Source organism: Sphaerodactylus townsendi, linkage group LG05 (assembly GCF_021028975.2).
Source record: "Sphaerodactylus townsendi isolate TG3544 linkage group LG05, MPM_Stown_v2.3, whole genome shotgun sequence".
Taxonomy (NCBI): Eukaryota; Metazoa; Chordata; class Lepidosauria; order Squamata; family Sphaerodactylidae; genus Sphaerodactylus; species Sphaerodactylus townsendi.
Window position 1 is genome coordinate 53478507 of NC_059429.1, and position 576716 is coordinate 54055222.

Below are 576716 nucleotides of genomic sequence, written 5' to 3' on the forward strand. Positions count from 1 at the left end.
AGTTAAGAGTATTCTTCAGGTACTAAATCTTAAATTGGAAACAGCAGAAGATAAAGAATATACTGAAAGAAACAACAAAACGGCAGGTTTGTTACAGCCGTACCAGTATTAATAAGCAGTGACAGTTCCAGTCCCCACCCACACAGCCTTGCACCACTGTCAAATATGCCAGCACATAACGATTAGCAAGAGGGCAAACCTGATCTTTCAAGATATTTATGCACCCTGTCAAGGAAATGCCAGTTACAGCTACGTAGACAATGACATTGACTTTGCAGGCTTTGAACAACAGAGAATCCACTGTGGAACTGAAACAACATAAATCAGCCACATTTCATTTTGACAAATACAGTGAGGATGTCCTGTGGATGTCCATTTCTTACCCATATATTTACACCACTGCTAGAAAGGGTCAAGACAGTGTTTAGGAAGAAGTATCTGGCCTTTTATGTTATGTACTATTGCCGTAAGCCACGTCTTACACTTCAGTTTTAAAACTGGCCCATATTTTAATCAAATTATTTTACATTCCTTTCACTTACCAAAAAGTTTTTCTCCATTACCTGTTATTAATACTCTGCTACTACTCTGGACCACTTGACCTGTTTTAATGAGCTCTGGTTGATCAGGATACTTGTTTTTACCTTGTTGGCCCAATCTGATTGCATCAGGCAGGCCATATGGTTTTAGGAAGGATCACTAGTTCCACTAGACATATCTATTTCTAAGGGCCAAGCATAAGATGATCCAACACATACTGGATCAAGAGCATGCAACGGGACTTGAAATCACACAGACATCAATAGACTTCACTTGCAAAAGCACTCATTTGTTTGGCACTGCAAAGGGGGGTGGATAGAAAAGGCCTGCAGGTTCCTATTATACCATTTTCACCAGGGGAAAGGGAGTGGGGGGAAGGCTTTGTGGAACATGGAACACATGTAAACAGAGAAGAAAAGCAAAAGCCCCCTCCCCCTTTTCTCTGGCAAAAGCAGCATGAGCAAGAGATTTCCCTACCCCCTTGCAATATTCCCTTGCCAGTGCCAAATGAATAAGCATTTTTAAAGCTAGCTTCCCAGATGTACATCTGTCTGCAAGTCCAGTTACAGACCTGTGACCCACCATGTGGTGACCATATTGTGTACTTATACCTTAACTGTGATAAAAAATCTGCTTTGAATGTGGATATACAAGGTCTATGCTGCTGTTGTTTTGCAATCTGCTTGAACCAGATTATTTTGGAAACTTTTGAGTTTTCTTGCAACCTTTTTCTAAAGTGTCATGCTATTAGCATATGCTGTGAGTTAATTGCTTCTGGTGCTTCAAGGCAGATCAGCCTTTCAAAACAATTAAAATCTAATAAATGAAAACTGCTGACAATCGCAAACCAAAGATGAGCTTACTTCAAACATGACTCTCTGCTACCTTAAATCTTCTGGAAACATTTACAAGTGCATAAAGTTTGATTGTTTTCTTATACTATGGGTAATCAGCAATCACCAGATGGGATAGGTGGGGTGAGAGCAGCAAGTGTTTGATTTTCATGAAATGCACTGATAACCAGCAGGGAATAGCAAAGACACACAGGAGGTGGACCTCCAGCAACACATTCTAGACTACACTAAAAATCTCAGCAACTAAAGGCCTAGCAGCTCCTTTTATTACCTTTGCCAATTCTGCATGATTGTAACAATCACAAATGGTGACATAACCATGATATTTTATAGGCAGACTGCCGGAAATCATGCTATATTCCAGGAAGTTAGATTTGACATCTGATTAATAAATGAAACATTTCTCATAATTTCTAAGACAAATATGATAAGCATTTACTAATTAAACATTTTACTAATTAAACTTAGTAAAACATTGTTTACAGATGTCTATGCACTGTGCTGGACAGTTACCCAGATGGTAATATACTCCTGCTAAGTGAACTAAGCATATGAGGAAATTCAGTTCTTTACAAAGCAAACCTCAAAAACAGAAAGGGTATCTACTCCACAAACTTCTGTGGATACATACAGGTTTTCAAATACTTCCAACTGAAAACTGAAACAAGTATTTATATCAAATGAACAGCAAAATAGACAAATTGTATCATTTATGTCATAGGATCATCATGATGGATAATTAATGCAGATTATACAGCCTTTCTTGTCACTCTTTACTGAATACTCAGCCTATAGGCAATTGATTAGCCTACAGTTTTGGAACAATTACATTCTCCTAGCAGTAAGTATACCTTTCCTTCATCTTTATGAATTGTTTTTGTGCTTTTCAAAGCCACTAGTGGGGTGGAGCAGAGAAGCTTTATGGCTTCCAATTGTTGGCAAATCACAACTTTTCCCATTGCTTTACTTTTCCTGGCAAAGAAAACAGCTAATCCGGAAGCATAATTCTTTATTGGGGTTTGTTGCCCCTTCCTGTCTACCCAACCTCATCTAACAGCAGTTCTTAATGATCAGAAGGGCTTTATTTTTTAAACAAAAATCTTGCAGATCTATCACTGAAGCAAGGGGCCCTGAGGAAAATTGACACAATCTATTAAGCTACTGATAGACCAAAGACAAGAGGGGGAGTGTGTGTGGGGGGAGGCAGCCTCCTCAAATAGAGTTTACAGGAAAACAACAAAGCATATAGGATTTAAACTTTTTCCCCATTGGACTGGCAAGAACACTTTAGATAAGAAGAAAAGGACCCTCTTAAAATGCAAACAGTGTAAGCAAAAGGGTTCTGCTAGTTTGGTATACATCACGATCTGGCCCTGTTCCAGCATGATCCTGTCATGTCTCCCAGTCAGGACACTGGATGTTTTATCTGGGACTACTATCTTTTGCTTGCTGTTTAGTTTCTCTTGTAGGCACTGGCTAATGTACTCGTTGGACATCTGCTGCCTTCTACACTTCAAACATTAGGGAGTATGGTTTGTTTTGCTTTGGTGAAGGCCATGCCTTCGCCTTCCCATGAGAATGGAGGGGTGCAGTTCTGCCCCAGGAACTGTAACTGAAGTGTGGTGTCAAGTGACATAGAAGGAGAGAGGGTATAATGGGAGCTGTTTTGGTGCTTAATCTTTAGTTTTGTCAGTAGAAGTCCAAATGTTAAATCCTGATACTGTTTTCAGTAAAGGAAATCATTTGAACATGAAGTCTCATTATTGAACAGTCCAGGGGCACGATAGTACATTTATTGTGTATAAATGTATGTAATGGAACACTCTGCTTTTCTCATATTATTAAATGATTTAGTTTGGTCCTACTGGATGGATCTCTTGGTTTCAGTTTCTAGTTCTTGTATGTTAGCTAATGCTGATTGTTGTAAGATGTGCCTTTCTTGCAAATAAAAGCCGTTGTTTTGGACCAGCTTATCTCACAGAATGGACCTGAGGATGAGTGCCTGAGTGAGTACTCCAACCCAAGGGCATGCACCCTAAGGGGGACACTTCTGCAGGAGGATAATCTCTTGTGTAAACAAAGCCCACAGGAAAATTCCACTGCAAAGAGAACAGCCTTGAAGGAAGCAGTAACTGCACAAAAGTCAATATATCATTATGTGGATATATGCCTTGGAATAACAGAGTAATCTATTTCTTAACAAAATCATTAAATAGGTTGCTAAAGCCTGCATGGGTATGCACTAAAATCATATTTGAATGAAGTACATGGACCAAAATCTAGCGAATTGTAATACATAGTTCTTCTATACAAATAAAGAAGGATTTGGTTTTTTTTATTTTGGGAGTAGTCCATTGTGTCTCATGATGGTGCTACTCTGAACCTTCTCTGGCCTGTGGGAGACTTTCTAGAAGACGCTGACAGAAAAGGAAGCTAAAGAAAACTGTCACGTTTGCGTCCTGACCAATGACATTGCCACTTTTCTAAATAGCACTGTGTGTGTAGCATTTATTGATAACTCATTTTCTGTCCAACTCCTACTGTAAGGCATATGAGATGCTTTAAGTGTGAAAAAATATAGAATATGTCTTCCAGTTCAATTAATTTGTATTTATAGGATATTAAAATGTTCATTAATGTAAAATAATTTGTAGCTGTAAAAATATACAATCTCATCTCCTTTTAATCAACTGTATTATATAATGGTTCATAAGCATTACAAGATCATGATTTAAAAGTGCTGTGACATTATTTTCTTTCACTCATGGGTGGAAAATCATGTTCAACACTGTGCGGGCATCTTTTTACTATCTTGATCATATATTGTAATCGTTATGGTCTTCCTAATATGATTGGTAAAGCATCCCTTACAGCAAGTTAGCAAAATAAAAGCAGATGCCAGCAGAATTTTATTACAACACAGATGGAAAACACATATTGGCTTCTCATTCGAAACTGAGCCTGCCCACAGCAACTACCTTATAGTTCATGGTCCCACTAACTATGGAGTAAGCAGCTAAATTATAGTATTAATTAAGGTCTGGTGAAAGACCCACTATGACAACACAAGAAGTGTGTGTGGAAAGACACACCACACCTGTTCTGGATCTCTGTCAGAGAAGGCTGGGTCACAAAATATTAGGAGTAGAATGTAGATTTCACCATCAATGTAAGAGTGCCTTCACTTACTATTCAGTTCTGGCATGATAGCAGAAGGTAGCAGAAGTGAACTGGAGCAAACCCAGTTGAAGACCAAAATTTCCAGCCAGACTAACAGCTAAGAGACTAACGGGTTTTGTTTTTTCATTAACATTTACTTGAAGTTTTGGAATTGTTTTTCAAAAATTATAGTAGGAGAACGTTTAGAAAAGAAAGAGAGAAAGACAATAATGGTAGTAGTTTTCTGCAGCTTTAGTGTTCATAAAGTTCTAGGAAAGGGCTCCATATAATATTCTGAATTCATCTGTGTCAAGCTCTGGAGTGGTAGAATTGGCAATGTAGCATGTTGGGAAGCAACAGCTGGTACAGAAGAATGGAGTCAGAATGTTGACTGGAGTAGGTCATTGCACCAATATCACTCCAACCTGGTTCCACTGGTTCCCAGTTTGCTTCCAGGCCCAGATCAGGGTGCTGATATTGACCTTTAAAGCCCTATATCACTTGGGGCCAGCATACCTGAAGGACCACTTTTCCTATCTGCACATACCCAACCACTTCAATCATCTTCAGAGGTCCTGCTTTAGATACCTCTGGTATCTACACCCACCAGGCAAGTTGGCTATCGCCACTGTTGTCTTCCACTGTTTTGTCTGGTGTTCTCTTATTCACTTTCATTGGCCCTCCTCCCTATTTGTGTTTATGTTTTATTTCTTTTAAATAGTTTCTATTAATCTGCATTGTAAATGCCATTTTAATGTTTTGCTTGTTTGCTGCTTTGGGGACCCTAAGTTGGATGACAAGGAAGCCTACAAAGGTTTGAAATACATAAATTGCTTTGTATTTTGTAATGTTAGGGACTGGTAATTTGTGGTCTTACTATAAGGTCAAATGACTTTAGTTTATTTTAGAAAAGGTTTAAACTGCTGTAAAAGATGCTTTTTGTTGATTTTCATATTAAGATGGTCATGAGCTATTGCTCATTCCATTGCTCATCAGTGAACTCAGAAATATTACAAACTGTTAATGAAAAAGATTCTGTCATGTTGTTCCTGGCACACCAGTAATTTCTCCATGTGGTACAATTTGAACATTTATTCATTACAGATTTATAGTAACTTACAATAGTCGGTTTCCATCTCCACTTCTCAACTTATGCCGCCTTTTCAGAGGGCTTCCTGGGGGCAGGGGGTTTTGTTTGCCATTTTGGCTCCCTGGAAAGCCTTTCTGGAAATTCCAGCCATTTGGATGAGGGTGTAAAACAGTTAAAAATCTAACCTAAAAACTTAGGCCCTTTTCGCATGGGCGCAAGCAGGGGTGCATCGGCATAAACAATGCCGACGCACCCCCCCCCCCAGGACGGTTTGCATGGACGGTCCTGGTCGGGCTGCAGGCGGCAGCGCAGCCTTTGCACAGGCTGCGCCGCTCCTGGATGCCGTACCTCATCTCCTGGCTTCCGGCGGATCACGGAGTCCAGGGGACACCCCCCCCCGCGCGCGCAGGCTGGAATGGCGGCTCTGGAGTCGCAGGCCAGGGAGGCATGTCCCCTGGCCTCTGCGATGTGCTAGAATCCAGGAGACAAGGTACAGCATTCAGGGACGGGGGGGGGGGATGGTGCCTTCCAGCCACTGCCGTTTGCACAGCAGTGGTTGGAAGGCACTGTTTTCGAAAAAGCAGCATCTTCACACCACTTGGGGGTGCCAAGGCCGGCACTGCTGCAATGCCATGTTAACCCCTCCCCAGGGATGGCGTTTTTGCCGTCCCTGGGGCGCTCTATTCCACCTGTGCGGGAAAAGCCTTAGATTCAATGGGCTAGATTCAATGGGCTGAATTATACCACTCTGCTCAGCTAAGAGTTAAACCTTCCTTTGGTAGAACAGGCTGTTCCTCGGTATAGACACTTCCAGAGAAATGTCCATGCTTAGCAGAGCAGTTCATTTATGATTGTATATGTTACTATTAGTTAATAAATTAGTTACTATATATGCGATACTGAAGCATTCCCCTCCGCCATTTGTTCATTCAGAGGTATTAACTTAAGTGTTTAGTATCTGTTGAATATTAACATTCTGTTTAAAATTTGCATTCATTCTTTAAAAGATGGCATCTGAAGCAGAATGGCATCTGAAGCAGAAAAAAGTACAGAAGAGACAGTTCTGTAAGAGTTTCAAATGTTGCCATTAACAAGAGATAAGGCTGGTGAAGAGGAAGAAACAGCTGCAACAGGTACTATTTGACTAGTTTGAAATCTGAAATAAAGCTCAAACGTTGGACAGCAAAATACAATAGATCTCAAGAATTGAATAGCAAAATACAGTCATGGGAATTCTGGATCCCCACATGTTGAACTATGTGACTATCCTAAATGACATGTTAGTGTTCTTCACACAGGTACACAGAAAATAATGTAATGCTAATATATTGTATGCTAATGTACATTACATTTTAGTCTACATACATATCAAGAGCCCTGTGGTGTTGACTGGTAAGCTGCACTGCTGCAGTCAAAGTTCTGCTCATGAGCTGAGGTTGATCCCAAAGGAAGTTGGTTTCAAGTAGCTAGCTCTAGGTTGACTCAGCTTTCCATTCTTTCAGTTGGTAAAATGAGTACCCAGCTTGCTGGAGGTGAAGTGTCAATGACTTCTAGAAGTAACATAACTCACAGCCTAATCCAAACAGTTTGGGTGGTGGGATGCAGCATAGGTGGGAAACAAAGATGTCCCTGTGTGAGTGGGATGCACTTCTGCACATCCAAAGGGAACAACTTACCATAGATTTCTGCAGATTTCCTGGTGGAGCTGAAACTCTTATGTTATGTTCCATGTTGTTCTCAACCTTTAGGACTTCCCAACCCTCAGAATAGACAGAAGCATGAAATATCTGTTCCCTCCATTCATCTCTGCTTTCAGTTCTTTGATTTCAACTAAAATTATGATGGAATAAGATTTGTGTTAAGGAAGCAAGAGAAAGCTCTGTGTTTTAGGTTTACATATGGCACAAAAGAGTAGTAATCACCATACAGATTGCTACTTTAAATGAAACATAGGTTTATGCAAATAAATAATCTTCCTAACAGAATAACTGGCTAAAAATGAAGACAAAAGCAATACATTAACATATTGCAACTGGAATCTTTTTAACTAATTGAAATAAGATAGGAACACATTTCTAGTTTTTGGATAAAGTGAGCAGGTAAGAGCAGCTGCTTTAAGCTATTTAATCCTATAACTCTGGCACCCTAAAATAAACAATTATACTATGTACTCTTTGTGAAGCCATTGAGGGCATATTTCATTGGCTTGGCTGAAAAAAAATTCCACTGGAAATTCCACTGGAGGACACATAATGCAATAGCTAAACAAGATGGCTTTTAGCAAACCACTTACTCTAAATAACTTATTTAAAACATTATGTGCAAAATTAATTGAAATGACCTTGAATAATTACAGTGTTTTGAAATTGGTTGAAAGACTCTGAACAAAGATGGCTAATAAATGGAGCTTTATCATATTGTAAGCATTGCTCAACTCCAGCTTTTTAAAAAGATACCTATCATGAAAGAAGGTATATGTTCTAACTACATACCATATTGTTAGGGTTTGCTGACCCTTCTTGAAGGTAACAGCACAATAAATGTCTTATACAGGAGCCTCGATACTAAAATACAAGACCAAAAAACCCAACATGATGAAGGGTCTCCAACAATTAAAATCAAATCGGTCATGCATAATAATATACGAAGTGCTGAATTCATGGGAAGAAGAGGCAAAGAGCTTCCAACAAATAAGCCCTTTTGCTCCTACAAACTTTTTTTGAAAAGTAAAATTATTATAGGAATGAAGACAACAAAGGCTTCTATATGTACAACTTAAAAATGTTACTCGCAAAGCAAAAGTGCAACTGACATTTTTACTGAAATAAAAACATTTCAGAGAAATCCAGTATGAGAACTCATCATATGGGAATTATTCTGATATATACATTAGCCATTTTCTGATGTTAATATACACAAATTACAATGGCAGTCTTATGCAATACATGTTTATTGTCTCACGCTTCCTTTCTGATACCCTAAACCAGAATGCCTTCTTGAAAAGTTATCCCAGGAGGATCTGGGATACCTTTTCAAGAAGTGTTTGAAGGGCTCAGTTGCTGCCACAGGCTTAGAACTGGTGCCATGACAAGATGTGTTATGGCTGGTGGCAATTACAGTACTGAAAATTCTGCAACTTTGCTCATGGCAGATCTTCTCGGAGCAAAAAGAATGACAGCTGAAATGTGTGCTCCTTTCATATTTTAAGAAGTACTTTATAATTTCTTTAACCTAGAATACAAAACTCAAGCCAAAAGTCTGAGAAAATTAAATAGTCTTTATCTGACACTTAAAACAATAAATAAGTACGAGTGCAACCTGCCAAGACTTGCATGAGTCATCTCATTTCCCCCTTCCCCATTGTTTCATTTTTCTCATTCCTCAAAGCACCTGTAGTTTCACCCCTTTTCTTTCATCATTCTCTTTTTCTAGGGTTGCTAACCTCCATGCAGATCTCCTCAAATCACAATAAATCTTCCAACTACAGAGATTAGTTCTCCAAGTTAGGCTTGCCAGTTCCAGGTTGGGAAATTCCTGAAGTTTTGGGAGGCAAGGTTTGGGGAGGGAAACAATCTCAGCTGATTATAATATCATAGAATCCACTCTCCAAAGCAGCCATTTTCTCAAGGGTAATAGATCTCTGTCATCTGGAGATCAGTGAGAATTCCATGTGATCTCCAGCCCTCACCTGGAGACTGGCAAGCCCAGCTTTCACAGAGGAAAAGCCTTTGTAAGGTGGACTGTATAGCATTATGCCCATCTGAGGTCTCCCTGACATCAACCACTCCTTCCTCAGCCTCCACCTTCTAATTTTCCAGGTATTTCTTAACCTAGAATTGGTAATCATATCTTCTTTCTACACTACAGTCAACACATCTTTATCTGCTCCTTTATCTTAAGCTTTCCCTCCTCCCCCAGGCAGGGTCACTGGGGCCAGGTCCACTAGCATGCTAGGGAATGTTCAAGGACTTGCAGTGGACACCCCATTTTCTCCTGTACCCCCTCCCCACATTATTTTTTCTTTCCCCTCCTAGCAAGCTCCATATCCTCTCACCCTTTCCGGCCACACATCGCTCTTTACAGCCCGTGCGGAATCTGCCTTAGTTTGGTTTCTTGGTTGAGACCTGTCTGGCTTGGAAGCCCCTTCTGGTAGTATACCTCTAACATAGCTCTCAATATCATTGAGGCATTCAAGCCCTTTCCCCATGACAAGGAGGTGCCGATGTGGAGATGATGATGATGATGATGATGATGATGATGATGATGATGATGATGATGATGATGATGATGATGATGATGATGGTAGATTTCACAGCTGCCAGTTCTTTAGCTGGCTGTTGGCCTTCATTACAATTCGAGCCTCACCCAGAGGCCTAGGAAGTTGTAATGTATCGGCATAGTATTCGTGCCTTCTGAATTTGACAGATGTTAATGTTGTCAATTCTAAGATGTTTCAAGTGCTGCTCTAGTGTTTTCAGGGTGGCGCCCAGCATGCTGATCACCACTGGGACGACCTCAGCTGGTTTGTGCCATAGACGCTGAAGCTCGATTTTCAAATTGCAGTATCTAGTGACATTCTCATGTTCTTTTTCAATGACCCTGCTGTCACCTGGAACTGCTATGTCAATAATGGTTACTTTCTTGTCCTCGATCAAGGTGATGTCTGGTGTATTGTGTTTCAACACTTTGTCCGTTCGGATTCGAAAGTCCCACAGGATCTTGATCTTCTCATTTTCCATTACTTTCTCTGGACAATGTTCCCACCAGTTCTTAGCTGTTCTTATGTTGTAATTCTTGCATAAATTCCAGTGGATCATCTTGGCCACTGAGTTGTGTCTGTGTTTGTGCTCAGTCTGGGCTATCTTTTTGCAGCAGTTGAGGACATGATCTACAGTTTCATCAGCTTCTTTGCACAATCTGCATTTTGCATCATCTGAGGATTTTTCAATTTTAGCCTTGATAAAATTTGTTCTAATGGCTTGCTCTTGAGCAGCTAAAATCAGGGATTTTAATAATAATAATAATAATAATAATAATAATAATAATAATAATAATAATAATAATAGATTTCACAGCTGCCAGTTTTTCAGCTGGTTGTTGGCCTTTCATTACAATTTCAACCTCACCCAGAGGCCTAGGAAGTTGTAATATATCAACATAATATTCATGTGGATCCCAGCAGGGCTGCCTTCTGAATCTGACAGATGTTAATTTTGTTGATCTATACTCACGCTTTTGTTTCTTATGCCAATAAAGGTGTATTGTATTGTATTGTATTGTAATTTTGTTGATTTGAAGATGTTTCAAGTGCTGCCCTTGTGTTTTCAGGATGGCGCCCAGTGGCACCACTGGAGGAGGAGGAGGAGGAGGAGGAGGAGGAGGAGGAGGAGGAGGAGGAGGAGGAGGAGGAGGAGGAGGATATACTTGAGGCATCATCACCAAAGATTTCTCTAAACGCACACAACTGGTCAACCTGTAATTTATCTAATATGTTGGTAACAGTCCAGGATCTTGTTTCTGCATGAAAACCAAAATTTGAAATTGCTCTCAAAAACAGAATGGTAGCCAGTGCAGTTTTTGTAATGGTGGCATAATATGATTATTGTGATGCATTCATGTTAAAAACCCTGGAACGACACTTTGGACCAACTAAAATTTCAATCTAAAAAAGTGAGCCTGAGTGACAGCCTCCAATTTGTGCACTATAATAAGTGAATGTGGACATGATCAGAGTTCATATAACTGCAATAACGTCATTTCATTCAAGACTTAGCAAAATATGGACTTACTTCAATTGCCAATTACCAACTATGAACACGTACATTAGACAGTACACCTTTCCCCCCTTTTTTTCTTTTACTTTCTCTCCCCATGGCAAAGGGACTGTGTCAAGGTGGGGAGGGTATATGTCTGTCGTGGCGAACCTTTGGCACTCCAGATGTTGTGGACTACAATTCCAATCAGCCCCTGCCAATTGGCCATGCTGGCAGGGGCTGATGGGAATTGTAGTCCATAACATCTGGAGTGCCAAAGGTTCGCCACCACTGGTATATGTCATAGGTCTGAAGCGTGGTGTTGTTTATTCGCCATCTACTTAGGTTTTTATGTTGAGATATTAGTATTAGTTTTGTGAAAATGTACTGTATATTAATGTTTTTAACTTGTGTGTACACCACTGAGTCTGACTGAACTTGGGAAGGGCAGGATATAATAAAATACAATAATCTAATAAAATACAAATTAAGTAAAAATGCATGAATGTGAATTGGCATTCAATATCAAGACAAGATCTAAAGACACCCTAAAGCTTCAAGGCTGATCTTTCAAACAATGTCTCTCAACTACCATGTCCAGATTAAGCTTCAGTTGGCCACTGTTTACCTAGTAATGTCTCAGATACAAAGGAGCATTATCACTCTAAGAAGTGCTGTCAGTGATCAGCTAATCTTCATAAGACACTGAATTGATTTACCAAAAAACAAACAAACTCATCAAGAACTAGCCTACCTAACCTCTTTGGCAACTGACACAGCATTTAATATGGTTCAGTCTTTATGAAAGAGAAAATTGATAGCCTGGAGAAGAAAAGGGTTTATCACAAAATTATCTCTCTTATTAACAAGAAATTTTGCTTGAAAATATATGTAGTCTTCCAGTTTAACAAGGAATAATGCCTGTAGCTATTAACCCTACAGGATTTACACACCTTTACTTAATCTTTCAGATCAAACTCCAGTCTGTATCCCAATATAATAGATAGCATTATGAGAAGAACTTGTTTTCTGAAATCTGAAATGAGAACAGATGCAGCAGAAGAAAATTTCCTGTGATGTGATTAATATTTGTGCTGTTTCACTGAGGTTTCCATGTGTTAGTCACATAACTTCCCCCAACTCCTAAATAATCAACCAATAAGTCAACTACTAAATTCATTCTTTGTTTATCAGGGGACATTCTAACAGACCAGTAGAATTTATTGACACTAGTTTTCCTGGTAAAGATGGATTTAACAAACATTAAGGGAAAATGAAACCACTGACTTCACAGAAATATAAATTCAGTCCACAAATCATGTTCTGCTTTGACTGCAACCCAATATGTGGAATTCATTTTTTCCAAAAACACCAAGGGAATTTGTAGCATGACAACAAAACATGAGGCTACACTATGCTTTGTGGTAAATTTTAGGAGTTTGCTTGAACTGGAGTTGCAAGATTATTAGAGTAAACACACATACATGGGCAAATGTGAATACTGGAGATAAGGGTTGTCTCCCCAAAGGCATAAGTGAATAAGTAGCTATAAAATGATGTGAAAACCAACTGAGATTAGTTTCAAAGATGCTCTTGGTATTTCACCAGAGTAAAAATTATCATGTAAAGCTGGTATATGAAAGCACACTCTATATTGTAGGTAAACCAATCAATTTTCTCCCCACCTTAGTCCCCTACATTTTAATCAGGTTTTTGTTAAATCTTTACCTATTAAACACAAACTTCAATTGCTTATTGCAACAATTATTAAGAACTTCCACTGCAAAAATTCACTGGCCATTTAAAATGAAACCCCTGCAGCCTTGAATCCACAAAAGAACCTTTTATTTATACCCCAAGCAAAACCTTTAGTACTTTTACTAGCCATTCCTATAACAACCATTTGCACATACAAGTTTTTTACCCTGTGTCTGTAGCATAAGTGTCAATGTATATCTCAAAAGTAAAATTGGATTTGTTTGCAATTCATAAGGTAAAGTCAGTAGGAGTAAAAAATGAAATATTTCTAAAGGCAGGAATTTCTTACCTACTGAAGCACAAAATCTTTGCCACTTTTACAAAATAATGAAAAGATGTTCAGAAATAATGAAGGTGTTCAGAAATTGTCAAGTAATGTATTTTATATGATAAGAAACATTTTTGGGACACACACACAAAAAAAATGGCTGACTGAAGTAAGACCTACACCAAGCATTTTGATAGTAAAAACACCTAATAGCACATGAAGTGGAAGATTCATGCAGAATATACAGAACCCAAACATGGGCTGTTTCCACACGAATGCGGAAGCGGCCAGGTCGGCGTACTCGACGCTGACCCGATGATGCTAGGACCGTCCGTATGGACGGTCCTAGAAAGAGCCGAGCAGCCGGTGCCGCAGAGCGCCGGTGCCCGGCCGACCCGGAGTGTCCCCGGGCCACTGGCGCATCGCCGAGGCCTGGGGACCGCCCCCTGGCCCTGCGTGCCTGCTCCAGCGGCGCAGGGCAGGGGGGCGTGTCCCCAGGCCTCGGCAACACGCCGGAAGCCCGGGGACAAGGTAAGTACAGGGAGCGAGGGGGGGGGAAGCGCAGGGGAAGCCACTGCCGTTCGCACGGCAGCGGCTTCCAGCCGGCGTTTCCCCAACAAGTGCGCTTCCGAGCGCACTGGGGAAACGCCGGCGTGGGGACGGGCGGCCGGCGCAAGGGTGGCGCGGCTGTGACGCAGCTGCGCCCCCTGTGCGAACGGCGGCCTGGGGACGGCGTTTTTGCCGTCCCCAAGCCGCCATTTATGGCCCGTGCGGAAAGGGCCATAGATAATTGAAGTCATTTAACTGAATTTAATACAAATTAATATTAGAAGATTTACAGTGGAATCCATGGGAAGAGTGCCAAAAGGGTTGTGGAGCTGCCAGGATCCCAGCACTGGCATCATTGCCAATCCATGTGACATTAGCATTACTTATGCTGGCACAGAGGGCACATCCAAATGGATGCAAGGAAGTAGAAGCTTGACAAAAACTGTTCCCCAGCATCAGCACAAAGTTCATCTTTGAACCCAGACTTTCTTCTCTTGGCACTGATTTCAATCTTTGTTCCCTAAGCTCTGGTATAATGTGTAGATTTATAAACTGCCTCTCAGATCACAAAAATGTGTCATGGCCAGCCCTCCGTCCTTGTCCCCACCCCCTTGCTGGAGAGTGAAGGGACATTTTATGGATTTGAAAGTGAAAGCAGCCCACCACGCCCCGCTCTTGATCTTTCCACCAGGAGTGAAGGAATATTCCTTGGCTTTGAGAATGACAGCAACTGCAGCTTGGGTGAGGAGGAAGAGCCAGCTGTCAACACAGCAGCATCAGGTCACATAGCTCCACCAATAGAAGAGCGGAGAGTAGCACAAGCACAGCAACTCAACTCAGAAGCATGACTGCCGTGCAGACAGCCCAGTGCCAGGACCATCTGCTTGGCTCCCAGTGATTTGGTGCACTCTCAGAGCCTGCCCACAGAGCCTGAAGCAAGCAGTTTCTCTAGCCAGCCTTCCCCCTTAGAGCAATGCTGCCAAAGACATCTCTTGAAGCTAGCTGGGTGCCGAAGGTCAGCTACATCATCTGCGTACCATCTATAAGTAGCCCACAGGATCAGTTCCATGAGACAAGACTTGCTAGGGCAATCCCCACTCCCATGGCAAACAAGAGGGAGAGCGCAGCACCAAACTCTCTGCAGAATCAACACTTCACCTTCACCTGCTGCTCTGTCTTGGACCTGCATGCTACTTCAGAAAGCCTGCTTCTTGGTGCGACCTCTGGACTCTGCCTCCCAGATTTGCTTGCTGGACTTGTGTTTGGACTTTTACTACTCGGTTGGCCAGTGAGCTTTCTTGCTTACCTAAGACTGGACTCTGACCATTGCTTTGCCTAGTATTTTGGGGACTATTTTGCCTGTTAAATGAAGACTGTGGATGTTTGATAACTTCAGCCTGCGTCCTTGGGTTACCTGGCAGCCAGCCCATGACATGTCGTGTTATTTCAAGACATTTTTACTTTCATTCCTTGGTAATATGAATAATGATGAAGTAATAAATGTGATAAAATAAGTGATAATGATAAGTGGATGGGTAAGTGAACAAATAAGTAATTTAACAAATGATAAGAAATCCTATATTTACATTTATTATTATTATATTTATTCTGCTACATATTTTGATGTTAGTAGCAAGTCTATTTTAAACATATGCTAAAATTAAACAAGATTCAAAGAGCCAACAAAGCACCTAAGAAAGAAAAGCTGTAAGGCAAATACTATTTGGTGCTTCATGAACCTGTATCTAGTGCCAGCTGTTGCTACTTACATATTTACATTGAAATTTTCATTTGCTTTCAAGAAATTTCTAGATAAGCAAATATTCCCCATGAAAGGGGAAAATGTCCATTGTAAACACAATCTTTGAAGCCATTTTGATACATCTAGTCTTCACTCAGGCAAGTAGTAATTTATGTATTTTGAAGCTACTGATAGTAAAGAATGAATTTGAATGATCAGGTCTAAAGATTAGCTCTTGCCTTGAACTATCATGGCCAGTTAGCAAAGTTGTGACATGTGTTTTAGAAGGTGATAAAATGGGATTTCCAGACTTCCTCACATACTTCTGCACAACATTCATTTGTGAGAGTTTTGTGGACGATTCTCCAGGTGGCCTTCTGCCTCATTTACTATACATACCAGACTTACAAATATTTCTGGTTTGATTCAGGAGATGGTTTTATAAGTAGATCCCTAAACATTCTTTCTGTTGGTGTGTTCCTCTTAACACTTAGAGTAAAAATAAAAGTTAAACCCTTTATAAACTTCCTTCATGGTCAGATCTGGGATCATTACACAACTGTCAAGTTGTACCATCAAAAAATAGGCATAGCCCATTGGTCACGATAGGACCCTACATACATATATGTTATATATGTATACATAACAAAAATGTCACTGACATTTCATACAATATTGGTGACATGGAAAATTGTCAGTATGCAAATATTACCAACAATTCAGTTGCCAGTCGGGAGAGGGTGTGGTAAAAGTCTAGTAGTAAAAATAAATCATACAATTCTAATTCACACTTGGACCTCTTATCTATCATAGGTTCAACTGAAGTAATAATATAGAGGTGCTGAATGACTTATGCCATATGTTCATAGCATATAACAGTGTATGTATGTTCAATGAATCCAAATTTTCAAGTGTCACATAACATATCGTGTATCTTATTTTAAGGTGACTATATGAGTTAGAGGCTAATTTCATCCATACACAGCACCATATGATTAAAGAAGCTATAAGCAGTTTTTCAAATTTGTATTAGGAGCCTTTACTTCCAACTATTTACTTCCAAATATTGTACATGTATTGGCATGAATGCAGTCATTCAATTTCATAATCTTAATAGTATTTATGTCTTTGGAAGGGAAGGCAATGATTCGCTCACACTACAGATCCTATTTCTGTTCCTGAGGATCTGCTGCCCCCAAAGAACAAAATTTTAGGGGAATAAGAGAGCTGTAGCTGTCCCATTACATTCTTTGATATTCTGGGATAATAGTGTGATTTGGGGCAGAGGCCAGATTTTCATCCTTTTGCTGTTGTTTTAACTATGGTTCTTAACCCTATTGTCCCCTATCTTTGGTCTGGTTTCTTCAGAGCACTGATTCTGGTTTCTCTAGAACTTCATTCTCCACTCTCCCATTATCATGTTGCAAACACTTCACTCCCAGAGGATCAGTGAAATGCCATGACAATAACTGTTTTATGATATATCACTTATCCCCATGTTTGATAGCTCTGGCTGAGACAAATTGAATCTTTTGTAGCCATGATGAGGAAGTCAGGACAAGTAGCACAGCACTGAGATACATAACATTAAACAACAAAGAGAAACCTACAAATGGAAATCTTTGCTAAATAAATAAAATACTTGAACTAGTCCTAAAACAATTTAACCTTTTCTAACAAACATCATAGTGATTTTGGAAGAAAAATCACCTTATTCTTCCTTGACTGTAGGCCCAACAGTTTAGATGTATATGAATGGTTTTTACTCTGTGTATCAGTTTTGCCACTCACCTTTATCCTTAGTAGCGTAATGGAATCAACAAATTTCTTTTCCTATAGCACTGTTGTACTTTAAATAAACAATTATCATTGTCTCATTAAAATTAAATCCTGCCCAATATTACCACTGTGTTTCTTTTTACTTCTTTTTCCCACATTTCAATTTTGCAGCCACTGCAAATTATCAGAATAAGCTAGCAAAACAACCTGATTCTAGTCTTGAGAAAATTTGCACAGAGCATTATGCCAACATGAAACTCACAGAAGCAAAATAAGTGTATTGCCCTCTGTGCTTTGTGACAACAAATTGGCCTTGCCAACTTACATCACTGAAGACATTTTCGTCTTCGGAAAGTCATATAATTCTTGTTTTGAATGACTGCTGTTACTTGACAAGTAGCAATAAAAAGGAACCTCATTTAGTGACCACTTATTCTGAAAGGGTACACAAATCAAAAGTAGCTGCATTGAAACAGATGTTAAAGACATTTAAGGTATTATAAGCAACTTATTATTTCTTATTCTCTGAAGCCATGATTGATGGATTGGCACACCCTTAAGAGGAAAGATAAGAGCACAATTCATCAGTAGAGGTAAAAGCACTTTCATAGTCAGAAAAGTCCCAATGATAATGATATTGGGATGACTTCTGGACAAGCAGGGACTGACTCTCTGGGGCATGTTATATCTTTCAAAGGGGAAGTTCCTTTACTTATCAACAGCAAGAGAAAGTTTTATGAAACTGCTAGCCCTGCATATACAGACAACATTCTTTCTCTCATCAAAAGCAACTCAGAATAAGAACTGAGTGAATTAACATGTATTCTTTCTGTATTTTCTTCCTTCCTGCTAATGAGGGCAATTGACAATATGTTACTGATGATGCATAGAACAGAATAGAATCTCTATGATGATCTTCCTGTTCCTATACTGTTGTAAACATACCTAGAATAAATATGATGTGAATGCAGAGTTCAGTATTTTGGTTCAGCGAGCAGTACTGCTTTCACTTTGGAGACTGCATAAAATAATCACTTCTCAATTCCACAGACCATATCTACATTTGTGGAGCGTGATAAAAACAATCAAGCACTTGTGTAAACTATGAGGCCAATTTTAATATAAATGATCAAAATCGTGTGTGTGTGTGTGTGTCTGTCTATCTATCGATACATCTTGCTGAAATTTCTACCAATCTCTGCTATATTTGCAGTTTCTAGCATGTTGTAATTATTTTACCAAATGCAAAACTTTTAACTATACTTACAAGACTAACTTATATATAAATTTAAATGCATCTTTTTGTGTATTCTACTGTTACCTATACCTGCTGTGAAACTAAAGCGAACACTGTTTTTGCTTGTACTTATTTCAAGTACACAGAACAGAAGCTCTTCGAAACAGCTGAATTGGTGCACAATAAAGCTCATAAGTGTGTTTTAAACATAGAATTACAAATTGCAGTATGAAGCATACACAGTACTAAAGATTCATAAACCAGAGACAAACTTGGCAATTCTACTTGCATATATGCAAATTACAGAGATTTGAGGGGGGCAGCAAAGGTAATATAGCCCAATCTTTAAAAAAAACTTGTCATTGAGTCTAGTAGGATTCAGGGGGTTCTGTGCCCCTGCCCTCAGAAGTCCATTTATCCATTGTGCCCCTATCTACCCCAGTTGGAGCTTGCAACATCTCAGAGACAAAGAACAGAGAAGGACTGTCGACCTTGTTTCACCTCATGTTTGCTGGATCTCTTGCACGGATTCAAGCAACAATCTACCCACCTTCTCATTGGGAATCTTCTTAGTCCTTTTGAAGCTAGCTTATAAGGTCACACATGACCAGTCAAATTTGCCAAAGTCTCACAAGATTCCTTACCTTACTTTCCCCAAGTATGACGGCTTTCCATATTTTGCCAACTTTCTTCTGATTTAATTCCAACAATGCATAAATCTGGATAACTCATAGAAAACCTTTTAGCCTTTTGTATTTCTGACTCAATCTGTCAATAGATACAAATTTATTCAAAAGTTACCTGTTTCACAGCAAACATTTCAGTATTCAAGACTTCATTTTCTTCTGAGCAATTACAACTTCAGAAGCTGAGAGAGGAAAAAGGCAAAGATTGCTATTAAACTTGTAAACAAGCATTTAAACATCTGGTTTAGAAGAAGAGGAGGAGGAAGAGGAGGAGGAGGAGGAGGAGGAGTTTGGATTTATATCCCCCCTTTCTCTCCTGAAGGAGACTCAAAGGGGCTTACAATCTCCTTGCCCTTCCCCCTCACAACAAACACCCTGTGAGGTGGGTGGAGCTGAGAGAGCTCCGAAAAGCTGTGACTAGCCCAAGGTCACCCAGCTGGTGTATGTGGGAGTGCACAGGCTATTCTGAATTCAATGTATTGTCGAAGGCTTTCACGGCCGGAATCACTTGGGTGCTGTGTGGTTTCCGGGCTGTATGGCCGTGTTCTAGCAGCATTCTCTCCTGACGTTTCGCCTGCATCTGTGGCTGGCATCTTCAGAGGATCATCTTCAGATGCTGCTAGAACACAGCCATACAGCCCGGAAACCACACAGCACCCAAATATTCTGAATTCCCTAGATAAGCCTCCACAGCTCAAGCGGCAGAGCAGGGAATCAAACCCAGTTCCTCCAGATTAGAATGCACCTGCTCTTAACCATTACACCACTGCTCTAACTATGTTATAAACTGTGTTTTTAGACAAACTATTTCGACAGTTTGAAACATGCATTTGCCTTAATAGTTAACCAGAGGACAACATATTCTTGGACACTGGTCAGCCTGGGACTCATACAGCTGGGTAAGTTATATGATTTCCTCAGGGCAGCTTCCAACAACAATAAATACAATGTAGTATTAACAGTAAAGTACATAACTGAAAACTTTAAAACTGTAAGTCTATTCTAAAGACAAAGATGGCACCCTAACTACATAGGGTGTAGTGGTTAGGAGTGATTGATTCTAATTGGAGAACGAGGTTGGTTTTCCCGTTCTTCCCCATAAATGGTAGACTCTGACCTAGTGAACTAGGTTTGTTTGTCCACTCCTTCACCTGAAGCCTACTGGGTGATCTTTGGCTAGTGACAGTTCTCTCAGAATTCTCTAAGCTTCACCCACCTCACAAGATTCCTGTTGTGTGTGTGTGGGGGGGGGAGATGATTGTAAGCCACTTTGAGACTCCTTATAGGTAAATAAAAGTAGGGTATAAAAACAAACTCTTTTCCTTCTAAGTAGTTCATATATACAAGATGTCCACAACAGAGGAGGTTGGCTAAAGATGACAAATTTCACAACAAGAACCCCACAGACCCAAGGATGGGAAGGATGGGAGGAAAAGGTAAAGGGGAGGAAGGAGTGGGAGGCCAGCTAATCCACAAAATTATCACTGACCTCAACACTTACGCTTGGCAGAACATCTCTTTCTTACAGGCCCTGTGGAACAGAGATAAGTCAGTTATGTTATACATATATATCCTATGTTATAGGATAACTGAGATGTCAGTTATGTTATATTTTATAGAATCATAATAAAAACATTGAAAACAGCATATAAGGTTAACATGATTAATATAGTAATGTAAATAAAAATGTTCATTACATTTATGTTCATGGTAGAAAGGTTGATTATGACAATGATTATGATTAATGCTTTTAATGTTTACTAATCTGTCTATGTATAAGACTGGAAAATGGTTCTACAGCCTTTATTCCAGAAAAGACCGAGAGAAATTCAGAATTATGAGGCTTTTGAAACATTTGCTTGTAGAAACAAGTTATATTACGTCACAGCATGTAACCTAATAAGGACACAGTTCTATAGCTTTTTGATTCACATCTAAGCAGTATGAAAATAGTATGACGGAATCTGATGATGGAAAGAATCACATTATGTAATTCTTCCAACTAATAGATGTTATCATACAACTATTGTCTACACCCAGCTCTTTCTCCAGTAACACCAAAATAGCATACATATTTTCCCTGCCTCTTATTTTATATTCACCATAATGAATATAAGGGGCAGGGGAGATTGGGGGATTACAATTTTGCTTTTGGTTTTAGCTGGGGAAGTTTTTTGTATTATTGTAAGCTGCCTTGAACAAAGAGGAAAAGAGGTATATCAATGTTTTAATAAATAAGTGAATAAACAATTAACCCTAGAAGGTAGGGTAAAGTTCATATGTCAGGCTGACTTGTTTTGTTAATACATGGTTATTAATAAGGATCAATACAAACAAAATTTATAAGTGATATGGCTAGAATGTGTAAATTTCTGAAGTGTAGAAACTACTATAATGATAGCAATACAATGTATTTGAAAAGAACCCATGAAGCCTCTACAAAAGGGCTCAAATGGATTCATAAAACCCCTACAAAGGTACTCAAATTTACTGACAAAAAGCAACTGAAATTGGCTATCACCCAAAGGGAAGGGGACTGCTGAGTGCTAAACTCTGAAAAGATTGGAAAACAGATGAGTGGATAAGGAACATGAGAGGAATGTGGAATGAAAGAAATATAAATGATCAGTAGAAAACATAAGAATATCAAAGCAGTGACTGAGATAGACACAGATGGAAGAGAAATACCAGACAGGTTGTTGTGCTTAACTGATTGCTCTTTCCAAACCAATAAAAGGTTTCTATTCTCCAATTTCCTCTCATTTCACCATATATATTTTCCAGCAACTGACACATCCAGATGTAAAATATGAAAACAACCTGGCAAATGCTGAAAAGACGCTTATGCAGAAAAGAAGAAGCAGAAGAAAAGAAAACAAAAAGAAAAAAGTGAAATGACATTTACACACATTTAATGTGATGCAACTATTACTATGGTTTACCAGAGAAATATTGCAAATGAGCGCTTACTCAAGAGGAGCTGTGCTAGAGAGACCACTTTTAAATAGTACAGATGTTATAGATTGACTTTGGTGTTTGAATCTACTAATGTGGAAAGAATCTACCACAACGGATACATTTATTTATATCATTTTTAAAAACCAACCTTTCCCCTACAGCAATGAACTCAGGGTGGCCTGTGCCTATGTAAAGTGCTGTCAGATTGCAGCCAACTTAAGGTGACCCCAGCAAGGGTTTTTCAAGGCAAGTAAGATGTTTGCCATTGCCTTCCTTTGCAGAGTCTTCCTTGATGGTGTCTGTTCCAGGTACTGACCTTACTTCTCTTCTGGGCTCTGATGAGATCGAGTTATACCATGCCTCCTTCCCTCTACAAGGGGGCCCTACCAGGGGACTTTTAAAAAAACTGGGAATCATTTAAAATTATCACAAACAATTATCACAATTATCAGTCAAGAACAACAGAAAAGATTAGTGGAAATGCTCATGAAAAGTTCATCCTTATACAGCTGTGACATATTGAATGGTTTCCCAACATGTTTAGGGAGGCATTCCACAAAGTGGGAGCAAGCTTGCGAGGCTGTTCTAAGAGGTGGGAATACTGATAAGGTCCTAGTCCAAAAAGTGGACTTGCTGTTTCAAGTACACACTGGAGCATGCGGCACCAGCACCTGGAATCAAATTCAGAAATTTAAAAAGGAAGTCCCCTGTTCAAGTATCAGATAATTACTGACTTATAGGGTGATGTCACTTCATGATGTTTGTTTACTAGGCAGGCAAGTATAGTATGTGTTCACTGGCTAGCTCTTTTTTGCAAAGCAGCCATGACTTTCAGCGTCAGCTGAACTTTCTGGCTTGCTTTCAAGAGCAGCCCCCTGTAAAATGCATTGCAGTAGTCTAGCCCCAAGGTTATTGGCAGGGCCATATTTGCTGAATGAAAGAAGGAGGCAGATTACATGTAAAATGAAAAAAAAGCAGAAAGTAAATGTTGACAAGAGAAGGGATATTGGAAGGATGATGATAATAATAGTATTAGAAATCATAGGTTCCTTTTACCATATTCTTTTTAAGTATTGCTGCACAGTATCCACTGTGTGATGTTAGATGTGCTTTTTAATTCCCTCTGATGTTTTCAAGCTTTTTCCAGTCATATGACTTTTTTAAATGCAAAGGTTTTTCCCCCTTTAACGTATAAATAGCACAAGGAAATGATGGAAGTTATCTAAATTACAACCACCCAAATGTGTGATTCTATTACCTACCATGTCAACTCTTCCCCTCAGGTTGAGGAATAGTTTTGAAAATTGAATCTGGTACTTGGCATTCTGATGAGAGACAGGAGCCGTTCCCTTATCCTTGGGGTGGCTGCAGAGAATCATTTTTGTACACGTGTGCTGAAGTTCAGAGAATTTTCTTGTATTATATCTGGAATGTTCAAAGTCAGGTGAGAAACACCAACACTTTTAAGTATTTGACATAGTTCTCCTTCTGTAACAGTCTATACCAAACAGCCAGGAATTCTATTCATTTGTTACATTTTTATCCCACTCTTCTTCCAAGGAGCTCAGGGTGACACACATGGTTCTTCCATCCTTCAATCTGGCCCACTCTGCATGGGCCAAAAACAGTGCCCCTGGAATGGTAAAAACACCATTACAGGGGTGCAGTTCACATGGCTGCAGCCTTTGCAGTGAGGCAGCACTGTGCTTCCCCCCCCCCCCCAACCGGCAGGGACACACTGTTTTTGAAATTTGCTTAATGAGTGAGTCTTTCAAAAGCAGCTTTTTGAACCCAGTGCCAAGTGAATGGCACCGGGGCAGAGGCGCTGCTTTTCAGCACCTCCATTTTGTTTGCCAACTTACCTTCTCTTCCCTATGCAGCTCTGCAGGGAAGAGGGGACGTGCCACCTGCCCTCCAACCCCCAAGGCATTGCCGTGCCCACAGGGGCATGTCCCCTTGTCCAGCGGAGCTGCACAGGGAAGAGAAGGTAAGTTTACCAACACAATGGAGGTGCCCCTGTGCAAAGGTGCCTCCGCAGGGCATGGTGGCACTGGGACTGCCTGCACGGGTCCATACAAACGGTCCCAGGGCTCCACCGGCATAATATATGCTGGTATACCACAGCTTCACAGGCCCCTGCGGAATGGGCCTCTGTCTTTATAATAATCCTGTGAGGCTAAACATGGAGCAAGTGGCTAAGCCAAGGTCACTAGCGAACAGCAGGGTTGCACCTGAATCTGGGTCTCCCTGTTCCTAGCATAGGTGACTCGTCAATAGTGTATTTCAGTTCCCTTGCATTACCAAATTTACAGCATGCACCACCAACCAAAACCAGCATCACTCACCCTTATTGTATAATTGTTAAACAAAGTACACAGAGATTGTTGAATTTTCCACATCATACTGAAAACCAAGGGGCATGTGTTTCTCTAGCATTTTATTACCGCATTGCATCCAAAATGTGTACTTACCTAAAAACCATCTCTCAAGTTTAGTAACTATTGGTAGGCATTGGCAACAGCACCTCCTGTTGTTAAGGAACAATATGTCCCCTTTTTAAAAACCATAATGTCACAAAATACTGTATATTGCACCAACTACAGCAGTCATGATGTATCCATATTCCTAGTAAAACCTTAACCATTTCACCACACTGTCTCTGTTGTAATCTACAAGGCAAAGTAATTTGGTTATATTAATAAAAAAGAAAAAAATAACAACAATAGTAATAATTTCTTACTATACTTTTAGAATCCAAATTGTTTCCAGATAGATGTAACTTTTTCATGTGCTAGTTTTCATTTGTGATACTTAGTTTCTTGTAACTTTTTATCTTTAATGGAAAAAAAAACTGGAAATTTTGCAGACTTGCAAATATTCTAATTTCTTCTAGACCATAGTAAGTATGCTTATTGTATTGTATTTGCTAAACAATATCATGCCACAGGAGCGGGAGAATAAAATTAATTCATCCTTTACCCTTAATCTCTGCAAGGAGGATATGCTCTGTCCTCCAAATTTCCTTCAACGTGTACGTGATAATATTCATAACGCCTTCTTAGAATGGTTCCTGCTGCAGCCAAACCTCAACATTTTGACAAGGGATAACTATTTTTTGCACATAATAAATAATAAATATGTAAGCATGATTCATGTTATATACTCTAGAATTTATGTGGGCATGCATTTACTTTGCTGGGTTTAGAGTTTATAACTGAATAGAAACTGCACCACAGATGTATTGTTTTGTTTGTTTATTAATTAGGCAGAACTCTCTCTGAAGGTATAGCACTGAACCAGGCACGTAGGTAAGGGGGGGTTTCTCGGGTTTGAACCCCCGCATTCATGTCCGAAGCTCCGCCCACCCGTTAGTGTGTTTTTAAAACATTTTAATGCTATTTCGGTTTCTGGCCTGCAGGGGGTGCATTGTTTGGGCTAGCAGCACCAAACTTTCAGGGATTGTTTGGGGGACTCTCCTGATGATACTACCCGGGTTTGGTGAGGTTTGGTTCAGGGGGTCCAAGGTTATGGACTCCCAAAGAGGGTGCCCCATCCTCCATTGTTTCCAATGGGAGCTAATAGGAGATGGGGCTACACATTTGAGGGTCCATAACTTTGGACCTCCTGAACCAAAATTTGCCAAACCTGGGATGTATTATCAGGAGAGTCTCTTATTGATAGCACCCAGGTTTTGTGAAGTTTGGTCTAGGGAGTCCAAAGCTATGGACTCCCAAAGGGGGTGCCCATCCCCCATTGTTTCCAATGGGAGCTAATAGGAGATGGGGCTACACCTTTGAGGGTCCATAACTTTGGACCCCCTGAACCAAACTTCACCAAACCTGGGTGGTATCCTTAGGAGAGACTCCTAAAGATGCCCTGAAAGTTTAGTGCTTCTAGCTTAACCATTGCACCCCTGACAGCAGGCACCCCCCAAATTTCCCCAGATTCTCCTTTTAAATCCCCCCTTCGGAATGGATTTAAAGGGAGAATCTGAGGTCCTCAGTTTAGAAGAAGAAGAACAGTTTGGGTTTATATCCCCCCTTTCTCTCCTGTAGGAGACTCAAAGGGGCTTACAATCTCCTTGACCTTGCTCCCTCACAACAAACATCCTGTGAGGTGGGTGGAGCTGAGAGAGCTCCGAAAAGCTGTGACTAGCCCAAGGTCACCCTGCTGGTGTGTGTGGGAGTGCACAGGCTAATCTGAATGCCCCAGATAAGCCTCCACAGCTCAAGTGGCAGAGCAGGGAATCAAACCCGGTTCCTCCAGATTAGAATGCACCTGCTCTTAACCACTACGCCACATTGAAAGTGATGCTGTTTCAGGGTGGGGGATAATCCACCCCAAAACAGCATTACTTTCAATGTTGTTTAACCAGGGACCCCAGATTCTCCCCTTTAAGGTGGATTTAAAAGGAGAATTTGGGCTCTCTAGTTTAAACACCATTGAAAGTGATGCTGTTTGGGGGTGGATTCCAGCATCACAGTGGCTGCCCGGGGGGGGGGGGGGTGACTCAGATTTTGCACCAGGCTCCATTTTCCCTCTATGCCTCTTCCCAGAAGGGAGGGGCAAGGCAGGGCAGGGCAGGGGAGTCTGCCATCCCCGACCTCTGAGAGCTGCTTTTATAAGCGCTAGGCCAGGGAAGGGGCTTGGGGAGGCGTGGCCATGCCCTAGGGGCGGCAGTGGCCCCACCCCAGACCCCTTCATAAAAAAATCTATACCTACGTCCCTGCACTGAACATTTGGCTTACCGTAGATACTGAAGCAGAATTAAATAAATATTTGTAGTATTATCTAATAACAAGTTTAATTTTGACTAAGCTGTTTCAATATTGTCGAAGGCTTTCATGGCCGGAATCACTTGGGTGCTGTGTGGTTTCCGAGCTGTAGAGTCGAGTTAGAGCAACATTCTCTCCTAATAGCACGTTTAAACCCGCATCTGTGCTTCGCATCTGTATGGCATCCACAGATGCAGGCGAAACGTCAGGAGAGAATGCTGCTAGAACACGGCCATACAGCCCGGAAACCACACAGCACCCAAATGTTTCAATATTGCTTGCAAGCTGGTGGCCCAGGAAGAAGCTTTAAAGTTCTGTTTAAGGGGCCCTGTGGTTCTGCTTAACTTGCACTTTACTAGCAATTTGCTAAATTGCTCTGCCAGTTCCCATCATCCCCTGACAAAAGTGAGAGAAAGAAGGAAGAACTGTTGGCTGCAACATCCTCCCAGCCGGAAGAGGCTGTAGCACCTGAGTGAGTCCTACAGAGTGCTCTAAGGAGCCCTGTAGTTCGATTGAACTTGTTTCTGAGTACCAGCTTGCTCCATAACCTTTAGAGGCCTTTACGAGGATACACTGAAGAGTCCAGGAATATGCCTGTTGGACTTGCATTTACTATCAAGTAATATATACGTTCTAGATTGTGAAATTAGAGTCAGTTATTATAGTGAAATATTAATTCCTATTAATATAGGGAAATGGTTTGCAAAGTAGGCATTATTGCCCCTTGGGGTGGGTGGGATTACCTAGGGGATACTAAGAGGCAAGAGGGTGGCACTGAAGGTGGGCCGCTTTGACTAGGTTGTTCACTTGTTTACAATTGGCTAGGTTATTGCACCATGCTGGCAAATGGCACTCCAAATTTCTTCTTCTGCATAGTGCTGAAATCTATGTTGGAATTTTTTAGTAAACTCTTGGAATTTTTTAGTAAAGATGGCACCAGAGTTCTTCTCAGACAAGTATACCACAGTTTGGGAAACTGTCATCACTATGTGTTTTTTGTCTATTTTTCCTTTTTCAGGTTTTTGCAATAAGTTCTTAACATAACGCTATTGAATGTATTTATTTTCCTGTGTATTTATTTTCCTGTGTTCTCAGTTTCTGGACCTGTTGATTATGAAGTGTGCTCTTTAGCTACATAAGTGTTATTTTTGTCACAATCTGCTTAATATTAATATGTCTAGTTTTATAATGATTAAAAATTTCTCAATAACTGTTTTTAAAAAGAAAAATCTCCCCCCCCCGGAAAAAAATACGTAATTGAGGGGAAATTTAGAGTACAAGTAATATTATTAGCTTGTCATAAAATACCTTCAGTTTTAAATATCAATAATACATTAATATGTCTGTATTAGATGGTATAACACAGATATTACAAGCTGAATTTCTGACTTCTAAGCAGAATATTACTTTAAAGCTAGCTACAACCAAAAAGGAATTAGATACAAGGCTAAAAATTTAGAATAGTTATTACACAGAATAATAGGCACCCTTACCTTAGAAGGCAGATATCATGCAGAGTCTGCTGTCACAAGTTCTCCATTTACCAGCGGCTGTGTCTCCCAGCAGAATGTCCATGCTGCTGAGGTGCCCAAGGGCCAATCCCCAGACCACTACTACTGACAGTGGAGTGGGTGGAGGGGCATCAGTAGGGAGTCATGAAGGGAACTGAAGCATCTCTGACAGGTCCCCCAGAAGCCTCTCAAACCTGCCCCCCCCTTGTGGAAGGAAGCAGTCCCTCCAGGTGCACGGTAGCTGCCATGACAGATGATGCCATCCCTCTCATCCACTGTGGACGTAAAAAAACTTCCTGTCACTGATGGCTAGTTTCCAACCATTGCTGCTCATTCACTGTCCACATGGAAGAAAGGGTGGAGGTAGGCTGAGCCAGCTGCAGGCCCCATGCCCCAAGCCCAGGTAAAGGGCCACAGTCCCCTGCATTGCCTAGGGCACCAGAAGCCACACTGCCCAGCTCCAGCGGATGCTGCTCACTCTTCCATTGGCACCATTCCTATTCCCTGCCATCACCACTCCACTGCCATCTAAAAATACCAAGCCCACCCACTGCATGACCTTTGCCTCAGCTGCTGGGGACTCAGTGAAGAATTACTTACTAGCTCAACTTGTGGGGGTTAGGGGGTCAAGACGATCTGTGACATTAGTTGCAAATATTACAGGGAAGGGTGCTGGGGAAACAGGGAGCAGAATGTCAGCCCCTGTAGGCACCCATTACATTCTGTTCTGTGACCACCACCTGCCTCACAGTCACCTCACCTTTCTTATTCCCCACTTCAGCAGCCTTGAAACTTGGGTTGTCTTCCTGGTCACTGAACTCCATCTTCTCCTGGCTTGGCACAAGTGAACTGAGTTATTGAGCCCCAGGATCTCAGATATTGGGGATATCCCCTGGTAGGGGATATTGGGCAGCCACTTTGATGATGTTTCCCTCCTCCCTGGGGCCAATTCTGGTTTCTGGCTGCCTGGGGCACTGGCCATTTTGACACCCCTTTCAGGTACCTCTGTTGATGACCCCACAACAGCATCACCACTTTCAGAGTCACCAGCAAGGGAAAGGACAGGTGTCAACAAGTTGGGGTGGTAGGGGGAACACCACTTGCAAAGAGTGGTAGGACTCTTCAAACACACCACACAATGCTCAATGCTGCTGCTGCTGCTGCCCACTACCATAGATGGTATGGCTGCTCACATGATGGCCTCAGCTCCAGGCAGATCTTCTGCCACTGCCTGCTCATAAGAGACACCCTGGGGCCATGAGGGTATGCATGCATTTCCAAGCAAGGCCGAAAGAATTGTTTCAGGGTTAACTCTGTCTGGGTGGCATGTCCCAGAGCAGAAACCCATCTGCCACCATGCATCAGAAGGCACAATAATGTGCAGTAGGGGTGTGCAAAAAAAGTGGGGGATTTGGGTATACTGAACCCCCAAATTTTTGGGATTCTTGAGTATTCCTGGATCCCTATATTTTTATGGGTTGGGAAGACTCTTAATCCAGGTATTAAATGAAGACTAACAGTCCCATCCAGAGCCTGTCCTGGTGAGCCACAGTGCCACTTAGATGCTGCCCTGCTGCCTCCAGGAGGTCTTCTCAGTAATGTGGGGAGGCTAAAAACAAAAAAGCATCTCCACTGCCCAGGACCCCTTCATTGGGTACCAGTGTTCCAGCAGGCAAAGGCCAGGAGAAAACTAACTAAGGTCAGCTCCACCATGGCCCACCTCTGGAGGGCCCCTGACCACATTGGCACAGCTTTTGGTGCCAGCAGGCTGGGGGACAAATGGCGGCCACCTGGGGAAGCTGTCCCTTCACTGGTGCATTTGCCACTTGAGCTGGTGAGCCAAGCATCCACACCAGTGCAGAGCTGTGCCAGCTTCAGAGGGGCATTCACCCCCCCTCTAGATGAGGCTGTATGCCAGAAAGACTCAAGAACTCAAGATCTACTTTTATAGATTACAAGTTTTAAAAGGAGTTTGGATAAAATCTGTTACACAGATGAAATAGAATCAATAAAAGAATATTAGAGAATGGAGGCCAACTGAAAATTACATGGGTGCTATCTGGTGGTTCAACATTGCAACAGCGGGAACCTAGTAAAATTGAACATGAATTGGAAATTGGACATGAAGGATCTTGGGGCTATTTGGTAGTTTTGAGAACAATCTACAGTTTTCCTTTTTTCATCATGGAGCAGCAGTGGCGTAGGAGGTTAAGAGCTCGTGTATCTAATCTGGAGGAACCGGGTTTGATTCCCAGCTCTGCTGCCTGAGCTGTGGAGGCTTATCTGGGGAATTCAGATTAGCCTGTACACTCCCACACACGCCAGTTGGGTGACCTTGGGCTAGTCACAGCTTCTCGGAGCTCTCTCTGCCCCACCTACCTCACAGGGTGTTTGTTGTGAGGGGGGAAGGGCAAGGAGAGTCTCCTGCTGGAGAGAAAAGGGGGATATAAATCCAAACTCTTCTTCTTCTTCTTTACACCTTTACACCTCTTTCAGAAGAAACTGCAGTTCGACTTAAATCTCCAAAACATATAACTAATCGAACAATATTAACCCTTATTTGTATATTAATATTAGCATATCAATACACTAAAACCAATAATTTTATATAATTTCTCTCTCTCCTTAAGTATCTTTTCAATTTTTTCCTTCATAGTCTTTTTTACAGATTAATCCAGTTTTACTCAATATTTTTCTATTTCTTTGTTTATTTTATTTATGTATTTATTTAGATTTATTTATTGGGCTTGACATACCGTCCACCCCCGAAGGGCTCTGGGCAGTGTACATCTTTCTTTCCTATTCCTTTGTATTTGTTTTCTCTTTGTTCTATTTAGCAGTTCACCTGTTAGGATAAATATCATCAGAAAGGTACTAGTTCTCATACATTGAAATAGATGAGTTCAATTTGGGAGTTTCATGATAATATGACTGGGAAATATTAATTCCTGATACAAGAGTGGGTTACAACATTGTCTTTTGTGACTGTCATTGCTTGCCTCTGCATCATGACCCTGGTATTCCTTGGAGGTCTCCCATCCAAATACTTGCCAGAGTCAGAACTAAGGTTGTGTGACAGTGGGAGAGAGCTCTTAAAGGTTCTGCCAGAGGAGCCAGGGAATTGGACTGGGGGAGGAGGCTGGAATGGGGAAATTGTATAAAGGAAGGTGAGGGTCTGGATGGCTGAGGAGGATTTTCCCACATAGCCCAGGCCCACTGAAGGGCCCCATAGGGATGGGAAGAGACTCAAGGATATGGCAGTTGTGTAGAGCTTTGCCTGATGCCAGAGGAAGGGTGCCTCAACCCATAGGGAACAAGGTGGTGAGCAGTTCCAGGACCCTGGCCCTCGCCACATTCATCCCTACATGTTTCATCTTCCTTCAGCATACATACATGTGCTTTATTTTGTGATTATTCAGTGATAACAGATTAACACTGCTATCAGGCATCTTTTACGTATTATCTAAGCTTTCTACTGCATTAGAATTAATAATAGATGTAATAGATACAAAATTCCAAAGTAATTTTAAACCACAGCTTTATTTATAAGTCAGACACAGTACAGATCCTAGGTTCAAGATAACTGACTGCCCTGCAGTTGCAAAGTTTGTTACTGATGAATCAAGTGAACCACCTCCTCAGAAAGAATGGTCAACTCCAGGATAGGCTCAGCAAATTAGATGGGCTCTCTATTTCTAGAAACAAAGTGCTATCTTATCAGTTATAAGCAAAATATCTATCTTAAAAGCTTCTACTCATTTTATTCTTACACTCAAAAGTCTACCCTTCTGTGCAATACAAACAGGTACCAAGCCTAACATAAACTGTTTAGCTTATCGCAAAACCCGAAACAACATTGCATAGACATAAAATGTATAATTTTGTTACCTTGACTGTAACTAACTCCAGGAACTATATCACTTTTAGTGTGCAGATGAAAGCCCAGCAAAATTAACAGAGGGAAAGATAAATCAGAGCTCTCAAAAAGCCATTAAGCCATAAGTGTTAATTTCTTTGGTTAAATCTTTGCTCTATCACCTTGTTACACATGAATCATTACCTAATGTGAGGAAGTGCTCCTTTAGAAATATTAGAGGCACATCATTAGGTCTTCTTGAATAGGTCAGATTATTTTGCTTTGTATAAAAGCAGCCTGAATGCAGTTGCTATCTTAGGCAGGGCTAAAAATAAATAAATAAAGACAACTACACAGGAAAGAACTGGGGTGAGTGGGAGGGAGAGAGGAGAGGGATTATTTGGAAATCAAAAATCCTGATATATTTCAAATGGATCTCATTGACTTTTTAGAAACATTTTCAACAATTGCTGTGGCCACTAGGGTATCATAATGATAAACCCCATTATAAAATGTAGCACTAAGTAAATGTAGGAGTGGAAATTTAACAATCGGTCGCTTAATGGCTGCAATTATGGCAAAAGAATAATGAACCTATTAGAGAAGAGAACTGGCAATTACTCTTAGGATTATTGCAATACAGCTGTAAAAAGAAGTAATACAGAAGCGTGATTGAAAATTGTTATTAAAGATGGATAATATATTCTGTTTACCCTGCTGGAGTTATTTTCTTTCTTCCAGAACTGGAGGGTTTTTTGGTAATCAGACATGAGAGTTTAGACATGATGAATCCTACTATTTAAAATAAATATATTTTAAGATAGATCTTTCTAAGTATAAATTATGTCTGTTCTATGAGTATAAAAAAGATTTATAATGTCAAAGCAGAGGCAGAAACTGCCAAATTAATGGTGTTTTGAAAATTTGCATATATCTTTTTCTGAATAAACCTACCTGTTCATGTTATAGTATAAACACACTTGGCCCCAAAGAAATTAACATAATAAGCCCAGAATCATTACGAAACCTAACAATGTTCCAAACTATTGAAATACATATGTTCTTGTTCAATCTATTAAATATTTGAATGAAATGTCTTAAGACATGCAGTAAAAGAAAACAAACATGAATAACTGGGCAAAATAACTTAAATCTGGATCAAACTAAATTCATACAGTTTTGTAATCTAGATACATTGTGGTGCAAAGTGGTAACAAGTTATAACTGACTTATGGGAACCCCACAGGGTTCTCTCATCCAAATACTAGCCAGAGCCAACACTGCTTAGCTTCTGAAATCTGACAAAAAAACTAAAAATACCAACTTCAAGTATAATTCAGTGTGTTCTGAACTTACTGGGACTCATAGGGAATGAGACCTTGGGGTCATAACAGATAGCTCAGTAAAAATGTCAACCCACTGTGCTGTAGCAGTGAAAAAGGCAAACTTTATGCTGGTGGTTATTAGGAAAGAGACTGAAAATAAACCATCCAACACTATAATGCCCTGTGGAGATCAATGTGTAGATCTATGTGCAGATTTGGAATATTGTTTGCAGTTGGTCACTGCGTCTCAAACAGGGTATTGTGGAGCTGGAAAAAGTACAGAAGAGGGCAACCAAAATAACTGAGGCTGAAGAATTTGGTTCTTTTCGGTTTAGAAAAGAAACAATTGAAGGGGGACATAAAGAGAGATATGAAATTATGCATGAGGTAAAGAGAGTACACAGACCGCATCACCCCACACGTCCCAACACGGCCTCTTCGCTCAGCAGAGGCCAATCTACTGGTGGCCCCTGGCCCCTTGTATTGATACACGGGCTGGCAGCTCCACGCTGAGCCAGAACCTTTCACAACCTTGGCCTCCAGCCTGGTGGAACAGCTGCCCACCAGCTGTCCTGACCCCTCTGCCGGGACTCCTATGGAAATTTCACAGGGCCTGTAAAGACGGAGCTTCTGTTGTTCGCGCCGGGCTTTTTGAGGTACCAGCCGTTGATGGGGCCCCCCCCCCCCCCCCATGGCCATACATCTGGGCCTTATCATCTTGGGATTGCTGTCCTTCCCTCTGGCAAGAGGGTTTGAAATTGAGACTGCGGACGCCATTCTATGAATTAATTTAACTATTATAGTTAGTTTCCTATTTTACTGCTGCTTTTAAAGGTTTTAGTTGTTTTTAGCTGTACACGGTGGTTACTGTGTTGTACACCGCCCAGAGCCCCTAGGGGATGGGGCGGTCTAAAAATCTGAAAAATAAATAAATAAATAAATAAATATTTTCTCCTTCTCTCAAAATACTAGAATTTGAAGGCATCCAAAGAGGTTGATGGCACGTAGATTCAGTATCAACGTAGATTCAGTATCAACAAAAGGGAATAATTCTTTACTCAATGTGTAATTAAAATGTGGCATCTTCTGTCAGAGAATGTAGGGAAGGCCGCAGGCTTAGATGGCTTTAAAAGGGGGTTAAACACATTCATGGAGGATAGGTCAATGAATTGTCTCTAGCTATAGTGACTAAAGGGTACCTCCAAGTTCAGAAGTAGTCAGTTTCTGAATCCCAGCGCAATGTCAGGAGAAGGCCTTGGATTCTATGCTTGTTGTTGGACTTTCAGAGGGACTGGATGGTCATTGTGTGAGACAGGATGCTGGACTAGATGGACCACTGGTCTGATCCCATAGGCTCCTCATGTTCTTATGTGTTGGGAAGGACCTTGTTCTGCCTAGATAATTGCTGCAGTCAGAGAAAATAATACTGGATTTGATGGAGCAAATGGCTGACTGACTATAAAGCAGCTTTATGTGCTCTGTAATATGCAAAATGGTCCTTAGTCTTCAGGCAGATGGGACTATTTTTACCTGAATGTCAGTTGTTAAAGCATAATTGTGTGCTATTGATGCTGCCAGTGTGACTTAAACCAGTTGGTTTCCCTGGCTACATTCAATGTTCTTGTTACGCATTCAGCTCAGGCATGTCTATTTGAAGACTTAGCCCTGAGTGTACTTGAGAGGCATAACTTGTTTGATTAGTAATGATGTGTGCATTGGAAACCAGCAACAAACAGAGAATCCAGAAGGGCAATTAATAAGGTAAAGTGAAAAAAAACTATGCCATGAAAAATTTCCATTAAGGTAGGATGTCGCCTTTGTTATCGTCTGCTGGGAATAGATTTGTGCTCAAAGTAGTAAATAAATATTGCCTCAGGTTCTCTGCTTTGAAACTAGTTACTGAAACAAAACAAAAACAAAAACAGCTCCCTATTACTGAGATAATCAGGTTGAGCCTATCAGTTGGTTTATCACTAATAAAGGGTATTAGTTAAATATTACTCCAAGGAATGAGTTCTATCATTCATGCAAAGGAAACATTCTGAGAAAACTCCTTAAACGTCCTGGTTTCTCAGAACTGGGTTGTGTTAGAGTAAACATAAGAGGCCTTTCCCCCTGAAGTAGCATTATATACACAGTATCTAGTTTTAAAATGTTTTAAATGTCAGAATTCAGACACAGCATGAAAATAAATTCTAATAGTAAAAAACCATGAACACTGAAACATTATTTAGGATTGGGGGATTTATTCCCATAGATGAAAAGGAAAAAAGAAACACATGTCACTGTGTCATGCCACTGAAGATGCTAGCCATAGAAGCAGGAGAAATGTTAGGAGCAAAAACTACCAGACCATGGCCACACAGCCCAGAAAACCCATGGCCACCAAGAAAAAAGGCACATGCGATACATAAAAAAAAATATTGGGCTCATATGGAGAAAGGGACAGATCAGAGGTCAGATAGGCCATCAAAGAACAACTACCGATTTCTCTTCTGGTCTAACAAATTATTACAATTTGAAATAATATAACTAAACTCAATGAATATATACAGAATATTTCTTTTACAGCAACATTCTAAAAGTTACACTGTTCTAAGCTCATTGCCCCTAGAAGGTTGTGGCTCTTTTCAGTATTGTTAGTTGCTCAGATCTATCAGTTAGTGACTAATTCAGTTTCAGAAAGAAGTACATTGCTTAAAACAAGTGATATTATAATGAACCTTTGTTTTTGAACCTCCCGGAGACATTTGGATAGATATTGCTGGTAAGATAAATGTTCAGCCTAACCAAATTTTCCAGTTGTATAATCATAGTTTGTAATCCCCTTCTGATGTTTTCAGGAGAAGAATCACTGAGTCCATAAGATGATTTGTTAATGTGAACAGCAATTTTCCTCTATGACTTCTTCTATTTCTACCTTTCCATTTTCCCCCTATGACTTTATTTCCACAGATACATATTTGCTTATTGCGCTTATTTAAAAGCTCAAGCTGTTTTGCAAAAAAACCCCCTGACCCACAAGTAACTGTTAAAGCAAAAAAGTGACAAGGAAAAACAGAAATACAATTTTCCTTCAAGGTAATGTCCTCTTTATAGAACTGACTATTGAATGTCTGTTAGAAAGAACAGCTGTATACATTTTAATGGGAATCAGTACACAGAGATGACTGCAGCAATCTCCAAGCTATGTCACTTTCTCCAGATACTTTCTCCACTGTCATCAGCTATGAGAACTGGTTCTATGAAGAAGCATTCTTCCATTGATCAGAGAATCCAGAGAAAATTTCTTCAGCCCATTGGCAGGCCAGATACAATTAGGGCACACTTAGATCCAGGCTATGATATGCATTCATGACAGAGAGGCTTCTTTTGAATAAAAGAGCTAAAAATATATGGCATTTGAGAGGCTTTTTGCAATGGTATTATGTGTTGAGAAGGGGACTCGGGGTTTGAATGTCAGGTTAGCAAAGCTTCATAACAGGAATTTGATTTGTAACAGAATAACAGAATTGAAAAGTTTGAGATAGGTAGGGTCAAGTTATACATTGTATACAAATGCATCTCAGGTGATTCACATACAGGTGCTTAAACCTTTTATTTCCCATCAAACTCTTAGGAATCGCTTTATAAACCTTAGAATTATTTTCCCTAGATAACTGGTTATGGAACCTGTCCTGATCCAAAAACCCTGAGGAATCCTCCATCAAACAGTTTACAGCTCACACAACTGTTTTCAGTCTCTCTCTCTGTTAACTTCTCTATGCCATAACCAGAATTCTATCTGAACTCCCTGTCAATCAAGGGGTAGAATCCTAGGGTTGGAAGAGATCACAACGGTCATACAGAATACACAATCAAAGCACTCCTGAAAGATGGCCATCCAGCCTCTGTTTAAAAACCTCCAAAGAAGGAGACTCCACCATACTCCGAGGCAGCATATTCCACTGTTGAACAACCATTACCATTAGGAAGTGGGTTATGTGATCAGGACAACTCCTTAGAATGCAGCCGTCTGTCATAGCATCTCTTTATATTTCTACAAATGAAAGCTTCCCTCAATTGGACTGTGATCATGGAACTGAAGGAAGAAGTATTGAGCCACTTCCCCAAAATAAATTATTGCTTCCATGATTGCTATTTGCTCCAACAAAGCAAATATAAGTGTATCCACAAGGGAAATTAGAAATGTGAGGATGTCCTCTGAGAAAATGGCTGTGGGCCAAAGGGTTCTCTTCAAGCATCATGGTCTCAATTCAGCTGAACTAGTTTATGGCTATTATTATAGAAATGTAAAGAATCAGGTGATTCAATCATAAGTCTCCAATATCTTGGCTATTTGAGATTTTAATATGCTGGTGGGGAGATCTTAGGAGAGCTGAAATCAAGCAACTTCTTATGGTAGACAGCATGCACCATGAAATGCTTGGGAAGCAATGGTAAGCAGATAAGAGGAAGAGTTCAGCCATAAAAACAGGAGACATTATAGTCATAAATCCACAACATATTTCTTAATCAACATAAGGTCTTTAAGTGAGAGCTATTTCTCTAAATGATGCTAAGATCCAAGCAGGCTAGAAGAGTCACATTTCTTAGCAATGCCAAATGTTCACTGGCAAGAGTGCCTATGAATATGAATGGCAGCTCCTCTTCATGCTGCCTTGTTTCTAATGCTCATGCATATATACATCTCTGAAAACAAGTCATACCAACCTGGACAATCAGGAAGAAATAAAAATTCATATACAACAACAAAGTTCCCATCCATCAGCATTCATCTTGCCCGCTCTACGTCTCTGTTTTTGAATATTTCAGAATAATACTTTTCTCTGCAGAAACAGAGATAAATGGAAATTGTCACACCCACTTGTGCAACAGTAGCAGGGCTGAGCTGAAACATTTATCAAGACAAGCTGGCTTCAAAGTTCAGGCTCAGGTCTCAGGTTGTCTGCTGTATCACTGATATGCTACTCAAAGAAATAGTTTTTGTTGCTCGAGGTACTTTCCCTAGACCACAGTTAGACAGATTAATTTTCAAAACAAGCATCAATTGTGACACTTATAGCTGGTTTGTAAGCATTTTCAGGATTCCTATTCTCATGTCACCAAGAGGCAAACCTTCCTGACCTTGAATATATTACTCAAACATGTTTCTGCATTAATGTAAGTTGCTGACATTTGCATTCCTTGCTATCTACTATTGACTGTTAGTATAATAATTGCACACGCCATGCTACAATGTGATGGTGTGGAATAATAAATAATGCCTCTCCCCAATCACTTAACTTAATCTGAAATTGTTACTGGGATTGATAATCACTGCATTGAGAAAACTCAACCTCCTGAATATCAAAAGATGCTGATGGAAAGCCCAGAAACTTTATTGTATCAACACAGGATAAAAAGACTGCATGTTAGAGGATACAGTACTGGATATTAATTGGTAGGAACAGAAATTAAATCCCCATGACCACGAAGCTTACTGCATGACTTTCTGTCCATTACATGAAATGAAGGGGTCCCAGAAAGCAAGGAGCAAAATCTAGGACAAAGTTGCTTATTATGCTGTATTTTTCATTTGTTAAGAAAACGTCTATGCTGGCTCTCCAATGAACCTGACTGCAACAAGTTGCAAAGCAAAACATGATAAAAACACTAAAAACACCAGACAATCATAAACATTAACAAACTATTTTTAAAAACTTAGCCAGAACATAAAATAGCATAAAATATATGCTGAGTTTTGAGGTGAGAGGTTTATTATATAATTTAAATTGAAGTTTGTAAGCTGCCTTGGTAACAGTTCTAATAGGCTATCACATGTACCCATCTTCTGCCTTGATAATCCCATGATGAGGTTAAACCTTATGGAGTCAGTTTCAACTTGACAGCACACTTTACCTTTAAAGTGCCTTGAGTCATGGGGAGAAAATGGGCGAACAATAATAGTTCCTAAGTTAGAGGCAGCAACAAAAACAATTTTAAAAGATCAATTCATGAATTTAGAGCTTCCTTAAAAGGAAATTTCAGGTGAGCTTCAAGGAGAAGGACATGCTTCCAGGCTAAATGCCACAACTGAAAGAAGTACTGGTTTCTACCCACCTCCCTTCTGCAGCTGGGGGGCACAAAATGCAGGGCTTTTGAGTAAGAAGGCAGGCTGGACAGAATGTCAGTCAGTCAAGTATTTATTGTTTGAGCCATTGGCTATAACAATACAAAAATACATGCAGTTAAAACAGTAACTTAGTTACAACAATAATTTAAATTAAAACAATAATTTAGTTTTACATTAAAATATAAATTATTAGTGTTCACAATCTCTAAATTAAAATGCCCCATCAAATATGTCAGATGTTTTTGCAGTTTCTTCAGCTAGTCTAAGTTAATCTCCAGTACTTTACAACATTAGTTCAAACAGCGCTTTAAATACTTTGCTCGTAGTTTCCTAGCAGCCAGGGCAAAGAGAGCCATCTTATAAGAAACATAGGAATCAATATCCGATAATAAGGAAAATCAGTTTCTCGTCATCTGACTAAAAAACTGTCCCTAGGTAGTATTGGCTCCAAAAACCTTTTCCCTTATTTCGAGAATATAAAGGACAGGAGGTATGTAGTGGAAGAGATCCCTCTCAGGCTCTTGTTTTCCACAGATACAAAAGCGCTGAAAATATGAGGTACTTTCGTGTGTATCTGCCACTAAGCACTTGCTGAAGGCATTGATTGAGAAAATCTAATATAGAGGTATAAGCTTCCTTCTTAGATTTTCTTGTTAGTGTAGTGGTCAGATATGCTAGCTCTAATATGATCTCTTTTAAATAGTTTACATACCATGGAGCAGTTTTGTCCTGAACTATTAATTGTCTGGTATTTATTCTGGCATCTTCTCTGTACACCAGTCACCGGAGTTCAGCATTGGATGTTGAAAGCTCTTAATAGGCGATCATCTGGAATAGTGTACGAGATCGAATTTTTCGAAAAAAAGATTGCGGTTTTATTTTTTTTGTCATCAGGAGGTAAAAGACTGATGACCATTAAGGTTTCAACTTATTATCTGAGCTGTTTTTTTTCCAGGCCTTCAAGATTGCAAGATGGAGCGCGCATTGATTCCAATTGATGAGGTAGCTAACTCTGCCCTCATTAGGTACAGGCATTGGTGTTCCCCTTTGGCAGCATCAAAATCCGTCTTAAAAAAAAAGGTTCTGAATGGATTCCAGTGTCTTGAAATTATGAGGAGTTGAATTCCAGCCCCAAACTTCTATTCCATATAACATATGTGAAGGATGACTTTACTTTCGATCAGTTTTATAGCTGGATCTACAAGACAACCACCTTTTGAGTAATAGAATCTCATAATTGCCCCCCCTATTATTTTTATATGGCGCTGAGATTCTTAAAGTTCCTAAGTATGTAATACTTTCCCAATTTAAGGTCTCACTAAAGTTAATTCCTAGATATTTAAAATGTAGAGCTGACATTGCTCTTATAGGAATTCTTAACCCTTTGTATCGTCTAGGAGTGTTTTACGGTTTTTTCCTAAATACTCAACTAGCCTTTGTTTTGATATAATTGGATGGAGAGTGCTTCCTCCTTGCAATATTCCACCCAAGCTATTTAGACAGTCTTTTTAATCCCAGTAATTGGGTTTGAGAAATTAGGACCATGTCGCTCATGCATTACAACAGGATGGAAATTTTCTGTTGGTTAATAGAGGGGGGTATATATTCTGGTCCTGATAACCTTTGTACTCATATCGTTTATATAGAGATTAAGCAGTAGTGGAGCTAGGACACAGCCTTGCTTTTACACCTCGTTTAATTTGATATATCTTGTTTGTTAGGGGAAACCCATCATACTCAACTCTTTAATCCTTTAACCTCTTGGGGTGTCTGGTATGCTTGAATTCCATCTTGGCTTAAGAAGGCTGGAATAACATTAAGCGTCATGATCGATTTTTTTTAATTTCTTTTCTAGTTTTGACTCTAGGAGTCTGAGCTTTTCTGAGCCAATTTCTGGAATCGAAAGCCGTCGGCCAGGATCTACAAAAGAAGCCACATATAAGGCTCTGGTAGGGCTTTCTATTTCCTGAAAATGCCAGATTGTAAAGGCTTTTGACAGTGGTCAATGGTAGATTGTCCTCTTTTAAAACCTGCTTGATGTGGATATATTAGATGGTTGTCTATAACCCAATCTTCTAATTTTGATATAAAAATCATGCAGTCCATTTTTGAGTGGCCGTGTTAAATAGAAAACTTACTGGTCGATGGTTCTTTGGATCGGTTCTTTTGTCTGCACCTTTTTTGTGGATTTCCGAATCACTATAATTTTAATTTCCAGCCCTTTGGGAGTATACCAAATTTGTTAATATGAGTAAATACCTTGGCTAACACTGGAGACCACCAACTGGAAAAAATTTTAAATAAGTCAGGTGGAATTAAATCCTCACCCTGGTGATCTTGCCAGATGCCAAAGCATGAAATAGAGTTCTTAATTGTTTTTCTCTCTGGAGACTGGAGGCCAGTCCCTGAGGTAAAGCGAAATTTTTACATTACATAATGGGACTTATGTCTTCCTGAAGAACTGAATGTTGACTGTGTTATACCAAGAAAATTCTGGAGTAATGTGCATACCATGTATTTCCCTGGATATTTGGGCTTCAAACCTGATTGGCTGTTCTATTTGTTCCTAAGGAAACTAATGCCCAAAATTGGGACTCATTTTTTCCCTTTAACTTGGCCTCATCTAATTTCTCCCAAAGTTGTTTGGCATAGTTCTTCTTTCTCTTTTCTATTAAACAAATCCCTATGTATTGTATTTTGAGTTGTTTTACTTGAGTTAGCTTAGTTTCCTCTTTGCTATATCTTGCTTGCCTCATTTGTTTTAGCAGATTTTTTTTAAAGGATTTGCATTCTCGATCATACCAGGCATGATTTGAATGAATCACTGGAAATGGACCTTTGTTATTGCTTAATATAGGTTTAAGTTGGTTTGTTATCTCCTCATATTGCTCTAAAATGTCATTTCCACATTTCAGTATAGCCGCGTGACAGTTTGTCAATTCATCAGTTGACAAAATTTGAGCTACCTTGTTTTGCAAATAGTCTGACCGTTTCAATCTCCTCTGCCCTGGAAATAGCCCTTCAGCCATCTCTGGGACTGATGGAAGTATTACACTTGTATCACATTTGAGAACTAGCCTGAGGGGGGACTGGACAGAATGGGAGGAGGTGGCCTTTCAAGTATTTCAACTCCAAGCTATTTAGGCCCTATTTAGGGTCTTAAAGCTAAGGATTTGCATCAGGCACTAATGTGGCTGACACATTTCAGACCAGTTGAAATTTCTGGACAATTTTCAAAGTCAGCTCCATGTAGATCCTTATAAGAAGGTAACCTGGGAAGTAATCACCACATGGATTGCTGAGGATAGTCATCCTGCAATTACTGTGTATTAGCCAAATATGTCCCAAAGTGTTATGTGCCACAAAGGAGCCTTGAGCATCCAATAGTAGACTAGGGCTCATTCCGCACATGCAGAATAATGCACTTTCAAACTGCTTTCAGTGCTCTTTGAAGCTGTGCGGAATAGCAAAATCCACTTGCAAACAGTTGTGAAAGTGGTTTGAAAATGCATTATTTTGCGTGTGCAGAAGGGGCCTAGGATTCAGCACCCCAAAGCTATCAACTTGCTCCAAAAGGGAAGAGAAATCCCTTCCAGCACTGGCTGATTCATCAATCCTTAAGCCACTTTATCATTGATCAAAGGTTTACTGGCCCCCATCCATCCAATTACTTTTCCTAGGCATCTATTTTGGACTTCTACAAACCTGCCCAATGTTGCTGTTAAGAAGAAATAAGTGTCATCTCCATATCTGATGGCATCTTACTAATACAATTCAACAGATTATCTCTCCCACTAGTTACATGAAGATGTTAGACATCTCCCTATGTGGAAAGGATGTGAGTATTAATTAATCAATTAAATTTAAAAAATGAAAAGATGGATATCTGTGGGATTTCATAACTTAAATACCACAAAACCAGGCAATGATCCCCCTGAAAAACATTCTGGAATTGGCCTGTCATGTGACAGTAGAAGTATGAAAGCACAGATCCCCTTACTCTCACAGCAGCCAGCCTCTCCACAGGATGCTGTGGTCAATGGTATCAAAAGATGCTGAAAGGTACAGAAGCAAGAATATGTACCCTCTCTCACTTTAATAGCAAAGATCATCAGAAGGTCATTTACCACCTCCACCACCACCACCACCCCAAACCTAAATCCAGGTTGAAATGGGTCAAGATAACCTCAAAGATCACCTGAAGCTGCATAGCCACACATGTGTGTTAAGTACCATTAAGTGGCTTCTAACTCACAGTGATCCCATTAATCAGTATCTTCTGAAATATCCTATTGTTAACAGCCTTGCTCAGGTTATGGCTTGCTTTATATATTTCATGTTGGGTTTTCCTCTTTTCCTCTGTTTTCAACTTTTCCTGGCATTGTTGGCTTTTCCAGTGTATCTTGTCTTCTCATTACATACCTTTTAGGTATGGATTTTTAATAAATGTGAACCAGAACACGTCCCCACCCAGCAAATACTTTGTCAATATTTTCCATGTTTTCTCACTTGGAAAAAAAAAGGCAGCAATAAAAGGGAACAAAAAAAATTGGATCCCCAAAATGCCCCCCTTTTTGGCATTTTTGGGCCCATTTGGCCCATTACCCTTTTTAAGAAAGGGAACCCCTCTCCTTCCTTTACCTATAGCCTGGCTGGATCCAGCATTGAACTGTGTGCCACCTCTGAAGCCCACAGTTTAAAGCTGTACCTGGTCAAGCCGAACCCAGCTTTATAGTTCTGGCTTTGTCTCCAAAGCTCTGCCTCTGAAGACTGTGGGGGCAGAGCCAGCAGTTTAAAGCTGGATCCAATCAGGCCAAGCCCACAGTTCAGTGTTGGGCTTGGCTCAGCCTGGCTGGACCTGCAGTTCAATGCTGCGCTTGGCTTGTTGGCCTGAGCAGGCCCAGTGTTCAACTCTGCATCTGTCTCCCAGACCCATGTGGAATTCACAGGCAAGCATATTTTTTTGGATTCAGGTTTAATAACCTGAAAATTTTCAGAAAAACAAAACAAAAAAACGATATGTAGCATTGGCTTTTTTGTTTTTTTAAATTCTGGGTATATTAAACTTAAAACAAGAAAGAATCTTTAAAATGTAGCCATCTTTAGTGACAATGATCTACTGCACTGTAATTGTGAGGAGCTAACTCTCCTAGTTATGTGGAACACTCTGAAAAGCTCCTTGCATCTTCAGAAGTTAACATTTCTGCTACAGACGCATGAAAGGAACATCTGTATGTATGCACAGTTCTTTCTCTTTTCTCCAAGACAGTCCAAAGAGCTAACAGTATACCACGGTATAATCATTATGGTAAAAAGCAAACATGGGAACAGCAGCTTAGATTATTTTGCTACGACAAGTTTCTCGAACCTTAGTTACATTAGAATGTACATTTCTTTAAAAGAATCAGCTTCAGTGAAATCTCTGCAAAAGACAGAGGGCAGGAAAACCAGCATTATGGTTTACCTGACAGATGACGCACCTAGGGAGAACAGCAGCGTATTTGCATACTGGGTCAATACCGTTAATAGGAAGCAGTCTGCAGCTGCAAGAATCACTTTGTGGGACCCATGTAGCACTCAGTGAAATTCAGCTAGGGGTTCATTGAAAATACAAACATATTTTTACATAGTCCACCTACTCCTAGATATGTTTATTTAGAAATAACCCTGGTGATTCCAATGAGATGTACTCCTAAGGAAGCATATAGGGTTACAACCTTTGTACTCCTAAGGAAGTGTGTTAACCTTTGATTCTTAAAAAATCTGATGACTTCATAGTACTGTAAGCTAATGTCAAGCTTCTCCCTGTCTCTTAAGAGAAAAAAATGCTCTGAATGAAAGACGTCTGAAAATAATTTCAAATAGATGAGAGATATACCTTAGAAACTGACTCAAAATCATATTATTTCATAAAAATACTCCTGATAGCAGCAAATAAAATCCTTTGGTAACCTTTTATTGCTGCCTTTTTTTTCCAAGTGAGAAAACATGGAAAATACTGACAAGGTATTTGCTGGGGGGTGGGGGCGTGTTCTGGTTCACATTTACTAAAAATCCATCCTTGTATTTTTTTTAAAAAAGCTTGACATTAAAAATTATTTGCAGGTTGGTTCCTGCATAATGGTGGGATTTGAATATAAAAGCAATAGCACATTTGCTCTTCAGCATTGCACAAAAAGTACACCATTTTAAAAAAAAGACAGTCCAGTTCAAAGATGATTATAATGAAGTGAATAGGAAAACACTTATAATTTAGTTAATAATAATATGGAACTATAGTGTGGAACTATGCACTACAGAATAATCCATAAGAAACCATTCCTGGTTTCTCATTCAAGTCTCTTTACTCAACATTTGTGATTCTTCTTTTCTTCTCTTTTGATCCCTCACTAATCATGGTGGTAAATGACAAATAATCATCTTGAAATAAGGGGTCAGCCTACAGTGGTACTAAACTAAATATTTTGCCTTCCCTCCAAGACTAATTCTCAAATCAAATGTTCCTATGATCTACTGGCCTGAAAGTCCCTGGCCTGAAAGACATCCGGCTGACCTCTACCAGGGCCAGGGATTTTATGGCCCTGGCCCCTCTCTGGTGGAACAGGCTCTCTAGAGAGACCAGGGCCCTGTGGGATTGCAAAGGGGACCTGTTCCACCAGGCATTTGGCCAACCGGCCTGAGTGTATATCTCGATTCCATCTAGGTCTCTCATGGGCAAGGTGGGAGGGGGGGGGTTGTTGCCATCTGCTACAACATCATTCCTATTTTATGGTATTTATACTTATTGTTTCATCTTGTTGGGTTTTATTGTGGGTTGGTTTTGATTAAATTATTGTTTTATCTTTATTGTTCATTGCCCTGAGCCCTTCAGGGGAGGGCGGTTTATAAATCTAATAATAAATAAATAAATAATAATATTTACTTAACTCCATGTGTCTTGCTTCAAGGTATAGATGTCTAAGTTTCACTGAATATGCTTGGCTAAATTCCTACTTCATTTCAGTGGATTCTTCTAGTTTGAGCTGAGGGACCAGCCTTCTATTTTCAGGGGTACTTTACCAAAGTAAAACAAGCGAGAGAGAAAACCAAGCAAAGAACACCAGGTTTGTCTCCTGACTAATTTAAAAGCCTGTTATAGCTAGGCAACATTTTTCACTTTGAAAAATGGGTGCGCTTAGAAGACACACAGTCCAACATAATGAGCTTTCCATCATCCTCTAGGCTTAACAAATTTTGTCTCAGTCTCCATGGGCCAATGGAGTGTGCAAAGTCAAATACTTTCATTACCCATTGCTCTCAGTGTGTCTTCTTCATGTGCTGCCTTCCCTGGATTCTCCTGATAAACATGCTGAATTTTCAGAGTGCAAAGGGTCAATTTCATATTTAATAATATCGGGTTTTTATTTCATAGTAGAACTCCTTCTCTTGAGATATAGCCGACACCCAAAATGTAATTTTATAACTCCTTTCTTGAAATATCAAGTAGTTAACTGGCAGAATAAATGCTCCGTCATGTGGATCTCTGAGTCGCACTGGTGATATTTAGTAGCTGATTGGAGAGGTCTTAACTTAATCCCTATCTGAATTTCCCTTGTGCATATCTCAAACTATTACATTCAGCAGAGCTCAAGTAAAGCCAAAATTTCATTCTTTGTCATTGTGCAACATATACCTTTTCTTCTGGGTTTATTGTTTTGATGACTTGGTATACTACAGGGATTTCAAATTTCTTTGCTATATCTCTTTCACTGTTTTGAACATGTACAAATACTTCCTTCTCATAATTAATACATGTTACTGTTATCTCTTCCAAGCAAAACTGTTCTGTGTGATCTGCCTCTTCTTTTCAACACCAGCTGTGTAACTCTTTTCTTACATTCCTTTATTACATTGTATGTGTAAAGTGCCATCAAGTCACTGCTGACTAATGGTGACCGCACAGAGTTTTCAAGGCAAGAGATGTTCAGAGGTGGTTTGCCATTGCCTATTTCTGTGTGGGCTGAGATAATTCTGAAAGAACTGTGACTGGTCCATGGTTACCCAGAAGGTTTTTACATATTGTTACATTCCTGTGTCATAATGCTGTAGAGGTTGGGCCTAGGCAGCAGGACCCAGGCAGCAGGGCCACTATGAGGATGCTGCCAACCTCCACAAGGAATGGCAGTGTCAATAGTCAAGTAGCTAACTGGAGTAGGAGCTGCTGAATCCAGGAAAAGGGCTGGGTGGACCACCTGGTGGGCTGGGTTTAGCTAATTGCATCAGCAACATTGGGAGGTACAGATATCAGATTAGGGTTACATGGCCCAACTGGAGCCTCTAGCTCCAAGAATGAGGACAGTATTTCAATGTAATAATATGAAGTAATTACAGTCTCAGTTTTTAAACATCATTTTGAAAGTGCTTCTGTGAATCTGACTTGAATAATCTCCAATGAAGTTATTGTTGGACTACAAAAATTGTATAATTTCTAGGGGGTTACTTTCTGATAAAGGTGATAAACAGATAGTAAGGAAATGGTTTAATCAAGAGTTCCATACATTTCTTGTGGATCCTAAAGCAGCAAATGACATTGGCTTCTGCAGTTAACAAAAACACCTAGAACCTCATCAGTGATACTTAACAGAAATAATTTTGAATACAACAAGCCTACAACTTTTGTTTTATGGCATGCAATTGACATTGATTATTTATTTATTTTTTTATTTTATTTTATTAATTCGGCTTTTATACCGCCCGATCCCCGAAGGTATCCAGAGTGAACAATAAGGATTCAGAACAACAGAACCAAACTTTTTTTTTACTTATACAATGTAAAGGAACATAAGCTCCATCTCATGTCAGCACTAAATAACCTAAACCAAAAGCCGAAACAAATTAATACATGAAACATAGAAACGATCCAACCTCAAATTTAAAACCTACCCCCAGAAAAAAGGGGGGGACGGTAGGCCCCTCAATATGAGGGGACCCTGATGTAACCAAAGTTAGTTTCCTTACATTCTACAAACAAAAATTCCCAAATAAATGTTTAATTTAAGATGATGAGGTCTGCCTATTTTACTGTGAAACTAAATTTCCTCCATTAATTTTTGATCTGTGCTCAGATTTGGAGTCATCTAGGTCCTGCTATACATCTAACTGGGTTCTCGAGGTATCTGAACTCATTGCACCCCTCCCATGTATATTAGATCTCTATACCACTACCATTGAGCTGCTCCTTGGAGTCATAATTAAGGATGGCTTCCTTAATTAATACATTTGGGAACTAGTAACACAGACAGAATCCAAGTATGTGCAAAAAGAAGTAACAATACTTCATTAGCACTTCCACTGAGATGCCAAATACAAAATACAATTGAGACAATGTGCCCAAGAAGATTGTTCTTCATTAGAACATAGCTTCTGACATGTTGTATACTTTATTCACTTTCATACATTTGAGTAATTAGTTTTAATTTTGTAAAATGAACAGTAACTCAGATGTCTCTTTTAAATTGTCTTCAGTTCAGTGACAAATTGTGGGACTTCAGGAGCACATATGTTAATTGAGTACTCAAAAAAGTGTGTTTCTGATGTTGTTTAGTGTATTTCTCTTGCCTGTTCCTGGAATGCTGGAACTTTATACTTTAGGAAGTATAAAGGGGAATTTCCCCCGATTTCATTTCAGAATGGCTATAGCAGTTTATTCCATGATATATCTCCTAAATCTTGGTCTTCCAAGCATACAGTTGTACAAAATGAGCCAGAACATGACCCGAAGAGACTTGATGCAACAACCTAACTGAAGCTAAGCAGGTGGCTGTCATCTGCTGGGATATGAGTGCCTGGGAATGTGTACTACTTGAAATAAAGTTTGGATATAAATATAATCTATAATAAATAACATAGATTTAAACATATATTAGCTTTAAAATTTATACATTTATACATTTTAAACAGAAGTGTCAATATTTCCTTCAGAATTATTCTCCCAATATTTTCTAGTTAGACCATCTGTTTGGAGAAAAAAATGTGCACAGGCAGTGTTTCTGATAAATAACAACCTTGTTTTCTAACCTCTCCTCTCCTTTACATCCTGCCATATCATCTTATTGTTGCAAGAGACTTGCCAATACATTGACCTACATTGGTGGATAGAGTGCAGGGGAGGAAAATACTACACTTAATGCAATGCATATATCCCAGACTCTCTGGATCAACACTGGCAACATAAAATGAACTTGAAAATCTATGGCCCCTTTGAGCATGACCCAACCAGAAGTTCTACTAACTGAAGATTGTAGAAGTTACTGATCCTTGATTCCTTTGAAAACCAGACCAAATATAAACAATTTATGATAAACTACAGCGAAATAGAGGTGTACTGCTGTCTGCAGAACCAGTGTGGTATAGTGGTAAAGAGCAGGTAGACTCTAATCTGGAGAACCAGGTTTCATTCCCCACTTTTCCACATGAGTTGCAGAATATTATCTAGTGAACCAGATTTGTTTCCCCACTCCTATATTTCTGCTGTGTGACCTAACACTAGTCACACCTATTTTCTGCACATCAGAAATAAAATGTCTTGCAGACATTTTAAAAAGATCAGTTTTGGATTCTTTGTGTTCGCTCTGCACAGGCAACAAAGCATTGCCAGCCAAAATTGATCTTTTTCCCCCTGCTTGCCACCCATTGGAGCACTTGCCAATTTCATAGTTGCGCCCACCCTTTTGTGTGCTGCTATAGATATTCCCCTGCCTCTGCCATTTGGTGAAGGTTTCCCATGGAGGTTTCCTTTGCTTGCAGCTCACTTATGCATGATTTCACTGTAAGAAGTACATGAATAAAGATTGTTTTGCCTGGTGACTTCACACCTGGTGTCATTTTTGCCTGGTGTCATTTTTTGCTTTTTTGTTTGTTTTGAGGAGTATGTCTGCAAAGCTATGACAACATGAACATACACATATTACAGATTCTCGGGTTGTCATAGCTTCACAGAAATACCCCTCAAAAGAAAGGGAAAACAACATGTGCACAACATCACCATTCAAAGCAAACTTTATTGTTGTACTTTTTACAGCAAAATCACACACAAATGAGTTGCAAGCAGAGGAAACCTCCATGAGAAACCTTCACCAAATGGTAGAGACAAGGCACAGGCAGAGCTACCAGGGGGTCAGGGGGTGCGTGTTGTACCAGGTATGTGCCTGAGGGGGAATTCCCCCAGCACCCCACTCCCCATCCCCCTGCCCCCACATTTACCTTATTGAAACAGTGCAGGCTGGAGAAGAGGCCTGTTCCCTTCAGGCTGAAAAAGGCCTGGTGGGAACTACACTTCCCAGGAGACCTAGCGAGCCCCAAGGTCTCATGGGAAGTGTAGTTCCCACCAGGCCATTTTCAGCCTGAAGGGAACAGGCTGCTTTCCCAGGCTGAACTAAAGTAAGTGTGGGGGTGGGGGGCACCGCTGCGGAAGGGGGGGCACCAGGCACACTCTGGCCCAGCTATGCCTCTGAGACAAGGGAATCTCTGTAGCAGCACACAAAATGGTAGGTGCAACTGCAGAGAAAATGGAAGTGAGAGTTTAGTGATTTTCATAAAACCTGGGTTGAGAGAAATAACATGTCTTGAAGCTGCTTGGGGGAGAAAACTGTGAACTTCCTCCCCAAAATGCTTTTTATAATGTCAAGACATATTTCTGCTGTGTGGAAAAGGCTACAGTTCTTTGGAACACTCTCAGCCCCACCTACCTCATAAGTGTTGTGGGGAGAGGAAAGAAAAGGAGTTTATTATAAGCACCTTTGAGTCTCCTTATAAGATAAAAGGGGGGTACAAATCAAAACTCTTCTTCCTCTTCCACATGAGGTCTTTTTTCTGGGACAGCACAATGGCAGCTTGCTGACCAAATGAATAATTCAAAATGTGATTAGTTCTGAGATCCATTGATCAGTGTGGCTCTCCCAGAGTTCTCTATGCTGATAAAGCAGTCATGCTAAGAAGACTTGCCAAACATCCCAAAGAACATTAATCACCTGTAAAAATCATTGGGGGATGTTTCTCATTGATATCACTGTTTAGAATCATTGTGAGCCTGGGCAATGATATCCTTATTAACTTTAACATTTTCTTATTAAGAGATTTTAGTACCCTCATTAACATCTATGGTGTGGAAGAAAAATCTTGTTAAGAAGAAATGTAGTATCTAATATAATAATACCCTAGAGATCATAATTCTGATGGTATTAAATATCACTGCTGAGCAAACCAACTGGACCTTCCAAATCTTGATATCAAAATGTGAATTTTTAATTAAAAATTAAAAATGCAGTTCAGTGATATGGGATCTCTAGTCAAATCCTGTATCTCAACAGTCTGATAAGATACGAACCATGAGTACTGGTAATGGTGTACAGTGGCTATGGGAGTACAGTACAGCCACTTCCTTGCAGCTTTAGCAGTGAATAGGTGGCTGGAGCAGAAATGTGTTCCTGCATTGCACTATAATCAATACAATAAAACAGTACAATAAAACACAGTATTCAAGAAATCTTGTTTCAAATATTACATTACATTCTGTGTTGCATATCCTATTTTTGAAAATAGATGTATGGGTAAGCTAGGTTTCATATAAGACAGTGTTCATATATCAACTTTCATTTTGATATTTCAATCTTCAAGGGAGATACTATACTGCATTGTGTTTTATATTGTCTTTTGCTTTTTGAGAAAAGATGTGGGAATGAAGCTGCTATTTGAATATGAAAATACGCGCCCTGCTCTGCCCATAACCTTCACCTCTAGGCACATTCCGGTTATTCCTCAAATAATTTCAGTAATGCTAAGACATTCCAAACAAACTTGCAAATAGGAAACCAAAGTAAACTTACAAATGAAAAACTGAAAGGAAATTTGTTTGGTCACCAATACAACCCAATACTGTATATCCTTACTAATACTAATTGAGTACACAGGTAGAGGACTTTCTTAGACCCTAACATTCCTTAATTAGAAGTGACAGGGTTTGCAACTGGGATTTTCCAAGCTACTAAATAAAATCTTTTAAACTAATCCACTAGCAAATTTTTCAAATGACAGTCTTTTGTGCCCAAACATTTTCAGTTTGTTTTAGAAACCTGGATGTGTGTCATCAAGAATGAATTTGCATTGTGGAAAAATGGCATTTGATAATCCCTGGAAGGGTAAGATTATCAATGAATTTTTTTTACTCCCTTTCAGTTAGCAGGTGCTATTGTGTGAGGTTCTGTAGTTTGCACTGTGATTGTTCAGGTGTATGGAGGACTGATTTATAAAAAATTACACACTTATCCCAACCTTCCAGTATTTTAAGACCTTTCTAAAAAGGAAAATTTATTTTATACTTTCTGTGAGGTGGCACAGAAGGGCTCATGTTGCCTTTGGAACAAATAAAGAAATAACAAAATGACTAGGCTGCCTGCATCAGTGCCCCACACTTTAAGCTTTCCCCTTTACTATTTTTTTAAAATAGTTCTGCAGAGACTGGGCACTGTTATAGGAAGCAGTGGAGTACACATCTTTCAACTGTGTCATGTGTAAAGAGTTAGCATGGCTTCCATTCCTGACATTGTTCTGCTGGTCCTTGAGAAAGTCTATAGTGGTAGGTTATGTCTAGAAAGGCCCCTTTACTGTCAGTGTAATCCCAGAAGTTATGAAAATTGCTTCCCAGGAAACCTGCATTCAAAAAAGAGTATTTATTAATTCTCATCTTCCAAACCATAAAAAGAGGGCATAGAAAAAAGATACACAGACAAACTTCAAACAGTTAAAGTGAGAAGGAGGAAAGACAACTTTAATCTTTCTTTGATGTTTTCCTGAAAGTGTTCAGGGAACATATCATCACCAAATGGTGAGGGAGTTGTGCTTTCCCCTATGTATTTTATTGCCTGTTCTTGCCATACACATGCAGATAATTCTTTTATAAGCTATTACTCTGGGCTCATATGGAGGTAAGGCACCAAGGAGATTAAGCAGTTCCTTTTATGTCTTTTCAGCAAATACCTTTTATCTGGTGAATTTTCAGACTGATTGCAAGAAGGGCATTTTAATACTTGGTGATGGTGGAACACCATTAGCCTTCAGCTGCTTAGAATAAGAGTAGATTATGTTTAGAGAGTTCTTGCTGTTTAATTATGCATTTTGTTTCACGATGCATATAATCAGTCACCCCTTCCACAAATTCAAGATTTCCCCCATGGCAAAAGTCTTAAAGATTGGATTTTTTTATTGCTTCCCTTCCTTATCAAAATGGAAGCAGTGAGTGCAGCGATTTCAGCAGCAAATAGCCTCAGAAACATAATTGAGACCTGAGCATGCTTTCCCTGAAATTGTGGGCTGCATGTAGGAAACAGTTTGCTTTCACAAATTGACACCAGATTGGCTGCCCTGTGGCTAATTTTGCTTTGTCCAAGTGTAACAAAAAAACAGCAAGTGGATGGAAGTGAACGGTGCTTTTTTTAGGCTGCTGTATGAGGGGCTTTAAACTCAATCCAATGCACTTACCTGATAGTGTGCATGATTGAATATTGTAGGACTTACTTCCAAGTAAGCATGCATAGGTTTGAGTGATGAGTCTAAGATGTCAGACCTGAAAGGGTATTTCTGAAAGTGGATGCCAACCAGTTCCACTCCTGTGCACCACGGTGAGCCTCTACCAAGGTAACATTTGAGTAGAAGATATGCCACTTCCCCTCCTGAACATGAATTTCAGGGTAAGTAGTAATGAATTCAGCCATGATTTAAAGTGGACCACTGACTAAGTCTGACAAAATGCAGCCCCATAATTACCTGGGGCTGCTGTTGCAGATGGGGAGGGGCAAGCAAGAAAGGCTGTGGAGGGGCAAGCAGGAAAGGTGGGGTCGGACCCAGGCTGGAGTCACGTGATGGGGCCTTGACACATGATAAGGGGACCTGGGCAAACCTATATAAGGCAGCATTCAGCAGGCCCCGGAACAAGCGGTTCCTCCTCCCCTTTTTTCTGGGTTGAATTAGTTAAATTTATTGTTGATTGTTAAGCTGCTTTTTTCATCGCAACCTTGGTGGGTTTGGGCACAGGAGCGCATCCTTTATGGAGAGGTCGAGCTTGCATGCCGGACCTCCACAACAAGAGGTCTGGGAGTGGGGTGAACTCAATAACGCAAGCCGTGGAGGCTCTGCTAGGGAGCCCACTACCCCTGGCAGGAAGGGTTGTCACATAATGGGCATGTACTCAGGTGGCACCTAATAACTTTCTGTCCCAATTTTCCAATAGGAATTGGGGTGGGTGCCGGGTTCAGCAGGCTTGCTGCCCAGTGGCTAGGATGTGCCCCTTATGCTCATCCAGCTTCTTACTTTGGTTTAATAAAATGGGCTGCAGCTGCCAGCCAAAGTTCATTCCAAAAGAAAGCTGCATCTGTGGTCATTGTTAAGCGAACCTCTGCACATCACATGCAAAAGTTAGAAACCCTCCCAAGCCTTTTATACTCAATGCTATATTACTCTTTCAAAGAAACAGCTGAGTGTCTTCTAAGTCAGCCATATTTCCACTTGGGAATTAATGTTCCAAAATACAGTCTGTGGACATATTTCCATTTCTGCAGGAATGATAAAAACTGTACCCATATTATATTATAGCTTTGACTATCCATTTCCTGTTGCTTTCTATCTTTGACATTTGCTCAAAATTATATTGTGGGATTTTGTGCAAATCTCTTTAAAGGCTTTCTTTTGAGGTAAAATATAGAATAAAAATGATATGAATTATAGCAAGGTATCCCTGCACAGGATATGCATATGACCATTTCAATCAAAAGAACAACTAATTAATGTAGAAGTTAATATATGCAAAGGAATGAGAAACACATAGGAAATTTGGTAGGAAAGAGAAACTTATATCTCCGTATAGATCTGAATGTTTTAACTGAACATTTGATTGTTTGGTTTTGCTCCTCAGCTGTATTGCTAAAGATTGCTTATATAGGGATTTTTCATTTCCCCCCTTCTACAGCTCCAAAGTGAACATTACTATAATCTGATCTTGTTTCATCATAATATCAAACAAATGTATATGCCAGACCCCAAAGTTTCAACCTCAGTTATCAGTTATGTTAAAATATAAGTACAGGTTCCACATCCTGCCAGTCAACAACATCCATGTGATACTCAAGCTATCAACACATGTGCTCATGCATGCACAAATTAAACTATTTTTGCATACATGACACATTCAGAATATGGATAAAGAAAATACAAAGTGTTTTCCCAGTTTGTCTTTCTTATAATGATTTTTTTTAAAGTTCATAAGTTTGCAATGCCTGTTTTGTTGAATAAATCAAATTCAAAAAGTAGAACTGTTCCTGATGTAACTTAGGACAAAAATTTATATCTGTAGATCATAACTCGATCATTATGAATTTTTAAAAGATATAACAAACACGAATGAAATTAAATACACTTTAGTTGTCTATGCACACAGGTTATGATGCTGTCACTAATGTATTTCTTCAGCATCCTGTTTGAAAATTTATAACTCTGAGATGCTATTTAAATCTGTGAGAAATCTACTTAAGAACAAAAGGTCCATTAAAACTGAATGAAAGGTCAAGTTATATTGCTTTCAGTCTGTAGCAACTGATACTATGATGTCCTTTTGTTCTGTGATTTCTGCTCCTTATTGCAGTAAAGAACAATAATGATTCTGTCATCCATTGGGTAATCATGGGCCGTTTCCACACTGTCCAAATATCCCAGGTTGAGCTAGAGAAATATCCTGGTTTGGCCAAGAAGTTCGTACAGTTCCCAATCTTAAAGTGAGTTTGTCCCAGGTTTTTCAAAAATGCTAAAATGTTGATCTTTTCCCAAAATCCCATGTTGAATTGCTTCCATGCAAAAGCCCTGGGGGCAAAACCAATTTATTTTCCCCACCCCACTGCCTGATCTCCCTGCCTTACATCATGCTCACACTGTTCCAACCCATTCTCACCAAGCGCCGATAGAGGGGAAGAGCCAGTCAGAATGCAGCACACAGGAGATGTTTAACAAAAAGAGCTGGCTCATGTGAAAGAAATTGGAGTATTTCCTCCCAGTCTTAACTCAACTCCTTCACAGAAATGGGCACCCTTGCAAAGGGAGAAACTGGGATACAATAGACCTGGATTTTTAAATACTGAATGTAACCTGGTATAGTTATGCAGTGCTGAATTGACCATGGTTCTAAAATTATGCCCCTGACCCTTGTTGTGTTCCTTGATGAAACCATCAGCCAAAGGACCAACTGTGTTTTGCTTGTTACTTGCTGGTTGGAAGTGTAGCCAATTTGGCTGCAAAACATATAGATATTTAAATTGAATGGCATATCTGTGCCTTGGAGTCACTTGATTTAATACAGTAGCTAAGATAAAACTACAGGTAGAGACTTCATAACCCTCCAGTCAGATGAACAGATATTTACAAGTTGGGTTTCTAAACACAATCATAGGAACAATGCCATTTCAATACTGCCCCATTCATCTACCTTATTATTCTGATTCCAATTCAGTAATTTCAAAAATTGAAAGATAATGAGCAGTATTTCCTTAAAATGCATTAAATAACACTGTCAAAATGCATAATTCTTCATTAAGAATAAATGATGGTTTTAAACTGTTGCTCACAATATAAAATTAATCCCATGGTCTGTGTGTCCAAAAGCATTTAGAAGATAAAGAGCTGAGAAAATGCTGTGGCAGAATGATAATATTTTAAAAACATTCCTTTGAAAGAAAAGAAAGCTCCTGAGATTCCAAACCATTACAGGGGCTTATAATTTCATTATAGTATCCCAATATTATGCATTTTTACACCATGTGCATGCTCAAGTCTTGTTTTATGCATCCAAAATAGCACAGAATACCTTGACGGTAAAAAGGCAAGAAGCCCCAGATAATGCTACTGAATAATTTTACTATGGGTATCAGCTGAAGCTATCCTTTCCTAAATTATTTTCCACAAATATATAACTTACCCAATAAAAGAAAATAATGCATGCTATTTCCTTACCGTGAGTTAATTTTGATATTGCCTCTTGGTGGTGACCTAATTTTACTCCTAGGTCATATAGGATTTTAGTTAGGTTCCATAGCTATGTCTTGCAATAACCTAGCTTTTATACAGACCCTGTGCAAGATTAATTCACACAAGGGTCCGTAAAGAAATAAAACATTGCCAGACAAAGTGGTTCTTTTCCCCTTGCCCCCTGCCCCCTAGCTCTTAATTTCATTTTTGTTGGGTCTGTCATTTTGTGCTGCAGGGATTCTCCATCCCTGCCTCCATTTGCTGAAGGTTTCCCATGAAGGTTTCCTCTGCTAGCAGCTCATCTGTTTGCTATTTCTGTTTTTAAAGTACATGAATAAAGTTAATTTTCCCTGGTGATTCCACACATGTCTTCATAGCTATGACATCACAATGTAAAAATCCCAGCCAGTCGGAGGGCAGGTCTAGCTCCCATTAAGAATCAATAGGTAGCTGGTCTACCCATTACTTTCAATCGTGGGTATACCAGCCCTCCAGGGAGCAGGTCTATTCGTGATTGATAGTAATGGGTACATTGCTTCTTAATGGGAAGTAGACCAGTCCTTTGAGTGGCTGTGATTCTTGTATCATGACATCATAGTTAAATGTTATTGAGAGGAAGGGTAGCTCTCTATTCTGCATTGATTAGACTTCACCTGGAATGTTGTGTTCAATTCAAGAAGGATATTGACAAGCTGGAACAGGTCCAGAGAAGGGCAACCAAAATGGTAAAAGGTCTGGAATCTATGCCCTAGAGGAGAGACTTAGGGAGCTGGGTATGTTTAGTTTGGTGAAGAGAAGGTTAAGAGGTGACATGATAGCCATGTTTAGATATTTGAAGGATGTCATGTTGGTGAGGGAGCAAGCTTGTTTTCTGAGGCTCCAGAGACTAGAACCAGGAGTAGTGGGTTCAAGGTGAAGGAAAAGAGATTCCACATAAACAAAAGGAAAAACTTCCTGACAGCAAGGGCTGTTGGAGTCTCCTTCTTTGGAGGTTTTTAAAGAGTGGCTAGATGGCCATCTGTCAGGAGTGCTTTTATTATGTGTTCCTGCATTGCAGGGGGTTAGACTTGATGGGCCTTGTGGTCTCTTCCAACTCTATGATTCTATAATTCTATAAGAGTATAGCTAAAAAAAGAGAAAATAAATGTAGGCTAACTCCTGAATATAATGAACATGTTCAATACCAACACAATAAGATGGTGATTTAATTAGCTGTTATGCATGCATAGGAGCCTCTGTGCATGTTTGCATGAGGTATTTTTTGTTGGCATGAAATCATTTCATAAACATAATATAAATAACAGGTGGGCCCATAAGATATGATGGTGTGAACTGACAATTGATTCTGCCGCTTTGCAAAAAGTGTGCCAGTCAGGAATAACATACCAAACTAACTGATCAGCCTGGAAAGGTATGTAATTTACTGATACTGCATTATGCTATTAGTATTCATTCTTTCTCTCCCACTAATGACCCTGAAGAGAACTTAAAGAAAAACATTTGAAAAGCTGCACATATTCTTAACAGATCCCTTGACATGATAGCTGAAGGACCCTCCCTGCTGTGGTAATATTTATGAGTGCCTAGAGAGTGGTTTGTGTTCAGTAAGAGCAGGTTGCACATTGTTATATCATATTTATCTGGGGGAAGCAATGTCTTGGCATTTAAAAGAATAGAAGGATACAATCGCTTAGCTGTTATATTATCACTGCAGGTTTTTAGGGAAGCAAAATTTGGGCTGTCCTGGTAGCCCTGCCAAGTCAGACAAGGCTCTGCTGGTATGCAGTTATAAATTCAGCAATTCCTGAGGGGGAAGTATAAGGGAAATGTGACTTTTATTTCTTGGAGGAAGGGTTGGTCATAAATATAAAGAATGAATGTCTGGTTCACATACAGATAAGTAATTATTAGCCTTTTTATGGTGATAGCAAGTGATTTGCTTTTATCTGTGAGTCAGGTTGAGGTGATGTGGAAGGAGTGCAGAGGAAATCTGGGGTGAGGGAGGGCAAGAGGGTTAATGCTACTGCTACCAGACTGATTCATGGTTGGTTGGGGGAACTCTTCTTCTAAGACAGCAGTGTCTCTACCCATCCTGTCAACCCTTGGGATGCCTAGGAGTGCTGTGCAAAAATGGGGAACCCATTCTCTGCATTGTCTAGTGTACCCACAAGGACAGTAAAAGCTTGTCTGAACTAGTCCTCACCCATATTTGCTTTGCAAAGTACTTTTCTCACACCCTGCCTTGGAAAGTGTTCCCATCTCCATCCCTGGATTATCCACCCTGTGGTGGATTTGTATGTTTGCCCCAAGTGTTACACTAGTACAGGGCAGGTAGGTAATGGGGGGGGGGATGTTCTTGGGTTCAAATCCCTCCCATTACATGTCCAGCTTGCTTGAAACAATGCATGGAATGGAACAGCCGGAAAACCCTCAGTCACCAAACCCACCCCATAAAAAAATCTATTGAGGCACTGGTACAGGGGGATTTTTGCCAGTTCCTCTCACCTACTGCACACCATCATATGAGCCTCAGCAGAGTTTCCAGAAGCCCCATGAACTCCAGGGGCAGTATTTGGGTGGGTGTGATGAGTGGCAGGAGAAGTGAAAAGGCAAGAAAGTCCTATTCTGCTTGTGGTGCTCCTCTCTCATTATTTTGTATGCTATTGTGAAAAGCAATAATAAAACAAATCAATAAAATTACAAATATATTTTGAAAAAATGTTATAAATTTAATAAGAGAAAGACAAAAAATGCTATACATTCATGTTCTTGAAAATATCTCAAGTATACATTTTTTCTTCAAGTACAGGAAAAATACATATGAAAACTGAAATGGGAAATGAAAAGCAAAATAAAATAGAATAGGAAACAGACAAATGGCAAAATGTCAAATGCACGTTTTAAAATGCTGATGGTAAGAGTGACTCTGAAATCTAGAGGGAAATCTATTATGCATACATCTGTCAGCCCTAGCAAAACTTGAAAGAAATGTAGAAACATAATTGGGGTTTGTAAATAATTTCTGTTAACAATGTACAATTGCAATTAAAAAAACCAGCAATAAACACTGACTTGCATACACATGCAACACATAATTACTGGCAAGCAAAAGTAGAAGAAAAATCAGCAGCAGTTCAGTAAGGAGAGGCAAGATATCCTTTATGTAGTATGAGTAAATTAGCAAAGCAGGACAGCAAAATCCCAATGGTCTCCTTGACGATCTGTAACCTTATGAGTTCATTTTGTGTTCCCCTGTAATCCCTTCATACAGCAATAAAGTCTGTTCCCACATCTTCTAATCTTTCAGTTTTGGCAAATATTGAACAGATTCCAGATAGAAGTTGGATAGGTGCTGGTTAAGAACCTGCCCACCAAAAGTGTAATCCACCAAACACTTTCCTGGGAGTAGCTGCCACTGAACAGACTTGAGTAGAGTTATGAGCAGGTCTGTGAGCGGGTCTATGTAGGATAGCTTTCTTAGTTACATAAAACACGTCAAATGGAGGCACATCACTTATAGTATAGCATTCTGGTGAAATACTGTTGCTTTGATTGGCAGTTTTCTTCAGTCCTTAGAAGAAATTACCACCTGACTATCAGAGATGTAGCTAGGGAAAATGGAGCCCGGTGCAAAATCTGAGTTTTAAACACACACCCCCAATGGGCGACCGCTGTGATGCTGGAATCTACCCCCAAACAGTATCACTTTCAATGGTGTTTAAACTGGGGAGCCCAGATTCTCCTTTTAAATCTACCTTAAAGGGAGAATCTGAGGTCCCCAGTTTAAACAACATTGAAAGTGATGCTTCTTTGGGGTGGATTCTCCCCCACCCTGAAACAGCATCACTTTCAATGTTTAAACTGGGGACCTCACATTCTCCCTTTAAATCCATGCTGAAGGAGGTGGATTTAAAAGGAGAATCTGGGGAAATTGGTGTGTGTGTGTGTGTGTGTGTGTGTCTGCTGTCAGGGGTGCAATTGTTAAGCTAGCAGCACCAAAATTTTAGGATATCTTTAGGGGACTCTTCTGATGATACCACCCATGTTTGGTGACGTTTGGTTCAGGGGGTCCAAAGTTATGGACCCTCAAAGATGTAGCCCCATCTCCTATTAGCTCCCATTGGAATTGGTGGTCCACTGTTGCTCCCAGGGCAATTGGTGGTGCACTGTTTGAATATGTGCCTGCCAAGAGACCCTTGTAAGGAGTCTTGCTGCTGCATTCTGCACCAGCTGAAGTTTCTGGAGCAGGCACAAGGGTAGTCCTGCACAGAGCAAGTTGCAGTAGTCTAGAGATGACTGTTGCATGGATCACTGTTGCTAGGATGGCCTGGAACAGGTAGGGTGCTAATTGTCTCACGTGGCGCAAATGGTGAAACACCAGATGGGCCATGTGTGTTGCCTGGACCTCAAGGAGTCATCAAGGAGCACACCTAGACTCTTGACAGTCGATGCAGCCACCAGCTGAATCACATAACGAGTCAGTAATTGATATCCTCCACCTGCACCTCCTGGTCCAGCCTTTCCTCAGGAAAAGTCTGACCAGGTTTTGTGGCAGTATTACCCTTGGCCAAATGGTGTGATGGCCACTGCCAGGTTGGGGCCACTTGCATAGTGATCACTGCTGACCTGGGCCCTGTTGCACAGTGGCTGTTACCAGACTGGGCCCAGTGGTTGCACAAGGCTGCAACTTTACTTTCACTCTGCACAAAAATTCCTGATCAACTTATTTTGCAGCAGAAGATATATGCAGGTTGATTATGCACAAAGTCTTTGCGGCATAGTGGAGGCAAGTCTTCACCACAGCAAGATTTTTAATTACACAACAGCTTTGATATGTGGTTCTGGTTAGATTTTCCCTTATGCAACTGCTGTAAAGGGATCACACATTTTTTAAGGAAAAGCCACACATTTTCCAGGTGTGGAGAAACCCAATCTTTTTTTTTTTTTTGCAATTCACAGGGAAGGTGAAGTAAAAATATGTGCATTACCTTCTTTGATTTTTTCCTTCCTCCCCTCTCCTTTTTTTACACTCATAATAGTTGCATCATTGCAATATCCTTTTCTGGCTGGCCTTCTCCTCATCCTCTCAAACCTCCATTTTTTGTTCTGCTGTCTGCTTGAGTGGCTTCCAGTGGATTTTATTTTATTTTATTCATGTATATAAAAATTATTTTAAACATTTATACCCTGCCTCTTACCCATGTCTCTAGGTGGCTTACACATGTTAAAAGCTATTTAAAAACTGCAATAAAACGTCATAAATGAACAATTAAAATCACTCCAACTCCCACTGCCCCCCTGACCAGAACTGCAGAGGAGAGTAACCAAATGCCTGGGTGAAGAGAAAGGTCTTTGCCATGAGCTTAAACCCATAAAGTGGAGGGACATGACAGAGCTCTGAGGGGAGACTATTACAAAGCCTGGGGGCAATCACAGAAAAGCCCTTATGTGTGCCTCAGTGAGTGGGGGGAGCATCACCAGGAGTGTCTCCCCCTGTGATCTCGGTGTCCAACCAGGTACATACAGGTGCAGGCACCATTTCAGGTAGGCAGGGCCAAGACATTTCAGGCTTTGTATGTCAACACTTGAAGTTGTCCCAGGAGTGAATTGCAAGCCAGTACAATTCATTAAGGAGCAGTGTGATATGCATCCAGCCAGATGTACCAGCCTTACAGCCTAGCTGCCGCATGCTGTACCAACTCCACCTTTCAGACTGTCTTCAAGGACAGACAATGTAGAACACATTACAGTAGCCCAGTCAAGAGGTTACCAGAGCATGTAACACTGTGGTTAGGTCCCCTTTATCCAAAAATGGGCTGAGATGGTGAATCAGATGGAGCTGCTGGAAGGCCCTCATGGTCTCCGCCATCCCCTGAACCTCAAAAGACACTGATGAATCCAGGAACACCTCCATATCTGACACCCAATCCTTCTGAGGCAATACAACCCCATCCAGAACCATGATTTCTCATGATTTCATGAGCCCGGAACATAGAGAACCTCCATCTTGTCTGGATGGAGTCTCAAACTGACGTAAATAAATACTAAATTGACACTACTACATAAATACTAAATGAATACTTATGTTGTGAAATTTACTTCAATTGGGAGTTTTTGCTGGCAGAATGGCTCTAATGCTTGCTGGATTTCTTTATGCTTGTTTGTAATCAATGCAGTTTCCCAGCAGAAAAATCTCCATTAACATGGCATCTGGGGAAAATGTATCATTTCCCAGTAACACCAATGTATCAATATATCACTGTATCAATATATTAATGTTACATTCCTTTGACTGTGATAAGTTTTATAATAAGCTTGAATTTAATCATTTTTGTATTTCTCCCCCTCTGAGCAGGCTTTAGGTAAAGAATGGTAGAGGTCATATGAGGGGGGAAGAAAGGGTGCTTGTGCTTCAGGACACTGATCCTTGTAGGGTTAGCACAATTTCCCCATTCTAATTCCCCAAGCAAATTTTGTAAATGTGGAAACAGCCACAGGCAACACGTCATGGAAACAGCACAAACCTGGGACAAGAGAACGGGATTGGCAAGGAAATGTATTACTCCTGCACTGAGCCATAAAAAATCTGAAGAGGCAGGACAACAACAGTGCACAATACACTCTACTTGCCTGGCATGAAAGGGAGGTGAATATACTGCTGAGAAAAGTCAGAGTAAGATGTGGGTCAATAACTGGCCAGGGTTTCCCTACCTTGAAGAAAAAGAAGAGTTTGGATTTATACCCCCACCTTTCTCTCCTATAAGGGGTCTCTATGTGGCTTACAAATTAAGTTATAGGATCAATGTATTCCTTAACGAAACCATGTCCCAAACTAAATTACTTTTTGAAGTTTCATGTACACAGAAGGGCAATTTGCATCTTAAACATTTTAGTTTCTACTTTATTCTCGTATTAAATTTACAATGCAACACTTAAATCTTTTCTCCCCTATTTCCATTTCATACAGAAAGGGTCATGGTCTGGATAAATTAACAGGCCCGTACAGCTCACTCATTGATAACATCTAAACAAACAAACAAACAAATGTCACTCTTGGAGTGCTTCCTTGAATAAAATGTATATTTTTATGTTATATAAAATATAAAGCAGGTATCAAGTAGCTGCCTGCATGTACTTCATACAAGTGGTTTTCCCCACTTACTTTGCTTTCTCTTGAAGCCAGTAGTAAAATATCAAGAATTGGAAAATACGTTCAAATTTTAATCTTTTGTAATATTATATCTTTATGTTTTGTGACTGTGAATAGAATTGATTGCACTTAAATCCACTTCTAAGTAAGAATGCTTAGAACTACAGTCTCATATTTTGACCCCAAACAAACTTACTTATTTCTGCTAAAATAAATGAGCCTGGCACTGGGATTTTTGTCTAAATTGCCATCTTCAAATGGAAGGCCAAACAAGAAATGTAGGATTGGACTGTAAGCATCTTGAGTATAGCAGTGCTCAGAGAGCAGAACTTGTCCCCCTAATCAAGCTTGTTATGTTCTCCATAATAAGCCTCAGATAGTCATCGGATCTTTGGGGACAACATGGGGTGCAACATGGAGATGAGAGCAGAAATCCTTCCTGTTGCACAAGTAGAAAGGCAAATGGTCACTGCAATGAAAGAATTATTGAATAATAAAGCGAATTAGACAATGTGTCATTGTAAAGCAATACAAAGAGAACTTATTCAAGCACTAGCGGGATCCGGCCACATGTTGTTGTGGCTTATTGTGGTGAAATGGGAAAGGAACAGTAGCAGCAAATCAATTGCAGAGGCCAGCAGTACGTGCTCATGGAAACGCGCAGGCTGATACTGTGTGATGTTATTGATGTGTGTGACCGCATCCTCCCTCACTTCTCTTCCCTTGCATGGCACCCCTCCCCCTCCCTCCCCTTTCCCTTTGCTAGAGTGGGTGGGTCATATCCAGATGCTGTGCCACCCCTCACTCTCTCCCCTTCCTAACTTCTGTTCCTTTGCATGCCTCCCCCTCCGTCCCTTCCCTCTCCCACCCTCTCTTCCCTTGCATGCCACCCCTCCCCCTCCCTCCCTTCCATCTCCCTCTGCTAGGGTGGGTGGGTCATATCCAGATGCTGGGCCAACTCCCTCCCCTCCCTTGCATGCCACCCCTCACTCTCTTTCCCCTCCCTCCCTTCTCTTCCCTTGCATGCCTCCCCGTCCGTCCCTTCCCTCTCCCTCAGCTGAATGTGTATGAGAGTAGTTGTGTTGTGTGGTAGTAGTGGGTGAGGCACAGAGAGTGAAAGGTACCTGCGTGTGAGGGGGGGAACCCCATCTGACATCTCACACGGCAATGTGTGTATGAGTTTTAAGTCCACTCGAGTTATTGCCAATGTACTGTTTTCACTGCTCATATGTGGCCATCTGAGCGAACATTCTAAGGGCACGAACATTCTAAGGGCGACAGTTACACACAGGCAGCTTCATGGCCTGATGCGCCAGGAAAAAGATGTTTTACCTGGCTCAGGTGTGTTGTCTGACAGCAGGTGGTATGTAAGAACACAGTTGGGGGAATGAGTAAGTGTCTGTGAAATTTTCAGAACGTTTGGGCCAGCAGGTGCGAGGTTATTCTCGAAGCAACAAACGCATGGTTCCATTTTTATATATACAGATAGTTAGATTGCTGTCTGATTTCTGTGAATGGATCTACGACTATAGTTTTGTCTAGAGTAATTCAGAATGAGATGCAAGGAGCTGAGATAAAGGATATTAATATTTTTTAATGACTGTGGACAGTTCCTGAATGGACAATTTGCCTTCAGGACCAGGGTTTCAGACAAATGCTTGAATACAGCGTGTGAGAAAGGAGCGGTTGCAACTTTCTGTGGCTGCCATTGGTGATGGGGAAGGGACAGCCCTGTTTGATGGCTGCCACCTTCCCTGGCCTCGCAAGTCCTGTTTCAGGCTCGCGAGGCTCGCTATGCCTGCCATGCATGCGTGGCAGGAAGCAGGTCGCTTCCCTGTGATGTCAGGTGGGTTGCCCTGATGTCACTGGGAGGAAGGCTGGGCAGCCTATATTAGGCTAGACCTGGCCTCGCTTCCTCCCATTCTTCTGGAGCTGGATGTGTTCCCACCCCCCTGTCCCTCAATTTTTAATTTGTTAATGCATGTTAATTTGTCATAGCCGGTCATAGCGCATGGGGGACTGATCTATAGTTGTGAGTCAGCAGGTGACATACCCGCTTTGATGGAACCTCCTTAAGAGGTTTGAGCAAGCCAAGGGTTACATGCCCAGACATGGGCTTATGTGGCTTGTGCCCCTGGCAGCAAAACGAGTCTTCAGGAAATGGCAACCACCCATCTGGAATCTCTCATAGCTGCTCCAACGTGTGGCATTTTCCTCAGCAGGCAGGCTGGAGGAAAACTTATGTTGCTGGGAGACAGCACTTGGCTGCCCAGCACACAGATCAGACCCCCATGCTGCGCCTTACACTTCTGCTTGCCTTGAACCAATATGTTTAATAAAAGGCTTTGGCCAACAATTTTACCACACAAATTAAGTGGGTGTTGGGTTAAGTTAGGGTATTAAAGGATGGAGGGCTCTTAGTTATTTCTCTCAGACACCAAATAGCACTTTTGCATTTGGAATGGGCAGAGACAAGGGCAGAGGCCAAACAAGGTTGGCTGAACTCATTGTCCAGATTTTCTCTTTGAAATCTGAAGACAGCAGCTCTGTTGCTACAATGCTGTTTTCATCCACTTATGTGCTGCAGGAATCTTTGTTTTTCTTTTTAAAAAAACCCCTTGTATTAATTAAAACCACCACTAAAGCAGAGAATTGAGGTAATTCACCAGTTCTATCTTAGCCAAAGGAAACTAAACCCATCAGCACTGTGTCTGAACTTTCATAATGTCCTGGAAAGTAAGTAGAAAGTCAGACATGTTGATTAATCAGATTCAAAATCTACTAGTCAGGTGTAAATTCACCTCCCATTTACATTGATTTTCTTTTACCTGTGCTAAATTGCAGTCCAACAGTCTGATACAGACAGATGACTGTGAAATGAGGAACTGCTGCTCCAATCTTAAATTTAACAATCTTTTAACAATCTTACATTACAATCTTACATTAAAAATCTTACATTTTTAAGTACTGATGGTTTCATGTTTTGTTTAGCGCTAGGCAGCCAGACAGCACTGTAGATGGTTTCATGTTTTGTTTAGTGCTAGGCAGCCAAACAGCACTGTAGAAAAGAGCTTGGTTACTCATTTCAAAGATATTCTACTCTATAAATATAAAGAAGTTTTGCAGTCATGTCATTGTCCCAAAAAAGCTAGATATTGGGGAGGGGGGGGGAAGGATTAATATTTTAGGGCTTGGGGATAAAACAATTAAGAGCACTTTCACCAAATTACAATGTTCAGAATTATTTGGGGGAATCTAAACTCCAAAACTGGAATTAAATAGATAGATGTTTAGTTCCCCAATTACCATCTTAGTATCTGAATGACATTCCAAGCCAGCTAAACATAGTTTACACTTGGGTAAAGTGTAAACTAAAATCCAAAACACATGAAGACTAAAATCCAAAACACTGAATTTAAAAAAAAATGATCAGGAAGAAGCGTTTAAGAATCATCAAACAAGGATACAATTGAAATACAAGGGAAAGACTGATAACAGGATCTCCAAAAAAGAGTAAAGAACCCCAAAGAACTAATGTTGAATGGTTTCCTCCAAGGTCTGTTCATACATTCTGATTTAACCCTTGACTGCTGAACCAAGATGAATGATGCATTTACCCTTAGTTAGTTGCAAGCCCATCACTAAAGCAGGGAATTGAGGTAATTCACCAGAGGTAAGTAAATAAACAGCTCTAGTTTCATGTGGGGCAAAAGACAACTGTCCTGGGGTAAATCACACAATCGTAAGTTATCACTTAATGATGATGATGATGGGAATGTATATGCTATGAACATTAAAAATATAGACCTCTATATACAAATATACAGTAGGAAATACGATCCTTATACAAACACTTTCATGTACAAAACATGATTTTGCTAATGATTTCTTATGATACAGTAAAGAAATACAAAAGGTCTGGTGGTTTATATGCTTGTTGACCGTTACACAAGTGTAACAGTCACTTAACCTCTTTTCAAGTTTTAACAGTATTACTTATTCAGTGTTGTAATTCTGATATTCCAGGTATTCAGCATTTGACATAAGGAGCTCTGCTGACTTTAGACATCAATTAAAGAACACTTGTTCTGATTGGAACTTATCAGCATGTAGCCTATCACTCTGTTTAGCAAAATTTGAAGACTTCTTCTAACTTAAGTGTTCTTCCAGCAGAAAAGGCATTTAAATTGATGAGGACTTTTAAGACAAGAGGTAGTCTTCAAACTTTGCTGAATAGGGAGGTAGGATTCATGCCACCTTAATTATGTGGTAACTGAGCTAATTTCATAATGAGATGCTGTATAATAAATGCCATATTATCCAAACCTTGCTTCATGGTCTACTTCACACTTTTCCTTGGTTCTTAGATCCTTTCTGCTGTTATAAACCAATATAACTAGCATAGTTATCTAGCACTGTGGGATGTTTCCAGTATCAGCTTGATAAATAAAATTATACTGTATTTCAGTTAGAAATGGGCAAGTACTACTGGTAACATTTACAAAGTTACACCCATTAAAAGGATAATTCATTGAGGATGTACACTGAAAGAAATAAATGAAGATATTCAACATTTTACAGCACTGATTTCTCATCTTTGGTTTGATGTTCCTCAAATACCCAGCACAGAAAAATGTGTGCCAAATACCCATGGGTAGCTATAAGAATTACAAGCAAAGCATCATTTCTTTAAAAAGCACTAAATATGCACATTTGCTTATTTTGCAACATCCTCATGAGGTAGGTGTTATCCCCATTTGTAAATATGGAGAATTTGAGGCAGAGAATTGAGCCACTGTTCAAGATCACATAGGATTTACTTTCCAGAACTATATTAGAGGTATTAGATGCTGGACTTTTAAAATTCCACATTCAAGACAAGAGAACTTCCTCAACATCTCATACAGAATTTACAGAAGTACTGTTCTACAAAGAGAATGCAGTTGAAGGCAAAAATTAGACGAATCAATGCCACAAGAATGTTAGACAATATCCAGAAAACCTGGATCTTTCAACATAATACTAACTGCTATGAAAGCAGATTGTCAAGTCACAGCACTTCAACTACCCCTGGGCCTTAGACATACAAAATCTTCCTGTGTTGAGGCTATCTGTTCACAAATTGTTCCTAACCCATTTCTAATTTTCTTATGTGCAGAATTGTTTCATATGATGTGCACAACCCTTTCTTTCTCCCTTATGCTCCAATATCCCCCCTTTCATGACAAACTATAATTTTCTGTTCTATACCAACCAACAAACTACACTTTTCAATTCCCAGCAAAACCAGAATTGCAAACCATTGATTGCATCTTGTCTGAACTGGAATACAGTGAGATTTTAGTTATTTATATAATTAAAAATCTATGCACATTGCTGGTCTTTAGTTTGGTTGTGTTTAAGACAAAAATCGAGTTACCTTAATAATGAAAACCTACAACCTAACCTCAAGTACTCATAACAGAAAGCCCAAACAATCCAAATGTTTTGGCTGCCCAGAAGTGTGTTATATCCCTTAAAAGAATCTTTAAACCAAACTGCTGCCATTTTGAATTAAAAATCCAGTTAAGAATAAAGTGCATTTGTGATTTACAACCCTAAGAGATATAATAAGCATCTTGTATGTCTTCCATAGATTGGTAAATCTATCCTTGTTCCACAGTGGAGCCATTCTTTATCTTGTTTATCATTCATATAAATATCAACATTGAGAAGATACAGTCAGTTGCACGTATAATTGTATACTGAGGAATTTCTTATGCATAATATTATGCTAATAGTAAAAGGCTGGGAGATCCAACATCAAGACAATGTCCAGTTAGGATGTGTAAATATTATACTGTGCTTCTTAGCCCACTCAGCGAACACTTTCTTTTCTGTGATAAACCTATGGCCTCCATAGGGTGCATTTTCATGCAGAAAGTACTCATCACATTCATCTCTTCCTGGTTCGTAGTAGTGATAAGGAACCTTTCGAAAGCCTTCTGACCTAGAATGAAGTCAAAACACAAATGTCTATGAAATAATTTTTTTGTACATCTCAACGAATCTGCTGTTTTCTTTACATATGAAACACAGTAAAAACTACAGAGGAAAAATATCTTTATGCAGAGAACAAACCCATAAACATTCAAAACAATTCAGTAAAAGCTGTGTTATTGTTATTTGGGGAATCCATTAACTGGCTGTTGTCATAGATAGCAACACAAATCTTTCTTTAATTAATCAGAAAAAGCCCAACAGCCATCCAGCATTCTTTTCTGACACCTGTCTGTAAAATCACAGCTAGCAATATGTCTAGGAGCTGAAGGTCCATTCATGCGTTTAGCAATTACTGAAGAGGTGAAGTCCCTGTTCAGCCAATGTACAGCCACTGACCTACTCCCTCACTTAGTGCTGAAGCTCCTGCTGAGGGTGAGCAACAAGATGAGCCCTTTACCTATGCTGCGGTAGGTGGTGAGAATGGCTGTGAACCAGGCACCCTTTAGATGTGCTGTGGAGATGAGCTGTGAGCGCAGTTTGTCAGGCAAAGTATCCCCACCCTGCCCCACACAGGTTCTGTTCCCTCTTGGGAAAACAGGGAGTAAAGTAAGATAGCACTCTTCTAATCTTCTCTTATTTGCTTTTTATAAATGGTAGATACACTACTTTAATATTTAGTTTTCTGACTTATTTTTGCATATGAGGATAAATTCAGCAATCATCAGAGTAAAGCTCTTTTAACTGGAACATTTTATAACAGCAACCTCTATTCCCCATGGATGCCACACAACAAAACTTTTACTTTACATTAATGCATCTTAAAAACCAAACTTTCAGACTAACAGTTGGAGCCTATCAGCCCAATCCTATGGAGGAGGGAAGGCAAATGGGCTCTTGGAGATGGGACTTATGCCGGTGGGAAGGGAAAACTGGGAGGCAGGTGGGCACCACAGACTTTGGCAGTGTCTGACCCAGAAGGGATCCCAACCCCCAGAGCTGTATTGGCATCCAAGAGAACACTGGCAGAGCTAGGAGCATTCCAGGGGTGCAGCCAACTTTAGTCAGCTTCCACCGGGGTTTGGAGCCAGGAACACCCCTGGCGTAGACCTTGGCGTAAGTCCATTTTGAGCTACAGAAGACTTTCAGGCAGCTAGTGAGTTTCTGGCATTTGCTGCCTCCCCATGCTGCCTAGAGGTGACATGGTAAAATGGCAGTGGTGCAGTCTCTCTCCACCTGAGCCCAATGGATGGGGTTGTAAGAATTGCTTCAGTTAGTCTTGCTCCAGGAAAAGGAGCCTTGTTTGCTTGGTAGTAGCAATGGCTTTTTCAATAGATCTTGTTTCCCTGGAGCTAGGCTGCTCATTTAACAGAAGGGACTCATAGGACCTAATCCTGTAAGTTGCTTACAAGTCTTGTTCACAAGTTACATGTTACAGAATATACTTGATTTTACATGAGATTGGGCCCGGGGGGTGGGCAAAGTGGACCCCCCATATGACCCAGGCAAATGGCCCCTGGAATGTCTGCTCCCTCTGGCCCCCTGGTTCTGCCAGTACTACTGTCTTGTCTATATGCCTCCTCTTTGTTTTGTTTGGACATTTGTGAACAAAACAGGTATTACAAAAAAGCCATAAGTCTCCAGTGCTATTTTGTACATAAGAAATCCCACCCACTCCAGTGCTATTTTGTACATAAGAAATCCATCTTGCACTGCACCTGGGACTTGTCACTACTTTGGGATGTGGGGAGTGTCTGACAAATAGATCTGTACTTTCTATACACTGTCTCCTGTCTTGCAGGCTATGAAGTGCAAAAAGTAAATGGAAATGCTTTCTTTTCCTGTAGGTTCATTCTGATTCGGCAGAACATCTTTGATTTAAAAAGTTCTTTATGACATTTGACATTAGACTTTTGTAAATGCTTTTATTTAATCAATACCACATGCCATATGGGGACTAAATACACTGACAATAAAGTGCAACATCAATACAGAATGCCAGGGAATGCCTGTCTAATCAATTTCTTGGATTTATGGCATTGAAATGAATTGTGAAATTTTGACAAGACATCAGAATTGTAGATGCATGAAAATAATTTCCTGTGATCTTACTTGCAGTAGGTGTCATTTATCATCCCATAGATGTGTATTCTGTAGCAAGCATCCATAGCCAGTATTAAGGTAAACCAGCCAGTGCTGAGATAGGATCCTGACTGGACTCTGTAAAAGAGACAACACATAACAGACTGCACTAAGAAACTGTTAACACTTTTTCAAAGGCATATCATCTGTTATCTGGCACAAAAGACATCCAGTAAGCTGACAAACCTGTCCTGTTTGAACTAAGGTACCTTCTATTATGATAAAATATAATATAGTCCCCTACTTGTTGGTTGATTGAAATCCAAGAATCATGCTGGCCATATTTTCCTTAAAGAAATAAAAGCTCTCCATTAACTGTTCCATCTTTAGATCAGGGGAGCTTGAAAGACAAACTACCAAATATATGTAATGGTTTTATTTATAGTTGCCCTTTTACTCTAGCATGGGTGATTCTTTGGCCTGCAGAAAATCTGGCGTATGCCAGTAACTGAATTCTGTGTCACTCAGCTATAAGTTCCAAGGAAAGAAGCATAAAACCAATGTGCGACTTCACCACTTGCATTCCGAATCAGAAAAATAAAATAATATTGCAAGATCTAGCAACTTCTGGAGATCATAGAGTTGGAAGGGCCATCAAATCCAACCCCCTGCAATGCAGGAACACATAATCAAAGCACTCCCGACAGATGGCCATCCAGCCACTCTTTAAAAACTTCCAAAGAAGGAGACTCCATCACATTCCGAAATAGTGCATTCCAATGTTGAATAGCCCTTACTGTCAGGAAGTTTTTCCTGACGTTTAGGTGGAATCCATTTCCTTCACCTTGAACCCATTACTCCTGGTCCTAGTTTCTGGAGCCGCAGAAAACAAGCTTGCTCCCTCACCAACATGACATCCTTCAAATATCTAAACATGGCTATCATGTCACCTCTTAATCTTCTCTTCACCAAACTAAACATACCCAGCTCCCTAAGTCTCTCCTCATAGGGCATGGATTCCAGACCTTTTACCATTTTGGTTGCCCTCCTCTGGACCTGTTCCAGCTTGTCAATATCCTTCTTGAATTGCGGTGCCCAGAACTGAACACAACATTCCAGGGGAAGTCTAACCAATGCAGAATAGAGAGGTACAATTAAATCCCTTGATTTAGACACTATACTCCTATTGATATGGCCCAAAATCACATTGGCTTTCTTGGCCACCACATCACACTGCTGACTCATGTTCAGTTTGTAGGCTTGTAGGCTTGGGGGCAGATAGGTAGGCAGTGTAATTGCTGTAGCGATGGGGACATGTGCTCATGATAACTCACCCAACCAGCAGTCTACCTCAGAGGCATACTGGGTCCAAATGGCGCCTGGACACCAAAAATCTTCCGGGTGCCCCCCCAGCAGAGCCCCGCTTACTTGCCATGGCCTACTTGCGAGTAAGCACCACAGCTCTTACTTGTGCAGCCCCTCCTCCCCAGCAGCCGCCCTGGACTTACCCAGGCTGGCTCCAGACTGCTGCTCCAGCAGCCAGCCTCTATGACTTTCTTAAAGGGGCAATTCCCCAAAGATTGCTTAAAGGGGAAAGGGTCAGAGGCTCAATAGGCTCAGAGATTGGATTTTAGATCTGGAATTTGCAAATTTACATCTAGCAGCCAAACGAACCTGATCCCCAACACAATTCTTAATCCCATTTGAGCAGAGCCGTATGGCCTATTACCTCTATGCTCTAACGAACCCACGTGCAAGGAGAGCCCTTACCATTGCACGATTTAACATTATGCCCTCTTCCCTACTAAAGGATAAGTTCAGTAACCTAGAAAAATCTGCAAGGCTATGCAGCTGCAAATCCAATATGGTTGAAACTCTGGCCCACCAACTCTTGTACTGCACTAGATTTGATAAAATCAGATCTAAATATACCAGCTTATATTCTCTCTTTCAATCTGGTTATCAATATTGCTGAATAACTCGGACCCTGGTCTTTGTGAAGAGGTCGCCAATTTCATTATGGAGATAGTTGAGAGTTCCCAGTAGTACGTATCTGTTATGGTCCTTGTGGGGCCTTTTGCTTTTATTACCTATCTATGTATTTGCTTCTGATTATGCCAATAAAGGCTTATGTATGTATGTATGTATGTATGTATGTATGTATGTATGTATGTATGTATGTATGTATGTATGTATAAAGTCATAGAGGCTGGCCACCAGAAGTTGAGCCTCAGAGCCTGCCAGGGGAGGGTGAATGAGGGGGATGAGGGGGGCCGGCCGGCCGTTTGGCTGGCCGGGGGGTGGGTGGGGGTGAGCAGGAGCCTGCTGGGTGCCCCACAGGCATGTGCCCAGAGTCATGGGTGGCCCCACGTCGCCATAGGCGGTACGCTTCTGGCCTACCTACAGCATTCTGCACTAGCTGTAGCTTTCAAATAGTCTTCACAGATAGACCCAAGCAGAGGACATTGAAATAATTCAGTCTAGATGTAACTGAGGTATAATCTGTGGCTAGATCGGATTGACCCAGAAAAAGATGTAGCTGATGCACCAGCTGGAACTGGGCAACACACTCCAAAGGTGATTTTCTAAGGTGACCCTGTGCCAAGCATTACTCCGAAGTTACAAATTTGGCAAGGGGAGTATAACACCATGCAATACAGGGGAGATCTGAAGTCCTTGGTCTGCCTTTATCCTAACCAGGAGAACCTCTGCTTGGTTAGGATTAAGTTTCAGCTTGTTCACCCTCATTCAGCCCATTATTGACTCAAAACACAGAACCGGTTGTTAAAATTGTGCTTGTAAACAACCAGTTGTTAAATTATTTGACTTCAACCACCAGAACCGGTTGTTAAATTATTTGAATCCCACCACTGCATACATGTGCTTGCCATCCATGGGTACACAGTGTTTCAGAGCTTTAGTTCCTTCTTGGTTAGGTATTCTCTGGTTAGACGTCTCCCTTCTGTATCAGCTTCGATATTAAATAGCATGGGAGATTGAGAAAAAAAGCCATCCTTGAGCTCTACTATGTTAGAAAATTTCCAACCAGTCTCCAATCTTCTATTCTTGGGCAATCTGCTGGAGCTGGTTGTAGCCTCTCAGCATCAGGGATTCTTGGCAGAGACTGATGTTTGGACCCATTTCAGTCTGCCTTCAGGCCAGGATTTGAAACAGAGATTGCTGTGGTCACCTAGGGTTGGTGATCTCTGTTGAGTACTAGATAGAAGAAATGTGACCCTGCTAGTTCTGATGGATCTCTTGGTGGCCTGTGACACTGTCAACCATAGTATTCTAAGACTGGCTGCCTCTCATCACTGGGACTAAGGGACACCATATTATGGAAGAGAGCAGGAATTTCCCAAAATTATCTTTTGAGACTGACCGCAGATAACTATCCATTGAGATTTTGCTTTTCCTCAGGATCCACAAGCTGAAAAATATGCATTTAAATTGGACAAATAGATGCCAAAGGTACATCATCTGGACATGCATCAATGCTTGTATCTAACCCAGAGCAGATATGAGTGATTTTGTTTGCATGGTGCAATTCTACACATCCCTGGTACATATAAGTATTATTGTGTCATCTTGAATATGCCAATAAAGGCCTTACTTACTTACTTACATCCCTAGTACAGTCCTACTGAATTCAGTGGTGTTCACTTCTGAGAAACCCTGCTGTAGAGGAGAATAAAAATGTCCTTCATTTTGAGGTGATACATCCAGATTGAGGGTGAACATTTTCTTACTGCTCACAACTGCCAGTTCCTAAACATTCCCTTAATCCTTCTCCTTTATTTATCCCCTTCGTTACTCTGGCAAGCCAGAAAAGCTTTCCTTTCTGCCACCTGGACTACATACTGCTATCTACACATGCAGTTCTCAACCAAGACCTGGGGAAATAATGTGGATTTATAAAGCATTTACCATCTGACACAGCCAGTTGACATTGGGTGTTGCGTTTTTGCTAACCAGCTTCCTGTTCCAGCAGCAGAAACATGCTACTTTGAGCTTTTAAAGCTACTAATTTGGAATGGTAATAGACATTTACCAAATACCAGGAACAAAGAGGGCTCTTCTGATACCAGGGGTTTATATGACAGAAGTATATTGACAGTATCATCTAAAAACAGCTATACTCAGGAGTAGAAGAGGATTTTAAAAAAAAGAATTAATCAATATTTCATGTCTTGTTTTAACACAATTGGACCTTAGTCTAGTCATCAATATACTCCACTGGCAGGATGAATAAAAATAGACAAGTTCTCAAATATCTTCCCTCAGAGATGAAGGATAGGACAGAATACAGATTATGGAGCTTTTTAAAAAAACCTTCTTTTTTCTTTATCCTGAGGTTATACAGCTAATGAAGGATTACTATGAAACAATGGGAACACCAAATTATTTGTAACACCTTAGAATTTATTTGTTACTGTAAACATATTTTGACAAACTAATGAAGGCAGGATTGGATGTGTGAAAACAAAGGTCATAAGCCTGTAAATATAATTTACAATACCACCCCAAACAAGATAGAAACACCCCAAACAAGACAGCAACTGAACATGTGCCATTGGCACGGACATTCATTATTAATTGTTTTAATGTGTGATTAAAAGACATGTACACAAGACAGTATGAACATGGCTCATATCATGGCACATCAACTTGGTGGGGGGGATCTGGCCCAGTGGGGGGATCTAAAAATTTTAGTAATAGGTTCCCAAGGTGGTGGGATTCAAACAGTGGTGTAGCGCCAATGGGGCTGTGCGGGGCTCGACAGGGGAGTGGCTGGGCATTCTGGGGACGGGGCATTCCTGGGCAGGGCTGTGGCAAGGACGCAGGGCACACGCACCCCAGATGCAGTTCGCTTTAAGGAGTCTCCAAACAGCTAACAAACGCCCCCCCTTTCCTCTCCCCACAACAAACACCTTGTGGGGCAGCAGGTGGGGCAGAGAAAGTGGGGAATCAAACTCAGCTCTCCAGATTACAGCCCAGCCCCACAGCAAAAGTTAAGAAGCCAGGTGCTTCATGTCCCTCCCCCCCCCATCAAGGCCATTCACAATTGCAAACAAGATTTTAGGGAATGATAGAAGTGCAGTTTGGATTTGCATATTACCTTTAAGGAGTCTCCAAACAGCTAACAAACGCGCGCGCCCCTTTCCTCTCCCCACAACAAACACCTTGCAGGTGGGGCGGAGATTGCCTCCCTAGCCGGCATATGGACTTCTCCTGTGCTGGCTGACGCCCGTCTGCTGGGGAGAAGGCTTGAGACTGAGAGCAATGGCAATGACTTAATGGAGAATAAGGCACTGCACTCTGGGTGAGAGTGAGGAGAGGCGGAGCTCCCCAGTCCTCATCCTGGGAGCACAGTGGTATTTCTCCCCTGCCCTCTGGACACTCAGGGCCACCATAGAGAGTGGGCGGGGCTATGTCAGGCTTCCTTAATTCTTGCAGCAGCCGGCTTCCTCAATTCTGGGCTTGCTGGGGCTTGCAAAATCAGTCTGTGTGGGGGGACATTTTGGTGCCCCCACGTGACTGCAATGGATGCACCCGAGGACATGGGGTACCCCTTGCCCCTAGGGAAATATGCCACTGCCTCTGAGCGGACCCAATTAGTAACCCCCTCTCGGCACACACAAATAATTAGTAACCCAATCTCGGGAACCTGTGAGAACCGGCTGGATCCCACCTCTGATCTGGCGCCAGTTATAAGATGTAAAGGAACCAGGTTGATCTCAGGGGTATACACTATGTGTACAAGGGGAAGGGATTCAGGATCCTGTGCATAATTACACATAAGGCAGGGAGAACGGGTTGCCGAGAGAAGACAGCTTGGCTTGTGGGGGAGCAGTCTTGGTTTGATAGTAATGCAAGGCTTTTAAGACAGTAAAGGATAGTTTGTTGGAATGATTATGGCATAAAGAAGATACAGCCTTCGGCAGTATTCAATGGGGTGAGGGGTGTGTGCGTGTGTGTGCATGAAAGAGAGCAACGTTAAGGAAGTATATGGATGATACAAGCATAGCCCATTGAAATTTGATAGAGTATAAATTTGGCACCTAGAGAATGCAAATTTTATACATTAGGCACTTCAACTCTAGGAGAATGCTCACCAACTTGAAGAAGGTAAAAACAATTGGGTGTCTTTGTGCCTCCAAGAAAGAAATTCTTCTCAGTTCAGTTGCCTGGCTCCAAGGTGATACAGAGACATTTTGGGGGCTGCACAAGTGGGGGCAGGAGTATATGATTTTTCCCCATTCATGTTGTTACCCCTGGGCTTTAATGGACTCGAATGAATTGCACAGCCTTTCTGTAGCCTGTAGCAAGTATGTGTAACCTCAGCTTGTGGGTTCTGTGGGGCAGTACTTGGAATGAGTTGCAACAACAATTTTTAAACAACAAAATGGTTTACTTTTCTTTACAATTTACACTTTTAAAACATCAACATTTAACGTTACAATTCAAGGTCCTGTTCAGGTTGCATTTCAAGTCCTTCTATTTACAGTCTACTGATATTGCCAAGTCCAAATTCTTCTTTGCAAGTTGGCTGGCTCCTGAAGACTCCAAGGGCTTGATGAACTGAGTTTGCCCAACATGATGAAGGTCTCCAGGAGAACTCTCACCCATTACAACCACAAAAGAAACCCTTAACAAGGTGTTAAGGGCTTATAGAAATCAAGGTCCGAGTCTGGTAGCCTTGTCTTCTGCAAAGAGCTCTTGCAGCCTTTCTGCTGCTCTGAGTCTCCACCCCCTTACTGGGTCAACCCATTCTGGGCCAACCCATTCTGGGCATGGGGGTTACATTGGCACATGTTCCTTCCCACTTATGGCACTGTTCCCTGGAGCTAATGGAACACATGTGAGTAGGCAGCCTTCCTTATTGATGCCACTGTTCTGGGACACAATTTCACTGTTAGCATGCTAAAATGAATAGCTTATTTTCCTCACAATGTATTATTCTTAATGGCTTGCAGTATGGCAGGTTTTTAAGATTCTGAATCAAGTTTCATTATATAATACATTTCTGCCCTACAATTCTCAGCCTACCATCTTTTGAAGCAGTTTACAATAAATATGATACTAGTAAAAACAAATCCTCTATGACCACCCCCAAAACTTTGCTGGGGATTGTGGGAGCTGTTTGGACAAAAAAATTGAGACAGAGACTGCATTAAGGATTAGAATTGGACAAGGTTGAGTGAAAAATTTGACTGGATCTATTCCGGAGTCTAGGCCCTTTCCGCACAGGTGATTTACAGCGGCCCAAGGATGGCAAAAACGCCGTCCCTGGGTGGCTGTTCGCAAAGGAGGTGCTGCTGCATTGCAGCAGCACCATCCTGGCCGCCTGGGAGCGATGTGAAGCTGCTCTTATTAACCTCGCAAAACTAGCGAGGTTTTTCTAAATTACCGTCTTCCCGTTGGCGCGGTGCGAACAGCACCAACGGGAAGACGCTGCTTTTCCCCTCCCCTCACTGTCCTTTTCTTCATCGCTCTGGAGGGCTGCAGAGCGCTGCCCACGCTGCCCTCCGACCCCTGGAGGTTGGAGGGCAGCGTGGGCAGGTCCCTGCAGCCCTCCAGAGTGATGAAGGATGGGACGGTGAGTGGAGGGGGGCGACTGGAGGCGGCTGAGGGGAAGTGCCGGCCGCTTGCACACTAGCATGCGAACGACCCCCGAGCCTCCGCTGGCATAAATTATGCCAGCGGAGGCTTGGATCCGCACGTGTGCAGAAAGGGCCCTAGATTGTTAACAGCTGTATCAATTAGTGACCAGTATTTTGAATTGTGCTTGGAAGAAAACAGGCGCCCAGTGGTAAGTGCCAGTGATATGTTCTTGATGCTTCAAACAGAAAGCAAATTTGCTGCTACATTTTGTACCCCAGAATCTTCCAGATATTTTTCAACAGCATTTCCACACAGAGTGCATTGCAATAAATGAATCTGGAGGTGGTCAGAGCTGGATAGCCATGCCCAAATCCTGTTAATCCAGAAAGGCTGCTGCTGGTGCACTAACCTTATTTGAAAAAAAGTACTACATAGCACAAAGGGGACCTGAACCTCCACCTGTAGATAAAGATCTAATATTATCTCCAAGGTCCAAGCTTACTCTTTGAGGGAGAGTATGACCCTAGCTAGAACAAGCTGACTCCCTAATCCCTGGTCATCTATTGCCCTGACATACTGAAATATAGATTGGTAGGGGTGATTTTTTAAAAAGTAATTGCTATTAAGTTAAGATACCATGTAGACTTTTCCTGAGTTATAGCAAAACACACTGGGGAGTTTAAAAACAGTAAGAAATGTGACAAAAACTGTTATAGGAATACACTGCAACAATAAGGAAATATGGATTTGTCAAGATTAACTTGCCAAAAATCCTACAGGCAAAGCTGTCACAATATACAGTAGCATTTTATGAGCAACAATAGCTCAGAGTATGTGAGCAGAGAGATTTGGTGCTGAAATAAATGGGACTCTGTATTTATTAAAAAAGGTATTTCAGCACAGCAAAAGAAAATGGTATAATTTCTCAAAATGCGTACATTGACGTATGCTTCTATTCTTCTAGAATAATTTTCAGTTAATACATTTTTACTAAAAAATCTACATTTTCTATAAAAAGCACATATTTTCCTGGGATTTAGGAATCCACAAAGGACTGAATGCATGAATCTTGTTGACTGTAAAGCTTTCCCTTTAGGAAAATATATACCCAACTCCCTGAATCAAAGAAAGAGATATTATTGCATGATTAAAATAACTTTCAAAATAGAGAAGGCTAAAGATATATCCATCTCTCTCTCCCATGTTCTGACTTGCTTCAGAATAACCAGCATAAAAATCAGATGTAGTAATTGTTTTGAAAGTGGTCATTTTGTTGCCTGATTCTGAGGGCTTGTTTAAAGATTCAGTTACTGGGGCAGTACAGTTCTGTCATGGGATTAAATTATCACAGTTATCATGTAGAATGTGCTTGTTGATAAGAATGATACATTTCAGTAGGTACACCCACATACATTCCTAAATAAGAAATAAATGGCTGTCCTTGTTATGGCTAGCGCTTATTTACCAGCAGTTCTGATCTGACAGATACTACATAAAGTTGCATATTGCATTATATTTATGAGACAGATAATACCATGAAAAACCTGTTATCTTTACCTAAAAGGAACTTGAATTAAAAAAAACCAGACCACAGTCTAGCATTGTGATTAATTATAATACTTAAATCAATTGGATGTATAACTGTTTAATTTTGGTTTGAGAACTTCCACTTCATGAATGCCTCAATACCAAATGTGCATGGGTTCAAAAAAAACCTTACAAGGGTGTGTGATATGCCAAAAACCTTTCAACACATTGGTAAAAGGACTGAACCCTGAATTCATGTTTCACAAGACTGAAGGACAGCTGACTAACAGCCCAATCCAGGGCCCTGGTGGCCAGGGACAAAGCTGCTGCCCCACCAACTCCAGGGGGCTTTCTGGTGGCATGGAGTGAAAGAAAAAGACAACACTCTCTTGGCACCAGAAAGTCTTCCATAGGACTTAATAAACTTATGCCACCCAAAAGGATGGCATAAGTCCAGGCCGAAGGAACAACTAGCTGCAAGCTGGAAGTCAACTAATGTTGGCTCCACCACTGGGAACACCGTGGTCTCCCCCCGCATTTGCCAGCATCCAATTGGGATGCCAGTGCAGCTCTGTAGATAGGCTTGAACTTAAGGGTTTTGCTGCAGCAGAGCTGAGGGGTAGCTGTCTGCTGGCACCTTTGCTCCTTCCACTGGCATGGGTGCCCCTTGCACCAGCAGAGGGGAAAATGCATTGGCACAGCTTTGCACTGCTTTTGCAAGAGGATTTCCCCTCTCCCCACTGGAATTGGGCTGTAAATCTTCATTTGAATAATTATCATTTGGTATGTTTCTTATTGTTTCTGCCTCTAAGCACAATCAAGGAAGCAGATCAGAAAATATGTGAAAATTTATAACTGAAAATTTATAACTGAGAATGCAAATACCTGCTCTACAAACTTTGAAAAAGTGTCCTATTCTACAGCAACTAAACAGATGCTATACACTCCAGAGCATATCTAAGAATCTCAATATTACACTGCATGTTTGCATCTCTGCTGTTCTGTACAGTCATTAATCTCTGTTCTTCTTATATGCTGAATAAAATATCCTTCTGTCTTCCCAAGGGGATGCTCAGGCAAAGGAACTGGCTCCTGCTCTCTATGGTTGCATAGCTTCCTTATTTGTGATTCCTTGACCTGACTTTGATGCATCCCTGCTCATTCATGAACTCGAGTGACAAGAGGCCACAGTTACTTCATCCAAGTGCAGCCAGGCTCCTTAAAAGATTGTGCTGAGCTCAATGAAAAAAGAAGAAGAAAACAATATTGTTTACCAAGAGCAGCCGCTGAGACCAGGTTTTTTTAAAGCACAAAATAAAGAAAGGATGCATGCTGGCATGTAATTGGTACAAGACCATATTTTTAGGGAGATATTTGGAATTTGAAAATGCAGACATCTGTATTTATTATAGAAAGAAAAATGTTGGCTAGCCAACAGATCCAGTTCACCCTTAGAAGCTCTCTATATGACTGTGGAACATTTGCCATTCCTTGGTTTATTCAAATATAAATAGCAAATCAACCACATAAAATAAAAGTAAAGGAATATCATGTCTCATTTAAAACAAAAGTGCTAATTCAAGTAACTTTTTCTTATTGCCTTACAAAAGGAGACGTGGTTATAAATCTTCAAATACAGTCATCCCTCCTACATCATGACTTTTCATATCACAGTTTTCTGGATCACGAATGCTGGACTTCAACCCCCTCCCCCCTGCCCATATAAGCACAATGAAAAAAAGATCACAGATGCTGATCCTCACTGCCCAGGGTGACTAGCCATGAGCAACACCTCTAAACTAACCCTCAGCTGACAGACCAAGTCAGTGCTGGTGCAGGGTCCTGTGCCAGAGGAACACTGATGCAGCAGCAATGTTTGTGCCCGGGTGCCAGAGAGTCATGCAGTGCCCTGCTGCTTGTATTAGCGTCCCTCTCAATGGCATAGCTGCCATGTACACTATCTGGACTGACAATAATGCCAGTGACGGGGTTATGTTGGCTCTGCAGATCTTTTGGCCCCAGCTGTGGACTGCCCTGTTAGTCCCCCCCCCCATTTCTTTGTTCAATACACACTCATGCTTACAGAGTGTTTCCTATTGACCTTCCCAGATAATATATGGAATTTTTATTCTCCAGAGCCTAACTACTCTACTTTCTGCAACACATCATAACCATGTCTCCTATACTGAATGAGAACTGGAACACTCGGTCCATAGAATTGCCCTGAAAGTCATTTAGATTCTCACTATTCACAGTAGATTGGTTCAAAATTATCAGTGAGATCATCTTTCATGAGGAGAGGATTATCAGACAAAGCCAATTATCTTGCTGAATCCATCACTAAATTAGTACAATATTTCAAATGATTAAAAGCTGTCTGAACATAGTAATGTAAAGTGTACATTAATCTAATAATGGAAAAGTCCTATTTCCCCCTCTATATAAATTTCAGTTTAGTTATCCAGAATAGTTCATTAAGTGCAATATGAAGGAAGGTACTTCCCCCAATGTAAGGGTGTGCCCTTACTCCAAATGTATTATTTTTTCATAAGCTTTATTGATTGTTCTGAACTAGAAGATAGGAAAACAATAATATGTTATACACCAAGGCTGCAATCTTAAAAACACTTTCCTAAGAATAAGGCCTGTTGAATAAAATGGGATGTACAACTGAGAAGAACCAATCAGGTTTGCTCCCACCGGAAGCATTTCAAGTCACTTTTGACATGCATTTAAATCAGGATTTACATAAACTTTGGATTCTCATATACAGTTTAATCTAAGTTTAGATTCCCAGTTTTAGGAATTGGAAGCTGCCTCTGCTTAATCTGTGTTCTTGGGCCAAATACCAAATTTTGTTCTAAATGTCATGCGATTGTCCAAAAGTACACTTGTGTACACACATACACACACATATAACACATCTACATATTTTATATATACTACTCATGATTTCAAAAAGAACATTTGCTGTAAATAAAACTGTCCTGGTCTTGGTGAAAATAGCATCTTTTCAACAAGAAGAAAGTGTGTTGAATACAAAAGTGTTAAATATTGCCACAATAATTTATTATCCAACCTTGTTGCTAGGATGCTAAGGTAAATACTAATGGAGACACCAGATTAAAAATTAACAATTCAATCACACAGGATACCAGCATGAACGTCGCAACTGACATTACGTAAATACACTGTTGTTTAGGAAGCCTTTTCTTGCCTTCTGGATTCTCTTTGTCTGATAAGCCTGTGCCAACAAAGGGATTGTGGTAATTATAATTTACTACACATACTGGGACAACTGCTAAATGATTTATTGATTTCACCTTGCAAAAAAATCCTTCATTCTGTGTCCTAAAAAACACTTAAAAATACAATAAATGGGAGCATTAGACAAAACCAAGTCATTTTACAGATTCTGGTTGAGGATATACAGAATTTATAAATTGAATATATTCGTTCCCCTCCCACAAGGGGGGGTGGGCAATAAGAACGAAATTATTCCATAAAATCATACCACTGGTTTGAGCTTTGAAATTATTTGATGAAATATTGTTGCTGAGCTAATATTTTTGTGCTAAATAGGGTTGCCATATGTGCCTGCGGTGAAGGAGGGAGAAGATCTCCCCACTAGGCCTTGCCTGCCGGCACTACTGCTTACACTACTGTGACCAGTAAAAAAAAGTTTTTTCTTTTAAGCTGCTGTCTGCAATGGTATGATGAACTTCTCAGAAAGTGCCTCTCTAGTAATCCCTGGACACTCGATGGTGAAACATCATTTTCAGCAATTCCCAGAGAGGATGGCAGCCCAATCCAGAGTTGGCGTGGTGGTGGTGGCAGACCCATCTCTGGAACTGGTGGAGCCATGCATTGGCATGAGTGCCTAACCCACCAATGCAAGGACCAAATGCACTGGCAGAGTGGCAACTTACCCAGTCAGGTGCCACATGGCTCTATGGCACCCGACCTAGAAGCTACTGCTTGTGTCTAGACCCTCCAATGCAGAAGAGTGTTCCAGCATGGCCAGAGGCATTTCAGGGATGGGACAGGGGGTGGAGCTGACATTAATCTGCTTCTACCGCTCGCCCAGCCCCTGTGCACTAGTGGATTCAGCCTCAGAGATATGACACAGTTTTTGTGGCATATTTCCATTATCCCCTATGAGGAATTCATGGGGACAGGGGTTTTTTTTAGAAGGTGGGGCGTTGTCAAAGTGGTGCCATCTCTACCTGCCAGTCTGATCTCTGGGCTGTTAGTGTCCAGGGGAAACCATAGAGACTTCGCTAGACAGGTTCTGATGCTTCCTAGTGAGACATAATTCTGGATTTTTTTCAGAAGTGATACCACTGCATGTCAAATCAGGCTTGGTAGCACGAGTGTCAAAAGAGATAGGACACCACACATTACAAAATTAACATAGACTTGAAAAAGCAAAACACAGTAGAATCCTAAGCAGAATTATATCCTTTTAAGCCCATTGGCTTCAGTTAATTTAGAAGGGTCTAACTCTGTTTAGGCTTATACCCTTCTAGTTAAAATCAGTGATTTTAGAAGGCCTTGAATCCATTTAGGTCATAATTTTATTTAGGACTGAACGAATAGTCTTGTAAATGTTATCTATGGAAGGTGTCTGGCAGGCGAAGCTTTATAAATACTGGACTTTTCTTTCTCTTGTAGGAAATGTGACTAGAATAGATATATATGAGCAAGTTTGATAGTGAGAACTTCTGTGGCCTAATACTTTAGTGGACAGGTTTGGAAATAGAACATCAGTAGGACACTACTTTATCAGTCCTAAGTGTCAGATGAGAAGTTTTACTTCACATTATATTGTATTATCATACACTGGCAAGAGTTTCTCCAAGATAATAGCCTTGGAAATCCACTAAAACATATTTAGTTCCTGACCTCAGCAGAGTAATGGACTGTAGTCAAATAATACATACTACAGGCTTAACTGGATGCTACTGATCTCCATAAATATATGAATGTCTGCCTATTACAAATTATAACAAATAAACACATTTATATCTAAACTTAACTATTGCAATAATGACACAAAAAGCATTGCCACATTATTTTTTTTAATCAAGGTTTCTGTCTTTCAAATGTATGATCTCACTTAGGCTGTTTCCGGACAGTCGGCGGCAGCGGCGTCCCACCGGCTTAAATGAAGGCGGTAGGGTGTTGGGACTGCTCGCATGGACCCGCGCGGGCAGCCCCCGACGCCGCTCCTGCCCACAGGGGTGGTTCCACACCTGGGTCAGAGGGCAGCATGGGCGTGTCTTTGCAGTCACCCGGAGCTGATCGAGACGGCAAGGTAAGTGCCTTGTACACACCGGAGGGGCCAAAAGCAGTGCCATCACGCCGGCCTAAAGGAACCGCTTTGCAAAAACCTCGCTAGTTTAGCGAGGTTTAAAGTGGTGCCTTCGCTCCGCTTTGGCAAGGCCAGGACGGTGCTGCTGCGATGCAGCAGTGTCTCCTGTGCGAACAGCATTCTAGGGACGGCGTTTTTTCCGTCCTTAGGACACTGTTATTTGGCCGTGTGGAAACGGCCTTAGCTTCATCATCTTAGCCATATGCCAAACTTCATTCATCCATATTCAAGTAAATCCTCAGTTTCCATTTTTTACAATTAACATTTTTGTTGCCAGAATAAAGATTATATTCAGTTTTTTATGTTTATAGAGCTGAGATATGAAACCTAAAGAATAGCTTTAGGATCCATAGGAAGCTGAACTTTTAGCATACAATTAATTTTTGCAATGAGTTTCCCCCAAAACACTTAAATTACTTTTAACATTGTAATAATAGAATTCAAGCAATAATATAACAGATTTAAATTATGCCTCCTCACCTTGTGCACCAACGCAACAACTCCCTCCTGTATGGAACCTTGGTCCAACACAGCAAGAATCCTTCAAATGGAATAATTTGACCACTTCAAAGCCACTCATTTAGAGAAAGAGGCTCTTTGGGTCCCACCTATTATTTGTACCTGTCTCTAAGCTTCTTACTTATATTTTGTCAACATCTACCATGATTCTTCAGTTGTCATTGGCCCTTTCTGCACGGGCCTAATACGGCGCCCTGGGGATGGCAAAAACGCCGTTCCCAGGGAGCCGTTCGCACAGGGGGCGCAGCTGCTTCACAGCCGTGCCACCTGAGTGGCGCGAAGCTGCCGTTTTCCTACCTCGCTTCCCGAGCAAGGTTTACGGAAAACGGCGGCTTTGAGCTGCTGCCGTGCAAATGGCAGCGGCTTGAAGGCGCCTTCCCTCCCCCCATGTCCGGTCAACCTACCTGCTCTGCGGCCCTCCGGCGCGTCGCCGAGGCCTGGGGACACGCCCCCTCTGCCCTGCGACTCCGAAGCGGTCGCACAGGGCACGGGGGCGTGTTCCCTGGCCTCTGCAACATGCCGGAGGAGTCGCATAGGCACAGTGCAGGTCGACTCAGATCACGGCGCAGTTTGGCCAATAAGCGCTGTCGTCCTGGTAGGATTTAGGACCGTTCATGTAGAACGGGTCCCAGAGGGAAGCCAAATTACAGCGTCATGTAATGGCCGACCTTCAAACCTCTACCGTAAGCTCTGTGCGGAAATGGTCATTCATTCATTCATTCATTCATTCATTCATTCATTCATTCATTCATTCATTCATTCATTCATTCATTCATTCATTCACATTGGATTTATACCCCGCCCCAACCCCAAAGGGGCCTATGGATAAGCTTTCTGCAAACATAAAGTGAAATGCTTTACATTCTTCAAGAGGTGAGGATTTAGGAAACTGCTATTCTGCATAGGACTGCACTGTTAATTTAGCTAGAAAATTCTCACAAACAGTTACCTGCAAACAACAAACTTGTAATATACTTCAATTTGTTTTTACTGAGACCATGTTAATACATTTATTTCGGCCAATACCTTAAGATGTTGTAGAGCCTGGACAAGGGTTGCATTTAGCAGCTCCGATCGCAGATTCGTGGCTGGCATCTCGCCATCCTCTGAAGATGCCAGCCACAGATGCAGGCGAAACGTCAGGAGAGAATGCTGCTAGAACACGGCCATACAGCCCGGAAACCACACAGCACCCAAGTGATTCCGGCCGTGAAAGCCTTCGACAATACATTCTAAAAGATGCATTAATACTTATTCTGGTCTCAGTGAGAAAGAAGTTAAACTACAAATGCCACAGGGCTTCATTTGGATTCATTCATAGAGAGTACCATATCTAGAATTCTTGGTTCATATAAATATTTTGTAAATATTATCAAGAGAAAGACTATTCTGTCTCTTCACTCAGTACATCAACCTTATCATCAGTTTTCATTGAGGCAAAATATGGTGCCAACCTTTCTTTTGGAACATGGTATCACAATATGGTATTAGCACTTTTCTTTTGCAAAAACCTTAAGTTTTGTCAAGAGGCAACATAATTTTAGGTCAAAAGAAAGGATTTAAAAAATTATCTTTCCCAGGTCAGCATTATCTGAATAAGTCTTCCTGTGGCTTCTTCAGCAATCAGAACGAGTGGAAAATGTTTCAAATAATAATCCACAGGAATCTGAGTCTGTATCTTGCAGTTGGTGTGCATCTAACAGAAATAATTTCATTTTTGTGCTGAAGTATTCTTCGTTCTACAAGCTGACTGCTGGCTGACACACAATCTAACCTGAAGGCTATGGATCAGCAGGTAAACGCAGAAATTCTATTAGTTTTCAGACCGGAGGTTTACGCCTTTCATTTCAAATAAAATCAAAATCCTACACATGAATAGGTGAGGCATGGAGTGCAGATCCATCCCTAAAAACACCGTGTAATAACAGAACCAGTAAGAAGAAAGTCGTTTCAGCATTGTGCACATAACTGTATGTCCTGTGCTCAATGATTCTGCAAAGGAGAGTAAATAGAAGACATAAAAGAGATCTAGTTTGAAAAAAAATTAAAACCATGACAAGTGCTATGCAGGAAGAAATGAAACTTTGCAGAAGTACAAAGGGAGACAGACTCCAGTTGTTTAATATTAACACACTGTCTGAAGCATGTGTAAATTGGAATTCTTTATAAACAGCTGCATTTAAAAGAAGACAAACCCTGTTTTAGAAACGATAGTATTTATCACCAGAATAAAGAACTGTATCTACCTGTGAAATACTGAACACTCCAACATGCTGAAAATGTTCTAAGAAACATATAAAATGTTTAGTAATACTACACTTTCAGTTCTGCACTACTTGAAATGTAGATAGTGTTCTATGGACTCCAGAGACTATTCTGTGGCATTAAAAATGAACCCATTTGATTCTTAAAAGATATAACTTGCTTTTTAAATGTACTGTAGGCATGGCCTTGAAATCTGGTCATATCAGAGGCCATAAAACATTGCAGTCTTCTAGAATTCTTTTAATAGAGCATTTTAAAACTAGAAATCCTTGTTTACCCTTGAAACATTCCTTCAAGATAGGCAAGTAGAATGCATGTACAACACGCAGAGGACAAAGGCAGTGCTACGAATAGTCTTATGGGCTCACCCAGGGTTTTTTCCTATGGATGAGAAGGTCGCCAACTTGCCATTTTCCCCTTTGGCAGCAGCTGTTTGTGCCACATTGGTTCCATCCAAATGTCATGTTTCTGTCTGATGCCACAGGCTTCCATATCCACCCTCTATTTCTAAATCCCTCTGTTCCTCTCATATTTCCCTCCCTTCATTGTAATTTAAGTTTTTGTAGCTAGCATTTAGTCTGGCTGACTGGGAAGGCTGCAACTGATAATGAAGAGTAAGGCATAAGACAATAGGAATGTTTTAAATTTAAAAACTGGATATGTAAACTAAATTAAAATGTATTAAATTAAAAAATGGGGAATAAGCAGAACAAAAGGAAAGGAATATCTAGGGGCTGCAGAGAGTCCTCAGTAAACCAGTCTTCCTCTGGTGAGGCAGAAACAAAACTGGATTGCAACAGCACAACAGAGGGACAAAAAACTGTTAAGCCTTGCTCCGTAAGCAGCCAGTGGGAATAACCCACATTTGGAGATGCCCTTCCCTCAAAGTGAGAACAAAGAAAGAATTTTTTTTAAATAGTTCTTTGTGATTAACAACTTTAGATCTCTAGAAGGGAGAAGACCTTTTAGAAGAGAAAAACCTTAGTGGTTATGACTGGATGAGTAACTGGTAATGACCAAAAAGTCTATGACAAATTCATGTCATAGAGAGGAAACATTTAAAAATAAGGGCATAAGAGAGGAAACATTTAAAAATACATGCCTTGACAATGTACTTTTGTCAATTACCTTAGTATTTGCAAAACTTTTCACCTTATACAGACACAGTGCCACTCACTCCTAGAATGCCAACTAGAATCTGAAATCTGCAAGCCATATGTCATCCCAGGAATATGACATGGCAGGAAAGGGATTCAAGAAAGACACTGTTCTAGTTTGATGCTCCCATTGCCATGCTGGGCAATCAGTTCAGTGCTGAATTAAAGAGAATTTCATGTATTGAACTGTTTCTAAAAGACACCCAGTATTTCTTTCAAGGATCTTGCATCTGAGTATTGACCAGACCTGAAATGCTTAGCTTGCAAGATTTAATGAGATAGTAAGAAAGGTGAATGGCTGCAGGTTTATGATAAGGTTGTCAATGAAATTGTTCAAGAACAGAATAGTTCATAAAATGAAGACACAATTCAGTCATAAAAATCAGATATGGTATCTATTTATGTGGGGGCGAAACAGCTAGGGGTCTTCTCTGCATTAACAGTGGCCTCCAGTGTTCTGCTCCTTTAAAGAGTGACAGCCTCAGTTTGAGCAAAGTCACACCCTAGAGATCCTTCCTTTCCTCTTCTTCTGGTGTGAGCCTTTTAGACCTCAGAGGCTGCCCAACTATCCACTTCCTCTTTAAAATGCCCCTCATAAGAGCTGTGTTGGTATTTGCAAGTATCTGTCACAATCCAGCTACAAAGGAGTTAATTGTTTGTATGTAAACAAGGTAGTGAGGTCATTGCTTTATGACTCAGTGTATTGATCAGCTATTGGTCAGTAAATTGCCATTGCTTAAATGTTAGCAAGCACGTATATCAGAGGTTATAGTTACCTGACTTTCTTTGTTTGAGATAATATAAAACAACATGAGGAGATGGCCTCATGGTCAGCTAGAACTAGACAAGATGTGTATTAACTGTGTATTTGCTAGCATAGCATTTCTTCTTTTATACCCATGTAACCCTTCACTCCTTTTTGCTAAGTATAGTATATTTTTATAGAAAAGCAACTCAGCATTCCTATGTATCTTTACTTTGCCACTGCACAACTCTGCTATTTAAGAATCTCTGTGTATAACTTAAAAAACCCAGCAAGCTGCCTGGAGCTATAAAAGCCCAGAGGCTGGTCCTGGCTCTTTACAAAATAGGTCCTCCACCAGGGTGTTCCCAGGATAGGTAAGCCCTGGCCCAAATTCCCAAGGAAGTCTATGTCTCCCTTCAGGCAATGAGATCTAGTTAGGTCCTGGGAAGCTCCTGCCTCCCTTTTCCCAGTTACAGCCTTGGTAACTGTTGGTTATGGTAGACTGTTGGTTATGGTAGAAGCCATGTACTCCAGGTCAGCTAGTGGACCTTGGCATTTCATTTGGGGCAGAGCCTTGCCACCCTGTCAGCTGGTCTAACACTGCCATAGTGAGTCCAGTGAGTCTAGGGAGGGCTCTACCTTTAAAACAGTCTGCTCTTAAAACAAATTACTCAAAATGCAGTTCAATGATACATTGGAGATATGTGAGCAGAACACGGACTTCTTAAATTCCTTCAAATAGCAATTTGGATTGAGAATATGGCAGTCACTAGATTTGTATGTGAAAGAGATAGAAGTTGCTTCTTGTGCTAACAAGAAAAAAATTATGTTTTCCTCATTATATCTCAAACAGGCTGATTTACCAAGGGATTTGGTCCAAATCTCATCTTGATGTTCTCCAAGGTCTGCAAAGCTGGAACGACTCTCATATATGTTGGTCTTGACTAAGAAATATCATAATGGATATCTTTGCTGGCCAAAATCAAAGCTGGGCTGATCTCTCAGCTAAATATGCTAAACAGAAAATTCAGAAACTCAGCCTTTGAGAGAGATAAACACAAAAGGAGTAACAGACTAATGTGACCTTTAGTGCATTAGAAATAGTTTGAACAATTAATATTTGTTATAAATTATAGTTACAATATATGCCTGGCTCATATGCAAGAAGAATCTAAGAATGGCAAGAATGTCCAACTATACGCAAAAGTGAAGATACAGTTCAAAGATGGGATGTGTTGGTTGGGGCCCAACAGATAAGTTGTGACAAATTGTGATCATTATTTTGATATTATTGATACTAATCAAAAGAATGTATCAACACATTTGTATGTGTATAAAAAGATACATATATAAACAATTTGGGCAGTCTTTGAAATTACAGTTACTAAGGCCCTTTCCGCATGGGCGTTTTATGGCGGCCTGGCGATGGCAAAAACGCCATCCCCAGGGAGCCATTCGCACAGGGGGCGCAGCTGCTGTGCAGCCGCGCCACCCAAACCGGCGTTTCCAAACATTTCCAAACCGGCGTTTCCAAACCGGCGTTTCCAAACGTTTCAAAACCTTGCCAAGAGAGGTTTACTGGAAACACCGGCTTCCAGGCGCCTCCCACCCCACTCGCACCCTTCACTTACCTTGTTTCCGGCCCTCCGGCGCGTCGCTGGGGCCTGGAAACACGCCCCCCTGCCCTGCGACGCTGAAGCAGGCGTGCAGGGCCGGGGGCGTGTCTCCAGGCCTTGGTGACGTGCCGGAGGGCCAGGGACACACCGGGTCAGCCAGGCGACGGCGCTCTGCGGCGCCGTCATCCCGGCTGTTTCTGGGACCGTTCATGGCGAATGAGTCCCATTAGAGTTGGAACAGTCGCGCGAATGCCACCCGACAACCCTAACCTCTGCTATCGACGCCGTCGCGGTAGAAACAGCCTAAAATGAAACTGTGAACACTCACAACAACTAGCTAATATTGGAGGATGGTGTTGAAAACCTTTAAAATGGGAGAGTAAATTTATCTGGAATGTCTTCTTTGAAAATGCTCCTTGCTTTGTGAAGCCTGCTTACTTTCTGATAAGATAAAATGACTGATACTCATGTAATTAATATCCCTACTGATTTATGTAAAATCAATGAATAGTGCTCCATTCTTTTTATGTTAGTAAATGATGCCAACAGTTGTTTTTGTGAACGGACAAGATAGAAGCGAAGATTCTCTAGTACTATTTTTATGTAGGTAGTATACATGTAAACCCAAAACAGTGTGAAAACGATGTGAAAATTATGTAAAAGGGTTTAAAACAGTATAAAAGGATTTATACTGTTTTCACACCGTTTTCACACTGCTGTTTTTCGCCCATGCAGGCAAATTATTAACAAAACTAATCTAAATATTTTCCTTATTCAAATCCAGTATGAAATATATTGATGATTGTCCAGATTGCAAATACGGATTAGACTAGCACATCATCTTCCAATTAAGCTTCCCTTAAGTGCAGCCAGCTAGTCATCTAGAAAGATCTAGCACTTTACACTGGTTGAATGCATGTTTGAAATATAAGGCAGTTGATCACTCCGAATAACATGCTTTATTTGACTCCATTCTTTAGAGATTTGCTTTCTTTTCTGTGCATGTTCATCATTCCCAAAGACATTCTTTATATGTGTCCACTTGAAAATAAACTTTGGAACAGTTGTCATCATGTCAGCAAACAGAGATGGAAAAGACCAATTAGACTTACCCTGCAGTCTTTGCCCAAGCTAATTTCCCCCTACAACATATTTCTCAATGCTCTGCCCAGTTAATACTTTATGTCCTCTGACTTTTCAGAATGTTCCTTCTCCATGAAATGAAGGTAAAATTCACAGAAGTCTAAATCAATAGATGTAGCAAGGAGAAGCATCTGACTTCCAAGCTCTAAAGGAAAAGGAACATTTTTCATCATATGTCTGTATCTATGAAATTTTAATGTTTTAATTTTGGCCAACATGGTATAAATTAGTAATTGGTGGTTTTTTTCAGCCTTGCTTGTCATATGTGAAATCCCTTTGACAGAACACTGATCACATGCTTATATTTCCTGTGCTGTTAAAAAGGGAAAGATTTATTGCCAAAGCAAGCACCAGTTAATTTAATATTGTTCACAATACTTCAAGCATGAACTTTTGCAGAAGTTCTTTTGGTCCTTTATTAACTCTTTAGAAACACTTTTGAGGAAGCAGTCTATGGGAAAACAAATGTCATTTCAATTAAATGATTCTTAAAAACAATGTTAGTATTGGTATTTTTATTAAAAATACACCCATGTTCTGTCCTTCACTGAAGAGAGTCCAGTGCAATACTTTTCATTCTATGTTTATTGTTTAGGCTTTTATACCGCCCCATCCCCAAGGGGCTCTCATCTTTAATGAGAGTTACTTCTGAGTATTGAAAAATATCCCGAGCTATTGCCCCCTGCAGAGTACTACCAATATTTGTTCTGTTCTAGAAACATGGATTAGGAAAAGCATCAGGAATTGCTATTAACTAAGGATCACATTAGAAAATCCTATGAAATAAAAACTTTTTTAAAAAAAGCATAGAACACTAGATTTCTAGCATGTGCTGGAAGGTGCCCTGCATGAACTGATTATGTGGCCTACAATAGGACTTTTGGTGCAATCATAAGCAGTTTCTACCCATAGACTATTGATGTGGGGTGCATTCTGTTAGTTTCTGTGTTATCTACTTTCAGCAATTCAAGTGAAAAAAAAAGCCTCTCTCTTTTTTGCTGATTTTCTCTGTGAACACTATTATCCCATTGAGGAGTTATATTAAAATATCTATTATAATATTGTTGTAGTTATGTTGGCACAAACTATACTAGTTATTATAACTTACAAATCTAGAAGATCATACCAGAGAGTGATGTTTCTTTTTGCTTTCTTGTAGGTCTGGTGTGAGATTTGGGGATTTTTTTTCTGGTGGGGTACTTGCTTTCTAAGAAATAAATTAGATGCCAAAATGCTTTCCATTTTTCTTTCCTAATATTTCATGATTCTTCCATACTGACTTTCATTTTAGCTGGCTTATATGCAGTGCCGTGGGGGGACGGACTGATGCCTGTGGCAAAATTGTGCCCACACACACACCCCGGTGCCCCCTCTTGTGCCCCCCGCTTCTCACTTATCTTTAAAAGTTAAAAAAGCAACCTGCAGGGGCAGTCCGAGGGGAGGTGTGGGGGAAGAGATTCTCTGCCCCACAATGCCTGTGCCCGGGGCATTTGTCCCCCCTGCCCTGTGGTCGTTCGGCGTATGCTTATATGAGAATTTGATTCCAGATTGTGTTGGAAGAATATAGGTAGAATACTGGCTTTACTAGGTTTTATTGATCTACTCTAATAGGTAGGAACATGTTCTAAATAGTTCAAAAGAGACCTATAACACTATTACCTTACTGCACAATTGACAACTCAACTCATGCAGAGCTGGAACATTACACTGATGTGAATTATAAGTGATAAAAATAAATATAGGTAAGGACAGATTATGCTGCTTATATTTGAGCCATCATACTTCTTTGGTGGCACCTGCCAACACTTATACTTTGGAACCACTGAGCTTCCAGCAACAAATTGTGGCAACATTTTCCTCCCTTTTTAGTTATAATATTTTTGTGGAATTCAATCCCTGTTAGTTATTGACATAGTAAATGAAAAGGTGGGATGGACTAGTAGTTTTATTTTTTTCTGAAATCCATTTGAGTAATTTAGAAGCCTTATTTTGGAGACAACAAATGTGGTCTAGAAGACAGGACTTGGAGGCTCTGCCATTTACTTGGAGCTACTGCTTCACATCACATTTTCCCCAATGACCAAGATCCCCTTCCATGTATATGCAATCCTTAAAAATGCATATTTTTCTCACATAGATATGTGAAGTAGATTTTATTGCAGAGGCACTGAGAAATCATCTTTCAGCTTCTGTTCCTCAAGTATATAATAAGAACATTCCTGCCATTGAAAAGCACTTACATGAGACCACAGAAGATTAAGGTTTTTAAAGTTGTCTATTACAGTGATAAAAAGATGCCCAGAGTCTCTTAAGTGGTTTCTCAATGTTTATCAGGGGAGTAGCCACTTTCAGATGACATGAAAATGACCCAGATCACCTCCATTCTTTTTATGAGGGTAGCTAATATGGACCAACATTATTTCCTATTAAAGTAGCCCATAAAACAGCAGAGAAAGCTTTCCAAACACAGGCATTATTGATAATTCTTTTGTAAGCAAAAAATGACTAATATTTCATAAGACCAGTTTTTTTTTCTTGGAATGTTCTTCACTCACACAGAAGTACATTGCCATTGGATTAACACTGTCTAAGGGCAGAAGGGAAAGGAAAAGAATTGATTGGAGATCAGTGCCAAGTAATTACTTTTACAGGGAATATTTCAAAGAAAAGACATACTCCCCAATTTACACTCAGTCACCCTAAAAGCCAAGGTAAGACGCCAGATGTATGTCTTTTTATTTCCCAAAGAAGGTGTCTGCATCATAGTCATATCTAACAACTAACATTTCAAGGCTGCAAACTTAATGGGGTGAACTAATGAACTCAGTAGATACATCTGAGTAGATATCAATAACATTTTGCTGGAAACACATGATAGAGATGATGCTAAATTTCCTTATGAGAACAAATCTTCAGTAGAACCATTCCCTCAAGTACTTGTCAGGCATCTCCTTTTTTTATGCTCTCCAGCACAAACACTGTTTCTTCTTTCTCTTCCCTGAAAGCCTCCATAGCCTCCACCCTTTTCTGGCTTCCTTGTCTCTTTTCCATTCACCTACCCTTTGTTGAATTCCCATCTTCAGCTTCCCTTCATTTCCCTGGCAGTCTTTACCTACGAAAACCATGGCCAAGTTCTGCAGTTCTTGTCAGCAGGCAGGGCCCAATTGTGAGGAGAGCACCCCACTTTCTCCTTTATCCTCCTCCCCATGCTATTTCCTCCTTCCCTTCTCCCAGGTACCTCCATATCCTATCCTTTCCCTGGCCGTTTCTGCAAGGGCAATTAATGGCGGCCTGGAGACGGCAAAAACGCCATCTCCAGGCCGCAATTCGCACAGGGGGCGCAGCTGCATTGCAGCTGCGCCGCCCTCGCACCGCCCGCCCAGCCCGAAGCTGGCGTTTCCCCAGAGCGCTTGGAAGCGCTCTTGTTGGGGAAACGCCGCCGTGAAGCCGCTGCCGAGCGAACGGCAGCAGCTTCCTGACGGTATCACTCCCCCACTCCGAAGCACTCCACCTTGTCCTTGCCAGCGGGCCTCCCGGTAGCGTCGCTGACGGGGCCTGGGGACACGCCCCCCTGCCCTGCGCCGCTGGAGCAGGTGCGCAGGGCCAGGGGGACATGTGTCCAGGCCTCAGCGATGCGCCGGGGACATGCCGGGTTGGCCAGGCGCCAGCGCTCCGTGGCGCCGGCTGCCCGGCTGTTTCCAGGACTGTCCGTGCGGACGGTCCCAGCGTCGTTGGGTCAGCGCGAAATGCGCCAACCTAGCCGTTACCGCCTCCGTGCGGAAATGGCCCCTGTTTGTTTCTCTCTCTTTCTCAGCCACTAATTCATCTACATTTTGGCTTTCGTAAATGTTAGGTCAGGCCTCTAAATTTCAAGTTATATCAACACATGAAGAAAATTCTAGGGTTAAGGAATCTACTTGAAAGGTTGTGATGAATGCTCAAGGCCCATTTCCAGTCACCTGCAAAAAGTATACCATGTTTGTTTTCTTCCTTGAGGACAGGATAGACTTCTTTTGTCAACAGTATAAGCTGACAAAGCTCTTAAAAGAGAAGGTTTAGAGTCTGCAGGAAAGGATTGCTACCCTTCATGAGATCAAGGAAGGGGAGGATTTACTTATCAGAAGCCATGAGGCCCTGCATATGAATGGAGAGACCAGTCAAGGGGACGACGAGTCTCATATGAGCACTACAGTACAAACTGGAAAATGTCAAGCAACATGATTCTCAGTGCCACTAGAACTCAGGAACCGATTCCAGGTCATTGCAGTGCTGACAGAAACACTGACAGAAAAAGATCAGCAAGAACAAGAAAGACTGAGTGAAGAGGACATGGGGATATGAAGAAATTATATAGGAAGGAAAAAGAAAACAGTCATTGGTGACGCTCTTTTGAGGGGTGTAGAATGTCATGTGTCCAGGCTGGACCCTCTAGCCTGGCAGGTGTGCTGCTTGCTGGGGCAAAGAATAAAGACATTGCAGACTAGATGAGGGGAAAAAAACTGGCGAACTGTGGATGTGTTGTCCCAATCTTCAAAAAAAAGGGAGAAGAGATGACGCAGGAAACTTCAGGCCACTCAGTCTGACCTCTGTTTCAGGGACAGAGCAGATTTGAAAGGGGATTTTACAGGGGTCAATTGGCACACATCTGAAGGACAACTTGGTGATCCAGAGAAATCAGCACAGACTTGGTCCTGACAAACCACCTTCATTTCCTTCTTTGATCAAATTATGAGTTTACTGGATTGTGGGAATGCCATCAACATTGTATATCTGTATTTCAGTAAAACTATTGAGAGGGTTTTCCCATCCTATCCCATTTCCCATCCTATCCCATGGATAGGATACGGTCTGATGGGTAAACTGGTGAACTGCACGCTAGACTCTAGGATAGTTATCTGGATAAGGAACTGGTTGAAGTTATCTGGATAAGGAACTGGTTATCTGGATAAGGAACTGGATAAGGAACTGGTTAAATGATACGGTCTGATGGGTAAACTGGAGAACTGCACGATAGTTATCTGGATAAGGAACTGGTTGAAGAAACATACACAAAGAGTAATTGTCAATGACATCTCTTCTGATAGTAGGGAGGTATCCAGTAGGATGACACAGGTCTTGGTTCTGTGCCCAGTACTTTTCAATATTTTTATAAATGATACAGATGAGAGGACAAAGGGACTACTTAATAAATTTGCAGATGAAACCAAATTGAGAAGAGTAGTGAACACCCCACAAGATACAGAATTCAGTGAGATTTGGGCATCCTGGAAAAGTACGCATATATGAAAAAGATGCAATTAACAAGAACGAGTGCAAAGTTCTACATCTGGATAACAAAAATGAGAAGAATGCATACTGAATGGAGAATACACTTCAGGGTAGCAATGTGTGTGAACAAGATCTTGGAGTATGAATAGACTGCAAGTGAAACATGAGCAGTCAGTGTGATGCAATGGCAAAAAAGGCTAATGTGGTTTTGGGGTGCATTAACAAAAGCATAACAGCCAAATGGCAAGGTATCACAGTCCAGTTGTACACCGCATTGGTCAGGTTGCATCTGGTGGACTGTGTGCAGTTCCAGAAGCCTCACTTCAAAAAATATGAGGACGTGAGTGGACAAGAGCGATAAGAAAAGCAACAAGAATTATCAGGGGGCTGGAGATCAAGCCCTACAAGGGAAGGCTGAGGGACTTGGGAATGTTCAGTTTGGAGAAGAGGGTATTATAGGACATAATTACTCTCTTTAAGTTTTTGAAAGCCGTCACTTAGAGGAGGGCAGTAGAGGACAGCATTTGCAATAATAGGTATAAATTATATGTGACTGGATATTAAGAATCTTTTTTTTTGTAGCTTAAGAGTAGTTCAGTAGTGAAATCAGATGCCTAGGGTTGAGGTGAGCTCCCCTCTCTGGCAGTCGTCAAGCAGCAGCTAGACAAACACTTGTCAGAGATGATTTAAGCTGCATTGGTCAAGGGTTGGCCCAGCTCTGTAATTCTATTGGCTTCCTTTTATTTGCTTCCACCTTCAGCTATATTTATCATTTATTTGCTTCATCTGTTTCTGCCTTTCTTTACAATGGAGATCCAGATCACTTTATAACATTCTCTTCTCCATTTTATCCTCCCAGCAACCCTGTAAGTTAAGGGTTGGCTGAGTGTGTGTGACTGATCCAAGATCACCACTGAGCATCATGGCAGAGTAGGAACTGGATCTCTCAGCTCGTTATGAAACTCTAATCACTATACCACATTAGCTTTGTGTGGGGTTGCTGAGTAGCAAGCAGCTGGGTCTACGTGAGTCATGCAAGTTCGGTGGTAGCAACTCAGTGGTTGTTGCTGGCCCTGATGAATCCTTTAAAGTTCAAAACATCCCTGAAAAGTACACTGTTCCGAACTTTTACTGACAGAAACTAAGGTGTGAAAGCTGATAATACTGTTGTGATTGACTAGCAATTCACCATTAAGGCCATTCAGTTCTTAAAGTTATAGTAGCTGCCCCCAATATTTCTTTGTTTTTAGATTTCAGTTTTTTCTGCAAACATGGAACACAATTTCCCCGAAATAATATAACCCGAATAACTTCAGAGTATTGCAGTATGATCACAGGATAATCTGAATTACATTGATGCAATTTTTAAAAATTATGTCAAACAGTGAGGAATGGTATAAATCTTATGGGAAGAAAACTCTTACTAACTAGGGATAGAAAAATAGGGTTTTAAGTCTGAACATTTAGTGGAGAGATGTCAAATCAGGTCAAGGCAAAAACTTCAGAAACAGTTTCTGCAACTTTCAGATTACTATCAAGGACTTTTGGCAAGATGAGTCTTTGAAGCTGCTGAAGGAAGAAAAAAGGCCCACATCACATATACAGTCATCTAAAATGACTATATGAGGCAACCAACCATGTCACTTATCATGCTTTCAAGTAGTGATGTACTAAGAATAACATCCAGACAATCTATCCACAGAACCTTCTTTCATTGCCTGTGGGCCAGAAAAGGCTACTTTGCTTCATTTGGTGACAGTACAAATGTTCAAAGTTTTAAATAACTTGACGAATATAACAAGTATGAGATCTTTCCTCCATCTGGCTATAAGCATCAGTTCTCCCACTGCTTTTTTAAAAAAAACTGGTATGGGTCTTTTAAAAATGTATAAATATTCACCAGTTTAGAATCTAATGTCATATTTCTTCCCTAGCCATGTTGCCAAATCTACCCACATGTAAATGAAGCCTAAAAATAGTGAGCTGAAGACTGATTTTCCACAGTTTTTTTTAAAAGCAGCAAAATTCACACAATCTTTTTTTTTAATGAAAAGGTTATGGTACATGAATAATAACAGCAGGCTCCAACAGTTATTCCTGCTTACATTAGAAAATGAAGAAAAGTTGTAACAACATGTGACACATACCAATATAAGTGAGAACAAGGAATGTGCCCTCAGCACTGAAGCTGAAATGTAACACTTACAACTGTATTTTGTTTAGACAAACAACAGAAGAGGAAATTGAAACTCAAGTTATACAAGAGCTGTTTGGAAAACATTTGACTATTTAGGAGACAAAGACAGAAATTGTGTAGAATACTGGAACAGAATACTAATTTCTGAAGAAATGATAAAAGAATCATTTTTATTGATTTTATATTAGAAAGAATAACAAAATGTAAAAGTAAATATAAGAATTGACATTGACAGATAAAAACAGCTAAAATTATGTCTATATAAAATGAATCTTGATATTTGTTACACTCTAAGTTTTAGAAAGCCTTTCATATCAATCAACCATCCATTAAATGAACATTATTCTTTTAAGTTTAACTTTCTTTTAAAAAATACCTACTAATAATTAAATATACCTTTGCCACTCCTGGTCATCACCACATCCTGAACCCCTTCTGCCATGGCTGTTGGGGCTTTCCCTTGGCCTCAGCTTGATCCTCAAAATGGATCCCCAGCCCTGGTTATGGACTTCAGACTCCTGCTGGCAGTGCAAACTGTTCCTCCCTGGAAATCCAGGCCTCAAGGTCATCACTAACCCTGCCTGTCTGCCAATTCCTCATAAACCCCACCTCTCCCCCAGGTCCTTCCTTCCCTTGGAGGAATCCCTGTGGTAATGTGTACACTCAGTGTCTGCTCACTAGGCTGGGCCACTACCCCCTTTCCAGCCTGCTGCAGGACCTCTCTACTCCCTCTGGCCTCAGAGTATGCTGCCTGGGTTGAGTACAGCCCCTGCAGAGCCTTGTCCCTGTGTCTCAGTGCCCCTGACCTGTGCTGAGCTCTTCCTGCTCCTGCCAGCCTCCTCCCTCCTGCTCTTGGCAAGCCTCAGGAGGCAGCTCCTGCTGTAGTGTTGGACTCCTCCTACCTCAATCAGCTCCTTCCCTGCCCAGATGAGTCCTGGTGTCTGTGATAGCCTGGCTCTTGGATTTCTTGGGCCCTCACTGGCTTTCTGCTTGCCCAGGCAAAACCCAGGCATCTGCCCCTGTTGCAGTACATTCTCACTGATCTACTGTGGTCCCACCCAGCCTCCTCCTCTTGTTCCCAGTCTTTTGTAATGTCCTCCCTGTAGTGGCACCATTCACACTGCCATCTTCCTGGCTCCTACCACTGATCCCCTGCCTCCTGAGGCTGAGTGTTTCTCCTGCCTGGGAGGGTGTTGGGGGGGGGAGTCTGGGGCAGCTTCCCCAGATATATAGTGACTACAGTGCATACACTAGCAAATATACCTCCACTGGCAGCAGATTCATCCCGGTGGCCCTGAAAGTATTTAACATGAAAGTGGTTCAACATCTAATGTATGGGGTTCCTATATGCATCCACACATGGAAATCCAAGCTTGAACAGCTGCAATCCAGCTTCCTATATAAAATCTTTGGATTTCCACACTGCGTCCCCTATGCAGTCCTTTTCCTTGAAGCAGGAGAACATCTTCTGGAAACCAGGGCGTGGGTCACCACTTTCAAATTCTGAGTACTCCTCTGTTTCCACTCTGACTTGCACAGCTTGGTCCAACTAGTGATGCATGAGCTCCAGTCCTCTGACTGGTGGTTACTAATCGAGACTAAGATCGCCTTATTGAGTCTTGCGTGGAATTCCCTGCTCATGCTCACTGCTAACGAGATTTTTCGCTAAATAAAAAAAATATTATTTGATCAGGAATTTCAATACCATTTGAGAAAGGCGCAGAGTTCTTGTTCGCCCTTGTACGTTGGGATCACTCCCCAAAAGCTCTGTGTTGCCCGCTATCTGAACCAACTCCCAAACCATGAACTTAGATAGGCACTTTCAAGAGCAAGATGAAATACATTTCCAGTTCTTAAACATCCCTCGGCATGATTGACATTGTTCTCTCTGCCTTTCCTATACTGACTCTCTTGAACACATCTTGCTCTCCTGCCCAAAGTATAACAGCTTTAGACAGTGGTGGAATGGAAATAATTTAACAACCAGTTCTGGTGGTGGGAATAATTTAACAACTGATTGTTTACAAGCACCATTTTAACAACTTGTTCTGCCGAAGTGGTGCGAACCTGCTGAATCCCACCACTGGCTTTAGGCCCAATTTCTCTGCCTTAACCTTGGCTGGGTTCATGGATCTCTTTACCAACGCAAAGATGATTCTTCTGCTCAACCATCCTGAGGCTGAAATAACGGAAATTGTAGCCAAATTATTGCTGCGCACTTTGAACTAGGTTCCCTTGGCTTCTGTTCACGCTATTTTCACTGTTCTCTATTGGATTTACCTTTTCCTTTTGTCCCCATGCTGTATATGCCTAATAAAGGTCTCTGAACCTGAATCATTAGCAAATAATAAAATACCCTAAATTATACTAGGTCAGCATTAAAATCTATAAACATCAATACTAGTATAAAACACTACACCCCCATATATTTTATGGTCCAATCCAGGGAAGGGCAAATTCACTCATGGAGGCGGCACAGGTCTGTGCTGGCAGATTTGCCCTCCCCAAGGTGCTTACCCTGGTGGAAAAGCAGACATGCAGGTGGATTGATGCTGCAGCCCTCTGGGATGCCAGGATACAGACCAAGGCACTGTGTCAGCCCTCCCATGCCACTGCTGGCCCCATTGGTGCAGGGTGGTGGTGGTGGATGCCAGAGGTGTATCCAGGGGTGGAATCAATCTTAGCTTCCACCTTGACTTTGCGGTCAATTACACTGGGGCCTGGACCTTTGGGTGGTGTAAGCCAATTAAATCCTATGGAGGGCTTTTCAGCCACAGGTTGGTTGGTTGGTTGGTTGGTTGGTTGGCTGGCTGGCTGGCTGGCTGGCTGGCTGGCTGGCTGGCTGGTTGGTTGGTTGGTAGGTTTCCTTCCTTCCTTCCTTCCTTCCTTCCTTCCTTCCTTCCTTCCTTCCTTCCTTCCTTCCTTCCTTCCTTCCTTCCTTCCTTCCTTCCTTCCTTCCTTCCTTCCTTCCTTCCTTCCTTCCTTCCTTCCTTCCTTCCTTCCTTCCTTCCTGCAATACCAGCAGTGGTGCCATTCCAGCCACTTGGGATTCTGGATTGGGCTGCTCATTACTTTTCCAGATTACCAAACATTATTAAAACATATTAGCATAGTACATAAAATATAATTTCCATTTTTCATGAAATTCCTGTTTTGGCCATCTATTTGCAAGGCTGGTAAGCTTTGCCATTGTCTCTTATCTTCCCTTCCCAGGTTTCTCAATCTGGACAAATTTCTGAGGCTGAATGCCAATACCACTCTGACTGCTGTTAATAAATACAAGAATAGCTGCAATTTTCCTGGTAAGTTTTTGACAGAATTATGTTGTATTGCAATGAATTAGAAGAGTAAATAATAGAGAAGAGGGGCAAGTGTTTTGTAAAACTTTACTAGATAACAAATAAAGTTTCACTAAATATAGGAACTGCAAACTCTACCTATGCAAGTGCACAATCTGGTTATCTGTGCCTGCATCTGTCTCGCCTCTTTTGCTGAAAGAAGATAGCAGAGAGATCTTTCCAAAAATTCATGAGATTCCAGACATGTCACTTCAGTATTCTTTCTACATACTCAACAGTTTACGCTTGCTTGACTGAATGAAGCAGGCACTTGTAAAATCCTAACAAATTCCCAGTAACATAGTCTTTGCATCCATTTGAAATTTAATTTTTAATATTTTTTGGATTTTTGCATGTATTTTTTTCCAGATTTTTTCCACTTTTTTTACAGGTTTACCACCTGTGATAAAATGCTCCACTGTCTTCTTGATAACTCCAACAGGCTGCTTTCAGATTGTTATTCATTTTTCCAACATATTTTGGAGAGATGTACCATCTGGAAAACATTTTATACTAGTTTTCCCTCAATGTTTGACAAGTTGTGAATTTAATAAGGATTTCCATTGAAATAATATTTCTTCTTGAAAGTTTTGCAGCCATTTCGCCATACATTCTTTTACTTGTTCTGTTTCACTCTCATATTTTAATGGAAACTTATATATTCTTCCTAACAGATGCTGCTTTTGTTGCATAATTTCTATTTCAAATTCTGTTAACTCCCTTAATACTCCTCCTATTGCTTTCAATTCTGTTCTTAATCTTTAAGCTATTTAAACATATAGCAACCGTTGTATTTCCTTTCCTTCATCTTTCAACTCTTGCCCCAATTTAATTTTTCCTTGTGTATTAATCAGGAAATGATAAAAGAAATTCTTGTAACATTGCTATAGTTACTGCAAGGCATAACAATCACAATATAAAATATAGGGCTTTTGTATTTTAACCGTGCGAGGTCTTTGTAGCTATCTAGTAGTAATAGCAATAGTAATGGATGATGATTCCTCTACTTGAACTACAACCTGATCACAGTTTTGAGAAGCACACTTAAATATTTAAAGTTTGCTTTTCTGCAAACTCAGAATTGTTTTACATATGTTGTCCGTTTTTTGCACTTTCCATTAGTACTGATACTTCAATTGCATGCCTTGCCTTCTCTTGTACACAGCAATGCACGTGAAATAATGCATGAGGGTTACATGAATGTCAGAGAACTCAAACTGAGGCATGTGTCAGAAGCACAGACAGTGAAATTCATCTATCTCACATTTCAACAACTCATACATCATAAGTGGGCAAAATCCTCTAAGATTCAAACTAGATATGATGGTGTCTATAGGATTAATCCATGGCTGCTACCATTTTAAAGTATTTTAAAATTTCATCTTGACTGGGCCAGCAGCTCAGTAGCCTGAAAATAAGACGTAGTAGAGGTTTTGCTGAAGTGCTAAATATAAAGCATCTCTCGAAAGTAAGATGTAGCCAAGTTTTTGTTTGGAAGCATGCCCGTCGAACAGAACACCAGAGCATGCAGCTGTGGAGAGGAGAAATAAGACATCCCCTGAAAATAAGACATAGCGCATCTTGGGGAGCAAAAATTAATATAAGACACTGTCTCATTTTCGGGGAAATCTTAAGCTAATGAATGGACTCTGACAGTACTGTTTATTGAAGAGGTACAAAGTTCTGCCGAGGCTGGCATTCACAATCCCCTTTATCTTCCATTGAAAGCCCCCCTCCCGTTTCCCCAAGAGGTTGTGAAAAACAGTCTTTGCAGCTAAGGCGCCCCAAGGTCGGTGGCATATAACAAGAGAGAGCCACCTGGCTTCCTGCCCTATGAGATAATGGCTGTAATACAGTTCTTATGGTACAGAGGTACCAGGGGAAGCCCAGTTGTCTACAAAGTGTGTGAAGCATAAAGTAAAGATTAAGGAAAGAATGCACAGATGGCAGTGGATACATATAGCAGGTTGGTTACATATATCTTTCTAGCAGCATTGATTTGTTATTTTAAGCAGTTACATGGTTCTGGGAATGCATCTCAATCACCTAGATAACATCCCCCTGACATTCAAACAGCATTTCATGCTGAAATAGTCATGCCCATGGCCATTTTGGTGCTTGAAAAAGAAGGGGTGGGAAACTAGAGCACCTCAACCCATCAAGCTGCTGTTTCTATTAAGCTCGGGTTCTTGTGGCATTTTAAATTTATTTAAAATTATGATGGAATCCATTGGTGGGACCCATGGACATCATCATGTCTAGTCTGGCTCTTTGTCAGTCAGAGTTGATAAATAGCAAATCCTGGCCTCCATTGTCTGTCTTAACACAAGAGGAGCTCGTATTCCCAATCACCATACTGGTATAGTTTTTTTTCCCTGCTCCATTATACTCTATCAAAAAATTTTCTGGGGCACTGGTGTGTGTGTGTGCGCGCGTGCGTGTGTGCATGCGCATATGCACACGCGCGCATGCTTTTTAAGATAGAGAAAACAATGGGGGATAAATGGGGGCTCCTAAAATTGAACACTCCAACCCAATCTTTATCAAATTTAGGGGTTCTTGTATGGAGCACCACTAGAATCTATACTGAAAATGTGGTGTCTTTGCCTTGAAAAGAACACAGCCTCCGGAGCTGATAGATTCTCCAGAGACTATAATGGGGAAGAAGGGAGGGGGGATTTAAACTTTAAAATTCTCCTTGCAAATGTGCTGGAGCATTTTCCCCTGTTTAAAAGGGGTCTGCTATAGCCAGCTATTCCAAAATGATCCCTGAAAAAAGCCATTAAAAAAAACTTTTTCAGGATCAGGACTACCAGTCACAGTTCTAGACAAAAAGAAGCCCCCAAAAATCCAGTAGGGTGGTTTTTGGCTTTTTTTTAAAGACACCCCCCATTGTTTAATTTTTATTTGCTCAAACTTCTACCATTTTTTCTGCCTGAGTTTTAATAATACCACAAGTACATAATATCTTATTAACTTTAATTTGTCATGCAATAAAGATTTATTTTCTTTTTAAAACAAGGTTGCAAATTAAAGCCAGAACAATAAGCCACTGCTGGTTAGTTACAGAAATCAAATAACTCATAATCACATACTGATCTAAATAAGAATTAGATTGAAGTTATTCCTTAGGCAAAAAAAAGAGATAGATATTATTCTTTGAACCACCTAAGATGATTTGTTAAAAAATAAATTGTTTTTGTGGTTTATTAAGTTTAAAAACTTATCTTCATTAAATAGCATCAAAACAGCAATTTTATTGGTATTAATAACTTAATAAAGCAATTAATCACTTGAAAGGAAATTAATCAACTCAAAATGCTCTCTAATATGGTGTCGATTTTGCTTGTGTTAATATTTTTGCAATTTCCACAACCTTCTTATTAAGATCAAACAGCATTTTGTTGCTACAATTATAAAAAAAATTCGAGTTACTCAAATAGGGGAACTTTTAGACCAACAGGGGGATACAATAGTTCTGCTTGAATAAACTATTTAAAAGATTCATTACTCATCATTCAAAGCTTTGAAAAAGTCTGTATAAATGCAAGTTGTTCATTTTCCGAGGATGGATGCAGCTTCTGTGCAGGGTTTTAATGTAAATTTATCACTCATCAGAATATTTTGATTTGTGTGGGTGACAAGGCATAACTGAAAAAGGGGGAAACCCCAAGAACTGACTTTTTAATTAAAACAAACAGGCATAAATAGTTTACAGTTAGTTTAAAATAATGGGTCTCAAACTGTGCCCCCCCACCCCCCACTATTGAGCTTATATATGGGGGCAATGGGAAGTGTGCATGTGAAGTTCTGCAGAGGGATAGGATTCTAAAGTAGATGGAGTCAAGAAAGAAGAAAATAAGCCTTGAAATACCACTGACTTGTTTATGAGTATTGGAACAAAATTGTTTTAGGTTGACAAATTAGTTTGGAAAGCAGGAAGAATGTTTTGGCTCAAACCAGGATGGATTATTTTAGCATCCCATTCCTGGGGCCCTAAAAGCAGTAGCCCAGAACTCTGGGTAATTAGCAAGTGTGGATCAGAACGTTAGCTTCAGGGGAAGGGGTTTTCCCATAGTTTGGAGACTGGAATAGCAAGAGAACATAGGCCAGCCTCAGTAACATACTGAATACCTCCTGGAAAATCCTTACAGTACAATCCTGTGCAGTTACTCCAGCCTAAGTCTACTGCCTTCATCAGGTTCAGAGAGCAATCAAGGTCTACTCAGGAATAACATCTATTTTATTCAGGGGAGCTTATTCCCAGAAAAAAAATGTACTTCGGATTCCAGCCTTGGACAAGAATAACTCTGCACACTTTCTCTTTCCCTTGTTCCCACTCCCGCTTCTTCTATTATCCCCCCCCCCATTGCTGAGACTTGTACAGTTTGAGGCCCCACAACCTACCTTTGAACCTGGCAGCATTGGTGTCTGGGAGCTACTCCAAGCCCAGAGTGGCTGCCTGAAGCTGGGTTCAGCATGGCTTCAAGTCACTCTCCCCAACAGCAATACCTCCCCCCTCCCCCCAACAGCAACACAGCTGGTTGGCCCTGTGGGTTCCTGGCCCTCCCAACAGCAACACTGCCTGAAATTTGCCTCAGTATGGCCCCCAACCACCACAAATATCTGGCTGGGCCCTTTGCAGCTCCCAGACACCCCCCCTCCAACAGTGATGCAGATGGCTTGGCCCACTGTGGCTCCTGGCTGCCCCCAACAGTGATGCAACTGGCAGGCCCAGTGCACCCCCCCCCCCACAATAACAGTGCCTGAAAGTGGGCCCAAATGGCAATATAGCCTGAATCTCCTGCCCCACCCCCAACAATGATGCTGCCTGAAGCTGGGCCCAGCATAGCCTCTGGCCAGTCCTCAACAGCAATGCAGCCAGCTGGGCCTTGCATGGCTCCCAGCTACCTTCCCCCATTGCAACGCTGCTGGCCAGGCCCAACCAGCCAACCAGCCATCAGCTCTGCCAAGGTTAGTGTGTATCTGCACACTGTATTTTTGAGGGGATTTAATCCACCATATATTCTGTTTTTGATTTCCTATTTTTGCAAACCTGGGAAATACTCCAAGTTTTCAGAAAAATCTATATAGTGTCAGTGTGCCCCTATTTGTGGCTTCAGGAATCCACAGGCAGGGGGCACACTTGGGAATTAGATATATAAATTATGGCTTTTCTTACTGCTCTGGTTTGCTAAAGATTGTGTCATACCTTGCACCTCCAGAAACTACCCCAAGAGCGATCCTAAGATCTATTCAGAGTCTTACTGAAGATAATTCAGTTGGGCTTGCTTCCAGGAAAATGTTCTCAGGATAGCAGTGTCAATTTACTCTGCCTATGTTGGGATTTTTGAATATGAGTCATCTGAAGAGTTGCTACTAGTTTTAGTTGAAAGCAATCAAGTTTACAATCTCAGAAGCCATTTCAAAAAGCATTTGTGTTTGTCAAACTTGACATTAATAAAGCTGCATTTGTCAAAGGAGAGAATATTTCCATCCCCTCCCCCCCCCCCATTAGCATGCTTTTCTTTTGAACTTGTCATTTTGATTTCCAATAGAGTTTTGTTAAAGTTTTCCTGGTGGAAGGAAGGCAGGGGAATTCATTAGTCTGAATTGGGTGGGGTACCTTGTCACAAAAAGACTAATTGCCTACTTAGCTTGCAATGACCAGACATAATCTGATTAACTCACAGTGCAGTATTAAACAGAGTTACATCCTTCTAAATCAACTGAAGTCAATGGACTTAGAAGGATATAACTCTGCTGAGGATTCTCTACTAGCATCATTACAACTAATATTTGTTTTCTGGCTGGAGCACAAAAAATCAACCAACTAACAAAAAACAGTGTGTGTGTTGGGGGGGGAGAGAATCTTTCACCAATGGCCCTCTTTCAAGCTCCAGTAAGAGTCTGCTTTATTCACCCAAGACTAGCATAGTGAATCATCCATTTCAAAAGACTCTTTTATAAACTTGCAGCAAATTGTTATTATATTGAGCCAGTTACTGGGATGATTTCTGACAAGCAGCAATCATTAAAAGAACATCATCTGGTTTATGGAGGAGTCCCACTCACTACTGAAGCAAATCAAGCTCCTTGGGGGTTTAAACATCATTTGATCTTCAAACACTGGCCTCATTCTTTCCAGCTGTATGAAGAAAAAAACTATTTAAACATAAATCTTTTGTAATGGACAATAAGAGGAGAGTTTTGAGCAGGCAGAAGTTGATTTCTAAGGGAATTCTCAGAGAGATGTGGCTGGCCTGATCTATGTTCCCTGGTAACAATTTAACACAGACACACTCAGGGATATTGTTAATCTTTGGGAAATATATGCTGAAGGGGAAAGGCAGTGAGGCTTCTAGTTCAGTCTGTACACTAAAAGGGAAGGGATTCTTCTGGTAGATTATCCAATCCAATCCAAAAATCTTTATTAGGCAGAAAACCAGAAGTACCATACATTCCAAATACAAAGCACGCCCCAGGCTTCAGCCTGGCGGCACCATTGCAGCAGGGGAGGAAGGAGTGAAAAGCCTCCCCTGCCTGCTTGCCTGCCGGCCGGGGCAGTCACATAGCGGGGTACTGGCACATGACTGGGGCCAGGCAGCCTATAAGAGGCTGCACCAGCAGTGACCGTCCTCTTCCGAGGCCGGCAGCAGCAAAGGCCCTCCCTTCCCTCTCATTTTGAATGGTTATTGGGGTTTCTTTATTGTTACGCTTTGTCGCAGTTCACTGGGCGGTTTGGGCATAAGAGCACATCCTATTTGGGAAGGCACTAGCTTGCATGCTGGACCTTCCCACATCGGGGGCCTCCATATGAGGTCCATGGTGGCGATAGAGCTTGTGAGGGCAAGCCTTGGGGCCACACCGAGAGCTCGCTGTCCGGCAGGAAGGGGTGTCACAAAATGGGTTTGCATCCATGTAGCACCTAGTAACTTCCTGTTCCAGTTCCCTTGGGGAATGTGCCGGACAGCGGTGCTGTCTGAAGGGCCTAAGGGGTCAGCTGGGGCTGCCCTATAACCAGGTTCAGCGGCTTGCTGCATGGGGGTCAGGATGTGCTCTGTTATGCTCGCCCAGCTTCAAGGTTATAGTATATGTTAAATAAATTGGGCTGCGGCCGATTTCTTTTCCAACAAAAAGATGTGTCCTCGTCATTATTGGATTGAGTCTCCACACATCCGCATGCAATAACAGGATCATTGTTACATATCATGTAGAACACGGATTAAGAATGTAGCAACTGCTTCAGACATTTCTACATTAGGGCTGTTCAATAGCTTAGATATTTTTAGAGGTGGTAAATTCTAGAGGTGGTAAAGCTCCCAGATCGGTTCTAATATCATTATACCTCGAACAGTAAAGCAGGATATGAGAAATTGAGTCCATAGTGTTGGGATAGTACCAACAACAATGCTCACTTGGGATGTTAAGGAAACAACCTTGAAGGTAGACAGAGGGGAATGAGTTGCACCTTGCTCTTGTCATGACCCATCTGCACTTATAGTTGACAAGCTGTTCTAAATATACAGCAGGGCTAGATTTCTGGGGTGTGATCCCAAAGTATAGAGGGGAACAAGAGCTTTGTGCAGCACTCAGGAGAGATTGGTATTCCTGGTCATACAGTCTGGTCTTTAGACGATGGTAAATTTCCGTGGTGGTAAGCATATGAAGAGACTCCCATGAGAAACTCAAGGAGAAGATTTTTTTTTCAATATGAAGCCACCACTTCGAAAGTTGAAGCTCCCTCATTTCTAGCAGAGATAAGCTTTTTGGATCTGTGCAGAAGCTTAGACGCAGCCCAAACCTAAATGTTACAGCCCATGCCCTAGTTTCTAATAGATGTTGCCCTGATTCCAGACAAAGCACACCATAAGGGACACGATGCGGGGTGCCAAATATCTTATATAGGAAGTTTGATTGGATGCGCTCCAGGTTCTTGTGCCACGCTTGGATCCAGACAGGGATACCATACAATAGGTACTGGACCACCTTGGCATTAAACACCTTCAGTGCTGCTGGAATAAACCTCCCACCATGGATGTTAAAAAATTTCAGAACTGCAGCGGACAGATTCTTGCAACCTTTAATAGTGTTATTCCTATGAGTGGTCCAGCTTAACTTATGATGAAATGTTATCCCAAGGTATTTGAACAATTTGACTTGCTTATCTTTAGTCTGGTGTTAGGTCAAAATGCTAAAAATTGTACCTCAGGTACAATTCATGCTATCTGTAAGTGATAGAGTTCTGATAACTCTGGTGTCTGGAGGCACACTGACCTAAATAGAATTATACATTCCTAAGGAAGACTGCCAGTATTTAAAAGTGGTCTGTATATTAGGTTATTTGTAGCATCTTGCCAGGGAATGAGAAATATGTCCAAATCTTGAAACAGTGTCTACATTGAAATAGCACTGTCACTGTAAATCACTGCCTGATATTGAAACTTACTTGTTTTCTCTTTATGACAATGCCAAACAACTTTGTTTTAATAAATGTTTCCAGTTTCTTAAAAAAAAACTATGTAAAAACCTCTGGTGCCAAATTATTTTTGACAAGGAATAGAGTGTGGAAATACAGTGACACCCTACAGTTTTCTGAGAAGGTCCTTTGGACTGAAGAGGAAAAGCCCAATGTATTGAATAAATATATTTTAAATTAAGGGTGGTACAGGATTTGCATACCTTAATAATATCACTCACATACTATGCTTATAAAGTAAGGGCTTCTTAGTTTTTGAGCGGACGGACTAGTTGTCTTTTAGAAGTAAATATTTTCCCAGTGTCAGAAAACATAGGGTCATTACAGGGCTATTCAAGCAGAAAGAGGGTTTTCAAATTTCCTTCCTTTCTGTGCTTCCCAAAGCCCATTTGGAAGCAGTGCAGCTCTACCTTCACCATGCCATCCCTGGCTGCTGCAGGCCACCCCCCAGACTGCACTGCCCAAAGACCTTTCAAAATCAGAATAGGTTTTCAAATAGGAAGGAAGGAAGCCTCAAATACCAAAAACAGTCATAAGAAGGTCTGACCAGATGTCAGCAGTTGATTGGACAAAATCTTTCTGAATGCTTTCATAGGGAGCTGCATAGAATCAGTTGGAATGGAAGATCTTCAAAAAGAAGTGAAGAAACCTACCAGCCACTGCCTTCCAAGAGCTGAGTGAGTGAGAGGCTGATGACAAGAAGGATCTGCCATCAGTGAGAAATCTGAAGAAGTGGCAGAGGTAGCGTCAAAGAGGCCAGAAGATCTGTTGCTGACTCTTTCTGAATAAAATGTATGAATTCCTCAGCAGGACTATAGGGAAGACTGAACCTGGTTCAGGCAATTGTATTCTAAATATCTGGAAGCTTGACCTGTGTCCAAAAGAAAAACTGCCACACTCTGGTTTACCATCTCAGAAAGCATTAGGTCTAAACAATGTAGTTCTATGTTAATATTCTTAGTTAATATTTCCCAATTGGCTATCATGCTCTTTATTTTGTTGTGCTCAGTCAAGGAAGAAAGATTTTCCTGTGCTTTCATCAATCCATCTGCTTGCAAGCTGTCAGCATCATCCTTAAAGAATTGGATGTGGCGTGTAGCTGTGTGAGTTTGATGTATCAGTTTGAACCACTGTAGTAGTATGAGTTCATCCTCCTGGAGAGAGATCCAAATTATGATGCAGTTTCAACAGGTTTATAGACATTACTTAGGCTGGGCCAGAGATAGGACTGAGGAACTAAGTATACAGAATGGAGCAGATTGCACTGAATGTTTCTGAGCTCCAGATACCACAGGAGTCTTTCTGCACAATCATTCAACATGCTGCCACAACACTTCAGACTTTGTGGTCTCTTCTCGGGGCAATAGCACAAAACAATGGGTTTCCCCACACAATTCATTTAAAACATTTTGAGGCAGGAAGTAAAACGTTTCCTCCATGGAGTTCTGCATTGTTTTCACCCCAAAATACTTTTTTCCCAGCCTCAAAACATTTTAAATGAATCCCCCTTTAAAACAATTCTCTCAGTTGCAGTGTGATCTATTGACTATGTTTCACACGCTTCTCCATTTCCCTGGACGTACTCCTCGGTGCCATTTTCTGAGCTCAGGAAAACTGCATGGGATGGGGAGCCTAACCTACCCTTTCTGGGGCTGTGGCCACAATTCATTACATGGAAACTTTTTAGTAGAATTGCTGCAGGTTATACAGTTTCACTCTAAGACCGAGATCTTCATCTAGTTGTTTTTTTCCACACCACCCCAGCCTGTGATCATTTGTTATTGGTTTGGCATGGGTTATGGAGATGTCTTAATTGAGCTGAATTATTCTCTTATCTTGTGCTAGCATGCAGCATAAGGAAGGCTTCTGGTCTATATTCTCAGGCACTATTTGAAGCAGTGAATAGGAGGAATATATGACTAGGCCCTCTCTCTAGTTTATTTCTTGCATGTTGTCTCTGTGAGCTTTTTCTTTTTGCCCGCTGCTGCTGCTTGTGTTCCTGGTCTGTTTCTTTTGAACTGTTTATATACCATTTATGTGCTATATAAAAAATTTAATACCATGGATGCAAAAGCAGGCATAAATTTTAACAGTTATAATTTGATCAATTTTTATTAATATGGTTGAGAAGACTTAACAGTGTGCTAATGAAACTTGTGGTATCCTTACAAAACACAGCAACTCCTGTTGCTCTTGTGTGTATGTGAATCAAAATTTTGGCTTGCCAAACTTCATACTTAAAAATAATTGCAGACTTGCAGACATGAAGAAGCAGATTGAGGGCTTGTTGTTCCAGATCTTGTAGTCTGGTATTGAACTTGCCTGTTGATGCACACTGAGCAAGGGCAATTTAAAAACAAACACATACACAAAAAGAACATTCATCTATTGATCTGATTCTGCTTATTGTTCAAAGTGTAGTTTGTTTCCTTCTCTGTGAACACAGCTCTAAAGTGTGGCCTTAGACTGAAGGCTGCTGAACTAGAGACAGAATGGATTGATTTCCTGTTTGTATCCAAACATAGTACTGTTGGCTGTATTATATTATTTAGGAGCACTTGTTAAATGTTTAATGGAATTCTAAAGGAAAAATCTCTTGCTTGCATGTAATGTAAACAATGTTTCAGTCAGGTTGGAGGTGATCATACCTTGATTAAGTAAAATGTCAAAAGTATTGATATCAGTGCTTATGTATTCTGAGGAGGAGTCAGAAAACCTGTTTTAACTTTCTTTTTATTATTTTTATTAATTATGGAAAATCATAATAGATCAGGACAGAAATAAATGAATAGATTGTGGTGCTAGGCAAATTGCTCTTGATTTCAAAATAGCTGGAGTATTATGAACTTCTATTGGCATGTTTCTTTTTATGAGATTCCGGTACATACATCCTGGCTGTATCTTGACTGTTCATCTTATTGTATTGTTTCCTGGAAAATGTAGTTTACAGAACCATCTATGGTGCAAACTCACTTGGAAATTCAACTGCCTTCTTCATCAACTGCCTTCACAACAATCACACCTAAGCAAAAGTAAAGATTTGAGATCTGGATAAAAGATAACAGCCCTTTCTGCACAACACAAATAAACCTTTTGCAGCAAGAAATAAAACATTTCCTTCATGAAATGCTATATAGTTTTTAGCCCAAAATGTCTTATTTCCTGCCTGAAAACGTTTTATTTGCATGCTGTCTCCTAGTGATTCTTTTTAAAAAATATTTTGAAAATGCTTCCACTTGCTGTGCAATCTCTTTAAAACACTCCCCTTGCTTCACTGCAGTCTCTGGACTTTCTCGTTGGTGCCATTTTCTGAACTCTTGTTGATCATCTCACATTGTATTTCCATCATTTTTTTAAATTTCAGGAGGTCATGTCTACGTAGCTATATAGACACAACCCCTAGAGAATCACAGTATGAGGTTTTGAAGCTTCATAGCTATGAGGTGAAGAAATAGTTTAAAAAAATGGAACAACCACAAAATGATGCCCAGGAAGTCTTGTTTGAGAGGGTGAGTATGGCCAAAGGGGGTGGGGTTAAAATTTTTGAAAATGTTTATAGAATGTTTTCAGGGACTTGTGCAGAAAAGGCCAACACCGCATAAAACATTTGCAAGAAAAAATGGAAGGAACTGACAGAAATAGAAAAGATACCAAACAAAGGTTTGGTGAACAAGACAGTAATGTATAGAAATCAACCATAATGTCAGCAACATTAAAAAGTTAACATGACAAAACTTTGGAACTGTGCTTGGAAAGCAGTTAGCTCCTCATCCAGTATCTAGCATCCAAAAGCTGCTTTTACAAGAACCTCTGAGTTTGGTAAAAATTGGGTCAGAGGGTCCAATTTTATGGGGCCCCATTGATTGGAAACAGTAGAGGAAAAACAATGGAGGCTCATAAAATTGGATGTCTTGACCCAGTCTTGGCAAAACTTGGAACTTCTTGAATGGAGTCTTACCAGTACCTATGTTGAAGATCTGGTGCATCTGTCTTGGAAAACAGCCCCCTCCCACAAGCCCTGGTCTATAATGGAGAAGGTAGGGAGCTTCAAACTTTACAGTGCTCCAGAGCACAGCACAAATGTACCAAAGGATTTTTTTTAAAGGAATTTCTATTGCTGTCACCAGCTATCCCAAAATGATCCCAGAAAAAAAGCCATATAGCTTTAGAAACCATTTGTTTCAGTTGAAAAAAGCCAAACCCCGCTCCCCTTACTAGTTCAGTTTTACCAAATGCACACCCCTAGTATGCAGTCTTGTATGGTATTTGTTCAAATGTATTGTCATGGCTAGAAGTCATAACTCATAGTACATAATACAAATTACAATCATCTTTCAATAAAGTGATACAAACAAATAACCAGTGCAATTTTTTATCTTTGTGACAGTGAGCTATGCTATTTGGTTGAAGTTCTGCCACAATTCAACACTGTTACAGTCTTGTGATGCAGCAGTTAACACAATGTGGACCACTCTGAGCCAATCATTGGCTTCTACAGACTTTGGTACCAAATTGATATATTAGGAACTTTATAGCTAAATTGAATTCAGTAAATAGTTTCAATAAACAAAATGAAAGGGTGAATCAGAAGCAGTATCAAAGCATCCATGGCCTGAGATGTTTGGGATTGAGTAACCACTGTAGCTGTAGTTGTACTGCTACAAAATAGTGTTTTATATGACTGCAGCTGAGTTGGCTCTATTATTTGCACTCATTGTCTATCTCTTATTTCTATTTTATTCTAGATCATCATCAAAATGGCTCTATAAAGAAGATTTGAAGCTGGAAAAATATGGGTCACATAAAAAGCACATAGATTAACAGTTCTTCAACCAGCAATTTTAACACAAGGGAGACAAAACCTTATTGTATGCTGAGGAAACTGGGATATATATCCAAAGGTTGTGTCACTTTAAACGTTTCAAAGTTATTGTGGCATAATATTTCATAGATTATGACCATGGAAAGGAAAAGTTGTAAACACAGAGGTCAAGTAGTCATGAAATATGCAATACAGTATTCCTTCATTTTATAGGGGGGATTATCCAGGACTGTTTGGCCTTGTTATTGGCAAATATGAGAGTTCTGATAATATCTTTACTAAATGTGTATGATCCAAGTTGGACTTCTGTTCCACCTCAGTTTCAGGTATTTAGCTGGGTGTAGCCAGCGGCATGAACTTTGCATGCTAAAGGATATGACCCAAAGAAAATATTTGGCCCTTGCCTCTTTATTCACAGCTTATTCCCTGTGTTGTAAATGAACCAGCCCACTGGTCCAGACCAGGACCAACCTAGGGTGCACATTATTGTACTCTTTTTTGAGCTGTTTATCTAAATTATATTTTTGTAAACAGCTTTGAGTTCCCATTGAGGAGAAAATTAGGGTGTTGGTGCTACTGTTATCTGGGTTGACAGCACATCCTGCCACATGACAGGATACAGTTAGGAACCTAGTTTGAAATAGAATAATGTAGTGTTGAAAGATGTTGCAGAGCCAACAGCATCTTAACAAGTCTATTATTGCTTCTGACATATTTCAGATCCTAGCATAAAAATATCTGCTATATTCATATTGATCTAGGTGAGCAGTTCTGCTCTTTGCTTTAGATTGTAACAAGAGGCAGTGGTAGTTTGTGCTTCTAGTCTTTAATTCTGATAACTGCAGAAACATTGGTGTTCATTATCATTTTATGGCGCCATCTTATTGGCTGCAATCCATAGAGTTCACTGTTGAATAGTGTCCAGTGTGTCTCCATTTCATTGGAGTCAGGAGAGGTGCTCCATGCAGTGGTGTAGTGCCAACAGGGCCGGGTAGGGCGTGACGTCCTGGGCAGAGCAGCAGAGGGAACATGGCCAGGCTGCGGAGGGGGTGTGGTGAGGACGTGGTGTTCTGGGGGCATTCTGAGGCAGGGGCGGACAGTGATGTGGCAGGGGTGCAGGGTGTGCGCACCGGGTGCAGTTCCCTCTCGTTCTGCCTTTGGCTCCATGTGCTTGACCATTGCTTAGAAGCAGTTATGGGCTGGATGAGGACCAATAAACTGAAGCTGAATCCAGATAAGATGAAAGTTCTATGTGTTCCAGGATCCTGAGTCCATGAGATCCAGGGGCGCCCAGTTTTGGATGGGTTGTGCTGCCCCAGAAAGACCAGGTGTGAGACTCGGGAGTGATCCAGGATTAATTACTGTCCCTTGGAGCTCAGGTGACAGCAGTGGCCAGGAGGGCCTTCCAGCAGTTCCAGCTGGTTCACCAGCTCTATCCATTTTTGGGACAAAGGGACCTGGCAACAGTGTTAAGGGCTCTGGTAACATCCCAACTGGATTACTGTAATGTGCTCCACACGGGGCTGTCCTTGAAGGTAATCTGGAGGCTGGAGTGGGTGAAGCATGCTATAGCTAGGCACTGGCTGGATGCACATCACACTGGTCCTCAAGGAACTGGACTGGCTCCCAATTCACTTCCACGCCCAATTCAAAGTTTGATGTTAACATACAAAGCCCTAAACAGCTTGGGCCCTGCCTACCTAAAGGAACATCTGCACCCATATGTACCTGCCCAGGCACTGAGGTTACAGGGGAAACTCTCCTTGTAGTACCTGCCCCTGCTAAGATACAAGGTATGCAGATGTGCTGGAAGGCTTTTTCTGAGATTGTCCCCAGGCTTTGGAATACTCTCCCCTCGCTGGACACCTACCCTGTATGATTTAGGCACCTGGTAAAGACTTTCCTCTTCCCCCAGATATTTGGTTAGTTTTCCTGGATGCCCCTCTATGATGCTGCTGGTTGGGGAAGGTAGAGGTAAGAGCTAGGGTTGGGTTATTAGCTTTTGTATGTTATTGTGTTTTTAACAGATGTATTTATGTAAAGGGATGTTTTAAGTTGTAGCCACCTATAGATCAGTCTATAGGTGGAGTATAAATGAAATAAATAAATACTTCTACATAATGAAAGGTTTTTAACATTTTGTGGGGAGACTTAGCGTGACTAGTGTAAAAGGGGTGGTGGACTTGTGTAAGCAAGCCACTCTGGGAGGTGCTACCAGAGTAGGGATTCTAAATATTGTTTCTTAACCATAAGAAGTTAATTTGAACTCCCCATGATGAACATGCATCTCTTGAGCATAGAAGTCATAACAATCTCTAATCACAGTTGACATTATTATAGTATTTACTCAAATGCAAGACTGACAGTGCAATCATTAGGGGAGGGAACCCCCTCAAGAGGTGCTTTGACCCTAGCACCAGTTTAAATGCCACTTGTGTCAGCTTGAAGAGAATTTCTGCTGGCATAAAGACACTTACACTGTTATTGGGGAGCTTCATGGCAGCAGGAAGCTCGGGTGCCAGCACTGCAATGGCACTAGCATTCTTTCAGCTCAGGAGCCTGCATCAGTGCTGAAGCGGGCATTCCTGGGGGAAAGCGAGCTTTTAGTTGGCTTTCTTAGCTTTGTTTGGCCCAGGAACGTCCCATTTGCTGGTGTAGACTTACAAGAGAAACTCCATGCATACAAGGGAGACTCCATGCACAGTCCATGGAGCTCACAGAGCAGTTCCATGGGAGCTAGGGAAGCTTTCCTGTCAGCTTGCCAACCCTGGTGCAGCAGGCCTCTTTGGGGGTTGTGTGGCTGCACCATCTCCAGCCATGGCATAACTACTCCCCTCTTATTATTGTACTGTAGGTCTTTTTCCCCAGGCATGCCATCATTCATTCATTCATTCATTCATTCATTCATTCATTCATTCATTCATTCATTCATTCATTCATTCATTCATTCATTCATTCATTCATTCATTCATTCATTCATTCATTCATTCATATATATACACACACATATACATATATACACACACATACACATATATACACATATATACACATACATACATACATACATACATACATACATACGTACGTACGTACATACATACATACGTACGTACATACATACACAGAGAGAGAGAGAGAGAGAGAGAGAGAGAGAGAGAGAGAGAGAGAGAGAGAGGTCATCTTACATCCAGGGCTGTCTTATTTTCAAGTAAATACAATATTATGAATCAAATTAACCAACTAAAGAAGCTCAATAATGAATCAATTTAAAAGCACAGAGTACTAAAATATCCTAATTAATGAAAGCAACAGCCAAAGATACAAATAGAAAACAAATCATGTAAAACAACGGGTTAAAAATCTGTTTCCTGTGATATTAGTTTCATCCAGTTTCATCCATTCATTTCATTAATTTATTTTATGTTATATTTTTTCAGTCTGTTTAACAATACTTATTTGTAACAATAGGTGTTTTTCCAGTGAACGATCTTCCCTGCTGAAGTCAATTCCTCACTGTCAGAAATAAAACCTTTGTGAGACAACAAATTATTTCTAGCATCTTAACAGTGCAGATTATTTTTAAATTACAAGAGCAACTAGTACCAAAAGGTATCAAACATTCCTGTCATTCTAAATTCACAATGTTTCTCTCATTCCCTTGTAACCATAAATTAAGAGACCCCTGTATTTGATATTCAGACTTTGATCATGTTGGTGTTTCTTGGTGTTAGTCAGATGAAAGAATCAGAATTTCATTTCCAGGATGGCCTTTCTTATGCAACACTGTATCAAGAGTTTGATTCCCCGCTCCTTCACATGAGCTGCAGAGTCTTATCTGGTGAACCAGAGTTATTTTCCCCACTCTTACATTCCCCTTGGTGACCTTGGACTAGTCACAGTTCATGCAGAATTTTGTCAGCCCCACCTACCTCACAAGGTGTCTGTTGTGGGGAGAGGAAGGGAAAGGAGTTTGTATGTTTGTAAGTCTCCTTATAGGAGAGAAAGGAGAGTATGACTCTTCTTCTAAAGAAGACAAGCTAAGTATTTTTATTTATTTAATCCCATTGTTAGCTTCCCCACATGCTGAAGGCATAAATTTAAAATAAAATCTTAGGAATCAGCCAACCAAACTTAAGCACTCATTAATTTGAACAGAATAGATTTAATCATGTGCTTAATTCTTTCACTGAAGTAAATGAAACTTGAAAGTTATTAACATTGTTCTAACAAACCCACTTTATTTATTTATTTGTATCCTGTATACAACTATGAAGTGCAAAAGAGGTTTATAACCAGGCATACTCAACTGATTTTGCAGTAACATGTGCTAGATGCCTATCCATTTATGTTGGCTGGAATCACCAGAGTTTTTTCATGGGTGCAAAGATTTCTTGCAAAGTATGAGTTTTTTATTAGCCTCCTCCTGCAACAGCCCCAAATGTCCCTTGGAATTTTGTCCCTGTGCCCTGGAACAGAATGTTAGGAGGGATTTAGGCTACTGTAGGAGGGGGGAGGTGAGAAGTTCGTATTCTGTAGGTAGAAACCCTTGCACTCTGGTGAATCCAGGCCATTATCTCCCCTTACCACCAATCAGTTTAGGGTAGATTTAAATGGATGCTGAAGAGACAGAAGAACATATTTATGACATGACATGTCCCAGCTTGTTTCAACTGGGCCTTCAGCACTATATTTATGGGCTAGTATGCCAGAAATCCTTAGCCAAGGCTTGTGTTGTACTAGCATATTAACACTGCACATGTAGCTTCTTTGCTCTGAAGCAAGATGCTGGGCATATAGTAAGTTGCACTGACAAGAGATTCTGTCCTGCCAGTATCATATTTAAATCTGATGTATAACTGTGGTCAGAGATATTCTTGTATATTCAGATCCAACTGGTCACTTAGTGTTCTGCTATCATTCTACTGATTCTATGAAAATGAATTGGCTTTCATGGGCCATGAGACTAATTTAAAAAGAAAGCAACAACTAAGAAAGCAAATGGGGGAACAAATAGATGCAAACAGGATAGGGGGAAGTGGATATTTGTATAATCAAAGGGGATTTTTTTGAGAAATATTTCTCAAAAATATTCAGGGGCTGCAATAACTGCAAAAAAGTATTTATTTATTTGAAACATTTTAATGCTACCTTTCCATTTGTTCAAATCCACAGGTTGGCAAACTTTAAAAAAAGATTTAGGCAATTGAAAATACATTTGAAAATAATTACATTAAAAACACATAAACACCACCAGATGGGGGGGCAGTACTGGTTGTAGACCAAAATTTTGCTACATTTATAAAACCATTCTGAACCTCTGGCTGCTTCCGCATGGCCACACTGGGGTGTGTGTTGGCGTATACGATGCCGACACACACACACCCTGGGACCGTTCGCACAAATGGTCCTGGTAAAGACAGGGAAGACGGCGCAGCGCTGCGCCATTGCCCGATCAACTTACCTACCCTGCGACCTTCTGGTGCATCGCCGAGGCCAGGGGACATGCCCCCCTGCCCTGCGCGACCACTCCGGAGTCACAGGGCAGGGGGGCGTATCCCCAGGCCTCGGCGATGCGCCAGAAGGTCGCAGGGAAGGTAAGTCGATCAGAAAAGGGGGGGATGGCGCCTTTCAGCCGCTGCCATTCACATGGCAGCAGCTGGAAGCTGCTGTTTCCAGAAAACAGCGGCTTCACGCTGTTTGGAAACAGTGGCTTCACGCTGCTGGGGGGGAGCGAGGGCGGTGCGGCTGTGATGCAGCTGCCCCCTTCATGCGAACAGCTCCCTAGGGACGGCGTTTCTGCCATCCCTAGGGCGCTGCAAAAGGCCCGTGCAGAAAGGGCCTCTGATTTCTATGGTTTTTAAAAATAAATAAATAAACAGAGCTTGCATACTACTAACTGAAGAATCTGCTATTATAGATAGCACCCATTGAAACCAAGTACAATTTACTGTTCCCAGTGGAAATCAGTTTTGAAAAAATGCTATAAGATCAAATGAAAAATATAAAATTAATCCCCACCATGCCCTAGCGTAAATCCCCTTGTCTTCAGTACTGCTATATGATTTCCCACTGGTGCTGGTCCAATAACAAAATTAGTACTATTTCAAGATCCAGTAAGATGTGCTCTAAATACAACTTCCATTAATGAACGGTGAAAAGGTTTGGAAGTATTACTGAAAGCAATGACGTGTGAATTTTGTCTTAAGGCACCCACCCACACACAAAAATATGCAGTCATAGATGGGTACTTACAATCCAGTGACAGTAAGAAGAACTATTTTGTCATTTCCAGATTGTTTTTGCAACTCAGTGCTTATTATAACGGGAACTTGCAGCTCTCTTTCATCTTAGCAGATGCACTGAAGTAGGTTTACTACCTGCCATTCTCTGATAAGAGCCCCCACTCTTTCCTAGCTCACATTTGAATCCTTGTAAAATTCCCTGCCTGCAGTCACAGCAAAGACAAAGTACAGAATAAAAAGCAATGGCTTCCTGCAATATGAATCCCGTTAACTGTATTACAAACATACAGAGAGAAAGACATCGATATACTGAACTTGCTGGGGTGGCTTGGCAGCATTTGGGAATCATTTGTAAATGTATCTTTTTTAATAAAGTGGTAATCAATACAGCTGCCATATTACTTGGGAAAAGGGACTATAATGCACTCCAAGGATGACTTACAGTTAACTGAAATACATATATTCACTTCCAGGTTGTTGCAAGTAGGAATGCAACTCTTTGTCAGGTTACAAAGAAAATATAGTTATTTGAATGGGCCCCAAATATGATCATTTTAAAATTTACAATAGCACTTAAAATACACTAGGCACTGCACAATTCTTAAAATACACAAGATCCTTTGAATAAAAGAGAAAATGGGAAAGAGGAGTTGGAAGTACAGAGAAAGATTCCTACTTAGCTGTGGCTAAAAAGAAATTCAAGGGCAGAGTCTATATAATACTAAACCTAAAAACAGGAATAAGACCATAAGAAAGAGCCTGCTGGATCAGACCAGAGTCCATCTAGTCCAGCACTCTGCTACTCGCAGTGGCCTACCAGATGCCTTTGGGAGTCACATGCAGGATGTGAAAACAATGGCCTTCTGCTGCTGCTGCTCCCGAGCACCTGGTCTGCTAAGGCATTTGCAATCTGAGATCAAGGAGGATCAAGATTGGTAGCCATAGATTGACTTCACCTCCATAACTCTGTCCAAGCCCTTTTAAAGCTATCCAGGTTAGTGGCCATTACCACCTTCTGTGGCAGCATATTCCAAACACCAATCACGCGTTCCATGAAGAAGTGTTTCCTTTTATTAGTCCTAATTCTTCCCCCCAGCATTTTCAATGTATGCCCCATGGTTTTAGTATTGTGAGAAAGAGAGAGAAATTTCTCTGTCACCATTTTCTATCTCATGTATAATTTTATAGACTTCAATCATATTCCCCCTCAGATGTCTCCTCTCCAAACTAAAGAGTTCCAAACACTGCAGCCTCTCCTCATAAGGAAGGTGCTCCAAAATAAATGTTAAGGGACAAGCCAGGGAAGAGGTTTAAGGGACAAGTCAGGGAAGAGGTTTAACAGATAAAACAAGAGGCGTACAAAGCCTTAGAAAAACAGGTGGGCAAAGACAAAATAATTTTTTCCATTGATTAAGAAGTGGATTATTTGATGAATGGAAAGAAACAAAAGAAAGCAAAATGAACAAAGACTAACGAGAAGCCAGTGAGTTTAGAAGGTTGTAAGTCTGCTTATGATTTCATTGTTGATATATTGCATTGTTGATATATAACAATAACAGTGGAGTGCTATTTGACACAGTCTATTTTGTTTTGGTTTGTATTATGGAGGATAGTACTGTTGGTGGCTACCTGTCATGATAGATATGTATCTACTCCCTCCAGTACAGTGGTTCTCAACCTTCCTAATGCTGCGACCCTTTAATACAGTTCCTAATGTTGTGGTGATCCCCAACCAGAGGTGGGATCCAACCAGTTCTCACCACTTCTCTAGAAGTGGTTACTAATTTTTTCTGAGTGCCGAGAAGGGGTTACTAAAGCAACCTCCCTGCCCAATAGGGACTGGAGGTGCGTGTGTGCAGCGGCACCACTGTTTGAATCCCACTACCATCAGAACCTGTTATTAAAAATTTTGGATCCCACCACAGCCCCCAACCCTAACATTTATCCATTTTACAGATGGAGAAAACTGATGCAGAGAGTCTTAGGCGACACCTGTGAAAGGGTCGTTCGACCCACAAAGGGGTCATGAGTCCAGAGGTGGGATTTAGGGGGTTCTGAAGGTTCTGTAGAACCTGTTGTTAAAATTTAAAATATTAATTTTTTAATACTTAAAATATTTTTATTAAGTATTAATATTTTTAATACTTAAAATTAAAAAGTGATATTAAATATATATATATATATATATATATATATATATATATATATTTTATACTTTTTAACAGTCATTATTTGAATCCCACCACCATCGGAACCTATTGTTAAAATGTTTGAATCCCATCACTGGTCGTGACCCACAGGTTGAGAACCACTGAGACAGAGTATGCCTATTTCAGTTGCTGGAGAATATGATTGGGATGATGCTATTGCCATCCTTCTGTCTGTGGGTTTCCTCAAGGCAGCTGCTAAGCCTTTGGTCTGATCCAGCATGGCTCTTCTTATGTTCAATAGATAGGTAAATAGTTAGACAAACAATTAAGCACAGTAGAGAATAAAATGCCCCATTCAAGTTACTCCCCTAAACTTAAAAACCAGCTTCAGTGCCACACTGATAAAACTATTTGCTGCACTTCAACATCTATATATATAAAATGCTAACAGTGACTTTGTTACTCATGCCCTAACATGGAAACAGCTGGACGGATCGCCCCCCAATTTTCACATTACGTCCCTCCCTGTTGCGGCAGGTAATTGGTCCTTCAAATTGCCAAAAGTCCATACCTGAGCCAGGTAAAACATCTTTTTCCTGGTGCACCAGGCCATGAAGCTGGCTATGTTTAACTGTCACCCTTAAAATGTTCATGCAGCATGTCTGTGGCCTGAGGGGTTGGTATGCCCTTACAATGTTCGCGCAGATGGCCAGAGATGAGCAGTTAAAACCATAAATAGGTAATACTGTTAGGTAATACAAGTGGAAGTGAAACACATGCACACTTTGCCATGTGAGACATCAGGTGGGGTTCCCCCCTCACACGCAGGTAACTTTCACTCTCTGTGCCTCACCCACTGCTACCACACAACACACATATTCTCATACACATCCAGCTCATCCTCACACACCTCACTCTGCCCTCCCTCACATCAACCACCCCTTACCCACTTCCTCACCCATATTCGCCACAGCTCTCTTTTACTAAAATTGAGCTGGAGTTTGCCTTTTTCTTCTAAGAAAATCCGCGGAGTGGGGGGCGAACCAACACTACTGGCTCTGCTTCTTTTGCACGTGGCCCTTTAGGAACCCAGGGAGCTGGCCTCAATCTGAGCGCCTCACCACCCTGCCTCTGCTGCCTGACTGGGATAGCCTGCTTGCCCCAGTTCTGCCTTACCCAAGCCAGGACTGTGTGTGTCAACCAGCCTCACGGACAGCGGGATTCGCACTCTGGACAGTTCCGTTGTGGAATGGAAAGGGTTAGCTTATACTAAAAAAACAAGACACCACCATATAACAATGTGAATTAAAAAGGGAAAGAGGGATTCCATTTGACTACCCCAAAAAGCTATGCTGCGGATCATTGGACCTGCATGGACATCTGTGTGGGTTGCAGACTGTGATGAGAAGGACAATTGCCACAGCAACGCGTGGCCAGGCCCCGCTAGTTTAAAATAAATGATTTAAACCAGTCAAGAAGAAACTGGTAACATTGTGTCTTAGCAAAATTCCAGAAGCTTGGCTAATATAAATTCCAACATTTCACAGAAGAAAATAGGAATGTGAATGCTCCTGTGCACCTTTATATTAAGGACCACTGCCTGAGTCCCTTCCCCCATCCCTATTGCTGGAGGCTCCTCCGCATCTGCTATATGCCACATTCATAAGCCGGTGATGTGCTCTGGAATGTGCAGATGAACATGCTTTTTTCATTATGCATGAGAGCCAAAAAGAATCCACTTTCCATTTCTAGAGTTCTTGGAGAAGGTCCTGAAACCTTAACCACTGTTGTACACATCTGCGTACATTAATGGCATTTGTAAAAACTAACTCTTACACTTGTCTAAAAGGCAAAAGGGGCATATTTTAACAGATTGTATGTGGCAAATAGGGACCATTGGCTCATAACGGGGTAATGGTTTGGCTTTAAATGCAGTCTATAATTCTCATCAGAGCAAAACTCATTCTTTAACATAAGGATGCACGCAAACATTGTATAGTAATGAGGTTATTCATATTCTTGGGGAGTCCAAGAGAACTGAAAAGTGAAATTAAGTTTTTCAATAGCCTTTCCTCTCGATTAGGCTAAAAGAACAACTGCATGCTCTGAATCACCCATGGAGTTGTAATTCTCAAGCAATATGGTACTCTGCTGAGTGAATATGAGGAAGCAATGCCTTTGTATGCTTCTGATGAGGGTTTAATCTCTCTCTCTCTGTCTCTCTCACAAGTCTCTAAATGTGTTTGAAACCACATATGTATCTGAAAAATGGCTTGAAGAAAAACAGAAAGTGCTAGGCTGGGAAATGGTTAGAGAGCTTCATAAGAACATAAGAACATAAGAACAAGCCAGCTGGATCAGACCAGAGTCCATCTAGTCCAGCTTTCTGCTACTCACAGTGGCCCACCAGGTGCCTTTGGGAGCTCACATGCAGGATGTGAAAGCAATGGCCCTCTGCGGCTGTTGCTCCCGATCACCTGGTCTGCTAAGGCATTTGCAATCTCAGATCAAGAGGATCAAGATTGGTAGCCATAAATCGACTTCTCCTCCATAAATCTGTCCAAGCCCCTTTTAAAGCTATCCAGGTTAGTGGCCATCACCACCTCCTGTGGCAGCATATTCCAAACACCAATCACACGTTGCGTGAAGAAGTGTTTCCTTTTATTAGTTCTAATTCTTCCCCCCAGCATTTTCAATGTATGCCCCCTGGTTCTAGTATTGTGAGAAAGAGAGAAAAATTTCTCTCTGTCAACATTTTCTACCCCACACATAATTTCAATCATATCTTCCCTCAGACGTTTCCTCTCCAAACTAAAGAGTCCCAAACGCTGCAGCCTCTCCTCATAAGGAAGGTGCTCCAATCCCTCAATCATCCTCGTTGCCCTTCTCTGCACTTTTTCTATCTCTTCAATATCCTTTTGAGATGTGGCGACCAGAACTGAACACAGTACTCAAGTGCGGTCGCACCATGGCTTTATATAAGGGCATGACAATCTTTGCAGTTTTATTCTCAGATTCCTTTCCTAATTATCCCCAACATAGAGTTTGCCTTTTCACAGCTGCCATGCATTGAGTTGACATTCCCATGGAACTATCAACTAAGACGCCCAAATCCCTTTCCTGGTCTGTGACTGATAGCACTGACCCCTGTAGCGTGTATGTGAAGTTTGGATTTTTTGCCCCTATGTGCATCACTTTACATTTTGCTACATTGAACTGCATTTGCCATTTCTTAGCCCACTTTCACCTAATTTATCAAGGTCGGCTTGGAGCTCTTCGCCAATCCTTTGCGGTTCTCACCACACTATATAATTTGGTATCATCTGCAAACTTGGCCACCACGCTACCCACCCCTACTTCCAGGTCATTTATGAATAGGTTAAAGAGCACTGGTCCCAAAACGGATCCTTGGGGGACACCACTCCTTACATCTCTCCATTGTGAGAATTTCCCATTTACACCCACTCTTTGCTTCCTGTTTCTCAACCAGTTTTTAATCCATAGGAGGACTTCCCCTCTTATTCCTTCATTGCTGATTTTTCTCAATAGTCTCTGGTGAGGAACTTTGTCAAAAGCCTTTTGAAAATCAAGTAGAACCAATGTCCACTGGTCCCCCTTATCCACATGCCTGTTTACACCCTCAAAGAACTCTAGTAAGTTTGTAAGACAGGATTTGCCTCTGCAAAAGCCATGCTGACTCTTTCTCAGCAGGTCTTGCTTTTCTACATGTTTAATAATTTTATCTTTAATGATAGATTCTACTAATTTGTCAGGAACAGATGTCAAACTGACTGGCCTGTAATTTCCCGGGTCCCCCCTAGATCCTTTCTTAAAGATTGGTGTGACATTGGCCATCTTCCAGTCTTCAGGGATGGAGCCTGATTTCAGGGATAAGTTGCATATTAATGTGAGAAGATCAGCAATTTCATGCTTGAGCTCTTTAAGAACTCTTGGGTGAATGCAATCTGGGCCAGGGGATTTGGTAGCATTTAGTTTATCAATGGCTGCCAGAACTTCTTCCTTGTCTACCACTATCATCGCTAGTTCCTCAGAATCGCCTCCTAAGAAGCTTGGTTCAGGTGCAGGAATTTTCCTCACCTCCTCTTGGGTGAAGACAGATGCAAAGAATTCATTCAGCTTCTCTGCAATCTCCCTGCCATCTTTTAGCACACCCTTTGTTCCTTTGTCATCTAACAGGGCCCTACCTTCCCTTGCTGGCTTCCTGCTTTTGATGTACTTGAAGAACTGTTTGTTGCTGGTTTTGATGTTCACAGCCATGCGTTCCTCATAATCCTTTTGCCTCCCTTATGGCTAACTTACTTCTCTTTTTGCCACCATTTGTGTTCCCTCTCATATTCTTCATCAGTCAAAGCTGGACTTCCATTTTCTAAAGACATTTTCTTTTTTTCTGATAATTTCCTCAACCTCTCTTATTGTAACCATGGTGGCTTTCTTTTTTGGACTAGGCTGCCTTTCCTAACCTGCGGAACACATTCCAGCTGAGCTTTTTATTACTGTGTTTTTAAATAACCTCCAAGCATCCTGGACAGTTTTGACTCTCCAGTTTTCCCTTTCAGCTTCCTGCACTATCCCCTCATCTTTGAGAAATTTCCCTTTCTGAAGCGAATGCTTAACTACATTAGTATTTGTCACTTGTTATGCAGAGATACTGAATCTGACAGCATTGTGGTCGCTGTTCCCTATCGGCTCAACAACACTGACTTCCTGCACCAGATCCTGGGTCCCACATAGAATTAAATCAAGGATCACCTCTCCCTGGTTGGTTCCACAACCATCTGCTCTAAGCCACAGTCATTTAGCATATCCAGGAATGCTCTCTCCTTACTATGACCTGAACATGCATTTTTCCAGTTTATATGGGGATAGTTAAAATCACCCATTACCACTACATTTTTTGTTTTTGTTGGCCTCTCTAATTTCTTTTTTCCATCTCAGAATCCTCTTGTGCACTTTGGTCAGGGGGACGATAATATATTCCTAATATTAAACTGTCCTTCACACCTGGTATTGATATCCACAGTGATTCTGTAGAGTCAACTCCCCTTTCATGATCTATTTTATTTGACACTATGCACTCTTTTATGTAAAGTGCAACTCCACCCTAAATGCGCCCTGACCTATCCTTCCTATAGAGCCTGTAGCCTGGTATAACAGCATCCCACTGGTTCTCCTCATTCCACCATGTCTCTGTAATGCCCACTATATCAAAGTCCTCCTTCAAAACTCTGTACTCCAGCTCCCCCATTTTAGGTCGAAGGCTTCTACTATTAGCATAGAGACACCTGTATACCCTGTCTTTGTCCTTAACCTGGGATTTATGTGCTTTACCCTCAAGTCTTTTGTAGACACTATCCCTTGTCACATGCACATTGCTATGTTCCTCGCTTGCATGTGGTTGATTCAGAAAAACCTCCCTCTCTGTCTGCATCCCCATAGATACTGTATTCCGAACCGAAGTCACCTCAGCTCCTGTCGGCTTTCCCCTCTTCTTCCTTCCTCTTCTTTAGCTTCTTCTCTCAAAACTTGTTTTTTTCCTCAGAAAATCCTTTTCTATACATGCATGTATATAACATGCAGTGTTGAACGGAGATACAGTGGCAGAATTTCACAGTTCTTCTCATTTTCCTAATATGGCCTAGATTATGTACTCCATAATTTGGAAATCTACAATATTACACATATTTGCATTCAAGAAACACTGTATACCTCACCATGAGTTTTAAAGAATGACAACCAATAACTGAGACATGACCTTGTTGAGTTTGTGAAGTATAAGAAGAAATAAGACAATGAAAGCTGAAATATGAAAGACAGTGAAGACCAGTAGAGTTTTAAATATAAATATGATTTGAAGTAAAATTATGTTCACAGAAAGGAGATACTTAGAGAAAAACATTACGTCAAGTTATTGAAAGAAAATGGAAAATTAAAAGGTAAGTCTAGCCATGAATAGGACCATTCAGAATTATTAAAGAGAATTATAGCATTTGTTCACATGAATAGCTGCCATGAGACAATAGTTTTAAAGATTAATTTTGCATTGGAGAAATGAATGCATCCACCTTCTCTGGGAAGCTGTACCTCACAAAGATAAAACATTACCACCCCACTTAAGGTCTGAGGCCTTTTCTGTTTAAGTCTCTGTTTGTGGCTATAACAAGTATAAATTCCTCTCAGAAAGCCAATTAATTTTCTTAAATTGTGTTCTTTTTGTGGAGTCAACCCATCCACTGTATGCAACCTTCTATATTCCTCAGCTATTGGGAAATAACAGATGCTCTTGGAATCCTTTCTGTGAAACACCAATATATTTATATTGAAAAGAAAGTTCTGGGCTGAAACATTATTACAATGGAAGCAGAGAAACTAGCTCTAAATGCAATTGTCTGTGAACAGAAATATATTTGGTTCTGTGCTTATAGCCAATGATCTTTATGTGTTGAATGTAATGCTGTTATCTATTGGAATTTGTTCTTAGCTAAAGAACAAAAGAAAAGCTAAATAACAAAAGTAAAACAGGGACATTATAAAGGTTGCCAGACAACTCTTCCAACAGTTTATTGGAAAGAGTGACATTTTTTGAAAGAAAGCAACGAAGAGACATCTGACATTAAAATAATCCCATTTTAGGGCACCACAAATTATAATGTTTGCTTCTTTCACATGGTGGACACAAAGCACATGAGTTATTTTAACAACAAGGGCAAGAGAAGAATTGCAGTAAACAATATATTCAATCCAAAAGTTGTTTTCTGTCTGTCAGTGTAAGGCATTTCCACAGTACATCTTGATATGCTGCTACTGAGGGGAACAGGTAGATTTATAGAGGCAAAGTCAGGGTCTACAGTTTAAATAGAGCAACCAGGATGTTTGTATCTCGGTTTCTTCCTCTGCACAGCAACTCATCAGCTTGTTCAGGCCGGGAGGAAGAACTCCAGGTGATTATGCATGGCCCCAGTTTAGTTTCATTTTCCTCGCCAACATTGCCACGCATGTGTGAACTGACATTTTTCTGACATTTTGATTGGCTGTAGGCAGTGAGGCAGGAAAAATAAACTGGTCCAGCTCCTGTGGTGTTTGCATGAGAGCGGGATCGGCACTTAACCCCCCCCCCCCGGTCAATTTATTGTTTTTTGGAAACCCTGGGAGAAGGGAAATCTCACAGGGTGGGCCCGAGTTAGACCTGGAAGCCATGCGGAAATCATGGCCGAACTGGGATGTTTTACCTTCTTATCCTAGGTAGGATATATGGTCCATGCAGAGAACACCAATAAAAATCATAGCTCTGGTGGAGGAGTGAAGCTGTCATTGCAGTGCATAGGGGGAGAGGCAGTCACACAGATAGGAGGGCCCAAGGTCATAATATTCTTTGTATGCTAATCATACCTGTAGATTAAGTACATCCATGGAAGGATGTGTTTGCATGCCTCCAGTCTGTCTGTCCTTCACTGGTTTCCTAGATGATGTAGAATTATTTTATAGTCTGGGCTTAGCAAACATATTGAAAGTAGACCACTGGTGCATGTCTCTTCTAACAGTTCCTGTCATGACAGTTTTTTTCTCAGCTTACCAGTTCTATTTGTTTCCTCTCAATTAACCTCCTTAAAATTAGGGTAGTCTTTGACTTTTCATACTCCTTTGTCTCTCTGTTTTCTGTTGGAAAAAAATCATGAATGGATGCTGCAGAATAATTTTTCTAACAAGTTACAACTTTGTGATCTGCATGTGGGTTTTCTGGAAGCATTTAGCTGTCAGTGTCGGGAGCAGGATGCATTGCTACCTGTATATGAATCAATTTAGATCCATTGGGGTACAAACTCAAGGCTGGTGCCCATAAACTCTTTTCAGCAAATGATGATCACTAGTTTTGTTTTAATGTGCAGGGAATATGTTGGAATACACACATTTTATTGTTTATCACAGTGTCATAAACAATAAAGTTTAATTAGTAAACTAGGAGTCTACAGCAATTAAATATGAAGGAAGTGTGATGCAACACCACAGGGGGGTTTATACTTATGGACAATTTAAATTGTAAATCAAGTTTGTAGAAATTTCTGAAGGTTTTTGTTGTGTTTTGTTTTGGAAAAGCATCTAATTTATTGAACAATGAGAGTTTCTCCCCAAGAAAATAGAAGCTGTTCTATAAACTCACAGATGGAAGGGATAAAATTGCCATATCCCTCTTGCACCCTGGCACAAAGCAGCTCTAACTTGCATCTCTTAATCACAGATTAGTTTGTGTAATGTAGACTGGGGTGTGAAAACAAACAAACAAAAAGAGTCAGATTTGGATTTGGAATGTTTGAACATTCATAATCATACTATCAAAGCTAGTCATATTATAAAATCTGTTTGGATTCAGAACATTTACTGTATTCATGAATGGGTGTGGCTCAGATTTTAATTAGCAGAATTCTGACTGCATGCTCCTAATCTAAACTGAGAGCAGGTGCACTGAAGAAAGATAGCAGCAGAGCAAAACAGCAAATGTCAAGCCAGGTTGTAAGCAGCTAAGCCAAAACAAACACTCAAAATCTTCATAGCTTCTAGTTAGTCCTTCCCAATGTCAAATATAGTATTAGAGCAGAAGATAGATGTATGCAAAACTCAAGTACCTTCCACCATTCTTTTTGTTTATGGTGATCTCATTACACCTAAACAGTGGCTTTCAAGCTGTGGTTCCCAAAAAAATTGGCTTTTCTCAGAACCTAATCTCAAATAGAGGACCAGAAACAGTAGACAAGCTGTTCTGAAAGGAACATACAAAAAACTGCTGCCACAATGTATACTGCCACAGGGGTAGGATATAATGCACACAGTTCACATGAAGTGATAATTTCACAGGCCGGTTAACACCTTGCATTAACTGGATATATGTACTAACACATGCCCAAAAAACTTCTGCAATTCACTAGAGTTCTATGAGAGGGACAGTAGACAGTTCCAGGGTTTTCGAGAGTAATCACTTTGTGAGTAATACCAAGAAAATACCTGCTAACTATCTTAGGTAATGTAAAAGATTTTCGTAACTACGCACACCAAATATCTCCTCTCCACTTTGCATAGCACCCATTGCACATGGGATGCCTGCTTCTGCCACTTTACCATGAGAAAACCTTTACCAATTAGACCATGCAAACTCAAGGTGGAACCTCCTTTCCACATCTTAGGTGACAACTGGTCTGAGGTCTCTTCTTTCTTATTGAAAAGTGTACAAGATTGAAAAGGAAGACCCTTTTCCTAGGAAAACTGGTTTTCATAGAACAAACATTGTCTCTCACTTAGATTAGAGAATACGTTTTTAGAACTGATGCCTGCCTGACTCTCAAAATTTATAGGCAAGATCATTTTTAACTATTTGTTTTCCTTGCAATTTGATCGTTGTCTTTGTAGCTTCTCATCTCAGAGACAAAACAGGAGACTGCTTGCTTAGTGGGGACTAGAGACTGTTATCCTTTAGTCTTGTTTTTTATGGGTTATGAGATAGTATCAGTGAATTATTTTTTAAATTTTATTTTATAATTAGATTTCTAAACCGCCCTCCCCCAAAGGAGACAGGGCGGTAAACAACAAAACAACAGTAAAAATGGTTATACATAATTATAATAATCATTCATGAGAAAACCAATCAGGATAAAACAGTAATATTAAAACCATAAATTATTACCAAAACAGTACTACAACAGATGGCAGCAGAACCCACCCCCTCCCTCACAAGAGGCCTGGATGGACTGGGGTTATACAGTCAACCCAGCTGGCCAAACGCCTGGCGAAACAGGCCTGTTTTGCAGGCCCTGCAGAAACTCTGTAAGTCTTGCAGGGCCCTAGTCTCTCTAGGGAGCCTGCTCCACCAGATAGGGGCCAGGGCTGTAAAAGCCCTGGCCCTCGTAGACACCAGCCGGATATCTTTCGGGCCAGGAACTTCCAATAGGTACTCCTCTGAGGAGAATAGGAGCCTAGTGGGGCAATATGGGGAGACGCGGTCCCTCAGATATGCAGGCCCAAGGCCGCTCCCAGCCTTGAAGGTTAAAACCAACACCTTGAACATGATCCAGAACTTGGTGGGCAGCCAGTGGAGACGATACAGGACCGGTGTAATCTGATCCCAGCTGGATGCCCTGGTCAGGAGTCTGGGTATTGCATTCTTGAACGAGTTTAAGTTTCTGGATCACAGTCAAAGGTAGGCCAATGTAAAGTGAGTTACAATAATCAAGCCTGGAGGTGACCTTTACATGGATCACTGTGGTCAGGTTTGAACGGGAGAGGTATGGGGCCAGTTGCTGTGCCTGCCACAGATGGTAGAAAGCCGCCTGGACTGTCCAGGTAATCTGTGCCTCCAGTGACAATGTTGGGTCCAGAAGCCCCTAGGCTTCTGACAGACAAGGCTAGATGTAAAGGTGAATGACGGTGACGGTGAATGCTGTGGTGAGATCTAACAACACCAGCAGTGCTGAGCTGCCTCTGTCTAAGTGTAGCCAGAGTTCATCCATGACAGTGACAAGTACCGTCTCGGTCCCATGGCCAGTGCAGAAGCTGGACAGGAAGGGATTCAATATGTTTGCATCATCCAGGAACTTATGGAGCTGATCTGCCACCGCTTGCTCAATTACCATATCCAGAAACGGAAGGTTCAAAACTGGGCGGTAATTGGCTGGATCCAATGGATCTAACTGTGGTCTTTTTAGGAGTGGGTGGACCACTGCCTCTTTAAGGTGACCTGGAAAACTCCTTGCTCAAGAGACCTATTGATGTTATTCAACAGGTGGCTCTGAAGCTCCTCCTTGCTGCCTTTGACCAACCAGGAAGGGCACAGGTCAAAAGGACAAGTGGTAGATCATACAGCTGCCAGTGTCCTGTCCACATCCATCGGGTCGAGCAGGCTGAAGTGGTCCAAACAAGGACCCAAAGATGGCCAACGAGCCTCAGTTCACTTATTGTATCAACCGTCACGGGAAGGGATTGGAAGAGGGCCAAGACTTTGTCTGTGAAGTAGTTTGCAAATGCCTCACAGCCAAGTGCCAATTCCCTCAATTTAGGACCCATAGCAGAGGTCGTAAGTGTCTGAATTGTGCTGGGCACAAATTAGCTAAACAGTTGTGCTGGGCGCGAATTAGCAGTCATGATAAAGGAAGCAAAATGCCCCCTCTTCATTTTCTTCACAGCTGGATTGGGCTGTTAGCTGGAGACCAAAGAGCTCTATTAAGAATTCTTTTTCATGGCCTCTGATGTTGTTCTATTCACAGCTTATCGAGACATCAAGATTTACGCCCCACACACACACTCTCTCTCTCTTTTTCTATAATGTCTCTGTAGTTTTAAGAAAGGTAAGTTAAAGAGTATAAATTTCTCTCTTTTTCTAGATCAGTGGCTTGACTTCTACGGTTCTCTTTAATTGCTTATTGACCTGTTGCTCTGCAGCCATTCATCAAATGTGTACTTGACTGTAACCAGGTGGCTGACTCGAAGACTTTGTATAAAGGGCTCTACTGTTATGTCATCATAGGTTCACACCAAGAAGAATGGGGGTTAATACTGCTGAGTAAACCTTACAGGTGGGTCTGAAGGTTGAAGAATTACTTTCAACCAAGAGCTAATGAAAGAACTAAGAAAGAAAAAAGAGGTTATGGAGGAAAGGTCAAGTAGAAAATCAGAGGCTACAGATTTGCGTCTTGATAAGGATTATTTACTTCTAATTCCATATGAACGATTTTCCCAAATAGAATAAGTTATATCTTCTATTTTTACCCTGTTTTAAAATGCGAATAAAATCTTCCTTGAAACTTCAATTTATGAATATTTAAATATTTGTATCTGGGACTTTGTTCAGATTTTTTAAACAATACTTTTGTCACATTTTCAATAACGGTCTTTGTTACTTGGTAGATCTTTACCTGTAATCAAATTCTAAGTGTCTCAAGTAAAAGTCACACTTACACTGAGACGCAATAGTCTCTGAATAAACAGCCACTAACACACAATACTTTCCTCCGGTAATATGTCAGCAGCTTAGATTGTCAGTATACTTTACTGAGGTGATCTGGCTACCCCTGAAAAACTCCTTGCCTGCAGACCATTTCCATTTTCTCATGCTACAAAGAGATTCCATTCACATGGGTAACTCTAACACCATTATTTCCACAGCAATTCCACTTTGCTACTAAAATAAGGTGATGCTGATGCAACAATGACAAATTTGACCAAGATGACATGGAAGCTGTATCCATATTCCTGGCCTAATGTAATGCTCACACAGGAAATCAGAGGGGTTTGTTGTTGATATAATGCTACCTTGATAATGTATGAAGCAAGGTCAAGAAATACCAGTCAAGCTACTCCATCAAGATTGTTTAAATCACCTAGCAAAGAACACCTTTTCCAGCATTTGATTTTCAATTACAAAGCTATGGAACTTCAAACAAAAACAAATCTCTTTTGAAAATATGACCCCAAAACAAAGTAACAAAAATCTATTTTGAAAATAAGAAGAACCTACTGTAGTTGGTGCAGTGTACACAGCTGTCATAGAACTGGGGTATTTTTTACTCTGTCTTCAAAATCACGTCTGCCTTAAACCATCTGGGACTGTCCAAGAAGCTGTGAGAAGGCCACTTTTACATCCCGTTCCCTGAAAGCTACTGACCATGGTAATCTATTTCTCATAGAAAACCTTAAAATGTTGTCATACTATGACAAACCTTCCCAAGCATGGCTTTGCTTTGCAATGGGGAAAAAATAGCTTTTCACCTTTGTTCCTTCTTCCATTTAAGTTGGTGGGGAAGTATTCACAGAGAAGCTAACCCATGGGAGGTCAGAACCTGTTCCTCAGCCACTTCCTATAGAAAGGCAGACTTGAAAACAGGCCTTACATCTGAACTTTGCACTCCAGTAAAACGTGGTTTCTTCCACAGCAGTTTCCATTTACTATGTAGTATATCCTTTCTAAAAGGGGCTTTAACGGTTTTAAAGCTACATTGATGGTGAAAGAGTAATAACTGTGGCATATCATTCCCTCTATCTTTAGATCTACTTTTCAGTATGTTATTAACTTATCCACAGCCTTTCAATAAAATATGCAATGCTGCGGTTGGAGGAGGGTACTGCCAAGGACTGGCTTCTCAAGGGACACAAGAATAATTCAGCCTCTAGGTTTATGGAAGGCTCTGAGGAAAAACAAGCTGCCTGAGCCAAAGTTGCCAAAATATATATTCAGTAACATGCACAATGTTAGCCCTGGATTAAAAACAATGGTATTTTAGTTATATGTTCAACAGCAAAAGCAACTTGCACAATGAACCTGGTGGATGCCGCCCATGTGGCAGACCCAAAAAGTGGTGGATGGACACAATCAATGAAGACCTGTGGGCACAGAACCTTACCCCAGAAGACACTCAAAATTGTGACCTTTGGAAGAGACAGTTACAAAACTGATCCTGCACGTGCAGGAAACCAGTCCGGAAAGAAAAAGAAAAAGCAAGTTGTATAACTTGGGGGGTGCCTAAAATATATCAATACTCAGGTATTTAGATATAAGAGCTATTTGTGTGAGTCATCATGGAGACATTTTGGATACACATTGCAAGGTGGAGGACTGTCAATTTTACGTCTTGCTGTACTCCTTGAAATGAACTCCAGGACATAGTTTGCTCCAGCTGCTGCTGCTGCTATCATATATAGAACAGGGTTATTGTTCAAAATAAAAAGTATTAGAAGCTCCCTGCTAATTCTGTAACATATTCCCGGTCTTATCATAAACTGATGTCGTAACTTTCCTGAAAAAAGCCAGAAATCACTGTATACATAGCAGCCAGCACCAGATTGCAACTTGATGGAAGTTTCAGTCTGACAGTGCAGTTGACATCTGTGCCTTGACATCACTGAACCACCTCTTCATTTTTGCTATGATACAGGGAGATTTATCCAAATACATCACTCTGAGCTCTCTGGAGAAAATAAATGTGATAAATATCTAAATAAACATTTTAGCATCTATTCACGCAGATCAGTGCTGTGGCTTCATGAGAGAAAAGTATGTGATTTTGACAGGGACAGCCAACTGGCAACTAGGAAATGTGTAAAAAGTTCCTCGTAACATACAAAGAACTTTCCATACTAGGGTTATAAGCACACAAAGTTATACTCAGTCCCCAGCAGATACATGTGAAGTCAGTTCTGGAAGGCTATACTCTTTCTCTCAGTTTTGCATAGCCCTCATCAACCTACTTCATTCCACCTACAGTACCACTTCGGGATGTAATGGCAGTCAAGACAAAATTCCAACATGATAGAATTCTTCCTAAGGCTCATTGAAAGGCCAGAGTCAGTTTCTAGAACATCTTCTCATTTCTGCCAGGTCAGAAACAGTGCCTTATGAAATGTTAGACACACAGGCAGTCTGACATGACACATAATTAATTTAAAGTGATGGTAGTGCTTTGCAGGGCTCCATAACAAACCTGAAGAATCTTGATATTTAGACTGGGAGAGCCTTGACTGGTCTTCCCAAGCTGAATAAACTGGCCATTGCTAGTCTGACAATCTCCTATAACTGTGACTAATCAGCACAGTGGCATAATTCATGCCTGGGCATCAAAGAAGGCTGGGGATCTATACTTTAAGCACCCTTCCCTCTGTGCTTATACCATGTGGCTGTGGCACAGCTCTGCTTGACTGGAACAACAATTTTAACAGGTCTTTGAGAAAGCCGTTTGAGAGCTAAATTCCTTCAGCCAGCTATAGATCTGGTACATTCTAGCAGCCCAGCAGCACAGTGTGAAAAATTGTTTTATTTATTTATTTATTTTGCTTGCGTCTGTCATCAGTATTAGTATTAGTACTGTGATGCTGTGCAGCAGACATATGGAAGTGTTATTTGTTTCTCATTTAGCAAACAGATAAGAATATGGAAATAGTTTCAGTCCATTTGTTTGATGAGCTTCCTAAGCCAGTAATAAACAAATCAATACAATTAGTTTTGGCTCATCATCATTTAGAAACCTTCACTACTGGGACACAATTTAATTATACCTCTTGCACTACAGCAGCAGAAAGCTGTTGAAAATGGGCTACTTTGCCATTTATTGAACCAAAGAGGAAGAGCAGGGGGATACATCACAGGCAGCATTTATCTTCTAACAAGGGTGTGCAAGGTATAAAACATATTGTGCCATACCATACCTTTTCCCTGACTGAAAATGATAAAATATTCCTAGCATTAAGGGCTTATGAAGCACCCAGTGCAAACCCAGCTGTGTATATACAAAGTGTGTGTCATGCTTCACATGAACGGTGCAATTAATACAGGATGAATCAATCTCACTTGGAGTGGATTGCAAAGTAAATATTTCTAACTGATTAAGCTTCAGTGACTACAGGTTTCAAAAGAACCCCTAACATACCTGCATTTTGTTGTAGAGAGGAATGCTCTTGTTCCTTTCTTTGCAAATTTATTTTCATTAATAAGCAGGTTTGCCCTGAAAATAGGTACTTTTTTTGAGTATCTTTATTGAATAACAAGTATCAAAAGAATACAAAATTAAAAAGTTCACATACTAATTCAAATAGATGAACAATTAAGGTTTCGTTAGTAATAATACAAATATTACTAGAGTTAATATATATAACCCTAACTACAAAAGTAAAAAGATAGGAGAAAGAATGTACAAGAGATAGGAAAGAAAAATGTCTACATAATGGGTACTTTTCTAGTTGCAGGTTTTTGTTAGATACAGGTTTATGCCACTCACTACAAAATCTTTTCTTGTCCAACTATTTTTAATTTATTCAACCAAAAAGGAAGGTTTGAAAACCTGATCTTTGATTTTATGACTCAGATATCAAGAGATGTATGTAAGAAAGCTCATGATTCTCAGGCAGCCGCTGTTTTTAGAATCTACTTGGATAATCTTTCAGCTCCATGAGTTCTCTCAACTGAAGGAAAGAAGCAGTTATACTACAATTCCCATCCTCATTTATAAGGCAGGATAACAAATAGTGAAGCTTGGAAAGGGTACATAGCATTCATTCACAAAACATGCTAGATTCTCCCTGCATTTACAGGGGCTGCTTTCTAAAAGGTTTCAGCTCCCCTGCCATGGACCTGGGAGGGGCTGTGTGAGCACCTCATAGAGATACTCCCATTAGGCATATCCAGATTCTTTAATTTGGAGCATTGGACTCTCAGATCCAGATAAGATGCTGCATTTGTGCTAGTACACATAGCTGAAAAGGTTTGAGCAGTGCATCAAGGTGTCAGCCTTAACTGAACATAGGGTGCTCTGCTGCAATGATGGAACCTTCCTATACCCTGGATTGTGCAATAAAGCAAGGTTCTATTGCATTTCAGGGTACCAGAATTTCATGATAGAGTACAAGTTTGTACATTACAATTTCTTCAAAGACAATCCTGGAAGTTTGATCCACCATTAATGCTCATTTTGACATGTCAATCTTGCTGTATAATTATGTAAAGGGCAAAAGATGTACAGGTATTTTTTATAAGAAGGATTTTGGTTTGCATACTTTGCATTTACTTCCTTGAATGGTTATGCTTTCAAAGCATAAAACAGGGTAGAGAAAGGCTTATGATTACACATCAGTGTCACTGTGATGGCTTTTCAAATATCAATTTACAGTGGAGTAAGGGAGTCCAAACTGCCCAAAGCCGTTTCAGCTGCAATACACGGATATTGTCAGCAAGACAATCCCAGAAAGAGTTTTCATTAAAAAAAATTTTTTTTTTTGCAAATTCTGTTTGTGTATCATTCAGCAAAGCCTTCAACAGAATAATTCTTGTTTAGGCTAAAATGCTGATGAAATTCTAGCATCTTTTAAAATGAGATAAGACCACTTATGCAGCATGCAACACTTTGAATTGTGGGTGTACTACAGAAATCAATATAGATAGTTCAACAATAACAACTAGTGGAAGAATCATTTGTTTGCAACGTGGGGAAGATATTTTATGCAATGTGGTAATTCTACAGTGTGCTGGGTTTCCCCTGCTAAGGACATGAACACATACAAATCTAAGGCATAAAAATACCATATACTGAATCAGACGATTGGTCCATCAATGTCAGTACTGTCTACTCAGACTGGAAGCAAATCTCCAGGGTCTAAGGTAGAGGTCTTTAACATCATATACTACCTGTCTCTTTTAACTGGAGATGCTGGGACCTTCAGCATCCCAAGCAGATGATCTACCATTGATCTAGATTCCCTCATATTGCTCAGCTTGCAAATAGAGGCTAGTTAAGAGGAGAGATGTCAGGAATAACAGAACCGATTATAATGGCAATACTCTACTTAAGCCCCTGTCTTAAGCAGAACAGCAGGACCAGCAAGAATGGGGAAAATGGACATGATGGTAGAGCTGGCTAGCACCTCAGCATGGTGTACTGGTCAGAAGCGGTGGACTCTAATTTGAAGAACTGGGTATGATTCACCACTCCTCCACATAAGCTGTTGACTCTAACCTGGTGAGCCAGGTTTCTTTTCTCTGCTCCTCTACATGAAGCATGCTGAGTGACCTTGAACTAGTCACAGTTCTTTGGAACTCTCTCAGCCTCACCTACCTCAAGGTGCCTGTTGGGGAGGGGGGACAAGAAGGGAAGGTGATTGTAAGCTTGTCAGAGACTCTTAAAGGTTTTAGGTCTCGAGCCTTAAGCCAACAAATGGACTCTGTATTGTTGATCAGTAGCATTTATTGATAAGCGTCAGAGCACCAAAGATACAATTCCCCTGACAAAGGGAGAGAAAAGCAGGGTATAAAAAGCAACTCTTCGTCTCAATGTTCCCAGCACTCTTCTCATTCAATAGTTATTAAAAAAGAGAGAGAAAGCTGAAATCCCTGTGGGTTTGTACGTGGAATCTACAGCTAAATTCTGGAATTCAATGGGGGCGTTGGATGAGATAGACAACTGTTTCCTTGTGCTTGGAGAACAGTTTATTAAATAAAGAAGTAAGAAGTAGGATTTTGGGTAATTTAGAACAAGGCCAAAGGAACAAAATGTGATGAAAATTTTCTGTAATGGGAACCTCATTCTGTAATGGGAACCTCAGCCTCCTCCATCCAGCATAACATATTTCCAAGGTTTGTGGAGTCTGAACCTCTTTAGATATAACAGCAGGTGAGCAGCCACTTGGGCAGGATTCTGTTTGGGATTCTCTCCTTTCCACAACTATATCTTTTGTATAGTCTAACATAAACTGGGCTTTCTGCTTGTTACTGGGGCTGCAAGTGCTGTATTTGCTAATGAATTTTGATTCAGCAGCTGGAATCTCTCTTTGAAAGCTTTTTTTTGGACTGTAGTGACTTAAAAGGGAACTGAAATGTTTCTGCTCCAGTTTCTATTATCATCTTGTCTACAGACTGACTCACACGCACTACCAAAAAGGCTAAAGGGCACTGCTAGCTGATTGTATGGATTGTACATTTTTGATTGCATGGATGATGTGCATGTACACAGGTCTCATGTGTACACTTCAGCTTTGCACAGAAAGGTTCCTTAGAATGCATTATTACCAATGTTTGGTATTACGAATGGTCACTGCTGTACAGAATCTCTTGAATTACATGGCCCTTTAATGTCTACTGCTTTTGTTATGTTTCTGAATATTTCACATGGATTCCTTAACATTCCATTAAAAGAGGGTGGCTGTTGTCAAACAATATTTTGAGGGACAGTGTTTTTCCTGATAGTTCACTAATAGTTCTTTCTCACACCCTGGGCATTCCACAGTTATATATACTCTACTTGCTTTACTACCATCAGATCCTCTGAAGATGCCAGCCAGAGATGCAGGCAAAACGTCAGGAGAAAATGCTACTAGAACATGACCATACAGCCCAGAAACCACACAACACCCCAGTTCACTAATAGTTTTTTTGTTGATGATCATGGGAAATTGGTTATCCAAATGATTCACTCAAGAGCAATCTATCTTTGAGCAGTTTACTGAGGGACAGAATTCATGGAGGGTAATTTTTTAAGCAAACTAGTGCAATTCACCTAGTTGTGAACAGCATTTTGTGAAGACTGGTGCAGGCAATTGGTGAGATAACATCTCAGGCCAGTCTCAAGAAACCAGGAGACCTAACCCAAGAGTTTGGGGTATTAAAAGAAGGAAAGCAACATGGGAAGAAAGATTCTGAGGACACTGTTAATGGCTCCTTCTGCTAGGGCTTTGGAAATAAACCATAAGGCAGGGCATACATAATTTACAGTGCAATCCTAAACAGATCACACACTTCTAAAAGGATGTAACTGTTATAAGATTGTGCTGTTAGTGTGGCAAACCACAAGATGGTCATTTTGAATCCTTTACATTGCTTGTTTCTTAAGTGAATGCCAATCTCTTGAGAACTGGCAAGTGCAATCCCATGCAAGGTCCCTTAAGTCTACAATACATTGTTTACAATTATCTTCCTTATGTATGCTCAACAGATTTATGTATCCATACAAATTCTGTCAGATGTTCAGAGTGCTGCATGTCTAGAAAAATACTATCCCTGATACATGTGATAACCTGTAGCTGCTGATATTCCAGGTACCAAGGCAGCTGGTGAATGCCCTAGGGTGGTTGTTCATCAACATATGGCATTCTGCTCTTCAAGGACTTTTTTTGTTACCTCACTGGAGGTGTTGTGGGTTTCTTTAATCACATATTAATGGCCAAACTTTACAACTGGGTCTTGAACTCTAAGGATGCTCAACTGGATTACTGTAATTCAAAACAGACAACATAGCCAGGAAGCTGACAACTGTTTTTGCTCCGGCAAGCCTGTTATCTTTCTATGTTTTCCTCCACACAGATGCTAAAGTACCATATTAATCACTGTGGTGATAGGCACCACTTCTTAGCAGTGCTGTGAGCGGAGAGTGTCTCCATGAATTCATTGATTCAAAGTTAGGGCTGCCCCAAAGCAGTGGGGAACGCATTAGGGCCTTCGTGGTCTTCTGCTTTAAATGGCTGACTTTATTTTTTTCTGTTTACTTTCACCCTTAGGTTTGAAGTCAATGTAAATCTGTAGACACAGGTATCACAAAGAACGTGGACTCAGAGACAGGCTGTGGAGCAAGTGTCTGAGGTGGAGAACAATGTGATGGGAATCTGTGATGTCATACATTCAACTGAATAAAATATAATCTGATTAGAAGAGCTGTTGTAGGTCTCAGTTGTTTGAAGATAGTCACGAAATCTAAGGCCCTTTTCGCATGGGCCAAAAACAGCGCCCTAGGGATGGCAAAAACACTGCCCTTGCTCCCCCCCCCCAGCAGCTCGAAGACGCCATTTCCCAACCATGCTCCACAAGCAAGGTTTTTTGAAAAGGGTTGTCTTCCCATCAGCGTGGTGCAAACTGCACTGCAGGGAAGCCGCCCTTTTCCCCATCTCTCCCACTCACTTGCCACTCCAGCATCGTTCTGCAGGGGTCGGAGGGCAGCCCTCCAGAGAAACGTCCCTGTGGTCCCTGCAGCCCTCCAGAGAAACACTGGAGAGGCAGGTAAATGGGGGAGGGCGACCGAGAGGTAGCTCCGTGCAGAGCCACCTCTCCGGCTAGGGAGGGAGCCGGGACTGCTCGTGCAAGCAGTCCCCACACCTCCACCGACATAAATTATGTCGGTGAAGAAGCGCCGCCGCCGTGCGGAAAGGACCACAGGTAGGCATTTTCTGTGATGCCAGATCTTTGGGTGCAGTTGATAACTCAGGAAATTATTTTCCCATTGGTTACCCTTTAAGATCTATAGAGGTTTGGAGAACAAGCTATGGATAATAACCACACACCTAAGATGGCAGCTATTGCCAGAGTGTTATGTCTACTGTATTGTGCTATTTGTCTCCCCATAGCTAGCAGGCAAATTGAGTTAGTTTCTTATGCCAGTGGATAGGTTTCCAAGAAAACCACAGTGTTTTTGTCTACCCAATCCTTGAAATAGGAAGCGTAAAATTGGGTCCTTTTAATCTTGGTGCTTGACATCTCTCCACTCTCTACCTCCTATACTCCCTGCTGTGGTCCTATTATTACTTAAATGCACAAACATGTTTCATTACACTCTTCCAACTCTAAGTCAATAGAGAGGATCTACTGGTATTAGCAACTGGAATCCCTGAGAGATACTAGTTGGCTTTGAGTGCCAAGAAGAAAATGAGAAATCAGTGGAAACAGATTTGCTGGCAGGTTGCTTTAGATTGTAGAAACCAATCATTATAATTTTATCCCTTGCATACTTCTTTAAGTTGCCAACCACGAAAACTACACACTGTCCAGTTTATGTAGCACTGCTTAATAATTCTTTCAACACAAGCCATTGATTACACAAGTGCTGATAAAAGCTGGGAAATGTATGACAATCAGGTTCCTAGTCATCAAGACATCTCCTTTCATTCCCCCCAAACAGTTTTAATGCATCTCTCCATCACAAGTCCTACTAGTTTAGCTTGGTGCTGGGATATATTGAGAGAAAAACAGTTGGGATTGGATATATTGCTGGGTTTAAACAAGAAGTCCCAATCAAAGACATTTGCAATACTTTTATGCATTAATTTTGACCATTTCTTTAATTGAGTTTCAGTTTGCATATGTATTTATTTATTTAATTTATATCCCGCCCTATCCCTGCAGGGGATGTTGACTTCCAGCTTCAGTATCATGGGTCGAATAAAGTTCTTAACTTCACCTATTTCTATGCCACCTCTCTAACAGGCAGCTCACAATAAAACCTTAAAATGAAATTAAATAGCATGGCTAACTAACAGCCCCACCCAAAGATGGCAGGCTGAAAGGGATCCTGGAAGAGGTACGACCTCAGGCTGATGCGTTTGCCCTCCTGGGGCACTTACCCTGGCAGAGGGGGCAAACGCGTCAGTAGCCATGAACCCCAAAGTCCCACTGCTACAAAAACTGGAAGTTTGTGCCTACTGGGATGCCAGTGGGGGAGGGCCAGGGCTTTCCAGGGGTTTAGCGCTGGTTGTGCGGTGCATTGGCCCTCAGACATACGCCACCCTTTTGCTGGCGTATGTCCTTTAAACCCTATGTGGCTTTCCATTGGTGAGGAAGTTTCAGGGCCTTTCCGAGCTTCCTGTGCTGCCAGAAGGTCCTATTGGAAGCAGCAGGGAGGCGCCACACTGGCACCAAGTCCTACCGTCTCCAGGTTTAGATGGGGCTGTAAATTATCTTATGCTGGATTCAAAGATTGATTGAGGTGCTATCTATTTTGGTTCATAGTTTTTGCTTTAGGTAAGTTCACTGCATCTGTCATAAGAGGATAACTTTAATATGCTTGAATACTTTTACAATGGAAGAATCTCGTATATTAATACATTTCTAATAATATGCACCCAAAATATTAGAAATCACTCTTGATTGTCATGGATACTACACATTAAAAGTCAAATTCAGAAAATTGTCCATATTTCAGAATTCCAACAGTTTTAAATAAATAAATGTCATTGTGCAGAATTATGGAAAAACTGACATTATGCAAACATATTAATCAATAATACATTGTAATAGTATTACATGTAGTTTCATACAGAATTATTTCAGTCTAAGCCTGAAAGTGAAACAGAGCTTCCAAAGTGAGTGGGAGTGGAAAGTGGGGGTGGGATGACCCGGGAAGAAGTCTTCCCTCTCCCCCCAACCACCCCAAAATGCCAGTTGGACCCCCGCCACCTCATTTTCCCCACTCCTAGCCTTCCCTTGCTCCCCCCCCCCCCACTAGCTTAGCTGGCATTGTTCTGAGAGGTGGTGATTTTGAGGTGAGTTAGTGCAAAAATCATGAGGATGCATGTGGATCTGTGTTTTCCAAGCAGGTTTTTGCACCACTGCAGTGCCACGTGGCATGGAATGCATGGTTGTTGTGTTCAGACATGTGGCCAGGAGTATGAGCTGTGATGTGCAGGTGATTTTTGGGTGACCAAGTGGAAAATCAGGAGGATCCATGAGGACCTGTGTGCTTTAACTGTGGTGGCATGGAGCATGGGATGCAGGATTATTGTGTTCAGACATGTGTCTAGAGGTATGAGCTGTGATGTGCAAGTGATTTTTAGGTGACCAAGTGGAAAAATCATGAGGATCTATGAGGATCCATGTTTTTCAAGCAGATTTTTGTGCCACTGCGGCACTACAAAGCATGGGATGTGTGATTGTTATGTTCAGACATATGGCCAGGGGCTTCAGCTGTGATGTGCTGGCAATTTTGGGGTGACTTAGTGCAAAAATCATAAGGATCTGTGATTTCAAGCAGGTTTTTTCATTAATATTTTAAAACTCTTTCTTATAACATAATCTAGTTTTGTGCACCTCTTTTTTGTTCTTATTTAAGTATTAACTGAATGATATAATATTTTGATATATCTTTTTTATACATAAAACAGTCATTAGGGCAGCAAACTGGTCATTAAATTATTTGAATCCCACCACTGCCACTACCCCATAACCTGCTGCCACATGAGAGGTCTTTATCCAACCAGCCATGCAAGCCTTTCCAACAAGGATGTAGGTAAGGGGGGGTTTCTTGGGTTCAACCCCCCCATTACATGTCCAAAGCTCTGCCCCCCGTTTGTGGGTTTAAAGTGTTGTTTTGATGTTTGGCCTGCAGGGGGTGCCGTTTTTAGGCTAGCAGTACCAAAATTTCAGGGATTTGTTGGGAGACTCTCCTAATGATATCACCCAGGTTTGGTGAGGTTTGGGTTCAGGGGGTCCAACGTTATGGATTCCCAAAGGGGGTGCCCCATCCCCCATTGTTTCCAAAGAAAGCTAATAGGAGATGAGGTCTACACATTTGAGGGTCCATAACTTTGGCCCTCATGAACCAAACTTCACCAAACCTGGGTGGTATCATCAGGAGGGTCTCCTAAAGATACCTTGAAAGTTTGGTGCTGCTAGCTTAACAATTGCACCCCTGACAGCAGGCACCCCCTAAATTTCCCCAGATTCTCCTTTTAAATCCACCCCCTTTGGCATGGATTTAAAGGGAGAATCTGAGGTCCCCAGTTTAAACATTGAAAGTGATGCTGTTTAAGGGTACGGGATAATCCACCCCAACACAGCATCATTTTAAATTTTGTTTTAACTTGGAATTTAAGGGATTTAACTTAAAGATTCTCTTTAAGGTGGATTTAAAATGAGAATCTGGGCTCCCTAGTTTAAACACCATTGAAAATGATGCTGTTTGGGGGTGGATTTCAGCATCACACCGGCCGTCCATGGGGGGGGGGCGCAAAACTCAGATTTTGCACCAGGCTCCATTTTCCCCAGCTATGCCTCTGTCTGGAGGGGGAGGGCAGAAGGGACTGCCAGCTGGGGAGGTGTGGCCCCGCCCCCAGAGACAGGTGGGGGTGTGGTCCCACCCCCGAACCTCCCCCTTAAAAATCTATACCTACATCCCTGCTCTCCAAACCCTGAACCACCTCAGCTCTGTTGCAGCATTCACCACTTTAACTGGGCATGGTAGCCTGCTTCTGGAGAAGATGGGCCTATACATCTACCTCTCAAGGCCTCAGTTCACCCACAGCCTTTGTTGGAACAATATTTGTGATATAGTGTTGGTTCCATTTCCTGCCTTGATTCCTGTACCTCACCCATGAGCAGGGCACCTTGTGGAATAGCATACCCAGGGATGTCAGGAAGGTTCCCACAGTACTGTAATTCCACAAAATATGCAAAACAGAAATGTCCAAGAGCAGATTCTTATAATGGAATTAGAACTCAAGTGGGATAGAATGATCCAGGGGGGTGCCTTCATATGGGAGTAAGGAATGGATATTTCACTGCAAAGCACTTTTGTAATGCTATATTCTGCATTTGTCACAACATGTTTGCCTGGGCAGTTTGCTTTTCACATTGTCATTCAATTCTATATTCCTATAGTCAGTCACTGGATATCTTACATTGTGGTTCACATTGCCATTCAGTTTTGTATTCCAAGTCTTATTGCATTCACTGGATGTCCTAAACTGATTAATTACATGTTCTTCTCTTTCTGTGCTTCTGCCTTGAATCTTAGTGAGAAAGGTATGCTATAAATAATCTAAACAAACAAACAAATAATACCACATATATACTTGAGAACTTTTGCCCCCTCGAGTTGTAACCAATATATGGATTTTTAAGGCAAGAATGGTTCAGAGGTGGTTTGCCATTGCCTGCCTCTGCGTAGTGACCTTTGACTTCTCTGGTAGTCTCCTGTCCAAATACTAACTAGGGCTGACCCTGCTTAGCTTCCAAGATCTGATCAGATCTGGCTAGTCTGGGCTTTTATGCAAATCTATATATCTTTATTTATATACCATTAAAATCTTATGCATAGTGCAGAGCTTACATAATCTCCTTGTATTTAATATATGGCATTAATTCATTTTGCCACTTGAAAAGAATTTCAGATGAGATATGGTGAGAAATATATAAGAATGCCATCCTGATCAAAATCCTCAGTAACAATTATCTTCTTGCTTTAGCAGAAAAATGAATTTCAAATTATAACTCAAATTTCTCTGTATGTAATTGAACTCCAAGTAACTGAGAATAGCAACTCCTATGTCAACCCATTTCAGCTGCTTGAATATTAATGCATACCTTAATAAATACAAATCTTCACAACTCTTTCTACTTCCCTTCAATGCTTAGTACAATTTGGTGGCACAATTGACCAGCATAACAAAGCCCAGCCTTGAAAACAGTTTTCTTCATTTTAACTTTAAATGCCACATTTTATCATCAAAAACCTAAGCACCAAAGAAAGTCTGGTCCCATCAGTATTCAGTCATTCTACTGTTCACCTTTAAACATATGTCTAAACGTTATCAGTTACCTTAAAACAACAATGCTTTAGGGTCTTGGAACATAACTAACAAATAGGTCTGTCATGTGTTTCTTTTCATGGAACTGTTTCCTAATTATATAATCAGAAATACTTTTGAAACAGAGGAATACATCATAAGTGTAGAAAATAACTTGAATGCATCACAAAGGCAGCAAATGCTAACAAAGTATTATCATATGTTCTGACATGTGTATTACACCATCTTAGAATGTCTTCCTTTGAAATCTACTCAGGTACCCTAATCTCAAACACCTATCCTTTAAAATAGCACTAAGAATAAAGATTCCATAATGTTCCCATCCATAGTCAGTCCTGCTCCACAGTGCCCTAAGTAATGTTTACTCAATGGATTAATCAATGCAATTCAAAAACCACTTAGACTATATAAAAGACAACTCTTTTAGAGAAAATAATATATGACTAAGATTGCTCTGCTGCAATCCTAACAGTGTGGAAACTCCATCTGGGAGAAAAGGAGCATTCCACCTTGTAGTAAGGCCAATGGTGATTGTTAGCTTCCTCTAATTTCCAAATAGATGTCATAAAATGGCAATTCTGCCCATATAGACACCCAGATACTACATAATAGCTTCCTAGCTGTGTATCCACTTCCTGCATTTAACTGCAAGCATAAAAGGACTCTAAGATTCCAACAAATTATTGCAAGAGCTCTGGACAGACATCTGGTCATCAGATCATGAAAACAATACTATATTCCTTTTCCTACTACTCTGTAAAAAGTGAATCTCAATAGAAACTGAAGAAATCTAATTCTTATTGACAAAAACAAAAAGTGCAGAGGGATCCAACTTCCAGGATACTTAATAAAAGCTTCAAGTGACACAATCTTCATACTACTTAAAATTAAATTTGATTTAATTGTTTTTGGACAGCAGCCAAGCCTGATGATGATAAAATTGTGGAAAAGACCAAATCACTGTAGCGGTAGTTGCCTCTCAGTTAAGTTTTACATAAATAGTTAAGGGGGTGGTGGTGCCATAATTCATAGAGATGAGAACAAATTTAGAATAGTGGTACTCATTCTGTCGCTCATGGAGAATCACATTGGCATATCAACCAAAAGAGCTATATGATTACTGAATGCCACATGACACCTCAATAACACATATAACTATTGAAATTAAATATATAACTATAACCTTTTAAATCTCCAGACTACCTTTGAGCACCTAGTCAGCTCTTGTGTGGAGTGAGGAAAGGGCTTCCCTATCTGCTTTCTTGCTGTCTCTACAGTGTGAGGTACAACAGTGTAAGTGAGAAATTGAGATTGACAAGGCTCCCAGAAACCGGCAAGCTGGTTGTGGAGAAAGGGGAATAAAACTACCACCATCCCATTGTGGCCAGCTTCCTCTGTTCATGGGTATCCATTGTGATGGTGGTTGTTTTATTCTTCCCTCTACAGTCTTGCTCTCTTCCAAGCAGGTGCTTGGGTGCTGGGATGAGAGAAAAGAGACTCTAGAAAAAGTGGAGGGGTTGTCGGGGAGGATGCCTCTTTTACTTCCATTTCTCACTAGCACAAGGTTTGCTGTTCGGAGACACTCATGGCTTACAGTCCAGTTCCTGCAGCAGTGACTGTAACAAGGTGGGAAAAGCCTGCCAGCTATAAGCCCCACTGGCAATGGACTTGCTAACTTTCCTCAAGCAAGAAGTAGAGGAATACATAGAGGAACTCTGCTCAAAAGAGCCACAGTTGGTATGTAAAAGAGCCACATGTACCCTCAAGTCACTGAATATCACTTTCTTAGAGGTTTTTAATTGCAATTGAATTTTTTTCTTGTCATGATTTCCTCACTCTCTTGAGGGACAAACTGACAAAAATATTAGGGTTTTGACCTTGGATACTATTGAGGAATATACTATACATAATAGATTATTTACTTTACAAGGTAAACTATTGTTCTTTTTTTCTGATCAGCCAACCAACACAGCCCTCTAGATGTCTCAAATTAATTATTGTTCTGATAAATGGCAATTCACAATGTAGCAAGATCAGATGAAGGCATATATATCCATTTTCAGGGTAAGCTAGACATTGGCTAGATCTGTGAACAACTTAAGACCACCAACAGGCCTCAGATGACAGAAAATGCTGGATTTGCATTCTGTACTACAACATAAATGATCACTGGGAATATTTTGATCACTGGGAATGCTTTCACTGAATATGTAGAAAGTCCTGCAAGAGCCAGCATGGTGTAGGATGTTAGACTAGGTGTAAGGATGTTAGACTAGGACTTAGGAAACCCAAGTTTGAATCCCCACTCATGCCATGGAAGATTTCTGGGTGACCTTGGACCAGCCTCACACTCTCAGCCCTAACCCTGCCTAGTATTTTGAAGGGTGGCCGCCATGGAATACCAGGGTTGTGATGCAGAGGCAGGCAATGGCAAACCACTGCCGAACTCTCTTGCCTTGAAAGCCCTACTGGGTCACCATAAGTCAACTGTGACTTCATGGTAAAAAAAAAAAAAAGGAAAGGCATTGAAACTGAATTAACCCAATAGTCATTAATTTCTATGTAGTATAATTGATCCCAACAGCCATTTATTTCTATGTTTATGGAATTAGAGAAGGTACATTGATGTATTCCCAGTGCATCTTCATCCGTTCTTTCTTTTCTTTTCAGTAGTTTATAATGACAGCTGAACTTCCACAGTGATCAAAATACAATGTTGTTGAGACCCTTCATTCTGCACTGTACAGTCACTGCTTTATCCAGTCATGGTGGTGATTTAACACTGCAGATCAAAGTCTGGCTATGTAAGTAATTCTTATTCTTGCAAGAGACACCATCTCCCCTCAAGGCATCTTTTGATTTGATGGGTATGCCAAGGATTATTTGCAGTCTTTCAACTCTTATAGGAAATACAGCCATATGTGATCAAATCATCTCCAATGTTGCAGACATCCTGAGATGGGAAGGGAATACTGAGGGGGGGGGGGGAAATGCAGCAAAAAATCACATTCTCCAGTAGACTTTTGGATCTAACCCACTGTTTTTAATGTAGTTTACTGAACAGGTGTATCAGTGATGTGTAAAAGATGAATGCTTGGAGCAGTGGTTGATGATCTTCTATTGCCTTTCGTACATATTGCATTAATAGGGTAGGACAGATATTGACATAAGCAGAACAAGTAGGCTAACTAGCTGTACTGCTGCTCAAAGACAAATTTGTGAATTACACCTGCCACACAGTGGCGAAGCGCCAATGGGGACATCCGGGGCGGCTTGTCCCGGGCGCGCCTCTGCCAGGCCACGTGGGGGGCGCAAAAACACAGCAACGCCCGCTCCCCCTTCCCCCCTCACCAGCAGCTCGGCTCATGCGGCCACAGCATCCTCGCCGGGCGGGCAGACAGACTTGCAGCAGTAATGTATCCTATCAATGTGAACGTCCTAAACAAAAGGAGGGGGCCTGAGGAGAAGCTCTCTGCCCCCTCCCTTCACAGAGAGACTCTGCAGCCAGCCAGCCAGCCAGGCTAGGCGAGCCGTGTGCAAAGGACCCCGGCAACTGTGACTGGGGGCGGGGTCAGGAGCCTGGAGGGCACTCAATCAGATGCAGCAGAGCCAGGCAGAGGGAGTGGGGTAACAAAGGGCAGGAAGTTGATAGAGGGAAAGCAGAGCAAGAGAGAGGAGGTGACGTGCGTTGTAAATAAGAAAGAGAAAAAACGCAGCAGAGGAGAGACTCTGGAGAGAAGCGATTAAGGAAAGAAGACAAGGTAAGTGCGGGGGGGGGGAGCAGCAGAGCACAGAGGCACCCAAACACCCTACCAGGGGCCCCCAGTCCTGCCACAGCCGCTGCTGCCATGTGCTCTGCAGACTGAAACCTGGGAATGGATCGCCCCTTTACTCACTCAGGATGCTGCTGCATTCCGAGGAAGAAAGAAGAGGGTCTCCCCACCCCTTTCTCTGGCAGCATCTCTAGGATTTCAAGCTTGCTAGCTTCAAGCCTTCAGTTTCGGGGGTCAGAGGCAGCCAGGGACCCTGCATCCACTGAAGTTTGCCCCCCCCTCCCTCTGGGATGCAAAACAAATCCCCCATTTCTCTTTCCCTCCCTTCTGTCTGCAAAACAGACTTTGGTTGTAGTGAGGGAGGGCAGCTGCCAGGGGGAGGGGGGAGGAAGCAAAACTCAGATTTAGCACCGACCTCCATTTTCCCTAGCTACGCCTCTGAAGGTAACTCAGCAGGGTTCTATAGCAGAGCAAGGATTTGAGCCTAAGTCTCTCTGATCCTGGTCTGACACTCTAGCCCAGGGATAGGGAACCTGCGGCTCTCCAGATGTTCAGGAACTACAATTCCCATCAGCCCCTGGCCATGCTTACAGAGGCTGATGGGAATTGTAGTTCCTGAACATCTGGAGAGCCGCAGGTTCCCTACCCCTGCTCTAGCCACTACATCATGCTGGCAGAAAGTCCAGAGAATGTCCTCTCCTCTCTGTTGGTCCTTTCTGAGGTTAAACATGAGTAGCAGTGCCATTTGGGGGAGAGAGACTATGGGGGTTCCTTACCCCTTCTGGCAGGGACACAGTCTGATGGATATAGTGACAAACTTGTTGGACTAGGACTGGACTAAGACTGGAATAATCCATTTGATTCATCACTTGGCCACAAAACTCACCTCGGGCCAGTTGTTCAGTGAGAGAGAACCTGCCTGGCATTTAGGACCACCAATCTCAAAATGTGGCCTGGTCTTTAGACTGCAGAGATCAGTTTCCTGGCAGAAATGGTATAGACTCTATGATATACCATAGAGTGTAGGATAAACAAAAATCCTACAGTGACATATTGGCACTGAGCTTCTTCCCCTCCCCAAATTCTCCCAAGGCACCCCCACCAAATCTCCAGGAATTTTGTAAGCCAGAGATGGCAACCCTGTTTGTCTGAATACGAATGCAGGCTCAGTTCCTGGCACCTCCAATGAAAGAATCTCAGTTAGTAGGCATTGGGACAAGTTCTTTCTTTGCCTGAGACCCTGGAAAGATAGTACTGAGCTAGGTGGGCCAATGAGCGAAGTAAAATGTATTGTGAATAATTCACAGCACAGTCCTGTACAGCGTTACTCCAGTCTCAGCCCATTTATTTCATTCGGCTTCCACTGAGGTAACTCTGCATAGGATTGCAGTTTATGTCCACTCTCATTATTTATTCATTCATTTAGTGCATGTGTAGCCTGACATTCTTGGTTATAGTGCAAAAAAAGCAGAATGATTTGCAAGCATCTGGGGACACTGACTCAAAAAAAGAAGCAGCATATATCAGGCAGAGAAAGTTTGTTTTACAAGACAGTCAGTTCTGACTGAGGCTGCATAAGATGCTAAAATGCTTGGAGTACTAGTGGGTGTGGCCTCAAGGAGGAGATCTGGGTTCAAATCCCTTCTGCTTGGCCCCAAAGTGCAGAGTGTGACTTTGGGCTAGCCATGGATGTCTCTGCCTCGCCTGCTCTCTAGTTTAAACAGCATTAAAAATGATGCTGTTTCAGGGTGGATTCCCCCCTTCAAAAAATAGCATCACTTTCAATGTTGTTTAAACTAGGCAGCCCTGGGTGTGTTCAGATTTGTGTGTTGGGGCATGTTCAATAATGTGATAGTGACTTTGAGATGACCTGGTCCCAAAAATGTTGTTTGGTGGGGGGGGGGGGGGGGTAAACTCAGATTTCGCCCCGGGCTCCATTTTCCCTAGCTACACCTCTGCTGCCACACCTGTATTCTTTGCTATTTCAAGTGAATCTACAATCTGTTTGGGAATACCTTTTTGCTGTAGGAACCTCCCTGTTAATAGAATCTTGTTTTTGGCTTCCAACAAAGGTTTGGTTAACCTTAAGAAAGAATTGATGATCTCACATTTACAGAGGTTTCCGCTTAATTAATTTCTTTGTTCAGCCAGCCCTCTGAGTTGAGCTGGTTGTAGTTTTATTGTTCATAATTACTTTTAATTGGCTTCTTAGTTGTATTAATTTGTAATTATATGTAATAGTTGGAATTCCTTGGTTGTATTATTTTTAAATTCACTTCATGGTAAAGAGGCACAACAAAAGACAAGTCAGTTCAGAATCCCACTTTGTGGGAGAATGTAGATTCCAATTTGCTCAGGAGCCTACATTTAGATGCCAGGATAAAATGGATTTTGAATGAAGTGTTTTGAAACCAGATACCCTTCAAGTATGGTTCCTTGAAAGTATGTGCCAGTTTTCATACCTACAAACTTGGCTGCCACAAATGAGTGATGCTTTGAGGTTCAGAGCAGCATCTGTATGCAGGGTGTGAGATAATACACAGAGACAGAGATACTGGAGTTAACACATGCCCTGTGGAATCCAGTTTTGCCTGCTGGGTTGGGTTGGTCCAGCTCCCAGAAGCAAACATCTAAAAAAATTAAACTTTTTAAAAGCCTACATAGTGTGTGTGTTTGTGTGTGTGTGTGTGTAAAGCACCATCAAGTCACAGCAAATTTATGGTAACCCCAGCAAGGAGCTTTCAAAGCAAGTAAGAAGCAGAGGTGGTTTGCCATTGCGTCCTCTGCAGTGTCTTCCTTGAATGTCTCCCTTCCAAGTCCTGAGACTGCTTAGCTTCCAATTGCTGATGAGACAGGGCTATACCATGATACTTTATTTCCTAAGGCCTGCATTACCATAATGCATACCCAAGGAAAAATATCAGACAGGGAAGTAATTTTTGTATTATTCTTCATACAAAGAATCATGCAAATGTTTTGTATGTGGGTAGTGAAGTTAATGATCCCTGCAGTGTTCTGGGTTCCCCACCCCAATGTTTGCTTAAGTTGTGATGAAAAAAAGGTTGCTTGTTTCCCATCAGATAACTGCTGATTTTTTTCTGCAATCATATCAGGGAACTCACTGCCACAGCATCACAGAATACAAAAGGTTTATGTCATTATGATTTATCACTCCCCCCCCCACCACCACACACACTATTTTAAATGGAATCAGAGAGAGACAGAGGAATACAGAGATGGACTGTTCCCCTATGACTTCAAGGCAGAGGGATTTTTTAACCCAGGAATGATATTTAAAGTATTAAGTTGTAAGACATTTTTAAGTTCAGTTGGATTGAAAACAGTGTTTTCCCCCAAGATTGGCAAAAATCAATGATTACATATTTGATTTTTTAGATATTATTTTGAACAGACAGTGCAATCCTAAGCAGAGATACTCCAGTATATATCCATTGGAGTAAATGGCCTCTGACAAGAATAACTCATAGAACTGCACTGTGGGCTTTTAAACTGTTAATCAAACAAGATGCTTCATCCCATAAAGCTCCAAGCTTCATAATCCCACATGTAAATAACATATGGAAACTGATTTTCAAATGTATATATTACATAAAGGTATAATACACATTTCAATAACTTTCTCAGTCCACCTTTTTTTCGATTCATTTGCTTTTTCATATAACAATGGAAATGCTGGAGGCAGTGGGACCCCAGCACTGGCATAAATGCCACAATGGCACTGGGCACTAATGCCAGCACCAGGGAGCAGTGTGGAAGTGTGACACAGCTGGAGTAGTGGTGTACCTCCAACACAGGGATTTATTCTGACACCAAAGGGAGCATTCCTAGGGGCAAGACTGATGTTATTTGGTTCCCTGAGCCCTTTTGGGCTGGGAATGCCCACTCTTTCTGGTGCAAAATTATGCCAGCAAAAACTGTGATACAGCGCATAGAGCTGCATTATGGGACTTTTTAAAAAAACCTTCTCCTATGGAGACAGCCCTGCCTCCATGGTCACTGTTAGTCCTGGAAGCTAGCCCAGCTCCCTTAACAGTGGTCAACATCAGGGACTATCCCTCTTCATAATCATTTTTCTGGATATACACACCTTCCAGCAAGTAAGGTGCATGGCCTGGGATGTTACTCAACAGCTACCAGATGTGCAGAATTTGCATGAACATGGGGCATAACTGATGGGGATGCAACCACTGGGACTCTTTGGACAGTTAATCTGATACTTTGCACATTGAGCTTGCTCCTACCACAATGAGGTAGCACATTGTGCTGTGGGGCTCACTCAGAACACAACAAGCCTTACAAGAGAGCAAAGTCATCACCACCTGTGTAGGAATCAGCAGGAAGAAAGCTAACAGACAAGACAACCCCACAAGTAAGCTTCCTTTCTGCCATTGCCTGGCTCCACCCAGCATTGCCCAGTAATTGACCACAACAGTGCACACACAGCAGCAAGAGTGAGTGAGTGGCTGCCCCCCATGCATCCAAAAGGCTGAGGGGGGCCCAGGACAGTGTGTGGGAAAAGACTGGCTGGGTTGCATGGGGGGAGGCCAAGGCCTGGGTTGCATGGGGGGAGGCCAAGGCCAGGAAAATATGATCACCACAACCAGACCACCCCCCCCATTGGGGGGGGGACCCCAGCCCTCCAGTTCAACTCTTGCCCTGGTAACCACTGTGTCATCCCATTGCATGGGATGGCACCCCCTTATTGAACAGGAGGAAAGGAGAAAAGTCATGGTGATGGAATGGGACAGCTGTAGGATGGCCAGGAACTGGACAGAGTCAGAGCCCAAGGGGGTTGGGCCAGTGGCACCAGTGCTGCTGTCCTAGCTCCTAGTCCTAGCTGTTGTAGTCAAATCAGACTATGAGATGCTCTGTCACCTGACATAAGTGTTCAGTAGGCAGCCATTGGGCTGCAACTGATGCCTCACATGCCGTTGCTTCTTTCCCCCAAAGATGCTGCACCCATAGCTGTTGGCAAAGCTGAGTGACCCAGCCTGTTTCAAATGCATCCAGAATGTAGGCAGCTGCTGTGACTGGTGTCAGATGAGCCTGCAGCCACTCCGCTGTAGTGCATGTTCATCCATTGAATGGAGCAAGGCTGGTCAGTGAGAAAGTCAGGACAGTGACTTGGAAATGGGCACCCGCTCAATATGTCTCTGTTAGGATAGGGTAGAGGTTGGAGAAATTGAGTTAGTGGTGGTGGTGGGGAACAGGGAAGGTCCTGGCAAGAGGCAGGCTGCTTGTGGTTGCACAAAGCACCCGGGAGCACCAAGCAATACCACAGGGACTGCATGTACCTCCACCAACTGGAAGGTCCCTTCCTGTAGGGAGGGGATCTGCAGTGAGGCATCAAGGGCCCCAGCCCACCCATGGGGGTAGGAAGATGGCAACCAAACAAGAGGGAGCCAGAGAACACCAGAGCACTCTTCTACTGACAGAAGGTCCTGTGGCAAGACTGTGATCCTTCAACAGGCTGCCAGCAGTGAAAACCTCTGGGCAGCTAGACAAGATGAGGAGGTGGGCAGTGTCATTGGTATGGAACCACAACCAGGGCAAGCCTACAACACTCCCCAGCCAGAAGGTGTCACTGCCCCCATAATGGCTGTGCCCCAGTGCCAAGTGTCACTGGACACAGCAACTGCCAGAGCTGGCTCAGAATCCTCCCCAGTGGCCCTTCTGGCCATTTGCAGGAACTTATGAACTGCAAAAAAGGAACAACTGAGGTGGCTGATATCACCACAGCTGCCAATGACAGCTCATGCTAACATCCACATCCATCCAGCTCCTCTGCCTGAAGGAGTCACCCAAGAGATTGATTTGGTCAGCCTGTGTGAAAAGGGCGCCAGGCTGGGGGCTGAGGACATGCTTGAACCAGCTATGCTGATGTCAAGGTTTGGTATCATTGAGTTTGGAGGTCCAACGCATAGGAGGTGGGGTCGGGGACATGTACAATCAAGGGAATCACTATCTGATCAGATGTGACCATCCCAGGTGACTGGTGTCTTTGCAGTGTTTGTGACTGGGCTGGCACCCAGTCACCTATCCAGATATAATAATGACCCAGAATACTCTTGTGGGAAGCAGGAGTTCAAAACTCAAGAAACGTAGCTGTCCTTTCCTGTCACTGAGGAACCCCTTCACATTTGAATACTGAAATGCTTCACTGTGCCCTGGTATGGGTGCACCTACACCATGGGGGGGGGGGTATGTCAGCAGTTCTCTCTCTTGCCCCCTGGGTTACACTGTTTATGTATCCTACTTGAAAATTGCTAATAGTTCAAGTCTATTGTGTCTGGCTTCATGTGGCAGAAGAATTATTTTAAAACACCATTGGGAACATTTTCTGTGAAAGACTGATGGTCAAATTAAGACTAAATAATGCACCACCTTTTGATGGTTTCTTCAATTCCAAGTGAATGTTCAGTTTAGTCTGAGAAATAATCATTGCTTAGAGGGGAACAAAGGCTGGTAGCTTTCAGCTCAGACAGACCTCCACCTTAGATAACCTTAGTGTAGGTGAAGAAAAGTATGCATAAAAATAGGAAGAGTTTAAAGCTTTTGTTGCAGCTTATCACTGAAATGAAAGATAAGCATGTTTTAAATATAAAAACACCTTGCTTGTTCAATAAAGTATTATAAACACCTCCAACTGATGAATGCCTGCTTCTATTCTACCTATGCAACAACTGCTTAGGATTATGGTCTTGGTTTTCCTTCATGAAGAAGAAGAAGAAGAAGAAGAGTTTGGATTTATATTCCCCCATTCTCTCCTGTAGGAGACTCAAAGGGGCTTACACTGATTTATTTGCCTCAACCATCCATTCTTTAAAAGTGAGATGAAATACCAAGCTTTTGAAATATGGAATTTTAAATTCAGGGAAAAATCACTCTAAAGATGGCACAATACCTTCTTACTTCCCCTTTCCCACCAAAGTAATTCATATTCCCTAAAATTGTGGTTTGGTTGATCACTAGAAAAATAATGAGGAAGGCAGCAGTGAGAAGGAGGAATTTATGAAAATTTCCCCCCATCATAATGACTACCATGAAAAGAAAGTGCGTGCAAAGGGTGCTTTTTATAGATTGTCTTTCTGGATGTGTTCTTCCACAGAATATATTGCACAGGGATGAAGAGATATAAAACAGTCATCTTTGATGAGCATCCCTCCCCACCAATCAACAGGCAATCAGCACCACCACCTGACAGTCCCCTTCAGTACAAAGAGTTTCTTTGACATTCATCAAGATCACTGGTTCCAGGCTTTTGATTCCAAAGAAAGACAGATTAAAATATAAAACAACATCTGAACAAAATTTGTTTCTGGTTGTGGGATTCCAAACAATTAAAAAAAAACACATTGATTCGAATCAGCTTAAAAATCAAAATACGCATAAATATATGATTTGAAGGCTGCTGAAGCTGAATTCACACACACACGTGACGGTCAACCTCTTTTTGTAAATTTAAAAGCCATCATACACATAAGAAGATAATTAGTGATATCTATTAGGCTGGTATCTATGGGCAGGTTTCTGTCACGACTGGTCATTTTAGCAGCAAACCCCTGAAATATGGGCTCTAGCTTGACTTAGGTTTATTGAATATTAGAAAAAAAATTAAATTTCCTAGGTGCCAAAGTTTGAAGGAGACAGAGAACAATGAGGTGTTCAGTATTTCTGATGTTTTGATCAAATCTTGTTACAAGCCTTGAAAAGATTCTGTTTTAAGTGTAAGTTCATATGCAAATGAAACAAAAGAACCTTTGAAGTGCAGAAATATGAGTAGATATGTATCTGTGTATTTGAGCTGACATAATATTAAAAAAAAATAATGGAGGATTCTCAGAAATAAAAGACCAGAGCTTACATGATTACTGGAAAAGTGCCTTATCAATACCTTGACAGCTTAATGTGCCCCCCCCCAAAAAATTCATTATCATTTCAGATCTGGATTTGGGGGGGCAGGAATTTTAATTTTAGCTTATTTTCAGGTAGGGCATTACAAGTTTGGAATTCAAATACATTGGTTCTGGATTTGGGAGCCATTATTTTCAATGGGGAATACATACTGATTCCTAAAATGGTGGCCAAGCAGCAGCCTAGCAGGAGAATTCTGGCTGGACTGAGCTCTTAAACAAACTGCCTGTGTTTTCTTGCTCTTAGAATGGCTGACTGACAATTTTTCACCTTTTGCTTGAAAACTCTGCATTTCCCAGTTTTCCTCATTGAGGTCTGTTTGTTTTATTTCACAAAGTGAAATCTTCCGTTGCAAATTCCCCTGTCCATTTCTGTTGGTCTGCCATTTTTTCCTATGAGATACTTCTTTCTGGATGAGGGATGGAGTTGCTGCTTTTCAACCAAACGACACCAAATTTGCAGCACAGTAAGTGCTGCTTGTCCACTAACACCAAAACAGGACCAAGGGGTCAAATTCTACTAGTCCCAGAACCACAGTTTTCTATTTTCCCAAACACAGTATTTAAAAAAATCCTAAAGGTTTTCTCTCCCTCAGGAGAAGGAAGGAAGGAAGCAAGGAAGGAGGGAGGGAGGGAGAACTGCAGTTTTCTGGGTATGTCTGCAAAGGTGATTGGATAGAAGTGTTCTGTGCCCGTTCTTGGCAACTATCCAATTGAAAGGAATGATACCATTGTCTGAGAAATCATTGGAATCAAAGTAAAGCATGAGCATACGCTGCAGCTAGTAAACAGCACCTAAAGACAAAAACCATTAACACACGGAATATCTGGAAAATCAAGGCGACAACCCAAACCAGTGATTTTCATGTACATCTTTGTAATTCACATTCCTAGTATATTCATATGCAGAACTTTTCCAGTCTAAGCCGACTGAAATTAATAGGCTTAGAGTTAATATTGATAATAGTAGGCTTAGACTGGAGTAACTCTGCATCAAATGTAAGATTCCTTGTCCTGGACAACTACATGTGCCATGAGCAAACATCCTCTTACTGGAACCATCTGACCACTGAACAACTATTGGCAATCAACACTAGGGCCATTTCCGCATGGCCAGCGAGGGGGTGTGTGCATCAGCATAAATTATGCCAATGCAGCCCCCCCCCCGGGACCATTTGCACAGATGGTCCCGGTAGAGGCACAGGCGAAGGCACAGCCTTCACACAGGCTGCGCCTTCCCCAGCTGGCTTACCTTCTCCTGCTGGCTGCTGTTGCGTTGTGGAGGCCAGGGGACACGCCCCCCTGGCCAGAGCGACAGCTCTGGAGATGGATGCCAGGGGGGCGTGTCTCCTGGCCTCCACAATGCGACACAGCCAGCAGGAAAAGGTAAGCCAGCTGAGGAAGGTGGGAGGGAAATGCCATCTATCTGCTGCCATTTGCATGGCAGCGGGTAGAAGGCGCCACTTTTGAAAAACCTTGCTTGTGGAGTGAGGTTCAAAAGCGGCATTGCAGCGCCTGCTGTGTTAACTCCTCTCCAGGGATAGTGTTTTTGCCGTCCCTGGGGTGCTGTATTCCGCCCGTGCAGAAACAGCCTAGGTCTTAGCAGCAATTTTGGAATGACATGCCCTAATAATAATCACACAGATTTTCTATTTCTCATTTATTCAGAGACTTCACATCAACATAATTTCAAGTGCATTTTAATGGGTTTATCCTGAGAATGTATTTCCAGTTCATTTAATGGAAAAGAATCAGTTACAGTTGATTACAAAATGGTTGCATTTCTGAATACCTAAAAATGGACTTGAGTGACACTCCTCATAAAGGCACTATTCTAAGCAAAAGATCGCCTTTCTACCAAGGAGCTTTGGTAATGTTGTTCAATTTAATTAGATGTAATCTCTTCATTTTTGTTAGCTATTAACATTATGTAAAGATAAACGAAAGCATAATGAGTCCTTTCATTATCACACAATTGTTATTTTAATGATTACATTATGAGAATTATAATACTGTACATATTTCTACTTTTCACGTTCATGGGCAATTATTTCTGAAGTCTCCTATAATAAGCCACCCACCCACAGTGGCCAAATTATTAATGCTTCTGTATTAACCATGGCCATGATGTATGTGTCAGTACAGTGGACACAGAAGGGGATGTGAATTAATGTGCTAAACCTTATTTAAAAATTGAACAAATACAAATGAAGTAGGCACAGAAATTACTAGTAATACTAATATGAATCTTGGCTTGATCTATTTTATTTTGACTAAGTAAAAATTAAGGACTAAAAATAACACACATCAAAATATAAAAACATTAGTAGCTTCCATAGTAAAATCAATTGGCTATTGTGGATTTTCCAGGCTCTGTGGCCATTGCACCATGACATTCTTCTGAAGATGCCAGCCATAGATGCAGATGAAATGTTTGGAGCAACAGCCACTAGGCCATGGCCACACAACCCAAAAAACCTGCAACAGCTGGTTGATTCCAGATGTGAAAGCCTCCATCAATACATTTACTTCAACTATTTGGACTGAATATTCCTTGCCAATTCTTGTCATTATTCACCTTTACTTCTACATATAACTCATTCCATAGAACTCAGCCTGAAAACAGGTATGGCTAAGTAACATTTCTGTCCTCACATGTACACCTATAGGTGGGGGCATCAGACAGCTATTCAGCAAGATGCAGTGGTTGATAACCTATAAATCGGGAGCCTGCCCATATGCTTAATATTAATTTTATAACTGAAAAGTTAGGTGGCCAACTGAAAATAACAGGTCTCTGCTATGGGTGCACACACCCAGTCGATTAAATAGTTGCAATTCAGATCTTGCTGTTGTGGGATCAACAGTTCCAACATCCCCACTTTTACAACACCTGCCATTTAGAGCTTGCGCACCTGACCTCCCCACGGTTGGGGGCCTCCATAAGAGGCTTGGGTTGGGGTAGGCTCATGGTGCATGCTGTGGAGGCCTATGCAATCGAGCCTGACACTTCAGCAGGAAGGGGGCCACAATGGGCGGGCACCCAGGTGGTCCAGTACCTCTCTGTCCCCCCCAATATAGTGCCAGGGTCAGCCAGGGGGTGCTGACCGGCTGCTCGGATGTGCTCCTCTTGCTTGCCCAGCTTCTGCCTCAATAAAAAGCGCTGCGGCCCATTTTAATTCCAAGACGTGTCCTGTGGTTATTCACCAGATGGAACCTCTGCACATCTGGGCGCAAATAAAAATAACACGTAAAACAATAATAAAAATAGCAAAATAACCCCAACACCTACTCCCCCATCCCCCCAGACAAGTAGCTGTAGAATGGGTTTCTAGGGAGGCTAACCAAATGCCTGGGTGAGGAGGGAGACCTTTGCATGTGCCTAAACCCATAAACGTGCATGGTGAATCTCCAAGGGGAGATTATTTCAAAGCCTGGGGGCAATCACAAAGAAAGCCCTCCTGCATGCCCCCACACCTGAGAAGGGGGAGGTATCACTAGGAGTGCCTTCCCCTGTGATCTCAGTGCCTGACCAGATGCGGTACTTGCAGAGTTTCCGCAGGGGCTGTAAGATGGACCTGTTCCGCCAGGCATTTGGCTAGCCTAGTTAGAATCACTGCTGTTGTTACATCTGGACTCCCGTGGGCACAAGGGTGGGGAGGGGTGGGATGATGTCATCTGCTTTTATATGGTTCCTGTTTTATTTTATGCTGTTTGTTATCTGATGGTTGTTGGTTTTATTATATGGTTGTTCACCGCCCTGAGCCCTCCGTGGGAGGGTGGTCTATAAGACCAATCAATCAATCAATCAATCAATAGCCACTTCTCCATGTAAGTAGGGCTCAAGCTTTTTACGGCTTTTACATTAACATCCTGAATTGAACCCGGGGGCGCTAGGAACAAATTTGGAACCAATGCAGTTCCTTAAGGACTAGCATGATGTGCATCTGGCCAGACATACCAGCTAACAACCTAGTTGCACATGCTATACCAACTCCAGCTTCCAGATCATCTTCAAGGGCAGCCCCATGTAGAGTGCATTATAGTAGTCAAATTGAGGGTTACCAAGGCATGTAACACTGTGAGCAAGTCCTCTTGTCCAAAAATAGATGCAGCTGGTGAACCAGACAGAGCTGCTGGAAGGCCCCCATGGCTACCGCCGTCACTTGATCTTGTACCTGATCCTTTTCGGGCAACACAACCCCATCCAGAACTAGGTGTCCCATGATCTCATGGATTCAGGAGCCCAGAACACAGATAGCCTCCATGTTGTCTGGATTCAGCCTCAATGTTTTGGTCTTCATCCAGTCCATAACTGCTTCCAGGCAGTAGTTCAGCAGATGGAGCGCCTCTCTCAACTCTGATGAAATGGAAAGATAGAGCTGGGTGTCATCTGCATTTTGATGACACTTGACTCCAAATCCCCTGATGACCTCAGCCAGTGGCTTCATGTAGATGTTGAACAGTGCAGAGGACAGGACTGAGCCTTGGGGAAAACACAAGGGAGTTCCCAGAACTGCAAGCACGAGTCCTCCAATGCATCTCTGGAACTAACACCAAAGGTAGGAGGAGAACCACTGTAACACAGTGCCCTCCAACCCCAGCCAAATAGTGTGGTCTATCGTACCAAAAGCTGCTGAGAGATCAATGAGAATCAAAGAGAGTTATTCCCCCTGTCTCTCTCCATCAGGGCTATCAAGGTGAGTTCTGTGCTGTAACCACACCCCAAACCAGATTACATTGGTCCAGAAAATCAGTTTCTATCAATTAAGTCTGCAGTTGAGCTGGCACCACTGTCTCCAGCACCTTGCCCCAAAATGGGATGTTAGACACCAGGCAATAATTTCCCATCACCGTAGGGTTCAAAAGGGGGAGGACCACTGCCTCTTTCAAAAGCACTACCACTACCCCCTTCATCAAAGAGGCATTTAATCATATCCTGAACCCACTGGGCCACCCCCACCACTAGCTTTTAACAGTCAGGATGGACAAAGGTCCAGGGGACTAATAAGTCACATCTTTGCAAGCAGTTTGTCCATAACCGTGGTCCTCAAAAACTGAGATTGATCCAATAAAACCGGACCAAACAGTGCTCCAGACAACTCCACAGAACACTGTTCAGCGGTGGATCTAAGCAACTTTATCTCAAAAGTGTGCAGCAAAATAATCACAGCAGATACCAGGGAGTAACTTGGCTGCTGTCCTCCAAGCTGTTAACCTAAATAACTCTGCTGGACAGCTACTTGCCGATGCAATGAGGGTGGAGAATTTGTCATGTTTGTTTAAATATTGCCTAGAAGCTGTGTAAAATTCCTAAGTAGAAGTAAATGTTCATATCCATTAAGAACAGGTTAATAAAAACCCTGAACACGCTTAATAATCAAGTACAAGGATTAAAATCTAACCTGCTCCTGGACTGAGTACTTCATCAGTTAACTCTGAACTACCAGAAGAAAGTACAAAGCCCCCAAACAATTGCTATCAGGTGAGCTGTTGACACCCAAGAGTGATCCAGGATGAGGCTTAAGTGTTTTATAATGAAAAATCTATTTATTTCATTAACATTTTGTACTTTATACTCTTTGTTTTTGCACTAATAAAGAACTCTTAACTGACAATAAGACTATTAGTCACTCCATGAATGAAGATGGACAAAACCATTAACCTTTTCTGCAGGAGTTGCCTTATTAAAAGAAAAAGAAAAAAGAACAGAGGTGGCCACAGAATAGCTCTGGGAATGCTCACAGCAAAGATTTTTGGATGTTTCCAATTTATAAAATGGAACTTGACCACATTATGAAGTTATGAGAGTAACAAGAGTATAAACCATATACGCACATAAATATACACTTTTTTACAATAATGTTTAACCTAGAATGCAAATTTTATATTAAGATATAACTTTCAGGAAATGATGTTTTCTCAGGAGTGATAATAAAACTAATATTCTCCTTTAGAAGAGCAGCATGCACTAATTTATCTGAACTATACAATTTGTACTAAACATTTTTATTTTGCATTTGCTGCAGAATTTAGAAAAAAAATTCAAGTCAGCCATGGGCAAGCAATATTCACTACCGTTCTATTCCAAGTGATACTATCTTTGAAGACTCTTTACTCTTGGTTTCATCTAGGTAATTTCCACAAGCATTCCCAACGGAACCAGCATCTGCTAGAGGCAACCTATATCAATTGAAGATTTTATTAGTCTACTAACATTTACAGTTCTATTGTTTGCACTTGCAATGACAGTTTCAGTACTTTTGTATAATTCAGTTCATTGAGCAGCTGAACTGAAGCACCTTTTAGTCTGTGTTGCTTAAAGAAACTGATCTGGGTGTTGAATCACAGCAGCACATGAGAAGATCTCTTGGTGTGTTAAAGTTTTATAATTAATCACATGAACACAAGTTATATATTACTAGACTAAATTACATACTACTGAACTAAACCTACCTTATAGGTTCAGTACTTATTAACATACTTGACAAAGATTCAAGCCAATAGAGTCCAAGAGTCTTCCAGAAGACACCTCCATTAGCCAAGCAAAGAGGAATTGTGAAAATATTCATTACCCCTGTCGTGCCTTCAGGGATAGCAGATAAATTCAAGGTTCCATTGGGCTAACCCTCTAGGTGAGTAGGTCTCCACTGTCTGAACAATTTTTTTTCTCCAGCAACAGAAATCAGTTGTTAGCTATTGAATTTTTTGGTATAGATTTGCAATGGGAAGCTTCTAGAACTAGTTTATCCTTGGTCATCATGGTCTTGGTCTTTCTCAGTTAACTGGACACAGTCTGCAACACCTAACAGAAGTGTTGCATAATCACAAAAATTGATTTCATTCATAGCACCTTTTTCTTTCACATGATTGAGACCTGATCTAAACTCCTGCAAGAAGACTAATAATGAGACTCACACATAGTCATTAAAGTATAAAAGTGTTGAGGAATGAAGCTGTAGGACACCTCCTGATCTGCCCTTCTTCAGGAGATGTGAAAAACAGAATCTCTGCTAAAGGGGACTTAAGAAATAGGAAGAATGAGATGAGTAGCATCAAAGTAACAATTGTGCCAGACTCATCTTCACCAGCCACCACCACTGACTGCAAAAAAAGTTACATTGGTGCAAGCAGTTATGGAATGAATTATCTTTTTAAAGTCCCATGCATGTGTTGTTGTGGTAACACCCAATTACATTGACGTAGTTGACCGAAATATCAGGTTCAATAGTTATCCAATTTTTTAAATCCTCTTAGAAATCAGTGATCAGCATGAGATATCTCTTTGTTTCAAATGATGAAACATCTCTCTCAGTGCTTAATATACTGAACCATCTGGTAACACACCACAGAGGCTTCAAACATGTATAGCTGATAAGCAATTTATTGCCCTGGGAGTTAAGATAGCAACTATCTTTCAAATTGGATAATTTTTCTTTAGTTTGTTGAGAGGTTTTTAAAGGAGGAAGTACATCTTCAAATGTAGACTGATCACTTGATCAGGAGCTTCTCTTTTTAAAATAAAAAAGCTCTGTTACATTGAGTCCATGATTCTAGAAAAAGCAAATTATTTTCTACCCATGGCACCATGTTTCCAACTTGAATTGGCCCATCCCAAACCTTCTATGTCATTCACTGATAAAAATACATAGGAACCCCACTGATTTAAAAAAAATACACAGATATCTGTATGTCACATATATACTATTTTCCAAAGAGGAAATACTCATTTTAGGTTGTATGATTTACACTGAGGAGAGACTGCAGGGGAAAGAGTTACTACTTCCACTCTTCAGTACTACAGTCCACTGGCATTTTTTCAGTTGTGCCCTAAAGAACTCCTCACCTATGTTCACACATACATTGCAGTTCTTGAAGTATCCTGCAGCCTGCAATGAAAAAGCCTATATCACAAGGGCATTGACAGCAAATGTGTTGCAACTTTCATGGATACATGTATGCACGAGAGGGACAGGACAGAAGCAAGCTGAGAAAACTTGCTATTCCAGCATGGAGACCAGGTACCAGTATTTATGATATAAAACATAATACATGGAAAAGGCTCTTTTAAAGTCTTTTAAAGGAGGGCCTACCCTGGGAAGTTTTTGGATGGGAGACTTCCAAGGACTACCAGGGTTATGACACGGAGGCAGGCATTGGCAAATCACCTCTGGACATCTCTTGCCTTGAAAATCTATAGGTCAGCTGTGTTGATAGCAAAAAAGATGGGCAGCCCCATCCAAAGGGTCAGGTGCCAGACTGCAGCATTGTGGCAACCTGCCACTCCCACAGAGGTTTCCTGGTGGTGTGGGGAGGCTGAAAAAAACAAACAAAAATGTCTCCCTGTCACTGAGAAAATTCCATCAGAATCAATGGACTTCCGTCAAGGTGGCATTCATTCGAATACTCGGCCGCCAATGCAACAGGGTGAATGACTGGGAGGAAGCCAATGAATGTCTGTTCCTCCTCTGGCCAAGCCCCTGGCCCACCCCCACTACACTGGTGATGGCAGCAGGGTGCTGGGATGCTGGTGCTGCATCTGATGCCATGGTGCAGCACTGGGGAGAGCTGAAGTAGCTGCACACTGTGAATCACCCCTCCGCTAGGGTAAGTGCCCCAGGGAGGGCAAATATGCCAGTGCAGCTGCACGTGGCTCCCATGGGTAGATCCCCCCAAATGGGGGTCTAAGTGAATAACAACTCATCCCTAATGAAATCACAAGTTTTTCCTTCTCTCGAATTTGTAAAAAAGGTGGCTAAGGGAATCATCCCAAAAGGTCAGAAGTTCTAATGAGAATTTTAGAAGACTTGTTAACTACTGTCCTTAAGCAACTCTTTTTTTGCTAACTCTTTTACAAAAGCAACTCTTTTTTTGCTAACTCTTTTACCAATGTTTGGTTGAACTATACTTGTGTATTATAAAACATACTGAGCAACAACAGTAGCATCTAGGACTGCATGTGTCCATTACTGACTAGGAAGCAATTTAATACAATGGTCATATGGCTGTTGTAATAGTTGAATAGAGACACCTTAACCAAGAGATTAGCCAAGCCCATGACAGCTGATTGCCAGTTTGTGCTTGAGGCACTTTACAATGTACTTTGAGCTGTTAATTTGAAATATGTAGGATAGACAGCAATAGAGTCTGCAAACAGGCTCAAATTAGGCTGACCTGGCAGCACTATTTAGCACTTATTTTTATCATAACTTTTGTGAAAGTGACTTTTCCCTTTATTTTTAAGGGAAATTTTGTTTTCCAAATGAGCCTTTGAACTAGGCCACTCCCTTCCTTGATATTAACTTCACCAAAGGCTAGGGTATTTTGGTAACGGTGATCTATTTGCTTCCAGTCTTCATTAATTTTACCTGTCCCTGAGGGTGGAACAGCTTTGGTAAGAGCTAATTAAATTGTATTTAAAGCTGCTCAGTGAATTTTATAAAGTCTAGAATGAATCCTTTTGTTTTAATGGAGATACAATGATCTTTTTCCCCAGCTATTTCTAATTAAAGGATGCCATATGATTTTCTATTATGTCTTTAAACATCAAAATTCAGGTAAGTGTTCAAAAGGGGGAAAAATCCTTTGCATTTGGTTCCTGGCTACAACCCTTCAAATATAGTTTAAATTCCCCTTTCATCTGACTCTGTGTACATAATACCGCTCTGAAAAGTGCTAATGAAATACTGGAAAAAAGATGTCAGCTTTAGAAGACCTCCAAGATAGTACAGACTAAAAGGCATTGGCACAGAAGTGTGAGTGTCTGCCAATGTATATTATTTATGCACAACAATTATTCAAAAAGGAAGAGAGTTCACATTGCCTTGAACACATAAATATTCCCTAATGAAGGTCTCTAGAAGGAGTAACCCTGCCTACAAGTTCATACTGATATGGTGTCAAGTACAATCATTTTCATTCAGCAGCTCATAGCAGAAGATACTTGTATTCATCTAAGATAACGAAAGGAGCTGTTTGGAAACTTGAAATATTGTTAAGAGTTAGACTCTTAACAAGGGTTGGCTTTGACTATTACACCAGATATTGTTAATAAATGAACTTCATATTCTGACATCAAGGTCATTGTCAAAAGACAGTGGTGCATGGGTGGGAACATTTAGTTTTTCCAAATTTTCTAACATTGAAGTGTCACAGAAAACTTGATAAAGGCTTGACGAGCTGGAAATGTGTTAGGATATTAGCATACACTGGTAATGAATAACATATGCACACCTAATATTTTAGAAATGAACTTCTTAAAATACCTACATTTGCAACTAGACCATACTTTTTTTATATAATAGAAGTACATTTGGCTTCTGTCTAACTTGGTTTGCATAGTTCAAGGACTGTTTAAACAAACATTGGAAGTGAACTTTCCTATTTAGGAACTAAAAGAACATTTGGCTTAATGAACACAGTAAGAGAGAGAAACTGAAAGAGTGAACAAATGTCTAATGGTTTGGCAAGGGACACACAACCATTTTTCTCACATATGGAACTTGGTTATTCTTTGACATTTCAGCCAGTGGCTCAGATGCAAATCCCCATTCACTGTCACACTCAGTCCCCTCCATGAAAATGACGCTGGAAGTGTAACATATGGAACATGACAAACAAATCAACATTATCCATGGACAATAATGTCTTGGAATTGGATCCAAAAACTGGGCTCCATTCCTCTCTCATTTCACTGAGGCTCACATCCCTTTCTGTAATTTAGGTCCTTATAGGCTGGATCTTGCCCCTTTACTCAGCTCATATTCTGTCAGAATGAAGTGTGTCACCCTGATGCCAATGAAAGAGTCTATAATGTCAGTGTAATGGACCTCGCAACATTAGAAAACAACAAGCTGAGCAGAGTAGGATACAGCAATATGGATATATTTAGTCAGTGCAGGTATAAGGTTGGAACTACTTCAGATATAACTTTGATAACAAAATTTGCAATATGCTAAGTGAAAAATCACCCATAAAAGGCCCTGTGTTGATGATGAAAAATCATACTGACATTGGTTAAGTTGGGGGTCTTGCAGAGTAACACAAGAGGCCATAGGTTTCTTCAATTTCTTCCCAATCTCTCCCAAGATCTTTTCATGGTGGCTTTACTCATCCTAACTATTCTGCTTCACAGTCTCAGTCCAGTCTCAGAGCCAATTATACAGTACATGCAGATAATATTTGTTAACTTATAAATATTGATACACTGCCTCATACCCGAGTCTCTAAGCAGTTTACACAGGTTAAAAACAATAAAAACCACAATAAAACATCATAAATAGTATATAACAATTAAAACAATAATAAAAATAGCATTAAGATAATCCCACACCCCACTCCCATCTCCCAGACCAACAGCTGCAGAGTGGGTTTCCAGGAAGATTAGCCAAATGCCTAGGTGAACCATACACCTAAACCCATAAAGGGTAGGTACACAGAAAAACTTCAAAGGAAGGCTATTCCAAAGTCTGGGGGCAATCACAGAGAAAGCCCTTCCACATGCCTCTGCCCCCTGCATCTTGACAAGGGGAGGTATCACCAGGAGTGCCCCCCATGACCTCAGTGCTCTGACAGATACATACAGGAGTAGGCACTCTTTCAGGCAGGCAGGCAGGCTCCAAGCCATTTAGGGCTTCGTATGTCAATACCAACACCTTAAGCTGAGCCCAGGAGCAAATTGGGAGCCACTGTAATTTCTTAAGAACTGGTATGACATGCGCCCAGCCAGATGTACCAGCTAGCAGCTTAGCTGTTATCAGTCCCAACATATTTTTTCTTTCCTGACTGATCTTGAATTGGAAAACAGTGTGGACGAATGTAGCATTTCTCCCCTGCCCTCCCTATTTCACTTCAAATCTTCCTCTCAAATTGTTTCCCACCCCTGCAGTTTAGGATGCATATTTGGGGGAAATCTGAAGCCGGAAAAAAAGTGAAAATAGTTGAGCAGCCACTTTCCTCCTGTGCCAGATGAGATGATGAAAATACTAGGCAGTGTGCTTTCATAGCTTATATTGGACTGGTTGTGAACAGTCTATATTTCACACTTATATTGTAGTCAGTAATCCTGTACCCAAAACCCACCCTTTTCCAAAGCTCCTTTCTGAAAAGGAAAATGGTGTTCAGGTTTTATTACATGAATTTGCTTGTGATGCATGGTTTGCCCCACAGGATTGGGAAAACACAGGCTACTAAAACAGTTAGTACATTGTGAGGTATATAAAAATCAAAACATCTGCTGCATTTAAACCTTATAAGATTTTGAAAACACTGATGTACATAGCCAAACTTAAAAAATAAAAAATGGGTGTAATTGGCTGAGGTTGGGTTGATGGTCTCTTATGCTTACAGCAGCACTTTACAAAAATTTGCAAAATCTGTGACAGTCAATTCAAATTCCCTTATGCTGTGTCTTCACTTCTGCATGACCCATACAATTGTTATAGCCATAATATAGTTATAGTCCATAATATAGACTAGCCACAGCCTGGCTAACATAAGCTATGAAAGTGCACTGCCCAGTATTTTCATCTTCTAATCAAGAAACAGAAGAATTTGAAAAATGCTGTTTAGTGCATGAGTAATACACTCTTCCTCCCTTTTGTGAAAAAGTGTCAACTTAAAAGCAAATTCAGGTGGAAAACAGTACACAATGATGGAATTACTTCAGGTGAGCATTCAGCATTGGTTGGGACTGAGGCCAACCAAAATGAAAAGAATAGAAGGGAACTGGGCTAGGATAAGCAGTCAAAGACATATAATTCTCCATTTGAAAAGCTGCTCTAGGGGTTTTATAGCAAGCGGCAAGGACAAACTGTAACCAGCAAGATTTCCTTTCATTTAGTCTTAGAAAATGTGTATTCCAATCTTTGCTTCAAAAGGTAGGACTTACCTGTCTTTCCCCGTTTCCCTTTTAAATACTTCATCACAGTAACTCATGCGCTTTTCTGTGGTTACATAGATTTTGGCCTCAGGGTAATTATCCACAGTCTTTTTCAACATGTTGTACACAATGCCATTGCCATCTTTTCTCATGTTTCGAAAAGGTCCCCAGATTACATAGATTGTGTTGTTGGTTTCCCTGAAAAAATATTCAGGATTCTTAAGCAAAAGAGGGACACTGGTATGGGAGACAACTCGGACTGTTGTCCTCTTCCCAACATCTTCTTCATAGCCCTTGGTAGGAGCATTGTTCATCCTCCATATACATGAGGACTGATCAATTTCGTATCCTACTTTCTGTGCTGTCATCTGTCCTGAGTTTGAAATAATGGCACAAATGTCACACTCCAGATGTAAAGGCTATAGGATAAAAAGAGAACAGAATAAAGTAAGCATCAGTTCTTTCCCATTATCTCAAATTGGCACAAGAACTGGAATATCCATACTCAAGACAGGATATTCCAAGAGACTGGTATTTCAGTGGCTTTCACATGGACATCTTGTCTTACTGGAAGACTTGCAGAATTCCATGATCCTTTGATTCTGACCAGCTGTTAGACTAGGAAAGTCATGAGACAAAGCTGAACCAGAGAGAAGAAGCAATTTGTAGTAACCTGAAACTATAGGCCTGAACAAACCTGGACATGCTGGAAAAGAGATGAGTAATTCTGCCAGTTCATGATGAAACATAGCAGCAGAGACTCCAGAGACATGGAGACCTCCACCACCAAGGCTAGAGTAAACACCAGGCTAGAGTGAGGTTACTGGTCAATGTCAGAGAAAGGAAATGAGGGATGAAACCCCACTAGATAATTTATATATATTTATATAAAAAATCACACAATATGTATGTGTGTGTATATATTTGTGTATATTTGTGTATATATATATATATATATATATATATTTGTGTGTATATATATTTGTGTGTATACACACACACACACACATATATATATTTGTAATGTACTTTGGCCTTTAATACAAAATCTCAAGCAGATAAACAGAAAAAGAAAGATCCCATACCAGGTATTTTAATGACCTAACTGTTCAGGTTTTTCCCGTGACCCAACAAGTCAGATAGAAGGAGCTCTGAGAAGGCAGAGCTGGTTGGTAATCAATTAAGCTGATTTAAGCTTAAGCTCCTTAAAGGAGGAAGACGTCGACTTACCCCAAGCTGCAGGGCATCCAGCCAAATGAGAAGAAATTTTGCCAGCTTAGACAGATTTTATCCAAAGAAAAGTCTCATAGGGAAAGCATTTTAAAAATAGAAATAATAGGCTAAAAATTCCATTTGTGAAAAAAAGAAAAGAAAAATATTTTGCTCATATCCACATAGAAGATCCAACAGTCCAAAAGCCAATATTCAAGTCCAAATAGGAACTGGGAAGTGAAAGCCAGAGAATCTGGTAAGAGTTTGGTGTAGCTGAATATTTTGTCAAACATAATACCTCCTTGCTGTCCATTTGAAATCTTTATTTTTCTATAGTACAGCCATGAAGCTAGGATCTACTGTATAAATCTATGTGATGTATACATAATACTGTATTTATTACTGTTAGCAGCCAGAATCCCTAAAGGAATAAGTTTTGGGAAATCTGTTGAAGGAAAGTGGGGGTGACTGTCACAGAAGGTTTCATTCTGAGATAGATTCTCTCAGAAGGTAGGCCTTGTCAGCAGTGTTGTGTCAGATGCAGAAGTAGTCTTGGAACAGTTACATCTTAGAATGACCTGACCAACAATTTTCTGACCTGGGAAAATCCCAAAAGGGGATGCATGTTTTCTTATATTTTTGGACGACAATATGACAGTTTTTTGCTAAAATATCTGTGGAAACACTGTCAGCAAATTGGTGGATTAGAAGAATCAGCAGTTAAGATACTCCTCCACCTCTTCCTGTCAGCCTCATGCATCAGCGCTTCAGCTCCTCCCTGCCTGCCTCCTTCACCCACCTCACCAGCTCTCTTTTGCCCACTTGCCTGAGCTGTGCAACCTTTGTCTGTTCCCAGTGTCACCGCACCCTCTATCCAGGCTGTTTAGTCGACTCCCTCTCAGCCTTTGGTGGTGTTATGCCAGTGGGCCGCAATCCATACTTACGCCAGCCTTTTGGCTAGCCTAAGTTCAATGAGGCCCATTGCAGTTTCTTGGTAGAGGGGAGGCTGTTGCATTTTGTGAGCCTCCCCACATTCCCAAGAAGCCTCCTGGGGGGAGTGCAACCAGGCACAGCCTTGGCACCATGGACAGGCACCTGGCTTGTGGATGGGGCTGCCCATTCACTGCAAGCATTACATGTTACATTAATAACAACAACAAATTATGGGTAAGGTCCAGATCAGTCACAGCAGCCTGGGGCATATAACAGCCCTGTGAGCTTGCTGAACATGCAGGGAAGGAGAAAGCAAGCACCACTGTCCAGACTGTCTCTGAGCTATTGCACCTGTAGCAACCACATGATGGAAAGGACTGCATTAACTCTTCCTCATGATTAGTCACTTTGTACAGCCACTTCTTTTGTGCAATCACCCCGGAAGATCACTAGGCAATCATGCAGAGGCAGGGGCCAACAGACTTGCCTCCATGTTCCCTCCCTGATCATGGGGCTGTCATGTGCACTGGGATACCATCTTAAGTAGCATAGTAGTACATTCACTTCCTTTGACTAGAAAATAGTTCCTCTCCACAGCACAATTTAAGATACAGTGACTCTGATCAGTTTTGGGCATGTATCAGAAACTAATCCATCTTTTATTTTTGGTGCTAATTTCTTTTTATTTATTTTTTATTATTCATCAAAGTTAATAGAAAGAAAAGAACAAAAAAGGATCTTTTCTTAATTACAATTCTAGACATTAAGAGAGCCTGCAGTATTACTGTAAAAAATCACAAAGCAGTCAGCAATATTTACTATTTTTAAATATATTATACTAAACAGAATAGATTCAATTAATTAAAACATTGAAATGTGATTATTATTTTCTATTTTTTCTTTTGATTTACAAAATATAAATATAATTATAATCTTCTAATTTAGTTTAATTATCCATTTGTGTTTTTGTTGCTCTGTTCAGTGCAACATGTAATTCTTGCATCAGACTTATATTTCATCAGCAAAGACCAATGAAACAGTTGACCTTTGCATTTCTGTGAAAGTTTACCGTCAATAGAAAGCATAATTAAAACTGTGAATTAGGGCTTCAAAAACAATGTGATTTCTTTAGCAAAGAGATAGATATGTAATAAAGGTCACTTATCAACCAGTTTCAGTTATTAAATCTTTGCATTTAGCTCTGAAGTGGATCTGTGCAACAAAAGGTAATGCTGGAAAAGGTCATAAGTAAGATTAACTGATGCTTCCTAAAAGCTGCTATATGTTTACCAATGTGTGAAACTGATTTAAATACATGTAAGTCCCATTGTCAAAATTTGGACTAGGTCCATAAGATACAAATAGATCTGCCCCATCCTCAATTCATAGACTCTAGAAGAGTTTTCCTTTTCTACAGTCTGTTTTAAATACAAAACGAGTTTGATGGCAAAAATTACCATGGATGTTCAAAATTAAAGCATTTCTGTTGTTATCTTAATGATGCAAATATTATCTTTGTAATTTTCAAACAATATTGTATTAATCCTTTTAATGTCTGAGAGAAGCAGTTATTAGTAGCTCACACTACTTATTAATTTATCCCTCTAATTTGAGCTTCTCTTGTAATTATCCAATTTGGTTGCATCGTAACAAAGCAGGTACCAACATTCTAGAGACATATGCTTCAATTTAATGCTATTTATTTTACAGCTCTTTCAAGTTATCTGCAGAGTTTTTCATTTTAGAGAATACAACATGTTTAATGATACCATTTGGGAATAGCATTTACTTTCATTTCTCCTGATATTCTTCTGAGGTCCCTCAGATGCAAGTTACAACAGAGCTATTAACAGTCTGAGATATATATTTTTTGCTTATAAAGCATGGAAAGCAATAAAAACAAAGTATTTCAATTTTCCTCTGTTTCCTCTGTTAACTAAATGTTTTCATCAACATAGTTGTTTTGTACAGACCTCAGCCAAAGACCACAGATTTTAAGACCTGCAGGAGAGAAAGCTCAGCACATTTAAAAAGGAAAGATCAGGCTATGTCTGTTTGTTTCCGTGTTCACAATCAATAAGTGCCAATTTAGTGCAGTGATTAGAAGCACCATTTACAAATCATAGATTGTAACCAAATGAAACACTCAGGTGTACACACCTATCTCTATTAGATAATTTATATGTGAGTTTCATTCCCCTGTTCCTCCTACATTTTTCAGCTATAGCAAGCAACTATAGCAAGTTGTCTCAGAGCCTCACACTAAAGGAAGCATCCCTGTTTTCATAAAATTTAATGTTAAAATTAATCAAAATCTAAAATTTGGAAATCATTTATCAATAAGCAAATGGCCAGCATGGGTCTCAGTTTCCAAAACATGATGGTTTGCAAGCCAGTTTCTCTATAATGTTCATTGAGACGATACATCATTACTGGGAAAGCATCTCCCAGGTGATATGATATGAAAATCGGACAGAAACTTTCAAATTAGCAGAATGCATAAAGGAAAAAAAATCAGACATATCTGAGGAGTACAAGCTGTAATTGACATATTTAGGTATAACTATCTACTATGTTTTCATTCTACACTTTCTCCAAGGAAATTAGGGCCATACATGTGGCTCCATTTTTCAGTTTTGATTATTACAGTTGATGTTGGAGGACAAGAAATTATTATATCAACTTTCATTCTAAATTTAGCGTGAACAAATATTCTGTTCTACATTTATCTGGAAAAGTATATGGTAGTTCCCTAGCAAATGTATATACTACAAATATTTTGACACATCAGATAGAAGTTAAATAAATGTATATTTTAAGTACAAGTGGGATTTTTTTTCAAAATGAACATTTCCTATCACATGAGAAAAAATATCTTTTTGAAATTACCATTAAGCAATCGTTATCTACCATTTCTCAGAAAAAAATGGGTTAGAATCTCCTTGAAACACAATTCAAGGAAAAATACATAAAGCTGCATATTCTCCAAGATTTTGAGCACACAACTCAGCATGCAGAAGCTAGTAGATTTCTATACCTTGATAAAAAACCTTAATGACTATTCTTGGTACCCCCACATATACTGGTTAAATTTGGAAATGGGATACAGATAATTATTAATTTTGTACTTCTGATTTTGAAAAAAATATCTTAAGTGTTACCTTATTTATGCTGACTTCTCCCCAAACTGTACCAAAATAATTTCAATTCACAGTTGACAGAACAATCTATGTACAATATCTATTTCTAGATAGTAAGTATGGGAATGATATACAATTAAAAGATAAAACTTTTTTGAAAAAGGATCCTGTAACCCATTCACCCCTAAAATTAATAAATTAAGTTTCTGGAGTATTCCTAATTTCTTTTGAAAGTCCTACCTAAATTATCCGAATGTTCAGAGAGACTGTTCAAGTCATCTGCAAAACACTACAGCACATATACTATGGCCAGCCCAATCCAGATGAGGGGGGGGGAATGCACATAGGGAGTGATAGAGGGCTGTGCCAATACGTTTGTCTCCTCTGCTGGCACAAAGGGCACCCACATTGGTGGAGGGGGCAGAGGTGCCAGTGGCTGGCCGGCCCTGAGCTCCACAGCAGTTGGGGAATTGGGAGTTGGGGCTATCAGGGACCACTGCTGGTGTCCTTTCAGATGACAGCACATGGGGGAGCAGGCCAGAGCATCCCCAAGGACACAGCCAATGTTAGTTGGCTTCCACTGGCATTCCAGCCTGGGAACGCCAGCCCCTGAACCCTCAGACTTATGCCACAGGCTTTTAGCTGCTGGTCAAATGACATAGTCCACAACTGAACAATAACTGAATGGCACATAAAATTCGGCATAAGCCAATATCAGTAATGGGACGATTTGGGAAGTGGAAGGGATTTCCCTCCCTTCTGTCCTACCTAAAGCCCCTATGGAGGCAGCATGGCACCACCTTCGTTCTCCCGCTGAACTGGATTGCACAAATCATTTTTGGGTTATGATACTAGATCAGGAACTGCTAGTAGTTTTAAACAAATGCTGATTGTTGAAGCCAAGAGGCCATTCACTTTTAAAACCACCATGTTTCTCACCTGCCCCTCATTAGTTTTGTATGGGTGTTTGGGCAAAGTCAAAAATAATACACCATTTGGTCAATGTCTGCTAAATAAAAAAAACCAGCCTTCAAAAAGAGACAACAGATTCTTAGCTACTTTCCTCCATTTATTTACAAGAATATTATTTCAGAATACATAGTGCTACTTGGATAATGGCATGCTAGGACCATTGTACAATTAGTACTTTTTAGGTAGCCTTTTTTTACAAATTTTAGATAGCATTATTTTTACAACCATCCTAGTACAAGAGTATTACAAAGAAAAGCCTTACTATCTTGCAAGTAATTATTAGTAACAGAATTAAATATATTTCAGAAATCAGGAAGAAGAAAAAGGAGTTATTTCTTCTCTGTGCCTGGCATATTAGGTTGACAAACAGCAGAAAACACCAGGAGGTAAAATGTCAGTTGCTGCTGAAGGGTACATGGTGAGAAGGAACATACTGTTAGTACATAGGCTGAACGGTGAATGATTCTCAACAGGAGAGGACCAAAATAGTTTCTCACTTCTAATATCTCACAGTGCTGCACAATATGTTTCCAACACACAGCAAGTAAACCTTTCTTAGAAGTATGTTACATTCTGAAGACCCAGTGCCATGGCTGGATTCTCTATTCCTCCTCTGAACAATAACCAACTAGCTACATGCAGCACAAACAGACATTTCTTCCTGCAACAAAATACAACAGGGTATTTCCATAGTCCACATATGAATTATTCAGAACTCATGATTCCTGGAATCTACTTTGCATTCCCAACTTCAATGTAGAATTTTAAATAAATGATATTCTTAATGTCAAGGCAATGTAACAAAGTAAGTATGCTTACCAAAGGCTTTGGGATGTCTCTCTCACCCCAGCTTCCAATTTGCATAATTAATACTATACTGTACATTGTGATTGTATTCTAGGGACAAATTATTGCTTTTAAAGGGGGAAGATGTGTTAAGCACATAAGAAAAGCTCTGCTGGTTCATGCTGGTGGTTCATCTAGGAGGGCAAACATGAGACTTCCCTCATTTTGCTTCCTAGCACTGCTATTTAGAGGTGTGCTGCCTCTGAACACAATCCATGAATCTTTCTTCCCTCTTTTAAAGCTATCTGCACTCATGGCCATCACTACATCCACTGGTGGTGAATTCCACAATTTAATTACATGTTGAATGTAGTATTTCCTTTGGTCTGCCCTAAATCAAAAGCTAATCATTAGCTTCATTGAGTGCCCCCAAGTTCTAGTATTGTGAGAGAAGGAGAAGAAGATGATTACTGAAGTTTTAGAATGGAATATTTCCACACTCACAAAAACAACCCAAAAATAGTTGGGACTGTAACATATTCAGCTTGCTTCTCTAATAAGGAGCATTTAAAACAATTTAACATGGCTGGGCTTTAACCATACATTCATAATCAGGACAGTAAAAGGCATTTACTTCCATTTTCTTACTGCTGTGTGAAATGAGAGTTTGAATTATCATTTGTGTGATTGTGAGTATGGAGTCCAGATAAGTAACTCCATATTATAAGAGAATGAATAAAATTCTGATTCTCCCTAATGAAAAAAACTATTGTTGGCAGTGGCATTCCTCTAATGGGGACAGTGGCATACCTCTAAAGGGGATATAGCTGCACACCACCAAGTCCCACCCCCTCTCGGCCTCCCTGCAGGTTGACTCCTGCCTCCCCAGGCCCCTGGAGGCAGGGGGTGGGGTTTGACAGTGGGTGGCCGTGGCTAGCCAGCAGGAAGGCAGGGCAGAGCTTGATGGCGGGCAGCCACAGCACCTGCTTGAGCCACCCACAATGGCACCCCACCCTGCCTGCAGGCTAGCTTCTGTGCCCACCTGGGCCACCCGCCACGGCCTGCGTGGCAGAAGCCGACCTGCATGATGCTGGGAGGGTGGCCCAGGTGGGTGGCCCAGGCGCGCGCCATGCACCGTGGCACTGGCTGCCCCAGGAGCTGGCCTGCCGCCATGGCACCTATCCAAGCCATCCCCAAGCCCCAGCCTCCTGCAGTCTCCCTACTGGCTCCAGTAAGTGGGATACAGGGAGAGTGGAAAGGTTGTCATTACCCTGAGCACCATTTAGGCCTGGTACGCCACTGATTGTAGACAACTACATGCAACAAAATCCCAGAGTCCCATCAATTACAAAGAATCTTCAGGAGTAACAAATGTACACTGGAAAAGGGCTGTATAGGAAAAGTGCATTTATCTCTTTCCCCATCTGAAGTCTCGCCCATGCCCATTCCATCTATGTCATGCACCAATGTTTACTTCATGAACAGGCTTAGAATTTCAGAAAAGAAAAAGCATCTGGCAGTAGAAGGGTTAAGCACTCATCTCATCTTCATTTCAGGACCATAGGGCCCCTTCCTCTAGCAGTGGTTTGCAATGACCATTACAGTATTCCATTTAGTTTGCCTCGACATAATAAAAATAACCTTTCAAATCCTCCTTGCATACAGAACAAACAGACTTTCTGTTACTGCAACACAAAGTGAGGAGGCCTTTGTTTATATGTGTAATCATAGAATCATATATTTTGAAGAGACCACAGGGATTGCCTCTTTTCTTTCCATATCTCATTTGTGAAGAGAATTTGGGGGTAGAAGCAATCGCTTTAGCATCGTGCCAGTGTGCAACACCTCTTTGGGTGCCAACCGGAAGTGATGTTCTAGGATTTACCCAAAGCTCTGTGGTTAAAAATATATAGTTGGGGGGGGGGGGATCCTAGAATTTTGTACTGGCATGATGATGTCACTTCCAGTTCCAAGATTTTCCTGTAGCCCCATGGAACCCACTGGGCTTCAGGAGGGGAAAAATATCAACATAATAAAGTCTACTCCCTAAGTTTGCAAGGTAGATAAGATCCAGGAGATAAGATCAGTATGTTTGCGAGGTAGATAAGATCCAGGAGATAAGATCTCTGGCCTTACTTTCCCCAGAGTTGTGTGCAGGGGCTGGCCCCTGGGCTCTGTGCCCACTGTCAGAGTTGGACCTTTTATGCCTGGCTAACCAATGAGGCAACCAAGGAATATCCTCCCCCCCTCCAATAAGAGCTGCCAGTGTGGACAGTATCCTCAACTGAGGAAGAGTCACTGGACAGTGAGCTGCTGGGGGATCGACAGCAAGAGCGGTGGCACGACTTCTTGTGCTTCCGGTGATGATCGTGAGCTCTGGCAGGAGCCTCAAACACAACACTTGCTGTTGGGCCGGGGATCTCACCGCTGTCTGAAGGACCCTTCCCCGCACCCAGACCAGCATCCTGCCGCCCTTGCTGTGACATCTCCTCTTAATTTTTGTTTGAGATGGGGGGACCCCTGTGCCAAGCTGGCCCATGCCCAGTGAGAGCTGTATGATAGTCCTGGCAAAGACCTTGAAGAAGACATTGTTCACATTGCCTATAGAGGAATCTGCTATGTTGTTGATGAGGAAGGCCAACCCGCCCCATGAGGCACAGAGCCCCCTGCCAGGAGGGGGGAGTGAGAGTTGGAACCATTCCCAGCTGCTCATCCCCTTCCTGTTGGTGTGCCAGCCGTGGCTTGCTGGGTAGGGGCTGGCCAGGCATGCTGATTTGCCCTGCCACTTGCCTTGTTGCCAGGGGGCCTAGTGCCCACTCCCAGTGGCTACTTGGGGTGGGGCTTGTTGCTCCCGTTACCCCCAGATGCTGCTGGAAAGGCCCCAAACTGTTAGCTCTTATGGCACCTGGCGCTGCCTGCGACCTAAAGGGGCACTCGACTGGGTTGCCCCTATGACCCATGCTGTTCCCTCCTGCCACTGGTTCAGCTGAGCCCTATAAAAATCATACAAGCTTTTGTCTCTGAGAATTTGAGGTCATGCTGGCTGCAGTTTCTGAGAGTAAGATGAGGAAAGAAGGAAATTAATACAAGTACTGGTAAAGTCACTTGACCTAGAAGTTTTAAGACTGAGAGCCCAGGGAGGCAGTTTGGCCTATACATTCCATCTCATAATCACAAGAACCTATGGGTAAGAGAAGGCACCTTGCTTAATAAGGCTGTGCTGGCAGGGCAGGTGTGCTGCTATGGCAGCACCAGCACTGAGAAGGTTTCTGAGGAGGGGAGTCACCCTGACACAAAGTCAGTCAGTTCACTGTCAGGTCTAAACCCAACAAAGCCAGCCAGGGGAAAGTCCAGGAAACAGAGTCAAACAGTCCAGAGAGTCAAGTAACACAGTATAGACAAACCAGGAGGGAGTAGCTGAGAAGCGAGGTCGTGGAAAGCCAGTCAAAGGTCAAAGCAAGATCCAAAACGGTCAGAACAGCAGCATGCAGGAGTTGCAGAAGAACACACATGTTGCATCCACACTTGTAGCTCTTTATTGGAGCTCATTATATGCTTTCTGGGCTGCTTGCTTGAGAAGGCTTCTGTGAAGACACTCACACCGGGCTTGCAAGTGAGTAGAACACCACCTCTCTTTCAAGGCCACTCTCAGTCTCTGCCAGCAATGCTGTGTTACATCTGAGGAATCATTAGTGCTATCATCCTCCCTGGTATTCCTGGTAAGCCCTGAACTGGGAAGCTGTAATTCTTCCTCTTCTGTTGACACAACTGTGTGGCTCTGTGTGGCTCAGGCAAGTCTTCCTCTGATGAACTATCAGCCACAGCTGCACTTATGGAGGATGCCCCCAGCTGGGCAGGTGACAACAGATGAGGGAAGGAGGGGAAAGGATGCCGAAGGAAGGAAGGAAGGAAGGAAGGAAGGAAGGAAGGAAGGAAGGAAGGAAGGAAGGAAGGAAGGAAGGAAGGAAGGAAGGAAGGAAGGAAGGAAGGAAGGAAGGAAGGGGCAGGGAAAGAGGCACACTCGCCACGTCCCAAGTTGCACTTGGGACGCAGCGAGTGTACCTTCTTCCCCGCTCCCTCCCTCCCTCCTTCCTCCCTCCCTCCGGTATCCTTTCCCTTCCTTCTCAGGCGCCAGACGAGGGAGCTGCAGTACAAGGACGAAAGAGCCACCATGCGGCTCTGGAGCCATGGGTTGCCAACCCCTGGGCTAGAACATCTGAAGGTAGCTTTGGCTTTTTTAGCTGCTTCTTTTTTGCATGAAAAAATTGTATCAGGGAGGGAGACAGAGTGGGCATGTTAGAGCCACACACAGAACTCTCATTCTTACCACTGGCTCTTTGTTCTTCCAGTTTAGAAGGCGGGGAGAGAGTGGAGTCATTCCTATGTAGGTGCTTGCCCACCATGGACTGGATCATGCCCATATTTTTATCTGTAATTCAGTATAAAACACATCTACCATTTATGTTTCCCTTAATACACATTACTAGGAAGTTGAAACATTCAGGTAGGGTGGGAGGGGAAATAATCCAAGCATATAGCTTTGGGGAAGGAAGGAAGAAAGGCTTCAAACCTTTATAAGGCAATTTGATTCTTGAAAGTTTAGACTTTAAACAGAGATGTATCCTGAAGCTAAATTTTTGCAGTCAGTTCTTAAACATTTGTGTTAAGGATGATTTGAGTTCTGTGCATAACTATACAAATGGCACCAGTATAAAACTGAAGGAACTAAGAAATACTTGGCCAGAGGAATATATGTGTTCTGAACAGATAAAGTGTCCAACAATTAAAAATTGAGCATTTAAATCTCTGACATTTTTTAATAAAATACATTTTTTAAAATACCACTGGCAAAGTATTACTGTATTAATCCTTATTGTTATTCTTAACGGATTAATTGTTTCAGAAAAAAATGGGTAATTAACATTTTAGCTTATCATTTTCAGTCCATGCACTCAAATTTGTTAGATGGCTTTCTAAGAGTGACTCCCTAATAATGGGCCTAGACACCAATAGAGTTCATGTGAACTGGACTTTCTACTTTTCAGCCTGTTCACTAGCCTTATATTCCACGCTCAGTGGAAATAACTATAGTTTCATTCCTGAGTAAGGCTCTGTTTCGTAGCCTAATCCGGCTTTATCAAATCAGTTCCCTAAGGCACCATTATGGGGATAGGAATTCTTTTTCTCCAGATATTCGGCCACTCTGCCCCCAAGGTGCAATTTAGTTTTTTTTCCCCAGTGTTAACTAGGGACACATTGCACCTCAGTGGACTGAAGAAGCTTTGTCAGCTTTCTTTCTCAAAAGTATCTAGAAACGAAGTTTTCCAGTAAACACGTTGTTACTTCTGGTCATGCCAGAAGTTATGTCATCATGCCAGCATGCTTCTGATCAGCCCCCCACTGGTTTTCCCATTTTATCCTGCTGCTCAAGTGAGCAGCAGTAAGAGGGACTGTTGGGAGGTGGAAAGTTCCACACCATAGCAGGGGACGAGGCAATCCTGTCCAGACTGCAATCCTATTCACAGTTAATCAAGAGTGAATTCTGTTTGCTATATATTACTCTGATTTAACAGACATAGAATTTCACCATTAATGATAAATGAAAGCAATCTGCATGTGCTCTTAATCATTTTGTTACCAGAACTTTTGAAACATGTTACCTCCTGAAAGGAAAATTACTGGGACAACTGAAAGTCTATTTTCTGAAACCAGTAACTCTTAATCTGGTTTGGGTTGATGGAAAGAGCTTTAACTTCACAGACATGCATTCTAGACTATAAGAATGCTGATTTCAGTAAAATTAGGAAACTCCTGGGTATGATTCCATAGTTAAGAATACTAAAAGAGAGGGGAGTACATGATGGATGAGAGTTTTTTTAAGTGAGTTCTTGAAGGCACAGTTTCAAAGTTCCAGTGTGGAGGAACAATGGGAGGTGTCTGAGGAAACCAGGATGGATGTCTAAAGAACTTTCAACTGAGCTAAAATTTAAAAGGGACATGTGCACGAAATGGAAAAAGGGGAATATCACCAAAGAGGGATTCAAACAAATAGCCAAAATATGTAGGGAGAAAGTCAGAAAAGCTAAAGCACAGAATGAGCTAAGGCTTTCTAACAATAAAAACAATAAAAGGAGGGGAAAGGTATGGTAGGGAGAAGATGGCAAAATGCTAACAGGGAACAGAGAAAAGGCATAACAACTCAACCTTCTTTGCCTCGGTCTTCTTCCAAAAAGAAAACAGTGCTCATCGATTTCACAGAAGTAGACGAAGTAGAAGGCAGGGATTCCATGCCAGCACAGAAACCCAGTGAAGGACGAATTCATGTCTCACACCGACAAGACCAAGGGAGGTTCAAGTTGGCAATGAGCAAGGTGTTGCAGGTGAACTAAACCTTTATAGGCATTGAATCGTTCCTGGCGGGAAAAGCCGAACCAATCACATGATGTTTCGTTTGGGCACATCTGTGCTGGGTTCGAGGGTAGCTGATCCTTGATGAGAGTCCAGCTTCACCTATTGCTGAACCTCTATGACAATAGGGGCCGAAAATTGTGCATTGTTAGTCTAAAATGAGGAGCTGCTGTAAGGCTATTTCCATGCAGATTAACCTTTTACAGGTTACTGCCCAAGATATTCAGATTTTAGCTGAGACCTTTGGACCAGGACAAGGCAAGGGGTTTAGGAGAATCATTCCAAAGGAGGGAAATGCAAAGAAGTAAGTATTTGTTGCTGACCTGGGTGGGTGAAGGAAATGCAGTATCTGATGGCAAGGTGGCTTTCCATATCCTTTGTCTTTAACAGTTTCCATAGCAAGGTGTGGTAATCAAGCATGCTATTAACTCAAATGAGACCTCCAGGCTGCTAGGAGTGACTCATGATCGTAAATTAGCTTTTGTTAAGGCAGTTCTGACCTTTTGGCTTGTTGTCATGTGACCATGCGGCTACCTACACCCAGAGGAGTGCTTTGGCAACTGGCTTTTTGGCCAATATGTTTCTAAAGCAAAAACATATATAAATAATATTCTGGGGGTGTCAGGGGCCATAACAACCTGGATACCTTAGGGACCGCCTCTCTCCATATTGCCCAAGCAGGCTCCTCCACTCCTCAGAGGGGAATCTTCTGGTAGTCCCTGGCCCAAAAACCTTCTGGATGGCCTCAACGAGGGCCAGAACCTTTTCAGTCCTGGCTGCCACCTGGTGGAACATGCTCCCATCTGAGGTTAGGGCCCTACAGGACCTAAGCGGCTTCCGCAGGGCCTGCAAGACAGAGCTGTTCCGCTGGACATTTTTGTAGGCCAGCTGGGTTTTTTTACCATTGGTTTCATCTGCTTGGCATCAGTTTTGGCTTCCGGGGGGGGGGGGCAGGATAAAGTGAGTGAAAGTCACTGTTTTTGCGCTCTTATGCTGTTTTAAATTTTTACACTGTTTTAAATTATTTATTAAGATTGTTTCTGCTTACTGAAATAGTTTTTATTGTTGTTGCTGCCCTGAGCCCTTTCGGGGTAGGGCGGGGTATGAATCTTTATTTATTATTTATAAAGTAATAAATAATAATAAATAAATTTGCAAAAGAATACCTGTAAGAAATTATATTGTTAGTTACATTATTCTTTGCTGTTTCATAAATGAAAAATACTTCAGTTTTCTTAATGCCAAAAGGTATGTTATATACAAATGAGGCGCTCTGTTCTGAATGACTGGTGAGAATTCTCATGGCAGTGGTGGCAATTGCTATCAAGTTGCAGCTGACTTATGGTAAACCTTTAGGGAAGATTTTCACAAACTTTTTGAGTTGCAGGGCACTTTTCAGGAGAGAAATTCAACACGAAGCACTATCATCACCTTGTATGTCAAAGGCACGTATGTGCATTCTTGTCTGTTTTTTTGAAGCTAAATTTTTCAAGTTGTTAGTCTTTTATCATCTACATAGCAAAAACACAAATTATTTTTGAATTATAAATAGTTTAAATGTTGACCTAAACTTAATTTTTCCCATTGAAAGTCACTAAAAATTATAACTTTAAATATCTTTTTCTCAAAATGATTTGTCACATTTATTCAATCTCTTTACAGAGCACTTGGAAATGCTCCATGGTGCACTGTTTGGAAACCGCTGCTAGGGTTTTCATGGCAAGAGATATCAGGAGGTTTTCCATTGTCTAGCTTTGCAAAGTAACCCAGGACTTCCTTGGTGGTCTCCCATACAAATACTACTTAAAGTTGATCCTGCTTAACTTCCAGGATCTGATGAAACAGCTAACCAGACCATTTCAGGTCACTGATCTTCCTATTTATGCTAAAATATAAAATGTTTGGCTTTGGAAACAATGTACTGGTAAGGCACTGTAAAGGTATGAGAGAGAAGTTCATTATTTGTAAACGTGTAATGTCAATGGCTGTTGTTTTGTGTACCAGATTTTTTATCATTGGTATTATTAATTCACATCCAAGAGCAAGTTATTTCTATAGTAAAAGTGGAAGTCATTGAAATAACCCCCCAAAATCCCAACATAATAGCAAACTTCTAACTTGAGGAATCAGAAGGCATTGTTAAAATAATATATTCAGTATGAAATCAGTGTGCAGCTGTATTACACTGTGAAAATGCACATCTTATGTAATCATAACTGTAACATAGGAGATTGTTACAAAGGATCAGGAAAAAGAATTGATCCTAGATGAAAATATTCTGCAAACAAAAATGCACTCTGGTAATAGAAACACTGCAAACTTATCACATGATCCTTACTAAAATGCAGTCTCTATTTTGTTTTTTTCAAAACAGCAATAATGAAAAAATAAAGTCCTGTGGTGCTTTTCCTCTGTCAGGTCTACTTACAAATTCATAGCACAGCATGAAGGTTATTAAAATCCCATATGTGAGAACCACACATAGTATGAAGAGATATGAATTGGCATTCTATAGAGATAATGCTATCTAATGGCCAAAACAAGTAGTGCGGGTTCATTCTTATTCAGAGTACATTTGAAAAGGGCAAAGCATCCAGAAGCTGTTCTTAGCAACCTGATCAGTCAAAGGCCCGCCTTTCTTCCTTACCTATGCATGAATAAGCTAAATGCACTGAACATGGCTCTTATCTTGCCAGACCTAGTTATTCCCATGATACCTTTCACTTGTAGCCATTTGACACAAACTGGATTAAATGTTGTTTGGACTCAACAGATACGGTGACAAACTATTCAGCATGTTGCTTTTCTATTCCCATGCAGACATACCTATATCAAATCAAAATGTAATTAGCCAAGGCAATCACCAGGCTATTTCAGCAAGTTTACTACACAGTATGCCATGTTTGGAAAGGATAATTATTGTCACAATTATTTGGTGCCACATTCACCACTGAAACAATCCCCCCCCCCACACACACACCACACATTATAAAGACCTTTGTTTACTTTGTATATTTAATATAATTTAAACTGAGGGGAAAAAAAGAAGGGAGAGTCACAGAGAATACTACCAAGAATTTCAGGGAAAGCACATTCAGGACAAACCAAAGTGAATGCTTTTTCATTAATGTATAGACTTTGCTTCCACCAAAAAAAAATCCCTCATAGCATATGTGTGCTGCTGGCAGGTGCTAACTAGGACATAGTCAAACAGACCAGAGTCCAGACAGGCAGTAAGCAAGGCATAGCCAAGACAGGCCAGAATCAGGAGCAGCAGTTTGCAAAAGCATACTCCAAACAGTCCCGAGTCAGAGCAGGAAAAGGCATGGACAAGGCAGTCCAGAGTCAAGGTACAGGCAGGAGATCATGCAGTCAAGCAGACTGAAAGCTGAAGGTCAGAGAAAGACTAGGCACTTGGAGTTTACCTGGAAGTACACTCATTGCACCCCGGCAGAACCAAGCCCAATGCAGAGTGTATATAGAATGTCCTGGCTAATGCAGATGGGATCCTGCAAAAGCTCAATCCTTCTCAGGTGCAGATGGCTTCATCTAGTGTAGCCTTCTGCCATACCTTGCAGCAATGCAAGCCCTTCTTCTTTGACTCTGTAGCCTCTGTCTTTGCCACTTTTGAGCAGTCACTGTAGCCTTTGTCTTTGCCTCTTTTAAGCAACTGGCTTGTTACTTAGCTCTTCCTGAAGGCTCTCCCAGCTGCACAACATCAGGCTCTGCCTGAACTTGTGAGTAAGGGCTTGGAACAGGCTCTGCTGCCTGCATTTCCTCAGGAGGAGCCAACACTGAATGCACAGTGTCTTCAGGCTCTACATCAGAGTCCTCAGTGCCCAGGTTAGTGTTCAGGGGTTGGCTCATGACAAAAGGGACAAAATATATTCCTGGAAACTAGGATTATGAATGACTTTTAGCCCTAATGCCTAAATGAAACCTTTATGTTCAGAGTCAGTGTGCTTCGGAGCACTCATGGGGGTGGGGAGAGGAGGAAACAGCATTGCCTTCATGTTCTGCTTGTGGGATCCCCAAGACGCTAGGAACTGTGTAGTGATTGAAGTACCAGGCTAGGGTCTGAGAGACCCAGTTTCAAAGCCCTGATGGAAGCTTTCTCAGTAACCGTGGGGCAGTTAGAAGAACAAGAATTGGTTTTTACACCCCACTTTTTCTCTGCTTTTGACTAGCCCAATGTCACCCATCAGGTTTTATGCATATGAGTAGGGAAACAAACAGTTTACCAGATTAGAATCCACCACTCAAGTGGAGGAGTGGGGAATTAAACCTTGTTCTCCAGATTAGAGTCTGCCACTCCTAACCACAACATCATGCAGGTTCTTCCAAGGTAACATACCTTATAAGGGGTTGTTATGAGGATAAACTAGAGGAAGAGGGAACAACATTGTAAGTCACTTTGGATTCCCTTTGGGGAGAGAAGCAGGGCATCAGTATGTTAAATAAATAAATTGAAGCAAATAGCATGCTGGACAACATTCAGTCTTAGACTGATCTAGTATGTCTCATTCTTTTGAATCAGTGTCACAAGTTATGGAATGGTGCCAAAAACAGAAGCTGAGATGTGTGTGATACACAGCTTACTACTGGTAGAAGGAGAAAACTGAAAAGCAAGGCTAGGGGTAGAAAGAATCAATAGACATTTTGTACCTAGGAGAAACCAGCAGAACAATGTACCATGGCAACTGTAAATACATCTGAAAATGGAGAACAAAAGATTAAGGGGTTTCAAATGCTGGGGAAAGGAAAACAATAAAACATATGAAAAGCAATCAGCAGATGGTTCAGGAATTACAGATCATTCCTTTCTGCTAGGGGTGGAACATTCTATAGACCTGCCTTCTTTCTGAGATTTCCCTGCTGTCTGGAGTTGTTACTCCTTATATTTTGCCATATCTCACTCCTGAAGTCTTTTCATTGCTTTAAAAAAGAACAGTGGTTTAGAGTGATTAGACCTGGATTGCACTATACAGGCTAAATTCCTTCATTCTTTCAGCCTTTCCCCTACCCTAAAACCCCCTTGTAATTACAGCTGCTTTGAGCATTAATCTATGCCCTTTTCCCATCAAATATAAAATAAATGCACCAGGAACCTAACAACACAAAGAGGACAAAAATCTAATATGGTAGCCATTGACATTCACTTACTCATTCATTAAAATATTTATATTCAGTCTTTCCACATAGCTCAAGATGGTTTACGAGACATAATTAAAATACCACAATAAGACCCAAGAAAAGCCCATATTAACACCACCCCACATTTCATCTTCACCTCTCGTTCTCTAGAGGTTCACACAGTACTATTATTTAGTTTGTATCTATTGATATCATAAAGGTTATAAAATAACACTATTTAAAAAGTTAACAGAGATCCAGTCTTTTGTAATTGTTTATGATTTATAGTTGCAATAGGATTTATGAAGGGGCCAGGACATCCTTGTGTTACAGTCTCTGCAATCACCGTCTGTTTTTTCAGAAGATGCTTGTTCTAATGACTACTACAGTCAGTATGGTCATGCGATACCCTTTAGCTCTCATGCCTCAGATCCAGCAGAACAGGATCGGTCATTTCTTTTCGGTGTCATTTTTTCATTTGAACTTTTTTACTTCAATCATGACTTAGAAGCATCAGTCGACACTGAAAATGAAAGCCTTTTTCCCCTTGCTCTCTCCTTGACTGATATAAATAGGTTATAAAACATGAGAAAGTACTGCTTGGAAGTTCTTTTTCAGGTTTTAGTTCACAGAATGTGTTTTCTCTGTTTTATACCTAACACATCAAGAACATAGGATGTAATGAACATGTTTTGTTCTCCATATCTTAGAAATATATATTTTTATTTTTTTTCTAAAATTTCACCTGACTTTCTTCTTGTTCACATTGCGTAAAAAAATTCATCCAAAGAAACAGGTCTTGCTTTTGAATATGAACTAATAAAGTCTCTAACTGAAAATCCCTTGTGCATTAAAATTAATGATCATTCATGGTTTTTTGAAATCTTTAAGATCCTGCTGTTATTCTGATTCCTGGTTAAGAGTCCATGGAGGTCAAGATCTGTCTTGTGAAAGTACTGTTAATGCCAATTGCACTTCTGGCTCACTGGCATGAGGAAACATCTGTCATGCCATCTTACTGAGCACACATAGCAATTCATAGCAAGCAAAGACAGACTGACACCTTTTGGGTCAAATGGGACACAAGAGATCAGATGACATGAATTTCACACCAAGGTGTTTGGCAGTTGTGCTAAGCATACTGGAATGTGTCAATTGAATGGAAGCTGAAAAACTGATGCAGAGATAACAATGAAAATAAAGAAAAAAGAATAAAAGTGTTTAAAACAAAACAAACTGAATATGGAAAAAAAAAACACCTGAGCCCGTCTTTACTAATAAATAGGAAAAATCCAATACTTTAGGTTATATTAATGGACACTAGCAACTTTAAACAGACAATGGAATCAGAGATTCAGTTTATTTTATTTATTCCTTTGGGTGAGTGGTATTCATACCATGGCTCCAAGAGAGTTCCTTTTATAATGACCATCAGCCTAAAGAGCTTTATTTATTTATTTATTTATTTATTTATTTATTTATTTATTTATTTATTTATTTATTTATTGCTTTACTTACTTACTTACTTACTTACTTACTTACTTACTTACTTACTTACTTATTTATGCTCCACCCTACCACCCAAAGGGCTCAGGGCCCTTACAATGGCTTACTATTACCTATTTGTCATCAATTTATTCCCATCACTGGCATGAAGCCTGCACCTTGGAAGACTTCCATCTTACCTGTGCCTCCTGTTTCAAAGTAGAAACCACAAGCCACACTGGGCAAGTGCCTTGCCCACTTTCTGAAACATGTACATAATTTAGTGAGCGTTAAAAGCAAAGTCTGATTTGGATAAACTGTTCAGATTTAGATAAATTCAAACATACTCATTCTGGCACTGTGTTATAATTGTCTTATTGCAGAGGTATGTTGGGCTGCATTTTTTTCACACAGTTATCTTGCCCCATTGATCCAATGTTTGTTAACAAGATATATTAAACATCTTTATTTGGAAAATTCATATGCCATCATTCCAGAAACCTGGTTGAGGCAGCTCACAATGTAAAAACAACAGAGCAATACAATAAACAATGAATATTAAAAATATCATTATTAAAACAAGCCATTAACAATCATGTTATATAGACTAACTGTGGGAACTTCATACCTTCAGTTCAGAATAAAATTTTAAAAAACATATAAGGCAAATTCAGGAGGACTGAATAATTCCTAGTTTGTGCAAATCTTAACCAAACCATCCACCCAATTTGGTGACTATAAGTGAGCAATAGCCACCAGATGGGTAGTAGTCATGCTTTGGACCCACTCCATTACCACTGAGGAAAACCAGCAAACCACATTTCCCAGGGATGCAAGTTAACAAATCTTATACTGTACATTCATTCTCACATAATATTATCTATTTGTCATCTACATGTCTTTTTCCAGATGGAAATTATAATTTTTTGAGGAAAATCATAACACTTAAGTGACTGGATATGAATTATTAAAGGAAAGTGCTGAATCTCACAATATTTAATTCAGCTAGATGGGATGTTCATAAATATGATGCAAAGACAACAGTTTGGAAACATGTCTTTCAGAGTTTCAATACAATATTGAGATAATGCTATTGCTTTTTTTAAAAAAAATATCTAAAATATTTATGCACTATTTTTCTGCCCTGGGCCTCAATGGGTGTGTGTGTGTGTGTGTGTGTGTGTGTGTGTGTGTGTGTGTGTGTGAGAGAGAGAGAGAGAGAGAGAGAGAGAGAGAGAGAGAGAGAGAGAGATGCCAACTCATTGCTGGAGATCCCAGCAATGAACTTTCAAGGCAAGTGATTAAGCAGAGGTACTTTGCCATTGCCTTTTTCTGCAGAACCTTTCTTGTGATCTCCCTCCCAAGTACCAACCTTACCTAACTTTTCAAGTTCTGATGATGTTCGAGTATAACATGACACCTTTCCTCCCAGCCTTTAAAAGTACTATTTTAAAAGTGCAGGGTGTATGTATGTAGAAAGAACCATCAAGTTGCGCTTATGATGGCCCTACAGGATTTTCAAGGCAAGTGATTAAACAGAGATTATTTATCACTGCCGTCCTCTGCAAAGTCTTCTTTACTGGTCTCCCATCCATGTACTGACTCTGCTTATCTTCCAAAATCTGACAAGATTGAGCTATTCTACACCATTCCACATCCCAAAAGTTCCATATTATATCCAATATACTGTTGAAAACAGATAGTTAAAAACAAATTACCAGCATCATTACTAGCACGTTATAGTGTGGGAATAGAAGCATGCCTTTAACCTGATGTCAAGAAATAACTAACTATATGATTGATTCTGGGATTAGTGTTTCAAAGGATTCCAATCCTCCAGGTGGGACTGGTGATCTCCTGGAATTATAACTCCTCTCCAGACAACAGAGTTCAGTTCCCTTGGACAAAAAAGGCAGCTTTCAAGGGTTGACCATGTCATTACACTCCACTGAGGTTCCTTCCCTCCCCAGAGTTAGCAACTCTACCCCTACTCTTTTCTGTTCTATCTCTCAATAGCAATACTGCCATAGGATCACAGGCTGAGAATCCTTCTGAGCCCTCCTCAGACCACCCAGACCCAACCCAGCCATCATAGAATAACAAGCACATGACTTGCTGTTAGCATTGATAAGTGTATAGTGTATATTCTCTGCATAGTGTTGCCAACTTCTACTTCAGCCTGGAATTCTTCTGAGGTTACAACTGAGCTCTTGACAACAGAAATCAGTTTCCCTCGCAGCTTTGCATGGTGGATTCTATGGTTTTATTGCTCACTTAAGTCCTTCCCCAGAGGTGCAGAGGCAGAGCTACAGGGGGGCTGGGTGGAGCGCTGTGCCCCAGGTGCATGCCAGTGCCCCCGACCCCTCCTCCTTCTCCTCTCGCCCCACCCTGCCAGAGGACGCTGCAGTGACGTAGGTATAGATTTTTATGGGGGGTTCAGGGGTGAGGCCACTCCCCCACCTGCCTCTGGGGGCATGGCCATGCCTCCCCAAGCCCCACCCCCAGCTTAAGTGCTTATAAAAGCAGCTCTCCGAGGCAAGGGATGGCAGACTCCTGTGATCCGCTCACCCCGCCTCCCCCACTGGCTGGGCTCCCAGCTGGCAGCCGACAGTCCCTTATCTCTCCCCTCCAGGCAGAGGGGTAGGAAAGGAAAATGGAGCTCAGTGCAAAATGTGAGGTTTGCGCAACCCCCCTCCATGGGTGACTGCTGTGATGCTGGAATCCACCCCCAAACAGCATCACTTTCAATGGTGTTTAAATTAGGGAGCCCAGATTCTCCTTTTAAATCCACCTTAAAGGGAGAATCTGAGGTCCCCACATAAAACAATATTGAAAGTGATGCTGTTTTGGGGTGGATTATCCCCCACCCTGAAACACATCACTTTCAATGTTTAAACTGGGGGGATTCTCCCTTTAAATCCATGCCGAAGGTGGTGGATTTAAAAAGAGAATCTGGGAAAATTTGGGGGGTGCCTGCTGTCAGGGGTACAATTGTTAAGCTAGCAGCACCAAACATTCAGGGTATCTTTGGGAGACTCTCCTGATGATACCACCCAGGTTTGGTGAAGTTTGGTTTAGGGGGTCCAAAATTATGGGCTCTCAAAGGTGTAGCCCCCAACCTCCTTTTAGCTCCCATTGGAAACAATGGGGGATGGGGCACCCCTTTTGGGGGTCCATAACTTTGGACCCCCTGAACCAAATTTCAACAAACTTGGCTGGTATCATCAGGAGTGTCACCTGACGATAGCCTGGAACTTTGGTGCCGCTAGCCTAAAAACTGCGCCCCTTGCAGACCAAAAACCGAAAACACTTTAAAAATACAAAAACCCACAAACGGGGGCGGGGGCGGAGTTTCGGATATGCAATGGGGGGGTCTGAACCCAAGAACCCCCCCTTACCTATGTCCTTGGGATGCTGCAAGGCCAGCCTGAGGAGCATGCATTCTTCAGCCTAATCCCCACCCCCTTACAGCTACTATGTGTCTGCCGCCTATTCACTGGAAGCAAATCCACATAGGTAAGGGCAAGCCCGGTGTCTGTGAACTTCTACAGGACCGGGCTGGGACAGAGCAGAAGGGAGCAAGTCTGCCTGGGGGGGCTGAGTGCAGGGGTGTGGGGGGCAGTGCTGGGCAGTGCTGGGCAGTCTACCACTGCTCATTGTGTGCTGAGGGCAACTTTGTGAAATAGCTCTTGTCTCCATCTTCTGTGTTTGGGGGTGTTGGAAACCCAGTGGCAAAGCTCCCAGGGGGCGGGGGGGCACAACACACCATGCGCACGGATTTGGGTCACGTATGGGGCCCAAAACCCCCCCGGCTGCTCCCCCTTTCCTCTGCCCCCCCGCGGTGCCCCCCCACTTACTTTAGAAAACCGAGCAAGCTGCAGAACAGGCCTTCCTGTTCTGGTGGGAACTACATTTCCCAGGAGACCCTGGGAAATGTAGTTCCCACCAGAACAAGAAGGCCTGTTCTCCAGCCTGCTCGGTTTTCTAAAGGGAGTGGGAATGGGCACCGCGCAAGGGGGGGGGTGCCACAGGGGGACGAAAAATCTGCCCAGCTATGCCTCTGGGGAAACCAAACAGGCGCATCCCCAATTTTACTATGCACATTTCTGACAGTGCCCAAATATCTGTCTTTATCCCTCCCGTCGCTCCATCTATGCGGGGTGTTTGCAGTGAGACAAACTCCACAGCCCCTGCAAGAGAAGGAAAAGCGACCCAAAGTCTGCCCGCGCATCTGCCAGCAACTCTGGGCGAGGGCACATGCTGTACAAACCACTTCTGAAAATCCCAGGCTGTTTGTCCTCCTCCTCCTCCTCCTAATTTAATTATGGCATGCATAAGTCTGCACCACTGAAAGGGGGCATTCCCAGGCTGAATAACCTGTAGAAGCTGACTAAAGTGGGCTCCTCTCCTGGGAAGCCCCTGTAAAAACCTCTGGCTTCCAGCACAGGCATGAACGGCATAGGAGCAACAGTGTCCAGCATGATTTATAGGTTCAAGTGCCACTCTGTTGCTGCACTCCACTGTGCCAGCCTAAGTACCTGTATGCCAATTTGCATGGTGCAATGGGTGCTGGGGCCGGTGCAGGGGTCACACCGCATCCAATGCAGCTTCAGACCCCACTTCCAATTGTATAGTTAACATATACTTATGCTAGAGTAAATCCTGTTCCTCTTGCAATTTCTGCAACTTGAGACCAATGGGGTCTAACAGCCTGACAATATTAATTTGATCCATTTTCACATGTTCAATTAACATTATGGGCCAATATAGATCTAAAACTGGGAAGAAATCTTTTTTTAATGGAAGGCTTGCATTGATAGAGGGATTTTTAGATTGGACTAATTAAAGATGAGTTTTTGTAATGTTCCGATGTTCTAGATATGGTTTGCCACCTTTGGTAGAATGGCAGTACTTATAGTGGCAATATTTGTTGGTATCTAAATATGGCCCTGCGGTATTAAGTGCCTCAGGGTCTTTTATTTCTAGAAACTCTAATTGAATCAAGGCATCCAATATTCATAAATATTTGATGTTGATTAATAAATATGATTTACAGAGTCTTAGGAATAATTTTTTTGACGTTTTCAAAATGATTTCAAAATGCTTAACTGTTATAACACTTTAAAGTGTTTTAAGTGTCATATGACTTAAAATATGGTCGGAGGCATAAGGAGTTATATTGCCAAAATAATGGGATATGGCCTTAAAGTTTATACTTCATAGAGCCTAAATTGAGACTTGTTCGGCAAAAAATTATGTTTAGGATACACTGGACACCACAGTGACTCTTTAGCAAGAGATTGAATGAAGTTTCTAATTGTTGGCATTGTAACTCACAGGACTCATCCTTTAAACATATGCTTTGGGTGTGTGACACCCAAAAATGAGATTAAATCACTTAACTGTGCTGTAAAAAAGCTGGATGGCCATCTGTCAGGAGTGCTTTGATTGTGTATCCCTGCATTGCAGGGGGTTGGACTTGATGGTCCTTGAGGTCTCTTCAAATTCTATGATTCCCTCCCTATTTTGCAAAGTCAGAGCAGTCAGGACCAAAGATGGCAGATGCTGTGCCATCAAAAGCATTAACTGCCCACATTTTTCTTCAGGCCTGATGGAAACCTAATGGCAACCTCACAGATCACCCAGCATCTAATTTTTTGGCATACAAATCATTGAAATTGTGACTTATTTTCAGGGTGTGTTTGTGTGTGTGTGCGTGCGTGTGTGCGTGCTGGATTTTGAAAATATTTTAAGTCATATGACACTTAAAACACTTTAAAGTGTTATAACAGTTGTTAAGCATTTTGAAATCATTTTGAAAACGTCAAAAAAATTATATCCACTTTGTGGCATGGACTATTGCTGTGTTCAGATTTGTGAGTTGGGGCATGTTCTGTATTGTGATGGTGACTTTGATATGACCTGGTGCAAAAAAATTGTTGTTTGGTTGTGGTGAGGGAGGGCAGCTGCCCATATGGGGCCCCCCCGCAAAACTCAGATTTTACCCCAGTCTCCGTTGTTTCTAGCTGTGCCTCTGCAGAGGTGCCACATGGTCTTCCTGTCTCCAGTCATCATCAACCTGAAACAGGACCTCTGAGCCTGAACTTAGCAAACAGGCTGGTTGATATAAGAGAAGGTGAGTCTTCCAATACTAAACACTTCAGAGTCAAAATCAAGTCACATTACACACAAATATCTTTCAGAGCACATGGAACAGTGATTATGTCATCACAGTTGATTCAGAAAGAGAGCAAGGTTATCCACTCCTTCTCAGTTTCTGTATATCAGTGAGAAAGTCAAGGTGAAAACTGACCTTCATACATGGATTCTTGGGGAAATGGTCCTGCTTTCAATTGCTTCAGCAAGCTTTCTAACAGGGTCAGAATTACTGGAAAACATTTCTTTTAATAAAAGCTGCCCAGTGGCCTAAAATAATTTTGAATGTCTATTCAAAAAGCAAAAGTCAGAAGTGCATTTTCCACTTTTTTAGCAAGAAGAACAGGCCTGGCAGGAAAGGGGAGGAAGCATTGTAATTGCAAGCTATTCCCTTGTCCACTCAGAGATATTAACATAGATTTCAAGTGTGGGGGAAGCAAAATAATAATAATAATAATAATAATTGATTCTAGAAGGTCCCAAGAGTTCCTCTTGAATACATTCAAGGTTACATTCTAAAAAAGCAGTGCAGTATAATTGCTATGAAGTCCCTTCATACTCCATAATTATAGTAATTGTCAACTCTGGACTGTCACCTTTTTTGAAGGATAGGTATTTGTGCTTTAGCATACACAGTGCTAAACCCATCTGTTTATAAGGATAATCTTTCAGTCTTGAGAATGAGTGCCACTCCTGCACTCCCTAAATAGCACTCTTGCTGTCAACCAAGTGGAAAATGGTCCAGGATTTCAGTTGCCTGAGGCCTTCCAAATAGCTTTTTCTTAAATTAAGTTAATGGCTGCATTGTGTTAAATGCAAAACATCTGAAGTACAAAGTCTTCAATTTTCGAAGAAGTAATTTAAGGTAGGGATATGCCTTATGTTTATACAATAACAAACATGATTGTTAGCTTTTTTGTTTATGAATAAAAGAACAAAAGAGTCTCCTCAAAATATCTTAATCGCTGGCGGCTTCCAATGTTTCCAGCAGTAGTCGGGTAAGAGATGGAGCTACTGTTATTAGTATCTTCTTGTTGAGGATACGGACTTACATCCTAATTACAGTTTTGGCTAATGGAAGGCATTTCCATGAGTGAAACCCCTCCCCCTCCCTTCCCTTGCATGCCACCCCTCCCTCCCCTCCTCTTCTCTTGCATGCCACCCCCTCCCTCCCTCACTTCCCTCCCCTCCCCTCTTTTGCAGCCAGGCTGCTCACCTAAGCCTCCCGCTACTAGGGTGGGTGGACCAATAATTCCGCGATGCGGGGCCTCGCTTCCCTTCCATGCCAACTCCCTCCCTCGCTATAACATGCCACCTCTCACCCTCCCCTCCACTCCTGTGCCAGGCCAGCTCAGGGTGCAAGCGGGAGAACTTTCCTTCTCTGTTCCTACCTTGTACTGTAGCCCACTGGTCTTTCTCAAATGCTGCACCTGAGGGACAGTAAATCCTCACAAGCAGTAATGAGAAGGGGCAATTGAGAAGTGGCAACAGGTGAAAATTGCCCCATTGTCCATTAGCAGAAATCATTTTCAGAACTGAACTAAAGGCTTATGGTTGAGAGCGTGGCTTGCATAAAGTCATTTAATGAGTTCATGGAAAAGATGGTATTAAACGAATTTCTCTTTACAACTCATTCATTTTGACACTGCGATGCAAACATGTGTTATTGCGTAATGGATTCACATGATGGGATAATACAGTTAATTCTATACCTCATTCATGGCCTATGAAATGCTATAAAACTCATGGTTTAAAACATGTATAATCCATTCACCCCCAACATTTATAATGTATACATCTTTAAAATGTAATGTGTAAATTAGCCTTCAATCTGGATGGCATTGTTGGAGATCCTAACTTATTCTTGTTTTCAGCATTAAAACTGGGAGACTGAGAGGCGATGTGAACCCTGCACATATTTTACCTTGTTCACCAGTGCACTAGAGGTTGATTCAATTTTCTGCCTCCATCTCACCATCTCTGCCTCGATCTCCCCATTTTCAGAAACAGATCAACATTTCTTTCTGTTAGGGATTCCTGACTGGAAAAGTTCACTCATCAGTTGTCAAGATGATAAAGCATACTGGTATGGTGAACAGTTATGGGTCAGTGAGAATAGGTTATTTAAAGAAAAATTGTGAATGACAGATTTCCTAAATCCTATGAGTGTATTCCTGTCCCAGCAGAAGAGTGGACATCATTTATCTGGATTTCAGGAAAGGATTTTATACTGTTTTTGCCCAACCGATTTATAACAAAAGAAAGCATGGCATTGAGGAAGAGGCCACCTAGAATGCACTGTAAATCATCTTACAAAATAAAGAAATAGAAGCTGTCTGAGAAAGAAAACACTCAAGGTCTGAGAATAAAAATGTGTTGTACCAGAAAGATCCCACTGTAACCACTTCATTTCAGTTGCTATTATATTTGTGTGTGTGTGTGTTTTAAAAAGACAGGATAAAAACATTTTATTTAAAAAACAATGTTTAACTGATAATAATGGTGCATTAGCTGCTGTTTCTTTAAACCCTTCCCCCAAATATTCTTCTCTGTAAGCTTCAGGTTTGCTGTTTTTTTAAGGCTAGAATTTGATTTGATTATTTGTAGAAAGTCTACATGGCTGCTTAAACAGACTGCATGCCCATAGTTTCATTAAGATTCCTTGAGAATGGTCAATGTGCTATTTGTATAGCATTAAAATTCTATACAACTCAATGGCGCATTCTGCACATCCCAAATAAAACGTCTTTGGAACATTAAAAAAGCATTTTGAGGTGGAATTCCACACAGTATTTTCCTGAAAACTTTTGGAAGATTTTTTTCGAAATGCTGAACTAGCTACTTTTTTCCTGAAGTTGCTTTGAAAAAGTTTCCTGTTTTCTGTGCAGAGAGAAGGGAATGTTTTATTTTTCTAGCCTGATTTGTGACAGCTCTTACTTTTGATTTGTGCAGCTTGGGCTTACCATTTTCTGCCACTTCAAGCTTCTCTCTGCCTCCCACCATTAGCTGAAGTTCCCAGGGACACTGCTCTACTTGCAGCTCATCCATGCCATTTCCATTTGCAAAGTACATGAATAAAGTTAATTTCACTGCCAATTCCATGCACAGGTCTTTTTTCCTTTTTTGTTTTCAATGAGGTGTCTATCGGCAGTGAAATTAACTTTATTCATGTGCTTTGCAAGTGGAAATGGCGGACGGATGAGTTACAAGTAGAACAATGTATGTGGGAACCATCTGCAAATGGCAGACAGCATGGAGAAGCCTAAAGTGGCAGAAAATGGCAGACATGAGCTGCATAAACTAAAAGTGAGAGCTGGGTGGGGGCAGGAGCAGATAAAAGTGTTGGAATAAGCGGCTTCTGCATGCCTGGACACTGGGGGGTGCTGTATATCACTCTAACTGTGATGTTGCCTCTCTTGTTTGCCCTCCTTGTCTGGGCCAGGAGACCGCCCACTAACTTCCTTTCTTCCCCATGCTAGCCTCACTTCTGCTCTAGCCTTTGAACCGAGCGCATGGTCAATGGCAGCCTGCTCAGTGGGGCCTTTGCCACTGCAGCATCCACTCACTTCCACACACGTGATGGCGCGTTAGTTGTGCCCACTTGTCATAGGAAAAGTAATCTCTTTAGATAGGGTTCTTTCTATCTACAACTTGGAACAAAGTTATTGACTTTGAAGATGATTGGACATAAATGTGGTTTAGCACATTTTACATTTATGTCTCTGGAGAACTTTCTATAAGCTGCAGTCACACACTATACTGGAGCGCTTATCCATGGCTCTAAACGAAATCTAACATGGTAGCAGAAGATTGATGGTTATTTTTTGAAGCCCAGATATTTTTAAAGTTGGAGCAAATTTTTTTTTCCTTGCGTGGCTTAGCAGCCATTGCCTTGGTTCTTATTGTTTTCTTGCTCCACCTGAAACTAACAGGCCAGCGAGTAACAAAAGTTCACATAACCTGAAGGCTATACTAGATGTGTATGTGAACTAATTGAAGTTGCAGAGAAAGCCCTTTTGCATTAAAATGGCTCAGCATAAGCTCGCCGAGCAGTCTTGAGAAGCTTACAAGCCTGGGGCCCCGCTCGTGGCTCTACCGGTGAAATCCCAAGTAAGGGAAGAGGGCATAGGTTTTGTTTTAACTTACACCAAGAAGCCAAACAGTGGAAATGAAGAGACTAGATGGCAAAAGGCAAAATGAAAAGGCCATGAATGTAATTGTTAGTACCCTCACAAACTCACAACTTGGTGTATGTTAAAGGACAAGATTCTGCCAAAGGCATGCTAGAAGCATTAAAAAGGTTCTTTGGAGAGCAAGACAGAAATAGCAAAGTGAGTTTATTCAAACAACTATTTTCAATCAAATTACAAGAAAATGGAGATGCTGATTGCCATATAGAGAAATTGCTGAATCTGATTGATAAGTTAGCAACCACTGGCACAGTTCTGGAGGAAAAGAACTGAAAGATGGACTGCTTTTAAGCTCATTGCCTGACAAATATTCAGCTTTATTCTCTACTGTGAATGGCGGGCTGCACATTTGAGGAAATTCTAGGACTAACTAGGTCTGAATTTCGCAAGCAAAACGCAAGAGTATCTCTCTGAAGGCAGAGGGAAGAATGGCTCAAAGTTACATTGCCCACAAAGCCAGAGGCAAGGTAGCGGGAACTAAATCATTTGGTTACAGAAAATCCAATCCCACAGGGGAAAGGAGGAGCCCACCCATTTGTTTCAAGTGCAATAAACCTGGTCACCTCCAGAGGGAGTATTAGACGTAATAAGAATGCTGAGACTGGCAGCAAGCCATCTCACACTGCTTATTCACACAGACAAAGGGATTTTACTCCTAAAAATCCGTTTCGGCTTTTGCACAACCCACATGGTACGAAACTAATGAAAAATATAAGCCTTGGATTATTGGGCGGGTAACTTTTAGGCACATGGCTTCAGATGTTGCTTTTGTTCAATGAATTGAACAGAAGATGCTGGATGCAATGTGTATTTAGACAATGGAAAACAGATTCCAGTGAATGGAAAGGGCAAAGTTACTTTACATTGCCGACTGGATGATAATGGAACTGAGATTGTGTCTGAAAATGTCCTGTACATTGCAGACGCTAGCGGCTAATCTGATCAGCTTTACCACACTATCAGAAAAAAAGGATTTGCTGTTCGCTTTGAGAATAATGTGTGTATCTACCGTGAGGGATGGTGAGCTATATTCCCACAGGTACCCTAAGAAATGGAGTCTTTGAACTGGACTGTGAGGAGCCACAAACACTGCACAGCCAAGGTAACTTCTACCCAGCAGTCAGAGCTCTGGCATGGGAGGTTTGCCCACCGTGATAAAGAGGCCATCCTGAAGCTGAAAAGCAAGGACTTATTGTAACAGGTGATTTCCATAAAAGACTGTCCCAATGATAACCAATTATGTGATTGTTGTTTAAGAGGAAAGGGAACTGAGCCTTCATTCCCAAAGCAAAGCCAAAAGATGCTCTAAGCAGCCTCTTGACTTAATTCACTCTGATCTATGTGGACCTATCAAGCCAGCATCAACTGGTAAGAACACCTATCTGTTGTCTTTTATTGATGACTACTCGAGATACACTGTGTGTTATTTGCTAAAAGAAAAGTCTCAGACTGAGCGGGAAACTAAGAGAGCTATGTAGCTATGGTATCTAGCAAGTTTAATAGGAAGCCCAAGTGTTTTCAAGCGGACAGAGGAGGTGAATACATTTCCATATCTATAAACAATTTCTTGAGGGAACATGGGATCCAACACAGACTTACACACAATAGCCCATTAAGCCAAGAACAAAAAATGGAATTGCAGAAAAAGAAAAGAAATGGTTATATAATAATGGACATGATTCGGTGCATGCTCATTGATTCAGGCCTTCCCACAAGCACTGGGGAAACGCTTAATGACTACGGTTTACCTACGAAAGCTCGGGTATTGCCAACCAGAAGCCACAAACGCTCCTCGCCGGTGCATGACATGGCAGGAAACTCCAATGTAGAACACATCAGAGTCTTTGGATAATGTAAAGCTTATGCTCGCACCCAAAAGAAAAGAGATCCAAGCTTCGGGCTACTAAGCAAGCAGGTATATTTTTGAATGATACTCCAGAAAGTAAAGGATACAGGATTTTTGATCAAGAAACTAACCAGCAAGTACTATATGCACGGGGATTGTTACCTTGCGGTTATTGACGAGCGACCCAGAGATGGCAAGCCTGCTGTGATGGATGACCATGAGAGGGAGATGGCGATAGCGACCAGCTGATTCTACATAAACGCCCAGAGTCCCAGGATGAAATCACCGTGCAGTCACCAGCAAATGCTCAACCTAAAGAGGGAACGGCGGTGCGAAATCCCAGACCTGACAGGTGAGGCAGAGGAGTCACAGACTACTGCGGAGGCAGACAGACCTTTGGCCCTCCAGCTCGCTCATCGCTGACTAACAAAGGGAGTTCCAGCCAAGAAACTTACCTACCTTGCAAAGGCGCCCGTCACTGTATGAACCAGCTTCATATGGGCTGAGAGTTACAGCGAATGCCTGAACCAGAAAGCAAAGAAGTGGAAAGAGGCGGCACAAGAAGAAATGGCTGCACTACATAAAAACCAAACATGGACGGTTCTCACAGAACTACCTAAGGGTAGAAACGTTATCGGTTGGCGAAATGGGTTTTTAAAGCTAAACAAGATGCGGAAGGTGGAATTGAGAGATATAAGGCCGAACTTGTTGCTAAAGGATTCTCTCAGATCTATGGAACAGATGCCGAATAGAACTTTTGCACCTGTTGTAAAATATTCTACAATTAGAATGCTCTTAAGCATTGCTCGCATCTAGAAACATGAGAACTGAGCATTTGGACGTTAAAACCGCATTTTTTTGCATGGCGAAATTGAACAGAGGCTTTATATGAAGCAACCACCAGGGTTCATAGATGAAAAAGAATAAACATTTGAATCTGTAAACTTCAGAAAGGACTTTATGGATTGAAACAAACGGCTAAAGCTTGGTCCGGATAAGCTAGCCAAGATGCTACTAAGAGATCAGGGCTTCAAACAAGGCAATGCAGACATTGTCTTTATACTTGAGCACAGAAATGGGAGATGGACATTTATCCTGACATATGTTGATGACCTGATTATTTGCCATGAAAATGAAGCTGACTGTGCTGATTATATATCCCAACTCAACAAGGAAGTAGAAGTCAAGCACCTGGGAGATACCAGCTTCTACTTGGGGATCCAAATCGAGCGATGAACCAAGATAGAAGCTATCTTCTTAGCCAGAAGCAGAAAATATTGGAACTGCTACAGAGTCTGAACCTGGAAGGGTGTCAATCCACTTTACCCCAATGAGTTCTGATTTCTGAGACAAGTACTACCTGATGACTTGCTACCTGACAACAATGATTACAGGACTGCAATAGGCAAGCTTTTGTGCTTAGCAATAACAACCAGACCTGACATTGCTACGGCTTTATTGAGAATATATATTGTCTAGAAGGGTTAGCACACCCACCACAAGAGACTGGACTGCTGTTAAGCGAGTGGTGAAGGTACTTAAGAACACTTCCGGAGCTCAAACTGAAACTGCCAGCAACTAAAAGATCCCACACTATTGGGATCACGCTGATGCAGATTGGGCTGGAGAAAGAACGAATCTAAGATTTACCAGTGGCTGTGTGTTTTTCTATGGGGGGGAAAGTGCTGTAAGTTGGGCAAGCAGTAAACAAAGTGTTGTTGCTCGCACTCATCTACTGAATCAGAATTGGTATCAGTTTCTGAGGCATGTAGAGAATTACGAAATAACTTTTAATGTTGTTAGAAGATTTTGGTATTGATGAACCTTTACCTATGTACAAATGCTAGAGAATAACCAGGGTTGCTTGGCTGCTGCTTTCAGATAAGAACAGTGCACGTACTAAACACATTGGAATTAAGGATCAATATGTAAGACTCTTACCACGCAGTGAAGGAACTGTGAAACTTCACTACTGTCCACTACTGATATGATGACAGCAGACATCTTGACAGAAAACCACTGCCAAGAGACAAGTTCCAAAACCTGTTTCGGCTTCGGTATTTATTGTATACCTGGAAAGCATGCGGTGTCGAGAGGGAGTGTTGGAATAAGCTTTTCTGCATGCCTGGACACTGGGGAGTGCTGTATATCGCTCTAACTGTGATGTTGCCTCTCTTGTTTGCCCTCGATGATGCGGGCGGGGAGACCGCCCACTAACTTCCTTTCTTCCCCATGCTAGCTTCACTTCTGCTCTAACCTTTGAACCCGGCGCATGGTCAATGGCAACGCCTGCTCCGGTAGGGGCCCCGCTGCCACTGCAGCATCCACTCACTTCCACACACGTGATGGCGCGTTAGTTGTGCCCACTTGTCATAGGGAAAGTAATCTCTTTAGATAGGGTTCTTTCTATCTACCTTTTCTTGGAACAAAGTTGTGAACTGAAGATGATTGAATAAATGTAAGTTTTACCTTTTACATTTATGTCTCTGGAGAACTTTCTATAAACTGCAGTCACACACACTACTGGGCATATCCATGACTCTAAACGAAATCTAACAAAAAGAACCGTTTTCCCCTGGAAGGCTTCCCCCCACTCCCGCGCTATGCAGACAAAAAAAGCCAAAACAGACCTTTTGAAAATGTCTGCAAGATATTTTATTCATGTAATACGGAATAGGCCAATAGTGATACAGCGGTACCAGCACCCTGCACATGTTTGATATTGTGAAAAAACCCTCAAACAATATCAGCATATTTGAACCGCAATTTTTTTTCACAAAAAGAAGTGCCCCATGATTCTTCAACTCAGTTCTGGCCATCTAATCCATCATTAGGATGTGCAATCAGCAAGTAACTAATAAAATCTGTTGTGTTGTTTGTTAACCCTGGAAATGTATTTAACTCACATAATGTATTTAACCCAGACTGGAATATTTTTCTGGTGACCTCCACTGTCTACAGCTGAGCTACTTTCAGTTTCCTTTCCCTTAATCTTCTTTAGTACAAACTGGAGATGGCAAGAGATAAGAGAAAGGGACAGCAAGAAGAAAAAGTTCGATAGCATAGTAACCAAACAGAATATTTATCCATATTAGAGCTGCATATAAATGGCATTTGTTTGTGCCAGCACTTTCCTCAATCACATGGTTGGCTCCCTGGCATGGAGAAAGATTCATTCTATAAAACTAGGGCTGGTAAACCACTCCAGCTTAGGGTTGCCAGCTCTGACTTGGGAAATTCTTGATGATTTAAGGACAGAATCTGGAGAGGGCAAAGACTGGGGGAAGAAAGGAAGCCCAGTGGGAATGTAATGCCATAGAGTCTGGTCTCCAAAACTGCCATTTCCCCCGGGGCAATGAGCTTTGTGGTCTGGAGATCAGCCCACTTGGAGGATGGCAACCTTCATGGGATTTAAAGCATAATTGCAGGAGTTGGCAAATGCTTTGCACTGGAAAATGCAGGCAGTGAAGGTAAAGTAGTGGTCAAAGGCAGAAGTTTTCACAACCTTTTCCAAGACCCTCCCTAAGCCTGAGACCTTGAAACAGAGGTAAAGAAGTTGTTTGCCTCCTATGTAAGCTCTAAAGAGCTGCCATGCCTCTCTGGAAGGGGCAGGGGTGGGGAGCCAGCAAAAGGCAGTTCTGCAATGCTCTGTTCTCTTTGGCCATTTTCTCAGGTAGAACTGGGATCTTACATACCAGAACTATTTTATCCCGGTTTCTGCCTCCGCATGGCTCCCTGGTTCTTCCCAGGAGTTGAGTTAGAATCAGGAGGTTAAGCTCCAGTTGTTTCTTCATGAGCCCAGGGCTTTTGCATTTGCACCGCAATCTCGTCCGCATGTGCGCGATCAACATCCGTTTTCTGGGTTCTGATTTGCTGTTGTTTTTTTAGTGGCAGCTTCAATGGATGTCCCAACCCTGCCTTTTCAATGTTCTACGGCACAAGTGCATCTGGATCTTGGCCAGATAACAATGTTACGATGCACAGCATTCTTATTGGCTGTTGTTTTGGGGTGTGCCAGATTGTCTAGATGTCTACACACTGTTTTTTGCATTGCTTGTGCACACCTTCACACCTGATACTCCAGAAGTAGCCTCTCCAGTCGTACCAGTCATCCCTGCTCCACAAACACTACCACAATAACAACTACAGATTCTACCTACCGCTCCCTAACACCAATGGATTTAAACTGGCCATTTCCTGCCCAAAGGCCAGACTGGCTCATTGCCACCCCCACAAAAAATGCAGTGCCTATTGATTAGTCAACCCAGAGCAGCAAGGTGGGAAAAATACTCTGGTTCTGCTCCAATGGCGTTGCAAGGTGGCGGGGTCACACAGAAATATCTGAAAAGAACTGCCAATTCAGCAATTTTTGAAAGTCACAGGGCAAAGGAAATATCACGGGACAACACCGGAGCAGGTCCACTTTAGCCTTGGGAACCGTGCAGAATTCTCGACTGCTCAGGGATATTTTCCCTGCTCACCCTGGGATATTTTGACTGTGTGGAAATGGCCTTTGGTTCAAAAGACAGGCAGCTTTCCTACATAGTAGAGTGGAAGCAGACACTTCCAGTTTCTCAAAAAATATAATTTTAAAATAAAATTAGCCTTTCGGGGATCAGGCGGTATAGAAATTGAAACAATGAATGAATGAATGAATGAATGAATGAATGAATGAATGAATGAATACATTCACAAACAAGGCCAGGTGACAGATCCATAACCAGATCAGCTATCTCTGCTTCTACAGACAGTCCTGTGGGGATGTGATTATTCATTGCAGGGGCCAAGTTATGTATGTCATGTGTATATGAAGAGATACCTTACAAAAACAGAGCACACAGGGAAAAGAAGTAAAATCTGCACTCTCCTGTGCTTCTCTTAATATTCGCCATTGTTTTAAGAATTTAATTTTCTTCATGCTCACTTCTTGAGGGTTATACAGAAAAAAGTTAGGCACAGAAAAGAAGAAAAATACTGAAATTAATGATCCTAGAACAAGGCCCCTGCATGTCAGTTTCTGGAAACTGGTGGCAGGAAAGGACAAAGGAAAAACTTCTCACAAAGCCTCTACATGCCTGCTCTATAAGGTTGAATTTTACTGACCCATGAAATTGAGAGGTTTTCACATGATTGCCTAATTTTGAAGGAAGGGTTCATATGCTGACGACGATAATCTCATAAAATTATATCCTATTCAGGTGGGTTGGGGAAAACATGGAAACAAACACAGACATCACCTATATATAATTACAATTATAAACATACAGCACAACATTAAAATATCTGTACAAAATTACTAATAAGGGAAACATTCTGACCTCTGTACATCCCTGTTGATCAGCAACTTTTTTTTCACGCTGAGGAAAAAATGAAGGGAACCTTGGGATGATATTCAAAATTAATGGGGCCAGTCATCATGCCATGGCATTATGCCATTTAAGAACAGAAGCAGCAGGGCACTTGCAAGGGACATCATATTTTATTTTCCTTAATATTTATTCTTTCCAAGGATGTAGGTAAAGGGGGGGTTTCTCAGGTTTAAACCCCCCCCCATTACATGTCAAAAGCTCTACCCCCCGTTTGTGGGTTTTTTGAAGTGTTTTTTCAGTTTTTGTCCTGCAGGGGGCATAGTTTTTAGGCTAGCAGCTCCACAATTTCACGGATTTGTTGGGTGATACCACGCAGGTTTGGTGAGGTTTGGTTCAGGGGGCCCAAAGTTAGGGACTCCCAAAAGGGGTGCCGCCAACCCCCACTGTTTCCATTGGGAGCTAATAGGAGATGGAGGCTACACCTTTGAGGGTCCATAACTTTGGACCCCCTGAACCAAACTTCACCAAACATGGGTGGTATCAGCAGGAGAATCTTCTTCTGATACCATCCAGGTTTGGTGAAGTTTGGTCCAGGGGTTCCAAAGTTATGGACTCCCAAAGGGGGTGTCCCCATTCCCTATTGTTTCCAATGGGAGCGAATAGAAGATGGGGGCTACACATTTGAGGGTCCATAACTTTGGACCCCCTGAACCAAACTTCACCAAACCTGGGTGGTATCATCAGGAGAGTCTCCTAAAGATATCCTGAAAGTTTGGCACTGCTAGCTTAACAATTGCACTCCTGGAGCAGGCACCCCCCAAATTTCCCAATTCTCCTTTTAAATCTACCCCCTTTGCATGGATTTAAAGGGAGAATATGAGGTCTCCAGTTGAAACATTGAAAGTGATTCCCTTTCAGGGTGGGGGTAATTCACCCCAAAACAGCATCACTTTCAATGTTGTTTTAACTGGGGACCCCAGATTCTCTCTTTAAGGTGTATTTAAAAGGAGAATCTGGGCTCCCTAATTTAAACACCATTGAAAGTGACCCTGTTTGGGGGTGGATTCCAGCATCACAGTGGCTGTCCATGGAGAGGGAAAGCAAAACTCAGTTTTTACACCAGGCTCCATTTTCCCTTGCTATCCATGGGGAGGGCAGAAGGAACTGCTGGCTGGCTGCCCTGCTGGGGGGGGGAGCGGGCGGGGCAGGTGATTCTGCTGTCCCTGGCCTCAGACAGCTGCTTTTATAAGCACTGAGGCTAGGGGTGGGGCTTGGGGAGGCATGGCCATGCCCCCAGGGGCAGGTGGGGGCATGGTCCTGCCCCGAACCCCCCTCATAAAAATCTATACTTACGTCACTGATTATTTCTCTTCCCGGCCCCCATAGCTTGTTCTCCTTTACCCCCCCTTTTTTTTACAATTTTTACTCAAGTCTAGTCGTGGAGGCCTCACTTCAAATAGAATGTGGACAGAATGGAACAGGTGCAGAAGAGAGAGATAATGACAATCAGGAGCCTGAAGGCCAACCCCTATGAAGAAAGGCTGAGTTACTTGGAAATTTCAGTCTAAAGAAGAGGAGGCTGAAGGAGGACATGATCATTCTCTTTAAGTATCTGAAAGGTTGTCAGAGAGGGAAGGGTGCTGTTCCTAAGAGCAGCAGAGGACAAGATGTATACTAATGGGATTAAATTGTGGGTGAAAGGTACTAGCTGAATACTAGAATTTTTTTTCAGTAAGAGTAATTCAACAGTGGAATCAGCTACCTAGAGATGCAGTAAGCTCCCCCTCACTGGCAGTCTTCAAGCAGCAGCTGGATGAACCCTTGTCAGGGATGCTAAAGGCTGATCATACATTGAGCAAGAGGTTGGACTAGATGGTCTTAGAGCCCTTTCCATCTTTGTGATTCTACCTTGATTCCCAGAAAGATTTGCCTGTCCCCTTCTGTTGCTATCTTCTACCAGCAGGTGCAGACCCCCCCCCCCCCCCCGTAGAATCATACACTTGGAAGAGAACACAAGGGCTATCCAGTCGAACATCCAGTCGAGCCCATGCAGAAACATACAATCATAGCATTCCTGACAGTTATGCAGCCTCTATTAAAAAACCTCCAAAGAATGATACTCCACCACTCTCTGAGGCAACATATCCCACTGTCGAACAGTCCTTACCAGTGGCATACTGCTAAGGGAGACATGGGATATCCCATGTCCCTGGACACATGCTGCTGAGCCCACCCCCTTCCTGCAGTCTGGCTTCTGTCCTCCCCAGGGAGAAACTGGCCTGCAGGGAGGTGAGAGGCAGGTCTTGGTGGCGGGCGGCCGCAGCACCCACCTGGGCCGACCACCATGGTGCCTCCCCATCCCTGTGGGGAGCCTGGGAGGGACCTGGGGATGGTAGAAGCTGGCCTGCAGGGAGAGTGGGAGTGCAGGGCACTGCAACACAGGCAGGCCAAGGAGCCAACATGCCACCACCAATGCCTGTCCGAGCCACCGCCCAAATCTCACCCTCTCACAGCCTCCCTGCTGGCTCCCATAAGTGAGGTGCAGGAGGTATGGGGAGCCAGATGAGGGGCGCAGGGAGACGGTCATGCCCCCGGGCACCAGTTAGGCCCAGTATGCCACCGATTCTTACTATCAAGAAATTCTTTTTGATATCATGATGGAATCTCTTTTCTCATAGCTTAAACCCGGTACTCCTTGCCCTAGTCTCTGGAGCATCAGAAAACAAGTTTGCTCCTTCTTCAATGTGACAGATATTTAAACATGGCTATCATGTCACTCCTTAACCTTCTCTTCTCCAGACTAAACATAAGCAGCACGCTAAGTATCTTCTCATAGGGCATGGATTCCACACCTTTTACCATTTTGGTCGCTCTCCTCTGGACACGCTCAAGCTTGTCAAGATCCTTCTTCAATTGTGGTGCCCAGAACTGGACAATGTATTCTAGATGGTGTCTGATCAATGCAGAATAGACTGGTACTATTACTTCCATTGATCTGGACACTACATTCCTATTGATGCAGAATCAAATTGGCTTTCTTAGCTGCCACCTGTTGACAGCTTGTTGCATCTGGTGATCCCTCCCTCAGGAATTCCTCCTGTCTGCCTTAAATTTTATTTTTGTTCTTATGTATTAGCATTTTATTGCATTTGTTTTGTTTGGGTTAAATGATTTTAAAGATGTATTTTTATGATGTTATTAATATATTAGCTGCCTTGGTGGCTCTGACATGGGTAGAAAGGCAGCGTATAAATAAAGGAAACACTTCAGCTACCCACTTCCACAAATTAAACATCTGGTAAGAGAACAGGGCTTTTTTTTTCTCCAGGCAAATTTACTCTAGTCCCTGCTGACTTAATGTTGTAAATGGCTGCAGAGCTGCTACAAAGCAACAGCTAAAATCTGGTGAGACATTTTTATCAGTACTTTGTTTTCATCAGTAGTTCTCCTATTTAACAGTGTGATTTGTGAGGGATTTTTGTATTTATAGTATTGCGGTAAAAACATAGAGTGGTAAAGGATTAATGCCATTTTACAGAGAACAGAGATAACATGAAAGAACAATTTCAGAGAAATGAAAAATATTATTTGGCTGAACAGATTATTCTGCTGAATGACCGAAAAATTCAGTCTTTATACTGTTATCCCTTTTGCTGCAGTTTCAGCACAGGCACATTTCATAACTAATACCAGAGGGGAGCATCACATGCAAAGCAGAAGTAGGGTGAATAAAATTATTTTAGATTTGTAAACTGTAAAGTCATGATCATGAAACCTTGCATAATGAAATTGGCTGGTACTGCATCTGAAAGGTCAGATTTCAAAGGATCTCCATCAGAAAGCATACCTATTTACATGGCCTTGCTTTTCTTAACTGCTATATAGGCTATATTGTTGAGGATACTCTAAGATGACAATGAAAAACACAATGGGTAACAGGAAGGCAGTCTGTTTGGTCCAGCTGCTATGGTGCTGGCAACCCTGCTGGATCCATCTAATCCAGCATCCTGTTCCACACAGCAGCCAACCAGTTATCCTGGAGAGCCTACAAACAAGGCACAAAAGTGATAACCTTTTCTTGATACTGCCTCTTAATACAGATATTCAGATGTTAACTGTCTCCGGATGTGGAACCTCTTTTTACAATACAATAATAAGAACAGTTCTTGAGAACAAGAGCAAAACCAGATATTAAGAGTAAGGACAAGGGTGCCTGATTCACAGTCACGTGTACAACTCTTGCAAAGTTGGTTTACTCACCTAAACATGCTCCATTCCTGTACTGGATCCGGGAGCATTGCAAGAAGCAAGGAGGAGATTCCAGATCCTTACCATGTCATTTTGGCCAGACTCTCCTCCCCACTACATGCATCCAGCATTCCAGAGCCCAAATATTGTAAGTCAGTAAATTTTAAGTCAGTAAATTCATTTTAATGAGCCAGGTTGGGCTCCATGTCTCAACTCGTGTCTCTTGTGATATCCAGTTTGGCTTTCAGTCCCATTTGGATGGACCAGGGTAGGATTCTGTTTAGGTCTATTTAGGATGGCACAGTTAATGAACATGTCTAGCAGACATCAATAAATCTATCTTCAGGAATCTGCCTGATCTAGCTAGGTTAAAACAAAGGAGGATTTGTATGTGTAGGATGCTAGAAGGATTTGACATATTCAAGATACAGAGGAAATCTAAATAGGTATTCTACATTTTCAGTGCCCATTCTTTGTATAGGTATAGCATCAACATAAATAGTACAAAGCAAATCAGAACAGAAGCAACTTCCATGAGAACAAATGTTAATATCAGGTGAAATATTTTAAGCAGAGCAATAGAGTCTTAGACTAACACCCCAGTAGACTCTTCCCTCAAATTAGCACAAATAGCTACAGGTGCCTTTCCTGTGCTACAGTGACCTATTCCACAAATTAAAATCTACACGCTATGTAGCTCTCTGCAGTCATAAATCTCATCTAAGCTGCAGTAGCCTCTCTAAAATCCAATATGTAAAATGCGCCTCTAGCATAGCTCTCATTTTTAAATTACATGTGTCATTGTGCCAAGCTGGGATACAGAAAAACACAGAACTTTGGTAGACATAACTCATGTCTTAATAAATGACTTTTGTAGAGCAATATAGAAGATTGTAAGCAAGACAAAAGGGGCCATAACAATCATATAAGCTAAAACATAAAAAGAAAGGATCAACAATAGAGTGCCCTTAGCAGTGGGAAGACTCAGGAGCGATCATGAATTATACATCAAAACCATCTGAACAATGCTTTATACATTAAAAACCATCTGCTCAATGTATCTTTAGCAGAAGTCAAAGTCTGACTTTCAAAGGCATGACTAGGAACACCAGAAATAACTTGCAGTGCCATTCTGAGCTGAGTAACACCCTTCTAAATCCACAGAAGTCAGAAGGCTTAGAAAAGTGTAACTCTGCGTAGGATAGGACAAGTTCCACTGTGATAAACAAGCAAAATAACATGGACTTTGCATTGAAAATAACTTATGGTAAAGATAAGATTTAGAGAGATAAAAAGACCAACATGGTATAGTAGTTGAAGTGTCGGGTTTGAATTTTCACGTTACCATGGAAACTTTCTGGGTGACCATGGATCAATCACATACTCTCAGCCTTGACTCTGACACATATTTGGATGAGACCTCCAAGGAATACCAGGGCATGTTGCAGAGACAGGCAGTGGCAAACCTTTAAAACCCTACTAGGGCCCACATACGTCAGCGGTGACTTGACAGCAATAGATAAATAAATAAATATTTTCCCCATTCTTTTTAAATTAAAGTTGTCATTCAGCAAATTATCTGCACATAAAGTTTACCTTCTCAAACAATACTCTATCAGTTTCACAAAACGAAAACGTCAGAAAGCTGACATCTTCAACACAGGCAATGCTGTCATCTGCCATCTGCATGCATAGCTAAGTGGGGGTTACCATTGACAGGCTCTTTTCTGTGGAAACACTTCTTTCCAGTTTGTCTGGTGCCTAGGTTGGGTAGTTTGATCACCATATGAAAATGTTTCTATTTACCTAAGCTTTTGGTTGAGTTTGGTCATTGTTTGTTTTGCTTTTACAATTATATGATCTTTATTGCTTTTATTGAGGTTCATATTTTAGCACTTTTAACTGCTAACTATTATTTTGAGAATATGCAAGATACACATTTTTAAAAAACAAATAAAAGACAAACAGTTGGATTCACCAGAAGAGTTTATGGATGGAGTTGGCTGAGATGGCTTCTTTCTTTCTGCTATCTGTGCTAAAATAGCTCTTTAAAGATTGGCAGAGCCTTGCCAGTAAAATGCACTGCAGGTGGGGGAACTGCAGCAAGAATCAAATAAAATGGCCTCTTCTTCACTCTTCTGTAGATGCAAGCTGGAAATGAAAGGAGAGAAAAAAGCCAATTCTACTTACAAGGCTCTGCTGATCGCCAGAAGAACTTCAAGACCAATGATTCCCTGCTTTAGGAAGGAGAAGGCGGGAAAGATCCCATCTGTCAACTTCTTCTGTGAGCTCTTCTGGTGGATTCATTCAACCAAAACAGTTAATTGTCATAAAGAAAGATCACCTTGGGGGCTAGAGTTTTATCCCTTCAATTGAATACTTAACAAAAAACAAATGGATGCTTGTTATAATGTAGATGAGTGGGCCTGTCATTGTTTTTCCATCCCCTTCACACTGTTTTTATCTGCATGTAAAGCCAGGCTGGTTAGGGAAGTCAGAGAGTAAGGAGAGATATGCAGGACAGAATCATGCAAGAGAAACTGTTTCACAGACTTGATCTGGGTCAGATGTTTGGTGGGTAACAACCATCTTTAAAAAGCAAGGCCTACATCAACCTTACCTGTTGACCAACAGGAGGCCAATTGACTTTTCTTTTTAATAGAGGCTGAATGAAATGATATTTAAAAGGTGATGCTATTCACCACCATGCCATGGAAAGTTTCAACTGCCCATTTCCACACATTGAGATCTATGAAGAATCAGGACCTCTCCCCATACTCACACCTATTAGCATGCCTATATTAAAAATTAAATAGATACCTTTTAAAATCAATGGAACACAAGTTTAAATTTCATAGATGTACAAACGATCTCTGCAGTGCAATCCTAAGTACAGCATACATTTCTGAATCCTTTAAAGTCAATAAGTTTCAAAGGTGGTACCTTGGTTTAAGATACTCTATGGGCGTTTCCGCATGGCCCAAATATGACGCCTTAGGGACGGCAAAAATGCCGTCCCTAAGGCGCCGTTCGCACAGGCGGCGCTGCTGAAACGCAGCAGCGCCAACCTGGCTTCCCTCCACCTCCCCCAGGGCGGTGTCAGGCCATCCCAAAAAGCCTCCCTCCTGGAGGGAGGTTTTTGAAAAACAGTGTGTTCCTGCCAGCATGGTGCGAACAGCACCACTGGGAACACGCTGTTTTCCCCGTCGTCCCCACCTCACCTCGTCATCCTGCGTCGCTCTGCCGGACTGCTGAGACCCTCCCTCGCTGTCCTCCGACCCCTGGAGGTCGGAGGGCAGCATGGGTGGGTCTTAGTAGTCCAGCAGGGCACCGCAGGATGACGAGGTGAGTGTGGGAGGGACGGGGAAGAGGCGGCTCCGTGCAGAGCCGCCTCTCCCGCGCCAGCCTCTGCTCTCGCTCCCGTGTGAACGGCCACCACCCCTCCACCGGCAGGATTCCTGCCGGTGCAGGGGCGCCCTTTCCGCAGTGCGGAAAGGGCCTATTAGACAGTGATCCTGGAAGTAAGCCATGAAATAAAATGGGACTTAATTCTGAATAGACCTGCTTAGGATTGCTCCTTTAGTTGTTTACAGAAGACTGTTCTGCATGCACGTCAGGATACTGACCCTGATGCTTCATTTTTCAAATGCATGCTTGAAAAATAAAAGCATTTCTGTGATTTAGAAGCTAGGGTAGATTTGTTTATAAAGGCTTCCCTGTTTTTTCCCCTTTTACTAACCAGAATTTGCTGCCAGCTAGAAACCTCTGTGTTATTTCAACACCTTGCCAATCCTAATTCACATGAACAGCATGATTCAAGAATGTGTGAGCCCATAAACCCTGACCACATATAAAAGTGAAACACATGTCAGAAAATGGAGAATTGGAGCCCAAAAGAGGATTGTCATATATATCAAAATGACAGAGCAAGTAAAAAGCTTCTGAAACGTACATTTCACTCTGAGACTGTCAGATCTTATACCAATGAAAAACAGACAGCTACGAACTAAGAAACTGATAATTCATGAGTCAGAACAATAATTTTAAAATAGCTATAATGCAATTTATTCTCAAATGATATCAAATGAATAGTTTCTAATGCTAAGGGTATCTCTTTTTAAAAATCTAATACATCAGACCTAAAAGCAGGATGACAAAACATAAATTTAACTATAGAGTGTTTTTGTTTGGTTTAGCTATTCATTTTCACTACCAATGAATTATCTTGCAGCAGTATGCAGGATTCAGAATGGTAAAATGAAGAGAAAGTGACAATCATTAATAGCACAGACTGCTGAAACAAACCCAAAGCAAATTAAACTAAATAAAAAAAATTAATTATATGAAAAAATGCCATCAACTTATTCTTTTCAGAAATTATTTTAGAAATTATTTTACTCCTAATTGCTTATATCCACCACTAAAATAAGGGGGCTGGGAGCAGGTGGGGGTGTAAACACAAGGCCTTACTCCCAGGTGCCGTTTTATGCTGGTATGCCTCTGCTGGTGATACCAGGAGTTGCAACAGGAATGGAGGCTCAGCAAAATCCCCCTGACTCTTGTGCAAGTACAGCAAAGTCTATAAGATCAAGCTCTCTGTGTGTAAAAGAAGGAGGGAGAGCAGTTCCTATAGAGATCCCCCCCCCTACTTTGCACAGCTTCTCGTTAAACCTTAACTCTCAGCAGAAGCAGTTCTGGGTACCCCACAGCAGAAGCCAATAAAAACACTCATGCTGCATTCTCCCCAGGATTGGATCCAGTCCATTCATTTTAACAGAATTAGTGGTAGAAAGTGCTGTTGAGTCACAGTTGATTTATAGCAACTCAGTAGGATTAGAGTTCAGAAGTAGTTTGCCATTGCCTGCTTCTACATGGCAACTCTGGTATTTCTTGGAGGTCTCCCACTCAAATACTAGCCAGAACTTCCAAGATCTGACAAAACTGGGGTAGCCTGGGGTATCCAGCTTAGGACTTCATCAGAATTATGAAATGATATTTTAATCATCAACAGGTTTGACATTTATGCTAACTTAAAAACAAGTTAGGTAACTGTTACTATGAAACAATTAACTTCAAATATTGGAGCAAATTACTTTCAATGATATTAAGCAGCATTTCTATCAATGTACATGTTTAATTGATCAGTTTTTCTCTTAGGATATTTTAAATGAAATAAAAATTAAGCAAAGTCACTGCAACTACGAAAAAAGTCAATTCTTAAAAGGAGTGATGCTGAGTAGGCAGCAGGATAGATCTTCCTCCAGAAATGTAGAAGCAGTTGCTAGCCAGCCCTGACTGCTGCACAGTAGGGAACAAGTATCCCTCCAACTGTTGTTAATAAGTGGCAAAAATGATGAAATAAGAACAGGAAGTCTTCCTTGCAGAATATCTAACAATATCTGACCATGTAGAACGGACTATATACTATCTTGTACAATGTGGAGAAAACTGCAAAATAGACATCCATGTCACATATAAATAATATTAAAATTAGATGAAGTTACGTGAAGTTTTAATGTCAATATAGAACAACTAAGTATGTAACTAAAAATGGATGAAAAGATCAGTTTAGATTTCAGATTTTTCTGCAAACTTTTTCTCAGGTTTGTGAAAAATATCCATGGCTCCAGTCTATGGATGTAAGTATCCACAGATGGACACACTGAGAATTAGCTACATTGACATACTTTATATATTCCTTCTAAAAGAAAATATGGCATGCGTGTTTGCTGAATGTTAACCTCAGTAAATGCACATAGTTTATACACAGATGTATCACTCTTCACTTAAATCAATGAAATGGGTCGGATTCCAGTGGACTGGAGCATAGCTATTGTTATTTATCCCTTTTTATAAAAAAGGTGATAAGATGGATCTGGCAAATTATAGACCAATCTATATATATAAAAAGTTAACAGTGACTTTGTTAGTCACGCCCTAACGCTGAAACAGCCCCCCAATTTTCACATGACGTCCCTCCCTGTTGCGGGCAGGTAATCGGACCTTCAAATCGCCGAAATCCATACCTGAGCTAGGTAAAATGTCTTTTTCCTGGCGCACCAGGCCATGAAGCTGGCTGTGTTTAACTGTCACCCTTAGAATCTTCGTGCAGCCTGTCTGTGGCCTGAGGGGTTGGTATCCCCTTACAATGTTTGCACAGATGGCCAGAGATGAGCAGTGAAAACAGTAAATAGGTAATACTGTTAGGTAATACGAGTGGAAGTGAAACACATACACACTTTGCCGTGTGAGACGTCAGGTGGGGTTCCCCCCCACACACAAGCAGGTAACTTTCACTCTCTGTGCCTCACCCACTACTACCACACAACACACATCCAGCTCATCCTCACACACCTCAATCTGCCCTCCCTCACATCCAACCATCACTTACCCACTTCCTCACCCATATTCGCCACAGCTGTCTTTTACTAAAAGCGAGCTGGAGTTTGCCTTTTTCTTCTAAGAAAATCCACGGGGTGGGGCGAACCAACACTACTGGCTCCGCTTATTCTGCACGTGGCCCTTTAAGAACCCAGGGAGCTGGCCTCGATCTGAACGCCTCACCACCCTGCCTCTGCTGCCTGACTGGGATAGCCTGCTTGCCCAAGTTCTGCCTTACCCAAGCCAGGATTGTGCATGTCAACCAGCCTCATGGACAGTGGGATTCGCACTCTGGACAGTTCCGTTGTGGAATGGAAAGGGTTACCTTATACTAAAAAAACAAGACAGCACCATATAACAATGTGAATTGAAAAGGGAAAGAGGGATTCCATTTGACCACCCCAAAAGGCTGTGCTGTGGATCATTGGACCTGGATGGACATCTGCGTGGGTTGCGGACTGTGATGAGAAGGACAACTGCCACAGTAACGCATGGCCGGGCCCCGCTAGTAAGTATTATAAAATGCTTTGTATTATAAGTAAGCTATACTCAAAACACCTTCTTGATAAGTCCTTTGGTTGGTCAGTGAAGGTATTTTGGCCCAGAAACAAGCTGGATTTAGAGCAAATAGATCCACAGATCACTGTCTAGATGTACAGCATCTAATTGAAAAATATGCCTCTGGGAAAGATACTTCTTTTCATGCCACATTTATTGACTTAAAAGCTGCCTTTGACTCAGTATCTCAGCCAAGACTCTGGGGCAAATTCTAAGAATCCTCTATCAATAGGCGACTTTTGGTTCTTATACAAAGGCTACATTTAAACACCTGTCTAAGAGTCAGATACCATCAACACAGCATGTTGACAGATGTTATAAAAACATACAAGGGTGCAAGGCAATTCTACCTGAATTATCTGGTGGAAAACTTGAATCATTCAAGTTTTCATGCCCCCAAAATCACCAATAGGCATATATCCATGTTATTGTACGTGGATGATGCTATGATTTTATAAAGAACCCAAATAGGATTGAGAAGAGCCCTGGGTAAGTTAGTTTCTTATTGCAATCAAGAATAACTGTCAATCTTCAAAAAAATGAAGATTCTAGTGGCAGGAAAACAGCCCAGGCACAGGGACTGACTTATTTCGGGGAGTAAGATTGAACAAGTGGAAAATTTTAAATATTTAGGGGGTGTTCTCCAGGCCTCTGACACAAAAGTACATCATCATAAAGCAATTGCATATTCTGGTGAAAGAAGAACAAATAGAACAAATAGAAGAACAAATAGCAATTTGAAATTTCATGGAACCAGAGGTGAATCTTATGCACCGGCAGCCCTTAAGCTATTTAAAGCCAAAATAATCCCACATCTTTATTTTATTTATTTATTTATTTATTATTACATTTTTATACCGCCCTCCCCCGGGTTCCTCTCCTTCTTCCTATGTCCCCCTGGAGAAAGTTCAAGCCAAATTTTAAGGTTGCCTTTGCAACTGCCCAAGTGTGTATCTAATGCTTGGATTAGATTAGAAGCTGTGATGATTAACGTAGATGCCATAATTAAAATAACTTCAATAAATAGATGGCTCAGAGCTCTTCTCAATCTGCAATGGCGGTTCCCTGCAATACTGCAGGGCAATTTTCAATCAAGTTGACATAGTGCTGTTCTAAGAACCATCCAGCAAATAGGACTTTCCCCCAATACTCTTTTAAATCAGGGGCTAGAGAAAGCCAGGGAGATTATCAGATAAAGAGCTTATGACATAGAAAGACAATTTGATTTATGGCTCACTCTGGACTATCTGGCTCCCAAAACCTTTAGATTTCAGGTGAACCCAGCCCCTTATGTATTTTGACTAGAGAATAAAAATCAACGGAGGATATATTAATTGGCTCAAAGCAATACCCTGCCATCTATTGCCTTAGCGGGTAGATTCAAGAAAATCCCCTATGAACAGAGGTTCTGTGGTTGCTCCTTGGGAGAAGTGGATTTGCTTGAACACAAGTTGCTTAAATGCCCTCTATATGACAAGCTTAAAGAAGAAATCCTGGGACCTATTTTGACTGAATGGGCTGGAAAAGATAATAAACGGAAATTGAACTATTAGCTGTTGGGTAAGGACCAAAGAGTTTACAGTGATGTAGCCCAGTTTTGTGTTTTAGTAAATAAATACAGGAGAACAGGTGGACAGGAGACCTTAAGTTCCTATAGAGGAATTTTAAAATAAATTTTACTTTTTATTTTAACTTTCTTATCTCTTCGTTTGTAAATACTCTGCAATTTGGCCTTTTATGAATTATTGTTTTACTGGTTGTTAACCGTAAATAAACTATTTACTTGCTTAGTCTATGTACACATGCACATCCACATGTCAAGGACACCTAAGTAGACCAGTGGTCACATGTCATTCAAGCATAGGAATTTTTGAATCAAACATATTTGCTATTTAAAGTACTGAAAAGGCACAAAAACTCCCCCCAAAACACATTATTTCTGCAAGAAGCTTATGAAAGTGGCACCTTATCCGGACAGAAAAACAATTGACTACATCTATGGTATATCTATGACCTGTAGATAACTTTGAACTTCACTGTAAACAGCCTAGATTGTTTTATGTAAAAAAGAGAGGAGAATTGTGCTTTCAACCTTCTCCCATCAGTTCTTAGAGAATATAGATCAGAATGTATTATGTTATGTTTCATTTCTGTACCGCCCTCCCTCGAATGGCTCAGGGCAGTGCCCAACAAGATAATAATACAGTACATATACAATGGTCATGACATGGGCAACATCAGTCATAAACAACAATCAATAACTATGGACAATATTTCAATATCAGCAATCTTCCACATAATCAACCTAATAACATAACAACAACCGTTATATTAAAACATAATCAACATCAAACATCAGAACAACATAACAATTCTTAATATAACAATTCATAACAATGTCCAAAATATCATAACATAATATAACATCACAATCCTCAATAATAATATAATCACACAACATGGCAGTAAAATAACATACTAATATCCCTATAATATCACATAATAATTACACCACCTGTACACAATGATAAACAGTAAGAACCCAACCAGGAGGACAGCAAAAAACAATATTATAGCAAGGTTAGCATAATACAACCTTAGGAAAACCAGATAGCACCTTCCTATCAAGAATCTAAAATACTACTGCCTAGAAATTTAACAACACTACCTACTCTAACCAGTAATACAATTCACTACCAAAAACTATACCTTGCCTAAGAAAACAGCCTAAATATCATCACATGGCAAAAAGATCAAGAACTGCGGTAAAACATCCTACATCAAATATCCCACTGCCCCAGAATTAGCTAATTACTTGAAAACAATGTCCAACAGACTCTGAATAAAATCAGGTATAGCGGTTTTTCACAGATCCGCTGCCACCGCTGCCATGTTTTTGCCAACACATCCAGCGTCTGTTTCTGAGTTGGAGTAAGACAATAGTAAAAATTCCTTGGAGATTGTTTAGGGGCCTCCTGCCACCAGTCCCCGCTGCTGCTGCTGTGTTTCGGGGACCCCTGCCACTGGTCCCCATCTCCGCAGCTATGCCCCAACCCTGAATGGGAGACCCTGCATGGGAGACTCCTCGCATTGTATGCCCCCCCATCGGCGTCCAGGCTCTCCCCGGGTGAGAACAGAGATCCAGCGTGGCGCACTCACTTGCTCGCAGGCAGCTCTGTCCAGGTCTGTCCAGCCAGCTGTTCTCTAGCAATCACAATCAGGCATTGCTGAGGGGTCTCTGCCACCAACCCCCCTCACCTTGCATGTCCAGGAATCTCCACGGCGTCTCTCGGTTCAAAACCGCATCATCTGGGCTGCCGTTCATTGGATCCAGAACTGACTGCAGATGCCTTCCACAGATAAGTTGGGCCATGCAACCTAATCCAATCAAAATCCTAATGTGGCCACTGCTAACTAACACCAACTAAGCTAGTAACCCCAAGACAGTTAAAAAGAAAACCCTTACACCTGACCTTTCTCAGGCACTAGAACAGGGGTAGGGAACCTAAATATCCAGATGTTCAGGAACTGTTCCCATATTACGCTGATAGAGGCTGATGGGGTATGGATCAGGCACATCTGTTCTACACTAAATAATCTAACTACAGGAGCACCAAGCTGCTGGTCTGCTCCGGGCGCCATCTTGGATGTAACTCCATAAGATGTTTCCATGCTAAAGGCACCTAAGGAGATGAATTTGACATTAATCCAATTTATGTAAATATCACTGCACTGTCTTTCAAATTATGTACTTACCCAGTTCTATAACCATACCAATAACAAACAACTTTAGCCTACAAGGCATGTACGTCTTACCACTTTCACACAGGGCAAACAAGACTCACTTGCTGATTATAAAATGATGTTCTGCTCTGCAAGTATATGATTCCTGCAGGGGAGAGATTTCTGTACTGACCAAGTTGCAGTGCTGAAGATACTGTAAGCTCTACAGTTAGAGAGAGCAGAGAACCCCCAATGTTGCCTTATTGCTTCAGGGGTTTGCTTCTTTCATATTTTTCCCCTGTCAAAAATCAAGATCAAAGATTGCCTTTTTTGTCTTTTAAAAGCCCTTTAAATATGATATCAATATTTCTTATATCAATATTGTGCAGGCTGCTTTCATTGCTTTTGTATTTTTAGGGAAATGCCAGCTGTTGATCCCTATGAGGAATAGGGAGGAATGTCTCCCCCACTCTTCGATCTACAGTCAGCTATCACAGTCAGCTATCACATTTAAAGGGCTTTAAAAAGACAAAAAAGGCAATCTTTGGTCTTGGTTTTTTGATGGGGGAGATGCTACTGCAAAGGCACTGCAGGGCTAGGGACATTGTGGAAAACATTTCATGCACAATGGGCTACTGTTTTCACTTGTGTCTTTCTCTTCTAAAAAACCAGATCTCTATGTATAGAGTATTAAAGCAATCACCTTCTGCAAAAGAAATACAATTAATTTGGCAACAAAAGCTTTCATATACACCAGGAAAAAAAACTTATTCATCAGCAAAAGCCTCCTTGATGACAGGTAATTTTCTCCATTTAGGTGCCAAAATGTATTAATCCTAGAAGAGTGATATTTCCTCCAGCTTTGCATATACTGTGTACAAATAAAAATGTTAACTGCTAGCACATAATTTTCAGCCTGCTTGTCATACTCAAGATGTGTGTTTTCTGTTTGCCGCACAGCTGTCCATGTTTCTGAACACAAGCTGTAGTGTTGTAAATATCTTCTTCACTGTGGTCTAGATATTTGAATCGCTGCACAGATACATGTAGAAATTTTATTTATGCTGATCTGCCTTGTGTGCATTGAAATATATGTTAATGAGTGATCCAAGAACATTCATTATTGTTATGGTAGATTTCAAAGCTGCCAGATCTTTTGCTGGTTGTTGGCCTTTCATTACAATTCGAGCCTCACCAAGAGACCTAGGAAGTTATAATGAATCGACGTAGTATTTGTGCAGATCCCAGTAGGGCTGCCTTCTGAATCTGACAGATGTTAATTTTGTCGATTTGAAGATGTTTCAAATGCTGCCCTAGTGTTTTTGGGATGCCATCCAGCGTGCTGATTGGTATGTGCCATAGACACTGAAGCTCGATTTTCTTCTTGTGTTCTTTTTCAGTGACCCTGCTTGTCACTAAGTACTGCTATGTCAATGATGATGTCCTCTATTTCTTGTCCTCTATCATGATGATGTCTGGTGTATTGTGTTTCAACACTTTGTCCATTTGGTTTTGAAAGTCCCACAGGATCTTGACCTTCTCATTTTCCATTACTTTATCTGGACAATGTTCCCAACAGTTCTTATCTGTTCTCATGTTGTAATTGCATAAATTCCAGTGGATCTTCATGGCCATTGTTTGTACTCAGTCTAGGCAATCTTTTTGCAGCAGCTGAGGACATGATCTACAGTTTCATCAGCTACTTTGCAAACTCTGAATTTTGCATCATTTGAGGATTTTTCTATTCTGGCCTTGATCAAATTTGTTCTAATGGCTTGCTCTTGAGCAGCTAAAATCAGGGATTCAGTTTTCTTTTACAGAGTTCAAGTTGTTAACCACAGCCAGATCTTTTTGTTGTCTACCTTGTCCTTGATCTTCTCCAGAAATTGGCCATGCAGTGAATTGTTGTGACAGCTCTCAGTCCTCATTTTGATCACATTTTTTTCTGTATTCTTGTTTGGTTTTCTGGGTCTTCAGCAAATGTACGGTTGTTCACCGCTGTCGGTACCATTTAGCGGCTTGCATGATGAAGCGGGCAGGGCATGCTTCTCCTCTTCTACTGTTTACTGTACCTGCAGTAAGCCTCTGCAACCAGATATCCGGGGAAGGTATAATCTATCATTATCACTCCGTGGGTGTAAGGCATGGTGCATTGTCATAAGCTTCCAAGTTTTTCTATCCAATGCATCGAACTCAGCCTGTGTCCAGTTGATGATTCCCACAGTGTACTTGATGACGGGTATGGCCCAGGTGTTGATGGCCTTGATGGCATTCCCACCGTTTAATTTCGATTTCAAAATTTTCCTTACCCTCTGGGTGTACTCTCTGCTGACCACTGTCTTCACACACCCATGATTGATGTTATCAAGCTGCAAAATGGCCAGGTATTTATAAGCTGCCTCCTGGTTGCACTTGATGAGTTGGCCATCAGGCATTTCAATCCCATCACTCTCAGTGATCTTGCCCCTCTTTATTGCCATAGTAGTGCACTTTTCCAGAACAAACTCCATCGAAATATCTGTGCTGAATATTCAGACTGTGTTTACTAGTGTCTGGATTTCTGTGTCTGATTTCCCATACAGCTTCAAATCATCCATGTACAGCAAATGTGAGTCTTTGGCCATTTGATAGCCCAACTTTGTTTTCTTTAAAATTACTGTTAGTGGGATCACGGCAATGATAAACAGTAAAGGTGATAGTGAATCACCTTGGAAAATTCCTTGCTTAATGTTGACTGTTCCAAAGTTTTCATTTTCGACTGTCAGTTCATTTTTACACTGTCTCATTGCCTTTTCAGTGAATACTCGAATGTTTTTGCTGACGCCAATTGTTTCCAAGCATTTGATGATCCAAATATGGGGCAGTGAGTCAAATGCTTTCTTGTAATCAATCCAGACTATATGCAAATTCGTTCTTCGATTCTTGCAGTTCTCCGTTATAATTTTGTCTATCAGGAGTTGATCTTTTGTACCCATGTTCCTTCTTTTGTTCCCTTTTTGCTCCACTGGCAAGTAGTTCATGATGTTATCTGCTATTATGCCGGTGAGCAGTTGGAATATTGTGGGTAAACATGTTATTGGCCTGTAGTTTCCAGGTGTTCCTTTGGCTGGATCTTTCTGAATCAAGTATGTCTTCCTAATTGTTAGCCATTCATTGATTTCACCATTTTGCATGGCATCATTGAACTGCTTGGCCAATGTTGGATGCAAACTGGTTAGGTATTTGAGCCAGAAGCCATGCAACTGATCATGTCCTGGTGCCATCCAGTTTTTCACTTTCTTGCTTTGATTTTTTTATCATATTAGTTGTTATTTCCAGCTCTTGCATTTGTTTTTGGCCAACATCTTTCTCAAAATCTTTTATCCACTGCGCCTTCCTGTTGTAATCCTTTGGGTTTTTCCACAGATCTTTCCAAAACTGAAGTGTTGCATTTTTCTTTGGTTTTTTTTTTGGGGGGGGGGGTTGCTTTCAACATTGATCTTTGTGCTGAGACTTTGGTAGAAATGTCTTTGGTCTGATCAAAATTGCTGATTTTGTCTGTACTGGATGTTTCTTGCTTCATATCTTTCCATTTTTCTTGCTGTGGCTGTTGCTTTTTCAATTGTTCTAGTGTCTAGCCAGTACCTTCTAATTAATTCTTTCATGCTCTTGCCATTCTTTCATCTTTGTTCTTTCATATTTTTCAGGTTACTGGCATCTGATCTTAGGTTTTTTTTTTAATCTTATGTTCCAGTCTAATTTTCTACTTTGGTTTTGATGGTTGATTTGTCTGGGGTTTAGGTATTTCAATGCCCAGTTCTCCTGTGACCACTACAGCTGTACTGTACATGAGCTGATTAGTTTGTTTGATGGATGTTGTTTGAATTGTCATCAGTGCCACGATTACATCCCTTGTTATGGTCGCCAGGTCATTTTTGGGCACCATCTCAATGCTGGCAGCCGTTGTCTTTCCTCATTTGATTGTCCATAGTGGATGATATTTTCCCTTAGTTCTTTTTATCTTTCTGTCAGTCTATCAGTTTTTTCCATGGGGACTTTCTCTGGTGGTTGTACTATTATTTTCTCACCTGTAATGGCATTTTCATCTAGCAGTTCTACTATTATCTCTCCTGCTGTTTCTGGAGTATGTACTGTTCTTTTGGTGTTACAGTTGCTTTCTTTTCACAATTTTTCTGGACTTCTTCTAGCTCTATCTCTGTAAACACTTTATTCTGTATGATCTGCCAGTGTTTGTTCAGCAATATTCTAATCTGGGTAGCGTTGTTTCCACAGTTTGTACATCTGCTTCAAGTATCCTCTTTTTTCTAGCTCTGAGTTGTAGTAACAAGCCATGATGGCACAATTTCATCATCATCATGATCATCATAATTAAATTTCATATACTGCCCAACCCCCGGATGGCTCTTGGCGGTGTACAATAAGGCCAAAGGCAAACAAACAATATACCATAAAACACAGAAATATAAATAACCCATTAAAACAGTTAAAACAGTAGCAACACCCCACATTTACTGGTGGTGCCTGAACCCATGCTTGGGAGGGGACCAGCAAAGTTCCAAAGATGTTACAGTAGATGATACATGGGCATCAAAAATGAGTTCACACAGTTGACACTTAATATTCACAAATATTACATCCCCTTTTCTCTCACACAATCTCCTAAACACATTCTATTCACAACATTAATCCCATTTACTAGTCTGTATGTAAACTATACCATTCACACACATCAGAAACCAAGGCTTGAAGACTGGTAGTACCGTTGTAGTTGCTTAGTAGTGGCGTTTCCCATTTACTCTGTTTAAATTGGTCCTGATTGGGATTTAATTTTTAGTAAATATAAATAGGGTTTGGCTGCCAGATACTCTTGTCTGTTTCAAGCAAAAGTCTTTTAGTGGATTTAATCATAAAACCATTCAAAAGTATACAGATGTGTTAAAAGCAAATTAATCTGTATAAGACATTGGATTTCTAGATAGTTCCAAATGCACCAACTTCTCAGATTAAAATGCTACTGAAAGTGACAGAGTAAGCCTTTAGGAAGCTATTATACAAGGATCAAAGCTCATGCCTAGTTTATTTTGAGGTATAAAATTAAACTGGGCATCAAACAGCACTGGAGGACCCACATGAATATTACTGATTATCTTGAATAATCAAGAGATAAATAGCACATTTCAAAGGCCTTGTGATACATGGGACTGCAGTTCTAATGGAGGTCTCCTAACTGAAGCATGCATATAGATGAAGGAGACTTATGACCACTAACCAACATCAGTGGAAATTAAAGAATGCAACTGATAAAGCCCATTGTCCTGAACATCCCTAGTGGAATTATAGGTAAATCAGATGCTGTTGTTGGTTCTGTCTACAACTGCAAAGGTACAAGCCTGCCAGTCAGCTGTTTGGGAGACACAAACTAATGAAGAGCTATTTTCTTCACACTTCATTCAATCCAAGATGTTCTGTTTGCACAGTGTTTCATCAGGACCTGAATGTGTTGATCAGAAAATCAGACCTTCCACAGTAGACCCAGGCTCATTCCGCACATGCAGAATAATGCACTTTCAAACTGCTTTCAGTGCTCTTTGAAGCTGTGCGGAATGGCAAAATCCACTTGCAAACAGTTGTGAAAGTGGTTTGAAAACGCATTATTTTGCGTGTGCAGAAGGGGCCCTAGAAAGCTACTGTTACAGAGTTGATAATTTCTAGATGTCATATGCATGCTGGATCAGAAGTAAGAAGTAAGTGTCAAACAATTTTATTCCAGACCTTTAGGCTCAGCACACAAGGTCAATGCTCTGCCCAAGCAACCAAATCAAACATATGAGGTGCTGGCAATACCACTTGACCCAGCAATGTAGGGAGAAGACAATGGGCTTGGCTTAGACTTGTCATTATTTTCGAGACTTGCATAGATACCAACTGGTTCCAAGAGAGGCCTCTGAGGAGCTAGTAATGCTGCTGCAATTTGTTCCCAGTGGGTCTGGCTAAGTACAATCCTTGCATCCCCTCTGTTTGCTCTCACACAAAAATCTTTACAGGCAGAAAGTGCATTTTTTGACACTCATATCAAAAGGGTTGCCTATCCTTGTGCTAAATTGTTGGGTATCGTATGGATGCTGGATGTGATTGAACAACATAGAAGCTGAAAACAAGGGGAAAGTGTACAACTCTTGTTGGGAAAGTATACAGCTAGAATAGACATATCTTAAAAGAGAACTCTTAATCCACACAACAAAATCCATGTAAATCAGGGGGCATGGAAACACAGGATTCAAATTATTTAAGGACCAAAAGGGTTTTCATACAAGTGTTACAGCCATGACAGAAGATGAAACAACACACATACACACGTTCATCAGTCCTTTTTAGTATTTTCTAGCATGAATGAGCACTGAAATATTCTGTATGATAATAATCACCTACTAACACCTAATGTAAGGCAGTCTGCCAAGACAACCCAACAGCAGAAATTGCAAATGTATTTATGCTAATGAAAAACAGAACTTGGCAGAAAGTCCTTAAGTATAAAAATCAGTGAAAGATGAGAAAGTAAGAAATGCATTATTTGTCATTATACAACTGTAGCTGACAGAGCTACTGTTTTTCAGAAACCAACAGTGCAATCCTTTCTAAGTCTATTGAAGTCTGTGGATTTAGAAGGGTGTGAACTACTTAGGATTGCATTGCAAGTGTGCTTTTCATGCCTTCAAAGAAATGGGAGAGTCGTGTAGGTATGATGTACTCACAGGTTTAATATCCAGATTTTAACACAATATAGCTTTCTCTGACTTGGAAAAAAATGCCTTCATTTTTTTGTCATGAAAAAGAGACAGTTTCCATCCTTGTCTGTTCATTTCTTACTGCTGAAAGTAAGTAAGAAATTTCTTACATTTCTTACATATCTTGCTGGCCAAGGAAGGAAGAGGGGAAGAAGAATAGAGGCCAATAAACCTGCAACATACTTCATGTTGGTAAAAATTATATGTGATAGGAGCAGAGGAGTGACATGGGAATGGATCCAAGTTTAATATAACTTTTAACTATTTAATATAACTTGATTGCTGCATTTGCTCGCCACCTCTCTTTCCCAAAAGAAGACAGAAAAAGAAATTATGAGAAACAGCTTGTTACTGAATTAGTGGTAAGAGACAATTGTACTGTTGAACACAAATGGCTTCCAAGTCATAAATTGTTCCAGATCTGGAGTTTGGGCTGCCTGTGCCATTAGTAAATAATGAGGCACACACTTAGGATTGTAATGTTAATACTTTGGGTACACTTGGCTTTTTTTCTGATCAAACATGTACAAACTGTTCGGACACAAGCAAACAAGTTGGTGGACATTGAATTGTGCTAACTGCAACTTACGGATGAGCTGCCAACTAAACTGGTGGATGACTGAGCATCTGTGCCATCTCAGTTGATCAATGGCCAAAAATGGATTGTTAGCAGAACTGTGCTTTAAAAGAAGATGTAGACCAAAGTACTAGAAGCTTGTATTCATGTATTATTCCGATGGTTACATTTATAAAATTCATTACATAAACTGAAAAACTTTGTTCAAGACCATTCTTTCTTTGGAAATGTAAAAAAAAAGTAACTCAACACTTACTGGAACAAGAATGAAGCATTTAACATCAATCTGAAGGGGAACTGTGATGCTAGTTCCCAGGTGATAATCAACAAACTGCATGCTGCAAGCATCTCAGCTATTACTGACATGAAATTTCTCTTGCTTTCAGCCAGGCAGCACAGGACCATCATTTTGAGTGTGATACAATATCACTTTTACCCACTGCTGGGAATAAGGCTTAGAATTCTTTTGTTTTGACACTTTCCTCATACTAATTTTCTGCTATCACCAGACTCCACAGCTATTAGGGAACACTTTCTCTACTATGTAGACTATAATGTTATCCTGTCTGTCCATAAAACAAGAAGTGACTAGATATCCAAATTAAAAGTCCTCAATATGGGCCGTAACATCACTATAACCACCATAATGATGCAGTTAGTATTTCAGGGTAACTAGATAATAGATACCCCATTTTTCTGTCTTGTTGAGTATATGACTTTCCCTCTGATCAATGATGGAAAGCAAAAACAAGGTGTAACCGTTGGGAATATTTTCTGCATAAACTGCGAAGAAATGGACAGGAGATGCTCAAGGGCACAGCTGTTCACTATCAGCAGTCTCTTCATAGTTCCAAACAATGAATAATCATAAGATTATTACATCTGTTCATACCTTTGATGCTTTTGATCACAGAATCCTCATGAACCAGGAGAAAAGATATTGGTAACAGCACCCACTCCCCGAGGGAAGACAGTGGCCCCCAAAAGAGAGGGAAGCCTGTTGCTGAGGGTGGTTATTTTGGATAGCTGACTTTATTGGCCTAAGGCACTTTCCTCAACTCACGCACACACACACACACAGGCTTTTTAAACAGGACTCCTGTCAGGGCAACCCAATTTATAGTTATAAATGCTGCCACCATAACTGAAACAAAATAACTGGAACGTATAGAGAGACTCTTGAAAGTTTAAAACACAAAACTGAATTTTTATTTAATAGACTTCTCTTCTCAGGATGATGGTTCAGAGAGGCACATAAGCATTATTTTAGGCAGGTACTTCTTAGATGTTACAGAACAGTTTCAGTAAACTTGGACTTTCTGGTAAACCTTCTACACACGGTCCAGAACCCACTCCTTAAACACCCACCCTTATCTCCAAAGAGAATTTTCACTGGCTTAGGAGGGTCTCCATGTAATAGGTTTCCCTTAGTCTCCCACCAACTAGGCCTCTAGCCTCTGGTGCGCACTGATTCTTCCTCTCAGTCTCTCTGAGATCACTTAGACGAATCTGGCTAACTAGCCTTCCTCTCTCAGTCTCTCACTGGCCTCACTGCCACTAGACACGATCTCCAGACTGAAGGATCTGTGGGCTGAACAATCTGTGTCTGACTCCCCAAAACTGTCTCTCTCTCCCCACAGTCTCAATTCCCAGCCCCCTTCTGACAGACTTCTTCCTGCTTTTTATAGCAGACAGCGCACCCTATCTGTGGCTGCCAGCTATACCATTACAGCCCAGCCAATCAAGTTGCGCTCTGGCTGTTACTGTGGTGCTCTGGCTAACTGCACCTTTGCAAATTAACCCCATAAGAGCATAATCCATCACAATTCTCCTTTTCTCCAAGAAGCTTTGTTTTTAAGTTTTTAGGGAGATGATTTTGGGTTGTGTTTTGTGAACTGCCCCATGAGAGACCTCATAAGGTTCTTTATTTCACTCTGAGCCATGGGCCATTTTTGCATGCACTACCACTCCCTGAAGTCAATTCTCTAACTCTGCTTTGCAGAGGGGTTTCCCGGGGTTTTTGTTGTTTGTTTGCACTTCCTGTAAAGTGTCCCTAGCCAAGCCAATTTGCCATCCTGTCTCCTTATTGTTTCCACACAATTTCCATTTGGGGAGATTGCCTGCTGCCTTGTTGTTGTTGCCATTTTTAATCTAGCAATGCTTTGCTAGACTAGTCTTATCAATTTCACTGGGTTCATCATTTCAGTGACAAAACCTCACCATTAAAAAAAAATGAAGCCCTTTTATCTTCCTGAAATGGTAGCCCACAGAGTGAGAGGACTACTGTGGTCTGGGTGGAGGAGGCAGGGAGGAGCGAGAAAACCTGAGGAAAACTAGACACATGGTGATCTCCTTCACTTTCCCTGTGAAGGGGGAGAAAAAGTTGCACTTAAAGTGTTTTCAGATACCATAGGGGTTCTTTGATCTGGCAGTAGGGTGAGTGTTGAAGATGGAAAAACATGTGCATAACCAAGAATCAAACCCAAGGTAATGTATGCACAAAGCAAAGGAGACCACATGTACATAAATGGCCATGGATTATAGGAGACCATTAGGAAGATTAAAACAGTATATATATATTTTTTGAACTGGACTTTTCTACTCTTCAAATTCTTCCACTATCTGATGTAAACCTTGCCCTTGAGACCTTATCAATGAGCCTTATAAAAAGATGAGGGTAACCATGTCAAAGCTCTCAAAATGCTAATGTTTAACTATTGCCTCCAAAGAGTCATGCAGAGTTTTGTTCCTTATTCCCTTAAAATTCATTTACAGTATAATTGTTGCATTTTATTTTCGCATATTATTTTTGCTGTTTTTTCTCTAAACAGATCCAATTACACTGCATGGGGTTTCCTACTTGATGGGCAGGCTTCAAGCTTTCTGCAGAGAGGTTTGAACTTCCCTGAGCTTGACAGGCTAATTTACTCTTAAATTAAACATCTCCAGGGTTATTTATTAAGACTCACTATTCAACATGCAGTACACTCTATTTCCCCATATCTGCGCAACTCATGAAGCATTCACAGGACTCCATTTAGTAAAATGTTGTACAATGTAGAATTCTGTCTCAATTATAATAATGCAGAGATTCCTGAAGATAAAGAAATGTGACGGGTGAACAATGCAAAGTAGAGATGCCTTGGGGATGGGAGGTTAAATTATGGAAGATAATAAATTATGAAAGATGATTTTCCACTTCAGTAAAAATGTGTGAGAGTTCTTAAAGAGCAACAAAGATAAAAATTTCATATGAAGTTGTGTGATTGATGTCTTAAAAGTGTTTCAGACATTATTATTCCGTCAGTCTTCCAGAATAGCGAGCCAAGCACATGTTTGTATTGATTATGTGAAATGTCTAAAGAACCTGCCCTTCTAAGTTATGCAATAGCATGCAAGAATTTGTCCCAATGAAATTGCCTGGAGTTACAGGACAAAATAGGCCATCTCATTATACTTAACGAAGCTTGATCTTAGACAATCACTATATGGCACCCCCTGCATGCTGATATTGTACATTATTACTATTGTTTGTTATATTAACACTCTATTTTCAATAGGTGGCCTAAGAGCCAAATCCAGCCTCCAGAATTCTCTCTTCCCCCAACTCTCCCCAAAGCCTGCCAATGGAGACTGAAGTAAGAATATTGTATTATTGCAAATGATAGGAACTCTTAATTTTGTGTGAGGCAGACAGCTTACCTACATGCTGCTCTTTTATTTATTTTATTATTTATAAGTATTTATACCCCACATCATACAAGCATCTTAAATAAGTTAAAAACAATAAAATATATCATCAATGAAATATAACAATTTAAACTACAATAAAAATAGCCTTAAAAAAACCCCACCCTGACTCCCCCACCACCACCCTAGACCAGCTGCCACAGAGGGGGGTTTCCAGGGAGGCTAGCAGAATGCCTAACCAAAGGCCTGGAGTGAAGAAGAAAATCGTTGCCATGTGCCTAAAGCTATAAAGGGTAGACACATGGTGGATTGGGCTGTAAATAAATTGCTCTTGATACACATTACTCCTTTTCCCCTCTTCTCCAGATGAAAAATGCATACAGACTTACTATGTTAATATCAATTAATTTGTATTCTAAATTTGTATTCTAGAATTTCTGTCTTTTCCCATTTTGTGGTGGTGCCCCTCAGTGCTTGGTCAAGAATCTGGGTCCATTCAATGACATAACTGCCAAAGGAAGCAGACTTTCCTGGACACAACCATTTTCCATTGCCTTATCTCTGCATCTACTCAACCACTTTGTTTTTTACCATGCCTTCACAATTTGCTGATCTTCTAGTCTAGTCTGGTTGTCTTGCAGTGCTTCTATAACTCCCCCACCCCCACCCCATCTCTTCTTGTTTCTGCTTGTCTACAGACCCAAAGTTAACTTTAACCACTATTCAAATCAGACAACAGGCAATTATGGATGAGAGTATCAAAAGTGGCAGGTCTAGCAATGCCAGAACTATACAGTAGAGAACCCCAGCATAAAGCCTTTATAGAGCTCCTATAGCTTGAACTAAAGAAATAAAGTACAAGTAGTAGGAAGTAGTCCCATGTGCAGTTAAGCATATGTAATCAGGGATTATACATACATCTACATTCTGTATGTATGCATCCATTAAAGATGTCCATGTGACAAGTGATTGCATAGTGCCACTCAAACAATGTAAAGTGTGCACCTAGTCCCATGGTTCTACTAAGGGCACAACATTTTCATTTCTTAGCCATGTAAACTGGCCCTGAGTGTTATAGATTAAATTGATATTAGTTGCTAATATCATCCCAAAGTTCCATTTGCTACTGGATAACACTGTAATTATACCTTCTATAACTCTCAAGTGTTGATTATGAAAGGAACCTGTCTGGATTTATGCACTGAATTTTAGATTATTTTCCTCCCATTTGCTTAGAATACATAGTATAAATAACCCTCCTTTATCTTTCCTCTGTCACATTAGCAGTTGATTGGCAATTATACTGCAGCACTTACTGCTTTCACTGTATCTTTTTAACCTATTGATTTCTAATCTAGATATTCTTATTTTATCAATCTCTCTCCCACTGTGTATTTTTTTTCTGTAGAGATAATCTTACCATTTAAAATAAAGTACCTCCTGACAGGCAACAATTTCTCAGTAACTCTGAAACTGATAAAAGTGTATACCTTGAGAAGTTTTCCTACCCCCAAAGAAAAAAAAAGAAATTACTTAGAAGTAGTAGATCTTCAGAAGCAGAACTTTTTGAATCTCAGTTATTATGGTTTATTACCCCCTGACTGGAGAGGCAGATAGCATTTGAGGTATGAAGTCCTGACTTGTAGCCAGTGACAAAGGGAGGGGAAACTGTGCCCAGGACATGAGCTGCTTGCACGTCCCTTCCCACCCCTGCTCCACCTCACCCCGTCCCCAAAACGCCCCTAACCCAACACGCCATGCCCTGCCCCTGCCATGTGACTCTGCTTGTAGCAGCTTTTTTAGCAATGTCGTTTGGCTAACTGTGATATGCAGAACACATTGAAGCTATGTCCTAACAAACATTTCTTTGAAAGCCAGAGACCTTTTTTTAAAAAAACATCTGCTACCATAATTGTATAGTAGTTTGTGGTTTATGATTATAACTACTGTTTTGGTTGGGATTACTTTTATCACTGAAAATCAGTCAACAGGTTTGCTGTTAGGCTATGTATCCAAACCCATATATTATTACCCATATGTGTGGACCAGACAAGAAACACTATTCCTGGCATAGCAACCAGATGAAATATATAACTCTTTCCTATTTTGATGAAGTCCAAAGTTATATGCATGAGTACCTTACTCTTTTGCAAATAAAAAGTTATCTATTATAAAATTATTTATTATAAATTTCTTCCAAGCCCTTGAGCCTGCAGTAACAAAAGAATCTGCTCTTTATTCTCTGGGGACCAGGCTTCTAGTTCTCAGTAATGTACAGTAACAACCCACAAATAAAAATTCAGTGGTCTAGTGCTTGATCAGCATGCATCTGAGACCTCTAAACCTGAACCAAAGTGCTACCCACACCTCTTGCATGATATACATCTCCAGACAAGTGCTAAGTGTTCCACAATTATTTATTAGTCACCTATGAATTAAAGATGATTTTGCTGATGAAAAAAATTTGAGTCATCATCAACAAATGGTAGTAATTGGCTTAGTTGGGAACATGGACTGCTTAGGCAGCCTTGCATAACTCTTCTCTCTCTCTCTCTTAGAATGACAACAGCTTTGGATAGACAAAGGTCTATCCTTCCACATCCTCATAAAACAGTCCAATAACCATGCCATGACTGTGAAGACAGACTTTATTCCTACCTTGGTCACTCCGTTTGCATTATTAAGATAAGGCAGCAGTTTGAATGTAGAGTAGAGGAGCTGAAAGGCTTCTCCTAACTCACTATTTCTACCTTTAAACCATAAGTCAACTGTGACCTGATGGCACAGTACACACTCAATAAAGTACCCAGAAATCACATGCAAGTTACTAATATGTATAATAATAAACCTTTCCATATAACCTTTTTGTAAGGGGGCTCAGTTTACATTCAGGATATCTTCCTGCTCGGTAAACATGGTACTTATTTTCAGAAGAAAAAAATAATAGAAAAGTTTATTTTAAGTCTGGGCTCAAAATTGGTCCATCTATTTCTAATAGTATTAATTCCCTTTTGTAAGTTCATTTGTAAATATACAGATACATTTTTACAAGACTCTTGCAGTCCTTAGGTCCATGAGGTTGATGTCCTCTTCTCCAGTTCTGCCACTCTCAGTTGAATGTGTCTCTTCTAAATAATTCTACTATTCTTCCCTTGTTCTCATACAGATGTTCCTACCTAAAGATGTATATGACTGGCCTTTGAATCTTTCCTCAAAACCCACCTTTTCTCACAGATTTTGACTTATTCCTTTACTCCTCATTCCCTAAATGTATCTGTGTTCTAGCATGTGAAATGATTCTGGATCATGTGAAATGATTTGGAAGCATAGAATGTGAAATGACTTCTGTCCTCATTTCTCTCATGGTGTCCTCATTACATTATTTATTTTATTTTTTAAATTTTATTATTGGATTTTAATACTGCCCTCCCCTGGAGGGCTCAGGTATAAGTTTCCTGTGAGTAAGGTTCTGTCTGTGTTGTTTGTGCAACTTTTTAAATGCAATATGAACCAACACTGAGGAAATACAGTGATGATCATAAAATCACATAATCATAGTTGGAAGGGTCCCTACAGGCCATTTAGTCCAATCACTGTTCAAAGCAGAACCAGCCTAGACAAGTGTTCACCTAACTACTGCTTGAAGACTGCCAGAGATGTACAGTAACAACCCACACATAAAAGCCACCTCCCTAGGCAGCTGATTCCACTGATGAACCACTCCCACTGAAAAAAAAATCCTATCTGCCCTTAATTTATACCCATTTGTGTGAGTCTGGTCCTCTGCTGCCAACAGGGACAGCTCCCTGCCCTTCACTAATTGACAGCCTTTCAAATACTTAAAGAGAGCAATCATGTCCTACTCAGCTTCCTCTTTTCCAGACTATATATTCTCATGTCCCTCAGTCTTTTCTTGTATGGCTTGGACTCCATGCCCCTGATCTTTCTTTGTCACTTTCCTCTAAAGTCACTCCATTCTGCACACAAACTTTTTGCAATGAGATCTCCAGAACTGCACACAGTATTCCAAGTACTGCCTGACCAATGTGGTATACAGTGGGACAATTACATCTTGTGATCTGGATGCCCCTGTTGATACACCCCAAGACTGAATGAGCCTTTTTGCTGCTGCATCACACTAACTGCTCATATTCAGCTTATAGTCCACCCATACCCCTAGATCTTGTTCACACACAGTGTTATCCAGAAGAGCATCTCCATCTAGTATATGCACGTCTCATTTTTCCAGTGTGCTCAGATCTCATTGAATTGTATCTTTATCTTCCAGGGTGTTCACTATTCCTCCCAATTTGGTGTCATCTGCAAATTTAATGAGTAGTTCTTCCACCCCCTCATCCAGATTACTTATAAAATATTGAAAATTACTAGGCCCAGAACCAAGTCCTGTAGTACCCCATAGATACCTCCCTCCAATCAGATGAAATGCCATTGACAACTACTCCTTGAGTGTGGTTTTCCAACCAGTTCCCTATCCACCTAATTATCCTAGAGTCTAGTCTGTTCCAACTTCCCAATTAGCAATTTACAAAATAATAAAAGTAGTATTTAGTATTTTCCTTTCATTGTAGTTTGAGAATTTTGGGGTATTTTTCCTGTTATAAATTTTTATGACCACCAAAATTAGTGATAGAGGATCAACATGTTCAATAAGTCTTTTTTTCTTCCCATAGTAGGAAGCAGGCCTTCTACCATGCCCAGATTAACTCTTCACAGTCCAATTATGAGGCTCATTAGTTCCATCTAATAGTTGTATGTGCAGGGCTGGGCAAGTTGGAGGATTGGGAAGCCTCCAATCAAATCGTCTGACCACAGCAAGTGGGCATCAGAAAGTATGATCAATCATTCCCCGATCTTCCATTATCTTGTCCTGAGATTCATTACTGGCTCTACCAAATATCTGTTTGCAGCATTTGTGACTTTAAAAGCTGCTTTTGATTCAGTGAACAAGAACCATCTTTGGTTGAAGTCAGCTGTTACAATCATGAAGAAGAGTGAAGAGGAGATTTCAATCCTTACAATGGTTAAGCAGGAGTATGTTATAAATGAAGGACCTTGTTCTTTCTTTTCACCTCAGACTTCAGAGGGTGACTTGACTAGAAAGTCAGGGAGATAGAGGGGTCTATTAAGGCACTGGGCACCCTATCTCTACTGCTTTGACACTTTCTCTTTTATGTGTAGATTACTATTCTCAGAAAACATTCTTCCTCCTTTTCATACCACACTGGCTTGCAGGCACTCATCTCCATCTTGAAACGATGAGGGCAAGATGCAGGTACTGTTTTTCTCTCTCCATCCTAGTTAGACTAGATTAGGAAACTATGTTTACTCTATCCTATTCAGATATGGACTGCCTATACTAAATGAAGTTGAATAGATAAAAAAGCTCTAAGTCCACTGTTCCTGAGCACACAGACACTAGATGGGCTTTGATGCATGCAATAACCTTTGAGCACTCTGCTAAATTATATTTTATACAAAAAATCTAACTAAATGCATTACTGGTCCTACCAAACTTGTTTGCAGTGTTTGTGGATTTAAAACCTGCTTTTGATTCAGTAGACAGGAACCAACTTTGGTCAAAATTGGCTGTTACAAACATCGACAAGAGTGGAGAGGAGATTCTAACCTTCAGAGTGGTCTATTCTTCACAATTTTAAAAAGAAATCTGGAATGCTACCTTCAGCAGTCAGTTAAAATTCATCCAGATGTAGAAAAGGACCAGAATGTCTCACCCATGTACACATCCTTGTTTCTAAAAGGAACATTCACAAGGAACATGTGTTGGATCAAGATGACTATTGGTAAATGTAAAGTTCAGCAAGATTTCCCAGAAATCTTCAAGATAAAAAGCAGGCTATCAGTAACCAGACCATGCCTGTTCACAACCTTATTGCTCTAAAGCAAAAATACAGTTGCAGAACAAAAAAAATACCCTGGCCAAATACAATGCCACTCTATTCCAGATGTGTTGCATTGTATCCCAAAATGATTAAAGTATCCTTGAAATGTGCATTGGCCCTAAGGTTATTATAACATCTGATTTACATCAAATTTGAGATGCTATTGTATATAAAACTTTCCCCCTAACTGTTGCTATAGCCACAGCTCCAGGAGGCCATAGCAACGGCATCTTATCATACACAGCTTTAATCAAAGTTAGCCAAGACATCCATTACTTGGTGATTTACACTAAATACAAACCTGAACATTAAATTATATCCCATTTTGAAGAGGTCATGTTTGTTTAAGAGACAGGCCTTTACAATAAAGGTGCTGTGCCACAAGTAATATATTCCTTCTTCCTTTTGAACGAAAAATAGTTATTTTTCTATTCTGAAAGGTAATTTCTATATCCTGCTGAAGTGCAATGAAAAAAGCTCAAGCTGGAGCTAGCTTCTGATTATACAGCTACATTTTCATCTACTATGTACATAACACCAGGGAACAGTGAGACTAAAATCCATGCCTCCAACAGGGCTTTTTACGATTTTTTTAAATAAAGGAGACCCTCACAGTTCTGGCAATCTACTTTTGAAACCAGACAGCTTTGAAATAACCACCAGATGGCTTTCGTATTTTTGTTATTAAGGGTACTGAATGAAGTGGGTAACTGTCTTAATGTACAATCCGGTCAATTGGCAGGGTACTCATTCTCTTCACCAGTTAAAAACACCCAAGAGAACAGAATCACAACACAAAACAATCAATCAGAACTGGATAGAAGATCAATTCATACTAGTTCATGCCAGAAGGGTTGACCCTTTAAATATTCATTTTTTTCCTACTAAATAAGACAATTAGGTGAATAGTTATATTTACTATGTTCTTTAATGCGATGTCATACCTCTTGGGTTCTCACATTAATATATCCATAGTGTGTCCTTAGAGGCCGTCTTTGGGAGTAGGAGAATGGCATCCATTTGACACTGGTTTTACCAAAGCAGTTGAAGATCAGAGGAAAGCTGACTTCATTCGTAAGACGGACAATGATCAGGAACAACAAAGCTGCCACAGTACTTGCCAGAATAATAGTCTTGCGCTGTAATTGAGAACACACAAAAACACACAAAATGTATGAGCTTTTCAACTGGGAAAAGTATTTGCATCAAATTTCACAGATCTATATGGACTTTGATGTCCACAAGAGACTCTCTCAAGTAGGATCCTGTACTCCTTCCGTGGTGGAAGCAGTCTATATATGTACATATCTCCCACTGAACAGCATATGGAGCTTATCACAGGATATGATGGCAATTCACAGACAGACAGACAGACAGACAGACAGACAGACAGACAGACAGACAGACAGACAGACAGACAGACAGACAGACAGACATCTTACCTGGAGCTTACCTGGACATGTATCTTACCTTTCTCCCTAATGGGGACAAAAAGTGGCATACTATGTTCTCCTCTCTGTTTTATCCTTACAACAATCCTGTGAGATAGGTTGAGTGCAAGCTTTCATGGCAGAGTAGGTATTCAAAGCTGGATCTTCTAAACATGTGGTGGCAAACCTATGGCACTCCAGATGTTCATGGACTACAATTCCCATCAGCCCCTGCCAGCATGGCCAACTGGCTATGCTGACAGGGGCTGGTGGGAATTGTAGTCCATGAACATCTGGAGTGCCATGGGTTCGCCACCACTGTTCTAGACCCTATCCCAACACTTTAACTACACCACACTGGCTCACTAGCTTCTTACAGGACAATCCTTTTTTTGAGTCATCTTGCTATCCCCTATATTGTACCAAACTTAGCAAACACAATACATTCAGCTTCTCTACTAACTAGAAGTTCACAAGGTGGTATAAAGAGGGGCTATGAAATTTTTGCAGAGGCTTCCTGGTCTTTTTCTATTGTTCTAGTGAATTAGTGAGCAGAAGCCTTACTAATGGACATTTCTATGCCTAAAAAGAACCAGGTCTCTGGTTTGGCTGTGGGAGACTAACAGGATGGATAGTTGTGGCCACACATGTTACACTTCAATTGGGAAAAAAAAGGAAGGACTTCATGCTCAGCTGAGCTCACTAGAAAAATCAGCCATTGCAGATAGGGAGAAGATGTTCCCAGTTATTCAGGAGCATATCTAGTTTTGGTTTGATTATATTTCAGATAATGTGATTCTGGTATATGCTGCTAAAATCTCTTCCTAATCAGGGTGTTCTACAATCAATTGTGGTTTTGAATTGGTAGTTTTAAATGTGTCACTCACACATTTATGAATACACTTGAGTTCATAGAATCACAGAAGAATAATTGAAACATAGAGTTGGAAGGGACCTCTAGGGTTATCCAGATTAACCTCCTGCACAATGTAAGAAATTCACAACTACCTCTCCCCTCCCTGCACAAAAAAATTCCCAGTGACCCCTGCTCCATGCCCAGAAGATCATTTTTAAAAACCGTGCAGGATCCCTGGCCATACGGGCCTGAAGGATATTGTTTCCTTACTCCAACATTACCATTACCCTGGACATGTAAGAAAGGGACCATGAGTCAAGCACTGAGTCAACCCTTCCTGCCTTCCCTCTCATGATCTGCATAAGTTCACAGAATCACCATTACTGTCAGATGGCCATCTTGGCTCTCCTTAAAAATCTCCAAGGGAGGAGAGCTCACCACATCCTGAGGAACTGCTCTAATTTCAGGAAGTTCCTCCTATTGTTTAGTTGAAAACTCTTTTAATTTCAACTCACTTATTCTGATCCAAACTTCTGGAGCAACAGAAAACAACTCTACACCATCCTCTGCATAACAGCCCTTCAAGTTACCATTCTTTAAGTTCTGTACAGTTGTTGATGTAATTTAGTATGGATGTAATTCAGATAACTGTGGGTTGGGGCACTGATTGGGCTATGTATGAGTGAGTGGAGTGTGGATGCTTCTAATTCCCACACCACTTTCCCTTGTTTGCTATCCAACCCAGCCTAGCCAGGAGATTGTATGCATAGAAGAGATGGCCAGACTCACAGATGAGGGCCTTTAAACACAGTTAAGTTCTTAAAAAAGAAAGATCTGTATTCGCTATAACACAGCTTTACTTTCTAGAGCACACATCTAAAGGGGAAAAACATCACATAATTAAATGATTATTATAGAATAAAGAAAGAAAAAGAAAAGTCTAACCTTTAATGGTAAAGGTAAACATAGTCTCCTGAGTTAGCATTGGGTCATTACTGATAGGGCACTGTCACATCACAACGTTTACTAGACAAAATATGTTTGTGGAATGGTTTTCCATAGCCTTCCCCAGTTGTATACACTTTACCCTCAGCAAGCTGGGTCTAAGTTTAGAGACACAGATATTATTTTGGCATTCCCATATTCATCCAGGTACTGATCCCCAGTTTATTTGTAAAGTAAACGTGATGGCTCTTTCTTACAAACAGGTATATACATGTAAATGCAGGCATACATGTGTTCACTTTAACATGTGAACAGGGTTAGTATTAAGCAGGTTCAAGTATTCAAGTTATAAAAGAGTACAGTTTCAACAAGGTGAACACAGACAATAAATGCAATGCATCTACCATTGATTTCAATGGAACCTGTACAGGTAATATGCCTACCGAATTTTACCTATTTTTTGTATAAAACTACATTGCGAAGATGATGTTGCAAACCTTGCAAAGAGATTTCTTTCAATAAATTTACCACTTGAAGACATGAAAGTTATAATTTCCCCATGCTTTGATTCCTTAAATATGGCACCACTGAACCTGTAACAATTACTGTACTTAGAGGAAAGTCAATTTTTTTTTATTATCTTTACTAAATAACTAAAGCAGATATTTATTCAGCATCTGTATGTTCTGTATCTGTTCTGCAGTGTGAAACTCGATGAGCATAAACTTGTTTAATATATAAAATGCAATAACCCACAGACACATCTAGTACATCTTGGCAACCCATATGGGGAATTCTCCACTTTTCTAGCAATTTTAAAAATTCAATCTCAATAATAAGATAACCCTGATTCTTGTCTCATTTAGTTCAGTGCGATCAGAATCATTCTGTCTGGCGTGTATATCAAAATCGATAAGCAGCAGACATGATAAATCACTCTTTTTAAGATTAAACATAAGTGTTATGAAAGTAACAAGGTAGTGCAAATGCTGCCCTATTATTCTGCTGGCAGTATTTCCAATGGGAAATATTCAAAACCCAATCTGGGACAGGCTTCTGAACATACAGTGCACTTGAATGAGGAATCAGGGGGTGCCTTTGCCATGGGACATCCGTTCAGACCCCCAACTACCCTTCAGCATCAGCTGCTGCGGTCCACTGTGGCACCCGAGTCACAGCCACAATAGTTCAAGCAATGAGTTGTAGAGGCAGTAAACCATGGACAGGTGGTTACAGCACAGGCATATGACACTGAGTGATGGAGTCAGGAGTGAAGGTTGGGGAAGTCAGCCTAACAACTGATTTGTTTATATCCCTCCAGCATCCCTTTCTCAGCACTGCTGGACTGTCTTTTATGTTGTGGAATCAGCAGTGTTACCCCCTCTCCATCCATCCCTTACTACTTTGCCTCTAGCCAGTGGGGTGTGGCTTCAGGGCAAAAACTACTGAAGCAACTCCAGTGTCAAGGAGGGTTTTTGTTGGGCTGGTTCAGGGCAAAAACTACTGAAGCTTCAGGGCAAAAACTACTGAAGCAACTCCAGTGTCAAGGAGGGTTTTTGTTGGGCTCTGTTGCTGCTATTGAGAAGCGGAAAAGACTGGCAGCGGTGAGGGATGAAGCCTGGAGCAGGCAGCTGGCCAGAACTGCATGATGACCCAAGCAGCCATAAGCTGCCAGTCAGCATGAGATGCAGCAGATGCCTCTGGAAGCAAGCTGATGGTGCAAGCCAAAAAGCAGCAGCCACCATGATCCTGCTCTTTCTTTTCCTCCTTCCTGGGGGTGGGGGCAGCCCAGGGAATGGGGCTCTTTCCAGAGCCATTTTGGTGGACTCTGGTGCTGCCTTCAGCTTTGACCAGCCCTCTTCCCCCCACCTGAGCCAGAGGCTGATTTTGTATGTGACAGGCTGTTTTCATCCAACAAAGCGGACTCCCACAGAATCTTACAGTCTTGGAAACCAGGTTTGTTTTAAACTGTAAATCTTCCCCTCAGTTACAATGTATTTTTAGGGTAGCAAGTGTCTGCTTGCTCTGAGCCTCAGAGAGGAAGAGCTGAGCCGGGAGCAGGCTTTTATAGCCTCCCCAGCACCCTTGTCACATGACGGTTCCCCTCCGTCACGTGACCGCACTTCTCCGGCTGGACAGGGGAGAGAGCTGTTCACTCGGTCCTCCCCTGCCATAACGGTGCCCCGGGAAAGTCCGGGTGCGCTCTCTTTCTGCTGGGAGGTTAATCTTGTGGCAAGCAAGTAGAACATGAGGCAACTGAGGCAGGAGCTTATGTAAAGTAGAAAGAAGATTTATTTTGCATGTTTGTTTTAAAGAATAGATCAGCAGCATGGGTCTCCAGGTAGTCAAAGAAGAAACCTGACTGAGGTACATAAATTTAAGATAGTTATGGCTTCAAAGTGTGGTTTGAATTTTGCAGGTTTCAGCAGGAGATAGATTGGGGAGGCATGAAGGACCAAGAAGACACAAGTACATCTTCTCCTTGAGTAAAATTTGCTGGTCACAGCTAGTTTATTAACATCCACACTGCATCATGGGGACAGATCTTGGCATAAGGTGACCCATCTGCTGATAGATGAATCCCCTCCCCCAGCCCATCTGCGAAAAGAAGCCCATTGAATGGCAAGTAACTGGGAACCATGTGGGCAGCAGCCTCTCTTGTCACAGGAGGTGTAGTAGGCCAGACACTTGCTAAGTGGCTTCATACCCCAAGGCCCTTTATTGGGATCCCAACAACAGAGAGGCAACCAAGTAGGCACAGCCTCCTCCCAAAAGGATCCAATCCAATGTCCAACCCGTTAAGCTGTGACAGAAAGCAAAGCAAAATACAAAACAACAACACAACCTGAAGAACACAAACAATTACCACCAAGAAAACAGAGAAGGTTGATTCTAAGAGAGGGAAGTGAGGCCAAGACCAGCACAGGGCTGACTCTTAAAGCCCTGTGAGCTCCTGGCCCTGCCCCCTCCTAGCCTGACACAGCAAGCCGTGTGCACACTGGCTGGCCTTCTGCCTTGAGGGCACTATGTGGACAGCGATATTCTCCTCCTCTTGTCTCCCCCAATTCTCCCAAACTGCAAAAGCAGCATAAGTCCAGGCACACTTTCTCTAATGCATTCATGTACAAACTGACTAGTCACTATGTTGGATCCTCTCTTGCACACAGAATTCCACCCACACTAGCCTACATTTCCCTCAAGTGCCAGAATGAAAAGCATAAGGTCTGCTCATCATTGGGTACTCTATTCTCTGCCAGAAGCAGAGCTAAACAACTTTGCCATTCTCCCAGGCAGAGCTATCCTTCCACCTGTCTGCTATTTTGAGGAAGCAGACCCAAAACGATGACAGTACTCTTTTTGAGGCAGATCTGAAATCCCTCCTGCTGTGCTTCCCTCTAACATTTTATCCGCCTCTTAAAGGTGATTGGATGCTGGAGTGGCACTCCCACAGGATCAGCTGGGTGGCTGTTTTCCCTTCTGTTCATCACAGTATCTCTTCAACAGTGAATTCTTTTAAAAATCACCATAACCCATTCAGAAGTTATATTTCTGGAAGGGAAATAATGAATTCATTATTATAGTATTAATCTTAATATATGCTATAAATGACAATTCTACTTTTCCAGTATAATAATTTCTAGTCCATTTCTCCAACATGTCTGTATTGTGTTATAGCCTGAGTGGAAAGTACAAAGCATTAACTTGGAAGAAACCAACTGCCTGACATCTGGCAAAGCAATCTCAAAGGTGCAGCAGATGTTATCAAGGTCAGTAATAAATATCTGTTGCACGGAGAACTTAATGGTTATTTCTAACTTCTACAATATCAACAAGAAGATACATTACTAGAAGGTAAATTGTAATAATTTCCTCTTTATTTGATGCCCAAATTATTTCAAAAGGAAACAATGATCTCTTGCTCAAAAGCAAGCCATGGCTCCTTAACCTCAACTTGTCATTTGAAATACAGCGTGGCAGTACTATTTATGAAACAACTGATACAAAATGTTTTGGACACACTCTAAAAGACATCATAAAGTTTCAAGTCACCAAGGCAGAGACCATGGAGATTTTACTGCCCATGGAAGAAGGCATATTATACTACTGAAACAATACTAAACATAGGTAATATAGTAAGATGGGTGTGTGACTGGTGTTATGGCCATACTGTGACTTATCTCCCTGGTACAATGGCTGCTCTGTCTAGCACTAATGACATTGACAAATGTCTTCATGTAGACATGGAAGAAAATAATTAAAGTTGCTAGTCAGATGGTTCATGTCAAAAGTAGCAATTTCTCCAAAGGAGGATCTCAATAACAGCATTTTCAGAATGTACAGTGTCAGGTGAAAGACAGAGGTTAGGGGTCTATGAAATAGTTGTGTCAGGGGAAATGGTTTATGTTTGTTAGACACTGGGCATATCTATTTATTTATTTATAGAGAAACTGACCCCAAAGTTGTTTTATTTATTTTTATTTATTTATTTTTTAATCTTATATACCGCCCAACCCCCGAAGGGCTCTGACATTGTTGAATGTCAATGAAAAGTAGAGGAAAACATGCACATCCAAGACAGTGTCACTAGATTTAAATGGGATGCTGTCAAGACAAAACAGCTCACCTGTGCAATTTTTCAAGGACCCATAGTATCAATTAAGATTGGCTACTGTCCATTGCAAAGTGACTGCATGTGCTTCATTAATATCCCATATAGCCTATGTCAGACTGGGTTCAGCTGGAATGCTAACCAAGCTGCTTTGCATGGGTGGGGGACCAATTTAAATAAAACACTGAAAAGGTACATGGGTAAGTGTAATCCTAAGAACACTTGTCTGGGAGTAAACCCCACTAAAATGAATTGAGTGGGATTTTGAGTACCCTGGTTAGGATCACTCTCTACCTTATTTTGGCTGGCCAACTTCATGCTTAATAGAACAATCTATTGCTTACTAGAACAAAGAACAATCACAACAACAAAATTGGACCAAACATGTTTTGGAAAACCTGGATTAAAGAAAGCTTGATTAACTTCAAGATGACAGAATTTTATCCTTAAAGTGTGTGAAGCCTTTTAAAAAAACTTTTTAAATGGCTATGGCCTGTTCCGGACAGGTCTCAAGAGCAGCAGTGCACTGGCATACTTGATTTAAATGGGCATACTTGATTTAAATGCTCCATTTGCATGCTTTCGTGCGGGTGGCCCCAGAGCACCTGTGTCCCACCGAGCCACCTTTGGACGGGTCCTGCCGGTTCCCCCTCACTTACCTCCTGTTGCCTGCATCACTCTGCAGAGACACGGGGACACACCCCCATGGCCATGGCAACACCTTGGGGGGTCATAGGTCAGGAGGCATCTCCCCTCGGCTCTGCAGAGCAGTGGCATATTTGCCTAGAGACAGGAAGTACCCTCTGTTCCCAGATGCCACTGATCTGGTCACGTGCGGGGGGGCAAAACAGCCCCCCATGTGACCAGGAAGAGGGCAAGGCAGCAGGAAGTTCTGCTGCCATGTCGTCTTCTGGTGCCCTCGGCCCTGTCCATGTTGTCATCGACATGGGCAGGGCCAAGGAAGCCAGAGGACCCCCCAAGCCTCACCTCTGTTCTGGCTGCTGACTCCCACCCGAAGCTCCACCCTCTCCCAGTTGCCAGCTCTGAGCCAGCAGCCAGCAGTCCCTTCTGCCCTCCCATCTGCCCAACCCCCAAGCTTATAAAAGCAAACTCTGGATTATGTCCTGAATAGTACTGAAGACCTGGTATGTGATTAAAACATTGTTGAACCTTGGCACTTTTAAAATGTCTTATGAAAAGTAAATCACTGTCACTCACAAATGTAGAAATCTCAGACCTGTCCTTCCTGTCCTTTTTCTCCGGCTGAGCTTTCTGAGTTTCTTCTGTTGGTGGAGACTTTTCAACTATCTCCAATAAATCCTTTTTCACAAACTCATTTTTCATCCTGAACCTCTACAAATAATAGTTAGTTGAGATGAGAATAGGAACAGCAGGCTCCAAAACTTTCAAAGCTTTTATATATGTGGCCATTTTTCTGAGGAATAATTCTCGCTAGTATTACTGGGCCCATAGTCCTTATGTTAGGGAGGAATTAAACAGTGTTTCTTTTGAAGAACAAATAACAACTTTACTTCAGAACAACGCTATATAAGCAGTACATAGAGAGACAGTTAACACGCTTCCTGAGAAGAGTACAAAACACACTGACAATTGAAATGGCACCAGAGGGGAGGTGCTAGTTCTGGAGGGAACATTCTGAGCAAACAACCTCCTCCTTCCATAAACAATAAACATTCTATGCAAATTAGGTCTCATTGCTTTTTCCAGCAGTAAGTTTCACTAATCACAGCAGGTCCCCCCCTTCCCCCATCCCAATGTGACTTTTGTCAACATCAGTCTCCTGATCTTGAGGCATTTCAAAGGTCAGATAGTGGAGAGGGTAAGGTGCAGAATTATCTGCTTCCACTAGCAGAAAGATGGAAGGAGGGATCCAACCTATTGACTGCAGTGATATTCAGTGCAGAACATACATTAATGAAAGATTATGGAAGAGTTCAAAATGATGGCTCTAATTTTTTTAAAAAGAAATTTTCTGTATAAATAAAAGGATTCGTGAAAAGGACACAGAAAGAAACTACTTCTGTGTGATCCAGCAATGTCTTCTGTTAATATATCCAGAGAAGGTTCACCCCTTACACTGACTCACTGAAATAAGAAAATGGTAAAACTTGCTTTTCCTTAGCTTAGCAGATTTGCTAAACGGTAGATAGATGGAGCAAAAAAGTCACTCTTTTTGCAGCATTAACTCACCAGTAAAGAGAAGTGGGATTGGGTGGGAGACAGAAAGAAAAAAAGGAGTGGAACTACTAAGAAAGGCTAAAGGTCTCAAAAAAAATGTTTCCTTAAGAACCAGGTTTTTGCACCCTTGGTTTTTTTTCCCCTTACCCAAATGCCAATCATGAACTGCGTACAAGGAGAATAATTCAAATCTTGAAGAGCAACTTAAGCCACAATGCAATTACTGGAGGAAGCGGTGGGAAAGAAATGTTTTAAGAGCGATAGTTTTTATGGATCTTATTTTATGTATTTACCTGCACAAGCGATAACAGCAAACCTAGAAAGACAATTCAAAGGTAAAGATTAATGCAAAAGGTTTGATACTCTTAGGTGACATGATATGGTATAATATTGTACTGGTTTCACAGTATCTATTTTTATGACTGTAATGAAGAACTCAATCACTTTTTAATACCACTTCACATTATAGTATCTTTATTATCGAAATGGTGCAGGTTTTCAGGCTTCATTTGATTTTTACTGACGTGAAATACCCATTGAAAAACAATAATGGCTGCACTTAGTAAATTTGTTTCATTTCAAGAACTACTGTATATAAAACCTGTTCTATTTAATTTTTTTCCTTTAGAGTCATCCCACCCAAATGCTATCATTTATCACACAAGAGTGTGAAATGAAATGACTCCATAAAGAGACAGTTTATATCGACCTTATTAATTTTCATTTGCATATATAAAATCTTTAGATTTTTCGACATTTAGAGCTTTCCCTATTCTGAAGATTCAGATTGGGTTAAAGACATGAAAATAAGCTCCAGATAAACTTAATATAATTCTATAAGACTAAAATATGATTGGTATTTTTGCAACCTTTGCCAGTGTAAACCGTAAGCCCCAAAGGTCAACCAAACAGGATTTTCAACTCTTTCAAAAAATGATCAGACTTGAATTATAGACTTGAATCAGACTTGAACTTGGATTATAGAAGTCTGTAAGTGTAACATCAGTTTGTGGGTTCTGTGGGGCAGAACTTGGAATGAGTTTGCAACAACAAATTTTAAAAACAAAATGCTTTACTTTCTTAACATATAACATCAACATTTAACATCACACTTCAAGGTCCTGTTCAGGTTGCATTTTCAAGTCCTTATATTTACAGTCTACTGATACTGCCAAGTCCAATGCTTCTTTGCAAGTGGGTTGGCTCCTGAAGACTCCAAGGGCTTGATGAACAGGATTCAACATGATGAAGGTTTCCAGGAGAACTCTTACCCATTACAAACACAAAAAACCCTTAACAAGGTGTTAAGGGCTTATACAACCAAGGTCTGAGTCTGGTAGCCTTGTCTCCAAACTATGAGCTCTGCAGCCTTCTACTGCTTTGAGTCTCCACCCCTTTCTGGGACAACCCATTCTGAGCATGGGGGTTACATAAGCACTATGAATACCTTTTCTTTGCAGTTTAATTCTGGGTATCTATAAGGCTGCTCTCTGGTCCCAAACTCCACAGCTTCTGAGAATCTATCTCCAAATGTCCTGGGATTTGCCCGCCGGGAGTTGGCAACACATGACAACCATGGCTGAGGATGATCCCGGCCTTCCTCCCTTCCACGATCTACAAGCTTACTCTCCACTGGCTTACTCTGAAGTAAACCTTTCAAGATCCACATGCAAGGCTTTCCCCATGCACTCCTGCCCTGCTTGACAATGCAGAAGCAAACAATTCCCACCCACCCCCGACTCAAAATCAAACAGCCCCGACGAGTGCAACCTTGCAAGGCTGCAGGTAATAACTAATTTAAAACCTGACATTGTCTTTCTCACCTGGACTCAGCCAGGCTGCCATCTGCCAGGAAAACCCCTGGAGTTCAGTGGGGCTGCTGGGAGGTCTGCAACCCAAGGTGGTGCTGATGGGGTCCCCCATGTGGTCCCGCCCCCCAAGAAGGACCCGGGGGAGGGGGAAATGAGGCCACTCAAAGCAGAGACAACCCCTAACCCCCCATTCAAGGGGGGCGGACTGAGGTTAGGATTGCGCTGAAAATCTGTGCTCCTGCAACTCCCTCCCATTTCCCACCCTTCGCCGCTCACCTGTTCAAGAGGATCCACCAGTGGTGCTCCGCCCCTGCCCCGCCCCATCATCACCGGCATCAGCCAACAAGGCAGCTGGGACAGGGAAGCCGGAAGTGGCTTGGGATAGCTGTCTCGGGCTGTGCCTCTCTAGGAACAAGGACTCTTTCCCATTAACCCTTAGGGCAACTCTCTGAAGAAGGCTGAGAGGACCCAAGCCACATGGAGCCACAGTACAAGGACGAAAGAGCCGCATGCAGCTCTGGAGCCTCAGGTTGCAGACCCCTGAGCTAGCTGAAAGGGAGGAGGGAGACATGAAAGTTCCATTCTGCCATTGGAAAATTAAGCATAGATGCATAGTGCTATATGTATCTTAAACAGATAACATATAATTCCAATTATAGTTTTCCTTTCAACCGTAGAGAACCCTGATGTTCTCATGACAGCTTTGTGAATTTAGTAAACAAACAGCCCAATCCAGATGAGGGAGCTGAACATCCACAGGGAGCGGCAGAGAGTTGTGTCACACATTTGCCCCATCTGCTGGTGCAAGGGGCACCCCTGCCAACAGAGAGTACAGAGGTACCAGTGACCAGCTGCCCCTTAGCTTCCCTTAACCCGGAAGCCAGGGCCGCGATGGACCATTGCCAGCATCTGCTCAGACACTGAGGGGGGTGGGGGTGGGCCAGAGCATTCCCAGGGATGGAGTTGGCTTCCATCAATATTCCAGCCCTGGAACACTGGTTCCCAGCCCATCAGACTTATGCCACACAAAATTACAGTGTAAACCATTGGTGGCAATTAGGCAGTGGGAGGGATATTGAGTTTCCTTCCCTTCTGCATCACCCAAGGCCCATTTAAATGGGGTGCAGCACTACCTTTGCCACACTGCCTCCAGCCACCATAGCACTCCCCCCATCCAGAACTGGATTGCGCTGTAAGGGCTGAAGATTACGGAGGCTTGAAAATTGTGGATGATGGGGGGCGGGGTGGAAATCTTTGGTTATTGTACAATGTACATCCATTTAATATATCGTTTCACTGGGCTGAATGTAATGGTGAAATGTTTTCAGCTTAAGAAGCATCAACTTTATTTGGTGGGAAACTTTATACAGAAGGGAAACATTGAAGAAAGCAGAACTTTTAAACAAGTGAAATTCAATTGCCGATTGCCAAGTTGATGAGATTGCTTTTTCTTTAAATATTCTAGATACGGTTACTTGTAGGCATGTCTGATTTGCAGTTAACAATAGAAACTGGCTTACCACTCCATTTTCTTTTTAAAATCCACTCAAGAAAGAAGAAAAAGGAAAGACTCTGTTGGGCAAGATACTGGCATAGGCTGTTTCTGTTTCCCCAAGATGTAGCAAAAACAATGATGGTGACATTGAGGATCTATTATTTTTGAAAACCAAGGACCAATCACACCTTTCTGCCAGAAATTATGCATGCCAACAAAAGTGGTTATGGCCATGATCCCACTAAATGTGATATGTGATATGTAATACAAATGAAACTGAATATCCTCAGTTTGAAAAATGCCTATCTGTTGCATCAAGAGAGTTGAGCTCGTTATGTTACATGTGGAATAAATATGTGAGTGCACCCTGTACATTCATTGATGGTTTGGGCACATAAAAGTCTGAATCCCCACTGTGCATGTGAAATTTCTAATTAGATACTGTAACTAGGCATAGTTTCTCAAACATTCTCTCTCATCCCTGAGAATCAGCCATGGCTGTTGTTTGGTTGCATAGAAAAAAAAATACAACCAGATGGTCACTTTTAATATTTTCTTTACGACTCTAATATCTCGCAATCAATGCCACTCTTGCAAAACCACAATTCACATGTCAATCAGATGAGCAGCTTGGTCTAGAAACTGAGAAAGACATTTTAGTAGCACTCTTAACTTGAAAGAATAAATAAAACAAAAAGATTAGTATGGCTTCAAAATGAATTGGCAAAGCCATTTTTCTTGAACAGACAACCAGATTTAATAGACATTTGAGGATAAAAACTGTCCCTAGTCTAAGCTTCCCTACTGCCATACTTTGTTTAAAATACAGACCCTTTCATTCCACTCTGCTTTTCCAAATCCATGAATGTCTGTCAAGAATGTTTCATCTCTCTCAGCTAACAGCATTTCCACTTCTGGTACATCTGATGAACTTGTAATTTGTAGCATAGAAACTAAGCAAAATGTCTGTTCAGGCAAAACTGGCTATTTTCACATTTTGTGCAGCCATTTCACTACTGCAGTTCAAACAAAAAAATTAGATATATTCTCCTGCTGCAGAGAATATAACAAAAAATCATTTGTCATTTTACAGACTCAAGTGGAGCAGAAAGAAACACATTTTTATAATAATTTTGTTACCCCTACCCCTTTGTGGGGATGTTACTGAAAAGAATCTGAAAATTCCCCCTGACAACGCTGCACATGAAACATATAGGGTAGTAAAATTATTTTTAAAAAACAATACAACATGCTCTAGAAAACTAATCCTTCCAGGGCAATAGACATGGACAGGGCACATCTACAGGAAATTGCATCTGGTACAAACACTGAAATTGCATCCTCCCAAACATCCCAGCTTTGCCAAGGAAAGGCAGAAAGGTGCCTATGCAGATAAAGAGAGTTCTCCCCATCTCCATAACCCCCCCCCGTGCCATTTGCAAAGCTGTAACTCAGCTTTGCAAAGGGGGGTAGAGTTCTCCCCATCTCATTAGGATCCTGTTTCCATTTGCAAAGCTGGATCGCAAACGGGAGAAGTCAGCAGGGTGCCTGTGAAGGTGGAGAACCCGTAGTGTGAAAAAATACAATGGGTTCTAGCAAGTGGAAACCCACAAGTGTCTTAAGCATGGTTGAACACCAAGACACCTCATGTTTTCTGGCATTGGCGAGAGGATCCAAAGCTAGTCAGATCTCCGGGACATCGGAAACACACTGCCAGCCCCTCTCGCTCACAATCATGCATCCAGCCCAGGCTGAACCAATCACCCACTAATGATGTCCATTTTATGTCTGGTGCAGGCTGCAAGTGCCTGCATTTTCCCTAAAGCTTCTGAAGGCTCACAACACAGTCTCCACCTGGAACCAGCTCTGTTCCCACCTGTCCTATGCAAAGCTGCTGCTTCCGCCAGCACTCCATCCAACAGCTTCACTCTGCTACCCTGGCATTGGGGAGGGGTCAATGCATGGAGGGTGGGCAGAAGGGATAGGACCCATGTTTCCTCTGGTCTTACAAAGGAAGCGTTGGGGGGGGGGGGACAAAGAACATCGAGAGCAACTTTTGTAAGATAGCGTCTATGAGTACTGTATTTCATCTATGCAACCACATGTATTGTTGCAAACCTTTTTCCCATGCAGTTATGCATTTATCCTTTTACTAGTGGGCCCGGCCACGCGATGCCATGGCAATTGTCCTTCTCATCACAGTCCACAACCCACACAGATGTCCATGCAGGTCCAATGATCCCCAGCATAGCCTTTTGGGGTGGTCAAATGGAATCCCTCTTTCCATTTTCGATGCACATCATTATATGGTGCTGTCTTGTTTTTTTAGTATAAGGTAACCCTTCCCATTCCACCACGGAACTGTCCAGAGTGCGAATCCCGCTGTCCATGAGGCTGGTTGACAAGCACAGTCCTGGCTTGGGTAAGGCAGAACTGGGGCAAGCAGGCTATCCCAGTCAGGCAGCAGAGGCAGGGTGGTGAGGCGCTCAGATTGAGGCCAGCTCCCTGGGTTCTTAAAGGGCCACGTGCAAAAAAAGCGGAGCCGGTAGTGTTGGTTCGCCCCCACCCCGCGGATTTTATTAGAAGAAAAAGGCAAACTCCAGCTCGCTTTTAGTAAAAGAGAGCTGTAGCAAATATGGGTGAGGAAGTGGGTAAGTGGTGGTTGGATGTGAGGGAGGGCAGAGTGAGGTGTGTGAGGATGAGCTGGATGTGTATGAGAGTATGTGTGTTGTGTGGTAGCAGTGGGTGAGGCACAGAGAGTGAAAGTTACCTGAGTGTGAGGGGGGAACCCCACCTGACGTCTCACACGGCAAAGTGTGTATGTGTTTCACTTCCCCTCTTATTACCTAACAGTATTACCTATTTACTGTTTTAACTGCTCATCTCTGCCCATCTGAGCAAACATTCTAAGCCCTCATACCAAGCCCTCAGGCCACAGACAGACAGGCTGCACGAACATTCTAAGGGTGACAGTTAAACAGAGCCAGCTTCATGGCCTGGTGCACCAGGAAAAAGACGTTTTACCTGGCTCAGGTATGGACTTTCGGCGATTTGAAGGTCTGATTATCTGCCCGCAACAGGGAGGAACGTCCTGTGAAAATTTGGGGGCGATCCGTCCAACAGCTTCTGAGGGAGACCATCAGGGACACACTGTTAGATTTTTTATATATATAGATGAAATTGTAACTTGTGGTATGAATGAGTTTACTGGGCTGGTTGGATGTGGTGGTTGGATGTGAGGGAGGGCAGAGTGAGGTGTGTGAGGATGAGCTGGATGTGTATGAGAGTATGTGTGTTGTGTAGTAGCTGTGGGTGAGGCACAGAGAGTGAAAGTTACCTGCGTGTGAGGGGGGAACCCCACCTGACGTCTCACACGGGAAAGTGTGTATGTGTTTCACTTCCACTCGTATTACCTACCAGTATTACCAATTTACTGTTTTCACTGCTCATCTCTGGCCATCTGCGTGAACATTCTAAGGGCATACCAAGCCCTCAGGCCACAGACAGACAGGCTGCACGAACATTCTAAGGGTGACAGTTAAACACAGCCAGCTTCATGGCCTGGTGCGCCAGGAAAAAAATGTATTACCTGGCTCAGGTATGGACTTTCAGCGATTTGAAGGTCCGATTACCTGTGAACGTCCTGTGAAAATTTGGGGGCAATCCGTTCAACAGCTTCTGCGGGACACCATCAGGGACAAACACACGTTTAGATTTATATATACATAGATGAAATTATAACTTGTGGTATGAATGAGTTTACCCCTTAGTATTTACATCTACGTTGTATCTTTTATCCTTAGGAATTACTGCACTATGTAATTGCTGAGCCCGTAGCTCAGTATATCTCTTGTTTAATATGATTGTTTTAGCCTACTTAAAATCAATTCTCTTTATTTGATATGGTTGATACCTTCTGGGGAATTGCTATTTAACTCACTATATGAAATGCTGCCTTGTTTTATTCAGCCCTATAGTAGAGACTGTTTAACATGAAATGATTTCAATATTTCCTGATGTCCAAGGAAGCAGGACTTAATGCCACTTATGCCCTCTTAGACAGGCAAATTGGTGGGGTTCCCAAGTATTTGCCATTTTCCCTGGTGGTACCATTTCTTCTTTGTCTTTCTGCTCCTGTTTTTACCTTTTTATTCTGTCTCCTCTGTGCCTTGGTGCACAGCAGCGGATACCTCAGCAGTGATGGAATACAGCAAACGAAGCCAGTAATAGAAATTACCTGCCTTCATTGTTGGGGGCGGGGGGATTGTAGCCAACCTAAGATCTGTAGCAGTGCGGAGGGTGAAAAAATGGTCTTTCTCCCGGAATGCTGCCTTGTCAGACCTGGCAGGACAGTGCCCTGAAAAGAGTGAATTCAGAAACTCCATATTGGGACTGAATCTGACCTTATGAGCAAGAATGCCTCAAGGACTCCCCCCCCTTGCGCTCTGTAGCTAATTTCCCCCAACCAAAAAGGGTCGTTGCGTCCCACCATTTTGGGTAACATCGGGAACACACTACTCATTTAAATAGTAAGATTCATTTCCCTTTGAATCATTTGTTTCCTTGCCTTTACTTTGCTTTGGTGCAACCCCTTCTTTTCTTCACATCTTACAGACTCACTCATATAAAATAAAAACTAACAAATATTATTTATATGTTTTCATGCACATATCTGAAAGAGTGGGTTTTGGATCATGAAAGCTTATGCAACACCTGTGTTTAAGGATCTACACTGACTCCCTGTTTCCCAGCACAATTCAAAGTGCTAGTTTAAAGTGCCCTAAATGTCTTGGGATCAGGGTACCTGAAGGTGTGCCTCCTTTCATACTGTATAGTCCTACTGGCTGAGATCTTCTTCTCAAACTTTACTGTATGCACATCACCTACAGAGATAAGGGAACCAGAAGCAGGGCTTTTGGATGGGGTCACCACTCTGTGACTAGCCTGATGCCTATCTTATTCTTCTAGTTGCCAGGTCAAAATATTTCTGTTTACCCAGGCTTTTAACTAAAAGAATTCTTATATTTTAGCCATCTTAAGGTCAGCTGCTATCCTGAGTACTGTTTTATTAACGTTTGTTCTGTTTTCTGTGCTTTTCTGCCATGGCTTCTCTTTATTTGCATATTTTTACTGATCCTGTTCTTATGTGTATTGTTTGGATATTATTTGTTATTTTCTTCATCACAGTTTTAGTTGTGAGCTGTCTCAAACAGGTCTGGAGAGATTTTTCTCCTACACTTATAACTTCAAAGTTAGATTAATATAAAAGAAGCATTGGCTAGCTCCCCAACCCTTTAAGCTTTTGGGTTGAATTCTATTAATCCATTCATCTTCCTTTCACTCAAGGAAAAGCCTTCATCACAAGCAAAAATTGATTCATTGGACCCAACCCAGTATAACCATTAAAATGTGGTTGCTGGCTAACAGTTCCATATAAATAAAACACTATAAGTAAAACAGATTAATAGAGGTTTTTGAAACCTAACAGAACTAGAATCTCATCATTGAAGATTCTGGGTGGCAATGTATAGAAAGAGAAGAAAACTCCTGTATTTTCAATAATTGTATAGAAAAGGAAATTTGGGCAGATACACCTTTTCTCAATCCTTCATGACAAAGCAAACCTACTCAAATTCCTTCACCTACAAATCATCAAAAGGTATAACTGGATCCCACAGAAACTGAACTTTGCCAGGCCACAGGTAAAATTGCCAGGTTCAGAAAATTCATAGGAGGGTAAATAACTACAATGCTTCTATAGGGAAAGAAGCATAAAATCCTTCTTTTTATGGGATTCCCTTTTAAAGCTTATGTATTGAATAGGTTTTCATCCTTACAGAGCACCACAGAATATACCAGCATCCATTAATAACTTTAAAAGGACATTAACATTGGTTGCAAAGCATATGACCTTTTTAATATGAAAGGTTACAAGTACGGAAGTATACTCTGGCAGTGCAGAATTCTTGGATGATTTTAGACACTTCCTAAAAGTACATAAGTCTACACAGGTCAAGACTTGGCAAGCATGGCCCAAGCATGAGTAGAGTATCTTGAGAATTCTGAAGTAGGAAACAATTAGCTTTCCAGAATGTGGCACGGAGGGTAACATATCTAACTGTGCAGAGGTGGAGCTACCAGGGGATGGGGGGCACATTGCACCAGGCATGCACCTGAGGGGGTGGAAAATCACCCCCCTCCCATGGAGCCCCCCCCACACACACACACTTACTTTAGTTCAGCCTCAAAGTGGAGGCTGGAAAAGCGGCTTGTTCACTTGAGGCTGAAAATGGCCTAGTGGGAACTACACTTCCCAGAAGACTTTGTGAACCCCAAGGTCTCCTGGGAAGTGTAGTTCCCACCAGGCCGTTTACAGCCTCATGTGAATAGGCTGCTTTTTCCAGCCTGCACTTTCAGGCTGAACTAAGGTAAGTGTGTGTGTGTGTTGGGCGTGAGGTGCTCGGAGGGGGGAATGCAGAGTGCGCACCAGGCACAGTATGGCCCAGCTACACCTCTGTAACTGTGATATGCCTCTGAAAATGCCAGCCACAGATGAAGGTGAAATATTAGGAGCAAAAACTATCAGACCATAGCCACTCATCCTGAAAAACTCACAACAGCCAATCAGAGAACTCTCCCTATCTCTTTAATGTGTGAGAGTTCCCAATCCTTCCACAAGCCATCAGAACCATATGAGTGTTACTCAGTGCAGAGAGAGAGGAAGAGTTGCTACTCAGTTTGTACAGTGTCATAGGACAAGATAACAAAACTTAGTTTTCAGCACTGTATCATGAGCCTACACAGTACAAGGAGAAAGCAAGCATTATCTAGTAATCACTGGGATGTCTAAGTTCCTGAATGTTGATACAGGAATGCAAAATATCAGAAAAAGAGAATGAAGAATTCAGTGCCTAGTCATTATACAGAGATATACTCCCTGCCACTGCAGAATGGCTGAATTCAATTTTTTTTCAACCCTAAGCTTAAAGGCCTTTACCCCCATCTTATCCTTATAACAATCCAACAAATTAGCTTAAGTTAAAGGTAACAGGCACAAGGTTTGCCCAATAAATGTTAAGGTTAAATGGAAATTGCGGGGGGGGGGGGGATACCCATTACACACAAGGTATTTTCTGGGGAATTTTGGGTTCGACTTCGCTGAATGCACACTCCTACTCATTTTATCTTTTTGATGTTCAGCTGCAGTCCTGCTTTGGCACTTTCTTCTTTAACCTTCATCAGCGGTCATTTCAAGTCTATGTTATTTTCTGCCAGTAATGGGATATCATTGCCGTATCTCAAATTATTCATGTTTCTTCCCCCAATTTTCATTCCATCTTCTTGTAAATCTAATCCAGCTTTCTTTATGATATGTTCAGACACAAATACTGTCTGTGAAGCCTTGTATCTCTGCCCCGCAAGGTAACATTGAACACGCTTTTAACAGTAGCTCATAACTCAACATTTTAGGCCAGCTATTATATTCTATTTGCAGGCAAATACTTTGTGCTATGCAGTGTCCACTAACGCTTATCTAAGGTCAACAGAGATGGGACTACTATGCACTGAATTACCACTTCCTGATGCTCCCACAGATTCCCAGGAGCTTGGCTGTTATATACTGACATCAGCTGACCCTCCTTATCTTGGAACAGATAATATAATTTGAACAGCAGGATGCCACAGCAGTAGAAGTGCAAAGCATGCTTTTCTGTGCTGTGTGCTACTTGGTTTCTTTTGCATTGAGAAATCTACTCATTGATTCTCAGAGGGTTTGATCTAAAGGTTATCACAACTTGCCTCAAGGAAGGCCCTCCACAGATAAATGAAAACATACAGCTTTAATTCATCTTAATACTAGTAGCCTAACTGGCATTATGACATCAGTTATGAGGGAAGCTTCTTCAATGCACAGAAGCACAACGCAAGCCCTTTTTTTAGATAGCAAGTGGGAGTTAAAGTAAAATCTTATGCATCTTATCTCCTGATCCTTGTCAACTTACTGCACCTTTATACTAGTGCCGTGTCTTGCTGGTGCTAGGAAGTCAGGATTTCTCCTAGAATAAAAAGGGGCTGTGATTAGCTTCATTATCCCCAATACCCTATCTCTATTATTAGCCACCATTTTTCAGAGAGGCTCATTCCGCAAATGCAGAATAATGCACTTTCAAACTGCTTTCAGTGCTCTTTGAAGCTGTGCGGAATGGCAAAATCCACTTGCAGACAGTTGTGAAAGTGGTTTGAAAACGCATTATTTTGCGTGTGCGGAAGGGGCCAGAGTTCCTTCACCATAGTGGTTTCATCTTGTAAACATCAATAGCTACTCCAGCTCCTTCATATGCTCCCAGCACCAAGGTTGCCCCATCATACCAGTGCTGGAGGACAATATATTTAGCAACTGAATTTCTAGACCAAAATTAAGAGCTGTTATCCACACAACCCTGGCTGTACTGCTCAATATGAAGTGTTTGGAAATCCTTTCCATTTTTCCCACCCACAAAAAGTTCCCTCTGTGATTAATCCCAGACTATGTCTGCACTGGTTGACATCCCTTTTACATAAAAGGAAGATCTGAACATGTATGAAGCTTTTTGTTTTAATTAGAATGTGTTATATTGAGATAGCAATATAAATTTCCCAGATAGGTGTATGATATACATTCAACACAAAAAATTATAAAATCAATTAGGACATCAATTAAATAATGAGAACAACTAGTCAGCAGAATAGAAATCCTTAAATCACTTAAAGGGTAACAGTAAATTGTTGTTTGTAGGTAACAGTGAAGGGACAGTACAAATCTCTCAATGAAAATGGACTTCAGAGCCCTGGGATGCAAATGAAAAGACGCAGTTTCTCAAGGAGGCCAAGCTGGCATCCACATGAGGTGGAATTCAATGTATTGAACTTCATTTCACTCTTAGAAATTGGGTATAGATATCATATGGAAGATATTTCAGGAGCCATGCCATTTAGAGCTTTAAAAAGTAAAGACAACATCTTGAATTTGGTTTGGAAACAAATAGATAATTAGTACAGAGGTCTCCAAAGTGTAAAGTATCTGTTGGCAAGTGAATGGCAACACTACTTTCTGAAGTATTTTCAAAGGCAGTGCTGCAAAGAATATATCACAGCAATCTAAACTGGAAGTACCAAAGCATGCACAATGACAGACAAATACATGTGGGGAAACAGCATCTCATTTTCCTCAGTATCCCAAGTTCCCCCACTATTTTTTCTTTGCCTCTGGACAGTTCCCATATCCTCTCATTTGCCTGCTTCTTTCCTTCCCACCCACCAGTCAACTACCAGTAGCAAGCAGCCAGACTGGCCCAGTTGAGTCATCCCTCAAAGACCAAAATAGGTTTGGCAAGGGTTGTGCCCCTCACTCCTGCCTTTTTCAGGTATGCACCAAGATTTGAAAACTGGCAAGGTTGTGGTAGCTTAGCAATGCCACTGCTACAGAGGACATTTATTTCTTAAAGATACAGAAACTGCTTCTATTTTTTCTCAGTGTGGAACATGGCCTCTATCTGGGGTTTCAGAAGCACCATTCAGATCCCCTAATAGTCCCAGCCTATTTTTTCATTCTTGTGTAGCCCATCCAGAAAGTCATTTTCCCTGCTACTCAGTCCACTGCACTTTGATCAAATCAGTGCTGTCTGGACTGAGTTTCAGTCCATTCACACTCATCATGCCCATTACTGATTCAGGACATACATTAATTCAAACATGCTTCATCTTGACATGGATTTAGTGACAAGAAGAAACACATCTGAGTGACTTTAGCATTCTGGTAAGACAAATAAGCCTCCAGGTATAGAAGCACCTCATGGACAAAAGCAGATGGATACATTTGGCTTTTAAGAAACATAGCAGAAGGATAAGAAACAGCAGAATGAATCATTTAAAAATACACTTTTAGAATCCTCTATAAATAGCCTCCATATTTGGTTATCTGATAGAAAAATATTTTCAGTCTTCAAAAATATTCTAAAGTTTCTGATTTGTTTGAGCTCTGTCATCATTATGATAAGAAGCGCTGCAACTGATTATGCCAATGTGAATACAGCATGCTTTGGAATATATAGAATCATAGAATCATAGAGTTGGAAGAGAACAAGGTCTGTCTTCTCAGTAATAAATAACCATAAATCTTCATTATAATTAGCTTTTAAAAATGAAACAAATCAAATTCAAGATGTTAAGAATGTTGCACTACACTATTTATAAGAATCAATTCACAGAACAAGAGGAAACTTGACATTTAATAGTTTTCTTAAAGAAACTCATCCAGATAGTGATGGCTAATCTCTCACTGTTCCTGACAGCAGTAGAAGAACAATAACATATATATCCCACCTAAACACATATTCAATCATCATATTACACTGCCTATCTTTCTGGCCAGGCTAAGTGAATTGAACTCGACCTTCAAAGCCCTTGGAACGCAACAGAATATCTCTCTTTATGGGTGGCTTTTCTGCATGGCTGCTTTTATTGCCTTGAAAATAATGGTGAATGCTGTGTGGACAAACCTGCTATAAACTCTTGACAAATCACAGAAAGAGAAGACAGATTTATCCTGCATAGGTCACTGTAGACCTAATCTAATCAGATAGAAGATTTACATTCTCAAGTAGATCAAAGCTTGCTGCAATGTTTCCATAATAATTGCATATAGCAGACTTGGTCTGGAATTTTATTTCAATTGAATTAGCATGTTGAAAAAAGAAACTAGTTTCAAATACACTGTGCACAGTTTTGTTTAATTTTGGCTTATGAAATGTAAATTAGAGTCTTTTTTTGACTCTAAAAAAATAGGATACTATAAGGAAACTATATAGGATACTATAAGGAAAACTGTCAGGGAGCTGTATAGAGAAAAAGCTAATGTGACACTCCCATATAAACTGTGAGAGCAGGGATGTAAACATTTTGGAAAATTTGAAGCCACAAGAAAAAGACAATTTGCCCCTCCCTGCCAATGACATTTGCCGGAAAAGTGAAATATAATACAGTACTTCTTTTACAGCCCAGTCCTGAGGCTGCCAGGGTTGGGGACAGCTACACTGACAAGTTACTGTGCCTCCTCTAGAGGGCTTATAGGCAGTGTGGAGAGAAAGAAAAAATCAGAGAATCTCCAGCCACTTGAAAGCCATCCATAGGGCTAATTGGAATTATGCCACTCTTCTGGCATAATCCAAGCCCTGTGTTGGGGATATTCCCAGAATGAAAATCCAGTGGAAGTCCAGTGGACAAAAGTCAGCTCCACTCTGGGAATGCCCCTAGCCTGCCCCCAGTCATTCCAGCTTACAACTTTAGGCCAGCAGAGCTCTGAGTGACACAGGCTCTTCTGGGTCAGATGCTGTGGAGCTCCATGGCAGCCATTTACCTTCCAGTTTGCTCTCCCTGCCAACGTAGGTGCCACTTTCACTGACAGGATGAGCAAATGCACTGGCACAGCCCCACACTAGCTTTAAAGCCCCATTCCCCCACTCTGTATTGGACTGTTACTCATTCAGTAGCATAAAGTGCATCATTAAAAATTGTTTACATATAAGATTTTACTATTTAGCATATGTATGGAACTGAAAAGTGTAAATGAGAAAGAATTGCATACTGTTGCACCCTTTGTTAAGATAGCACATGTATACATGTACACACATGTACAGTAAATGTAGAAATAAAAGTTGATAGTACAAATTTTGTAATGGGTAAAAGAAAATGAATTATTTGGACAAAAACATTCTCATCTTATCACAGCATATATCTGCAGCATACATAGGGATTATCATTATTTAATGTTGTATATTGTCCTACATAAACATTTTCATGTCATATTTTAAGTAAAACAACCCATTGGAAACTTACCGTGAAGGGGTCTTCTCCTGGGTGGTAGTAGGCCATCTTGTTGGGGTGTTCTCCACCATCAGTCAAGGAGGCAGGAAAGATACTTTGACCACTTCCTGTTGCTTGGCTGTCACCATCTTACCCCAGTATCTGACTAGCCAAGGAATAACTTATAGTACAACAGCAATGTGCACAAACACAACCAAACAACAACCTTTTTTTTTTGAAGGGTCAAATACTATATAATAAGGAAGGCTCTGATCTAATAATGAAAAAAACACATTCATAAAAAAATGCACTAAAGCACATTATCACAGAAGAAATTCAAAAACAGGGAGGGCCAAGATGGCCTCCTACCACCCAGGAGAAGACCCCTTCACAGTGAGTATCCAATGGGTCATTCTCCTGGATGATGGAGGCCATCTTGTTGGGGACTTCCCGAGCAGTGACCCAATAGGGTGGGCCCTCTTTAATCCCTGATAACGTGCTCTAAGATCCTTCTGCTGAAAGTGGCCTGCACGGCATCAATGGAGGAGAGTCTGTAAGGGCAAACAAAGGAGGAGGGGGAAGCCCATGTGGCTGCCCTGCAAATTTCTTCCAAAGAGACTTGCTTAACTAAGGCTGTGTTGGTAGTAGCACTGTGGGTTGAATGGGCGGTCAATTGGCAGATGGGTAGCCCTATGAGCCTCAATGGTGCATGCCTTAATGTTTGAACTAATGGCTGCCGAGGACATGGGCTCACCCAGCCCTGGAGAAACTACATTAATGAACAAGGATCCTGACTCCTGAATCTGCTCAGAACGAATAAGGAAAGTCTTGAGGGTGTGCCGGACATCCAAATGATGCCACAGACATTCCCTGGGATATTTGGGATCTGGGCAGAAGTTGGGGAGGATGATCTCCTGTCTAAGGTGGAATCTGGAAGCTACCTTTGGCCTGAAGGAAGGGTCCAACCTGAGGAGCACCCTGTCTGGAAAAAACAAACACAGCTTTGGGTTGGTAGAAAGTGCTCTGATCTCCAAAACTCGCCTGGCTGATGTTATATCCACTAGGAAAAGGAGCTTTATCCTAAGCCATCTCAAGTGTATTGACTGGACAGGCTCGAAAGGAGATTTGGTCAGGGCGTCCAGGACGGTGCACAATTTCCAAGAAGGAAAGCTGTGGATGACAGACGGTTGAGACTTTTGGACCCATTTGAGAAACTTCAGCACATCCGGATGCAACATGATGTTGAAATGTTTCAGGCAGCACCATAGCCAGGGCCGCCAGCTGACGTTGCAGAGTAGAACTATGCAATCTGTTATGAAAGCCCTCTTGCAGGAAGCTGAGAACAGAAGAAAGGCCGAGGGACTCAGGATTAATATCCTTCCATCTGCACCAGTGAATGAATGCCTTCCATGGGGAGTTATATGTACTGATGGTGGACCCCCTGTGGGCCGCAATGATCATACTGATGACCTCTGTGGAATAGCCCTTCTTTATCAGCCATTGCCCTTCAAGCGCCAGGCGGTCGGATTGTACCAGCCTGGATCTGAGTGAACGATTGGACCTTGAGACAGGAGGTCTGGAACCGCAGGCAGATGGAAAGGGGGCCTGATGCTCAATTTCTGAATGACCGAGAAACATGGCCTCCTGGCCCAATTTGGAGCGACAAGGATCAGCTCCCATCTCTCCCATTGCACTCGATGGCAGAGTCTGGGCAACACAGGAAATAGCTGAAAAGAGTACAGAAGACCTTCCGGCCATTGGACGGTGAGAGCATCTGTAGGCACTGCTAGCCTGTGGTGAGACCTGATAAAGAAGATGGGAGTCTGTGCATTCTGTGGAGAGGGGAAAGGTCTGCCACCGGCATCCCGAACCTTCTGGTGATGGACTGAAAAACTTCTGGGTTCAAGTGCCACTCCACCCCCACTGACTCTGGATCTGCTGAACCAGTCCACTTCCACATTGAGGGAGCCTCAAATGTGTTCTGCACGCAGGGAGGACAGGTTGTTCTCTGCCCAAACTAGGATTTTGAAGGCCTCCCAATGCAGGCTGGAGGATCTGGAACTGCCCTGGTGGTTGATGTAGCACTTCACAGAAATATTGTCCATATGGACAATCACGTGTGAATGGGAGATCTGCGTCTTGAAATGTTTCAGTGCCAGAAGGATTATCTGTGACGCAAATGGTTGAAGGAAGGCCTGCAAGGGCCTGGCATGTGCCCTATGGTCAACAGGAGGAGGCCCAATAGGCTAGCTAGGCAGAGTCGAGTGGGTGACTTCGAGTGGGTGAATGACCGAGGCTGTCGCCATAGTACGAGATGCAGTAAGGAAGGCATCTAGGGAAGCATCTGCCAAAAAAGAGACCGCCATTAGGACCCGCTCTGTGCCCTCTCTCAGGCCTTGGTCCTCAGGGGAAATGATTGCAAGAATACGTTTTAACCATACAATGGTGGCCCTGGCCACTGTGGTGCCGGGGGCTAGAATCCTGGAGGACATGGCCTTGCCCTCATGAACCTGGCGGAGAAGGTGGTCTGCTTTCCTATCTAGAGGTTCCCAGTGTACCTTCTCTGTCCTTGTAGACCAGACCACCAAAGTGTAGGGTGGAGACAGGCCCATCAACTAGGGGCATCTTTAAAAGACTGAAAAGATGGTCAGGGGTCAGGTAGGTCTTTTTATAAACCAAGAAGAACCCCTTGTTTATGGCCAGACCAATCCACTCCTTCTTGAACTTCCTTTCAAAAAGCTCAGGGAGAGGAAAATATTTAGCCACCTCATCCTCCTCAGGAAAATGGAAGAAAGCCCCTTGGGGCAGCACTTGATGGGTTTAGAGGAGGACCGTGCATTAGGATTCTCAGCCTCCTCAGAATCATGCAGCTCTAAGGCTGAAATGGTCTTGGCCAAGAGAAGGGGCAGGTCATCCAATTTGAACAGTCTGTGAGATTGTTCCCTAGAGTCTGTGGATAAAGCCTCTGATTCTGAGAAATGGTCAGAGGCCAGGTCTATCTCCCCATCGCTAAGGTCGCTGCTATCAGAGTTGTAAGGGGAATAATGCCAGGATCTATCCCCTCTGGATGCCCTAGGTGAGCGGGACCTTGAGCGGGACTGGTGTCTACAGCCAGAAGGGGATGCCTGGTGAAGACAATATTGCCCCATCTCTTCCCTGATGGAGGATTTCATGAGCGCGATAAGTTGCTCCAGGGAGAAGCTATTCCAGGCCATGCCCGGTGAGACTGAGGGATTTAGCCCAGTTTCCTCCCTCCTGCCTGAGTCTTGCCTGCATGCAGAAGCAGCGCCCTCCACTCCTGCAGGCGCTGTCTCCGGGCTGCGCGCCATGGCTGATTGCCCGACTGGATCCTCAGTGTCCACGGCCAAGCTGCTGGAAGCCTGGCCGCCTCTCTCTCCTGTCTTCCCCTTGTCGCCTGCCCAAGCGACTGCAGTGCCTTGTGAAGGGCTCGGCTGAAGAAGCCCTCCACTCCGAGCGTCTGTGGGGGATGGGGGAGGCGATCCGCTGGCCAAGCTCTCGGCTGCACTGGGATCTGCTGTGCCTCTCCTCCCTCTGATTCGGCCGGCTGCAAGAGAGGGAATGAGCACCTCCTCTTGCTGATCTGGTGTTCTCTGCCACTGATCAGCAGAACGCCTCACAGTGCGGGGAAAATGGTGCCGAGGCCATTATGGTTTCCATGCAGGAAAATTTGGCGGGAAGTCTCTAGCTGCATCTCCGCAGCACGACCAAACACCACACTCACAAAAAGGATGAAGGGAAGGACAGCACAATCCCACGACCGGAACAAGAGGAGGGAAAATGACAACAAACTCACAAACAGAGAGATCACGACAGAGTCTATAACAGATTTCTGCACTCCCTGACGATGCAGGAAAGATACTGGGTTAAGATGTGACAGCCAAGCAACAGGAAGTGGTCAAAGTATCTTTCCTGCCTCCTTGACTGATGGTGGAGAACGCCCCAACAAGATGGCCTCCACCATACAGGAGACCTTTGTATTTCATTTCACACTTCAAAAGGGGAAAAATCATAGGAGTTCTAATTAGTGTTTCTTCAAATTTCAAGTTCCAGAACTTCAAGTCCATTACTTTCAATGGGGAAACTACCAGAAGCTCTGAGGAAGCTGTGGAAGAGAGTTTCATTATACCAATATCCACAGATTTGTATTGCCATTCCAGGAAATCACTGTGTCAACCTGAACCAATAATTTCTGTGCATAGCTCAGCTCAGGATTTTTTGCTATATACACCCCTGGTCTTTATCTTAACAGTGTTTGATATAAATTTAAGTGGATGCACATACTCTAGGAATCTCCAACGTGGTGTCCATGAGCATCACAGTGCCCATGGACATAATTTCTGACATCCAACAAGTGTTTTTAGGAAGCAAGTCAAGCCAGATAGGGCTTTTGCTCAGCAAGGCTTCTGACGGGCTGTTAAAATGTTGATCTGTTAAACACACAAGGATTCCGACTGCAAGACTGAAGTCAAGCTATGGTAATCATTTTGTGGCTGGCTCCACCTACTGTGTCAGTTATTTTGCAGCAGCCATTTTGTTGCTGCACCCTCCATGCTGCATCAAAACTCCAAATATGCCCACAGGCTCCAAAAGTTGGATCCAATGATGCCAAATTATGAAGGTTATTATTAAATTAAGATGCCACTCATTACTACACACAAGATCTGTTTACTGGTCAGCTACTACAATAAAAAAAGCATATTCAATAGCTTGAGCAGAGTAGTGAAGATTGCCTTAGTGGGTCTGACAGTCTCCCCTTAGCCATAAATCTCAGGAAATAATTCTGTTTATTTAATTTAATACGTCTCTTCTGAGAGAGATTAATGAGACAGGTTGTCCACTAGTCAAGGGGAAGAACACAATATCTATCCTATCTTATTCCATAACTAGGTTTAATCATTGTAACCATTATGTAATGTGACATTCTCATATTATTAGAGAAGTTAAAAAACAAACTACATATCACTCATCAGCTGAACATTTTTCATTTGCTTGCAGACTTGCAAAATTAATAAGGCTTTCCTTTTTCATTAGACCTGTATGTTTACCTTGCAACTGAATAGGTGGTGATCAGGGTACCTAGGCTCTGCCCATTTACATTCCTACATGTAAGGAAGCCTAACAGAACCAGATGCAACAGTTTTACCTTCATATTTGCACTTCCCTCTCTTATGCATCTTTTAATCATGCATCTCCTAAACTCCATTGTTAAACATGTAAACCCTGGTGCAACAGTGTAGTCAGCTAACAGTCTTGAGACAGACTGTGAATATTATCTCCTGTAAAAGAAGCAAGAATTGTACTAATTGGGTTTTTGGTGAGAATTAGAAAGGGGTTTGACACTGCAGATGGGTATAATTCTGATTTATTTTACAGGCCTAAGCATACAGACAAAATTTACAGTTCAAACTAGAAAAAAATAGCTCACACAGCACCCTTTTTTGCACAAGATTCCTACCAGTTAGGGATTCATTCATGAATACCTTTTTCTACATGTGCCCGTTGAATCAGAACCCAACCCAAGATATAGAGATTTACCTCAAAATTTCCCCACGTGATAGCATAAAATACTTGGGCTCCAATCAATAAATAAGCAATTTTTATTCTCAAGAAAGAACAAAGAGTACAATGGTTAAAAGTGGTGAACTCTAATCTGAAGAACCAGGATTGATATCCCATTCCTCCACATAAAGCCTGCTGGGTTACCTTGAGCCAGTCACAGTTCTCTCAGAACTCTTTCAGTCCCACCTACCTCACAAGGTATCTGTTGCTGGGAGGGAAAGGGAAGGTGATTGCAAGCCGCTTTGAGACAACTTAAAGGTAGAGAAAAGCAGAGTATAAAAAACTCTTCTTCTTCAATGCACCAAAAAGGTATGTAGCAAATCCGTTCAAATTTAGTACAGCAAACACATAGGGGAAAATGCAACACTAACAGAAGTCTCAGAAAGATTCTTTGGTCATGTTCTTTATGGTAACATGGGGCTTCTTTTCTGCATTAATCATCCTACAATGAACCAGCAGATTGCGTGCTAATAGTCCTGATTATTAAACAGGTTATCCCACAGCCTAGCATAAAAGTTAATGAACCAGCCAAGAAAAAGAGTACCAATCTGCCAGTACTCTGCAGTCAGTGACTATACAAGATAATTGTTGGATTGGGACTGTTTGGGGCAGAATCCTTTTGAGATGTCCCTTACGCAGATACACTGCTTTCGTCAAAAGCACCCAAAGCCTTTTAAAGTGATTTGCCTTTAAATATCTCACTACTTGCAAAAGTACTTTGAAAGCAGGTCCTGTCATTGTCTACATCAAAGTTACATTACTTTGAAAATCTCTTGGGGAAACAAACCTTGCAGAGACCATACTGAGGCAGCAATGTTCATGTCAAATCATATAACCCTTTTCAGACACTGCACAATATGTTAAAAGAGAAAGGTCTACAGTAAATAATTTATCTTCTCCACTGTCTGTCAAGAGACCAGTTAAGTGATGGGGCTTTTTAAAGAACAAGCAGTACACGAGACACCACAGGGGCTATGTGTACAGTGTCACATTTTTGTCAAGAGCAATCCGCTTCCAAAACCCCAATATCTGCAGTGAGATAGAGGCCCCTTCCACATAAACCTTTTAAAACATTTTGAGACAGGAAATAGAGTTCCACATTATTTTTACCCCAAAACATTTTATTTACAGCCTTAAAATGTTTTAAATGAATCCCCTTTTAAAACAAATCTTTGGCTGAAATACCGGGGGGGGGGGAGGGGGGAGAGCAGAACATGTAGTTTTAGGATCTTTGCCTGGATAATGTGTAGGTCACAGTGCCCCTGTTAGCCTACTGGTAACTTCACAAAGTGAAAGAAAGTTAACTCTCTGGCTAAATTAGAGGTCTGTGCCAGGGAACAGTCACAAGGAACAGTGGGAGAGAGAAGACAGGAGACTTTTCAAGAAAAAAAAGGAACAAACAAACAGAAGGAGTTTACCAGACCTCAGTCTGCTGAGCTGAGTAGAGTACATTGTCTGTTTTCATACTCTATAGATTGAGAATAGTGGCTTTAGGCAAAACTTCCAGGTCCCCAGGAAAAAATAAGATGCTAAGGCAGTGAGGGGATGTTCCTGTATAGCAAGGAAATGTTTCAAAGTCCTATAGAAAGAAAAGCAGCTTCTGCACTAGTGGAAAGAATGAGAGTCCAGTTTCGGCTGGCAGAGCAGCAGCAATTACAGGAGCAAGAACAAAATAATATCAAATAAATAATTGGAAGGTCCAGGAAATCATGGACCTATAACATGTATAATAAGCTATAGATTTCCTGGCTCTAACAGAGTTGAGGGTGGGAGCTTTCCAGAGAGGTAACCAACAGTCACTGCATTTTGGCAGGGTACACAAAAGAGCTAACAGCATAGAGGCTTCACCCATCCCTAAGGCAGGCTGGTAGGTTAGGAGACAATTAGGCAAGATGTTTTTGTTTGTTTGTTTTGCCATCAGTTCACAGCTGACATGGCAACCCCATAGGGTTTTCAAGGCAAGAGACATTCAGAGGTAGTTTGCCATTGCTTTCCTCTGCATAGCAATCCTGGCATTTTTTTGATGGTCTCTTATTCAGATACTAACCAGAACCAACCTGTTTAGCTTCCAAGATCTGATGAGTTTTGGGCTACTCAGGTCAGGGCTAAATTAGTGAAAGGTTATCAAACACAACTGGCTGCTTAATAGTAATGAGCATTTGCACCAGTGGTGGGATCCAAAAATGTTAGTAACAGGTTCCCATGGTGGTGGGATTCAAACTGTGGCGTAGCGCCAATGGGGCTGGGCGGGGCACGACAGGGGCGTGGCCGGGCCTTCCGGGGGCGGGGCCTTCCTGGACGGGGCTGTGGCTCGGACGCAGCTGCTGCGCCGGTCCTTGGGCAGGAAACGAATGCACGCAGGCGCAGGCTGCCACACACGCCAGTGCACCTCCTGCTAGACTGCTTCAAGTTCTGCGCGCTACTGCTGAGAGGAGGGGCGTAACTAAGGCAAAAATCGCGTGGCAAAATCACCAATTAGTAACCCTCTCTCGGCACACACAAATAATTAGTAACCTACTCTCGGGAACCTGTGAGAACCTGCTGGATCCCACCTCTGATTTGCACTCAAGAAGACTCTCATTTACTGATGAAATTACACTGGTGCATGACTTTGCAAAGTCCCTGAAGTGATAGATAGCCATGTGGCTGTCCCATCAAGGAATCAGTCTGCCACCCAAGGAGAGCCTTAACCTCACTTTCTCCATAGTAAGGAATTTCTAAAATGAATGTCTTCACAGATAGCACATTTAAGGTCCCTCCCCAATGTATTTTTACAAAACAAACAAAACCAGCCTCCTATGAACTTGCTATGTTGCCACAAAGACAAACAGGACTTACTGAATTTGACAGCTTAAACAACTCGACAGCTTAAACAGCTTCATGATGCTACCAGGCATTGGGGGAGGGGGTACCACCCCCACTGCAAAATAGCAACCTGGGTGCTAGGAAATTCTGGCAGGGGCAAGAGGCCCCATATTTTTGCCCCTGCCAATATACACTCCTGCTCATGTCCAGTCCATTTAGGTTTCTGCACAATCACAGGAACTGCATGATCTGTGTGTCAGCCAAAGAATACTTATACAAGAGTATTGTGAAGCCCCAGCCTCTTCAATGTGAACTGAGGCCACTTCATTATTCCTGCTTTCCACCACTGTTTTTTGGGAGCTGTCCCACTTCACGCTATGTATGCCTCAGCTTTTACAGAGGTATCTCAGCCTCAGTGCATGCCAACAACAGTAAGTACATATCAACACCTACATACCTTTTGCAGAGGACTTCCAGGTGCTAGCACTAAGTCAATGGACTTAGAAGGGGTGTGATTGCATTAGGGATGGCATTGTAAGTATCCCAATGAATTTGGCTATGCCAGGGGTAGGGAACCTGCGGCTCTCCAGATGTTCAGGAACTACAATTCCCATCAGCCTCTGTCAGCATGGCCAATTGGCCATGCTGGTAGAGGCTGATGGGAATTGTAGTTCCTGAACATCTGGAGAGCCGCAGGTTCCCTACCCCTGGGCTATGCTCACACTTCAGTCCAAAATATCTTTCTTAAAATGTTCATGTAAATCTGCTGTCGAAATCTGAGTGGCTGTACAACATAATATTTTGCAGATGTTTGAAGGATTGTTTTGCTTTTCCTTTATAGTCAATAAAAGTATAATAATACTCAGACTGGTAGATTCATTGCTGGAAAAAAACCATATGCATATGAACAGAGGGAATAAGGTGTCATAGTTAGTATACTTCCAACATTCAAAAAAGAGAAATAGAAACAATGTTGAGCAAAGAAGCAACTCCCAAAGGCAGGAGGAAATCTCACACATTTTTTCTCCATAACACTGAAATAGTCTCAAAAGACGCATTCTTGTTTCTATAACTCTGAAGACATTTTCTCAGCATTTGGATAGTAGAATACATCAAAAATCACCATGGCACACTAAAATTTCATGCATGACATGTTACAGTTTTTTTAAAAAAACTATGTTACCCATTTGTGATGAGATTCATTAGCTCCAAAACAACACAGATCTTTGACTAAGGGCTTTCCCACATTCTCATTTATCTCAACTTGTTTGTTCCTGTTGCTATTCTACATTTTTTGCTCCCTCTAGAAATCAATTCAATATTAAATAACTGTATATCCAGCATGAAAACCTGGAATTTAAGTCTGCAGGGAGATATGCCAGGCATAAACGGATGTAATATTGAATCAAGCACTAGAGGGAGCACAAAACATGTGTAATATATTTTCCACCCCACCCCCAGCAACAAGAACTCACAAGTGAGGAAAATAAGAATACTGAAAAGTCCTAGAAGTAAGAGCCCTGGGGCAACAACCAAAGCATATATTTGTGGAAAAAATGAAATTGAAAGACTCAGTGGTCAGAACTTAAATCAGTTACACTAATTGGGCAGGGGGTTGGTCAGTCTGTGTAACAAAAGAAGGAAAAATTATTATGCATCCAATTACCAAGACTCAAGAACTAGGCATATTAAAAAATAAAGGGCAATGGTTTCATCTTTACAATATGTTGCCTATAAATCTGTTCCCTTAAACCAACTTTAATATGTTCATTTTTCAGCAAGCCCCTGAATAGCTTATCTGTCAACTTTTGATCGGCAGTTACAAAGATACAGATGCACCTGACATTGTTTTATGAAGTTGTAAACAATACATAGATTATCTTATAATAGCACAGAACTGATTCCCTTTTTAAAATCACAATCAATATTTTTATGAACAGATGTTTAGATATGCCAAGACAGTGCATTCCAAAAGTTTCACAAACTTTCCCTGCATCAGATTTTTGCTCACAGTTGCATAGCTAGAGCTGCAGGCTCATCCCTGGCCATTTGATTGAAGTCTACAAAATTATGCATGGGGTAGAAAATGTTGACAGAGAGACATTTTTCTCTCTTTCTCACAATACTAGAACCAGGGGACATTCATTGAAAATGCTGGGGGGAAGAATTAGGACTAATAAAAGGAAACACTTCTTCACGCAACGTGTGATTGGTGTTTGGAATATGCTGCCACAGGAGGTGGTGATGGCCACTAACCTTTATAGCTTTAAAAGGGCTTGGACAGATTTATGGAGGAGAAGTCGATTTATGGCTACCAATCTTGATCCTCTTTGATCTGAGATTGCAAATGCCTTAACAGACCAGGTGATCGGGAGCAACAGCCGCAGAAGGCCATTGCGTTCACATCCTACATGTGAGCTCCCAAAGGCACCTGGTGGGCCAGTGCGAGTAGCAGAGAGCTGGACTAGATGGACTTTGGTCTGATCCAGCTGGCTTGTTCTTATGTTCTTATGTTCTTATGTTCATTTTAGTTAGAAGAGCAATTGGACTGTTTAATATTTGTTATGTTCCATTTTAATGCAGCCAAAATAGACTCAAAACTCAACTGAGTAATAGAGCTTAAGGAAACCATTTCAATCCTTTCAGAATCCTCTGTTCTTCATTAAAGTAAAGTAATACCAACAGAAGATCCAACTTTTCTATTAGGTGTCAGAAAAGAAATATTACTTTTGTCTTTGTCCATTGTTATATTAAGGTTCTTTCCAATTGTGTATATTTAATTTGGCTGAATCATTTTCTCACATGTACTTTTATGCAGCTTGTATACTGCTTGCAGCATATTTGTCTGCAGATTGTGTAAATTTCCTTTATGGAAAAATGTATGCACCTGCTTTTGTATGACAAAACAGATTAGATGACTTTTGATGCCCTCCATCTCTCTGATTGTCCAGGTAAAAAAAGCAGACACATTGGCTCCCTGATCCATTTGTTTTAGCGCCAACCACAAGCATATAAAAGCCTTAGGTCCCATACTGCTCCTGCATTTTCTTTTTTTCTGTTTGCTCTTCTGACTCTTCATTATCCAAGGCTGAATTTAGTTCCTATCCAGAAGCAAACATCAGAAAGCTGCCCTGCTAGAAAAACATAGAGACTTTTCTTGGAGCTGAGCTCTTCACCTTTACAGCAATTTTCTGGTCTTGGCAGGGTCATTTCCCAACAGAAATCCAGGCGGAAAAGCTGAGTGTAGCTTTGTATCCAAGGGACAGGAAAAACATTCTCTGATGAATTTTAGCTGCTGAGCAACTGTTAAAGGTACTGGTACTCTGCCAGGACCAAAGAGAAGGGTTGGCAACCTTTTCTCAAACCTTATTTGCATGGATAAATTAAAGTATGAACAATGTTTAAATTATGATACGTTCTGGTAATTAATGACATGGGAACCATTCATCTTTAATTTCTCTTTCCTAAATTTAAACCTTCCAACTTTTATGGAATGAGATTTTGAAGTAATTACCACTCTATCAAAGTAGTTTTTAATACCCAGCTGGGATTTAATTTCAACATACCCTTCTAAGCAAAGCGATATTACATACCATCATACAATAGCAGACTGCATTGTCGGTTAGAGTCCTTGTTTGCTTTTACACACACATAAATAACCATTGCACCTATTCAAAACGAACTGAAATATCCCTGCTTAGCACCAGCACAAGACTGCTACCTGCTACCAACTGATCTGCTTTCCAAAACTGAATGTAAGGTAATAGACATCAAAAGAAAACAGACTCCCAGGACTGAGGATCGGCATAGGCATATTTTTCTTGCACACTTTCTGGTTGCCTACTTACACAGTTCTCCCTTGTTTCTTCAGTGTTGTTTACATTGTTACACCCTGAGATACATAAAACTAGTGCTTATTTGGGTGATAACTATAATCCCCCTCCCAGCTCTCCCAAGTATGTGCCACTTTACTTAAGCACTGAACCAGTCGAGACTGTATTCACATTATGTGGAACAATTTTATGTATGAAAAAATAAAGAGTGTAGTTCTCTTCCATAAAGCTAATGCAACTCATCAGTGAGACTGTGGCTCAGTGGTACAGCATCTGCTTTGAATGCAGAAGGTGGTAGTTTCAATTCTAGGTACACACAGATAAAAGGATTGTGGATGATGTGGAAAACCTTTAGCTGAGACTCTAGAGATCCACCACCAGCCAAAGCAGACAACACTGGCCTGAACAGACCAATAGTTAAGGCAACTTCATGTGTTCCTCATATGAAACCCACATTATGAATGCTTCTTTCTTCCCATTGACCAGTCACTGGGTGCTATCCACTCCATCCACTAGAAAAAAGGCTCCTCAAAGAAAAAATTGATATAACATAGCCCACAAGTGTGAATGTGGATCATGTTAGCTTCCTCTGACATATGGATGCAAGGGTGCAAAGTAAAGATCAGCATAGTAGACTGGAAAATAATTTCAAGACCTTTTCCTTCCCCCTGCTTCTCTCCAGCTCATTTCCTTCTTCCAGGCATTACTTTTGGTTTAAGTGCTAAGACAGTAAAGCAAATGGGAGAAGCGCTTTCAGATGCAAAATGTGGAAGGACAGGGTTCAGCATCCACATCCCATAGCCATGTTGTGTATTGTATTAATATTTTGCATTGATGGAACTGAACTTTGTCTGTTGTTAATTTGCAGAATGATACTGAACATCCCAACAGCTGTTCATTCTGTCTTGGAGATTCTGATCCACCCTTAACATGAGATGGTAGACATAGGCTGTGGTTATGGTTATGTAGTAATGGTGAATATAGTCTGCTTGACCTTGAACTGCTTTCTTCTGAAATATTAATTTGCATGACCTCAGGTTGAAACCTTAAGATTTTTTTTTTAACAAAACATGACTTCAGACTTTTCTGGATGATGCAAAGGTGTTGTATCCCTTCCAGTCCATGCTGGCCATGAGATCGTGTGGGTCACCACTGTAGATGAGCTCCATCTCCAGCTAGATAGAGATGTGTCTGTGCTGTTGGTCTTGCTGGATATGACCACAGCATTTGACATTGTAGGCCATGACCTTTTGGTCCACTGCCTCGCTGATGTGCGATTATAGGGGGTCAGTGCTTTCTTGGCTGACCTCCTTTTTCGAAGGTCGGGGGTTGAACATAGCGTCAGGGAAGGAGGTCTCCAGACAGCATGACATTGAGTGTGGAGTGCCACAAGGGGCCATCCTTTTCCCAATGTTATTTAACATCTACATGCAGCCCCTTGCTCAGCTGGTACGAAGCTTCAGGCTTGGGTGCCATCAATATCCTGATGACACCCAGCTCATCCTTATAATGGAGGGCTGACCAGCTCTGCCCCCGAGGCTATCCAGCACTGTTTGGAGGCTGTGGCAGGTTGGTTGAGACCAAGCAGACTGAAGTTAAATCCAGCTAAGATAGAGGTTCTCTGGTTCAGTTGCGGGGAGAAATCTGTGGATTTCCAGCTGCCATCCCTAGATGGTGCAGTTATCCATCTATCTGCATCATTTAGGAGTCTGGGCAAGATTCTGGACTCCGGCTTATAGCTGGAGGACCAGGTCAATCAATTAGACAGCCCTGACTGCATTTTTCCATCTGAGACAGATATGGCAGCTGGCTCCATATCTCTCCAGAACTGACCTGGCCACAGTAATTCATGCAATGGTCACTTCAAGAACAGACTACTGTAATTCAATCTACGCTGACCTTCCTTTGCCCTTGATCCTGAAATTAAAGCTTGTATAGAATGCAGCTGCAAGGCTGCTTACTGGGGCAGCCAGTTGAGAACATATAACACCAGTTCTTAGAGAATTATAGTGGCTGCTGGTCGAGTTCCGGGTCATTTTCAAAGGCCTGGTTTTAACCTTTAAGGCCATAAGCGCTATTGGACCTGTATATCTTTGGGACCACATTTCCCCATATTGCCTTCAAAGTCCCTCTGCTCATTGGAGGGAAACCTCCTGTTGATCCCCAGCCAGAGAGACATTCAGCTGGCTTCGATGAGAGTCAGGGCTTTTATGGCCCAGACTCCAGCCTGGTGGAACAAGCTTCCAAGCAATGTTAGAACCTTGTGGGCAATTCTGCAGGGCCTGCAAGATGTGGCTGTTCCACCTGGCCTTTCCATCTGGCCAGCTGGATTGAATTCTATAGAGCATCTCTTTCAGCCTTTGAGGCTGGGGGAGGAAGGGGGGAAGGTGGAAAGGTTTGTTTATTGATGCCATTGGTTTAACTTATAAATGTGCACTTAGATAATTTTGAACTGTTTCAGATTGTTTTTAACTGTTTATGGGAATGTCACATTTATAAAGTTTTATTGATTGTTGGTTTGTGTTGTGACCCGTCCTGAGCCCTGCGGGGAAAGGGCGGGATGTAAATTGAATAAATACATAAATTAAAATAAATAAATGATTTTACAACAATAGCCCTGAGACAAATGACATTTTTAATAGCTCAGTGTAATTCTTGGTTTGAGACTTAGAAACCACACTATCCTGAAATCCTTAACCCAGGGTCTGCAACTTGCGGCTCTCCAGATGTTCATGAACTACAATTCCCATCAGCCCCTGCCAGCATGGCCAATTGTAGTTCATGAACATCTGGAGAGCCGCAGTTTTTTAAAGGGATATATACTAACACTTGTTGGAATGTGGAAGAAAATTCACTCTGACTTAGAATATTTTCATAAGGCATTTATAAGAATTTCTCAGCAAGATTAGTTTTCCTGTCAAACCACAAGATCCCAGGGTGCATAAGCAATACTTGTAAGTTTTGAAATAAATGAATTTCTCCTTTGGCCACGTGGGCTCCTCTCACACAAAGACACACAAAAAGAAATACCCAGCAACATATATTGCAGTAGAAGAGCAAAATCACTTTGTTCAGTCAAATGGCAAAAGTACTTAGCAGGTCAAATGCTCAGCTCTGTAGATCTTCCCAGCTTCCTATTGACCCAGTTTCTGGGCTCCAATCCTCAATTCAAGAATCCTAGCCCACGGCAAAAAGTTTAATTCTGTCCCTCAGGGCAGAGAGCTGCTAAACAAGCTGTTTCTGCTTTCATTATACTTACAGGAGACCATCAGTTTTAAAATAAAAAACCTCAAACAGATGTCTAACATCACACAAAAAAGTCATTATTTCTCTGGCAAATCTGTATATACAAATCTCTATATACATAATAGATATAAAATGATGGGAAGGTTTGAAGACTGTATAAATATTTGCTAGATCAAGTCAGCAGTTAGGAAATCAGTCAAAAAGTTGCATGTGACTTCATTCAGATATTCAATTTGTTTTTAAATACACTTAATCTCTTTCTGCATGCTTTGTTTTCTGATCTGTCTTAATGCTTCAGTTAGAATTTTTAAAATTTTTCTGAAGTCAAAGCTTCCCCCTCACAAAAAAATTGTCATTTAAATTTATCCCAAAATTCTTGGAAGAAAATATTTAACATTATTAAAATGAGATATTGAACAGATTTCTACTATTTTTGTCAGTGCTTCATCTTAGAATATGCAATTCTTTGAACATTTCCTTGGTAATAAATGTCATTAAAATCAATGGAACTTAAATTCAAGTACACTTAATGAGGATCAAACTGCAGATTTAAAAACCTTTGGATCTGGCTTGCAACATGTAGAAATTTAACTTGTTCAATTTATTAATTAATCAACTTATGTATTAAGTTTTATATTAAGTAAAATTCCTCTCAGACTTGCAAACTTTATTTATTTATACCCTTCTTTTGGGACACAAAGTTCCTCCAAGTGGCTTACAGCACGAACAATGCAATCTAAAGCAAAGATTGCACTTTAGAGCAAACTGACTTCACTTTAGAAAGATTGCAGTCCTTTTCACTACTATATCCTCCCCCTTGTTTGGCATTAGATATAAGTTTTTCAGTGTGCTCAAAATGGCAGTTGCTGATTTGGTTGATTTCTAGCATTTTTCCCCTGGGTTGAGAAGTCTTTACAGCTCAATCAATCATAGCTGAGGAGAACAATACGGGTGCCACTTGAGCACCACTCCGCCTACTCCACAAACTTCCCCACAGTGTGGGAAGCCCCCCTCCCAAGTTTTTTTTTTAAATTTCAACTCCCCCAAAGGTGGGAATAGAGATATGCCACAAAAAATCATGGCATTTCTCCACTGATAGCTCCATTGGCATACGGGGGCCAAGAGGGATCTGGAGGCTGACTAAAGTTGCCCCTTCCTCCTGAATGCCCCAGAATGCCAGTGTAGCTGGGGGTGGTGTGCAAGTGACGGTGCAAGGCCAGGTGTTGTGGTCGGGTATTGAGGGATGTCGCAGTGGCCGGGCACCAGAAGATTTGCCCCTCAACCGGTGTAAGTGCCCCAGAGAGGGCATTTATGCCAACAGAAGCCCACATCGCATCCCTAGAGATTCCCTAGGGAATTTATGTAGGGAATCCCTAGGGATTCACACACACCCCTCTCTGGATGGTGCTGTCAAAGTCCTGGGAGTCAATTCTACTGACATCAGAGCTTAAGAAATCATATTTAGAACTTAACTGTTCTAACTGTAAGAACACAACAGCAGATATGCTAGGTCAAAACAATGGCATATCTAACAGTATAAATGCCATTATCAAGATGTTTAAGAAGTGTTTAAACAATGCACTCTCAGACTCACCCACTCACAGGGTCGCAGTGAGAATGAAAAGAAGAAGGGCAGAATGTTGTACGTAACTTTGGGTCCTTGTTGGAGGAAAAAGTGGAATAAACATGCAGTAAGTAAGTAAATAAATGAATATTCCTATATATAGGGTTGCCAGCAGTGGGGTTGGAAGGGGTCGGAATTCGGGGGGATATAATGCCATAAAGACCATTTATACCGCCCCAAACACCCAGGGAGAACTGATCTGCGTAGTCTGCAGGGGCATATCTGCAATGGGGACATAGGGAGTCAAATGTCCCCGGGCGCCCCTCATTTGGTCACGTGGGGGTGCGCAAAAAATTCAGGTTCATTTGTGGTTTTTTGTATTTTAGTATTTTTCAGTTTGTGGCCTGTAGGAGGCACAGTTTTTAGGCTAGCAGCACCAAAATTTCAGGGTACCTTTAGGAGACTCTCCTGATGATACCACCTAGGTTTGGTGAGGTTTGGTTCAGGGAGTCGAATGTTATGGACTCCCAAAATGGGTGTTCCCATCCCCCATTGTTTCCAATGGGAGCTAGTAGGAGATGGGGATGCACCTTTGAGGGTCCATAACTTTGGACTCCCTAAACCAAACTTTACCAAACCTGGGTGGTATCATCAGGAGAGTCACCTAAAGATACCCTGAAATTTTGGTATTGCTAGCTTAACAATTGAACCTGTGACAGCAGACACCCCCAAATTTCCCCAAATTCTCCTTTTAAATCCACCCTCTTTGGTACGGATTTAAAGGGAGAATCTGAGGTATCCAGTTTAAACATTGAAAGTGATGCTGTTTCAGGGTGGGAGAGAATCCAACCAAAACAGTATCACTTTCAATGTTGTTTAAACTGGGGACCTCAGATTCTTCCTTTAAGGTGGATTTAAAAGGAGAATCTGGGCTCTATAGTTTAAACATCATTGAAAGTGATGCTGTTTGAGGGTGGATTCCAGCATCACTTTCAATGCAGGGGGTGGGGTTATGCAATGCGTGTGGGCAGGGATACGTGACCCACGGGGGGCGCCCGAAGATGTTTTTTCCCTGGGCGCCACTTCCCCCCATACACCTCCGGTAGTCCAGATGTCAATTATAATTCTAGGAGCTCCTCATACCCCTCCTGGAGGTTGGCAACATTACACAAATTGTTTCGGTGTCAATCTATAAATATGATAGAATGCTGAACAGCTATATTAACCATGACTACTATATACGAAAGCTTGCTGTGATTTGTGCTCAATTCTAATCATGAGGACATGAATACAGGCTATTTATTTTTGTGGAAATTTACTATTATGTAAATGCAGCTAGAAATGAAGCTGTAAACATTTTATTCTTATTAATAAAATCTGGACCACATTGAACAGACCACTTATGTATTCTTATGGATGCTCAGAATGTATTTTGAAGGCAATAATGTGTTTACAAATACCTGGTGCATTAAAATGTTTTGAGAATGGGAGCTGATTTAATTCAAACAGCAGAAAGACCAAAATGCTACAAGGTTGACTACTGAATTAATGAAAGAAAAACAAAGTCAATTCACCAGGGGCAAATGTTGTGCATTATGCCGATTCAACTAGCAGCCTTCTAAAACATTCCTACTGTTAAGACTAATTTAAAGAGAATGAAATGGGAACAGGAAAGGCTGTGCTCTTCAATTAGCACTGGAGTGTTGAATGTTTACAGAAAACTATTGGAATTGCATGGTTTAAGTTATAGGCAGTGGAAGGCAGGCTCTCTGTTTGGCATCTTTTGGAAATATTTACTGATTATTCCTCTACTCAGAAGATTGAAAACACCGTCTTAAAGGATTACAACCTACAGGCTTACATTTCCTATTTGTACAACTGCTGAAGGGCATCAAATAAAACATTTTGTGAAGGTACAGTACGACATGTACATCTCAAGTGTTTCTTCTTGGCATGCATGAAAACAGCAAACTGGCCTCTGTGTGCAACAAACCAGGGACAAGAGCCTTTAAAGAACATAAAACACTTTTCTGTAATCCAACTGGAAAACCTTTTTCAAGAACCAAAAAGCTTGTTTTGATAAAGGAACTTGATTGATAAGCATGCTGGCCCTCTAAAGCACAAACATCAGGGCTCAGCTCACAAGTGGAGAAGAGAACTTCCAAGAAATTCTCAATGAAAGTATCCCCACATTCCTTACAAATAATGGCACCTTTCAGCTTTGATTATGCACAAGTTTTCCTGTCATGCAGCAAAAAAGTATTTTGCATTGACAATGCTGGAAATTTTTTAAGACAATTTAGAACATATTGCAAAAGTGATTGTAGTAGTAGTAGTAATTGTAGTAATAGTAGTAGTAATAGTAATAATAAACAGAAGGATTAATTCTCACTGCTCAAGAACAAGGGATTAGAACAAATGCAATAAAAACAAAAATCGATAAAACATCTAACAATGCCAAATGTAGATTGTGTACTGAATTGGATAAAACTGTGGATCACATACTCACCTCATGCAAGAAGATCGCGCAGACTGATTATAAATTGCGATATAATTCAGTTGCCAAAATGATTCATTGGAATTTATGTAAAAATTATGGTTTTCCCACACCCAAGAACTGGTGGGAACATAACACCGAAAAAGTGATCGAAAATCAGCAAGCCAAAATATTATGGGACTTTAGAATTCAAACAGATAAAGCACTGGCACACAACATACCAGACATTACCATCGTCGAGAACAATAAACTGTGGATTATTGATGTTGCAATACCCAATGACATCCGGGTCAAAGAAAAACTAGAAAAACATTCAAAATATCAAGATTTAAAAATTGAACTGCAACGTCTATGGCACAAACCAGCAGCAGTGATCCCAGTGGTGATTGGTGCACTGGGTGCTGTCCCAAAATTTCTGGGACAGTACTTGCAACAACTTAACATCAATAAAATCACTGTCTGCCAAATGCAAAAAGCTGCTCTACTCGGCTCTGCGAACATTTTATGCCGATACATCACATCTTCCTAAGTTCCAGGGTGGAACTCGAAGCGGAAAGAAGGCCAACACCAACCAGTGATCTGGCGGTTGTGATACAATGTGTTTGTTGTTTTTGTCAATAATAATAATAGTAATAATAATAATTGCAGCAGTTCCAATCAGAACTGGATGCATCTGGATGCTTTTAACATAGGACTTTCCTCCAGGACTTGCAGCGCACTATGGCTGCACATACCCATGTAAAAAGGAATGTATAGTTTGACTCTGGGCTAAAGAGGAATGTACAGTTTGACTCTAAAGAGCTTTCTGCAGAATAATCTCAGTGATTTTCCCCTGCTGCTCCAGACTCCCTAAGTACCTTGAGCGCTGACATAAAACAGGACAGACATTTTCATTATTATTTCAATAAATAAAAACATTAAAAAAATAAACAGCCTGGGTGGCAATTTTTGAGTGCCCTCTCCACCTACCACAAAATCTCTTACACAACAACAGTGGCTTTCCACGATGTTGATGACTGTGGAAGCAGGCTTTCAGCAAATATAAGAGGAAACATCTTATCTTCACAGAGTAGTTTCCCTCGAGTTCCTGACTTGCTTGCAAATCATGGCTTCCAAACCAGGCCTTGTAACTGCCCTGCTACGCTGGAGCTAAGACAAGGGCTAAGTTGCTCTTCAACCGTAGGCGAGGTTGAGCAGCAGGGTTATTTATGGCAGAAGGGAAGCCGCAATGTTTATCTGAACTATTGATTTGCAATAGGATTTATTTCTAAACATGTTTTAGGGGCTGGCCTTGCATGTCTATTTCTCATGTCAATTAATCTGCTTCCAAGAAGTATGAATTTGAGCCTCCAGTTGCATTCTTGTTGGGCAGAATTGCAATGAAAGCTTTTCATGGTGTGGAATAAACATTTTCTCCAGTTAAAGATCTGTGAACAATGATTTGTTAAAAAGCTGCCTACTACCAAATGTGAACTGGTTCTTGTACACAGTCTTTTACCTGAAGTTTGATTTGCAGACAGGAACAAATGTTTATTTCACACCATGAAAAGCTTTACTTTCTAATTCTGAATATCAAAAGTCTGAACATAGAAAAGTAAAGACAGGAAATGCCATGTATTTGTATCAATATATATAGACAGAAACAAACTTCCTCATTGTCCCACCGACCCGTCATCCCCCACCTTCATGCTGTTGTCAGTGTATGATCTCAGAACACTCCCCTCCACCTGTATTTGGTGCCTGAAGCAATAGCTTGAGCAGCCTTATTATCTCATCATTTTAAAGAACGAAAACAGCATTTAAAAATGTGCCCCAAATAGCCCATTTGCTATTTCACAAAAACCATTTTACCACCCAAACAATAGAATTTAAATCTGCCTTTTTAAAGCCCTAATCTGTATAACCAAAATCATCATCTTCTCAAGAAGGAAAGAAATCATTTTGATATATTGTTGAAGGCTTTAATTACCAGAATCAATGGGCTGTTGTGGATTTTCTGGATTGTGTGGCCATTGTCCAATAATGTTTGTTCCTAATGTTTCACCCGCATCTATGGCTGGCATATTTAGAGGCATGCCATGGAGAGGAGAGATGTGTGATCAAAGTGGAAACACATCTTACCATGAACTGCCTCTGAAGATGCCAGCCATAGATGTGGGCAAAACATTAAGAACAAAACTGTTGGATCACAGATACACAGCCTGGAAAACCATCAACAGCTAAATCATTTTGAGTTTTAGGGCAAAAAAAGATGATTGGGGGCAGGAGCAGTTATGAACAGCATGGTAAAAGTAGATAATTTTTTTCAATGTATCACAGAGCTTGGGCTGTTTGATGAAATTCAGCGACAGTAGGCTCAGGACAAACAAAATGTGCAATTAACTTGTGGAATTCCCTACTTCAGTACACAGGGATGTCCACCAATTTTTAAAAGATTGGATTAATTCATGATGGGTAGATCTATCACAGGCTATTCACCATTATAGTTAAATGAAACCTCCAAAGGCTGAGGAAGTATACTTAGTAACATTGAATGCTGGGAGGAAGACTGTGCTCTCATGTATGTCAAAGCTGCCTGGGGAAATCAAATGTTAGACAAGATGGAGCTTTGATCCACACCTCCCACCATTCATCAAACAGTAATCCTCTTACTAAACCACAGTTCCCTTGTGCTGTTTCTTTCTTTGTTCCTTTTCTGTTGCAGTCCCTTCTCTGTTGAACTTCTAAGGGTCCCACTTGAAGCAAAAACCCTTTTTTTCTTCCCCTGGATATCTTTCTGGATTCTCTGTGTGATATCTTTGATTCTATCCCTATTAATAAGTTAACTGTTGTATGCTTTGTGGTCTTGAGATTGTGAACAGGGATCTATTGGTTTTATTTTTCTATAATATGTTTTATGGTCCAATACGAAAGGGGGGTCAAACTGACTCCTGGAAGAGGCACAGGCTGGCACCAGTGGATTTTCTCTATCTGGGGCACTTACCCCAGCAGAAGGGCAAAAATGCCAGCAGGCGGACATCAGGCTCTTTGGGATGCCTGAACACGGGTGCTGTGTCAGTGCTCCCACACCACAGCCAGCCCCATTGGCACAGAAGGGAAAGGCAGGAGGCATTCCTGGGTTTGAAGTCAATTGTAGTCAGCTTCCACCTGCCATTTAGAGCAAGGAATGCTGTGGCCTGAGCCTTGGACTTAGAAAAAGAAAAAGTGTTTGGAATTATACCCCACCTTTCTCTCCTGTAAGGAGACTCTATGAGGCTTACAAGTTCTTTTCCCTTCCTCTCCCCACAACAGACACCTTGTGAGGCAGGTGGGGCTGAGAGAGTTCAGAAGAACTGTGACTAACCCAAGGTAACCCAGCAGGAATGTAGGAGTGCAGAAACACATCTGGTGCACCAGATAAGCCTCTGCCACTCAGGTGGGGGAGTGGGGAATCAAACCTGGTTCTCCAGATTAGAATCCACCTGCTCTTAACCACTACACCATGCTGGCTCACCATCAGAAAGGGTGGCATAACTCCATTCAGCCCTATGGAGGGTTTTCAGATGGTTGAGATTTTCCTGCCGTTTTGCCTCATCCCCTGAGCTAACTGGAGGCCGTGCAGTAGCAGAACTGTCCCCAGATGTGGTAGTCTCTGGATTGAGCTGCCCAACATTTAAAAAATATGTTCACAGTATATATAACTAAAGGCATTTTTACTAACTGTTGACTGTTATATTCATATTTTTCTGTCCTATACTGCAGCAACTTGGTGCAATTTGAAAAATCAGTTTTGTACCCAGCACCATCTAAAATAATCCAACTCAGTCTGTAGCACATAGGATTACCAATTTTATGTTGGAAAATTCCTGGAGATTTGGGAATGGAATGGGGGGTGGGTGGGCTGTAATGCTATAGCATTTGCCCTCCAAATCAGCCATTTTCTCCAGGGGAATCGATCTCTATAAGGTGAAGATCAGTTGTAATTCTGGGAGGTCTACAGGTCCCCACCTGGAAGTTGGCAACCATAACATCACATCCTGTTTTCCATTTTTTATACTAAAAGTGCTGACTTTGGACTTGCTGACTTTGCTGTCCTGATTTGAAACAATATATTTCTCTTTCCACCAACTTTTTTTGTACTAACATCCAACCTGAGGAAGACTTTTAGCAAAGCTTGGTTCATGGCTTTTGTGATCTCTTGGCTGATTCTAACAAAAAGTACAACATGACTTTTAGGATAATTTTTGGAGATCACTATGGCTACTTGCAACCTTTAGAAATGATCATGTATCATAAGCAGAAGCAGAAGACCTATAGGGATATGGGGTTACCCATGTCCCCAGGTGCACTCCTTTTGGTCATGTGGGGAGACATTGGTGCCCTCTCACATGACAAAATAGTGTGCACCCCAGCTACACACCACCAACACCGCCCCCCTGCAGAGAGTGGGGGTGGGGCTCAGTGGCGGGTGGTCACAGTGCCCACCTGGATCACCTGCTGCTGCCGAGCCCCACCCGCACGGCCTCCATGCAGACCGACTTTTGCCCTATGCATGGGGGGGGGGCAGCAATGCCTGGAGGAGGTGTTGCTCCCAGGAGCCATTTCCCCTCCATAAGCTTCTGGTCATAAGGCCTTCAGAGAATCCCATGTCTTTCCCACTCCAGACTTAAATCCTAACTGGGGTAAGTTACCACAGGGCAGAACTACATAAACTGAAATTTAACCCAACACCTAGACCTCAGTATTTTCAGTAGTTATGAGGTTTGCACAGAACAAGTTCGCAGAGGATTATGACTTTGTTTCTTTAAAAAGTATTGGCTTTATTTAAAAATAACAAGCCAACATGCGTAATATAATTTTTTTAGTGGGTCTGAATCTGGGAAGATCTTCTACATTGAATTATTATGAGTACTGCGCATAACATTCTCTGTCAGCAACATACATTTGGACATAGCCATGCCAGATTAATTTTTTTCCTGCATTTTGACCAACAGTTGAATATCTGCCTTCAAACAACGTTGAAATTTTCTGAAATACAGCCCTGCAATAAAATTCTCATGAGGTGGGCTTGTTGTTCTAAGCATATCAATAGAAAGAAACATGAATAGCAGTGTGCAAAAAGGAATCACAGCAAGAGATAGCCTACCTAGGTCTGCTTTTTATTCAGCATTTGAATTTTGTACATTATTTATTGTTGCCATCAAAAGTTCTAATCCTTAAGGCATCATTATTCATGCAGTCCCTTTGTCCTCTTTGTGAGCACACAACACCCCAGGTAGCTTCACTCCAATAGAGTCACATAAATTTTTAACTTTTCATCTCCAAATATGACAAACATCACCTTCAGCCCAAACTTTGCATTTCTCAATAACTTTCTTGGACTCAGCATCTTTTTAGGAACGATGCTAAGAGATATTTCTTTTAAAGAGCAAACAAGAGAAGGAAGATTTTGTAAACTTGAACCAACTCCATAAAATAACTTTCAGTGAAGGCACATCTCTTCGCTTTAATCAATGTTTACTTTATGCTCAACTTGCAAATTATATACCTTTATCCACTTACATAGAAGTGGATAAGTATATATGTTTAGAAGAAAATATAGATTATATAGTTTGGGTGTCAAATTGTAAAATACTTTAAAAGTTGTTACTTAATGCAAAGCCAGAGATTTTGACCCTGGTCTTAAAACAAAACCACAGCTTCTGAATCTCTCACTGATATTTCTTTCTATGCTGTCACTTTAAAAGGGTCCCTTGAAAGGGTTACAATAGCCCCCTTCTCCCATTAGGAACATTGGAAAGGAAAACTGCAAGTGTATAAATGGCCATAATTTATAAACTGTGACTTGATTAAATTATTGCTTAATGTGATGTCTGAATGCAATGAGCTACAGTTTTGTGGACAGTGATCACTAAATAGAGGTTATAACCATGGGTTGAACTTGGTTTGTCACCTGTGGTTTGTATTAGTTTATTGATTGCAGAATCCCCAGTTTGTTCAGCAGCACCTCCCAACCTCCTTTATCCTGAGAAGAGAGGGTAGAGAAACCAAACATCTTGTTGCCCTGGCTGCATTCAGCTGTCTATGGTACTTTCTGAGAACATATATTTGCTCTCCACTGCCTGTTCAGTGCTTGTGCTGACTCAAGAAAGAGTAGGAGTTCTCAGTCTCCACTACTGCAACTCAAAATACCCAGCAAAATGCTGTTTCTGGGAGACAATGAATGGGATCAGAGCTCTCTCATGGAAAGGGAAAACTGACAAAAGTCTATCTCCCTTCTACCGTTTTGATGTTGTTGTTTTGCAGGATCCAACCCAGAAGAGCTATGTCATGCCAGCAGAACTCTGATTCATTGAATCCAAGCAACAGTACAGGATTGAGATGCTTCAGAAATGGTTAATCCACTATCCATTCAACCTCACTAATCAAGCAGAAGTTATTAATGATATCTTAACAAAGCTCAGTTTCAGCATCAAGGGTTTCCAGTGAAACTTCTGTCTCCTTGCACTTCAGACTAGACAAGATATTGCTGACATTTTTTTCTTATCGGATTCTAACGTAACAAGCAAACATTCAGGAAGTAAAGTTTTTCCATGCACAGTAATGGGAAAATCTTCACCAGCTGAATTTCCACTTGCTTTCCCCTTCAGAGAAAAACTGGCAATCCTGATTTCAAAACTTTTATGCTGAAGCCTTCCATTTTGTCCCTAGGAGCTTCCTTTTTCATTAATTTGTAAAATATTTGTCTTGATCCTATTGTTTTATTACTTGCAATTTGTCATTAGAAATCAGAAGCTCTCTCAAACTTTGCCTCTGGAGGTTGCTTTTGATTGTTTCAGGCCTGTAAAAAAGAATATAGCTTTGCTTTTTCTTGGTTCTTTATTCTCTCACTGTTGGTTTGCCTCATTATATGCCTGACAGTTCTTTCATTACAAGATTTCATTTTGAATCTGGTTTTCTCCCTATCCCATTATGTGCTCTCATGAGTTCCATGTCTTAGATCTGTTCTTTTCTGCCTTTCCTGACTGACAATTCTGTTAGCAGATTTGCTTCTGCTTTTGTTATCCGTTTTTTGGCCTTATTCTCCAGTGCCTTTCTCAGCCTGATATTGTTTTATCATCTGTTTTGTTTCAAACCTTGGATCCTGTCTAAAACCACTAGCATTTTCATTCAGCTTAGCAGCCACCCAAAATAAATTGTGATTGGACAGTAAAAGATTTAATTTTTAAGCTATCATCTATCATCTTTGTTCTGCAAAATGACTTAAAATTCTTACTGTACTAATCAATCTCTAAAATAAAACATTTTCCATTTTTGTTCACTGACTGAGAAATAAGAGAAAACTTATCCAAAGGTATGTGACAAGTCTATGGAATCTGATGTCAGGTTGTTGAAGATTACTTCAGAAGTTCTTTTTACTAAAAAGTCAAGCCAAAAACTATAGTACTCTATGAGCATAATGGACTATAAATTTACACATGGTTGAATGGAAGACACTTCCTCTTGTATGTAGTCAAGAGGGTCTGGTTATCATTACAGCATCTCCCCATTCAGCATGCAGTTTTTCAGGGGTACAGGAGATTATGGAGGTACATAATGCTCATAGTCCCTGCTTCATAGTCCCGTATTTATTTAATGTCACTCAATCAGTGGCCCTTTCCACACGGGCCAATAACAGCACCCTAGGGACGGCAAAAACGCCATCCCTAGGGAGCTGTTTGCATGGGAGGTGCAGCTGCATTGCAGCAGCGCCGCCCTCGCTCCGTCCCAGTGGCACGAAGCCGCTGTTTCCCAACCTCGCTCCCTTAGCAAGGTTTTCTGGAAACAGCAGCTTCCAGCCGCTGCCGTGCGAACAGCAGCAGCTGGAAGGTGCCATCCCCCCTTTCCCGAACGATGTACCTTCCCTGCGACCTTCCAGCGTGTCGCTCAGGCCTGGGGACACCGCCCCTCCCCTGCGACTCCAGAGCGGTCGCGCAGGGCAGGGACGCATGTTCCCTGGCCTGGGCAACGCGCTGGAAGGTCGCAGGGAAGGTACATCGTTCGGGTGATGGCACAGCACTGCACTGTCTTCCCTGCCCCTACCGGGACTGTTCGTGCAAACTGACCCGGGGGCGCGTTGGCATTGTATACGCCAATGCACCCCCCAGCGTGGCCATGCGGAAACGGCCAGTGTGCACAAAATGGTAAACATAAAAACATTAAAAATACAATAAAAATATTAAATTAAATTAAAAACAGTCTATTTGATACTCACTGTGAAGGGTCCTTCCCCTGGTAGGCAAAGAGGACATCTTCATGGGATGATTCCACTTCCCTTTTCTGGGAGGCAGGAAAAAATTTTTTAAATCACTTCCTAGGTCTAGGCGTCAGTATCCCATTGGCCAAGCAGTAGCCAACATATAACATAATACTGGAACAGGAAGTAACATAACAGTAACAAGGAGGAACAAAAAAAACAACAACCACATCTGGAGACTAACGATGAACAGGAAGGGCCAAGATGTCCTCCTTGCCTATCAGGAGAAGGACCCTTCATGGTGAGTGGACAGTTCTCCTGGAGGTGGAAGACATCTTCATGGAACCTCCTAGAACAGTGTCCCTAAATGGGTGGGTCACTGTTAGTTTTCCAGGACATGTTTTAGGACCTTCCTACCGAAAGCTGTTTGTGCGGCCACCCTTGACTGAAGCTTGTAATGTTTCACAAATGAATATGTGGAGGACCATATCGCTGCCCTACAGATCTCCTGCATGTTGGCATGCTTCCTGAGGGCTGCATTGGTAGTTTCACTATGAACAGAGTGTGCCGTAATGCCTGAAGGGACTGGCAGGTTAGCTGCCTTGTGGGCCTCAATGAAGAAGCCTTCAGTGTAGAGCTGACTGCTTTGATAGCCCTATTAAAGCATAGTCTTCTTATAATGTACCCTTTTAAGCTGCAAGAGAAGAATATGTGAAGAATATGTTACACAGAGACACACACACCCCTTCATATCAGAGTCAAGGGCCAAAATTGATGTCTCATGAGTATTCTTCCATGCAAGCGTGCATGTAAACCATACTTGCCTACACAAGCCACTGACAGCATTTAAAAATATTTATATTATTTATAGCCCATTTGTATCATTTGGATTCAGGACAGATTACACAGAAGTCAATACAATTGGCAGGATGGACTATTAAAAAAACACTACAATAAAGGGTTCTAAACCAATCAGAAACCTAAAAACAGAACCAAAGCAAAGCATAAGTCTTAAAATGATACGTTAAATGATGCAAAAATTACATAGTAGGATCTTAATTTTTGTAAGTTAAATACCGTACTACATATTACAGTCCCTAATAATTTGTCTAGGAAACCTTTTGAATCATTTACTACTGTGCAACTCTATAGGGTGAACAGAAAAGCTCCCTTGAGGCTCATTCCGCACAGCATATTTATAACGACTTGCAATTGTTATAAATTAACTCAGTTTCCATTCATCAAAAGAGAAAACGAGTCCATTTATAATGACTGCAATTCATTATATATATGTTGCGCAGAATGAGACAGAATAATTCAGTTTTGCATATTTGTGGGAAGCCAGGAGATTGGGAACCTTCCTGACTTGCTCAGGCAGGCCATTCATAAGGACCCACAACAGAGAAGGCAATTGATTTTGCCCATTTGATAGTTACACCTGCAGAAGATTTTACTCAGGTGAGCTAAACTGTTGTGGTGAACATATAGGGAGAAACATGATATGATGGTCCAAACCCATGAAAAGCTTTGTATATGATGGACAATATCTTGGGTCCAGTATAACCCCAAGGCTCTTAATCAAATCAGCAAGGGTCAGCTGAACTCCATCTAATGCAGTGAGCACGGTGTCATTCAAGATATTCACCTTCCCAACCAACATTACCTCTGGCTTTTCAGAATTTAGTTTCAGTTTGTTTGCTCTTGGCTAGTTTATCACAGCAGCCAGGCAGTGATTTTGGATCTCTACCACATCACCAGCAAAGTCTCATCCACATATTGGTGACAACTGATCCCAAAGCTACAAACGATTTGCCCTAAGGGCTTTATAGAGACATTGAAAAGCATGAGGGATAGAACTGAAACCTGTGAAATACCTCATGTTAAATCCCACACTGATGATAACTAGTTTCCAATAGCAACCTGTTCAGTCTAATCCATAAGGAATTATTTGAATCAGTTCAGCGTGCTTCCTCTGATATGTACTTCTGCCTCCACGTATCTCAAAAAGATGGTATGATCTACTATATCAAAAGCTGCAGATAAGTTCGATGAGAACAACAAAGAGGCATGGCCTTTGTCTACACTCAGAAGAAGATCATCAACTAAAGCTATCAGAGATGTCTCTGTCCCATGGCCTGGCCTGAAGTCAGGGTCTAGAGCAGATGGGTTATCCAAGAAGACCTGGAGTGGATCTGCTACTGCTTTCTCAACCAATTTACTCAGAAAGGGCAGGTTAAAGACTGAGTGAAAATTAGATATTGAGTGCTTAACTACCTCAAAAGTGGCTGAAACAATGTGCCATGACTTAGTGACTGGTCGATAATAGATGTTAAGGGTTTGCTGAGGTAGTCCTTACATGATCTTAGCAGCCAGGATGGGCAAGGTTCCAGAGTACAAGAAATAACCTTCACTGATCTCAGAATCTTGACGATATCCATCATGGAAACTGAGTCAAAATAATTCGTGAGTAGACTAAATTATGTATTATACCTTCTTCCTGGCCATTATGCCTGTGCTACTACTGATATCCAGATAAAGATGTATTCTGAATATTTTATCAGCAAAAAGCCTGGCAAAAATATCACAGCTAATTGTCTCTTCCTGATTTTAGAGTCAGCAGACGCTGACCCATCAGCATGGTTGTGAACTAGCTGATGCTGCAATTTCAGAGTAGAAACTGTTTTTTGCTGCTATCACCATTGCCTCACAGGTCTTCCGATGGGCTTTATAGCATAATCTATCAGATTCGGTAGGATTATGCTGCCATTCTAGATATCTCCCAGCCCTTTTCAGGTCATACAGTTTCATGGTAAACCAGGTGGCCTGTTTATCCCATAGAGGCAGACTCGCTTTAGGGGCGTGAGCTGTGCAAAGTTCCCCTCCCCCCAACAAGTTTTTTTAGCATCCTTAACCCATGTTTATTGGCCTGTGCGGAGCGAGCCTGGGTCTTTTTCTCTTGCTAGAATTGCAGTAGACTCTAGCCCTTTCAGGATAATATTCTACAGACTGGCTTTAAGCTGGGCAACTTTTGGAGATAACAGTCTGGAAACCAACCACCTCAAGGTGTCATGGGCTTCTTTGAAGCAAAGCTGGAGGAGGCGGGACGACAGGAGGTTCCGAAAGATGAATCTGACCCCCTCCTGCAGTTGCAAGGGGGAGTTTGGAGACGGGGTGACTGCTGGTACGTCCCACTGGCCCTACGTAAGCAGGTTCTACTGGCTTGCCATGACGCCCGACAAGCGGGACACTTTGGATTTTTGAAAACACTCCACTTACTTAGGAGGCAATTTTGGTGGCGCACCATGACGCGCAAGGACATTGAGGCATACCATAAAAGGGTGTCCGACGTGCGCAGAGGCTAAGGCCATCCCTGGTAAGCCTCACAGATTACTACACCCCATCCCCCCAGCGGCCCGGCCGTGGCAAGTGATTTCCATGGATTTCATCACAGATCTCCCCGAAAGCCATGGTAATACAGTGCTTTGGGTGGTGGTGGACCTCTTTTCTAAACAGGCGCACTTCATTCCTTGCGGTTCCACCCATTCCCTCGGCGCCTAAATTGGCCAAATTGTTTATTCAACATATCTATCATTTGCACTCATCGCCGGAGAGAGTGATCTCTGACAGGGGGCCGCAGTTCATATCTAAGTTTTGGAAAGCTTTCCTGGAGTTGTTGGGAACAGCTTCGGCTGTGGCTGCCCCGTACCACGTGCAAAGTGACGGCCAGACCGAACGGACCAACAGAACGCTAGAGTAGTACCTACGTTGTTACACCAACTATCATCAGGATAACTGGACGGAACTTCTTCCCTTCGCCGAGTATGCCTACAACAACGCGGTTCACAGCAGCACCAATAAAACTCCATTTGAAGTGGTCTCGGGTCGTTCGTTCCCCCTGTTACCCCAGCTCCCCGATCATGCGCTCCAACCCCCTGACTTTAGTGACTGGATTCGGTCTCTGGCTGAAGGCTGGAAATCCGTTTCCTCCTCGCTCTTCCAAGCGCAGGAAGCCCAAAAAAGACAAGCGGACAAACATAGGATGGATTTTCCTCTGCAAGTGGGGGCGTGGGTTTATTTGTCTACCAAAAACCTTAGGGATGTGCATAAATATTCCAAGCTAGGCAAGAACATAGGCCCATTTCGGATTGAGGTGATCAATGATGTGATATGCTCGGTTGGAATTGCCCAATTCTCTCAATTATATGTCACCCACTGTATTTCATTCTAAGCACTTGCCTCAAGCGGGCTCCAGATTCAGATGCTAGGCACGACCCAACAGAGGTTCCCCGCCCGGTGTTGATCGTTGATGGCCACAAACACTACAAAATCGACGCTATTCTGGATTCTGGATTACATACGCCAGCGTTTACCCAATATTTGGTTTCCTGGAGTCGCGATATCCCCTCGGGCCATAATCCAATGGGTGTATGTTGAAAATATTGACGCCCCGCCCTTTGATAAACTGCTTTCCATAAGAACTTTACCTCATAGAAGCGGGTGGAGAGGGGGCTTTTTTCGTGGGGGGGGGGGGGTGTAAGGGTAGGGGTTAGTTTCTGCTCTTTCTGCCTGGCTGTCTTAGCGCATTCACTCATTCTGTGGGCCCGTTACTTACGGGGTGGTTGTAATAACCTTGCTGTAATGATTTATCTTGTGTGTTTGAAGCTTGTTTCTATCCTGTCGTGAGAATTCTGCTGGGACATTTGGGGGAGGTGGCTGAAGGGTCCATAAAAGCGACACCTTAAGCCCGGGAAAGTCAGAATCCGCATTCCGTGTATTGCGATCATTGAAGTTTATGAAATAAACGAACTGAACTCGGTTACTTTGTTTCGAGTCCTTTGAGGTTCCTTACAGCCTTATTTTAATTATATGTATATAAGACAAGAAACTGCTTGGAAATAGCTGGCCAAATGATTAAGGTTCATCAAGATTTTTAAAAAGCTAATGAGATGTCTGCATGCAACACCTGCATTTCTGTTTAGACACTGTTTTCCTGAATGTAATTCACTTAACTATTTGTATATAGTAAAATCAATTATTCTAATGTAATCAACCAAAATGAAATCTGCTCAGGCTGTTTTCACACATCTTCCAACATGAATATTACTTCTTAGAAGAAAGGTGGCATAGGAGTAGTTAACAGAATCTTCTTAAGCCATCCCAATGTTTCAGCAGGATCTGCTTATTTACAAAACCACCTGGAAGATCCACAGCCAAACTTGTATTGGTGCAGTGAAACAGTACGACACTTGTCTCTGGACCTAGCTCTTTCTGTGTCTTTTTAGATAGTAGCAACTTTGCTATTGCCTGAAAGCAATGTGTACATAGAGTATAAGAAGAGTTTGGATGTATACCCCACCTTTCTCTCCTGTAAGGAGCCTCAAGGCAGCTCACAAACTCTTTTCCCTTCTCCTCACAACAGCCACCTTGTGAGGTAGGTGGGACTGAGACAGTTCTGAAGAACTGTGACTAACACAAGGTCACCCAGCAGGTATGTAGGAGTGCGGATGCAAATCTGGTTCACCAGCTAAGACTTCATTGCTCATGTAGAGGAGTGGGAAATCAAACCTGGTTCTCCAGATTACAGTCCACCTGCTCTGAACCACTACACCACACTGTATAGCAGGGGTGGGCAATTATTTTTTTCCATGGGGCCGCATAAGAAACAGAAAATATTGTGGAGGGCCAGGCCAAAAGGCAGAGGGGCGAGGCGCTTTTGAAAGCCCCGCAGAAGCTGGCAGCCAAGGCAACCGGCTTCTGCGGGGCTTTCAAAGACGCCTCGCTCCCCAGCACGGCAGGGGAGCCAGTCAGGGTCATCCGGCGGGCCGGATGTGGCCCACGGGCCGTATAATGCCCAGGTCTGCTGTATAGTGATGAACCAGTATTGTAAAATTGTTGTCGGATTGCTGGACCTCTGCTATGCTAGAATGAAGAATTCCACAGTATAGCACTACTGCTTAATTAAAAATTCAATAAGATACTACATGCTTCACATGGGCTACAATGAAGAAACAAACAAGGCAAATATATCCATCCAAACCAGACTGCTTATATTATATTCCTACCACACACAAGTCCTGTTCACAAGTGAACCCACATATAATCCATGTACAGCGTATTCTTGGATTTTCTTTATACATGAGTGGAGTAATCATTATGTTACACCCAGTACATTTACAGCTTAATTTGTGATTTATACCCTATATTTATCCAGACACTGGCCCCCAGTTTTATTTCTAAAATGAATGTTTTGTCTCTTTCTTACTAACAGATGTAGTAAGGATGTATCTGCATTCATCATAATATGTGACTAGGGCTTGAGTCATCCCTGACCATCATTTCTGTGAATATCATATTTTCCCAATTATGTTATTGGCTTGATAAGAGTTTCCATTCTATACAATAAGGCAAGCCCTGAGACATTCCAGCTATCATATCAGCCAAATGGCAGCTTTGCTTGCACTCTAGAAGAGGCAGAAAGGCCCAGGTTTTACAAATGTATCCAATTCTCCAGGCTGGCACTTTCAGACTAAGAACTTTCTATACTATGCATGAAGAAGTGCCAGGACACCTGGGGAAGGAACCATTCTCTCCCCATCCCCTTTGTGGTACAGAAGCTCAGGCTTCTAAATTCTAAGAAAGGAAAGGAAAGGAGAAATGCGATGAATGAGAAAGGATCAGACTGCTCTGTGTGACAGGATCTCTCTCTTTCATACTCAAGCAGTTTATGCAATAATTAACTTGTTAATCTACAAATGCGGAAAGAATATTTTCAAAATAAAAGCTAAACTGGGGGGGGGGGGGAGATAAACTGCTTTCGTTCTCCACCTAACATTTTCCTCCTCATAACCTGCCCTGCAATTAAGAATTTCAGTTCCTTATCAAATGAGAAAATATTATTTGACTGGGCTGAAAATGGGAACAGAGACTCCCTGCAGTAAATAGTACATTGCAAAGAATTTTATTTTGGATAATTTTATCCCAACTGTTTAGATCAAGAAAAGTTACAAGTGAATATGAGTTTCCCATTGAAACTAACAAAAACATAGCCCAAAATACAAGGATACTAAAGAATCCGTTTCTATCCACTTCTTCCCTGGCCCTGGTTTTCTACGTACTATGGGCATAGGGTAACTGCTTCCAGTTCTAGTAGCAAATGATATGCCAAGACATGAAGAGGGAGAATCAACAGTCAGAAGTGCAATCAGATCAAAGTGCTAGTAGTAAAAAAGCACAAGATAGCATCTCCAATTATTTTTTAAGCCTGCAAACAAGCGATTGATTTCTTTATGTCACTGATTGATTAATTAGTGCTTTCAGTCTTGATTTCTTACTATTTGTCTATTTCCATATCTAGTGAGTAATGCCCATAAACATAATGAATATAATATTCCTCTCATATTCTTTTAAGATATTAAGGTGTTTGAGTGAAAGCTGTTTGGTCCAATCTATGTAGCCACAACGATATCTGGTCTGTATTGCACTAGAAGTTTTCTACTGAGCTTTTAATTTTTCCTCGGTCTCATTCATTTATTAACTATAAAATAAAATTGGGCATAAACTCTTCTTAGTATTTTACCAACAATCCAGAATTTTACTATCAGAAAAAAGCTAGTTATCTATTACACAAAGTTATTCTGATCATTTTAAAGGGATTGAATTTTCTACAACTACAGGTAGATTTTTAAAAAAATGTTTGGTTTTTTTCCCATTATAGACTGCTTTATGAACCATGCATTACTCAAAATCTAATTTAAAACTGAATACAGCCTGTAAAACTATTTACCAATTACTTTGAGATGCCTTCATAGAATATCACAATAATTCAAGTGAGAAAAGAGTACACTATAATTTCTGGCCTCTACCACATTTATAATAATGTAGATCAGGATAAGCAGAAGCAAGAACACTGCCAAATCACTGGGAAATTTGTAATAGATCACTCAAGTGTAGGAGTTCTCAACATTGTTAAGCCTGTTGTTCCTTTTGAAATTTTGACCAGGGTAGAGAGTACTACTACTAATAACTACCATGAGGGCAAAGTCGATTGCAAAATGTTGAGAAGTTCCACAAAATGTTACAAGACTCTAAGCCAAACTATTTATGCATCTAATTCCCAGATGTGTCCCCTGCCTATAAATACTCAAATCCAAAGGTGGGTGAACACTCACCCAAAGCAGATGTTTCTACAGATATAGAAAAACCCTAGGTATGCAGAAAAATATAAAGCCAGAGCCAGATGCTCCCAAAGCGGTGGATTGAAAGAGTCTCTGGGCTCCCTTTAAACAACATGGAAAGTGTCGGTTTTTTTGGTGTGGATTGGGGCGGAGGATTGAAAGGGACCCTCAAAGGGGTAGCCCCATCTCCTATTAGCTCCCATTGGAAACAATGGGGGATGGGGGCATCCCTTTTGGGGGTCCATAACTTTAAACCCCCTGAACCAAAAGTCTCCTGAAGATACGGTAGCTTGAAACACGCACCCCCTACAGGCCAAAACTAAAAAACAATTAAAATGCAAAAAAATTATAACCTGATTTTTTTCAGGTATATCAAATCAGGGATTCAGCTGATTCAGCTATACCGATAATTTTACAGCCAGATCAATCCGAATTTTCCCGTATTTTTTAGTACTGCTCAACTTTACTCTCACTCTCCCTCACCATCCCTCTCTCACTCTCCCCCCTACAACCACCCTAATCAGTTCCTCTTGCCTCTTGATCCCATCCAGGCTCCTTCCATTGATCCTCTCCAGTTGCATGGAGGCCCCTCCCTCTTCCCTCAAATTGAGCTCTCCCCTGGCCAGCACTGGCTGACTCCTCCTGAGGTCAGAAAAGATGAGTTGGGCATAATGGTTTAAAGCAGTAATTTCACAGGAGATCTGGAATTTAACCAAGACTTCTAGCCCAAAGTTCATATTTTTGCAAGATACCAGATGCTGCTGTTCACAGGTATTGCTTCAAAATTATACATGCTCCATATGAATAACAATGCAGTCCAAAACAGAGTTATATTTTTATATACCTATTGACTTCAGTAGAATAGTGTAATTTAGGATTGCACAAAAATCATCTCAGTGCAAACTTAACTTCTATGCTAATTTACTCTGGCTTGTTATGTGCCATTTAAAACTTTTTCAGTTTTATGAATCATTGTTTATCTCTGTAAATTTAAATTTAAGAAGTCACATTGTTTGATTTAGTTTGTTAAATATTTTGTTGTATTTTTCATTAACTGGATATATCTTTAATGGATTGGGTTTACGGAAGGTTCTTTTGAATGGTAATCAACTTGACATTATACCAAGTATTATTCTACTTGCATAGAGCTTTTGGGATTAAGAGGATTAATTTTGTATTGATTAGTGGCCCTTCTGGTAATTCTGCATCACAAAATCACATCCTGTTAATTCAGTCCTTTGAAGGTGCAAGATAAGCAATTCTTGAATGCGCACATACACATTTTTAAATGTATCACAGAAATTTAATTTATGAGATATAGGAAATCCTTTGTATTTGTACCAATCAGATGCTAAAATAATTTTTCAAAAGATAGAACATAATGAAAGAAAATCCTCACAGGGTGAAGTGATGAAACTTTAACAAAAGGAGCAGCTTCCAAGATCTATGATCTGAACAAAACAGCAGCTTCTACTTCCTATGACAAGTTCAGGGGGAGCAAAGGGTTTAAAAAGGCAGTGAAATGTATAAGACTGCTTACTGTGCTGTTCCCAAGGCTCACAATGGAAGTGAGTTTATGACAAACACAGAAAGGAAAGGCACAGAAGAGAGAAAAGCCAATTACAGGCCAGGTACCAGCTGTGCTCATTCACTTCCACAAATTTCCGAGTTTTCTTTAAAATGGGCTTTATGAAGAGAGCAACAAAACAAAAAGAGCTGTTGTTAGTTATGTGCACTGGTAGGGCAGTAGAAAATGATCAGATACTTGAAACAAAATGCACATCAGATGCATAAAAAGACGTATCACAGTACTGAACAGAGCATAAATGGACACAAAATCCAGTAAAGTATCTAAACAATATGGTTGTGACCCAGTTGTGACTATTAACCCCAGGTGATGTACAAGTGTAGTGAGATTCATAGTGCAAATATGCACCATGACAAATACAATTGCTTTCTTTATGAGCTAGTCATTCCTATTATTTATTGAGACCAGGTATTGCAATGTCAAACTTGCTCATTAATTCCAATTAGTAACCACCTGCAATCACCCCTGGATCTTTCTTACTTGATGGGCCTCATATATCTAACCATGATGAGTGATATTTCTCCCCGTGGGAGTAGATTAAAAAAAAATCAGCAAGGAAAGGCTAGGGTATATACTTATTTCTGCAAACCTTGGCTAGATCATGCATTTAAAAAAATTAAAATTATTAGTTAAAAATTATTGGGTAATAAGCCCCCCCCCCACACACACACACACACCAGTGCACAGTGACATGGACACTATGCATGGACACATGTCTGAAGAGGGAAAAAACAAGAGTGTAAAAACTTGGGTGGGGCTAAATAAATGGTCTGTCAAAGGAAAACAATGAAAGCAGGATGGGTGAGGGTGGGAAATTGGGTGATTATGTGGGCTAGGCAGAAGAGGTTCAGCCAGGCAGTAGGAGGTTGGGAAGGGAGAGGAAAGGGGAGAGTATAGGCATCAAAAAGAAAAACAAACAAGGCAGGGATCAACTAAGGGAAGGAAACAATGGATGATGAGGATGTGAAGGAGGGGGGAGAACCAGGAAGATACAGTGAGGGCTGGGAGAGAAAGATACAGTGAGGGCTGGAAAGCAAGTAAAGAACTGACAAGAAGAGAGAGGGAGAAAAAAATACAGCAGGCAGAAGAACACACGGGGAAAGGGATAAGAAGGAAGCACAACTGGATGGGGATTAAAAGGATATTAATATTTCCTGTTTCCCACAAGTATCCATTTGTACATGCATATTTCCGCTCACAGGTGACCAGTACCTCTCTGTGGCCTGATAAACCAAGCTCCAGTATGTTAATACTTTTGCCACAATGTCACAAGACTCTGCTGTTTTTGCTACATTAACTTCTCTCGATTTAGGCATGGTTAGAGATTTGAATATTGCAATACTTTCCTTTAAGAAGCTGCTGCTGTTTCAGAATATACTTTTTTTCACTTTCTGATAAGGGCTGGATCCAAGTATAACTGGATATTGTACTATTGTCTGCTGCAGCAATCATTTGCAGCTCAATTTTCCTGCGTGGACAAGACAATTCAACTGTGATTGCTGTAGCATCAGGGGGGGTCTTAGCTATGAGGAAGCCACAGCAACCCTCCCTGGCCTGGGACTAAGAGGTACTACCAGCCACAACTCTGGCCCCTTCCACATGGGCCAATAAATATGGGTGTAGGACCAAAAAAAACATTTGGGATGGGGGGACTTCACACAGATCCCATCCCAAAAACTAGTCTGCCCTGTTTTATTTCCCCCAACCTGGGTTTTTGAAAATTGCTAAACAAGCAATTATTTTTAAAAAAAAAACCAGGGTTGCAGCTGCTCACAAGTGAACAGCCAGACTGGAGGCGTTTTATTTGCCTCCCGTTTCCTTTTCAAAAAATTTTTGCGGCTTGCACCTGCGTAGCTACATAGGTGCAAATGGTCATATTGTGGAACATTAGCATGGCTGTGGGGGTTCATTTGTGCATACATGGGAAGTAATTTTAAAAAATAGACGTGTCTCTGTGCAAAGGTGCAACAGCAACCAGGATTGTTTCTGTGGGCTCCAATCACTGCCTGCACAGATGTATGTGGACAGGAAAACAGGAAAATGGTTTTATCCCAACTGTAACCCGTTATACATTTGCTGTGCGGAAGGGGCCTCAGTACCCCTTCAAAGGAGAGAAACAAGATGAAGCACAGGTTCCCTCTGATGGTTGCACCCAACCCTTGGGTGGCTCAGACTGCTTGCTCATGGAACTAGTCACATGCTCCTTTCCTGTCTGAGGCTCAGATGTCAGCTATGTAGTGGTAGCAGCAACTGCTCATGTCTGCTGCATCCAGGGCTTGAGGAGCCAGCTCAACAGTGGCAACAGCAATTCACTCCCTGGCATGACTCAGGAAGACTGCTCGGTGGCAGTCACTCACGACTGTCTTATCTGGGGCTTGGAAAGCTGTTCCTTGCTACCATATCACACTGCTGGCAGATCACATTTTCATGGAAAGCCCCCTAGCAATAATTTTTTGTTACCTTTCAGGAATAAGATCAAGAAGACACAAAGGACTTGGGCCTCATTCCACAAAATCCAGTAGAGATAGTGCAAATTGTATGTAATAAAACATGCAGCTATATGAAGTAGTGATCTGTGAGTTACAAAACCTCCTACTGAAGTATTTTCAGGTGGAACTGGTCTTCTGTTTTATTTTGCTACAACAGACCAACACGGCCACCCCTTTGCAAGCATTCCTGACAGTCTTCCAAAAAAATTTAATTCCTTTTTTTTTTAAATCATCAAAGGTATCAGAATCAAAAGAAGTCTCTGCACCTTCCATTGCTATAAAATGGAATCTCCAGCACAACAGGGCAACTCCTATGGCTGAAACATAGATCAATGGGTTGGTTCCTGCAGACCTGTCCTGCTATCTGAGGTGTTTTCACGCAATGCAATGGAGCTTCTCACTGATACAGTGGAAGAGCCACAGCTGGTTCTTCTCACTGGAAGGGAATGCTGCTGATATAATGGATCTGTAGGGAAAGAATGACCTTAATATGGTCATTTTGAACTGCATATGGACTAAAACACAAGAAACTAGAAATTAAACTATCTATAATGTGAATTCCATAGGTCGGGGGACATTCATGTTATTTTAGCAATTTTATTATAATAGCTTGTTTTATTTTATATATCTTTTACATAGCAAGGTTTATTCCAAGGATCTAGTTTTTCTCTTAGGGTCTACTGTAAAAAGTTAAATATCTGTTTAAGACTGGGTGTGTGTGTGTGTGTGGAGATTACTATTACCTTCACTGATATAAGTTTAACAATCTAAGTCAAACCATCCATCAACAATCTAGAAATAACTCCTGTTGTAAGTGTGGTTTGGTTAGTTATTAGTTCACATAATAGAAGTCACTACTGAAGAGACCTGCATATTATTCCTATGGAAATTAAACTGGAATGAAGCAATTTAGAATGTGTGTTCTTGAGAACAGAGCTGAAAATCTATTTCCAACTGTATAGTTAACATGTACAATGCAAGCAATCATCACTGTATATTTTTTCAAGTAAATTGGACTGGCATAATTAGAAGATAAGGCTTTAGCTGGTAGATGAAGGCAAAATAGGTTCCAAATGTGGTGGCATGCATTGAACATGCATCTCTGCCCCCCACCTCAAAATTCTTAAAATACATTTACAGTCCAATCCAGAGCTATCGCTCTGGCGCCCTTTCCAAAGTAAAGTCAAAAGTAAAAAATGAAAAAAAAGCTTTCAAAAGTGTCCATAGGGGAAATTGAAGATATGTCATGGAAATCATGGCCTATCTCTGAGGCAGGCTCTGCCAGGGCAAGGGGGCAGAAAGCACAGTGGAAGCTGACCAATGTCAGCTTTATCACCAGGAATGCCCTCACCACACCTTCACCATGTCAACATAGCTTGGGGCAGTGCAGGAACACGAATGCAGAGCTGGGTGCCACAGGCAGATGTCCCAGGGTCCGCAGCAGCTGGGCACCAGTGGATTTGCCTCTTGCCAGAGTAAGTACCGGGGTAAAACTCAGCAACTCAGGTCATCTAATCAAGCACAGCTGTAGCAAATGAGAAAAGCAAAATCATAAATATCCTGTGCTGGCTGATGATGTTTTAGATGTAATTATCAGTTTGTTACTGATTTAGAAAGGTCAAGAGTAGGTTTTATGTTGCATTCTTGACTGGGCTGAAAAGTAAAAGTGAGTGATGAGGCCCCAATGCCACCCATGCAGATTTCATCATCTTCAGCTCAGGATAGGTAGGAGAGTCCTTTCCTCTTCACAAGTTTAGCAAGTGGACAATTATAAAACATGCAGATACGTAAACTTCAGTAGTGCAAAATGCTGAAACTCACCTACTTGCAGGAAAAGGCTGAAATCCTACACCAATTTTAAGAGCACTGTACTGGCTGCCTAAGTGTTAAGGGTTAAATTAGATGCTAGATATTATCTATGTAGTCCTTTGTGGCCTGAGACCTTCACAACTTTACGATTGCCTCTTCCTATTAAGTGAGTATCTCGCAGGCACAAATGAACCTCATCTACTCAGGCTAGAGATCTTTCTACCATGGCACTGGCAACATGGAATGGCCTTCCACTAAATGTTAGGAAGGACCTGGCATTATCAGTGTGCCAACACTGTAAGGAAAAATGCAGGAGCCTTTTTAAAATTCACAGCTGTTTAGTAACTACCTTGAATGATTGCATTGCTTACATCTTCCTCTTAAGAGTTCCATTTACTGGCTTTAATTTATTGATTTTAATTTGTACTGCACATGGCATTACTCTTAAGATTTGTTCTTTATGGGGAAAAGCAAGACAAAATGCTTTAACTATTGTGCTAATTTAGAAGGCTTTAAAGGGGTCCATCAATGATCGTTAGACATGATTACTCCATGTTCAAAATTGAGTGCCGTTGGGCAGCACTAGGTGATATACACACTTTTGGCCTTCTGTAATTTTGCTCTATGACCCTTCAAGGGTATAATGATTATCGGATCAGCTGTAGGAATTTAATCAGCTTAAACCAATGGCCCTGCTCCATAGGGCTGTTCTTATATAATTGACAGTCAAAAGATTCTATTAAATGGATCATATATATTCTAAATATATAACATGGTGAGACTCCCAAATGCATATATCTTTGGCCATGGTATACCCTAATAAACTAAATAAATGGTTATCTAGTTTTGTATACAACTTGAAACCACTACACAACCTGTTGACATGGTAGTTGCATTACGGTAGTTGCATTATTTTTCTAACCTCATTTCTTGTATCCCGAGATTTGTTCTCTCTTTATTAATTAAGTATGTATTACAACTTTATATGCCTAACACATTTGAATAATTAAGACAACCGAAGAACAAAATAATCTCATGGAATGAATGGCTCTATAAGTGAGAGTACAGTATTCTAACAATACTCCTCCAAAGAACATTCCTTGATTTTCAGTTGATGTTGCCCACAAATTGAGATAGAAAAATTATACTCCTTAAATCATAATGACATAAAGTCTTAGGAAAGCAAGAAATACTTAACTGTAGTAGTGAAGTTAGGGGCACCTGAAAAGACCATGGTGGTCAGCCCAACTGCTCTTTCACTTTCCTTAGCCTTAAAGCAGTGAGAAACATCAGACCTCAAATAATCAGATTTTTGTTTGAAAACTTTACTGAAAACATAATTACTATCTCTTTTTCTCTTGCAAAGCCATTTATTAGGCTTTTAGTCTTATGCTTTTAAGAAAAGTTTATCCCACTGATCTTTGTCTCTTGGCAGATGCATGCACTGCTTCTATTCTTTTCAAGAACACACAAAAAGAGAGTACATTTTCTGAATTCTAATGCTTTGCTGTATTCACTGACATTTAGCAAAGTGCTTCAGTACTCTGGCCTTTCCTTTTTCTGTTTTTTTTTTTTTGAATTGGTACAAGATGGTTATTTTTCTTCTTTCCTACAGTTAAGTCTTCTCATCTGTGATATCACTGTCGAATTTCTACTAGAACAGGATGAACAAGTTTTTTTAAAAAATGTTATTGTGATGCCTTGAAGTAAGTCTCATACATTATGAAAGCAGCCTAAGAAGGTTTCTCATACTTCTAAATCAAACTTCCAGTCTGGTTTCCTATGGTCTGAAAAGCTCATCAAAATGAACCAATTACTTTGCTGAATCCAACCAAAGGCTCATCTAGTTCACCCTTCGGATTCCACAGCAGCCACCCAGATGCCATTGAAAATTCACGAGCAGGACCAGAAGGACATGGCATTCTTGTTTCTCCCTAGTACCTGCTACTTTGAAACATACTGTCTTCAAACTTGGAAGTTCTGTTGAGCTATCAGAACCATTAGCTGTGGCAGATCTGAGTTTGTTAAATCCATCTTGTGATAGTGAATTCCATGAGCTAATTATGCTATGTGAACAAGTACTTTCTCTTGTGTATTCTAAACCTATGCCAGCCTTAATAACAGCAAATGTTAGTATTATGGGAGAGACATAATTTTTCCTCACTTACACAGTTCATGCTGTTCATAATTTTATCAAGTATTGTAATTGTCAGGCCCAAAAACCCCAAACTAGAAATCCTGCATCTCAAGCACAGCTTCCCAGATAGGAACTGTAGTTAGTTCCATCTGGTACACTCTCATGCAGCCAAAATCCCCCTGGCCTTCCTGTGCCACTGTCTAATATACAGCTCAAAAATTTGCAATCTTGGCCTGCCAGCTTTCTGACTGGCTGCCCAAATGACTTGTCCAGCAGAGCATATGAACACTTGAAGAATCTATGAGTATAGCGGTTGCTCTATATTTACTAATGAACAATTATTTTCATCTATCAAAAAAGCAGTTCATAATTGCAAACAAGTATTTGGAGGGAAAGGGAGAGTGTTAAGTACATAGCAACACTTCAAATCTGATTACCTCATGAATCCTTGCTCTTATGTTTCCTGGTAATTCCCCTTCTTGCGGAGGGTTCAGTAAATAAAATACTTTCTCTTTGAGGATAAGAAAGTTTGTTGCTATATCCAAACCACAATTTATGATATATGCTCTTCAGATGAGGATTAAATCAGTACAAGCCATAGTCTGGGATTCAGCTGTAATAGAATGGAAGTCTAATTACTGAACCATGCCAGGAAACGGGAGGGAGGAAATGCATGATCCTGAAATCACTGATATGGAATAGCTTACATGATGATGTCAAGACATTATTATTTTGCAGACTGTGGGAAACCAAGGATGGATTTTAGGATCCGTTTTTGGGATGATGATGGGATACTGTTGCAGCTATTTGTAGTGTCTCTTGAAGACTTATCCATAGTTTTTATTGTTAATGGTATATGCTGTTAGATTTTAATTTGGGGGGTGCACCTTGAATCTTGCTGAGAAAAACTTATTGTGATAAATAGGTATTAGGAGATGCTCTATAACCAATCTATCTCAAAAATCTAGACAGAAAGGATTCAGAAAACCTGGCTAGCTATTTGCAACAAAGCAGCAGTTCAAACACTAACATTAAAACACTCATCTTTTGACATTTTATTGCTCTAAATGAAATATTAACTTTTTGCATATTTGAAATGTCACCCATTGCAAATTTAGCATGTAGATAGTTTTAGAGCAGTCTTACAGTCCAATTCAGATTATGAGGCAGCTGAGGACAATGCCACTGCCATGCCATTGAACTGCCTTTAGAAGGGTTACAGGTGGAACAGGAAGGCAGCTGGAAAAAAATGTGTGTGTCCCCAGCCACCTGGAACTCCTCCCTAGGACTTAACAGAGTTATGCCACCTGAAACCATATCATAACTCCAAGGCCCTAGCCATGGGATCCCTAGCCCTAAAGTCTGGGTAGAAGCCAATTAATGTCAGCTCCCCCCTCCCAAAAAAATGTCCTTGCCCACCCCATCTCCCTGCATCAGCATCCAACTGGATGCCAGCATCCCTCTACAGTGGCACCCACTTTCTGGTTTTGCCACTGTGGAGCTGAGGGGTGCCCTGCCACCAGTGCCTTTGCCTTCTGTGCTAGGGATCCCCCTTGCACCAACAGAGGGAGCAAACACTTTGGCAAAGCCCAGCACCACACCCACAGCCCATTTGTCCTCCCTCCATCTGGACTGAGCTGCCCATGAGCTTCCAGTTTGTCATGTTCACCACAAATCTTCCAGTGTTCAGACTTGTGACCGTGCACATCACCTCACCTCAGTATGTGCCAACAGAACAAAATTGGGTGGCAAGAAAATATTTTGCCAGTGGCTGTTCCAGGCTACTTCAGTCCATGACAGATTGGCTCCATGTATATTCTCCAGTGGTCCATGAGAAAAGCTAAATACCCAAAACTGAGAGGATTTAATTCCAGTGCCAACAGGAGAACTGTGGAATAAAATTTGGCACTTGTTGAGGAATCCACCATTGGCTACATTTTGTAGGAATCACACTGCTGATTTATTATCCATCTCTATATTAAAACAGCAGTTTGCACCTACCTGATTTGTAGGGAATGATCTCTCACAATGCAAACAAATTATTGTAAAGGTATGTATATTTACATACACTGATCTTATATACAGATCTTAAATATTTATTGAAACCATTTTTGAATACTAGATGGCTACAGCAACATTTGATGTTAATTTCACAACTGGGAAGGATATTAAAAGAACTTCTGTTAAATGAGGATATTAGAATTAAATAAATGTCTTGCAATCCAAAAAATCACTATTGTTCATAAACAAAAAGAATTTGCATAATTTCTTTTTTAAACTGCTTACAAATTAATTGTATTTCTCCAAGCCCCTAATCACCGAAGTTAAGGATTCCTGAAGAATCATTTCATAGCGACATGAATATACCGATTTGCATCATTATCTTCTCTTCTTTTAATAGAACAAGAGTCTACAGTGAAAGATTATTTTTGAAGGAACCATGCTGATATCAGGAGAAGAAGGGAGCATCAATAAAAAGCAGCATGCTCAAATTATATTCAAAGAGTTAATGGAGAAAATTTACACAGGAGGTGAAAAGATGACATGGCCTTTCAACATTTAATTGATATACACATTTTAGATGATAGGAGGTTATCTTTGTCTGAGAGGTTACAAAGTCGTAAAGCAAGTATAACAACATCCTGTATCAACAATATTTCTCCTCCCTCAAGATAAAGATTATTTTGATGATCCATGCTACAGATCATTATGAACTGTAAGCAGCTTTCTTTTGTGGAGATGGGCCAGAATGTGTATTAAATTGTTTAATCAAGGAGGATTAATCCAAATGAACCAGAGATTTCGTCAGTAATGAACGTTCTGTTTCCGCATGGTGAGCACCTGCGAAAAGTTTGTATTTTAGCAACAGGTCAAAAAGCCATGTTACCAGGTTTCTCAGTGAATATGCAGGCCAGCAAGATAATGATTTTGGAACTTGTAATACAGGTTACTATAGAAGCTCTTCATATAAATTTTATATGACCTTGTTTTCTTGGTTAGGTTTTTGGGTTAGAAATGAATGTGATTAGTTAAATGGGAACAAGTGTTTTTCTATATAGTTAAATGAACACAAATGATAAATGAGATATTCACATGTATTTGTATTTCACTATAATTCTATTGTCTTAAAATCATTGTATAAGTGTTAGAACTATGTTTTAACATTTCTGCTGCAACTGAAGAGGTTTTATGATCCAAAAGAATGTCCCCACGTTCGGATAATATAGCTCCTGAGAGCCAACCGCCAAATCCAGTTTTCCTAAAGACAGCGAAGCCATTTTATGGCAGTCCTTTGTGCATATGTGGAGGGCTTACAACCAACAGCATACAGTGCCTCGGAGCAAATGGCGAACAGACGGAGATACAGCCGTGGTTCCCGCACCGTAGTTCTGGGTTAAATGAGCTTTAACTACTACTACGTTGAAGTTAATGGAAATGTAAGGGGATGGACCGTGCGACGCCCTCGCGTTCACAAAACCAAGGTCTTCGGCCGTAGCTCTTCGAGAGTCCGGTATAAAGCAATCTCCTGTGTAACATTCTAAATATTGGGGCGGCCTTAGGAGGGTCATTTGTAACTTATCTGCATTTCATAACGTTTCTAAATTCTTTATTCGTATCACCCAGGCACCGGTATGTCTTCACATCTCGCAACTTATTCCCTGCTAAGTAAAACTGTCTAGGTTTGTTTTTCTAATTTACCATTTCTCGTTTTATTTTCAACTTACTTTCAAAATCCAACTTCGCCGTAGACCTGGCATACGCCTTAACCCACAGCTCTGCATTGTATAATCAATGGCTGGACTAGCCGGTGACTCTCTTTTTGTGATCTGAAGGAACTCTTTTGTGAACTGTAAGTGTTAATCAATCATCGTATTTTTGAGCAAAAGCCACCTTTAGCTGCCGCGACATGGGCTTTTTTTTGCCTGTAAAAAAAAACTGTCATCACCACCTACAGCCTCAAGGAGTTAATCCAGCAAACCTTCGCGCCGCAAACCCCGCGCAGGGTTGGAGTATGGTTGGGTTATTACAGGTGCTGCTCTGGGAGCAAGCCCAAACCCCGGTGCCAGCTTGCCCACCTAGGGAACTTGGTGGCCAGTGGGGGCAGACCGCAGAGAGAAAAAATCTTTTCCAAGGACGCTGAGAAAGCAGTGGCCATTAGGGATCCATGTGGTAACGAGCCAGCAGCTTCAGCAGCCAACTCACTGCAACGCATTTAAAACAGAGCAAACCAGTATCTTCAAGTCTCATGTCACTTCAAAACCGGGGCCTACAAGCCCCGGAAGTATCCACGGCCTCGAAGTCTCGGACGCAATGCATTCTAAAAACAGTTCTGTTTCGGCTCCCACAGAAGTGTGCTCTACGAACGGTACTCATTCAAGCGTTTCTTACAGAATGATAAATCCCGCCCGCGTGGCACGTGATATCTAAAAAGTGATGATAAAAGCAGAGCTGGTAAATGGCAGAATCGGACCCTATGTGTCTGAAAGGATGAGGAAGAGATTTGGGAAGGGAAGGGTGTTCAGATTCCCATGTTATCCCAAGCATTCTTCTGGCAGGTCTGCCTAGAGGATAGACCCCACCGTGGCAACTGAGACGGATGAGGAACAAAAGTTTCTCCAACAGCTGAGAGAGCCTTGGAAGAAGGTAACAAAAAAGCAATTCCAGCTAAAGTGTTGCCTGAAGAAGGAATCTGGGAAAATGGATGCCTGCCTACAAGCCAGCGAGCTTGCAACGCTCATGCAGAAGCGGCACCGAAACCTGACCGCATTCCTTATTATGCAGCTGGTAGGAAAAAGAGGTGGGCTATTTGCTGTGTGACTTTGTCAGAAGCAGTTAACTGTTGAAGCAAAGCCCCTGTCAGTAGGAGATTTGTGCTCAAAAAGCTGAGCGTAGCTGCCTTCACAAGAGCTTTGAAATTGGCTGAAGGTCAAAGGGCAAAGGTTTCACAGAAAGCAATATGTTTCTTTTCCTATGATGTTGTCTGTGCGAGAACACATGTGGAACAACAGTGCTGTGATGTACCGAGATCGGGGAAAGCGAGGAAAGGAGATTCGTCTCCTCCTGGAAGCAGAATGGAAGCCCAAAGGAGAGTTCCAGTGCAAAGTGCACGAGGAAGGTACCAGAGGCAGCGAAAGACTTCTAATAGACACCCGCAGCGCATATGTTGCTCCGCCCTAACGTGACTCACCAAGTGCTGTGGAAAGGGAGACTTTAGCAATGATGTGAATCCTGAAAAGTCCTAAATCCTACAAGTGGAAGGGACTGAGAAGCAGCAGAAGAGCCGCAGAGAGCTTAAATTTGCCAGGAGTAAATCTGAAAGGACAGAAGTTCTGACAGCTTCTTCGGCTTTGTAGCAAACTTCTCAAGAAATCTGGGTTTAGTCCTTTTGAATTGACTAGTGCAGGTCTAGAGTTCGTGAGAAAAAATTCAGATTCTGAGAGTAGGAATGTGTGTGTAAGCAAAAATCAGTGTTTGTCAGAACAAGTGCTTTTATTTCTGTAAAGGTGGCCTTGTTTCTCTGTATAAGGCGCAGAAAAATCTACCTCAAGAAGTGGACATCAGAACCACTCCAGCAGAAGTGGATGGCTCCAGGTTTTGCTAACAACAACTGCAGCTTTAAACTGGACAAAGTCAAGAATTGGATTTATTTCTCCAGATGCAAAATTGCCTGTGTGTTGCAAGCAGCAGCTGAAGAGTAATCAGCATAAGAAGAGTTGTCAGCGTAAGAAGATCAACTGGTAGAGACTGTCTCAAAGTGGACTGTGAAACCACTGAGAGAAGTGTGTTTCTGGTTAAAACAGAACTCTGATTTTAGTTTCTAGTTTCCAAGTGTGTTGCAAAAAATCATGATGCATTTGTTCAACCATTTTCGTTGTAGATTTGAGAGGGATTCAGTACCACATTCTGTGTAGCCAAACAGAGGGATGTCTATGTTCAAACTTTGTTTGCCCAATGTGGAAATGATTCAGTATTGCATTCTAAACACTACTATCTGCAGTGGAAGTGTTTTTGGTGCAAGGATGGATTAATGATACACATTTATGTGTAAAATTCTTGCCACAAAATGCGCTGCATGCTATACGCTGGCAAATGAGCAAGTCTTTAAAGCGAAAGTATAATCAAAGCCATTACATAAACGCAAAGGTTTCTGGGAATTTCATTATTGGACATGTGTTGTATCCTATAATATGACAAATATTGCTTGGTTAAAGGGTATTTTTGTAATAGGATGGTTACTGATTTGTGTGGAAATTGTTAATTGTTGTGTGTTTTATCTGTTACCTATATGTATGACTAGTTTTAGAGGAATTTGTTCTGGAACAACATCGCTCCTCACTGGTAGCAATTTCTGTCAAACGTAAAAAAGTGAGAATTTACATGATTACTCTTCTTTATAATTAATGGCAATATGATTACTGATTGTAATTCAGATTACCATGAATTATAGGGGGGAATTGTGGAGATGGGCCAGAATGTGTATTAAATTGTTTAATCAAGGAGGATTAATCCAAATGAACCAGAGATTGCAATGAATCAAAATGGAGCTTCTGTATAGAGACCAGAAAGCTTGCATTTTAGCAACAGGTCAAAAAGCCATGTTACCAGGTTTCTCAGTGAATATGCAGGCCAGCAAGATAACATCTTTGGAATCCTGTAAATACAGGTTACTATATGACAGAAGCCATATAAATTTTATATGACCTTGTTTTCTTGGTTAGGTTTTTGGGTTAGAAATGAATGTGATTAGTTAAATGGGAACAAGTGTTTTTCTATATAGTTAAATGAACACAAATGATAAAATGAGATATTCACATGTATTTGTATTTCATCATACCCCGGCCGTTCGTAACTCATTGCATAAGTGTTAGAATCACGTTTTAACATTTCCCGCGTTGGGGAATTCCAGCCATGAGGTTTTATGATCCAAAAGAATGTCCTGCATACCTTGAGGACATAGCTCTCTCTGAGAGCCAAACTTGGCCAAACGAGTTTTTCTTGAAGACAGCGAGCTAGCTTTTATGGCAGTCCTTTGTATATGCGTAGAGGCCATAAACTAACAGCATGTAGTGTTTGAGTAACAGAATATACGTAGAACATAGGCTGGGTCTTCATGTGACCAGTTCTAAGCCAATGGAGTTTGGAACACATATGCTTGAAGCACGTGAAATGTAAGGGGATGGACTGTGTGACGTCTTGGCATCTACAAAAAACTAAGGTCTTCCTCTACTGGCCGTGCCTCCTTCGAGAGCCACCCAGGAGAGGGCAATCTCCTGTAACATTCTAAACATTGTATTGGGGCGTGCCTCCTTAGGGAGAGGTCACCTTCTGTAACTTATCTGTATTCTGTAACGTTCTAAATTCTTTGTCTATCACTCGAGGGCACTGGGGAGTGTTCACATTCTGTAACTTGCTATATTCTGCTAAGTAAAACTGTCTGTTTGTTTTTCTAATATCAGATGCCTTGCTTTTATTTCTAACTTAGTTTTTCTTAAAACTAATCTTGCTGTGTAGGACCAGAGAAGCGGCTCTGGCCCCACAGTTTTGGCGACAACTTGACATCAATTGGCACAAAATGCAGATACTCATTTGTTCACTGGGGCAAATTACTATGATCACATAAACACCAATGCCAAACTACAGTCCGCCCTCCCACATCATGGGTGTTAGGGTGTGGGACCACCTCACCCCCCTGCAATGTACAAAAGCACATTAATTTTCCCCTGCTTTCAGCCCAAGCCTTGCCCTTGGGGCCGGGCTCTTCCTTCTCCTCTCTGGTCCTTCCTTTTTCTTTAAGGCCTCTGTTGGCTCCATCAGCAACCCTGCTGTCTCCTCAGCCTCTCCCCTGCCCCAGTTTTCCAGGTAAGCATAGCTCCAGGGTTTTGTTGGGCCCAGGTTTCTGTTCCACCCACTACCTGGAAAACCAAGAAGTGGAAAGTTGCAATATGGGAGGGAGGACTGTATCACATCAGTAACTGAACCTGGTCCAGATTCAATGTACAGAACAAGTTATTACCTGTAAAACCCTTTACTATTTGGAAATCATATATCTAGGCTACTAGTGCTGTAGATCTATCCAATAGGCCTTGCTTTTTGTATCTTTCTCTTTCCTCTCTCATTTGACCTCTATGAGAACTGGATGCTTTTTCATAATTGCACTCTTTGTTGAATGGCCTTCCTCAGGAAGGGTTAGAGATTGGAAGATTTAGCAACTTCATCTTCATTCAAGGTCTTCATTCAAGATGTATATGAAAATATTGACAGTGGTTCCAGTCCAAAGTTAGAGTTATCATGTCCCACTGGCAATAGTACGAGTTAGTAGTGATCAATTTATGCCCCACAGATTGGAAAGACAAAATCATAATCTCTTCAAAGCCCAGATAGAAATAATATCATCTTGAGGGGTAACGTACAAAAATTCCAGTGTGCCACAGGAATACTTTCTGTTTGGTTCTAAAGTTCATAGGGGAAAAGTCTTATTGTCAAAACTTAAAATGATTTTAAACTCTCCATCCTCTGCCAGAGTGGGAGTAAATACTCTATTGTGAAATTTTTACACCATTAGTCATTGACACATGATTTACTTCCATTAAAATAATTTAGCTATCACAGTTAAAAACATAAATGTCAGAGCAGCCTAAATATATTTGCACCAATAAAGTCATCTATTTTACTTTTATACCAGCAAATAGAAAGGGAGCTTGATTAGCCTTCACAAGGAATAAATATAGATGTTTAGAAATTGAGATAATTTGATGCAGGATGGGAGGCTTCTGTTGGAAAAATCAAGACTATGCAGAAGGCTTGGGCAGCATACATCAAGCCAACATTAAGCTAGAATTGGCTGCAGCCTTACTTGCATGCATGTCTCATAGATACCTTCTTGCCCAGTTTGCAATGAATAAATCCTGGTTTAAAACGAAGTCCGGTTACCCATCCCATATGAATGCAAACATGTAGCTTAACCAGACTTATCTCCCTATCCCAGACAAGCCATGACTTTAAGCATGAATTAAATGCTGATTTAAAATCCAAATTTGCTGGGAGAAAGCTACCTTCGGTTAAACTATGAATCTACATTCATACTTCATAGGTAACCAAAGGTCATAAACCTGGATTCCATCATCTTGCTCCATATGAGAAGGCAAGAGGAAGAAGTAAGGAGCAAGGAACATGTGCAGGTCTCACAACAAAGTAGGTTCATATAATCCAGGCTTATTATTAGCTTGTCTGAATGTAGATTTAAGTCCCAAGGCTAACTTTTTTTCTTTTTTATGCCAAAGGAAGATCTATGTTGTATTCCTCAAGCAGCAGCTCTGTACACCAAACTGATATTCTAAACTAGTCTAAACTTACAATAATTAAGTATCGGAGAACTGGATGTGCTGATATTACTTTATTCCCACTGCAGTGCTGACCTACTTGATGACCTTTGAAAATCACTTTACTTTTCATAAGCAGACCAGGATATGGCTGCCCAGTATTGCAATTATAGAACCATTTCAGTGCAGACTAAGAACCCAGCACAGACCTAATTTTCATGATTATGTACAAAGGAGCTGTGTAAATTGATGCCCCTGGTCTACACATTCAGCACAATTACGAGGAAATATTCTCAGGTGATACAGTGGACTACATCATGTATAGTAAGTACAGATATTCTATTTTTATTCCTTCTCATATAAAAAAATTAGAGATTAGCACATCTCGGAGAAAAGTTCTTTGTATGCTCTGCCAGTTTTTCTATTTTACCAGGAAATTGCAGCTCTTGACTAAAAGTTAGGCTATACACTCTATCACCTCAGCATTCCACTACCTTATTACCATTTCATTCTCCTGCAGGCATAAACCAGGCATAAACCTGTATACAATAGAGTTTCATCCCACAGTGAGGGTAGGGGATTCTCCACCACCACTCAAAGCAGCAAGAAGAGAAAACCTTTTTTAAAATGTAACACCAATGGTGTGACATCACTTCTGGGAAAAACCCAGAACAGACATCAATCATCTCGAAGAAATCCTATAAACTCTATGGCCCCTTCCGCGCAGCACAGGCAGAGCAGGTTGCAGTTGGGATAAAGTAACCTGTTCTCCTGTTTTCACATTTGCATGCCTCTGTGCAAGCAGCAAATCGAGCCCGCAGAAACAATGCAGGTTGCTATTGGGCCTTTGCACTGAGGTACGTCTTCTTTTTTTATGTACCTCCCTCTGCTGCGTAGCTACGTGGGGAGGCAGGCATGGACCCCCACAGCCATGCTGATATCTCACAGTCTCTGTGACCCTACGTGGCCATGCAGCTGCAAGGCAGGGACTTTAAGAAAAAGGGAAGCACGGCCAAGCGGCTGCAATCCAGGTTTCAACAAGAGAATCATGGATAGCGTGATTCTAAAAAAAACCATTTCAGGGGGCTTAACATGGGGTTGCCTCACTTTAGGAGTGGGATCCATGCAAAGTCCCCCCCACCCCCGAAGTGGGTTTTTTCCTGTCCCCAGCCCGGATTTATTGGCCCATGCGGAAGGGGCCTATGATTAAACCACAGAGATTTCAGCAACTCTCAGAGAGGGCTGATGGTACTAACAATATATCCCTATACCTCCTGCTGGTTGCCAGAGCAAGCTTGACACCCTATTATAAAATTGAATAGTTTAGTTCAGTCCACATGAAAATCCAACATAGGCTACAGCATGCGGCCAAGATACAAAATAGAAGACAATATTTTTTTCCACGTATGATACCTTTAAAATTAAGTCTGAATTTGTATAAGTGCTATCATGTGATAAAGCTTTAAGCAGATACTTTCTTCCAATGAATGAAATAAAATATGACAAACAATAATCTTGAGCCTCTACTCACTTGATACAATTAATATACAAACACTGTAAATGATGGAGAAATTGTCTCCAAAATGGATTGGTATTTGATGTTTATGATAATGCACATCAGTTATACATTCAGGTAGCACTGATCCATGAATTTTCCTGCATGTGTACACAAGCAATGCTTTTTGTAATACAACAGGAATTTCAAGACAGAATCTTGGTTGTTCTTTATTATAACTGTGGAAAAGCTAGTCTAATCAGCCTCTGCAGCTGGAAATAAACACTGAAACCATTTCTAGATACCTCATAGCATATACCAAATCAATTCTTTTTCCTCCGAAACCAATCAGAACATTGCCATTAATTTTAGCTGGAGGTTAAAGGACCCACAATTTCTTTTTCTGGAATACTATCCGTCATTTATGACACACAACGTCAGGAAGGTTTCTCTTTTCTGTTTCATGGAAGACCACACAAAAAGTGTCCATTATATAAAATGACTGATGTTTCTGAGATTAAAAAAATATTGGAAGGGAAACAGTTCTAACAGTAAAGAATGATGAACAGAGCAAATTCCAAGTATAAACATTCTTTCTGAAAGCATCATCTGGTCAGAGAAAAACTATAGTACTGATTAGAGTATTTTCATTTGAACTGGTACAGTGTGGGGCATGAACATCATACTGCATCCACTCTAAAAACATCCTGAAGAACTAGACAAGATATTCATTTATACAAAAGGCATTTTTTCTACTGATGTCAGAGGAACTATCTAAAGAATCTAGTATGCTTGATTCACTGAAGAGTGAATTTTTCACCTTTACAAAATATTATTGTAGTCAAGGTGATTCTTTTCAGGTTACCCTACCCTCTTTTCCTTTTAATGTCACTTCCTTTCAATAGCCACCACAATCAGCCTTCCAACAAGTGTCTGAACACCCTACTTGCCAGAGACACCAAAGGGCTTACCAGGAGATTGTGTATCAAAAACATACTAGATGTTATGATTGCAGCCCAAAGACTCAGTCAAGCAGTTCCTCTCAACCAGTGGAGTTTTGGGACTACATATTTTATACTACATTGCTAAAGTGGAAGAGATTTTTCAAGGACAGTCTGTGGCATGGGAATTTATGATTCAAAAGCAAAAAAAAGGCATTCCTACTCACTTAGATGCATCTAAAACAGACCTCTGGATCCTGAGCCAGCATTTTTGCATATAGGAAATTAATATGTGCTAAATAACGTGGAAGTTCACTCAACTGCTGTCAACTGCCTATATGGAGAATAGAGTATATTATATTAATTATTTAGAAAATCTAGACGTTGCCAAATGAATTTGTTTCAGAGGACTGCATTTATCAAACCTATACATTATGAATAGGTGCTTTGTTGTATTGTTTTAAAAGAAAAGCTGAAAGATAGTGGATAAAAGACCACTGAATAAAAGACCACTTACTTCCAAGTACACCTCTTTACTATTGCTTCTTAGAGCACAGTCCAGATATTCTGCAGTGACAGGAGGCACCACGGCAAAGGTCGTGCCATCAACTGGCTTTCCAGAGGCATATAGAGGAAGAAAAAGCAAAAACCCTCTCTGTCCTCCATAGGGCACAAAAGGTGGTCTCTGGTAATGCCCCAGCCTGCCCCAGCCCACCGATGCCAGTGTCAGCCCTAGATGCCAACACCTCTCCATGGTGGCCCAGACTTCCAGGTCTGCCTACCACAGACCTGAGGGGCAGCCAACACATTCATTCCATGCACCAATGGGGATGCCCCTTAGAAAGCAGGAGGGATGTGTCAGCAGGCATTGAATTGCTCCCTGTGCGTGTTTGGCCCCCATATGGATTAGACTGCCAGTCTTGAACATGGAGCTCATAGGGCAATCGGAACCAGAGTTACAATCGTTCTAAGGCAATTAAGTACAATGGACAGGAGGTTCTAACTCTGGCCTTTTCTGCAAGAGTTGTTTACTTCACATCCAGCCCACTAATGCTACTTTTACCCTATGTTTTTCCCAGAAAGGTTTCCAAGCTATTTTTCCTTACCAATGTCATAGAATGATTTGATCTGTCTTTCCTGCCACCCAACGTCCCCTTCAGCACTTAATCCACCATTTTACTTTGTGCCCCACCTCCTTCCCCCCTTTCTGCTTAATTGCATTCTCTTTTTTTCCTTTTTTGGGGAAAGGTATAATCAAATTAGCGTACAGTGGAACCTTGGTAATCTCCACCTTCGGTTTACACCGGTTTCGGAGTTCGTCAGTTGCACCCGGCCATTTTTCTTCCTCGGTTGTTGCTGGGCGCCTCGGTGTTTGCCTACGCTGTTTGTGCAAATTTACGCTTTTTGCGTAAATTTGCTACGCCATTTGCGTAGTGCATGCACAAATGGTGTAGCCTCGGTTTACACCGGTTTCAGAGTTCGCCGAGTGCTGCCGGATGGATTACCGACTATTACCAAGGTTCCACTGTACTGCATTTTCTCTAGAGTGCATTTGTGGAAAAAGCAAAAAAATTTAAGGAGGAAAGAGGCACATCAACCTCATTGTGAATGATGTTGCAGCCACTGTTTGGAGGAGGGGAGTGCAGACAAACTTTGTGGGAAAGAAGGAGTTCAAAAACACTTTCCCTATGGGTAAATATGGCATGCAGAAAAGGCCTCAGTTTTGGACTGTACTGCTTGACAGTCATATATGTATTATTTTGCTTTAATTCCACTCCTTAAGAAACAAGACTTTGACCAATGTCCACATCAAACTGTAATGTCTGTTTGTACCAAATGGGTAAAAACTTAATGGGCCTGCATATGAGTTTCTGCTAGTAATTAGCTATGTTATTACAGAACAACAAAATGTTCGCATAGCCAGTATCATTATCACAGAAGTCAAAGCTGCCACAGGCACAAGGTGAGCTATTATAAAGTCATAAACCTAAATAAAATGTAATTAAATCAGAGATGAGAAGTAAATAATTGAACACGAGCCACCCATAAGAAGCAGGTTTCTGGGCAAAGTAAAGCCTATCATAAAATAAATTACTTTAAAAATAACAATAGAGTGCAGTATTTTAAGGGCCATCTGATGCCAATGAATTTATACCTACACTACTTGAAATTTATGTGCAGTTGCCCACATAGAATACAACTTCACAGTACAGACTTCAGGATTGTTTTGTATCAGGCTAGTGACCCAGTCCAGAGGCCATTCTGGATGGAGGTGGTGTCACTGCTGCACCACCATACCACCCCCAGAGGGCTTCCAGGCAGTGCTGGAAAGCAGCAAAAAGGGGGGGGGGAACCTAGCCACCTGGAAAGGCCTCTATAGTCCAAAACAGAGTTACACCCCCTTTTGGGAGGTAAGTCTGAGGGTATTCCCGGCATGAAAGTAAAGTGGAAGGTGACTAAAATCGGCTCCACCCCTGGGGTCACTCCTGACTTGCCCTCAGCTGTGATGACTGCCAGGTTTAGCTCCAGCGCAGCTCTTCAGGAGGCAGGCATTTTGGGTTGGTGACTGCCAAATTGTGCAGTGCCAGCCCACCTCCCAATTTGTCCTCCCTGCCAGCATAAGTGCTACTTAGATGGCAGGGTGGGCAAATGCGCTTGCATACCCCTGCTCCGGCTCCATAATTTGATTCTTCCCCTTCCCCCCTTTGGATTGGGAGCCTATCTCAGAAGGTAAGCAGAGTCAGCCCTAGTTAATATTTGGATGGGAGAACACCAAGAAATTTCAGGATTGCTATGCAGAGGAAGGCAATGGCAAACCACTTCTGTTAGTGTCTTGCTATGAAACCCTATGGGATTGCCATAAGTCAGCTGTAGCTTTATTGAACTTGACATATGCACACATTGTTACATATTGCACTTTACATATGCACACATAAAAAAAGAATAAGATCTTTGGGGATTACCTCATTTACATATATATGCAAATCAAGTAACATGCAATAGAACATTTTTACACTTATGAGATAAACAGGAATCCCATTTCCACAGCAAAGTCAAAATATTTCCTAACCATATTTTCCTTTTTGCAGTTTTATTGGTTTTAGCATGCTTTATTCTCTCTCTCTCTCTCTCTCTCTATCTCTCTATCTATCATAATAGGAGTAATAACATTACTCCTCAAAAATCACAATGGAAATATTTGGATCCACTATTACTAACATTTACTACCACAGAATCTGAAAAATAAGCCATAACAAAATCAGCTACTCAATTATACCCAAGTGCTATGTGATTTTATAAAAGCTACATTTTAAGGAACTCCATGAATTGTACACAAAAAAGACTAAGCAACAGCTGCCCAGGTATCTAGACTAGTACTAGAAGAGTTAGTTGTACCTTTAATTTAAGGAGTTGCTATGTGCCTGCCACCACTTCATTAAAGGTAAGGGAGGGAAGTCTCAATACCCTTATTAGCGGATAGCAACAGAAGACAGAGGAAGCTGAAGTCAACATTATGCAGATTGACTAGGAGCACCCAGTGGGAACACTAATGCAGAAACTTATTCTGGATTCCCCCCCCCCCCCCACTTTATGTGCATAGTCAAACCACCCTCCTTTTTTCTGTAAAGTAGAGAAAAGGCCACTAAACATTAAATAATGTAATTTTCAGCATATATGCCCTTTACCCTCTATTTTGGTACAATATTTCAAATAAAATAATGGAATATTGTCTAAAACAGGCTTCCAAGTAATAAAGCCTGTGAATAGCTGAAGAGCAAACCCATAGAAAAGGTTAGCTTATTTCAAGTACAAGTAGAAGGCCCATTCCTGATCCCCACATCCCTACAATGCACAAAAGAGGGACAAGGTTTTTTTCCCCCCAAGTGGCAGGGAAAGGGGACTGAAGCATCACACTTTCCCCTTAGTTCAGTATTGTTAGAGATGTTAAAAGGGCTCCATTTCTCATTGGCTCCCATTCCAAATGGAACAGAAAATACCTTTCAAGCAACACTAAAGGTTTCATTATAACAGAAACATAGTCCCAAAAAGTGAATACGTTCCCTTTTTTGCTTCTCTGTACTTGCTGGTAACATGGGGGTGGGGGGTGGAGCTTAAACTGACATCTTTCACCATAATCATAAGAGGCCTAGCCAATGACAGAAACACTGAAGTAGCACTGATTCAAAAGGCACAATTCTCACTAGTAAATGACTTCATTTACATGGCACTGGAGTATGCTATAGAAACCATGCACTCACTTGTCCACAAAGAAAAACCGAAATTGTGAATGATACCACAAAGATAGCAGGGCATCCAGTGAAGTTTAGATGCAATAACAGACCTTGCTAAGTTGTAATTACAAGTGTGACATAAAGTGTGAAAAACTGAGGTAGATTTCCACCTTTTCATCAGATTGCTCATCATTGCCTTCCAAAGGTCTGGTCAGGTAGAATTCTCTTTTGCATCCCTGACATTTATTGTAATTCTAATGAGATCTGCTTACAACCCCAAAAAGATAGCTGTTTTCCTTCTGATGTTATTAGATAAGCCACATTATTGCAGTTCGGGGCAGTTTTTAAAGGTCAGCGCATGGTCAGCTAACACAAAGTATTTGCCTCAACAGTCACAATTTTGTGTCTCTTAGCAGCATAGTTTGTTTTCATCTCTTAAAGCAACTTCCAAATACTGTGACATTTAAATCTCAATAAAATATATAGCCACTAGTTGTATTACAGGTTTTTTTCCACCTACAAACCCCAATACAGACATTTGTGAGCACAGCAAAATACTGCACGTATCTGCCATCTGTAAAAGTCTTCTCTGTACAACAGATCATACTGACAGTTTAGACTACAGATTTCTGATCAGAGAGATGATGTGTCCTCATGTGTGTGTATATATCTGCCCAACAATCAAAACTCAGATACTGACAGCCTTTCTACATTCAAAGACTAGCTTTGTTAACTATTTTCAAAAGTTTTAATCAACAATACAAATCATACAATAAAAAAACTACATGAAACTTGCCATCTTACATTTTCCCAACTATACAATTCATTTTACTAAATGTTTGATATATTCACAAATTTAGGAAACATTTTTACTCTTCATTTTTATAATGTAACATCTACTACATATTCTTACTTATGCCCACCAACTGTTTTGTTGCTCTAAGACAAAAAAGACAAATATTTTAGTCTTTTTTCACAGATACCAAATGAAATGTCTGATATGTGTAAACTTCTATTTCTGCTGGATAACTCTGATGCTAAAATTTGCAATTTGGTAGCCAATTGTTTATTAGAAGTTCTATGTAATTAATATCTTATAACTTTATAATTATATTTCAACTGGATTTTTATCTTTTATCTTTGTCTTTTATCATTGGTAAACTGTTTACTTGCAGTAACCCTCTGCCACCAAATCTCTGGGAAAGGCATAGCCTATCAGTATCGCTACATGGGTATAAGGGGCAGTGCATTGTAATATGTTTCCAAGTTTTTCTATCCAATGCATCCAATTCAGCCTGTGTCCAGTTGATGATTCCCGTAGTGTACCTGATGATGGGTACAGGCCAGGTGTTGATGGCCTTGATGGTACTTCCCCCACTTAATTTGGATTTCGAAATTTTTCTGACCCTCTGGGTGTATTCTCTGTTGACCACAACCTTCATTTGCTCATGCTTGATGTTAATCAGCTGCAAAATGCCCAGATATATATAGGCTTCATTTTGGTTGCAATTGATTAGTTGGCCATCAGGCATTTCTAGCCCATCACTCTCAGTGATCTTGCCCATCTATCACCACAGTGGTGCACTTTTCCAGGCCAAACTTCATCAAAATTTCTGTGCTGAATATTCAGACTGTGTTCACTAGTGACCAGATTTTTGTTTCTGATTTCCTGTAGAGTTTCAAATCATCTGTGTACAGCAAATACGAGATGGTGATGATGATGATGATGATGATGATGATGATGATGATGATGATGATGATGATGATGATGATGATTTTACTGGAAGTTTTTCTAGGGCAGCTGCTAGGTTGTATCCAAAGAAAGATTTCTACATGCACTAAAGCCCTTTTGCTAGCAAAAAAAGGCCATACTAGTACTAAGTTTATCTTGTTGTATCCCAACTTGCATTTACATTTGCACAAGCAATTGTATCAGTGGTGGAATTCAAATAATTTAACAACCGGTTCCGAACTTCCAGTGGTGGGATTCAAATAATTTAACGACCAGTTTGCTGCCCTAATGACCATTTTAAGTATGAAAAAAGATATATCGAAAGGTAGTTTATTCTTTCATACAGTTAATACTTAAATAAGAACAAAAAAGAGGTGCACAAAACTAGATTATGTTATAAGAAAGAGTTTTAAAATATTAATGAAAAAACCTGCTTGAAAAACACAGATCCTCATGATTTTTTGCACCTATCAAACCCAAAATCACTTCAGCCACATCATAACTCGCACTTGTCCAATTTCGCTACATGTCTGAACAACTTCACACATCCCACACTTCATGGTTTGCCGCGAAAGTATGCGCATGAAATCTGCTTTGAAAAAAAACATGGATCCTCATGATTTTTTCCACTTGGTCAGCATATAAAAATCTCACTCTGCATATCATAGTTCTAACTCTGTAGACACAGCTGTCTGGAACACAATGCATCTTGCATTCAATCAACCGCACTCTACCACAGTGGCATACAGCACCTAAGTTAAAACATATGGATCCTCATGATTTTTCAACCTGGTAACCCAAAAATCACCAGCACATCGCAGCTCATGCCCCTGGCAATGTGCCTGAACACAACAATCACGCATCCCATGCTCCGTGGCCCAGCAGTGGTGCAAAAAACTGCTTGGAAAACAGGGATCCTCATGAATCCTCATGATTTTTGAACTAAGTCCCCCCAAAATCACCAGTACATCACGCATTCCACGCCACATGGCACCGCAGTGGTGCCAAAACCTGCTTGGAAAACACAGATCCACACGGATCCTCGTGATTTTTGCACTAACTCACCTGAAAATCACCACCTCTCAGAACAATGCCAGCTGAGCTAGTTGGGGGAGGGAGGCAAGGGGAGGCTAGGAGTGGGGGAAATGGGGTGGCATGGGGAAGTCCAACTGGCCTTTTGGAGAGAGTGGTGGAGAAGGAAGGCTTCTGCCAGCCCCCCAAGAGTCCAACTGGCCTTTTAGGGTGTTTGGGGGAGAGGGAAGGCTTCTGCCCGGGTCCCCACCCCCACTCCCACTCACTTTTAGAGGCTCTGTTTCAGTTTCAGGCAGCCAGCTGTGCCTGGAGGACTTCCTCCCACTCCTGCCTGGTAAGCTCCACTTTCCAGGCTGGCCTCAGTTCCTCCCTTAAGGCTCTTAAAGAGAGCAAAAGGTCCTGTAAGGGGGAAAGTCCTCTTAAAAGGAAAGGTGCTTTTCATTTAAGAGCCTGGGTTTAAGGGAGAGGCAGAGAGGCCAGGCTGGGAACAACCGGTTCTGCAAACTAGAACAAAATTAGCTACCAGTTCTAGTAAACCATTGTGAACTGTCTGCATCTCACCTCTGAATTGCATGTATCACCAAATCAGAATGGGAGCTAAAGCAGAGAAAGTAAGGCCATGTAAGTGACTTCCCTCCTACACTCCTCACACCCCCGTGTTCATCAAAGATGAGTCTGGTCTATCTCTGTTCTGACCAATGGAGATTTCCATGTAATTATAGTACTGCACATGCATATACCAGTGGAAGATGGTCACAGGTATCAATACAGCTGTCCTTAATCTGTTTCACATTTAGAGGGGGAAAAATAGTTTATATAGCCTCTGATGGATATGTAACCTTAGAACTGCCCATGCCTTTACAATCAGTATGCAAATAAGTGTAGTATGAGTGGCATGAAAAAACCAAAGTGAACTACCTCAAGTAGGCATGTATTTAAGAAACAGAAGATAGTATATAATAAAATCATCTCTGCTTTTATATGAGACATAAGAAGATTTCATTCAAAACTTTGATATCCAACAATAGAGGCTTCTGCAGATCCAACCTACTTCCAAATCCCTTGTGTTTAATTTGTCAGTCACCTCCATACAGATTTAGGTTTTACTGTCAATATTTTCATCTCTTTCAAGCATAATATATATCATGATCAGAAGATGGACATATTAACTAGAAAAATGTTTTTTTTATGTTTTTTCCCATTCATGAAGGTTTTATTTTTATTCTAGCAGGCATGAGTCTCACCAGCAGGAAAAAAAGGTTTAAATATATGAGCTTTGTGAGAAATGTGCTCTGACTTTTTGGAAAATTTCGAGTCATCTTAAATATTTCTGTTCAGTTGTATTAAATAATTGTCTGTCAGTGATTATCAAGCTGTTCTTTAATGAGAGTTACTTCTAATGAAAAATATTTCAAGCTATTCTTGTTCAGCACATTACCGGGGTTTGTTCATTCAAGAAACAGAACATAGACTAGCAAGAGTGCCAATAATGAAGCTATCAGCTAAGCAGCAAAGAAAAATCCTGTGGAATAAAAGCTTTTTTAAAAAAAAAAAAAGCTTAGTGATTTTTTTAACGATCTCTTCCTACATCTTTTAAGGATGCACAAACTATTCTGCAGCAGCCTATGAACTGTTGATAGCTTACAAGCTACCAGTTGGGGACACTTGTTTTATGCAATAGATTTTTTTTAAATCCCCAAATGTGTCAGATGAACTATTTCAGACTTCAGGTGAAACATTTTCCAGTGGAAAACATCATGAGTAGAAACAACTAACATGGAGAAGGGATAGAAACATTTATTCTTGCTATACGAAATTTCTATTTGCAGGAAGGTTGGGGAAGTGGGGCAGAAGTACATTCAAAGGTGAAATTTCGTGAACAAGAAGCAGGATACATTGTTTTGCTGGGCTGGACAGTCCTGTTATTTGTTTTGGCAGCAACTGCTGGAGACAGTTTTAATTACTTCTAGCATTCTCAGCACAGTTTGGGCCACAGTTAATTGGAATGACAGCTCTTTCACTGAAAGAATATTTTTGTGTATATATGTTGGAGAGAAAGGCACTCCTTTATGTCTCCCTCTGTCCTACTAGGCTGTCAAGAAAGCCTAACAAAGAATTGCTTTTACAAAGAACAGTCAATAATTATCCTCTGGCTCAGATTCCAGCAAATATTCTTACCATGATTGAAGTGACTGTTACCATGATTGAAGTAACTCTGCAAATGGTTATGATAAGGCCCCTTGGTGAAGCTCTTGATAACATGGCTGTCCCTTCAGTTTAGACAAAACAGTCAGGTAGTTTCAATCTCTCTACAATTTGACTGTTGAAATACACATTTACAATAAAGTCTGTTCACTGCCTTAGAAACTACTACTGTTGCCATCATTTCCAGCTTAAGACTTGATTAAAAAGCAAGCAGGAAAAGCCTCTAGCTACTATTAGGGAAAGAAAAGGCAGATGGAAGGAGGTCTGGTTTACTGTATAAGGAGGAGGATTTTGCAGAGCTAACTTTCACCAGCCTGGGGGCAAAGGATACCCAATGATGTTATGATCACCCACCAGTTTTTCACAGACCTGTTTTTGTAATAAAATTGGGGGAAGGCCAATTTTTCTTCATTTCAGCTTTTCTATCCATTCATTTAATTATTCGGTTGCTATATCAGCCTCTATGCTGAAGCACCCCTCCCCTTCCCTCCCTTGCATGCCACCCCTCCCTTTCTCCTCCCTCCCCTCCCCTCCACTGGCATGCCATCTCTCCCCCTCTGCTCCCTCTCCCTCCGCTAGGGTGGGTGGGCCATGTCCAGATGCTGGGCCCCCTCCTCCTCTCTCCCCTCCCTTGCATGCCACCCCTCACTTTCAAGGAAATCTCAAGGAGATCTAAGATGGTGCCCAGAGCGGACGTAGCAGTCTGGAGCTCTGGTAACAAGAAATTTTTGAGGATTTTCTTAGGGCTTTATTAGACTTCTGAAGCGAATGAGGATTTTTTTCCACCCTCCACTACATTGCATTTGTATTTAACATCCTGGCTAGTGTACATACATTACGCAGGGCAAAAAAACCGATTCTTCTAACTCTGTCTCCCTCACTCCTGGAGTGGCATTTTCGTTGGCTGTGTCTCCGGTGTATGGCCATGTCCCCTGGTTCTCGGCGGGTGACAACCAGTCAACCTGGGTGAGCTGGATGAGCTGCAGGATGGAGAGGTTGGTAGTAGAGACCTTGGGATTGGTGAGATGGGGGGTCAGTGGCAGAGACCCCCCCCAAAAGCACCCAACTGCAGCTGAGCTCCCTGGCAAGACCCAGCTGAATGAGATCAGGCTGCAACGGCAGAGACCACAATGCCCGCACCATCCAGGACAGGGGTAGGGAACCTGCGGCTCTCCAGATGTTCAGGAACTACAATTCCCATCAGCCCCTACCAGCATGGCCAATTGGCCATGCTGACAGAGGCTGATGGGATGTAGTTCCCTAGGCTCTGATTCCTGATCAGGAAGGGGATGCTTGGACAGAGAAGGGGTCGGTGGCAGGGACCCCTGGCAACGTTGAAGCTTCTCCTGACAGAGTCTGGGGCATGGCAGTGAGAGCGGGCGGTGGCAGGGCCCCAGAACAAACAATCGAGAGCCTTCTGCCCAGGGAACATCTGAGTGTCCTCCATTGAGTAGAGAACATCCATTAAGAACATAGAGATGGCCTGAAATGAACTCTGGAATCTTACTTCATGCAGAGTGCGGACATTGGATAGTGTTTCAATTAACCCAACATAGATGCCTGATGGCACAGCTGCAGTTAATTCTGGGATTATTAGTTTTGTAGGGTGTCAGATAGTTTATTTAGTTATGAATTTTCTGTTGTAACAATGGGAATTAGGTTATGGTACATTGATTAATATGCATGTATTAGATTTTTTGGTAGTGTAGGTAGGATAGTGAGGTTAAGCTGTTGGACCAGGATATTATTAGGAAGTCGCCATCCATTTTTTGTATCAGGTTAGTTACGTGCTTGTTAGTCTTAGTCTTAGTAGATTATGAATTATTTGCTATGGAATGATGTTATTGTGGATATAGGTTGCCATGCTAATTGTGCTAGGACATTATATTGCTATTGCTATTGTATTATTATCATGTTGTCATGGAATGTTATGTTATTATGCTCTGTATTATGTTATTATCATGCTGCTCTTGTGTGAAATGTTATGTCAATGGTTGCTGATGTTGTTATTTGATGTTGTTATCTGGTGTTGATAAGTTATTAATTTGCTGTTAGTTGTTAACCTGATGAATAGCTGGTCCAGTGTGGGACTTGTGCAATTGATATTGTTATTTCGTTTAATTCCTATTGTATTATGTACTGTTATTTACTATGTTATTCTTATTGTATTATGTATTGTTAATTACTATGTTGTGCTCCGCCCTGAGCCCTCTGGGGGAGGGCGGTATATAAATTAAATATCAAATCAAATCAAAAATTGGTCACAAGTTTGCTGTTTCAGATTGCTGCTAGCCAGCCCAAAAGGAAGCTCCTACCATCAGCAGGTCTGGGTAGGTGTGCTTGGAACAGCAGCAGTGGCTGATTACGCACAATATGCTAGCTGTGTGATAGGGGTCAGTAACCATTGCAGCAAGATTTCTTGTACGGACCTGTTTACTCAAGTCCCACTTTCACTTTCCATTCTCTCAGAGGGGGCTAACAATAAAGAAGTCCCCTTCAGCAATGTCAGCTGAAACCCCATTCCCCCCTTCATGGCCCACCCACGGGATCTCCATCTTCAATGGATTAAGTTTTAATCTGCTTTGCTTCAACCAACCAGCAACTGCCTGCAAACAATGCTGAAGAGCCGCAGGGGCGGAGGTTGATCTCTTCTCCATCAATAGAATGAGCTGAGTGTCATCAGCATACTGATGACAGATCAGCCCAAAACTCCGCACCAGCTGAGCAAGGGGTCACATATTATTATTATTATTATTATTATTATTATTATTATTATTATTATTATTATTATTATTATTATTATTATTATTATTTTATTTATTTACTTTGTATACCTTAGCTTCCGATTCCCCGCATAGGGTTCCGGGCGGTGAACAACATTCACTACAAATATCAACAGGAGCGGTCGTATCAAAATATATAAACACATAGGCTCCATCCTACTTAAAATAGCTTTTAAAACTTGCATGTAAAACAGCAAAAAAACATAATACATATACGTAAAGGCGTCCGACCCCAATTTAAAAAAAAAACTCTACCCTCTATGGAATGGCAGGACCCCTCAATATGAGGGGACCCTGATCTCGATAACTGTCCCTAGGGGGGCAGGTGCAGTAAGGGGGGCACCATGTCAGCAGCTGGACACTTCCAAAGGCCCCGTGGAACAACACAGTCTTTGTTACGGGCCCTGCAGGAACTCACCCAGGTCCCGCGAGAGGCCCAGGACATGCTGGAGGGAAGGGGGGGGTGTTCCCACCAGGCCGGGAGCCAGTGCCATGAAGTTGTCCTGGCCCGCGTGGAGGCTCCAACAGCATCAGAGGGGCCGGGGGCCACCAGTAAGTTGGCCTCTGCAGAGCCGCGCAGGAGGCCGAAGTTGGGGACATATGGGGTGATGTCCCGGCTGCAATGCGAGGGGTCCCAGGCCGCGAGAAGCCCTTTTGGAAGGTCCAAAACCCACACCTTGAAGATGATCCCTCGGAATTCAACCGGGAGCCAAATGCAGCTGTCGCAACACAGGCTGGATGTGTTCTCTGAAGGCAGCCTCCCTGGTGGAGCAGGCGTGCTGCTGCCGATGTTGGACTCAGTTTCTTTAACTTCCGAATCAAACGCAAGGGAAGGCCGGCGTACAGCGAAGTCATAATAGTCCAGCTCTTGGAGGTTGAATTCCCACAGTTGCATGGATCACAGTGAGCCAGATCCGCCTAGGTGAGGCAGGGAGCCACCCGCCGGGCCTGGCGAAGATGGAAAGATGCAGCCCGGGTTGTATGGGCCAATTCCTGGGTCTCCATTGAGAGAGACGAATCCAGGTGGGACCCCCAGATTGGTGATCATAACGAACAGAGGGGGGTCGGGCGCTAACGAGACTCTTCCCACACCGGCGGCTGGAAATCCCCTAACCTCACCCCTGCTATGTAAGTTCCAGCTTACAGCGAGGGATCTCCGCTCTTCGATGGATTCAGTTGCAACCTGCTCCTGCTGCAACCAACCTCAGCTAACCGCCTTCTCAAACAATGCTGGAGGAGCCGCGAGGAAGCTGTGGCAACCGCTCCCTCCTCCATCAACAGAATGAGCTGAGTGTCATCCAGCATATGTTGATGACAGATCAGCCCAAAGCTCCGCTAACCAACTGGCAGGCAAGTGGTTCGCATATAGATGTTAAATAATAGCGGGGATAGCAGCGCCCCTCGCGGTACTCCGCGACTTATCGAAGCAGGGCACCTCCGGGATGCTTCATCCCGCTGCGACCACACTCTGTGTGCTGACTCGTCCCGGAGAAACTTGAGAGGCAATCCACTGAAGGACAGTGCCCCCCGCAATTCCCGGAAGCGGCCAGGCCCGGTGTGGTCAAAAGGTCGTGGATACGCACCATATCAAACGCTATGGTAAGATCCCCTAACAAAACCAGCAGCGCCCGCATCCCGCCTTTCGGTCGAAGTTGCATTACCGGAGCGTAAGTCTGGTGATGGCGACAAGAGCTGTCTTCCGTCGGCCCCATGCCCAGCATCGGAAGCTGAGACTGGAAGGGGTCGAAGTCAGCGATCGTCATCCAGGAAACCCTGAAGCTAGCGTTCCAGCACCACTCTCTCACCATTACCTTCCCCAGTGAAACGAAAGATCTCGGAAAGACGCGGGCGGTAATTGGCCAGGATCACCTGGATCCTAACGTATTTTGGCTCTTTCTTTTTAAGAGTGGGCAGACCACCACTTGGCCTTCTTCCAACCCATCCAGGAAAGACCTTTGCCTCAAAGGAGCCAGTTGATGATGTTCAACAGATGGGTCGCCATTAGCTCTGCCCGGCAAGCTTTATATAAGCCAGGAGGGCCACGGATCCAGAAGTGACAGGTAGTAGGTCTATTGTTACAGCAGCCAAGGCGTCTCTGTCAACAGCGGCTTCCGAGAGCAGGAGAATCTGGGCCAAATCCTTGGTTCCGAAGACAGCAAAGGGAGCCTCCAGTTCACTAATTGTAGATAACGTGAAGCGATGGAAGCTGTCCCGGCGAAGCAACGTGGACTTTATCTGCGAAAAAGCTCGCTATGAATGCCTCACAGCTGCCATATGCCAATCGATGATTTGTAGACCTCTTTCCGATAAGGAGGGTCAAAGACCGAATTATCATCGTAAATAATTGCGCGCTGGCGGAGCTAGCAGACGCAAGAGAGGAGGAGAAGAAAGCCCTTCTTCGCCTTCTTTCATAAGTTGCCATCTCATAGAGTCTTCATAAACGTCTTCTATAAGATGTTCGCGAAATGATGCCACTGCGAGATTTCCGCCACACTTTCGCTCCTAGTCGTCCTAAGCACATCTCGTTTCATATGCATGCGCAGCTCCCTCGGGTATACCAAGGAGCCTGCCGAACACGGGCTGATAAGAGGACGCCGAGCAACAATCTCGATGGCATCGGAGAGCCGGGAGTTCTGCCAGTCCGTCCCACCTGCTCATCGAAAGGTGCCGCCCGGTTCAGGAGTCCCGCCAGAGCATTCCAGGAAACCAATCGGATCCCATAGAGTCTCCGCGCTGAGCGGGCATAAATGTTAGCCCCTCGCTTCCTCATGACGGGTTTTCTGGCGGTGGCAGGGCCATCCGAACCTTCTTCAAGGCATAATAATGGCTCATTGGGACCATGGTGCATTCTATCCGTAGAGGATATGACCATATTAACCTCCCAAAACCAAAAGACTCTCAAATCCAGCGTGTGGCCGAATGGCCTCATGAGTGGGGCCAGAATCCTACTACTAAGGAGAGGCCTAGTGCCGCCATGGATGACATTAATTCATTGTGGTCCGGCAGCCACTGTACATGAAACGCGGTAGTCGGCATGATGACATTAAAGTCCCCAGAACAATAAGACTGGGGAACCGCGAATGCCCAGTCCGGCCACCATACTCACCTCCAGCAGCCGCGAGCAGAGCTGTCCCCTGGTGCGCCAGGGCGCATCGCAAGGTACACCACAGGAGGACCGCCGATCCCTCTTCTACGGCCAACCACTCTAGGCCGACACACTCCATACGCCGGGCAAATCTCCAGGGGATGGGGGCCGCCTTCTAGAAAGGGAATGGAATCACGCGGATGAACATCGCCATACACCTCCCCGGCCCTGGTATGTTCGCATTGTAGCTGGTGGAGGCACGCCAACCCGCTGCGGTGGCGTGGATTCTTACTGCTCTACAAGGTGCACGTGTTTCACCCTCCACGCACCCAGGCGTTTTCAGTGCGATACTGCCAGAGTAACCATCTGTTTGGGCTTTTGAGGATAATCTTGGAGCACAGGCCGGTTTTATTGTTGATGGACCTGGCATTGTGATCAGCACCAACCGACGAAGCAGAGTAACCCTGAACTCTGCCACTTGGAGTCTCTTGGGATAGGTCGTGAGGTCAGTAGGCGACAACGAGCATGACCGTGATTCTTGTTCGATCTTCTATCCATATGGCCGCCGCCTACCGCTTGTTATCTACCCTCTGCCCCATCAATACCCGGGATCCTCTGCCCCAAAAGTAGGTGCCTCCCCATTAAGTTCAGCCTCGCTCTCCCTAAAGACCTATAGCCCTGCGCTTAACTACTACCACACCAAGCTATGGCAGACCAACAGGAGGGTCTTTGTCCCAGGCAGGGCTGAGCAGGCGATACTTGGCTGCCTTGGGCTGCTGGTGGAACTCCTTGTTGTAAGGCTGCCAGGCCCCACCCCCTGCAGGTGTTCCCAATGGGGTGGGTGGGGGAAGGACTCTCACTCCTTCCCAGTGGCAGCAGGCGGCAGCTCACCCGGTGGACTTCTGCTTGGCAGGCAGGCAGGCAGGCAGACCAACAGGAGGGTCTGTCCCAGGCAGGGCTGAGCAGGCTGGCTGCCTTGGGCTGCTGGTGGAACTCCTGTTGTAGCTGCCAGGCCCCACCCCCTGCAGGTGTTCCCAATGGGGTGGGTGGGGAAGGACTCTCACTCCTTCCCAGTGGCAGCATAGATGTTAAATAACATAGGGGATAATAGGGCCCCCTATGACCCCACATTGAAGTGGGCACCATTGGGAAGGCCTGTCCCCTAACCTCACTTGCTGAGTCCAGTTCCAGAGGAACGAGGCAAGTCATTGCAGGGCAATGTACCAGACCCCAAAGGCAACCAGGTGGTGGGTCAAAAGGTCATGATTGACCATATCAAATGCTGCAGTAGGATCCAGCAGAACCAGCAGTGCCAATCCACCTTGGTCGAGCTGCATGTGGAGTGTGTCTAAGATGGTGGTGAGCATCGTCTCCATCCCATGCCCAGCACAGAAACCGGACTGGAAGGGATTGAGTGCTGCCGTTTTCTCCAGAAAGCCCTGAAGCTGCTCCAACACCACTCTCTCAATTACCTTCCCCAGAAACAACAGGTTCAAGATGGGGCTGTAATTGGCCAGATCACTAGGATCTAAGGATGGTCTTTTCAAGAGTAGGCAGACAACCACCTCCTTCAACCCATCTGGGAACACTCCTTGCTCAAGGGAGCAGTTGACATCCAACAGATGGGGTCGTAGCCCTCCTTAGCAAGCTTTTATAAGCCAAGAAGGACACGGATCCAGAGGACAGGTAGTAGGTTTCTGTACACGTCACCCTTGGCAAGCAGGGAAAACTGGTCCAAAAGAGGACCTGAAGATGGCAATGGAATCTCCAGTTCACTAATTGTCTCAGATGTGGTAGGAAGGTTGCAGCTGAGAGACATGACTTTATCCGCAAAAAAGCTCATAAAAGCCTCAGAGCTATGAGTCAATTGAGTAGATTTAGAGCCCTCAGTTAAAGAGGAAAAGGATTGAATAATACTGAACAATTGTGCCAGGCAAGAGCTAGAGGATGCGAGTGAAGACGAAAAGTAATCTTTTCGCCTTCTTCATCACCATCTCATAGGCTTTCATAAACATACTATAAGACGTTCGCGTGGCTTCATTTTGAGATTTCCTCCACACTCGCTCTAGCCGTCTGAGCTCACGTTTCAACTGGCGAAGCCCCTCAGTATACCAGGGGGCCAGCTGTGAACGGAGGCACAGAGGATGCTGTGGAGCAAACACATCAATAGCCTCAGAGAGTCTGGAGTTCCAGTCTTACACTTGGTCATCGAGGGTGCCAGCTGGCTCAGGATCCTGCAGAGCATTCAGGAAACCAATTGGATCCATAAGTCTCTGTGGGCGGGAAAAAATTAGCCCGTCACCTAGGCAGGGTTGGCGTGGCAAGTCCACCTGGACCTTCAGGGCATAATGGTCAGACCATGGCACTCTTTCCACAGAGGATACGACCATATCAACACCTGAACTGAAGACCAAATCCAGAGTATTACCAGCTTCATGTGTTGGGCCAGAGTTGATTAGGGAGAAGCCCAGCATCGCCATGGATGACACTAGATCCACAGCCACCACACACGAGGTGGACTCCACATGGACACTGAAGTCCCCCAGCACAGCAAATCTAGGGAACCGCAATGCCCAATTGGCCACCACCTCCAGGAGCTGTGGCAGGTTATCCACTTGTGTGCTAGGCAACCAGTACACCAGAAGGACAGCCAACATCTCAGCCTCCCATGCTAAGCCGGCACACTCCATTCCAGTGATCATTTGAATGGGAATTAACCTGAAAAGGATTGAATCCTGGATGAACATTGCCACTCCACACACATGCACGCGCACATGAGCACACACACACACACACACACACACACCGGCCCTGGGTTTATGGTTGGTGGACACACACGAAACCTTGGGGTGAGGTCTCACACAAGGCAACTGTTTCTCCCTCACGCACCCAGGTTTCGGTGATACATGCCAGGTCCATTTCCTGCACCCCAAGGTAATCACAGAGTGTCCTGGTCTTATTATTAATGGACCTGACATTGATCAACACCAAGGATGAAGCAGGGAGAACCCTGAAACCACAGCCTTCATTTCTTGGGATAGGCTGTAGGTCAGAGGGGGGACGAGTAACACCACTTTTCAGCCCACCTCTATCACATGGCCTCCGCCTACCATCATTCTCCCCACCCCGATAACACTGGGATCCCATGCCCCAATGGCGCCATCCCTATGACCGCACTTTAAGCTGCCCCTAACAACCTAGTATTGAATTGAATAACCCTCACTAGCTACACAAAAAGTTCCTACCCAACCACTAACAATCTAACCACTACTTAAAGCTATGCCTAACAGGGAAGAATACTAAGCCAGTGCTACCACTAATTTACTATCGTCAGCCTAGTAACTAAATAACTAACTTCTAAAAATACGACAGTGAATCACACAAGATAAGGTGGGAGAAAAAAGTGGGGGAAACAAAGAACTGTATGAGCTAAAAGCTGGGGAGATCCCAACCCATCAGACGACTCACAAGTCAACCTTTCTGAATCTAATCAGACTTCAGATCTTATATAGGAGTCTGCAGCCTTCCCACCGCCAACGGAACCTGGCTCCAGTTACCACAGCTGATGTAATTGTCTGTGGGAGTTTCCCAGTCACAAACCGCTGGAACAGTAAGTCACAAGAGGCGGGGGTCGTTGCCACTGACCACCTGATGTTAGTTCCTTACAGTTAGTCACAATCAGCATCGGCCCTCTCACTGCCGTGTATATATAAAGTTCCAGGATAAAAGGGATGTTGACTGGGTTCCCAGATACACTTTGCATAGCCTATGTGGCTCAATGTGAAGCAGTGTGCATGGACCCCTCTCACCAGCCTCTTGCCTCTGCATAGTATCAGTTTTCAGGGGAAATGTCCAACTCTGTCCCTCTCACCACCAGAGGGGCATCTTTGATATCTCCATCACCACTGGTTCCCAATTTTGCGCAAGTCCCAATGGGAGTCTCCTCCCGGGACTATCCAGAAAGCCTGCGTAAGGGGGTCTCTGCCACTGGCCCCTCATCATCAGGCACCTCAGGACTACCTGGCTCACTATAGCCCCAGAGATGTTGATGACAGCGCTCGGCTCCAGCTCTCTGGGGCCCAGGGGAGGTATTCAGACATTCCGTGCAGGTCAGAGGCTGCCTCCTCTGAAATCAAAACTGCCCCAGCCCGAAGGCCTAGGCCACCCAAGTGGCTCTGGCTCTGATCTTAAGTGCTCCAGTGACACCGGTCCCAGGTGCTCTAGCAGTTCTGGCAACCCTGACAAGCCTAGCAGCCCCGACAGCAGTCGCAGCTTCAGCAATGGCGTTTCTACTCCCTCTCGTCAGGTGCAGCAGAAAAAACAAGCAAGGACTACCTTGCCGCATATAAGCCCACAAGGAGAAGAAAACAATGGTAGACGAGCTCCCAAAGTGATCCATGAAGGTAAGCAACAACAGATTAAAAAGACCTAAATTCTAGGTCAAAAGTAAGAGTCAAAGTTTGGGAAACCATGCAAAAGGAAGAAAAACCACAGAGCTCTGCTACCTGCAGACCGTTCTGGGCGCCATCTTTGAGGTCTCTTGATATTTTGAGATACCGTTATAAAGAGAGCTTGGAAATAACAAGCCTCTGTCCTCCAGTGGCAGCAGCACCATCAGCAGGAATTTTGTGTGAAGGAAAGGAATGGGAAGGGGACAGGAAGGGGGAGAGAATATCTGTTCTAGAACAGTCCCCATCTTTAGCAGCCAGGGAATTGCTTTGCCTCTTTCATTTGTGGGTTCGGAGGTTACTTTTGAAACTTTAATGTTGACATAATTGCAATTTAAAGGGTTAAGTCAGCAGTCTTGACTCCCTGATGTAATGAGATAAGTGCCTTTAAGAATCAGTCGATGTGTAGAGTTAAGAGAACCAGGCCTGGAGACCTCTCTGCAGAAAAACTCAGGGAAAGAAGAGAATGCCTCCACGTGCGTAAAACAGAAATGTGAAGAGAGCCTTCTGCAAGGTCACTGCACATAGAAGAGTCCCAAAGTAAGTGTTCCATGTGTAATAGGCCAGTCCGCTACCTCGTTTCTTTGAGTTCCTGTTTTTTATAGAATTTTTTTACTCCCTCTGCCAGACTGTTCTGCACTGTAGCCTGGCACTTACTGCTACACATGGTGTTCAGGTTTTCTTTAGATCAGAGACTCTGAACTTCAGCGTTTCCACCAGTAATATAGGTAACAAAATGTTTATAAAATACTTAACTCCTTAAAAGCATGCTACATGTGTGATTCAACACATATTAATTGGCTGGGCTCACCAACAAAAGTTAGGCACTTCTTGCTTTGTGTTAACAACACATTTGGAGTCTGGATTGTTAGAGGAGAAGAACTGGGTATAAATCTCTAAACAAATATTTTGTGTATCTGAGATGTCATGCTTGGGTGAATAGTTTGATGGTAGGCAGAACTGACAATATGAAAAATAAAATTATGTTTCTTTAGTGTCTACCTTTTTACTGCTGGCTTCCCTCTGACTCTTGCAGTCCTTATCGCCTAACCTTGCTGGGAATGACTCAATAGTACCTATACAGCTACTCTAATTTTGTCTTTCAGGAGTTGACAACCCTAGACCACATACTAACCAAATATATCTGTATATCTGCTAAGGAAATACACAGTCTAGATACCTGGTACCCATAACTAATGCATGTGAGAAATTCAGAGTCACTCTATTTCCAGCAAGGTTTCTGCTGAAACTATCCTAATCAATACATGTGTGTGAGAGACTTTTCAAAGTATCTGTTAAACTTGCTTCAGCTAAAATCCAGTACTCCGAGAAAAATCTGTCTGTGCTTCAAATCAACCTCCTCTGCTTTTCATAAAAGCTGGCACCTAAGGCAGAACTGTTTCTCTTTTCTGGCCCCATGGGTACTGTACTACAAAAGGTCTAAGTCAGAGGAGGAAAGTAAAGGAGCTGTCTGGAGGAAACATCAGATCTCTGATAAGGAGTGGAGTCTTTCATGAAAGTGTAGGGCAAGATATCTGCTCTAGTGATCCACTCCCACTGCCAAGCATAGAGAAGGCAGTATCATGAAATAATCATTAAGTGTAAGAGATTGGTGGCCAATGGGGCAGCAGAATAGATTTTAGAGAGACATTGGCTGGTTCCGCACAGCACAAAAAAAATGCCTGTGGGACCTCTGAAAAAGAGGTGACTGCCTCTTTTCATTCTGCACACCCAAAATAAGATGTCTGGGGAACATCTTTAAAAAGGCGGCTTCTGGTGTGCTTTCCAGGCAACAAGGGTGCCTGATGAGTTTCACCCTCCCTCCGCTTGCAGCCTACATTTTGTGTGCAGCTGAAGGGATTCTCCCTGCTGCCATTTGCTGAATATTGTCCCAGGGTGTTTGCTCTGCAGGCTCCAATCATGGGTGCCTTTTCAGCCCCAAAAGTATACAACTGTACCCTGCAATATATACTTTTCCATTTTTTGTTTTTATTTTGGAGGAGTTATCTTCGAAGATATGCAGATACACATAGGAGAAGTCGCTCTTATGCACGTCTGCATATCTTTAAAATAGCTCCTCCAAAATAAAAGAAAAATAGGACAACTATATATTGCCAGAATCAGCTGGACCAGATGGGCAAAGCTATATACTTTGGGGGCTTAAAAGCCACCCAGGATCAGAACCTGCAGAGCAAATGTCCTGGAGCACCCTTCAGCAAATGGCAGCAGGTGCACGCAAAATGTCAGGTGCAAGCTGAGGGTAAAATTAACCAGAGAACAAAATGGTTGGGCGGGAAACATAAGATACCTTTTGAGCTCTGCATTCCACACAGCCAGGCAGGAGATGTCTTGCAGGTGGCTTAGCGGGAAAAGGTGCACTTCGAAGCATTCTCCAAAAAAGATGCTTTGAGCTACAACAAGACATTCTGAGGTCATCTTGGGAAGAAAGCTATGCAGAGTGCCTTCCCAGGATGTGATTTTTAGCATTCCCCAGGATGTCTTATTTAGGATGGGGTGAATGGACCAATGGGAGAATGTATAGAGTGATGATATATTTTCACTTTCATGTGCTGCTTCTTCACAATGCATCAAGCTTTAGGATGTGCTTATGTGGTATAGATTCTTCACTTTGAAAAGAGGGATGGGACAAGATGTTAAAAGGGCATTTAACCCATTTCTTTCTTTGGATCTACAGTTTAGTTGCATTACAGCATGTAGTCAACATTCATTTGACTTGATACAGACTGTAGTTTGGTGGCTGCAATAGAATCCAGCTCAACAGCATTGTCAACATCGATGTGTAGTATAAGAACGGTCCATTGGTCACTTACTGTGAAGGGGCCTTCTCTTGGTAGGCAGGAGGCCATCTTGGTGGGTGATTTCCACCCCATCTCAGGGAGACAGGAAAAAGAATCCACCCCTTCCTGTCATTTTCCCCTGTTTACTCCTAACCTAGCAGTAGTAAGAGGTGGGGGAAAAAAGATGTATAGAATAAGAAAACAATAGCACAATACTCTCCGGATGGAGAAAACAACATGAATTGTAACATTAACATTAACAGGAAATGACATGTAACATAACAGTTGGATGAAGAAGGCTGTAGGCCGTTGTGGATGCTAGTGATGCCACGGGAGGGACAAGATTGCCTCCTGTTTACCAAGAAAAGGTCCCTTTGTGTTAAGTGCCCAATGGACCATTCTCTTGGAGGCAGAGGCCATCTTGGTGGGATCTCCTCAAGCAGTGTCCCCCAATTAGGGTGGGCTATTGCTAAGCGTCTAGTATGTTCTCCATCACCCTTTGTCTGAAGACAGTCTCTGGAGTTCCCCATGACTCCAGCTTGTAGTGCCTCATGAAAGAGGAACTGCCGGCCCATATGGCTGCCTTATATATTTTGTTCAACTGAGGCATTGTGACAGAAGGTTGCATTGGTGGCTATGTTATGGGTCGAATGAGCTGTGATGCCTGTGGGAACTGGATGGTTTTGCACCTTATGCACTTCCACAATGCATGTTTTGAGTGTTGCGCTGATAGCGGCAGTGGACATCTGTAGACCTAATTTTGGGGCAGATGTGTTGATGAATAAACTTTGAGTTTGTTGAATGGTGTAGGTCCTTATGATAAAGGCTTTAAGGGCCCTACGGACATTGAGGTTGTGCCACATTCGTTCCCTGGGATGGGAAGGTTGAGGGCAAAAGTTGGGCAGAATGATGTCCTGATGTAGATGAAAACTGGATGCAGCCTTAGACTTAAAGGTGGGGTTCAGCGAAAGCACAACTCTGTCCTTATGAAGGACACATAGATTGGGGTTTACGGACAGGTTCCGAAACCCTTCGTGCCGATGTAATGGTGACAAGAAATAGTGTCTTCATATGTAACCAACACAGATGAATTGTTTAGACCTGCTCAAACAGTGATTTGGTCAGGGCCATCAGAACTGTATGTAGCCTACATTATGGGAATCTGTGATTTGTTGGATGCTGTCATTATTGTACTCCTTTCAGAAATCTGACCACATCTGGGTGTTGAGAAATTGGTATACCATGGACAGGTCGCCAGACAGCGGTCAGCACAGTGACCTGTCGCTTGAGGGTGGAACTTTTAAGGCCAACCCGGAACCCTTCTTGTAGGAATTCCAGCATTGACGAAAGGGAAGGATTTTCCAGATCTATCTGCTTCCTACAGGCCCATTAGACAAAGGACTTCCATGGGGAGTTATATATCCTCACTGTGGCTGGTGTCCTTGAGGCCAAGAAAGTGTTGATGACCTCCTCCAAATATCTCCTGGCCTTTAGTCTTTGCCGCTCAACAGCCAGGCAGCCAAGTTGAGCCAGCCTGGGTTGGGATGTTGAAGAGGACCCTGGGAAAGAAGATCCAATGTCACTATTAGACGTAGTGGTAGAGTCACTGTGAGTTCCTGGATGACCGAGAACCAAGGTCTCCTCGCCCAATACGGAGCGACTAAGATCACACTTGCTCATTCTGTCGAAATTCTTCTCAGTAATTTGGGCATCACCAAGGTTGATGGAAAGGCATAAAGTAGGATGTGAGGCCAAGGTGTGATCAGGGCATCCACTGCTAGAAATTTAGGATGGATGAATCTGGAGAAGAATGTTGGAACCTGTGCATTCTCTGCTGTAGTGAATAGTTCTACCTCTGGTTTCTTGAAGGTGGAGACGATCTGGTTGAAGGCTGACTTGTTGAGAGACCACTCCGTCGGAGAGGCCATTTGATGACTCAGCCAGTCTGCACTGAGGTTCAGTTTCCCTCTGATGTGTTCAGCCGGTAGGCTCAGTATCTTCCCTTTGGCCCAAGAGAGTATCTTGGCAGTTTCTCTGTGAAGGCGAGAGGATCTGGAGCTGCCCTGGTGTTTCGAATAGGTCTTGGCTGCCACATTGTCTGTTCGAATGTTGAATGGTGGTGTGGAAGTATTGGAGTGCCATGGAGATTGCTCTGTCTTTCAGTATATTTATGAGAAGCTTGGATTGTTGTTTGGTCCACTTCCCCTGGGCAAACTCCTGTTCCAGGGTGGCGGCCCACCCCTGGAGGCTTGCATCAGTGAAAATCTGAACCCAATGGTTGGATAAAAACCACCTTGCCTTGAACCAGGTTGTGTCTGATCATCCATCAGCAGAGCTCTGTCTTGAGGGAATATTCAAGGGTCAGTCTTTTTTGTTAATCATTTCCCACTGGTATGGTTGGAGAAACAGTTGAAGGCTCCGGGAATGGAATCTGTCCCATTAAGTGTGACAATCATTCACTGGATTTTCAGAATCTTGTCCTCTAGTACAGAGCGTTCGTGGTGGTGTCGATGATGTCCCCTAGGTGAATCAGTCATTGGGTGGGAGTCAGTTTGCTTTTTTCCTTGTTTATTAAGAAGCTGTGACACTGCAAGACTCGCGTGGTGAGGGCTAGATCTTGTTGAGTCCTTTCTCTGGACTTCGACCTGACAAGGATGTCGTCCAGGTATGGGTGAATGTGTACCCCTGTCAGCGCAGAAGTGTGACAGGTGCTAGCAGAAGTTTTGAGAACACGCAGGGGGCAGTCACCAGTCCGAATGGTAGAGCCATTAACTGATAGTGTTGATCCCCCATCAAGACCCATAGGAATCGGCGGTGGGCCTCCCACATCAGAATGTGCAAGTAGGCCTTGGTGAGATCCAAGGTGTCAGAAAATCTCCCGGGTGAAGGGCCTCTGTGATGGATCTCAGAGACTCCATTTTGAACTTGTGCAGTTTTGATGTAAGAGTTCACTATCCACAGGTTCAGTATTACATGCCAGTCCCTGTTCTTCTTGGGCACCGTAAAGATGCGGGGACTGGTTCAATGGCCTGAATGGAAAGTAGATGGCGAATTGCGGACAGAGTTTGTGAGGCCTTCTCTAGTCTGGAGCTGATTGGAGAGAAAAGAAAGTTGGTAGGTGGAAGACTGATGAACTCGATTGCATATCCTACTGACACCACCTCTTGGAACCAAGCATCAATGTGGTCCCCTCTCCATTGGGCCCAAAAGTGGAGAAGGCAACCCTCTACAAGTAGATCCCCAGAGTCAGGATCTGGGGGAAGCATCCGCCCTGGGTGCTTTATCAAATTTGGATTGTGGCCAGAAGCCTCCATGTCAGCAAAAGGAACCTCTGGGTTGCCATTATGGGGGGTCTGTTGTCCCTGGGGGCATGCGAGAAATATCTCTGAGGGCAAAAGTTAGGTCTAGGCCAGGAGAAGGTCCTTTCAGTTCGCACAGTTTTAGGCATTGCCTTTTTCCACTCAGACCTGTTCTAAATATTTTCCAAAGAGCATTGCACCCACCCCTAGAAGGAATAAGCAGCAACCAAGAACTTAGATTGATGGTCAGCCTGCTATGGTCAGAGCCAGGCATTTCTTCTGGTTACTACGGAGGAAGCCATGGACCTGGCTGAAAGCACAAGGGCATCCAGTGTGAAGTCAGCTATGAAGGACAACATGATTCTAATTCTTACTAGACCATCCCTGATTGCCGGTTCCCCATGTGGTAGCAACTCCATTATCCGCCCAAGCCAGACCAGTATGGCTGTGGCCACTGTTGAAGCTGGGGCACCTGTCTTCATAGCAAGGGCTAAAGATTCAGGGGCGCGTCGAAGCACTGCATCCAATCTTTTATCAAGGGGGTCTTTAAGGTTGACTTCCCCATCTTTTGAGACTAGGCCTGTGGATTGAATTGCCACTACCAGGGCATCTACCAGGGGAACCTTAAATAAGCTCTTGACAAATCGGGTATTTATTTATTTATTTATATGGGTTTTTTATACCGCCCTATCCCCGAAGGGCTCTGGGCAGTGCACAACACAATTTCTACATATAGCATATACAAACAAAACCCCATTTGATTAAATTAAATTTAAATTTAAAACAGCGGTAAATTCAATAAAGGTACCACATATTGTTTCAGAGCTATAGAAAGGTGTTTGTTAGAGGCAGAGTTCTCCCATTCCTTTCTTATTCTTTTAATGAAATACTCAGGCAAGGGAAAGATCGACTGAGTCGCTTCATCTTGTGGGGAAAAAAACCTGCTACCCTTGGAGCAACCTCTAATGGTAGGTGGTGGATTAGAAGTCGATGACTGGGCCCCTTCAGCATCCTGGAGTTCCAGGGATGCAATAGTTTTGGCAATTAATTCAAGATCCTCTGGGTTGAAGCATCTAAAGGACTGATCTGAGGTAGAGGCTTGTGGCTCTTCAGAGTCTGAGAAGCGCTCTATTGAGCCTTGTTCTAACTCCTCTCCACTAAGTTCTTCTTCCTGTTGGGAAGTGGAGGAAACTTGCACTGGGGACCTAGGATAACCCCAAGTATGTCCATGCAGAGAGGCCATTGTTGGCTCATTATTGGGAGGTGGACTACCAGTAATCCTGGGTCCCCGGCCCTGCAAATATGCCTCAATGGTGAGTTGGAAGGCAGAGGCAAATTCCGAAGAGGGGAGAGCCTGCCAATTCATTAAGGATCCTTGGATCAAGGGAGACTGACTGTCCCTAGTGGAGGATCCCCCCCTTTCACAGGAGCGATCTTGCCTGCATTGTGGAGATGGATTCGGCTCTCCTTCTTGCCTGGGGGGGGGGCGTCCTGGTTGACTTCAGCTGGAGCTGCATCAGGTGCGAGCCTCTGAGGACCGGATGCAATCAGAAGGGAAGAGGTCTCGCCGGGTGCAAGCCTGCCGTTCTTGGGAGGCGGTTTGGCATGCTTCGTCTTGTACCTCTGTTTACCGCCAGCCACCTGAGTGGGCTGCTGCTGTCCGCCGCAGTTTAGTGGGACTGCTGGTGCCTCCGGCTCGGTCACTGATGCTGTGGCGTCCCATTCACTGCGAACGTTAGCGTGGCTTGAAGGTTGAGGGGAATGGCCCCTCCTGGAGAAAGCCCTAGTGGCTTCTGCTAATCCTCAATGAAAGGTCTCCTTCTGAGGAGAGATCTCCTGATCTGCCATGTTGGCGGGAAGTGGTTAACTTTGAGCGGGAAAAAGAAATGAGAATCCCTAATAGCACTGAAGGATTTCCTAAAGTCCACAAACACACACAAAAGGGAAGAGATATAGGCACTAGACACAGGTCAGACAAAGAGAATAGGAGAGAATGAGGGAAGGACAGTAGAAGATTGTAGATGAGGAGTTCCAAAGAATCTGTGCACTCCCAGTCAGGAAAAATACTGGGGAAAATGGAATTCAAGTGACGGATTATTTTTCCTGCCCCCCTGAGATGGGGTGGAAATTACCCACCAAGATGGCCTCTGCCTCCAAGGGAACAGGAGGGTCAAAGGACAATGAGGAAGCAGAGAGATGGGAGTGTATAGACTAATCTCACTGAAAAACAGACTGTTTATCCAATCACCAAAAGGATTTGTAATGGATAGAGTAATGGGATGCTTGTGTAGAAATACCCACTTGACCATGTAACTCAGTGGATAACCTGGAGTCACTCACTGATTTCCCACTTCAGAACTTTTGTGGAGACAAAGTGAAGTGACACTGATGTTCTTTAAATGCACTGTGCCCTTTGAGTGACGGCAGAATTATAAAGTAACAACAACAACAACAAAACCTTTTATATTTTTAATTTATTTATTTATTATTTATTAGTTTTGTATAGTTATTAGTTTTCTACTATGGCATCAGTAAAAAGCAATAATAATAAATGCTCAATAAATGTTCTTGAAAAATTTGCTGAAGGAAGGATTACTGTCAGATCATTATGCTATTATATCAGATGGCACAAACTGCATCAACGGAACAAGGGATTACAGTTCAAGAATGGAAAGCTTAAACATGATTATGCAAATCAGAAATGCACTTCTCACATCATCTCCCCATGCCTCCCACCTATTTCTATGATACAGCATTTTGTTTGAAAGGAAAGCATAGACAGTAAGTCAGTTCCTCCCTGTTTCATTATGCTCTCTTCTTTTTTGAAAAATTGAGTTTAAATCACAGGAAATGGAGAACATTTCTGTTAGAGCCTCTTGTTGAAAATATTGGCATCATGTCACTGACCATATGGCAATTCCAGAATGAGAGTAATTTTCAAAGATCATTCCTATAATCTGGTGTTTCATTTTACAGTGCAATTTGCCTCAGATGTTTATCTGACCTAGTCATTTCTTATTTCTGATGTAGTCCAAAACAAGGTCTGCAATTTACCGTTTGTGTACCTCTAACATTTAGTTTGACGTAAAGAGTTGATTGTTCCATTTTGAGCATTGTGACCAACCAAACTATGAGTAACAGGAATGTGAGAGAGATGGCAACACAGAGAACTGTCATACATCTTGAACAGCACAGTGAGTAATCTAAAAATGTTTTAGCTTTATGTATTAAAACATTTTCCCACATTGTTTGTGATCTACTTTCTCTGAAATATTATTACATCACTATACCTGCTTATTCAGCCTTTAAACACTGGCTGAATCCTCACTGAAAATTAAAACTAGATACAACCAGATCTTGAAATAAAATGCACCTTTTCATCGAGGTTTCAACCACCCCATTGCAGCATGTCTCTAGTGAAAACATCTATGCCTATCTCGGTTGCAAACAATGTGACAATCCCCACTTGCATGCAATCGGCTTGGAGGGTCTTCCCTGATTGGTTGTTGTACTGCGTAGGGGGCAGGACCTTTTTTGTCGCAAGAGTATGTGGTAACGTGAGCACATAAACTCATGCATGTGATACTCCCACCTATGCAATATTTTTTCTGCATTAACATTGTTTTATAAATCAGGGCAGAATGAAAGCTGGTGTATGTGTGACGTAGCTATTCAAAGAGTTGTAATCTCCGCATTTCATTTTGCAGTTCAACTGGAGAGATCTAGTTTCCAAATACACCCACACAGAGATGCAGAGAAAGAGAGACTTGCAGGGAGGAGAGGAAATTTGGGGAGAAGCATCTGAGGAGATTTGCATAGACTTTTGGAAAGGAGGAAGTGTTGATCAGCTTTGTCTGGACCTACCACCCCACCCCCCTGCAAAAATCTCATGCACTTGTCTTGAATCTGAAGCAGATCCTATATTGGTTCCCCCAGCAAGCACATAAATGAGAGAGCTGGTGCCAGCCACTCCCCAGGTTCCCTGTGCGCCCTCTGTCACCCGCCGCTGCCACATTGCCGGGGCATTATCTATCTTCTCGACCGGGGCTACTTCAGCCCCGGTGCGTGCTTTTCTCCACCAGTCGTGCCCAGTCTTCAGTGATGGTGGCTTGTAAACGAGCCTGCATCACCCGACCGAGCTGCTTCTTGCTTGTGGTTCTGTATGAACTCCAGGCTCCTCCCCCACATGTCTGCTGCTGAGTTGCTTCGGCTCCTTTCACCACCTTTCATGCAGGCGAGGAAGGAGTGGAGGGTGCACAGCCAGCTGTTTTCTGATTGGCTGGAAGGCATTTGCGTCACTATCTACAGCGGGAAATTTTAATCAACATTAGACCCTCGAGCCTCCCCACCGATCTGGATTGGAGACATGTTCTTTTAAAAGGTTCAAAATCAAGCAGGTTTGGGAAAAACACGTGATGAGGGGGTGGGGGAGTGCCAGAACCAGGACGAATCTGTGTTCTGCGGCTCAACTGTGGGGAGATCTTCATGAAACCTGGATATCTCGGGTGAGTATCCCAGGATTAATCAGCATTGGGAATATCACCTCTGTCACCCATTCACTATAACTTTGATTCCTCCACTCTAACAGGAGTCTATGATGGGCCAACTACAAATGGAATGTCACAGAAGCACATTTGTGATTTAATCTTCACTTTGTACTCAAGCACAGGAACGAGGAAGTGATTCGTATGACGCCCCACGGGCATGAGTCATAAGCAGATGAGAGCAGAAGCCCCAACTTCATTTCCATTTATTAGCAGGTACATCTATATAGTTCATTAGCTTTTAGACAGCACAAAAATCTAAGGACAGTCCCCATCATGATTCATGAGTTAACCAGAATGACACTTATCCCTGATCCTGAGTTTATAGTTGCAAACACTTCTCCAAAAATGTGAACCCCATTGCTCTACCACAAGCTTAAAATTATCAGTTTATCGTGCAACACATTCATGTTAATCAACCTTACAGATGACAAATTTACACAGTATTTCTAATAGGAAGAGGCCACATGGATACATGATGGAAAACCAGATTTAAAAGCCTCCTTTGTCTGAAGGTCATCACTTCATATATTTAATTCGGGGTTAGAATTTAATGTACTTTGTGAAGGAGAACTGCTGAAGGCAGTATTAAAGAACAAATTTGCATAACATGCTGAAAACAGATTCATGCCATCTTGAGGCACGGAATAACCAACAGTCCACATGGCTTAATTAACAGTTTATTGTGCTTGTTGTTCTCTATTAGAATTATTTACACTTGTATGGTTCTATGCTTTGTTTCAGGGACAAAACCATATTAAAATACCTCTAACCAACATAGTGCAATTAACAGAGTGATGGACATGGACATGAGACCTGTGCTAAAGTCCCTATTTAGCCATGAAGCATTGTGTAACCTTAAGCTTTTTTCAGCCTAGCCTACCTCACAGGATTGGCGTAAGGCATAATTTCCTTGACATTACTCTGAGGTCCCTCAGCAATGGTAGGGTGCACAAGGAAGCTGTTATTCCTATATTTATGTCAAATTTCAAAGGCTCAGGGACTTGGTGAGATGTGGTTCAGGGAGTCCAAAGTTATGGACTCCCAAAGGAGGTGCCCCATGTCCCATTGTGTCCAATGGGAGCTAATAGGAGATGAGAGCTACACCTTTGAGGGCCCATAACTTTGGACCCCCTGAACCAAACTTCACCAAACCTGGCTGGTATCATCAGGAGAGTCTCCTAAAGATACCCTAAAAGTTTGGTGCTGCTAACTTAACAATTTCATCCCTGACCACAGGCACCACCACCACCACCCCAGATTTCCCCAGATGCTTTTTTTAAATCCACCCCCTTCGGCATGGATTTAATGGAGAATCTGAGGTCCCCAGTTTAAACATTGAAAATGATGCTGTTTCAGGGTGGGGAATAATCCACCCCAAAACAGAATCACTTTCAATGCTGCTTTAACTGGGGAGCCCAGATTCTCCCTTTAAGGTGGATTTAAAAGGAGAATCTGGGCTCCCTAGTCTAAACACAATTGAAAATGATGCTGTTTGGGGGTGGATTCCAGCATCACAGTGGCTGCCAATGGGCCCTCCCCGCAAAACTCAGATTTTGCACCGGGCTCCATTTTCTCCAGCTACGCCTCTGTCCGGAGAGAAGGGCAGAAGAGACAGCCATCTGCCAGCAGGGAGCCCAGCCGAGGGGTGGGGCAGGGGAGTCTGCCATCTGAGAGCTGCTTTTATAAGGAGTCTGGTGTCAGACAGTCTGGTGTCAGAGAGCTACTTTTATAAGAACTGAGACTGGGGCGAGGCTTGGGGAGGGATAACAACACCCCCAGGGGTGGGTGGGGGTATGGCTTCTCCCCACAAACCCACCCCATAAAAAATCTATACCTATGTTCCTGGTTGTGACCCTAACACTAAAGAGGAAATATGCCAAAAGGTGGAGATTATCAAACTAGCCCAGAGTTCAAAGAAAAAATGTTGGGCGATCTCATTATTAGAGATACGGATTTACTTTGAAAAGAATTTTAGTAGTCTGGGGTATTGTACCAAGTATAGATCCATAGTAGGGTGAGGTATTGTTCTCACTGTAGTTTAAATTTTTCAGAAACCAGTCCAGAAGATATAATCCTCTGCTTCAGAGATAAAGTGTTTTCCCTTCAAGTTTGTAAAATACTACTTTCAGTACAGTGAAATGAATGGAAATAAGATTGAATGATTATACACATCACTTGTAGCATTGGAAGATATTTCTAGATTACAAAATCACTGCAGTTTATGGCCCCAGAAAATATGAGTGGGCAGAGAGACAAGGCAAACACCTTATGTGAGCATAACAGGCCACAACATTATTGATTACAGCTACAGAGGTGTGGCTTGGCATAGGGCAATGGACCCAAGACATCAAGTGACCCACCTGCTGCTCAATGAGAAACCCATCCCTCAGCCTCCCTCCCAGGAGGGAATCCAGCCAGCCCTCTGATTAATTGGCTGGAGAGGAGAGCTGTGGGAGCCCACCCCAGTGACCCAAAGCCCTGGGAGATTACGGCATGTTCCCTCCCAAGAAGGTGCCCCCCAGCCAAGCAAGCCACCAACACTAAGGAGCACAAATGTCCCCCCTCCCGGTAAGTTCTTCTCTTGGTCAAACATAATACTGCTTCTTAGGGGAAGTGTCCAGCTGCAACAATAGTAGCCCAGAATTAAGGTTGCTATGGGTCAGGTCTGCTCTTCAAGACTTGAAGATCTCTACACAAAAAGCAAAATCAGTCTGGTATATTGGGCGCGAGAGGTGTGAACTTGCTTACCAGCTGCATCTCTTCCTGTAAAAGTAAGATCTGTCCATTGTTATCTGCTTTGATTATACTCTGTGTAATATACTGTGACACAATTTAAATAGGGATGCTTTTGAAGATTGTTGGGATACTTTAGCCAATTCAGAATGCTACAGTAAGGCTAATTTGAATACTGAGTTCTACTTTTTTTAAAAAAAACACCTCAATTGACTTTCAATTGCTTTCTGGGCACAATTCAAACATTTGGCTCTTATTTTTAAAGCCAATTTGGAACTGAGTTATTTTAAGGATTGTCTACTCCTATATATCTAGCTAAAATTCTTTAACAGATCCCTCCTCCCCTAATATCCCCCTCCCACCTTCAGAAGATAAATTAGTGCCTACTAGAGACAAGGCCTGTTTATGCCTTTTTCCCTTCATCTGTTCACTCAGTACACTTTTTTAAGACCTAGGTTAGCATCTTTTCCCATGGTTTTGAGTGAATTGAACTGATACAGCATCCCTTTTCTGCTGTAACTTCAGTAACAATTTTTCCAAAACAAACTGTCTGAATTCTTTGTGTAGGTGAAGCACACATGCCCTAAATTATAATGGTGATTGGTACATCAAAGGAAGATCTACCATCAAATGGGGGTGGGGGTATTTATGCTGGGATCAGCTACAGTGCCCTACCTGTAATAATCTTGATATCACATACAGACCAAGGGTAAGATGGATGCAGGCTTGATTCAGGCATTAAGCAAGAGTTTGATATCAAGAAGTTTTGCCTGACACATATTCTTTCCCTTCCCAAATTAGGAATATAGCCACTCACATCTGATTAACCACAGTCTAGCCTTGAGAAAACACACTTGGCTCTGGTCCTACAATGAACCTGCAAATGTCCACACCCTAATCTCATTAGTGAACCTCATTCTGTACTGCCCTGCACACTTTTTCCTAACATTACCTTGGTCCTAGAAGCTTCCTGTCCAGCTATTAGGCGTATTCAAGCTTCCTGCGGTTTTTGTTGTAATCTCCTCAGCACAGCCCAAACTCATGAAGTCTTGGACTCTCCCAGGTTTAATCTCATCAAATAATTTCCAACAGCATTGACAATGCCTGGGAACAAAACTTTGTATTGTCTCAGGAAATCACCCCTCTTATCATTGCCAGAGGGTCAATTTTTCCAATAATTAGAGTCCCAAAATCCATAGTTAAGAACATAAGAACTAGCCTGCTGGATCAGACCAGAGTCCATCTAGTCCAGCATTCTGCTACTCGCAGGGGCCCACCAGGTGCCTTTGGGAGCTCACATGCAGGATGTGAAAGCAATGGCCTTCTGCTGCTGCTGCTCCTGAGCACCTGGTCTGCTAAGGCATTTGCAATCTGAGATCAAGGAGGATCAAGATTGGTAGCCATAGATTGATTTCTCCTCCATAAATCTGTCCAAGCCCCTTTTAAAGCTATCCAGGTTAGTGGCCATCACCACCTCCTGTGGCAGCATATTCCAAACACCAATCACACGTTGTGTGAGAAGAAGTGTTTCCTTTTATTGAGTCCTAATTCTTCCCCCCAGCATTTTCAATGAATGCCCCCTGGTTCTACCAGTTATTGTGAGAAAGAGAGAAAAAAATTTCCTCTCTGTCAGCATTTTCTACCCATGTACATAATTTTATAGAGCTTCAGTAGCTCCTATATCCCCTCAGACATCTCCTCTCCAAACTAAAGAGTCCCAAAGCAGCTGCCACCAGCCCTCTCCTCATAAAGGAAGGGTGCTCCAATCCTTCAATCATCCTCTAGTTGCCCCTTCTCTGCACTTTTTCTATCTCTTCGATATCCTTTTTTTTTGAGATGTGGTGACCAAGAACTGAACTACCAGTTACTCCAGAGATGCGGTCAGCACCACTGCTTTATATAAAGGGCATGACAATCCTTGCAGTTTTATTATCAAGCTCCTTTCCTAATTATCCCCAAGCATAGAGTTTGCCTTTTTCACAGCTGCACCATGCATTGAGTTGACATTCCCATGGAACTATCAACGCTAAGGCAGCCCAAATCCCTTTCCTGGTCTGTAACTGATAGCACTGACCCCTGTAAAGCGTGTATGTGAAGTTTGGATTTTTTGCCCCTATGTGCATCGCACTTTACATTTAGCTACCATTGAGACACGCATTTGCCATTTCTTAGCCCACTCACCCTGAATTTATCAAGGTCCGCTTGGGCTCTTAGCAATCCTTTGTGGTTCTCACCACCCTACCATAATTGTGGTATCATCCTGCAAACTTGGCTGTACCACACTACCCACCCCTAACTTCCAGGTCATTTTATGAATAAGATTTAAAGAGCACTGGTTACCCAATCTCACAGGATCCCTTGGGGGGACACCACTCCCTACATTTCTCCATTGTGAGAACTTCCCATTTATACCCACCCTTTGTTCCTGTTCCTCAACCAGTTTTTTTTAATCCATGGAGGACTTCCCTCTTATTCCTTCATTTGCTTTGGAGTTTTTTCTCCAACAGTCTCCTGATGAGGGAACTTTGTCCAAAAGCCTTTGGAAATCCAAGTAGACAATGTCCACTGGTTCCCCTTATCCACATGTCTGGCTTTACACCCTCGAAAGAACTCTAGTAAGTTTTGTAAAGACAAGGACTTGCCTCTACAAAGAAACCATGCTGATTCTTCCTCAGCCAGGTCTTGCTTTCTACATGTTTAATAATTTTATCTTTAATGTAGTAGATTCTACTAATTTACCAGAGAACCAGATGTCAAACTGACTGGCCTGTAATTTCCTGGGTCCCCTAGACCCCTTTCTTAAAGATTGGTGTGACATTGGCCATCTTCCAGTCTTCAGGGATGGAGCCTGATTTCAGAAATAAGTTGCATATTAATGTGAGAACATCAAAAAGCAATTTTCATGCTTGCAGGCTCTTCTAAAGAACTTCTTGGATGAGATGCAATCTGGAGCCAGGGGATTTGGTAGCATTTAGTTTATCAATGGCTGCCAGAACTTTCTTCCCTTGTCTACCACTATCTTAGCTAGTTCCTCGGATTCACCTCCTAAACTTGGTTCCAAGGTGCAGGAATGTTCCTCACCTCCCTCTTGGGTGAAAGACAGATGCAAAGAATTCATTTCAGCTTCTCTGCCCAATCTCCCTGTCATCTTTTAGCACACCTTTTGTTCCTTTCATCACATCCTAAGCGGGCCTACAGCTTCCCTAGCTGCTGCTTCCCTACTTTTGAGTGTACTTGAAGAACTGTTTGTTTGCTAGTCTTGATGTTGCGCATGACCATATCGCGTTCCCTCATAATCCTTTTTTTGCCCTCCCTTACAGCTAACTTGCTTCTCTTTTGCCTTACCATTTGTGTTCTCTCCTGGTATTCTTCATCCAGTTAAAATTGGACTTCCATTTTCTAAAAGAGACATCTTTTTTTTTTTTCCTAATAATTTCCTCCAACCTCCCTTGTTAACCATGGTGGCTTTCTTTGCTTTTTGGACTGGGCTGGCTGGCACCTTTCCCTAACCTGCCGGAACTTACATTCCAGCTGAGCTTTTAAGACTGTGTTTTTTTTAAATAACCTCCAAGCACCTTGGACATTTTTTGACTCTCTCTTGATTTTCCCTTTCAGCTTCCCTGCGCACTTATCCCCCTCATCTTTGAGAAATTTCACTTTCTGAGAAGGCAAATGTAGCTACATTAGTAGTTGTCCTTGTTCACATGCAGAGATACTGAATCTGACAGCATTGTGAGTGGCTGTTCCTATCGAGCTCAACAACACTGAGCTTCCCGCGCCAGGTCCATGGGTCCACCACATTTTGTGGAATTAGATCTGGGATCCCACATCTCTCCCTGGTTGGTTCCTACAACCATCTGCTCTAAGCTTCCACAGATCATTTAGCATATCCAGGAATGTTCTCTCCTTACTATGAGCCTGAACATGCATTTTTTCCAGTTTATGTGGGGATAGTTAAAATCGCCCATTACCACGACATTTTTGCTTTTGTTGGCCTCTCTAATTTCTTTTTCCATCTCAGAATCCTCTTGTGCACTTTGGTCAGGGGGACGATAATATATTCCTAATGTTAAACTATGTTTCACTCCTGGTATTGATATCCACAGTGCTTCTGTAGAGGAATCAGCTCCCCCTGCATTGTCTATTTTATGTGACACTATGCTCTCTTTGATGTAGAGGGCCACCCCACCCCCAATACACCCGGTCCTATCCTTCCTGTAAAGCCTGTAACCTGGGATAACAGCATCCCACTGGTTCTCCTCATTCCACCATGTCTCTGTGTTCTTTGTTCTTTGCACTTAGATATCTTCATGCCTGATATTGTTCTCTGTGAGAAATGCTGGCCAATTCTCTCACTCTCTCTCAGAACTCTTCACTTCTGGAACAGTAATTATTGCCCTCCTAACATGCTAACTTATTCCCACCATCACTCTGCCCTTTAATTTCTTAGGTCTCTTAATTGTGGATGCATGTGTATTTTTATTATGTTGATCTCTTAACAAAATTGCAATCCCTTTTTCTGCAACCTTGGTTTTGGGTGATTCTCTTGGGGAACCAATCTCTGTTTACACGGGTGTAGATCTCATGCCCAGTTTGCCTCTAGCTAATTTCCTCATTGTTCCAAGAGGCAAACCCAACCAATTTGTGTAACAGAGTATTGGTCACGTGTGCAAAATGATATCCTCATGCACAGTGATCTGAATTACAGTATGTCTATGCATGCATTTGACAGCACAATTTAGGAAAATATTACAGATTAAATCAATATCAAATTCCCTTCTGACCCATCCACATGAGGTCTAATTCTGAATATTTTGGGTACGTTTGTAGGAATGTTTCTGGGCTCCTGAGTTTGTATTTCAGTGCAGAATGGAAGTATGGGAAGTATTTACACAAAAGAGGAAGATGTTCAGTAGCATGAAGATTTATTCTTCTTTTCGCTGTGTCATCTGTGCAGGTAAATTGTGAAAGTTGTAGACTTGAAACAGCAATATACGGATGAATCTGCTATAAGTATGCTTATTTGTACTTCTTTTGTTATTTAAAATGTTGCATATCGTTCCTTGCAGTGATCTCTGTGTTGAATATGCATGGGAACCTTGTCTACGTCTCTGAAGAGCTTCATATTCTCACTTTGCACATTATAGAATACTGTCTTTATAGACTTTATAGACTCTATATACTGTCTTTATTAGAACATGTGTAACATCTAAAGCTGTTGGTGATGCAGCCACAGCTCATCTGACAGGTGAGGTATCAATAATATACTTATGAAGGTAAGCTAGTGGCCTTATGCAAGCCTCAACAGAACCAAAAGACCCAATTCCAGAAGCTTCAAACAGATGCAGGATGTTCAACATTCTACCATCAGGATGGGACATATCTTGAAACAAAGGAAAGTGAGATGATACTTCATCTTTTTTGTCCTTTTCTTCTGTTTTCTAAAATGCTGGGGTCTGTCATTTTTAGAGTAGGGAATTAGCAGGGTCAGATCTTGCTTAGCGAGAAGGAACAACCAAAATCATTTCCACCTGTTTTTACAGTTGGTTTTTCTCCTTAGAAATCCTCAGAAGTCAGAAATAGTTTAACAATTTTATTAAGAAAACAAAATAATAAAATTACATGCACACAAATAATAAAAATACAGACACACTAGACAGTTCACACCGCTCAAGGATTTAGAAAGTGTTGAGGGGAAAGGTCTTGAATAGATCAACTTTTTATGGAAAAAGAGGCAATAATTATCTTATCTTGGAGTGGAAGGGTCCAAGAAAGCAGAGTTCAATGTCTGCTTTGAACTCCAAAGAGACAGGATGAAAGCAGGTGGCATGCAATGTAACTGAGCCTAAAGGCAGTCCAGAAAACTGAACACTGACTGCAAGGCAGGCAGTCTAGTTATAGGGACAATTGGGCCCTCCAGTTATGCTAAGAGAGTTAAGCTTCCCAGGACAAAATTGACTCTTGTTCTGGAGGAGAACATGGCTTAACGACACAAGCCCAGGGAGCATCCAAAATGTATTAGATTTTAGGGTGAACTGATTGAATCTGAGGCTTTTCCAATTCATATGAAGGTGGTCTTTTTCTAGAGGTTAGTCAGAAAAAGGAAGATGGGATTCATGCATTGAAGAATAACTGAAATGAAATCTTGATGATATTAGTTAACATATCCTTTGTTGAACTAAAGGCTGCTGTGTTGCAGTCCCAGGTGACAGACTTTTGTCTTTCCTGATTGCTTTAGGAAGGTTAGACTGGCTGTTGTGAATTTCAGTGACTGACAGGGAAATGTGCCCAGGCAAGTTTTACCCTATTGGTAACACTGGGCCAGCACAGGAGATGGCTTCTATCTTTGGCCTGTACTTTCAGGGCACTCTATAGGAAAGGCATGACAGGTGGAAACTGCTCTAGGAAAACTGCTTTCCTAAAAACAGGCCCTCTTCATCCTACCTCAGGTCTTGCTGGTAACATTTCTTTCAAGCTCCTTTGATTGAATGATCTTGAGCAGCAAATAGAGCCTTTATATCTTTAAGGAAAATATGGTGGAGAGGTACTAGACCACTGCCAATGTAATCCTTGGATTTTCTGTTGTCATATACAGAAGACCAAATGAAATACCTTCTGAGGAAGTCTGGTAGATCAGACCAAGAGCTATATTTCACCAAAGCATATTAGGGAAGACATGAGTTATCATCCAGTGTATTTATTGCATGATGAATGGTGGCAGAGTAATCACATTAAGTACACTGAGAGTGGCTGTCACCACCATAAAACACACTACAACTTAGATGGCTTTGGATTTTTCATCTTCAGCAGTGAAGTCGGGCTGAGTATTCAGTTGAGCCTAGAAGCCCATCAGGAAGACAGTATTCAGGGTGTAAAAGCTGGGACTAAAACTTGAAATCTGTATATCAACCAATCAAATATTCAGTTAATTCATTTGCTTAAACCAATTTTAAAAGGTGAGACTGATAATTAAAGGTACATATATTTTATTTTTGTTGGCAAATTTGGTTCAGGTGTGTTGCTTTAAGATGGCCTTTCCCTTCCAACATTGATTCATCATTTCAACACTTATTTCGGTATCTCAAAAAAGGTACCTATTTTTAGAAAATAGGCATATAAATTGAATTAACTAAAAGGCAGATAATTAATTATTCCTAATTAACCATTGTAAAGAATAATAGTTTTATTCTTAAATAGTCACCTTAATAAGCACCAAGAAATCCTATCTATTGACCTAGTGCATTTTTATCCCTCCCTTCCTCCAAAGAGCATGGGACGGCACATCCCATTCTCCCTTTCCTATTTCACTCTCGCAGCAGCCATATAAGATTAGTGAAGCAGAGAGACTGCCACTGACTGCCCCACAATCACTCAAAGGGCTTCATAATAGTGTATCCCAGATTCTCATCCAGCACCCAAACAATTGCACAACATCAGAACTAATAATATATGAGGCAGGCTTTTTAAAATAATCAGAATTGGAAAACTAACTATAAATTAGTTCCTTTTTATAGGATCAGGAACTGTAGAGTTCCAACCCAGCAATTTTCAGGTTAGATGCTGACTCTACTCACTGTGGAATTTGAGTTGGTAAGAAAAGTTCAAGCTTGGAAACAAATGGAACAGAATCCCACTGAGTTTTGTAGTCAGGTGACTCCCCTACCTTCCAAACAGACAATCCTGTACTACCACCACTTATATCACTCTTCGGTCTGCCTCACTACATCAGATTGGGCAATTTCCAGCCACTGAATTATATTATAATTATCTGTACTTCCGAACTGCCATTATCTCTCACTTCCTTCTGGTTAGTTCCCTTGCCTGCTGTGTCCAAACCATAGCAACCATCACTTGGGATTGGATGTTTGGGTCCAATACAATATTCTATCCTAGTAACTCTCTTCTGCTTCCGAGAATGTCCATTCTCTGCACTTATTTTAATATTTTTTCTGCTAGCACCCAGAAATTGGCACCTGATGGAAAGCAAGGTATATTTTTAATGGATTTGTGGGGGTGTTTTATGCAAGAGAGACTCTGTATACTACAATACCACTGCGATGTCACACGAGCATTACCTTCATGAAAATAATTATTTTGTATTTATGTCATTCCTGCCAAAATTAAGTCGCCTCTCCTGTCCCTGCTGAGTCACCCATAGACAGTACACAGCTTTTATCACACTAAAAATTCTACTCAGCAATCAAGGTTGTTTTCAGATTTCAAAGGTTAATTTTCACCTTCTCTATCTCTCTCTCTCCCTTGCTCCCCTTCTGTCTCAAAAAAAGTGACTGACATTTCAACTTCCAGGATAATAGCACTTTATCCATTCAAAGTGAAGTTCAAAATTTAACTAATCAGCCCACACAATACCAGTGTAATGCTACAGTGAGCCTCCTTTTAAAAACACACACACAGTTGGGCAAATTAGGGAGAAATGAGCTGTTCAAGGTCATATATAAGTGAATGAGTCAATGTTGCTATTCAAGAGCATGAAGGGCAGCCCCTCCTGTTGCAGTTTGCAAGATGGAGGAATGTTGAAGGAAATTCCTATTAGTGTTAAGATCAAATATTAAATTGTAACAGGAGATTTAGCATTGGCACTGCCACCTTGAGAGTTTCTAAGGTATTTCTTGGTTTCAGTGTTAGACCAGAAGGAGTAGCAGAAGTGTGGGGAAGGGGATGGAGGTAACAATGAAAATCCCAGAACAATGCCAGGCCCAGTGTCTGTCAGCCCTGTTGCTGAACCATCAGACAGTAAGGTGCGCTGGTGCCACAGAGAGAACTCCACTCCACAGTACTTATTCAGGATTTTATCCCAGGGTTTTGATATAGCCTTCCCCTTTGGATGCAATAGAGAGGCATGGATAGTCCTTCCCCTCAGCACACATTCTGAATGGTGCCATTCTAGACATTTTTGCTTGACCCAGCAACCACTTTGCTCCTCAAAATAAGGACAAGGTCAAAGTCAGCCCAGGGGCTTTTTGTGCACCTGCAGCAGTAATGTCATTTTCTTTCTTTCCCTATGCCCATATGGTATGTTTCATTAGGACAGCAATTCCAATGGCCTTCTGAAACTATCACGAGCAACAGAAACTCAGGAATAAACACTCTCATACAAAGTGTGTGTTAAGAATTCCTCACCCATTTCAACAAGCAGGCAAACATTGTGCGTGTGTGTTAAGTGCCACAGAGGAGTGCAGTGGCGTAGCGCCCAGGGGAATGGGGGCATTCTGGTGGTGGTGGTGGCAGGGGCATACTGGGGCATTCCGGGGCGTGGCCTGGGCGCAGTTCCCCCTTGCTATGGCTCTGGAGTAGTGTATATGCAGTGATCCCCAGCCTTGAAATGGAAAGTGTCAGTCTCATATCTCTATGTGTGCTAGATCAGGATATCTTGTTCAAAAACTCTTAATAAAAGACACAGAATGGATTGTAATTCTCATAACGAAGCACCAATGAGTTGCATTCAGTCATGCAATCCACCAAGTGAACGTGTGGATGTTGTCAAAGTGTGAATGGATAAACAATACATTATCAGAGGACAAAGAACAAATTCAAAGCACAGCAAAACCATTTAAAACTGGAAGCTATGGGATAATTAGATGTGAACAAATGGTAAGGAAAACTTTAGAGGAAACAGTTGAGGGGTACATCAAGCCATTTCCATCCCTCTGCTGTGACTCCTGGAGTTAAAAGGGAAACTGTGATCAGCCCCTTAGTGAAATTGAATTTGACGCCTCTTTTCTATTGAGATTAGGAATTAACTTGCAAACCTGTACTTTGGAGCATCAGTGTCAACCTGTCTGGAATATAATTTAGATTTTTTCAGTAACAAAATGCCATCTCTTCTCCAGTCATTAGCGGCTGGCATAAATAGTTGACAGTATTATAAATGGAGGTGCAGACAGTTCGCAAGACGCATCCAATATTTCACCATTAGCTATAAACCTCACTGTCAAAGCAAAGAAAGGGAAAAATCCTTAACCAGTGTCTATACATTTTATGACTTACGCCTCTTATTTTTAAAAGCCCATAATTATTTAAACTTAACAGCTGCAGAAGTCTAGCACTATATTTAAAAATATGGAAAAGAGAAGTTCAATCAGAATAGATGCACCCAAACAGAAACGGGTGGACAAGGCCTTTAAGGAAAAAATGGACAAGATATGAGTCAGCCTGAGTTCAGAGAGAATTCAGAGAGAAGCATTGGCAGATTCTGCATGAGCCAAAAACAGCGGTGTGAAAACAGTGGGAAAACTGGTTTTTTAAAACCCTTTTACACCGTTTTTAAACCCTTTTACACCGTTTTCACACCGCTGTTTTTGCCCCATGTGGAATCTGCCATTGTTAGACATGCTGAAAGATCAACATGAGAATACGTTAACTGATCAGGATAAAATAAAGAAAAGATGGGAACAATACACTAAAGAACTATACAGATTCCTTCCAGGAAGATACTTTTGAAGAAGAACCTACCGTTTTAGAATGTGAAGTGAATGCTGTACACAAAGCAATTGGGAGAATGGGAACAATAGGAGTAGATGAGACATCAACAACAGGGATGTATACCATTTTTCAGTATTTTGGGGGTTCAGATAAATTATCCCAGAAATTTCTAAAAACCCAAGAAAAGTCAAATCCCAATACTGAATTTTTTCAGGAATTCAAAATGTTTGGATCTTTTAAGCCCGACCCCAACAATTCTAGCTGCCTCCAAACTCCACATGGGTCTCAGAAGCAGCAGGCTGCACAGAACTGAATGTGTGCCACTTGCTGCCTCCAAGATCCAAGTGGAGTTCAAGACGCAGAGCTGAACACTGTGATCAGATGAATCCAGTGTTCAGCTCTGCACCACCTTCAAACTCCATGTGGGACCCGGAGGTGGTGGTGCAGAACTGAGAGTAGACCCAGCCAAGCTGAACCCAGCATTCACTTCTGTGTTGCCACCTTACTCCATTGTCATGAGTCAGCCTTCTGGACATGAGGGGCCCATGGAAGAGGAGCCAGAAACTGAAGAAATAAATCATATGGCAGAGGCTCTGAAAACAGGCAAGGAAGAACACAAATCACAGCCAATGAGCTGCTGGTGCAACCAGAGTCATAGAAGGAAGGATCAACAGGAGAAGAGGAGGCAGAAACAGAGAAAGAAGCTAAGTAATAAAAGGAGAAACACTTGCATTGCAGCTTGATATGCCAGAATGCTCTGTGAACTGGAAACATTGGCATAAAGTCTTTGCAGTATTCTGGTCTCTTTGGCAAGGGTGTTTTATATAAGCCTTGCCTTGGGCTGGGCTCTGCCTGGGTGAAACAAGTACATTTTGTACAAATGTACAGTTTGTACATTTTGGAAGCACAGACATAAGGAATTATCTAAGTGCCTTAAGAACAGGTATTCAGCTATTTGACAACATGCTCATACATATTATGTGTTACTTATCTGATTTATTATATTTGATTATCTGATTTGTTATATTTGAAGGTTCCACTAGCCTTGAAACTTGGACAGGACTGGTACACATCCGGGTTCTGGTTAGCTTAGTGGAGTTTTATTGTATTAGTAGATTTTTATTGTATTACACAGGACGTTTGTTTCGTACTACACAGGATTTTTAATCAAGGTTATTAGGGTCTGTGTTTCAGATATCTTGACTGTTGTATTGTTTGTGGTATTGGACTTGTATTATACTTATAACAAGACTTCATCTGAAAGTAGACAGCAATTGCTGTGAGCTTTCTTCAGTGTAAATTTGATTGGGTTGCACTATGTGCACTGTTTTCCTCTTAATTCAAATGGTAGCTGACCTCTAGACTGCCTGACCTATGCCTAAGAATGTCACCTGCTCTGATCTCTGGATTGCCTGACTTACATCAACAATCTCCCCCTGTCTAGAGTCCTGAGCCGCGCGACCTATGCAACAGTTCACTGCCTGCCTCAGTCATTTATTAGCCTTTCACGTGTCCATGACCATGGCAGGACTCAATCAGCACATCCATTTTTCAGAATCTGCTTTTTGGCTCCTTAAATCACCACCATTTGGGGGGAAGAAAAAAACCTGAAAAATGCCAAAAGGTATTTTTCAGGGGATTTTGGCTTTGCACACCCCCAATCAATAGAGCTATCAAATCTATCAAAATCTCAACAAGAAAATCTCAACAGAAAACAAAACAATGGCTCCTAGACTGGAAATGCTCAATCTACATTTCAGTATCAAAAAGCAGGTGTCCTCAATTGCAACAACTATTGAACAGCACATTAATTTTTCATATTTTCCGTCACTATTACCAGATGACCCTCCTGCCCAGTGTAGATAGTTTGTTCATGGTGCTTGACCAGAGACAAGTTGGGACTGCTCCTGGTGTACCCTTCACTCTGCTGCCTACCTGAGTTGCAGAGGCAAGCGGGTCCCATGGTATAGTGGGGATCTGAGATCAATGAAGCAGGAGGGGCAACAGCTTGAGTGCAGGTGCAGATCTGACTGGACACTGGTAAGAGCCAACTACCCAGTGGTGGCAGCAAAGAAGGTGTATTTCTCTGCCCTCATTGCTTTTGCAAGTAACCGTACCGCAGAGTTATTTAGGATGGTTAATGGATTGTGGCTGGGGTGCCCACTAGTATCTGCTATGATGATTTTGCTATGCACTTTTGGGATAAAGTCACTCAGATCTACATGATACTGGACTCCACCATTAAACAGCCTCCTCTGGAGATGTCCAGACCACCATCTTAACTAGTTTTATTGTATCAATTTCAATTTTTGAGGTCTAAGGACATGGACAGGTTGCTTACAGGGCCTACTACTGGTTCCCTAGATTCATGTCCATCCTGGCTGACAAAAGCTATCCAGGACAGTCTGGCTCAGTGAATTCAGGAGGAGGTAAATATCTCTTTGATTGAGGGCCACTGTGTCAATGACACAGTGTTACATGCTCTGGTAACTTCTCTATTGGACTACTGTAATGAGTTCTTAGTGGGGCTGCCCTTGAAGATGATCTGGAAATTTGAAGGAACTGCACTGGCTCCCAATTTGCCTCCAGCTGTTGATGCTGACATACAAAGCCCTAAATGGCTTGGGCCCTGCTTACCTGGAGGAGTGCTTGCACCCATATGTGCCTGCCCATATGTGCCTGCCCAGACATTGAGGTCACAAGGGGAGGCACTCCTGGTGGTACCTCTTCCTACCAACATGCAGGGAACTAGGGCATGCAGGAGGGCTTTCTCTGTGATTGACCCAGGTTTTGGAATAGTCTCCCATTAGAGATCCACCATTTGCCTACCCTTTATTGATTTTAGGCACAGGGTGAAAACCTTCCTCTTTGCCCCAACATTTTGTTAGCCTCTCAGGAAACCCCATCTACAGCTCTGGCCTAGGAGGTGGGGGTGAGGAAGTGGGGAGTGGGGTTATTTTAATGTTATTTTATTGTTGTTTTAATTGCTATATTTTATTTATGATGTTTTGTTATGGTTTTTTATTGTTTTTAACCTGTGTAAGCCACTTACACAGTGTATGAGATGGGGTTTAAGTTTTTATAAACAAATAAATAAATTAGGATTCACACCTTGGTCTCCAAGATTCTAATCTGATCCTCTAACTGCTACACCATGCTGGGGTATATACCTGACAAATTATCTGACAAAGCTAAAATGTACTTCTGAGTTTTAAAGTAATCAAGTAGAGCCCCAAATCCCATTGCTCATTTATATTTCCATATCTGTAGAAGTTAAGTATTCCCACTGTAGGGGAATCAAATATTACTTTGAAAAATACTGTGAAGTTGCCTTATGCCGAGTCAGATTATTTGTCCGTGGATTCCAGTTCAGTCTGACAGCAATTCTCCAAGGTCTCAAGCAGAGATTTTCCCATGCTCTACTGATAGGGATTTTTAACTAGAGGTGCTAGGACTTTACAAATGCCATGTGCAAATTGTACTACTGAGCTGAGTCCCCTTTCTATCTTCTGTTAAATATTTGTATCATAGTAAACTAAAATCTCAGCTATGTTTGTGACTGAAATGTCTGCTCCAGTGTACCCCTTGCATAGATGGGTATTTTACATCTACAAAGTTGGAATAGAAAAAAGCCTATCAGCTGCAGTGCAAAAGCGTTGAACTGCTTGGAGAAGTCAATGTGCTTTAAACTCTCCATTTCCACTTACCAGTGTGAAACAAAACCAATATCAATAGAAATCTGTGCAGCTTGCCACCAGAGCTTAATCTAACTATGATAACATCCTGTGGATTATATTTGTTTCAAAGTTCCAAGAGCACCCTCTGGTGGGAACAAAGGCCCCATTCTCTCACTGGAAGATGTCTCTTTCTCTATGCAAAGTTTGCAGTTCAATTGTTTGGTTGTTCTCTTGTGTGTCACTTCTGATTTCAAGGCTTAACCAGCTTCTGACATGCTATTCTGTCTGATTTTCTGGGTTTGTTTCACTATATTTTTCAGCCTTGCTAACACAACTGAATCACAGCAAAAAGAGGCAAAATGATGTGGAAGCATTTTTTCTGTATTGTTTCTCTCACCCTCCCATGACATACAGATAGCTCAAATGAATTCAATTCTGTGGGAGTCCTCCTTCCCACTGGCTGAAACAGAGAGCTGTAAAAAGTCTCAGTAAAGTGCAAAGCAAAATATTTTCTGCAAATGAGGGAAAAACCTTAGACAATAGAAACAAAACAGAAAAGCTCCCCCTGCTCTTTGGCTGCCCGCCTTCAGCACAGACAGGTTTCAGTGGGCGATTTCCAGAGGATAATGGCCTATTTACTCAGGGATGTCTGAAGAAAGCATCATTTGGCACAAAGGAAAATGAAAACTGAAAAGCTCAGCAGCCCTAGCCCTGAGGTAACATATTGACTAACACCATGGATTTTGAAACTGCAGGTGCTCATTAGGCATCACAACTGTTCCCAGAAAAAGCAAAGCCAGATTTACAGAGGCAGGTGCTCATATGTCAGTGGAAGCTGCCATAATTACTAGTATATATACACAGGCAGAATGACTAAAGAGGAAGGTGTGGGAATATCACCATGGGGGGGATAGATCATCTAAAATGATGGAAAAATATATGGTTATACCACAACAAAGATATGTCCAATAAAGTGCCCAAGCTGGAAGATTGGAGAGACAAGGTGCTTTACTTATATGTGATGGATAGGGCAGCCCATCAACTTAGACAAATACCTTTTGAATCATATAAATATAAATGGGAACCATGGATCAATTATGTGAATTTCATCAAGGGGACGAAGATCTCCCCAGCTGAGTACTGAAAAAGTCAGTACGGGTATAGATGGAAATAACAATATTGATGGTTCTGATGATGGGCTATTTTGTATCTAGGTGGGAAGAAATATGTGAAGTTTTTCTTGATTAAGAAAGTAGAATAGAATAAAATTAAAGGGCTACTTGGTAGATTGTATATTTAGGTATTATGAGGGCATTAAGTCATAGGTATAGATGGAAGAGTGAGTCTAGTTAGTGAAGATTTTTAGTTATTTTTTCTTTTAAAATATTCTGAATAAAGGGAGGGGGATTATTTTTTTCATTAATATTCATAGTGTACTTGATGTTTTGTTGGTATTTGTTTTAAAAACTGAAAAGTGTTAATAAACATTATATTTTAAAAGATATGTCGAATAAGTACTTGAATAGACTAAGGAATCAGTAATCAATAACTACTGACTAATATAAGTATTTTATAGCAATTTAACGGTAAGTAACATTTCAGTCCTAAATATTTTCATTGCTAAAATTCTGCCCAAACATAATATTTGGACACTGTGCAGATAGATGCAGCGGACTACTAAGGATTATTGGGGGTAGGGGAGTAGCATATTTTGGAACCAGGCTGCTCAATAAAGATAGACAACTCTTCAGTGTTTATCCTGTGAAGGAAAATCACCTTTGCTTCAGTTTACCTTTTTCTAAAACCAAGCACCAAGAAAGGGCCAGCACTTCTACCAAAATGCTTACATTTTAGAAGTTTAAACAACAAATAACTTCTCATAAAAAGAAATTAGCGTTCTTCAGTACTGATATGATTCAGATTGGAGATAGAGATGAACAGCTAGATTCAAGTTCAGCCTTAGACACCAGCAAGAGTTTCGAGGAATAAGCTTTCAAGAGTCAAAACTCTTTTCATTAGAAGGGAGACTCGACTCTCAAAAGTTTATGCCCTTAAACTCTTGTTGGCATCTAAGGTGCTACTGGTCCCAAACCTAGCTGTTCTGCTGCACACCAACATGGTAGTCCTCTCAAAGTATCATACTAGAGATGAGTATCTGTGGCTACATCTCACTTACTTATGAGTTTTTGCCTCTTCCAAAAACTTTCCTTCCATTTGTAATTGAAATGAATGTCCTTAACAGAAGTGTCCTCCACATCTGTTAGCCCAGATTCATCAGGCAGATACCCGGAGCTATTTGCCTATCAAGCACAGGATCATGAAAAGTTTCAAACTTTTATTCATAGCTATGCATAAAAGGACCACCTCATTCAAGAAAGAGTAGCAACAGTCTGCTCGCAGGCAGATGCATTTATTCTGATACTTTAGCATAACTCTGCCCGTAGGGTGTTCCCAGGATGGCACATCTTTACATAATTGCATGTTTCCTATCACTCTGACAACATATTTGTATACGCATCCTATAATCAGAAAAAAAGGCGTCACTGGAAAAGATGGGTGTGATTTTTAGTATTTAAAGAAGGGATTTTCCTGTAAACTATTGACCTCAACCCTATAGTTAGTCTTATGTTGAGGCACAGCTAGCATTGTTAACCACAGGCATCTGATTCCCCATCCAGAAAGTCCCAAGAGTACATTTTGCAAAGCCTAAACTTATAGCTTACTGCCCGAGGAGCGGAGGAAGCAGTTCGAGGGTGCAGAAGGAGACACAGAAACCCCCATTGTGTGTGTAAAATTTCACCACAGCCGTTTTATTGGTGTGCTGACAAAAGGAAGCAGAGGCGCAGTATAAGGGATGGATCCAGAACTGGGCAACACTTCACACGCTGTGGGCGGGTCATCTGCTGCCAGAGGGGTAGGCCAATGACCTGGCTATGGCACAGAGCAGTCAGGTGCCACCCAGGCAGACCTTGGCCTGCCCCTCAGGCAGCAGCTGAACCATGCCGCAGCCAGGTCCTCTGCTGTCCGAGAAGTGGACCGAGGCCTGCTTCTTGGGCAGCAGTGTAGGGGGCGATTTTCCGCCCGCACTTGACTCCCACAGGGGCCCCTGGGGTGTTTGTCCCCAGGTGTCCCCATGGCAGCTACACCACTATGGTAGCAAGCTATGATGTGAATATTCTGGTACCTTATTTGAAAACAACTGGAAAAACAGAAGAAAGTCCAATTTTGTAACAGAGACTCACACCTCTCCTAAAATTGTTTCATCAAATTGCTGGCTTCCTACAGGCTCCTCTAATGCTTTGCTTAAAAAGTGGGATAGAAACATAAAGCTCTAGAGAGAAATCAGCTCTGTCATTCTGATTCCTTCTTTTACTTAGGGCTCTTTAATCTAGCCCTGGCTGCTTGCCACTGTTCCAACAGTAGCTGCCCCATGAAAGCCAATGTAGTGTAGTGCCAAGAACTTCAACAACAGGGTGTTCAGATTTCCATCTTGCAGTGGAAGTTCACTGGGTGATTTGGAATCGGTTACATATTTTCAGCTTTGTATACATCACAGAGTTTTTGTGCAGATAAAAAGGAACAGAGGAGATTAATGTAAGCTTCCTTGGTCCCCACTGCAGAGAAAGACAGGATTTGAATGGAGTAAATAAATAATAATAAATATAACTGAAGACGGGAGGCAAATAAAAGGTAGGTTGCTGAATGGCTGAGAAGGTGAGAATGGGGCAGTGAAAGGGAAGAGGATATGGAGATTGCCTGGGAGAGGGAATGAGGAAATAGTGTGGAGTGGGGGATAAAGGGTTAATTTGAAGTGCCACTCCACAAGTCCTTCAGAGTTCCCTACCATGGAAGTTCACCTGGCAAAGTGGCCATCACCAGAAAAATGGACCATAATTTTCCTAGGTAGAGGTTGTTGGAGACAGGGAGGGAAGGCTTAAGGCAGAGTGGGAGGTAAGGGTAGGTTGACTGACTGGTAGAAAGGAGATAGAGTTGCCAACTCCAGTTTAGAAAGTTCCTGGAGATTTGGGTGACAGAGCCTGGGATTTGAAGAGGGGAGGGACCTCAGAAGGGTATAGTGCCATAGATTCCACCCTCCAAAGCAGCCATTTCCTCCAGGGAAACTAAAGTTGCTAACTTCCAGTTGGGGATTGGCGATTCCTTGGAATTACAGCTGATCTCGGGATGACACATCAGTTGCCCTGGAGAACAAACAGGGTGTTCAGATCTCCATCTTGCTGTGGTTTAAATTCCCTCCAAGAGAATTCCCCCTCAGGCAGCACAACCTGGGAACTTTACTGAGCCTGCTGCTGATAGTGCTGCAGTCGGGGAGCCTCAGCAGGCCCAACAAAAAAGGGCAATGGGATTCCCACTCCTGCAAATATTGCAGGGCGCCTCCTAACTGAGCTGAGAAGGAAGTCCTCATTGTCTACATCCCTCGGACCCAGCAATCCTACTGTTCGATTGCTGGAAGGTAGGTGGGGAGAGCCACAAGGGAGGGGTAGATTGATGAAGAAAGGGAGGGGATTGGTGGACAACTAAGGGGAAGGGAGAAAGGGGGAAATATGGATTAGGTTGACAGAAAAGGGGAATGATAAATTGATCAAGAAGTATTGGGGCAAAATATAAGGGTAGGTTGACAGACAAGGAGATTGGGAGAAAGCGAAGAAATAGAGTGGGTTGACATTGAAGAGAACTGGAAGGAGTGGGAAGAAAGATGGGGGTAGGTTGGCATGGAAGAGAAATAGGGGTTAGGTTGATGGAGAAGGGGTTGGGTAACAGATAGAGGATAGGTTGACAGACGGGGAGGGGAGAAAGGGAGAAATGGGGTATAGATTGACAGGAAAGGGGAAAGAAGGGGAAATTGTTAAAGAAGAGGGCAGGAAGCAAAGTGGGAGAAGGGGTGCATTCTCTCCAAGAGTTTCTTGCAGGTTCCCACTTGTAATTCTTTTCAAGAATTCATAAGCTATAATTCAAAGCTTTAGCTGGATTTGAAGGATTAGAGGAACTCTGGGGTGGGGGCACCTAGAGGGATCTCTGTACGTTTCTTGTAGGAAATGGTGTTTAAATGTATATTGAAGCTCTCTTCAGAAATAGATATAAATGTGACCCACCTTAAAGTATAAGTACTCCACATGTATGATGTTTCTGTCTACTTACAACTGCAGGATCAGCTTGTTAAAATTTTGGCAAATGTTTTATCAGTTGTGGCAGCTATTCTCTAAAATGTAAAGGGGACTGACTCCACAAAGAACAAAAGATTTCTATTCCAAAAGCTATTCACCCATCTATTTATTTAGTACATTTTTATCCCAGCCTTCCTCTAAGGAGCTCAGGGAAGCATACAGTTTTATGCTCCCCTCCTGCATTTTATCCTCACTACAATCTAATAAGGTAGGATAGACTTAAAGAGAGTGATTGGCCCAAGGTCACCCAGTTTGTTTCATAGCAGCAGGGGGTGGGGGAGGGTGGTATTTGAATTTGGATCTCCCAGATCCTAGACTACCTCAACCATACTGGCTTTTAGTATGATAAATGGACAGTCTGACTCCAGCTATTGTATAACCCCAAGCAATGTACAGGGTTTTTTTGCTGATACAATCTTAAGATTCATTTTCTAGTTGCTAAGTTCCAGATTTTTAGGTGCTGCTTTACATTTGACTTCTTTATTTTCTAATAGTATGATTAATTCTGTTGGTCTATACTTGTTATGCAAAAATGAAGCCAGTGATGCCTTCTGCCACCTGACAGAAGTTACTCCACAAGTCAAGCAGCTTGCCAAGTGGTTCTAATTATTTGTAGCATAAAGCTACAACACTTCATTTTTCCCAGAGCATGCTATGAAATGATGGAAACTACTAGTTAGTTTTCTCTTCCCACCTTGCATAGTCTTGGAGATCTGTTCGGTCTGGAAAGAGAGGTGATCCCTGTATCATTCTAAAATGAATGAAGGCACCAGTGGTCCAAGAGTCCCCTCTGGCTCATGACTTTCAGATACATGGGTGACAACCTTAGATCAAACTTTAACTGACCTGGCCTAGCTTTCTACTATAGGGTTTGGTGCGGGTGTGTGTGTGTGTGTGTGTGTGTCATATCTGCATTGCATCTGTTCAGAGTCAGGCTTCATCCAAATACATGTGAAGATATAACATCTGCTGCCTGTTCTGAGTTTGGAAGATGGGTGCTTTATATTGCAGCTTTTCAGGCAATTGTAAACTATTGAAATGCAGCTGCTGTCTTGAAATGTGCTGGGCAGACATACATTTGAGTGTGTATGTGATAAGATATGTGATACACTGGTTTGGCCAAATATTGACAACTGAGATGCGCCTCAATAATGTTTTTAGTAAGTAACTATTTGTAATAGTTTTGTTCCGAAACTGTATAATCTAATTCTCATGTGACAAGAAGGTAACTGCAGGATGCTTTGTGATATACAGTTTGCAGTTCATAGCTGTCAATCTGATTGATGTGTTATGAATATGCCTGCAAGTATTGCTTGCTGTACCCATTTACTATTATTTATTAAAATTTATATCCTTCATATTCCTAAGGAGGCTAATGACAAAGGTTGACCTATAAGGCTCTTTCCAACTCTAGGGCCCTTTCCACACAGCAAATGTATAGTGGGTTGCCGTTGGGATAAAGTAACCTGCTTTCCTGTTTTCGCGTTCACATGCATCCATGCAGGTTGCAACTGAAGCCCGCCATCTCCAGCAATGCCTTTATACTGGTTTTATCTTTTGGCAGTGCCATCCCCTCCCGGCCTTAGGAACGGGCACCACCAATATGGGATTTTTAAGCTGTCTCTGTTTAGAGATTGGTATGCTATGTATTGAATTTTAAGGGTTTTAAATGCTGTTTTAGCTACTGATTATTGGATGCAGTTGTTGTACATCACCTAGAGCTCTTTGGGGATGAGGCAGTCTATGAAATACAAATTAATAAATAAAATAAATAAATACCAAATTATGTAGGGTGGTGAGAACCGCAAAGGATTGTGAAGAGCTCCAAGCGGACCTTTACAAATTAGGTGAGTGGGCTAAGAAATGGCAAATGCAGTTCAATGTAGCAAAATGTAAAGTGGCAAAAAATAGGGGCAAAAAAATCCAAACTTCACATACACGCTACAGGGGTCAGTTCTATCAGTCACAGACCAGGAAAGGGATTTGGGCATCTTAGTTGATAGTTCCATGGGAATGTCAACTCCATGCATGGCAGCTGTGAAAAAGGCAAACTCTATGCTGGGGATAATTAGGACAGGAATTGATAATAACACTGCAAATATTGTCATGCCCTTTATATAAAGCAGTGATGCAATTGCACTTGGAGTACTGTGTTCAGTTCTGGTCACCACATCTGAAAAAGGATATCGAAGAGATAGAAAAAGTGCAGAGGAGGGCAACGAGGATCGTTGAGAGGTCTGAAGCACCTTCCTTATGAGGAGAGGCTACAGCGTTTGGGACTCTTTAGTCTGAGGGTGGATATAATTGAAGTCTATAAAATTATGCATGGGGTAGAAAATGTTGGCAGAGAGAATTTTTCTCTCTTCCCCACAATAATAAAACCAGGGGGCATGCATTGAAAATGCGGGGGGGGGGGGGAGAGAGAGAGAAAGAATTAGGACTAATAAAAGGAAACATTTCTTCACACAACATGTGATAGGTGTTTGGAATATGCTGCCACAGGAGGTGGTGATGGCCACTAACCTGGATAGCTTCAAAAGGGGCTTGGACAGGTTTATGGAGGAGAAGTCGATCTATGGCTACCAATCTCGATCCTCCTTGATCTGCAACTGCAAAAGACCAGGTGCTTGGGAGCAGCAACAGCAGAAGGCCATCGCTTTCACATCCTGCATGTGAGCTCCCAAAGGCACCTGGTGGGCCGCTGCGAGTAGCAGAGTGCTGGACTAGATGGACTCCAGTCTGATCCAGCAGGTTCTTTCTTATGTTCTTAAAGTATGCTGATTGGAGGGGGGCAAGCCAGGAGGGGTGGAGCTAACCTCTTTAAATGCTGCATTGGTCAGATGGCCAGGGAGGAAGAGAATTAAGTAATTCTACTGTGGCAGAACTGAGCAGCTGAGGAAGCCTTGACTGAAAGACAACATGACCAGTTCTGAGGCCTTGGGGACAGCAGCTGTTGAGGCCTTCATAATGATGGAGGGCAGGCCAAAAGAGTGAGAGAAGGAAGCACTTTACAAATGTCACTTGTGCAGGCAACCAACCCTGTGAATGGGTATATAATTCCACTGTTGTTCACTGTACTTATGTGCAAGGTTTATTTTCAGTTTATTTTATTATTTTGTTGTGATTTTTATGTATAGTAAATGTAAGTTACTTTGAACGCAGAAGATGGCAGAAAATCAATTCCCCATGTTTTTTAATTCAGGACAGATGAAAGGAAGTACTTATCTATTAGTATTTATATTGTGGAATTCACTGCCAGTGGACATAGTGATAGCCATGAACATGAACGTGATGCTGGTATCACCAAGGACTGATGAAGTGTTATATGAGCAACTGATAATCTTTCACATTTTTCAAATGCATATGTGTTCTACAAAAATGACTAGTTCCTAACTGTTTAAGCCTTCAAGAGAAACAGTAGCTATCAGTATTCCTTTTATGACTACATATATGATTAGTCGTGGTGTTTTTAATATGACCTCTGCTTCTGACCTCATCTTAAGCTTCCCTTTAATGCTTAAAACCAAACATGTTATTTTCTTGAATCCCCAAAATTCAATATATTTGTACTGACCTAGATTTTGCTGACTGGCAGGGACTAATAGCTGGGATAGTTAAGCCGTTTTCTGTTAACACTCTGTTAACATGTTGTCCTTCATGCTAGAAAGATTATTATTATATTTCCTTGATGGCATTAATTGTTACAGTATTCAGAACTGAATTTTTATTGTGGGATGGGGGGGGGGGGTTCCCCATCAGTGATGGCCAGTTAAGTAAATCTCACTTTTTTCTTTTTCGAAGCTGAGGAAGTCTGTATCCTCAAACTGCTTTTCAAGGATAGCTACAATGCTTTTGGTTTGTGTAGTTCAGTAGTTTGAGATGCAGAAAGGATTTGTGAGAATGTCTCACTTAAAACCAGAGTAATAATTTTGTCAGTGTGAGACCTAAGCCACCTGAAGTAATTCCATTTATTTACTGGCATGGGGATTTGCTAGGATTGATATTTGTATACCTGAAGAGCAGAAATACTCTTGTTGGTCTACAGTGGTCGGCATCTGGTTCCCTGGACTAGGTAGTGCCTAAGACAGTGGTGGCGAACCTTTGGCACTCCAGATGTTATGGACTACAATTCCCATCAGCCCCTACCAGCATGCCCAATTGGCCATGCTAGCAGGGGCTGATGGGAATAGTAGTCCATAACATCTGGAGTGCCAAAGGTTCGCCACCACCAACCTAAGAGATGGCCACCAACCAAAAAAAAATTTCTTGCTCTCCTTGTATGTACACAAAGTTGTATGCAGGCAGTTATTTCATACAGTTTGAGGAGGAGGAGGAGGAGAAGGAGGAGGAGGAGGAGGAGGAGGAGATGAGGAGGAGGAGGAGAAGGAGAAGGAGTTTGGATTCATATCCCCCCTTTCTCTCCTGTAGGAGACTCAAAGGGGCTTACAATCTCCTTTCCCTTCCCCCCTCACAACAAACACCCTGTGTTTACTTAACATCCTTCCTTTACTATTTATTTAATCATTATTTATGAGGTTTTTATCATTCTTTTCTACATTCATCGGGGCTATCAAATCAGCTAACATCTTTTTAAAAAACATATAAACCAACAAAAACATGCATCATTAAAGCAACGCATCATTAAAACACAACATGCATCATTATAACCAAAGCTAAAATATACTTGCAAGAATATAAAAATAACAGTTAAAACACTGAGAATGAAGGCAGAATCACAGAAGAGCAAACATGGACTGATTCTGTATGGGACAAATACAATGGGTTGAGGCCCTTTTTAAAAGTGTAGTTCCCACAGACCTCCCACCCCCACCCCCAATGCTTCCAACACTTTCTATTTGGCAGAACCTGGGTTAAACTAAAGTCTCTACATTAGTGATTTTTTTCTTAAATCTGGGTGTCAAACTGGTATGCTAGGCTACTAATAGAGACCTTACAAAAGTCAAGGCAATTAGTGTTGCTGTATATACTGTCTCCTTGATTCAAACATAAAAAAGTTCATCCAAGTGGAGAAACATGTATTTTTAAAGTATTATTTAATTTTCTTAAAAAACATTTACAGAATACTATAGAATTAGTCCCCGTAAAGTAATTTGTGCATGCAGATATACTTCCATGGGTACCACTTGTTTCTGTGGTACAGCAATCTCTGATTCTTCCTGCCTCAATTTCTCCTTTCCCTGATGTGTTTTAGATTTTCCCCTCCTTTTAAAAACACTCCTCCACTCATCTACCTAGTGTGATTATCTACTTAATTGTTTATTCTGTACTTTTAAAAAAATGTTCAGTGGAGGAGGCGGGTAACATGGCACATCATGATTGGCACAAGATCTACCAATCAGTAATATTTAGCTCTGGCTTCTGTTGAAAGCATGAAGAACCAGTTGCTCCCAAGCACATTTTCAGTTCACTTGTCTTAAAAATTGTTTGGTGTGGATCCACATTAGGTTTGTCACTCAAGATTAGGGTTGCCCATTCAAGTCTGAGAACTAGCTGGAGATATTGATGGTGCAGGCTGCGGAAAGCAGGAATGGGAAAGGGAGGGACTTCAATGGATATGGTGCCATACAGTTTACTGTCAAAGGCAGGAGATATCCATCCACCACCTGGAAGCTGGCAACTCTATTCAAGAAGCACATAGCCTAAGTTTATCTTTGAAGTCTGCTTTGGAATTCCAGTACTGTTCTGTTCAATGCAAACCCACAGCTTCATTGATATATCAGCAGTTGTGATGTAAGCAATAACTACTTGGTATGTAAAGAGAAAGAAAATGTCTGTAGCTAGATAACTCTGAAAAATGAAAGGAATAAGATGATATAACTCTTCAAAAATTCAAAGACCATCTTATGTAGCATAACAAAAGAATAAGAGGGCAGCTCTCCGTTTTTCTTTTAAGAGTAAAATGTTTATTGGTATCGCACTTGCTATGTTTGACCAAATGTTGTTGAAAACCTCCAATAAACTTCCTCTCGCGCCACGGTCCAACCCTCATGAGAGCCAGCTGCACTCTCTTGGCCCAACCCTTGCGAGAGCCAGCTGCGCTGAGGCAACACATCCTCTGCCCAACAGAGCACCCATGGCTGGCTTGGGCAGGCAGAGGGTTGGTCCATGGTGCGAGAGCTGGCTGCGCCGTGAGAGTTGGCTTCACTGAGGCCACACTCCCTCTGCCCAGTGGAGCAGCCGCAGCTGGCTCTCGCACCATGGCCAGCTCATTTTCTGCCTTCCCAATGACCCCCATGCCGCATCCACCCCCACGCCACAGCCACATACTCATAAGGTAAGTGGTGGCACAGGGGTTGTGGTATGGGAGCCCATGGGGGGAGAAAACTCAGAGTCCATCCTGGGCCCAGCTTTCCCTAGCTACCCTACCCCTCTGTGCTACCTGACTCAGGACAGTTTTTATTCACCATGAGGAAATAGGTGAATGGCTATTTAAGCACTTACATTAAAGATATTATGAAAAAGAAAAAATGATCTGAATATGGTATCCCCCTTAGATATTTTTATTTTGTTTAGTATTCTTATGCTGTTTGGTGTGTTTATTAAGTATAATGATATATAGAGGGATAGTGCTGGAATACGGGAGAGAGATCTGTATTCTTGTTTTGTTTGTTTGTAGATATTTTGGAGTTTTTGTAATACATCTGGTCATTGACTGTAAATAAAGTCTTCTTCTTCTTCTTCTTCTTCTACATTAAAGATGAACAAACTTATTGTTTATCCACAATGGTGTGGATCTATGAAGAAGTCTGGATATTTGGTATGTACAGATGAAAAAAGGAAGTGTTACACACTCAAATCAAAAGGCAAGAAAAATGCAACAGGCAGAAAGAGATGCCACCCTATTCAACAGACCACACAAATTATTTAAAAACCCATAGTATTTTACTTCCACTACAGCTAAAAGGAACAAACACCATTTAAGCACATGTGATCTCCTTCACTTTGAGCATACATTCCCTCTGAGTTTGATTCTCATTTACACACATTTTCCCCTCTTCAGCACTCACGCCACTCTAAGATCTGAGAATTCCTGTGTTTTCCGAATGCTCTATAAACATTACTTTCCCACCCCCTCACAGAGCTTTTTCACTGCAGCTTCCCTACCATTCCCCCATCCACACCACAGTAGTTTCTCCCACTTTTGATAAGTGATAGGTTCATAAAGGGCTGAAATCATCCCAAGTAGAATTCATATTCTACTAGAATGCATATCCTATATGTGTCTTCATGTAATTGGGGATGGCTGTATTTGGATCTATGAAAACCAGCTGCTTTACTGGAAAGTCAGAAAGTGTACCTTCAGTGGAATCAGTGATGTGGGATGCAACTGTCTGACTCAGCCATTCAACTGTGACATAGTATGGTGTGACGAATGCATTCATCCTGCATTCAGATTACAGGGTGGACCCGCCCCTTAAAGAGTTAAGCCCTGGCCAGCCCTGATTGGCCAGAGGAAAATATGCAAAGGCTATAAATACTGTCAGCGCTAGTGCTGAAGGGTTCTTCTTTTTGGAGTCTTCGGACTTTGTGGCTCTGACTGAGCTTGTGTGCCCTCGGGTACTTTTTGGTGACAGAGTGAGGAGAATCCGACCAGATCTCTCACTGCTGTGGTGTAGGAATAGCTGAGGAGGCTATTCACTCACCTACAACCCTGAGTTTGGAGGCGAGTGTCCGCCCTCAGGTGTTTTGTTTTGGTTTTGTCTTGAGGGAAACCTCTTAACAGTCTGTGAGTCTGTCCTCAAAGTGTACATCAGTCTTGGGAGGCCCAGCTCCTGTGGCAGAGCAGCCAGTCTTTGGGAGTGTGGGAGAGGGAGGCTGTATGCCTGAATCCCACTGGGCGTAGACTGAGTGTTGTATTTTTGTGAGGAGGAACAGCGGACTGAGTATTTTTATTTTTATGAGGGAGTGTAAAACCTCAACAGTAACATCTTTTGAGAAACATCTTTGAAGAAAAATCTGGAGTGAAGGGACACCTGCGAGTGTCCATTTAGTAACTTAAGTGAAGTGCCTGAAACCGTTACGCTTAAGAACCAAACTTACTCAGTAACCGTTAAGCTTAAGCGAACTTTCTCAGTAACCATCAAGCGTAAAACCTCTCCAGTTTACCTGAGAAGCCTTTGTACAGCCAGTAATAAAAGTTATCAGTTTTTTGTTCAACTTTAAAAACCGTTCCAGTCTTCATTATTCGTTTTGTCTGTGTCTGTGTGTTCCCCAGTCAGGGTGGTGGCCGTTTAGAATCAGTAGTGAGTGGGCTATAAAAACAAATTTTATATTTTGGTGGCAGCGAAAAGCAGAACATCTAAGCAGCTTACGTTATATCTAAAGAGACAATCTGTCATGAGCTACAATGTATATTTCCAGTATAGCAAAGTGACCTAATGTGAGCACTTTCTTCCAACTCTGATTCCCCATGGATGGACTGTTAGAACCTACATCTATTTTAAGTCAATTTAATGCACCTTTACATTTACCTGAGTATGGTCAAAGGAATTTTCCTCTCTCATTCCCTATATTTCCTACTCAGTCTCTTTCATTCCTTTTTAACAGTGCTCATTTCCACTTCATTTTAGAGTATTTTTCTTCATTTATCATGCCACTGCTAGATAATTGCATGTCATAAAAACAGCTTTTACTGCACCACTTGACAGACATTACATTAATGTAGCCTCAGTCTTCATGTTCTTTGTTACTGTTCCACTGAAACAGGAAAAGTTACTCTAGTGCAAGTGTCTGAGGATACAGCCTTTAATATTTTGAAGATTACCAAGTAATGAGTGTTAGGGAACTGTTAGTAAACAAATACTTTTAGATGATGCACAAAAATTGCTAAGCACTGCACTAGTAATTTTCAATATATTTATAATATCAATCACTGCTAGAAACACATTCATTTCAAAGCAGCTCATCTTTCTAAAATGGCTTTATAAATGTTCAATAAGTCTTTTAAAATGAAGTAGACAGCCCATAGAACTTTAGCAAGTGCAGTAAATTCATTTGTGAAGTAGTTATTGATCAACTGCTTAATGAGGCATTCATAAACTGGTGGCACATAGATTAAATCTACAGTTCCATTCTTACAAAGCTGTTTACTATGTGTAATGGGTAACTTTTCATATAAAATGCTACGCATATTACTGACTTGCTCACATTGTTTAATCTAGTATATTTCTCCTGAAGTGCATATTGACAAAGGCAATATCAAGATTTCTACAATTAAAATATATTTTTATAATATGAATACTTCATGCCTAATTCTTGTTAATTAAGGAGCCTCATGCTGCTGAGTAGTAAGTTGCCATACTGCTTCCAACCAAAGTGCGATCCTGATGGAAGTCAGTTTCAGGTAGCCAGCTCAAGGTTGACTCTGTTTTCCGTTCTTCTGAGGTTGGCAAAATGAGCACCCAGTTTGCTGGAGATAAATTGTAGATGGCTGGGGACAGCAATAGCAAACCACCCATTAACAAGTCTGCCTAGCAGAAGTTGTGATATGTTGTCACACCATGGGTCAGCAATGACCCAGGGCTCGAACGGGAGACTACCTTTACCAATCTGATAATTAACTCCAGCCTGTATTGAGATGCTCTATACCAGTGTTGAATTTGGATTTTGAAATTCATCCTTGTTGCAAAGGGCAGACTTTAAAAATTGGTCCTATCCATGGTCCTACTTCTGCCCATCTTCTTTGGGTTCTTCTGCCTGCATGATCATAGCAGCACAGTCAATGGCAGCCAAAGTCAGCTCTTCCCGCCAGTCCCTCTGTGACTCTGAGAGAATAATCCTTAAGCAATTATACCCTTCAAAATTCATTGATTTTAATGTACTTAGAAGGGTATAACTATTTTATTTCTTTGTTTAAAAAAAACAGGAAAAAGAACAAGGAGGGAAAATTGAAACGGAATTTTTAGAAGTATATGTAGAGACAAAAGTGTAACAAGGGTGGCAGATCTACATACAAGTTTCAATTAAAGGTTTCCAAAAATCTAGAAATAAGACTATATACAATTATAGTGCATACATTAATGTTTTAAAAATACTGATAAAGTTCCTCAATTCTTTGATTTACCAGAGGTGGGTGTTTTTCTCTCCAGTGTTGTAATATGAGACTATTAAGACTGTAGTAAGGGCACAGAGGGTCCATTTTGTTGACCACTGGTTAGCTTCCAAAAGATGGGCAGATCAGAAGAGTTTAATTAGGCTACCATTCTCAGTCAAATGAATTACTGCTAGACCTTTCATTCCCAGTCATTATTACCACAACACATTTTTTATGAATTAAGTTATTAATTTGGGATGTGTGTAATGTCTTCCTTTGTTCTGTCATTTATGCCAGCTGGCCAGCCACTTATATATTCATAAATGTTTTCTTATTCTCCAGCAACAGAGAATTTAAAAGCCCTGACTCTTAGATTATAAAAGCTCTATTTGTTGCCTGTTTTATAGTGTTGAAATGTGTTCCATTTATACAAACCTCCTTGACTGTTGGCCAAAGCCTCCATGCTGAGTTGAGGGTAATCTGTTCTGAATACCAAACACTCTGCTCCAATTTGTAAGTAGCCCCTGAACCATATTCTTTTGCTTCCATTAAAATTGGAATTTTCTCTGAGAACAAGTTGTACTTTAAAAAGGAGCATGGGGACATCAAAAAAAACCCTCACTCTTTTATGGCTAATACAATGTTTAACAGCAACATGGAGTCTAGGCTGGGGTCATAAGTAGTCAGGTTACTGAAGAGAAAGATATTGCATGTGTGTGTATCTTGGAAAGCAACTGCTGAGTTCTTCCTAAAATACAACATTCCCAGGAATACAACATTCCAGAAATAATTCTGCATAGCTATGTCCAGTTAGAGAGATTTTTTTTGTTCTTTTTCTTTAAAAACAGGTACTTATCAAACAGAAAAAAAAAGTGTTTGTATTATGCTCCTGCCAGAAAAGGAACGTTTATTCGGTAAGAAACAGGATATTCTCTTGCATGCAGTGAAAGCAAAGTCTAACAAAAGACAGGCTAATGGATTCCATTTGTGCCAGGCAAAAGCTATCCTTGACAACAGACATTCATGTGCTCACATATGAACAGAGAAAGAGAACCTAAGAAAAAATGATTCTAACAGAGGAAAAAAATGGTACTTATAATTATAGTTATACACAATTCTAAATTGAGATCACAAAAGACTTCCAGGAGTCCAGTTAAGGACAATGCCCGGAAACAGATTTTCTTTGTAGGCAGAAGGTCCCAGCTCCTGTCTCTACGTATTTTCTTTAAAAGTAGCAAATGCTGGGAAGAACTAGAGCTTGAGAGTTGAGACCCTGAAGAAGGGTTAACATGTTTGATAGTACAGGGATCAACTAGATCAGTGGCCTGGCTTGATATGAGACAATGTATTTATATAGTCATTATTTAAACAGATATTTAGGTTCATGTTTGTGGCCTTGCAGTGCAATACCACATGGGGACTGCTCCCATGAAGGCCTGCCATGGAGAGTCTGACAAGATACTGTGAAGTGCTAAAACTATGAGTGCCCCTTCCCCTTCATCAGTGTCACTATCCAAATGATCACATGACAAAGGGGAAAGGAACACTCTTCCCTCAGTTCTCTCTTTGCTGCCACTTCAGGAGGAGGATTTTCTGAGTGAGCTTTGGTAACTTTCTTAAGTGTGTAAAGAAGAAAGAAAAATGTTTAAACCAACTATCTCAATAAATGTGATAAATGTGGGGGGAAGATGGCCAAAAATGAAGGCCAAATATACAACCCTGTTGTTTATTGAGCTATTAAGTTTTCCATAGTTGAGAGGGTGACCTCAGTTGAGACCGTTATAGTTAAGTATGTGTAGTATGTGTAGTTTCTCCCTGCTCAGCCTGATCTCAGAAAGCTAAATAAGCATGTAAGAATCAGAAAGCTAAGGATGTTCTCACTTCCAGAGTTGCTTCCTCTGCTTAGGATCATTGCATGGTTCACTATGGTGGACCTAAAACATGCATACTTCCATATTTCAATACATGACACTAATAGACAGTACCTCAGGTTCCAATGTTCCAATCATTTTAATCACGAGACTAGTGACATGTCATCTATTAATGACTATCTGCTGACTCTGAAAAACAGTAGCCTTGAAAATTCCTCAATTAAACTGCACATAATGCACTATTTCATCATTCCACATTGGTGTAGACCATAGGTGTCAAACTCGCGGCCCTCCAGACGTTAGGGATTACAATTCCCATCATCCCCTGCCAGCATGATGCTGGCAGGGGATGATGGGAACTGTAGTCCCTAACATCTGGAGGGAGCATGAGTTCAGCTTCCACCAATGGTCAACTCAGGCTTCGAAGTCTTTGTTTTTTAAAATTGCCTTTTTTTGTGAAGAGATTCTTGAAGGGACTTAATAACATTTTTTATTTTATATTTTATTTTATTAAACTTTCATGCTGCCCTTCCCCTTTTAGGCTAAGGGTGGTACACAACATATAAAAATACAATTTAAAACATGGGCCACACAGAATTTAACATAAAATCATATATAATCAATAAAAATCTAAATGGTGACTTACTTGTTTACTGATACTATCCCATATCTACCCTGATGAAAACCCACTGGGGGGACAAAGAGGGAGACCATTTAGATGGAACTGCCATAGCTGCCTCAATGATAAGCCTGGTGGAAAAGCTCCGTTTTACAGGCCCTGCAGAACTGCATCAGGTCCTGCAGGACCTAGGTCTCACTGACTAGACAGAGAATTCCACTAGGGTGAGAATGCCCTGGCCCTGGTCAAGGCCAGCTGGACATTTTTCGGGCCATGGACCACCAGTAAGTTGTTATTCGCTGAGTGTAGAACCCATCGGGGGCTTACTGGGAGAGGTGGTCTCACAAGTATGATGTTCCCACCGGTCTGTCCTCCTGTCCCACAGTGAAGTTTATTCCTGGTTTTGGTGCAGTTGATGGGAAAGCCTTTCAAACTTATGACTAAATGTGAATTGACTTTTCTTTAATACAAAACAGCCTTTCTGGAAGCTATATCATCGACTACACAGATGGGGGATCTGAGGTTTTAAGGGTTGATACCCCCTTCACTAAATTCCATGCTGATAAAGTTGTCTTATGACCTAGTTTGGAACATCTCTTGAAGGTCATTTCCCAATTCTACTTGACCCAAGATATCCTGTTACCAGTATTTTTTTCACAGCACTCCAGAAAGGGCACTGGACATGAAAAGAGCTTTATTTTACATCAATCAAAAAGCCTCTTTTAGATTTAACAACAACCAGTTTGTGTGTTTCAGGGGGAAAAGCTGTTTGCACACAATCCTTTTCTAGAAGTGTTTCTAGAGCTATTCAGATAGCTCATGAGTCAGCAAAGGTTGAGTGACCTCTACAGATCAGGGCACATTCAACCAGTTTGCAAGCACTGTCAGATGCATTCTTGGCCAAAGTTGATCTTCTTGACATCAGCAGAGCAGCCATGTGGTCCACTCCATCCACTTTTATCCAGCCTTATGAAATGGATGTGGATTCTCGAAGAGGAACAGTTGTGGGGAAAGCAGTTCTGCAATCATTGTTTAAATAAGGCAGGGGCATATCTATAGAAAATGGCATCCAGCATTTGGCTTTCTGGGGGGTAGGGTCTGTCTGGTCTTAGACCACAGCCAGAGAGGTCGAGATTGTGTTTCCTTTAAACTGGATGACCCAGTGCTGGTGTTCCTGCTTAAAAGCAATTTGACCAACTGAAGCCCAAATGGAGCTCTAAATAATTCCTGAGTGAGAAGCCAAATATGGGGGGTGGGGGCATATCCAGGCACATGCGACAGGCTCCTATGCCAGCCAGCAGGGGTGGGGGAAAGAACAAGATCAGAGGCTTCCAACAACTCTGTTGACCTCTCACACTTCATAAAGCTTTGATGAGACATTTGAGCCACCTGCCTCATCCTGTGTTTCTGGAGCTACAAGAGGTGGTTGGCAGCTGCATTGACATTGCCACAGCTTGGGGAAGAGAACAGAAGTGCATAAGAACATAAGAGGGAAGACTGGGCAGTTACATTGGAGCTAAGGAGATGGCAGCCCAGGTACTATCGCTGGTACTGCCAGGGCCAATACAGGTGGAGCTGGAAACATGGCAGGCAAGGAGGTGCACCAGGTGGGCAGAGAAAGGTTGTTGTCTGGCGGTGCTCCCTTTCCGCAGCACCACTCCACAGAAGATGTGGCAGTGGGCGATGAGCAAGTGGCAGGCAGGCTGAAGAAGTGGGTGAGCTAGCAAGTGGGCAGTGGGGAGCAGGTGGGGGTACAGGAAATGTGCCCCCCAGAAAGTGGTGCTCGGGGCTTAAGCCCCCTCGTGCCCCCCTAGGTACACTATTGAAATAAGGTGAGGTACACCAACCACCTCAGTGACCACAGTTTGCTACACTCTGCTGTGAGACTGCACAGCAAGACCACAAATCCAAAAAAAAAATTGCACTTACCTGTAACTGTTATTTGTTGAGGGGTCTTCTGTGCAGGCACACATCCCTCCCTCCTTCCTTGCTGTGCCTACGTTCTTCAATAAATTCTACCCTTTAAGTGGAGATGAAGAAACTGAATCTGGGATACTTCTACATACAAAAAAAATGTACACTTCCACTGATCTATTTGCTGTACTGTGTCCCATCTTCTACATGCTGAAACACAGTACTCGATATGAATACTGATGCCCAGCAACTCTGTGTTTGTGAAACAACATTTGTAAGATCATAACATTTTCCTAGTGTTTTCATTCCATATTCTTGCCCCCCATCATATGTAAAACAACCAGAAAAATCTTACAATTAGATTTGTATTAAGGAGTTGTTATCAACTTTTGGTATATTATCCATTTACCAGCTGGGAATTATAAACTGCCTCCTGTTTTAATTTGGGTATAATGTCGAGCACATTCACAAGGTCTTATTTTGTGCACAATATAGCTGTACTCATATCCACATTTTAAATGTCAGTAAATTAATAAACATCTATGTAGAACCACTTTGCATCTGTTACTGTGTTTGCCGGCTTTATTTTATTTTGCTTCCTTCACTTACCATATTTCCTCTAAGGAAGTCAACAATGAATGTAAGAAGGCCCCCTTGAAGTATTGTATATGCACAAAAAATTGGATGTAACTAACTTGTATGTGAACATAGGATGACACCACACTCTCTCTGGTTTTTTTTTTAAAAATGACACGGATATTAAGAATGTAACCTTTCCTTTAAGGAAATATTGTGTAAGCTCTCCAATTTTCTGGGTAAGTAAGACTCTTAGATTCAAGAAGGCTGACAGCACCACTGGACAAATACACAAATGCTAGATGGGTGGAAGTGAGAAACACAAAACTATATACGCACATACACATACAAAAACAGTACAAAAAGATGAAGCCCATCAGAAATCTGAGCTTTGGATAACATTAATCAAGACCAGAAGAAAAAGCAGCAGCAAGTAGAGTAAAAGTCAAAAAATGGCAGGGTCTGGCATCTCCTCACCACTTCCTGGGTAGCACCTTATACAACAGACTTTCCTATTGGAGGACACTTCCATTAGCAAAATGGAACTTCCTGGCCTCCCCCTCTCACTTTGGACCACTCATCCCCATGAAATGCTATTGGGGGGATAAGGAACACACACGAACAAGAAGCAAACCAGAGGTCGGCAGCTGGGAAGAGGCAAGTGGTGGCAACCCCCACTTCTGATTATAGAAATCATCATGATCCAACCAAAGAAGTCCATTTATTTTTAATTTTCCCAATGAGATGGACAACTTTTGCACCAAGGAATTTTGCACCAAGGAATACGACATCTGTGGCTGGCATCTTCAGAGGTGTATCACAGAGGGAAGTCTGTTATACACTGTGTCCAGTGAGAAGGGAATGTTTTAGTGGGGTATCCGAGTGGGGAACCAATCAGTAAGTGTTCGGGTGGAACTTGATATGCAAAGGTGTGGTTGATAGTATAGTATTGCAGGTGGGGTTTCAACAAGAAAGAAGAGACTCTGAGAATTAACAAAGCTTGGCTACCAGTACTTAAAAACACCAGAAGCAAGGCCAAGGGCATGCTAAATTTATGGACAAAGGGCTCCACCCAAACACAGGATTTACATTCACCAATACTGCTGCTGTGCTGCTGCAGGGAATGCAAATGCGACTACAAATGTAAATGGACTGATAACCCCACCCGTAATACAATGCATTCAATCACACCTTTGAATAGCAAGTTCCACCCAAACACTTACTGATTGGTTCCCCACCCTGGGACATAGACAATATATACCCCACTAAACATTCCCTTCTCACTAGACACAGTGTACAACAGACTTCCCTCTGTGATATACCTCTGAAGATGCCAGCCACAGATGCAGGTGAAACGTTAGGAACAAGATCCACCAGACCACGGCCACACAGTCTGGAAAACCCACCACAACCAGTTGAATCTGGCCGTGAAAGCCTTCAACAATACAAATAACATTTTGTTTATATATTTCACATTTTAACTTCATATTTGCATATTTGCATTCTTGATAACTATTACACAAGAAAATAACACATCACCTTATAAGACTTTAATATAAGTGTTAAATAAAACAGAATACCTACAGACAATCCCTTGTTTACCATTCATCTAATTCACTTCAACCAGCAAAAAAAAAACAGCTGAAGTCGTCACGGACGACGCAATGAAGAGACGAGACACAGCGATATCATCTGGTGGAGAGAAGCCAGCGGCTAATCTGCCGTGCTCTGGTCCCTGGCACCTTTTATTAGGGTTTTTGAGAGGCGGGTTGGGAGGCGGGAGAGCAGGAGAATATTGGGCAATACATGAATCATAGGAGCTGCGTACGTGCGGGAGGAAACGCTCCTGTCTGGGCCTAATCCATACCTGGGGGTATGCACCTTTTGTCCCTTTGTCCAGGACACCTGGTGACCCGTGAGTCATGGGGTCTTGTGATCGGTGAGTCTGCTTGCCTGGAGGGCAACAGATGGCGCAGGCATTCCCGTGCTCTTTCTGAGACCCTACGAGGCTCGCTGGCTCACCTCAACAACCAGCAGTGAGTCAAAACCTCCTGCAGGCCTTGAAAAGAAAAGGTGAGAGAGCCCTGCATGCCGGATCCAAACTTTTCTCTCCCCCGCCATCTTTCATGCAAGGCTGAGCTAATTCAGCTCCGAATGAAAGGTCAGGCCATCTTTCCCCCCCCCCCCTTGCTTCCAAAGCCTTAGAGGGTGAAGGACAAATCTTCCCGCCTTCCCTCTTCCCCTCTCTTTCCCCGCTGTCTTATGGCAGCAGAGTGCAAGGAGATGTAAAAAGCCAAGATAAAATAGAATCAGAGGGTAAGGAGATGTAAATGGGAGCTGAAATGGCAGCAGAGGGGAAAGAGATGTAAAAATCCAAAAAAAGCTTCATATTATTCAACATTTTTGGTCCCAGGTGTATACAGCTTTTCAAATCTGCCTGGAGTTTTTTACCGGTAAAAGAAAAAGCCACAAAAAGACAATGTGGCTTTTTCCCTGTTTTTTCTGTGATTTGGATTTACCAGATTTTTCCTGTTTTTTCTGTGATTCAGATTTACTGAATCACCAACCCTAGGACCTACAGTGTCCTTAAAAAAGTGCCACTGAATTGTCCCTGGTCTTAATTGTGTCCAGCCAGGAGATGAGATACACATGGGCTGGGAGCTGAATGGTCAGCAACAACCAGCAGGAGAGAAAAATACTTCCCAATAATTCAGGGAAGCAGATTGCACAGATACATGGTCCACAGAGTTTCTGGCTGCTACAGTTACCTTTATGCTGGAATCCCCAGAATGTACCCGTGGTTGTCTCCAGTCTCACTATCACCTGCCTCCTCCCAGCAAGGAGGGTAGGTCCAAGTGGGTTGGAAAGTGAGCAGTCAGAAACTACCAACAGGAGAGAAAAATGCACCCCAATAATTATATGTATTTCTGGTCTTATTTCCACTACTCTCTTAGACCATTTCTAAGAATAATCAGCTGAAACTTTCTAATTTCAATTCCAAACTGCCAGGTTTGCCCAGTATTTTAAGTCATCTGTCCATTTGATAGTCATTCATTGGGGACTAGAATATGCAGATTTTTGTACTTTTATTTATATGGTTTTATTACAGTTCCTTCTTCATAATCTAGTATTTCCAACCTGGGATCTAGTTGCTGATGGATATAACATTTGGTTGACCAAGTATGAAATATTGGAGCAGCAGTGGCGTAGTGGTTAAGAGCAGGTGTACTCTAATCTGGAGGAACCAGGTTTGATTCCCTGCTCTGCCGCCTGAGATGTAGAGGCTTATCTGGGGAATTCAGATTAGCCTGTGCACTCCCAAAACACATCAGCTGGGTGACCTTGGGTTAGTCACAGCTCTACGGAGCTCTCTCAGCCCCACCCACCTCACAGGGTGTTTGTTGTGAGGGGGGAAGGGCAAGGAGTTTGTAAGCCCCTTTGAGTCTCCTACATGAGAGAAAGGAGGGATATTCTTCTTCTTCTTCTTCTTCTTCTTCTTCTTCTCCTTCTCCTTCTCCTTCTCCTTCTCCTTCTTCTATTGTGGCTTCCGAGTAGTCTGTGCCTCCCTGCATCCTATCTGAACTGGCCTTTCTCTAAGACAGAAATCTTACAACCCAACCTCAAAGGTGCGAGTCAAGCATATTTATTTTCAGCATAAAGGAGCTTGAAAACTGAAAATAATGCTATATTTCAACAGACCTTAAAACCAAAGCTCAAAGGTCTTACACATATGCTTGCAAAAATGCAACTAGAACTATTAAAGAATTTTTAAAAACCCTCTCTGCAGCTTGGCTGGAGGCACAATTTCCTGCAGGGACAGACGGATGGATGCAGTCATCCCAGTACATCAAGCTCTGTTCACATCACGAACATAGGCATAAGATAGTCCCTTATTCATCACTTAATATTTAAGAAACATCATAGAAATGGTTTATCAGTAATGAGCAACACGCCTCCCTTATGCAAAGTCCCTGTTGCATAATTTCATGAAGCCATATTCTATATTCTGTCTATGTGAAAGTTAATCAACCTGAATATAAATGCTAAATAGGACCTTGGGGGAAATCAAAGCAGAGCAAGGCTACAAATCACTAAGCTAACTCTGAGGAAAAAAATGTATTATGTTCACTAGACTCCATCACCCCATTTCAGGGAGAGATTGAGGAGCATTGGAGAGGTACTTCAGCTTCATACCAGGCAAACAGGGCAACAGGAATAAAAGCCAGTTAATTCAGACATCTGAACTGATAAAAGTAAGAGATTTTCCTTCACTCAAAAACAGGCATATATATGAGGTGCAGTTTCACTCCTCAGAGGGAGCAATCTATTTCAAGCCACTTACAATGAGTGAAACTGCTAGTAAATGGAATTAGGATTAACATCTACTTTCCAAGATTTTGAATGGAAGGAGCATGTAACTCCTTTAAGTCACTTATTTAGGTTTCTCTTCTAGCATGTTAACCCATTCAACTTAATCATTTATGATGTCACCAACATGACGAAAGCCATTTTCAACCTTTTCTCATTTGAGCTATTACTCATGAACCAACTGACCAATTTCAAATTTTAAAGCATTACTGGAAAGCTAATAAATTACCCTATAATTAACTGATATTAATAAACCCGCTGCCCATTCCTTTGTTTGTGATATAAAGCATAAATCAAAGAAAAAGTACATTCTTGCAATACTGCATAAGGTTTACAACATACAGCTAATCTACAGAGTCACCTGAAATACATTATTCAATCGTAGCATATTCTTTTGCCTTTCCAATGAGCAAGAGAATAAAGAAGTTAATTTTAATATGCATGAGAACAGATCCACTTTTTATGTGATTTTTTAAACTCGGTAACAACTTTCTGTTATTGCAAATAAATGTCTTTTGTGAGTATGGCAACTGTTCAGCATGTATATGCTTTTATTTACATATCTTGCATTATCATAATTTCATTAATCTTATTCTTCAATGCACTATACATAATAGCAATACTGTGTTACAGCCTCAGTTGTGACTTTTCCTGTGTTTATGTTTACTTGCACACAATACTCAGTAAAACACGGCAGATGGATAATACCCCTACAAATGACCACGGGCTTATCTCCTTCTTTTGTCACAGTTGGAGAGACACACATCTCACCTTGACAAATCTCTGAAAATGCCACTATAGATGCAGGCAAAATGTTAGGAGAAAAACTACCAGACCATGGCCACACAACCCAGAAAACCCACAACAGGCAGTTGATTCCAGCCTTGAAAGCTTTTGACAATCATTTGCACAATGTGTTGTGTTATTTTGGTTGGTCCTAATAAAAATGTATTACATGGCTTTTGTCTTTGGATTGAAGTAGAATTAAACACAAACATTGCTTATGCATGTAGCTATAATTAAAAATCTGGTCATATAAAAAAGTATGAGTGGCAACAACTAACGTTAGCATAAACAGCTTCAGAGTAACTGGGTCACTACACAAGAATGTTGTTTGAAAATTGTTTTTGAAAGAAAAAGTGTATTTTTCTAAACCTGAGGCAATCCAGCTGCTGTCCAACCTACTTTGCTTGCACATTTTGCATCTATGGTGACCATAGCTTTTGCTTGCTCAAATGAACATGTAATTCACCCAGAAAGTTCATTGCATTTTCTTCTGTGGCCTGATGCCTCTTTATTATTTCCCTGAGTCCTGCTATTTTTCTGCAGCTTGAGCAAAGAGCTTCAACCATTCCATTTTGAATCTAGATGGCTGGTGCTGTCAACCGAACAGCTTATCGTTTCACTTATTCCTCCCCTCAACTTCAGTTTTGAAAACTTAGTTAGTATCTTCACAAAGAAAGAAAGCAACAATCCTGCACTAAAGAGTGTTCTCTACTTTCCTCGACATGCTGTGTGCCAAGCAGGTCAAGGAGCTCAGGAAATGGAGTGTGGCTCCTTTCAAAAACATCATAAAAACACTGACAGTAAAAGCAGAAAGAGAAAAATTAAATGGCCTAGTTTTATCTTGCTTTTCAAAGGCTGGCAGAAAGTCTTTCCCTCCCTTGTCAGTGAAGCCCAGACATTCCAGTGATGCATCCCAGTGCTAGGAACTATGACCAGCCATGCCCCCTAATGGCTCAATTAATACTCCACTACAGCTTTATCTGTAAAGTGCCTTGCAAAGCATTACACGAATGGAGTGCCAGAAAGCAGTTTGGGAAAGTTAATCCACTTATGAAATATAAATGTATCTGTAGGGGGAGGCAAATGGAATATACATCAATAGTTCAGGTATAACCTCAGAAAGGTCCTGTATAGAAAACCAGGAGAGTTAGCCAATTATATACACATACTTGTAGAAAGGAAACTTTAAAAACTACAGTTGTGTCTTGCTTTAAAAAATCACTTTCCAAGAAGTCCTTGGCCCTTTCCGCACGGGCATTTTATGACGCCCTGGGGATGGCAAAAACGCCGTCCCCAGGGAGCCATTTGCACAGGGGGTGCAGCTGCTGCACAGCCGCGCCGCCCTCGCGCCGCTCGACCAGCGCCAAGCCAGCGTTTCCAGAGTGCGCGTGGAAGCGCACTTTCCTGGAAACGCCGGCTGGGAGCTGCTGCCGTGCGAATGGCAGCGGCTTCCAGGCGCTTCCACTCCCCACTCCCTCCCTTCATCTTCATTTATGCCATATCCCCGGCTCCTCCTCGGGCGTTGCCGCTATGCCTGGGATTGACGCCCCTGCCCTGCGACACTGCAGCAGGCACGCAGGGCAGGGGAGGCGTGTCCCCAGGCCCCGGCAATGCGCCGGAGGGCCGGAGACCAGGTAAGTCCACCGGGCGACGGTGCCCAGCGGCGCCGTCTTCCCGGTTCTTTCTGGGACCGTCCATGCGGACGGTCCCAGTGGCGTTGGGTCGGCGTCGACTATGCTTAACCACTGTACAACGTGCGGAAGCGGCCCTTCCGTGCTTAACCACTGTACACCGTGCAGAAGCGGCCCTAGAGTCAGTGTTGTACAGTGGTTAAACATGTTACACTATGAACCAGGAAATCTGGGTTCATAGTGTAACCACTCTGCCATCACACACTCTCAGTCTAATCTACCTCACAGCATTGTTGAAAGGATAAAATGGAGAAGAAGAGAACTATGCAAGTTGCTTTGGCTTCCACTGGGAGGAAAGGAGTGGCATAAATGCTGTGAATAAATATTTCCTAAACTGTGGCAAATACTTGTAATTGTCATTAATAATTTTAATTGCAGAAGAAATTTCAATTATATTGTTCTGTAGAATAATTTTACTTAGGGGTAAGTCCATAGAATTCAGTGGGACTTAGTTCAAGAAAAGAGAGTACAGAATTGTCAAAGGCTTTCACGGCCAGATTCCACTGGTTCTGGTGGGTTTTCCAGGCTGTGTGGCCGTGGTCTGGTGGATCTGGTGGAATGTTAGGAACAAGATCCACCGGACCATGGCCACACAGCCCGGAAAACCCACCAGAATTGATGATCTTAACAAAAAGAGTGGTGACTCTTTCACCCAGTAGAAAGCAAGTTTCTTTGCATAGCATATATATCTTCTGCTGTAAAACAAGGTGACCAGGAATTTTTGTGCAGAGTGAAAGGAAAGTTGCAGCCTTGTACAACCACTGGACCCAGTCTAGTGATAGCCACTGTGTAACTGGGCCCAGGTCAGCAGTAGCCACCATGCAAGTGGTCATCACACAACTTGGCCAAGTGGCCACTGCCACACAACCTGGTCAGACTTTTCCTGAGGAGAGGCTGAGAGGGGGAGGGAAGGAAGGAAAGCTGAAGTCAGGGGGATAAAGATAGGTTGGCTGATGAATGGGAAGAACAGTGGAAAGCAGGGAGATGCCATGGAAAGAAGAAATAATGGGTGAGAGGATATAGGGGAAAATGAGATGTACCACCCAAGTCCTTATGCATCTTTACTTGCCACCTTTTAATCCTGCCCTTCCTCCAAGCTGTAAATGTTCTTCCCTCCCCATTTGATCCTCACAACTGCCCTATGAGGTATGTTAAGATAAAAGAAAGGCCGTTTCCGCACGGGCAAATCATGGCGGCCTGGAGACGGTAAAAACACCGTCTCCAGGTCTGAGCCATTCGACCACGTGTGGGGCTGAAGCTGCAAGCGCCAGCCGCTGCCGCCCTCAAGCGCCGCCTGTAAAGCTGGTGCTGGAAGCCGGGCGTTTCCCCAGAGCGCTTCCCAGCGCTCTTTTTGGGGAAATGCCGGCATGAAGCCCGCTGCCGAGCTTAAGCGCAGCGACTTCATGCCACTTCCCCACCTCGCACTTCACGAAGGCCTTGTTGGCGCCGGTGCCTCCGGACGCTTCGCCCCGCGCCGACGATCAGGCGGCGCCAGGGGCCAGGGGCGTAGTCCCCAGGCCTCCGGGCGACGCGCCGGAGGCCCAGGGACAAGTTGTCAGCGGCGAAATGCACCGGGCAGCTTCCGATGGCGGGCTACCCGGGCTGCCCGCCTCTTCCGGGGACCGTCCGCGGCGGACGGTCCCAGCGTGCCTTCGCTGGTCGGCGCCGGAAGCGCTGACCCAGCCGAAGCTTTCCGGCTGTCAGTCGCTAACGGCCAAAGTTAACTTCGGCAGCAGTGAACTTTGTGGAGTGAGGGGACGACCTTGACGCCATGTCTCTCCAATGCAACTGTTACACCACACTGGCTCTGGCAGAAGGAGGCTTGACAGGTACTTGGATGAAGTGACATACAAAATATAGAGGGATTTTTATATAGAACACAGTAAATATTTTCCCTCTTGTACCATCATTTTTCTTCTCTGCTTTGACTCTGTAATAGCACAGCCCCCTCTTTTTCATTTTTTGTGGCTAACAACCATACATCCTGTGGCACTGATGAGCAAGATACACCTTCAAAACAGCTACAGCTATGGTCCTTGTCCAATCAGTGGGCCTTTCAGATTCAAAGAAGCAGCCCCATTGTGGTGGCACCAATGTTTGTAGGCAATTAAAATCGATTACTCTGTGGTTGCATTCTCTCTTGTAATTATTTTCTTTCCCATGCTGCCCCTTTCCCATGTAGGCCACAAAAGAAGATAATGAAATATAATAGTTGTCATTCTCCTCTCTGAAAACACAGGAGGAAGTCATTTAATTTAGTTGATGTTCTTTCTTTGAAGTGTAATGGCTGGTTCAAAGAACTGCAGAAAAGCAAGTTTAAAGCAACATAATTAAAACCACATTTTAAAAAAAAAGTGGCTTGTGGCTAAAACTTCCTTACGGAGCCTTTGTGATAACAGATGATGAAGTTCAAAGCCTTTGTTTAATTCATATTTTAACTACTGGAATGCCCAGTTCTCATGGGTTTCTAGGTTTATATTGATTCCTCTAATGGTTTTCATCTGCTTCTTCAATTTCCAGACTTATTACACTGTGTCGCCTCAAGATGATAGGACAAGTGAGCAGTCTATTTTGTATGCTTTGTTCCCATCGTGCTTTCAGAACTAGGAATCCAAATAAGATTCTCCTAGAGACACCGCTTCTAGAAAATTCCTGTTACAGGGGAGCATCTGCAGTAGATCTGTTTTCACATCTTAAAAAAACTAGCAACACTGCACTAATTAGTAAGAAAATCAAACTACTTTCATTTCAAAGCTGATCCAGGTGTAAAGAGATTTTGTGATTAAATGTTGGGTATTTCAAAACTTAAGACATGATATTAAGAACCTCATCATTTTTACAATAAAATAATTATTTATAGATTTCATTTTGTGTATATTTTGAATTGAAATGTACTTAATATTTGCATCATCTTGTCTGCTGTATTTCACAGCTTATTCATGTAATAATTCTTTTGAAAAACAAAAGTAAGTAGGCTTTTTTTTACCATTCATCTGCAATCCAGTTTACCTCTGCTAAGTGTTTTGTGATGCTGCAAAATGTCATTTATGCATTCCTAACCTTACAGTGTTCAGCACAAAACTGCTGAAGAAGCTGAGTATCTCAACTAGGATTGCCAGCAAGTCTGGGGACTATGCCCTGCCCCTTTAATTGAGGCTTAATATGTGGACATGGGCAGTTGAAGCTTTCATGGCACAGAAATAATAACATCCCATTAAGCCTCTGCTGAAGTGAATGCCAGGCCTATTAGGCCTATTGGCAGCCCTAATCTCAACTGAGATAAGTTTGTTTTGCTTTCTCTTGCTCTATTAACCAAGATGCACTCCTGTGAAAGAATGAATAGAATAATTACAAATACTTCTTTTTATTTTTAAACATGAAACTTTCAGATTAAAAATGGCTGGTATGGTGTAGTAGAATTCAACATATATGCTTTTCATATTGACTTGTTTGTTTGTTTGTTTATTCGATTTATGGGTCGCCCTCCCCCGAAGGGCTCAGGGCGATGTACAACAAGGAATGATATACAAAACTGAAAACCCTCGTTATTAATTAAAATAGATACAGATCCAATAAAATCACATACAATTTTTAACCGAGTACAGATGGTGATAAGCGCCCCCCCCCCCCACTGAGCCCACTGGAGCAACTTGCCTACTGTGAAATTGTGTGTGTGTGATTTAATCAGTCAAGTCATTTCTTAAGATTTTGAATGGATTATGAAGCATTTTAGGTTTGAGCAGAGGTGTGGTGAGGTTTTTTGGACTCAGCTGTTACTTCACACAAAGTGAGTATGTCAGAGAATGAGCTCCCCCTCAGCTGTACTTTTCAGACAGAATATCTTCTATGGTGGCCATGTTATTTGGATGACAGTTCATCCACCACAGTAAAGTGCCAGGGGCAGACAATAAAGTGAGATTTGAGGAATGTGGAAGCTATGCTGAGGATTCAATATTGGCAGAAGTGAGCCAGTACTAAACTTGGGGGGAATTAAACTGAATGTACTGGCAAATCTTCAAAAACAGGTTTAGTATAAAAGTTCCTAAGAGCTTTTTATTCCATTACTTGTATTCCAGTGTGTTCTTCCTGTACCACATCCCTTTTAGTGGAGACCTGTTTATGTGATAGGCTCTTGTGATGGGTGGCTTCCAAGGAATATTAAAGAGAAAAAAATAAACAGGAAAAATTTAGCAGTTTAAACTTTAACTGCTCATCTATTGACAGATTTGACAGTTGTTGGAAAAAGGGTTAGGGTGTCTGCTAAATAGGCAGGGAGTCCATTAGGCACTTTAGATATTTTGAAAGGATTTTTCCCCATCAAACCTTTAAACTTGTGTGGTACCTTCAAGCCTATCATCCCCTTATAGCAGGCCTAATGAAAGCCAGATAGCTCCCTAACTCCAAGTACTGCTTTTGTCTGGGGCGCTGCCTGGCTATGGCTGTCTTGTGGCTGCAAACCCTGGATATACTCACATATCTGTGAGATGAGGAGGTGCCGGAGAGGCCCAGAGGAGATGCCCAACAACGGAGTGGTGTCCAACACATAGCAATGGCCTCCAGAGAGAAGAAAAGTGGCATGAACAGCTCTAACTGCTGAAGCTGGGAGACAATGCCTGCAGGGACATCCAGAAACAGCAGACTTAGCAGCAGGCAGTGGTTGTCCACATGACATCAAATCACCCTCCCTGGAAAGTCAAGCCGGGAGAAGGATTGGAAGGGGACAATGACACACTGTCGCATCACGCTGTTGACTCATGTTCAGCTTGTGATCTCCTAAGATACCCAGATGCCTTTCAAATGTACTGTTGTCAAGACAGGTATCATCCATTTTATATCTGTGCATTTCGTTTTTTCTGCCTAAGTGTAGCACTTTACATTTCTCCCTACTGAAATTCATCTTGCTAGTTTTGGCCCTGCTCTCTAATCTTCCAAGATCATTTTGAATTCTGACTCAGTCCTCAGTGGGTATTAGCTATTCCTCCTAATTTGGTGTCATCTGCACATTTGATTAGTAGGCCCTCTATTCCATCATCCAAGTCATTGATAAAAAATATATATTGAATAGCACTAGGCCCAGGACAGAGCACTGCACAGCATCCCACTAGTCACTTCTCTCCATTGAAGTTGAGCCCTTTGGATTTGGTCCATCAACCAGTTACAAATCCACCTAACAGTTGCATTGTGTGGCCCACATTTTACTAGCTTTTTTGCAAAAAAAAATCATGGGGACCTTGTCAAAGGCCTTTCTGAAATCAAGATATGCTACATCAACATCATTCCCTTCATCTACCAAGACTGCCATACTGTCAAAAGAGACAGACAGACGGACGGACGGACGGACGGACGGACGGACGGACGGACAAAGTTTGGCATGACTTGTTTTTGAGAAAACTCAGATTGACTTTTAGTGAATGGCATTCCCCAGTCGGTGCTTACAGACTGTTTAATGATCAGATCCAGAATCGTTTCCGTATTGATGTAAGGCTGACTGATAATTGTTTGGGATTTCTTTTTGCCTTCTTTGAAGATCTGGAAGACTGAAGTAAGAAGTCTGGGGGAAGCTGCAAAACTCTGTGGTACTGGAGGGTTCACAGAATCCAGAGGTCTGGGTGACATTGAAGCCACTGGGATTGGAAAACTTGTAGCCAGCCCCTACTGGAATGCACCTGGCACCATGGTTTCCTTTCTTAGACAGTCAATCAAATGTGTTAGACCTGTAGCATTGAAGCTTGGATGGTCTACTGGCACAGAGACACCTTCAAAATGAACTTTTGATACTTGAACACTGGGCCCTTCTTTGATCTGGTCTGATTTGGATTAAAGCACAGGGGGAACAAAATGGATGAAGGGAAGGTTCTCCTATCATCTCTATGCAGACATGACCTTCTTTTTTATCACTGATTTCAACCAGGATTTTATTGAGACAGGCCTTGAAAAGCCTTGCATCCCAGAAAGGATAAGATACAGACTTAGGATGGAGATCTTGCAGAGTACAAAACCACAGAGGGAACCTGGCCATAGAGTAGGATGCAAAGGTCACTGCATCAAGGGAGGCATCCACCTTGAGAATGCACTTGGCACTTTCCATTGTTCTTCTGTTGTTACTGGGAATGAGTTGGACAATTTTATGGCCCCACACAATGGCTTCTGTAGAAGTTAAGGTGGAGATAGTTGATGGCTTGATGGTTATTGTCATCACCTCACAGGACTTCCACAGCACTAAGTACATTTTTCTTTCCAATCCATCATTTATGGATCCAACACCTGTCTCTAAAACCAGACCAGTGGATTGTAATGCTGCTAATAGAATGTCCACTAGGAGAACCTACAACAAATCCATAGGGTGAGAAGCCAAAGAATAAGGTTTTGGGATAACTTTTAGCAACTGCCTGTCAGATATAGGCTTGGCCCACTCTCCATCAGCCTTTTGAAGCAACTGGGGAAAGAACTGAACTGACCTCTCTGAGGATGGAGCCCTGGAAAAGAATTCCTTGTTCCCATGATGCCTGGATGTACTCCCTGAGGGTTCCTCTCTGGAGACAAGGATTTCTATAAGGTCTAGGGCCAGGATGGCTTTGGATAAGGAGGACTGGTAGTCTCCCATGTTGAAAAGGTATGTGGGTTGCTCAGCAGCTATGGGATCCTCCTGTAAGGAAAATTATCCCTCTTCCCCCTCAGATGCTGACTGGAAGAAAAGGCTTTCCCTTCCGGGGCCTTTGCAAGTGTAGCAATGGAAGAGGATACTTTGTTGGGCACCTTGGCTGAGAGCAAGAATATCAATAGGATAAACCATGCACTTTTGTGTCCGGATCCTTTCCTGGAGGTAGGTAAAGGTGGCCTCAGTTTGGAGTGTTGGGATCCCTGAGATTGGTTGGGATAAGAGCACTCTGATATATCTTGTAGCTCTTTTCTCATGGCTGTCCTTAAAAACTCCGTCTCACCTTATGATGGGGTATCCCCGGGGCACATCCAGCCTTCTATACCAGGAATAGCTGCTGCTGCAGGGAGCCAGGTCTGGCAGTCCCGGAATAGCTCAAAGTTCACCCTTCTTGAAGCAGCTGGGCTCAGCTCTTTGTGGTGGCAGTGTTCACTGCTGTTTTGAAACAGTTTTGTCTATGCACCATTCTTCCTTTACAAGCAATCTAAACCAGGAGTCTGCAACCCGCAGCTCTCCAGATGTTCACGGACTACAATTCCCATCAGCCTCCGCCACCATGGCCAATTGGCCCCGGTGGCAGGGGCTGATGGGAATTGTAGTCCATGAACATCTGGAGAGCCACAGGTTGCAGACCCCTGATCTAAACAAACTCTAACCATAATAAAAGACTATTTTCCTGTTATTCACAGTGTTTCAGTGGTGGTGGTTGTGGAAAGTGCCACCAAGTCACAGTCAACTTATGGTGACCCTGTAGAGCCGTGGTGGTGAACTTATGGCACTCCAGATGTTAATGGACTACAATTCCATCAGCCCCTGCCAGCATGACCAATTGGCTGATGGGAATTGTAGTCCATGAACATCTGGAGTGCCATAGGTTCACCACCACTGCTGTAGAGTTTTCAAGGCAAGTGATGTTCAGAGGTGATTTGCCATTGACTGGTTCTGTGTCTTGACCGTAGTATTCCTCCCATCCAAATACTAACTTTACTTTGCTTCCTAGATCTAACCAGATCAGGCTATCCTGGGCTATCCAGCTTAGGGTTCAAAGTTTCAACAATCATGAACAATTCATAAAATGTAAAAAATGGTGTGCACCGTATTGACAATACCCTAAAACATTCAGTTGCTTAAAACTAGAAGTTGGAGGGAGTATTACACTGTTATCTCTTTTCTTTAAAGAGATCAGGGTGGCACATGTAGTTTTCCCCTTCTCAATTTTATTTTCATTACCATCTTGTGAGGTATGATAGGTTGAAAAACAATAACTGTTCTAAGGTTACCTGGCGAGTTTCATGACAGTGAGGATACGCAAAATTGGCATCTGGGTCTCCCCCAGTCTAATCCAACACCTATGCCACACTGGCTGTGCAGATCTATGCAAAAGTTGTCAGATGGGTTAACAATCTTTATGATGTTAGGGACAGAATAATCATGTTTTTTTTTACATTTCTGCTAATATAAAATGTAATATGGAGGAATACTATAGATGTGGCTTTTCTCTTAACCTCTGGTTACAGACAGGTTCTTTTGTTTTAAGAGTGCTGAAAGTGTTGTGAAAAATGGGCTCTGCTGCGACATATATTCATGGATACCAGTTTTCCTCCACTAATAAACAGGTTTGGCAGGTTTTTGTAGTGTGTTCAAAACGTGAAAAATCTATTTAACTTTAGATAGTGAAAGAAATGAAAGAAATAAGCATACCAAGGCATATAATAATTATTACCTTCTCATCAGAGAAGAAATACAAGGTAGTTATGACAGTAATTAGAGTTAGCTTTCTAATGGATAAGTAAGAATCACGCACAGAGCCCTAAAGTCTGTATTTTAATCATTTCAAGATTTTCATTTTTCCTTCTGACTCAAACATATTCTGTAGGAGAACCAGCTCCAACTCCTTAGAGAGCATAAACTAGTCTTCTCCATAAATACTATCATACCGTGATGTAATAAAAAGGGCTTTTTCATTCCAGAAGGAATGATGGAGTGATTTTAAAAGCAAGAACTACCACAGCAAGAAAATGTATTCTCACACATCACACAAATATGATAGTAATTACTATTGCTTAAAATGCTCAAGAGTGATTTTATGGACCTACTAGCAATAAAGCCCATTGTGCAAAAAAATAATACAACAGATTTTAGAAAACAAATCCTTCTAAGGCAAGAGACATGGACAGGGTACATCTACAGGAAATGGCATCTGGCTCACACTGAAATTGTACCTCCCCCAAACACCCACCTTTGCCAAGGAAGGGCAGAAGGGGAGAGTTCTTCCCATCTTCATAGGGACACCCCTAATTTGCAAAGCTGGATCCCAGTTTTGCAAAGACGGGGAGCAGAGTACCTGTGAAGATAAGGAAAATTTTCCCATTCTCCTTAGGCACACCCCCCCCCCCAATTTACAAAGCTGGATTCCAGCTTTGCAGAGAGAAACAGAAGGGTACCTGTGAAGATGGTGAGCCTGTTGCGTGAAAAAACATACTGGGCTCTAGCAAGTGAGAACCCACAAGTGATTATTTGAGAGATCCTTTTATCTTCAGTTCTCTCCTTCTTTGTCTCTTACTCTCCATCCTGCCATCTCTTCTCTTGATCTTCTCTGTTTTTGCCCCACTATCCCAGCTGTTTTAATTTTCTGCCCTACTACCCCAGCTCTCTTTCTCTTCCTTTCTGCCCCATTACTCCAACTCTCTTTCTGACCCCAACCCTGCTCTCTCTGTCTGCCCACTTATTCCAGTCCTGTCTTTCTCCCTTCCTACCCTAACTCTCTATGTTTCTTCCACTCTACCCCAGCTTTTTTTCTCTTCCAGGCCACCTACCCCAGCTCTCTCTTTCTCCCCCTATTTGCTCTCTCTCTTTCTCCCCCCCCCCAATTTTAAGAAGTGTTACCAGAGACTGAAAAGGAGTCTGGGAGTTGTCATTTCACCTGCCACTTTGTACCTGAGAAACAGCACCCTCTGGACTACATCTCATAGAGGCCTTCACTTTTTCTGGTTCATTTTTGGAAACATGCTGCACAGTTATATCATAAGATGCATACACACCCAAGGAGGCTTCAAAACCTTATTATAATGTACAATAATGAGCTAATAAAATGTACTTTGTCACTTCTTGATGCTGTATTATCCTATCATTTTGGTAATGAAATGTTCTTAAATTGGAACATACTGCACAGATAGAAGCATATAAAAAGTTATGTTTTAAATTGCTTGGCAGTAGCAAAAAGCACACTGATAGCACGTAAGGGTAACACTATAGCACATAAGGGTAACCCACAAGGAAAAGAAACCTCAAATTAGTCTTGCCTCCAATAGGATTCACACAATTGTTAAAAATCTGGGGTGATTTCTGAAAATGCAATACCTGAGTTGAGCATTCTTGCTTACTGATTTGCAACTCATCTGGACTTTGACAAAGGTGTGAGAGGCACTGAGGCCAGCTAACTCATTTCTCTGTCCTCAAGCAACAATGAAAAAAAAGTTATTATAGCATATTTAAAATGATACTGCCACAATCCATGAGTCCCAGGAAATGAACCACACACTGCATTATGACTCTTACTGAGAATGACAAAGTACTAGTCAATACAATAAAGCAACTGTGAGTGTAAGAAAATTCCCCTAATGAATCAGGCCATTGTTAAGTCTAATATAGTACACTGACTCTCACAGCAACCACCTGGATGGCTCTGATCCATTCACTGCATCCCTGCCACACTAATGCTAAATGTTGTACCAGCCAAACACCATTTTATTTATAATGTGTACGGTTTGGGTGTCTGCTCTGTTCTGCTACCTTCTTTCCCAAGCTGCCTTCCAAACAGCTTCCTCTGTCTATTCTGCATATAAAATGGATGCCCTTTTACATATCTGCCTGAAATTTACTATGGAAGATCTTGGGAGTGGGGGGGGGGGGGGATACAATCCTCCAAAATATTATCTCAGTAACATTACAAAAACTGTGTTTCCCATTGAAATAAATGAAAATTAAAAGTAAATTGAATAATTAAAACAGGAGTTACAATAATAAATATAACAACACCAATTTAAGGGGTTATTTTTAAAAAGTACTCCAAACAAAAGCTATGTTCACATTCCGGACCAGAAAGGTCCCAAATACTGATAGGGCGTGCATACTTTCTCCATGCTACCAATGAATATCCCAAAGCAAAGGCCCACAGGTTACCAGTAGTCCTGGGACTGAGAACATGAATTGCGTTGGCGAAAAAAGGAAATTTATCAAGTTCTCCCCTCAGCACAGGGAACAGCTAGATAAAAAAAACTCTGCAGAAAAGTGACCTTGTGTACTACAAACTCTAAGGATATGGTGTCACTTTTCACAACTCAGTAATACCTAGCCATAGTAGTGCCTCTTTCAATAGCAAATCAGGGCTCAGGGAACTCCACTGAGGTAGAATTGTCCTGAAGATGAACATGCATTCAGGAGTACTTTCTGTCAATGTCAAATCCTTTGCTCATATTACTCAGAAGTAAGTCCCTCTTCATTCAACGTCTTCCCGGGTAAATAAGTAAAGGATTACAGTCAACATTTTTCTGGGTTGTAATATATTAATCCTGTATTTCAGATCTATGAAATACAGAGACCTGGTAACAGCAACAAAATATCCTGAGTTACAAAAGAAATGGACAACATTGGAGAATGAACACCATAATACACACAAAAAAATAGACAATACCATGGCAGCTGGATTCTTTTACCACAATTGGATATTGCAGCTAAAGCCATATTTAGGAGCCAGGATCTAATTTGAACAAGTTTTTGTCAACATTTCCTGGTTTTTAAAAAATGTCTGTCAAAGAAAACCAGGCATCATAGCCAATCTCAAAGCAGAAACAGCATAATGGTCCAACTGAATTCACCACATTTATATGCCAAATTATCTCCCACTAAAAAGATAACCTTTACCAGTTCTTGACATATTAGCACTGCAGTAGGTTTTTGCATAGCAAATAAAAATTGCTACTGTTCCTGTTAGGAGAACCACAGTCTGTGTGAGAGCAAACAGTGAATATTATTTGTGCCACAAAGAATCAACAAAGATTAAGTGAAGGAACCACAGCTTCACCATTGTTATAAAGACAATAGAAGACAATGTAACTATTCTAACAAAGATTTGAACAACTTGAGCACTGCAAAACCAAATGTAGCTCAAGTATGCATAAGTGTTATATAACCCCCCCCCCCTTTTTGCTGCCTGTCAATTACAAGAACAAAGGCAACACACGTTTTGAAGTTTTCAATCACCCTGTAGGCCAGGGGTTTGCAACCTGAGGCTCTAAAGCCACATGCGGCTCCGCTTGGCCTGGAGGTCGAAGCGTAGCGTGGGCATGTCCCTCCAGAGCAGTGCTGGAAGGAAAGGTTGAGTGGAGGGGCCGAACCAGAGGCGGGTCCATGCGTGAGGGTGCTGCTTTTCGCATCCCCTCCACTCACCTCTCCTTCCAGCGCTGCTCTGGAGGGGTACGCCCACGCTGCCCTCTGACCCCTGGAGGTCGGAGGGTAGCGTGGACGTGTCCCTCCAGAGCAGTCGCCATACCCCCCTGCCATCCCTGCAGCCGTCTGCCCCACGGAGGGGGGTTTCCTGCCCAACGCCGCTGCCTCCTGCAGCGCTGCCAACCCCCTCTGCCCCCTGTAGCGGCCACGATCCCCCGCAGTCCCTCTGTCCCTCCGCAACCCTCTCTGCCCCTCCAGAGCAGCCGCCATCCCCGCTCTGCCATTCCCACGGCACCGGGCAGGCTGCGGCTGCCATTTCCCCTCTGCCCATGAAGCAGGCACAACTTTCCCAACATACATCAGGGAATGAATGGATCACATCACTCATGATCATTATAGACTGGCAAACCTGAATTGTACATACATACCCTCTAAATGCAAGGTCAAAAGTTACAAATGTCCTCCTCTCCAGACAGTTACAGAAGTATGCGAACTGATACATGCATGGATTCTGTTAGATCGGATCAAAACAAGTGTCACTCATTTATCTTTCCATTTTACTGCCACCAGTCTGAAAAGAGAACAGCAAACTTGCTGAAATATGTTAATTATCAAAAGAGATTCTTTAAAGATCCTTTTAAAGTCACCAGATCAAAATGAACTCAGTTATTATGCTAAGGGTCATTTACGTCCAAATGTGGAGGGAGGTGACCATGTCATAAAAGAGGAGGGAAAATAATGAAAGAACATACAAATCCAAGACTTCGATCCAATAGCCAAATCATAGATTGACTGTGGCATCCAAAATGGATGAATGTCTGTATTACACTATATTTAACATTATTTAAATTTATGGTCTATCTCTTGTTTGAGATAAACAGGAAGGAGAGTGGTGCAGGATTTTGCCTTTGACACAATGTATGGCATTTCATACATTTACAGATATTTCTTGACCATTTCCTCAATGCAACCAGGGGAATGTAGCTCTGGAAATCACCTTTAAATTAGTTTGGGAACACAGGAAAGTTTACAGTGTAGTGTACATACAAGCATAAACAGCAACATTCCCCAATATTGATTATGTATCAGTAAAAGAACCTAACGCTATTGCAAAGCATCAAATTGTCTCTATGGAACAGGTTTAATTAGTGACCCTGCGGAATAAAAGACAGAAGACAAGTGTTTCCTGCATGCAACATTTTTCATTGCAGATATAGCTGGAAAGAATTACATAGAAAATGATGGACCAGGATTGTGGTCTGTTCATTGGGCACAACCCTGACGAAGGTAAGAAAGTATATTCTTGAAGGCTTGTCAGCATTATGAACATTCCACACTCACCACTGTGAGACAGCAGGTACATGGAAAACCTCTGAAGATGCTAGCCATGGGTGCAGGCAAAACATTAGGAATAAAGATATTCAGACCTCAGCTCCATAATCCAAAAATCTCACAAGAAATATTTAGCAAGAAAGTGTCCTTGTGAAACACTTCACAATAGCCTCTAGGGAATCTCTACTGTATAACCAAATCTCTACAGAACTAAATCCTACATCTTCCCCTACCGCTGCCACTGGTAACTTCTTTTACAAGCTATGAATTTCCCTTTTACAAGTCAAAACTGAAAGTTTCAGAGAAACACAAAAGTACCTAATGAGTACCTAATGAAGACATCTATGGCATGCTCTTTATAATCTACAGACTAAAAATGTGCTGTGGAGAGGTCATAAATTTCACAGAAGAATCAGGTAAGAATCAACTTAGGTGAGAGTCTCTCATAGTTAGCAAAGACTTGATAGAATGTATTTAGTCTATTAAAAGGTGTCAGTGTTTAAAAGTCAGATAAAACATACTTTTAAATTTATCCTAATTTGTAGGCAGCCTGTCCTTCATGGGTTCATTTTGGTACACCACTGAGGTTGGCAGAGATTTTGAAATGAACATTGTCTTCCCTCCTGAGCTATTTAGCTGGGAAAGCCTAGGCTGCCTCATGGTGTGCCTAATCTTCCCATATAGTTTCCTCTTTTTATCCTTACACTTTCCAGCATTAACAAGATTAAGCATTAGACTGGTCAGTACTCTTCTGTTACACCATTCTCACTTGTTTGGCTCTTTCCAGGGAAAACATGTAATGGAGCAGAACATTTGCAAAAAGACCATAACACTTGATTTTTTAAAAGGGGGCCTTGTGTTCTCAAATTTGAAGACAGGCACAAATGTCCTGTGTGAGGATTTAGGGAAGTACACATATGCCAACAGTCTTTTACATGAACTAGGAAAAGTAATTGTTTGCTTATCTTTAAAGGCACTTATGTCTGCTTTAGCCATTTTCAATAACATTTGAAAACGTCATATAACAACACACACGCTAGTCAAGTGGCATTGGTAAAACAGTCAAGGTCTTTCTAACAGGCAGACAGTGTTAAATCATCCCAGATCATGACAGAATTAAGGGATTAGTTAAATTGATGGATTTTGTAATACCAGACAATTACCACTTAGGGGGAGGATGGAAAGAAGGAAAGAATCAGAAGCATCCAAAAAGTCATTTTCTGAAGTTACAGGCAGATCCTAAACCCAATCACACCATTCTAAATCCACTACAGTCAACAGGTTTAGAAGGATGCAACTGTTTAGTATTGGACTAATGGACAATTTCTTACAGATAGGACATTTATAATTTCAGTACATCATTCAAGTTCAAAGACCTTTATTAGGCATTAAAACATAGCAGAGCTAAGTAATCCAAATACAGTTTTACAAGATAAAACAGGTACTCCTGTTTCAAAAATGCATACATCAGAGCGAAAGATGAGACCAGGAAATTATTTCGTAATAGTGAGCAAGAATTTGGCCACTATGTCCAATTGCTTGGGATTCTCTGTATTCAGAAGATAGTTCAATTTAAGATTAAAAAGGCTTGGATGGACCAGTAAGGGATCCCCTAAAAACAGGTTTGGTCTAAAATCGTTAAATTTTGGACAAACTAATAAAATGTGCTCCAATGACTTCTCAGAGGTTTGACAGTATTCACAGGTACGCTTTTGCTGTGAAGGTACCGTGAATCTCTCTGGGGGAAAGGTTAATGGAAATGTGTTGGTTCTCGCTCTGGTCAATAGCCACCTCAGCTTAGGGTCAGACAAGATGTTTAAATATGCAGCTGTCTTGCATTTCCCGGGCATGATGTTAAAATGGAGGGGAGAGAACAAGCTCCTTGCTTTACTAACTAGATATTGGTGTTCCTGGTCGAATAGCCGTACCTTGATACAATGTTGTATCTCGCTAGGAGAAAGCATAAGGAGCTGGTCCCAAGAAAGACCCAGGGAGGAAATCTTTGATTTGATATGAGCCCACCAGGTAGAAGATTGAAGTTCGTGGAGGGTGCAATAAATGAGACTGTTAGGGTTGTTAAGGAAACATAACCGAATCCAAAATTACATCATTCATACAACAGATCCAAGTCTCTATGCCAGTAACTCTTTTAAATGCAAAGTATCTAGTGTTTTCAAATGTACAATTCAGACCTATTTTCTCAATGGCTAGCAGCAGCACTGTCTGCTCTTGTGGTGTAGTTACTGTCATAAGCTTTCAAACAGGATGGTGTTTCTTCTTTGCCAAGCAGATTTAAAGGTATCTTTAGTAATGTGAACTCCAACAAAGTAATCATACCTTCACCCTATGACAGACTGGGCAAAACAGAGCAGTGCAGACCACAGAAAAATACATGGACTTTAAAAAAAATCAGACGTTTCAGTGTTCTGAACTGCAGCCTACACTGCAGATATTTCACCAAAAAGCATTGCTGAGCTGAACCAAAGTTGTCTGTTTTTCATTGCCTCTGATTTGGATAACAGGAAAGGGCTTCCCAGAACTGAATAGCTCATTTGTAGAACGAAGGTGTATGTTTTTGGATGTCAAGCAAAGACAGGGAATAAGAAACTTGAGAGTAGGTGACTCAGATGCCTTGGCTGATGCATCATTTAGAGTGTGAGATCTTGAAAGCAGGGACTGAAGGTTGGCGACAACACTGCACGGAAGCAGACCAGGAGCTGCTCATGCTTTGGTGCCGGCACTTCCGCCTCCTCCCTCTTGGGTTCAGTACTTTTGGGGTCCTGCAGGTTTCTGCATGTATTTTCTCATTGGAAAGAAGGGGGGGGCGGGATGCCATAGTACGAAAGGTGTTCAGAGAAAGGATCCCATTACAGTGCAAGCAAACGGTGAGGCAGCCAGCTGGCAAACGTTTCTCTTGGATGGAGTTTGGCTGTCTCGAGTAAATAAAAGGAGGGAGGGTTTCTGTGTGTGCTTATGGATCGACTTGAACAGCTTTTGCAAATCGGAAAAAACAATTTCCGTTCTGCACACCATTGGAAAAGAGGATAAAAATGTCTCCAGTTTTGACTCCGGATAAGATGCCTTTCTGGTATAGCTAAAGCTACTGCTCTCCATTGTGGACCCTGGAGGCATTTGACTACACAAACAAACAAACAAAGTCCACAAGGAACATCTCCGGCTCCCCTCCCCCTTCCTGCCTTGCCTATTATGCAGCACACAGTTCTTTCCCCCCTCACCAGCTAGCCGATAGCCTGCAATTCTGACAGTGAAGAAAGAATGGCTGAAACGGGAAGATGAGCCACGCTAGCACATTTCGGGATCTCCTGGCATCCTTTTCCAGAAAGAGGGAGGGAAATCAGTCCCCAGCAAGACACCTACAGATGCTATCGGACCACAGTATCTGAGAGCAGCAAACGGGGTCTTTCTTTCCCCCCTCTTTTTTAACAATCCATTCAAGCAACAGATAGAGATTTACCTTCGAAACGCAGGCCATGTTCTTTCGTACCCCCAAAGCAGCAGGATTCTGTTTTGTGAGTAACAGATCCAGTCTGAGGCAGAAGAGAAGCAAAACGGCCCGTGCTTACATTCCTGAAGATCCGAACAAGGAACCACAATTCTCAGGTCCGTTAGTCACGTTAGTCTTTTCATGCCCGGGTTGTTCCACCCATCAGCTTTTGCCACTGGCCGAGAGCCAGCTCAGCACCTCCCCTGCATCACATGACTGGCTTTGATTAATGGCTCCTGCTATTTTTTTGGAAAGCAATTTAAAAGAAAAAGATTTTTAAAATCGTGGAGGATGTCGGTTTTAACCACAAAGCAAATCTGGAGCGGGCAGATGTTTAATGACTTAATTAATATGTATTTCCTAGCCTTCAAATCGGGAAAGGAAGCCACCAGAGACTATTGCTGTCCCGCAGCTCACTCCGCCAGGTCACACCACAGTTTCTTCTTTCTTATGTTTTCTTTTGTTTTTTAAGGTCTCCAAATGGAGCTTGCACGCCGCTCCAGATGCTTCGCTGGCCTGGTGAACAAACTTTCCTTTGTCCAGACTCTTAGGTCGAGGGCAGAACAGGATAAACATTTATTGCCAGGCATGAAAAACCCCTCTGCCCCATGGAGAAGGCAGCCGTCTGCTCCTTTAGGCAGAGAGGGGACGGTGACAGTGGCCTGCCTCGTGCTGCCAGCTCACCAGGCATGAAAAACCCCTTTGCCCCGCGAAGAAGGCAACGAAGAAGGCAACCGCCTGCTCCGTTGGGCAGAGAGACGGCAGCGGCAGCAGCCTGCCGGGTGCTGCCGGCTCTTGCACTGCATGAGGCAGCAGCACCAGGCATACAAACTCCCTCTGCCCCACAGAGAAGGTAGCTGCCTGCTCCATTGGGCAGGGGGGTGGCGGCGGCCTGCTTGGTGCTGCCAGCTCTCGTGCTGTGCGAGCCAGCAGTGCCAGGCATACAAACCCCTACTGCCCCATGGAGATAGCAGCCGCCTGCTCATTTGGGCAGAGAGGGGATGGCAACGGCGGCAGCTTGCCTAGTGCTACCGGCTCACGCACTGCGCAAGCCAGCAGCACCAGGCACGCAACACCCCCCCCCCCTCTGCCTGGTGTTGCCGGCTCTCATGCCGTACGAGCCGGCAGCGCCAGGCATGCAAACCCCCTCTGCCCCACGGAGAAGGTAGCCACTTGCTCTGTTGGGCAGAGAGGGGGCGGTGGCCTGCCTGGTGCTGCCGACTCTCATGCCGTGTGAGCCAGCAGCGCCAGGCATGAAAAAACCCCACTGCCCCACAGAGAAGGCAGCCGCCTGCTCCATTGGGCAGAGAGGAGATGGCGGCAGTGGCAGCCTGCCTAGCGCTGCCGGCTCTTGCACTGCTTGAGCCAGCATCACCAGGCAATCAAAACCTCTCTGCCCCATGAAGAAGGCAGCCGCCTGCTGCTCCTTTGCGCAGAGAGGGGGTGGCAGTGGTGCCCTGCAAACCTCCTCTGCTGGACAGAGAAGGCAGCTGCCTGCTGCTCCATGGGCAGCTTTCTCGCTTTATGCTCCCTACCCATGGCCCCCCGCACAGCAGCCACCCCCATGCATCATCATACCTGCAGGATAAGGTAAGTGGTGATGCAGGGGGTGCAGGGTGCGACACGGGGACCCATGGGGGGGCTGAAAATGCAGAGGCCACCCTGGGTGCAGCTTTGCCCAGCTAAGCCTCTGCTTCAGGCCAACCTCCAGGTGAGGCCAGGAGATCTCCCAGAATTACAACTGATCTCCAGGCAAGACAGATACATGTCCCCAAGGAGGGGGGCTACACCAGATAGTAGCTGGTAAAGTTCCTCCCCATGCTCCACCTCATATCTCCAGGAATGTCCAGTCGGGAGCTGGCAACGCATTTTCCCACCTTGCAATAGCCTTGCAAGGTAAGCCAGGAGGGTTCCTTCCTCATTTTGCAGCAGCTTCTGTTCATCCCACATGGCAGCCTACCCTGCAGGTGTGCACAGAAATCAGAGCAGGACTCCCCTGGTGCAAAGCTGAATCTGGACCTCCCATCCGCCCCTCCTTACCCAACGCATGACCAAGAGATCTGGGCGGCTCTTGCAAAAAAATCATGCAAAGCACCAGGAACCTCGGGCGGAGTGGGGCAAAAAAAGACATACCAACTTCTGCCCGCAAAGAGATGCCGCAGGACTCAGAGTCGGGGAGTTTGCCAGTTTGGGGTGGGGGGGAAGAGGAGGGCTCATCCTTCATTTGGCTTGGAGAGCTGTAGCTCATGGGCAAACCGGCCCCCTTTTTTTGCAAAGATTAGATTCAAAGGATCCAGGGCTGAGGGCGTGTGTTTGCAATGGGCCAGCCCTCTTGCGAGGAGATGACTTTCTTCCCCCTTTCGGGTCTGCACATTTGGGGAGGAGTGAGTGTTGCTTGCAAATTTTCCATGCAATTTTCCCTGCTTTTCAAATGCTAAGCTGCTCACAGCAGGCTCCTGAGCACACTCACCAAACCGGCTTCTAGGGCTGGGGCCAGACAATGGGATTTTAAGTGTGTGTTACATGGGCCCAGTTAGAATTGTATGAAGGGCCGGATGTGGCCCAAGGCCATGAGTTTGACACATGTGCTGTAGAGTAAAGGAAGTCCCTGACCACAGAAGCAATACAAGTCCTCCAAACAGATAGTTTGGTCCTCTCCTACCACGAGATTCTGGAATTGGGAAAAATCTCTTCCATCTGGCCCAGTCCCTGACAAGTTTTTTTTTAAATCGACTTGGAGCAATGGAATACACTGAATGGCTTGGTTTGCTTACATCATCACCTAGCATTATTGAGGTTGGATCTTCCAAGGATGGATTCAGGCTGCTGTGTGGCATCCAAGGCTTTGTGGTCTCCAAAAGAACATTTTATACTCACATTGGCTAAGTTCTTTCCCACCACAGTTGATTTAATTAATTCCCTAAAAGGATTTTTCAGTTCTCTGAGGACTATTCTTCACAGGTATGTTTAGTGTCAAAGGGCTGGGTTTTACAGATGTTATAAATTGGCTCATGGTTCACCTCCTAGAGTATTGTCTGGTGCTATTGCATACAAACATATTGGCTATGAGTACAATCTAAAAGACAGCTCTAGCTTTGTCCAGAGATCTGGGTTTTGTCCAGTGGTGGGATCCAAAAATTTTAGTAACAGGTTCCCTCGCCAGCCCCCCCTCAGCAAAGGGGGCAGAGGCGTACCTAGGCAAACCTGAGCCCTGGGCAAAACCTGAGTTGGATGCCCCCCCCATGGACAGCCACCCCAACATGACCCCCCAAAATTTTTTTGCACCAGGTCATTTCTAAATCATCATCACATTATAGAAAATGCCCCAACTCACAAATCTGAACACAGCAATGGTGAAACACACAGGTTCTTTGATAGAGACTGGTGAGATAAAAGGTACGAAAGGCTGAGAATCAATGAATTGCAGTACCTGAAAGGGATTAACCCAGTTCAGGGAGTTACATTATTAGTCACAATTGCTATATGGAACCTTCATGTTCAAAGGCAGTATGCCTCTCGGGGAGGCAAGGGTGTGGAAAAGTGGACCCAATTAGTAACCCCCTCTCGGCACACACAAATAATTAGTAACCCACTCTCGGGAACTGGTGAGAACCTGCTGGATCCCACCTCTGGTTTTGTCCTTTGAATATCAGACACCCCCACAAAGAGACACAACATTAATGCATCCAAGGACCAGAGAAGGCAGAGGGGACTGGGCTACTTGAAAAACAGGTGGAAGATCCCATTTGGAATGCTCCTCTGCATTTAATAATGTATCGTAAACATAAAACCAGCACTGCAAACCAAAAGAGAATTATTAGACTTGCAGGGAATGATTAACTTATTAGAAGCATTCCAAATGGGATCCTCTACCTGTCTTTTCAGGTTATCCAATCCATTCTTAGAACCATTTTTGCGACTGTGCTAGTTTTCTGCTTGCATGGCATTGTGTAATGTAAGGAACATTCAAAGCTGCAGTCTCAAGTAGTACAGTCCATTCTGCCACCTCATCCTCCATACGCAAAGCAGTATCCAGGCAGTTTGCCCTGTGGCGCAGGGACTGCGAAACACAAAGCAAAAGGCGGCCGCTTCAGTGCACAGAACTCTGCAGGTTCTCTGGATCTCAGCCAGTGCCGCCTTTCTTACTGAACCACTGTCACTTTTTTACATATTGCTCAGATATTTGGAATTTGTTCTGCAAGTTACTTTTGCCTTCTCATAGCTTTAAAAAATCACACAAGGGAACAGAGAAAGTAGGATCAAAGGCACAAGTCTTTAAAATGCCAGAATGGTGTAGCCATTTTATTTATTTATTTGTTTATTTCAGTTTCTAGCCCACCCTATTCCCACAGGGCTCAGTATGGGTCACAACACAGTTTCTAACAATATAACAATAAAATAAAATAAAACATTAAAATACATATAACAACAAAACAAAACAATTACTCTAAAACCAACCCTAACCAGATGTTTAAAAAGCAGAATAGCAATAAGAGCTTTCCTCTCTACTCCCTCCCCCTTCTCCCTCCCCCCCATGTGAAATCAAATATTTTCTTAGTTCATCATCCATCCAGCACAGAACTTCCTCTTGTGTGTTAAATGTTCCTATGCAGCAACCCCAACTCTGCTTTTTATTGTGGGTCTTCTCCATTGTGTATCCCTGGTATCCCTGCCCCCTTCTGCTAGGTAAAGTTTCTCCCCTAACTTGCAAGAACCGATTTCCCCTGATCATAGGCTAACTTCAGACCTGGATTTATTTAATTTCCAAATAAAATAAAACTATAGGAAAAAGCATTGTAGCTGCTTAGAACAGTGATGATGTACTAAATTCATAACACTGTGTATGAAAGCACACATATACACAGACACTAACACATACGTATGGGAAACACAGAGATAAGTTAGCGTGATATTGTGGATATTAGATGAAACAGATGACAAAAGATGTCATATTTGGCCAAAAGTCCCTTACTGGGCTTCACAATGCTCTTTTTCAGGGCCTCACAATGACTTTTGCCATGGAGTCCGCACCCACCAAGGATAACTTGCAACTAGGGGAATGGGGTAGAGTAGTGCAGTATCAGAGGCTCATTCCGCACATGCAGAATAATGCACTTTCAAACTGCTTTCAGTGCAAACAGTTGTGAAAATGGTTTGAAAATGCATTATTTTGCATGTGCGGAAGGGGCCAGAGCTTTCACCCTCTATCTACTGTCACAGAACTACAGAAGGATAAATAATCTCAGAAACACATTCTTTTGTTTGTACACTGGGTTGGATTAGAACAATTTTGGTAACTTTCCTGTCCCCTATCTCTTACTGAGGGACCTGTAGCTAACACTATGAAGGTAAAGTGGAGTTCTGCAGTGGAATGGGGAATTGGCAAAAATCACTCTCTGTCCTTCCACTGGTGGAAGCACCCTTTCCCCAATATTCAAACATCTTCTTTTTCTTTATTCATTTATACTCCATCTTCTTCCCCAGTGGAGACCCCAAGTGGCTTATATTATTCCCTCCCCTCTATTTTATCCTCACAACAAGCCTGTAAAGTACCTGCATGAATGGCCTGAGATCACCCAGTAAGTTTCCATGGCCAAAGAGAGATTTGAACCAGGGACTCCCAGATCCTAGTACAATCACTACACCACATTAGCCCATTATCACAGGGTCTTTATAGCTGTGCCTGAGGGTTGATATCCTTGCTCATTGCTCTTTTCTTGTAAGTCTTACAATGGCTGGTCTCATTTCTCATTTTAGGCGGCCTGCTTGCCCAGCCGGCCACTTGTTTGCCCACCATTTTTCCTGCCTGCCCACCATGGTTGCTTCCCTCCCCCTCCCACCATGGCTGAATTGCGCCCCCCCCCCAAAAAAAAAACAACTTGCCGCTTGCCCAGCCTGCTGCTTGTCGCCTGCCATTTTGCCTACCCTCTACCCTTCCCTTCCAGTAGTGTGTTTCTCCATTGCCACCAGCAGCCCCCTTGATGATTCAGTTAGTGGCTGTACAATGCCAGCCTGGCAGTCGCTGCTTGAGTAATGGGTCAGCAATGGGAATGAGCCAGCTGGGGCCAAGCTGGGCCAGGAACATGGCATACAAGAGAACATTGCATATGGGTGCAAGGGGGAGGGAAGAGGGAGGGAGTTGGGTGGTTGGGTGGGCAAGCTGCAGGCACCACCTGGCCTCTGAGAGACCATAGCCAGCCCAGGGTCACCTCTCCGGAGCTGCCACCACTTCTCCAGCCCAGCAGGGGGAAGTGGTTGGAAGCAGAATCCAGTGGGAGCTCCACCTGACTGGCACACAGCCCAGCGGGGCTTTAGTTCAGTGGGACAACAAGCAGGCTTTCAAGAAGTAAAATCCAGCCCACAGCCCACTATTCCATATGGGAGGGCAGCCTTTCCCTCCGCCCCAGGGATGCAGTATTGGGAGGCACACATTTGAATGGGTGCCATTGTAATACTCGCCCCAAACACTGTTTTTTGCTGGTGCTTTACTGGTCAGGACTATGGTTGAAGCAGTGATGGTCACATTGTGACTGACCTCCCTATTCCTGCCCTGGTCTTTTCTCTCAGTTGCTTTGTAATCTTGTCGTTTTGCCCTCCCTTTTTCTCCTTTCTCTACCTGAATAGTTTTCCTGTCCCTGTATTAAATTGTTAAGGGCCAACAACTGACATTTAAAAACCTATTATTTTAGAGTTAATAAGGTTTTGATTATACTATGCATTTTAAATAGACTGTATAAACTAGATGTTAGCCACTCTGAGCCTGAGCAGGAAAAGCGGGATTAAAATCTAATAAAATTAAATAAGTGAATAGGCTGACAAGCAAAGTAATGTATATCTTTCAAACTGATTTTTAATATTTTTATATTTTCCAAACACTTTTCTGTGTCTGACCAAGTAGCTTGTTTCATAATAAGGCTAAGTAAATTATGTTAAGTATTAGGATTTCAGTTATTCCCATAGTTTAGGAACCACTTGACTTTATGTGAACATATTTGAGACCTGTTAAATATTAATGTTACTCTTGACATTTAAGCACTTGTAATCTTACTGAAGTGTGTAGAATTTCCACGTGTTAATAAGAAATAGCATTTCAAGGTGAGGGTTCACATAAACAAATGGAATATCTGGCTTCTCCAAATATAGTGGACATAAAGCTGTAAAATCAGCTGGCATCACAAAACAGTATAACTCTTCCTCTATCATTGACACTCTGTCATAAGTCATGCTAAATCACCCCTATCAATATCAGATACTATTAATGTCAGATGCTAATACTAGCTAAGTGCACTGCTGTACTTGCAAATGGGAACAGGAACAGATTATTCTACCATGGAATGAATACTAACCCTCCCCCATTACCTTTACTCCTCTATAGACTCGTGTGGGGCCTTCACATCCAACAGGGGAACACTTCTTTTCAATTGGCAAATGGACTAGGCTGCAGTAACCTTTCTTCACAAAGTGGGTCAGATACATTTCCAGGGGGAGTTTCAATCAACAATTAGAAAAACCTGTGATTTCATTGTACATCACCCAACCCAAATATTTATGTTTGCTTTAGTACCCATGGACTGTTAGCATCAGAAACATATATGGTCAGAACATTTTAAAGGTTGGAAGCCTTTACTTGCTTAAATAGACATCTTCTTCCTTAAATAAAGAAATGCCAGATGTAAACAAATAGATTTAAGAATGTGATTATGCAGACAATTTTCTAGTCAAGTGTAAAAGAAAATTAATCTATGTACACTTTGACCTAAATGACTGGTATTTGTTCAAAACAATAATACTCAGTCACACTAAGTGAACACTGTTATTCTTGCACGATTCTCAATGAAATACACCTTTGAGCCATTAGGAGTTTGGTAGTGTGCTTAAAAGGCTTTACAAATGTAAAATGAAATGAACATGAAAGAGTAAATGAGAAACTTGCAGGCCACATCCAATTACATACCTTGTTTTCACTGGTTTCAATCTCTCTTTACTTGAGCCAAGCGCCAGTCTACCTGGAGGAGAGTTGGAGAGAGATGATCCCTGTTGCCAACACCACTCTGAGGACCTAACTATATGTTATGCTGACCTCATCTCCCATCACATGTTATATTGGCCAAAATATACTCTAGGAGTTCCATGCTAGTTGATTTCTCTTTCAGTGCCATGCCCCCAGTCTAGCTAAAGCCTCTGAAAAGGGAGCGCTCACCATGAGCCTCTGGTTGGGGCCTTATGCATCAAATATAATGGAGCTAAAATTCAGGTATTACATTACAGGGAAGTGTGCCCTTTGTAAAGTGCTCAGGGAGCTATACTCCTATCCTATCAGTTTTGCATGGAAGGTGCTGAGGCAGTCTAAAGAATAAGTGGCAATAAAATCTTCATAAGCATTTAAATCATAGCACCCCGTCTGGAACCATCGTTAACAGGTTTTGTTTAGGCAGTGTATCCAGAACTACACTAGTGAAGCAGTGATTCTGTTGTCCATCTTCCCTGATAATTTTTCATTAATTAAAAAGAGTCTATAAAGCTCTTTGGGGTACTATAGATCTTAGCAGTGGTAGTTTTTTACTCTGCATAAACACTAATGGAAACTATTTGTAGCTTTATTAGTGTCCCTTTCTTGGAATTTAATAAGATCCCTAAAGGCATTTGCAAGCCAAATTATTTGCCTAGAAACTCATTACCACTTTTAAAATAAAAACAAACAAACAAAATCTCCCAAATACAACTAGACTATAAAACCTGGATAGTAAATTACGTTTCCCTCATTTCCCTCACTTACAAAATATGCAGTGTTCACTTGGATTTCCATTCTATAACTTCACTATTTTCATTATCTTTTGCATTAGTTTAAAAGATTACTTTAGTAAGCAGAACATGTTGTAGCACACTTAAGGATGATTACGCCTCAAGGAGAAGTATGCTATTGGGCAGGGGCAGCCATCTTTATGCATTTAGTGCAAGTCTGATGCATTTAATGGAGTCAACTTATCTCCTATGCCAGTTCATAATATGACAATATACATTATTAATAAAACAACATACCCCTGTCACAATCTCACATTGGGTTTGCATGTTCTCACATGCACATTGTGTGTTTCCCTGTACACAAAACATGTTTCCTCTTTGTTGCCACTACCCCAAGATATAAATCTAGCCTCTCAAGTGGCAAGCGTCTTGGAGTAACTTGGTATGGCTGCCTCTGAGCAAATACAAAGAAACGAGCTTGAATTACATCAGCTCCCCCCATGCTTGCATGTCCTTAGTGTGTTGAAGCACCGTTCAGCACATGGGTAGGATTTCAGACACAGTCCACTTTTTTAAACAGGAAGGAAGCCTTACTACTAAAGATTAAACTAGAGCACATACATGGAAAATATCAGCAGACTTAAAGCGGAGCTGCTTAGAGTAGAGAAGAAGGTCTAGTAGTCTTCTTGCACACATTGCAGCCTCCTATCTCTTAGGAAAAGAAAACTGTCCACGCAAGATGTTCTTTCGAATAGGAAGGTCTTACTTAGCAGTTGCAAGATTACACAAGACTATACTAGATAAGACTACAATGCTATACAGAACACTTCAGCAATACCATAACACTAGAACTAGAACAGAGTTGAAGACTAGAATAGAATAGACACTGCACAGCTTTCTTTATACATTCAAGCTAGGTACTTTTCCCGGCAACAGTCTCCCATTGGACGAGAGTCACAGTTGAATGCACCAGTCACATTAAAGGTCAACTGCAGCTGGTTGCCCCCAGACTTCCCGGCTCCTGGCCCTTGTTGCTGGGCAAACCTTTTGCTGCCTAGAAGATGACCTTGTGAACCTTTGTTCTATATATCATGACAGAACAGATCTAAGGAAATAAAAGAAAAAAATCTAACAGTCCTATCCAAAGGGTCTCACTGATGGATTTAATCTCCATGGTGATTGAACACAGTGCAGAGCACTGTGCCAGCATTTCTGCACCCCATCTCCCACCGCCAGCATAGCAGGAGCAGACATATCCCCATCTCCCTTGTTGCACCGTTACAGCAAAGGAAGAGGCCCACTAGTCACAGCATCTGGGGAAAGTGTCTGAACACATAACAAAAGGAGATTTCACCTTTTAAAAAGTCTGCCTGCTTAGATGCAAACCTTACACCCCCAATCCAGAGTTAGGAATTCTGCCCCTCATAGGAGATGCTCAGATCTCTGCCAGTGAGGCCCTCTGATACATAACCTTCATCTCTCCCCAATCAGGTTTTATGATGCTGGTTTACACACTGAACCCAAGTTCACAAGGTTTTTCTTGACACCCACTTATTTTTGTTATCTTTGCGTGCATCTTTCCTCCAGAGGAACATGGTGTTGCCAAGCAGTGATTCATCAACATATCAGCCATTGTCAGACCTCCTAAGTTTTGGAGAAAGTATTATACAAGGTGTTTTCAGACTAGTCTTTGTACTCATCATGTGACATCATGTGATGTCATTCTTGAGTATGCAAATAGAAAATTGCTTTCTCTATGTACCTGCACAAATACAACTTGTACAAAATAATGCATAAAGCGTTCTAGTTGAAATGCTCACCAAGCATTATTTTTGCTTTAAATAGAAAAGTATTTCAAGTTGTTTTGAAAGCAGACCAGCTTCAATTGGTGACAACTGGTAACCTCACAAAATTATCATTGGGGGGTGGGGAGCATGAATATGAAAAAAAGAAGCTGACTTGTACCAAACAGACACCTGCTGATAAGAGGGCTCCTAACAAGCTTGGGATGGTGTCTTCAAAGCAGGGGAGTGGGTCAGGAAAACCTAGGTTCTTGTGCCAAGAGGTACCCGCTTATAGGAGGCGAAGATAGAAGGCCTTTTGATGAACCTGATGAGCTTGTTAAGAGGTGTTTGAAATATGATGGTGTCTTCACAGTAAGATAAGGGAACCAAAGACGTGGCAGGTGCATGAACTAAATCATGAAGACACCAACGAAGGGTTGACAACTAAGAAAAACCAAACACTAATTACAGGAAATGACCATATAGAGATGTATTAATTGAAGGAGATACCATCTGATATATGACATAGTATGCCTAGATGAATTGTAATAGGCTGGGCCCTCTCATCTCATAGCCAATGGAGAGGTGAGGGAGGGATTGGGTGATCCTGAAAAAGTAATATAAACTGCTGTAGAACAAAGGAACTGGGTGTCCACCACTGGGTGAGCCCCCGGGCTTGCAAGACCGTAAACCAATAAAAGCTTTGTTATCTGCTTCACCAATTTTGTCCAGATTATTTTGATGGTCCTTGGACCCACATTTCTAACAAATACCTTATGGGGTCACCGTAAGTTAGCTGCGACTTGATGGCACACAACATTTAAGAAGGTTTTACAAAAACAACAACTAATAGACTGTAGAGGCAGGAGAGTTTATAGTAGTCTACAGCTGGATGCATTTTGTACTGTGGGAACCTGAGTTTTTCCTTAGGGATGCTGCAGACTTTGTGTCAAACATATTTGAGAGATCAACATGTTGTATGCTACAGCAATGATCATCCATGAGCTGAGCCTTGGGTGTGATTGTGTTGGTATTTCTCTCTGCTAAGAGATAACTTTTCATGACAGCAAAGTGCATAGAGGCAAAACACAACGGAGCTTACCCATGCATGCATGTGTACTGAAAACAAAAGATATTTGGGATCAGTTCGTAATTTCAAACTAGGATAAGAGGATTCCAGAGAGTCCTCAAAGAATTAAAGCTCCTTCTAGAAGAAGAATTAATCTTGCTCATAGCTTGGTTAGAACCAACTTATTCCACACAGATAAAGAGAGTTTATGCAGCACAGATGAGAAACTCTCACACGGCCTTAGACTGAGCATGGACCAGATAAGATGAGCGATATAGAGATCTTCAGAAATAGAGACATCACTTTTACAAAGGCTAAAAACTTTTCCCAATTTCACAATGAGACATTGCAAGAAATCGTGGGATCTTGCAGATCTACTTTCAGAGTTGGAGTCAGTGAAAGGGAACCCAGAGTTGCCAGGACTTGCATGCTCAGTTCAGCATTTGACTCAGGGAGAGGTCATCGACAAGTTGCCCTTTCCACTGAAAGAGTCTTGCGGTAAAGAAGTATGTACTTACAGAAAGAGTCATCAACAAAGGTACCCACCATATTCAAATCTTGTAAAATTCATAACTATAATGGCTAAAGAGAGAAACGATCCTCACACAGGATTTCCCTCTTTATATCACAATGAGAAGAAGCTGCTTAAAGTACCTAAATGTAAACCACAAGTTATGGTCAAAAAGACAGAAACTCAGTTAAACAACCCACCAGAAAGCCAACAGAAGTGATGTGTCCAGTACACAAGAAACTGCATGACCTTAATAACTGTAAAGAGTTCAGAGAAAGACCTTATGAAGAACATCTATCCTATATAAAGGAGCAGAATCTCTGCTTCAAATGCTGTTCTTTCAAAACTCAAATGGCTAAAGATTGTAAAACAAAGGTAAAATGTCAAGAATGTCCCAGTGAGAAACACTGTTCAGCACGACACCATAGAGCACCTACACAGCCACCAAAGAAAGTGCCTAAAGAGACAGAAAAAACTTCTGCAGAACCATCACAACATAAAGAGACCAAAGCTGCTACAGCAACATGCACTGCCTTGTATGATGGAGCAAAGAAGATTCGCACTTGCCATCCAATTTGCCTTGCAGGTGTTTATTCAGAAGACTAACCGAATCAAGCCAAACATATGTATGTGGTATTAGATTCACAAAGCGACACTTCATTAGCCACCCCAGAGTTTTTTGAGATGTTTAACATACAGTCAGAAGAAACAGAATATGTCTTGACCACATGTTGTGAAGACCAGGTCATGACAGAAAGGACAGCCTTGGGATTTGTTCTGCAAACCATTGATGGCACAAAGCAGTTTAAATTACCTACATTTATTGAGTGTCAACACATCCCAAGGATGAATGACAAATTCCTACAAAAAGCATTGCGATGCGTCTTGAGCATCTGAAACCTATAGCAGAGGAGGTACCAGAGCTCGATTTGAATGCCAAGATGCTTCTGCTCATCTGTTCAGATTGCCCAGATTTGTTTGCATTCAAAGAGCAAGTGAAAGGTGTGCCAGGGTCACTGTTTGCCCAGAAGTTGCAACTAGGATGGACTATCCTAGGCCCAGTCTGTTTGAACCGCAAGAGAATACCTTCACATGCACATACCTTTTGCATGAACTTCATGCCAAATGGACATCCCAAACAGATGTCAGACTGTCCAAATCACACCCAGATATGGTATCAGAAAATAGAAAATTCAGAATCACCAGTGTTCAAAACAACAGCTCATGATAACCAGTTAGCTTTATCTAAAGAAGACAAGCATTTCCTATCTATTATGGAAAGGGAATGTATCTAAGACAAACAAGGTAATTGCACTGCACCCCTGCCCTTTAAAGAACCAGGAAGCAAGCTACCAAACAATCGTGTCATGGCAATGCAACCCCTGAAAGTTCTCCAGAGAAACATGGAGAGAAAGCCACAATTAAACAAGGATGTTATTGAGTTTATCAATACCATGAGAGACAAGAACCATTCAGAGAAGGCTCCTGATATTGAAGAACACCAAGAATGTTGGTATTTACTGTTTTTTGGAGTCTACCACCCTCAGAAACTACACCAAGGGCCACTCCCCACTCACCTCTTACTGTGCAACCCTGCAGCGCCCCCGCCTGGAAAAGCCTCCGTGGCTTTTGACCATGGAGACATTTGTTTCCCACGCGCTCCCTAGCTTAGGCGAGAGGAACTGGCGCCGAGGGAGAAGCGCTCCCCCAGACCTCCTTCCACCTTCCTCGTTGCCGGTGAAAAATGTGCACTGGGGCAGGCTGGGGAAGGAAGAGGAGGGACGGAAGGAAGGCACGGCCTGCCTGGCTGTGTGCAGGAGGAGGGCCCCCGAGCTGCTGCCGCCGCTGCCCCCGCCACGTGTGGCACAGCGGCGGCACCGACAAGTAGGCGGCCGCCTGGTTCAGCGACAAGAGCTGCGAGAGGCGGCCCCCCGCCGAGCTGCCGTTCAGCCCCTCCGAGCGCTCCTGCACCGGCCCGAGACAAGAGGGAGGCAAAGAGGGATTTCTTTTCTGTCAGTTCACTGGAGGAGTCTTTGCCGCTCTTCCACCTCCTTGCTGCGGGGTTTTTGAAAATGTTCCTCTTCGTAGAGAAGCACCATGAGAAGCAATTGATCTTCTCAGAAACACACAACAGATGTTAGCCACAGCCAACATAAGATTTCATAAGATTGTTTCAAACAGCCCAGAAGTGTTGCAAGCCTTTCCCAAAGAAGACAGAGCCAAGGGAATGGAAACCTTAGAATTAGGACAAGAATTTGAACCAATACAAAGAAGCCTAGGTTTATGTTGGAATGTTGTACAAGACAAATTCACTTTTTGAGTTCCAGGTACACAGAAAAGCTTCACACGAAGAAGAGTGTTATCTACTGTTAACAGCATCTATGACCGTCTTGGATTTGCTGCACCTGTTGTTATCCAAGGAAAGTGTTTGCTGAGAGAGTTAACCCAAGACATAAAGGATTGAGATCAACCTCTGCCAGATCTTGAAAGGTCCAGATGGGAAAACTGGAAATCAGCACTTGTAGCCTTGGAACAAGTCAGCACATCAAAGAGATATGTATTTATCTTGCCCAGCTCATGGATTCCCAATGGTTGAAAGAGCCAGATTTTTGTGAAATCTGGAATACTGAACTTCAGTGAATCACGCAGTTGAATTCTGCAATCAAGTTTGCTAATAGAAGTAAAACTTCCATAAGAAGTTTTAGACGGGGAGTTTTATGCCCCCAGAGAAGTTTCAGTTGTCCCTGTAGCTAGTATTGGTTTAGTTCCTTTGTATAGTGTTCTAAGGGAGGGAACTTTAGTTAGACCCTGTCCCTTTAGGAAATCCCGCTAGAGGCAGTCTTCCTTTCATTACTTAGTAGTGCCCCTGTTTTTTAATTTCGTCTAAGGTGCCAGCGGAGTTGGAAGGCTGCAATATCTCTTTCATCTAAGGTGTATAAGGAGTATAAAAGTCTAAGGTGTATAGTCTAAGGTGTATAAGGAGTATTAAGTTTAAGGTGTTACAGAAAGTAGAGTCCAGATAGAGGACACTGAAGGAACCAAGAGAAAGCACAGACAAAGTGGACTTTCTTGGAAGAAGTCAAGAAAGAATCAAAGTCTCAAGCTTCAAGTTGTTCCAGTCAAGCAAGTACTTTATTTAAGTTAGACTCTGGGAGGAGTTAGGTTTTAAATTCTTCTATGCAATAAAACCTTTTTTTAAAAAAAAAACTGTTGCACCTTGCTTATGAGTCTCCCATTCTGTTCTGGCCGAGTACAGGGCACCTAGGATATTTTACTTGGGGAACAGAACAAGAGTCTTCATTAGAGAATTCCATTCTAGATAGGAAAGTGAAGAGATAGGCTCTCTATTCTAATGTAACCATCTAGATGGAAAGAGATGCAGTTTGCACCTCTTCACACATGGTACAAGATGATGAAGTGTGCATGTAAGAATGGAGGAGAAGGAAGGAAGGACATTCTCTGAGAGCAGCAGCCTACATATCACAGGGGTAGTGTCAGAGCAGTAGAGAAAAGATGCCCAGTGTCTATCTCTTTGACTCACTAATCAGTCCTTCTCTGCCACTGAAGCTGGAGACAGCGTAAAGTCCTTCATTTTGAACAGTTTGAAGGTTTTATGTCTGCCTTGAACAGCTGCTGAACAGCTTTGCAGCTGTTTAGTAGCTCTGGTGGTAGAATTGTTTCCTTGTGGAAGTGCAGTCTTTTGCATTTGCACAGTAGGTAAAATCTATTCTACCTGATGATTAATTAACAGATCAGATAATTAAATACTGGGGTGACCACACCTCCCATCAGACTGTGCAGAAAGGTGTGCATGAGAAATAAACTCAATGACAGATTTATAAATACCAAATAAAACTTTTTTAAAAAATAGTGTTTGTTTTTAATCACTGAGTAATGTTGATTTGCATTTTTATTATTTATTTATTTATTTATTTATTTATTTATTTATTTATTTATTTATTTATTATTGTATATATAAACCGCCCTCCCCCAGAGGGCTCAGGGCGGTGTACAGGTAAATAGGTAGAGCACATTAAATCAATAAAACCAAATTTAAATAAACGTTAGATAATGGCTCTACGTCATTAAAACCAACCCCATTAAAAGCAGCGTTCTAACAACAAAATATCAATGGCGTCCATCTACTAAATCCCCTCAAAGGAAAAGGAAGGGGAGGGAAGGGACGGCATGGTCCATAGATGACATAAGAGGAGGGGAAGGAGGGAGGGGGGGAGCCATCAGCGGCCGGCCTCCCCAAAAGCCCGGCGGAACAGCTCTGTCTTGCAGGCCCTACGGAAATCATTAAGATCCCGCAGGGCCCGCGTAGCTGGAGGTAGAGCGTTCCACCAGGCAGGGGCCAGAGCTGTAAAGGCTCTGGCCCGGGTAGAGGCCAGCCACATCATTGAGGGGCCAGGGATCACCAGTAAGTTGGCCTCTGCAGAACGCAGAGGCCGATTTGGGACGTATGGGGCAAGGCGGTCCCGCAGGTACGGAGGTCCCAGACCGCGCAAGGCCTTAAAGGTCAATACCAACACCTTGAAAATGATTCGGAATTCAACCGGTAACCAGTGCAGGTGACGCAACACAGGTGAAATATGGTCTCTGGCGGCACCCCCTGTAAGAAGACGGGCCGCTGCATTCTGGACCAGTTTTAGTTTCCGAATCAGACGCAAGGGAAGGCCTGCGTAGAGCGAGTTGCAATAGTCTAACCTGGAGGTGACCGTTGCATGGATCACAGTGGCCAGATCCGTTTGAGAGAGGAAGGGGGCCAGCCGTCGGGCTTGACGAAGGTGGAAAAACGCAACCCGGGTTACATGGGCCACCTGGGTCTCCATTGAAAGAGACGAATCCAGGTGGACCCCCAGGTTGCGGACGGAGGAGGCCGGTGCCAATGTAGCCCCCTCCCACACCGGCGGCTGGAAGTCCCCAACTCCTCCCCCCCGACCCAGCCAGAGGATCTCCGTCTTCGATGGATTCAGTTTCAACCTGCTCTGTTTCAACCACCCAGCAAACGCCTCCAAACAGTGCTGCAGAGCCGCAGGGGCGATGACCGCTCCCCCCTCCATCAACAGAATGAGCTGAGTGTCATCAGCATATTGGTGACAGGTCAGCCCAAAGCTCCGTACCAACTGAGCAAGGGGTCGCATATAGATGTTAAATAATAGCAGGGACAGCAGCGCTCCCTGAGGCACACCACACTGAAGTGGGCACTTTCGGGAGGCTTGGTCCCCACACCACACTTGCTGAGTCCGGTCCCGGAGGAACGAGGCAATCCACTGAAGGACAGTGCCTCGCACCCCGGAAACGGCCAGGCGGTGGGTCAAGAGGTCGTGGTCAACCACATCAAACGCTGCGGTGAGATCTAACAACACCAGCAGCGCCGATCCGCCTCGGTCTAGTTGTATACGGAGCATGTCTGTGACGGCGACAAGAACGGTCTCCGTCCCATGCCCAGCACGGAAGCCGGACTGGAAGGGATCAAAAGCCGATGCGTCCTCCAGGAAGCCCTGAAGCTGCTCCAACACCACTCTCTCAATTACCTTCCCCAGAAACGAAAGATTCGAGACGGGGCGGTAATTGGCCAGATCACTAGGATCTAAAGATGGTCTTTTCAAGAGTGGGCGGACCACTGCCTCCTTCAACCCACCCGGAAAAACTCCTTGCTCAAGGGAGCTATTGATGATGTTCAACAGGTGGGGTCGTAGCTCCGCCCGGCATGTTTTAATAAGCCAGGAGGGGCACGGATCCAGAGGACAGGTAGTAGGTCTAACAGCAGCCAGGACCCTGTCAACAGCGGCTTCAGAGAGCAGGGAGAACTGGGCCAGACAAGGGCCAGAAGACGGCAAGGGAGCCTCCAGTTCACGTATTGTCTCTAAGGTGGAAGGAAGGTCTTGGCGGAGCGACGCGACTTTGTCTGCAAAAAAGCTCATAAATGCCTCACAGCTAATAGCCAATTGCTGATTTGTAGAACCCTCAGACAACGAGGTGAGTGACCGAATTATACGGAATAATTGTGCTGGGCGAGAGCTAGCAGATGCAAGAGAGGAGGAGAAGAAAGTCCTCTTCGCCTCCTTCGTTGCCATCTCATAGGCCTTCATAAACGTCCTATAAGATGTTCGCGCGGCCTCGTCACGAGATTTCCTCCACACTCGCTCTAGCCGTCTGAGCTCCCGTTTCATACAGCGTAGCTCCTCAGTGTACCAAGGAGCTAGCCTTGACCGGGGGCGCAGAGGGCGCCGGGGAGCAACAGCCTCAATGGCATTGGAAAGGCGGGAGTTCCAGTCTTCCACTTGCCCATCGAGGGTGCCGGTAGGTTCAGGGTCCCGCAGAGCATTCAGGAATCCAGAAGGATCCATAAGTCTCCGCGGGCGGGCATAAATCCGCCCGTCGCCTAGACAGGGTTGGTGTGGCACGTCCATCCGAACCTTCAGGGCAAAATGGTCAGACCATGGCACTCTGTCAGCAGAGGATATGACCATATCAATTCCTGACCCAAAGACCAGGTCAAGTGTATGCCCAGCCTCATGAGTGGGGCCAGAACTTACCAAGGAGAGGCCCAGCGTCGCCATGGATGATACCAGGTCCGCAGCCACCACACACGAGGCGGTGTCGACATGGACGTTGAAGTCACCCAAGACAATAAGTCTGGGGAACCGCAACGCCCAGTCAGCCACCACCTCCAGCAGCTGCGGCAGGCTGTCCCCTGGTGCGCTAGGCGGCCGGTACACCAGGAGGACTGCCAACCTCTCCACAGCCATCCACTCCAGGCCAACACATTCCAGACCTGTAATCTCTGGGACAGGGACAGCCCTAAAGGGGATAGTATCTCGGATGAACAGTGCCACCCCCCCGGCCCTGTGTTCGCGACCGGTGGAGACACGCGAAACCTGGTGGGGAGACCTCGCCCAAGGCAACGGTCTCCCCTTCTCGCACCCAGGTCTCGGTGATACATGCCAGGTCCATCGGTTGGTCCTCGAGATATCCTCGAAGAACAGCGGTCTTATTATTTATGGACCTGGCATTTATCAACACCAGTGACGAAGCAGAGTAACCCTGAGCACTACCACCTACGTTCCTCGGGATAGATCGGAGGTCAGAAGGTGGGCGAGCATATCTGCATCTCGCCCATCTTCTCTCATATGGCCACCGTCTACCGTCGTATTTGCCCCGTCCCATCAACACTGGGATCCCCAGACCCATGGGTGGCTCCCCCATATCCTTGCCGTCCCTTATCTAATCTAATTTCCTGGCGAGAGCTCCCCACTACGGTGGGCTCGGGCTCGCCACTAACTAGGCCTACCTAACTAGCCTAACTAGCCTACCAAACAAAGTTTCAGTAATAAATTAGTTCACAGCAATACAACCAACACTTACTAATCCTGGCTAATTCCTCAAATCTATAACTAACTATCTATTAACAGTGTCATCGGCTACAGAATGGATTAGAGTCGGAGATGTTCATAGATACAGTCAGCATTAAAAATCTTGGCAATTAAATATCACTAGACAACTCCCCGATGCTCACACCAGCGGGGGTCATATATGTCTCAGAAGTGGTAATAAAAGCCAAACTCCACTGGGAAACAAAATTAACCAGGTGCTGCCACTAGAGCACTGTTCATAGCTGAGTACGGGACCACTCCTCTGCCCCTGCGCCCTCTGGTGGTCGCTGGTAATCATAGAGCTATAGTCACTGCAGGAAGGGCCAAGCCCAGGACTCTCACTGCCTAGGCAAGGTTCCTGTATAGTTCTTAGGGTCCAAGGATGACAGGGGAAATGAAGAGAGTTAACGGTGGTAATAAATAAACAATAGGGCAAACAGCACAGCAGTTGGAGGACCACTGCCACTGGTCTCTCCTCCCTGGTCTCGAAAGTGCCAATTTCTGCCCAAAATTCCCCGTCTACGATCAGCTGAGTCTTAAGGAAACTAAAAAGGCAGCCGCAGTGTTGAAGTCTGTAGAAGCTGCTAGTCGTGTGCTCCGTATCTAGCGGAGCCCCACTCTCCCATTCAGGCCTAGCAGGCCCAGTCGTCAGTTCTACAGCCCCGGGATCAATTTCTTCTAGCCTCGTTCCGGGGCCACTCGTTGTCGGCTTCGTCTGCGTCTGCTGCTTCAATGCTGCCGCCTCCGGCTTCACTCGCGTGCGGGGCTTTCGTATCCGGTTCGGCCGCACCCCTCCCCGGGGGAAAACTGGGGGCCGGGCTTGAGACAGGGGGGTCTCTATCGCTGGTATCCCCGATACAATCACAATCACAGCCGGCTCTAGCTCCGGCTCCGTGATCGATCCCGGCTCCGCGGCTGGCTCCGCAGCCGACTCCGCGGCCGGCCCCACAGTCGACTCCGCAGCCGACTCTGGCTCCTCCAGTATCTGTTGTACCCTTCCCAAGGGCTCCGGAGGCTGCGTTTGAGGTTGGGGGGTCACTGCCACCGACGCCCCCGTTCTCCTCGCAGTCTCTTGTAACGGTGCCTTAATGGTGAGCGGCCAGCCGTCACGGACAGACGCAGAAACCGACGGATGAAAGGCAGAAGGCGCGGTAGGAGATAAATACCTCATAGTCCTATAGCTTATAGTGGCAATTCGTCGTGTTATGGCTTCCAATGCTGCAGTCCACGCTCAAATTTCCATGGGGTAGCACCATATAGGTGGATGGATCACGCTCTCTCAGGTTAAAATTCCAGAGGAGATTGTTAAAAACTTGTTAATAGCGGAGCTCCGCTGCTGAGCTCCAGCGTGGGCGCCATCTTGTCTTCATGGACAATGAACATAAAAATAGAATACTGTAGCAATATACTATAGTATTATTGGTTATATATGCACATTTTCGTCATCCTATTAACTGTTTGTTTCTAAGAGTTTAAATGGGAAACATATTTTGGGCTTAAATGATCTCATTTTCTACCTAATTTGACTGAAATCCCAAGAAATTGTACCAGGGGTGTACCTTGGAAATTCATACAATAACATGAGAATACAATCCCATTCGATTGTGAAATAACTAAGTCCAGCATTAATATTGCATAGCAGACCCCTTCCATGATCAAGTTTGCAGCAAGCACCAACCACCCTGGCTTGTCCCAGCCACCATGTTGTGCTGTATTTCTTTTGGTGCTAGGAGCAGAGTAGGGTTGTCAACTGATGCTGGCACCCTGATGGGAGAATTTGGGGAAACAAGTGATTCAGTGTTGTGCCAATGTGCAGTGTCACTACTGCCACAAAATTGGAAGTGATGTCATCACCATGAGGCCATGTTGTAAGATTTACACACTTGTGAAAAACTAACAAGTCCTTCCCCATCTCTGCCTGTCTCCCTGTAGGATGGTAGAAGGGTTCAAGGCCAAGAGGTATCCTACTGTAGTGGAAAACCTGGTTAGCCTAGAGCAGAACCAGCCCAGACAGTCCATCCAGTCAAGCCCAGGTGACAGATTAGAGATCAATTGATGGATTTCCCAAATTACACTGGAAACCAATAATACTATAGTATATTGCTACAGTATTCTATTTTTATGTTCATTCCCACAAGCTGCATCCAAACGCTACTTCAGACCTCAAAGCTGCCTCTCATTGAAGGTAGCCAAGTCCGAAGGTGTGGATACCATTACCTCTTTTTAAGAAGCTACACATCCTATTTATTATTGTTGCTGTTGCTGCTGTTGTTGCTGTTGTTGCTAGTAGTAGTAGTAGTAGTAGTAGTAGTAGTAGTAGTAGTAGTAGTAGTAGTAGTAGTAGTAGTAGTAGTAGTAGTATGCCTTTATTGGCACTAAAAGAAAGGGAAAGGGGGAAAAGAAAAAGACAGAAATTAAAACACAATAAATCTAAAATTAATACAAGTAAACATTTCAAAAACAGCCACAGTAACATGCTGCATTCCAAGCATAGTATATTATAATATTACAATAAAATGTTAAAATAAGATGGCATGATGAAGATGATAAAGAATTAATTACATTTGTTCTATACACACATAGGCTGATTAATGAATAATTTGCATTCAATTATTTCAAGGACAAAGTTTGCAACAATCTCAGTAAAAGTAGGGTTGGTATTGTTCAGAAGGATTAGAGTAGCAACCGAGTTTACAAGGGCCATAGTGATTAATGGGATGGCATTTGCATATCTGTTTATGACTCTCTTGGTTCTCGAGCAGTGAAAGAGGGAATGGGCTACAGTTTCGATGCGATTTTGGTTGCAGGAGCATAGTCTTTGAGTTTTATCAAGATTGCTGAACATGCCACGAAGAAAAGTGGAGGGCTCGTCTTTGTGTTGGGTTAACCAAGGTAATTAGATAATTAGCTATTTGACCTTGAGTTGGGGGGATTGCTAGACTAAGGGGTGAGCAAGTCCTTTTGGCTGCATGGGTTGGTGTTTGGAATTCCAAGTCGAGAAGTTTCACTTTTAAGGTGTTATAAGCCTCACTAGAGGTGAGCATACAAAGCGATTCCAGGGAGAGACCAATAGATTCAATTTTATTCTTAATAGTATTGTACCAGAACATGGATTTGCTATCTTGTAAAAAAAAGTGAATGAAACTGGAGGAGTCCTGTTGGTAATGAATTTTGAGCCAGTATTTGAATGCTCTAAGCCAAGCCATAGTCTCAAATGTAATCTGTCCTGTTTCTAGGCATATAGCAGCAAAGGGGACACAGTTAGGTAGGCCCATTATTTTATGTAGGAATTTGGATTGTAAGGTATTAATAGTTTGATTAACTGCGGAGATCCAAATTGGGGACCCATATAATAGCTGTGACCCAACTTTGGCATTAAATAACTGCCGCTGTGATGTACCAATTGCCTGTGTTGTAAAAGAAACAAGAGACTGCTCTGGAGCTATTGGAGGCCATAGTTAAGGCAAGATTGCAGTGTGGGCGCCAGGAAAGGTTAGTAACAAGTGGGCGCCAGGAAAGAAAAAGTAATTCCTAAATATTTAAATTGTTTGACCTGCTCCAGGCTGATATTATTAACATCCCACTTGTGAATCTTCAACCATCTGGAGAAAACTAAAAAAAATTATTTGTTATAGTTAGTCTCCAGCCTGTTTATTTTGAAGTACTCTATGCTTTGCCTTATCAGATGGAGGAGGCCCACTTTGGAGCGTGACAGTAAAACCGCATCATCTGCGTATAGCATTAGTGGTATTGGTAATGAATTTAAGTTGGGAGGATGGCTATTAATTTCCGATAAGGCAGGGGCTAGGTCATTCAGGAAGATTGCTTAACTCCTTTCATGATGGTAATATTTTTTGTTTGCAAGCCCTCTTGCGAGCATTTGACTCCACATGATGTATCAATATGAAGTTGTTTGATCAAATGGAGAAGTCTTAGATTGATTTTTAAAGCCAGGAGTTTCTGCCATAGAAGTTCTCTAGAGATGGAATCAAAGGCTCCTTTTAAGTCAATAAATGCTGCATATAGCTTGCTCTTTCCCACAGTTACATACTTGTTCACTAAGTGAAACAATATAAGACCATGATCTAGAGTCGCTTTTCCTTTACGGAAGCCAATTTGTTCAACTCCAAGGATTTTATTGTGGGCTAGCCAGGATTCTATTTTATTCAACAAAAATTTTGAGTAGATCTTTCCAGCCACTGATAGGAGAGCAATCCGGGAAAATTTGTGGGATCACTTGGATCTCCTTTTTTATATATTGGCACAAGTAAGGTGGAAGATTTGGGAATTTGGCCTGAATCGTTGACCTGGGTAAAAAGAGCTGCTAGAAGTTGAGCCCACCAGTTTGAGTTTGATTTGATTATTTCTGCGATTAGTGCATCGGGGCCTGGGGTTTTCCCTTCTTTCAGGTGTTAACTTCTGCAGGAGTAACTGGTGGCCAAATAGGGAGATGATCAATGTCTGAAAGAGCAGTTTCATTAGGTATCTTTTCATGAAAGACGTTTGAGAAATAATTGAACCACCTATCTGGAGAGATAAAAGAAGTAATAGGCTTATGCAGGCCAGTGGTGTTATTTACCAATGCCCAGAAGCACTTCGCATCATTAGCAATGGAGGTTTGTAGTAATTTTTCCATTGGGATATGACAAAATCTTGTTGCTTCTGTTTAGTTAAAGTTTTAAATTTATGTTTAAGAGCGGCAATTTGAGCCAAGATGTCCTTAGAGCCAGTGGGGTGATAGTTCCTATATAGAATTTGGATTTTTAAAAATAATACAATCTCTGTCAAACCAGTCCCTTTTTTTGCGCAGATTACTTATGTCTTTATCAGGATAGACACAGTCCCCTTATGACCATGCAAAGGTCGTTTGTATTCATTAATGGCAGGGTTAGGATCTCTGATTAATTCCATACTCCAACCTCAGGATTTATTACTAGGATAATTAATTAGCCAGAGTTCTTCATAAGCTGGAAACTTTCAAATGTAAGATTAAAATTTTTCTGAAAGCATTGCAGCATGACTAAATAGGCACTTCTTTTGAAGTACTTCAAAGCAATTCTACCTTATCCAGTTTTATTTATTTATTTATTTATTTATTTTATTCGATTTTTATACCGCCCCATCCCCGATTTATCATTTCTGGGTAAGGTAGTTGAGAGAGTAGTTGCAGAACAGCTGCAGGCATTTCTGAAGAATTCATTAACTCTGGATCCCTTCCAGTCCAACTTTTGCCCTGGCCATGTAATGGAGACTGTGCCATCACACACAAGCTCCATTTACAGCTGCACTTTCAGTTTTGTTGGTGTTATTAGATCTCACCGCAGCATTTGGCACGATTGATTATGACCTCTTGACCCACTGCCTTGATGATGCTGAGATTTGGATTATGGCCTCAAAACGGTTAACCTCATTTCTTCAAGATAGAGGACAACAGGTGACATTTTGGGGGGAGGGATGACCTGGCAACATCCACTAGTTTTTGGGATTCCACTATGCGGAATTCCTGGCTGCACAGGGGTATTTTCCAGGTTCATCTTTTCCAGGTTCATTTTGACCGTATAAAAATGGAAACAGTCAGTGTTTCAACCTTGAGTCATTCTGAGCCTGACTTTGGTTGGGAAGGGCAGGATGCAAATCTAATAAAATAAAAATAAATAAAAAATTCATCCTGACCATCTAAAGCCAAACCCACGAGAACAACAAGCAGACATTTTTCAGGCACAGTTCAGCTGCTGAGTGGTGAGATTGCAGCAGAGCAACAGGGTTTCAATCAGTAATTTTCAAACTGAGCGTGGAATGAGTTTAATAACTACCATGGTTGGACCACTATGTAAACAAAGCATGTAATTGTTCCTCTTTGGTATGTCCCATTACTCTCTCTAATCATTTTAAGAAGATCTCATCGAATAAACATATCAATGATTCTCCCAAGTCAAGATTGGCTCCCATTTGGAAAGTTAAACAATGTGGAATGGCTCTGACTTACAATATAAAAAGAAAAACCAGTAGAATTGGTGGATGAGCAACTGACACATTTCTAACCAATCATATTTGCAAACAGAGATGGAAAGGGCAAATATAATTCTAAGTTGTTTGAATGCAGTACCAGGAGAAAGGAGCCTGAGAAAAGTGAAAAAGACTTGTGACTCTTTGGAGCTGACTCATCAGCCCGCTAGTGTCTTCTATGACATTTACATTCTGTAACGTTCCTACTTTATTTCTGTTTGCTTTTCAGAGCTAGGCTTTCATTTGCATTGCTTGGAGCATTTTATCTGTTCAGTATAAACACTACTACACATATACTGCTTGCAGTAAAGAGAAGGGAGGTTAATGCCAACCATTTCAGACTCTGAAGCTTTTTTTATACAGATGTACAAGCTTTTTAAAGTCCAGCATTGCAAGCAACCCAAAGAGAGCCAGCACTATTTTTAGGGGTAGCCAGTGGTGGTGTGTGCAATCCAAAAGATGTACCATAGTGGCACTGTAAATAAACATAGGTTGTACCTCTCAGAACATATACTACACAATCTGGAAGCAGTAAAATGAACAGCATATTTACCATACCTTTACAACCTGGGGGAAATTTAATTGCATTGCCAGCATTTTCTCAAAATTATGCAACATTGCCTCAATTTTCTTGGATCATCCTGCATCTTGTAAATTGGCTTAATAATTATTTGCATTCCTTGCAAAAATCTTGTTCTGTGAGGTTGAGGGATTTCTAATAGAAGTTATGTAGTTTCTTTGTTCCAAGTCAGAACACAATTCACATACCCTGAGCATCAATGATTGCCTGGTGTTTTGCATAAAGGCTCTCCTAGTTTTACTAGTTAAATTACCAGGAAGTGAAACTGCAACCTTCTCTACACTGAGTCCCAGTATCCCCACTGAAATGCAGTCCCTGTGACTCTTAAGCAGAGGTAGCACCAGTATAAGTTTGTCATTTAGATTGTCCCTTAAAATTCATGACATTACAATACAGCAGAAATCCTGTCAATTAAGTATGTGTGCCAAACAGCACCTTCAAGAAACACCCATCAAGCAGATTTTCTAAGTTTTCATTAACTCATTATAAACTACTTTGCATTCAATTAGGGAAGCACCATCCAGAGTAAAGGTTTTACTTTGAAGTCTCCTTCGGTTTTCTTTTTTTCAGTGTTGGTTAACTGAGCAGAGCTTCACAGCATGTCGCATCCTTCAATAGAAGCCCCAAGACACTGCAGAGAAGCCTCGTTTGCATTAACAAAAAAGAAATGAGAGCACTGCTGAAACCCAGTAGCTAATTCGTTTGAAATCTGACTGCACATTCATTTGTAGCTCTTCAAATGTCTAAGAGCATTCAGTTGCTAAGACTAAGGTCTCCCTCATTGCAGATGCTGTTTGAAGGTAAAGTCAGACCTCTTTGGTAGTTTAAGCAACACCAGGTGGTATTTGGTCTAATTTCCATACTCAAGGTTGTGCACTGGGGCCATGGTATAAGCATATCTCGGTAGAGCTACTAGGATCTCTAAGCCAACATGAAAGACTCAGATGCCACTTTCAGAGGTATAGTTCTCCCCCCCCTTTTTTTTTTTTTACAAACAATTTTTTTTACATAGAACTAGAAAAGGTTTGGCTGGAGCAATCATTTAAAAAGTAAATATGCAGAATGTGCTCCCTCTACCTCCATGGACAAGATTAAGCTCTGATAATACATACATATACACAAGTTGTCAAGTTGCAACTGACTTGTGATAGTCACAGTAAGTGGCCTGCAAAGCTCATGAGAAGAAGTGGTTTGCTATTGCCTTCCTCTGTCAATCATTTCTTGTTCTAATTCAGTTCAGCTTCCAAGACCTGAGGAGATGGGTCCCAGCCCTTATAACTGTAATGCTCCAGAACCAAAGCTTGCCCATCTAAAATCACTGAGAAAAATGGCAATTTCGGCCTTATTGTCATTTATTATTATGTGGGATCCAGTAAGCTTCTAAGTATAATTTTTGTCTTCTAATCAAAATTGCTGATACTAAACAGTCTCTGCTAAAGCAAATTGCCTTCACTTCAGGCTTGTCTGCTGTCTGGGAAAGTGGGAGAAGCAGGACATATCAGGACGAGATGGCTTCAAGGCAAATTTATTTCCTTGAGGATTGCTCTGGAGTCTGGAAGAATCCGTAAACAGAGGCGTACAGCCTATAGAAACAAGTGCACGTCTTTCGCTCACGCTTGGTGCCCCCCCCCCACATTACAAAATGGCGTGTGCCCCAGCCACATGCCACTGAGGCTGCGGTGCCCTTCTGGGCTGCCTGCCGCCACCAAGCCCTGCCCCTGGCCTCCGTGCAGGCCAGCTTTTGCCCTCCCCAGGCCCTCCCCAGGCTGTGGGGATAAGACAGCAGCTGGCCTGCAGGGAGGCAGTGGGTGGGGCTTGGTCTGAGCCCCCCTGAGCCCCACCCCTTGCCCCTCACCCTCGGAAGCAGGGGGTGCAGGGGAAACCCAAGAAGGTGTTGCCCCCGGGCACCATTTCTTCCTGATACACTCCTGTCCATAAGTATTAGAATCTTGCGACAAATTACTGTATTTTGCAGTTAAAATCTTTGCAACACTAATGAACAAATAAATAAAGAAATCTTAATTGGCATAATCTCACCCAGAATCTGTTCGAGAAGCCAACCTTCTTCTGCACTGATAAAACAGTACTTTTTAAAAACTCTCTTGTGCTCTTCTGCTTCTGCTTTAAGCTGAATGAAAACAGCATACCGTAGATGGATTCATAGTAAAGGAGTGAAAGATAAATAGAGAGATGGACCCAGAACCCAGGTGGAAATTACAGTGCATTTCCTGAACCTCAGAAGCAGTTTGCTGAAGACAATCAGATTGGTCATGGCTGTTATGATTGAGGTTGGAAACAAAATAGATCTTCCCCCTAGTTTGTTTTTTTATTTTTTTAAAAAAAATTAATAGATACAAATAGAACAGAATATGAAAAGTAAAAGAAAACAAAATTAACAAACATGCCCATCCAATTGTGATTACATTCTGAAATAAATAAAAATGTATATAGTATATTAAACAGTGATATAATAAGCAAATAAACATTCAGTGATTATAACAGTTGTGAACAATAAATGATAATATAATAATGGGCACTCAAAAATGATTATCCAATATTCTTGACAGAAATCATAACATACTTTATATAATAATAAATCCAACACAGAAGTTAAATAATATTGTAAAGTGAATTATAATGAAAAAGTTGAAGTGGCAATTGTTGTTATTCATTTCTTACCAAACTTACCAAATATGAAATTGGTATTGGTATTGTCACTTTTTAAACATATTTTCAATACAATATTTCAGGAATACTATTAATTCTTGTTTATTCTTCTCTGCTCATTTTTAAAGAAAACGTATAAATGATATGCTTTCCATTTATCTTGAAATCCTTTTATTGGTCTTTTGTTTACATAGTTTGCTAATTTTGCCACTACTGCATATGCGATTAATTTATTTACCAAGTCCTCCTGAGATGGACACTCTTCTGCTTTCCATTTTGCTGTAAATGTTACTCAGGCCACTGTTATCATGTATCTAAACAATTTTTCCAAATTTTTGGATTTATTTTTGGCAAAATGTCTAACAACATAATCTTAGCTTCTATAGTAAATTTAATTTTCAAGATTTTCTGAATTTTGCCTTTGTTTCATTTTTTTGTGTGTTTTTGCCCATTCACTGCATATGATAAAAGGTATCATGCACTTCTTTACATTTCCAAATTTTTCCTTTGTAGTTCTTATCTGTCTTAATATCTTTTGGGATAAAATACTATTGATAAAAAATTTTATGCCACTTTTTCTTAAGTTTTGGCTGGCTGTAAACTTTATGTCCTGTGTTCACTGTTGAAGAGATATTTCTTCCTCAAAATTTTGCATGTCTTACCAAACATGATTGTGTCAAATTGAAGTAATAACTTGTAAATTTGATATAATAATTTTTGTTGCATTATTACCTTGCCAGTCAACTCTCTTATTGTGTGAATGTCCTTTTTAAATCTCAGGCCGTTTCCGCACGGGCGGAATATGGCGGCCTGGGGTCGGCAAAAACGCCATCCCCAGGCCGCCATTCGCACAGGGGGCGCAGCTGCATCGCAGCCGCGCCGCCCTCTCGCCGCCCGACCGGCGCAAAGCCAGCGTTTCCGGAGTGTGCTGGGAAGCGCACTTTCCCGGGAACGCCAGCTTGAAGCCACTGCCGTGCGAATGGCAACGGCTTCAAGGTGCCTCCCCCCCACTCCCTCCCTGCACTTACCTTGTCCTCGGGCCTCCGGTGCGTCGCCGAGGCCTGGGGACACGCCCCCCTGCCCTGCGACGCTGGAGCAGGCGCGCAGGGCCGGGGGCGTGTCCTCAGGCCTCAGCGATGTGCCGGAGGCCCAGGTACATGCCGGGTCGGCCGGGTGACAGCGCTCTGCAGTGCAGTCGTCCTGGCTCTTTCTGGGACCGTCCATGCGGACGGTCCCAGCGTCGTCCGGTCGGCGCGAAATGCGCCGACCCAGCCGCTTCCACCTCCGTGCGGAAATGGCCTTAGATTTTGGTAGGTAACCATGCCCGAATAATTTGGGTCATGAATAACTCGGGTCATGTCCCTTCTTCCTGGACAAATGCCACCATTATCCCCTTGTTCAAAAAAGGTGATCATAATCTGCCAGTTAACTATAGACCAATCAGCCTTTTGGCAATTTCTGGCAAACTGTATGCCAAATTTCTACCAAATCACCTTCTTTCTTGGATCTCAGCGGAAAAGGTCATTGGCATTGAACAGATTGGTTTTATGAAAGGGAAGTCCACTCTAGATCATTGCCTGATTTTGAGTATGCTCATCTCAAAATATGTGCAGAAAGTTAAATCTAGTCTTTACGCAGTCTTCATAGACTTAAAAGGGACATCTGATTCTGTTAAAAAGGGGCCTCTTGTGGCCTGAATTGATGAAACTTGGAATGGACCCCCAGACTCCTCATGTTAATAATGTCACTGCATAAAAACCCCACCTGTCAAATTAGAATCAATGCTTTAGGCCACTTATCCTCCAACATCATTATCTCCCGGGGAGTCAAGCAAGGTTTTGTGTTATCCCCTGTTCTGTTTAATCTCTTCCTGAATGATATTGCCCCAACCCTGAATAGCATAAATTCTCATTGTCCTCATTAGGATAATGTTCTGGTCCCAATCCTTCTATATGCCGATGATGCAATTCTGCTGTTCCGCTCAAGGATCGGCCTTAAGAATGCACTCCTCAAATATAACAACTACTGCGTATCTAATCGGCTTTCAATCAATCCATCAAAATCCAAGGTGATGGTTTTCTCAAACGCTCATAGTCCTATAACCTGGTCTATTCAGGGCTCAGTTATTGAGCAAGTCAGATCCTTCAAATGCTTAGGGGTTGTCTTCCAACATAAGCCTGGCTGGGCTAAACATAGAGACAAGGCCCTGAAGGGTAGCAAATGTGCCTTTGCTGCTGTTCTGAAGTTTTTTAATGGTGGCAGATTCATCCCAGCGGCCCTGAAAGTATTCAACATGAAAGTGGTCTGGCATCTAATGTATGGGGTTCCTATATGGATCCATGCATGGAAATCCAAGCTTGAAAAGTTGCAGTCTAGCTTCCTATATAAAATCTTTGAAGTTCCACGCTGTGTCCCCTATGCAGTCCTTTCCTTTGAGGCAGGACAGCACCTTCTGGAAACCAGGATGTGGGTTGCCACTTTCAAATTTGGGGCGCACCTCTGTTTCCATTCCAACTCCCACAGCTACTAATCGAGGCTAAGATCTCCTCATTGGGTCTTGCCTAAGACTCCTTGCTCATACTCACTGCTAATGAGGTTTATCTTCAACTAAAAAAAACAAGTTATTTGAGCAGGAATATCAATATCTTTTGGACAAGGCACAGAGTTCCTGTTCACCCTTGTACTTTGGGATTATTCCCTGAAAGCTCTGTGTTGCCCATTATCTGAACCAGCTTCTTAACCATAAACTCAGATGGGCATTCTCAAGAGCAAGATGCAATTTCTTTCCATCGTCTTTACTTCAAGGCCGGTTCTTAAACATCCCTTGGCATGATCGACACTGTTCTTTCTGCCTTACTTACACATCTGCCCGTACTTACTACCCTACTGACTCTCTTGAACACATCTTGCTCTCCTGCCCTAAGTATAACAGCTTTAGGCCGGACTTCTCTGCCTTAACCTCGGTTGGATTCTCAGTTGGATTCTCGGATCTTCCTATCAATACAAAAATGATTTTCCTGCTCAACAATCCCGAGGCTGAAATAGTGGAAATCCTAGCCAAATTTTTTGCTGCACGTTTTGAATTAGGTTCCCTTGACTGTTGACCATATTACTTTTACTGTTCTCTACTGGATTTACTCTTTACTCTTCCTGTGTTGTATATACCTAATAAAGGTCTCTGAACCTGAACAACAAAAAGGTAACCATGTTGGTCTGAAGCAGCAGAAAAGTTTGCATCCAGTAGCACTTTTAAGACCAACAAAGTTTTATTCTTGGTATAAGCTTTCATGTGCATGCACACTGGAGAAGTATATGAAGAAGTATCTTTTGAATCTTATCCATGATGCATTTAGCTTTAGCCCAGTTTACTCTGATTGACAATGACTACCTGCTACCAAAGCTTTTTCTTGGGCAAAAGAAACTGAATGTTGTGCCATGGAGCTAGGGCATGTTGTCTGCCTCCATATTATGGTCACTATGTGGAGGCCTCTTGAAATAACCAGAAGGTGCACTATTCATGTTCCAAGCATGAAGCATCACTACCATAGCTGAGCCATTGCCTTTTCTAGCCCTCAGACAGACATTTTGTATTGTCATAAAAAAGGGGCTTGACTGGAATATGAAAACACTTCACCCTAATACCTAAAAAAGAGAGATACAGATTTGAAATTATATGAGTCTTGGTAATACTCCTGTACATTTTCCTTTCCTACATCATCTGATTGTTGTCATCCTTAAAATAATGCATGTTAATTATAATCAATGGGGAAAGATATAATGGGATAACTGCAGATCGGAAAAAGAAAGCTGTGAGATAGAAAAATATTAAGTATCTGGGACAGTAGTTTCATTCATACTATGTTATTAAAGATAAAATGGTTGAGTTTCAAACACTTTAAAACTCTGAGCAGGAGGTAACCATAAAAGCACTTTCAACTGTCTCTCCTTTGAAATGTTCCCTGCTTTGCATCACCTTGAGTACTGGTGCCGTTCTTCTAATGCTTTACATTAAACAGTTTTGAAGCACCTTTTTATGTGTAAAGTAGCCAGTAGCTGAATCTTTATTATAAACATCCCAGTGTAGCTGAACCCTGATTGAAGACACATGTTCCCTAATATTAATTTCTAACTTTAAAGCTGGAAAGGAGACTTCTGAACAAGCCATGCCTGTAGCTCCATTAACTGTGAGAGTGGGGAGGAAACACACTGATAACTGGTAGTCCAAATGATGGTCTTTTGAGACCTGAATGGAAGTTGCATTCAGCCATTTTTGTTCCTCAACAACCTAAGCAAGTTCATAGTTCCATATGGGGGGGGGGGTTCCTCTTGGAATTCTCCTCATAAATTTTCACTTTTCCCATCAGAGAGCAAGAAAGTAGCATTCCTGAGCAGCTTGTCAAAGGTGGATTCCGCACAGGGAAAATATAATGGGTACAGGACACAATACAAACTGGTGGGGGGGGGGGTTACTTTGCACAGGTCCTGCCCCAAAAATGAGTCAGCCCCATTTTATTTCCCTCAACCTGGGATTCTCAAAAATTGTTAAACCAGCAATCCTTTTTGCAAAATCCAGATTGAGCCGCTTCTCCGTGAATGGCCAGGCAGGAGGCACTTTATTTCCTTCCACTCCCCTGCACCATCCACAGTCAGGGAAAATCTGCCTGCCTTGGCCCTGCGGTTGCAGGGAGGCCCCTTTTTCTTTTCTGTTTTAAATTTTTTTGCACATTGCACATACATAGCTATACAGATGCAGCCAATTGTATTGTGGGACAATCGGCCTGACTGTGGGGATTGATTTCTGTGTGCCTGTGCAGCTACATATTGTTGCAGGGAAACAAAGAAAAGCATTTCCGTGCAAAGGCGTGAAAGCAACCCAGATTGTTTCCATGGACTCCAATCGCTGCCTGCATGGCATGCATGTGAATGGGAAAAAGGAAAACTGATTTATTTATAATGACTGCAACCTGGTTCACATTTGCTGTGTGGAATCGACCAAATAGAGACTCACTCTAGCTTTCAAAAACTCTGTAGAGTTGGTTCTCATGCACCACCACACGCCACAGCTGCAATTCATTGCTTCTGCCCTTTCTGTCATAAGTTCCTTCATAGTCTCCCTGTATTTCCCCCTACCTTCTTTAACTGGGTTTGCTGCTAGTGGTTTTCTCTACTGTGTAGAAAAGGACTCAATAAAAACATTAAATTGTGTTGTATACATGTGGCTTGCTGGCAGTGTTTGTTGCACTGAAGTCTCTCTATTACAGAACTAACCAAGGCAGTCTCCTGGTTATCAGTAATCATAAGTCTTCTTTCCCCAGACAGTCAAAAAGGAATAAAGAAAGTCCCTTGCCTTGGCCTTCACTGTTTAAGCCATTTTTCTTCATATTCCTTAAATCCTCACAGGTCTTTACAATAGAAATTTCAAATCATTTTTTGACATGTACTAGAATACAAACATTTCTACAAGAGAATCTAAACATTGCACATGACCAAATCGTAGGGGATTGAGTAACACAAATTACTGGATGCTTATTAATGTAACGAGAGATAGCTAAAGCTCATGTATACCAATTTAGTAGTACATTGGTTGTGAATTGGATATCCCCCAGTGCACTGCTGGGGAAATAGGTTGCATGCAGGCTTCGCATTCTAATCAGGAAATGAGTAAGAAAGGATGACAACCAGGTCAGAATTTTCACTGCACAGAAAGTAGGATAGCAGAATCCCTTGGGCAGACAAAACTAGGCTGCTTCTAGAGGTCAAACCATATGTATTAATAACTACTATATTCTCAATGTAGTCAGAGTAGAATCTGCCTAGTAACTTCCTATACGATCACCAGCAGGCTCTGTTGCTACACATTCATATAATATGGATTACACAGATTGGGTCTAGAATTCTTACCCTGTATAACAATTAGACATGACTTGCAGTTTTTTCTCAATTAACATTTGTATAATGAACCGGGACTATAATACAAATAGAAATAGGCTTTAGCCTCCATTGCCAGGTTTATTTTCCTGACCTAAAGTGATCCAGGGGTGTTTGTCGTTTAAGGAGACTGACTGGTTTCGCAGACTGCAGGTTGGGAAAATTGGACAGGGTGAAAGTGACTGAGGCCCCTTCTCCATGGGCATCAGGTGATTGAGAAGTGCACAAGGTGTAGACCTCAGACCCAACCTGTGTGTGAACTTGTCATTCAGACTTAGTCAATCAATCAATTTATTACAGTCAATGACCAGTTGAAATAAACTATAATTTATGTTACAGTAGATTATTGCTATCTGTATCAGCAAAAATATAATATATACAAAGATTAAAACTGTAACTTCAAAAAGAATACTTCCTAAAAGTGCTATATAAAATTTCTTCTTTCTAGGTAAAAAACAACATTTAGTACTGTGTAAAATTATAATATGTTGCAGACTTAGTCTATGATACTATTTCACACATGCAAACAGAAAACCAGGGTTGCTACCTTAATGTGGATCTACAAGTGGATCTACAATGTGGAGCTACAAGTGGCCACAGCTGCCTGAAAAATGTACAGGTATCTGCAAACTGTCTGTTGCACTGATGCTTTACATACTTTAATTTGAAAAGATGTATCAGGTGGGTAGCCATGTTAGTCTGCAGTAGAAAAGTAATATTTAAGACCAGTAGCATTTTAAATGACCAACAAGATTGCCAGGATATCAGCTTTTAAGATTCAAAGCTCCCATCTTCAGATGGTCCAGAAATGAAAAGATATAGTATCATATCATCTTTATTAGTAGTACTGGAATTAAGAATCCACATGGATGCATTACTTTGAAAAAGCTGCTTCAATGACTCAATGCTTTATTATTTATAAAGTGATTGAGAAACTTTCAAATGCCTTATGGATGTTATCGCAGCAATGTAGCTCAGATGATCATTCCCAAATTGCTGGTCAAGGGCTGAGACAGAGAATCAGGGTGCAAAACCACATAGTGAGTCCATGGCTCAGGCAGGGTCGGAAGCAGTGACTTGAGAACATGCAGCTCTCATTTGTGCAGTCTGTTCCTCAGCTTGTTTAGATAGTGCAAGTCAGAGATATGCTGGAGCAGGTCGAGAAAATATATAATTCTTTCTCCCTTGACTTATGTTCCTGGTGAAAATCACTATGCCTGAATTGCTTCCAGCAGCTTGGGAGTGGTGATTTTTGGGAATTAAAGGATAAAGTTTTCTGTATCTAAACTGGTTTCCCAGTCATTGAGAGACAGTAACTAATTATGCCCCCAGTGGCTGCATTCCGTGTGTGTGTGTGTGTGTGTGTGTGTGTGTGTGTGTGTGTGTGTGTTTAGTGCCATCAAGTCATTTCCAACTCATGTTGACCCTATTAATCAATGTTCTCCAAAACATTCTATTGTTTGCATTCCATAGATGTTGGAAAAATCCAGTGGGGTAGCTGTGTTGCTGTCAGAAGTGGCCTACCTACTGAGCAGCCCTTTGTAGTTTCTCAGGCAGTTTTTACTGCAAACAGGCCCTTTGCAGCCTGAAAAAGTTCTGAAAAAGGAAAGGAACTAAGGTAAGTGTGGGAAGGGGCATGGGGGGGTGCCGCGGGGGGCACCACGGGGGGAGGGAGGGGCCTGGGGCAATTTTCCATGCCTCCCAGGTGTGCGCCTGGTGCACAGCGCACACCCTGCCCTCTTGTAGCTTCGCGACTGGTTTCCTCTGCTCATAGCTCATCTGCTTGTGATTTCCATTTTAAAAGTACATGACTAAAGTTAGTTTTCCCTGGCAATCCCACACATGTCTCTTTCCCCCTCTTTTTTATTTTTGTTTTGAGGCAGGGTGTCTTCATAGCTACAATGATACGATATAAGAATTGCAGCTGCTCAGCAGGCTGGTCTATCCATTACTTATTATTATTATTATTATTTATTTAATTTGGTATACCGCCCAATCCCCGGAGGGCTCTGGGCGGTGTACAACATAAAACACATAAAAACATCAAGGCATCCATAAATTATAATAAAAACAGCAGTTATAATATATCTAGATGGCGTCCCTCCTAAACCTGATCCCTTTAGCAAGAGGGGGAGAGGTCCCGATGGTATGAGGAGCCCATAGATCTTAATAATGGATTGGGATTCCAGCCTGGGGGGGGGCACTCAGCGGCTGGTTTCTCCAAAAGCCCGGTGGAACAACTCGGTCTTACAGGCCCTGCGGAAATCCCCAAGGTCCCGCAGGGCCCGGACAGTTGGAGGAAGAGTGTTCCACCAGGCAGGGGCCAGAGCCGTAAAGGCCCTGGCCCGAGTGGAGGCCAGCCGCATCATTGAGGGGCCAGGGATCTCCAGTAAATTGGCCTCTGCCGAGCGCAGAGGCCGAGCTGGGACATATGGGGTAATGCGGTCCCGAAGGTACGAGGGTCCCAGGCCGCGTAAGGCCTTGAAGGTCAAAACCCACACCTTGAAGATGATTCGGAATTCAACTGGGAGCCAGTGCAGACGGCGCAACACAGGTTGTATGTGGTCTCGAAAGGCGCCCCCTGTGAGCAATCGAGCCGCTGCATGCTGGACCAGTTTCAGTTTCCGGATCAAACGCAAGGGAAGGCCCGCGTAGAGCGAGTTACAATAGTCCAACCTGGAGGTGACTTTCAATCACAGATAGACCTGTTCTCTGCAAGGCTGGTCTACCCACAATTGAAAGCAATGGGTAGACTCATATAATATCATCCTAGCTACAAAGATACCTCCCTCAAAAGAAAAAGAAAAAATGACATGTGCATAGGATTGTTAGGGAAAACTGACTTTATTCATGTGCTTTTAAAATGGAAACAGCAAACCGATGAGATGCTAGCAGAGGAAACCTCCATGGGAAACCTTCAGCAAATAGAGGCACCCACAGGGAATCCCTGCAGCACAAAATGGCAGATGTGACAAAAATGAAAGTAAGAGCTAGAGTGGCAGGAAAAAGAACTGATTTGGCTGGCAACATTTTATTTCTCCCATGTTGTGCGGGAGAAAAAAGCCACAATGGTACTTTTAAAAATGTCTGTAAGAAGTGTCAACTTTTTTTGTGCAGAATGGACTACTTTTTTGCTCTAATTTAGTCTTCCAAAGGACTCTCACAGTCTTGGATGCAGTGAGTTTTAAAAAAATATATTCTGTTTTTAAAAAATATTTACTGCTAATAAAGGATAATGAAAAATTCATTGACTTTAGTGGATGTACAACAGGGTACAGTCCCTCCTCTCTCCTTTTTATATTCCTAACAAAAGAATTATTTTCTAGTCAGTGTACCCATCTGGATATTGTATAATGGTCACTAAAGACAGACGGACGGACGGACAGATAGATAGATAGATGTTTCAATCTCAAGGCTAGACCTATTGCCTGAACCAGCAGTAAGGATGAACTGTGTGGAACTGGATTTGATTAGTGATTGTATTGTATTAAGAAAATAATTAAATTCTGCAGTTGGAGTATTTTTTTGTCTGTGTTATATCCTGGTCAGAGTACAAGGGACTCATGGACATTTTCATTTGAGTACCATTGGTCAAAAAATGCATCCTTTTAGGTGTTTCCAGCTAATTGGAGAAACCTTACAAGTTCTTTTGCATAAACTAAACAATATTGCAATTCAAATTCAAAAAATTAGGACGAATTCAATATTTTCTGCACAATGAGTTTAGAAAATTCTGACTCCATACAGGATTACATTAACCTTAGAATGAACTTGCTATGAAGGATTATATGTACCCTGTGGCAAAAAAGAACACATCTTACCATAACAGGCTTTTAAATATGCCAGTCATTGATGTGGGTGAAACATTAGGAGCAAAAACTACCAGACCATAGCCACACAGCCCAGAAAACCCACAACACCCAGTTGATTACGGCTGGAAAGCCTTCAACAATACATTAAAAAATCAGTCTCGGCATCTAAAACCTAAAAGCTGGTTTGATTTGCTTCAGGGAGCCAAAATGCTAGTTGGTTTTTGGCTGTAAGAGACTAACCTCTGAAGTGGCACAAGTAATGGCACAAGATTTGAGATAAAATATCTAATAATAAATAAACCAGAAATACACTGGGAGGAATAAGTAGCTCTTCTTGCATTTCTGATGGGGCTGAAATTGTGTGCATTTTATGAAACTAAATGGAGACCACAAACTCCTCTTATTTGTGTACATTTTTCAAATCTCCTTGTTGAGAATCCCATGGTAACCATTTCTTTTTGGGATTTGAGGCACAAGCTTCATTTTTGCACTATGAATCCTCAAATCAAATTCTGTCAGCATAATTCTTCAGACTCCTGCAGTCATGAAGATTTGTCTGGTACAGAAGTTCATCTTTAGTTCACTGCAGTGACCTCAGGGAACTTATTCAATATTTCATTGTTAGCTTCATTTTAGGCTAGAAGGAGGAAACTCAATGCGACAGCAAGCCGAACTAGTTGCAAGCAGCAGTGTATAAGGTAGTCAAGACCTCACAGGTAACCTTGAGCTTTCTTTGCTACTTGGGAAAGTAAAGGAGTTTGACTTTCCTTCCTAAGTTGCTTCTCACATTTTATTAGCCTCAGAATAATCTCAAATGCAAATATGATTAGTTGCATAAATTTGTATCTGTCTGGAGATCAGGAGCTTTCTAGGCTTCACCTGGAGGCTGGCAATCCTAGTGCTTTGCTTTTTTAGGTGAAAAATGTAGCTCCCCCACCAACAGTTCCACCACCAGCTCAGAACAAATCTTCAGCTAGCCAGCACTGTTGTCTCCAGTAGTGACCACCATGATGGCCCTGGGAAATTGGCAAGCAATTATTTGAAATGAAAATAAATTTCTTGGTAAACATTCATTTTAATCTATTGTCGAAGGCTTTCACGGCCGGAATCACTTGGGTGCTGTGTGGTTTCCGGGCTGTATGGCCGTGTTCTAGCAGCATTCTCTCCTGACGTTTCGCCTGCATCTGTGGCTGGCATCTTCAGAGGATCTGAAGATGCCAGCCACAGATCCTCTGAAGATGCCAGCCACAGATGCAGGCGAAACGTCAGGAGAGAATGCTGCTAGAACACGGCCATACAGCCCGGAAACCACACCAGCACCCAAATTCATTTTAATCACTTACAATTCTACCTGTGAGTGATAACTGCAGCTTATTCCTCTTTGAAATATCTTTTTAACTTCATTCCATGTTTTAATTATTTTGAAGTAACTTGCCATTCTTATCTGACAGGACCACTCCCAGATATTTCACTTTCTTTCAACCTTGAATCCTGCTTTACTCATCAGTTCTTTTTCATCCTGTTTGCTCATATTTTTAGTTAAGAGATTTCTTTTCTGTTTATTAATTGTAAACCCTGGTAAAGCACCAAACTCTACCAGTTTAAATATCAAATGCTCAGCTCCTCTTACAGGGTTTTCCAAAGTCACTACCAGATCATTTGCTTGTTACTGTTAATGATACTTTGTTTAAACAGTGGCAAAAGGACCTATCAAGCTTTCTGTGGCAGGGGAAGTGGCCTTATGTCAAACTCAAGATTCCACAAGATGCAAAAGGAAAATGTGCCCAAGGGTTCAGCCTGGGGTGCCGTTGCAGCAGGGGAGGAGTGAGTGGCTGCCCTCCTCCCTGGTGCTGATCGGATTGCTGAGTCACGTGACGGGGGCAGTGCCTGGCCAGATCGGCCTCTTTCGGGGCCGATGATCGAGAGGAGCAGTTACTTGCTCTCACACCGGTTTTAGGCCTTTGCAGCTTGAGCCAGGGCCGATCAGTGCTGGAAGAGCTTGAGTGGGAGTTGCGGCAAGTGGAGGGCTTCTGCAGCCTGTAAGCCTCATCCGTTGCTGCACAGCCCAGGGTTTGTTTGCCATGCAGCCTCAGTGAGCGCCGCAGCTGGCATTTCCTCCCCACTCCTTTTTTCATTTAGGGGGATGGGGTGTTGGGAGAGGCAGCACAGGAGGATAGCTGCATGTTTGGGGCTTTCCCTGCGGCGTTTTCCTTCAGCCTCCTTGTTTAGGTGCGGCAGGGCCCCTGGGGTATAGGAGTGGCCATTTTAGGTGGGCAGCTCATTGCTGGATAGGGGCAGCCATTTTACGGGCTGTTCACTAACAGGGCAGCCATTTGGCAGGCTTGTTTGGGGGTTGGGAATCAGAGCCGGCTCCCAGGTTTTCATATTCACTTCAATTAAAGTACCAAAAAACAACAACTGCAGTTTGTGAAGTTGAGAACAACAGTTAATAGATTGAAAGGATTGTTAGGGTTAAGTGTTACTTCATTGGGGATAGGGTGTTTAAGTAGTTGATAATAGTTAATAGTTGGAGTAGTTAAAAGTCACTAGATTTAAGGGTAGTTATTGTTCAATGTTAATTCATGAGTCATAATTCATAGTTCATTAATTTATAAAAGGAATTTTTCCAGTTCATAGAGTTTAAGCAATAGTTATAACAATAGTTTAAGATAACAATACTTTGGATTTCATGGTAATCTGTCAGGCATTATAGGCAGGGATAGGTACCAACAATTGTCAGTAGTCTTGGTTGGGCGGTACGCCAAGGGTGTGCATAGCCAGGCCATGGTGACTGAAACAAGTAAGAATAAGAAAGCACCCCCGCAGCATCAGACCCCTGTCATACCAGGGGCCAGGGGTCAAGAGCAGGGTACCCCTGCAGTGGCAGGCCTGAGCCAGGTGTCCTGGCCCAGGACTCGCGCTCTGCAACGAGGGCAGTGACTAGGCCTTCCAAAGCGCAGTCAATAGGACCGGTAGCCACACCAGAGTTGCTTACCGCAGCAGCCCTTCCGGCCTCGCCCTCCATGGGTCAAGGGGGAGCGAATAGTTTGCCAGCTCCCACCTACCCTCCTATGCCATATTTTACCTCGCCTTACATGAACCCTGACCTCCATTGCAACGGGCTGACCAGGCCAGGTGACTCCTGCTCCATTTTTCACCCAGTCGCCAGGGAGTTTCAGTGGGGCCCAGCAGGCCTTCACGCTGGGAGTCAGTGGTTCCCATTCTTATTTTTCTTCACCTCAGGTCCTGGGTTCGAATCCTGGGCCAGCCTTTGGGAGCCATCCCCTGCCAGGGCCCACAATCATGGGTCTGTCGAGGGAGGTTTTTCCCCAGGGTCCTTTTGTGTCTGGTCCCCACCAGTTACAATGTGGGGATGAGCAGGCCTCTTCCACTATGGGTCCTGTGCCAGTTATCAAGATGGGACTGGATGGGGAGGGGCTGGTTCCAGCAGAACAGGTGCACACCGACATAGCTGGTAGGATTGGTTTTGGGATTTACTTTAGTGGCCGATGGTGTTGGGGAGAATGGCCTTCTGACAGGTAAAACTCAGGCATCCTTCAGGACATGTCATTTTTGGAATTGTTGCCACTAGTGGTTGTGGTGCACATTTGGCAAGACATTTTCCGGAACCATTTGGTGCGCTTCTGGTGAGACAACCAGGCAGTGGTAAGGGCTGTGAACAGGCAGTCAACCAGATCTGAGAGGGTCATGCGATTGGTGCGGGAGTTGGTGTTGTTATGCCTGGTTATGCACTCTTTCAAGCGGCCTTCACCTTAGCATTTGTAGCACCTTTTGGTGTAGTGAATTGGTGGCACCTTCAACAACATTGTTTGCCCCCCAGGCCAACCAACAGGCCTATGTAACCATGGCTGTGGATGGCTTGTACATTTGGCTGGCCAGTTCAAAGACCTATCAGCTTCATTGGGGTACCTGGATTTACTTAACAATAGCCCCCATTGGGTCCTCCTGCCCAGTTACTGCAACTGCTGTAGTCTTGGCTCTCTACCCAGCCTGCCCTGGTCCTCTCCGTATGCACAGGAATGGGTCAGCATTATCCAGGTTCCAGTTTACAGCTGTGCTGAGGCAGTGTATGGGGGCTTTGGGGCTTCCTGCTGAGGAACTTGGTCCTCACTCCTTTTGGATTGGAGCAGTCATGTTGGCGGCCCAAGATGGCTTTTCGCCAGACCAAATTCGGGCCATTGGCCGATGAAGGTCTCTAACCTACCAGGAGTATGTGCGGCCGCACCTTTTGTGATGATTTATTTTCTAGTTATGCTGGGTCATCGAACCTGTGTATGGATGGTGGGACACAGCATTGTGCTCTGGGTCAGTCGTTATGTTGCGAGGTCCAGATGGGACTCACACCTTGGACTGGATGATATCTTGCTGATTCGATGGCTGGGATGTCGGGGCTTGGACTGGTGCGCAAATCAGTGCTTCACTGTGGCCCTCCCCATGGTGTAGTGCTTCAGTTGGGGGAGAATGACATCCTGGCCCAGAAGGGAGTGGTGTTAGCACACCAGATGGCCACAAACTTACAAGTGCTGCATTGGCAGCTGAAAAATGTCAAATGGTTCTGGTCCTGTTTGTTGGAACAGAGGTCTTGAAGAAAGACAGTGAACCCTGGGAAGGTTAACTGGACCAGGAGGAAAGCCTGCCAGGCCACAGCCCGGGTAGTACAGGATATGGACGGGGAGGTTATCCTGCATTTTGATATATCCCCTGCACTAGAGGCTGGAGTTCACCTATCTAAGTGGGAAACAGACATTTGGCTACATGCCATAAGGCATGCTCTATTGCAGTGGCTAAGCAGCACACAATAGGCTGGTGACTCAGAGCTTGGGAAGTTGGGGTGGGAGCTGTTGGTAACAGCTCACTGGCAGTTTTGGGGCATAAGAGCACATCCTTATTGGTAAGGCAGAGCTTGCATGCCAGATCTTCCCACATTGGGGGCCTCAATAAGAGGTCTGGGCAGTGGAGGGCTCGATTGTGCACACCTTGGGGCTATGGTTGAGAGCTTGCTATCCAGCAGGAAGGGGCGTCACTAAATGGCTATGCGCTCAAGTGGCACCTAGTAACTTTCTGTTCCAGTCCCCTTGAGGGGATGTTGCCGGGTAGTAGTTGCCACCCAAAGGTTCCAGGGGTCAGCTGGGGCTGCCCGTATGCCAGGTTCAGTGTTTGCTGCCTGGAGGCCCGGATGTGTCTCTTATGCCAGTCCAGCTTCCTATGTTGTTATGCTGTTATTAATAAACAGGCTGCGGCTGTGGCTGATTTCATATTCCAACTAATAAGGTGTCAGTGGTCAATGGACTCATCTTATCTCTGTGCATAATGTTTCTGTTGATTTTATTTGCCCTGCCCACCCACATGCATCTCCCGGCCACTTTTTGGACTGTTGTCATTATCAAACCACTCATTCTGCTTCCTCCTCACATGAAGTCAAGTGATTTCATTTTTTAAAATGGTGGTACAGTATTGATACATTATTAATTCACTTTGCTGTTTAGAGAAAAGAATCTATGCAACATTTTGGATAACGAAACCCTTGAGAGACATTTTTGTGTAAAACAGAAAAAATGAGTTAATGACTAGTGGATTTGAAGGATAAAAGATAATTAAAATAAGATTTAATAGGGAAAAATGTAAAGTTTATCAGAAATAACAATTAAGAACTATTTTTACATATGCTATTAAAGAGCAAGTAGTAATATCTTCATGTGTCAATACTCGGTGCAGGCGAAATTGGGAGCTCTTTTGTTAAATGTGTTTTCTGTATTCCTTTTTTTTTCTCCTTTTCTGTTTGTAAGTCTTTTATGTCTAAATAAAAATTCTACAACCAGAAAATCCTCATTATTGAAAGTGTGTGTGGAAGAAAATAAACTGACTTCATAACTGAAAATGCAGACAGAGGGAAGATGTGTGGAAGAACCATTCCCGAACTGATTCCAGTCCTTGTGGATTGACAGTCAAGAAAATCAGGAGAAAGTCAAACATGCACAAAAGTTCTGAGTTTGCACATTCTCCCCAGCTAAAGTTGGATCGCTAAAATGTATGACATCTGTTTGCTTTTTTTAAAATAGCAACCCTCTATTCTTCTTCCACAGATTCTCTAAGGATGAATGACTTTTGCATTGTGAAGCTGCATTAAAGAGACTCACGTCATTGCTCCATCAAGTTTCCTTTCATCTATTCTGAATGGTAGCAGTTCTCTAGGACCTCAGGCAGAGAAAGTTCTTCCCCAGAAAGCCTGAGACCAGTGGTGGGATTCAGCAGGTTCGCACCACTTTGGCAAAACCGGTTGTTAAAATGGTGCTTGTAAACAACCATTTGTTATGTATTGTCAAAGGCTTTCACAGCCGGATTCCCGGTGGGTTTTCTGGGCTGTGTGGCAGTGGTCTGGTGGATCTTGGTCCTATTGTTTTGCCTGCATCTGTGGCTGGCATCTTCAGAGGTGTATCTAAAGATGCCAGCCACAGATGCAGGCAAAACGTTAGGAACAAGATCCACCAGACCACAGCCACACAGCCTGGAAAACCCACCACAACCAACTAGTTGTTACATTATTTTAATCCAACCACTGGAACCAGTTGTTAAATTATTTGAATCCCACTACCTGAAACCCTTTTAGTTGATGATGCTAAAGAATGACCCTGGGACCTTCTGCAAGCAAAACCCATTCTCTACCACTCAATCACATAGAGTGAAGGTAGTCATTACTGACCCAGGGGGTGACATCACATCATGAAGTTTATTAGGCAGACTACATTTACAAGGTGATTTGCCATTGCTTCCCTTAGTTGTCTACATTTTCCGTTACTCGGGTTGTTAACATTTCTCCCTCCCCGCAGACCCCCGTAGTTGTTTTATGCTTGCAAAAGTGTGGGATTGCAAGCTTTATAAAAAATCAGAGGTCATCCTGGTCACTGGCTAAGATTACGCTATCAACTAATGGCCATTGGTCCAGATAACAAATGCTACTGCCATCAGAAAAGCAGTCAGAGATAATGCTATATTCTTAGTTGAATCAGCAGGACTCTTTATCTGCTTCATTTCTACTACAAACAATTAAGGGGAAAGGTGGGATGCTAATTTTAATCAACAACAAAGCACACTCTTTTCTAATAATATAATAATTAACATTGAAACACCTATACTTCTATTAAGGGCTGTAACACAGATGTTAAAATATTCTATATGGAGGTCACTTCTTGCAGTAAAACGGATGCTTCCATGCTCATTACAGGTGTTGAACTAATTTATGTCATTTCCTACAAAGAATTCACTTCCATACAGGAAATCCATCATGTGTGAAGCATGCCTAAGCCAGAAGGCACACACAGCTCTTGTTTGAAGCAGTTCCGCACAAAAGATGAGAGTAAATAAGGCTTTTATAATTTCTCTTGGCTTTGGCAAACACAGTATAGGCTTCCCAGATGTTCAGAGAGGACTCTAGTGCCCTCTTTCTGCTTCAGTTAAACTTGCAGATGGATTAAACAGAGTGCATCGTAAGGTCTGTAAACACAATGTGACATATTTGCGTGCCTAAGTTAAGCTCTCATTGCTACAATGGCAGATCTATTGCTCTGTCTCCCTGCTTGCTCACATATTAAGGTTGTCAGTAATTGCTATAAATATAACCCTGAGATAGCAAACACTAGGGAATGGTAGACCATTTCAACCAGAAATGTGATCAAATTATTATAAATGTAACATGAGAAAGCTACACAGAAACCAGACATGGTTCATAAATCTGGGAAGAAGGCAAATTAAACTAGGCTTGTTGTTGAGGTGGGAGAGGAGAGCTTGACATGAGTTTTGTGGCTAGCAGTCATTTCAGAGAGTCCAATAGCAGATAGGCTACCTTATCTCTCTAAGGTTATAAAAAAATGCTGATATGCCTGGGATAAATGAGAGTTCATTCTATTTATACTATAGCACAAAAGTTGATATATTAAAATGGTTCTAACTTATGCACCAGTCCAATAGTTTGAATGGCAATTTTCTTACAGTTCTTTATCTTCCTTGAGATCAAAGCTGTCTTAACGTTTAGATTAATGTAATGTTGTATTGCTGATCTTCCTGAATGGAGTTGCTTCGAACTTTTGTATTCCACTTCTTCAGATACCTGCTGAAGGCAGCTAATGAACAAACAATACCATACAATAAAACAGCAGTGTCTACAAAGAATGAATCGCACTTCTGGAAACTCATCTCTAGTGGATCAAGTAGCCCTCATTATCAATTGAAAGCTCAAATCCCAGGTAAAATATGATTTGAACATTTCAATAAGGTTTCTGGTTTCTCTTCATTTCCATCACCCTCAACCCAAACACTATTTAGCATCTCCCAATTTGGTCTCCAGTATCAAAGAGCAAGATTAGAGGACTAATAAAGGCTCTCTCCACAGGGAAACGTCCCGAAGAAGACTTAATTCTATCAGAATTATTTAAAACTTGTTCAAAATGGTGGTCCCTTGTGTTAGTAAGTCTTTTTTTCAAATAAATGATTCAGGTTTGGTTCCCTCTGGATGAAAACTGAACATCATCATCTCCATTTATAAAAAGTGGGATAGAAAGATCCCCACAATTACAAAACAATTAGACTGTTAGATATTTCAGCTAAATTACAAAGAAAATATTTATTTTACAAGTTAGTGGTCTGGATGAATGAGAACCAGGTCATACATCCTCAACAGGCTAGATTTAGAAGATGCTTAGCACAGTAGATCATTTTTCTAACTCTCCGCTAATTGGCCCATTCAAGTATAAATCGCCCTTTAAGTACCTGAATGTCACATTTAGCAAGATCCTAAATTGGAATCTGCAACTAGCTACCATTAAGGCTTCTGCTCAGAGGACAGTGGGGGCCCTACTTGGAATAATGCACTTTCAATCCACTTTCACAATGGTTTGAAAGTGGATTTTGCTATTCCGCATAGTTGCAAAATGTATTGAAAGTTTATGGATGAGGGCTAAGGGTGACCACCACATTGACCCAGCCTTGAAACTGTATAAAAGCAAGGTTGTTCCCCATCTCTTGCATACTGCTAAAGTGTGGGGCTGGAAGGATGTCAATCTAACCCCGTGATGGCGAACCTATGGCACAGGTGCCCAAGGCAGCACTCGGAGCCGTCTCTGTGGGCACGCATGCCGTCATCTCCCCCTCCCCCTTCCCCCCTCGCCCAGCCAGAGGGGCTGCCAGCAAATGCATTGGGAGTCACACTGCACAAGCTGGTCGTGCACAAGGCACTCTGCTGGCTGGGGCTGAGCTTCAGGTAGGTCCTCTTGAGTCAACCTGATTTGCTGTAAGTACCATCTACGGCCCCACAAGTACATTCCCTCCCCCACAAAGCTTGGGAGACTGCAGGCTGGCATGCTTTTCTTGGCATGTGACTTTTGGGACTAAACTAAAACTTTGAGGGTAGGATTAAAAAGCAGGAGTCCAGGTGAGGGGCTTCCATTGGAAGGAGTGTGTCTGCCAAGAGCAGGGCAGGTGCAGTGGTGGGATTCAGGTGCTCGCCCCGATTGGAGTGAACTGTTTGTTTAGGACCCCCATCACCTGGGAGAGAGAGAGAGTGATGGGGCTTTTAGTGCCTGGGATCCCAGGACAGGGAGGAGAGATCTTGCAAGATCCCTAGGCTCACGACGCCAATCCCGTTCCCACAGGATAAAAGCAAAAGTACGAAAGAAAAAAAGGCATTTCACACTGATAAAGAATTGAGCTAAACCAGGCCCCGACCAACTGGCAAGAAAGGGAGAGGCATCCGTTACCACCCTCAGCATACCTTCCCCACCCCCCCTTGTCAGAATTAGGGCCATTCTGACAGAGGCAAATGTGGGACAGAGAGGTCCATTTCAAAATATTCTCCATGCTTTTATTTTTCTGTTCCTGTTATATTTTTGGGGGGGAAGTCAAGTGTTGTGATGACATGTGAAGAAAAATCAGATGGCTGCTCCACGAATTTAGCTTTCCTGAAGTTATCCCACCCCTCGCACAGCATTCTTGCTTAGAATTGCCTTCCTTGATTGCCTTTTGTGGTGGTGGGGTTATTGGGTTTCAGAAAGCAAAAGTTTTACTTCACTGATCTAACCAAATTAGAAAGCATTCAAAATTTCTTTTCAAGGTGCATCTTAGCCCTTCCTAAGGAGATCCCTGTGGCATTAATGGTAGTGGAAACTGGTTTTCCCTCAATTAGGTCCTGTGTTTATCAGGCTATTCTAAAACTTCAGAAACAATGTAAAAATTCCAAAACAAATATCCTCAGTGTACAATCTTACAATCTTCTTTTTTTAATTGTTGAGAATTTTTATTTATTTTACACATTTGAATAACACATACATAAAAAGATAAAGAAGAAACCCAATCTAGTCTTCTCCCACAATAGCAATGCTAAATGGGGAAAAACCACATACACAAACACCTACACATAGATAAGGTGACTTCCAGCTACCCCACTAAGGATCCGAGTATAATTCTAAGTCCGTCCTCATAATTGATATCTACATTTTTTTCACTTTTGGTCCTTTTAATAAAGTTGTCTTAATCCAATACGCTGTTTTCGTTTAAGCCTCGAATCCTGCTGTTGTTTCTCTGAATATGTTTTCAACAAGTAGTCCGCAAAGGATTTCCAGTCTTTCAGAAAATTGTCCATATTCTTGTCTCTAATAATTGCCGTCAGCCTTGCCATCTCTGAATACTCTGTGACTTTCAGGATCCAGTCTTGTTTCATTGGAATTTTATTGTCCCTCCATTTGTATGTATATAGAATCCTTGCTGCAGTTGCCATATACATTAAAAAATGTTCTATATTGATCAGGAATACTTTCCCACATCAACCCTAACAGAAATGCCTTATGTTTCTTTTTTCAATTGTTAATTTCAAAATATTTTGCATTTCTTTTAAAATCATGTCCCAAAACAATTTTGCCTGCTTACATGTCCACCACATATGAAAAAAAGAACCTTCCTGCTGTTGACTTTTCCAGCATTTGTTTGATATTCCCTTATACATTTTAGACAGGTGGTTTGGAGGGTTTTTTTGTATTAAATACCATCTATACTTCATCTTATAATCATTTTATTTCAAGTTATAACAAGCTATACATTTTAAATCTTTTTTCCATAATCTTTCCCATTGTTCCATTTGTATACTTCTCCCCACATTTTAGCCCATTTTACCATCCCTGATTTTACTCCCTCTTCCTCAGTATCCGACTTTAGTAACATCTTGAACATTTTAGCAATCAATTTATCATCATTTATACATAGATTACTTTCAAATTCTGTCATCTGTGTGGCAAAACCTGTATTGTTATTGTCTGCTTTAAATGTTTTTAGTAATTGATAGAAATGAAACCAGTTTTTAACTATATCTTTTAATTCATCCGGTGGTTTAAGCTCCTATTTCTCATTCTGGTATGACAACAATTCTCTGTAAGTAAGCCATTTCTCCTGCATATTCACTTCTTTTCTTGAAAATGCTTCAATTGGGGACAACCATAAAGGAGTTACACTTGCAATGAATCTTTATGTCTCAACCATACCCAAAGTAGACTCCTTCTAACTAAGGCGTTTTCTGCTCGGGCTGAAAGCAATGGCTTCAGCCCGGTAAAACACCGTTTTGGCAGGGACCCTTCGCACAGGCGCCACTGCCAAATCGATGCAGCAGCACTCTGTTCCCGCCAAAACAGTGTTTTCAAAACTCACTCGGGGCGCAAGTTTCCCTGCAAACGCCGGCTTCCATTCGCTGCCATGTGAACTGCAGCAGGTGGAAGCCAGCATATTCCCCTCCCCAGCCTCAAACACCTCCTTACCTCCTGCTGGCAGCCATCATTCTGCTGTTGCTCTGAGGAGGCCAGGGGACATGCCCCCTGGCCTCAGTAGCTGCAGCCATCGCTCTGGCCATGGGGGCATGTCCTTTGACCTTCTCAGAGGAACAGCAGAGCGACGGCTGCCAGCAGGAGGTAAGAAGGCATTTGGGGCCAGGGAGGGGAATACGCAGCTGTGCGGAGCCTGCTGCAACAGCTACGCATCCCATGGGGCCATTTGTGCAAACTGCCCCAGAGCCTGCATCGGCATGATTTATGCTGATGCAGGCTCTCTCCCTTGGCTGTGCAGAAACAGCCAAAGTGATTTGCAAATTCTTTATGGATCTCTGCTTTATTGTACCACAAGTAACCATGCCACCCATATCGAATCCCTCCAGTTCCAACAGTCTAGTATTCTTCAACATCACCCAATCTCTTATCCACACCAATGCAGTTGCCTCAAAATACAATTTTAGATTTGGCAGAGCTAAATCTCCTCTCTCTTTTGCATCTTGTAAATTCTTATATTTTATTCTTGGTTTCTTGCCTTGCCAAATAAAAATTGCTTTTATCTTTTCTCCATTGTGTAAAACATGTTATGGTATTAATTATTGGCAACACCTGGAAGAGAAATAACATTCTTGGAAGCACATTCATTTTTATCACAGATACTCTTCCCAACAAAGATAAATTCATTTTGTTCCATCTCAACAATTCTTTCTTTACTTCCCTCTATACTTTTACATGTTTTGATATAGTAAACAATCTTTATTAGTCAACCACACTCCCAAATATTTAACTTTTTAAACTACTGTAAATTCTGACAGCTGGGATAATTTGTTTTGTAATTCTTGGGACATATTTTTTGTTCAGATTTTTGTTTCACTCTTGTTTAACTTGAACCCTGCCAGATCAGCAAATTCTTATATTTTATTTAACAATCTTTCCATATTTTGCACTGGATCTTCTAGTATTATTACTAGATCATCTGCAAAGGCTCTCAGTTTGTAGGATTGTTTACCCACATTCAAACCTCTTATTTGGTCATCACTTCTAATCCTTCTTTTTAGGATTTCTAACATAAGTATACAAAGCAATGGTGAAAGAGGCCATCCATGTCTTGTTCCTTTAAAAATCTCGCATTTCTCAGACACTTCTCCATTTACAATTATTTTGGCATTTTGTTTAGTATAAATAGTCTCTATCCCTTTCAGGAAGTTGTTTCCAAAATCAATTTTTTAAATACCTTTAACATATTATAAATGTTAGATTGTGCTCTGGTTTCTTAAATAACATCATAATGTGTCATTCAATCCCTGGGGATTTATTGAATAACTCAAGTGACAATGGTCCACTGAAGAACTGGGTATGGAACTCAGTTTAATCAATAGAACAACAGTTTCTACAAACCAAATGTTCATCATGATTTAAACTATTCAAAAATTATTATCTAAAACCCCCTTAATTAGCCAGTCTTACTATTCCAAAATGTAGAGTGACCTTTCCAAACCATGCCAACAGTAAGGGGGAGGGGTTCCCAGGCTCAAACCCCCCAGTAGATGTCCGAAGCTCTGCCCCGTTTGTGTTTTTTTTGTATTTTTAGTGATTTTTCACTTTTTGGCCTGCAGGGGGAGTGGTTTTTAGGCTAGCAGCACCAACATTTCCAGGATTTGTTGTGAAACTCTCCTGATGATACCCCCCAGGTTTGGTGAGGTTTGGTTCAGGGGGTCCAATGTTATGGACTCCCAAAGGAGGTTCCGCAACCCCTACTGTTTCCAATGGGAACTAATAGAAGATGGGGGCTACACATTTGAGGGTCCATAACTTTGGACCCCTGAACCAAACTTCACCAAGCCTGGGTGGTATCATCAGGAGGGCCTCCTAAAGATACCCTGAAAGTTTGGTGCTACTAGCTTAACAACTGCACCCCTGACAGCAGGCACCCTCCAAATTTACCCAGAGTTTCCTTTTAAATCCACCCCCTTCAACATGGATTTAAAGGGAGAATCTGAGGTCCCCATTTAAACATTGAAAGTGATGCTGTTTCAGGATGGGGGATAATCCACCCCAAAACAGCATCACTTTCAATGTTGTTTTAACTGGGGACCCCAGATTCTCCCTTAAGGTGAATTTAAAAGGAGAATCTGGGCTCCCTAGTTTAAACACCATTGAAAGTGATGCTGTTTGGGTGTGGATTCCAGCATCACAGCGGCCGCCCAGGTGTGGGGGGGGCATGCAAAACTCAGATTTTGCACTGGGCTCCATTTTCCCTAGCTACACCTCTGCTTGGAGGGGAGGGCAGAAGGGACTGTTGGCTCGAAGCCCAGTTGGGGAGGGCGGGGCAGATGGGGCAGTGAAGTCTGCCAGCCCTGGCCTCAGAGAGCTGCTTTTATAAGCACTTAGGCCGGGGCAGGGCTGGGGGAGGTGTGGCCATGCCCCCAGGGCGGGTGGGGGCATGCCCCCCTGAACCTACCCCATAAAAAATCTATACCTACAGAAGGGAGAAGGCCAGTCTAATATATATGATTTGGGGAACTAAGAAATAAAGTTAGATATAAACATTAATGTGGCAGCCCTGATACTTAGCTATTTTTATACAGGCCTAAATGTCATAAAGAATTTTAGCATAAGTGATTTTCTGTTTAAGTGACTGTAAATATGACAATATATTGCAGAGTCTTGATTAGACTGGACCTGAAGTCCCAGTATGTGATATGAATTCATAACTATCTGGCCACTGGTGATTAAAGCTCTTTTAAAGGACTAGTCAGCAACAGCTTAAATTCAGTGACATTTCCTGAGTTCATTAATTCAATGGTGTCTTCTGCAAGGATGATGTACCTGATACAGTAGATGTAGATGTACCTGATACAGTATTTCTGTCTAATCATTGTAAAATTCTACAAACAACATATAGCTTTTAAAAACTGCCTACCAATATCTCCTAAAACATACTTGTTTAAAATTTTCTTCCAAGGATTGTGCTATCTCACTATGTTAGGTCTCCAAGTGCCTTTTTTTGCTCTCACCCATAAAGCGAGTCTGTGGCAGAATCAGGAGGTGAATACAAATGTTGGACATGCAAGCTCAATCTCAGTCCACTTGACCGCTGTTGTCAGTTTCTGCCAAAGAAGTGCCCTGCTCCTATGGAGCATTAGAGCTGCGAACTTAGAAAAACCTATTGATAATATTATAGTTCTCTGAAATCTGACATATTCAGTTATTCACTGTTATCTTCAAAATGAGCTCCTATTTTTTATTTCTCCTTCCTAAGAAAAAATGACACTAGAAGATTTTTAAAAATCAAGACCTGCTTGGACTTTCTGACCTTTTTTGACCAAAATAATAGAAGACTCTACCAGGTATAAAGTTGAGATGAAAGAAAAATCTCGCAAATCAAATGCCCCAGCCTGACTTGGAGTAATGGTGTCAACTAGTAGAATGAGGATGAACATCTGTTACTGCCAACTGCTTTTGCACTGAATAATTGGCATATCTTCTTTCTGTTCATCCCACATACTGACCTGTTTAATCTTCTACTTCCATGTTTTTAAGTATATTGCAGAATTACAATTGTAACCATGGTGATCTTTGTACAATGTGCTTTGAGATTATTTAGACAGAAATGCTATAATGTTCCTTCATAGTTTTTACAATGCTGCAACTCTTCCTCCAACAGTCAATTGTCATAATCATCATTTTCTTTCTCTCTCGTGTACAGCGGGTCAGATTCTGTTCTGCTAACATTGGAAATGTATTTCTGTGCAAGTGCCAGAGGAAAGAGCTGTGACTAATGGAATGGATCCACAGGATCCAACCCAATGTGTGCTTGCTCTGTCCTATCTTATATACTGCATGCTGTTTCCTTGTTTGTGATCTGAAACTTCCCATCCCCACACCTTTTCTGGCACTGTGCTAAAAAAAATCAACTTTCCAAAATGCCTGGCAGCCCATTTAGCAACTTCTAGTTGGTACTGTGGTCTGGTCTGGATGACTTGATGTAAACTTGCACAATTTGTGATCCACCTAACCAGTTAAATATCCTGTTTTTTGCAACCTGTCAATATCTACAAAATGGGGAGATAGTAAAGCATCATGCAGGCCACAATTGATGACTAGTAGGCTGATTTTTACTTGATATATCATATGTTTTGAAGAGTAAAATAGTTTAGTTACATTATTCTGTAAGAACATATATACTGAGCCACTGTTCTGTGATTGATCAAATTCATGTTTCCAGGAACAAGGAAGATAATGGAAAGGATTTTTCCATTTTTCTGAAGTGTCATTTGCATCATTTGTGAGAGCAAGTCTGGTATATTACCAGGGACTGGCTCTTTTTATTCTCAATAATTGAACTCCTGCTAGTCAAGAGCAAGATATCAAATGCCATGATTTAATGCAGCAGGGTAATATTTTGGTCCTGCCTGTAATTTATGTTGAACGATTAAAAAACAACAACAGATTTTCCAAATCCCCTCAAATGCCTCTGTAAAAAAAAATGCATGGCATACAATGTTTATCCTGTGGTGCCAGCATTTCCATTTTACTTGTCATGCCCATATATGTTTATAGCTGCAGGTTATCTCACACTCTCTGAAAGGCTATGAAAGAGGCCAGTGACAGGCAGACAAGCAACATTCTGCTGCAGAGGGTAGTGGTGGGCCTTATTAATGGAAAACATCTGGTGTTCAGGGATTGTAGGAGCAGGTTAGATTTTATATAGTAGCTTGGTGCAAATTGCAAGCTCAGTGCAACAAATTGAGTCAATCAAATACACTGTCCCTAGGAATTTCTGGCACACTGATCGGTAATGGGTATTTAATGTTTAGTAGCAATAGAGCATGAATCTAAATATCATGACCCTATGGAGGCAGCAATTTATGTTTGTGTGCATGCTCCTTTCCCCATCCTCTTTCAAATGCATATGCAAACACATAGCTTTGGATTTATGCAAGATTACTCTAACAATGATGATTCTTTTTGCAGTATTCTCAGCATGACAAGCCATATCTTCCAACTGAACATACATAATAGTCAAATACTCCAAAGTGAATCTTTATTATAATGAATACTTGTTGGTAGTTTACACTGAATATCTAATATTAGTCTTCAACTCTACAGCTTACATATCAGATGAACATATTTCAAATACACAATACTTTTCATGTTTTATCCCGTGTGTGTGTTAAGTGCTGTCAAGTTGCTTCTGACCCGCAGTAACCCTATGAATCAGTGTCCTCCAAAACATCCTATCAGCAGCATTGCCCAGGTCTTACACACTGAGGACTGTGGCTTTCTTCAACTATCAGAGAATTTCTAGACCTCTCTTCCTTTGAAAAATGTAAGGTTGACTTTCAAATACCCTTCAAAGAGGCCATAAAGATAATTTTCCTTAAAAGGGAGCTGTGGTTCATCAGGTATCTTTGCTTTCGCTTATTTGAAAGTGTACAGATCACATGGGAATTACTGAGCTTCTAAAGGGTATAGTGCCACCTGGAATAAACCAATTCAGAGGAAAACTTACCACAAAGTTTCCCAGGAGTCAAGCCTTGTGACTGGGAAATGGTTTGTGCGTGTGCGTGTGTGTGTGTGCGTGTGCGTGTGTGTGAAATCATTCCACAGATCTCCATTTCCCCATCATTTCCCTCCTTATCTCTTCAGTCACATTTATTCAACATGTTATAGCTGAAAACCTATTATTCCAAAGGGTGGTGGGATGTCATCTGTGATGCAGAAGAACAAGCCCCCCCTTCATCCATTTCCTCCTCCACTTATTCCTCCATTTTTGTAAAGAATTTTTATTTTTTTCCCTCTGTAGCATTAGTGATATAATGTAAGGGCACAGAAACATGCCAGATTGATTGTATCATTCTTGTAATTTTTATGAGTCAGATTAGATTAAAGAAAAGATACAATGTATTGTTGAAGGCTTTCACGGCTGGAATCACTGGTGTGTTGTAAGGGTTTCTGGGCTGTATGGCTGTGTTCTAGTAGTATTTTCTCCTGATGTTTTGCCTGCATCTGTGGCTGGCATCTTCAGAGGAGCCACAGATGCAGGTGAAATGTCAGGAGAAAATACTACTAGAACACAGCCATACAGCCCAGAAACCCTTACAACACCCCAAGGTATCATGTGTTCACAGTAAGGCTGAGTGAAATTCACAATGGAAGTTGCTTTTGCAGGAGTAAATTGACAAAACACTGCTACAGTAATAATGGTGCTTTACTGCAGCACACTGAACCTGATCCAGAAAGCAACAAAGAGCATGTGCAGCTGCCAGAGCACTGATTCTATACATGGTCTCCATGGGGTCCCCATGCAGTTGTATTCTGACCCAACTGCAATTTCCAGAGCAACCTCAAGCCCAGCATAGAGCAAATTACAGTAATCAAGTCTGGAAGTGACCGTTGCATGAATTACTGTGTCTAGATCAGGGTGAGACACATATGACAAGAGTTGCTAGGTCTGACAACGAAGAAAAAAGGCCATTTTGACTTGGGTCTCTAATGAGAGAGAGAGAGAGAGAGAGAGGGCCACTCCCCACTCACCATAAGCCACGGGGTCACCTCTTTAAAAGACACGAGGAGGATGGACGTTCCCCACGTCACCAGCGCCCACTGCGCAGCTGCCCTTAATTTGCCGCTCTCCCACCTCCTTGTCGAGCGGCAAATTAGCTCCTCTGAAAAGAGCAACATTTTCAAAAACCCCGCAGGTGCCGCAGGGGGGTGGGGAACCTCGGCTGTTTACGCGCGGCTGATTCGCTCTGACGTGCAGCTTCCGGCCAATCAGGAAACAGGAACCGTCATTTTGTTTAGGGAGGGTATTCCCGTCAGAAAGTGCTTGGAAATTGAGACGTGTGCACAACAAGACGTGCCAACATTGCTCTTTTTTGCTCTTTTTTGCTCGAGCTCCACTGTTTTGCAGCTTGGCAAAGTGCTGCTTTGAAACAGGGTTGTCGGCGGTGTAAACGAAACCGATATTTACTTTCATTTTTCTACCCAAGCAATTTGCAACGGGTAGTGGCGTCAGCATGTGCAGGCGTCTTAAAACAATACATTCAGCTTATCCCAGCGAACTTTTTTCGGGTCAGCCAATCAAAATGGAGCCGCCCGACTGGCTGCAAATCCCGCAGTGTAAATGATGCACCGTGTGCCAGCCAATCAGAAGCGGCAAAACGATTGCCTCTTTGACTCTTGATGTGGAACCCCACACTATTTCCTGAATGGAAAATGAGTGGGGAACAAATGTCTCCGTTGTCAAAAGCCACGGAGGCTTTTCTACGAGGCGTCGCTGTGGGGTTGCACTCAGATGAGGTAAGTGGGGAGTGGCCCAGAGAGAGAGAGAGAGAGAGAGAGAGAGAGATTCAAAGTCACACCCAAACTCCTGACAGAGGAAGATGGTATCAATTGTACTCCATCTAGACTGGGGAGTTGGATTGTCTGACTTACGCCTCCCTGTCCCAGGCACAGAATCTCCATCTTAGATGGATTTAGTTCCAGCTCTAGTTTAACCATTGCCTCCAACAGCCAGCCAGGTTATCTAGGAGACTACCTGGCCAGCATGGACGTAGGTAAGTGGGGGGGGGGGTTTCCTCGGGTTTGAACCCCCCCATACATGTCTGAAGCTCCGCCCATCTGTTTGTGGGTTTTTAAAACATTTTAGTGCTTTTTCGGTTGTTGGCCTGCAGGGGGAGCATTGTTTGGGCTAGCAGCACCAAACTTTCAGGGGTTATTTGGGGGACTCTCTTGATGATACTACCTGGGTTTGGTGAGGCTTGGTTCAGGGGGTCCAAAGTTATGGACTCCCAAAGGGGGTGCCCCCATCCCCCATCGTTTCCATTGGGAGCTAATAGGAGATTGGGGCTACACTTTTGAGGGTCCATAACTTTGGACTCCCTGAACCAAACGTCACCAAACCTGGGTGGTATCATTAGGAAAGACTCCTAAAGATACCCTGAAAGTTTGGTGCTTATAGCTTAACAATTGCACCCCTGACAGCAAGCACTTCCCCCCCAAAATTTCCCCAGATTCTCCTTTTAAATCCACCCCCTTCGGCATGGATTTAAAGGGAGAATTTGAGGTCCTCAGTTTAGAAGAAGAAGAAGAGTTTGGGTTTATATCCCACCTTTCTCTCCTGTAGGAGAGTCAAAGGGGCTTACAATCTCCTTCCCCTTGCTCCCTCACAACAAACACCCTGTAAGAGCTCCGAAAAGCTGTGACTAGCCCAAGGTCACCCAGCTGGCGTGTGTGGGAGTGCACAGGCTAATCTGAATTCCCCAGATAAGCCTCCACAGCTCAAGTGGCCGAGCAGGGAATCAAACCCGGTTCCTCCAGATTAGAATGCACCTGCTCTTAACCACTACGCCACATTGAAAGTGATGCTGTTTCAGGGTGGGGGTAATCCACCCCAAAACTTTCAATGTTGTTTAACTAGGGACCCCAGATTCTCCCTTTAAGGTGGATTTAAAAGGAGAATTTGGGCTCTCTAGTTTAAACACCATTGAAAGTGATGCTGTTTGGGGGTGGATTTCAGCATCAGCATTAGGCCAGGGGCAGGGCTTGGGGAGGCGTGACCATGCCCTAGGGGTGGGTGGTGGTGTGGCCCCACCCCGAACCCCCCATAAAAAATCTATACCTACGTCCCTGCTGGCCAGCCTTCTACCAACAAAAAGAGCTGAGTGTCATCTGCATATCAATGAGACACAGCCCAAAATGCCAGACTGGGTGAAGGGTTACATGTAGTTAAAAAGCACTGGCGAGAGGATCACCACTGCGGCATCCTACATGTCAAGGGATTCCAGGTTGATGTTCTTTCTCCCAACACCATCCTTGGATCATCTATGGAGGCTGTATTTTTCTTCCTTACATATAGGATTGAAAATCACAAATATTATGTGAAATTCCTTGTCAAGAGATATTCATTGTGAGCCCATCCTGGTCTTTAGGTGCCAAGAAAAGATGACTTTATTACAGAGAGTTCAAATGAATTTTATACAGGTGATCTATTAATGATGGTTGTCCTGCTTTTTAATGACTGAATTGTTATTGAGTTATTTGTGATACTGTTTGGTGTTTTCATTGCTATTTTAAGTTGCTATATGGATCTCCTGGTAATGCAAGCATGTAATAAATATCTTTAAAAACCAAGTGATTCATACAAGTTGCAACAGGTGCACTGGCATATCTACAGAAATTGGAGTCCGGGGCAAGAACTGATTTTGTGCCTCCTCCCCCAGCATCCAGCACCCATCTTCAGAACCAGGCCTGCCAACAAGGAGGGAGGGAGGGAGGGAGGGAGGGTGGGAAGATGGACAGGCAAAGCGGTCCAACAGGAAACACCTGGCCAGCCCGGCAGCCTGAACTCCAGGCCCATCCTGCTTTGGGAGGGTTGGGGGGTCCCTCCTTCCACACAGCTCCTTTTGGCAGCCCAGAGCAACCAGCAGCCTAGCCTAGCCTGACCCCAGACCACTCATCCTGCTGTGACCTGAAGGGGCCCCCACCAGCATGCGGAGCACTCTGTGGTGGGGCTCTGGGCCGGAGGGCACTTTCTCTGAGCCACAGGGGTCCACCCTTGGAGGCAGGAGGAGAAAGAAGGCTCCATTATCCCTGTGGCCCCCCTGGCTGGCTGGCTGCAAAGGGTTCAACAGCACCCCGGGCCCTGTGCCGCAAGGGGCGGGGGTGACAGAAGGCCCTCCCCTCCCCACCAGCCCCTGCTTCGATGGCACCACCCAGGGCCCTGGAGCCAGGCACAGGGATCATGGAGGCTGCAAAGCCCCTGCCTGGAGCCAGGGCTGTGCAGCAGGAATCCGCTTCATGAGTCATGGGCCAGGCGGCCCAGCATGGGGTTGACCAACAACAGCCACCTCCCCCCACTATGACCAAAAAACATTTGGCCTTGAAGTTGGTGTAAAGACCCTGAAGGGAAGGAGGAGGGGTGTGTGCAGTGGTGGGATTCAGCAGGTTCGGACCACTTCAGCAGAACTGGTTGTTAAAATAGTGCTTGTAAACAAACCAGTGGTTAAATTATTTGAATCTCACCACCAGAACCGGTTGTTATATTATTTGAATCTCACCACTGGGTGCGGGGGTATAATTAGATCATTCAATTACTTTGGGAACACAAACACTGCAGGACACTGGCCCACAGAGGAGGCTGATTTGAATGAGACACAGTTATAGTCCCACAGGACATTTTCTTTTCTTTCTTGCAGCTTGCTAATGGTTCGCAGGTCCAGTTAGTCTGCCTTAACATACAGATTGGGAAGATAGTTACCATGCCTACAGTATACATGATTACCTGATTTTATAGTAAGCAAATTCCTTTCAATTGGTATTCAAAAATTTTAACTACTGGATTTTTATACTTTGCAAATTATTAAACTTTAGTTACATCTGTACATCCTTTTCTTTGAATGTTTTTGACCCTGTATTACATCTCTAGACAGGTCTGAAATATATGTGAAGGACAAAGACATGAAATTTGATTATAATTTCTTCAGACAATACTCTTACTTGAACATATAAAAGGCAATGGGGACAGTCAATTTTTCATTGTTTGGTGACCTTGCAATTGTTTTTATGACCTCATTGGCCAAAGGGTATATTGAATAGATTGTCAAAAGTAATATATGCCTTTTGTAACAGGAAATGATACTGAAATAGTTTGTCCTTTGGATAATTGTATCCTTGTAATCAAGATGAGCATGGATAGCATTTGTCAAGGCAATTTTCTTTTTAAGAGATAAACAGGAAGTAAGAATACAAAAGTGGAAGTAAGAATACAAAGATGGAAAACTTTATATGCTATGATAAGGTCAAATTGCTGGACTTCATAAAGCATTCAATCTACTTCATGGATTATACTTTGACGTATGTATTGCATTTCAACCTAGATGTATAAAACAGATCCAATCTGCTACATTTTGTCTTGCTTGCTTTTTATTTTTGTACACATTTGAAAAGTAAGAAAAATAAACAGGTAACTTTCTTTGTATCAATTTGCTCTTGAAATTATGGAAGCCAATTTTTATGTCATGCCGAAATGGTTTTTAGGATGAAATGTTCAGAGTCAAATACTGATATTACATTGAAAGTTCAGTGTTTGCTGCCTTAAATGACAAAGCAGTAGAAAAACAAACTTGTACTTATCTGTAACTGTGTTTTATTGAGTGTCTTCTATTCAGGCACTCATGGGACTGCTCAGGTGCAGGCCGACTTTGGAGATGTGATCAGAAGGTTTCTAGAGCTTTCAAGCGCTTGAAACGCTATTCCCTCTCCCCAGAGCAGACAGCAAGCTGGTTTCCCACCCAAATGGTCATGTGAAATGAGGTGGGAAGATTGCTGCTCCCTCAGTTCTTCCCTAGCCACTATGGAAGAGTAGCAATCCTATAATGCCACAGTGGGGAAAGGCAGGAGGGATGTGTCCCTGGACATAAGATATTCAATGAATAATAATTACAGGCAGTGGTGGGATTCAGCAAGTTCGCACCACTTCAGCAGAACTGGTTGTTAAAATGGTGCTTGAAAACAACCAGTTGTTAAATTATTTTAATCCCACCACCAGAACCAGTTGTTGAACTATTTGAATCCCACCACTGGTTACAGGTATGTGAAATGTTATTTTTCAGTTTTTGTTTCTTCAATGCCATCCTGCATGTGAGAGTAGCAAGCTCACTTACCATGGAGGTGGGTGTAGACTTGTCATCAAAATAATGATTGTAGCACTGCTCTCACAGCAGCTGCATCTCTTCTGCAATCCATGTCTTCAGAGGTGTATCACAGAGAGAAGTCTGTTATAAACTGTGTCCAGACTTCTCTTATAACAGGCTTCTCTCTGTGATGCCAGCCACAGATGCAGGCGAAACATTAGGAACAAGATCTACCAGACAACAGCCATACAGCCTGTAAAACCCACAACAACCAGTTGAATCTGGCTGTGAAAGCCTTCGACAATACTTTCAGTGTTTTTTAATCTAGGGAGCCCAGATTTCCCCTTTAAATTTACTTTGAAGGGGGTGGATTTAAAGGGAGAATCTGGGGAAAATTTAAGGTTGCCTGTCAGGAGAGCAATCTTTAAGCTAGCAGTACCAAAATTTCAGGCTATCTTCTGGAGACTCTCCTGATGATACCACTCAGGTTTGGTGAAGTTTGGTTCAGAGGATCCAAAGTTATGGACCCTCAAAAGGGTAGCCCCATCTACTATTAGCTCCCATTGGATGGGCGATAGGACACCCACTTTGGGGGTCCATAGCTTTGGACTCCCTGAACCAAACTTCACCAAACCTGGGTGGAATCATCAGGAGACTATGCTAATGATACCACCTAGTCTTAGTGAAGTTTGGGTCAGGGGGTCCAAAGTTATGGACCCTCAAATGGGTAGCCCCATCTACTATTAGTTCCCTTTGGAAACAATGAGGGATGGGGGCACCCCATTTGGGGGTTCATAGCTTTGGACTCCTTGAACCAATATTCACCCAACCTGGCTGGTATCATTAGGAGTGTCACCTGATGATACCTGGAAATTTTGGTGCCACTAGCCTAAAAACTGCACCCCCTGCTGGCAAAAAAGTGAAAAAACACTAAAAATACAAAAAACACAAATGAACCTGAAATTTTTGCACCCCCCATGTAACCAAATGGGGGGCGCCCAGGATACCCCATGTATCTAGGAAAATATGCCTCTGCCCTGGTGGCAAACAGATCTACAGAGAGGAATCCTCACTCTTTGAAAATGGGAAAAATTGTGGACGTTTAGGGACCATTTGTGAGTGGGTGACACCCGCCTGCTGAGGAAATCTGCAGTCATATTGGACTCTCCTGCAACATGGATGGCAATCAAGGAGGCATCTTGTGATATGGTTCATCTCCATAATTGGGAACCTCAGCACAGGAAGGCCTAGAACCGGTTCCCCCTTGCTTGTTGATGTAACATTTTGCAGCTATTATGTCTGCAGTGATAAGCCAACATTTTCTAGTGACTGTGACTGAAGAAGACGCAAGAGCGTACCAAACAGCTCTGACTTCCAATAGATTTATATGCATCCTACATGGTGTCTGGCTACTGGCCCCAAACACACAGGAATTACTGGAAAACAAACTCCAATCAGGGAGAGGCAGTTTAAATACAAGGAAGAAGTTAAATAGACCTCTCAAAATGCTTGAAATCACCCCCCAACCTGTTAAGGAAGCATTAGTATAAAAGGTGATGTCATGAGGAAAAGTATTCAAGAGAACGACCCATTGGATACTCACCGTGAAGGGGTCTTCTCCTTGGTGGTCGCAGGCCATCTGGTTGGGTTGTTCGCTGCTCTGCAGCGAGTAGGCAGGAAAAGGCTCTTTGGTGACTTCCTGTCAGGTGTCCGTGGTGGTGCCGCCCCAGTATCTGACTAGCCGAGAGTAACAGTACACGGCAAACGTAACAAAAGTACAACATACAACACCACGGCCCAACATACCATGAAGGAAACGAATAATCCTATTTAAAAGGGGACCAAAGAGCCCAACAAAGAACAGGCTGAACTGTAAACGATAAAAAACTGTAAAAGCTGGATATTTAGAGAACACATTATCGGTCAGCAAAAAACCGGGTGGGCCCAGATGGCCTGCGACCACCAAGGAGAAGACCCCTTCACGGTGAGTATCCAATGGGTCGTCTCCCTGGTGGTAGCAGGCCATCTGGTTGGGAACTTCCCAAGCAGTGCCCTGAGAAAAGGGGGGGGGGTTCGGTTACTCCCCGATAATGTGCTCCAAAATGGGCCTCCCAAAGGAAGCCTGCATGGCATCAATGGATGCCAGTCTATAATGTTTAACGAATGAAGAGGGTAGAGCCCAAGTGGCTGCCCTACAAATCTGTTCAAGGGAGATGCGTTTAAGGAGAGCCGCATTGGCGGCCGTGCTCCTGGTGGAGTGGGCTGTAACTCTGGTAGGCATGGGGAATCCCCTGGCCTTATGGGCCTCAAGGATGCAGCCTTAATAGTAGAGCTGATAGACGCAGCCGCCATAGGTTCGCCCAATCTGGGCGGGCTGATGTTAACAAGCAGAGCCTCCGATTTGCGGAGTTTGTTTAGTACGTATCAGAAAGGTCTTGAGAGAACGCCTCACATCCAGGTGATGCCAATGGCGCTCTCTGGGGTGTGTGGGATTCGGACAAAAAATGTTTGTCAGAATCACCTCCTGCTGCAAATGGAATTTAGATGCCACTTTAGGTCTAAAGCAGGGATCAAGCTTTAACACTAGTTTGTCTGGGGAAAAAGCATAAATTTGGATTAGTTGACATGGCTCTAATCTCTAATACCCTTCTAGCGGAGGTTATGGCTACCAGGAACAAAAGCTTCATCCTAAGCCATTTTAAATGTATGTGTCGAACAAGTTCAAAGGAGGGTTTGGTAGGTGCGTCTAGCACCCCATGGAGACGCCAGGTAGGGAAGCGATGCTGTACTAGCGCTTGGGACTGAGAAACCCCTTTGAGAATTTAAAGGTGTCTGGGTGCCTGGTGATAGGCATCCCCTTCGTCCCAGGTAGAACCGTTGCCATGGCAGCTACCTGACGCCTTAGGGTGGGACTTCTCAACCCTGACTCAAACCCGTTCTGCAGGAATTCCAATACGTACGGCAGGGAAGCTAACTCAGGGACCCTTCTTTTTCTACGGCACCACCGCACATAAGCCTTCCAGGAGGAGTCATAAGTTCTGATTTGACTTTCTTCTAGCAGCTAAAATAGCCTTTATGACCCTTTTAGGATAACCCCGTTTTCTTAACAGTCTCCGCTCAAGCGCCGGGCGGCTAGTCTGAGCCAGCCTGGGTCGGGATGTAGTAGGGGGCAGTGGGAGAGCAGGTCTGGCAGTTGTGGTAGAACCAACGGTGGTGTGACAGATAGCTGTTTGAGTACTGAGTACCAGGGAATCCTGGGCCAGTTCGGAGCCCCCAGTATGATTTCCCTCCGTTCCGACTGCACGCGGTGGAGTAGTCTATGAAAAACTTGGATCGGGGGAAAAACATAGAGGAACCCCTGCGGCCAGGGAACTGAGAGCGCATCGGTCGCTGTCGCCTGTGAATGGTATCTGGTGAAGAATACGCTGATCTGAGAATTGAGGAGTGATGCAAGAGGTCGATCGTCGCCATCCCGGGTCGTTCCTGGATGGTCTGGAAAACTGCTGGGTTCAGCTTCCACTTGGAGCTGGAGAGCGTGGTCCGGCTGAGCCAGTCGGCTTCCGTGTTTAGTGAGCCTCGAATGTGTTTGGCTCGCAGGGATGTAAGATTCTGTTCCACCCATGAGATCACACGCAATGCTTCTCTGTGTAGGGCAGGCGACCTGGAGCCTCCCTGATGATTGACATGGCACTTCGCCGAGATGTTGTCGGCGTGAAGCCCTACGTGCTTCTGCAGAATAAGTTGCTGGAATGATTACAGGGCCCATCATATTGCTCTGACCTACTAGAATGTTGATCAGAAGCTGCGCCTGCGCTTCGGATCAGGAGCCCTGAGCCAGGTTGTGGCTCAGTCTGGCACCCTAGCCGGACAGACTGGCATCCACAAGGATATGGATCTGTTGCGAAGGGGCGAAAAACTTACCTTGTAGGAGGTTGTGGTGGATGGTCCACCATTTTAGACTGAGAAGGACTGCTGGAGGGAGGCTCAATGATCGATCTGTCTTCAGAATGATTTGCTTTGCATAAGGCCATAGAAGGGCTTGTAGAGGCCTGGCGTGGGCTCGACCCCACTGTATGAGGTCCATTGTGGACAGCAAAGGGCCCAGCAAGCTGGCAAGTTGTAGTAAGTTGGAAGATTTCGCCCACAAGGTGCGAAGACTGGTCTCTTGGATTTTCTGGACTTTTACCCGATGTACAAAGGGAGTACAAATGGATGTGTCTATCAATGCCCCTAAGTGTTCCATCTGTTGGGAAGGGGCCAAGGAACTCTTGCTCACGTGATGACAAATCTGATAAGACCAGTTGGACCCTTTCCACATCTCTGACAGCCTGTATTTCCAATCAAGATCTGATGAGAAGGTCGTTGAGATACGAATAGATATGCATCCCTAGACTGCGGAGCAGGGAAATGGGTGCAATCAAGACTTTCGTGAAAACTCAGGGAGATGCTGCCAATCGACCGGCAGAGCTATGTACTGAAAATGGAGGTCTGCTATCGCGGACCGAGGAAGCGATGATGTGCCATGTGTATGGGTACATGGTGGTATGCCTCCGTCAGAACCAAGGAGGTGATCATGTCCCCTCTCCTGATGGCCGCAACTGTGGATCTGATGGTTTCCATGCGAAACCTGAATTTGCGCAGATGACGATTGACATGCCTTAGCTGAAGATCGCCCTGACGTCCCCATTCTTTTTGGGAACAGTGAAAAAGTGGGAGCACACTCCCATCCCTTGTTGATGTTTTGGTACCGGTTCCATGGCTCTGATGGTAATTAGATGTTTGACAGCCAGCTTTAGTCTGTTGGCTTCGTCTTCCTTGCCAATCGGGGCTGAAGGAAAGGAGCCGAGCGCCGACTGGAACCCTGGTGTAGTCACGCCTTGTTGTAATTGTCAGAGGCGTCGGTCCGAAATGGGTTGCCACTCTAGTTGGAGCTGCGAAAATCGTGTGTCTTACAGAAGGACGACTGAGGCTGCCAGCTAGCCTGTTTATATTCCCGTGATTGGTGGAAGGGGCCACGAAATGGTTTGAGGGCAGGTTTTGCAGAAAACCTGGGCCTGTCTCTGACGGACCGTGGCATAGCTTATTTATGGTCCTTGGTCTCCACCAGGGTCTTATTTAACTCTGACCCAAATAGGGTCCCTCCCTCAAAATCAAACTAGCCACCGCTGTCTTAGATAGGGTGTCAGCCTGCCAGGGCTTAAGCCAGAGCAATCTACGTGAGACTGATGCCGAAGACATGGGTCTAGAGGAGACTAGGAGTGCATCTAGGGTGGTATCAGCTGGGAAGGAGGTGGCCATGACTACCCTCTCCAGTGCCTTGGCACTCGGGTGGAATGATGCTCAGAAGGCGTTGGAGCCAAAGAAAAGGAGCTGTGGGGACGGTGTCTGCCGGAACCAGGAATTTTTTTCTGCCCTGGTCGCACCATCATGAACTCTGCGGAGACCATGTTCCGCCTTACGATCCATGGGTCTTTAACCTCACCTTCTCCGTCTCAGGAAACCAGACCCCCTGAATGCAGTGAGGAGATGGGACCGTCAACTAGAGGGGTTCTAATCATTCTCAAAAATTAGTCCGGAGCTAGGTAAAGCTCCTTGTAGACCCATTCTTTTCTGAACTGTGGGCAAAAGACTCTGGGAGCGGGGAAAAATGAGTAGCCTGATCCTCTAAGGAAAAGATGTAGGAGATCCCTTTAGGGCAGCCCTTAGTGGGCTTGGACGTGGCAGGAGCATTGGGATCGCCCGCCTCCTCAGAGACCCTCAGTTCCAAAGCCGACATTGTTTTGGCTAAAAAAGTGGATAATTGTTCCACCTTAAATAATCTGTGGCTCTGGTCTGCCTGAACTGGTGGTGAAGACTCTCCCTCAGAAAGGCATCTGAGTCCAGGTCTACCTCCCCTTCACTCAAGTACTTGCATCATAATCAAGCAATCTGATTCTCCTGTGGGACCTGGAAGGGGATCTGCGTCTGCTTGTCCGAGGGGAGGCACGAGCATTTAAATGTCTACTAGCCGACTGGTCTATGGGGCCCTGTAGTAAGGAGACCAGTTGCTGCGGGGAGAAGGCGCTCCAGTCTGAAGGCAGAGATACTCCCAAGGCAGCCTCCCCCGTCATGGTACCCGCATGACTGACCTGCAGCGAAGTTCCCTCAGACGCTCTAACAAGAGCGGGGGTGGGGAAAAGGCTCGTGAAGCAGCAGACATCAAAGGCGGAGGAGGCAGGGCGATGCCCTGGGCGCTGCCTGAACGGTCACCGCGACGATCCATCTCCTGTCCGCGTTCGCGGTCGATCCGGCCCGCGCTTCCCCGTCCTTGTGAAGGGCCCTCAGAGTGCGCCGTCTTCCCACGCGCGGGCCTGGGAAGTGCGAGCGAGCCCGCCGCCCAGCCCCATGGCTGTTGCGCAGCTCCTGAAGAGTCTCCTCACTATCAGCCCAGCGGCTGTGTGTGGGAGACTGTTGGGTCTGAAAAGAGTCTCCTCACTATCAGCCCAGCAGCTGTGTGTGGGAGACTGTCGGGTCCAAGATGACCTGGTTTCTACCGCGATCGGTAGAAGGACTCCCTTGGTGGAGAAAATGGCGCCGACGCCATAGCTCTTCCTTCCTCAAGCCAAGAAAAAGGCGGGAACACAAGGGAAGGAGAGAGCTCAGTCAGCACGCAGACAGAAGGAGTGGAAAAACGATCAAACGTACACTGCACACAAGGGAATCACAAAAAACAACAACACAAGGAAGAAAAGGTAGCTTTGTGAAATCCAGCCTAGGAGCCTGTGGATAGTGCTGCCTACTCTGACTGAGGCAGGAAGATACTGGGGCGGCACCACCACGGACACCTGACAGGAAGTCACCAAAGAGCCTTTTCCTGCCTACTCGCCGCAGAGCAGCGAACAACCCAACCAGATGGCCTGCTACCACCAGGGAGAACTCCTTGAACAGGTTAGCTGGAGACATCCACCATTGAAGGGACTTAAGAACTACCCTAGGTATGGAGAGTCTACAACACTGAAAATCAACATTAGGTCTAAATGATTTTAGGAACAAATTCTGTAAATATCACATATTTAATCTAGTATGTGGGATAACAGAGGCAGTACAGGTGTGTAGCCCAGAAGCTTCTGGATACAGATTTCCCTTTGAAATCCATTTCTAGAAAATACAATGATTAGGGATTGAATGGCCTTAAAACGTCCGTGTGGGAGATATGCCTTGTCAGAAATGGAGTCCAGCATAGACAAATGAGTTAAATTTCTGTGTATAGAAAGGATTTGTTGGTATTAATTAGGAAACCCAGGTTAGATAATGTTTGGTCGGCTAGAGCTAAATCATGCTCCAAGGAGTGAAAGGAAGGAGTGACAAATAACTAGTCATTATTATTATTCTTTGAAATTGTGAGTCACAAGAATAATTTTTTTTTGGCACAATATATTATTTCCTGTGCAGAATTATGCTGAAAGGTACCAAGTCCTGCCAACATCCCTCCCCCATGTCACATAGCAACTAGGGCTCAAGGCAATGCTGATAATCACTTGATTACCTTCAAGGTGGGTAAAGGAAAGTTGAACTTCTTTCTAACACAGCCAAGAAAATTGAAACATCAATGTGCCTTTTTAAAACAGAAATGTCCATTAAGAAGCTATCATGGGATATGCTACATGTAAGTTATATAATACTATACAATATTCGTACGCAAAATAAGCATCAAGTAAATTCTCAACACTGCTATCTGTAGTAAACCATTTAATAGCCAGTGTAATATTCCTATTAGCTTTACTTCCAGAAAAATTCATTTATTTAATTTTTATGATATTTTATGTTAATAAATTTTGATGGGAGAAAAGATTGCCCACAACACTGCTAATCTGTAATAGAAGCAAGCATGAAATAATCAGCCAGATAATCAACCTACTGAAATACTGAACTTTTAAATATAATCCAAGGCAATTTGCATTGTTTTGCATGCTCATAATAGTTATGTTTAGTGGTACAAGACTATTCATTGTCACACAGCAGCTTAATGTGAAGTGAGAACATACTACTATCAGTTGGAAGGTTAGCATTATTATATTTCATTTGTTGTTATAATGTCCCATCATATTGTCATTGCTTAACACAGGAATGTACATTACCTATTTAGGAAGCATCTGATTCATTTCATAATTTTTTTGCTCTTCTGATCACTGTAGGAGTATAGAATGTTCTCAGAGGTTAGTAATATTCTTTTAAAACTGCTATAAAATGCTACCTTGAATGTAAGGGGGTCAGATTTGCAGCACAAAAATTGTAAAGATATTGTAGCATTTCTAATTGTAATTACCTATTAATTATGTGCATGGAGTATATGTGCACACCACCCACAAATTATGCACTAGATTATTTTAAGAGCTTGCAAAGTTATGAAACTATTTTTATTTTTAGGAACAACAGTACTGTTGAATTTTATGATGGTAGAAATGTCAAGAATAACTTGAAACATGTAGATTTAATTAGCATAAATTGCAGAGCTAATGGTAAATGCCACATTAAAATATGTTCCTCTTAGGTTTATGGAAATGACAAAATACTCATCCCATATCTGTGAACAAAATAATAGTAAAAAACCATTTGCCATAATTGCTGTATTTTCATGACCAGACCAAATTTCAGATATAGGGACAAATTGCACTACTTGGGCAATACAATCCTAAGCGTCACTGTTGTAACTATGGCACCACTAGTCCACTCGCTAAAGCATTTTATGTGTGACCAGGTGGTGGGGAAAAGAATGTGTAGTTGATTTCCTGAAACTGTTGCTTTCCAACCTGGTGGGGTTTTTTTTTGTGATGGCTGAGCCGCGATAGACAGGGCAGGCAGAACCAATCAGGAGGCAGCAGGGCCACAACCTAGCCCTGCTCTTATCAGTGAGGGGGGTAGAAAGAGGTGTGGCCATGGATCAAGGAACTGTGTCTGTGGCATACACTCCTTCCCCTTACACCTCTCCCCCTTAAAGTAACTTGCCATCAGTCCCTAGACAGCTGACATAGCAAGGGTCTCAGCAATCCAGAGTATGGAAACCCCATGCAGACCCTTGGCTCAAGCAATGCAAAGGCTGGTAACATGTCAAAAGGGGCACAAGGAGATGTCAAAGAGAGTTTGTGCAGTCATGAATGTCCTCTGCTCACTGGTGGCTGTACCTTCCAGCAGCTTGCCCACACTGCTGAGGGCACCCCTGGGCCACCCATGCTGCACTTTCCCCATTCTCTTCTGCCCCCAACATGCCACCTTCAGAAGATGTCAAGTCTGTCAATTATTTGTTTATTTTGATTTATATGCCAGCCTTCCTGAAAGAACTCAGAGCGGCTTACAATAATAAAACATAACATAATAAAACTCATTTAATAAACAATTTAAACAGCTATTAATAATTAAACCAAATCCAAGCTAAATAAAATACAATTAAAATTAACATTTACTTAAAACTTAAAAACATAAACCCAGAATTAAGATTAGGGCCAGCAACAGATATAACTGAAGATTGGAAAACAATTATAGGTCTCAACCAAAAGCCCAGCGGAACAACTCTGCCATAGAGGCCCTGCAGGATTGCATCAAATCCTGCAGGACCCTGATGGTAGGTGGCAGAGCGTTCCAATCTAACAGTTGAAGGGCTGAGGTCCGCCAGGAGGTTTGCAGTGGCTGACCTCAAATTTCTCTGTGGAAAATATGGCCTTGCCCTCAGCTGCTAGCCCTGAGTACTCTGTAATGCCCAGGGAGATAGATTGGGGTTCTCCTGGGATAGTGAGCTTCTAATTGAGGCAAAGCTACATGTGGAGGAACAGGTTGAAAACAAGTCCACCCCTGGAGGACATCAGCAACTGCAGAGTCTGTGTGTGGGGGAAGTACTGGCCAGACCCCGTAATCTCCCTGATGGATCTATTTATGTGCCACTTGTAGGAAAGCAAAACACAGACACGTACTGCATTCACAGGCAGCCAGGAGTGCTTTGCCTGGAATTTTAAAGAAATCCGCCCTTTATAAAAACATCTAAAATCTAAGCATGAATAAACAGATAAAGATGGTTTGTTTTAAAAGGTGGACAGCAAAATCTGGAATAGTGGAACAAACAGATAGCTACTGTAGCATTAAGTTCCCTGATATGTATGTATGCCATGTCAGTTGCAAAATGAAGAAGTCAAGCTCACTCTGTGGGTTTAAACACCTTTCATTTTTATTTAAAACATTTAACTCCTTTTAAGAACAAACTGCAGCCTCAAACATGTTAAGGGTGAACTAGAAGTCAAAGAAGAAGATAGCTGAAGAAAAAGCCATAGTGCTAATGCAAATCACTCCTTTGGAGATTTGAGAGGGCATTTTAATAGCCATTCTGAAGTTGTAGAAAGCATGAAAACATCATTAAATGAATATGTTGAGGGAAGTGTACATTAAATGGAGAAAGTGCATAAGCAGAAATAATATGTGTAAAAACAGACAGCATAAACAGAGAACTTAAAACACTATACTGTTACTGTGCATAATTTTCACCTAAACTATTGGTTAGCAATATATAAAATATCTCTGATGAACTAATATTCTTCAAAATCATGTGAAGGCTATGTATAATAACCAGTTGTGTATGTTATGTATATTAACCAGTCAATGTTCAAAAAAATTCCTTAATAATGTGTGATATTTTTCTATGCCTTAGTATGAATTTGCATGAGATCTGGTGTGCCAGTATTGAGTGCAGAATGACAATCCCAAGAAGTCTCTTCAAAACAGACAGCTTTAAAAACTAGGTTTCCACTGCTACATAATATAACTGTGCACTATGAAGAAAAGGGAAACAAGAGAGAATATATTTGAATGTTGTAACGAGATGGAACTCTTCCTGGACAAAAGCTGTGATTTGCAAGGTGATGGACCTCTTGATATGGTTAACAACAGATTCATTATGTGGTCACTCCAGAAATGCATTATAGAAATGTTCACTTTTTAAATTAGTAACATGATCTACAATGTTAGTTCAGCCATAAAATTACAAGAAAATTACAAGAAAAAGTACTATAACAGTTACTAAGACAAACAATACAAAGAAAAGTATATTAACTTATCAAAATGCTTCTCAGACATTAAAAAATTCAGATGTTAACAGCATAAACATACTGGATAGAGAAGTCCTTTTTACTCATGCTACCTCCTTACTTACAACTGAGTTAATTATGAACACTTTTTTATTTGTGCAAGTGTTTCCTTGTAACATTTCAATTGCTTAACTAGGACAATGACCAAATAAATACCAGTAGTGGGGGAAGGATTTTTTGCTAATAAGACCTTTGAGAAATGCAGAAGAATAAATCTTAAATTTAGTTTGGTGTGACATTTATGTTCCCTTAAAATGAAACATAATAGCTTCATAATTCTAATAGCATAGTGCTCCTTTTAATACTCCTATTTAAATAAGAATGTGAGTCCTGCAAAACTGATATAAGTACATATTAGTAGATGCAAAGAAAATAGAGAACACTTGAGTATGATGCATTTTGAAGAGAATTCTTATCATGTGTATGAAAGGGAACATATTTCCAGACTAACTATATTAGTTAGACTTTAGAATTGTAAATTACTACTGGTTTTTAGTAGCTACTTGTTCAGAAATAATGCACTCAGCCTCATACTTTTTCTTCAGTCCCTTCAGGTATATTCGCAAGGTGCCTTGATCCAATCGGGAATTGCGTGCAGTCTGTACCAGTCTACTTCCCAAGTGATGTATAGCCCGTTCCTTTAATGTTTCTGGAGTACTTTGCTGCTGCTGTGTTGGCATACAAATATTACAATGTGAACTTCCTGTGACTTTCATTAGGCAAAATTAGCCAATTATATTCCCATGTCAATTGAATGAAATATGGCTTATAAGAGAATATCTTAGAAAACATGAATCCAGTTTTGCTGAAATAATGAGAATACAGGAATATCCATTGGGAAGAATATCAGGAAGTGGGAGGGATGCTGAATATCTCTTGCAGCTTTAATTCTCCAGTAGTATGGACAGAGCTATGGTCCCTCCTTCAATTCCAGGTCAATTAAAGCAACCATTGCATTTTCTATCCTAAATCTGCCTTGATCTCTGACTGATATGGGCCAAGAAAATCTATCTCAAACAAGAATTTCTGGAGCTTCCTAATACTGATATTTTAATGAATTTTCTCCAAAAACTGGAAGTTGGAAATAGATGTGTAGTTATTAAGGCCAGTAAGATATAAAGATCAACAAAAATTAAGGGGCAATGTCAACTCACAGCCTTATTTAATTCATTAGAAAATATTCTCTATAAAAGATTTGTTCATTACAACATTTAAAAAAAATCAGAACAGGTTAAGGTTTTACAAAAACAGTATAAAACGAATTATCAAAACTGGAAAAACAAATATGCTGGACATCCTCCTGCACATACGGTAGAGTCTAAATTGGATCAAATATCAACATTATTTGTAGCATTTCTGAGAAGTGATCATAGTGGGCCACCAGAAGACTTGTTCTGTTTCAGAATGGAAATAATTAACCATCCTTTTAGTACACAAATATCTCAATAGGGTAGCATCAAGAAGAGACCATAGTGTTATCATTGCCCCCTCCTTTTTCTTTTCTGTCACCATCACCTCTTAGATCCCCTACACTTGCCATCTTCATCTACAACCCATAGTCATCAATGTCACTGCCTTCTCACTTCCTTTCTTCCAATCCAGCGCTTATCATTTTCTCTGCCTCCCTTTGGCTGCCGCTTAACTTTTAAATGCATGGTTTTATGAGGTTGCTAGGCAACCCTGTAATGCCAATCATGATCTGGCAAAATCTCACTGTTGTTTTCGGAAGTTTGACATCTGTAGAAATACACATATTGCTTTTCTATAGTGGGGGGAACAATTCCTAGTCTTTTCTATGGCAGCATTCATATGTTGGAACATCTTGCCAACAGAAATATGTTTTGTTACATCTTTCCTGGAGTTACAGCATTTTCTTAAACTTGGCTTTTAGGAAAGTATTCTGTAGTGCTTGAGTTTGAGTACAGCCATTTTAAGGTAATTTACTGATATTCCAGTGGTTGTGTTTTTCATATAAATTACTCAACAGTTTTGGTATAAAACTGTGACTGATTTTTTTTAATTTCTATGATTTTTTAAATTTGTGTTTTTTTATTTGTCATCAGGTTGCAGCTGACTGTAGGGCTTTCAAGTGAAAAGCCGTTCAGAGGTGGTTTGCCATTGCCTGCCTCTGAAAAGCAATCCTAGACTTTCTTGAGATTTCCCATCTATATACCAACCAGGATCAACCCTGCTTAGCTTCCAAGATCGGCAAAAAATATGGTGAATAAATTTCAAAATAAATCCATTTCTACATAAAAATATTCAAAATAAAGGCATGGGACAAACAGTGCAATCCTAAGGAGAGTTAACATCTTTTAAGCCAATTGAAACCAATGGACTTAGTGTTAAAGTAACAGCAACACATACCCTTGGCAGAACATATTTGAACTCACACAACCAGCAATAAGGAGCTATTTGTAAGAAAAACAGTGTACTAGACAGGGATAACCCAATAACTGTGGATCTCCTTCAATAAAATAAGTGCTATTTTCTATTATTCCTGTTTTGCATTTTTTCTGTGTTCCCACCCCATACTTCACTGCTATGTAATTCTGCTATATAAAACCATACATGTTCTGTACTTATTATTATTTATTATTATTACTATTTATTAATTTTATATACTGCCCCTTCCCCGAACTCTGCTTAGGATTGTACTATAAGAACTACAGGATAAAATGCCTAAATTCCATGCTACTATTACATACCAAAATTTGTCTAGCAATAAGTGTTACAATCTCCCTTGCATCCAATATTATTGATGGTGGAATAGAGGAGAGCTCTGCAGCTTTTATCCCTAAATATAAAGAAATAGGAGTTCATTTAAGTCAAAATATCTGTCTGGCCCCAAACCAACATTATACCTTCCCTTTCATGCCACCCTTCTCCCTCCCTTTGCTAGGGAGGGTGGGCCATGTCCAGATGCCGGGCTCCCTCCCCCTCCCTTGCATGCCACCCCTCCCTCCCTCCCTCCCATCCCTCCCCTTGCATGGCACCCCCTCAAAAAGTTAAATATGATTTTTAAACCATGTTAGCCATTGACTAGCATGAGTCGTAGAAAACATATGACTATTAATAAACTTCTCTTTTGAGTCCTTATGCTTGTCTCCTCACTTCTTTTTATGAACCTTCTTGTCCTGGGGCTCAGAAACTGTACTGGGATGATGGAATGAGGTTATGGAAGTTCCAGCCAGTACCAATAAAGTAGAGGAGGAATATTTGATGGTTCCCTTGGGAGAACTGAGAGCCCTTTCATATAAAGCCACCTTGAAACAGTTGGCTTACTTTTTCTCACCCTAGGAGTCAGCAAAAAGCAAGCTTTGCAAGCTGAGGGGATGTGAACTTCCACGAGACTATAAGTAGCATACTTCTTGAACAACATGGTATCCTTCTTCATTTCAGTCATAACAAACCAGGTCTAAAGTAACCAATGAAGAGCTACACAAAAGCAATCTGATCTCCTTCCCCTTTCCCCTCCCTCCCTTCCCCCCCAGGGTAGGTGGGCCAGAACCAGAGAATTGGCCCCTATCCCTTCTCTCTTCCTCTCCCCAGGTGAAAGAACTGAGGGACAGAATTCTTCCCCCTCCCTTTTACCCACCGTGTTTAGGTGGGAAAATTGCCACCTGAATGAAGGGAGGAGGTGTGAGTGTCTCTTAAAGTTACAAAACAGAAATTTAAACTTTCTGTTCTTTCCAAGACAGATATGTGCATGTGTAGTCCCAATGTGTGCCTGAACAGAAGACCCACAAAGATGAATCAACATTACACTTTACCATAATTCTTTTCCTCTGTTTGTCCTTTTGAAAGAATATAAGTATAAGCAATTCTCTCCATATCTCCAGTATTCCTTCTCACATGCTGCACTTCAAAGTAGTTGTTTTCCACATTGGGATATAAGATATCAATATGACATAATTCCAAGAAATGAGTAGCAAACAGCGTAAATGCCTAAATCATGGGGGGGGAGGGGAATCTACTAGAAATTATTGGAATTAATAGATTATCTTTTATAACCAAGCAAGAAGGTAAACATTTCAGGCATCTACTGATTTAAAACTTTAACAATACCTTTAATTTCAGAAGATATTCACAGACTGCATAACATATGCCAATGCCTTCTTCAGTACTGGTGCCTCTGCCAAGTTCATCAATTATGATAAGTGATCTGTCATTAGCATTTTGTATGATATATGATATCTAGAGAAAAAGACATCAGATTTCATTACTAGCACTAGATGGGAGACTAAAAGCTGTTAATGAGAATGTTCATTTCTTGCCGAAATTGAGTCTGTAAATCTGTTTTAGTAATATATAACTAGTTGCCATTTAGAAATATCTCTCAATACAACCGAGTCAAGAAGATTTTTACATGCAACTGGCTCAATAAGCACAGAGCTCTTAATGTGCCAGGGCATCACTATTAAAAGAAATCGGAATGGCCACAAATATACCATGTTCAGAAACATAAGTTTACTTCCATGTGAGCTGGGCCAGAAACCTGATGGTAGCTATACCCATTCCTGAAGCAATAAAGTGTGGACTATACAGCCGTCATCAGCTCAATTCAAGTACTGTGGTTCGTCCATTTTTATTGCCTATTTGTAGGTCCAAGACAGTGGCAATATCCCAGCACTTGTAAATTGTTATCCTGAATTAGCTCATTTCAGGTAAGACTGAAGCATTGTTGGCTAATAACAATTGTCCATTTTGTTCTAGAACAACAGATGGAGGTTGAAATCTCCTCTGTAGCAATGTATGTCTGACTCAAGCTAAAACTTCCCCCCTCCTGGCTTAACTCCATTAATCTTTGCAGATAATTTCCATTCAAGATAGTCGAGAATAATAGAAGGAAAACTGCTCCATCTTGGCATGTCCAGCATAGCTCAGTGAATCTTGGGCATCAACCAGTCAGAATACTGATTAAACAAAAGTTACAGAACATTTCCCTTCAAACTGACAGAGCGTGGAGCCACTCCCCTTTTGTAGTGGGGAACAGAAATAAAACCTTTGCTCCACCAAATTATTTGTACTCTGAAGTACCCTAAACATCACAGACCATTTATCTTAGCCCAGTTCAATGCCCTCCCAGGAGCTTTATGGGAAGTTAAGGACCTTGAATATTTACATGAAAGAAAAATATGATAATATTTATAGCAACTAATATTAACTTCTTAAACTCAGTTGAGTACCTCTTTCATTTCCTTCATGAATGTTGATGAATTTGTTTCTAAATCATCATCCATACCTACTCTAGTAAATATCTGCTCAGCAATTCTAAAAGAAGCATATTCTGCTGGAACAAAAGATCCTGAAAATCAGAAAGAACAAATAAAGAAGATGTCTAAAACAATGTAACCATTTAATATAAGGGTTGTCAAATCTTAAAATAGTAAGATCCCATCATATTATTACACTCACTGTTTTTTCCCTTTAAATAGTTGTAGCTTAATTAGAAAACAATGCAAATTAGCTACTGCTTACCAATTTGTGCCATAATTTGAGAGAGGGCTATCTGTTTTAGATAAGTTGACTTGCCACTCATATTTGGTCCGGTAATTATGATAAAATTACTTCCCTCTGTAATATACGTATTGTTAGGTACAGGTTTCTCAAATGATAATTTTTCTAGAACAGGATGCCACCCTTGTTTTACTGCTAAGGTGTCTGTAAATTCTGGGCGCACTAAATAAAGAAACACAATAGAATATTTTAGTAATTTCAAATTAAGTCTTTTTTCCTTTACAACATCAAAATTACACTACTATAGCACTCTTGATGAAGCTGCATTTAAAAACAATTTGTATTTTAGCTGATGCAGAATTTAACAGCCAGAATGGTAATAGGGGCTCACAGCAGGGATCATATTTCTCCAGTTTTACATCCAATTCACTGACTTGACATTTGCATTTGGGTTGAGGGTTACGTGCTAGAATGACTCATAGGTCTTGTTTCATAGTATCTGGCCTCCTTCTCCCATAATGATTTATTTTATTTATTTACATTATATTTATAATCAACTTTTCTCACCAGAGCTCAAGGCAGATTATACAGAATAAGTCAATACTATCAACATGGTGGGACTATCAATAAACAGGAGTTGGGGTGAAGTTTAAAAAAACAGAACTGCATCAAGTATTAACATTATACGTTAATGGTCAAATCGGGAAGGGGGAGGACACAAATCGTCGTTGCGTGGTGGTGTGGCCGATACCGGCAGAAATGCCCTTATCGGCATTTCCCGCATTCCTTGGCATAGGAGTAAATCTACTGGCAGGTGGCTGCTGTGACCTGCTAAGATGTCTGCATGTGGAGCTCTGAAGTGTGGCCTGGGGGGGAGTCAACCTTAGTCAGCTTTCATCTCAGCTTTGCTTCTGGATACATGGCATGGGCTCACACCACCTTTTTGAGTGGCATAAGCCTATTGAGCCCAATGGAGAGCTTTTTAGAGGGGGGAGGGTTTTTAATATTTTGCCTCCTGATGCCCATGAAAAACGCTCTGGAAGTAGCATGGTAGCACCATAGCAGTGGTGGCCCTGGTCACCAAGGGCTCTGAATTGGGCTGTAAATGATGCAAAATTACAAAGTAGGATCCAATGTGCAGCAAACTATACATGGTAGCACAGACCACAATCCCTAATAATTTGCCCAAGTAACTTTGTTAAACTTTTTGTACAGTGCAATCCTATTGACTGTGTAAAAAATCCCTCTTGAATAATTGTTTTGCATAATTTGTGGAAAGCCAGGAAAATGGGAGTCTTCCTGACCTTCTCAGGCAGGCTATTCAACAATGTAGAGGCCACTGTTGTTTCTGTTTGTTTGTTTGTTTGTTTGTTTGTTTGTTTGTTTGTTTATTATATCGCATTTATAAACCGCCCATCCCTGAAGGGCTCTGGGCAGTGTACACAGGGCCAGACACAATATCATATATGATTGGCCAAACAACAATACACAGAGTAAATAAGTTAAAACAAGTTAAAACAATTTACAAAATTCATAAAATAAGCAGCATCAATACAATATATATACCAGTAAGATTATAAAAATATGAAAGTATGAAAGTATGGCGTCCAAACCCAGGCCAGGCGGGGGGTAGCAGTGTAGGTTAGATGTTATATTGGGTGTGCCAATGATGGAATGGCACGCAACACAGGGGCATCCCGGAGGGGGAGTCCGCGGCCGGCCTCACCAAAGGCTCGGTGGGACAAAACCATTTTACAGGCCCTGCGGAATTCTCCAAGGTCCCGCAGGGCCCGCACATCTGATGGAAGGGTGTTCCACCAGGTGGGGGCCAGGGCCGTAAAAGCCCTGGCCCGGGTAGAGGCCAGTCGCATCATGGAGGGGCCAAGGACCACCCGTAGATTGGCCTCTGCCGATCGCAGAGGCCTACTTGGGACATATGGGGTGAGACGGTCACAAAGGAATGAGGGTCCCAAGCTGCGAAGGGCCTTAAAGATTAACACCAACACCTTGAAAGTGACCCGGAACTCCACTGGGAGCTAGTGTAGGCGGCGCAACACGGGAGTGATATGCTCAAGAAAAGAACCACCCACCAAGAGTTGTGCCGCCGCATTTTGGACCAGTTTCAGTTTCCGGATCAGTCGCAAGGGGAGGCCCGCATAGAGCGAGTTACAATAGTCTAGCCTGGAGGTGACTGTTGCATGGATCACAGTGGCTAGGTCAGTCTGGGAGAGATAGGGGGCCATTCATCGGGCCTGGCGAAGATGAAAAAAGGCAACCTGGGTAACATGGGCCACCTGGCTCTTCATAGAAAGAGAAGAGTCCAGACGGACCCCCAGGCTGCAAGCCAGGGAGGTAGGGGTTAAAGACACCCCCTCCAATACCGGCGGCTGAAAATCCCCGTGTCCTCCCCCACGGCCCAGCCAGAGGACCTCCGTCTTCAATGGATTTAGTTTCAACCTGCTCTGCTTCAACCACTGTTGCCAGTATACCACTGTTGCCATAAGAACCTGCCTACAGCTTAACATCTATTGGTACTTCCCTCTGCATTAAATGAAATGAAGTTGCTGCGCATTGGGGACAGAGCTTTTTAACTGTGACCATCAGATTCTGAAATATCCTCCTCCAAAAGGACTAGTTAGCCTTCTCCTTGTTAACCTTTTGTAAACTGTTGAAGACAGCTATGCATTTTCCACCAAAAGATATAAGTGCATTAGTGCTGCAGTGGAAGAGTGTTCTTCTGCAGCAGAAAATAGTCCCGAACAGTGAGCTAGAGGGGAGGGTGGGTGGGGGAATGTGGAGGCTATTGCCAGGTCTGGGAAGAGAGCTGTGGCTTGCTGCCACTGTCCTTGTGGGCCTGGCTTGGGGTTTGGGTTGGAGGGAGGGTAAGTGCGGGAATGGGGATGCTGCTGCCAGGACCAGCAGGACAAGCTGCCGCTGTCCCACGGGCCCAAGTTGGTGTTTGCAGAGGTGGGAGGGTTGGCAGGGGAATAGGGAGGCTGTTGCCAGACCTGGCAGGACAAGCCATCGCTGTCCCACCGGGCCCAGCTTGGTGTTTGTGGTGGTGGGAGGGTTGAGTGAGAATGGGGAGGTTGTTGCCAGGCTTAGTGTTTGTGCCAGATTCAGCCTTTCCATTCACCCCTCACCCTTGTTGTTTGAGGTGGTGGGAAGAAAGGGGAGGCTGTTTCCGGGCACTAGGACCCAATGGGAACATTCTAGTACAAAGAAGGTCCAGGAAGTGGAGGTGGGTGAATTCAAAATTATACTTGGATCTTTTGGTGAAAACGGGTATAGATGGCCTTTGAAGGGGGCTGAACCAGTATGATGAATTTCTGGTCTCTTCTGTTCAGTTATATATTTTCTCTTTATTCCTGCTTATTGGATGTCATCGTGGTTTTTTAGCAGGTAATCAGTTTTTATCAGCTTAGTTTTTATTGCAGTTCTTACTGGTTTTACATGGGACATGAAATTTTACAGTTTTTAAGGCTGACATTGCGTACAGAAGTTTTTATCAGCTGGGGAATAACAGCTTTTCCGCTTTCTCTGATTTAATTCTTCTCACTGTAGTCCATGCTCCACACTAAGGTAAACAGTATAGCCTTTTCAGGAGTCAAAAGGGACACTTTCTCCTTCTTTTGCCAGTGGTTCTATTGTGTATGCTAATAGCTTGAATATGTACCTCAAAGTACCTCATAGGAGGGAGGAATATCAGTAAATAAATATATGCAGTCCATTAGCGAGTAAAACTACATGGATACAGTTTTGCTGATCCAAGCAAAACTGTAACCCTCATATTAAGAGTAGTCCAACTGTTCTATACTGCTGATATAAAATAGATTCTTAAGAGGACTGTAGCCTAAATAATAATCCCTTAAAGAAGCCATATTTTATTATAGAATATTTGACTTTTCTAATACTCTGCAGTTATTCTGTTGTTTTTTAATTTTTTAATTTGACTAGATTACACTAGGACCAGCATTGTATAGTGGATGGCCAATTAAGCACAATGTGTTTATTGCACGGAAAGGGCAAATGTCTGTCACAGTAAGACTTCTTGTACAGACATATTTCCTCAAACCCCACTTTCACTTTTCATTCTGTTCACAGCAAGTGAGTCCACTTCTAGCATGATTTTAATTTTTGCTTGGCTGCCGGAGTAGGAAGATTTACCAGTGGGCACAGCTTTGCCCTGGACATCTTCTCCTTGCCCATGGCCAGCCTTCCCACTCCCTTCACCACTTGTAACACCTTTCCCCTCATCCACACCATGCTGTTGACATCTTCCTACTTCCCTAAGTTCACTGATCAAGAGATTGATCTCTCATATGTACAGTGGCAGCATGGGGAAGGAAGATCTCCATCTCTGTCTAACATGTTTAGTCTCTCCTCCACCAGCACAGCCTCAGTTGCCAGGGGACCTGGAACCTCCCCCTCACCCCACCATGCTGCCAGATCCTTCCTGCTTCTGTGCACATATTGAGAGATTGATTTTTTGATATAAAATAACAAGAAGGACTTTTTCAAGGAACAGTACAAGCAGGTGTCTTTTGGGCTCCAACTGCTTCCGCCTTCCCTGATGGCAGGGAAGGTTTTTAAAACTTTATTTCAAGCACGACTCTGTTTTAAAACAAGTCTCTCTCTTCTCTTGCCATGGTGGCAGAGATAGAGAAAGACGGTGTGTGCGCATGGAGGAGAAGGGAGGGGGGAGAGAATATCAGCTCTGTGCCTTTAAGGCTGTTGATGGGCATAGTTAAGAGAACTGGCAAAGAACCAGAGGCCTCTTTGAAACTTGCAAGCAATTGCAAGGCACTGAGCTGCCTCTTCACATGTAAACAAAGAAATTCCAGGATAGCCCATTACGATCTCACTGCACAGAGAACCGGTTTGAGGTAAGTGCTCCATGCGTAAATGGCCAATAAGAGCAGGTGAATCCTAATCTGGAGAGCTGGGCTTGATTCCTCACTCCTACAGATGAAGCCTGCTGGGTGATCTTGGGCTAGTCACAGTTCTCTCAGAACTCTCTTAGCCCCACCTACCTCACGAGGTGTCTGATGTGGGGAGAGGAAGGGAAGGAGTTTGTACAGCACTTTGAGACTTGTTATGGTTGAGAAAAGTGGGTATAAATCCAAACTTCTTGTTCTAGTATACAGCTCAGGGGTTCCCAATGCCGTGCCCATGAGCATCATGGCACCCACTAAAAAGGTAGGACTTTTGCCCAACAGGACTTCTGATAGGTTGCACAGATTTTAACAGTTGTTTAGGCAGTAGCTGCCATCACAGCACAATGATCTTCACTATGTGACTGATGGTAAACTGTGTGCATGTTGGAAAATATTTTAAACATGTTAATTTCTAAAAGCATCCTGTTAAACACCTTCTGCCTGAAATGTTAAAGCATTATTATTAGAGCTTCGTATGACCGCACTCCCTGATATTCTGTAGTCGGCTCATATATGGCAGCCATTTCACAATTGTGACTACAACACTGTGTCAGAATTTCAAAGGTGCCCACAGGCTCAAAAAAGTTGGCATAGCCTGATAACAGAGAACAATGACCACACAAGTTATAATAGAAATAACTCACCATAATCAGAGAGTGTGCATGCATGGGCAAATGACTGCAACATATCTAGCATAGACACTGTATCAGACAGTTTGTAAAGGCAATGAATATGCTCATAGATTTCACTCAGTAGTTTACACACTATCCTGCAAACATACAGTAGAACAGTTTATTTTATACAGAATGTGAAATAACTTATACATTAAATAAAATAGAATGATGGTTCTTAAGACAACTGCCTAAAATAGCCTGTATTCCAAACAACTTTTATTAAATACATAAACATGGTCAAATAAAGTTTTAAAACCAGACTGCTTCACACCTAGGCCAATTCCCCACAGTCAATTAATCGTGTGATACTTTCGTAAAATATCAAGGATTCAGGAAGAACTCCCCACTGCCTGATTGACAAACAAGGATTCATCCCAGTTCTGGTGCTCATTCTCCCCCTTATCCCGAACCTGCCTGAAAGTATTAATTTTTCAAAAAACACATCTTCGATCCAGTTTGGAGGGGAGGATCAGGGGTCTAATCCTGGTTCAAATTTCCCACCGTGGAGCGTGACACAAATGCCTTACAACCAATCAGTGCGTGCGGTGCTGTTCTCACGAGAGAATGACACCGCCCAGAGCCCCTAGAGGATGGGGCGGTATAAAAGTTTAATAAATAAATAAATAAAATAAATAAATAAATAACCAATCAGAAACTTGGGCGGGGAGACGTGCTGATGCTGATCTGAGTACGTTTTTGCAGGAGAAAAAAGGTCCTGCCCCAACACAACACAGCACAGCAGCCAATAGGAGAGACCCACCAAGCCGATCGTGTGGTAGTGGGGATTGTTACATTTCTTGAATCCAAGATAGGCCTAGATGTCTTCACTGGAAACATGCTATAGTGGGGAGGTTGAAACCTCAATGAAAAGGTGAAGTTTATTTTCAAACTTGGTTTGATCTAGATTGAATTTTCCAGTGGGGATTTGGCCCTAGTAAAGACTATAGTTTGAATTCTAACAACAGCCGGTGGAGCTCAGTTTGCAGAATGCATTTTTTCGATGTCCCCCTTCCTGATGCATTGCTAGTTGCCTTGAGTCTGAGGCAACAAGATAGGCTATAAATATTTTAAATAAATTAATTTTTTAAAAATCATATTAGTATTTGTTAAAGTATTTCAACTTTTAAAACTGGCAATAGATACTTCCCCAGTCCAGGAGCTCCTCGTGCTATGTTTTGGTTAATATCCATTCTTAAGCCTCAGGGAGAGCTACTATCAGGGAGAATTCTCACTGTGTATTACAAGTGCCATGCTTGTTTTGCAATAGCAAGTATTATTTTTCAGATTCAGGTATAATAGACCTCAAAATTTTAGATATATCTGAAAAAAGCTTAATCCCCATATCAGTATGATGTTTTCAGAGAGTGGCTTTGTTCAAATAGGTGTACCTTTTTGGGTCTGTTATACTGTATGGGGAATCTTTGCGGGGCTCTAGAGGGACAGACAGCTTTTTAAAAAAATAGGCACCAAATTTGCAGCACAGCTGCTAGTGACTCTCCTTAGAAGAAATCTTAAGATTGGTAAAGACTAGGTCAGGGGGTCCAGTTTTAAGGGCTTGAAAAATGGTCATCTAATCCACCCTCCATTGCTTCCAAGAGAGGAAAATGAGGCCCCATAAAATTGGATCCCCTGAACCAAGACTTCTGCTAAGGAAACCCATCAGCAGCTACACTGCAAATTTGGTGCCTCAATATTTAAAAACTACCTCCTCAGAACCCCACAAAGATTTCCATAGATTTCAATGCAGCCAAAAAAATTCCGTTTCCCTCTCCTTATTCACTATGGGATTTTTCTCATAAGAATCTCTGGTGTGACATAGATTAACTAAGAAATCTTTGTGGGGGCTTGGATGGGCTGTTTTTCAAGGTAGAGGCACCAAATTTGCAGCATAGTACAGTTGCAAATTTGATGTGTTTCCCTTAATAAAGAGCCCTGAAAAGTTTTCTCATGCAGTTTCAATGCAGCTGTGTCTTTACATTTTAAAGAGCTGCCTGGCATGAATCAGGTGGTAACAGGTTCAGCAGCTCTTTAAAAATGCAAAGAACTTTAGAAGCGCATTTGACTGGAACTGAAAACCCCCCAGCTTTTTTGAGAACTTTTTTTGGGCTCCATTCAAATAGCACATTGTATGGTTCAACGTATCTAAATCAATACTCATAGTGACTATCATATGTCCAGAGAAGTCAAAATGGCCCCTGCCAACAAACATGTCAGCAGCTGTGTGGATTTGGTAGTCCAGCACTGAAAGTGCAGAGGCTCAAGGTAAGTGTACACAGCACATTATCGCAACAACAGGAAGAGGCTTCTGCAAATAATAAAGCCATGGCAGAGTTAAGGAATTATTAAGAAATCTTCCAGATCTGATGACTGAAATTTATGTTATTAAAAATATGAAAGAAAAGAAAGAAATTTTATCTTATTTGAACAGCTTCTGCAGGTGCTTTATAAAGAGATGGGAGAACTCTGAAAGGCCATGAGGTATTTTTGATGGGTTTTGTCTCCAAGACACTTAATGTCAGGATTCCAGAAAAATACACAGTTTTCAAATAACAGTATTTCTGGCTGGAGAGGCATGTGACTGGCATTCAGACAGGGTCTAAGGAGCCTCTTATTTCCAAGGTCCTGATCCTGTGGTAAGATCTTATATTCTTGCACAGATAGAGCTGAAAAAGGTCAAACCTTTTCTGAGGTCTCAAAAAACAAAAGAGCCATGCCAGCTAAGACTGAAGATTTATTTATCTGAATATTTATTTATCTTCAGCAGCCATTTTGATGTCTGCTTAGTGGTAAGCATATTAATTATATATACAAAAAGCATGAAATTGGCAGCAGCAAGAAAGGCAGTAGGGGATCCCAAAGTTATGAGCTTTCTTTTATAAGGCCAGAAACTTGGATCAAGAATCAGGTCTAACTCTGCTTTTAAATGTCTCAGTTAACTATGAAAATTGATTTAAAAGATTTATGACTAACTTTGAATTTAGCACTAAAAATCTACCTATAATAACAGACAAAATGCTTGAACTAATCTTACAAGTATGTCATGTGATAAATTTCTCTCAAGGATTCCTGGCATCTTTCATTCATTTTCATTAAATCTGGTGAAGTAAAACTATATACATTTTTTACTTTAGTAATCTGTGGGGAAATTTAAAGCAAATGTTAAAATATGCTAGATTAGCATAGACTCAACTATAAAACAAAATACATTTCAGAGCATGGAATAAAACTGCTTTATTAGCTAAATAAAACAATAATAGAATGGACATGATCTGGTGATAAAATCATAAAATTGGAAAGAGCGAAAAGACCTCAATGTTCAGATTCTTTTCAAAAGACAGTTTGTTGCACTGTAGCAAGCAAGCTGACAGAGGCCCTTTCCCCACTTACCCTTTTCCGAGGGTTGCTGTGCGCAATTCCCAGCGCGCGGCATCCCCCGCTCTGCGCGGGGTCATCAAAAGGCGCCCTTTGAAAGAGCGCCAGGAGTGCCTCACGCTGAGGGGCGCGACAGCAGCAGCGTGGGGGCGGCTGCGCTGTCGCCACCCCTCTCAGTGGGGAGTGCCGAGGGACCCTGCGCTACTCTCCTCGAGTAGCGAGGGGCTTAAGGTAAGTGGGGAAAGGACCAGAGATACTCCCCAAGCCCCTGTGGAACTGCAGCTCCATGGACTGCACCTAAAGTGCAGCATAAGTCTATGCTGGCAACTGGGGGCATTCCCAAGATGAAAGGGCTCAGAAAGCCGACTAAAGCAAGCTGGGTCCCAGGAATGGCCCCTTCAGCACTGGCTCCTGCACTGGAGGAGCACTGGAGCTGTGCTCTGTGCGTCTGTAAATGCCCCATACACTGGAATAAGTGGCATTTATGCCTGTACCAGAGTCACACCACCTCCTGAGGGATTCCAGAATTGCATTATTAACAAAGACTTGGCTGCAATAAAGGCTTTTGTAAGAATACCAGTGCTCGCTCACCCCTTCTACAAATGCTTTTTTCCTATGTGAAACAGGATGCTGACCTAGATGGACCACTGGTTCTTCTTATATTCTTATAATCCTAACAATTCTAAATGTTATTTGACTTTGTAGATTCATCCTAGTGATGTCTTCCCACCAGTGTATCTGCTTAGCATTATACTGAAATGTAAATAAAACATATATCTGCTTTCATCAAATTTCCATGAAAATTCATTAATTTTAACAAATATAAGGTTTAATTTATCTTAACTATATACCTTAGTAAATTCTGCAGGAAGCAGACCACTGTGTATGGCTGGGCAGTCAGCATTCATCTGAATAAAAAATCCCCGAGCTGAACTAAAACTTGTTTTCAAAGGAAGGTTGTATTTTTCTGCAAGCTGTGTTATCATTCCTTAGAAAATGTAAAACGGAAATATTTTCTAATACTAATACAAGACCAAATGGGTTATATAAACAATAAAAATCATCATGTTATAGCAAAAATCTTTGATGCTTTTATTGGAGAAAGAATCAAAAAACACATCCACAAATATGTAAGACACCCACAAATAAGAAAGTTATTTCAGCAGCCAATTGCAAGGCTTCAAAAATCTGTTAATTTTTGATCAGTTGGGATCATCATCTGGGACTCCAATCTTGTCACTGCCCACATTACTTGTACACATGCAAAATGGTACTTCATAGGAGAGTAGCAAAACTGACCCCACACACTTTTCTTTTCCATACTATAGCAACCCTGGGTACATTTGAGGTTGCCAACTCCAGGTCTGGAGATACCTGTAGATTTTAGCGTAGACCCTGAGAGAGGGAGTTTAGGTAGAAGAGTGACCTTGGTTGGGCATAATGCCATGTAGTCCACCTTCCAAAGCAGTCATTTTCTCCATGAGAAGTGGAATCAATGTTTTAAACAAACAAATAAATAAATAATAAAGCAATTGATGTAGTCTGGAGATACGTTGTAATTCCAGCAGCTCTCCAGCCCTCATCTGGGGACTGGCAACTCAAGGTAAGTAGCTGCCATGCCATTTCATGCATAACAACTAAATTTCCCTTAAAACCCCTCTGTATCATAGATAAAATGCATCAGGATCTCCCGGGCCTATTCTGTGACCTTGTGCATGTGTCCAGCTCCTGCTTCTTTCTGTTATTAATATTTTCTGTTCTTTAATCTAGATAATAAAAAGCTGAGGAATATTATCAAAGCTATAGCAGGAGTAAGACTTTTGCATAACTTTCATCCATTTCAAATGGGCTTGTCAAATAATTTCCCAAAAGACTGGATCAAATGTAAATATTATTACATGAGCTTCTGAAACCTTTCTTGCTATGAGTGACCAATAAATATATATATATATTCTTACAGGCTTATAATACCTGCTATATCATCCACAATTTCAGTATATGTTCTTCGTGCTATGTCAAGGAATTCATTGATATTAGGCTTCACTGCATAGCACTTCTGAGTTCTCATATTCAAGCACCCTTTTGTATATCTTGTATCATCATTAATGACGGTTTTAATCTTTTCAAGAATGATTCCAAACCTATAAAATAATAGGAAACTGGAAATGTCTATATAATTATTTTATAAATATTACAGTTGTCCAAATATTATACTTGTTCACATATAGTTGTCTACTATAACCGGGGGGTGGTAGTGGTGGAACTGGGAGGCCAAGTGGTAAGCAGACCACCCTTGCCTAGCCTGGTAGCCTGTGGGAGTGAGGAAAGGATTCCTGTGGTCAGTGCCACACTGGCTAGCCCAATGGCCCTTGCCAGGGGGGAAGGTGAATGCACCATCAAAGGCTGCGCAGGCAGGGCCACACTGCCCTGGCCCAGAGGTTCCCTGGCATCAGAGCCACAACAGGGAAAAACAGGTCCCCTCCATGGGGAATTCCCTACCCCCCCCCACCCCGCTAGTACTAGGCATTTTATTGTCATTTTAAAGACGGCTTAGAGATAAACAATTTATCTGTCAGAATTAACAAAGGTGCAAAGTTTCAAGAATAATTAGCTTATAATAAGAATTCTGTCTGCTTGTAAAAGATATTTTTGCATATTCCATGTGCCCAGAAATTAAAACACTATTTACAATTAAAAATGAATGTAAGCATTCATTAGACCAGGCAGCCAAGGCTGGTAGCCACAGTTAGCACTGATAATAAGCTGATTAAGAACCTGCTTGATCTGCAGGAAATTGTTCTGATTGTTGAAAGTGATTTGAGCGTTCTGTGAATCAGAATGTAATTTATAGAATACAACATGGTAGCATCATTAATCAACTCATCATCATCATCGTCATCATCATCATCATAATGGCCAGCAAAATAAAAAAGCCCAAGGACAAAGCTTACAGTTGTGATCATTACAAAGGCAAATACATAAAGAGGGATGCAGAATAGAAGCCTTCTAATCTGACAACCATTTAGAAAAAAATCAATTTAATAAACCAAGCAATTTAAAATTATCTAAAACTGATCACTTCACAAATGCTAACTTTTGCAAACTGCTACCTTTTCCCACATGACAATGTTATGTGGCAGTACAAAAGCAGACAGTTGTGCAATAAATACAAACCAGTGTAGTGCTATTGATCAAAAAAATTTTAAATAAATGTTGGTTATACATGGAAACCCAATTACAATTCAAACCATGGATGTTCTTACAGTACCAGTCAGAATTTCTTATTTTATCAAAGTTTCACTGATATCAATTAATCTTGATTTCTGATAATTGTATTTAGGGCAGAGTGATAATCTCGCTCTTTGACTTGCTCAGAAGAAGCAGCACAGACTATTCTCTGAGACCAGGGGAAAAGACAGTGAGAAAAAGGTGAGCTTTTTTTTTTGTGGGGGTTATCCTTAATGCTAAATCCTTATCTGGTGTGTGTGTTTTTGATGGCTTGTGTGTTTGTTTTTTGAGAGCTCAGGGAAGCTTTTGTCTGTGTGGGAGGTTCCTTTGTTGTTGGCTGGGTGTTTGCCTCAGACTGTTGAGGGGTGGGGATTCTGTTTAAACACCCAACCAATTTGAATCAACTGCCACTCGCTGCTACTCACTCTTCGACTTGCTCAGAAGCAGCAGTGCGCACCTACAGCATGCACAGTTCTGACCAATAAGGACCCATCTTTGGGGACATAGCAAATGTAAGGTAGTGATTAGGGGCAAAAAGTCTTCATTCCTTAGGGCATGGTCTGGAGCTCAGTGAACAGGGCTGGGCTATAAAGAAGCAAGGCTAACTTGGATTTTTGGTGGTCAAGTGTAGAATGGGGACTCTTGAAAGAGAGGCCCAGAAATCTGCTCTGCAGAATTTAAGACACTTATATATGGATCATCAGGGAGTTGCCGCTGTCACCTGCAACAGCTGTGGAATGTTTCATTTTCTCCCAGAGGACATGGGTAGCTACACCTGCAGCAAATGCAAGTTGTTTACTTGGCTAGAAGAGAAGGTTCAGCAGCTTGAAACACAAATACCTACACTTCAGCACATTAAGATGAACGAGACTTTCCTGGACAGAATGCAGCAGATGGTACTGAATGGAGAACACACTAGGGACATCTCTGAAGAGGATGACAGCTCTCAAACAGAGGAGACTGGAGAAATGTAACCCATGGAAGCAGAAGAACCAGGGAGCATGTTGTGAATTTGAAACTACAGAATTGTTTTGAGGTTCTCTCCCTTCTCAATGAGGATAAGGAACAGGCACAGGAGAAAGGAACTCAGCTCTCAGAGAATGCACAAGCGGCAGAAGGTTCTTCAACCTATGAAATTCACCTGCAAAACCCCAGAGGAGACATGTGGTAGAGGTAGGGGACTCTCTGCTGAAGCAGCAATTTGCAGAAGCAGCAATTTGCAGGCCTGACAAGATGTATTGAGAGGTGCTGTCTCCCTGTTTTACAGGCCCTGTGGAAACTTTGAAGGTCCCGCAGGGCCCTGGTCTCCCTAGGGATCCTGTTCCACCAGGTAGGAGCCAGGGCTGTGAAAACCCTGGTCCTTGTAGAGGCCAGTTGGAACTGTTTTAGGCCTGGGATTTCTAGCAGACGCTCCTCCAAGGAGTGCAGGGCCCTAGTGTGGCAGTATGGGGAGATGTGGTCCCTCAGATATGCAGGCTGAATGCTGCTTACAGCATTCAAAACCAGTACTTTGAAGATGGTATGGGACTAGAGTGATTCGGTCCTGGCACAATGTTCTTATCAGTAATCTGGCTGCTGCATGTTGCATGTTGCATGAGTTTCAATTTCTGGACCATCGACAAAGTCAGGCCAGCATAGAGTGTGTTACAGTAATCTAATCTGGAGGTGACTGTTGCATGGATCACAGTGGCCAGGTCAGAACGAGACAGATACGGGGCCAGTTGCTGCGTTTGCTGTAAATGATGGAAAGCTACCTAGGCTGTTTGAGCAACCTGGCCCTCCAACGATAGTGTGGAGTCCAAGGTCACACCCCAGGCTCTTGACAGATGAGGCTAGTTGTATGGCTGTTTAACAATGGCAGGCAAAAGTTCACCTCCCGTCCCAGCCACAGGACCTCCGTAGGATTTCATACCAGGCGACTTGCTCTAAACCAACCCACCACTAAATAATGCTGGAGAGCTCCAGGGGCCGCAGGCGGGTTGCCCTCCATCATGAACATGAGCTGAGTGTCATCAGCATATTGGTGGCACTTTAGCCCAAATCTCCAAACCAGCCAGGGGGTGCTTGTAGATATTGAAAAGGATTGGGAAGAGGATCGCCCCTTGCAGCACCCCACATTCAATGGGGTAGCGCCTGGAGTTCTCACCCCCCCCCCGATGTCACCTGAAGTCCCCAGCCTCGGAGAAATGAGGTCAGCCAATTCAAGGCTGACCTGCAGACTTCGATATCAGTGAAGCAGTGGACCAAAAGGTCATGATCTACCACATCGAACCCTGTGGTGAGGTTTAACAACACCAGCAGTGCCGACCCACCTCTATCCAAGTGCAGCCGAAGCTTGTCCACAATGGCGACCAACACTGTCTCGGTCCCTTGGCCAGTGCAGAAACCGGACTGGGAGGGATCCAATATGTGAGCTTCATCCAGAAATTGCTGGAACTGATTCGCCACTGCTCGCTCAATTACCTTACCCAGAAAAAATAGATTAGAAACTGGGCGGTAATTGGCAGGATCCTCAGGATCTAACAGCAGTCTTTTTAGGAGCGGGTGGACCACTGCCTCTTTTAGCCACCTCAGGAAAGCTCCTTGCTCAGGGGAGCTGTTGATAATTTCCAACAGGTGGCTCTGAAGCACGTCCCCACTGACTTTCACCAGCCAGGAAGGGCATGGGTCAAAAGGACATGTGGTAGATCATACAGCTGCCAGCGTTCTGTCCACATCCGATGGGTCAAGTTGGCTGAAATGGTCCAATTTAGGACTCGAAGGCGGCCAAGGGGCTTCCAGTTCACATATTGTATAAACTGTCATGGGAAGGGTTTGGCGGAGAGCCAAAACTTTGTCCGTGAAATAGCTCGCAAATGTCTCACAGCTAACCACCAATTTTTCCAATTTAGGACCCACAGCTGAGGTTGTAAGTGACCTCAGACCTCTAAACAATTGCGCCAGATGCGAGCTAACTTCTGCGATAGAGGAAGCAAAATATGCCCTCTTCGTCACCTTCACAACACTCTCGTAGGATCTCATAAACGTCGGATACGAGTATCTTGACCCCTCGTCAAAGGTCTGCCACCACATCCACTCTAGCCATCTCAGCTCCTCAGTATACCAAGGAGCCGGTCTGGTGCGGGGACAGAGAGGGTGCATTGGCACGACAGCCTCAATGGCTTCAGAGAGCCTGGCATCCCAGCCCTCTACCAGCTCATCGAGGGTCCCCGCTTATTGAGGGTCCCCCCGGAAGTGGGTGGGGTATTCTGCAGAGCTTCCTGGAACTGCTCCAGGTCCATTAGTCTCCACGGGCGGGCTAAAATATGCCTGTTGCCTAGACAGGGGGGCATAGCAGCATCTATCCGGGCCTTAAGGACATAGTTGTCAGACCACAGCACTCTATCAATAGAGGATAAGCCCACATACATGCCCGCTGCGAAGATCATGTCCAGATTGTGGCCTTGTTGGTGTGTGGGACTCTTGGTGTTCACTAATAAGAGACCTAGCGTCACCATGGTTGACACTAGATCAGCAGCTACCAAAGAGGAGGCCAAATCAATGTGGACATTGAAGTCACCCAACACCAGAAGGCAAGAGTGCAGTAACGCCCATTCAGAGGCAACCTCCAAGAGCTGTGACAGGCTGTCTGCCAGCGCCCTAGGCGACCGGTACGCCAGCAAGACACCCAGTTTCTCTGGGGAGTCCCAACAGAGGCCCAAACACTCCAATCCCACGATCGATGGGATGGGGGACGTCCTAAAGGAGATGGAATCCTGGACGAGCATTGCCACGCCTCCCCCCTGGTCCCGTGCCAAGGCTGCTGAACAAACAAAAACCCATTTGGGGTGAGGTCATTGAGGGCAACCGTCTCCCCCTCCCTCACCCAGGTCTTTGTAATACATGCAAGGTCCATGGTCTGATGGTCAATAAAGTCCCGAAGGACAGCAGTTTTGTTATTTATTGACCTCACATTAAGCAACAGCAACCTTGGAGCAGAGTCAATGACCCCCACCACACCACCTACATCTCTTGGGGTAGGCCGTAGGTCAGACAGTGAACGAGCATAATCATATCTCCCTCGGTGTCTCTCATATGGCCTAGGCCTACCGCTGTATCTCCCTTGCCCCAAAATCACTGGAATCCCCAGTCCCCCCTCTGGTCCCACAGTGGATACAGACAAAAAACCCATCCTAACCACATTACCCACTAACTGGCACTAACAACTATCTAACTCCCTAGCCTAACAACTATCCCCCAATTCCCTTAATATACACAATCTTATTGTTAAGCTACTAATATCTATCTAATGCCTACCTACCATTAACAGGGGAACCCCAAGGAGGGGATTAGCTATCTACTCTTACTATTGATTTTCCTGCTTCTACCGTCCAACATAATCCACCCTCCCACCAACATGTCCATTGTGGTACGCTCCGGTGTTAATCCAGCAGAGGTAATCATATAGAAAAACCCGCTGTAGATGACTCCCTGGATGCAGGTTGGGTGGTGGTATAATCTCCTGTCATAAAAATATAGAAGTGGGGGCCACTGCCACCAGCCTCCACACTCTACTACAGTTGTTTATAGTTCTCAACAGTCCACTGGTTGCACAGTTCACAGCCACCACACCCCTTCAGGGCAGTAGATGGCACACTCCCCTGGCCACACTTCCCTGGGAAACCAGTTGTTAACTTCTGAACCTCACCTCCTCTACCACCATATCCATCAATTCGCCAGTTTCCACTCAACTAGTTACTTCTAATATCATATTCGAATCCTTAACGCTGGTAAAATACATTACAATATTGTTGGTGTGTAAGTTCAGTTTAGATCAATACTTATTTAAGTATTGGTATATAAGTTGATGTATAAGTTCAGTTTAGAGCAATATTTAAGGTTATTCTTTTCATATAAGGAGTTTAACAAATAATGGTCGCAAATGGTTGTAACAAGCAAATAGTAATGTTGATAAGGGCACCCTTACCTTACTCCTGCCATTAACACACACGGACATTAGAGTTCCATATGAATGTACAGTCTAGCTATAAAACCTGAATATATTAGCTCCACCCAGTTCATAAAGTTCTTACCAAAACCAAAGTGATTAAAGCATTTAATGAAATACCTTGTCTTACCCTACCAAAGGCTTTTTGGCATCTAAAAATAAGAAAACCACTGAAATGTTGTTTTTTGAACATATTCTCTCAGCACTAGAATTTTTCATATGGTTGAGTTTAGTTGTCTGTGTGGCGCAAATCCAACCTGATCTACTAATATATATCTATCAATTATTTTCTTAAGCATTGTAGCAAATATTTTATAAAAAATTTAGCAAAGTTATTGGTCCACAGGAAGTGGTTAGTTTTATTCTTTAATCTTAAAGTGAATTTACTAATTAACAGCACAATCCACAATGAGAGGGTAAAAATGCTGAGGCATGGCCCCACCTCCCCCATGCCCGTGGATGTGACTTGGGTGTAACCCCACCCACACCTCCGCGCAAGAAAGCCAGCTTTCAAAAGCTTTCAAAAGCTGGCTTTCCTGCTCAGAGGCCGGGGGCATAGCTCGGGGCCTTGGCCACGCCCCCCAAGCCCTCTGGCCTCTGTGTGGGTCAGCTTTTGAAAGCTGGCCTGAGGAGGGGCAGGGCTTGGGGACAGGGCCACACCCCTGAGCATGTTGGCACCCTGAGAAGGAGTTGTCTCCGGGTGCCACCCCCCCCACGCCTCGGATGAGAGTAACACCACAGCATTACACATGGGTGACATGACATCTATGGCAGAGGAACACACTAACACAGGAGCTTGTGCCAGTGCCAAAGAGGGCCTGTCCAGCATTAGTCAGGTTCCTGAGCCCCTTTGGGTTGGGAACACTCACATTTACCAATGCTAACTTACACTGGGAAAAAACATAGATACAGCACATGGAGCTGCATAAAATAGTTCCAGGGAGGTTGGAGGAGCATCCCTGATGTGTTGCTAGCTGCAGCACTACAAGTCACTTAGGAGACAGTTTGTCTGCACCCTGGTTCTGCTGTCCCTGGCCATGGCACAGCTAATCACCCCCCTCCCCCCAGATTGTGTTGCCCCAGTTTTACTATAAAATCTTTGATTCACAAGTAGCACCAAAGAATGCAACGGAACTCGCAGTAGAATAAACACTTAGAAAATCTATTCTTCAATTAAAGAAACAACAAAATCAACCAATTTAAAATATTCAGAATGCTACAAACAGCAATAACTTCAAAGTCTGACACAATGTATTATCTATACAATACAGTACCTATTGTCTTCCAGAGAACTACAGTAAGCCTTTAATAACGGTGTCATGTAGCTTTTTAGAGCATCCTGTTAATATTAACACAAAAATTAATATATTACTATACACACACACACACACACACACACACACGAATATTAATGGATTGTATAACTTTTCATTCACAGAGGTGCGATTGAAATGACAGCTCATATCAACCTTTCAATTATATATGAACCAGAAAATTGAATCTATAGGTACCAGAGAATCAACCTGAAGGGGTTACAGCAACTTTTCTATAAGGAAAGACTAAAAGGTCTGAGATTATGCAGTTTAGAAAAAAAGATGCCTGAGAGGGGACATGCTAGAGGTTTATAACATGATGCATGGGATAGATAAAGTAGATATGGAGAGTTTTTCTCTCTTCGCCATAATACTAGCATTTCAGGACACCCAATGAACTTGATTGGCAATTGATTTCGAACAGACAAAAGTAAATACTTCTTTACTCAATGAATTATTGAACTGTGGAATACACTGAATTTAGCAATGGCTATGAGCATGGATCTCTTTTTAAAAGATTCATGGAGGATGGGTCTATCAACAGCTAGTAGACATGGTGACCAAATGGAGGCAGCAAACACCTGAATATAAGTGCTAAGGGGCAGCATCAGAAGAAGGTCTTTTGCCTCTATGTCCTGTTTGCCAGACTTCCAGGGTAACTGGTTGACTGGTGTTTAGAACAGGCTGCTGGACTAGATGGACCACTGGTCAGATCCAGCAGGTCTCTTCTTAACCAAACATATAATTGACTAAGAGATGGAATGTGGTGACAACTCACTTCCCACAAATCGGCATGAAGGACTCACTTCCAGCTGTGGAAGTGAGTCCTGTGCACTGTCTGGTTGGAAGCTGTGCCAGCAAGGCAATAGTGGCTTTGGCTCTTGCTGTTTTACCAGCCACAGCACCACCCTCCCGATTCCCCTGCCAGGGTAATGGTGACTTGATGCCCATTGCTTTGCCGGCCCTGGCACCATTGCTTTGCCGGCCCTAGCACCACTCTCCCCATTCCCCCGCTTGCCCTCCCCCCACTCCAAACACCAAGCGGGGCCAGCGAGGCAGTGGCAGCTTGACGCCTGCTTCCTCTGGTACCACCCTTCCCATTCTCCTGCTCGCCCTCCCCTCACCCCAAACACCAAGCTGGGCCAATGGAGTAGTGGTGGCCAGCTGTCCTCCCTTCTGGACCCCCCAGAAGTAGCAGACAAAGCAAGAGATAAGTTGTGAGGGAAGATGGAAGAAGAGGCAGGGGCCAGGAGAAGGTGGGTGGGCAGGAAAAGCAGTGGGCCTGCCACCAGCCCATCCATTTTCTCATCTGCCCTTTCCCATCCTCCAAAGACCAAGCTGGCCTTGGTGAAGGGGGAGCGAGCCCAACTCCCCACAGAGGATTGTAATCCCTCCTTCCCTGTTTCTCAAGCCACACAGGACTTGCAAAACAAGGGGTGGAGAGCCTGATCCTGCAGATCCTGCCTCACTGCTTGCCCACCGCTAACAGCTGTCTGGAGCCCATTGCATTGTTTCACACAATGCTAGTGTTCAATAATTATAACATACATAAATAGTTTCAGGGTATGATACCTTAAGAGGCTCTACAAGCTCCAAAGTATGCTTCAGATAGATTAAATTTGTTATTTTTGATTCAGAGGCATTAACCTGTTAGAAAACAGAGAAGATATAAAGTTATCATCTTATTGTTCAGCAAAGGGTACCCTATACAGTATTGCAATTACTATCATTATGTATGACTTGACTGTCAGTTATGTTTCTCTGATAACACAGATAGCACAGATAACACAGAAGAGTAGAGAAGGTTTGTTAGGAATGTCAACTGACTTCTTTCCCTACAACCTGCTCACCCTGACTTTGTCCAGTTTGGCATTGTCTAAAAATAGTCTAGAAATTATGGATGCAGGAGTAGTTTTAGACTGTGACCAAAAAGCAGCACCAGAAAGCATGGGACTCTATTCAGCACTGGGCATCAACACAAGATAATAGCATGTAGGTCTTACTGGTGTGGTAATGTTTTGGATGCAGACTGCATTCAGAGTATGATTTGAACTGTGGGTCATACTTTCCCATTGTGTACCTACTGTTTTAGATTCATATTTTTTTAAATCTGGATATAAAAGTGATGAAGTTTACATTGCAATTTTTGAATTTTTATTCCTCCCTGCTTCCAAAAAACTTATGGTAGTTTACACATTTCTCTCGTCCTCTATTTTATCCTCATAATAACTCTGTAAAACACATTAGGCTAAAAGAGTGTGTCTAGCCTAAGATCACCAGTGGACTTCAGTGGGAGTAGGAATTTCAATCCAGGTCTCCCCAGACCTAACCTAGCCCTGTCCAGGGGCCCTCAACATGATTCCCATGGGTACCACAGCATCCACTGACATCCTTCCTGGTCCCCACCAAATGATTGTAAAAAGTGGGTAAGATCAGATGGGGATCTGCTCAGCAAGGCTCCTGGTTGGCCACTGGAGATCTCATTGGTTGTGCAAATTAAAATTATGTTGTTTCAATGGCAGCAACCACTACAGCCGTGGTGGCGAACCTATGGTACTCCAGATGTTCATGGACTACAATTCCCATCAGCCCCTGCCAGCATGGCCAATTGGCCCTTATGGCTCCCTCTACCTGAGGCATTAGGCAAACTGCGCCTTCTGCCAGCCAATCAGGTAGGACCTCCTTATGTGGAGTGTGCTGTTGACTCTCTCTGGCTTCTGCCAAGGCCAATTGGCCATGATGGCAGGGGCTGATGGGAATTGTATTTCATGAACATCTGGAGTGCCATGGGTTCGCCACCACTGCACTACAGCATTGGCTTTGGTCTCTCTCACAGTATTCTTTCTCAGTGTATTAAAAAAGTGCTCTTCTTGTCCCCTGTACTTTGGCTTCCTTTGTGTGGCTCTGTCTCCCATGGCAGCCATTTTGTGATTGTCTCAGCACCTTGGGTCAGATCAGAGACGTAAGTATAGATTTTTTAGGGGGGGTCAGGGGTGGGGCCACACCCCCACCCGCCCCTAGGGCATGGCCACGCCTCCCCACGCCCCACCCCTGGCCTAGCGCTTATAAAAGCAGCTGAGGTCGGGGATGGCGGACTTCCCTGCCCTGCCCTGCCCCTCCCCTCCGGGCAGAGGCATAGAGGGAAAATGGAGCCTGGTACAAAATCTGAGCCCCCCCGGGCAGCCGCTGTGATGCTGGAATCCCCCTCCCAAACAGCATCACTTTCAATGGTGTTTAAACTAGAGAGCCCAAATTCTCCTTTTAAATCCACCTTAAAGGGAGAATCTGGGGTCCCTAATTAGACAACATTGAAAGTGATACTGTTTTGGGATGGATTATCCCCCACCCTGAAACAGCATCACTTTCAATGTGGCGTAGTGGTTAAGAGCAGGTGCATTCTAATCTGGAGGAACTGGGTTTGATTCCCTGCTCGGCCACTTGAGCTGTGGAGGCTTATCTGGGGAATTCAGATTAGCCTGTGCACTCCCACACATGCCAGCTGGGTGACCTTGGGCTAGTCACAGCTTTTCGGAGCTCTCTCAGCCCCACCCACCTCACAGGGTGTTTGTTGTGAGGGGGGAAGGGGAAGGAGATTGTAAGTCCCTTTGAGTCTCCTACAGGAGAGAAAGGGGGGATATAAATCCAAACTCTTCTTCTTCTTCTAAACTGAGGACCTCAGATTCTTCCTTTAAATCCATTCCAAAGGGGGTGGATTAAAAAGGAGAATCTGGGGAAATTTGGGGGGTGCCTGCTGTCAGGGGTGCAATGGTTAAGCTAGAAGCACCAAACTTTCAGGGTATCTTTAGGAGTCTCTCCTAATGATACCAACCAGGTTTGGTGAAGTTTGGTTCAGGGGGTCCAAAGTTATGGACCCTCAAAGGTGTAGCCCCATCTCCTATTACCTCCCATTGGAAACAATGGGGGATGGGAGCACCCCCTTTGGGAGTCCATAGCTTTGGACTCCCTGGACCAAACTTCACAAAACCTGGGTGGTATCAATAAGAGACTCTCCTGATAGTATGTCCCAGGTTTGGTGAAGTTTGGTTCAGGATGTCCAAAGTTATGGACCCTCAAAGATGTAGCCTTCATCTTCTATTAGCTCCCATTGAAAACGATGGAGGATGTGGCACTTCTTTTGGGAGTCCATAGCTTTGGACCCCCTGGACCAAACTTCATAAAGCCTTGGTATCAATAAGAGACTCTCCTGATAGTACATTCCAGGTTTGGTGAAGTTTAGTTCAGGATGTCCAAAGTTATGGACCCTCAAACGTGTAGTTCCCATCTTCTATTAGTTCCCATTGGAAACAATGGAGGATGGGGGCACCCCCTTTGGGAGTCCATAACTTTGGACCCCCTGAACCAAACCCGGATAGTATCATCAGGAGAGTCCCCCAAACAATCCCTGAAAGTTTGGTGCTGCTAGCCCAGGGGTAGGGAACCTGCGGCTCGAGAGCCGCATGCGGCTCTTCTGCCCTTGCACTGTGGCTCCACGAGCCGAGCTGCCGGTTTCATCCTTGCCCGCCCTGCAGGCAGCAGGGCGGGTGCACCAATTGCCCATGGCCGGCAGGGCAGTGCCGTGGGCTTCCCCTCTCGCCCACCCTGTTCGAGCGGGGCGGGCGCTTTCCCGGCGGCCGGCAAGGCCAAGCCACTGGCCCCATCCTTGCCCGCCCTGCAGGCAGCAGGGCGGGCACATCCATGCGCTTCTCAGAATGAGTGGAGTAAAAGGTTAAAAAAACCCAATATATACAGGGTTATCTTTATTTTAAATGTCAAAAATTATTTGCGGCTCCAAGTGTTTTCTTTTCCCGTGGAAAACGGGTCCAAATGGCTCTTTGAGTGTTAAAGGTTCCCTACCCCTGTGCTAGCCCAAACAATGCGCCCCCTGCAGGCCAAAAACCAAAAAGCACTAAAATGTTTTAAAAACCCACAAACGGGTGGGCGGAGCTTCAGATATGAATGGGGGGGTTCAAACCCGAGAACCCCCCCTTACCTTCGTCCATGGGTCAGATTTCCAAAGGTACCCATGGGTCAAAAGAACTGGGAACCTTGCACTAATCTTTATACAGAACTGTCTCTCATAAATATATATTTAGTGCTGTCAACTATTCACTAGGTTTCCATGCACTGAAACCAGGATGAAAAGACACAAAGGAAGGGTTATTCATTGTTTATCAGGTAACAGTATTTATAACATACCGTATCCTGTTTTGGAATTTGTACTAAAACTGAAAGTAGTTGTTCAGTGTCCAGGAATCTTGAAATAACTAAAAACAAAGGCAAGAATTCATACAGCTTGATCCACATTTCATTTAATTCAAGGTATTGTAATTTTATCTATCTATTTGTTGGGAGAGAAACTGCTCTAAATCTAAACGACAACATACAAAACAGAGCCATGCTAAGCAGAGTTACACACTTCTAGTCCTATCGACTTCAGTACACTTAGAAGCATGTAATTCTGCATAGGACTGAACTGCAAGAGCCCATACATCAAAATACTAATACTACTTATTACACAGATTTGTCTGCATAAGTGCAATCTTTATATTATTGTGTCGAAATGAAATCGATAATATGTGTATATGGTTGTAGATAAGCAAACCAACATAAAATGCTGACAATTTTCAGTGACTTTAATAGGGATGCAATGAGCTTATTTCTTCTTTTACCTCTGAAAAAATGTTACTGTAGGTTGCAGGCAGCCCATTCCAGATTTGGGGTGGGGGGACATGTTCCAGATGGGCATGGGGGAGGTGGTACTGCACCACCTCCAATGGAGCTTTGGGCAGCACAGCAAACATCAGGAAGAAAATCGCTGCTGATGCCCAAAAAAGTCCCATTAGAACTAATTACTTACATCATATGTTTCCATGGCATAAGTCAGAGTGCTGCATGGGGGCATCCCAGACTGAAAGACTGATGGAAGCTGACCTAAGTCAGCTCCATCCCCAGGAATGCCCCCAGCCTGCTCCCTGCTACAGTGCCATGTTCCTGAACATTTTCACAACCTCCAAGCAGCGAGTCCTTCCGGGTTTGGGCACCACACAGCTCCATGGCATATTTACACTCCCCACCAGCATGGGTGCCCCTTACACTGAAGGGGTAGGCAAATGCATTGGCATGGTCCCACAATACTCCCATGGCCCATCCCCCCCACATCTGAATTGGGACATTATTCATACAGATGCAAGCTTATGAATGGAAAGGTAACAAGTTATTTTAGTATACTAACCAACTCACTTACAGAAATCACACACTAGTTCTCTAAAAACTCTGAGGAACATTACTAATCTTTTATCACATATTTTAAACCTTTTGCAAAGAAATATTTGATTACCTGACTGAAGGCCAAAAAAGAGTTCCTCATCCTGGAGGAGCTCCTGGACAGAATCCAGTCTGGTGTTAATCGTATCAGCATCAATAAGAGGCTCTAGAATATTAGACCTAAGTCTTCGACTTCCACCTGGTGTTTTAGTATAATTTAGAACGCCAAAAAGAGTATGACCATTCCTTTGAAAACAGCACACATTTGAAAACCAAACAGCTTACAAAATGAAGTTGATAAATGTCAACTGAAATGTATACATTATTATTATTACAGTTGCTAATGTAGGCACATATGACAATTGCAGTCCCATTTGCATAGGTGTGTACTCTTGGGGAAAAGGTCTGCCCCTTTAATAGATGTTTAATAATAAACTGAAGTTTTTCATATCATGGAGCTAAATGACATTACCTGAAACTGCTGCAGATAAAACTGATATGCAAGGGACAGCTAGAAAGATCAGTTCAAAAACTGGCCATCGTACATACTATGTTAGCTATGTATCATATTTATATATCTCCTTTCTTCAATATGAAACTCAAGGTGATGTAGATGGGGGTCCACCTGATATCTTCCATCTAACCATTAAGACCCAGTCTTGCTTAGTTTCAGAAAGTCTGCTCGATCATGTTTCCTCAGAATATACTATATTGTGGGCTCACTTTACATTAATAGAATGTGCAAATATTCTATACCTAAGTCAATATGTTCTTATATGATAAGCAGATCAAAGAGAGATGGCACTAACGTCACATCTCCAGTGCCACAGTGTAGTATCTCACTGGAAATGCTAGGAAAGACCTGGTGAAGATTCTTTGAGTTGACTGTGCAACAAAGTTTCCATCCAAAGGCAGATATGACCCTTATGCCAATTCTGCTAAATCACCTGCTAAAATGTTGGCTCTGTATGAGTTAAACACTGCAGCAGTAGCAGGGATTATGATAACAGAGAGTGACAAAAATAAATTTATAATTTTCTTATACATATACAGCTACAGACCTGTGAAGTAGCTGTCAGTGAGATGAAAACTGGGAAAACCTAGGTTCAAATCCTATTAAGATACAATGCTGAGTAATCATGGGAGAGATACCATCTCTCAAGATAAGGGGGAGCAGTGAGAAAGAATAATCAATTATTTGGAGAAACGATGGGATAAGTATGTGGTTTAATAACTGTGTAGCCTAACAAAGAATATTTTGGGGAGGACAGTGGCTTAATGGTAGGCCACAACAGAGAGCACATCAAGACAATCCCATGTTTTGTTAAGAGAATCTCAAATAAAAATGTAGGAAAGATAGGAAAAGTGTTCTGTACCTGAGCAAGACTCAACCCAACAAGATGATATATAAAGACTCAATCCAACAAGCTGTTGGATTGAGTCTTTATATATTATCCAACCCATTATATATTTGTCCTTCCTAGGTGAAAAAAGGAGGAGAGCATCCCTTTTGACCACCAAAAAGGCTATGCTGGGGTCACGGGACTTGCAGGCATAAAAGTCATGTGCGATGGGGATGATAGCAAGGAACAGAATTGAGATTGCCTGAAAAAGCTGGCTTAATCCAACCTATGATAGACACATTTTTATATGCAACTGTGTGTATGTAGACATATGCATAAAAGACACATGCGTATTCATGTTCAATAGTATAATATGTTAATATATATTTTAAATATGTCTTTCTATACAGTTTGAACAAAATATCTCACCTAGGATCTCTGTTGTTAGTTATTAACTCAAGATTCAAGGCTGATGTGGAGTCAATCATTGCTGTTTGCTCACTTCCATGAAAACGAATCTTAAGTGACTTAGGAGCATAAACAGAATTTTGAATAAACTCAACATATTTCAGCACAGCTGCAACAGCTGCCAAGCAGTAATACCTTTGAGATAAGAAGACAAAATATTTTAAAATAAATCAATTATACTGTACTGCTGAAGTCAGTTTTGGGTTGGTATAGGCCTCTAAAAGACTCTCCAGAACTGGATGCTGGTAATGGAAGATCAATACTCTTGTGTCCTACTTGCAAGATAGCAAGCCCCACTTGCTTTGTGGAAACACAATCTAGGAAAAACAATAGGCTGAATGACCTATGATATAAATACATTTTTAAATTTAAAAATAGGCAAAGTTTGAGAATGATTAAGTTACTAAATCTTGTAAAAGCTGCTTCCACATAGACGTTTTTGACAGCTTGCTTACAAACAGTGGTACTTTTCTTTGAATCTTCCACATAGTGTTGTGCTATAATTGTCTTGTTCCCAGAATTTCCCCATCCTAAATGTGTTCTTTTGCAAAGCTACTTTACGCTGCTATTTTTGGAAATAATGTTGCAGCACGCTAGCATACCATCTGGAAGGAACTGTATGCATTTTCCTGTCCTGCAAAAATTCTGGCTCATAGCACCAGTTTCCTACAGGAGCAATGGAACTTCCATACACTTCCTTCAGTCAACCCCATGCAGCCGGCACTTTTCTTGCATTTCTTCCCATGCTGTGCCACTGGAGGGCTTTAAAAAATTAGAACGTGCAGAAAATTGAGGCTCTATCCCCGATGTGCATGCTTCTGCATTCGCAGCAGCAAAGAAAGCATCATTAAGAATCTTTGTCATACAGAAGTTGCCAAAGAGAATTAAATTAAACAGTTTTTACTTTAGAAAGAAAATACTAAAGAAAAGCCATAATGGCAAATTACAAAAGGTATGGAGAGAGTGAAGACATTATTTTGTCTCCCACTGACATCATACTGTAACAGGAACTCATCCAATAAAACTGATTGGCAAGAGGTTCGGCATAGACAAGTAGTTTTCAAAGAATATATATTTAACTTATAAAATTCATTACCACAAGAATTGGTGATAGCCACTATCTCAGATGGCTTTAAAAAAACACAGATTCATGCAAGACTGCTTTTAAAAACAGCTCTTGGACATGCTAATAAAACATATGCTTCATTTTCAAAGTTCTGTGATTATGAAATGAGGGCAGGTGATGGACACAAAAAAGGATGGTTATTTTTACCATGCTCTGTTTGTAAGCTTTTCAGAGCCATTTGACTACTTAATAGAATTCCGCAGGGCCTGTAAGACGGAGCTGTTCCGCCGGGCCTTTGGAGGTACCAGCTGTTGATGGTGCCACCCCCTCCCGCGGCCTTTATATCTGTGCCTTTGCCATCTCAGGATCTGCTGCCCTTCCCTCTCTGAAAGAGGGTTTGAAAATGAGATTATCGGATGCCATCTTATAAATTAGTTTAACTATTATATTTAGTTTCTTATTATCGCTGCTTTTAAAGGTTTTAGCTGTTTTTTCTGTATACAATGGTCATTGTGTTGTACACCGCCCAGAGCCCTTAGGGGATGGGGAGGTCTAGAAATCTGAAAAATAAATAAATAAATACTGTTGGAAACAAGATAGTTGTTCAGTGTAAATATTTTCCAAACAGCAAAGATTTTGAAAACTGTGTACCCCTCTATGTACAAGCAACAGGCACTTGCCTGGGGTGCTCTAGAGACTGATCCTGCACTGAGCTGGGGGTTTGGATAGGTGGCCTTATGACCCCTTCCAACTCTATGATTCTGTTCATTAGAGACCAACAAAAGTTTGTCATCAAAAAGCCAGCATAGTGTAATGGTTAAAGTAATGGATTAGACTATGGGAAACCCAAATTCAAGACCCCACTCTGCCATGGAAACTTGCTGGGTGACATATCTCTTAGGGTTGTTGTGAGCATAAAATGGAAAGAAAAACAATGTAAGCTGCTTTTGACCCCCACTAGGATATGAATAAATTAAATAAAGACAATGTAAAGCAAATATTGAATAGTGTTCTGAAAATTGTATATATTGGTAGTAAAACTATATAAAATGAAATGATTTAAACTAAAATTGTTGAAATGGAATGGAATTTTGACATTCCGATTAAATAACAATTTAAAATAACTAGCAAAGGGCAGGTGAAGAGCTTTGTGTCTTTTTCCCTTTCAACAGACGTAAATTCTGCATGGACTCCCTCTGGTGGAAGAAAACACAAAACACATATTTAAACCAAGAGCATGATAAAAAGTAATTATGCATGTTTTTACTCGGTTCGCCATTGCCGTTAGCCATCTTGGTGGTCTTGATTAGGGTAAAAAGATGGGGTAAAAAAACTAAACACAAAGAACTACTCAGAACTGACACTCACATTTCAGGAAGCTCTATCAAGGCAAACTATATTGAAACTAGTTGTGTCAAAGTTAAAACAATGTCATAGCCACTAACACAATAATAAATTCCTGGAAATATATCTGATGTTCTAAATTCAACTTTCTTTCGTGTAACAAGTAGAATCACATCAGTAATTCCTACCTACAATTATTCAGAAGATTCTACTAATATAACATTCATATGTAACTGCCAACTGTATAATCAGATAAATTTATTTTAGGTTTTAAATAAATCACTGCATATTGATATATAGAATCACCAGGTAATCCAATTTAAAACACTTAGAGCACTGATTTTAAATAAAAGGCTGAAAAGCCAAGTAACTAGACTAGCAAGCTACTGCATGTGAAATTACTATACCCTTTCCCACCGAAGGATCTAAGTATAGTCAGTAGTGCTTCCGTAGTAGAAAATAATCCCTTGGTATTTGAGGCGGGAGAGGATTGTAGCAGGTTTTGGAAGACTAGTGCCGGATCTGGCTTGGTGTTTGGAGTGGGGAAGGGCTGGAGTAGGAGGAAGTGGCGGTGGATGAATCCACAACTCTACTTACCGTATATACTTGCTTATAGTCAAGTTTTTCAGCCCTTTTTTTAGGCTGAAAAATGCCCCTCGACTTATGCGCGAGTCAGTGGCAGGGCTACCAGGGAGCTGGGGGGGTGCGCCACGCACCAGGTGCACAGCTTTGGGTCACGTGGGGGGCAGAAAATTTTCCCCAACCCCTCCCCCTTCCCCCCGCAGTGCCCCCCCATACTTACTTTAGCAAACTGAGCAGGCTTGAGAAGAGGCCTGCCTGTGTTCCCTTCCAGGCTGCAAATGACCTGGTGGGAACAACATTTCCCAAGAGACCCTGGGAAATGTAGTTCCCACCAGGTTGTTTACAGCCTGGAAGGGAAGACAGGCAGGCCTCTTCTCAAGCCTGCTCAGTTTGCTAAAGTAAGTGGGGGGTGCCGAGCAGGAAACCCCCTCTGCCCCAGGGAGATGGTGGCTGCCTTCTCCCTGGGGCAGAGGGGGAATGGCGGCGGCACTCTGCTCTGTGCCACTGGCTCTCGCGCTGCGGGATCCAGTGGCGCCGAGCAGGGAACCCCCTCTGCCCCAGGGAAAAGGTGGCTGCCTTCTCCCTGGGGCAAAGGGAGAATGGCGGAGATGCCCTTATACACGAGAATATATTTTCCCAGTTTTTTGTAGTAAAATTAGGTGCCTCAACTTATACTCCGGTCGATTTATACACGAGTATATACGGGTATATCTTTTGGTGGAACAGAGTATAACAGTGTGGCAAAGGCCAAAAGGACACTGATGATTTCTATTACACACGCACTTAGACTGAATTTCCATAAGGACAGTACTGAATTCAGGGGTACACAGTTGTTCAATGTATTCCAAGCCTTTACTTTCACTGAAGTATTTTCTTTGCACTGTAGTAAAAGTCACATTCTGGAAAACAAGAACAGATATCGAAAGCTTTTACAATGTCCAATATTTTTCCATCCAATTTGCCTAAATTGTTCAAGAAATTAATATCTTGATGCTATTTCATCCTATGGGCTATAGCGCTCATCTCCTCAAAAGGGCATTACTGTCACCATCTAGGTTATGTTTTATGTTATTTATGTTTTTTAAATTGAGTAAATTTATTTATGGTCTTATTTTTGGAAGCACCTCTGAACCCATGAAGGAGGTGTGAAACAAAGATTTAAAAATACAAAAAAAATAGAAGGGGAGATGTTTTCCCCAGTTCCTCCTTCCCCTTGTAGGCATCTGACTCGCTCATAAGCAGCATTTCAGGAGATCAATTTGTGCATTCCATTCCACTAATGGAAAAACTTGGGTCAGTAGAGATTTGCCATAGGACACATGTTCCAGATGGGCATTGAGGAGGTGGTGCTGCACCACCTCCAATGGAGCTTTGGGCAGCACAGCAAACATCAGTGTATCTAGGATGCCAGCCAGCTATTAGCACATATACTTGCGTGTGCTCTGCATACAAGTGACAGCCCAGCCCCCAAATCCAGACCAACTGGTCAAGGGGCCATATATAGCATTGGGAAGAGGACTGCCCTTTGTGGGATTCCACACGCTAGCCACAGTATCGAATAGCAAATTTTAGTAAAGATTAGAATTTTCCAGAGTGTCCTCCTCTGCTCAACCAGAACTCAGGGCAGGTTTTCCCATCCAAAAGGTCACATGACTAGGAGGGAGGAGGACTCCCCTCAGCTGTCCTACTGCCACTGCTGAATCTGTCCAAAATCCGTAAGCAATCATAATCAGTAGGCGATCAGGAACATACTACAGTGGGGAAGGAGGAAGGGATATGTGTCTGCATAGAAGATCACTAGATGAATAACAGATCAACTCCCAGTCATTCTGGGGGAGCTAGCAGGTCATTGACGCCACTGAGAAGCAATACCTCCACCTCTTGCAGAAGCTGCAGAGAGGGGATAGCAAAGCAGAATTGAGATTCACCATAGTCAGGAAAAAAAATCCATTCAGGAAAATGGGATTAGTGATCAGTAAAAGGGCAGTAATCTATCACTGAAAACAGGGGCCTCTAGTCATGCCTTCGACTTGGCCTTGGACCGGCCCAAAGAAGCGGATCTGGAGTCTCTCTTATTCTTTTGAGACTGAGGGAACTGTTTAGCAGAACCAGGAGTATTGTAGGGCTGATGAAAGTGGCTATGGTGTCCTGAAGGTTGGTATGGGTAGTGTGACTGTTTTTGGAAAAAGGAATGTCTGGGGAAATACCTCAGCTTATAGAAAGGAGGGGGCTGAGAAATAATACCCAGTGACTTTGTTGTAGCAGACTCCTTCTTGATGTTATGAAGAACCTCATCCATCATATAATGAAAGAGGTTACAGGAACAAGTGTTGTTAGGTAAGGTAGATGACTGAAGCTACGAGTGATGTCACAAAATAATTGCCAAGGCAATGGTTTTGAACAACATATTGACTAGGTGGCATGCTCCTTTTAATTGCTGATGCCCTAGGCACGAGCCCTTAATCTGTGTAGCCCTACCTAGGGTTCTAGAGTCTTAGGAGATAAAATCAATAATTCTAGACAATTGATCCCACAAATAAACTTGGTAGCAGGACATTATGTCCAGAATAACTGGAAATAAGTAGTCCCAAAGCAGCCAAGGAGTACACTTTTCAAGACCCAACAGATTCAATTTTCAACTCTCTCTGTCCTGAGGAGAGGAATGAGAATCCCCCTGATAAAATGGTTGCAAGGCCTTCATAACCACTGAGTTTGGGGCTGGATGCTTAAACAGAAACTCACAGTTGTCTGGTTGAATGGGGGTACAGATGTTCCAGTTTTTTAGTTAAACCCAAGGTGGAAGATGACTTCAACTAATTGGACAGAGCAATATCGATAAATCCCTTAGCCATTGGAAATAATACACATGCATTATCAGGAGTATAGAGGACCCCCCAGGACAGGATCTGTGGAAGCTGGAGCCAGAGGCTGGTAACTGAGTTTGAGGGCTGGATGAGATTTTCCAAGTAAAGTTTGAGATCGTCTGATGGGGACACATCAGCATTAGATGGGCCCAAATTGTCATCAGGAAAGGATCAAATGCCCTCGTCCGAGGAGTCACTTGAAGAGTTCCTCCTGGAAGGCAAACCCTATCCAGCAGTGTGAGGCAGGGAAGAACACTGAAGACTAAGACAGCAAGGCAGCTTAGGAGACCCCTGATGCTTATGACACAACTCCTTGCCTCTGTGAGAAGAAGCCTGTGAAATAGTTCTACTAGGATGCCCACTGGGAGGCCACCAAGGAGGGTACTGTGGAAAATACAGCCATGGATCATAAGGAGGCCAGAAGGAGGAGGCAGATGGGCTATCAGACATGGGCCAAGGGTACTCAAAACCCTGATAGGAGCGCTCAGGTCTCTCAGAAAGTGGGACAGTTTCAAAGGCACCTCAATGACTTCACCGCTCAATGAATCACCCCCTTCGGTCAAAGGCATAGACCCCACAGGAGAGGGAGCAAACCCCAGTAGGAAAGAGTCAGGACGCAGCCACTTTGACATCAAAGACTCTCACATGGAAAAGGACAGAAAAATCAGCCGCCAACGTCAAAGGATCAGCATCAACAAACGTCTTGGAGGTGAGTGTATCGGCTTCTACAGGTCTCGATGCTAAGGAGAAGCCTTGGTTTGGGAGTTGGTAGAAGTGTCACAAACCGGTTTTGAAAGATAGTTGATGAGCCTTAAAAATGCCCATGGCAGTGAGGAATATTGATGTTGATGCTTTGGGGAGGCAAAGCAAGGTGAAGTGTCATCTGTAAAACAAAGCTCCACATCAAGGTGGCCAAACATCTTGGATGTTGATCGACGCTGCACCTCCAGCAAGCCGCCTTGGCAGTGACACCATCTGTCAGTGTCAAAAACTGCTGCTAGTACTGCTGGTTAAAAGGGCTGCACCCGCAAGATTTGGAGCAGGGAGCAGGAAAAGCTTGGCAACTTGGAGGACGGTCCCACAAGGGATACCACAGAGGGGTATTTAGACAAGCTATCCTCATAAAGCCCTCAGGAGCCAACAGTTTCTCCCACAAAGAGGCCTTCAGCCAAGAGGGTCTCACTGCCAAAGTCTTGGGGACAAGGAGAGCCCAAAAGTGGCAGGTGGTGGGAATATGGCCTTCACCCAGGCACAAGAGGCAATTCTTGTGGGCATCATTCTTTGCCATTTTAGCCCCACAAGTGGAGTGTTTCTTAAACAGTGCCTCTCATTTGGCAAGCATCCTGAAGGGAGAGAAATTTTACCTCAGAAATATGAAAGTGGGCTGCAGCAACTCTACATAACAGAACAAGAGAAACTTCATGCTGCTTTTTGAGGTGGTAGAAGAACTGAGGGGAGTCCTCATCCTCCCTCCTAGTCATGTGACTTTTGGGGAGGGAAAGCCTGCCCTGGGCTCTGTTTGGGAGGAGGAGGAACACTCTGGAGAGTTCTTCTTCCTAGCATTGTCCCATTCTAATTTTCACTAAAACTTGCCATTTGACATGTTGTGGCTGGCCTGTGCAAGCGCAGTCCCAATGTAGGACTGCACAGAAGACCACGAAGATGTAACATTAAGAAATCTAGATATGACTTCAAAATGAAGGCTCAATCAATTACATTTCTCAAATTATAAGTGAAAGTTAAATAAGTGACCAAGTGTACCTTGAAATTTTCTGTTATCAAGCTGAACAATTTTGTTGCATTTCCTGCATCACATGCAGTGTTTGACATTATTATTTCTAAGGGTGTTAAAATTCTGAGTTTTGTGATAACCTAGAAAACATGAAGAGAGTCTCAATTAAAAATACATATTTCAACAATTTACAAGTACATCAAGTTGCTACTATTACTTTTACATTATGCCATGAACGTACACAATGCCTTACAGAGGCTTTCTACCAAAATAATCTAAAAATTGAGAAAGGGAGGCTACAGAGAAAAAAAAGGAAGACAGAAACACGGATAAAATTGGAAGAATATACAGTTTGTTCAGTTATACTGACAGCCCAATCCTATGTCATGGAGCCGCACCAATATGTTTGCCCTCTCTGCTGATGGAAAGATCACCCCTGCAAGAGGAGGGAGCCAAGGTGCTGATGACCAGCCACCTCTCATCTCCATGGCGGTGACACCCAGAAGTTGGGGTCTCTGCAGACCTGTGCTGACTTCCAATCGCTGATATTAGTCAGCTTCCACCTGGGGTTCACAGGCAATTATGCCAGAGCTTGTACTTTTAGCAGTGGTAGAAGTGCTATTTCCAATCACCTGGGGCTATAAATTGGACTGCCCATCAGATTTAGTTTCAATAAGGGATTGTGCCAAAAGCTGAGGCAGCACCAAGGTCAGTTACGCAATTCCGGAAAGCAAGGGTAGTCATTTGAGGAAGCAGGGCCTTCAGACACCAGAGGTAATGGGAAGATACATAATAGAAGAGAGTTAAGTAGGATATTAAAGCAGAGAGATGTGGGCAAGGTCATGAAGAATTTTGAAGATTAGGAGGGGGTTTGTCTGTATCTCCAAACTGTGTACAGTTTTAAGGAGAAATCCACAAATTAAAAGACAATACTTTAACTGTAAGGCTTTATGGACACATTCATATAAGAATAAGCCAGGGCTGTAGGTCCATGTTAGATATAAAAATGTATTAAATATTATAGAACAAAAATATTATTTAAACAGATTGTTCATCATTTCATCTTTGAATGCTAGCAGAGACTGAAAGTGAATACTAAGTCATCTTTGCTGTTTAGGTAAGATGCTGTTTAGGTAAGATACAAATATAAACCACAACCAAGAATATAATTCCCCTCAAAAATCAGATTTTAGCTATCTTTTGCTCCTTAAAGTTTTTGATCTACATACTATTTTTGTATTATTTAGCACATTTATATGCTGCCTTTTCATTTTTAAAAGATGTTCAAGGTGGCTACACTTTAAAAAATTGAATCTAATAACAACATCCATTATAAAAAAAACTATTGAAAACCAAGTGATAGTAGGATAGGAAATTAAATTTAAAAATTCCTTCCAAAATATAAAACAGCTGTACATGTTTTTCGTACTGTGAAGTCTGCATGCACTGCCTAAAAATAAAGGGCAAAATTGTGTGAAGAGAGTTCCTACTGACTTCAGTACCAGTGGAGTTAAAAATGTAAAAAGATTCATTCAGATTTACCTTGGCATATGTTGTATTGTCTGCAAACTGAGACAGCACCACCTCAGGATTTTTTAAGTCAACACTTGCCATTCCCACTTCACCTCTAGCAAGACCTCTCCCTTCTATTACAGCTACAATAACGGATGCAGCATTATGAACTGATATCGATGATGATGATGTAACTGTAAAATAGATACAAATAAGAATTCTAATTCAATCCACGAAATTCCTCCATGTAATGGGGTTTGCTTAATTTCTGTCGGAATTTAATATTTAAATTATGAGATTATTCCAGTCACACCACAACTGTGAAATTCAAAATAATTTATCTGAGGGAGGGGGGAATCAAGTTTCTTGAATTCTATATCATTATGGAGATGAGTGCATGAATATATGATGTCACAGAATCACAGAGTTGGAAGGGGCCACACAGGCCACCCAGTCTAGGGGTCTGCAACCTGCGGTTCCCGAGCCGCATGTGGCTCTTTCAGTCTTATACTGCGGCTTCACGTGGCCTGGAGGTCGGAGGATAGCGTGGGCGTGTCCCTCCAGCCCTCCAGAGCAGTGCTGGAAGGAAAGGTGAGTCGAGGGGCCAAACCAGAGGCGGCTCCATGCATGATGGTGCCGTTTTTCGCGTCCCCTTCACTCACCTCCTTCCAGCGCTGCTCTGGAGGGCTGGAGGGACACATCCATGCTACCCTCCGACCCCAGGAGGTTGGAAGGTAGCGTGGGCGTGTCCCTCCAGAGGAGCCGCCATCCCCCCTCTGCTATCCCCACAGCTGCCACACACCCCCGGCCCCACAGAGCACTGCACAGTACTTTGTGCAGTGATGTTGCACTGTGTTTCACATCTGACACATTGTGCTACATATCTGAGATCCGATATAGGTAATATTGCCCAACTGGACCCCTTACAGTACAGTTTCTTCAAAAGAGTGTTATTGGCTACAATTATTAAATTTGTCTGTATGTGAATTTTTTTATCTTCCTATTCCAACACATCTAACCTTAGGAACTATGCACAGAAATCAGAAAAATACTAGCCTATTACTTGATGATTTCACAAAAGCAATGCAGTCTCAATACTCAGTTCTGAACAGAACTGAATATGAAGACTGCATTACTTTTGGTTTCAGGCCAGTACTTCTGTTATTTCCATACATTCATGCATGACAAAATAACCCAAGTTCTTCTCTCAACTGGTTGTGGGTTTAATGTCTTTAATTTTTCCTTTCAAAATGTTTTAATGTTCACCAACTCTGAAACCCCCAATTAGTTAGAAAGGCATCGCAGAAATATACAATGAAGCAGCTTCAGTACTGTGAAGGCAACATGGACCCTCAGCTAGGGATACCTTTGCACCTACCTCTTAGAGAATGACAATTACTGTAATTGAAAATAACTGTCTATAAAGCCCCTCCTTTTGTTATCAAATTGCAGCTAACTTATGGCAATCCTGTATAGTTTTCAAGGCAAGAGATGTTCAGGGTGTTTTGCCATTGCCTGCATCTGCGTAGTGATTCTAGTATACTTTGTTGGGCGTCCAATCCAAATATTAACTGGCTTTGCTTAGCTTCCAAGATCTGATGAGATTTCCCAAACCAAACATTCTGCAGGCAAGATGGACTCTTGCTTCAGACAATGCAAAAGCACATAAATACAACATACATTTCCAAACCTATCTTAATAGACATTGTAACACTTTGCAGGAAAATGGAAAAAATGGTTAAAGCTCTCAAAGCATGCCTTTTTGAACGACCATAATACTCTATGAAAACAGAGAAATAAAAATTTACATGTATGATTTTCACATTTAAATATTTTTAAAAACTACTGCAGGTTACCTTTACCTGAATATCCTCTGAAAGGAGTCCAATTTCTATGCCCCGATCTATTAGAAGAGAATGGTGTTTTTCCTGTCCGTGCATTATTTAAACCTCTAGTTGAAGAAGGACTTGTCAAATTGACTGTGCTAACATTTTCTGTATGAGAACTTTTGTCTCCAAAGTATGAATCTGCAAAGAGAGGAATTGCTCTCAACCAGCATCTCATGCTATGTTTTCAGTTTTCTTATAAGTTTGAAACAGCCACTAGTGATAGCAACCTTGATTCTATTGAATTCAATTTAAATTACATCTGGGATATTTCATATGTTAGAACAAAAAAAGGGACACCAACAATCAACTTCCAAACTTATTTTCCCATGTTAATACATTTGTACATACATACACTATTTTAGTAATGCAAATTCAACCAAAAACAGTGATCTACATATACTGTGCTTATGTCACATTATTCCATGCTTAATTTACTGATTAAAAATTATTGTCTTTCTTTTATTTCTTTATTTTCTTTTGTCAAACACAAAATAGTCTTATCTAGAGCTAAACATTGATCTTTAAATACTGGGGTTTCAAGATATTTTTATCCACTATTGTTTCCTATTAACTGATCTTTTGTGCTGAGTTTTTGAGCTGGTACATGCTAATTTAATTATGTTACCTGCTGAAAGCTGGCTTTATTTTGGTTTTATCTGTTTAATTGGCATACATTTTATCGATGTGTGTTTTACAGCATTTGTTGTGAATCATCTTGGGTGTTAACAGATAGGGCAGATTATGAATACTCTATATAAATAACAATAGTGATCTTATAATTTAAGAGATATACAACCCCACACTTTTTGGATTCCATGGGATTATCAGATATACAATATATTGAGATGACATCACCCTTCCACTTCTAATCTCCCTTTCCAATCATGCTTTTTTTAACAATTGAAATGTTCTGTCAGTTGCAATCTTTAAAACGCTTTTAAAAAAAGACTTCCTGCAGAGCAGACTCACTCAGGATTCCCCCCTTTACATTTCAACTCCTAAATTTTTTTTGTGCCCTTTATCTCCAGTCTGGAAGGGTCCTACATTTCTATCAATTTGCTGAATGTGCAAAATGGTAGGTAATATTCAATAGGGCATTTTAAAATAGAAACTAGAACTGTAGCAGAATGTAGCAGGTCTAGAGGGCACCTTTATAACAGAACAAAATTGTAATCCACTGCAATTATTGTTGCAGGTATTACTTGCTTTTACTGCATTTCATATACTATGGCGGTTTCCGCATGGGGAAACAACAGCGCTCCAGGGACGGGAAAAAAACTGGTCCCTAGTGCACTGTTTGCACAGGAGGCGCTGCTGCATTGCAGCAGCACCGTCCTGGCTCCCCTGAAGTGGCACGAAGGCGCCACTTCTGAAACTCGCTCGGGGGGCGAGTTTGTTGGAATACACCGGTTGCCACCCGTTGCCGAGCAAACAGCAGCAGGTGGCAGCCAGCGTATTCCCGTGGCATTCCCGAACAGCTGCCTACCTTTTCCCTGCCTTTCATCGCTCCAAGGAGGGAAGGGGACACGCCTCCTTGCCTCCGTTGCTTCAATCGTCGCTCTGGCCAGGGGGCGTGTCCCCTTCCCTCCTCGGAGCGACGAAAGGCAGGGAAAAAGTAGGCAGCTGTTCGGGGGGCTGTGGGGTCGTTCGTGCTCATGCCTATGCAAGCCGCCAAGCCTGAATGTGCGGAAACCGCCTATGTAATTGACCTTCTGCATTGTTTACAGTATGTCTTAAATAGCTTATTTGAATTGTTCTCTAATTCTGTAATCCTAGTCCTATTGCATTGCTCACTGAATGTTTTATGCGGTCTAATTATGTTTTATTTCCTGTAGTCCTTGATAAAACACCTGCTCAATAATTTTAACTTTTAAAAGTTTTTTTAAAAAAGAATGTGTTGTGATTTTAAAAATATTGAAGTACTTTAAGCATAAACATCAACTGCTAGTTTTTAAATTAAAAAATTATTAAAATTCCTACACAATTAGTTTATAATTGCTTTCAGACCATGCAGATTTCAATAGTCCAACTCCATAAATTTGGAGGTTGAAACAGTGCCCTCCCTTTTAAGCGTTACATAATTTGTTAACCAATAGTGTAGTTTCCAGGCATACAGGGCATTATTTTGAGTACTGGAAGTGAAATTCTGTAAAGAAGAGTTGGATTATATCCCCCCTTTCTCTCCTGTAAGGAGACTCAAAGGGGCTTACAAACTCCTTTCCCTTCCCCCCTCACAACAAACACCCTGTGAGGTAGGTGGGGCTGAGAGAGCTCAGAACTGTGACTAGCCCAAGGTCAACCAGCTGGAGTGTGCTGGAGTGCACAGGTTAATCTGAATTCCCCAGATAAGCCTCCACAGCTCAAGCAGCAGAGTGGGGAATCAAACCCAGTTCCTCCAGATTATAATATACCTGCTCTTAACCACTATGCCACTGCTGTTCCTGTAAGTGAGAATTCGGAAGAAAAATCCAATATGTGAAAAAGTTCAAAAACTGAGGCTCCTGAAACCCCTTAACAACACCACTGAGAAACTTCAGGGCACTTTTGACGGGTTAATTGACAGGTTGTAGTGTCATCTCTTAGAAAACAAAATGACAACTACAAATGCACTGTTTTATTCTTTCCAGAATCTGGATTTCAGCTTTTCTTGGAATAAACAATAGCCCCTCTTTTGTAAACATTTTAGGACTCTTCTATGTGTCCAAAATGTAAAAGGGTTTTGTTTGGTGAAACACTAGCTACTGGCTATAAGTGCATCGTTTATAGCTAATATGCCAGCCATTCATAATATGTAGTTTGGAATGAAACATACGCTATAGTTTTGTCTGGAGTAGATGTTACGAAAATAAAAAGAATAATGCATAAAGTTTTACATTAACTTTTTTGGTTCACTGGTTTTCTTAAATACAGAAAGATTTTACATAAAAATGAGGCAACAGGATCAGTCAGGTGCCAGCTTGACCCCATGAATCTGGGAGATATTTTGACAACAGAATATATGGTTCTTATCCTTCAAGTGCTGATCAAAGCAACATTGGCATGTAAGTTACTCAGGAGGGCTTGAGTGTGAATTCTAACACCCGTCTTCCTGACATCTCTAACGTAACAGCTTTGTTGTGTTAACCAGAAGTTTTCTTTGAACAACTTTACAGCGGAGGCCCATAGTACTGCTAGTTAGATGAAAACCGTCTACTCCAGACAAAAACTTAGTGTACATTTCACTCCAAACTCCATACTATGAATCGTTGGCATATTTAACTATAAACGATGCACTTATAACCAGAATCTAGTATTTCAACAAACAAAAAAGCTTTTATATTATTGTGCACACGTAGAAGAATACTAAAAATGTTTACAAAAGAGGGGCTATTGTTTATTCCGAGAAAAGCTGAAATCCACATTCTGGAAAAAATAAAAGTGCATTTGTAGTTGTCATTTTCTTTCCTCAAAGATGACACTACAAAGCTAATACAAATGTCCTGATTTTAAAAAATGGGAGGGGCTGTGAAATATAGTCGATTCACTTGAGTGAGGAGGTTGTCGCTACTAATATCTGCCAATGCTATTTTTTTAAAAACCCATCTATGAGGCATTAAGTTTTTACAACGAGAGATGGTGCGTGCGGGACAGAAAAACGATCTCCACTGAGGAAAGAGAGCTGTCATGCAGCGCCCACCTTCGGTCCTCCTCGGGAGTAAGGTCGGAGTAAAAACACCGCTAAAGCCCCGGCCTTTCTGGGGACCAACCGGACAATCGTTCGAGGAAGAGCGCAGGAGGTCGCCACCCGGGGTCTGTTGCAACCCGAACTGATAACAAGGCAGGTGCTCCGCCCCAGACGAAGACGAGCAATGGCCCGAATAAGAAGTGGACGCTGCTGCGGCTTCCTCCATTAACTGACTTCCTCGAGCGCCGTTATTTGCATCCGGCATTCGGTTTCCATAAAAGCCGCCTGCGTTCAACTTCGGGGCGCACGAAATGGCGCCGCGAAGAATTACCGGCGGGTGCACATGCGCAAAAGCATCTGTCCGACAACATGCCCATCGCACCTAATTTAAAGCAGGCGGTGCTTAGATGTAGAACCTTTTCCCTCTCCGGTGTCTTCATGTGCTGTGTGTCCACAGGTGCTTGATTTGCCCTACTTCAACCAGAAACAGTTTTTAAAGTATAAGAAATTCTACTGGATGCCGATGAGAAGAAAGGAAGAATGCAATGCCTGCCATTGAGAATGCCGCTTCGGTTTTTTTTATTAGCGGGATGGCCCCACACGATCACCAAAGAATCCCTGCCCGTGGGCGAATATATATCCCTCTGTCTCATAAAGGCCACTGGCCTCTTGCACACCGATTGCGTCTTCTCTCCATCGCCCTATTATTCTCTGCCAAAATGCCCATCTTTTGACTGTAGATTTTAACATTTTTATATTAAGAAATATTCTCCCCCCAACTCCCCAAGGATCACTGGGATCCCATTCGTAACAGCTTCCCACTCCTGCCAAAGAAAAAATTCAATGGGCAGCTTTTGCTGGAAGGGAGCTCGAATTATGGAAAAAGGGAAAGCGCCTATTTAACCTGTCAGCCGGTACGGAGCCCTTCCACCTTCTTCTGGTTGGATTGAATACCATACCTTTCCCAGCTATCACCTTCAAATCATTTATTTATTTTTTGTATATTTGTTAAACCCCCCCAATCACCAAAGTCCCTGGACAGCATGCAATCATATGCAATACAAATCAAGGGACTTGAAAACAGGGACGTAGGTATAGATTTTTTATGGGGGGGGGGGGTTGGGGTGGGTCCACACACCCACCCGCCCCAGGGCATGGCCACGCCTCCCCAAGCCCCGCCCCTGGCCTAGCGCTTATAAAAGCAGCTCTCCGAGGTCAGGGATGGCAGACTCCCCTGCCCTGCCCTCCCTTGCCCCTCCCCTCTGGGCTGGAGTAGCATAGGAGGGAAAAATGGAGCCTGGTGCAAAATCTGAGTTTTGCGCCCCCACCCCCCCCGGGGCAGCCGCTGTGATGCAGGAATCCACCCCCAAACAGCATCACTTTCAATGGTGTTTAAACTAGATCCACCTTAAAGGGAGAATCTGGGGTCCCTAGTTAAATAACATTGAAAGTGATGCTGCTCTTGGGGTGTGGATTATCCCCACCCTGAAACAGCATCACTTTCAATGTGGCATAGTGGTTAAGAGCAGGTGCATTCTAATCTGGAGGAACTGGGTTTGATTCCCTGCTCGGCCACTTGAGCTGTGGAGGCTTATCTGGGGAATTCAGATTAGCCTGTGCACTCCCACACACGCCAGCTGAGTGACCTTGGGCTAGTCACAGCTTTTCAGAGCTCTCTCAGCCCCACGCACCTCACAGGGTGTTTGTTGTGAGGGAGCAAGGGCAAGGAGATTGTAAGCCCCTTTGAGTCTCCTACAGGAGAGAAAGGGGGGATATAAATCCAAACTAATCTAAACTAAGGACCTCAGATTCTCCCTTTAAATCCATTCCAAAGGGGGTGGATTAAAAAGGAGAATCTGGGAAAATTTGGGGGGTGCCTGCTGTCAGGGATGCAATGGTTAAGCTAGAAGCACCAAACTTTCAGGGTATCTTTAGGAGTCTCTCCTAATGATACCACCTTGTTTCTCGTGGAAGTTTGGTTCTAGGGTGCAATGTTATGGACCCTCAAAGGTGTAGCCCCATCTCCTAAGCTCCCATTGGAAACAATGGGGGATGGGGGCACCCCCTTTGGGAGTCCATAGCTTTGGACTCCCTGGACCAAACTTCACAAAACCTGGGTGGCATCAATAAGAGACTCTCCTGATAGTACATCCCAGGTTTGGTGAAGTTTGGCTCAGGATGTCCAAAGTTACGGACCCTCAAAGATGTAGCCTTCATCTTCTATTAGCTCCCATTGAAAACAATGGAGGATGGGGCACTCCCTTTGGTATCAATAAGACACTCTCCTGATAATGCATCCCAGGTTTGGTGAAGTTTGGTTCATGGGGTCCAAAGTTATGGACCCTCAAACGTGTAGTTCCCATCTTCTATTAGTTCCCATTGGAAACAATGGAGGATGGGGCACCCCTTTTGGGAGTCCATAACTTTGGACCCCCTGAACCAAACCTCACCAAACCTGGGTAGTACCATCAGGAGAGTCCCCCGAACAATCCCTGAAAGTTTGGTGCTGCTAGCCCAAACAATGCGCTCCCTGCAGGCCAAAAACCGAAAAAGCACTAAAACGTTTTAAAAACCCACAAACGGGTGGGCGGAGCTTCAGACATGAATGGTGGGGTTCAAACCCGAGAACCCCCCCTTACCTACGTGCATGCTTGAAGATTGTCAGAACATAGTCTAATCATATCTTTACAGTTACATTACTGCAAAGGCTTATGTCAATTGAAAAATTAGCAGAGAACTCAACTTTTGACCCGTGGTTGCCTAAAAATATAAGTCTTATTTGAAGTCTCTCCTGTGCCATGATCATTTGTTGATCTTAGATAAGGCAGTCTTCCAAGTCTGTTGCTAGTGCAGTATTGGAATATATCAAGTTACACACCTACGGCTTGCTGTTATAATAAAATGTGGAATACTTGTGTTGGCCTTTTGTATGGTCAAGTCAAAGCAGACTTATGGCAACTCCAAAGGGCAGAGGTGTCAACATCGGACCCTGGAGAGGGCTTATCAGGTCTGTGTGCCAGGCCAATCAAATCCCACGCCACTCCTAATCTGTGGGGGCTCTGCTGCAGGTTCACAAGTCCAGACAGCCACCCACTCCTGTGCCCAATTTGGCCAGGCGAACCTGTTGCAGTCTGGCTAGCAGCCACTCCCCTGCCGCGCTCAACATTTTGTCATTCTGGTCTTCATAACAAATGAGTTCTATGCCCCTGCTGTAGTTTTCACAGCAAGAGACATTCAGAGGTGATTTGCCTGCCTCCATGTCACAAACCAGTTGTTGTTTGGAGATTGCCCATCCAAATAATAACCAGAGCCAACCCTGCTTAACTTCTGAGATCTGACTAGCCTAGCACTATCCAAATCAAGGGTGGATTCCGCATGGGCCAAAAACAGAAGGGTGAAAATGGTGTAAACCCTTTTACACTGTTTTCACACCGCTGTTTTGGCCCATGTGGAATCTGCCAAGGTGTGGAATGCTTAGACTGCTCTAAAAATCCTTACAGTTCTTATTGCTGGTCTCAGAAGCAGTAACATTGATGGTGTTCATTTAGAAGAGTTATCAGTGATCAAGAAGGTTATAAAAGCAAGCTTTCATGGTTATTAAATAACTGGCACATAATGGTTGATCAGTAAAGAACTCTGTACAGGCTCCAAGGAAACTGTTACAGTCGAGTTAGTTCAACTATATTATTTCATTGAAAATCTCTATATGGCTGTGTGCCCTCCCAGACTTTCATTTTTGCTGCTTCTCAGCCACTTTTTTGAATCCATTCACACCTTACCTTTTTTCTGTTATAAAAAAATCTTTTAATAACCTTTTTTGACTTCACTTGATACCATTTACTTCTCAGGGGTATTTCTCTTAATCTTCCTGGAAACTGAACAACACAACATAGCTGATTCGGAGATACTTTTTCTAGAGTTGCTACTGTCACTTTGTTATTGCTGTAGTACTGAGGTAGAAAAATACCTTCTCAATGGGTCAGTTTAGATGTTCTCAGGTGGCTCTGAGTTGTGGTGGCTGGTGCTTTTCAGAGAACCCTTGGTTTAAAAAAGTGTCCCAGCCACTCCTCCCTACCATAACAGTTAAAAGCAAAGTAAAAATGTACAGATGAAAATCATACTCAAATCTGCATGGACAACTTGTCCAAATGTCCTCTGAAATTGTATTTCTTGCATACCTTCTGCCTTCATTGGATCAGTGAATCAGTATGGCTATGTAGAGTTTAAATAAGGGGCCAGTTTACAAGAAACATGTAATTGAAAGAAAAAACTCCAAGCAACAGTGCCATCCTTATTTATCAACAAGGTTGAGTCCAAGAGCACCCCAAAACCCTTCACCTGATCTACCAAGGAAGTTAAAGTCCATGTCTAGTAGAATACTGCCAAACACCTGGCCTTCCCAAGCACTAACTCAGTCTTGTCTGGATTAAGGTTCAGTTTGCCTACCCTCAGCAGCTCGATAGTGGCCTAAAGCCATTGGTCCAGAATTCTCACAGCTGTGTCAGGAGACTCATATAATGAAATGTAAAGGTGGGTTTATTTACACAGTGATGACAATCTCCAGGTAATCTCAGTCAAAAGTAAAACATAAACATCACTGTACCAGTACTAGTACCAATATACCTGATCTTTAATCCAATGGTTTTTCAGAAGTTACAACTTTCATTTTGGACAGGTTTACCAATTAAAAGAACATGTTTCCTATCAAATTTTTATATATTGTCAAAAAGCGACCTCTAAAACATGTAACCAGGTGGTTTCAGGCTCATTGCCTAACCCCTGCACTGAAGCCAAAAGTGGAAATTTGCTGCAATGCAAATCCAGATACATAGTGGCAGTCAACTGCATAACATGAAAATTAGCTTTTTCCTATAGTCTAAACAGAACTTGAGTATAATAGTGCAACATGGTGCTTACTATTCAGAAGCAGTTAGAAAGATACCTTAATATTCAATTAAACATCATTTTTAGAGGTTTGTAACTTTTCAAAATATTAATGAGAAAAAGGTAAACTGTGCCGATTTCTAAAACTTCTAATGGACCATAAATAATTTATGTCTTAAACCACTTTACTTCATAATTAGCTTTATTTTTTCAAGCAGAATCCCATTTTATACAGAAGGTTTCAGCCAAATTACAAATGTTCTACTGTGACAAATGTGAAATGGAGGCACTTCTAGAATTCCAGTGGAAATAGATATTTCATATTGTGGAAAACAGTTCTCTTTTATAGCTTTATTTTGGACTATATATACACAACTATTTTAAATACTGAAAGTGGAACTCCACAATTGAAACAAATATTTTTGAGCAATGAAACAAATTCTAAAAAGTCATCAAGGACATCAGTTTATATTAAGATTCATCATGATTGTATTAGTAAACTTCATTTAAGGATGTCACTAGAAAAAAGCAATAGTTCGAGTACCACAACATGTCTATTGTTATGTAAGACAAGACAATGTGACTCAAACTGGATTAAAAAACTATGGCAGATCCTAAACAGGAACTTAAGTGCATAAAGTGTCACTGGCATTTGCAAGTAAATTTCTTAATGGAAACTGTATTCAGGACAATTCACTTTCCAATAAATGCTATAATCAAGATGGATGAACGATTGTTTAATAAATATAAAGTCACACAATTCAAGTATTCATCTACTGTGCCTAATACAGTATGCTATTTTGAAGTAACAGGATTGGAACAAAATCCCAAAGCAAACGTTTTAAAAGACAATTTAAATGTATATTTACATCTGTTATGGAGAACTTTAAGCACAAGTAATACTCAATTTATTAACTTTGAATACAGTCCACACAGAAAATAACAGTGCTTAGAGTAAAGTGGCAATTCATCATGTAAACAGATTTTAAAATGTCTTTTGATGGAAAAAAATGCAAAGCAGCTGAGGATGGCAATGCTGTACAACGTTAAAACCTAGCTCACAAGTTCCGGCTGTACGTTTATTCTGTGAAGGACTTCATCAGGCATACAGAACACAGGATTCACAGGCTTAATTCGTTCTTCTCCTAGTAATGAGAGTCCAGCAATTCCAAATAAGGTGTGGAATGGATCGACCTATAATGTGCCAAGGTGTACATTAAAACATCAGCATGAAATTTTGCTCTGGAAGAAGCAATGGTAATATGTTAAGTTTCTAAATAGGCTAGGATCCAAAGAAATCCGTGCTGCACATAGAGGAGTGGAGTTCTGCCACCTCCACCTCCCCGCCCACTCCTTCTGATGGAAGACTTCTCATTTCAAAAGAGACCACTGGAAGGTCCTGACTATGTCTGTAATGGCGGGGGGTGGGGAGTGGTTGCTTTTCAAGGCACAGGGGACTATTCATAGACACATGCTAAGAAGCCCCGTGGACATACATAATATTATATGTGGAATGTTGGATTTCACACTATTAGGGTTAACACTTCTAATAAATTAATTGTATTAGCTGTATTCTGCACTCCCAAAGCAGCCACCCACTCAGTTCTGGCCCAGGTCTGGGTAATATTAGGCAGAAATATACCAGATACTTCTGCTACAGAGGATGATCTAAAGACAATATGACTTGGGAAGGTGGCTGTCATTTGTAGATTGAAATATTTAAGACTGCTAAATAGCTAATTTTGCTAGAAAGGAATACTTTAAAAAACACAAATCTTGATTGTTAAGAAATGTTAAACATATACTACACAAAAAATATTAAAGGTAGAAAACTTGCCATATCTCCTGGCCGATCAGCAAATCCTCCAGTCTCCTCATCCTGGCAAGCCAGGATAAAGTTGCGTAGTTTCTGTCTGTCAATCCAGTGCAGCCTACCAATTATTTTCAGAGATGCCAACACCCACCATGAATAGCATACATCTGGTAACTGACAAATAACGTGAGAACAACTGTAATGGCAGGGCAACAATAATTATAATCTGGACTAAAAAGGAGACAGTTACACCAAGATACAGAGACTGAAGGAAAACTATTTCTCATCACACACAGCAGAAGCATCAGAATTTTCTTGTAGAGTTTTTTCACTGTACTCACCAAAAAAAGGGCACAACTGAGTTAAGATATACCTGATTGTTTTTAATAGCATTTGCTGCTTTTCCTTGGTCAGAAAAAACAGGAGCAAAACAGATGTAGTATGCTTAAAAATATCCATAATTAAATATTAATCAACTACAGCTCAATTCAGATTTGAGGGGAAGGGGTACTGAACATCTGTAAGAGGTGGAGTGTGTTCATGCCAGTGTGTTTGCCCTCCAAGCCAGTGTAAGTGGCATTTGCAAGTGGGAGGGCAAACAGGGAGGTTGCTTCCACAGTTGTGTTGGTCTAACTCAGTGGTTCTCAACCTGGGGGTTGCGACCCCTTTGGGGGTCGCCTAAGACTCTCTGCATCAGTGTTCGCCATCTGTAAAATGGATAAATGTTAGGGTTGGGGGTCACCACAACATGAGGAACTGTATCAAAGGGGCGCGACATTAGGAAGGTTGAACATCACTGGTCTAACTTGTAGGATGACACAACTGGGGGTTTTCTGGGGGCATTCCTGGAGGTGGGCATTTCCACCAGGCTTTGACCCTGAAAACGCCAGTGACGGTTGGGTGGCGTAACTCTGATTTCGCCTATGTAGGGATTTTGGGTGCCTGAGGAAGCTTTTTTGGTTCTCCTGTCTCCCCACACTGCTAGAAAGGCCTCTGGAGGGAGCATGGCAGCACTATCCCCAGTCGCCTTCCACATTAAAACCAATCTCAAAAAACTACTATACTATTTACCCTTGTCTCCTGCCCTCACCCTGCATGGCAGGGCTCAGCATGGCTACAAAATATACACCACCATTTAAAACAGACTTTGTTAAAATACCATGATTCCAATATTATATCTAAAACTAGTGATGAACTATTGAAATCCTATTGTTCAAGTAGTAAATTGTTTTACAAGATTGCTTCGAGATCTATTTTGTAACCACAGTTTTATGATTCTTATAAAAATGCAGATTAAAGTCTGTGACTGTTGTCAATATTTAGACAGCATTTCTACAATTTACAAGTTATACCGTGTTTCTCCGAAAATAAGACAGAGTCTTATATTAATTTTTGCTCCCAGAGATGCGCTATGTCTTATTTTCAGGGGATGTCTTATTTTTCAGCTCCATAGCTGCATGCTCTGGTGTTCTGTTCACGGGGCATGCTTCCAAACAAAAACTTTGCTACGTCTTACTTTCGGGGGATGTTTTATATTTAGCACTTCAGCAAAACCTCTACTACGTCTTATTCTCAGGGGATGTCTTATTTTTGGAGAAACAGGGCACTCATGTGTCCAGTATTTCTAGCTCCAGGGAGACAGTAAAAATAGAGTATTTATCAAGCTGGATGCACTGAGATCAGGGAAAGAAGTTGTGGAAACTTGGATTTTAAATAACTGTTCCTTTAAAATGCTTTTGAAAATTTGATCGCTATGAAGATTTTTTAAAAATTACTGCTTTAAAATAAGGATTACAAATATTTCAAAATTTCTGCCTGTAACAAATTAATGGAAGTAAAGGCATTCTAACTGACTTTCTGCAATAAGTTTGCATTGAGTAGTAAATTAGCAAGCACAATGACATTTCAAACGGTTACTTTTACTCAATCACAATAAATTTGAATCTACAGGTCTAGAGGCTTTTAATTTTAATACTATGAGAGGATGATCAATGTACAGAAATAGTTTCCTAAATACAGTGTATGCATGAACTACTTTCATAGTATATTTCATTGCAGTAATATGGTTCTAATAAATCTTGCTAAATTATGGAACCCATTTTTTTCAATTGTATATTTTCAATTGTATATTTTATGAAAGCTGTAGGAGGGAACTGTTCAACTGTCATTACAGACTATATTATTATTATTATTATTATTATTATTATTATTATTATTATTATTATTATTAGATAGACCACCCTACCCCCGAAGGGCTCAGGGCGATGTACAATAAAACCAACAAGTAATTATAAAACATAATACAACAATATAAATCGAAGTATATTAAAATCCATTAAAACAGTAGCAACATAATTCAGATAAACATCATAATTCAGATGGCGTCTGAATCCTAAACTCTACCTCCTGCCCCCATGGGAGGGGATCGGCAGATCGCCACAGATGGAACCCAGATGATACATGGGGCATCAGAAGGGGGCGGACAATCCACGGCTAGCCTCCCCAAAGGCCCTATAACTGAAGTGCTTAAAATTAACTATAGCAACATCACACTTTAGAACTCCAGCATGCTATAAGACTGAAAGATACAGGCTCAAAATCCTATTTATCCAGGAAGATCACTGGGTTACCATAGGGCAGTCTCACTTTCGCAATCTAAACTACTTTGCAAAGCTGCTGCAAGGATAAAGTAGAGGAGGGAGGAACCATTGCTCTGAGCTCCCTAGAGAAAGACAGGGTCAGATAACAATAAGACCAAGGGATTGACCGAAAGTTTATGTGTGGAATGCAAGTGTTCTTATCTCTCACTCCAGGAAAAAAAATCCACACTAAGATACAACATAAAATTTCATACCTTCTCTGGCCGTCCATTGAGACCACCAGATGGCAACTGCCTTTCACAGAGCCACCATCCTAGCAGGTCAGCATTTATTTGGTGCAATTGGCCAGTTATTGCCAGAAATCCTGTGCAACAATAGATCTAAAATTACAGACATAAAGTTCATGTCTATTTAAAATATAGCTACTCAGAAAAGCAAAGGACTATTACAGTGTACCACCCCAACCACTCACACAAGTGCTTTAAAGCGACAAAACGTATCAAAAGCTTTTAGAAAACTCCCACATATTTTCAGAAACAAGATTGTCAACCCAAGCTGAACTTAGAAAATCATGAAGTAAATTCAGGTCCTCAGATGAGATACATTAAAAGTAAAAGATGTTTGCTGGACAGCTTACATTAATATGGGGGTTGCCACTGCCTTCCCCTGTTGTTTACACTTTACAGAAAAAAATATAAGACTATATATTCCATTGATGCACAGGGTCAACTTTAAAGATGGTTCTGCACTAGTACTTATTTTTGCCTAAGAAAAGGATGGATTCCTTCCATATTTCCATGCCTTTCTGGCAAGCCAATCTGCCTTCAGTCACTGTGGTGTGGCTTCACACCTGCACCTACACAGTTAAAATGTCTGTACTTTCTTCCAATCAATCCTTTAATCTATATCTACATGGTATCCATAACAAATTGTACTTATTAAGCAGACTTATTTTATATCTTGTTCGGAGTTCGTTTTCCTATTTTAAATTTTAGTTCCTAGTTTTCTCAGTCCTTCATTTACATTGTAAAGATATGTAGCAGTATAGAAACTTCGAGTGCAATGGGGCAGCACTGCAATGAATGGAGGGAGTGCCCCACCACCTCCAAAGGAACTTAGGGCTGCCTAGAAAGAATGGAAAACAAAAAACCCTCCAGCCGCCTGAATTGCCCCATAGGCTTACACTGCACTTTAAGTCACTGCACTGCACAGGGTACATAGGCTTACACTGCACTTACACTGGACTGATTAAGTCATCAGGTCCATGGGTTGGCGTTCCCAGGTTGGGAACCTCAACGCCCCCCCCAGGAATGCCCCCCCACCCTGCAACCAATTGTTCAATTGGATGTCAGTACTGCTCTGCAGTAGCCCCAGCTTTCAGGTTTTACTGCTGCGAAGTTGAAGGGCAGCCAGTGGCCAGCGGCTTTGCCCACTCTGCTGGCAAAGGGGGCAACCTCGTTGGAGCAGCCTTCCACTGCCCCCTAGGCACATTGCCCTGACCCCCAGATTGGGCTGCCAGACTAACCTGACCAGAAACCTCATTTTTGCTAATTACTTCCCAGTTTAAAAGTTTATCATTAGCAAGTTCTCTCTCTTTTGCCTTTCCAAGCATATTTGGGAAAACAGCCACTTGTTTATCATCATTTCATGTGACGCCTAAAATAACTTAATTTCTTTTAAAGTTATGTCTGACATTTATGGGGATGACAAGTGACTTAGAGGTTAAATTATATTTTTAACCTGAGTAGAACAGCATGTTAGAATGAGTGATATTATGAAGCGAAAAAATCCTTTGCTAGTTTGTGTTTGTTTTTTTAAAAAACCAGCACATCTTACCTGTCCTGCATGAGATTCAGATCCTGGTCTACAACCAAATCCTCCATCAAAGTTCATGCAAGACAAAACAAATTCTACTGCTTTGTCCACATCAATTGAATCCAGTTTATCCTGAAAGGCAGTAAATTCCTGTAATGAGTCTGTACTATACCAAGAACAGTCAAGATAACATGCACAAGACATGGGAAAGTTTTCCAACCATTCCGCCTTATACTCCTTACCCAAGTGGGGAGAACTACGTATACTATGCAAGAAGAAAGCTTCCTCGTAATACAAAGGAAAACATAAATTTCATTGTACCCTCAGCACTTTTTTTCCTGAGAAGCAGATTTCTCTCTTCCATCCCCCATAACCAAGACTCCATAATACAGGAACCAAAACTCAGTAGTATAGGTAAGTGGTGGGAGGAAGCATAGTAATTAAGCAAAGGACCTGAATCCCTTGCTCGTTACTTGTTTTGGGTAGGGTGGGCTTAGAATGTGATGTAGGCTCATTCACTTGTCTGTCGAGTATGAAGAAGCAGATTTCAGACTGTGTAAATTCTACAGCTACCGCAGCGTGAACACTGTAGGTCTTATTTACAGCTCCCAGAAACATCTTTGACCAGCTGCTAGCTTGATAGTAATACTACAGAGAGTGGTTCATTTTCAAATAAATAACAATATATCTTCCAAACAATCTATTATGCCCATACTAATTTATCCGTGTTTCAAAAATCAGATTTTCTTGGACAAAAGAACTTACCAGTAGGGCAAGTGTTGCTACTGCACAAAATGAAAATCTTGTATCTATTTCTCCTGCAGGAAAAAATGACATTCTTGGTACAATAGAATAAAATATTTTAAGTAAATAAAAAATAAATGTAGTGTGCACCTTAACACTAAATATGCTAAAGAAGCAGTTGAATAATCAAATACATGCAATGAGAAAAAGGCATATTTATAGAAACATAATCTTATTTTTTTCTTACACTTTCTACAAAAAAACTTTCAACAAACATTGTTCCACTGCAGTTCACTCAAACACTATAGCAGTGAAATAAAAGAGTTTGTGAACTTCCAGGGCACAATTAAATGTGCTTCCATTTTACTAACTACCATAGATTCAAATAGCATTTACTTTTATAATTAAAAGCACTTTCATGTTGAAACCAACCATATATTGGACAAATAATCCAGTCTGTCTTAGTATAACTTAAAAGAAACACAAATAGAAAGCACTGGTGACAATGTTCTAGGGCTTGAAAACCAAAGCTTTAGATAACAAAGAGTAATACTCATCAACTACCAGTTAAATGAAATTCTGATCAAAGCTGAATCTGCACCCATTTGAACTTCAGTACCGCTTAAAAGATTACTCTTATGCTTAATATCCGTACAACCACCCTATATTCCATCACAAATGTTTTCTTGCTATAACATTTATAACCATTATAACCAAAAGGTTGTTTAAGTAAGAGGGTTTTTTTCACAGCTCACTAAATAGTACAGTCAAATAATATTAACAGTGATGGTAGTCAAGGGGATGAGCCGAAGCTAGTTGGCTTCCACCTGGCTGTTGCTCCTCTTACACTGGCAGCAAAAGCTGTGGTCTTACTGAGGCCAATGGGTGGGGAGGCTCTTTTGTGGTTTGGCCTTTTTATGCCGCCAGAGAGACCCCTTGGAAACAGTGTAGTGCTGCATCCAGCTCTTTGGATGGGGCAGCCTGTCTCTGGGTACTAAAACTTCATTATTCTCAAGCTTTAGAGTAATTATCATGTATATGAGAACTACTTATTCTGAGAATGTTTACTAGAACGTCATCACAATCCATTTTACACTGTGACCTCACAATGCAAGCACAATGCAAGCAACAAGGGCTTTCTCACTCTCTTAAAATAAAATGGCACTACAATCATATGTGAAAAATAGATGTTACCCCATTTGTCACCAGCAAATGACCCATCTTCCTTCTGTAGACTCTTTACATAATCAACGATTTTATCTATATCCACAACATGTAAATTATCATACAGGGTTAGAATCTGAAATACAAAATCATTCTAGGTAAGATTAAAGGTACAATTAAAGGCATCTGTAGAACCTGCTTAAAACGTTCAAAATAATTAAAAATGTTTCAGCTGTTTCATATATATACAATATACAAGTACAATATGGTGTGTGTTTATATATATATATTCTCAGTACTCCCACACATGAATTTATCCAACTGTCTCAAGCAGTTACTTGTAACATCCTTTTTAAAAGTCAAGGCAGCTCTACAAGGAAAACGATTAAACAGTAATTGGTTGATTATTCAGATGCAAGTATCCTGAGGATCATTACAAAAGGTTAATTTTCGTTTCAGTTATCGTTTCGTTTCAGTAAAGAACTCTGTACAGGCTCCAAGGAAACTGTTACAGTCGAGTTAGTTCAACTATAGTTCGTTTCGAGTTAGTTCGTTTCAGTTATTGAAATAACGTATCCACGTAACATCAACCATGGTTCCAAGTACCTTAGAATTTATTTTTCCTGCATATAGAAACAAAAGCAAAATGAAAAGGGTCCCCCAAAAGCTGGCAATTTATACATTAATGCCAAACCAGAAAAAAAAGGTACATGGATTTCCTCTATAATTGGGTTATGCTGCTACTGGATTTTAATGTATTTATTCTGATTTGCATTATGTTGCTTATTCGTTTGTTTTGTATTGTTTGATGGTATCATTGTACACGGCCCTTCGGAGGTGGGCAGTATACTAAATTTAATAAATAATAATAATAGTCTTTTTCTCTTGTGTTGGCATTCTAGTATATGCCTTCCCCTGCCCCCCACCCCAAGAAGAAGGGATGGCTGGTGATGTAATCCACTTGTCTCAACCACTGCTGCTGAGATGATAGATTCCTCTCAAGGCAAACACTGATGGCAAAAAACAACAACCAGTCCACCGGTTAAACATTACATCTGTACCTAGTATTAGGACTTTCTCTAACAATATATCAAAAACACTCACAGGAATGTTCTCATGCCTCAACAATGTAATTAACAGCTGAATAACAACAATGCCATATGTAATATGTGACAGTGGTATTTCTGATACTGTCATATACTACATATGGCATTATTATTTAGCCATTTATACAATTTTTGAAGTGTTGAAGGGACATTATTGTGACATTTGACACACATTTGGATTTTGTGTCTGCCTTGTGAATACATGTTCATATTTTATATGTGTTTGTGTGTGTGGTTATTTTGTTTATACCTTGCAGAGGTCTTAACTTTGTAGCTTCTTTCTTTCTGGATTGTTAACATTACATGGGGGAGGAATCCACTAAGCTGTACAAGAAAATAATAACTCATGAATGGAATGATCAGATCAAGTGTTTTTTCCCCATCTACTTCACCAGCACAGGAACATAAATTAGCCCAGGTAAGACAATAACAGGTAGAAAAAAGTCAGGATCAACTATGCTACTTGTGTAATAATATAGGATAATTAATATTATAGTGCCAAAATATCAGCTCAGCAAAGTTAACACAAATTCATTCATTAAAAAAATCTTGCTCATGAGTTTACCTGGACAGCACTAAGTGTATATAGAAGATGAGGGTCATGGCCTATGCTGGCACTTATTCCACCACATTCATGTTGACAAGACTTGATAAACTCCAGAATTTCTTCTTTGTTCATTCGATACAGCTGTCCCATAAGATCCATTACTGTCAATCCCCAATAAACACCACTCATTCTTAAATATTCTGACATGCAGTATTCCTGTAAAAGTACAATATTTTAGCACCATAGAACATAAAAAAACAAAACCTTCCATTCCTGCTGGAAAGAACAAGTCACCACCATTATGTAACATCTGAAGTCACTATCTCTTACTAGCAAGGGCCTTTCCAAATGGTTTAAAAAATGTGGACTTGCTTGTTATTGCTATATTTAATATACCTGATATCAAAGGGCCTTAATGCAGAACTGCTATACACTCCTGTTCATGGAATATTTGTAAAGTCAGGGGAAATACATTTAGATGAAGAAAGTGATCAATGATCCTGCAATTTTAAATAAATGATTTAAAAACACCACAATGTATTAAATTTTGTGAGCCCTTTGCTGAGGAAGATATTTTTATTTTTAAAAGAATTGTATGAACTTCTCTTAGCTAAATCACTAATAATTTGTCACAGATATTATTTCAACAAGGGCCTGTTAAAGTCATGTCAAAATACTGTCATTCTGAGTACTGGAAACAAGTGACACCCATGCAATAGATGGTCTACCCTGCAAAAGAAATGTGTATCAGCCATAACAGATTAAATAATTTCCATACATTTATTGCGCACGGGCACACATGACCATCATTGGGATGCACCAAATATATCCTTCCAACCCAACTGAAGCAAAAAACTAAACCTTTCTTTATGGTCATGTTTGCTCGTGAGTAGTATATTGATTCTTGCTCCATAGTAACTAGTTGGCATGTGTTTGGGGTTACTTTTTAATACTGGAAACAGACACATGAAAGGTTAAGGATTGCTACAAGTCAGTACTTCAGTCCAGATTACAAGCAGAAATCTTAACTGCCAATCCTTGCTTGAATTACTATACCAGTCTCCTTTCAGCTTAGCTGCCTGAACACTCATTGATTAAATAATGGCATATCTTTAAGCAAGAAGGTATAGTATTTCTAACTCTCTCATGCCTATAGCTATATCAACAAGAAAGCATTAACATGAGTGGAGCAGTTCCTGTCTTTCAAATCAAACAGGCTCTTCGGTTCCTAAAATGGATACAATAATCTAAGTCAGTACAAAAAAATTCCAAAGACTAACAAAGACTTCTGGGTTGCTTTAACTAGCTAATCAACAGTTAACATTCTCATTTATGTGAAAAGCTGCAAAAGACAGCAGGGAATATTAGCTCCTTCATATAGGGCCTTTCCCCACTTTTCCTTCGGCTGCCGTCGCTGCGCGCAATTCCCAGTGCGCAGCATCCCTAGTGCACGCCCGGGTGTCCCCACGACCCTGCGCTCTGCGTGTGGTCATCAAAAGGCACCCTTTGCAAGAGCGCCAGGGATGCCTTTATTATGGCCTGGAGGAGGCGCCGACAGCAGCAGTAAGTCAGGGCATGCCGCGCTGTCGCCAGTTCTCCTCCTCGCGGGGAGTGCGCCTGGTAGGACCCCGCCGGCCACTCTCCTCTAAGCAGCTGCCGGCTTAAGGTAAGTGGGGAAAGGCCAATAGTCACTGATTTTCATGCAAAGAACTAAAGCGCGGTCCTTTACCTGGGAGTAAACTCGGTTGCTGGCAATGTGGCTTGCTTCTGAGTAAACCCTCCTAGGGTCGTGATTCACCCGTTCGAAGAGTTGCATGGTTGCTTCAAAGCAAAGCCAACAACTACCACCAAGCTTACTCCCGAGTAATGCACGCCTCAGAGCCAACCATTTTTTCTTAACTAAAACCTCAGTATTCAGGTTAAATGGCCGTGTTGGCACTTTGCAATAAATAAGTGGGTTTTGGGTTGCAGTTTGGGTGCTTGGTCTCAAAAAGCTGCCTTAGATGAACCTTGTACAAGTGAACAGTAGTCCTTAACTCACACATACCACTCAGTATTTAGATCTATAATTATTTCAAGGAGAATTTCAACAATCAACAAATGGAACCTAATTTAAAGAAAGTGCAAAAGATATTTCTCAGGTCTCAGTGTAATTCTAGAGCTAAAAGGAAGAGTCTTCAGCTTTAGAGTCAGTTAATACATGCCGTTACATCATTGACCTAGAAAAACCATTTGCAGGTCATGTAATATTTATCTCTTTCCCTCAATATTTACCAGACAGTTAGCATTATAACAGAAATACTACTCACATAATCATCTTTCTTTGTTCCATAAGCAGCTATGTAGTCCACATGCTTTTCTAACAACAATGTAGCTGGTGCATCATTTTTTATTGTGACATCTTTTTGTGGTGTTCCCTTAAGAAAACAACAATTGATCTAAGTAATTTTCAACAGCGATTACAGTCAAAAGGTTTTTTTGTTAGAATATATTTAAAAATTCCTTTAACAGATGAAGGAAATGATGGTACACGTATACACAGTCATATTTCAGAGATCTAAAGAGGTTCACTTTGCTTTTTTTTGTTTCCCAAATGTTATCCCCTGTCAAGGCAAGAGACCCTTTCCGGAGTCAGTGTCCCCAGGCTTATGGGTTTGAACCAGCACTCACAGAGTAACAAGTTAATTGAAGCTTGATTTGAATAAATTGCAAAGTAAAACAGGAATTAAAACAGTGAACCACAGCAAGGCAACTTTAGGATACAGAAAATAACAAAGTTCAACTTTCCACATACCACAGTAGGATCTTAATGCGCAAAAGGCACTATTAGCTGTTTCAGAACATGCTGGTTACAGCAAAAAGAGTGGGTAGGAATATGGCTTCTGCTAAAGGTAACAATTATCTTTTAGCTGGGCACAACAGATTACCATTACCCAATCAGAGAGCATTTCAACTGGAACTTTTACGATTCTGCTAGGAGAAGATGCCCCCTCACTCACAGGCCGTTTCCGCACGGCGTTGACGGGGGGTTGGGTCGGCGCATCCCACGCCAACCCAACCCCCCTGGGACCGTTTGCAAGAACGGTCCCAGAAACAGCTGGGACGACGGCGCCTCGGAGCGCCGTCGCCCGGCGTGTCTCCGACCGTCCAGCATGTCACCGAGGCCTGGAGACACGCCCCCGGCCCTGCGCAACTGCTCCAGCGTTGCAGGGCAGGGGGGCGTGTCCCCAGGCCTTGGTGACGCACCGGACGGCCGGGGACAAGGTAAGCGCAGGGTGGGGAGGGGGAAAGGCACCTTGGAGCCGCTGCCGTTCACACAGCAGCGGCTCCAAGCCGCTGTTTCCTGAAAACCTCGCTCCCTGAGCGAGGCCGGAAAACGGCAGCTTCGCGCCGGTCGGGCGGCGCGAGGGCGGCGCTGCTGCGAAGCAGCTGCGCTTCTCAGTCGCGAATGTGGTATTCTCTGGGGACGGGCGTTTTTGCCAGTACTCCAGGGCACCACAATCGCCCGGCGTGAAAGCGGCTGGCCACAGAGAATGAATCTTCTCACTGACCAGAACATTCCAGTTGTTCCCAGTTAGCAGTGATGATACCAAGGCACTCTGAGAAAGCTCAATGGCCTTGAACAGGCAAGGAACTCTCATAAACAAGTGTCTGTACCTAGGAAGCTAACTTTCACACAATATGGAAAATTACAGACGCTCTCTTGACACCCCCTTAATTTGACAAAGTGGTTTCAGCAAACATTTTAGTCATTTCTGCTTGCCAAAATGATCACACTAATGGTTTTCTATAATCTCTTGAAGAAGAAATACTAACAATTAACATCTTATAAAGTGGTGAACAAAGAACACAGTTCTGAAAGTGTTTGCTATTCGACACTGCTTAACTTGCAATAAGAATTATATGCAATCTGCTTGATATTTCTTCTATAGGAAATTCTAGAAGCTTTGCTACAGCAATTCATAGCACCAGCAATAAAATGACCTTAGGTATGGATTTCATGGGAGAGTTTAATCAGTCAGAATTGTTTAGAATGCATTCAATGCACTTAAGAACAAAATGTTCTAAAAATACGTTTTGAACTCCTCTATACCTACCATTTAACTATATTTTCCTTAGTGTTCTCTACAAGGCTGCTCACTTCTTGAAGCTTAGCACTTAAGAGATAAAGAATTGATTTTGTGTATATAGATTTGCAAAGGAACAATAAGATTTTCTCAACTCTGTGTGCTTATTTTACATTATATCTGCATACACAAATTCAGTTTTGAGAACTGCAAAACCAAGCATCTGTGATAACATCTTCCAGATTGAAAAAATGGCCAACATAATTTTACAGAAACCTCTGAAAAAGCAAGACATTGCAACTGGATTAATGGAATTCATTTACCAAAAAATGTAAACATTGCATGAATATATAGTCTCATACTACATAATTAAAAACTAATCCTTATTTCATGATGAAAAACCTTTGAACTACAATGAACCATAAATAGAAAATTAAACTATTTTTAGATGAATTTTTCCTCAAAAACATTTTATTTTTTAAAAATCTATTTTAAATAAAAGCCTGAAATTTATTTTTTTTAATCTGATTTTAAAAAATAATTGGTTTTTATTTACCCTAATTCAGGATTATGCAAGCCTAAAATTACTCTAACCATGAATCTCCCCAAATCTTGTTGCTAGATTCTTCCTTTATGATGATTTAATCTCTAGAATGAAGCACATATCACCACGCTTCCAATGAAAAACATTACCTGAGTGAGACCAAAGGTTCTAGAGATGACACAGAGCAGACATATATGAAGTAGTAAAAAGAAAGGCTATTAAGATAGATTTGTTTTGTTGCAGACTGGATTATCTGTGTATATGGTTCATCAGAAAGTTTTTGGCCCCAACACAGTGCAAGTAAAATGTTTTTGAGAAACCGTTTGGAAGTTATACTGAACATTTAAAATAAGCCAACAACGTTTTATAGTCATTTAAATTCCTGGTACAATACGAAACTGCTAAATATCTGGCCATAGTCTATAGCCAACCTCGTGGATCTGAATATATAATCCCTATTTATGAAAGGAAATCTGAGACTATTACATAAATCTATAAAAAGAACTTCGCGGATCTTTATCCACAGGTTCGTGATTGTTCTTACTAATCCCTCTAAAAGACGACAATGACACGGTGTGCCCCTTTTTAACGACAATCGTTCCATATCCATAAAAAATCGGGGAAAGGGCAGCAAGGAGCTGCTTGAAAACAGTAGAAGCCCTCAACTCTTCCAGTGCAATTCCACACAAAATTACTCCACTATAATTCCATTACCTTCAATGGGCTATGCCTGTATTAACTCTGAACAGAATTGCAACGCTCGACCGCAGGGCCGCGACGGACGGAGAGAGTCAGCCACGTGACGCCCTGGGCGAAGGCCAATTTGGGCCACTCGAGCCGAAGCGTTTCAAACATTTTCGCTACCCTTACAACTATCCAGAATATTATCGGACGTCCGCATGGCCAATCTCCGTCCGACCACCATCAAATCTTCCCGTTAACTGACTCCATTACATTTTTGCAGCCTGGGGCCGCCGACTTCTTCTCTCAGGCGCATGAACACCCAACACACAAGTTTAGAGCAGCCCACTTCCTCACCACAGAGAACCAAAACAGGGAGCGTGTCTGCTGGGGAAGGACGGGGGGGGGGGGGAGCGAGAGAGAGAGAGAGAGAGAGAGAGAGAGAGAGAGAGAGAGAAATACAGTATCGAGAGAAAGAGAGAACCCAACTACCACTCACCATGTTGGCACATCCAACCCGCCCAGTTCGGTACTCACTGCGCATGCGACTGGCGCGAACAGGAAGGGAAGGAAGTCCACCTTTTCCTGTATCCGAAGACCCCTCTGGTGTTGTCTATCGACATGCCTGTCCCGCTGATGTTGGCTTGATTCGAAGCATTGTGCGCATGCGTTCACAGCATCTGGCCCAATCATTGCCAGGGTGTTGTTGTAGCGTTTCAACTGCTGTTCAGGTTTCATAAAAGCCGCCGCTTTTGACTGGTTCCCCGAGTAAACGCGTGGCCTGGGGTTTAGCGCTGTTTCTTGGCCATGACCCCTTTCCTCTTTACACCAGAACCGATTTTATGAGAGGTGTCCTACAGGATTATACCAAAGCTGCATATATTTCAGTAACCTGTTTCCCACATTGGCCAGGCAGATGTCAAACGGTGCCAACTAACCTAGAGGTATACTATGTTCCGATGGCCGTGAATTCAACACCTTTTCTCGCTTCTTGAATCTACAACCCATCTATTGGATGCCCACAAGTTCTCTTTTGGCCGTGAGAACAAAAATCTATCCCCCCCCCCCCCCCCCCCCACTCTGTATGATTTTATATACCTTTCTTGTGGGTCCTTAATCCTTTACTAGGGAAGATTGTCTTTTAGGACATGCTTTAATTTAAAACAGGACCATAATGCAGAATCTATTTTACTTGTATCTCATACCTCCTAATCAATAACCTTTACCTGCGCAATGGCCCCCACAGTGGCCCCGTAAGGAAAACAAGGGGTACCTGCCCAAGGTCTCTGATAGTGAGTGAAAGATGATTTTAAGTACCCTAACCCTTAGGAAAAGATCCCCAACCTTTCTGGGCACATTTGGAATTCTAACAAGATATGGTGGGCAGAGCAAAAAACCAGCTGTGATGAAAAGTGGAGAATCACTTGTGGAGATTGTCAGAGAATCAGAGAAGTGGAGATTGTCAGAATCACTGTGGATCTTTTTGTTGTGGTGGCAGCTGCTGCCAAAGCATTAAAAATGCTCCCTATCCAATCAAATTTCCAATAGTCATTTTGCTGGGCAAATGCCCTACTTGGTCTTAGAAAAGGTGTTGGCAGGCACCACACTGGAGATCTCTGCCTTAAGACAATGACAGGTGAGTTGTTAAAAGCAACCTCAACTCTCCTTTGATTGGAGGCCTACTCAGAGCACAGAATCACAGCCATCTTCATTCTCCCCACTTCCCAGCCTGCACCACTTCCCAGCCTGCCAGATTAGCATGTGCAGTGTTTGGCAGTTCTTTAAGGTCACAGCTAGCACCCAGAATTATGGTACAGGACCATTAATTGTTATAATTAATGGGCCCCAATGCCTGAAAATCCAAGAGAGAAAAGGAGAACAGGGGGTCTGGTTCCTTATCCAAGTGACAAAAATAAAATTGAAGCTAGCTAAGAGTCTTTCCTGTGATAGGCATAGAGCCTTGGCCCAGGACACACAGGCCAATCCTAGAGAAGGGCAAGAAGTATAGCAAAGGCTTGGGAACCCCTTCCTTTCCTAGAAACCCTAAGCTTGGGGTTTTAAAGTGTTTTTCTACATTGCCGCAACATAGTGCTACATACCATGTTTGCAGTTGCATGTGTATGCTTGAGTAAAATTGAGGCTTTACTTTATCTTGGTCTTCATGGCACAATAAATACCTTTTATTTTATGTATGTGTGATACATCGGTTATCATCTCACAAAGCAGTTAAGACTCATGCTTGCTTCAGGCTTTTAAACAGTGAACAGAATGGCCTGAGTTAGTTGAAGTCCTTTTTGGACTTCACAGTCTTACTAAGTGCAAAAATGATAAGTGTGTGCACATGATTAATAAATGTTCTACCTCCTTCATATGTTTGAAAAGCAAAATGCTTTTGATACAATTGTCTTACTTTTCCAGGTGTCATCTTATTAACATGTTTAACATTCTCGAAATTTCTGGCACTTTATAGAAACGTAACGTTTTTAAAATACTAAGACGACTTACTTTCTCTGTCTGTAGAAAACCAGTGGTCAAATTAAGCAAGTATCTCACCTAACTACAACTACAAAAACTACAATCTTAAATTGAAATTTGCCTAATATTAGTCAAAAGACTGAAGATCAATTTAACAATATTCTTTCTTCCTTAAAAAAAGTAGGGCATGCAAATTTAATCTGAGACAGACTCAGAATTCTGAACATGCAATGTTTCTTGTATTATTTTAAAAGCATTCCTTTTCCAGTAAAGATAAGGTACTCCCCCTGTGCAAGCACCATGTCACTACTGACCCATGGGATGATGGCATATCACAAAGTTTACTAAGCAGATTTTGCTTACTGGGTGGTTTGCCTTCTCAAGTTATCTGCATATGCCCAACAAACTGCGTTCTCACTTTACCGACTTCATAAAGATGGAAGGCTGAGTCAGCATAAGCCAGCTATCTGAAACTGACTTACATCAAGATCAAACTCAGACTGAGAGCAGAGATTTTGACTGCAATACTGCAGTTTATTATTCTGTGCTATGGGGCTCTTACCACTTCCAGCACACTTAAAATAAAGCAGTTTTATGAGAAAGAAGCATCTTTACATCAATGAACTCCATGTATATGAAAAAACGGTGACTACCTGCACCATTTGGTTATATCCGGAAAAATATGCATACAAAAATAATTTCAACAGTACCTCAGAAATAAAGCTACATTAAATTAGTGTAATTCCAGAACAAGAGGACTGGTTGATGTTTCAATGCTTAGCAATTCAATTTAACGCTGTAATTCCCAGAAACTACACATTATCTCCACAGTAAGGATCCTCACCCTTGCTCTTCTATGACAGTCACATATATCACACCAACAAAAAATGAGTTACACAATTGATTAGCAACTAGGAAACTAATACACTAAGCAGCACTGCCAAACATACTTAATACTTAATAAGATTCCCCCTGTAAAGAAATCATCCAACACAAGTAAAGTTGGAAATTAATCATTCTAGTTTCAAACAGTTTATTTTTAATTTGACTAAAATTAGCCAAAATAATTTCAGTACTCATAACACTGGTGAAAATCTTACATTGCATGGCAGCATTCATTGTATCTGAATGCCATAAAACATACATTCAATGAGACTGTTAAAATCAAATGCAAAGGCACAGTAACCATTCAAGTTATATGCTTTTCTAATAAGAACTTCCAAACTAGAGTCACAGGTCATGTTGCATAATATATAACAGTGTTTTGCAAAAGTGCCAAAATTCACAAGACTAGTTTACACTGTGTATATATAAACTGAACATTTTTGTTTCTGGAAAGTTGTAATTTCTTACTGTAATCAAGCAAAAATATAGTTTATTATATGAACATGGATTCAGATGGTTAATGGTATCAAGTAGAAAGAGTTCGGGTCCATTACAAAAGTAGATTCCACATTATCCTGTATATGCTGTTTAAGATCTTACTGTGATTTTAGACAGCTGTAGTATGGAAAATCTATGCTCTGGCCTGGTACAAATGATTATCTTACCGTGTATGATGAACTTGTAGGATACATAATATTGAGCATGCTAAAATTGGGCATTTATTAGCATATATCTGTACTGCCATACACTGACAAGAATCAATGTAAACTGTGAGATATAATGCGCAATAAGTTCTCCTATTCCATAAAAGACTGACTAGAAGTCTTCCCAATTACATGGTCTCTAGATGGTGGAGGTAGGACCCTAACCTATTTAAACTGACATCACTCTTAATCCTATATATATGAAGATTTAGTCCTCAAAACCCAGGTAACTGTTAAATGTTTGCAAAGAAAAAAAAAACTTTGGAAGACAGAGTTAACTCTTAGGCAATAATTAAGGCATAGGTTACATCATATTTCACGATATCTTCAAGTAATAGTATCAAGAATTACGTGACAAGATTTATTATGTATTTTGCAGATATAAAAACAGATAATCAGAGAGGAAAAAATGCCTACTGCTTGTAAGGTTATGCTTTTTTCCCCTACAACTTCTACATATCTTCTCTTCCATATCAAAGATGACATAGCTGACAAAGATACAATCATTTGTGGATTTGAATTAATGCATGCCAAGGAACCAAAGCCCTTTGTTTTTTTAGTGATGTTGATGTTATTTCAGTATTCTCTCAGACCTTATACTTGCCAATGTGTTCACGAGCTATAATCAACCTTTGAATCTGAGCAGTTCCTTCGTATATCTGGAAGAAAAGAACCATATGATTAATAAACAATATACCTGAAAATCTATTTTTGTACAACTATGTTAAATGTCAGTGAACAACTTATGTGCTATAGATGTATAATTGAGATAATTAGTTCTTTCACTGAAACTAGAATTCCATTGGGCCATATTATTTTCTTCAAACAGTAGATCCAAATGGCATATGACAGTAAAAATTAAAATTCCAGATTTACAATGTGTTTGCTTTCTGGTTGGCTGCTGTTCAGGAAACACATGCCCAACATTTTCTACTTGAACAAACTGCACAGTGCTTTCCATTTCAGAGAGCATTTTCATTGAGTTACCTGTACAAATAGACTTCAGAGAAACAACTGGATTGGAATTGCTAGCTGTTGTGATGATTTTAAAATATGACAGCTTAAGGATATATATTAAGAGAGAACAAAAATATTTATACCAAATAGGTAGGTACACTTAAACTGTACATGACTATATTCTAAATCAGTAGAATAGGCTCCCAAGTAAATATGATCAGGATTAACCCATGTAAAAGTTGCTATTTTGTTGTACTGGTCCAGGGTGACATCTAAAGTTGTGATCATATGGATTACTTACTTGATAAATTTTGGCATCTCTCATTAGCTTTTCTACTGGATATTCACTGTTGTAACCATTTCCTCCAAAGATCTGGACAGCATCAGAAGCTACTTGATTTGCAATGTCTCCAGCATATCCCTTTGCTATAGATGCATAATAAGTATTTCTACGACCCGCATCTACCTCCCATGCAGCCCTTTGGTAAGCCAGGCGAGCAAGTTCCACTTTCATTGCCATTTCAGCCAGCATGAATGACACTGTTTGGTGCTATGGATATTGAAGAACAAAGGTAAACACTGACAAGTTAAATTCCACATATGATACAAAATGTGAAAGGATAGATAGCATTTTATCATACATCAAAACATACAGTGCCATCTTTTGTATATAGTAGAACAGAAGTGCAATGCATTGGAGACAACAGCCAAAGCACCTCTGATTTAAGCTTTCTATTATACATTTCAGTTTCACATACACTTGCACTTCCACTTTGCCAAATCTCAAGTTGATCGGCCCCATTCATAGGGGAGGCGGCCGAATCCACTGGTGGCAGGGGCACACACCTGCACTAATGGATTTGACTTCCCCAGAGCATTCGCCCTGGCCAAGGATGTAGGTAAGGGGGGGGAGGTTCTCAAGTTTAACCCCCTCCATTGCATGTCCGAAGCTCCACCCCCCGAATTTTTTGAATTTTAAAGTGTTTTCCGGTTTTTGGCCTGCAGGGAGCGCAGTTTTTAGGCTAGATGCACCAACATTTCAGGCTATCGTCAGGTGACGCTCCTGATGCTACCAGCCAGGTTTGGTGACATTTGGTTCAGGGGGTCCATAACTTTGGGTGCCCCATCCCCCATTGTTTCCAATGGGAGCTAATAGTAGATGGGGCTACCCTTTTGAGGGTCCATATCTTTGGACCCCCTGAATCAAACTTCAATAAACCTAGGTGGTATCATCAGGATAGTCTCCTGCTGATACCACCCAGGTTTGGTGAAGTTTGGTCCAGGGGGACCAAAGCTATGTACTCCCAAAGGGGGTGCCCCATCCCCCATTGTTTCAAATGGGAGCTAATAGAAGATGGAAGCAACACTTTTGAAGGTCCATAACTTTGGACCCCTTGAACCAAACTTCACTAAACCTGGATGGTATCATCAGGAGAGTCTCCTAAAGATACCATGACAGTTTGGTGCTGCTAGTTTAACAATTGTACCCCTGACAGCAGGCACCCCCCAAATTTCCCTAGATTCTCTTTTTAAATCCACCCCCTTCGGCATGGATTTAAAGGGAGAATCTGAGGTCCCCAGTTTAACATTGAAAGTGATGCTGTTTCAATGTTGTTTTAACTGGGGACCCCAGATTCTCCCTTTAAGATGGATTTAAAAGGAGAATCTGGGCTCCCTAATTTAAAGTGATGCTGTTTGGGGGTGAATCAAAGACATAGGTAAGGGGGGTTCTCGGGTTCTACCCCTCCATTACATGTCCGAAGCACCGCCCCCCGTTGTGCTTTTTTGTATTTTTAAAGGGTTTTTTTGGTTTTTGGCCTGTAGGGGACACAATTTTTAAGATACAAACACCGAAAATTCAGGGATTTGTTGGGAGACTCTCCTGATGATACTACCCAGGTTTGATAAAGTTTGGTGCAGGGAGTCCAAAGTTATGGATTCCCAAAAGGGGTGCCCCACCCCCCATTATTTCCAATGGGAGCCCTTGAACCAAACTTCACTAAACCTGGGTGGTATCATCAGGAGAGTCTCCTAAAGATACCATGACAGTTTGGTGATGCTAGCTTAACAATTGTACCTCTGACATCAGGCACTCCCCAAATTTCCCTAGATTCTCTTTTTAAATCCACCCCCTTTGGCATTAATTTAAAGGGAGAATCTTAGGTCCCCAGTTTAAACATTGAAAGTGATGCTGTTTCAGGGTGGGAGAGAAACCACCCCAAAACAGCATCACTTTCAATGTTGTTTTAACTGGGGCCCCCAGATTCTCCCTTTAAGGTGGATTTAAAAGGAGAATTTGGGCTGTTTAGATTAAACACCATCGAAAGTGATGCTGTTGGGGGTGGATTCCAGCATCACAGCGGCCACCCATGGGGGGCGGAGGGCGCAAACTTCAGATTTTACACTGGGCTCCATTTTCCCTAGTTTCGCCTTAGGCCGAAGGGGAGGGCAGAAGGGACTGCCAGCTGCCAGCTGGGAGACCAGCTGGTTGGGGAGCGGGGCGGCGGGGAGCGGGGTCAGCCGTCCCTGGCCTCAGAGAGCTGCTTTTATAAGCACTGAGGCTTGGGGCGAGGCTTGGGGAGGTATGGCCATACCCCAGAGGTGGGTGGGGGCGTGGCCCCGCCCCCGAGCCCCCCATAAAAAATCCATACCTATGTCCCTGGCCCTGGCAGAGAGGTGAATCCGCTGGTGTGTGACTGTTGCTGCCCTCTCTGACAGTGGAATGTGGTGCTGGATGCTGTGCCAGCATCCCTGTAGCACTCCAGGAGCATAGCTGGGGGAAGAGTCCCTGGCCCATTCATCCTGTTGCACTGGCAACCAGAACAGCTGACAAACCACCAAAAAGGTGGCATTAAGTTTATTCATTAAAATGCTTTTTGGAATTTTAAGCTTCTCCATGCCACTAGGAAGACTCTTTAGGGGTGGTGCTGCAGCCATGGATGAGCATCCAACCACTTGATTAGGGCTATATGTCTACAAGCCCTTTGTGTAAAAGGTATCCTTAAAACACAAGGAGGAAACTACATTATTTAAATGACTTTAGATTCACATACCTCTGCGAGTACCTTTCCAAACGTTTTTCTTTCCATGGCATATTTTGTAGCTTCCTCCAAAGCTCTCTGTGCTAGACCTACAGCACCAGCTGCTACCTATGAATTTAATGATAAGCCTAATAAATATACAACTCTACAATTAAAGTTTTAGTAAATCTCACATTTTAGATACTTACTGGAGGCCTAGTTTTATCAAATGCTCCCATGGCAATTTTGAAACCAGATCCTTCACCAATTAGTACATTCTCCTTAGGCACTCTCACATCCTCAAAAACAATCCCTCTTGTATCTGAGCACCGTTGACCCATATTAAGCTCCTGAAAAATGAAATATGTAGTTAGTTATTAAGGCAGCTCAACTACAGTGCAAATCTAAAAGGGCCAATTTTCATTAATCATGCTGAAAAAAGTCATTTGTACCCACAGAACACTAGTTTATGCACAGGACTATAAATATGCAGGTAAAGAAGAAAAGGTAGACTTGGAGGTATATATATTTTCATAGAACTTTTAACAAAGTTGTACCTTGTGACTGCAATTGTGAGGGAATCTATTTCAGTGTCTTTATTTCCAAATAAATTTGCTAAGGACTGCACTAAAAAAACAAAGAAGTGTCACAGTGCTCTGCAAGGGGCAAGCAGAATCAGTACTTGAGGCCTCAATGCTTATTCTCAACAACATATCACTTTAAATAGCTATCGCATCAAATTCTGAATCACAATATCTCAGCTTCACAAATGAAAGCTGGACATGGTTTGTGTTATTATATATCAACAAGAGCTAACTCCTGCTACTGGAGCCAAGATTCAAATATATAGGCATAACATCATCACCTTTCTTCCAATTTGGACTCCTGGGCTATCTGCTTCCACAATAAATCCAGTAAAAGCTTTGTTTGCAGGTGTTTTAGGATCAGGAGTAGTACGAGCTAAGAGAAAATACCTTAATACAAACATAGAAACAAGAGCAAGTTAGCTCACTTTTCAAGCAAAAAAAAATGCTTACAGAAAGCTTTTAATTGCTAACTTAACATTTACTGAACAATTTAAATAAAAGAGCCCAACTATTTTTTTAGAAATACCCTGAACAGTGTATTGGTTTTTACAAGTATAGATCTATTTTAACGTGCAATGTAGAAAGTAATGCTAGATTAGTTACAGATACTATACCAGTTAGCCTTGCCACCGTTGGTAATCCACATTTTTTGACCGTTAATTATATACTCATCTCCCTTCTTTTCAGCTTTTGTTTTCAAACCTGCTACATCAGAGCCTGCTCCAGGTTCAGTTACACAGTAGGCCTGGGAGGGAAAACGTTATATATAATGATGAAAAATCAAAGTGTAATACAAATAAATTTAAGCCTACAAAATGATGCACAGTTGATTTTGTGACTACCTATGATAGCTAAAAATCTGGAGTCATGAGGAACCAATATAGAAATTGTTCATGGAAACAGTGGAAAAGGTTTGGTGCACATTTCAGTGAAGTTCATGTATGTGCCCATTTATTTCAGTGCACTGACAGCCACACTATATTAAAATAAGCATGAGTACTAGGTTTGTGAAAAAAAACTATATTCTTTAAGAGTTCTTTAAGAGAAAGTGTTTGATAATATAGCTTGGAGTTTCCTGTTAAACACACTTGATAATGCAAAGTGTGGCTCAATATTTTTGAATTGGCTACAAAGTCTCTATGCTACACAACAGGCAAGGATTTTGATAAATAGAATTTTAACCAAAGGAATAAAAATGGAAAAAGGCATACATTGAGCATCTTGGGCTTTTGATGTTGTTCTGAAACTGATTAAAAAATAAGGGCCAACATTTTGTCCAAAGTCAGCAATATCAAATTGCACAAAGTGAAAACACTCACACACATCATGGGTTCTTCAGTCATTCTCCCCAGATATTTCTTCTGCTGCTGCTCATTTCCTGCAATGATGACTGGCATTTGCTAAAAGAAATGTTTTATTTGTTTAATATATAGGAATTAATTTTCTAAGCTAAGTATTATTAAGCAAATAAGAAAATACTCACACCAAGAGAATTTGCTTCAATAGCTGTTTGAACCCCTGTGCACCCATAAGCCAATTCTTCAGTAATAAGGCAGGCATCAAAGATGCCAAGGCCAAGGCCACCTACAATAAAGCATTAACAAAAATAAAAATGTAAGCCTACAAAAATGTATAGCAACAAATGCAGTTTAGGAATAATCTTATACAGATTGGCTTCAGTGAATTTAGTCCAGAGCCTCTCTGCATAGGATTTGCACTGTTAAGCTTATCTTCTAACAGCAAAGATGACCAAATCTGAGATTATTTAAATCCAGTGATTGCAGCTGAGAACAGACAATACAAATCTTCATGAAAACCTGAAAAACACCCCAACGGAGGGGCCTCACCCAGATCTAATGCCATACAGTCCATCCTCCAAAGCAGCCATTTTCTTCAGGGGCACAGATCTCACTTGGAGATCAGCTGTAATTCTGGGGGATCTCCAGGTCCCACCTAAGCCTGGCAGCAACCTCTGTGTAACTTGACTGCATGATTCAACTAAGCCTGGCTGCTTGTTACTGTTCAACAGCAGCCACCCTCTGAAAGATGTTATGTGATGTAGTTGTAAGAGCTTTAGAATAGGGTCTAGGAGACCCAAGTTTGAATTGCCATCTTGTTGAAGATCACTGGATGATTTAAGGTTAGGTTAGTCATGTACTTTGCAGCAAAACATAGCTCAGAGATTGTTGAAGGCTTTCACAGCCGGATTCAACTGGCTGTGGTGGGTATTCGAGGCTGTGTGGCCGTGGTCTGGTGGATCTTGTTCCTAACATTTCACCTGCATTTGTGACTGGCATCATCAAAGGTGTATCAGAGAGAGATGTAACAGACTTCCCTCTGTGATACACCTCTGAAGATGCCAGCCACAGATGCAGGCGAAACATTAGGAACAAGATCCACCAGACCATGGCCCCACAGCCCAGTAAACCCACCACAACCAATAGCTCAGATAGTTGTTGTGAGGATTAAAAGGAGAGTAGAATAATGTATGCTCCTTTGGAAAAAGAAAGTAATTCATAAATATAGCTGAAGATGGGAGGCAGATAAAAAGTAGGTTGGTGAGTGGCTGAGGAGAGAATGAGGCAGGAAAGATATGAGGGTTGCCAGGAATGCAAGGAGAGTTATGGGGAGAGGTCATTGGGAGTTGCCAGGAGTGTGGAATCAGAAAATAGTGTGAAAAGGAAGATACAGAAGAAAGTAAGGTGCCACCCCACATGACCGTGAGAGTTTCCAAACCATGCAAGTGGGCCTCACCCAGTAGCCAACACAGCTGGGCCACATTTTCCTAGATAAGAGGCTGCTGGGGAGGGGAGAGGGAAACTTTAAGACAGAGGAGCAAATAAAGATAGGTTGGCTGTTAGGTAGGAAGGATATAGGTTTTCAATACCATGTTGGGAAATACCTGGAGATTTGGAGGGGAGCACTTGGGGAGGGGAGAGATCTCAAAGGTCTATAATGCCATAGACTGCACCCCTCAAAGCAACCATTTCCTCCAAAAAAAGTAGGGTTGCCAACCTTCAGGTAGGGACTGGACACAGATCAGTTCACCTGGAAAAAATGATTGCTTTGAAGGGTAGACTCTGTAGCATTATATCTTGGTGAGGTTGCTGCCCTCTTCAAACCTCACTCTTCCAAAGCTTCTCTCCCCCGCACCCCACATCTTTAGTAATTTCCCAACTTGGAGTTGGTAGCCCTAAAGGGGAATTGTGGTTGGGAGATATTTTGTGATTCCAGAAGATTCCCCACCTGGAGGCTGGAAACCTTGAAGGAGAGAAGGAAGCAACAAAAGGGGAGAGGCTGTGGGGGCTTTCAGGAACAGGAAAGAGGAAAAAGTGGGACAGGGGGAAATAAGATGTCTTCTTGTGGGTGCCCACTTTTTATTTCCATATCCTGTTCAACTTATTCTGTATATCCACTTAAAAGTTACCAATATACCTTGAAACTGACATTCATATTTAGAACAATTCCAGTAGCTCAGTTACACTGGAGCCTATTCACTTGTGCATATTCATCACTGGTTGGCTACAACATGATCCTTTGTCGGTGTGAACGGCCACCACAAACAGAACTTCATCAACATTCCACACAATCCTTTTCAATGGAGTTTGTTCTTACACTCATCTGTCAGACTTCAAGCACACAACAGAGAAATCAAACAACAAAGGTACAAGCAAGGAAATAGTCCAAACTGTTTGACAGCACTGTTATTTTCATTAGAGCATCAATACATTAGACTTTATCTGATATCAGGATTCCTACCCTAAATTTCTGAAAACATTTTATTATGAAATTGGCTGAGTCTCCCATAAAAACATTCTTCTATTTACTCTGTTTTATAGCTTAAAAACCAGTTCACTCACCACAGCTCTCTGGTATATGTGAATTTATTAAGCCAAGCTCCCATGCCCTCTTTATGAGGGGAACAGGATACTAGAAAGAAGGAAGAAAATATTTTATGTCCGGCTTCACTAAGTAAGTGTCAATAAGACACAGAACGTTAAACAAGATGACTCCCCGATATATGGCAAGCCTACCTCTCCAGTTCTGTCATAATGAGCAGCAACAGGCAAGATTTCCTCTCTAGCAAATTTACGAGCTGTAGCTTGAAATTCTTTTTGTTCTTCAGTCAGTTCTACAAAACATGGCATTTAAATGGAAATCCTATAGCGTACCTGCAACATGATCTTTAAAGAACATAGTCAAAATTCCTACTTTCTTTTCAAGCAGAAAAATTCTAAACATTTTTCTAAAACTGCATTATTAGTACTTCCACTGGATGCAGGAAAGCAAAAAAAAAAAAAGAGTACAGCATAGTACAGAAATAATCAATATAGTCTTCAAAGACCCAGAGAGCCATGAAACACCATCAGTTGAAAGAAAACCACAATGAAAGAAATGGAGGGCAGAGGAAATCTAAAGCAAGGGAGTGAGAAATAGTAGCTTTGATTTATTGGAGAAAGTTCATTTTGTCATTTCTCTCTGACAAGAGCAGATCTGTAACTGGAGACAGGTTGCTTCATGTTGAAGATGAGAATTTGTCAACTCCAACTTCAGATCTGGTTTTACCTTTCTCAAAACTTTATACATTTTATGCTGCTTTTTCCTGAAAACAAAATTGTCTGTGGTGGATTCTACACAGGGCAAATATAATGGGTGTAGAATGCTATGTAAACCGTTTTTGGGGGTGGGGGTGGGGATGCTTTGCACAGGTCCCATCGTCAAAACAAGTCTGTTTTGACAGTTTTCAAATTCAGTTTTCAAAACATCCTCAACTCAGCATTTTCGAAAATCACTAAACCAGTGATGCTTTTGCAAAATACTGGGTTTGAGCTGCTTCCATACGAACAGCCAGATAGGAGGTGCTTTATTTCCCTGCCATCAACAGTCAGACTTTATAAAGACTTTATAATGGTTGCAGACTTTATAAAGTCTGCAACCATTATACATTTGCTGTAACGAATCGACCAATGATATTTTTAACACATTAATGGATAAAAGGAGACCAAGGTTATCCTAAGCCCCTTCATACAGCAGCCTACATTTAACAAATCGTCAATCTCATTTAACATAAAATCCCTTTGCCTGAATTGGTTACACAAAGAGAAAAAAAGTCCAAAGACAAACACAGAGATACTGCTAATTTAACTAGAAAGGTACTATATGGCTTAGGAACACTGAACCCTTTTCCTCTCCTGCCAGTGCTTTCCCTACCCACAATATAAATCTTCTCTCCAACTGCCATTTACTCCATAGTAGGAAAAGGTACTTTGGACTGTGCCTTGTGTATATTTTCTCCCATAGAACAAACATGAGCTTGGGGAATGAAATTCAGATGGGACAATCTGTGTGGTAGCTACAATGCTCCCAGCTCGTGTGCATGTATTCCTGTAATCGGAAGCAACCCCCCACCTGCCACTGCCACCATTTAGAAGGGAAAGCCAGTCATGAATTTTCTGGCATAATTTACTCAAATCACTAATTCAGAGAACTTTCCTTAGACATATGGAGAAATTTCTCACATGATGGGCAGCCTGATACAGAGGCCACCAGGGACAGTTCCACCACTGCACCCCCTCCAGAAAGCTTTCAGGCAGTGTGAGGGTGCAGCAAAAAAGAAAAAAAGTAGCCGCCTGAAAGCCCTCCATAGGGCTGAATTGAGGGCAGGACCGCTGCTTTCCCAGGTCTAAAGGCCAGGTGGAAGCCGACTACAGTCACCTCTATCCCCAATAATATTTCTGACTCACCTCCACTGTGCAAACGGGGCCAGTTATGGTGCAGATTCACTGATACAATACACAGTGCATGTTCAGCCACTGTGGACCCAATGGTGTCTGCCCATCGGCATTTTTGCCCCTCCACCAGCCAACATGGCATCCAGAAGTCAATTCCACCCTCCATAGGGTCATTAATAGACAGAATATTTTCCAGCACTTACCAAAGCTAAATCCAGCTGCAGATTTGATTTTTGCTGACGGTGAAGTAGCATGGCTAGACTGTGCTCTCCAACCATATGCAGCAGTGCCTCGTAATACCTGTATTTTAATTTTTTTTTTAAAAAAAGAATACATGTGGCAAAGACCTCCAATACAGTTTCCAAATTTAATTAGACAGCAGCATATACACACAAATCCATACTAATGCATGTGGTTGACCATAGAGAAGGTTATTTAACAAAGAACTCAACATCTTTTGGTTCAGAAGTCATTGATGTTTCAATGTTGAGACAACAGGCTTCCGGGACTATTCTGTTACAAGGCCATATGGTTCCAAATACAAAGAATGCCTCTGGTGAAGAACTGGTCTTTACCTGAAACACATTTTTTTATTGATAAGCTTGCCTTCCATATTGCATTGTGCTTATTCTTGGTGCTTCCCTTTTGCTGTACTACAACAATAAGCAAAGTTTCTTCCAGTCATTTCATAGTTCTGTTTGGGCATAATTGTTACCATTATTTATAGTCAGCTTTTCTCACTAGGACTCAAGGAAAATTACAAATATGATTTTTAAAAACTTCTCATTTTTATTCCCTTGTTGAATTAGATTTATTATAGACACAGAGAAGAAAAAAAGACAAAAATACATTTAATAAAAGAACTTCCAATTCCACCTGCACCAAATATTAATATTAATAACATTTGTAAAATTAGTTCTAAATTGTCACTACTAATAAATCTCAAACTTTTCTGATCTTCTATCTCTTAAATCTGGAAGTGATGAACTCATTTTTTTCTATTTTACCCAAAAAGTCTATCAAGGGTTTCCAATTATTCAAAAATGTTCATAAATTCTTTTCTCATAGCAACAAAGAAAGTTTAGCCATCTCAGCCAACTCTATCAACTTCACAAACTTTTCACACAACCAGTAAGAGGATTACAAAACATGATAACATCAGTCTATCAGTAAAGGGATTACAAAATGTGGTAATTTTTTGATCTAACAAAAATTCCTAGTACAACAAATAATGTAGTTGGGCTGGAATTGTAGAACAAAAAGAAAAAGAGCAACGGAAGTAAAGCATATCTGCTTAAAGCAACAAGACTGGACTGGAGACATACAAGTTTACGAGGTTTGACACTACCCCCATATTTTGTTTAAAAAATTTTTCTCTCTGAACAGAAGACAGGCAGGAAGGACAACTATTGTTCCTGAGCATCCTCTGAGTACCAGCCATTAAAACTCTAGAAATGCTAAGGACCATCCTGGCCAGGGACAATGAATGGCAAGGGCATACCTTGGCTGGAATCTGACATCTAAAATTAGCACGTTGAAGGTGTAAGGGCTAGAGGGCTAGATAGTGGTTAGAAAAGGAGTTCCCAACTTCTTTAATCCTGCAGGCACCTTTTAAATTCTCACACAGTATGGTGGGCACAGTCCAAGAATGGCTTCTGCAGGAGGTGAATCCAGCTACGAACTTGTTGCCCAAGTTTACCTTCAGTTATACAATGAAGCTGTATACAATGTGCTGTGGTGGCAATCGCTGCTAAAGTAGATTAAAAAAAAGCCCTGCCAATCAAAGCTCCAATGGCCAATCATAAGTACTGCTGGGCAACAACCCCACCGGGTCCCTATCCACTTTCTCAAAAAATTGCTATGCACTATGTAACTCATGGGCACCACATTGTGGACCTCGGGTTAGAAGTTTGGACTAAGATATATGATTCCTGAGCTCAAATCCACAGCTAATATGAACAGAGACTTTGGATTACTCACATCTTCCCAGGCTGAGCTACCACAGGGTTATTATAAGGATACAAATGGGGAAGGCAAAACCATGGTCTTCTTGGGTAGGAGAAAAATATGCGAGAACAGATGTCTCGTCTGAAAATCTCAACTCTCTGCATGTTCTAAAAACATCGAACAGCTTTGCGATTAACCTTCTTGCACAATTTTATTGAGTTTACAATTTTCTCTATGGTCACATGACCGCCGCTCTTCATTGAGCTGCTAAGCACAGGTTCTCATCCCTATTAAAACCCAGACCCCCCAAAGACTTGTCTCACTGCTTTAGCAGTAGAACTATCAGCGCAAGTCATTCTGCTGCGTCTCCTTTCAGAGCACCCTCCTCCACACGCCCACCACCGAAACGTGCAGGACTTCCAACTATGTAAACCGCCTTTTCAGTCACTGTGCAGACCATTCTGAAGCCTCAGTGCCGCCCATTAACCCTGACATGGGGTCTACTCTCTCTCTGCACCCCGGAATCGCAACCGCTCAGCCACACAAGCTTGGCTCCCCTCACCCGAGTCAGCCTCAGCGCAGCCATGACACTTCTCCCTCTCTTCCCGCCTCAATAGCACTCCGGGAGCGACCTTAGAGTTTATTGTCGTTCCCACTTGACATGACCGCCTCCCTCAAGCCTGGATTGGATATTCGGAGCCCGGCTGACAGGAACCGGAGGGCGGATAGATAACTACGAGCCCGGTTAAGAGCTTCTAAACGAAACACAACAGTAAACGTCGGGCGAAGCTACAGAACGGGTTATATCGTTCAAATTGCATCAGAAAAGGGAGTCACATATTTAAATCGTCCGCTCTGTTTTTTAAAAAAAGCAAAAGCTTTTTATAAGGACATGGGGAGAAAGGCGAGCAAAAATTGGTTATTATTTATATTTGCGTTCAAGTGTTTGTTTTTAATTTGGAGGAGTAGTCAATAAACACTCATATTTTGAACGGCTTGAGGCATTCTAATACTACCTTCCTAAGATTCTTCTGCTTCGCTCTCCTGCTTATGGCCTCACTGGCATATTTGTGGAAGTGAAGGTGATGGTGTTAGTTAGGATCACCATGGAGAAGTAGTTGAGTGGATTGATTTAGGGCCACAGCTGTTGACATATAGGTAGCTTTGCCTTTGCTGAGCCATCTGTTCTCTTCAAGGGTTCCAGTATAGCCCTGGAGTATCAATATATAGTTCATAACAAGCTTGAAATCTTAACAAACTTTTGCACTAATTCACCCCA

At 42.0% G+C, this 576716-nt stretch overlaps 4 protein-coding genes and 1 non-coding gene across 10 annotated transcripts; all 5 read right to left on the reverse strand.

The window, feature by feature from the left end:
• Positions 1–67748: 67748 nt before the first annotated feature.
• Positions 67749–419585, reverse strand: ST6GALNAC3 (ST6 N-acetylgalactosaminide alpha-2,6-sialyltransferase 3). 4 transcript variants are annotated; one of them, XM_048497130.1, is made up of 6 exons: positions 419390–419585; positions 395071–395161; positions 248466–248660; positions 178078–178487; positions 73238–73345; positions 67749–71135 (listed from the first exon to the last, which is right to left on the reverse strand). In XM_048497130.1, exons 3-6 carry the CDS (start codon positions 248535–248537, stop codon positions 70949–70951), a joined length of 777 nt encoding a protein of 258 aa, XP_048353087.1. In that variant the 5' UTR covers positions 248538–248660; positions 395071–395161; positions 419390–419585; the 3' UTR covers positions 67749–70948. The 4 variants fall into 4 exon arrangements, with proteins under 4 accessions (XP_048353087.1, XP_048353086.1, XP_048353089.1 ...); XM_048497129.1 differs by lacking the exon at positions 395071–395161; XM_048497132.1 differs by lacking the exons at positions 395071–395161; positions 419390–419585 and adding an exon at positions 257854–257870.
• A 71953-nt stretch (positions 419586–491538) lies between these two features.
• Positions 491539–539473, reverse strand: MSH4 (mutS homolog 4). Its single transcript, XM_048498931.1, has 20 exons — positions 539178–539473; positions 535475–535639; positions 533643–533806; positions 532130–532240; positions 528288–528403; positions 524474–524647; positions 522775–522947; positions 521634–521701; positions 518010–518084; positions 516399–516463; positions 508881–509050; positions 507761–507897; positions 506569–506672; positions 503508–503632; positions 497948–498148; positions 497656–497774; positions 496535–496663; positions 496240–496414; positions 495175–495263; positions 491539–493134 (listed from the first exon to the last, which is right to left on the reverse strand). The coding sequence occupies exons 1-20, from the start codon at positions 539428–539430 to the stop codon at positions 492949–492951; spliced, it is 2799 nt and encodes a 932-aa protein (XP_048354888.1). The 5' UTR covers positions 539431–539473; the 3' UTR covers positions 491539–492948.
• Positions 539474–544233: 4760 nt separating this feature from the next.
• Positions 544234–559836, reverse strand: RABGGTB (Rab geranylgeranyltransferase subunit beta). Of its 3 annotated transcripts, none has more exons than XM_048497234.1 (9): positions 559668–559836; positions 556148–556255; positions 553857–554054; positions 552216–552321; positions 551043–551095; positions 550299–550409; positions 548717–548842; positions 545887–546036; positions 544234–545243 (listed from the first exon to the last, which is right to left on the reverse strand). In XM_048497234.1, exons 1-9 carry the CDS (start codon positions 559821–559823, stop codon positions 545103–545105), a joined length of 1149 nt encoding a protein of 382 aa, XP_048353191.1. In that variant the 5' UTR covers positions 559824–559836; the 3' UTR covers positions 544234–545102. The 3 variants fall into 3 exon arrangements, with proteins under 3 accessions (XP_048353191.1, XP_048353192.1, XP_048353193.1); XM_048497235.1 differs by having other exon boundaries at positions 559630–559730; XM_048497236.1 differs by lacking the exon at positions 548717–548842.
• LOC125434080 lies at positions 555977–556058 on the reverse strand. Its single transcript, XR_007244722.1, has one exon. It is a non-coding gene; the product is annotated as a small nucleolar RNA SNORD45 (small nucleolar RNA).
• Positions 559837–562607: 2771 nt separating the features above from the next.
• Positions 562608–576104, reverse strand: ACADM (acyl-CoA dehydrogenase medium chain). The gene is made up of 12 exons (XM_048498228.1): positions 576000–576104; positions 573694–573790; positions 571793–571890; positions 571619–571688; positions 569242–569342; positions 569078–569158; positions 568373–568503; positions 568037–568145; positions 567381–567521; positions 567205–567300; positions 564453–564701; positions 562608–563853 (listed from the first exon to the last, which is right to left on the reverse strand). Exons 1-12 carry the CDS (start codon positions 576021–576023, stop codon positions 563782–563784), a joined length of 1269 nt encoding a protein of 422 aa, XP_048354185.1. The 5' UTR covers positions 576024–576104; the 3' UTR covers positions 562608–563781.
• Positions 576105–576716: the final 612 nt, after the last annotated feature.

What these genes read in the sequence shown, in the direction of transcription:
- ST6GALNAC3 (XM_048497129.1), bottom strand. An exon ending in TTAATGTGAGAACCCAAGAG is followed by an intron (nt 178,488 to 248,465) that starts GTATGACATCGC and finishes TTTATCCTATAG; the next exon opens with CCTTTACATCTGGAGTGTGA. An exon ending in AGGGAAACGGGGAAAGACAG is followed by an intron (nt 73,346 to 178,077) that starts GTAAGTCCTACC and finishes TCTCTTTTACAG; the next exon opens with AGTCCAGTCAGGATCCTATC.
- MSH4 (XM_048498931.1), bottom strand. Translation starts at nt 539,430, where the DNA reads ATGCCGGATGCAAATAACGGCGCTCGAGGAAGTCAGTTAATGGAGGAA. An exon ending in TTCCTGCAGAATTTACTAAG is followed by an intron (nt 506,673 to 507,760) that starts GTATATAGTTAA and finishes ATTTCCCCACAG; the next exon opens with ATTACTAAAGTAAAAAATGT. An exon ending in ATTTATCACATGACATACTT is followed by an intron (nt 503,633 to 506,568) that starts GTAAGATTAGTT and finishes GTATGTTTGCAG; the next exon opens with GATAGTGTGTAAACTACTGA.
- RABGGTB (XM_048497234.1), bottom strand. Translation starts at nt 559,823, where the DNA reads ATGATTGGGCCAGATGCTGTGAACGCATGCGCACAATGCTTCGAATCA. An exon ending in ATTTGCTGGTGACAAATGGG is followed by an intron (nt 551,096 to 552,215) that starts GTAACATCTATT and finishes TTTTTCCTGCAG; the next exon opens with GAGAAATAGATACAAGATTT. An exon ending in CTGATCGGCCAGGAGATATG is followed by an intron (nt 545,244 to 545,886) that starts GCAAGTTTTCTA and finishes GGCACATTATAG; the next exon opens with GTCGATCCATTCCACACCTT.
- ACADM (XM_048498228.1), bottom strand. Translation starts at nt 576,023, where the DNA reads ATGGCTGCGCTGAGGCTGACTCGG. An exon ending in CTGCGCTGAGGCTGACTCGG is followed by an intron (nt 573,791 to 575,999) that starts GTGAGGGGAGCC and finishes ATTAAAATACAG; the next exon opens with GTATTACGAGGCACTGCTGC. An exon ending in AACGGTGGCAAGGCTAACTG is followed by an intron (nt 568,146 to 568,372) that starts GTATAGTATCTG and finishes GTTTGTATTAAG; the next exon opens with GTATTTTCTCTTAGCTCGTA.